This window comes from Symphalangus syndactylus, chromosome 13 (assembly GCF_028878055.3).
Source record: "Symphalangus syndactylus isolate Jambi chromosome 13, NHGRI_mSymSyn1-v2.1_pri, whole genome shotgun sequence".
Taxonomy (NCBI): domain Eukaryota; kingdom Metazoa; phylum Chordata; class Mammalia; order Primates; family Hylobatidae; genus Symphalangus; species Symphalangus syndactylus.
The window spans coordinates 57,647,162-58,221,284 of NC_072435.2; the positions used below are offsets into that span (position 1 = coordinate 57,647,162).

Here is a 574,123-nt window from a genome sequence, read left to right on the forward strand (position 1 = left end):
AGCCGAGACAGTGCCACTGCACTCCGGCCTGGGCAAAAGAGCAAGACCCTGTCTCAAAAAAAAAAAAAACAAAAACCACATTCCCAGATGAAGGAAAATGAAGAGAATCTGTCACCAGCAAACCTGCTCCAAAGAAATGCTGAAATAAATTCTGGCAGAAGGGAAATCAAAGCAGTGAGTAACTTGGAGCTTGAGGAATGAGGAAGAGCAACATAAATGGAAAATATCTGGATAAATATAGTAGGTTATTTTTCTCCTTTAAGTTTGAAAAAAATATGTGTGGTGGCTGGAAGCAAAAATTATAACATCATCTGGTGGGGTTTTAAAATTGTATGTAGGTACAATGCACATGGCAACTACAACATAAATTAGGGCAAGGGGTCTTATCTGGGAATAAGGTTTCTCTGTCCTCCACACTGAATTGGTAGAAGGTGATATCAGTGAAAACGGCAGAGTGAGAACATCCAAAGAGCCTCTCCTCCATAGAAGCAGTGAGAACATGGGTGAAATTTTTTTTTTTTTTTAGACGGAGTCTTGGTCTGTGGCCCAGGCTGGAGTACAGTGGCGCGATCTTGGCTCACTGCAAGCTCCGCCTCCCGGGTTCACGCCGTTCTCCTGCCTCAGCCTCCCGAGTAGATGGGACTACAGGCGCCCGCCACCATGCCCGGCTAATTTTTTTGTATTTTTAGTAGAGACGGGGTTTCACCGTGGTCTCGATCTCCTGACCTCGTGATCTGCCCACCTCGGCCTCCCAAAGTGCTGGGATCACAGGCATGAGCCACCGCGCCCAGCCCATGGGTGAAATTTTTTCGAACCTACTTTTTCAGGACTGTGGAGACTTGCCGAGCATTTATTTTAGAAAAATGGCTGAATCTCAGAACAGTGAGTTTTGTGGTGATTTAATTTGCCCTATTCTCATCCCCCTGCCCTCCCTCCATGGTAACCTTGAAAACCAGCAGATTGCTATCATGGTGAAAACCAGCACACTGGCAGTCACTGGAGAGGGCAAATGGAATTGGAGCTCCTTTAAAGTCCCCTTCTCAGATAATTTTCATTATTTGACCTATCTCGTGGCTCCTTAAAAGACCCCAGTCATAGGCTATCTTTATTCGACTTGACTCAGATCCCAGGACAAATAGTCCTCTTGCTATGTTGCCAGGCTGGTCTCGAACTCACAGGCTCAAGTGATTCTCCTGCCTCAGCCTCCCAAAGTGCTGGAATTACAGGCATGAGCCACCATGCCTGGCCAGAATTTGCGTCTTGAACTGGTTTAGATAGTGATCAAATGCCTTTGCTATCTATTGAGATGATCAAATCGTTTTGCTCCTTTAGTGTGTCTATATGATGAAGTACACTGATTGGTTTTCAAATGGTAAACTAACTTCGTGTTCCTGGTATAAATTCGACTTGATCAGATGCATTGGATTAAAGGCTCTTTTTTCCCTTGTACTTCTTGTACTCCATTAAGCCTCATTTCTTCTATTTCTGATTCACTTTTTCCACCCACATAATTGAGACACATCAAAATTAAGTGAGTTATGCAAAGTACAGTGAACATGATAAAGTATTTTGGCGATTAAACTCACGCTTTACAAAAAGAAATAATTTAGGTAAATAATACAAGGATTATATGTTATCATATTTTATAAGATACTGATAATTTCTTAAAGATATTTGAGAACAACACCCTTTACTGTCACAGCCAAATAAGTGGCACTTGACAAGTAAACTGAGATATTTGAAGCAGACTGTGACTACAGCATCCCACAAAATACAAAACTATGACCAACATTCACTCTAAAGCTATTTCTGGGCCAGACGTGGTGGCTCACCCCTATAATCCCAGCACTTTGGGAGGCCAAGGTGGGTGGATCACTTGAGGTCAGAAGTTCAAGACCAGCCTGGTCAACATGGTGAAACCCATCTCCACTAAAAATACAAAAATTCGCCAGGCATGGTGGTGTGCGCCTGTAATCTCAGCTATTTGGAAGGCTGAGGCAGGAGAATAGCTTGAATCCAGGAGGTGGAGGTTGCAGTGATCCGAGATCATGCCACTGCACTCCAGCCTGGGTGACTCCAGGAAGGAAGGAAAGAAGGAAGGAAGGGAGGGAGGGAGGGAGGGGAGGGGAAGAAAAAGAAAGAAAGAAAGAAAGAAAGAAAGAAAGAAAGAAAGAAAGAAAGAAAGAAAGAAAGAAAGAGAGAGAAACAAGAAAGAAAGAAAGAAAGAAAGAAAGAAAGAAAGAAAGAAAGAGAGAGAAACAAGAAAGAAAGAAAGAAAGAAAGAAAGAAAGAAAGAAAGAAAGAAAGAAAGAAAAAAGGAGGGAGGGAGAGAGAGAAAGAAAGAGAGAGAAAGAAAGAAAGAAAGAAAGAAAGAAAGAAAGAAAGAAGAAAGAAAGAAAGAAAGAAAGAAAGAAAGAAAGAAAGAAAGAAAGGGAGAAAGAAGACAGAGAGAGAGGGAGGGAGGGAGGAGAAGGGAAGGGAGGGGAAGAAGGGAGGGGAAGGGAAAGGGGAAAGGAAGGGAAGGGAAGGGGAAGGGGAAGGGGAAGAGAGGCAGGAGCTACTTCTGAACTCAAGCCCAGAACAAAATCTGTGTACCAGGTGATTCTAGATCATGATGCTACTAAAAGTATCACTGTTAATTAATAAAACAAAACTAAAATAAAATTATAAATGTGTAAGTGGGAAAGGGGGGAAAACATGAAGAAAGAAGCAGGTTGCTTGTTTTAAACATGAATATGCAGCACCAAATCGGGCTTTTTAGTAGTAAAACGCTGCAACATGATCACCCCGAAACAAAACACAGATGAAAATTAATGTGACTTTTTATCAGATTCTGAAAGTCCTATTTGCTTCCCATTTTCTTCATAAGAAAGCTGAGAGCTCACTGATGTGACTTTCTGCTCTGCGCACACCTAAGGCATGAATAAGAGCCAAGAATCTATTCCTTTCTAATAAGAGGAGTCTCGCTCCTATAGAGCATGGGTCTTGAAAGGGCTCTATGAAGCCCTAACCAAAAAGTACACAAAGATGCAAAGAGTCTAGGCTGGGGAATAAGCCAAAATAAGAGACAAGTAAAATGAAAGTGATGACAGCACAGTTTTGTAATCTCCCCCAATCCCCTCATAAAACAGGGATATCAATTAGGATAGCAAAAGACAAAACCCACAGAGAATGCCATCAACCAAAGTAGGTCACACACTGTTCAAAAGGAGACATACATGCAGTCAACAAGCATATGAAAAGAAACTCAACATCACTGATCACTAGAGAAATGCAAATCAAAACCACAATGGGATACCATCTCACACCAGTCAGAATGGCTGTTACCAAAAAGTCAAAAAATAACAGGTGCTGGTGAGGTTGTAGTGAAAAGGGAACCCTTATACACTATTGGTGGGAGTGTAAATTAGTTCAACCATTGTGGAAAGCAGTGGGACAATTCCTCAAAGACCTAAAAACAGAACTACCATTCGACCCAGCAATCTCATTGTTGGGTATATACCCAAATGAATATAAATCATTCTACCTTAAAGACACATGCACGTGTACTTTCATTGAAGCACTAGTTACAATAGCACAGACATGGAATCAATGTAGGTGACCATCAACAACAGACTGGATAAAGAAAAATGTGGTACATATACACCATGGAATACTATGCAGCCATCAAAAAGAACAAGGGCCAGGTGTGGTGGCTCATGCCTGTAATCCCAGCATTTTGGGAGTCCAAGGTGGGCAGATTACTTCAGGTCAGGAGTTTGAGACTAGCCTGTCCAACATGGCAAAACCCCATCTTTACTGAAAATACAAAAATTAGCTGAACATGGTGGCACATGCCTGTAGTCCCAGCTACTTGGGAGGCTGAGGCAAGAGAATGGCTTGAAACTGGGAGGCAGAGGTTGCAGTGAGCCAAGATCGCACCACTGCACTCCAGCCTGGGTGACAGAGTGAGATCCTGTCTCAAAAAACAACAACAACAACAAAAATGAGATCATGTCCTTTGTGGGAAAATGGCTGGAACTGGAGACCACTAACCTTGGCAAACTAACGCAGGAACAGAAAATCAAATAATGCATGTTCTCACTAATAAATGGAATGAGAACACATGGACAGATAGAGGGGAACAACACACACTGGGGGGCCTGCTTGAGGGTGGAGGGTGGAAGGAGGGAGAGGATCAGAAAAAATAACTATTGGGTGCTAGTATCTGGATCACAAAATAATCTGTACAACAAACCCCCATGACACAAGTTTACCTATATAACATACCTGCACATGTACCCCTGAACTTAAAAGTTTTAAAAAATACACATAAAAATATAATCTCATACAAACCACAGACAGCAGTCAGACCCACAGGGAATGACATCAGGCCAGGGGGAGAGGGAAATGAGGGTCTTAATTGCTGGGGTGCTAAGACTGCCAACAGGTAGTCAGCCCCACAGGAGGGGCTCCCACCCAGATGCAGATCTAGGCACAGCAGGCAAAAATGGGCAGGGCTTCGCTGCAAAAAGGCAGTTGACCGTCAAGACACTCAGGAAGCAGGTGCAGTGGCCCACACCTGTAATCCCAGCACTTTGGGAAGCTGAGGTAGGAGGACTGCTTGAGGCCAGGTGTTCGAGACCAGCCTGGGCAACATAATGAGACGCCCATCTGCAAAAAGTTTTCAAAAATTAGCTTATGCTGGCCTTTAGTCCCAGCTACTCAGGAGGCTGAAGCAGGAGGATCACTTGAGCCCAGGTGTTCGAGGTTTCGGCGAGCTATGATGGCACCACTGCACTGCACTCCAGCCGGAGCAACAGAGTAAGACCCTGTCAAAAAAAAAAAAAAAAAAAAAAAAAAAAACCAGAAAGACTCTCAGAAACACCCAATGGGCTCCCTCCCCTTCTGGAGAGCCCACACTGAGGAGGAATCCCTGGGAGGAGACCCCAACTTGATCAGGGCTAGGCACCTGGGCATAAAGGAAAAAATTTAGATGCTAGTCAGAGAGGGGACCAGAGAAAGCAAATAGCAGAATGCACTGAAGAGATGACCGCACATATTTTCTAAGACTTTCTGATAAAATGAGAAAAGAGAGAAAGACACTCTGGCCCATCCTCAATATAGAAATTTCCTTCTAATAATACAACTTCAACAACGGAAAAAGATTATGGTCAATCCTCACTCAAAAATAGAAAAAAGAGAGAAAAATGATCCAAATGACATATATTTAGAAGATAATATTCACCAGAAAAAAACAAAACTACAGGGTATATGAAAACATTAAACTAATATTTCAAAATGAATTACAGAAAATTAAGAAAATAGCAGAAGCTATGAAAGAAAGGAAAAAACACAAGCTAGAAAACTCAGAAATGAGACGGCCAGACAATAAGCAGATGTGATAACAGTTTACAGAGCTCAGAAACAATTGGCAGAAACCAGAAAAAAAGGAAGAAAATAAAACAGAAATGAAGAAAAGGATAGAAAGCATTAAGATAAAAATGATAAAAGTAAAAAATAAGCAGGCCAGGCACAGTGGCTCCCACCCATAATCCCAGCAGTTCGGGAGAACCAGGCAGGAGGATCGCTTGAGCCCGGGAGTTCCAGAACAGCCTGAGACATGTAGCAATACCCCATCTCTACAAAACTTAAACAAAATTAGCCAGGTATGGTGGCTCATGCCTGCTGTCTCAGCCACCCGGGAGGCTGAGGCAGGAGAATCACTTGAGACAGGGAATTCAAGGCTGCAGTGAGCCATATTCACACCACTGCATTCCAGCCTGGGTCCCAGAGAAAGATCCTGTCTCAAGAGAAAAAAAAAAGTGAACAAAAGAGAGCCAATATATGTATAGAAAAAATTAGAGCCTTCGTCCTTGCCAATCAACATCCTGGCACATTGGTCTGTTGTTTCCAACTTTTTATTTCCAATAGCCATTCTGAATGGCTTTTTGGTTTTTGTTTGTTTGTTCGTTTGTTTGTTTGTTGGAGACAGAGTCTTGCTCTGTCACCCAGGCTGGAGTGCAATGGCATGATCTCAGCTCACTGCAACATCTGCCTCCTGCGTTCAAGTGATTCTCCTGCCTCAGCCTCCCGAGTACCTGGGATTACAGGTATGTGCCACCATACCTGGCTAATTTTTATATTTTTGGTAAAGACAGGGTTTTGCCATGTTGGCCAGGCTGCTCTCGAACTCCTGACCTCAGGTGAACCGCCCGCCTCGGCCTTCCAAAGTGCTGGGATTACAGGCGTGAGCCACTGCAACCGGCCCTGAATGGTTTTTGAATGATCTTACACAGAGTATATGATTTGGACACTAGTGCAGTGGAGTCTTACAATGAAAGAGAATATTGGGCTATCGAAGGAAAGAAGACAGAAGATGGAATTTGAGGTAATCAGCATGAGAGAAAGACATATCTACAACTAACCTGAGTACAGCTGAAATCATCCCTTTCCTATGGAGTGCCTTAGTCTATGTCTTAACTGCAAATCGTAGGAGATGATCGTTTCAAGAAGGCAAAAGTTTGTCATCTTTGTTTTTAATCCCAAGATGGTGCCTACCATCAGTGATGACCTGCTGCGGTATCCTCATTCCAGCAATCACTCCCTCAGCAGTGCAATTGCGATGACCGAAAGGAAGCCTCTGCCATTGTTTCTACCATCAGCTTTATCAAAACCAAGACATGGACCAGGGGCGGTGGCTCATGCCTGTAATCCCAGCTGCTCAGGAGGCTGAGGCACAAGAATCGCCTGAACCCAGGGGGCGGAGCTTGCAGTGAGCCAAGGTCGTGCCACTGCACTCCAGTCTGGGTGACAGAGTCAGACTCTGTCTCAAAAAAAAAAAAAAAACAAGTCATGGTCTTCATAATCTACAGAGACTCCTCACTTGCATATGTTGCAGGACACACTCCTCGCAGATCAGAAAAACTAGACTGACATAGCTCATTTTTGGAAACCGCCCTTAAGAATGTCATCGAGGCCAGGAGTGGTGGCTCACACCTGTAATTCCAGCACTTTGTGAGGCCGAGGCGAGCGGATCACCCGAGGCCAGGAGTTTGAGACCAGCCTGGCCAACATGTGAAACCCCATCTCTACTAAAAATACAAAATTTAGCAGGACGTAGTAGCGCATACCTGTAGTCCCAGCTACTCAGGAGGCTGAGGCAGGAGAATTGCTTGGACCCAGGAGGCAAAGGCTGCAGTGAGCTGAGATCGTGCCATTGTACTCCAGCCTGGGTAACAGAGTGAGACTCCGCCTCAAAAAAAAAAGAGTCATCCAAGTGAATTTTAACTAGGCACGATGATTGTTTTCATGGTTACCCTTGGACTAAATTTTAGGAGCTGGAATGAGTGAGACATGATTGAACAGAGAGGCCAGGATGGTGGCATTAAAAGGGATTCATCTCAGTTCTTTGTAAGTAGGAAGTGCATATATTTATAATTTTCACTTATCACAGGGTAAATTTAAAATTGATTCATTAAAAGATGATCTTTTTCAAGAATTCAAAGGACATAGAATTTTGTAACATACAATATTTTTTAATTACTTGTCTTTTTTCTTTCTAATTCTACCCCCCAAGTCTATTTTTTTAATAAGGCCATTGATACATAAATAGTTTCAGGGAGGATGATATATTATCTACAGACTTTCTATGTAGTGAACCTGCCTACATATAAATGTCAATTCATCCAACTACTTTGTTAGAATAATTTCTGTGGATTGAACCTGCTAAGGCAAAGTAAATGCAAAATCTGCATTTTGCATTTTGAGTAATTTTTGAGGCTGGGCGCAGTGGCTCATGCCTGTAATCCCAGCACTTTGGCAGTCTGAGGTGGGCAGATCACCTGAGGTCAGGAGTTCAAGACCAGCCTGGCCAACATGGTGAAACCCCCGTCTCTACTAAAAATACAAAAATTATCCGGGCATAGGCCGGGCGCGGTGGCTCACGCTTGTAATCCCAGCACTTTGGGAGGCCGAGGCGGGCGGATCACAAGGTCAGGAGATCGAGACCACGGTGAAACCCCATCTCTACTAAAAATACAAAAAAATTAGCCGGGCGTGGTGGCGGGCGCCTGTAGTCCCAGCTACTCGGAGAGGCTGAGACAGGAGAATGGCGTGAACCCGGGAGGCGGAGCTTGCAGTGAGCCGAGACTGCGCCACTGCACTCCAGCCTGGGTGACAGAGCGAGACTCCGTCTCCAAAAAAAAAAAAATAAAAAAAAAAAAATAAAAAAAAAATTATCCGGGCATAGTGGTGGGTGCCTGTGGTCCCAGCTACTCGGGAGGCTGAGGCAGGAAAATCGATGGAACCCTGGAGGTGGAGGTTGCAGTGAGCCAATATCACACCACTGTACTCCAGCCTGGGTGACAGAGGGAGACTCTGTCTCAAAAAAAAAAAAAAAATTTCCTATAACATAACTCGAGTGAGTTTTCCCAACATTTGAGAATTCTCCATTTCTTAAAACTGTACAAACATCAGATATCAGTATTTGTAATCACTGATAATGTAATATTACAAAGAAATTTATTTTTCTTCTATTAATGTTAAGCTACATCATCCTGGTGTAGATTTATTAGTCATTTGCATTATTTCATTTTCCTCTGTTCCTTTTATTTTCACTTTCCTTGTAATATTAGTCTCTTTGTTACTGATTTCTAAGAGTTCATTTATGTTTAAGGATGTTAACATTTTGTCAAACATTGCAAATGAGATGCCTTGTTTTTTCCTGTTTATTTTACTGTGGTGCTTAATTTTTTGGTTGTACAGAAATTATATACTGAAATATAATCAAGTTCGGTTTTAAAAAGAAAAAAAAAGGCAAGAAAAGGGACAGAAAAATTCTTTTTGCTTTTTTGAGACAGGATTTTGCTCTGTTGCCCAAACTGGAGTGCAGTGCAATCAAGGCTCATTGTAGCCTCAAACTCCTGGGCTCAAACAATCATCTCATCTCAGCCTCCCAGGTAGCTGGGACCATAGGCACATGCTATCATGCCCAGCTAATTTTTGTGTTTTTCATAGAAATGGGATTTCACCATGTTACCCAGTCTGGTCTCGAATTCCTGGGCTCAAGTAATCTGTCCACCGTAGCCTCCCAAATTGCTGGGATTACAGGTGTAAGCCACCACTCCTGGCCTGAAAAATGCTTAAAAAAAAAAAAAACGTAATTCAAAAATCTGTCTTGACATTAAAAATAAGAAAAAAAAAGACTTGAATCTTCATACTTACAGGGCACACCACGCACCTGGGAAAATCAGTTCAGCATGGCCAACTTTAAGACATATTTTAGTAAAACGATGGAACTTTAAAGAAAATATCCTTTGGGCATTTGGGCAAAAAGACAAAGTGACTTTTTAAGGAGAAGGAAATCAGCTTGGCATCAAACTTTTCAACAGCAACCCTCAAAGCCAGAAGACACAGGAGTAGCATATTTAAGATCCTCAAGGAAAGAAAATGTCCACTGAAGATCTTATCCTGAATAACTCTTGTATAAATTCGTGGATAACTCTATGAGCACACAAGACACCAGATAAGCTCTTCCTTCTTCCTCTTTCCCCATGCCTTCCTGAGAGAGTTCAGTCCTAACTCAGCCACCAGGTATGGGAGAGCAAGGTAGTTGACTGCACAGGGGGAGGGCAGGAGCAGCGGTGAGGGCCAAAAATGGGATGGAATAGCCCAAGTAGGGTAAGGAAAACGTTTGCAGAGAAGGGCAGCCTAGCAGAGCCTTAGCAGGAAGAGAAAGGCATCTACAAAAGGGGGCAACCTGGCATTGGTGCAAGCAAAAAGGAGTGAAAAAAGTGTCCGCACCCAGGGCAGCCTGACCCAGGAAGTCAGAGCCTGAATAGAATTAGAAAGACAGTCTGGCTGGGATGTGAAAACCCATGCAAAGGAAGGAGGCATCAGTGTGCGTGTAGGGAGGGCAGGGAGGCATCTGGAGTAGGGAGTCAGAGGCCAAGTAGGCTGAGAGTGTGCAGCAGACAACCTGGCCCAGGAAGTAGATGCCCAATCGGGGTGAGAAGGGCAGCCACAAAGGGTGCATCCTGGCATCGAGAGTGATATTCCACACAGAGTGAGAAGGGCATCTATGCAAGGCGTGAAGGTGGCAGTAAAGATGGGAGATTTGTTACATACAGGGAGGTTGTGCAAGTAAGTAAATACATTAAAGATAATAGGGACTGGGTTTCTCGCTGTCAGAGAAAAGGGATACAAACATGGAAAAGGAGAAAACTAGAGTGAACTCTGTGGTATTGAACTGGAATTGGAGGTATCAGTGTGACTCATAGAGAGAAGAGTAGAGTAGATTGGATTGGATTAGATTGAATTGAATTAGACTAGATTGGTAGATGGATAGATGGAGGGGAGATAATGGATGGATGGATAGATCAAGCAATCAATGGATGATCAATGAAGCAATCAATCGAGTGATGGATGGATAAATGGATGGGTGGAGGGATGAGAGGAAGGAAGGAAGAAAGGAAAGAAGAAAGGGTAGATGGATGGGTGATGGATGGATGGATGGATGGGTGGTGGATGAATGGGTGGATGATGAATGAAAAAATGGATGGATGGATGCATGGATGCATGGGTAAATGGGTAGATGAATAGATGGATGGATGATGAATGAAAGAATGGATGGATGGATGGGTGGATGGGTGGGTGGTGGATGAATGGGTGGATGATGAATGAAAGGATGGATGGATGGATGGATGGATGGATGGATGGATGCATGGGTAGATGGGTAGATGAATAGATGGATGGATGATGAATGAAAGGATGGATGGATGGATGGATGATGGAAGGATGCATGGGTGGATGGATGGGTAGATGGAAGGATAGATGGGGGATGGAATGATGGATGGATGAATGGATAGATGGATGGATGGATGGATGATGGATGGATGGATGGATAGAAGGATGGATGGGTGGATGGATGGGTAGATGGATGGATGATGGATGGAAGGATGGATGGATGGATGGGTAGGTATATGGATAAATGGATGATGGATGGAAGGATGGATGAGTGGAAGGATGGATAGATGATAAAGATGCAAATGTGTAAATGTTTGGTATATGACATACATATATATCCCTTAGCCTGTTTACAGAGTGTGCCTGGGAACAACTACCTGACAATATTGATGAGCACACCTAGCATCCTTAGATCTTAGTTTCTAAGTATCATTTCACATGAGAATAAATCAGGGCTCCTTTACTGAGTCCAGGAAAATGATTCAGTCCAGGCCTAGGACAGGTGCAAGATATGCCTAGAATATCTTGTTGTTCAGAAAGTAAGGAAATTCTCAATGAATGGTGGGAACATGTCAAAATGACACAAGAATGAGTTCAAAGAGGATCCCGCTGGCCTAAATCTGAGACAGTTTGAATATCAAAATAAATAAATAATAATAATGGAGTATAATTGATCCAATAAAATAAAATCCTTAAGTCTGATATAAATAAATGAATGAATAAATTGAGTTTGATCAGCAACAGTTATTTACACAGTTTTTGTTTGTTTGTTTGTTTGTTTTTGAGACGAATTCTCACTCTGTTGCCTAGGCTGGAGCACAGTGCCATGATCTCAGCTCACTGCAACCTCCGCCTCCCAAGTTCAAGAGATTCTCCTGCCTCAGCCTTCCGTGTAGCTGGGATTGCAGGCATGCGCCACCATGCCCAACTAATTTTGTATTTTTAATAGAGATGGGGTTTCTCCATGTTGGTCTGGTCTCGAACTCCTGACCTCAGGTGATCCACCCGCCTTGCCCTCCCAGAGTGCTGGGTGTGAGCCACCACGCCCAGCCCTTTACACAGTTTAAAGTACCTCCACATGGATGGATGGATGATGGAAGGATGCATGGATGGATGGATAGGTGGATGGATGGATAGATAGGGGATGCTAATTAAGAGGCAAAGAGTAACTTTACAGCAGAAAAGTCTGGCAAATGCCACTTTATTAAGTGATCACAGCAAATAAGACAAATTAAAATTGTGTGACAGATACATGGAGAATGCAACATCCACCTTTGCAATATCCCTCCCCAAAATGCACAACCTGAGTCTAATCATAAGATGTCATCAGATGAACCCAACTTTAAGGACATTCTACAAATTAACTGGTCCATAATCTTCAAAAGTGTCAAAGTCATCAAAGTGAAGGAATCATCATGTCCCTTTGGCTCCTTGGGTCTGGAAGATTCCTCAGTCTGAACGAGGAATCTTCCAAACTGGAAGAGCTAAAGGGACATGACCACTAATGTCTCTTAGCAACATATGATCCTGGCTGAATCCTTTTGCTATAACAAACATTATGAGAACAATAGGTGAACCTTGAGTTGAGGCTGAGGATTAAATGTTGCTATGGACTGAATACTGATGTGCTCCCAAAATGCATATATTGAAGCCCCAACCCCTAATGTAATGGTATTATTAAGAGTTGGAGTCTTGGGAGGTGATTAGGTTTAGATGAGGTCATCAGGATGGGGTCCTTATGATGGGACCAGTACCCTTATAGAAGAGCATAGAAGACACAAGGAGTTTTTGTCCCCTCTTCACACTCAACCCTTCCCACCAGAGCCGTGTGAGGATACAGCAAGACAACTATCTGCAAGCCAGGAAGACAGTCCTCACCAGGAACTGAATCAGTTGGCACTTTGATCTTGTACTTTCAGCCTTCAGAACGGTGAGAAACAAATATCTGTTGTTTAAGCCATCCAGTCAATGGTATTTTATTACGGCAGCCTAATCTGACTAAGATACATGTTAGTAATGGATCCCTATAATCTTCCTAAGTTTTTCTAATAATAATGAGGTTATGTAGGTGATTGTCTTAGTAGGAAACACACACTAAAGTATTTGGAGTGACAAAGCATCCGGCAAACAACTTATTCTCAAATGAGTTGGAGAGAAAAAATTTCTTTCCTTTTTCTTTTCTTTTCCGTTTTTTTTTTTTTTTTTTTTTTTTTTGCGGGGATGGTGGGGACAGAGTCTTGCTCTATCGCCCAGGCTGGAGTGCAATGGCACAATCTTGGCTCACTGCAACCTCCGCCTCCCGGGTTCAAGTGATTCTCCTGCCTCAGCCTCCTGAATAGCTAGGACTACAGGCTCCTGCCACCATGCCTGGCTAATTTTTGTATTTTTAGTAGAGACGGGGTTGCACCATGTTGGCCAGGCTGGTCTCGAACTCCTGACCTCAGGTGATGCACCCACCTCAGTCTCCCAAAGTGCTGGGATTATGGGCATGAGCCACAGTGCCTGGTCGAAAAAATTTCTTTTGGTCCTCCAACTTTTCTACAGATTTTTTATTGGAGATTAAAAAGATAGATGTTAAAGTAAACAAAAAAGATTCAGGAACTATTGTTGCCATGAGCCTTTCCTGAAGACATCTACTGGAGAACAAACTTCAGACAACTAAGAAATGATTAGGCAGGTTCCAGTTTTGGCAAAGGGCTAACGGTAAATACTGAGTATATTTAGAACTAGGACAAAATGATGGAGTAAGAGTGCCAGGACAATATATAATGGTGATGTGTTTGATAGTGTAGACAAAATACAACCATCAAAAATAGGGGGGGAGAATGTATAGAATAAACTGAAGCTGGGCGTGGTGGCACACACCTGTAGTCCCAGCGACTTGAGAGGCTGAGGTGGAAGGACCACTTGAGCCCAGGAGGTCGAGGCTGCAGTGAGCCGTAATTGTGCCACTGCACTCCAGCCTGGGCAACAGAGTAAGACCCTATCTCTAATAATAACAATAGTAATAATAATAAACTTATGGATTGTCTTATTGATATTAACTGAGAGTAAACTAATTTTATTTTAAATCAGATGCTGGATAAAAGGGAAAAAAGAGAGAAGAAGAATTACAAGCTATTTAAAACATTGCTCTTGATAGGGAAGCCAACACAGCACCAAAATAGGTAGGGAGGTGGTATTTAAGTTATTATGTAAAGGTATTACTATAAAGATAACCATTAGGAGACAAAACCCCAAACCCTTTCTAAATACCAAAGGGAATATCAGAGAGACAGAGACAGAGAAAGGAAGAGAGAGCAAGGAGAGAACAAAAAACAAAAAAAGAAAAAGAGAGAAAAACTACGGAGAAACTAAATGCAGATGTTGCTCCTCTTAGGATGTTGAAAATACAATAAGCCAGAAATGCATTTAATACATCTAACCTACTGAACAACATAGCTTATCTTAGCTGACCTTAAACACGGTCAGACACTTCCATTAGCCTACAATTGGGCAAAATCATCTAAAAAGGGTGTTTTATAATAAAGTAAGTGCTGAATATCTCATAGAAGTTATTGAACATTGTACTGCAGGTGAAAACATAGAATGGTTGTACGAGTACTCAAAGTATGGCTTCTACTGAACGAGGATCACTTTTGCATCATCGTAAAGTCAAAAAATTTAAGTTGATCCAATGTACACCAAGGACCTTCTGAATATGAAAACAAAGAAAAGGGTCACTGCACTCAGGCTAGCACCGTTCTCAAGCGAGACAGAACAACAAAAATCACCGCTCACGTTCTTCCAAAGCACCACCCCAAGTGTGCCAGACACACCACCAAAGCCAGGTGCCCTGATAAATAGCCCATGTGACGCACGGCAATGGGAGAAATACAAAAGTCCACGTCTCTTTTCAGGAGCTAGAGAAAGACTAATCTTCAAAATCAAAACGTCATAAAAGTTTGGTAAGAGTTTTCTACGCAGCTATGATCTATTTTAGGAACAAACACCTTTTCAAGAGAATGCTTTCCAGAGAAAGAAGCTGATAGAAAGGGCAGAAATCCTCCTAGGATAGGATCACAAAGGACCCATATAAAAAATTCTTAAAGAAAAATGACGTTACCTTTTCTCTGCCAGAAGGATCCATGCTCTGAGGCTTGTGACGATGTCCAGGTCACCAGAGTATATGTTCACAGTAGTCTTGGCAGACCAGGAAGTTGCAAATTATTTATCTATGAAACCAAAAAATAATATTCCTAAAAATACTGGTTAGACTGCTAATTATTTAAGTCTATTTAGCAAACTCATTGCTCTTTATATTTTCTATTTAGGTGTTAACATCAACCATTTACATACAGCTGGAAATCTTTTTGAAGAATTAATTATCTAAGAGAAGAAAAAAGGAAAATAATTTCCTCCCACATTTAAGCAACTAGTATCTTCTCTTCCCCTCTGGTGACCTTGAGTGACAGAAGTTTCCAATAATCTCTGCCAGTGGCCATTCCAGGCACTGACAGGCTCGTGTGCTGTGATCCGGTGGGATGTCACAGAAGCAAAAGACTTGGCCCTTCCTGTTCACACCTGTCTTTGGTCCTAGATATTCCAGATGAATACAAACAGGACAAGACCAGCGAAAGACCCATCAGGAGATTACATCAGTGCTACAGGATGGCTAGATAAATCAGCTTTGGGAGTCTAGGGCCCTGGATGGGAGTCCAACACGTCCTAAATGTGAGGCCTTCACTGGCCTTCACTCTGTCTCAGATTCCTGACCTCGAGACCAGCTTCACAGTCATGCAACTCACACAGACACACACGGCCCGTCACTTAGAAGTACCCATCTATGGTGGCTTATGCCTATAATCCCAGCACTTTGGGAGGCTGAGGCGGGCGGATCACCTGAGGTCAACAGTTCAAGACCAGCCTGGCCAACATGGTGAAACCCTGTTTCTACTAAAAATACAAAAAAAAATTAGCCGGGCATGGTGGCATGTCTGTAATCCCAGCTACTCAGAGGCTGAGGCAGGAGAATCGCTTGAACTCGGGAGGCAGAGGTTGCAGTGAGCCAAGATTGTGCCATTGTGCTGCAGTTCAGGCAACAAGAGCGAAACTCTGTCTCAAAAAAAAAAAAAGTACCCATCTAACCTCATCTTTTCAGTAGGGTAATTCAGTGGAACTCTGAGTCTATCACCAACAGCCATTGCCCTCAACTCCTTCCCCAGTCCCGTTAAACTATTATCACATCCTACTTACACCAGTCCTGATTTTAAGTCAACACAATTAGCATTGATCTAACACATGCCCTTTGCCAAACCCTGGAGTAAATACAGAGGATACAAAACTAAACAAGACAATGTTGGCTGAGTGCAGTGGCTCACACCTGTAATCCACACAGTTTGGGAGGTCAAGATGACAGGATCACTGTAGCCCAGGAGTTCAAAACCAGCCTGGGCAACACAGCAAGACCCGTCTCTACACACAAAAAAAAAAAAAAATTAAAAATTAGGGATGACAAAAAATTTTTTGTCACAATGTCCTGCAATTGTGACATGTGCCTGCAATCCCAGCTACTTAGAAGTCCAGGCAGGAGGATCACTTGAGTGCTGAAGGTCAAGGCTGCAGTGAGCTATGATCACACCACTGTGCTCCAGCCTGGACAGCAGGGCAATACCTTGTCTCTAAAAATAAAAAATAAAATAAAATTTAAAAGACATTGCTCCTGCCTATGACTAGCTCAGTAGGAAAGACAGACATGAAAAACAAATGGCCAGGTGTGGTAGCTCACACCTGTAATCCCAGCACTTTTGGAGGCCGAGGCAGACAGATCATGAGCTCAGGAGTTCAAGACCAGCCTGGGCAACACAGTGAAACCCCATCTCTACAAAAAATACAAAAATTAGCCAGGTGTGGTGGCATGCATCTTGTAGTCCCAGCTACTTGGGAGGCTGAGGTAGCGGGATCACTTGAGCCTGGGAGTTCCAGGCAGCAGTGAGCCGAATTGCACCATTGCAATCCAGCCTGGGTGACAAAGTGAGACCCTGTCTCAAAAATAAATAAATAAAAACAAATGACTATCACATACTGCAGTAACCACCTAAACAGACATGACTTAAAGATACTGATGGCACAGAGGAGGAAAGGGCCAACTCTGCTAGAGTGATTCAAAGAAGCTTCAGACCGATAGAAATGGTATTAGCCGGGATATTCAAGAGTGATTATAAGTTTGCTAGGCAGTTGGGGTGGGGTGGCAGGGGAAAAGACTAGCATAGGAAAAACCAAGAAGGCATGAAAGAGCGTGTCGAGGCCGGGCTCAGTGCTCACACCTATAAACGCAGCACTTTGGGAGGCCGAGGCGGGCAGATCACCTGAAGTCATGAGTTCGAGGCCAGCCTGGCCAACATGGCAAAACCCCATCACTACCCAAAATACAAAAATTAGCCGGGCATGATGGTGCACGCCTGGAGTCCCAGCTACTCAGGAGGCTGAAGCAAGAGAATTGCTTGAACCTGGGAGGCGCAGGCTGCAGTGAACTGGGATCACACCACTGCGCTCCAGCCTGGGCGACGGAGTGAGACTCTGTTTCAAAAAAAGAGAAAAGGAAAGACAAAGCATGTGGAGATTGTCAAGCTGATCAGGACAACCAAAGCATGTGAACAGTGCACATGGGAAGGATCTGAGAGAGTAGGTAGGTCCTGACCATGAGACTTGGGTTCTGTGCTAATGAGCTTAGACTTCATTCAAAGGCAGCAGCAGCAGGGAAGAGATTCCCACCAGAGGAGAGTGCTGTAGTCAGATTTCAGTTTTAAAATTATCACTCTGCCGGGCGAGGTGGCTCACGCCTGTATTCCCAGCACTCTGGGAGGCTGAGGCAGGTGGATTACCTGAGGTCAGGAGTTTGAGACCAGCCTGGCCAATATGGTGAAACCCCATCTTTACTAAAAATATAAAAAAATTAGCTGGGTGTGTTGGCATGCTCCAGTAGTCACAGCTACTCAAGAGGCTGAGGCAGGAGAGTCGCTTGAATCCAGGAGGCGGAGGTTGCAGTGATCCAAGATAGTGCCACCCCACTCCAGCCTAGGTTACAGACACAGCCTCCATCTCAAAGAAAAAATATAATAAATAAATAAATAATAAAAACAAAAAGATCACTCTTGATTGGATGGAGAAGAGCAAGACCAGAGAGAGATCAGTCAGGAGATTACAACAGTGCTGCAGAGTGGCTAGACAAGTCGGCCCTGGGGGTCAGCAGCCCTGGATTGAATGCAGGTCCATCACATACTAAGTGTGAGGCCTTCTGAGGTCTGCAATTCCTGACCTTGGAACCAGCTTCATGGACGTGTGACCTGCACAGTCAAACACAGCCTGGCACTTCAAATGGCTCTGTTGTCTCTGTCTTAAAATTCTTAACAATTTTTAAACAAGAGGACCCACATTTTCACTTTATAGTAGGCCCTAAAAATTATGTAGCTGGGCCAGGTGCAGTGGCTCATGCTTGAAATCCCATCACTTTGGGAGCCGAGGTAAGAGGATTGCTTGAGCATAGGAGTTCAAAACCAGCCTGAGCAACATAGTGAGACTCCATCTCCACAAAAATTAAACAAAATTAGCTGGCTATGGTGGCGAGCACCTGTAGTCTCAGCTACCCGGGAGGCTGAGGTGAGAGTATCGCTTGAGCCCAGGAGACAGAGGTTACAGTGAGCCAAGATCGTACCACTGCACTCTAGCCTGGGTGATTCAGTGAGACCCTGTCTCAAAAAAAAAAAAAAAAAAGAAAAGGAGGGGTGGGGGCAAATAAGTAAGTTGTAGAATTATTACTAAAGGAAACAAGAAGTTGAACTATTTGAAATCACCATTTCTGTAGTCAAAAATTGCCAAGTATCAGCAATTTCATATGGCTCAACTCAACACTTCTTCAAAATATAGATAGTTATTAAAAAGACAACATTATCCAAAAACATGACAGTGGCAAAATGAACATTACTCAAAAAAAAAAGGAAGCAAATTTAGGAATCTTAAAAGGGCATCATTTATTACTCTTGTGATCAGAGAAAAATAAATAAATATTAATTTTTTAAATGCAATAATTCCAGAAGAAAGCAAACATTTTACTAGAAGACATCACAAGAATGGAAGAAGAAAAGCAATAAATGAACAAACATCCTCGCAAAAACCATAGCTGAAGAACATATGTATGGATAAAGAAACAAATACTATAATAAAAATAGTTTTATGTTTGAATTACAGGCATATTATGGCACATGTTCAATAAGACAAAATGGCAGTTTATTAAAACATGAATTCTACTTGATAAAAAAGCAAATTAGTGACTGGGTAATTCCTCTATTTATTATTTATTGAGCTAATAACAAATGCACAAAGAAATGAGACAGAAGGTTTTAAAACCTATTGGAGCCCTCTTTGTGGAACTGGGCCAATCAGATCTTGCAGGCAATTCTAACTCATGACATAAAAAGCCCTCTGGAGCATTCAGATGGGCTTTTTTAAAAATATACACAGCTGCTTGACACCAGGATGCCACGATGGGGTAGGTTAAATGGCTACCAACAGATACAAAGCCCCTAGCACTTTTTAATTCCTTAATCTTTTTCATTCTGGGTCTAATGATACACTTAGAATGGTTGGGAGTTGAGGGATGGGTTTTGATTCCCTCCCCCTCCTCAAGAATATTAGCAGATGCAGATGACAATTAAGGTGTCAACATAAGGAAAATCAAAAATAAAAAGTAACCAAAGAGTTTAGATGATTTGGGTCTATCCTCAGAGCTCAACCCCGTCTATCAGAACATTTGATGCAGTGATTTTTCCTTTCTTCTTAAAATACTGTCTCCCTGCGGCTGCTGACTCGCCATACTCACCTGGTTTTATTTCCATTTTCAAAGACCTCTACCTCTCTGTTTTCCTTGCTGAATCCTCTTCCCCTTCGAAGCTTCTAACTGTTGGAGCTCGCCAGGGCTGTCTGAAGACCTCTTGTCATCCCCCAACACCTGGGGGATTTCATCCGGGCCTGTGGCTTTAAATGCTAGCTCTACTCTGAGTACCGCACATGTATCTGTCCAGCCCGTCCTGGTACCCTGAGCTCCACACATGCCTAGCAAGCCACGGATGCTGCATTTTTACTTGCATGTGTGATATTGTTTGGATGTGTGTCTCCTCCAAATCTCATGTTGAAATGTGATCCCTCACATTGGAGGTGAGGCTGGGTGGGAGGTGTTTGGGTCATGGGGGTGGATCCCTCATAAATGGCTTGGTCCTATCCTTGCTGTAATGAGTGAGTTCTCACTCTATTAGTTCACGTTGATGTGCAGACACACAGATGCCAATGGATTGAGCTGATTGTTTAAAGGAGCCTAGTGCCTCCTCCCCTCTCTCTTGCTCCCTCTCTTGCCATGTGACACATATGCTGCCCCTTCTCTTCCGCCATGAAGCTTCCTGAGGCCCCACCAGAAGCCAAGCAGATACTGTGCCATGCTTGTACAGCCTGCAGAACTGTGAGCCCAAGAAACAGCTTTATCAATTACCTAGTCTCAGATATTCCTTTATAGCAACACAAAATTGACTAATACAATGCCTAATAGGTATTTCAAATTCCTATGATTAAAACAATGCTCGATGCTCCCAATCCACTTCTCCAGTCTTCCCCATTCACTGATGAGACTTAACACTGGGAGCCATCCATCACAGCCCATCTCTAATTCATCAACAAGCCCTATGACCTCTACATTCAAAACGAATCCTGAATCCCACCATGTATCACCATCTCCACAAAGATCACTCCCTTCCAGGCACAACTGTCTCTACCTGGATCTCTACAATAGCCTCATGACTGTCACCTGCTCCCTACTCACCACCCCCAGGTTCCGAGAAAGCAGCCAGAGTTTTTTTCTTTTTCTTTGTTTTTTTTGTTTTGTTTTGTTTTGTTTTTGAGATGGAGTCTCACTCTGTCACCCAGGTTGGAGTGCAGTGATGCGATCTGGCTCACTGCAACCTCTGCCTCCAGGGTTCAAGCAATTCTCCTGCCTCAGCCTCCCGGGTAGCTGGGATTACAGGCGTGCACCACCATGCCCGGCTAATTTTTGTATTTTTAGTAGAGATGGGGTTTTACCGTGTTCGCCAGGCTGATCTCAAACTGCTAACCTCAGGTGATCCACCCGCCTCAGAGCCCAAAGTGCTCGGATTACAGGCATGAGCCACTGCGCCCGGCATCCTTTTTATAATCAGATCACATCATCATTCTCCCACAGAAGCCCTGCAATGACCTCCCACCACCCTGGGAACAAACCCCACCACTTCAAGACATGGGAGCATAAATTGTCATGATTACATCAGAGGATGATCTGGCAATGCCGAGTAAACCTGAAGATTAGAACACCTTCTGGCCTCGCTATTCTTTATCCTAGTATCTCCCTGAGAAAAACGCTTGTCAGATTCTGTACAGAGATGCTCACTGCAGAACCATTTATCAGAGTGAAAAGGTATAAAACACTGATTGTTCCTCAGTAGAGACATTGATGCAAAAACTAAGTTTGTTCCACATGGTAAAATGCTGGCACTAGTCAAAAGAAATAAATTAGGTCTACACATAGTGTTCTAGAGTTAATGATTTTTAATGTTTGGCCGCTGACAGCTTCCAAGCCACATCACTGGCCCTTTCCATTTTGCCCACACCCAGGCAAGCCTATAAGAAAGCTTGTGTTCTTTATCCCTTCTCATGGGCAGGGAAGTCTAAACCATGCACACCCCTGTGTGGAGCCCTCCCCACCCCACTTCTAACCACACTAAAAACCAGAGAGCCTCCACCTCCCACCCTCACTCTTTCACTCCAAACCAAAATCGAACCCTTCAAGAAATATTTGTGATGTTGACCATGTGAGCAATAAATTGCATTCCATATCCATTGGAACCTGTGTGTCAGCGTAGGCACACTGACATCCATAAATTCCAGGAGGTGGGGGCGGGGGGATTGCCCAGCGTCCAGCAAGGAACACTAAATGCCTAAATAATACTAAATGCCTAAATAATACAAATACCAGGCCAAGTGAGGTGGCTCACACCTGTAATCCCAGCATTTTGGGAGGCTGAGCCAGGGAGAATGCTTGATGCCAAAAGTTCAAGACCAGCCAGGGCAACAAAACACGACCCCATCTCTACAGAAATTTTAAAAAATTAGCCAGGCATGGTTGCATGCACCTGTAGTCCCAGCTGTTCAGGAGGCTGAGGTAGGAGGATGGCTTGAGCCCAGGAGTTCAAGGCTGCTGTGAGCCTTGATCATGCCACTGCACTCTAACCTGGGACAGAGCAAGATCCTACCTCGAAAAAAAAAACATATGAGAGTTAGATAAGCCTCAAAAACATAATGTTGATTGGAAAAAAAGTTGTGACAGGATACCATATGGTATCATTTGTGTAATAATCTGTTCTAGTTCTAGGGGTTCTGTTTTGCTTTAAAGTCTATTTTGTCTGCCATTAATCTTTCCTTCAGTGAGAATTTATTTTATATATCCTTCATCGTCATTGTATTTTCAACCTTTGTGTATACTGAGACTTTAGATGTGCTCCTTGTAACTGGCTATTTTTTTTTTTTTTTTTTTTTGAGACGGAGTCTCGCTGTTGCCCAGGCTGGAGTGCAGTGGCACGATCTGGGCTCACTGCAGGCTCTGCCCCCCGGGGTTCACGCCATTCTCCTGCCTCAGCCTCCTGAGTAGCTGGGACTATAGGTACCCGCCACCTCGCCCGGCTAATTTTTTGTATTTTTAGTAGAGATGGGGTTTCACTGTGTTAGCCAGGATGGTCTCGATCTCCTGACCTCGTGATCTGCCCGCCTCGGCCTCCCAAAGTGCTGGGATTACAGGCATGAGCCACCTCGCCTGGCCAGTAATTGGCTAATTTTTTAAATGATTTTTAGAAACCCATCAGATGATTTTGTTTGTTTTTCTTTTTTGGGTTTTTTTTTTTTTTTTTTTTTTGAGACAGGGTGTCACTCTGTCACCCAGGCTGGAGTGCAGTGGCAAGATCTTGGCTCACTGCAACCTCCACCTCCCGGGTTCAAGCGATTCTCATGCCTCAGCCACCTGAGTAGCTGGCATTACAGGGACCCACAACCACGCCTAGCTAATTTTTGTATTTTTACCAGAGGTGGGGTTTCACCATGTTGGCCAGGCTGGTCTCAAACTCCTGACCTCAAGTGATCACCCGCCTCAGCCTCCCAAGGTGCTGGGATTACAGGCGTGAGCCACCATGCCTGACTGATTTTTGTTTTTCAACTGGAATATTTATTCACCCTTAACTATAATTTTGTATATAGATACATTTATTCCCACTATTATCCTATCAATGTTTTTTCTCTTCATTTTTGCCTTTTAGGGGGATCTATTTCCTATCTTCTCATTCCATTCTTTTCCTCTACTAGTTAGGCAATTTTAGACTATGTTCTTTAAGAGAAGTAACACTAGAAATTTCAGCATCCACAACTAACTTATCCAATGTTAACTTGGACTATATATTTACCCTTCTCCCAAACAACACAGGACTTCAGACCACTTTAACCTTAATTACTCCTGTGCCAGACGTATAAGCTATTGCTGTAATAAATTTTTATTTTATTTATTTATATTTTTTGAGACAAAGTCTCACTCTGTTGCCCAGGCTGGAGTGCAGTGCAATCTCAGCTCACTGCAACTTCTACCTCCCAGGTTCAAGTGATTCTCCTGCCTCAGCCTCCCAAGTAGCTGGGATTACAGGCACTTGCCACCACACCCAGCTAATTTTGTATTTTTATTAGAGACAGGGTTTCACCATGTTGGCCAGGCTGGTCTCAAACTCCTGACCTCAGGTGATCCGCCAACGTCAGCCTCCCAAAGTGTTGAAATTACGTTAACCCTAAAGCCCTTACTATTGTTGTACACAGGCATGTTTGTCTGGGTTTACCCACATATTTATTATTTTCCTTATTCTTCCTTTCTTCTTATACTTCAGACTTACAGCTGGGATCATTTTACTTTTATCTAAAATTCATTCTTAGATTATTGCTGTTCAATGGAAATACAACATGAGCTCATGTGTAGCTTTAAGTTTTCTGGTAGCAAAATTTTAAAGAATTTTAAAGAAGTCAAATCAATTTTTTGCATTGTCTAAGGTAAATTTATTTTACTGTTTTAAAACAAGCATGCATTTCCAGTTTCCAATATGACAAGGACAGGCACTTAAAATACACACTCAAAATTAATTTTGAGTCAGGCAAAATTAATTTTAATAAAACAAAAATATCCCATGACAAAAGCTTGACTCGATGTACTTTTTCTTAATTAAGACAAAAGTGTCTATGAATTATCTGTGCTCAAAGATTACTCTGTCATTGCTAACAAATTAGTATGCCTCGATTTCCAAGATAAAACAAGAAAGGGTTCTCTTGGGAAACTGTCATATTAACAGACAGCTGTGTGTGAACATAGTGAATGCTGAGTTCTGAAGGATTCAGGTCAACCTGACAACTGAGTTTTACTTATGCTAATCAATTTCATGTCCACTCTCTTTATAGGCTTTTAAGCTGTACTATTTACTGTACTGTTTATTATTATATGTCTCATGGGCAGTCCTCAGATTTTCAGAGGAAACTTTCTGACATCAGAGCTCCAGCTTTTAGCCCATTGATGAGCTAGAGCTGGCTAGCATCAATGTGCAACAACTCATTGTTAATTATCAGGAAGTTTGTGAGTTCAACCATTGCTATTAGGTTGGTGCGAAAGTCATTGCGGTTTCTGCTATTGAAAGTAATGGCAAAGACTGAAATGACTTTTGTAGCCACCTAAAATAGCTTGAAATTGGCCATGGTGGGAGTGAACACTACCAATCAGGGCTTGTTTTTTGATTACACCACTGGCACCACTATTTTAAATCCCTCCCTATTTGCACTGCTGGTTTCCCATTTCAACTTTTTTTTTTTTTTTTTTTTCGAGACTTGGTTCTGTTGCCCAAGCTGGAGTGCAGTAGAGTAATCTCAGCTCACTGCAACCCCTGCCTCCTGGGCTCAAGCCAACCTCCCACCTCAGCCTCCCAAGTAGCTAGGACTACAAGCATGCACCACCACACCCAGCTAATTTTTGTATTCTTTGTAGAGATAGGGTCTCACTATGTCGCCCAAGCTGTCCTCAAAACTCTTGAGCTCAGGTGATCCTCCCACCTCGGCCTCCCAAAATGCTAGGATAACAGGCATGAGCCACCACACCTGGCCAGTTTTTCTTTTTCAATATTATTTTGGCTATTTAGATATCTCACACTTTCTGATTTCAAAACTACTGGAACCAAAAAGATGTGGTACTGGCATCAGGACAGACGTACAGACCAATAGAACAGAATAGAGAGCCAAGAAATAAACCATATATGATCAACTGATTTTCAACAAGGGTGCCAAGACCATTCAATGGGGAAAAGACAATCTTTTTAACAAATGGTGCTGAGAAAACTGGATATTCACATGCAAAGAATGAAATTAGACCCTTACCTTACACCACATACAAAAATTAACTCCAAATGGATCAAAGACCTACATGTGTGAGCTACAACTATAAAACACTTAGAAAAAAACAGGGACCAAAAAGAAGAAGCAACCCATGTGTCCATCCATAGATGAAAGGATAAACAACATGTGGTCTATACATGCAATGGCATATTATTTGGGCATAAAAAAGAATAAAGTTCTGATACGTATTTTCAACATAAATGAACCTTAAAAACACACTGAATGAAACAGGGCAGACATACAAGGACACACATTGTATAATTTCACTTATTTGGAATATCCAGAATAGGCAAATTCATAGAGACAGAAAAACAGGGGCTGTGGTGATGGGAGAATGGGGCAGTATTGCTTAATAGGTACAGAGATTCTATTGAAGGTGAAAAAGATGTTTGGAAATAGTGGTGATGGTTGCACACATTGTGAATGTAATTTATGCCACTGAATTGTACACTTAAAAATTGTTAAGGTAGCCAGGCGCAGTGGCTCACACCTGTAATCCCAGCACTTTGGGAGGCCGAGCTGGGTGGATCACCTGAGGACAGGAGTTTGAGACCAGCCTGAGCAACATGGTGAAACTCTGTCTCTACTAAAAAAATACAAAAATTAGCCAGGCGTGGTGGCGGGTGCCTGTAATTCCAGCTACTCGGGAGGCTGAGGCATGAGAATTGCTTGAACCCAGGAGGCAAAGGTTGCAGTGAGCCGAGATTGCACCACTGCACTCCAGCCTGGGTGACGAAGAGAGATTGTCTCAAAAAAAAAAAATTGTTAAAGTAACAAATTTTATGTTATATATACATATATATCATATATGTATGTATACATATCATAGAATCTTTATGTAAAAGCTTATCTTTCTTTATTATTAATATTATTTATTTTGATGCTCAAATTCTCCCAGATCTGGCCAGTGGCAACTCTGCCAAACTGGTTCCTGCATCCTTTGGACATGACTATATCATCTTTGAGGACTTCCTTATTTTCTTCTTTCCTTTTTTGCAGCTATATGTATATATACACATACACACACACACATATATATATAATGGCTCTTCAGGCTGTACAGGAGGCATATATAACATTCTATATATGTACATATATATACATACTTAGATACATATATATGTACAGGAGGCATATATAATGTTAAATATATAAGTATGTGTGTGTGTATGTGTGTGTGTGTGTGTTTATTATTGCAAAAAAGGAAAGAAGACCATAAGGAAGTCCTCAAAGATGATATGGACATGTCAAAAGGACACAGGAACCAGTTTGGTGGAGGTGCCACTGGCCAGATCTCAGAGAATTTGAGCATCAAAATAAATAACATTTACAATAAAGAATGAGAAGCTTTTACATAAAGTAAGATTCTATGAATATATACTGAATGATATGGTTTAGATCTGTGTCCCTGCCCAAATCTCATGTCAAATTATAATCTCCAGTGTCAGAGGTAGGGCCTGGTGGGAGGTGATTGGATCAAGGAGGTGCATTTCTTATGAATGGTTTAGTACCAGCCCCTTGGTGCTGTTCTTGTGATAGTGAGTGAGCTCTTGTTAGATCTGGATGTTTAAAAATATAGCACCTCTTCTCTTGCTCTCGCTCTCTTGCTCCTGCCATGGAAGACGTGCCTGCTCCCCCTTCACCTTCCACCATGATTTTAAGTTTCTTGAGGCCTCCCCAGAAGCCAGGAAGATGCCAGCATCATGCCCCCTGTACAGCCTGCAGAACCATGAGCCAAGTAAACCTCTTTCCTTTATAAATTGCCCAGTCTCAGGCACTTCCTTATGGCAATGTGAGAAGGGACTAATACACTGATATAAATAAATAAACAGCAGAAATGCATCTAATACACATAGAAAGAATGGTGGAATTAGAAAGTCACCATGTGAGGGGCTTAACAGTAACAATTGATTCAGGCAAGAGTGATCAACAGCCTAAAATGAGTAAGGAAAAGTTTGAGTAACATAATATTTACAGAGCCTCTATGTACTTCCCAGAAGATACTTAATAATTAGAAAGAATGCAGTTACAGTGGGGTCTGTATGTGCATGTGTGCAGGTGCATGCAGGCACATGTGTGTACACAGTCATGCACCACATGCAACGTTTCAGTCAATGACAGACCACATTTTTACTGTAACTTTGCTATGTTTAGATATGTTTAGATACATAAATACTTACCATTGTGTTACAGTTGCCTAAGCATTCAGTACAGTGCCATGCTGTACAGGTTTAGAGCCTTGGAGCCATAGGTTATACCATAGAGCCTAGGTGTGGAGTAGTCTCTACCACCTAGGTTTGTGTAAGTCCACTCTCTGATGTTCTCACAAAGACGAAATCTTCTAATGACAGATTCTTCAGAAGGCATCCCTTTCATTAAGAGAAGATATCCCTAGCCACCTACCCACCAAACTATCCCTGCAAAACCCTAACCTCTGAGCCTTTGGGGAGACTTATTTGAGTGATAGCTTCAGTCTCCCACATGGCCAACCTCGCATTAATTAATTTAAGCAACACATGACTATATATCCATCAAGACAGAGAAAGAGAAAAGATAAGACAAATGTATTAGCCAGCCACAATGGCTCACACCTGTAATCCCAGGACTTTGGGAGGCTGAGGCAGGAAGATTGTATGTATGTATGTATTTATTTATTTATTTATTTATTTTGAGACAGAGTCTCACTCTGTCTCCCCAGTCTGGAGTGCAGTGGCACAATCTCAGCTCACTGCAGCCTCCACTTCCCGGTTTCAAGTGATTCTCCTGCCTCAGCCTCCTGAGTAGCTGGGATTACAGATGTGTGCCACCATGCTCAGCTAATTTTTGTATTTTTAGTAGAAATGGGATTTCACTGTATTGTTCAGGTTGGTCTCGAATTCCTGACCTCAAGTGATCCTCCCACCTCAGCCTCCCAAAGTGCTGAGATTACAGGCATAAGACACCATGCCCAGCCATTATTGTTATTATTATTATTTTGAGACAGAGTCTCACTCTGTCACCCAGGCTGGAGTGCAGTGGTGCAATCTCAGCTCACTGCAACCTCCACCTCCTGGGTTCCAGTGATTCTCCTGCCTCAGCCTCCCGAGTAGCTGGGATTACAGGTGTGCACCACCACGCCCAGCTAATTTTTGTAGAGATGGGATTTCACCATGTTGCTTGGATTGATCTTGAAGTCCTGACCTCAAATGATCCTCCCACCTCAGCCTCCCAAATTGCTGGGATTACAGGCATCAGCCACCATGCCCACCCAAAAATGGATTTAAAAAAAAAATTAGTTGGGTGGGGTGGCATACACCGGTGGTCCCAGCTACTTGAGTGGCTGAGCGGTAAAGCGTATTGGAGATTTTTTGTATTAATCTTACAACTTTTCTGTAAGTCTGAAATTGTGCCAAAATGAAAAGCTCAAAATAAAAGATAAACTTCAAATAAAGACATTTTAGATAAACAAAGATGACGAGATTTCAGGATCAGCAGACTTGAACCAATGAACATGTTAAAGTACATATTTTAAGCAGAAAGAAAATGATTCCACATGGAATGTCAGAGATACAAGGAGTGAAGAGGAAAGAAAGTGGTGAGCAAGTCGTCAGTGTAAATGCACACCAACTTCATAAAGTACAGCTGGTCCTCAAATCATGTTGTTTCATTATAATGATGAGAAAAAAATCACTTCCCAGTCTACACATCCTCCCCTTATCTGTGTGGGTTTTCTCCGGGTCCTCTGGTTTCCTCCTGCATTCCAAAGATGTGCATGTTAGGTTGATTGGCATGTGTACAACGTCCCAGTCTGAGTGAGTGTGAAACCACCTTTGCAAAGATGATGGCAGTGAGAGAAGCCTAGCATGGCTGACTCCATCTTGCCTCCAGCCTCACAGGCTGGCTGTCCTCGCTCATTCCTGAACAGAAGCCAGGCTAACCATAAGAAGAATTTATTTATAGTTTAACCTTAAAGCAAGGATGATAATAGCCCTTCCCAAAACTAAACCAACTTTATAAAACTAATGAAAGACCACAATGTTAGGATTACGGGAGGAGACCAAATTCTGCTAAGATGTAGGCGTACTTAAACAATAGCCAGCCATTGTTTTGGAGGTCACAAGATTTGTGCAAGATTTCACAAGATTTGAGTGACTTCTCCAATTACTCCTATAGATAAGATCACTATTGTAGAAACTAAGGTTGGCCTTTCCAGATGATTTTTTGGACTTTCACATTTCTGACGACTGGCTGACTCCACCCAGATGGGGACTCATGACTCAACTGGTCCTGTGGCCCGCATTCAGAGGTGGACGCAGCACATGAGGACAGTTTTCCACACCCCTATGATTTCATCCCCAACCAATCAACATTCCCCATTCCTTAGCCCCCTGCCCACCAAACTATCCATGAAAAACCCTAATCTCTGAGCCTTTGGGGAGACTGATTTGAGTGATAACTCCCATTCTCCTTTTGGATGGTCTTATGTTAATTAAATTCTATCTTTACTGCAATACCATGGTCTCAGTGAACTGGTTTTGTCTGTGCAGGGGGCAGGAAAAACACACAGGGTGATCACAAGTATGGGTGTGTGTGTGAGCATGCCCCCCAGCAGGAGGGCATCTTGTCTGTGGCTGGTTCCTATCTTGTGTCCTGAGCTGCTGGGATAGGCCCCAGTCACTGAAACCCTGAACTGGAATAACTGGGTAGATATTATCTTACTTGTTTTTATTAATCTTTCTCAAATGTATGTATAGCTCACATTTATTTCCATGTTTAATATTAAGAGTATTTTGGTCTTTATTTAGAAGTTTTGTTATATTTTTGTGACCAGAAATATGCCACAGGAACTTAACTCTTGTTTAGATCAATTAGCCTATGATAAAATTAGTTTCATTATATGTCATTTCACTTAAGATAGAAGTTTCCAAGAATCTATTGAAGACGTTAAGTAGGGACTTACCATAATTATAAAAACGCCTCTGGGGGATTTAAATATATATAAAGTAAGACAGACAATAATAATAGCATGTAAGTCATAATGGGAAATAAATGAAGTTAATGTGCTGGAAGGTAAATATATTGTTCAGGTGGATAGTAAAGGATTTGACTAACATTATATTTTCATAAATTTTCAAATAATTTAGAATTCTAGAGTAACCACTATAGGGGAGCAGAGGAGGGTGATAAAAATCATTTTTAAAAAATCCATTCAAAAGAAGTCAAGAGAAAAGAAAAAAATCCAAAAGAAGAGAAGAAGGAAAATGAGACACAGGAATCTTCACTCTACAACTTCCCAGGTGATTCATTGGTATACTAACCCATCGTGATGAATTCAAGAGATGTGCTACAATTCTGTTGTTGCTAATAATACCTGTAACTGTAATGCTAATAGTAGCTGTAACTGTATTAGGTCCATTGCCCAATGCACCCAGCAAGTCAATACACAGAGACATCAGGTTGCAGCAGAGAAAAAGGTTTAATGGTAAGGTCACAAAATGGGAGGAAACCTCAAGTCCATCTCCCTGAGGAATTTGGGGTTAGGGTTTTGGAGCAGGCTAAAGTGTGCAAATTGTTGATGGATGGAAGAGTGCAGCGTGAACTCCTGGGGCAGGGAGAGGAAAAAGCTGTGTTCTCATGCTTATCCCAATCCTTTGTGAGGTCTTCAAACTGGTTGCTAGAATTTCAGGTCTGAAAAACATCTAAAGCCTTATGAGTCTAATGTCAGAGATCCTGTCTATAGGAGCGATGGGGTGCCAATGATCAGGATCTAGCACCACAAAACTTTCAGCTACAAGGAAGTGGGCCAAAGTACAGCCTGATTGATGCTTAATTGTAACTATATTTCGGTCCATAACCAGACATGCAATTCTTGCCACCCCTGTGAGGATGGTGATATGGTTTGGCTCTGTGTCCCCACCCAAATCTCATGGCAAATTGTAATCCCCATGTGTTGAAGGTGGGGCCTGGTGGGAGGTGACTGGATCATGGGGTTGGTTTCTAATGGTTTAGCACCATCTCCTAGTGCTGTCTTGTGATAACATTCTCACAAGATCCGGTTGTTTAAAAGGGCGTGGCAACTCCCCCCTCAAGCTCTCTCTCTCTCCTGCCTCCATGTGAAGAAGGTTCTTGCTTCCCCTTTGCCTCCTGCCTTGATTGTAAGTTTCCTGAGGCCTCCCAGCCATGCTTCCTGGTAATCCAGCAGAACTGTGAGCCAATTAAACCTCTTTTCTTCGTAAATTACCCAGTCTTGGGTAGTTCTTTATAGCAGTGTAAGAACAGACTAATACAGATGGTTTAAATAATTTCTCAGAAATGTTACTAAATAATATCAGTCCATTTCAAGCCAATAGGAGAAGAAACTCCTGCCTTCAAATCCAAATCCATCTCATTCACAAACAGCATATTTTAATCTATCTGTTTTTGAAATCTCCTTCTTATTCAATTAATTTCCCTGGCCCCTCTGATATAAACACAGCAGAATGTCCACAAAGCATAGATTCAAAGTAATACTTCATTTCTCACCCAAAAACATACAAAAAATAAAAATAGTTTGCAGTGTGATTTATTGTGTCTTCTAATAATATGCAACATAACAAAAAAAAACCCCAACTAGCAGAATTATTAACAGAATGGCAATTTAATGTTACCCATTCCTTACACTTTTTTTTTCTTTTTGAGACAGCGTCTCACTCTGTCACCCAGACTGCAGTGCAGTGGCACAATCACAGCTCACTGCAGCCTTGACCTCCCGGGCTCAAGTGATCCTCCCACCTCAGCCTGTCGAGTAGCTGGGACTACAGTGTGTGCCACCATGCCTGGCTAATTTTTGTATTTTTTTATAAAGACAGGGTTTCATCATGTTGCTCAGGCTGGTCTCAAACTCCTGGGCTCAAGCAATCCATCCGCCTCAGCCTCCCAAACTGCTGGGATTACAGGCGTGAGCCACTGCACCTGGCCATTCCTTCCACTTTAAGTGAAATCTTTTAGCTCATTGAAACAGCAAATTGAAGTTGAGATCACTTGCTGCTAATCCTGATGTTTGGCCTAGAATAGGTGATCAATTCCCAGTTTAAAAGTACAGGCAAGGCCGGGCGCGGTGGCTCAAGCCTGTAATCCCAGCACTTTGGGAGGCCGAGGCGGGCGGATCACGAGGTCAGGAGATCGAGACCATCCTGGCTAACACGGTGAAACCCCGTCTCTACTAAAAATACAAAAAATTAGCCGGGCGTGTTGGCGGGCGCCTGTAGTCCCAGCTACTCGGGAGGCTGAGGCAGGAGAATGGCGTGAACCCGGGAGGCGGAGCTTGCAGTGAGCCGAGATCGCGCCACTGCACTCCAGCCTGGGGGACAGAGAAAGACTCCGTCTCAAAAAAAAAAAAAAAAAAAGTACAGGCAAATAATTAATAAAGAAATTTAGAAAGTACAGGCTGTGTAATGAATTTAACTACAGCAAGACACTGACCTCGAGGGCAGTATTATTGTAACTATTTTTAAGAATTACAACACAGTGCTCATTATGTGTCAGTCACATTTCAACTTACAAAATAGCTAACAATGGATTTGACATTAACTTTATAATAAATTTAATCATCATCCCTACAGACAAGGATCTAATTTTACTGCATGTTAAAGGAAAGTACACATTGCCATTCTCCTAAAGACCTGATGAGTTATGAGTCTTAAATTTAAATTAGTTTTAGAAAATCATGTCTCATTGCTCCCATACTCTTGTGCCAGATGAAATGAATAGCAAATTATTCCCCAAAGGACATGGACAGCCACAGACAGACAGACACCCATAAACCCACACAGACACTCCTTTATAGCCATGGCAAATATAGCTACATTGTTAAAATGTCACCAATTTTTTTTTTTTTTTGAGACGGAGCCTCGCTCTGTCACCCATGCTGGAGTGCAGTGGTACAATCTTGGCTCACTGCAACCTCTGTCTCTTGGGTGCAAGCAATTCTCCTACCTCAACCTCCCAAGTACCTGGGATTACAGGTGCCCACCATCACACCCAGCTAATTTTTGCATTTTTAGTAGAGACGGGGTTTCACCACGTTGGCCAGTCTTGTCTCCAACTCCTGACCTCAGGTGATCGGCCCGCCTCAGCCTCCCAAAGTGCCGGGATTACAGGGGTGAGCCACCGTGCCCGGCCAATGCCACCAATCTTTTAAGGCTCAACCTTCAGTGCTCCCTGGTCTACAATTTCTCAAACTGGATGCTTTCACTGATAAGTAAGTTTTCTGGCTTTCTCTTTATTCTACATTTGTACCTTGAGCTCCTGAGAACAGGAACCAGATTTTACTTCACTTTGGGTCATGCCATGCCTTCCCAACACTGACAGTTTGGAAAACGGAGGTTCTCAACAAATTATTATTGGGGATCCTTTAAGCCAATGTGCCAATTCATCAAATCAGTTTGGTTTTTCTACCCAAACAGAACTCACACTTCTACAATATATGTTTCTTCACTAAAAGAATAAAGAGCCAGTTAAGAGAATTCATTTCTTTGGCCCTAAAAGCAGGCACAATGATAACTTAAACTGTTAAGAGAAATAAATCCACAGCCCTAAGCCTTGCTGTTCCTATTATAAGAGCTACAAACCTAAGCTGTCGCCCTCGGTACCTGCCAAAGCTTCCAACTGGGCCCTGATTTGTGAAGAGCAAAGGCCTTATAGGCGTCTTGTGTGGTAGTCACCAGGTCTTCCCTACCGGGGGGCGGTGGGGAAAGAAATATCTGAGCCAGCCATCCATGGCTGGGTGTTTAAATGATAAAGAAAAAAAAAAAGAACATTTTGAAAAAATCAAGTGACCAAAACTTGAGAGAATATTATGAGAATATCAAACACAACGGAGCTATTTTAAAAGAAAGCAGAAATCTGGAATAATGAAATCGGCAAGAAGAAAACACTAAGAGCAAAAATACATTTATACATAAGACAACTATTTTTCAAAATTCTTGCTCGGCTTTGGATGTTGTGTTTGCCTCCCAGCTACAAACACATTCTTCACACACGCTGGGAATGCTGCTGAAAACTAGTCAGCATTCAGAGGCTTAATCCACAGTCCCGGCGCTGTGCCTGTGGGCTTCATCGTCAGACAGCCATTTGTCCTCAGGAGAGGTTAGGGGTTGAAATGCAAATATGCAAACAACTGAGTTTTTGCCCTAAAATAGCTGGGAAAAGCATGATCCCTTATGCTATCTTTTAAAAATGGAAAAAGAGGAAAAAAAGCTTACAATCTTAAGGATTTGTTTAAATACCTTAGTATGTTGCAATTTTAAAGGAGAAAATGATGGAAACGAAGAAACACACTTGTCCTGGGTAAAATCTATAATCTGGAGAAAAGGTTGACATCCGTGTGACACTTGATTTACCAGACCTACTAAAGATTTATTGATTTATCAATCACTGCCTCAGGCACTTGATTTCCCCCAAGGGAGAATTAACAATTCCAGCCAACTAAAATGAATGCAAAAATCTATCCTGTCCCTGTGCACAACCTCCAATTACCAAAAAAAAAAAAAAAGTGTATCTCTCTGTTTCGGGAATCCTTAAAATCCTTAAAATTAAAAATTATTTAACTAAAGAAATACTGTATTAAATAATTGTCATTGCGCCAGGCGCAGTGGCTCACACCTGTAATCCCAGCACTTGGGGAGGCTGAGGCGATGGATCACCTGAGGTCAAGAGTTCGAGACCAGTCAGGCCAGCCAGGCAAAACCCTGTCTCTACTAAAAATACAAAAATTAGCCGGGCATGGTGGCAGGTGTCTGTAATCCCAGCTACTCGGGAGGCTAAAGCAGGAGAACCACTTGAACCCAGGAGGCAGAGGTTGCAGTGAGCTGAAATTGTGCCACTGCACTCCAGTCTGGGCAACAAAGTGAGACTCCATCTCAAGAAAAAAAAATTGCCATTGATGCCAATAGACACTTTTAAAGGAGACTTAAACAAGCTCTAAAGGAAATACGGGCATCACAGAAATGTGATTTCATAACATGGATAGGAACGTGATCTTTTATGTTAAACTACCAAGATTGACTGTAGCCTCCACCACTTACGAGATGTGTTATCTTGGGCTTCTTTAAGCCTCAGTTTCACCATCTCTAAAATGAGGAGATACACTTGTCCTTAGGAAAATGAGGAGTGAGAATGAATAAAATGCGTCTGGCCTAGCCTCTGACATGCAGTCAGCCTTCCATCTGGCAGTTCCATTCCCATTACTGTCACTCTAAAATCATATGAAGTATAACACTATGGAAGGCCACACAGACAGGCTCCAGGGCTGAAACAGTTCACAGAGTATGACAAAGCGCCCTTAAAGCTTTCGCAAGGCTCCTTCAATGTCAACTAAGTGACAGCTTGAAAAGATGTACTCATTAACTAACATATTGATTAAGCTTTCTTTAATATTACCCACGAATCAGAAAATCTATCAGAAGATTCTAAAACAAGTATGAGTAAACTATAGCCCGAGTGTCAAATCTGTTCTACCACCTATTTTTGTAAATAAAATAGTATTGAAAGTGTAGGGGCAGAAAGGGGGTAATTCCCTATAACAAAAGGCAGGTTAACAATAGAAAAGTATAACAAATTTATTACATGCACACTTACGCAGGGATGTCCCAGAAAATATGAAAACTCAAAGAAGAGCCCAATGAGTGATTATTATTATTATTATTATTTTTAGACAGGATCTCACTGTATTCCCCAGGCTGGAGTATAGTGGTGCCATCTAGGCTCACTGCAGCATCACTCTCCTGGACTCCAGCAACCCTCCTCCCACCTCAGCCTCTAGAGTAGCTGGGACTACAGCTACGTGCCACCACGCCTGGTTAATTGTTGTTGTTGTTGTTGTTGTTGTTGTTGTTGCAGAGATGGAGTTTTGCCATGTTGCCAAGGCTGGTCTTGAACTCCTAAGCTCAAGCGATCCACCTGCCTTGACCTCCCAAAGTGCTGGGATTACAGGAGTGAGCCACAGTTGAGTGGAGTTTTTACACTATTCTGAGGCTACAGAAAGAATAAGGGGCTTGGGGCTTCCAGAAGAGGTAGCACACAGGTTATGGGAAAAGGAAGGAAGGAAAACTTGTCAAAGTGGTCTTGTCATGCAGATGAAGCGTCACAGGTAGCAGCTCTCAGAAAGAATAGAAGTGGACTGTGGCAAAGTTTCTCTGGCAAATCTTTAAAGGTGTTAGGCTCTCAGTCTCTTTTTCCTGTGAGCTCATCTTTCCTAGATCTGGAGAAGAGGGTGCTCAGAGAAAGCCTGGCTGCTTATTTCACTAATGTAGATGTTCTCTACAGATGCAAATCTCCTCCACCAAAGACAGCTTTTCAGGGCTATTCTTGTCTGCGGTTTCTCTGAATAATTATCTCAAAATATGCCAAAGAAGTATATTTTTGGGGTGAAATATTCCGGTTTCCTTCAGAACACATTTCTATATTGTTTATGGCTGTTTGGGTCCTACAATGACAGAGTTAGGTAGCTGTGACCGAAGCCATATGGCCCACTGTTCTCCCCACAGTGAGTGATGAGGGATGGTGAGGGACAGGAGGCCTTATACAGATCTCAGGAGAAACTTTTGAAAGGATTGAGTCTTACTGTTTTGTTACTGACAGTTTCCTGGGGTGAGAACACAGCAATGCCCTGCAGGGTCACCCCAAGGAAGCAAGCACCAGGGAAGGCAGCAGGGAAGGAAAGGGTTAAGCAGACAAGCAGGTTTAGGATCGGCCAATTTGTGTGATTTCAGCAAGCTCTGGGGCTTAGGAGCTGTCCCTATCAGATATCAGATATCTGGCTCTGGGCAATTAGGGCAGGTGCATAGTGGCCTAAAGCATGAGAGGTGAGGCAGTTTGGGGTGTAGACTTTGTTTATGTGTGACAGGATCTCCTTCTGTCACTGAGGCTGGAATGCAGTGGCACAATCTTGGCTCCCTGTAACCTCAACCTTCCAGAGTCAGGTGGTCCTCTCACCTCAGCCTCCCAAGTAGTTGGGACTACAGGCATGAACCATCACATCCAGCTAATTTCCTTGTATTTTTTGTAGAGACAGGGTTTTGCCATGTTGCCCAGCTGGTGTTGACCTCCTAGGCTCAAGCAATCTGCCTGCATCAGCCTCCCAAAGTGCCAGGATTACAGGTGTGAGCCACGGTGCCCAGCCAAGAAGTATGACTTAACCAGCTGCCTCAGAAGGGGATGTGACCAGCCTCTAGCCAAGGCGTCAAAACTGTGTCAAGGCAGCATTTTTTTAAAAACATATTTCACCCATGAAGCCAAAATTATTTACTGTTTGCTGACCCATGGTCCAAAAACGAAGTCTAGATATCTCATTCCAGTTAGAAGTCACAACCCACATCTTAAATTTGCTTTCCACAAATGGTTATGGTGATAACTCACCACAAATGTTTATGGAGATAACTCAGGGAATGTAAAATAGGTTAAATTTTCCCACATTGAGAATGAAAGAAAGATGTCCTAGAAGTCATGGGGTCGGTTCTCAGCCCCAGTCTCAGTCCTGCAGGCCATGGCAAGCCCCACAACTCAGTGGCAGTTCGCAACAGGCCAGGGGTGAGCAGAGTCTATACTGTGGCTGTCACCATGGCAATGGAGCCCAGTGGTCTGAAGTCAGACAAACCCATGTTCAAATTTTAGTTCTACCACTTATCAACAGCATGATCTTGAGCAAGTTACCTATATTGGTTATCTGCTGATGCATAACACACTATGCCAAAACCTAGTAGCTTAAATAATTTATCATTTATCATCTCCTACAATGTCTAAGGATCAGGAATCCTGGAGCAGCTTAGTTGGGTGGCTTGGGCTCAGAGTCTCTCAGAAGGTTGTAGTCAAGGTGCCAGCCAGGGCTACCACCATCTGAAGTCTCAAATGGGGTTAAAAAATCCACTTCCAAGCTCATGCATGGGTAGTTAGCAGGTGATAGGGTTTGGCTGTGTCCCCACCAAAATCTCATCTTGAATTGTAGCTCCCATAATCTCCACGTGTTGTGGGAGGGACCCAGTGGGAGGTAATTGAATCATGGAGGTGGGTCTTTTCCATGCTGTTCTCATGGTGGTGAATAAGTCACATGAGATCTGATGGTTTTATAAACAGGAGTTCCCCTGCACAAGCTCTCTCTTGCCTGCTGCCATGTAAGACATGCCTTGCTTCCCCTTTGCCTTCTGCCATGATTGTGAGGCCTCCCCAGCCATGTGAAACTGTGAGTCAATTAAACTTCTTTCCTTCATAAATTACCCACTCTTGCATATGTCTTTATTAGCAGCATGAGAACAAACTAATACAGCAGGTCTCAATGCCTCACTGGCTGTTAGGGAGAGGTCTCTGTTTCTTATCCCATGGGTCTCTCCATGGGCTGCTTGAGTATCCTCTCAATATGGCAGCTGACATTCCATAGGACAAGTGATCTGAGGGAGAGAGAGAGAGAGAACACGCAAGACAAGACAGTGCTCAAGAAGGAAGCCAGTCTTTTATGCCTAATCTCAGAAGAAGGACAGCCTCACTTCTGCTGTATGTTATTGGTCCCATAGGTTAACCCTGGTATGAGATGGGAGGGGACTACATGCGTATGTGAATACCAGGAGGTGGGGATCATTGTGGGGGGCTGGCTGTGCATTACCTTTATTGAAGCTTCAGGTCAGGCTGGGTGCAGTGGCTCATGTCTGTAATCCCAGCACTTTGGGAGGTCAAGGCAGGCAGATTGCTTAAGTCCAGGAGTTGTTTTTTTTTTTTTTTTGAGACGGAGTCTCGCTCTGTAGCCCAGGCTGGAGTGCAGTGGCGCAATCTCGGCTCACTGCAAGCTCCGCCTCCCGGGTTCACGCCATTCTCCTGCCTCAGCCTCTCCGAGTAGCTGGGACTACAGGCGCCCGCCACCACGCCCGGCTAATTTTTTTGTATTTTTAGTAGAGACAGGATTTCACCATGGTCTCGATCTCCTGACCTTGTGATCCGCCCGCCTCGGCCTCCCAAAGTGCTGGGATTACAAGCGTGAGCCACCACGCCCGGCCAAGCCCAGGAGTTTGAGACCAGCCTGGGCAACATAGTGAGACCCTGTCCCAGAAAAAGAAAAAAAGCTTTAGGTCTACCATCTATGGTAGACCTAAATTAGAATTATAAATTTAGAATTATAAATTTAGAATTATAATGATAATAGTACCTGGTTTATAAGGTTTAAATGAGAAAGTGCTGGCCAGGCGTGGTGGCTCACGCCTGTAATCCCAGCACTTTGGGAGGCCAAGGCGGGTGGATCACAAGGTCAGGAGATCGAGACCATCCTGGCTAACATGGTGAAACCCTGTCTCTACTAAAAATACAAAAAATTAGATGGGTGTGGTGGTGGGCACCTGTAGTCCCAGCTACTCGGGAGGCTGAGGCAGGAGAATGGCGTGAACCCGGGAGGCAGAGCTTGCAGTGAGCCAAGATCATGCCACTGCACTCCAGCCTGGGCTACAGAGCGAGACCCCGTCTCAAAAAATAAATAAATAAATAAATAAATAAGAAAGTGCATGTCAAGCCCTCTCACAGGGCTTGGCACTCAATGAAGCATTCCATAAATGCTTGCAGTTATTATCTACCTCACTGTGGCTACTCCTGCCACTACCACTTCCATAATAATAACAAAAGGGTAAGGGGAACCCTTCAGCACCACAGGGAAGTTCCCTGTCTTTGGCCACTTCTGGGTGAGCTCTCTTTCCGCTTTACAAGGGCAACTGTAACTGTCTGAAAAAATAAACCTCCAACAAATTCAAACTAGTCTCTTTTTCTCTCACCTTGACCTAAAATCTTTGAAACAGACACCTACATAACTCCTCTAGAAAGGCAAACCCAAAAATTGTCAGAGTAAAAAATTCAATGACTTAAGATAAAGAGGATTATCTCCTTAGAAATAAACTCATTTAAGAAATCGTAGAAACTTCAGACATATCAATTTCAACATTCAAGGACATCACTCATTCAACAAATATTTACTGAGCATGTGTTATACACCAGGCATGGCTCTAGGAGCTGTATAAACAACCTGGAATTTAACAGATGAAATCTCTGCCCTCAGAAACTTGCAGGCTAGTGGGAAATAAACAAATAAACAAATAGGTTTTAAAAAAATAAAAAATAGAGTATGTTAGCTGGTATTGAGTTAGAAGCTGGTAATGAGTTAGATAAAAAATAAATAAAAGCTGGGCAGGTGGCTCACTCCTGTAATCTCAGCACTTTGAGAGGCCAAGGCAGGTAGATGGCTTGAGCTCAGGAGCTGGAGACCAGCCTGGGCAATATGGAGAAATCCTGTCTCTACAAATAAATAAAGAAACTAATTAAGTAATTAATTAAAGATGGGAAGTGGATGGGATGATGTTAAAATTATCAATAGATGATCAAAAAAAGTTTCAGTCATTTGCACAAAATCCAAAAGGAGGTGACAAGATGAGCCATGAGGATATGTCCTGAAAGGGTCACGTGCTTGGCCTTCAGAGAAGAGCAAGGAGGCCAATGTGTCTGGAGTCAAATAAGGCTAGGGTAGAAATGGTGGCAGAGAAAGTTAGAGAAGTAAATTGGAGGATGCAGAATCAAGCACAGCCTTGTAGGCTGTTGTTAGGACTTGGACTGGGTCCTTACAACAAAGAGGCACCATTGGCAAAAGAGGCACCATTGAGTTTTGAGCAGAAATGTGACATAATGTGATTTACGTTCTAAAAACATTACTCTTAGATAACTAAGGGGAGTGAGGACAGAGGCAGAGAGAGCCATCAGGAGGCCATTATGAAAATCCAAGTGAGGAATCATGGCAGCTTGAAAAGGATGGCAAGACGGAAGTGGTGAACCTCGGTCAGGTTCTGGGAGAGTCCAGAGTCTGTTAATGAAGTCTATGTGAGCTGTGTGGTAAAGAGAAGAGTCGCAAATAGCTTCGAATTTTTTGTTTGTTTGCTTGTTTGTTTTTCGAGACAGTCTTGCTCTTTCTTCCAGGCTGCAGTGCAATGGCATAATCATGGCTCACTGCAGCCTCAACCTCCCTGGCTCAAGCAGTCCTCCCACCTTAACCTCCCAAGTAGCTGAGACTATAGGCGTGTGCCACCACGCCTGGCTAATTTTTATTTTTTGTATTTTTTGTAGAGACAGAACTTCACTGTGCTGCCCAGGCTGATTTCGAACTCCTAGGCTCAAGCAATCCTCTCACCTCGGCCTCCCAAAGTACTGGAGTTGCAGATGTGAGCCGCCACACCCGGCTGCTTTGAAGTTTTTGACCTGAGCAGCTTAAAGAATGCAGTTGCCATGTACAGAGATAAAGAGGTATGGAAAGAGCAATGTGGTTGCCTCAGGAGTACAGTGTGGGACATACTGAGTTTGAGATAAGATAACCGTGGGACATGCAAGTGGGATGTAAGGAGATAAGTGATAGACAAGTCTGGAGCTCAGGGGAGAAGTCTGAACAGGGGATATAAAGTTGAAGTTTCCATGATTTGAGAAGATATTTCCATCATTAGAAATGATAGTTAAAGTCTCGAGGCTAGGAGTAAGTGCAGACAGAGAAAAGACCTAAGGTCTAAGCCCTGGGGTACTCTAGCATTTAGAATTGGGAGAAATATGGCCGGTCATGGTGGCTCACACCTGTAATCCCAACACTTTGGGAGGTCAGGGTGGGCAGAGCACTTTAGGTCAGGATACGAGACCAGCCTGGCCAACATGGTGAAACCCAGTCTCTATTAAAAAATACAAAAAAATTAGCTAAGCGTGGTGACACATGCCTGTAATCCCAGCTACTTGGGAGGTTGAGGCAAGAGGATCACTTGAACTCGGGAGGCGGAGGTCACACTGAGCCCATATCATGCCACTGCCCTCCAGCCTGGGTGACAGAGCGAGACTCCATCTCAAAAAAATAAATAAATAAAATATAGTTGGGGAGAATAAAGAGAAAACAGCAAAGGACGCTGAGCAGTGACCAGTAAAGTCGAAGGAAACCCAAGAGAGAGGCACGTGAAAAGCCATGTGGAGAAATGTTCTCCAGGAGGGAGTGATGAGCTGTGTCCAATGCTGTTGGGGTGTCAAGTACCACGAGCAAGTGAAATGAACAGGTGCAGGGAGGTCACTGGTGACCTTGACATGAGAGGTATTGGAGGAGTGGTGGAGGTGACGACCCACTGGAATGGGAGAAGAACTGGAGACAGTGAAGATGGATAACTCAAGGATTTGGGCCATAAACAAAGCAGAGAAATGGATGGTAATGGGAGAATATGGTGCAATGAAAGGAATTCACTCATCATCCATGTAAGTTAATGGGAGTATTCCAGTAGAGAAGGAAATATCGATTGATGGTGCAGGAAAGAAAAGAGGGAATTGCTTCAGTGGGTCCTTGAGAAGGCAAGAGGGGAAAGGATCTGATGCCTGGTCGGGGGCAGCCTCAGACAGGAGCCAGAAAGTCCATCTACAGTAACAGGAGCAGGGTGCATGGGCACAAAGGCAGGAAGGTGGGTAGATGTGTCCCACCGTGCTCTGGCCTTCCCCACTGCACTGCTGATCAGGCAGGTTGTAATTACCTCTCTGTGTGTCTGTATGTGTCTCCAAGACCTATGAGAGAGAAAGACCATGTAGGTCAACATCGCACCTTCAGTGCCCAGGACAAAGCCTGGTGCAGAGCAAGCACTCAACAAGTTTGGTGAATGGCTCCATGCAAAACGAGACAATATCGATTTTACCTGGCAGATATTAAAAAATTATAAAGGTAGAAATTGTAATGCAATGTGGCAATGGCACAAGACAAAACAGACAGATCAATGGAACAGAATTTAAAAACTAAAAAACGCCAGGTGCAGTGGCTCACGCCTGTAATCCCAACACTTTGGGAGGCCGAGGTGGGTGGATCACTTGAGGTCAGGAGTTCGAGACCAGCCTGGCCAACATGGTGAAACCCCGTCTCTACTAAAAATACAAAAATTAGCTGGGCATGGTGGCACATGCCTGTATTCCCAGCTACACGGGAAGCTGAGGCAGGAGAATCACTTGGACCTAGGAGGTGGAGGTTGCAGTGAGCCGAGATCATACCACTGCACTCCAGCCTGAGAGACAGAGTGAGACTGTCTCAAAAAAAATAAACAATAAAAAACAAGCCCGGCACAGTGGCTCATGCCTGTAATCCCAACACTTTGGGAAGCTGAGGCAGGAGGATTGCTTGAGCCCAGAAAGTGGAAGCTGCAGTGAGCCATGATCATGCCACTGCATTCCACCCTGGGTGACAGAGCAAGACCCTGCCAATAAGCAGTAATGGCATAAAATGCTTAACAAATGCTGTCAATACAATCTGATACAATAATACAAATTCAGGAAAAATAATGTTTGCTATGTCATACCACATGCAAAAATGAATCACCAGCTGGGCATGGTGGCTCACGCCTGTAATCCCAGCATTTTGGGAAGCGGAGGATCACTTAAGGGCAAGAGTTCGAGACCAGCCTGGCCAACATGGTGAAACCCCCACCCCCAACCCATCTCTACTAAAAATACAAAAATTAGCTGGATGTGGTGGTGGGTGCCTATAATCCCAGCTACAAAGTACTAGGATTACAGGCATGAGCAACCGCACCCAACCAGAAAGTGGTTTCTTGAGATGGAATCTGCTCCTGGTGAAGATGCTATGAACATTGTTGAAATGACAGCAAACGATTTTAAATATTCCATAAACGTAGTTGATAAAAAGGTGGTAGGGTTTGAGAGGATCAACTCCAATTTTGAAAGAAGTGCTATATGCAATGCTATCACACAGCATTGCATGCTACAGAGAAATATTTTGTGAAGGAGTCCATCCATGCAGCAAATTTTGTGTCTTATTTTAAGAAATTGTCACCCTAGCCTTGCAACAACTGCCCTGATCAGTCAACAACCATCAATATCAAGGCACGACCCTCCACCAGCAACAAGATTATGACTCGCAGAAGGCTCAGACAGATCGTTAGCATTTTCTAGCAATAAAGCATTTTTACTTATTTTTTAATCATGCTGTATTATTTTTAATTGCATACAAAGATCTAACATGTCACCCACAGACCATTTCACCCACTGCTCTGTTTGGCTGCAGTCTCTTGTCTCTCCCTTCAGCAATGGTGAAGCGGATACCCTTTCCTCGGGGAAGAGAAATCCATGGTTTGTTGCCCTTGTCAATAACAAAAATGATGGAAAAGCTGTTGCTGTTGGCATCTTTCACGTGAATCATGTCAAAAGATCCAGGGTGCCTCTCTCTGTTGGTGATCACACCAATTCTTCCCCAGTTAGCACCTCCGGTCACCAAACATAGGTTACCAGTGTTGAACTTCAAAGCAGTGATCTTGCCAGTCTCCAAATCAATCAGAATGGTGTCGTTCACCTTAATGAGGGAATCAGGGTGGCGGATGGTGTGAGCATCATGAATCACCAGGTGAGGGATTCCTTTTGTGCACACAAAGATTTTTCTCATTTTGCATAACTTGTACTTGACTTCCTCAGGTGTAATATGATGTACAGCAAAGCGACAATTGATGCCATAGGTCAAACGGAAATCCTCTCCCATCTTGTCAATGCTGATGACATCCATAAATCCAGTAGGGTAGGTTGTATCAGTTCGAACCTTGCCATCTACCTTAATGAACCACTGCATGCAAATCTTCTTTACTTCGTCTCCTGTCAGGGCATACTTAAGTCTGTTCCTCAGGAAAACATGAGGGAGACACTCTCTCAGCTTGTGGGGACCGGTGGATGGACGAGCAGCAAACACACCAGTCAATTTATCCAGCATCAAATGCTGTGGAGCTGCTACCCGTTTCAGATGCTGCTTGGGACCAGAAGCCACAGCTGTAATAGGCACAGAAAGAGGACCTCCCATCTTCTATGCACTTAGAAACTGGGAACCAATAAAGTATTTTTACATCAAGGTATGTAGGCCAGGCGTGGTGGCTCACGCCTGTAATCCCAGCACTATGGGAGGCCAAGATGGGTAGATTACTTGAGGCCAGGAGTTTGAAACCAGCCTGGCCAACAAGGCAAAACCCCATCTCTACTAAAAATACAAAAATTAGCCAGGCATGGTGGTGCATGCCTGTAGTCCCAGCTACCCGGGAGGCTGAGGGTGGCAAACTGCTTGAATCCAGGAGGCGGAGGTTGCAGTGAGTCAAAATCACACGACTGCCCTCCAGCCTGGGTGACAGAGAGAGACTCCATCACAAAAAAAAAAAAAAAGAATAAACACATGAAAGAACGTTTAGCTATTGTATTAGTCTATTCTTATACTGTTACAAAGAAATACCTGAGACTGGGTAATTTATAAAGAGGTTTAATTGGCTCACAGTTCTGCAGACTGTATGGGAAGCATAGTAGCCTCTGCTTCTGGGGAGGCCTCAGGAAGCTTCCAGTCGTGGCAGAAGGCAAGGGGGGATGGAGGCATCTCACATGGTGGCAACAGGAGCAAGAGCAAGGTGGGGGAGGTGCCACACACTTTAAACAACAAGATCTCTCCAGAACTCACTATCATGAAGACAGTACCAAGAGGAAACCCATCCACATAAGCCAATCACCTCCTACCAAGGCCCCACCTCAAACACTCGTGATTACAATTCGACATGAGATTTGGGTGGTGACACAGATCCAAACCATATCAGCTATAGTAATAATAAGATTGCAAATTCAAATAACTTGATTCAAGTCTTGCAATGCCCCCTTCTCAATTAGGCTTACCTTGATTTCTCTAATTAAAGCTGCAAGCCTTGGCCAGGCACAGGGACTCCCACCTGTAACCTCAGCACTTGGGTAGGCCAAGGCAGGAGAATCGCTTGAACCCAGGAGTTCGAGACCAGCCTGGGCAACATGGTGAAACCCTGTCTCTACAAAAAAAAAATACATCTGGGCTTGGGTGTCACAGGCCTGTAGTCCCAGCTACTTAGGAGGCTGAGGCAGGAGAACCACTTGAGCCTGGGAGATGAAGGTTGCAGTGAGCTGAGATCATGCCACTGCATTCCAGCCTAGGTGACAGAGCAAGACCCTTTCTCAAAAAATAAAAATAAAAATGAAAACTGCAATCCTTGGCCAAGTGTAGTATCTCACACCGTTAACCCCAGCATTTTGGGTGGCTGAGGCAGGAAGATTGCTTGAGCCTAGGAGTTAGAGACCAGCCTGGGCAACACAGGGAGATGTCGCCTCTATAATAAATTTAAAATTAAAAAACTACAATGTTCTCCACTCCCTACTCCTTTAATGTGCTCTGTTTTTTTAACTATAGCACTTTTTGCTTTCTAAAATGCTAAAGGATTTACTTATTTATAACATTTATCATGTATGTACATGTCCTCCACTCAAATATAAGTTTCATGAGATCAGGGGTTATTTTTTTCAATAATCTATCCCAAGCACTGAGAACATGCCTAGTACATGGTTAGCAACCAATATCTATGTGTTGAATGAATGCAGCAGATTGACAAAATAATAATACCTACGGTAGGCAAGAGTGTGAATAGTCAGACTCATGTACTGTTAACAAGAGAGTAAACTGATTAAATGAACTATATACATTCATACTCGAACATACTAAACAACCATTGAAAGTGATATTGTACAGTATGGCAAAATACAATTACACTCTGTTCCCCAGGCTGGAGTGCAGTGGCACAATCACTGCTCCCCACCATCTGGACCTCCTGGGCTCAAGTGATCCTCCCACGTCAGCCTCTTGAATAGCTGGGACTACAGGTGCAAGCCACCATGCATTGTTAATTTTTTTTTTCATTTTTTGTAGAGATGGGGCCTCACTAGGTTGCCCAGGCTGGTCTTGAATTTAGAAACTTTTAGTAAAGTTCCCGTCACATTATCATGGGAATAATACAAATTATAAAATAGCATGTATAGTCTGTTTCCAAGGAAAAAGTGTGTACAACAAAATCTTATCTATGAGGTGAGATTACAAGTTGTTGTTGTTGTTGTTGTTGTTGTAAGACAGAGGCTCGCTCTCGCTCAGGCTAGAATACGATGGCACCATCCTAGCTCACTACAGCCTCGAATTCCTGGGCTCAAGCAATCCTCCTGCCTTAGCTTCCTGAGGAGCTGGGACTACAGGCGTGCGCCACTGTGCCCAGCTAATTTTTTTTATTTTTTGTAGAGACAGGGTCTTGCTATGTTGCCCAGGCTGGTCCCAAACTCCTGGGCTCAAGCAATGCTCCCACCTCATCCTCCCAAAGTGCTGGGTTTACAGGTGTGAGCCACTGAATCTGGCCTGCCATATTTATCTACAATGAATATGTATTAGATGTATAGCAAGCAGGGGAAACATTTTTTAAAAGGAGAAAATAGAAACTACCCGGTTAATACACATAGGCTTTCCTGTTTTAACAAGGATATCAGAAAAGTAAGAACATATTTTAGAAGATTCACTCTGCAGTTACATTAAATGGAAACTAGCAAGCAAAGAGAGATGGGTAACCAAATGCAGGCTATTTAAATGTCCTCTCTATTGTCTGTAGTTTTTAAGCTGCAAAAAGTAAAAGTGTGTATGAAATAAATTGTATGAAAGTTTCTGGATTAAAAAAGCCCATTATCTTCTCAGCAAGACCCAGATATACTTCTGGAACGAAAGTCAGAAATTCTGACCATCCTTGAAGCCAAACTCAAGCCCGCTGGCTACATACGAATCTGCCTGTTACTCCTTAATAAGACAGGACTTCCTTTGGGCTTGGGCTGGGGTCAAATGGTGCTGTGTGAAAGCCACCCATTCCTGCCAATCACACAACCCCTGGAAACAGCACAGCTTATTGTGAAAATTAATTCAGGGAGCTTAAACTCCACCGAACAGAATGGTTTAAAAAGAAAAGAAAAAAAATCCCTGTGGTTTAGAAAATTCTAGATGCATTATGACCTTCGGTGTGAGTCCCAGGCTATGTGCATTATATCGCAACACCCGGGAAAACATAAGATGTCTTTTTTAATCTATCAGATAATTACACCGACTACAAGGACATTTTGGCAACTACTAGAAAATACTGCCCTCTGGTGTTAAGGTCATTCCACAGTGATTAACATAACAAAAAGGAAAACAAGAAAAGCCTTTCTTAAATACAAAAACCACTACCTTCAGGGACTTATGTTTTTGACTTGCAAAAAATCCGAACACAAAATCCCAAAGGATTTTACGGGTATATACTCTGGACACCTTCCCCACTGTGCCCAGAAAATACCTACTAATGTTATTACAAGCTGTCTCACTCGATTCACGTCAGAGGATCTCCTCTCCAAGAGCTATATTCAGCTGTCTCTTGAACAAAACAAAACCAAAAAGTATTTTCAAGAGCTTCTGTGGGGGAGAAGTTTCTGGAAAATAAACTAAAGTTTATTTTCACAGAAAATTTTCTACTAATCCTGGTAGGAAGAATAGAAAGAAGAGCAATATTATGATATTCTATATATTATAGAAGTCTTTAAAAATCTGAGACAATTTTTATGAAAAACAAAACAGCCACATTAATAAAGAAGCTGGCAATCATTGGCTTTATATTGATCATCTTATTTCTGCTTAAAGGTACTTCAAGAATAAGATAGAAAGGAGGTTCTGTCGTAGCTCTCTGCTATAAGAAAATAAAACTTTAAAAGGGAGGGGCGTGTCATTCTGATGGTTACACACACAAGAATTGCATGCACAAATTCAGCAGTCTTGGCTGGGCATGGTGGTTCACACTTGTAATCTCAGTGCTTTCAGGCCAAAGCCACCATGCCCAGCTTTTTTTTTTTTTGCTTTTTTTTTTTTTTTTTTTTTTTTTTCAGATGGGATCTCATTCCGTCGTCTCCCAGGCTGGAGTGCAGTGGCGCGATCTTGGCTCACTGCAACCTCCAGCTCCTGGGCTCAAGCGATTCTCCCACTTCAGCCTCCCTAGTAGCTGGGACTACAGGTGCCCACCACCATTCCTAACTAATTGTTTTTTGTATTTTTGGTAGAGATGGGGTTTCACCATGTTGCCCAGGCTGGTCTCAAACTCCTGAGCTCAAGTGATCCACCCGCCTCAGCCTCCCAAAGTGCTGGGATTACAGGCATGAAGCCACCACGCCCAGCCCATAATCTTTTGTAGAGATGGAGCCTCACTGTGTTGCCAATAAAAGAAACCAAAGTTTGTGGAGAAATGGCTGATTCTAAGACTGGGGCAGGAAATACACAGGATAAGCCCGGAGCACCTACTGGTACTAGAAAGTAGGAAAGTGCTCAAAACAAACAAACCAAAAAAAAGCCCACATCAGCGGGGAGATGTCAAAGGGTCACAGGATCCAACTGAAAGAGATCCCAATAGTCAAAGCTGGAACAACTTGAGTAACAAAATAAAATAGATTGGATCATAACCCAAAGCATGGAATAAACACCCATGAGTCTACACTGATATTAATGATTGAATAAATAAATGCAGTTCTCCTTCCGCATCCACTGCAAATTGGTTCCAGGACCCCCATATATACCAAAATCCATGGATGTTCAAATCCTTCATATAAAATGGTATCGTATTTGCACGTAACCAGCACACATCCCCCTGTACACTCTAATTATATTTAGATTACTTATAATACCTAATACAATAGAAATGCTAGGTAAATAGCTGTTCTGCTGTGTTGATTGTTTATTTGGTTTTTGTTTTGGTTTGGTTTGGTTTTGGTTTGTTTTTTTGTTTTTTGTTTTTTGGTTTTTTTGGGGGGATGGAGTTTCACTCTTGTCACCCAGGCTGGAGTGCAGTGGTACCATCTTGGCTCACTGCAACCACTGCCTCCTGGGTTCAAGTGATTCTCCAGCCTCAGCCTCCTGAGTAGCTGGGATTGCAGTCACCCGCCACCACGCCTGGCTAATTTTATATTTTTAGTAGAGATGGGGTTTCACCATGTTGGCCAGGCTGGCCTCAAACTCCTGACCTCAGGTGATCCACAAGCCTCGGCCTTCCAAAGTGCTGGGATTACAGGCGTGAGCCACTGTGCCCGGCCGGTTTGTATGATTTTTTACTGGGTTTCTTTCCCTAATATTTTTTTATCTGTGGTTGGCTGAATCCACGATGTGGGATCAGAGAATACAGAGGGCTGAGTGTAGAAGCAGGAGAAGAGACACGTCTTCCATGCGGAAGAAGTTCAATGAATTCTCACAGATACTCCACGCCCACAGAGGTGGAGCATGAGTCCTCACTCCTGAAGTGTGGCCTGCATGTAGTGACTTCCTTCCAAAAATGGGAGAAGAGTAACTTTACAGTACAGAAACCTGACCAACACTATCTCTGGCAGGTGAGCAAGGTCAATGCCAACAGTGATAAGTTATATTGATACTACGGTCATGCACTACATCATGACATGAGTTATATCATTATAATCACGGTGAGTTGTATAATTATTTAATCATATATTACAATGTAATCATAATAGAAATAAACAGCACAATAAATATAAAGTGCTTGAATCACCCCCAAACCATCCCTCAACCCCCACCTTAGTCCATAGAAAAATTGTCTTCTGGTCCAGCGTGGCTCACACCTGTTATCCCAGCACTTTGGGAGGCCAAGGTGGGCAGATCACTTGAGGCCAGGAGTTCAAGACCAGCCTGGCCAACATGGCGAAACTCCTCCTCTATTAAAAATACAAAAATTAGCTGGACATAGTGGCGCACACCTGTTATCCCAGCTACTCGGGAGTCTGAGGCACAAGAATTACTTGAACCTGGGAGGCGAAGGTTGCAGTGAGCCAAGATCCACCACTGCACTCCAGCCTGGGTGACAGAGTGACACTCTGTCTCAAAAAAAAAAAATAGAAAGAAAAACCGTCTTCAATGAAACCGGTCCCTGGTGCCAAAAAGGTTAGGCACTTCTGTGTTAAGGGATCTGCTTCATTGAAAGCAATGAAACTAACAAAAATTCATGAAAGTTCTCTATCAGATGCAGAAAAACTTCTAATGACCTGGATTGAAGACCAAACACAGATGCATATCCCTCTCAGCACCATGACAATCACCACCAAAGCAATGTTGGTTTGCAAGGTTGAAAGCAAAGGCTGGACCTGACTGTGGTGTTGAATTTACTGCTCTGGGTAGTTCAAATGATTCAAGAATCCTTACTCCTTACATAAAGGGGAAGTCAGTGGTGAGTCTATGGGTGCTGTTGTGAAGGCAGCAGAAGAATTTTTGGAAACTCTGGATGAGCTGACTGTGGAGGAAAATTACTTGTCACAGCAAATTTTCAATATGAATGAAACCTCCCCATTCTGGAAACGAATGCCTGAAAGAACTTTCATTCATAAGGAGGCCAAATCAATGTCAGGTTTGAAGACTTTTAAGGACAGAGCAACAGTCTTGCCTGGCAACAATGTTGCAGATTACAAACTGAAACCCTTTATGAGGACCTCAGGGCCTTCAAGCCTGTCAGTTAGCACACACAGCCAGTGCACTGCAGGAGCAATAAGAAGGCACAGATGACCCAGCTCCTCTTCCAAGAGGCCCTTCTGAATCACCCTGCCAGTGAGATGGAGAAGTACTGTTTGGAGAATAATATATCTTTCAAGATTTGGCTTTTTGATAATGCTTCTTCTTTTTTTTTTTTTTTTGTCATTTTCATCTCAATATCAAAGTGGTGTTTCTCCCTCCAAATACCACCTCTTTGATCCAACCAATGCGTCAAGGAATTATAGCAGCTTTTAAGACTATTACCTAAGGAGGACTTTTGCCCAGGCTGTTGCTGAAACTGAGGAAGACCCTGAGAAGACATGGATGTAATTCTGGAAGGATTACAACATCTATGACTGTGTCAAGCACTTTGAGCTTGGGTTTGGGGTGATGCCATCAAGGAATGTATGAATGGCATCTGGAGGAAGACACTCAAGAGGTTTGTCCATGATTCAAGGATTTGCCAAGGATGAGAAGGTTGCAAAAATCAACAAGGCTGTGGTTCAGATGGCAAACAACTCTAATCTGGGTGTGGCTGAGGATGGCATTGAGGAGCTCCTAAAGGAATGAGGAGTTGTTGGAACTGGGACTGGAACACACAGCTGAAGAAGGGGCAAGAGCAAAGGGAGCTGCTGGAGAAGGAAAAGAACTCCCAGGAAAACTCACAGTGAAGAGGTTGACAGAAGCTTCTGCAGACTTCAACAAACTCCTTAAGAAGTTTGAAAAAAGGAAAAGAATTCCCAGGAAAACTCACAGTGAAGGGGTTAGCAGAAGCTTCTGCAGACTTCAACGAACTCCTTAAGACGTTTGAAAGAAGGAAAAGAACTCCCAGGAAAACTCATAGTGAAGGAGTTAGCAGAAGCTTCTGCAGACTTCAACAAACTCCTTAAGAAGTTTGAAAGAAGGAAAAGAACTCCTAAGAAAACTCATAGTGAAGGATTTAGCAGAAGCTTCTGCAAATTTCAGCAAACTCCTTAAGAAGTTTGAAAACATGGACCCCCAACACCAAAAGGTTTTTATTAACAGAGAGAAACGTTCATGGTGCATCATCTGTTTACAGGCAAATCTATGATAAAGAAAAGAAACAAACCAAGCAAACCACCATGGACATATTTCTGAAAAGAGTGACCCCACCTCAAGAAGATCTCAGGAGGGTCCTTCAGGAGCTACCCAGAAGAAGGCATTGTTATCACAGGGATAACACATGTGTTACTGCCCCTGAAGACCTTCCAATGAGACAAAATGTGGAGGTGGACGACAGTGACACTGACGATCCTGACCCTGTGTAGGCCTAGGCTGATGTGTGTGTTTGTGTCTTCATTCCTAATAAAAAAGTTGAAAGAATTTTTTAAATTTTTTTAAATTAAAAATAGAAGCCCGGGTGTGGTGGCTCATGCCTTTAATCCCAGCACTTTGGGAGGCTGAGGTAGGTGGATCACCTGAGGTCGGGAGTTTAAGACCAGCCTGACCAACATGGAGAAACCCCGTCTCTACTAAAAATATGAAAAAGCACTAGCCGGGCGTAGTGGAGCATGCCTGTAATCGCAGCTACTCAGGAGGCTGAGGCTGGAGAATCGCTTGAACCCAGGAGGCGGAGGTTGTGGTGAGCCGAGATTGTGCCATTGCACTCCAGCCTGGGCTACAAGAGCAAAACAAGGTCTCAAAAAAAAAAAAAAAAAAAAAAAAGAAAAGAGCTTATAGGATAAGGATACAAAGAAAGACAATAGGCCAGGCGTGGTATTTCACACCTATAATCCTAGCACTTTGGGAGGTCAAGGCGGGTGGATCACCTGAGGTCAGGAGTTTGAGACCAGCCTGGCCATCACGGCGAAACCCCGTCTCTACTATAAATACTAAAGTTAGCCAGGTGTGGTGCCAGGCACCTGTAATCACAGCTACCCAGAAGTCTAAGGCAGGAGAATTGCCTGAACTCAGGAGGTGAAGGTTGCAGTGAGCCAAGATTCACACCACTGCACTGCAGCCTGGGTGACACAGCGAGACTCTGTCGGGCAAAAAAAAAAAAAAAAGACAATATTTTTGTACAGCTGTACAATGTGTTTTAAGTGTAATTACAGAAGAGTCAAAAAGTTAAAAAATAAAAAGTTTATAAAGTAAAAAGTTATTGGAAGCTAAGGTTAATTTGTTATTGAAGAAAACAATTTTTATAAATTTACTGTAGCATAATTGCAGTGTTTATAAAGTCTACAGTAATGTCCTAGGCCTTCACATTCACTCACCACTCACTCACTCACCCAGAGCAACTTCCAGTCCTCCACTCATTTGGGAGTTTGGTCTCCCAAAGTGCTGGGATTACAGGTGTGAGCCACTGCGAATGACAGCAACTCCAAGCTCCGTTCACGTGAAGTATCCTATATACCATTTTAAAAAATATTCTAGGCTGCGCACGGTGGCTCACTCCTGTAATCCTAGCACTTTGGGAGGCCGAGACGGGCAGATCACCTGAGGTCAGGAGTTCGAGACCAGCCTGGCCAACATGGTGAAACCCCATCTCTACTAAAAATACAAAAATTAGCCAGGCATGTGGTGCATGCCTGTAATCTCAGCTACCCCGGAGGCTGAGGCAGGAGAATCGCTAGAATCTGGGAGGCAGAGTCTGTGAGCCGAAATCGCGCCACTGCACTCCAGCCTGGGCAACAGAGCAAGACTCCGTCTCAAAAAAAAAAAAATTCTATACCATATTTTTGCGGTGCCTTTTCTATGTTTAGATATGTTTGGGTACACAAATACCTACCACTGTGTTACAGTTGCCCATAGTAACATGCTGTGCAGGTTTGTAGCTTAGGAGCAGCTGGCCATACATACAGCCTAGGTGTGGAATAGGCTGTGCCATCTAGGTTTGTGTAAGCACACTCTGTGATGCTCCCACAATGATGAAATCACCTAATGACACATTTCTCAGAAAGCATCCCCCGTGTTAAAGGATGTATGACAATATATCTGTGATATAATATGACAAAAATGGCACGTTACTTTTGTGGTCTTCCTCCCAAAAACCCACAATCCCAGTCTAATCATGAGAAAAACATCAGACAAATTCCAGTGGAGGGACATTTTGCAAAATGTCTGACCAGGACTCCTCAAATGACAAAGTCACCAAAAACAGGGAGAGTATTACTCAGGTGTGGTGGCCATGCCTGTAGTCCCAGCTACTCAGAAGGCTGATGCAGGAGGATCGCTTGAGCCCAGGAGTTCAGGGCTGCAGCGAGCTATAATTGTGCCATGAGCTCCAGCCTGGGTGACCGAGCAAGACCTTATCTCTAAAATAAAAACAACAATTAAAAGTTAACTTTATTTGGCCAGGCACGGTGGCTCACGCCTGTAATCCCAGCACTTTGGGAGGCCGAGGCGGGTGGATCACGAGGTCAGGAGATCGAGACCATCTTGTCTAACATGGTGAAACTCCGTCTCTACTAAAAATACAAAAAAATTAGCCGGGCGTGGTGGCGGGCGCCTGTAGTCCCAGCTACTCGGAGAGGCTGAGGCAGGAGAATGGCGTGAACCCGGAAGGCGGAGCTTGCAGTGAGCCGAGATCGCGCCACTGCACTCCAGCCTGGGTGACAGAGCGAGACTCCACCTCAAAAAAAAAAGAGAGAGAGAGAGATAGACATCTAAGGACATAAAATGAGAATGAAAGTAAAAAGATGGGAAAAGAAATACCAGGCTAATACTCACCCACATAAAACTAGTGTAACATAAGATAAAATAGGACTTCAGGCAGAAAGATAGCCATTACCCAGGCACAGTGGCTCATGCCTGTAATCCCAGCACTTTGGGAGACTGAGGCGGGCAGATCACTTGAGGTCAGGAGTTCGAGACCAGCCTGGCCAACATGGTGAAACCCCATCTCTACCAAAAACACAAAAATTAGCCAGGCGTGGTGGTGCACACCTGTAGTCCCAGCTATTTGGGAGGCTGAGGCAGGAGAATTGCTTAACCTGGGAGGCAGAGGTTGCAGTAAGCTGAGATCTCACCACTGCACTCCATTCTGGGCAACAGAGACTCCGTCACAGAAAAAAAAAAAAAAAGCCACTACTTAACTATTCACCAGAAAAATATCATCTTATAAGCATCTACCATAGAGCCTCAAAATATATAACTCAGATATTCTCTTTTTCCCAAAAGCTTTCATTCTGAAGTAGGCTTCCAAATGAAGCTCTCAATGTCCTCATTTTCCCGTTATTTACCTGCTTTCTGTCCTAACCTGAACCATGACATTCTGGAAAATATTCCAAGTTTTACTTTACATAACTTTAAGTAAAATTATGAAATCACAGTCACTCCTCTGGGCAAAATATATATGTGTGCGTATATCTTAAAGGCAATTCACATGGAGAATTATCAAGGATACTCTATGTTTAGACTTGAACTCTTGAGTTTGTCATTTAACATTAGCCTGAAGTAAAAGCTCCTAACTCAATGGTTCGCTTGCTTACAACTTCCTCCCACTCCAGACTCAAAGGCTGAATTAGACTTCGTCTTTATCAGGAGCTGCACACCACATAGTGCTTAGGGGCTCACAAAAAAAAAAAAAAAAACCTCTGGCGACTTCAAGTCCAGCAGGGATCCAGCCCCAAGTGAGTGTCCACATGGCATCGGGAGGGATCACCTGCAAGAAAGAGGGGGCTTTTTCAAAAAACAAAAAAGGTAGGGGGGCTTTTTTTTAAGAGACTACAAAAAGAAAAAGGGACTCAGGCGTAAACAAACATGTTTGCAGAGTTTATCAGGAATATGCCACGCTACACATACATGGATTTATCAAGGTAGAGCAAGTTTGGTTAATTAGAAGGTATGAAATCGTGATGAAGGTAGTAAAAGCTGCTATGGGTGCAGAGGTGAATTCCCTGCTTCCCCAGGCAGCAGAGGAGTGTCAAAAACATGAAGCTGTCAATGACAGCACTTCAAGATCTGCCTGTGCTACCAATTGCACATGACAATGAAATTCCTCCTTAGGCCCGCGGGAGTTTTCTAGAATGTTAAACCCTAACCTTGCAATTCCCTGGTTGCAGTCATTTCTAATGTCAAATGAACATGGTTTTTTCTTTCACAGGCTAACCAAATGTTGGCTGGACTAATGTGCATTTTACATATTACTTATTTTACATATTACTTCTTACTTATTTTACATATTACTGATTTTACATATTATTACTTATTTTACATATTACTTATACATATGTATATACACACGTATATACTTATGCATATTTACATATTATTATATTTTACATATTACTTACGTAATCACCACAAAGACAACATATTTTTTGGAAAATGAGTATTCATAACTATATTTTGTTATGTCAAAGGGATTTTGTAAGTCAGAATCAATTAGAATGACTCAGTCATGTAACGCACCACATGTGTGCAGGTATGTTTCTAAAAGCTTTAATTTTATTTTTTTATTTCTCTTATTTTTTTGAGACAGTGTCTCATTCTGTCACCCAGGCTGGGGTGCAGTGGCATGATCGAGGCTCGCCGCAGCCTCCACCTCCCTGGCTCAGGCGATCCTCCCACCTTAGCCTCCTGAGTAGCTAGTACTACAGGCGCTCGCCACCATACCCAACTAATTTTTGTATATTTTATAGAGACGGGGTCTTGCCATGTCACCCGGGCTGGTCTCAAACTCCTGAGCTCAAGTGGTCTGTCCACCTTGGCCTCCCAAAGTGCTAGGATTACAGGTGCAAGCCACCACACCTGGACAGTTTCTAAAAGCTTTAAAATGGCCGGGCTCAGTGGCTCACACCTATAATCTCAACACTTTGGGAGGCCAAGGCAGAAGAAACATTTGAGCCCAGGAGTCTGAAAACAGGCTAGGCAACATGGCAAGACCCTGTCTCTACAAAAAATTAAAAAGAATTAGATGGGCACGCTGGTGCGGACTTGTCCCCGCTACTCAGGAAGCTGAGGTGGGAGGATAGCTTGAGCCCAGGAGGTCGAGGCTGCAGTGAGCAATGATCCTACCACTGCACTCCAGCCTGGGCGAAAGAGTAAGACCCTGTATAAAAAAAGAAAAAAAAAGAGTAATTTTTAAAGCTTGGAATCCTTCATGGTAAGAAAAAACTAGCATTTATTGCCCGGGCGCGGTGGCTCATGCCTGTAATCCCGGCACTTTGGGAGGCCGAGACTGGTGGATCACGAGGTCAGGAGATTGAGACCATCCTGGCTAACATGGTGAAACCCCGTCTCTACTAAAAAGTACAAAAAATTAGCCGGGTGTGGTGGCAGCCGCCTGTAGTCCCAGCTACTTGGGAGGCTGAGCCAGGAGAATGGCATGAACCCGGGAGGTGGAGTTTGCAGTGAGCCGAGATTGCGCCACTGCACTCCAGCTTGGGCGACAGAGCGAGACTCCATCTCAAAAAAAAAAAAAAAGAAAAAAAAAGGAAAAACCAGCATTTATTAAATGCCTACTGAAAATCAAGCACTGTTTTATACATAGTGCCATACTTTGTACTTAACCCCTATAACCACCACACAAGTTATGTATTATGAAACCTAATGTATATACTGCAACTCAAAGAAGCTAAGTGATTTTCCCAAAGACACAACAGCTGGCAAATGACAGAATTAGGACTTGAATTCACATCTTCCTACACCAACGCCTATATTGCCCAGCATATAACACACACCCAGTAAATGTTTGAAGAACAAATGTTTAAAAGCCTTAATTTCAAAGGTCTGTGAACTGGCTGAATGTGGTAGCTCACGCCTGTAATTCTGACACTTTGGGAGGCCAAAGTGGGCAGATCGATTGAGGTCAGGAGTTCAAGACCAGCTTGGCCAACATGGTGAAATCCCGTCTCTATTAAAAATACAAAAATTAGCCGGGCTAGGCCGGGCGCAGTGGCTCACGCCTGTTATCCTAGCACTCTGGGAGGCCGAGGCGGGCGGATCATGAGGTCAGGAGATCAAGACCATCCTGGCTAACAAGGTGAAACCCCATCTCTACTAAAAATACAAAAATTAGCCGGGCATGGTGGCCCAGCTACTCAGGAGGCTGAGGCAGGAGAATGGCGTGAACCCGGGGGGCGGAGCTTGCAGTGAGCCCACATCACGCCACTGCACTGCAGCCTGGGCAACAGAGCAAGACTCCGTCTCAAAAACAAAAAAAAAAAATTAGCCAGGCTAATTTTTGTTGTGGCAAGCACCTGTAATCCCATCTACTCAGGAGGCTGAGGCAGGAGAATAGCTTGAACCTGGGAGGCAGAAGTTTCAGTGAGCAGAGATTGTGCCACTGCACTCCAGCCTGGGTGATAGAGTAAGACTCCATCTCAAAAAAAAAAAAAAAAAAAAGTCTATAAACCAAGACTACCAAATAACTCCCATGAATTCAGTTAGTTATACATAAAGACAAAAAAAATTTTCTAATATCACACCCACATATATATTAAGCTTCAATTTTTTTTTAAATTTAAGACAGGGTCTCACTCTGCTGCCCAGTGCAGTGGTACAATTTCAGCTCACTACAGCCTTGACCTCCTGGACTCAAGGGATCCTCCTGCCTCAGCCCCCCAAGTAGCTGAGACTACAGGCACACACCACCATGCCTGTTAATTTTTCTTTTATTTTTTGTAGAGACAAGGTCTCACCATGTTGCCCAGACTGGTCTCGAATGCCTGGACTCAAGCGATCTGCCCACCCTCAGCCTCGCAAGTGCTGGGACTACAGGATGAGCCACTGCACTCGGCCCAAATATTTGTAAACGCATTTAAACTCGGTTCTTTTATCACTTGATCCTGAGTCATACTTTCAGAATAAAATCATACATCATGACTGAGAGTCAATCCCCATAAAATGGCTCTGCGAAAGGAAAACATGGACCTTGAATTAACAAGAGCTGTTTATGAAGTCCAAACAAGATGGACAAAAAAAAGAGGTGTTGTGAACCAGAGTTCTCTTAAACTTCTCCCACCTGTGTTCCCTGAGAATAAAAAAGGGACCTTTTTTTTTTTTCTTTTTTTTGAGACAGGGTCTTGCTCTGTCGCCCAGGCTGGAGTGCAGTGGTGCCATCTCTGCTTACTGCAACCTCCGCCTCCCACGTTCAAGTGATTCTCCTGCCTCAGCCCCCCAAGTAGCTGGGATTACAGGCTGTGCACCACCATGCCCAGATAACTTTTGTATTTTTAGTAGAGGTTGGGTTTCACCATGTTGGCCAGGCTGGTCTTGAACTCCTGACCTCAGGTGATCCACCCACCTTAGCCTTCCAAAGTGCTGGGATTACAGGCGTGAGCCACCACGCCTGGTCCCAGGGACAATCTTTTTAAAAAAAGGAAGTCACAAAGAGGAAAAACTGATTTGCCCCTCCAGAAGATTCACACTTGGAACCACAGAAAGGCTTCACAAAGACCATTTTCCACCCTCCAGGTGTGTAAAGGTGGGGCCACACCCCAACTCCTCCAGTGTCACCTCTACCAGCCACAAGTGTATTTCCCTCTCCCCCTCCCTGTGAACAGACCCTACAGAAGGAACTTCCTTTCCCAATGAACAAAATGCAGAACTTCAGGGTTCTGATGTTTATCTTCATTAGATATTAGAAACAAATGCGCCATTTAGAATAAAACCAAACGTCAACATAATACGAAATGGTGCATCTGAACGTGTCCCTGACCTGTGACCTTAGCACACTGAAGGGTGCCAAGGCTCCAACCTGCTCCTCCCCAACCTGTCCTTCTAAATGCCCTAGGTATGTCCACACGTGTGGTGGGGTAGGTGACTCTAAGAATTTCAGATACTTAGATTGCAAATAATATGAGATAAAGCATAATTCCTCTTAAATAAAGCAGGTGCTCTTTAGTTATTTGGGAAAGAAAAAAATTGCAGTCACAAAGCTTCTAAAAACCATCCCCAGAGCCGTAAGACTATGACATCGAAAATAGTGGAGGCCAGGCATGGTGGCTCACACCTGTAATCCCAGCACTTTGGGAGGCGGAGGCATAAGAATCGCTTGCACCCAGGAGGCAGAGGCTGCCATGAGCCAGGATCACGCCACTGCATTCCAGAGCGACTCAAAAAAAAAAAAAAAAAAAAAAAAAAAAACCACCAATGGATGGAAAAATAACTAAGGCCAGGTGCAGCGGCTCAAGCCTGTAATCTCCGCATTTTGGAAGCTAAGTAGGGGGGATTGCTTGAGCTCAGGAGTTTGAGACAGCAAAACCCTGTCTTTATTAAAAATACAAAAAATTAGCCAGGTATGGTGGACATGCCTCTAGTCCCAGCTACTCAAGAGGCTGAGGCAGGAGGATGGCTTGAGCCCAGGAATTCGAGGCTGCAGTGACCTAAGATCAGGCCACTGTACTCCAGCATGGGCAACAGAGTGAGACCTTTTCTCAAAAAATATAAAGAATAAATAAATAATTAGGGCCAATATTATGCTGAACTCGTCCTAAAAATATGTTGTTTTCAGGCATTTGCGTGATGCTCAGATCCTCTCCCACATTCCCTCCGCTCAATATCAGAGCCTAGTTTCAGCCAGTGGAGAGTTGGAGCAAGAAACTTACCTAGGGGCTAATTAATCAGCAAGTCCTACAGAGAGCCTGCTGCGTGCAAGATGCTGAGCTGGGCCTTCATGGTCGCACCACCTGTGCGGTTCTCCTCCCGGCTTTCGCAAACCTGTCTAGACTCCTTTCCTCTTGCCCCCTTGCCTCTGAAACACAGCATCTCGGGCCAGGCACGGTGGCTCACGCCTGTAATCCCAGCACTTTGGGAGGCCAAGGAGGGTGGATCACCTGAGGTCAGGAGTTTGAGACCATCATGGCCAACATGGTGAAACCCCATCTCTACTAAAAATACAAAAATTAGCTGGGCGTGGCGGCACGTGCCTGTAATCCCAGCTACTCGAGAGGCTGAGGCAGGAAAATCGCTTGAGCCCAAGAGGCAGAGGTTGCAGTGAGCTGAGATCGCGCCACTGCCCTCCAGCCTGGCTGACAGAACGAGACTCTGTCTCAAAAAAAAAAAAAAAAATTTAGCCTATATGCTGGGGTGCACCTGTGATCCCAGCCACTGCAGAGGCTGAGGCAGGAGAATCACTTGAACCCAGGAGGCAAAGGTTGCAGTGAGCCAAGATTGTGCCACTGCACCCCAGCCTGAGTGGCAGAGCAAAACTGTCTCAAAAAAAAAAAAAAAAAACACACACACACACAGCATCTTGCTCTCTGGCACCACTGTCGTACCCAACAGCCTCTCCTTCACTTGTGGATCAGCAAACCCCAGCTCATTAACTGAGGCTCAGAGCCAAGACCTCTGTGAAGCCATCTGTAAAGGCCACAGTAGAGTGGCTCCTCGTCCTCTTTCTCCATGTGATGTAGTTTTACAAGCACAGCTAACTTCCCTGTCACACGGCCAGCCCCTTAGAGAAGGGAGGATGCCTTCATTGCCTCTGCTTAACACAGAGTAGAGCTCCTATAATGACTTACTAAGTCACACTGAGACCTAAGGTAAAATTAAACCATAAGGAATCAAGGCATATGGGTTTTTTATTGCTATGCCTTTAAACAAAACCCACAGAGAAAAGTGAAACGATCATCCAGTTTTTTGATAGCAGTAGCATCTCTGAATGTTGTCAGAAATTTTTCCCTTGTGGTTATTTCATTACAATTTAAGAAATTTTAGGAGTGGCATATAAAATATTTTGCCCATCTTTTTTAATTTTTATTTTATTATTTTCTTAAGTTTTTTGTAGAGATGGAGGTTTCACTCTGTTGCCCAGGCTGCAGTGCAGTGGCATGATCATAGCTCATCATAGCCTTGAACTCCCAGCCTCAAGAGATCCTTCCACTTCTGCCTCCCAAGTAGTGAGACTACAGGTGCACACCACTACAATTAGCTAATTTTTTTGGTAGAGACGGGAGCTTGCTCTATTGCCCTGGCTCATCTCAAACTCCTGACCTCAAGCAATCCTCCCACCTCAGCCCCCTAAAGAACTGAGATTATGGGTGACAGCTGCCATGCCTTGCCTATATTTTCTTTCTTATGCAATAGATAAAAGTGAAATCAGGCTGGGCACAGTGGCTCTCACCTGTAATCCTAGCACTTTGGGAGGCTGAGGTGAGAGGATCACTTGAGTCCAGGAATTCAAGATCAGCTTAGGCAACATGGCAAAACCCCATCTCCGCAAAAAAATTGTAAAAATTAGCCAGGCATGGTGGCATGTGCCTAAAGTCCCAGCTACTTGGGAAGCTGAGGTTCGAAGATCATCTGAGCCCAGGAGGTCAAGGCTGCAGTGAGCTGTGATCATGCCACTGCACTCCAGCCTGAGTCACAGAATAAGACCCTGTCTCAAAAAATGATATCAAAGTCTCCACATCCCAAGCCAAACCACAACCCTTCCTGAGCTCCCACTGTCCCATCTCAGTGGAAGCCCATGGAGCACCATCCAGAGTCCCCAGGTCAGAAGCCCTGGAGTCCACTCTGGATGCTGCACTAGACACTGCCCAGGGCAGCACACCTCTCCTGAAGTGCTCCCTGGGTTTTTCCTCTGTCCCCACTGGCCTCTTCTCTTGGTCTCCTCTGCAGATTTCTAAGGCTGACTCCGAAGGCTGGCTTGGTCCTCAGTCCACATTCTCTCTTGCAGAAGACAATGCAGGTACTCTGCTCAGATTGCCCAGGTTCCTGTATATTATGGCTTTACACACCTTTAGCTGTAATGTGATTTTGGTCCTAATGGCAGCTCCTGGACTGGTTTTTTTTTTTTGAGATGGAGTCTCACTCTGTTGCCTAGGGTGGAGTGCAGTGACACGATCTTGGCTCACTGCAACCTCCACCTTCCCAGGTTCAAGCGATTCTCCCGCCTCATCCTCTCAAGTAGCTGGGATTACAGGCACCCACCACCACGCCTGGCTAATTTTTGTATTTTTAGTAGAGATGTGATTTCACCACATTGGCCAGGATGATCTCAAACTCAGAACCTTGGGTGATCCGCCTTGGCTTTCCAAAGTGCTGGGATTACAGTATGAGCCACTGTGCCTGGCCAACCTCTTCTTTAGAAGACTGCCTTTGGGTTGCCAGAGTCACACTGTCCACGGGCACAGGAGCTAGAAGTGCCTGGGAGGCACTAGGAGTATGAATGTCCCCTACTCCTTTGCCCAAGCTTAACACGCCTCTGCAGCACGATCTACATGCACAAATGCCCCTGTCAGATCAAACTGAAGCCTATCCACTGTGGGACTCTGGCCTGAAAGTACATTCTGCTTGGCTTCCTTCCCTTCCGTATCTGCTTCCCACAATGTCTTGCTTAAAATTAATACATAGTTTTTCAGTAGAGACAGATGTCTCACTATGTTGCCCGGGCTAGTCTTGAACTCCTGGCCTCAAGTGATTCTCCTGCCTCAGCCTCCCAAAGTGCTGGTATTACAGGCATGAGCCACCACACCCAGCCCATGACAATCTCTTACTAGTCTTTGCTGGGAATAGTTCCTTAATAACATCATGTTTGCTCAAAAATTATTGTCTCAGGATCTACTTCCAGGAAACTCATTTGGAACCAGGAATGGGGGTGCTAGGGAACAGATTTTTTTTTTTTTTTTTTTTTGAGACGGAGTCTCACTCTGTCGCCCAGGTGACTGGAGTGCAGTGGTGCAATCTCTGCTCACCGCAAGCTCCACCTCCCGGGTTCATGCCATTCTCCTGCCTCAGCCTCCCAAGTAGCTAGGACTACAGGCACCCACCACCACGCCCGGCTAATTTTTTGTATTTTTAGTTGAGACAAGGTTTCATCGTGTTAGCCAGGATGGTCTCGATCTCCTGAACGCATGATCCGCTCACCTCGGCCTCCCAAAGTGCTGGGATTACAGGCGTGAGCCACCGCACCCGGCCGCTAGGGAACAGATTCTAAGATGAGATTTTAGAGCTGGATCATTCCCCAGCCAAATGGCAATAGAGTCCCCATTGTCAGTGATGAGTGGATTAATGGCAAGCTGTGCAATTGTTTAACTAATAATCACTAGTACTTTCATCTGTGATGAATTGGCTGCGATACAAGGGAAAAGGAAGCACTGGTTCACGAGCTATATTTCTAGCATTTGATAGACATGGGGAAGTAGTTATACAGACTCAGAAATCTAATCACTTGTTGTTCAGTGCTATTGAAGCACCGAAGAAAGAACATGACAGGTTCAGGACAGCCAATTATCAACTCACAGCATGGTGTGAAAGTCAGGAGGCCTCTATGGCAGCATTTAATACAGCCATTTTAGCTTCCTTTTGATTGGTGTTGCATGATACATCTTTTCCCATCGCTTTAAATTTAACCTATTGATGCCCACACATATATATGTATATGTGTGTGTGTGTGTATATATATATATATATGTGTATGTGCGTGTGTGTATATGTGTGTGTGTATATATATGTGTATGTGCGTGTGTATGTGTGTGTGTGCGTGTGTATATATATATATATATATTTTTTTTTTTTTTTTTGAGACACAGTCTGACTCTGTCACCCAGGCTGGAGTGCAGTGGTGCAGTCTTGGCTCACTACAACCTCTGCCTCCCAGGTTCAAGCAATTCTTGTGTCTTAGCCTCCCAAGTAGCTGGGATTACGGGTATGTACTACCACGCCCAGCTAATTTTGTTTTTGTTTTTGGGTTTTTTTGTGTTTGGGGTTTTTTTTGTATTTTTAGTAGAAATGGGGTTTTGCCACATTGGCCAAGCTGGTCTCAAACTCCTGGCCTCAAGTGACCCGCCCACCTCAGCCTCTCAAAGTGCTGGATTACAAGCATGAGCCACAACGCCTGGCTGATGCCCTCATATTTAAAGTGTTTCTTGCAGGCAGTACATAAGGTTGGGTCTTACTTTTGACCTAATTTGACAATCTCTCCCTGTTAATTGGAGTGTACGCGGCATTTCCATTTAATATGATTACTGATATGTTTGGGTTTAGAAGTTATCGTGTTGCTATTTGTTCTATCTGTCCCATCTGTTCTTTGTTCTTTTGTTCTTCTTTTGTTGCCTGATTTTGGATTAAGCATTTTTTATGAATTCGCGTATCTCCTTTGTTGACTTACCAGCCGTAAGTCTTTGTTGTGTCATTTTAGTAGTTGCTTTAGGGCCACCTAATCCATGGAGTAAGATAATTCATGGTAGAATAGGCTAAAAAGAAGCCCCAGAAATCGTCCTTCCTCTGAACTAGGCAGTACATTTTTAAAACAATACTATTAGAATGACTTCTGGAACGGCAAAGTGAGGACCTCCATGGACTCACTTTAGAGAAATGACCAAAACTGATGAGATTTATTTAAAAAAAAAAAAAAAAAAAGCCAGGCGCGGTGGCTCATGCCTGTAATCCCAGCACTTTGGGAGGCCAAGGCGAGCAGATCACCTGAGGTCAGAAGTTCAAGACCAGCCTGATCAACATGGTAAAACTCCGAATCTACTAAAAATACAAAATTAGCCGGGCGTGGTGGTACACGCCCGTAATCCCAGCTACTTGGGAGGCTGAGGCAAGAGAATCACTTGAACGGGAGGCGGAGGTTGCAGTAAGCCAAGATCGCACCATTGCACTCTAGCCTGGGCAATAAGAGCAAAACTCCATCTCAAAAAAAACAAACGATGATTTGTCTCTGGAAGTTGTCCTCATGGCATGAAGCAAATAAAGAAGCATTTATTCAACAAAATCTATTAAATCTCAGTAAGAACACTCAGAGTCTGTAGCATTTGAGTCACAACTCACTCCTTCCCTAACCCTCAACTCAGTATGATGAAAGTCCTACCCCTGGCCAGGTGCATTGGCTCACACCTATAATCCCAGCACTTTGGGAGGCCAAAGCGGATGGATAACCTGAAGTCAGGAGTTCAAGATCAACCAGCCAACATGGTGAAACCCCATCTCTACCAAAAATACAAAAATTAGCCGGGCGTGGTGGCAGGCAACAGTAATCCCAGCTATGCAGGAGGCTGAGGCATGAGAATTGCTTGAACCTGGGAGGCAGAAATTACAGTGAGCTGAGCTCATGCCACAGCACTCCAGCCTGGGCAACAGAATGAGACCTTGTCTTGCAAAAAAAAAAAATTGACTGTGGTGATGGTTGCACATATTTGTCAATACACTAAAAACCACTGAACTGTATACTTTAAATGACTAAATCATATGATATGTGAACTATATCTCAATAAAAATGGTTGCTTTTTTTTAATCTAACAAACTTGATATTAAAAGGTTAAAAAAGGCCAGGCACAGTGGCTCACACCTGTAATCCCAACACTTTGGGAGGCCAAGGTGAAAGGATCAGTTGAAGCCAGAAGTTCGAGACCAGCCTGAGCAACATAGTGAGGCCCCCATCTCTACAAAATAAAAAAATAAAATAAATAGTCATAATAAATAAAAGATTAAATAAGAAAATGGTATCTTAACCATTTTTTTTAAGTACAAAGGTAATTACTAGAACAAAAACATCTACCTTCAGGCTGGCTGCAGTGACTCACACTTGTAATCCTAGCACTTCAAGAGGCAAAGGCAGTTGGATTGTTTGAGGAATGGAGTTTGAGACCAGCCTGGGCAACATAGCAAGACCCCATCTCTACAAAAAATTTCAAAATTAACTAGAAGTGGTGGTGCATGCCTGTAGTCCCAACTACTCAGGAAGCTGAGTGGGGAGGATCACTTGAGCCCAGGAGTTCGAGGCTACCATGAGCTATGATCATACTGTGTCCGGAATTGGTGGGTTCTTGGTTTCACTGACTTTAAGAATGAAGCCGCAGACCCTCGCGGTGAGTGTTACAGCTCTTAAGGTGGCACGTCTGGAGTTTGTTCCTTCTGATGTTTGGATGTGTTTGGAGTTCCTTCTGGTGGGTTCGTGGTCTCGCTGGCTCAGGACTAAGCTGCAGACCTTTGCGGTGAGTGTTACGGCTCTTAAGGCGGCGCGTCTGGAGTTGTTCTTCCTCCAGGTGGGCTCGTGGTCTCGCTGGCTTCAGGAGTGAAGCTGCAGACCTTTGCGGTGAGCGTTAAGCTCATAAAAGCAGTGTGGACCCAAAGAGTGAGCAGTAGCAAGATTTATTGCAGAGCGAAAGAGCAAAGCTCCCACAGGTGGAAGGGTACTGGAGAGGGTTGCCAGGCTGGCTGGGGCAGCCTGCTTTTATTCTCTTATCTGGCCCCACCCACATCCTGCTGATTGGTAGAGCCCAGTGGTCTGTTTTGACAGGGCGCTGATTGGTGCGTTTACAATCCCTGAGCTAGACACAGAGGTTCTCCACGTCCCCACTAGATTAGCTAGATACAGAGTGTCCACACAAAGGTTCTCCAAGTCCCCACCAGAATAGCTACAGAGTGTGGATTGGTGCATTCACAAACCCTGAGCTAGACACAGGGTGCTGTTGGTGTATTTACAATCCCTGAGCTAGACATAAAGGTTCTCCACGTCCCCACCAGACTCAGGAGCCCAGCTGGCTTCACCCAGTGGATCTCGCAGCAGGGCTGCAGGTGGAGCTGCCTGCCAGTCCTGCGCCGTGCGCCTGCACTCCTCAGTCCTTGGGTGGTCGATGGGACTGGGCACCGTAGAGCAGGGGGCAGCACTCATAAAGGAGGCTCGGGCCGCACAGGAGCCCACGGAGGGGGTGGGAGGCTCAGGCATGGCGGGCTGCAGGTCCCGAGCCATGCCCCATGGGAAGGCAGCTAAGGCCCGGCAAGAAATTGAGCGCAGCGCCAGTGGGCTGGCACTGCTGGAGGACCCAGTACACCCTCCGCAGCCGCTGGCCCAGGTGCTAAGCCCCTCATTGCCCGGGGCCGGCAGGGCCGGCCGGCTGCTCCGAGTGCTGGGCCCGCCAAGCCCGCGCCCACCCGGAACTCCAGCTGGCCCACAAGCGCCGCGCGCAGCCCCGGTTCCCGCTCGCGCCTCTCCCTCCACACCTCCCTGCAAGCTGAGGGAGGCGGCTCCGGCCTTGGCCAGCCCAGAAAGGGGCTCCCACAGTGCAGCGGTGGGCTGAAGGGCTCCTCAAGTGCCGCCAAAGTGGGAGCCCAGGCAGAGGAGGCGCCGAGAGCGAGCGAGGGCTGTGAGAACTGCCAGCACGCTGTCACCTCTCACTACCACTGACCCCAGCCTGGGTGACATAGCGAGACCCTGTCTCCAAAAAAACAAACAAACAAAAAATCCATCTTCCTAAATATCCTAAATATCCAAATACATTTAGAAAATAAAAGAACAAAGAAAATATCAAATAGAGAAGGAAATACAGACACACATATAACATACATATAACACACATAACAATTATATTATAAAATAATATGACACAATTGAGACTGTTAATACATATCGGTGGGCTTAAGTCCACCGAGAGGATTGACTAATTTATTAAAAGACAAAGATTTGGCCAGGCATGGTGGCTCATGCCTGTAAAGCACTTTTGGAGGTCGAAGTGGGCAGATCACTTGAGGTCAGAAGTTTGAGACTAGCCTGGCCAAAATGGCAAAGCCCCATCTCTACGAAAAATACAAAAATTAGCCAGGCATGGTGGTGTGCGCCTGTAGTCCCAGCTATTTGGGAGGCTGAGACAGGAGAATCACTTGAATCTGGGAGGCAGAGGTTGCAGTGAGCCGAGATTACGCCACTGCACTCCAGCCTGGGTGACAGAGCGAGACTCCATCTCAAAAAAGAAAAGAAAAAAAAAGACAAAGATCAAAGATTTCCAGTTTCACTCACAAAGCAAAACTCAGCTATATGCTATATACATGAGATGCACCTGAATGGAAGTGATTGCAAAAGGCTCAAAATAAAAAGATGGGCAACAGTCAAGTGGAGACTGTAAGAGAACAGCGGAGTGAAGACTCAATTTGCACTTTAAGGAGATGGCTCAGGTTTCTGCGTGGAGGATGGATTGAGGGGGGTGTTGTTATATAAAATGGTCAAAGATGGCCTCTGTAGATTGGCCATCTTTGTTTATTTCTTAACCGCAGACTGAGACCTATTCGTTCAAAGGCCGACTGGCACCAACTCAAATTTTTACACATCCAGTTGTTCTAAAAATAGCCCACACAGCCGGGCGCGGTGGCTCATGCCTGTAATCCCAGCACCTCAGAAGACCAAGGCAGGTGGATCACCTGAGGTCAGGAGTTCGAGACCAGCCTGACCAACATGGTGAAACTCTGTCTCTACTAAAAATACAAAAATTAGCCAGGCATAATCCCAGCTACTCGAGAGGCTGAAGCAGGAGAATCACTTGAACCCGGGAGGGGGAGGCTGCAGTGCGCCAAAATGGCACCATTGCACACCAGCCTGGGCAACAAGAGCAAAACTCCATCTCGATAAATAAATAAATAAATAAATAAATAAGGCCCACACAAGCAGATTTTCAGCCATCGCTCGTGAAACTCCACCTAGCATCTGCTGGCATGGATCAGATGGAGTCTGTGGTTCTGAGACTTCAAGCTTCTCTCTGACCTAGAGATTCCCCTCAGTGCTGCTGGTGGGCACCACCTAGATGTGTCAACCCCCCTCACCATCCCCCTCTCTCCTGGGAGTGCCCTTGCTCTTCTCCCCTTCTGAGCAGTGACCCCCAAGCTCTAGCCTCCACAGAGTTTACTGCTGAGAGGCGCTTCCTCCCCATGTCAATGTCCAAGCATCACACATCAAGCTTGTTGTGCTACTTCTCCTTTATGGTTCTTTCTTTTCCCTTGCTCAAGTATCAATTCCCTCAAATCCTCTACAGTGGGCAATCACCCCAATGAGAAATGAAAGCAGCCAGACAAGAGAGGACTGGGCCGGGCATGGTGGTTCATGCTTGTAATCTCAGCACTTTGGGAAGCCAAGGCCAGAGGATCACTTGAGCCCAGGAGTTCAAGACCAGCCTGGGCAACATAGGGAGACCTCGTCTACACACACACAAAAAATACAAAAATTAGTCTAGCATGGTGGTGCACGCCTGTAGTCTCAGCTACTCAAGGGGCTGAGTGAGAAGATCACTTGAGCCCGGGAGGTTGAAGCTGCAGTGAGCCAAGATCACACCACTGTACTCCAGCCTGCAGTCTGGGTTACAGAGTGAGATCCTGTCTCAAAAAAAAGAAAAAGAAAAAGAGATACACTTTGTATCATGTCCCAATGTGTGTATGCATGTATATGTCACACACATACATAAACATCCATGAAACCATACTTGCCTTCACTTTGCCATGTATTTTTATTTGCATTTTCTATGTGCTTCTTTTTTATTTTTAACAGATGGGGGTCTCACTACATTGCCCAGGCTAGAGTGCAGTGGCTATTCACAGGTGTTGTCATTGTGCACTACAGCCTGGAATTCCTGGGCTCAAGCAATCCTCCTGCCTCATCCTCCTAACCTGGAACTACGGGCGCACCACCATCCTTTTTTTAAATTTTATTTTCAAATAGTTGCTAGTCATGAGCCTTTAAATTAACTTCATGATCCACTAACAGGCAACATCCTGCAGTTTGGAAAACTCTGCATTTCACCGTGATTGCTTATGTTTCTGCTCCTTAAATATGTCCTTGGGTTTATGATGAAAATGGGAAAAAAGTCATTTTTTTTCATGGGTTACCCCTATTTTCTCCATGTTGCCTCTGGTTTTTCTAGGAAGCCCACACTTTGCATTGCTGGTTTTCAATAATAGTGAACTAAAGGAATCACGAGAACTTCTAGCCACAATAGGCCTGAGCCAAGGGAAAAAGAGAGTTCCTGAAGCAAGTGTTTTCTCCTGGCCATAAGAAGTACTCACAGCCAGGCATGGTGGCTCACACCTATAATCCCAGCACTTTGGGAGGCCAGGGCAGGAGGATTGCTTGAGCCTAGGAGTTCGAGAACAGCTGGGCAATATAGGGAAACCGGGAAACCACATGTCTATTAAAAATACAAAAATGAGGTGTGATGGTGCATGCCTGCAGTCCCAGTACTTGGGAGACCGAGGCAGGACAATCAATTGAGCCCAGGAGGTCAAGGCTGCAGTGAGCTATGATTGCACCACTGCACTCCAGCCTGGACAATGAAGTGAGACCCTGTCTCAAAAAAAAAAAAAAAGAAGAAGAAGGGGGAGGGGGAGGGGAGAGGAGGAGGATGAGGGGGAGGAGGAGGAAGAGGAGGAGGAGGAATAGGAGGAGAAAGAGGAGAAGGAGGAGAAGGAGAAGGAGAAAGAAAAGGAGGAGAAGAAGAAGGAGAAGAAAGAAGAAAGAAGAAGCTCACAGCCCTCTGGATACCTGCAGTTAAAGGAGGCAGCCTGTGTACAACTGAGCCCCCAGCCACTTACTCATTACCCTCTGCGTGACTCCTTGCCAAATACATACACACTCTCTAGGGTGTCTTTGTAAGTGGAATTTAGGAACAAGAGAGTTTGCTAAAATGGGAAATTTCAGATACCTTCCTGTATTCTTTTGGTGTATAAAGTAGCACAGAAAAGGAAATATACATAAGAACTTCATGAAAGTTCTTTAGTGAATAAAGATGAGAATCTCATTATTAAATTAATTAACATTATTACCAAGAACAGAATAAACAAGAATCCAGATGCTGGAAATGTTCCCTTTCCTTTTATTTAGAATAAAAATATTACATAGAGAAAAGAATATTCTGTAAATAAATACAATAGAAGAAGTGACCTACAGTTTCACTTCTCCACAGCCTAGAGTACCCACAGAGTCATTTTTTTGAACACAATGTATTTTATGAATAAGCCTCTACACTTTTAAAATTGAGTTTTTCTCTTTTTGAAGTACAGCTTCAAGCAACTACAAGTTTCCATCCTGCTAACCCCAGGCAGCAGTTGCTTTTAACTTCTATCTTTTATTTAAAAAACTTAATTGGAAGTTTTTGTAGCCAGAAGGAGCACTTCAAAGAAAGAAAAAAAAATTACCAAAAATTAATACTTTATGTCAGAGGTTAGTAGGGAAAGAAACAAAGATTACAGAAAAAGAAGGGTTAATGGTATCTAAGAAAGCAGTGAAAGAAGAAAAGAGACAGAAAACGAACTAAAGGAAGAAGTGAAAAGGGAAACTTGTAACATTAAAAACAAAAAATATGGAGTAACATTTTCCTTACTCCAAACAGGATGAAACAACACAAGTGTTACAGCAGCATTTATAATTTCCTGCACAGCCCAAAAGCTCTGTGTACAAATCCTCCCACCCCTGCTCAAGTCTTTTACTCCTGTCTACAATTACACATCAAGGGACCACAGCACTTCCTACACTTTAATTTCCAGACACTCCTGTCACTGTCAATTCTAAATCAACTCTGACAAAACAATATTAAAACTTTAGGCATGATTTAGTGTTCTGCCTTTGAGGCGAGTGCAGAGGAAGAAGGCCCTGTGTTGGGAGGGTCAAGAGATTAGGCTCTTTGTCCCAGCTCTCCTACCAGTTATGTGAGACTTTAAGCAGGTCCCTTTCCCTCTCTAGAGCTCAGTGATGTCATTGTACAGGAAGAGGGTTGGAGATTCCTGGGGTTCCTTCCAGCTCTGATAAACTGTGGCACTATGATCTTAGTGTGTTAGTGATCTTTGTGAATCTCCCACAACACTCACCAAAGATACTGACAACAGGGAAATTAGGTGACTATCCAAGACTCGCTCCGGAAGTTCGTAGAGTCAGAGTCAATAATAGATCCCACTATTTCAAATGGGAAAAATTTCCTATGCTTGGCTGATGACAATCAAACTGAAAACAAGTCCCCAATATCGGAATAGCTATGAAATAAGACTAAAGACTTCACTGTTCTCAGACAGGCAAGACTTTTCTTACATAAAAAAGTCATAACATAGTGTTGATAGATCAGAAGAATGATTATAGTTTACAGTAATCTATTGCATATTTATTTCAAAATAGCTAGAAGGGAGTAATTTCAGTGTTTCTAGCGTAAAGAAAAGACAAATATTTAAGGTGGTAGGTATCTCAATTGCACTGATTTGATCTGAGCTATGATTGCACCACTGCACTCCAGCCTGAGTGACAGAGCAAGACCTTGTCTCAAAAATAGACAGGTAAATAATCACCTGTACCCCAAAAGTATGTATATATATTACATACCAATAAAAATAAAATATTAAAAAATCATAAGAGCCTGTCTCTACAAAACATTTAAAAATTAGCCAGGCTTGGTGGTATGCACCTATAGTCCCAGCTACTCAGGAGGCTGAGGTGGGAGGATTGCTTGAGCCCACGAGGTCAAGACTGCCGTGAGCTATTATTGTGCCACTGAGCTCCAATCTGGGTGACAGAGCAAGACCCTGTCTCATAAAACAAAACAAGGCTGGGCACAGCGGCTCACGTTTGTAATCCCAGCACTTTGGGAGGCCTAGGTGAGCGGATCACTTGAGGCCTTGAGTTCGAGACCAGCCTGGCCAACATGCTGAAACTCTGTCTCTACTAAAAACACAAAAATTAGCCCGGCGTGGTGGCGGGAAGCCTGTAATACCAGCTACTAGAGAGGCTGAGGCAGGAGAATCGCTTGAACCCAGGAGGCGGAGGTTGCAGTGAGCCAATGTTGCACCACTGCACTCCAGCCTGAGCGACAGAACAAGACTTTGTCAAAATAAGAAAGAAAGCGAGAAAGAAAGAAAGAAAATTTGAACAATAAACTTGATTTAATAAACCAATAACTAAAAAACAGGCTATATACTCTCTTTAGTCACATGGAGCATTTACAAATACTGGCCATTCAAAGGGTTAAGGCAAATGTTTTTTAAAGAGTTAAAAACAAATGTTAAACATTCCAAAGCATACAGGCCTTAATCTCTATCAACATGTAATTAAATTAGGATTCAATTATAAAAATATATTTTTTCAAATCTGTATGTTTGGAAATTAAAAAACATTTCAGAAGTATACCAAGGTCAGAAAAAAAAACTATCAGGGAAATTAAAAAGTGCTTATAAAGGAAAACACTAAACATAACATATCAAAACTAGTAGAATAATTCTACTCCCATTTAGAATGTAGGAGGTTGCAAGACAATGTTTCCCCACTCTAACAAGAAAAAGATGGTTAACCGCTAATCACAGTCTTTCCAAGTACATCAGAGAGCTGAGAATGCATAAAACCTAATGAATAAAACCCAAAAACTGACAAGCATGGTTGCCTTCCCTTAGTCGAGCAGCAGGGGGCAGAGGATCTCGCTGCAGATGGGTAAGAAGAGAAGACTGAACTTTTAATGAATTTCTAGAGATGAAACGAAGGTTTGAGTGATGGCTTAGAATCCCTAACAGCCCCATACACAGAGACTCTGTGCTCATAGCCAACTCTACTCCATGGATCTTTACCGAATGTATGTGAAAAAAACTGGAGACAGAACAGGAGAACTGTTGAGAGACCCTCTCTGAGCACATGTGTGGAGCCTCTGGGCCTGCGGAACAATGAAAGAAATGATTAGCGTCTGTGTGACTGGGGTACCAGAGGAAAGAAGAAAGAGAAGGAGTCAAAATAAGTATTAGAAGAAATAATGGCTAAAACTTTTCCAATTTGGCTAATTTTTAAAAATTTTTGTAGATATATAGGTCTCACTATATTGCCCAGGCTGGTCTTGAACTCTTGGCCTCAAGCAATCCTTCCAGAGATAAACTCACAGATTCAAGAACCTCAGTGAAGCACAGTAGAATAAACACAAAGAAACATACCCCTATGTATATCATGGCACTAGTGAAACCAAGAATAATGAGAAAATCTTGAAAATAGAGAAAAAGTAGAGCAATAATTAAAATTACCAGTCACTTCTCATCAGAAAGCATGAAGGTCAGAAGACAGGGAGATAACATCTTTGAAGTGCTAAAAGAAAAAAGAAACGACCAACCAAGAGTTCAGTATACAGAGTAAATATCCTTAAAAAATGAAGTCAAAATAAGGGCATTTTCAAATAAAATAGGTTGATGATAGAACTTTTGTTCTATCATTTTGTTGATGATAGAACAAAAGCTATAACTATCAAGTTTCTAGAAGAAACATAGAATGTCTTGGAAAACTGGGGATAGGCAAAGAATATTTTAAAGGAAACGGAAAACACTAAATTTTAAAAACCTATGATAAACTGGGTATCATTAAAATTAATAACTTGTGCTCTTAAAAAGATACCATTAAAAGGAAGAAAAAGCAAGCCATAGACCAGAAGAAAATATTCAACACATATGTCTTGTATTTAGAACGAAGAACTTATATCGGGAAGTGAAAATAAAAGAACTCTTACAAATCAATAATAATAAACAATCCAACTGAAAAAAAAATGAGCAAAAGACACTTTAAGAAGCTGTATGGATACCCAACAAGCACATGAAAGGTTGCTCAACTTGGCCGGGCGCGGTGGCTCACGTCTCTAATCCCAGCACTTTGGGAGGCCAAGGCAGGTGGATCACGAGATCAGGAGATGGAGACCATCCTGGCTAACACGGTGAAACCCCGTCTCTACTAAAAATACAAAAAAAATTAGCCGGGCGTGATGGCAGGCACCTGTAGTCCTAGCTATTCGGGAGGCTGAGGCAGGAGAACGGCGTGAACCCAGGAAGCAGAGATTGCAGTGAGCCAAGATTGCGCCACTGCACTCCAGCCTGGGTGACACAGCGAGTCTCTGTCTCAAAAAAAAAAAAAGAAAGAAAAGTTGCTCAACTTTAAGGAAACGCAACACAAAAGCACTGTGAAATACCACTACTCCCCCATTCGAATGGCTAAAGTAAAAAGCATTGACAGGCCAGGCACGGTGGCTCACGCCTGTAATCCCAGCACTTTGGGAGGCCGAGGCAGGTGGATCACCTGAGGCCAGGAGTTCAAGACTAGCCTGGGCAACATGATGAAACCCCATCTCTACTAAAAATACAAAAGTTAGCTGGGCATGGTGGCACGTGCCTGTAGTCCCAGCTACTCAGGAGGCCAAGGCAGGAGAATCACTTGAACCCGGGGGGTACAGGTTGCAGTGAGTCGAGATCGTGCCACTGCACTCCAGCCTGGGTGACAGAGTGAGACTCTGTCTCAGAAAAATAAATAAATAAGTAAAGTCTGGAAGAGAAAGATATGATCACCTGGTAAAGAGTTTTCCACTTGACATTTCTCAGCATATAAATGGGTTATGGGTGAGTCAAGATGTGACAGCTGAAGGCTGCGAGAGCCCCTAGACTGGTCACCTCAAGCCCTGGATGGCCTTACTGACGCCAGTGTGCCAAAACAAGTGGTCATTTTCTGCATGGGCCATGATATGAAAAAGTTTAGGAAGTATTAACATAAGGAACGGGAATATAGAGAAAAGGCTCAAATACAGAGGCCTGGGGTAGCTAGCACATAGAGGCCGGGAAGATGAGGAATAACCAGCAAAGGAGACTAAGAAAGCATGAGCAGTGATGAAGATGGTGAGCCACGACAGTGCGTTATCCCAAAGCCAAGGGTTTGCAAAGAGTTTGAAGAAAGGAGTGACCAAGTCAAATGCTGTAGACTGGTCAAGAAAGAGAAGGTTTAGGCTAGGCATGGTGGCTCACAGCTATAATCCCAGCACTTTGGGAGGCCAAGGCGGGCAGATGGCTTGAGCCCAGGAGTTCAATACCAGCCTGGGTAACATGATGAAAACCTGTCTGCACAAAAAAATTAAAAATTAGCCAAGTGTGGTGGCACTCACCTGTAGTCTCAGCTACTCGGCGGGGCTGTGGTGGGAGTATCACTTGAGCCTGGGAGGTTGAGACTCCAGTGAGCCAAAATCACACCACTGCACTTTAGTCTGCACAACAGAGTGAGACCTTGTCTCGAAAGAGAAAGAAAAGAAAGAAAGGAAGAAAGAGAGAGAGAGAAAAGGAAGGAAGGCGAAGGAAGGAAGGAAGACAGAAAGAGACAGAGAAAGAGAGAGAGAGAAAGAAAGAAAAAGAAAGAAAGAGAGAGAGAGAGAAAGAAAGAGAGAAAGAGAGAGAAAAAGAGAGATGGGGTGCAGCGGCTCACGCCTGTAATCCCAGCAATTTGGGAGGCCGAGGCAGGTGGATCACCTGAGGTCAGGAGTTGGAGACCAGCCTGACCAACATGGAGAAACTCCATCTCTACTAAAAATATAAAATTAGCTGGGCGTGGTGGGGCATGCCTGCAATCCCAACTACTCAGGAGGCTGAAGCAGGAGAATCGCTTGAACCCGGGAGGTGGAGGTTGCGGTGAGCCGAGATCGTGCCATTGCACTCCAGCCTGGGCAACAAGAATGAAACTCCACCTCAAAAAAAAAGAAAAAAAAGAAAGAGAAAAACAGAGAGAGAGAAAGAAAGAAAAGGTCTGAGAAATGACCATTGAATTTAGCAAATCAGAGTCATTGGTGACCTTGACATAATTTACTTCAGTAGAGGACAGGCAGGGTTGAAAACCTGACCACATGCATTCAAGAAAGAATATGATAACTTTTTCAAGGAGTTTTGCTATAAAGTAGAGGAGAGAAATAAAGTCATCCCTAGAGAAGGTTATAGAATAATGAAGTTTTTTGAATCTTAAGATGGGCGACATAGCAAACGTACATCCGATGGGAATGTTCCAGTGGATGGGGAAAATGTGATGAGACAGAAAAGGGAAAATCTGCTAGAGAGTGTTCTTAAGAAGGCACAAGAAGATAGGATGTAATGCACAAAACAAAAGGTTTGTCTTAGAATAACAGAAGAGAAGGCAAAGTATATATGGAGAGACACGTAGAACATCGTGCAGATGTGATGGAACCACGCAAGTTCTCTTTCATTGTTGAAAGTGAGAGTAAGAGAGAAGATATTTGAAGTTTCAGGAAAAATAAGTTGTTAAGGAGTCATCTAAAATAATCTATTGCTTTTGTTACTAAGTAATCAATGGACTGCCTGCCCAATGTACATAGAGGCTAATAGCATGGCACTAGCTTTTTGGAAAAAAGAAATACTTTTTTGTGAATTGACTGGCAAGGAGACAGGAGGAAACACTCAAATCTGTCTCCCTGAGCTGGGATTTGGATCAGGTTTTATAAGCACAGGATAATGAGGTATGATCTGATTGGATCTTGCAATGAGGTGATTGCCAGGAGGCATGATCTGACGGGATCCTGCCACGAGGTAACACCAGAGCTTGATCTGATTGGATCCTGGATGCTGCCATGTGGTGTCCGCTTCTTAATTCAGTCCCCTCTCCTCAGTCCAGGCACTTAGGTTCCCCCTACCCAGACTTTGTCCATCTGGGCATGCTCAGGTAACATGACCTTTGACCTGGGGGTCCATGGCAGCTGGAAAACAACTCACAACTTTGTTACATAAAAGTTGAGCCAGATTGATCTGGTGCAATTACACTTTCTTCCCTCAACAATCAATCCAGAGAAACAGCCATTTTAAGAACCTGCTACTCTTAGTACATATACATCTAATGAAAAGGGTTCTTATGAGCATATATATTATATTTAAGCTATATAATCTTCACCATGAGAAAACACAAATGATAAACATACCTTATCTCAAGTAATTACACCATATTCCCCACTGCCTCTGCTCTCAAATGCATAGTTTAGTAGTTACTTGCGCTAAAATTATCCTTCTACACATCAAATCCACTCCTTAAAGGAGCTAGTAGTCTCTTTTAAAGAAATGAACCTAATAATCTGTATGAATAAAACCATGTCCCAAATTCTCTATAAAGTACATTAAGAGCAGAACTACGATTTAATGCCAAGTAAATTTTAAATATTATACCTTAAAATGCATCATGTTCACATAAACAATTATATAAAAGACTGGAAATTCAGGAGCTAATAATGCAGTTTTCAGCAACAAAATGAAAGTTCATTTCCTCCACAGCACCCCTGTCTCTACAGCCCACTCATATACTACGTATGAACAGCTTCCATATATGTGATGTTTCTCAGTGGGTTTTCTCCAACCTGGGCAACAGAGCAAAACCCTGTCTCAAAGAAAAAAAAAAGGAAAGAAAGAAGAATGGCTAGGTGCAGTGGCTCACACCTGTAATCCCAGCACTTTGGGAGGCTAAGGCGGGTGGGTCACCTGAGGTCAGGAGTTCGAGACCAGCCTGGCCAATATGGCGAAACGCTGTCTCTACTAAAAATACAAAAATTAGCCAGGTGTGGTGGTGTGCTCCTGTAATCCCAGCTACTCAGGAGGCTGAGGCACAAAAATCACTTGAACCCAGGAGGCAGAGGTTGCGGTGAGCCAAGATTGTGCCATTGCACTCCAGCCTGAGCAACAAGAGCGAAACTCTATCTCAAAAAAAGAAAAAGAAATGTCATTTTCATTGAGCATTGGATCAATTTAGAAGTTGTTATTCATAGAATAATAACAACATCACACTATCTTTCTAAAATTCCAACACAGAATAATAAGACCAATTACTGGATATGCTCAACCTAGGGGGGCCAAGGGGGCAGATATTCTCTGCAGCTGTCCCATTTGGAGAGTCCAGAGAAACAGAGGATGTTTTCCAGGGAGGCTGCTGAGATGCAGGGCCCACCCAGGAAAGTCTGAGGGCTATCCTGGGAAAAGGATAAGGTGTACTCATTTTTTCAAAAAAGCAAGTGGGAGAGGCATTAGATTTAAAGTATTTGCCAAATACAAAGCAATTTCAAAGTCTTAAAAAATTCTACAAGGTATTCATTCAACAAATATTGATAGGCCAGGCGCAGTGGCTCACGCCTATAATCCCAGCACTTTGGGAGGCGGAGGCAGGCAGATTACCTGAGATCAGGAGTTTGAGACCAGCCTGACCAACATGGTGAAACCCCATCTCTACTAAAAATACAAAAAAATTAGCCGGGCACAGTGGTGCACACCTGTAATCCCAGCTACTTGGGAGGCTGAGACAGAATAATCACTTGAATCCGGGAGGCAGAGGTTGCAGTGAGCTGAGATCGAGCCATTGACTCCAGCCTGGGCAATAAAAATAAAAATGGAGCTAATGGTGGTTCTTTCTAGGTGGTGGGATTTGGGGAGGATTACATATTCTCTAAATTTTATCACTGCAGCTTTCTGCATTGTTTGAGCTCTTTAAAATGAACAAAACGGCTTGTTTTCACACATACAAACGCCGAGCCGCCGCGCACCTAGGATGCCCCATGGAAGCTGAAGCCGCACCTCCCACATGGCCCCTCTGGCCAGCTGGGCATCTCAGATGAGAGCTGCACCCAGGCCAGCACCAGCAGCTCAGCCGCCAACAGTGGCATCCACCTCTGCATTTGGCTCTCCTGCTGCTGCGCCCCAGCAGCCAGGTCTGAGGGCCCAGATGGCAACTACTGCAGCTGATGTGGCTGTGGGCTCTGCTGTGGGGCACACACTGGGCCACGCCATCACCGGGGGCTTCAGTGGAGGAAGTAATGCTGAGCCTGTAAGGCCTGACATCACTTACCAGTAGCCTCAGGGAACCCAGTCGGCACAGCAGCAGCGGCCTTGCTTCTATGAGGCCAGTTTTTGGAGGATGCACAGAATCAGGGTGACAGAAAGCTCTGTGAGGGTTTCAGTGAGGTGCTGAAACAGTGCAGACCGTTAGGTGACGCAAGGCGCCAAAAGATGGCGCTGGTTCCGGGTTCTTCTTCACCCAGCACTACGTCGGCCCGCCAAATGAGACCCAATAAAAGAAGGCACCTCCTACTCCTCCCTTCAGGCCCGCCCCCCATCCAATCATCAGTGCCCAGCCCTGGGAGCTATAAATTACTCCACCCAACATCTCTCTCTCTCTCTGTCTCTCTAAATTACTCCACCCAACATCTCTCTCTCTCTCTCTAAATTACTCCACCCAACATCTCTCTCTCTCTCTCTCTCTCTCTCTCTCCTGCATGACCTGACATCAACCTCTTCAATAAAGATCTCTTGCCCGTACTCGGTGTCGTTTGAGTTTGCCACCATCCCTTTCATTTGGTGCCATGACTTGGATCGGGACTCCCCACTTTTACTGGGATCCCGATCTCTTCTTAGACTCAACCCAAACCCCCAACCGGCCTTCACCCATTCTCCTGTTTGCCAAGCTGTTCGCCCAACACCGGCCCCGTCTCAGTAAGTCTTCCCCTCCAGGGTCTACCTCTCTAGGCAGGCAAGAGACCCCATGAAGCGCCTCACCTCAAGCCCCTAAGGCCACGGTAGACCCCAAATAGCAAAACTGGCCCACATATCCCCTAGACAACCAAAGCAAATGGCCCACTTATGGGTCTCTCGATCCTAACATTCTCCAGGATCTCTACAATTATTGCGAGCGAACAGGAAAATGGGTAGAGATCCCATATATCCACGGCTTCTTTCTCCTACGGGATACACCTAACCTTTGTCTCCCTTGCAAACTGCAGCAACTCCTTGCCGCTCTTAAACCGCCAACCTCTCCCTCTGCCCCTGACTTCGACCCAGCTGATGAACGCCCCCCCATACCACCACCCTCCGGCCGCCACCCAACTGGAAGTCGCCCAGCCTCCCGCTGCCCCCCCCCACACCCTCAACCGCCTATCCCATCAGCCCCGGCCTTCAGCCCCCGCCCCGCCACTCACTCAAAGTCACACCCCCACGCTCCTTGCCCCTCTTAGAGAGGTGGCAGGAGCTGAAGGTATTGTCCGAGTCCACGTCCCCTTTTCTATGGCTGACTTATCACAAATAGAAAAACGCCTAGGCTCCTACACTTCCAATTCTGCTTTATATATCAAAGAATTCCGATACCTCATCCAAGCTTATAGCCTTACCTTCCATGACATCTATATGATTCTCTCTAACACCCTCCTCCCCGAGGAGCGTAGGCGAGTCTAGGAACAAGCTCTAACTTATGCAGATGAGGTTCACCAAACAACCCCAGCCCTACCACTAGGAGTGCAGGCAGTACCTGAGCATGAGCCCAATTGGGATTATAACACCCAAAATGGAGTATCAGCCCGAGACCATTTCACTACTTGCATCATAGCCGGTCTACGGAGGGCAGCTCAAAAGGCAGTTAACTTTGAAAAACTTCATGAAGTCATACAGGATAAAAATGAAAACCCGTCCGCTTTTCTAGACCGCCTTACACAGGCACTCCAACAATACACCAACATAGATCCCAAAACCCCAGACAGTAGGCAACTCCTCATGTCCCATTTTTTTGCTCAAAGTTTTCCTGATATCAAAGGTAAACTAAAAAAACTGGACAAAGGCCCCCTCACCCCTCAAACCGAGATCTTAGCGACGGCATTTAAGGTGTATCACAATCGAGATGAGAAGGCAAAGAGGCAAAAGCAGCAGTTACTGGCACAAGCCCTTCATGCCTCCCCTCAATCACACGGCCATAAGTTGTCGTCTGCCCGTCCATCCCAACGTCAGCTCCCAGGGCCCTGTTTCAAATGCGGAAAGGAAGGGCACTGGGTCCGAGAGTGCCCAAATCCCAGGCCCCCCAACCAGCCATGTCCTAAATGCCACCAATCTGGCCACTGGGGCGTAGACTGCCCCGGCTCCCAAAGGGGGGCCGGGCCAGCCACCATCCCAACTCCTGATCTTCTAGGATTGGCCATTCAAGACTGACGGGGCCTTGGGACTTCCTTCCCGACACAAATCATCACCATGCAGGAGCCCAGGGTCTCTTTAACAGTGGATGGATGTCCCATCACCTTTACCTCCATCACCTTCAACCCAATCACCCTCCTGCAATCCACCTCACTCATTGCCTTGGTGGCGAGTTCCATAGATTCGCTCCCAGCCAGCGTCCTCAAAAACCCACACCACTTCCCCAGCCAACCCCAATATCCTCTCCCCGTCTCCAGCGTGAAAGGATTACAACCAATTATTTTAGACCTCTTAAGAAAAGGGTTCCTCAGGCTAACCCATTCTCCATTTAACACCCCTATTCTAGCAGTAAAAAAACCCAATGGTACGTTCCGCCTCGTCCAAGACCTCAGCTCTTATCCTCTATTCCTCCCAGTGCCACACATTTCTCAGTCATAGATCTTAAAGATGCCTTTTTCACCATTCCCCTCTCCCCTCAGTCACAAGACCTGTTCGCCTTCACTTGGACTGACCCAGACACTAAACAGTCACAACAGCTCACGTGGACAGTGCTTCTCCAAGGGTTCAGAGATAGCCCCCATATCTTTGGTCAAACTCTTGCCTCAGACCTACAAAAATTACACTTTCCCCAGTCCACCCTCCTACAATACATTAATGACCTCCTCCTATGCAGTCCCTCTCTAACTGTCTCACAAACTGACACCACCTCTCTTCTCAACTTCCTTGCTGACCGAGGCTACTGAGTATCCCCCCAAAAGGTCCAGCTCTCCCTCACTCAAGTCACCTATCTAGGAGTCCTCCTTGCCCATGACTCAAAGGCCATCACCCTAGACCAAAAGTGCTTCATTAGAAGTCTTCCCATCCTAAAAACCAAACAAGAGATACTCTCCTTCTTAGGACTAGCAGGCTACTTTAGAACTTGGATCCCCAACTACTCTTTATTAGCAAAGCCCCTATATGATCTCTCCCGAGGTATCCCATCCGAGCCTATAGAGGCCACAGTCAAGCAGCCCTTCCTGTCACTCCAACAGGCACTACTCAAAGCCCCAGCCCTACATCTTCCAGAATTACAACAATCTTTCATTCTATATGTACATGAGCACAATGGCTTGGCTCTTGGAGTCCTAGGTCAGATGCACGGACCCACCTTTGCAGCAGTTGCATACCTATCCAAACAATTCTGAGAGCGAACTCGGCCTGCAGGGAACTGAGTTTTCTCCTTTCTCTCCTCACTCGTCCCGCCTGGGTTTCCTCCCTTCTCTCACTCAAAAATTCCTGGTACCAGTAACCCACGGCCCTCGGCCTTACAGATGCCCATCAGTTCTTTCGTTTCGGTAACGACTGGCTCGAAGGTTCTGACTCGCAACGTGGCCATCAGCTAATAGGGGACGCCCTGTTCAGCCAGCCGCCGTATACATATACCCCTTCCTCTCTCACCATGGGAGGCTCTGCATCCCTGCTGGCTGACTAGACCCCACTGTGCAAGGGTGGGCCCCCTGCCTTCGGGCCCTGGCTGCAGCCTACCTACTACTTCAAGAGTCAAAGAAATTAATGTTTAGGGCAGCTGTTGTCATTACCTCCCCCCATCAACTCAAGGAACTCCTGACCTACAAAAGTCTACAAATCCTTCCCCCTTGCCTGCACGATTCCGCTGTAACTTTCCAAACACGTGCACCCCTCAATCCCACCACCCTCCTGCCTGTCTCTCCTTAAACACGAACCCACAAACCTCTCTAAAGCCAGGCACGCCCGTACCCCACAACCCTCTCAAAGTTCGCATTTCTAAAACACCCTCCCTTCCTATTATTCCTAAGGCATAAGCTGCTGCCCTCATGCCTGCTCCGAGCCCGCTCTTCTGGCTCTCCACCTCTTACATCTTCTTCTATGGACCCTCCTCCGCCAACAGGCCCCCTTCACAACCCTACTACCTGTTCACCCTCAAAAAAACCCACAATGCTAACCTGAGGTCACACACCAATGTCATCAGTTACACCCGATGCTCCATCGACGCATCCTCAGTAAACCTTCCCCTCCCTAAACTCACCATAATAAATAGTGGTTAGGACTCTTATTTCCACATGTTCCACTTTGCCATTTGCTTTCCACACCAACAATCCCGCAGCGCCTGTAAACCGAATGGCCCCAAAACTATGGGTGTCCCTGGATGAATTAAATCACCAAAAAAAACAGACAGACAGACCCCATTCATACATTATGTCACCAAAAACAATGCCTCATCTCGAGCAATTCACATCACTGACCCAGCCAATGCAATCCGGGGCCAGGCAGCCACAGGGGGAGTATACCCAAGCAACGCCTGGTCTTATCCAGCACAAACTATAACCATCACCCGTACCCTAAAAACTGACTCCCAACAGGTTCTAGCCAAAATTAACACACATATTTCTCAAGGAGAGACTGAACTACAATCCCAGCTGCACCCACAGGCCGACACAACCTCCATACAGGCTTCCTGGCTTCTGTTCCTCAATCAAGGATTACTACTATTAAACACCTCTCAGGTCCCCACTTCCCTCTTGCTGCGGTTCCACTATCTAGCTCCATAAACACAAGCAACTCCTCCCCCGCAACCACCAGCTTTGTAATCTCCCATGTCCCCCTCCTTGCCAACCTCAGCGTCCCTATTCCTACCTGTTACAACACCAGCTACCACCCCCCATCGCCCCACAATGTCAAACAAACTGTCAGCCCCCCCAACTTTCCAGCTCCAGACGGCCTTTTTTTTGGTGTAACAGCTCCTTAAACAAATCCATTAATTCCTCTATCCCTGGCCCCTGCATACCCACCACACTAGTCCCTCAACTCACATTGCTTTCCTTCTCTGAAGGCCTTCAAGCCTATCAGTTTAATCACCCTAAACCCAACTCTCGTGAGGACCGTCGGGAAAAAAAAAGCAATCTTCCTACCTGTCATGCTTGGAATCTCTCTAACAACCTCTCTCATAGGTACAGGACTAGGAGCCACCTCTTTAGGATACAGCGTATCCCAATTTTCAGATTTCCAAACCCAGATGCAGACGGCCATTGAGGAAACAGCTCAGTCTCTAGCTGCCCTCCAACGACAAATCACATCTCTAGCTGGTGTCACCCTTCAAAACCGCCACGCCATCGACCTACTCACAGACGAAAAAGGTGCTACTTGCATATTCTTACACGAGAACTGTTGTTATTACATTAATGAGTCCCAAGTAATCGAAACTAGCATTAAAAACCTACATCAGATAAAATGTAAACTAATGAATGCTAGCACTACTCCCTCCCTTTGGGAAACCCTCAAAACCCCCCTCTTAGCTTGGCTCCTTCCCTTTTTAGGCCCCCTAATGGGTATCCTCGCTTTCTGCGCACTACTCCCCTGCCTCATTAAGTTTATGAAAAACCAAATCTCTTCCATATCTAACCAAACATTTAACCAGCTTCTCCTCAGAAACTACCAACTTTTAGCCACCAGTGAGGATGGGACAGATTCCACAGACGGGCTCACAACCTGCTAACCCAAGCCAATCATGACAACCGCCAACCGATTCCACAAATTTCTCAACGATCTCTGCGCCGACAGCTGGCTCATCGCCAACCCATCCCTGCCCCTCAACTGGTTCACGGCACTTGAGGATCTATACCTACAAGGAACGTTACCCCATGCACAACCCTGACAGTTCTCCCTGTGCCCCCTCCCCACAGCGCCCCCACTCAGCAGGAAGCAGCCAGATGAACCACGATGCCCGTTTTCCCCCATTTAAGAAAACAAAAAGGGAGGAATGTTAGGTAACATGGGGTACCTTAAAATGGCGCCGTACCTTAAGATGGGGCTGGTTCCGGGTTCTTCTCCCCTCCTTGACCGGGCACTGTCTGAACCCGCCAAAGGAGGGCCAATCAGAAAGAAGCATCTCCCGCCTTCCCTTGGGCCCGCCCCTACCCAATCCACGTAGGCCCAAGGGATATAAAACCCAGCACACCAGCAGCCCTTTCTCTCTTCTCTTCCTTCTTGCGTGGTGCCGCTCGATACCTCCAATAAAGATCTCTTGACCGCAACTGGTGTAGTTTGGTCTCCGCCCAGCCCCTTTCACAGACTTGCAAACAGCTTGCCCTAATCAAGAAGGTCAAATTGGAATAATGAAAAATCAGTTCTCATAACCAAGTTAATTTAGTATGAAAATGTAATTGATAGTGAAGGTATAAAGTGTAACCATCAGTTAAACCTCTCCTTGTCATTCATAGCTTCCTTGCTTCAGAATTGAAATGGAAGAGGGTGTTCTTACTGGGCAGAATTTCATTAAGGTCGTGTAGAATTTGGGGCTGGGCAAATGTTTGTGTGGCCTCCATAAGCTAGCTGTTGTGATTTTATTCTTTGTGAGTTAATTAGAATAAAGTGATTTTCTTCCAAAAATAAAAATGAAAATGAAATGAATGAAATGAAAAATATAATATCATTGTCATCAAACCAACACTGATTTTTCTTTAAAAAAAAAGATTTAAATTAAATATGCAAAAATGTTAGCAGCTGGCTGGGTGAGGTGACTCATGCCTGTAATCCCAGCACTTTGGGTGGCCGAAGGGGGTGGATCACCTGAGGTCAGGAGTTCGAGACCAGCCTGGCCAAAACGGCAAAAGCCTGTCTCTACTAAAAATACAAAAAATTAGCCAGGAGTGGTGGCAGGTGCCTGTAATCCCAGCTACTTGAGAGGTTGAGACAGGATAATTGCTTAAACCCAGGAGGCAGAGATTGCAGTGAGGAGAGATCATGTCACTCCAACCTGGGTGACAGAGAGAGAGACTCTGTCTCAAAAAAAAAAAAAAGTTAGCAGTGATTGATTCTCAGTGATAGGAACTTGGATGATTGTTGTTTTCTTTTCTTTTCTTTTCCTTTTTTTTTTTTTTTTTTGAGACAGAGTCTCACTTTGTCACCAGACTAGAGTGCATTGGTGGGATCTCGGCTCACTGCAACCTCCGCCTCCTGGGTTCAAGCGATTTTCCTGCCTCAGCCTCCCAAGTAGCTAGGACTACAGGCATGTGCCACCAAGCCTGGCTAATTTTTGTATTTTTAGTAAAGACGTTTCACTATGTTGGCCAGGCTGGTCTCAAACTCCTGACCTCACTATCGTCCTGCCTCGCCCTCCCAAAGTGCTAGGATTATAGGCGTGAGCCACCGCACCCGGCCAAAAAAAATTTTTTTAACCACAAGAAGGAAAACACTTGAAGTTGAGCTATAAAGGAAAGACTTTAGGGAAGACGGAAGATGAATTTGAATAAGGCGGTGAAAAATGAATAGGATTCATAAAAGCACAAAGAATGAGAAAGGTCGAGAAAGCTCAAGTAAACTAGTTTTGCTGAAGAGACTATGGTTTAGTGAATAATTAGAAGGAAGCCTCAACACAGAATGAGGTCAACTCAGGGAGGACCATTAATGCCAGGATGAGAAGTCTGAGATTTATTTTATGGGCAATGAGAGCCACCTAAAGGTTTAATAAAGGTCTTTCACATGATCAATGCAGTATTTTAGGAAGACCACACTGGCATAGTATAAGCCCAGATGTGGGGAGGCTGTCACTAAACCCCTCAGTCTCCCTCTAGGATGCCTAAAAAATAAAAATAAAAAAGATAATAGCATGAGCTTTGGGAACAGAATTATCCTCCAACAATAGTTGCTGGATAAACATCTCCATGACATTCACTGCTGCACATTCCTTGTTTAATTAGAAGAGACCACAGATGACCAAATCATAGGCTGACACATTCAAGCCCTGCCTTGTGATGAAACTAAACAAGACAGGGCTTACCCAGCGTAACCACAGGACAAGTGGGAGGAATCTTCCACTCTGCTCCCCAAGGGTAACCACTGGACAAGCAGGAGGAACCTTCCACTCTGCTCCCCAACGGTAACCACTGGACAAGCAGGAGGAAACTTCCACTCTGCTCCCCGTTTCCTACATCCAGACAAAATGCCAGCATCTCTAGTCCACCTGATTTTGATCTAGTCAAGTCCATTTTTTTTTTTTTGAGATGGAGTCTCATTCTGTTGCCCAGGCTGGAGTGCAGTGGCGCCATCTCGGCTCACTGCAAGCTCCCCCTCCCAAGTTCACGTCATTCTCCTGCCTCAGCCTCCTGAGTAGCTGGGACTACAGGCACCCACCACCACCCCCAGCTAATTTTTTGTATTTTTAGTCGAGACGGGGTTTCGCCATGTTAGCTAGGATGGTCTCGATCTCCTGACCTCATGATCTGCCCCCCTCGGCCTCCCAAAGTGCTGGGATTACAGGCGTGAGCCACCATGCCCGGCCCTTTCTTTTTCTCTTTTTAAGAGAGAGACAAGGTCTGACTCTGTTGCCCAGACTGGAGTGCAGTGGCGAGCTCTTAGCTCACTGCCAGCCTCTACCTCCTGGGCACAAGCAATCCTACAGCCTCATCCTCCTGAGTAGCTGCCTCCCTAGTACCACCATGCCCTGCTAATTTTTTTATTTTCTTATAGAGATGTTGCCCAGCCTGGTCTCGAACTCCCGGGTTTAAGCAATCCTCCCGCCTCAGTCTCTGTAATTCCAGAGTGCTGGGGTTACAGGCATGAGCCACTGCATCCAGCCTAATTTGTTAAATTTTTATGAGCTCTGTGAGCATAATGTAAAGATCCCAATGCTGGTCCTCATCTTCTCCATGTACCTGCCATCAGTGTTCATGCTATTAGGTCTTAGGACTTTTGGGCTTCCTACTCTTTTGCTTTGCCTCTCTTTGGCTGTGATAGCAATAGTCATCTCTGCAGATTGGGCAAAACCAATTGTATTAGTCCGTTCTCACGCTGCTATGAAGAAATACCTGAGACTAGGTAATTTATAAAGAAACAAGTTTTAATTGACTCCCAGTTCTGCATGGCTGAGGAAGCCTCAGGAAACTTACAATCATGGAGGAAGGTACCTCTTCATAGGGCTGCAGGAGAGAGAATGAGAGCAAGCAGGGGAAATGCCAGTTGCTTATAAAACCATCAGACCGGCTGGGCACAGTGCCTCATGCCTGTAATCCCAGCACTTTGGAAGACCGAGGTGGGCAGATCACGAGGTCAAGAGATCAAGACCTCCTGGCCAACATGGTGAAACCCCGTCTCTACTAAAAATACAAAAATTAGCTGGGCATGGTGGCACACGCCTGTAGGTCCAGCTACTTGGGAGGCTGAGGCAGGAGAATTGCTTGGACCTGAAAGGCGGAGGTTGCAGTGAGCCAAGATCGTGCCACTGCACTCCAGCCTGGCGACAGAGCAAGACTCCGTCTCAAAAAAAAAAAAGAAAAAAAAAATCAGATCCTGTGAGATTCACTCATTATCACAAGAACAGTATGGGGGAAACCATCCCCATGATCCAATTACCTCCACCTGGTCTCGCCTTTGACTTGTGGGTGGGACCTTTACAATTCAGTGTGAGATTTGGGTGGAGACACAGGGCCAAACCATATCACCAGTTACTGGCATCTTGGCCTGTACTCTTTACCTTTTAGGGCTTTTTGTCCTGGGGCAGATGCCACAGAAAGACTGCTGAAATGCTTATTTCTACCCCCTCAAAACACTATAAACAGGGGTGAGGCTGTGCAGGCTCTTCTGTTCTCCACCAAAGTGTTCTACACATCATCATCTTGGTAAAGAAGCTTAATTCACACAGGCTCTCATTCTGTGCTTGGCATAAAGTATACGCAGCAGCAGAAAACCAGGATAATAACACTCAGTATCAGACTTCTCTTCGTTTTGTTAAACACTCTAAAAAAGGTAACAGGGCATGCTATATCTTCCTGATCAAATATTATCAATATCTCCTAATATCCCAAATAAAATCCTTCGGAAAGAAAGAAACTAATACTTGTAAGGGATATCTTGCATACCAGACCTTCTTCTAAGCAGTTCCCATACATTATTTAATCTCCAAAACAACCCTTTTAGGTGGGTATTTTTGTTTGTTGGTTGGTTTTTATTTGAGACAGGTTCTCACTGTCACCCAGGCTGGAATGTAATGATGCCATCGTAGCTCACTGTAGCCTCAACTTCCCAACCTCCCCAGCCCAAGTGATCCTCCCAGCTCAGCCTACCAAGCAGCTGGAATGATAGGCACGAACCACCACATCAGGCTAATTTTTTAATTTTATGTAGAGATATTGCCCAGAGTGGTCTCAGACTCCTGGGCTCAAGTGATCCTCCTACCTCAGCCTCCCAGAGTGCTAGGATTACAGGCATGGCACTGGCCTCCAATCTGATTATTTCGATAAAAGTAATACTATGGAAAACCAACTAGCAGTAGCTGTTAAAATTAAACATATACATACCTTACAACCCAGAAATTTTACTTCTGCCAGGGCCTAGTGGTGCATTCCTGTAATTCTAGCGCTTTGGGAGGCTGAGGTGAGAGGATCTCTTGAGCCCAGGAGCTGGAGGCTACATTTTGAGCTATGATCACACCACTGCACTCTAGCCTGGGCAGCAGAGCAAGACTCTGTCTCAAAAAAATTTTTTTTTAATGTAAAAAGAGTGTGAAATCTTTGGGATTTCCTCATGCACTCACATATTACATTTTATGGGGTTCACACAAACTGAATAGTAGTACAATTATTTGATAAGAATATATTTTATTGGCCGGGCACGGTGGCTCGCGCCTGTAATCTCAGCACTTTGGGAGGCTGAAGTGGGCAGATCACCTGAGGTCAGGAGTTCGAGACCAGCCTGGCCAACATGATGAAACCCCATCTCTGCTAAAAATACAAAATTATCTGGGAGTGGTGGCATGCGCCTGTAATCCCAGCTACTTGGGAGGCTGAGGCAGGACAATCGCTTGAACCTGGGAGGCGGAGGTTGAGCCGAGATCGCGCCACTGTACTCCAGCTTAGGCAACAAGAGTGAAACTGTCTAAAAATATATATTTTTTTAAATTTGTTTTGTATCAAGAAAAAAAATATGAAATCATAACTTTATTGTAGCAATCTAATGCAGGTGTCTTTTAAAACTATCTTTTATTTCCAGATGGTACTTGGGAATTTCTTTGTTTTATTTTTTAAATAGATTATCTTTCACAAACTCGGGGAGGAACAACTGTTTTTTAACCAAAAACTCCTCACCCAGGAACAAGCAAACTGCCTGAGAGCTGCATCTATTTTGCAATAGTGCCCCTGAAGCGCGCACGACGCCGCAGGGTAGGCGTCCCGCTCCTGACGGGACTCGTGGCACGGTCCTAAATTTGCAGAGGGACCCAGGGAGGATCAACCCACTCAACACTGGCAATGTCCCCACCTTCCCTGGCTGCAAACTGAACCCAGCAGCCGAGCCTCCCGCTCAGGAGGCGCGGCGAGGGGTGTGGCCGCGGCTGGAGGTCGTGCCCCCCCGAACCTGGGCCGTGCCCCCCGCCCACCTCACTGCGCCTGTGCCCGAGGGCGCGGGGCAGGCTGGGAAGTCGCGTTACGGTGGCGGTTGGGTGCTTTGTGGGTCACTTGTTGCGCTGCTCGCACGTTTGTCGCGGCTCCTGGATGCCTCTTTGGCCGCCTCGCCTGTTCCAGCTCTCTCATCTGCCCCAGTCTCCCCGGCCCCTGCCCCGGACCCTCCTGCGCGGCCCTCCGGCTGCCTGTGTGCGACCCCAGCAACCGGCCCGGGGTCTCGCCTGCGCCGTCAGGTCATCGTCCAACCTGCTTGTTCTCAGCTTACCAAGAACGCCCCAGCGCCTGCGCTCCTCCTGTCTGACTTGTATTGAGTCATTTAATCCTCTTTGCAACTGAGACAGTGAAACGGAGACGCTCAGGAACGTGCTTCAGGTCACAGATCCAAGATGAGTTAGGGCCTGGAATTGAGTCGGGCTGCCTGCCACCATTCCACCTTGCATGTCACACCTGGACGAATGCCCTGTGCTTCACCTAAATTCGCCTAAATGTTCACTATTTCTTTTTATTTTGTTTCTTTTTTTTTTTTTTTCTTGATACAAGGTCTTGGTAGCCCAGGCTTCGGTATAGTGGCGGTATAGAGCTAGCTCACTGGAGCTTTGACCTCTTGGGACTCAAGTGATCCTCTCGCCTCAGATTCCCAAATAGCTGAGACTACAGGCGCAGGCCACTACATCCGGCTAATTACGACATTTTTTGTAGAGGGGGCGGTCTCACTATGTTGCACAGGCTGGTCTCCGACTCCTGGGCTCAAAAGATCTCCCACCTCGGCCTCCAAAAGTGCTGGGATTACCGGCGTGAGCCACCGCATCCGGCCTGTTCACTATTTCTTTTCTCTTGACTTTCTTTTTTTTTTGGAGGCAGAGTCTCACTCTGTCGCCCAAGCTGGAATGCAGTGGTGCAATCTCGGCACACTGCAACCTCTGCCTCCCGGATTCGAGTGATTCGCCTCAGCTGGGATTACAGGTGCCTGCCACCAAGCCCAGGTAATTTTTGTACTTTTAATAGAAACAGAGTTTTGCCATAATGGCCAGACTGGGCTTGAACTCCCGACCTCAAGTGATTCACCCTCCTCGGCCTCCATAAGTGCTGGGATTACAGGTGTGAGCCACTGCACCTGGCCTGTTCACTATTTCTTAATCCCTGCCAGGGTCGTATTATCTTTGCAGCTGAGAGTTCTAAGTGACTTGACAAAGGACACTAGTGCAACTTTAATAGCAAAGCCTGGGCCATTTGCACCACCACATGTGTGGCCTGTGTTCTTTCCCACACCTTTTAAAATTTTAAACAGCCTTATTGAAGTGCTGGTGTAAAGCCTGTACACATTTAAAGCATACAGTTGGCCTTTTACATATGTGTGTATACATCCCTGAAACCACCACCACAATCAAGAGAATGAACATATCCATCACCCCCAAAAGTTTCCTTCTGCTCATTTATAATCCTTCCTCCCAGTCACAGCCTACCATATCAGTTTCCCAGATAACTGTGAATTTGCTTTTGGTCACCGTGGATTAGTTTGCATCCTATAGAATTGTATGTTAAGGAATCATATACTATCTGCTTTTTCTCAGGGTAGAGGCCAGTTACCGGAGCCAAGGGGTCACTTCATGATGAGCATAGAGGCCAATACTATGGCAAGAGGTTTTGAGAAAAGGAAAGCTTTATTGCCAGTTGACCAGCAAGGAGACAGGAGGCCAGATCAAGTCTATCTCCTCATGCTGGCCTTAAGGCAGTACATTTATTAGGAAGGTTTAGGGGATGAGTTAGGGATCAACAGGTAGAAAGAAAGGGGAGGTCTGGAAAGTCCTTGGGCATGCACAGTTGTCTCTTGATGGGTTGCATGTGCAAATCCAGGATGCGAGAGTTAGTATGGAACATGCTGTGGAAGTTCAGACTGTGATGTCAGCAGCCTCTTTCTGCACAGACTCCAGTTGGCCATATTGGTTCCAACTGATTTCAGCCAGTTTCGTTCTCTTATAATTAAAGGGAGTTTCTGCAAAATGTTTCTTGTTTTATCTGCCATCATGTAAGCTCAAGAATTCCTGGCCTGGTGCGGTGGCTCACGCCTGTAATCCCAGCACTTTGGGAGGCCGAGGCGGCTGGATCACCTGAGGTCAGGAGTTCGAGACCAGCTGACCAACATGGTGAAATCCCGTCTCTACTAACACCACAAAAATTAGCTGGGCATAGTGGCAGGCACCTATAATCCCAGCTGCTCCGGAGGCTGAGGCAGGAGAATCGCTTGAACCCGGGACAAGGTTGCAGTGAGCTGAGATCACGCCACTGCACTCCAGCCTGGGGGACAGAGCAAAATTTTATCTCAAAAAAAAGAATTCCTGTTAGTCACCAGTTTAACCCTTTGGGGCACGATTTCACTTCTTAGCTCTGTGCTTGCAAAATAATTAGACATCCTGTTATCAAGAAAGTATGGCCAGATGAAACTGGTATGGAAGTTACACAGTCAAGCTTAACTATTTTGAAATTCATCCATGTTTCTGAATAGGTCAGTAGTTCATTTCTTGTCATTGCTGAGTAGAATTCCATTGTATTGATATACTGCAATTTTTAAAATCCATTCCTCCGTTGTTCACTTTTCAGTTTCTGGCTATAACAAACAAAACTTCTATCAACATGGGTGTGCAAGTCTTTGTATGAATGTATGCTTTTATTTGGATTAATAGCAGTGAAATGGTTGTGTCAAACAGTGGGTATATGTTCAACTTTTTAAGAAATTGCCAAACTGTTTTTCAGATGAGATCAGGTGTGTTTAGGGTGATATGGCCATAGACCCAAACTATTTTTCAAAGTGGTTGTTCCAGACCAGGCATGGTGGCTCATGCCTGTAATCCCAGCACCTTAGGAGGCTGAGGTGGGCGGATCACCTGAGGTCAGGAGTTCAAGACCAGCCTGGCAGACAGGGCTAAACCCCATCTCTACTAAAAGTACAAAAATTAGGCAGGCATGATGGCGGGTGCCTGTAATCCCAGCTACTCGGGAGGCTGAGGCAGGAGAACCAGGAGGAGGAGGTTGCGGTGAGCTGCGATTACACCACTGCACTCCAGCCTGGGTGACAGAGTGAGACTCATCTCAAAAAAAAAGAAAAACACAAAGTGGTTGTTCCATTTCACATTCCCACCAGAAGTGAATGAGAGTTCTAGATCCATATGTCCAACACTTGTTAGACATTCTAAAAGTATGTAGTGGTATCTTGCTATAGGTTTAATTTTTATTTATCTAATGACATTAAGCATCCTTGGCTGGGTATGGTGGCACACGCTTGTAATCCCAGTACTTTGGGAGGCCGAGGCGGAAGGATTGCTTGAGTTCAGAAGTTCAAGACCAGCCTGGGCAACATGTCAAAGCCCCTTCTCTATTTTTTTTTATTTTTAATATAAAAAAATGTATACCCAGCACTTTGGGATGCCAAAGTGGGCAGATGGTTTGAGCTCAGGAATTCAAGACCAGCCTGGGCAACATGGCAAAACCCCATCTCTACAAAAAAATACAAAAATTAGCTGGGCGTGGTGGCCTGAGCCCATAGTCCCAGCTACTGAGGAGGCTGAAATGGGGGATTACTTGAGCCCAGGAGGTGGAGGTTGCAGTAAGCCAAGATCGCACAACTGCACTCCAGTCTGGGCAACAGAGTGAGACACTGTCTCAAAAAATATATATATAAAAAATTTTAAGAAGACATTAAGTTTCCTTTCATGAGCTTATTTGCCATTCATATATAAATTTTTGGTGACATGTGAATTCAAATATTTTGCCCGTTTTTAAAATTAGTTTCTTTATTACTATTCATAAAAATCTGGTATGTCTTTTCAGATATGTGTTTAATTTTTTTTTTTTTTTCGAGACAGGGTTTCGCTTTGTCACCCAGGCTGGAGTGCAGTGGTGCAATCACAGCCCACTGCAGTCTCAACCTCCCAGGCTCAATCGATCCTCCCACTTCAGCCTCCTGAGTAAGTAACTGGGAATAGAGATGCAAGCCACCACACCCGGCTAATTTTTGTATTTTTTGTAGAGAGAGGGTTTCGCCACATTACCCAAGCTGATCTCAAACTCCTGGGCTCATGCAATCTGCCTGCCTCAGCCTCCCAAAATGCTGAGATTACAGGTGTGAACCACTGTGCCCGGCTCTCATAAATATTTCCTTCCCTCATAAATATTTGCTTCCTCATAAATGTGGCCTTCATAAATAATGTCCTTTTATTCTCTTAAAAGCATATTTCAAAAGCATTCTTAATTTCAATAAAGTTTAATTTGCCAATTTTTTTTTTGAGTTGGAGTCTCGCTCTGTCTCCCAGGCTGGAGTGAAGTGGTGTGATCTGGCCTCACTGCAGCCTTCACCACCTGGGTTCAAGCAATTCTCCTGCCTCAGCCTCCCGAGTAGCAGGGATTACAGGCATGCACCGCCGCACCTAGCTAATTTTTGTATTTTTAGTAGAGACGGGGTTTCACCATGTTGGCTAGGCTAGTCTCAAACTCCTGACCTCAGGTGATGCACCCACCATGGCTTCCCAAAGCGATTTGTCAGTATTTTAATTTGTAGCTTGTGCCTTTAGTGTCCTATCTAACAAATATTTGCCTAACCCAAAGATTTTCTCCTGTATTACATTTTTCTCTTGAACTTTTTTTTTTTTTTGAGACGGAATCTTGCTCTGTCACCCAGGCTGGAGTGGCACGATCTTGGCTCACTGCAAGCTCCACTTCCCAGGTTCACACCATTCTTCTGCCTCAGCCTCCTGAGTAGCTGGGACTACAGGCACCCACCACCACGCCCAGCTAATGTTTTTTTGTTTTTTTTTTTGTATTTTTAGTGGGGACGGGGTTTCACCGTGTTAGCCAGGTTGGTCTCGATATCCTGACCTCGTGATCCGCCCACCTCAGCCTCCCAAAGTGCTGAGATTACAGGCGTGAGCCACCGCGCCCGGCCTTCTCTTGAACTTTTATAGTTCTAAGTTTTAGAATTACATCCATGATCTACTATGTTAATTTTTATATATAGTGTGAGATGTGGGTCAAAGTTAATTTTTTGCATATAGAAATCCAATTATTTCAGCCATTTGTTGAAAAGATTTTTTTTTTCTGAATTGCCTTTGCCACTTTGTTGAAAATTAATTGATCACATAAATGTGAGTTTTTTATGGAATCTCCATTCTGCTCATTGACCTGTTTATATGTCTTGACACTGACATGGTCTTGATTATCATAGCTTTATAGTAAGTCTTGAAATCAAATAAGTTTTGTTTGTTTGTTTGTTTTTGAGATGGAGTTTTGCTCTTGTTGTCCAGGCTGGAGTGCAACGGCGCGACCTCGGCTCACTGCAACCTCCGCCTCCTGGGTTCAAGCCATTCTCCTGCCTCAGCCTTCCAAGTAGCTGGGATTACAGGCACCCACCACCACGCCCAGCTAATTTTTTTGTATTTTAGTAGAGGCGGGGTTTCACCATGTTGGCCAGGCTGGTCTTGAACTCCTGACCTCAGGTGATCTGCCTGCCTCGGCCTCCCAAAGTGCTGGGATTACAGGCCTGAGCCACTGCACCCAGCCGAGATCAGATAGTTTTAATCTTCCAACTATTTTTTTCTCAAAGTTGTTTTGGCTACTCCATGTCCTTTGCATTTCTAAATGAATCTTAGAATCAGCTTATCTAGTTCAACAAAAAAAGCCTACTGGGATTTGACTGAAATTCCAGTGAATCTGAAGATCAATATAGGGCAAATTAACACCTTAAAAATATGGTCTTTCAAACTCTATGGATATGGTATATATTTCCATTTACTTAGCTATTCTGTAATTTCTCTTAGAAATGTTTTGTACTTTTCATGAGCAGGCCTTGCACATCTTTGGTCCGATTCATTCCTAAGTGTATCATGCTTTTTTTTTTTTTTTTTTTTGAGACGGAGTCTCGCTCTGTCGCCCAGGCTGGAGTGCAGTGGCGCAATCTCGGCTCACTGCAAGCTCCGGCTCCCGGGTTCACGCCTTTCTCCTGCCTCAGCCTCTCCGAGTAGCTGGGACTACAGGCGCCCACCACCACGCCTGGCTAATTTTTTGTATTTTTAGTAGAGACAGGGTTTCACTGCGGTCTCGATCTCCTGACCTCGTGATCCGCCCGCCTCGGCCTCCCAAAGTGCTGGGATTACAAGCGTGAGCCACCGCGCCCGGCCCTTTTTTTTTTTTTTTTGAGACGGAGTCTCGCTGTCGCCCAGGCTGGAGTGCAGTGGCGCGATCTCGGCTCACTGCAGGCTCCGCCCCCCGGGGTTCACGGCATTCTCCTGCCTCAGCTTCCCGAGTAGCTGGGACTACAGGCGCGCGCCACCTCACCCAGCTAATTTTTTGTATTTTTAGTAGAGACGAGGTTTCACCGTGTTAGCCAGGATGGTCTCGATATCCTGACCTCGTGATCTGCCCACCTCAGCCTCCCAAAGTGCTGGGATTACAGGCATGAGCCACCGCGCCCGGCCTACTTTTGTGCTCTTTTAAATTGTTTTTGTCTGTGTTTTAGAAACAGGGTCTCACTCTGTCACCTGGCTGGAGTGCAGTGGCATGATCATAGCTCACTGAAACCTCAAACTCCTGGCCGCAAGCAATCCTCCTGCCTCAGCCTCCCAGAGTGATGGAATTACAGGCATGAGCCACTGTGTCCAGACTATTTTCAATTTTTTAATTTAAAACTTATTTAAAATTTTTAATTTAATTAAAATGTATTTTAAATTTTTAGTTTTTTGCTAATATATAGAAACATAATTGATTTTTTTTTTTTATTATACTTTAGGGTTTTAGGGTACATGTGCACAATGTGCAGGTTTGTTACATATGTATCCATGTGCCATGTTGATTTCCTGCACCCATTAACTCGTCATTTAGCATTAGGTGTATCTCCTAATGCTGTCCCTCCCCCCTCCCCCCACCCCACAACAGTCCCCAGAGCGTGATGTTCCCCTTCCTGTGTCCATGAGTTCTCATTGTTTAATTCCCACCCATGAGTGAGAACATGTGGTGTTTGGTTTTTTGTCCTTGCGATAGTTTACTGAGAATGATGTTTTCCAGTTCCATCCATGTCCCTACAAAGGACACGAACTCATCATTTTTTATGGCTGCATAGTATTCCATGGTGTATATGTGCCACATTTTCTTAATCCAGTCTATCGTTGTTGGACATTTGGGTTGGTTCCAACTCTTTGCTATTGTGAACAGTGCTGCAATAAACATACGTGTGCATGTGTCTTTATAGCAGCATGATTTATAGTCCTTTGGGTATATACCCAGTAATGGGATGGCTGGGTCAAATGGCATTTCTAGTTCTAGATCCCTGAGGAATCGCCACACTGACTTCCACAATGGTTGAACTAGTTTACAGTCCCACCAACAGTGTAAAAGTGTTCCTATTTCTCCACATCCTCTCCAGCACCTGTTGTTTCCTGATTTTTTAATGATGGCCATTCTAACTGGTGTGAGATGGTATCTCACTGTGGTTTTGATTTGCATTTCTCTGATGGCCAGTGATGATGAGCATTTCTTCATGTGTTTTTTGGCTGCATAAATGTCTTCTTTTGAGAAGTGTCTGTTCATGTCCTCTGCCCACTTTTTGATGGGGTTGTTTGTTTTTTTCTTGTAAATTTGTTTGAGTTCATTGTAGATTCTGGATATTAGCCCTTTGTCAGATGAGTAGGTTGCAAAAATTTTCTCCCATTGTGTAGATTGCCTGTTCACTCTGATGACAGTTTCCTTTGCTGTGCAGAAGCTCTTTAGTTTAATGAGATCCCATTTGTCGATTTTGGCTTTTGTTGCCATTGCTTTTGGTGTTTTAGACATGAAGTCCTTGCCCACGCCTATGTCCTGAATGGTATTGCCTAGGTTTTCTTGTAGGATTTTGATGGTTTTAGGTCTAACATATAAGTCTTTAATCCATCTTGAATTAATTTTTGTATAAGGTGTAAGGAAGGGATCCAGTTGCAGCTTTCTACATATGGCTAGCCAGTTTTCCCAGCACCATTTATTAAATAGGGAATCCTTTCCCCATTTCTTGTTTTTGTCAGGTTTGTCAAAGATCAGATAGTTGTAGCTATGCGGCATCATTTCTGAGGGCTCTGTTCTGTTCCATTGATCTATGTCTCTGTTGTGGTACCAGTACCATGCTGTTTTGGTTACTGTAGCCTTGTAGTATAGTTTAAAGTCAGGTAGCGTGACGCCTCCAGCTTTGTTCCTTTGGCTTAGGATTGACTTGGCGATGCGGGCTCTTTTTTGGTTCCATATGAACTTTAAAGTAGTTTTTTCCAATTCTGTGAAGAAAGTCATTGGTAGCTTGATGGGGATGGCATTGAATCTATAAATTACCTTGGGCAGTATGGCCATTTTCACGATATTGATTCTTCCAACCCATGAGCATGGAATGTTCTTCCATTTGTTTGTATCCTCTTTTATTTCATTGAGCAGTGGTTTGTAGTTCTCCTTGAAGAGGTCCTTCACATCCCTTGTAAGTTGGATTCCTAGGTATTTTATTCTCTTTGAAGCAATTGTGAATGGGAGTTCACTCATGATTTGGCTCTCTGTTTGTCTGTTATTGGTGTACAAGAATGCTTGTGATTTTTGTACATTAATTTTGTATCCTGAGACTTTGCTGAAGTTGCTAATCAGCCTAAGGAGATTTTGGGCTGAGACAATGGGGTTTTCTAGATATACAATCATGTCATCTGCAAACAGGGACAATTTGACTTCCTCTTTTCCTAATTGAATACCCTTTATTTCCTTCTCCTGCCTGATTGCTCTGGCCAGAACTTCCAGCACTATGTTGAATAGGAGTGGTGAGAGAGGGCATCCCTGTCTTGTGCCAGTTTTCAGAGGGAATGCTTCCAGTTTTTGCCCATTCAGTATGATATTGGCTGTGGGTTTGTTGTAGATAGCTCTTATTATTTTGAGATACGTCCCATCAATACCTAATTTATTGAGAGTTTTTAGCATGAAGGGTTGTTGAATTTTGTCAAAGGCCTTTTCTGCATCTATTGAGATAATCATGTGGTTTTTGTCTTTGGTTCTGTTTATATGCTGGATTACATTTATTGATTTGCGTATGTTGAACCAGCCTTGCATCCCAGGGATGAAGCCCACTTGATCATGGTGGATAAGCTTTTTGATGTGCTGCTGGATTCGGTTTGCCAGTATTTTATTGAGGATTTTTGCATCAATGTTCATCAAGGATATTGGTCTGAAATTCTCTTTTTTGGTTATGTCTCTGCCAGGTTTTGGTATCAGGACGATGCTGGCTTCGTAAAATGTGTTAGGGAGGATTCCCTCTTTTTCTATCGATTGGAATAGTTTCAGAAGGAATGGTACCAGTTCCTCCTTGTACCTCTGGTAGAATTCAGCTGTGAATCCATCAGGTCCTGGACTCTTTTTGGTTGGTAAGCTATTGATTATTGCCACAATTTCAGAACCTGTTATTGGTCTATTCAGAGATTCAACTTCTTCCTGGTTTAGTCTTGGGAGGGTGTATTTGTCGAGGAATTTATCCATTTCTTCTAGATTTTCTAGTTTATTTGCATAGAGGTGTCTGTAGTATTCTCTGATGGTAGATTGTATTTCTGTGGGATCGGTGGTGATATCCCCTTTTTCGTTTTTTATTGCATCTATTTGATTCTTCTCTCTTTTCTTCTTTATTAGTCTTGCTAGCGGTCCATCAATTTTGTTGATCTTTTCAAAAAACCAGCTCCTGGATTCATTAATTTTTTGAAGGGTTTTTTGTGTCTCTATTTCCTTCAGTTCTGCTCTGATTTTAGTTATTTCTAGCCTTCTGCTAGCTTTTGAATGTGTTTGCTCTTGCTTTTCTAGTTCTTTTAATTGTGATGTTAGGGTGTCAATTTTGGATCTTTCCTGCTTTCTCTTGTGGGCATTTAGTGCTATAAATTTCCCTCTACACACTGCTTTGAACGTGTCCCAGAGATTCTGGTATGTTGTGTCTTTGTTCTCGTTGGTTTCAAAGAACATCTTTATTTCTGCCTTCATTTCATTATGTACCCAATAGTCATTCAGGAGCAGGTTGTTCAGTTTCCATGTAGTTGAGCGGTTTTGACTGAGTTTCTTAATCCTGAGTTCTAGTTTGATTGCACTGTGGTCTGAGAGACAGTTTGTTATAATCTCTGTTCTTTTACATTTGCTGAGAAGAGCTTTACTTCCAACTATGTGGTCAATTTTGGAATAGGTGTGGTGTGGTGCTGAAAAAAATGTATATTCTGTTGATTTGGGGTGGAGAGTTCTGTAGATGTCTATTAGGTCCACTTTATGTAGAGCTGAGTTCAATTCCTGGATATCCTTGTTAACTTTCTGTCTCGTTGATCTGTCTAATGCTGACAGTGGGGTGTTAAAATCTCCCATTATTATTGTGTGGGAGTTTAAGTCCCTTTGTAGGTCACTGAGGACTTGCTTTATGAATCTGGGTGCTCCTGTGTTGGGTGCATATATATTTAGGATAGTTAGCTCTTCTTGTTGAATTGATCCCTTTACCATTATATAATGGCCTTCTTTGTCTCTTTTGATCTTTGTTGGTTTAAAGTCTATTTTTTCAGAGACTAGGATTGCAACCCCTGCCTTTTTTTGTTTTCCAGTTGCTTGATAGATCTTCCTCCATCCCTTTATTTTGAGTCTATGTGTGTCTCTGCACGTGAGATGGGTTTCCTGAATACAGCACACTGATGGGTCCTGACTCCTTATCCAGTTTGCCAGTCTGTGTCTTTTGATTGGAGCATTTAGCCCATTTACATTTAACGTGAATATTGTTATGTGTGAATCTGATCCTGTCATTATGATGTTAGTTGGTTATTTTGCTCGTTAGTTGCTATAGTTTCTTCCTAGCCTCGATGGTCTTTACAATTTGGCATGTTTTTGCAGGGGCTGGTACCAGTTGTTCCTTTCCATGTTTAGTGCTTCCTTCAGGAGCTCTTTTAGGGCAGGCCTGGTGGTGACAAAATCACTCAGCGTTTGCTTGTCTGTAAAGTATTTTATTTCTCCTTCACTTATGAAGCTTAGTTTGGCTGGATAGGAAATTCTGGGTTGAAAATTCTTTTCTTTAAGAATGTTGAATATCGGCCCCCACTCTCTTATGGCTTGTAGAGTTTCTGCTGAGAGATCAGCTGTTAGTCTGATGGGCTTCCCTTTGTGGGTAACCCGACCTTTCTCTCTGGCTGCCCTTAACATTTTTTCCTTCATTTCAACTTTGGTGAATCTGACAATTATGTGTCTTGGAGTTGCCCTTCTCGAGGAGTATCTTTGTGGCGTTCTCTGTATTTCCTGAATCTGAATGCTGGCCTGCCTTGCTAGATTGGGGAAGTTCTCCTGGATAATATCTTGCAGAGTGTTTTCCAACTTGGTTCCATTCTCCCCATCATTTTCAGGTACACCAATCAGACGTAGGTTTGGTCTTTTCACATAGTCCCAAATTTCTTGGAGGCTTTGTTCATTTCTTTTTATCCTTTTTTCTCTAAACTTCCCTTCTCTCTTCATTTCATTCATTTCATCTTCTATCAGCGATACCCTTTCTTCCAGTTGATCGCATCTGCTACTGAGGCTTCTGCATTCTTCGCGTAGTTCTCGAAACTTGGCTTTCAGCTCCATCATCTCCTTTAAGCCCTTCTCTCCATTGGTTATTCTAGTTATCCATTCTTCTAATTTTTTTTCAAAGTTTTTAACTTCTTTGCTATTGTTTTGAATTTCCTCTCGTAGCTCAGAGTAGTTTGATCGTCTGAAGCCTTCTTCTCTCAACTCATCAAAGTCATCCTCCATCCAGCTTTGTTCCGTTGCTGGTGAGGAACTGCGTTCCTTTGGAGGAGGAGAGGTGCTCTGTTTTTTAGAGTTTCCAGTTTTTTTGGTCTGTTTTTTCCCCATCTTTGTGGTTTTGTCTACTTTTTGTCTTCGATGATGGTGATGTACAGATGGGTTTTTGGTGTGGATGTCCTTTCTGTTTGTTAATTTTCCTTCTACCAGACAAGACCCTCAGCTGCAGGTCTGTTGGAGTTTACTAGAGGTCCACTCCAGACCCTGTTTGGCTGGGTGTCAGCACCGGTGGCTGCAGAACAGCGGATTTTCGTGAGACCACAAATTCAGCTGTCTGATAGTTCCTCTGAAAGTTTTGTCTCAGAGGAGTACCCGGTTGAATGAGGTGTCAGTCTGTCCCTACTGGGGGGGTGCCTCCCAGTTAGGCTGCTCAGGGGTGAGGGACCCACTTTAGGAGGCAGTCTGTCCGTTCTCACATCTCCAGCTGCGTGCTGGGAGAACCACTACTCTCTTCAAAGCTGTCAGTCAGACAGGGACATTTAAGTCTGTGGAGGTTCCTGCTGAATTTTTGTTTGTCTGTGCCCTGCCCCCAGAGGTGGAGCCTACAGAGGCAGGCAGGCCTCCTTGAGCTGTGGTGGGCTCCACCCAGTTCGAGCTTCCTGGCTGCTTTGTTTACCTAAGCAAGCCTGGGCAATGGCGGGCGCCCCTCCCCCAGCCTTGCTGCCGCCTTGCAGCTTGATCTCAGACTGCTGTGCTAGCAATCAGCAAGACTCTGTGGGCATAGGACCCTCCGAGCCAGGTGCGGGACACAATCTCCTAGTGTGCCGTTTTCCAGGCCCGTTGGAAAAGCGCAGTATTAGGATGGGACTGACCCGATATTCCAGGTGCCGTCTGTTTCCCCTTTCTTTGACTAGGAAAGGGAACTCCCTGACCCCTTGCGCTTCCCGAGTGAGGCAATGCCTCGCCCTGCTTCGGCTCGCGCACAGTGTGCTTCACCGACTGTCCTGAACCCACTGTTAGGCACTCCCTAGTGAGATGAAACCGGTACCTCAAGCAGAAATGCAGAAATCACCCGTCTTCTGTGTCGCTGGGGCTGGGAGCTGGAGACCGGAGCTGTTCCTATTCGGCCATCTTGGCTCCACCAACATAATTGATTTTTGTCTATTGATCTTGTATCCTGAAAATTTGCTAAACTCACTTATTAGAGTAGCTTTTTATACATTTGATAGGATTTTCCATGTAGACAATCATGTCAACTGTGAATAAAGACCATTCTCTTCTTCCTTTCCAGTCTGGATGCCTTTTATTTCTTTTTCTTGCCTATTGCACTGGTTTGAACCTGCAGTACAATTCAGTGGGGGAATGGGTGGTCTTTTCACTAAATGAGTCTGGGTCAATTAGATACTAATATAAAAAAATGAATATTATAAACCAAATAGTATCTGAGACAGGTCTCAATCAATTTAGAAGTTTATTTTTCCAAGGTTAAGGACATGGGAAAGATCTGTGCATTTCTCCAAAGATGACTTTAACGCCTTCAATATTTAAAGGGAAAGAGCAGGCTGGAGGGAAAAGAGGGAGGGAAAGGTCACATTACTAAATCCACGTGTTGCAAGAGAAAAAGAGCACATAAGGGAGTGAATAGTCAATCATGTTATTAGTCTCCTGCTCAGTAAATCAGCACTTTACATAAGATAAGGTGAACAAAGCATAGCTACCTGTGGAGATCTTTAACCTTTTATCCACAGCTCTCTGCTTAGGAACAAAAAGAAAGTTAGTTTCTTGCCTGATTCAGCTTTCAGCTTAATTTTTTCTCGTTTTGGCATAGTGAATTTTTTTTTTCTGTGTACTCTCACAGAATGGAATGGCATAGTGAATTGGGGTCCCAAGTTTCTATTTTTCTTTCACAACCTATACCCATACCTAACACCAAACACAAAATTTAATTCAAGAAGCATCATCGACCTCAATGTGAAAGGCAAACCAAGAACACTATTAAAGAAAATATAACAGATCACGTTAATGTGTAAGCATAAGCAAAGATTCCTTAAACACGATGCAAATACCAATAACCATGAAAGATTAATAACTTATAGAATAACTTTCAGTTGTAAATTAATTAGTAAAATGGGTGTACCTCAAAAAACACCATTAAGAAGGTGAAAAGGTAAGTGACAGGCCAGGAGAACATACTGCAAAACATGTGTCAAAGAGCCCTAGAAATTGATAAGAAAAAGACTGACAACCATTTTTTTTTTTTTTTTTTTTTTGAGACAGAGTCTTGCTCTGTCACCCAGAGGCTGCAGTGTGGTGGCACGATCTCGGCTCACTGCAACCTCTGTCTCCTGGATTCAAGCGATTCTCCTGCCTCAGCCTCCCGAGTAGCTGGGACTACCGGCTCGTGCCACCACGCCCGGCTAATTTTTTGTATTTTTTGTAGAGATAGGGTTTCACCATGTTAGCCAGGATGGTCTCAACCTCCTGAACCTCCTGACCTCATGGTCTACCGGCCTCAGCCTCCCAAAGTGTTGGGATTACAGGCGTTAGCCACGCCCAATTTTTTTAGAGGAGGGGAGGGGCAGAGGCATGCCCTGACCTTCACCAAAGAGGATAGCCACAGGCATATAAGCAGAAGAAAAGGTGTTTAACATCATTACTCCATTTGCAAATTAAAACCAGGACAGAGATACTGTTGCAGGGCATGTGGACCCCAAAATTGGGGCTTAACCCAGGAAGATTCTTGGCTTTGCCCAGAAGAGAATTCAAGGGCGAGCCGGTGGTGTTAGCAACTTTTCTTGAAGCAGCCGTGAATAACAGCAGCAGAGGGGCTGCTCTTGCAGAGCAGGGCCACCCACAGGCAGTGTGCCCAGAGGAGCAGCTCAGAGGCAGTGCCGCAGTCACACTTATACACACCTTTAATTATATGCAAATTAAGGGACAGATTATGCAGAGATTTTTAGAAAAAGCGTGGTAACTTCTGGGTCATCAGGTTATTGCCATGGAAAGGGATGGTAACTTCTGGGTGGTACCATGGCAATGGGGGGTAAAGTGACACAGCACACCACTGGGTGTGTCTTATGGAAAGCTGCTTCTGCTCAGACACTGTTTTACCTAGTCCTCAATTTGGTCCAGTGTCCAAGCTCCACCTGTGGGGTCAAGCCCTGCTCCCTGTCACAATATCACTACAAACCAACCTGCTCAACCCCACCTAAGTGCAACCACTTAGGAAAACACATGGCGTCTACTAAAACTGAACATATTCACTCTATGACCTAGCAGCTCCATTCTTAGTATATATCCAACATGAGTGCTATGTCCACCAAAACACATGTATGATAATGTCCATAGAAGTTTTATTCATAATAGCCAAAAACTGGAAACAACTCAAATGTCTATCAACAATAGAATGAATAAATAGATTGTATCTATACAATGGAATACAGTCGTGTGCCACTTAACAGCGGGTATACGTTCTGAGGAACGTGTCATTAGGTGATTTCATCATTGTGCAAACCTTATAGTGCACTTACGCAAACCTAAATGGCCTGGCCTTTACCTACCTACACTATATGGTATCGTCTATTACTCCTAGGCCCCTAAATTAATTGCACAGCATGTTACTGTACTGAACACTGTGGGCAACTGTTACACAGTAGTATTGGCCAGGTGCAGTGGCTCATGCCTGTAATCTCAGCACTTTGGTAGGACGAGGCAGGTGGATTGCTTGAGGTCAGGAGTTCAAGACCAGCCTGACCAACATGGTGAAACCCTGTCTCTACTAAAAATAGAAAAATTAGCTGGGCGTGGTGGTGGGCGCCTGTAATCCCAGCTACTCAGGAGGGTGAGGCAGGAAAATCTGAAGCCAGGAGGCAGAGATTGCAGTGAGCCGAGATCTGTGCCACTGCACTCCAGCCTGGGCAACAGAGCAAGACTCCATCTAAAAAAATAAAAAATAAAAAAATTAAGTGTTTGTGTATCTAAACATATCTAAACATAGAAAGGTATAGTAAAAATACAATATAAAAGATTTTTCAAAAGGTACATCTGTGCATGACACTTACCATGATGGAGCTTGTAGGACTGAAAGTTACTCTGGGTGAGTGAGTGAATGAGTGGTGAGTGAACGTGAAGGCCTAAGACATTACTGTACACTACTCTCAACTTTATAAGCACTGGACACTTAGACCACACTAAATTTATTTTTTAATGTTTTTATTTGTTCCATAATAAATTAATTTTAGCTTACTGTAACCTTATAAGCTTTTTTAATGTTTGACTTTTCTACTCTTGTAACACAGGTCCCCTTCATGAACACGGAGCAGTCTCTCCTCTTAGCATGAATTTGGTTTCATTTCAACCCACATCTGCTCCCCATCATGGGCTGCAGAGGTTTCCATGCCAGAGGCCGGGCAAATGGACCCTCCTACCCAGGCATTCAAAGCCTCGTCTACATTTCCTTCCTTATCCCTGTCATCTCATAGTTCATTGGTCAAATGGAGTGTAGGGACTAAAAGTCTAGTTTACTGTCGCCACCACTCTGCAATGCCCACTGGGGTCTTCTTATATTCAACTAAACATTGATTCACGGGCCGGGTGCGGTGGCTCATGCCTGTAATTCCAGAACTGTGGGAGGCCTAGGTGGGCGGATCACTTGAGGTCAGGAGTTTGAAACCAGCCTGGCCAACATGGTGAAATCTCATCTCTACTAAAAAAAAATACAAAAATTAGCCAGGTATGGTGACATGCACCTGTAGTCCCAGCTACTTGGGAGGGTGAGGCAGGAGAATCGCTTGAATCCAGGAGGCAGAGGTTGCAGTTAACCAAGATCTTGCCACTGCACTCCAGCTTGGGTGACGGAGCGAGACTCCATCTCAAAAACAAAAACAAACAAAAAACATTGATTCAACTGGCCTGTTCAGAAGGACTCATCGCAGGAACCACACACACCAGCAAGGCAGAATCAGGCATTCCACCAGCAGAAAGCTTTGTAGCAGTTCACTCAGCAGAGGGCTCAGGTACAAGAAGACAAGATCTGCATTGAGCAGGTGCATGAGCTGCGCCGACTTAAAAGCTTCATGCCCTCTAGCAAACGGTATCTTCAGTAACAATGCAATTGGAATTGCATTAAACCTGTATATCATTTTCGGGCTGATTGTCATCTTTACTGTGTTGAGTCTTATAGTCCACGAACATGGCATGTCTCTTCATTTATTCAAGTCTTGGATTTCTTTCATAAGCATTTTGTATGTGTAAGTACTATACCATACTCTTTTTTTTTTTTTTGAGATGGAATTTTGCTTTTGTCGCCCAGGCTGGAGTGCAGTGGTACAATCTTGGCTCACTGCAACCTCTGCCTCCCCGGTTCAAGTGGTTCTCCTGCCTCAACCTCCCAAGTAGCTGGGATTACAGGTGCCTGCCACCACACCCGGCTAATTTTTGTATTTTCAATAGAAACAGGGTTTCACCATGTAGACCAGGCTAGTCTTGAACTCCCAACCTCAGGTGATCTGCCCAACCTCGGCCTCCCAAGTGCTGGGATTACAGGCGTGAGCCACTGTGCCTGGCCCATAGTTTTAATTGTTATTTTTGAATGTACTCTTTCTACTTACATAAAAAAGGTTAACTGGAAAGCAGCCTGAGGCAGGTCCTTCAGGAAGTATCCAGAAGGCATTATTATGATCACAGGAGGTGACAGCTCCATGAGTGTTATTGTCCCTGAAGACCTTCTAGTGGGCCAAGATGTTGAGGTGGAAGACAACGATATTGATGTAGACCCGGGCTTATGTGTGTGTTTATATTAAAAAGTAACAATAAAATAAAATAAAATAATAAAATAAAAATAGAAAAGATTCATGGAATAAGGATATAAAGAAAGAAATTTTTTTTTGCAGCTGTACAATGTGTTAAGACACATTGGGATTACAGGTGCCTGCCACCACACCCAGCTAATTTTTGTATTTTCAATAGAAACAGGGTTTCACCATGTAGACCAGGCTAGTCTACATGTTAAGTCTGTGTGTTAAGACACATTGTACAGCTGCAAAAAAAAGTTTCTTTCTTTATATCCTTATTCCATGAATCTTTTCTATTTTTATTTTATTATTTTATTTTATTTTATTGTTACTTTTTAATATAAACACACACATAAGCCCGGGTCTACATCAATATCGTTGTCTTCCACCTCAACATCTTGGCCCACTAGAAGGTCTTCAGGGACAATAACACTCATGGAGCTGTCACCTCCTGTGATCATAATAATGCCTTCTGGATACTTCCTGAAGGACCTGCCTCAGGCTGCTTTCCAGTTAACCTTTTTTATGTAAGTAGAAAGAGTACATTCAAAAATAACAATTAAAACTATGGGCCAGGCACAGTGGCTCACGCCTGTAATCCCAGCACTTGGGAGGCCGAGGTTGGGCAGATCACCTGAGGTTGGGAGTTCAAGACTAGCCTGGTCTACATGGTGAAACCCTGTTTCTATTGAAAATACAAAAATTAGCCGGGTGTGGTGGCAGGCACCTGTAATCCCAGCTACTTGGGAGGTTGAGGCAGGAGAACCACTTGAACCGGGGAGGCAGAGGTTGCAGTGAGCCAAGATTGTACCACTGCACTCCAGCCTGGGCGACAAAAGCAAAATTCCATCTCAAAAAAAAAAAAAAGAGTATGGTATAGTACTTACACATACAAAATGCTTATGAAAGAAATCCAAGACTTGAATAAATGAAGAGACATGCCATGTTCGTGGACTATAAGACTCAACACAGTAAAGATGACAATCAGCCCGAAAATGATATACAGGTTTAATGCAATTCCAATTGCATTGTTACTGAAGATACCGTTTGCTAGAGGGCATGAAGCTTTTAAGTCGGCGCAGCTCATGCACCTGCTCAATGCAGATCTTGTCTTCTTGTACCTGAGCCCTCTGCTGAGTGAACTGCTACAAAGCTTTCTGCTGGTGGAATGCCTGATTCTGCCTTGCTGGTGTGTGTGGTTCCTGCGATGAGTCCTTCTGAACAGGCCAGTTGAATCAATGTTTTTTGTTTGTTTTTGTTTTTGAGATGGAGTCTCGCTCCGTCACCCAAGCTGGAGTGCAGTGGCAAGATCTTGGTTAACTGCAACCTCTGCCTCCTGGATTCAAGCGATTCTCCTGCCTCACCCTCCCAAGTAGCTGGGACTACAGGTGCATGTCACCATACCTGGCTAATTTTTGTATTTTTTTTTAGTAGAGATGAGATTTCACCATGTTGGCCAGGCTGGTTTCAAACTCCTGACCTCAAGTGATCCGCCCACCTAGGCCTCCCACAGTTCTGGAATTACAGGCATGAGCCACCGCACCCGGCCCGTGAATCAATGTTTAGTTGAATATAAGAAGATCCCAGTGGGCATTGCAGAGTGGTGGCGACAGTAAACTAGACTTTTAGTCCCTACACTCCATTTGGCCAATGAACTATGAGATGACAGGGATAAGGAAGGAAATGTAGACGAGGCTTTGAATGCCTGGGTAGGAGGGTCCATTTGCCCGGCCTCTGGCATGGAAACCTCTGCAGCCCATGATGGGGAGCAGATGTGGGTTGAAATGAAACCAAATTCATGCTAAGAGGAGAGACTGCTCCGTGTTCATGAAGGGGACCCGGGTAGAAACCCACCTGCGGCCGGGCTGTGGGGACAGATTCATGTCTGGCTGGGATGGGTGTTGGGGGTGGAAGGCGAAGACAATGATCCTGCAGACCCCGTGCTTGGGATGGGACTGCCACTTGACAAAGCAGGGGAACGGCCAGATTCACTCCAACTCCTCCAAACTCCAATTTAAGAGAAAGAAACGTTTGGGAACCCCCAAGACAGTATAGAGCTAAAGCAGACAGGCAAGGCTACAATGGCAACAGTTTAGTAGGATTTGGTGAAATCCCATTAAAACGTTAAAGAAAGCTCTCCGCGTGTGGGAAGGGGTAACCTAAACAGCATCCTTGAGTCTGAAAAGCTATGGGCTGAGGGTGCCCAAGTCAATTGAACCCTGCATTGGAGTCGGACCAGTGTCCTCTGCCGCCATCTAGTGGAAATACACAGGAATGCGGACATTTTCTAAAGTGACAGGAGATTTTTTAAGCAGTCATAAATAATTGTTTATTTTAAAGGTTTAAGCCATACCTTAAGACTGGATAAAACCCTTCATTTACATTTGGCAGACAGAGGGAAAATACACTTTTTACAAAATGCTTAAACAACTTTCACTGTAGTAAGTTGGTTTGGTTAATAACTATCATGTGATATCAATTAATGTAAAATATCTAGGCCAGAAAAAATATATATATATCTAGGCCGGGCACAGTGGCTCACACCTGTAATCCCAGCACCTTGGGAGGCTGAGGTGGGTGGATCACTTGAGGCCAGGAGTTTGAGACCAGCCTGGCCAATATAGAGAAACCCTGTCACTACTTAAAAATATATACATATAGCTGGGTGTGGTGGCACACGCCTGTAATCCCAGCTACTCGGGAGGCTGAGACATGAGAATCACTTGCACCCAGGAGGGGAGGTTGCAGTGAGCTGAGATTGTGCCATGGCACTCCAGCCTGGGTAACAGAGAGAGACTCCATCAGAAAGAAAGAAAAGAGAAGAGAAGGGAAGAGAGAAGGAGAGAAGAGAAGCGAGGAGAGAGGAAAGAAAGAAAGAAAAAAAGAAAGAAAAGAAAGAAAGAGAGAAAAGAAAAAGCAAAGGAAGAAAGAAAATGTTTAGAATTCATGGAATAAAAGGAGTATTGCATGCATTATAAAAATTAATGGCAAAAACTATTTCAGTTGCCTAGCATATCGGGGGACATCCCATTGGGGAATAGAAATAGAAATACAAATCCTGGTGATCACCAAATGTACTAACTTGTCTTTTTTTCTTTTTTTTTTTTCTGAGACAGTCTCACTATGTCACTCAGGCTGAAGTGCAGTGGTGTGATCATAGCTCATTGCAGCCTCGAACTCCTGGGCTCAAGCAGTTCTCCTGCCTCAGCCTCCCCAGTATCTGGGACTACAGGCACATGTCACCATACCTGGCTAATTTTTTTTGTAGAGACAGGGTCTCATCATGTTGCCCAGGCTGGTTTTGAACTCTTGGGCTCAGGCAATCCTCCTGCCTCAGCCTCCCAAAGTGCTGGGATTACAGGCGTGAGCCACCGCACCCAGCCTGAAGTTGTCCTTTTTTGTTAAAGGTATTAACCAAAGTCTTGGAGGTGCACCATTGGCAAAAGTTTAGCAAAATGCTTCTGCATGAGAATCTAACCTTAGGGTTAGTTCCCTGAAAGCATGTGTCAACTACATTGCTAGGCAACATTGCTTAGAGTAAAAATGATCATTGGTACCTCGCACCTGGAATAACCAGGTAAAGTTGTATGTGGTATTTATACCAGTTTTTGCTTTCTGAGGGTGGAATTTTTGTAACTGGGCATGTCCCTTGCAGAGACCCTGGAAGCTATGTTTATAGAATTGTTATGGGGTTGTCTCCTGTGGGGCACAGGGCTTTTAAATCAGGAACGCTGGAAGCAGTGGCTCATGCCTATAATCCCAGCACTTTGGGAGGTTGAGGTAGGAGGCTTGTTTGAGCCCAGGAGTTTGAGACCGACATGGGGAACATAGCGAGACTCCATCTCTACAAAAAAAAAATTTTAATTAGCCAGGTATGGAGGCATGCACTTGTGGTCCCAGCTACTGGGAAGGCTGAGGCAGGAGGAGCGCTTGAGCCCAGGAGTCAGAAGCTGTGATGAGCCACAATTGTGTCACTGCACTCCAGTCTGGGTGACAGAGTGAGACCCTGTCTCAAAAAAATCAATGAATCCATCATTTAGGGCAGCTCTCCTAAAGGCCCAGTGTAGATCTCGCCTGTCTCCTTGCATCTACTGAGTGAACTGCATCAAGGACACTAGATTTGAGGAATGACTACCTGAAGGAAGCCGCTTTGATAACAGCTAGGGCCCCTGTGCTTCATCCTTCTAAATACTCTGAATGTGACTCCTGGTCATCTCGTGAGTTTGAATAAGCCCAAGACCACTAGTGGGGATTGCATAAGTTACATCAGCCAAAATGATTTTTCTTTTCTTTTCTTTTGAGATGGAGTCTCACTCTGTCTCACAGGCTGGAGTGCAGTGGCCCAATCTCTGCTCGCTGCAACCCCCACCTCCCGGGTTGAAGTGATTCTCATGCCTCAGCCTCCCAAGTAGCTGGCATTATAGGTGCCTGTCACCACACTCAGCTATTTTTTGTATTTTTAGTAGAGACGTGGTTTAGCAATGTTGGCCAGGCTGGTCTCGAACTCCTGACCTCAAGTGATCTGCTGGCCTCAGCCTCCCAAAGTATTGGGATTACAGGCATGAGCCACCACGCCGGGCCTTCTTTTGTCTTCTTTAATTTGGAATGCTTCTTTAACTTTTTTTTGTTTTTCCTTTCATGAGATGGACATTTTGAAGAGTACAAGCCTATTGTTTTAGTAGAATGTCCTTCAATTTCACTTTGTCTGATGTTTTCTCATAGTCAGATTCTGGGTTGGGGCTTCCCCCACTTTAGGGAAGTCCACTCTGATACCCTCCCTCAGCCTTGCTCTCAAGTTCACAGCCAAGGGGTCAAGCCCATTGGAGCCTGCCCACTGCCACCTTCTGGAGCACAGGTTGGCAAATTTTTTCTCTGAAGGACCAGAGAGTAAATATTTTAGGATTTGCAGGCCACATGGTGTGTGTCACAATTCGACTTTGCCATTGTAGCCTGAAAGCAGCTATAGGTAATACATAAATGAATTAGCATGGCTATATTCCAAAAAAGTTTTATTTACAAAAAAACAAGCGAAGGGCCAGATTTGGCCCCTGACTCTAATCCATGTCCCAGCCCCCAAAACCTCCAGAGTTCCATGCCCAAACAGCCTCCAGTCTGTTTCCAGGGAGGCCTCTCTTTCCTGCATGCCGTATCCTGAGGGGCATCATATTGCCATGCGGGTGTATGTTTTCCCTAGACTAAGAGGTGGCTGGGTTTTGTTTTGCTTTGTTTGAGATTGAGTCTGGCACTGTCACTCAGGCTGGAGTGCAGTGGCACGATTTCAGCTCACTGCAACCGCCGCGTCCCAGGTTCAAGTGATTCTCATGGCCTTGTCAGCCACTGCGCCCGGCCAAGGTGGCTGTTTTGAGGGCAGATGTGGATACACAAGCTGAGATGTCTGCAAGAGTGCAGGTGAAGACCTGGCACATTGCCAGGCTCAAGGAATCCTCCCACCTCAGCCTCCCAAGTAGCTAAGACCAAAGGCGTGCATCACCATGCCTAGCTAATTTTTTAAAAAAATTTTAGAGGCCGGGTGGGGTGCCTCATGCCTGTAATCCCAGCTCTTTGGGAGGCCGAGGCAGGCGGATTGCTTGAAGTCAGGAGTTCAAGACCAGCCTGGCCAACATGGTGAAACCCCATCTCTAATAAAAATACAAAAAAAAAAAAAAAATAGCCTATCGTGGTGGTGGGCACCCGTAGTCCTAGATACTCAGGAGGCTGAGGCAGGAAAATCACTTGAACCCGGGCGGCAGAGGTTTTAGGGAGCCGAGATCATGCCACTGCACTCCAGCCTGGGCAACAGAGTGAAACTCTATCTCAAAATAAATAAATAAAATAAAAAAATAAAAATAAAAAAATTGTTTTGGCTAGGCACAGTGGCTCACACCTATAATCTCATCGCTTTGGGAGACTGAGGCAGGCAGATTGCTTGAGCCCAGGAGTTCAAGATCAGCCTGGGCAACATGGTAAAATTTTGTCCCTAAAAAAAATTTGCTTTACCTAGCTGGCACTGGCCAGGTGTGGTGGCTCACGGCCGTTATCCCAGCACTTTGGGAGGCCGAGGTGGGCAGATCACTTGAGGTCAGGAGTTCAAGACCAGCCTGGCCAACATAGTGAAACACTGCCTCTACTAAAAATACAAAAATTAGGCAGGCATGGTGGGACATGCCTGTAATCCCAGCTACTTGGGAGGCTGAGGCAGGAGAATTGCTTGAGCCCAGGAGGCAGAGGTTGCAGTGAGACAAGATTGCGCCACTGGACCACAGCCTGGGTGACAGAGCGAGACTCCATCTTGAAAAAATAAAAAAAAGTTAGCCTACGTGGTGGTGCACGCTTTTAGTCCCAGCTAATTGGGAGGCTAAGGTGAGAGGATTGTTTGAGCCTAGGAGTTCAAGGCTGCAGTGAGCCGTGATTGCATCACTGCACTCCACTCTGGGCGACAGAGCAAGACCCTGTCTTGACAAAAAAAATGTTTTTTTAAGTTTTTGTAGAGACAGAGTCTGGCCATGCTGCCCAGGCTGGTCTGGAACTCTTGGGCTCAAGTGGTCCACCCACCTCAGCCTCCCAAAGTGCTGGGATTATACGCGTAAGCCACCAGCCCAGCTACAATTCTAATTATTTTTCCTTTTTTTTTTTTTTGAGATGAAGTCTCATTCTGTCGCCCAGGCTGGAGTGCAATGGTGCGATCCTGGCTCACTGCAACCTCCGCCTCCCGGGTTCAAGCGACTCTCCCGCCTCAGTTTCCCAAGTAGCCAGGACTACAGGTGCACACCACCAGGCCCGGCTAATTTTTGTATTTTTAGTAGAGACAGGGTTTCACCATGTTGGCCAGGCTGGTCTCAAACTCCTAACCTCAGGTGATCCACCCACCTTGCCCTCCCAAAATACTGGGATTCCAGGCGTGAATCACGGTGACTGGCCTAGAATTCTAATTTTTAGACATTTAGACACATGGTATGTCATCTCCATTTGCACTTTGCCCCTGCCCCATAATGCAAGGGGCAGCCTGTGTGAAAGCACAGACGCTTCTCAGAACAGCCTTAGCCAGGCTGGCCTGGTTCCCACAGATGTTCACCCGGGAAGAGAGTCTGCAGGCTGGCTTCTATCTCCACATCTCCCCTGGGAGAGTCTGGAGCAATTCCCAGGCCATGCCTCCCAGCCTCCCCTTGCCTGCAGCCACTCAGCTCCGCACCGGGCCCCAGCCTTGGTGCTCAGCTTCTCAACAACAGAGCAGAGAAGACCCCAAACTGGCCAGTTCCTCAGTCTTCCCACTCTCTACTTCTGGAATCTCTTTCTTTCTTCTTTTTTTTTTTTTTTTTTTAATACATTTAGGGGGTACAAGTGCAGATTCCTTAAATGCATATATCTCATCATAGTGAAGTCTGGGCGTGTAGCATACCCATCACCCGAATAACAAACAATGTACCCAACAGGTAATTGTTCAACCCTTATCCCCTCCCACTCTCCCACCTTCTGGAGTCTCCAATGTCTATTATTCCACTCTGTATGTCCATATGCACCCATTGTTTAGCTCCCACTTATAAAAACATGCAGTATTTCACTTTCTGTTTCTGAGTTATTTCTGCTTGAACAATGGCCTCCAGGCCAGGTTTGGTGGCTCACACCTGTACTCCCAGAACTTTGGGAGGCCGAGGCGGGTGGATCACCTGAGGTCAGGAGTTTAAGACCAGCCTGGCCAACATGGTGAAACCCTATCTCTACTAAAAATACAAAAATTAGCTGGGCGTGGTGGCTCATGCCTGTAATCCCAGCTACTTGGGAGACTGAGGCAGGAGAATCATGTGAATCGGGGAGACGGAAGTAGCACTGAGCCAAGATCGTGCCACTGCACTCCAGCCTGGGTGACAGAGCAGGACTCCATCTCAAAAAAAAAAGACCCAGAAAAAAAAATAAATAACAATTGCTTCCAGTTTCATCCCATGTGGCTGCAAAATACATGATTTCATCCTTTTCTAGGGCTGAGTAATAGTCCATGGTGTACATGTACCACATTTTCTTTATCCAATCCTCCATTGATGGACACTTAGATTGATCCATGACTTTGCTATTGTGAACAGTGCTGTAAGGAACATACGAGTGCAGGCGTCTTTTTGATATGATTTATTTCCCTTTGGGTATTTACCCACAGTTGGTTTGCTGGACGGAATGGTAGTTCTATTGTTAGTTCTTTGAGAAATCTCTATACTGTTTTCCGTAAAGGTTGTACTAATTTACATTCCCACTAACAGCGTACAAACATTCCCTTTTCTCCGCATCTTTGGCAACATCTGTTGTTTTTCGTGGAATGTCTTTTCTTTATAGTCGATCTAATTTCCTTTAACCTCTTGATATATGAACAACAAATTCATCCTTCGTGGCAGCATTAAGACCTTTGGAGGTTTCTTGTTCTCCCCCTCTCATTCATTGAACACACACACCACCACCACCACCCCACTACCATGACTACCCCATCTCTGCCATCTGATCAGCACAGGGCCTGAAGCCACATTCCCTGTACCCAGAACACTATGAAACAACAGGATGTTGTGGGAGTTACCATCCTACCAACACTACTGCATGCTCACGTCCAAGATGCTTTGGAATTCCGGCTAACAAAGTAACACCAATATGGTACCCAGGTCGCATAAGCACTCAAGTGTATCCAGAAAGATGAGCAATTTTTTTTTTATACTTTAAGTTTTAGGGTACATGTGCACAACGTGCAGGTTAGTTACATAAGTATATATGTGCCATGTTGGTGTGCTGCACCCATTGAGCAATTCTTTAAAATGTGATCCCATGAAATATTTCTAACTTTTCACAATCTCAAAAAGTAAGTGACAGCTATTGCTCTAAATATCACTTTCAATAATATAATACTTGTAGCAAGGCATCCTATAATTTTAAGAGCTACTGCTATGTAATTTACATAATTACTATAATATAGTAACTGTTCTTTTCATTATTTTGCTCAGTGTTTTTACTTTTATCCTAAAATTGCTTTCCATAAACTCCAAAAGTTGTTTCTTTTAATACTTTCAGTCTCTAGAAAAAAAGCAATTTTATGAAATTGTTTTGCAATAATATATTGATTAATTACTCTATCATTTTATTTGCCAATTGTTATGCCCATTCCTTAGCGTAATTTACTTATTTATCTCTTCATTGACTCAGGCCACCATCAGAACACGTAATTATTCACGATAAGAAGTTGGGCAAAGCAGGAATTTTGCACACAAAGAGGTAGAGCCGAATCAGATATTGAGTACATTAATTTCTTTTGTAACCGGGTGCTGTAATAAGAGAGCTGAGGCTTGGACTTTAAAACTTGTGGTACAAATCTTGACCCAGCCGTCAACCACCTCAAGTCAAGACTATCACCTTCCCCAGCCCTTAGTGCCCCCACTATCAAAAGAGGAACTTGGTGATACTGATTCCTGTACAACACAGGTAGTATGAAGATCAAGTGATAAAATGCTTATAAGAGAGCATTAATACCGGTGACATTAATGTGCTAGTTGTTATCTCATGACATGCAAAGTCTTCTCATTGGATCATGCTTCCCATGGCATTGCTTTCCTTTGACAGACTGTGATGGTTAATTTTTCACAACAACTTGGCTAGGCTAAGGGATGTGCAGATCACTGGTACAACATTATTTCTGGGTGTGTCTATGCAGATGCTTTTGGAATAGATTAGCATTTGAAACAGGTAACTGAGTAAAGATTACTTTCACCCATGTGGGTGGGCATCATCCAATCTATTGAGACCCTGAATAGAACAAAAAGACAAGAGGCCAGGCATAGTGGTTCACACCTGTAATCCCGGCATTTTGGGAGGCCAAGGCAGGAGGATTGCTTGAGGCCAGGTGTTCAAGACCAGTCTGGTCAACAGAGTGAGATCTCATCTCTACAAAAAATTTAAAAATTAGTGTGGCATGGTGCTGTGATGGGATTTGTTCCCTTGACCTTGACCCCCTTCATGGGTGAGAATTGGAATGGCTCATTTCACTCAGCCTGCTGCTGGCCACTCCTTGCAAGAGGGAGCATGTGAGCAAGCAAGTGTGGGAACCAGAGAGAACAAACGCTAGAAGCAAGTTCTGGCGGGAGCAGGCTCTGTATAGGTCTCACAGCAGCATCCAAGCCCCTGCCCTTTTCACACCCAGGTTCTTGTCCGGCATCCAGGAAGAATCAGGTTGCACGAACGGATTGAAGGGTAGTATATGTGGAGGATTTTACTGGGTGATGGAAGTGGCTCTCAGAGGGATGGGAATTGGAAAGGGGATGGTGTGGGAAGAAGGTGATCTTCCCCTGAAGCCACACCATCTGAAGTTAGCCGTGTCTATCGGTCGTCTCTGATGCTCAGTCGCTTGTATCCCCGCTGTTCAGACGCTTGTGTTGTTCTGCCAGCTGAAATCCTTTTATGCGTGCAGGATAGGGGTGTGGCAGGCCAAAAAGGCAACATTTAGGCAGGAAAAACAGGGTCAGCTGTTTTCACTTAGGGCCGTGGTTCCAGGCTTAAGAGTGGGGTTTAGCCAGGAGCCCAGCTGTTCTGTATCAGTGGTGCATACCTCTGATCCCAGCTACTCAGGGGGCTAAGGTGGGAGGATCACTTAAACCCAGAAGGTTGAGACTGCCATAAGCTGTGATTGTACCACTGCACTCCAGCCTGGACAACAGAGCAAGACCCAGTCTCAAAAAAAAAAAAAAAAAAAAAAAAAAAAGAGGGAATTCTCTCTCTGTCTTTCTGTTTCTCTCCTTGAGCCAGTACATTCATGTTTTCCTGCCCTCCGACATCGGAGCTCCTGGTTCTCAGGCATGCACCCTATCCCCACGCCTGCACTTTTCCATTCTTTGGCCTTTGACTTCAGACTGAATTACACCACTTGCTTTCCTGGATCTCCAGTTCCCAGACAGCAGATGGTGGGACCTCTCAGTCTCCATAATCACATGAGCCAGTTCCTACAATAAAGCTCTTCTTATCTCTCTCTCTCTGCTTCTATAAATAGGTCAGAGAGAGAGAGCGAGACAGACAGACAGCGATTCTCATGCCTCAGCCATCTGAGAAGCTGAGTTTACAGGTGGCTGCCACCACACCCCGTTAATTGTTGTATTTTTAGTTGAGACGACGTTTCGCCATGTTGGCCAGGCTGGTCTTGAACTCCTGGCCTCAATAGGAGATAGATAAGACAGATTGAGCGATTGAGAGATCGATCCTGTTGGCTCTGTTTCTCTGGAGAACCCTAATACACAGATGATGTTATCTGGACTTTTCTGCACAGGCAGCAGTGTGCTGGAGCTGTCCTCTCTCTTTGTTGGAATCGTACCTTGACAGTAAGTGCTTCCTTAAATCTTGTGCCCTAGGTGCCTACCTTGCCTCACCCTAGTCCCAGCCCTAGTACTTTGGAGAAAGATCCATAAAAAGCCAGCAGATGCAGGAATAAGCCACTGTAATCATGTCTCGGTCTAAAGAGCTCTGGTTCCTGAAGTTCCTTCATACAGGAGTTGGTCCTCTCCATTCCTCTGCATTGGGCTGACAGCGGACCTAGAAGTCATTGGATTTTAACTTCATGTCCCATCATTATCATCCATCTCGAGAACTTTTTCATCTTCCCAAACTGAAACTCTGTATCTAAGCAATAATGCTCCAATCCCCCCCCGCCTCAGCCCCTAGCAACCACCATTCTACCTTTTGTGTGTGTGTGTGTGTGTGTGTGTGTGTGTGTGTGTGTGTGTGTGTGTGTGTGTGTGAGAGAGAGAGAGAGAGAGAGACAGAGTTTCGCTCTTGTTGCCCAGTTTGGGCTAGAGTGCAATGGCGCGATCTCAGCTCACTGCAACCTCCACCTCCTGGGTTCAAGCAATTTTCCTGCCTCAGCCTCCCAGGTAGCTGGGATTATAGGCATGTGCCACCACATGTGGCTAATTTTTGTATTTTCAGTACAGACGGGATTTCACCATGTTGGTCAGGCTGGTCTTGAACTCCTGACCTCAGGTGAACCACCTGCCTCAGCCTCCCAAAGTGCTGGGATTACAGGCATGAGCCACTGCGCCTGGCTCCACCATTCTACTTCCTGTCTCTGTGAGTTTGACTACTCTAGGTACTGCATACCAGAAAAATCATACAATATTTCTGGTTTTGTTAGAATATCCTCTTTTCAAAATGAATAAACTCCTGGTTAAAGATGGTGGTTTAATCCTATAGTTTATCACCACTCCCTCCCAATACCCCACTAAAATAATATAGTAAAGGAAGGGCCAGGTGCAGCGGCTCACACCTGTAATCCCAGCACTTTGGGAGGCTGAAGCAGGCGGATCACAAGGTCAGGAGATCGAGACCATCCTGGCTAACACGGTGAAACCCTGTCTCTACCAAAAATACAAAAACTTAGCTGGGCGTGGCAGCGTGTGCCTGTAGTCCCAGTTAATCTGGAGGCTGAGGCAGGAGAATGGCGTGAACCCAGGATGCAGAGCTTGCAGTGAGCTGAGATCGCACCACTGCGCTCCAGCCTGGGCGACAGAGCGAGACTCCATCTCAAAAATAATAATAATAATAATAATAATAATAATAATAGTAAAGGAGGTAATAAGTTGGAAATCTACAAGGCATGGGAAGCCACCAAGAGATAAGAAATTTCAGCTGGGCGCGGTGGCTCACGCCTGTAATCCCAGCACTTTGGGAGGCCGAGGCAGGCGGATCACAAGGTCAGGAGATAGAGACCATCCTGGCTAACACAGTGAAACCCCGTCTCTACTAAAAATACAAAAAATTAGCTGGGCGAGGTGGCAGGCGCCTATAGTCCCAGCTACTCGGAGAGGCTGAGGCAGGAGAATAGCGTGAACCCGGGAGGCGGAGCTTGCAGTGAGCCGAGATCCGGCCACTGCACTCCAGCCTGGGCAACAGAGTGAGACTCTGTCTCAAAAAAAAAAAAAAAGAAGAAGAAGAAATTTCAACAGAATTATTAAAGATGTTAAGTAGCCAGGTGCAGTGATTCATGCCAGTAATCCCAGCACTTTGGAAGGCTGAGACAGCAGGATTATTTGAGGTCAGAAGTTCAAGACCAACATAGAAAGACCCTGTCTCCACCAAAAAAAAAAAAAAAAAAAAAAAAATTAGCCAGGCTCGTGTTGCTGTGTGCCTGTATCCCCAGCTACTCTGGAGGCTGAGGCAGGAGGATCACTTGAGATCAGAATTTGAGGCTACAGTGAGCTATGATTGCACTACTGTACTCCAGCTCAGGTGACAGACAGCAAGACCCTGTCATTAAATTTAAAAAAAAAAAAAGATGTAAAGTAGAGGGTGGACCCAAAAGACAAACACTGTAGGACCAATACCACTTATATGAGGTTCCCAGAGGGGTCAGATTCACAGCCACAGTAGGCAAGATGGTAGTTGCCAGGGGCTGGGGGAAAGGGGAATGAAGATTTATTGTTTAAATGGGTACAGAATTTTATTTGTGTGTTTGTGGCTTTGTTTTTGTTTTTGCTTTGTTTTTGTTTTGTTTTGTTTTGTTTTGAGATGGAGTCTTTCTCTGTCACCCAGGCTGGAATGCGGTGGTATCATCTTGGCTCACTGCAACCTCCGCCTCCCAGATTCAAGTGATTCTTGTGCCTTGGCTGCCCCAGTAGCTGGGATTATAGGTGTGCACCACCGTGCTGGGCTAATTTTTGTATTTTTAGTAGAGACAGCATTTCACCATGTTGCCCAGACTGATCTTGAACTCCTGAGCTCAAGCGATCCACCCACCTCAGCCTCCCAAAGTGCTGGCCGCGCCTGGCTGGGGATAGAATTTTAGTTTGGGGAGATAGAAAAGTTCTGGAGACAGATGGTAGTCATAGTTGCACAATAATGTGAATGTATTTAATGCTACCGAACTGTACGCAGAGAAGTGGTTAAAATGGTGATGTTTATGTTATGTGTATTTTATCATACGCACACAAAAATAAAGGGTAGCAGTAATGGACGAGAGAAGCAGAGGCTGACAGGGACTGGAATGGACACGGAGTGAGGGTGGAGAGGGGAATAGCAGCCAAGCAGAGAGCAACCCATACTTTGGGACCACCAAGTGGCTCATGCCCCATAAATTCCCGGTAGAGCAAAGGGTAGAAGTAGGACACGGAGCGGAATCTTCCTACGCCCTGACCCTCACTCATCTCACACAGCAGCCATGTGGTAGCTTGACATGCACCCACCTCAGAAAAGTTGCAGGGGTTCTTCTGTTTAAAAAAAAAAAAAAAAGAGGCTGGGTGTGGTGGCTCACACCTGTAATCCCAGCACTTTGGGAGGCCGAGGCGGCGGATCACTTGAGGTCAGGAGTTTGAGAACAGCCTGGCCAACATGGTGAAACCCTGTCTCTACTAAAAATACAAAAATTAGCCGGGTATGGTGGTGCACACCTGTAATCCTAGCTACTCAGGAGGCTGAGGCAGGAGAACTGCTTGAAGCAGGGAGGTGGATGTTGCAGTGAGCCAAAATCGCACCACTACACTGCAGCCTGGGCAACAGAGCAACACTGTCAAAAAAAAAAAAAAAAAAAAATCAAATGTCTTAAAACACCCACAATCTGTCATTTGGAGGTTCACCAATGTCTAGAGAATGGCTTCCTTCCTGATCACCCTAAGTGAAGTCCTCCAGTGAATTAGTCCACTAAAAACACAGAGGCCCTCAAGAAATGATTTATGACATCGTTCTCACATACATTCCAATATGGTGACTTTGATGAAAGTCTCCAACATGCAAGACTCACACTAAGATATGCAAGCAAAAAGCAGGACCAGGAGGCAGGGACATCTTCATGCTATGTAACTGTCAGCACAGCCAAACCCATGCATAGTCAGAACCAGTAGCACATGTGCATAACAGGCCCACTCTACCATGCACACAGCCTGGACAGCAGGCCCGCGTGGAGCAAACAAAAGTAACTCAGGAATAGAAAAGAACTTTAAAATTTCTCTACGTGCTTGGCCTGTGAGCTAAATCTGCATTTATCATAGCTGGAAATCAACATACAATCTCCAAAATGGATGAATCAACAACTGGTGATAATGGGATACTACTCAGCCATTAAAAAAAAAGAAATTGTGTCTTTTCACATGTAACCGCAGCACTTTGGGAGGCCAGGATGGGAGGATTGCTTGAGGCCAGGAGTTTGAGACCAGCCTGGACAAGAGAGGGAGACCTCTGTCTCTAAAAAAAGAAAAAGACATCATGTCTTTTGCAGCAACATGGATAGAACTGGAGGCCATTATCCTAAACGAAACAACTCAGAAACAGAAAGAAAAATGCTGCATGTTCTCACTTGTAAGTGGGAGCCAAATAATGTGTACACATGGACATAAGTGTGGACTGATAGACACTGGAGACTAGGAAAGGTGGGAGGCTGGGAGGAGTGTGGATGATGGGAAATGAACAGGTACAGGTTGGGCGCAGTGGCTTATGACTATAATCCCAGCACTTTGAGAGGCCTAGTTGGGTGGCTCTCTTGAGCCCAGGAGTTCAAGACCAGCCTGGGCAACAGGGCAAAAACCCTGTTTCCACAAAAAATACAAAAATTAGCTGGGTATGGTGGTGCATGCCTGTAGTCCCAGCTACTTAAGAGGCTGAGGTGGGAGGATTGCTTGAGTCCAGGAATTCCAGGCTACAGTGAGCAGAGATCATGCCACTACACTCTAGACTGGGCCACAGAGTGACAGCCTGTCTCAAAAAAAAAAATAAATTAAAAAATAACAGGTACAATGTACTTTATTCAGACAATGGGTACACTAAAAGCCCTGACTTCACCATTACTCAATAGATCCATGTAACAACACTGCACTTGTACCCCTAAAATTAACACAAATTTAAAATAGGACAAGGTGCAGTGGCTCAGGCCTGTAATCCCAGCACTTTAGGAGACAGAGGTGGGTGGATCACTTAAGGTCAGGAGTTCAAGACCAGCCTGAGCAACATGGTGAAACCCTATCTCTACTAAAAATACAAAAATTAGCCAGGCAAGGTGGTGCATGCCTGTAATCCCAGCTACTCGGGAGGCTGAGGCACAAGAATTGCTTGAACCCAGGAGGTAGAGGTTGCAGTAAGCCTAAATGGGTGACAGAGCGAGACTCCATCTCAAAAAAATAAAATAACTAGTGATGTAACCCTATTGTTTCCATGCAACAAAAACCACCAGGAGAAACAGCTGAAGGAACTAAATATGGTTGCCTCCATAGGACCACGGCTGGGGAGAGAGAGGCCGGAATGATCTCCATGCATCATAAACCCTCCTGCATAATTTGATTGTTTAACCTTATGCATGTATTAGTGATACTTTGATTTTAAAAAAAAGTATTCCAAAGAAAATGACTAGAAGGTTTTTTCTCCTATAGCATTGTTTCATTCTGGAATCTTCCAATTAAGCTTTTGGCTAAACATATAAATATGATAATGATAATTATTCAGGAATCAGGAGGTTTGTAAAAACTTTGTGCCATTAGAGTAATCAAGCTCTGCTCTAACACATCTTAGCTTTTTGGGATAATTAGACCACACTGGAGGCCCAGATGGGGTGAATGAGAAAGCCATGGGTGTCTGCCACAGAGTAACAAGAAAACATCACACAAACCTACTCAGCTGGTAGTTGAAATCTGCATGTTAACTTAGTACACAAGGAGAAAAGAATAAAAATACTTGGATTTAGGGCAAAACATTTCACTTTAAAAACTAAGCGTAGAACATGAGTGCAGTAATTAATGTCCTACATAACTTATTTTAAGCCCTTGTGTTAAAATCAACTCTTTTGGCTGAGGGGAGGGGACAGGTCTCACTCTGTCCTCCAGGTTGGAGTGCAGTGGTGTAATCATAGCTCACTGCAGCCTCGATCTCCCAAGCTCAAATGATCCTCCCGCTTCAGCCCCCCAAGTAGCTGGTACTACATACATGCACCACCATGCCTGGCTAATTTTTGTAGAGACGGGGTTTTGCCATGTTGCCCAGGCTGATCTCCAGCTCCCAGGCTCAAGAGATCTGTTCACTTTAGCCTCCCAAAGTGCTGGGATTACAGGCATGAACCACCAGGCCTGGCCTAAAACAAAATCTTTAAAGCTAGAAGTGATTTCTTCTATATGTTCCATTTTTTAAAAAATTCACCTCGTACTGCGAGCATAATACAAAAATAAAATTTAACCAATTAATTCATCTAACCAAGATTTATTGTGTTCCTACTCTGAGCCAGGTCAAATTGGTGCTAAGAATGCAGTGGTGAGACCGGGCACGGCAGCTCATGTCTGTAATCCCAGGACTTTGGGAGGCTGAGGTGGGTGGATCACCTGACGTCAGGAGTTCGAGACCAGCAACTATCTCAGACAGCAGATCTCAGCAGTGAGAAGTCTCCTGAACTGAAAAATATCTAGGCTGAGCTGCAGTGAGAAGGCTTGACGGAGAGAATCTGGGAGAAGTTTCATGTGGTTTCTGGAATGCAGGACAAAGGCTTGGAGGGGCGACGCACAGTGGCTAACGCCTGTAATCCTAGCACTTGGGAAAGCGGAAGCAGGCAGATTGCCTGAGGCCAGAAGTTCAAGACCAACCTGGCCAACATAGTGAGACCCACTTCTCTATTTATATTTAATCATATTATATGATAATGAAATGGTTTGGACCTGTGTTCCCACCCAAATCTCATGTCGAGTTGAAATCCCCAATGTTGGAAGAGGGGCCTGGTAGGAGGTGATCAGATCATGGGGGTGGTTTCTAATGGTTTAGCACCATCCCCCTAGTGCTACTCTCATGATAGAGTTCTCACGAGATCTCCATGGCTGTTTAAAAGTGTGTGAGCGGTGGCTCCTGCCTGTAATCCCAGCACTTTGGTGGGTGGATCACTTGGGGTCAGGAGTTTGAGACTAGTCTTGGTAACAAGATGAAATCCCATCTCTACTAAAAATACCAGAATTAGCTGGGCGTGGTGGCGGGCCCCTGTAATCCCAGCTACTTGGCAGGCTGAGGCAGGAGAATCGCTTGAGCCCAGGTGGTAGATGTTGCAGTGAACCAAGATTGCGCCACTGCACTCCAGCCTGGGCCGCAGAGCGAAACTCCATCTCAAAACAAAACAAAAATTGTGTGACACTTCCCCATTATTTCTGCTCCATCCACATAAGACATGCCTGCTTCCCCTTCCCCTCCCACCACAGCTGTAAGTTCCCTGAGGCCTCCCCAGCCATGCTTCCTGTATAGCCTGCAGAACCATGAGCCAATTAAACCTCTTTTCCTTATAAATTACCCAGCCTCAGGCATTTGTTTCTAGCGCTGTGAGAATGGACTAATACCGATAATATAAAAAATATTATTAGGCCGGGAGTGGTGGCTCAAGCCTGTAATCCCAACACTTTGAGAGGCTGAGGCAAGCCGATCACCTGAGGTCGGGAGTTCAAGACCAGCCTGGCCAACATGGTGAAACCCTGTGTCTACTAAAAATGCAAAAATTAGCCGGGTGTGGTGGCACACACCTGTAGTCCCAGCTACTCCAGAGGCTGAGGCAAGAGAATTGCTTGAACCCAGAAGGCAGAGGTTGCAGTGAGCCGAGATCACAACACTGCACTCCAGCCTGAGCAACAGAGAGAGACTCTGTCTCAAAAAAAAAAGAATTTTTCTTTACTCAGAAAAATTAATTATAGATTAGTTTCCATTATTTTGATTGCTTTCCAATCATACATATCTTATCAATTTCTATTGTTCGTTGTTAGTGTAGTTGGACAAATATTTGAGAAATGGTAAGGATAATAAAACTAATTGTAGAATGCTATTAAGTTTACAAAGCACTTAGTCATGCTTTTACTGCATTTACTTAGGAGGCAGATGGTATAGACAGATTTGCACCTGGTGCCACCATTCTTCTGCCCTGTATCCATGGAAGGCACTGGTAATTGATCACGGTACAAGCTCCTGATGTCTCAGACATAATCTCAGAATCCTTCTCAACACAAATCTCCAGGCAAGCAGTGTCATCTGCTTAAGTTGTCACTTGATGAAAAATTATATTTGCCATCCTAAAATGGTTTAAAGCACCTACATTGTGGAATTATAACAACTTGATTGAAATCCACGACTTCCACCTTAATACTAGATCTAAGCTACTTGACTTCCGTTTTTGAGTGGGGTATGTGTGTGTGTGTATGTGTGTGGTTTTTGTTTCATTTTTTTTTTTTTTTGAGACAGAGTCTCGCTCTGTTGCCCAGGCTGAAGTGCAATGGTGTGATCTCAGCTCACTGCAACCTCTGCCTCCTGGGTTCAAGCAATTCTCCTGCCTCAGCCTCCCGAGTAGCTGAGATTACAGACATGCATCGCCACACCCAATTAATTTTTGTATTTTAGTAGAGACAGAGTTTAACCATGTTGGCCAGGCTGGTCTCGAACTCCTAACTTCAAGTGATCCACCCTCCTCTGCCTCCCAAAGTGCTGGGATTACAGGCATGAGCCACTGCGCCTGGCTGGTTTTTGTTTTTTGTTTTTGGGGGGTTTTTTTGAGACATTCTCACCCTGTTGCCAAGGCTGGAGTGCAGCACCACGATCACAGCTCACTGCAGCCTTGACCTCTTGGGCTCAAGTGATCTTCCCAGCTCAGCCTCCTGAGTAGCTGGGACTACAGCAATGTGCTACCACGTACAACTAATTTTGTTTTATTTTTGTAGAGCCAGGGTCTCGCTATGTTGCCCAGGCTGGTCTCGAACTCCTGGACTCAAGCAATCCTCCTGCTTCAGCCTCCCAAAGTGCTGGGATTACAGTCATGAGCCACCATGCCCAGCTAGTTTTCTCATTTTAAAATTAGACATAAAGACATGTAACAGAGGGCTGCTGTAACTAAATTAAGAAGCAGCAAACTATGAAATTTTACCATCTATGTCATTAACTATACCAGTTCAATGATTCTGCTTTGACAAGAGAGAGTAAGAGAAAGATAGGAATTAGTAACAATTCCACTCAATGTGCATGCACCCCAGAGCACGTATGGGATGGGAGACACCTTCCCTAGCAATGGTTATTAGTCTCAGTTTCAGTGTGTCTCTCACAGAATGAGAAGTTCACCCAATGAGAATGGGTCTGTTGTTTGAAGGAACATATTTTCCAAAACACATGGCCTCCAAATGCAAGCCAACAGCATCATATATTGCTTAAATGAAGGACCAGCAGTTTATCTCAACTTTAGAGAAAAAAAAAAAACTAGCTAGGAGGTCCTCCCTAAGGATATAACAGATATGTTCCTAATGGATTTAAATATGGCCCAAGGCCGGGTGTGGTGGCTCACACCTGTAATCCCAGCACTTTGGGAGGCCAAGGCCGGTGCATCACCTGAGGTCAGAAGTTCAAGACCTACCTGGCCAAAATGGCGAAACCCTGTCTCTACTGAAAATACAAAAATTAGCCAGGCATGGTGGTGCATGCCTGTAATCCCAGCTACTCGGGAGGCTGAGGCAGAGGTTGCAGCGAGCAGAGATTGTGCCACTGCACTCCAGCCTGGGCAAAAGAGTGAGACTCCATCTCAAAAAAATAAATAAATAAAATAAAAATTAAAAATGAATATGGCCAAAAAAATCTTTCAAATTCCCCTTCCAGTTAGACTGTAAAGATCTAAATAAGCCACCAGTTTTGCTCTAAAGATGGGGGAAAACATAAAGTAAAATATCATACTGATTTTTTGGATATCATAAAATAGTCTAAAGGAACTAAATTCTAGAGAAAGAGGACAAGGCTTCATAGGTAGGAAAAATTAGGGATCAGTGGGGGCATTTGCCAAGTCTGGGCATGGGCAGGCAGAGGATGGGGCTCTCCATGGCTAAGAAGAAACCACTGATTCTTTAAACATCTCTACAGGCTGGAGCAACAGATGGAAATATCTAAGAACTCAAAACACAGTGCTAATCTTCCATTTTTGCTAAGTGGGTTGCAGTGCAGGAGGCTGGGTCTTCTGTCTTCCTCATTGAAAGACAGACAGAAAATTCCACTAACTCTTCATGCTTGGGTCCAAAATTCCACTAGAAGAAGGGGCCCATAAGACACGCAGATCACATCTTGCCCTTAAGACATTTAAAATCCAGGTGAACAAAAACTAACTAAATCTGCAATTCATCCAGCCCCAATTCAACTCCACCCTTGATTGGATCTGACTGATCAGCTCCTCATCCTAATTGACTGGCAAGAGGAAAGGGCTTGCCCTCTCCAGGGAAAAAAATATTTACTTCAGTCACTTTGGTTCTTTACAATGTCTAGCATATAGTATCTGGCTAGACACAATATCTGGCATAAAATTAAAAATTGTGAGATGCAAAGAAGCAGGAAATGTGACACATAATCAAGAGAAAAAAACAATCAATACATACAGATTCTTATATGATTGAGATGCTGGAATTCGCAGATAAGGACTTTATGATAATTACTATAAATATGTTAATGAAATTAGAGCATAAAATAGACAAAAAGATAAGAAGATGAAGACTTGCTTTTTTTTTTTTTTTTTTTGAGACAGAGTTTCACTCTTGTCGCCCAGACAGGAGTGCAATGGCTTGATCTCGGCTCACTGCAACCTCCACCTCCCAGGTTCAAGCGATTCTCCTGCCTCAGCCTCCCCAGTAGCTAGGATTACAGGTTCCTGCCACCACGTCCAGCTAATTTTGGTATTTTAAGTAGAGATGGGGTTTCACTATGTTGGCGAGGCTGGTCTTGAACTCCTGACTTCAGGTGATCCACCTATCTTGGCCTCCCAAAGTGCTGGGATTACAGGCGTGAGCCACTCTGCCAAGCCAACAAGATGCGGATTTTCAACAGAAAAATACACTCTCTTTAAAAAGATAGCTGGACATGCTGGTGTGCACCTGTGATCCCAGCTACTTAGGGGGCTGAGGTGGGAGGATCCCCTGAGCCCAGGAGGTTGAGGCTGCAGTAAGCTGAGCTCGCACCCTATACTCCATCCTGGGTGACAGAGCAAAAGCCTGTCTCAAAAAATTTAAAAAAAATTTAAAAAGAGAGAAATCCATTAATCTGGGGATCAAGTGTACTAACACTAAGGTGAGATGCAATTTCAGGATAAGACTTTGGAGTATTGTTTACCATATATATATATATATATATATACACACATATATACATATATATATATATATACACATATATACATATATATATATATACACATATATACATATATATATATATATATTTTTTTTTTTTTTTTTTTTTTTTAAACGGAGTCTAGCTCTGTCACCCAAGCTGGAATGCAGTGGCGCCATCTTGGTTCCCTGCAGCTCCCTGCTTCCCAGGTTCAAGTGATTCTCGTGCCTCAGCCTCCTGGGTAACTGGGATTACAGGTGTGTGCCACCATGCCCTGCTAATTTTTTGTATTTTTAGTAGAGACAAGGTCTCATTGTGTTGGTTAGGCTGGTCTTGAACTCCTGATCTCAAGTGATCTGCCTGCCTCGGCCTCCCAAAGTGCTGGGATTGCAGGGATGAGCCACCACGCCCAGTCACTATATCTAATTTTTACTGGCTTCCAGAAAGAACTCATCATGCTGTTCCAAAAAGTGAAGTTAGCCAACAGGATCTACTTCCTCTTTCAATCCAAGTCCACGCTCCTCCCAGACAATCCCAGCCAACGACAGAACACAGCAGGGGTACTAGGGCCTAACCATTTCTGTTCCAAAGAGCCATCTTTGCTCCAGGGCTTCTTGTTGGGTTGGCCAAGACGTTGTCAGATCTGCAGTACAGTCTGGGGCTCTCCCTGCTCAATCCTGCTTCTTCTCCATTTTACCTTTCCCAGGCATTACCTCCAATAAACCTCTTAACTCTGGCTCAGCATCTATTTCTGAGAAGAACCAACAGACACACATGGCTTTAGAACTCAACCTGTGGACTGGCCTCCCAAAGTGCCTGTAATCCCAGCACTTTGGGAGGCCGAGGCAGGTGGATCATTTGAGGTCAGGAGTTCCAGACCAGCCTGGCCAACATGGTGAAACCCCGTCTCTACTAAAAATACAAAAATTAGGTTGGCGTGGTGGTGCATGCCTGTAATCCCAGCTACCTGGGAGGCTGAGGCGCGAGAATCGCTTGAACCCAGGAGGTGTACGTTGCAATGAGCCGAGATCATGCCACTGCACTCCAGCCTGGGCCACAGAGCGAGACCCTGTCTCAAAAAGAAAAAAAACTCAACCTGTGTAAGATGTGTCTCCTCCAATGTGTGTAAGATGACTGACCCAGGCACAAAGCAGACTTTGTGTACTTTACAAAGTATACAATACCAGTGTACGTTAGGTATCTTTGCCTTTTGCATCATTTAGGATATGTGTTTGCTGGTCAGGAGAGACTCAAAATAACACTGCCACAAATAGGACAGCTGACAGTCCAAACGGTAAGGTGGCTTCACAGTGTCACAAAAGTCCTGGACTTCTAGCTGATCCTGTGAAATGGTCAGATAAGTGAGTGAAGCCATCTTGGACCCTCTAGACCAGGCAAGCTGCCCTCAATGATTCCAGTTGAGGCTATATGGAACTGAATGGCTTAGTCAAGCCTGATCCATGAAATTGAGAGGTATAATAAAGTGATAATTGTTTTAAGTCACTGAATTTGGGGGTGGTTCCTATAAACAGAACACAGCTCCTAACTAATACAAAGACAAAAACTTACCTTAAAAGTTTATATGTAGGCTGGGCGAGGTGGCTCATGCCTGTAATCCCAGCACTTTGGGAGGGCGAGAGGGGCAGATCACGAGGTCAGGAGATCGAGACCATCCTGGTTAACACAGTGAAACCCCATCTCTACTAAAAATACAAAAAATAGCTAGGCATGGTGGCGAGCACCTGTAGTCCCAGCTACTTGGGAGGCTGAGGCAGGAGAATGGCGTGAACCTGGGAGGCGGAGCTTGCAGTGAGCCGAGATCGTGCCACTGCACTCCATCCAGCCTGGGTGACACAGCGAGACTCCATCTCAAAAAACAAACAAACAAACAAAAAATTTATATCTAATACCATGGTACCATAGCATTTGGAAATTACTACTTTCCTGCTTTATTTTCATATGTTGTTTTTTTTTTCCTTTTAAGAAAGTCTTTATACTCACACAATTCTGTATTCAGCTTTTTTACTTAAATATTATTTCAAAAGCAAGTGCCTGTTTTTGCTATATAACCTTAGTTTTAATAGGGCCATTTTACATGGAAAGTTTGCCTTTTTGAGATAGAATTCACATATCATAAAATTCACTTTCTTTTTTTTTTTTTTTTTTTTTTTTGCGATGGAGTCTTGCTCTGTCACCCAGGCTGGAGTGCAGTGGTGTGATCTCGGCTCTCTGCAACCTCCGCCTCCCAAGTTCAAGCAATTTTCCTGCCTCAGCCTCCCGAGTAGCTGGGATTACAGACTCCCGCCACCATGCCCAGGTAGTTTTTTTTGCATTTTTAGTACCACGTTGGTCAGGTTGGTCTCGAACTCCTGACTTCATGATCTGCCCACCTCGGCCTCCCAAAGTGCTGGGATTACAGGCTTGAGCCACCGCGCCCAGCCCTAAATTCACTTTTTAAAGTATACAATTTAGTGGGTTTTAGTTTATCCACAATGCCATGCAACTATTATCATTATATACTTCCAGACATTTTCTTTTTTCTTTTCCTTTTAGACATGGAGTTTCACTCTTGTTGTCCAGAGTGGAGTGTAATGGCACTATCTTGGCTCACCGCAGCCTCCACCTCCTGGATTCAAGCTATTCTCCTGCCTCAGCCTCCCAAGTAACTGGGATTACAGATGTGTGCCACCACGCCTGACAAATTTTTTCTTATTTTTAGTAGAGACGGGGTTTCACCATGTTGACCAGGCTGGTCTTGACCTCCTGACCTAAGGCAATCCACCAGCCTCGGTCTCCCAAAGTGCTGGGATTATAGGCACAAGCCATTGTGCCCATCCTACTTCCAGACATTTTTATCACCCCAGAAAGAAACCCTGCACCCCTTGGTAGTGACTTCCCATTCCCACTCCTCACTCCCATGTCCCAGCCCCTTGCAGCCACTAATCCACTAATATTTTCTGCCTCTATGGATTTGCCTGTTCTTGGCATTTCTTTTTTTTTTTTTTTTTTTGAGACAGAGTCTCGCTTTGTCGCCCAGGCTGGAGTGCCTCTCGAGTAGCTGGAATTAAAGGAATGAGCCACTGACAGTGAGCTTACCCTTTTTCCATCTATAACAATTTCCAAATTTACATCTCCATTTCAGATCTCCTGACTTTTAGGGTCATACCAATTATGAAACAGATGCAATTGCTTGGTGTCCCAATAGGCACTTCCAGCTCAACAAGTGCAAAATTATCTGCATCTATTAATATTTCCATCCTCCCCCCAAATAAACTACCTTTTATCCATTCTCCTTATGCCCATCACTGGCCCTAGGACTCACCTAGGTGTTCAGTCCTGGAACTAGGAGTCCTTATCTGGCTACACCCAATCCGTCACCAATCTGGTAGATTCTACTTTATGTTTTGCAACTTATGATTTCCTGCACTCTAGGGCAGCAGGAACTATGTATAATGCAGCTGATCAGCTGGTAGCCCATAGTGTAATATGCACATTAATCTCCGTTTCATGTACTACAAACAAGGTTGAGAACCGTGACACATTTTGTGACCATCGCAGCCTTCCTAAAGATCCAAAATCCATTGTTGCTTCTTCCCTGCTTAAGAGCTCCTGGTAGCCTGTAGAAAAAATAAATTCTTCCCCATTCATGTTTTCAGCAGTAGAAGCTCTAGAATTTCTACACTTGAGGAGCTATGGGGTAAGAAAGATCTGGAGGATTTGCAAGGCTTGTCCAAAGCAATTCCCACCTAGTACACTGTTTTTTCCTTGTATTTGTCTTTATGAGGCTAGGGGATGGCTGTTGGACAATACGGGAGAAACAAAGCCCTCAACCCTCACCACCTTTGGTGTGGCCACTGCTATCCACTATCACTATAACTCCTAATATACTCTGCATACTGTAGGCTCTGGCCACACTGAATTGCTTACTTTCCAGAATGTGTATCTCACTGTTCCTCCTGAAATCACTCTATCTCCTGTTTGATCTGAAAGCTTCTTAATCCCACCTCTATTTCAGGCAAGATTTGAAGTCCCCCTCATACCATAGACAAAAATTGGCTCAAAATAAATCAAAGACCTAAATGTAAGAGCTAACACATAAAACTTAGAAGCAAACATTATGGGTAAATATTTGTATCCTGGATTAGGCAATGCTTTATTGCATATGACACCAAAAGTGCAAACAACAACAACAAAAATGAATAAACTGGACTTTATAAAAATTAAAAACTTTTGTGCTTCAAAGGACACTCTCAAGAAAGTGAAAAGCCGGGCGCGGTGGCTCACGCTTGTAATCCCAGCACTTTGGGAGGCCGAGGCGGGCGGATCATGAGGTCAGGAGATCGAGACCATGGTGAAACCCCGTCTCTACTAAAAAATAGAAAAAATTAGCCGGGCGTGGTGGCGGGCGCCTGTAGTCCCAGCTACTCGGAGAGGCTGAGGCAGGAGAATGGCGTGAACCCGGGAGGGGGAGCTTGCAGTGAGCCGAGATTGCGCCACTGCACTCCAGCCTGGGCGACAGAGCGAGACTCCGTCTCAAAAAAAAAAAAAAAAAAAAAAAAGAAAGTGAAAAGACAACCAACCCACTGAATGAGAGAGACTATTTACAAATTATAGATCTGATTAGGGACTTGTATCTAGAATATATAAAAGAACTCTTTCCACTCAACGATAAAAAGAAAAATTGCCCAATTTAAAAGTGTTTAGCTGTGTGTGGGGCTCACGCCTGTAATTCCAGCACTCTGGGAAGCCAAGGCGAGAGGATCACTTGAGTCCAGGCATTTGAGACCAACCTGGGCAACATGGCAAGGCCCTGTCTCTACAAAAAAATACAAAAATTATCTGGGCATGGTGGTGTGCACCTGTGGTCCCAGCTACCTGGGAGGCTGAGGTGGAGGATTGCTTGAACACAGGAAGGCTGCAGTGAGCCATGACAGGGCCACTACATTCCGGCCTGGGTGACAGAGTGGCACCCTGTCTTGAAAAGATACACAAATGGCCGGGCGCAGTGGCTCAGGCCTCTAATCCCATCACTTTGGGAGGCTGAGGCAGGCGGATCACCTGAGGTCGGGAGTTTGAGACCAGCCTGACCAAAATGTTTTGTACTAAAAATACAAAATTAGCCGGGCTTGGTGGTGCATGCCTGTAATCCCAGCTACTAGGGAGGCTGAGGCAGGAGAATCTCTTGAACCTGGGAGGCGGAGGTTGAGGTGAGCCAAGATCGCACCATTGCACTCCAGCCTGAGCAATAAGAGCAAAACACTGTCTCAAACAAACAAAAAAAGATAGACAATAATAGGTGTTGGTGAGGCTGTGGAGAAAATTGGAGCCCTCATACAATTGCCGGTGGAAATGTAAAATAGTGTAGCTGCTTTGGAAAATAGTTTGACAGTTCCTCAAAAAGTTAAACTCTAAGTTACCATATGGCTCAACTACTTCATTCTTAGGAGGATTGAAAACACGTTCCCATAAAAACTTATTCATAGAGGTATTCATGGATATTTATAATAGCAGAAGTGAAAACAACCCAAATGTTCATCAACTGATAAATGGATAAACAAAATATGGTATGTCCATACAAAGGGATATTATTTAGCCTTGAAAGAATTGCCGGGCACGGTGGCTCACGCGTGTAATCCCAGCACTTTGGGAAGCCAAGGCGGGTGGATCTCTTGAGGCCAGGAGTTCGAGACCAGCCTGGCCAATATGGTGAAACCCCATCTCTACTAAAAATACAAAAAATTGGTCAGGCGTGGTGGTATGCGCCTGTAATCCCAGCTACTCGGGAGGCTGAGGCAGGAGAATCGCTTGAATTCAGGAGGCGGAGGTTGCAGTGAGCCGAAATGGCACCACTGCACTCCATCCCGGGTGACAGAGTAAGACTGTCTCAAAAAAACAAAAACAAATAATTCAACTTCCTCGCATGGACCTTGTACTGAAACAGGGATTTCCAAACCTTTCTTTGTAGCCACTGTGCACTAGCCCCATCAGAGCTCTGTCTCTCTCCTGTGTCCCTCTCTTATGATGCCAAGCTTCTCGCCATTTGCTCACTCAGCTCACCATCCTGCCTGTGCTCTGCCTTCATCCTGCTGTTCATTCATGCAGCAAATATTAACTGAGCAGCTACCCTGAGCCAGGTGCTGTACTAGGCCCCTGATGATACAGCAGTGACCAAAACAACATCCCTATCTCAAAATGTTTACATTCTAGTGAAGGAGACAGATACAAATAATTAAACAGACATACTTGAGAGAGATACATGCTATAAAGAAAATGCAAGCTGAGTTAAGGAGATGTAGAGTGATGTGAGTGGTATTATTTTAAAAAAGGCTGTCAGGGACGTCATCTCTGGAGGTGGTGCTTGAGCAGACACTGGAATTAAGTGCTCAAGTACTGGTTGAATTAGACGTGACTGGAACAGAACACGAAGCTAAATCATGTATATCCTTGGACACCAAAGTCTGATTTTCTCTCTGTGTAGCATGGGATCAGTAGAGTGAGTAGAGGAAGGACATGATCTGAGTTTTTGTTTTTTTTTTTGAGACGGAGTCTCCCTCTGTCGTCCAGGCTGGAGTGCAGTGGCACAATCTCAGCTCACCACAACCTCCGCCTCCTGGGTTCAAGCAATTCTCCTGCCTCAGCCTCCCACGTAGCTGAGACTATAGGCGCGCGCCACCGCGCCCGGCTAATTTTTTTTGTATTTTTAGTAGAGACGCGGTTTCACCATGTTTGCCAGGCTGGTCTCGAACTCCTGACCTGTGATCCGCCGGTCTCAGGCTCCCAAAGTACTGGGAGTACAGGCGTGAGCCACTGCACCCAGCCCTGAGTTAGATTTTAACAAGATCTCTCTGGCTGCCGTATTGAGAATAAAGTATTGGGGGCAAGGGTTGACACAGAGGCAACTTTTAGAAGGCTACTGCAATTCAGCCCGAGTAATCGTGGCTTGTGGGAGAGGTCTAGGAATGGAGATGAGAAGAGGTCAGATTTAGGAATATATTGTGTAGACATAACGGAGAGCTGTAGTCAGAACAGATGTGGAAGCAAGACAGAGGGCAAGGCTGACTCAAGGCTTTTAGTCTGAGCAGCTGAGTACATCAATAGGGAACGGTGGTGAAGGAGCAGGTTAGAGGGGAAACAGGGGCATGGCTTTGGACCCTTAACGTTTGAGATTCGACAGAAACCCTGGTCCACGGAATTGATCCAAGCTACATACTGATAATTGGGATTGGTGAGTTACAATGGCGTTGCAAGCCATGAAGCTGGTTCAGACCGGCTGAATGAGCTGGACAGGAAGGGGCTGAAACACTTGAGTCCTTGTGAGAGCCCCAGCTCCAGGGGAAAGCTCCCTGGGCGATGGCTGCGGTAATGGAACCGTGGGAGCTCCACGAGGTGCAGGTTCAGCGTCTTAAAGGGATGAGCAGCGGCTCGCCACAGCTCGGAGGCGAGTGGGCAGCGCTCCAGGCCGAGGGCCCCGCGTCGGCAAAGACACAGGACCCACGACAAGGCGACCACGGCCTGAGTCAAAAGGAGGGCCGCGCGCCTCCTCTCCAGCCCGCAGCAAGCGGGTGCCACGAGGCACTCAGCCGGTCCCCGAAGTTCCTCTCACGCCGCCCCAGGACCACCGCCGTAGTCCAGGCCAAAAAGCGCTGCGGGGACTCCCGAGGCCGCGAATGATCCAGGAGCCTCCAGCCGTCGGCCAAGTATCGCGAGAGCGCGGCCTCGCCCTCCCAGCATGCCCCGCGCCGCCGCCGCTGCCGCCGCCGCCGCCGCCGCGCCGCGGCTTGAGGGCGGGAGGCTGGGGGAGGGTAGCGGAGCCGGCGCCGCCGCCATGTTGGGTCTGAAGCGGCTGCTGTAGGCGCCGACGGAGCGAGCGGGCGTGCGGAGCGGGCGACAGCGGCGTGGGATCTGCCTCTCTGCGAGCAGCTGGGAGCGGCGGCGGCGGCGCCATGAGCGGGGGCACCCCTTACATCGGCAGCAAGATCAGCCTCATCTCCAAGGCGGAGATCCGCTACGAGGGCATCCTCTACACCATCGACACCGAAAACTCCACCGTAGCCCTTGCCAAAGGTACGCGGGACCGGGCCTCAGGGTGGGGGCCGGGCCGGGCGCCGCTCGGGGCTGCTCCCCGCTCCGGCCCCGGCCTTCTCGTTCCCTCCCCTCCCTCCGTCGAGCTCCGGGAGGCCTCTCCCCTCCCTTCTCCGGGCCCCGGCGTCGCGGGCCGGACAGCGGCTCCCTGGCTTCCGCCCCCCGGAAGGTCCGCGCCTGAAGCCCGGGGAACTACGGGACTGAGTGCGCGGCGGGCGGGCGAGCGGCCCTGAAGTCCGAGAACGGGCCGGAGAACACGGAGAAACGCGTCTTCCAACTCCGAAATTCGGGGCTTCTGTCGTCTTTAGCACAAAACAAAGCCGGAGTATTCAAAGAATTTTTCCGCCCAGCTTGAGTTCATCGCGGATGCGTTGACTACACAGCACCCATTTTCTCACTTTGTTCATTTCAATTCGTGGCGATCTTCCTCTAGTGAACTCTTGAGTAATGTGCTAAAACTTTGGGTTTGCTCTGCGACGCAGACATTCTCGAAATGCCATCGATGCCGTGGAGCAGATCCCATCTCCCTCGGCTCATCCTCTGTTGGTCTTTACCTGTTAAACCGGAATCCTCAAAGCCTGTTGTGCAACCATCTCATTAGGGCGCGTGGTAAAAATACTTGCTGCTGCCCCGACGCCCCTGTTTCTGGAAACGGGTTCAAGCTTGATCTAGGATCCTTCTTGACCAGGCAAGCTTGACCTTTGATCCAGGCTTAGTGGGCGTTGACTGATCCCTCTGGAGGCTTTCTGGGAAAGGGAATTCGGCCGAGAAGGAAGGTGCCCCTACCCATAGTATTCATATTTGGCATCTCTAGAGTCTGTGTGGGTTTTGTTTCCGTTCACACGTGCAGGCCCTTTGCTCCGCCAGGAAACCAGAAAGAAAATAAACTTTAGCTCCTGAATCTTAAAGGAAATCTCACAACAGTGTGAAATACTTTGGGGGAAGCTAGATAACCTAAGTGATTTTCCCAGCACATCTGGTAGAGATGGGAACTGCATGGCATGGTTAGGGACCCTCTGGGTAGGTTAGGTCCAACGATAAAGAAGGTTTTCGAAATCTGTAAAATTTTAAAAATCGTTAACTGATAGGGGAGTGGTTTCACGGGATCAAGTATTTAATAATATTTCTTGGATGCTCTGGTAAATCCTTTATTTATTTATTTATTTATTTATTTATTTATTTATTTATTTATTTATTTTTCTGAGATGGAGTTTAGCTCTTTTTGCCCAGGCTGGAGTGCAATGGCATGATCTCGGCTCACTGCAACGTCCGCCTCCCGGGTTCAAGTGATTCTTCTGCCTCAGCCTCCCAAGTAGCTGGGATTATAGGCGCCTGCCACCACCCCCGGCTAATTTGGTATTTTTAGTAGAGACGGGGTTTCACCGTGATGGCCAGGCTGGTCTCGAACTCCTGACCTCAGGTGATCCACCCGCTTCGGCCACACAAAGTGCTGGGATTACAGGCATGAGCCACCGTGCCCAGCCTCTGGTAAATCTTTTTAATAGCCCTGGTGTTGGGATACATCTTATACCTGGGTAGAGAACCTTTTGATGTTATGGAACTGTACACCATAAAGGAGTAGTATGAGGTGGTGGTAGTTGCACAACTCTGCAAATTTGCTGAAGATCATTGAATTATACACTTTTTAAAATCACCAAGTCTAATTTTAATAGTATGAAAAACCAGGGAGTACCCCCACATTTCCCTCTTCACCTTGTGAAACATTGTGCTGTGACACATTACCTCATTAGAACACCTGTAGACTTAGCACTTAGAAATCCACTATAGGATGTATGATGGTATTTGGTGTTTATTAAAGACTTTCCCAGTGATGCTTCTTAAGTAACTTAATTTTTGCTTGGCCTTATTTTGAATTTATTTTTATATTTTTTATACAATAGTTATTTAGCTGTATAGTGTTTTTCTGGTTTTATGAAATTATGAAAAAGCCTCTCTTTATGAAATTATGAAAAGTGCTGGGTGAGAGCCAGATATGGGTTGAAAATAATTTCTCATTAAAGTGGTTTAATAAATATTTCTTAAAGTATTGTTTTACCTAATCTGAATTTAAAGGTGTCTTGCCAGCTTAGTGACTCAATAAGTTGGCTGTGTTACCTTTATTCCTCACAAAGAAAAAAGAATACATTTGAAAATTTTTAAAGTATTTTTGTTCTTTTTTAAAAACTACGGACACATCTTTTTATGCAGGAACCCCAAAAGCCTACATTTTAACAACCCACATTTTAAAAACTTTTCAGTAGCTTTTAGAGTCAATATTTCATTAGTCTGTAATAGTTAAATTCATATGACATAAAATATAAATTTGTTCTTTGTGTCATGACTTGATAAATATATGAATATAGCAGTGAAAAATTTTTTTAACCATTGAATTTATGTTTGTACTCATGGCTTTGATATTTCATCCCACATCATTATATGCTTTTTTTTTTTCTTTTTGAGATGGAGTCTCTGTTGCCCAGGCCGGAGCGCAGTGGCACAATCCTGGCTCCCTGTAACCTCTGCCTCCGAAGTTTAAGCAGTTCTCCTGCCTCAGTCTCTTTTTTTTTTTTTTTTTTTTTTTTTTTTGAGACGGAGTCTTTCTCTGTCCCCCAGGCTGGAGTGCGGTGGCGCGATGTCGGCTCACCGCAACCTCCACCTCCTGGGTTCACGCCATTCTCCTGCCTCAGCCTCCCAAGTAGCTGGGACCACAGGCACCCGCCAGCACGCCCGGCTAATTTTTTTGTATTTTTTGGTAGAGACAGGGTTTCACCGTGTTAGCCAGGATGGTCTCGATCTCCTGACCTCGTGATCCACCCGCCTCGGCCTCCCAAAGTGCTGGGATTACAGGCTTGAGCCACCGCGCCCGGCCTCTCCTGCCTCAGTCTCTTGAGTAGCTGGGATTACTGGCACGTGCCACCACGCTTGGCTAATTTTTGTATTTTTTAGTTGAGACAGCTTTTCACCATATTGGCCAGGCTGGTCTTAAACTCCTGACCTCAAGTGATCCACCTGCCTCGGCCTCCCAAAATGCTGGGATTACAGGCATGAGCCACCGCACCCAGCTGCTTTTTCTTAAGCAACATGAGTTAAACGTGTAACCGGTTTGGGGAATTTGATTATGTTCGCAAAAACTGACATTATCAAACCTTTATGTATTATTCTACATGATATTATCTAATCGAAAACTACATTATAACTGTCTAGTCAATACTGGACACTTATTTCGGATTTCAAGATTAGAAGCAAGGAGTTCAATCTTAAAATTTTAAAATTCACATGACTTGTTGAGTAATTCGATATCAGAAAATTTCACTCCCGTTTCAAAATTTGAACGAAGAATGGTAGTCTAAAAGATTAAAGCCAAAAGTGTTTTCCTTTGTTTTGCTTGTGTTTTTTGTTGTTGTTGTTGTTTTGAGACAGAGTCTTGCTCTTGCCCAGGCTGGAGTGCAGTGGTGCGATCTCGGCTCGCTGCAGCCTCCACCTCCCGGGTTCAAGCAGTTCTGCCACAGCCTCCCGAGTAGCTGGGACTACAGGCGCCCACCACGGCTGGCTAATTTTTGTATTTTGAGTAGAGACAGGGTTTCACCATGTTGGCCAGGCTAGTCTCAAACTCCTGACCTCAAATGATCCACCCACCTTGGCCTCCCAAAGTGCTGGGATTACAGGTGTGAGGCACTGCACCCGGCCTAAAGCCAAAAGTTTTTTCACGGAATTTATAATACAGTGTGTATTTGGATGTAGAGATCCCTGTTACTGTTTTTTAAACTATGGATTAAGAGTTAATCTCTTTGAGTAACAGTCTTAGAATTCTCTTTTGAACTTTTTAATTTCTCGGGGAGAGTGTTATTGGGAAACCTAACTACACAGGCTGAAAAGATACATAAGATAAAAAAGAAATATTTTTAAACAAACATCTTTGTAACCACCACCCAGGGCAAGACAGACATTGCCAGCATCCCAGAAGCCTCACACCACCTATATTTTCCCATTACAACTATCACCATCTTAATTTAAGCTAGATATAAATGTTCTTCTGACATTTATAGTTTTACCGTGTAAGTTTACATCTCTAAATAATAGAGTTTAATTTTGCCCATTTTTAACTTTATGTAAATGGGATTATGTTGTATATATTTTATTTTTAGCTTTTATTGTTTCATAATATTCCATCATGAATATAACACAAGTTTATTCCTTCTGCCATTGTTTTGGATATTGCATTTAGATTGTTTGCAGTTTGGGGCTATTATAAACAATGATTTTATGAACATCTCTGTTTAAGTGCACTGATGCGTGTTTATGTAGTTTTCTTGAGATTATATACTTAGAATTTGAATTGCAAGAACATGGGGAATGTTGGTCTTTATCAGGTAATGCCAAGTAGTTTTCCAAAGTACTTGTTTAGTGGTTTTTACTTCATTTATTAGTATGTAAGAGTTCTTGTTTCATATCCCTTACCAACAACCATACTTGGTATCATATATTTTAATTCTAGCCAATCCTGGTGGGTATGTAGTTGCATTTAGTTTTAATCATTTCCCTCATTACTAAATGGGGCTGACCACCTTTTCATATTTGGGTCTTTGGATTTCATTTTTCATAAAATGCCTTTGAAATCTTTTGCCTTTTAAAAATTGAAACACATGTCTTTTTCTAGAGTTCTGTATTCTGAATATATATCCATTGTTGGATGTATATATTGCAAACATTTTTTCCATTTAGTTGTTTCTTTTAATGAACAGAAGTTCTTCATTTTAATGTAAACATGTTCATCAGTTTTTTATGGCTAGTGTTTCTTTTTTTAAAACATCATAGAGATACTTTGATTATCTTTAAACCTCTTTGTGCTTTGCTTTTTCACATTGAGGTTTATAATGCATCTGAAATTGATTTTGTGTACAATGTGAGATGTTCAGAGCTTTATGTTTAGTAAGGGATTCACTTGGTTTATATGGTCCATATTATAATTTAGGGCTTGGATATTATAATTTAAATATATCTGGAACTATAAACTGCTCTTGAAATTTTTGGCTATTTACATTTGATGTGGTATATAATTAGGGCGACCATATGGCCTAGTTTGCCCTGGTGGAAAGTCTTTGTTTGTGCCTGCTCTGGCATAATTATTAAAAACATCCCGGCTGGGCAGGGTGACTCAGGCCTGTAATCCCACCATTTCCAAAAGGTTGAGGCCGGAGTATTGCTTGAGCCCAGGAGTTCAAAACCAGCCTCGGCAATATATGGAGACTCCATTTCTACAAAAAATTTTAAAAAGTAAATTAGCCAAGCATGGTGGCATGCATGTCTGTCGTCCCAGCCACTTGGGAGGCTGAGACAGGGGGATTGCTTGAGCCCAAGAGGAGCTGTGATCATGCCACTGCACTCCAGCCTCTGAGACATAGAACAAGACCTTGTCTTAAAAAATAACAATGATAGCCTGTAATCCCAGCACTTTAGGAGGCTGAGGCAGGCGAATCACCTGAAGTCAGAAGCTCGAGACCAGTCTGGCCAACATGGCGAAACCCCGTCTCTACTAAAAATACAAAAATTAGCTGGGTGTGCTGGTGCATGTCTGTAATCCCAGCTACTTGAGAGGCTGAGGCAGGAGAATCACTTGAACCTGAAAGACGGAGGTTAGAGTGAGCCAAGATCGCACCACTGTACTCTAGCCTGGGCAACAGAGCGAGACTCTGTCTCAAAAAAAAAAAAAAAAAAAAACACAAAATAATAATAATAATCTGTTTTCTCTCTTGAAAATGTTGCAGTGTGGATAAGTTATCACGCCATATAATCAAAAGCCTAATTGCAGAGGTGCTGTGAAATGGTTGATGTGCTTTATTTTCTGCTAGAGATGTCACAGACTAGCTTTAGTTCTAGAAAGTGAAACAGGTAAGTTTGAGGGGCTTTGATCCTCAGAACCTAAGCAAATGTCAAGAAGTCATAAAGGCAACCTAGAAAGGCTTTGATGTCAGTCTGCTACGTATGTTTATAGATGATCTGTGTTGCAGTTTGCTTCTGCAGTTTGTTGCAGTTTGTAGTCTGTGTCACAACTCTGAATTTATTTTCTTCTCAGCACTGATCGTGACTTACACTTAATCTTCTTTGCTTATTTGCATATGTGTTTATTGTCTGTCTTCACCTTCCCCCTCACCTCCAGACTCTGAGCTCCTGGGATGAAAGGATGTTTAGTTAGCGAGTAAATGGAAATGATTTAGCATTTTAGCTTATTGTTCTTGTAGAAGTATCTTGGGTACACCTCCAAATAATGCTTTTCCATGTTCACAATTGCATTTCCCTATAAAATTAAATTATCCTCCCTCACATTAAGAAATCTTGAAGAATTTCAGTGAGTAGGGATGCAAGAAGATGAAATCTAGTGACATAATGAACATTATTGGGGAGGTAAATTCTTTGTGACTCAAGCTCAATTATAATTTTCATTTAAAGTTTAAAGGAAGCCTCCATTCAGGATGTAGGAGGAAATTACACGGTGACATGTATGAATATTTTATGGAATAGTTCCAGTTGTGTTTGCACCTATGTCTATGAGTGAGTAGGATGCCTAAATAGGCTAAAATGAATGAAATTCTTATCAAAAATAAATTCTTATATTTAGTTAGCTTACCTGGATAATCATTCAGATGGAAACCAGGTTGCTACTGCATTGGGAAAAGAGACTTTGTGAAGAACGATTATATAAGCCACTTGCCTTTAAAATAAGTTCTTAAAATCAAGAGATTGGTGGAAGGATATAAGAACAAGTAAATTGTTAACAGATTTCTTTAATCATCTGGTAAGTCTGGCTCATTGGCATAATTTATCTACTTCTTGATGTTAGTCACATAGTCATAAACTATTACCTTATTGGAGAGAGTGGAAGAGCTTTGTGTGATGGATAAAATACTTGTGGGGTGCTTTATTTGATTTCTTGCATTACTTGGGGATCTAAATCTAGCAATTCACAAAATTACTACCTAAAATGACAAAGATCTAGTGAAACTTCAAGCGGCAGTTTCTTTTTGTTGCCCTATTTAGTGATGTTGCCAGTACTTGGAGCCTTGGAAACAGTTTATTATTGTTACATAGTCCACAGAAATACTTGGTAATTCTGGGAGTCTGAAGTCAGGTGCCAGAAACTGTTTGTTTTCTAGTAGGGGTAAGTAAGGTAAGCCATGATTTTCTAAGTCAGAAGTAAAGAAAACAGCATAAAACTGAAGAAAAAAAATAGTAGAAGGAAGGAAGGAAGTGGGAAGAAAAAAGAAATCTTATCTGTGTATGATACATAGCAGGAATTTTGTATTTAACTCAGTGCCACAGGAATAATAGCAGTAACTACAGATAGTTTAACTTGAATTTAATTACTCCATGCTAGAAGATGCTTGCTATAGAAACAATTTGTCTTTCTCTCATGATGCTATAATATATTAATTAGCTGTTTTAAAAACTAGATGTCATTGAAGTAAATTTTGTTGTTGTTGTTTTGAGACGAGTCTCACTCTGTCGCCCAGGCTGGAGTGCAGTGGGACGATCACAGCTCACTGTAGCCTTGACCTCCTTGGGCTCAGGTAATCCTCTTGCCTCAGCCTCCCAAGTAGCTGGGACTACAGGCACACACCACCACCCCCAGCTAGTTTTGTTTTTTGTAGATACAGGGTTTTGCCATGCTGCCCAGGTTGGTCTCTAACTCCTGGGCTCAAGTGATCTGCCTGCCTTGGCCTCCCAAAGTGCTGGGATTACAGGTGTGAGCCACAGTGTCTGGCTTGAAGTAAGTTTTTTAGTGGACAAAATGTGAGTTGGTCTGTAAGATAATTTATTTCCAAGGGCCTTATTCTAGTTTTGTAGGGTTTTTTGTTTGTTTGTTTCTGGAAGAAAATGTGATCCAAAATGCCCGTTGGAATACTTAGCAGCTTTTTGGTCTTGGACAAGTTATTTAACCTTAGCTTTAACTTCTTCATCTTTTCATTAGGGATGGATAATATTAGTCCATCTTTCAGAGTCATTCTGATAATTAAATGAGGTGATATAAAAGAAGTAACTAGTGGCCGGGCGCGGTGGCTCACGCTTGTAATCCCAGCACTTTGGGAGGCCGAGGCGGGCGGATCACGAGGTCAGGAGATCGAGACCGCAGTGAAACCCTGTCTCTACTAAAAATACAAAAAAAAAATTAGCCGGGCGTGGTGGCGGGTGCCTGTAGTCCCAGCTACTCGGAGAGGCTGAGGCTGAGAATGGCGTGAACCCGGGAGGCGGAGCTTGCAGTGAGCCGAGACTGCGCCACTGCACTCCAGCCTGGGCGACAGAGCGAGACTCCGTCTCAAAAAAAAAAAAAAAAAAAAAAAAAAAAGTAACTAGTTTAATGTTGGTGCTTAATAGAGAATAGCTGTCCCATGTTATTTCCCACCACCGTCTCCCTCTCTGTCTAGGTGCTCAGTCTCTCTAGTAGCCCAACTGTGTCAGTCATTCACACCTACTGTAGTCTACCGTCATCTTACTGCCTTTCACTGTCCTCTGATTCCCCTCATAACTTTACTTCCCTCTTTGTCCTGCTTCAACTCCATGAGCAACTGTGACAGTCAGTACACATTCCCTCAGCCCCTACCCCATTCCCCCTGTTGCTGTCTTATACAAGAAATCACAACCCTGATTATATCAACACAGATGATATAACCAGCCTCACTGTAAATTTATGTTTGCTAGCCTCCGCAGTCATAGTCACTTCCTAGCAGTCACACTATACTTCCATAATCCATTTCACTTTTCTACATGGCTATTCCATTCATTTTCCTCAAGCCTCCAACACCTCCCCCATATTCACTTTCAGCCCCTTAACCGTGCTTTCTGTAATAGTTAACTGAGAAAAGAAGAGCAAATGAAAGATAATTTTGATAAACTTACCCCCATATACCCAGTTACCTGCATGTGTCCCCCAAGCTTCTATGTTTTTTTCTGATCAATATGGATAAACTGTTCTTATTTCTGTCTAAGACCACCCTTCCACTTGTGCAGCATTCGTCCCCTCTTGGTGATTCAAGGACATTGCTCCAGCAGTTCTCTACTCTCCTCAGTTTTTCCTTCCCTAACGCATTTTTCTGTCTGCTTACAGATAGGCGGTTATTTCTTCTATCTTAAGAACAACCAAAAAACCCCACTGTACTTGAACTGCATTTCCTCTTTTCTAATGATTGCCCCATTTCTATCCTTCCCTTTATAGCGAAACCCCTTAAAGAAGTTGTCTACACCACTTGTGTTCATTCATTTTTGAGCCCTGTTTACTAAGGTTTTTATTCCTACATATGAAGTTTTCTTATCAAAATTACCAAAGACTTCCACGTTGCCAAATCCAGTAGTCAGTTCTTAGTCTCATTCTACTTTACCAGTCAGCATTACATGGTACAATTGGTCTGTTCTCTGTGAAGCATTTTCTTCACTTGATCGTATGCAATTTTTTTCCTCATATCTCACTGGTTACCTCTCAATCTCTTTTGTTGATTCAACTTCTAAGCCACCAAATGTTGGAGAGCTCCAGGGCTCAGTTATCTCCCCTTTTCTCTCTGTCCGTTAGCATTTATTTAATCGTCTGCATTCTTTTGATGATCTCATCCATCTAGTTCCTGGTTTCAAATGCTACCTGTATATCACTGACTCCTATCTCTAGCCTAGATTTCTCCTCTGAACTCCTGACTTGTATATCCATTGCCTCTTTAACATCTCTACTTGTAGGGACGTCTGCTAGAATCTCAATTCAGCATGCCCCAAACCTGTTCCTCCATCAGCCTTCCCCATCTAATCAAATGACTGCTCTATTCTAGTTGGTAAGGCCAAACACCTTGGAGCCATCCTTAATTCCTCTCTCTCTGTCTCACCTCATGTGATCCGAACGTATCAGCTCTGCTTTCAAACTAGGTGCAGAATTTGACCTCTGACCACCCTTACTACCCTGGTCCATTATCTCTCACTAGCCTATTCAGAGATACTCAGATTCCCGTTTCTTGTTTCCAATATTGACCTCGCAGTTGATTCTTTCTACTCCTCCCAATTTTACTTGAGTGAATCTTTGTAATTAAAAAATAAAACACATGGAAAATGTAGTTGACAAATTTTCTTAGTGAACCTATGTTTTCTGGATTGCTTGACTGGTTGGTTGGCTATATATTTCCAAATTAAGAGTCTTTATTCTACAGAACTTTGAAATTACTGCTTTTTGTTCTTCTAATATTCTGGGGTTGCTGATGCCAGTCTGATTCTCAGTCACTTTTCTCTCTGGAAGCTTTTATTTAGAATTCTGTATTCCTGGAATTCACAAATGTGATCACACTGGTTTGTTGTTGTTGTTGTTGTTTGTTTGTTTGTTTTTTGGTTTGGTTTGATTTTTCCTCTGAGTGTTTCTCTGTGGACCTTGTGAATCTGAAGAGTCAACTCTCAGCCGGATGCGGTGGCTCATGTCTGTAATCCTAGCACTTTGGGAGGCCAAGGTGGGCGGATCACAAGGTCAGGAGATTGAGACCATCCTGGCTAACACGGTGAAACCCCGTCTCTACTAAAAATACAAAAAAAAAAAAAAAAAAAATGCCGGGTGTGGTGGCAGGCACCTATAGTCCCAGCTCTTAGGGAGGCTGAGGCAGGAGAATGGCGTGAACGCGGGAGGCGGAGCTTGCAGTGAGCCGAGATTGCACCACTGCACTCCAGCCTAGGTTACAGAGCAAGATTCCATCTCAAAAAAAAAAAAGTCAACTCTCTTTAAATCTAAGAAATCCATTCATTCTCTCTACCTCTGACACTCGCTCCCTCCCCTCTCCCCCTCCTCTTTCTAGCTCCATCTCAGATAATTTCTGTCTTGCCTCCTACTCCCCAGCCTTGTTGTTTTTTAATTCCTCATGGATGCGTTTATCCTCCCCCCGTTTTTTCACTCTTACATCATATTTTCATATCTGTCTCTTGGTTTTATCATTTGGAGATTAAAATATAAAAACAGCCATAAGGAAGAATGCCCAACTGAAAGCAGCTTAGAGAGTCAACATTAAATTTAAACCATTGAGTAAAGATAGCAAACTGGACATGCTTTTACTTTTCCTTCCTGTTGATAAATCCTATCAAAACTACATGAGAGGGACTTTTAAAAAATACATAAACCTGGCCGGGTGCAGTGGCTCACGCCTGTAATCCCAGCACTTTGGGAGGCCGAGGCGGGCGGATTATGAGGTCAGGAGTTCGAGATCAGCCTGACCAACATGGTGAAACCCTGTCTCTACTAAAAATACGAAAATTAGCCGGGCGTGGTGGTGTGCACCTGTAATCCCAGCTACTTGGGAGGCTGGGGCAGGAGAATCGCTTAAACCCAGGAGGCAGAGGTTACAGTGAGCTGAGATCATGCTATTGCACTCCAGTCTGGGTGACAGAGCGAGTTCGTCTCAAAAAAAAAAAAATACATAAACCCATAAAGGACAAAGTAGATTTGGAAAGGAGACAACATCAACACAGTTTGGAAGGCTGAAAAGCAAATAGATGAGTTTAAATGACTTAGCAAAGTTGCGAGCCACAACCTAAGTAGGCAGTGGGAAAAGCCAAGATGTTACTTGACTTTGACCCCAAACTCCTAAAAGGCTCAGGAGTTGACATCAACAGGCACAATGGAAACTAGAAGATTGAAGTAATTGGGATGAAGGGTGTAAGTTTTGGGTATAAGTTTAACTTATTAACTTTTAACTTTATTGGGTATAAGTTACATACTATAAAATTCACCCACTGTAAGTGTGCAGTCCAATGAAAGTTGTGTATCCATCACCACAGTCCAGTTTTCTAACGATTCCATCAATTCAAGAAGCTTCTTTGTCGATGTTAGTCAGTAGCTGCCTAGGACCCCCAGTCCTAGGCAACCTCTGATCTGCTTTCTTTTGTAGACTTTCCTTTGCTTTTTTTTTTTTTTTTTTTTTTTTTTTGAGACGGAGTTTTACAGTTGTCACCCAGGCTGGAGTGCAATGGCGCAATCTTGGCTCACTGCAGTTCCGCCTCCCGGGTTCAAGTGATTCTCCTGCCTCAGCCTCCCGAGTAGCTGGGATGACAGGCATGCGCCACCATGCCAGCCAATTTTTGTATTTTTAAGAGACGGGGTTTCACCATCTTGGCCAGGCTGGTCTCGAACTCCTGACCTCAGGTGATCCACCTGCCTCGGCCTCCCAAAGTGCTGGAATTATAGGCATGAGCCACTGCACCCGGCGTTTCCTTTGCTTTTAATATGTAAATTACACTTATTAAATTGATTTCCTAATATTAAAACATTCTTGCATTTTTAGAAACCTTAAATTTCAAACAACTGTATTTCTCTATATCAATGATCAATTGGAGTAATTAGCCATTATCTATAATAGATTCATTACATGGAGTTCATGGTAGATTTCAGGGAGTCTTGATCCCCTGAAGTTATAAGCAATTTTTATTTACATACAGAAACATTTGGGGAGAGGGTTCATAGATGTCGTTAATTTTCCAAGACCCAGATAAATACAAGCTACCTTCGCTATGCCTAAATTAAAAGTTTTAACATATCTTTTCACTTTTCTCCCTTTGTCCCATTTTCCAGGTTTTATCTAATTTGGGGTTTAAGTTACAGATTGTTATTATTACATTGCTTCTATTTTTAGAATCCCTTAAGAGCAGTTTTATTAGCAATGTTGACTTAGATAAAACTGAGTTTTTTGTTTTTTGTTTTTGAGACAGAGTTTTGCTCTGTCACCCAGGCTGGAGTGCAGTGGTGTGATCTCAGCTCACTTCAACCTCCGCCTCCCAGGTTCAAGTGATTCTCCTGCCTCAGCCTCCCAAGTAGCTGGGATTATAGGTGTGTGCCACCACACCCAGCTAATTTTTGTGTTTTTTAGTAGAGATGGGGTTTCACTATGTTGGCCAGGCTGGTCTCAAAACTGACCTCAAGTGATCCTCCCGCTTTGACTTCCCAAAGTGCTGGGATTACAGGCGTGAGTCACTGCGCCTGGCCCTGAGTTCTTATTTTACAGCTCAACACTATTAACTTTGTCTGAAATTTTTTTTTACAACAAAGAAAATTTCTGTGGATTGTTATTCTGAGCTGCATGTCTGCTGATACCTCTTTTGTTCTCTCTGTGTTAATATTTTGCATTACCTGGTATCTTCCACATTGTTCCATTGTCTGCTTGCATTTACTGCTGCATGTGAGATGTTAGATACCAGTCCGATTCTCTTTTGTATGTAAAGAATGTAGTTCTTGGTGGGCTTTCCCACACATTTCTCACTGGAACTCTTGTAGGGCTTTTTTCTTCCAACATTCCTGTCTTGTAAGGAATGCATGTTGATCCCAAGAATCAAGCCTTTCTTTAGCTCAGGAAAACTTGTTATTCTTTGATATTGCTTTTCATTGTGGAACTCCTATTGACAGTCCATTTTAAACATTTATGCTCCATGTTGTTTATTTTGTTTTCCAGCTTTTAACCCTTTCTGCTGTAGATTCTGAGAGAGTTCCTCAAACCAGTCTTCTGATTCAACGATTTGGCATTCACTAGTGTCCCTTCTGTTTGATGCTTCTATTGAGTTTTCGTGGGTATGTGTGGTGGAGATGTGTGTTTCTTTAAAATATTTGTGTTTAAGTAGAGAATCAGTGTACTTGATAAAAACATTTCAAAAACATACTCAGTGAAAAGTGCAGTTTCTTTCCATACTGTTGTAGAGATACACAGTGCATATATAAGCATATGTATAAAAATACCAAAGTTGGCTTTTTGTTTCCTATTTACTTCTCTTTTCTTTCACAGCCTGCTCTTGTTAGATTTTAATAAAATTTTCTCTTCTTTCCTGTATTGAATTGGTTTGCATTGGCACTGTGTGCTCTGATTGTCAGTCTTGATCTCCTTTCAGTCTGGCTAGTCTTCATGTGGCCCTTTTATTTTTACTGAAATTTGTAAACAGAAGTCTAGAATGATTGCTTTCTTTACCTGGCATATGCTCTTTTTTTGTTTGTTTGTTTTGTTTTGTTATTGAGATGGAGTTTTGCTCTTGTTGCCCAGGCTGGAGCGCAATGGTACGATCTCAGCTCACTGCAACCTCTGCCTCCCAGGTCCAAACAATTCTCCTGCCTCAGCCTCCCAAGTAGCTGGGATTACAGGCGCCCACCACCACGCCCGGGTAATTTTTGTATTTTTAGTAGAGATAGGGTTTCATCATGTTGGCCAGGCTGGTCTTGAACTCCTGACCTCATGAGATCCGCCCACCTCGGCCTCCCAAAGTGCTGGGATTACAGGCATGAGCCACTGCGCCTGGCCGGGGTGTATGCTCTTTTAACAGTGACGTGGGTCACCGTCCAATTTCCCGATACATAGTTCCCCAGTGAGACTGACTAGTATGTGAGGAGTCCTCACTGAACAATTACTTACTGAGTGCACATGGGGGAGATACCCTCTTTTAAAGAGTGAGGAGTTCATTCTTTTGGCTAATTGGTTAGTCAAAATAGCACAGTTTAGTCTCCTAATTGATATTATTTATTAACTTCTGTGTGGTGTAATGCGTTTTAAATTATTTATTTATTAACTCTGTGCTAGTTCCATAGAAGGTACTCTTTAGAGTCTAGACTCTTGGTAGCCATGGCCACCCTTTGCCATCTTCCTACCCAGCAGATACATAAATGAATGCCCATGGTTAGAGAAAGTGCATTCAAGCTATGAACTTAGTAGGATTTCTAAGGCGAGTTCACGTCACACGTTGGAGTGAACAGTGAATGCCCAAACCAGACACCTGAAATTTGTCTCTTTCACTCATACTCTGTATTCATTCAGTTCTTTGGATTTTACCTCCCAAATACTTTTGACTCCATCTGCTATTTCTCTGCATCTTCCCCAGCCCAGATTTTCATCACCTCTTAGGTGGTCCACCATGGTCCCTCTTTCTACAGCATGGGCCACGCTATAGCACAAGTAATCTTTTCAAAACACAAAATCAAGTTGCTTTCTTTTTTTTTTTTTTTTTTTTTTTTTTTGAGATGAAGTTTCACTTTTGTTGTCCAGGCTGGAGTACCATGGTGCTATCTTGGCTCACTGCAACCTCTGCCTCCTGGGTTCAAGTGATTCTCCTGCCTCAGCCTCCTGAGTAGCTGGGATTACAGGCGCCCACCACCATGCCTAGCTAATTTTTCTATTTTTAGTAGAGACGGGGTTTTACCACGTTGGCCAGGCTAGTCCCGAACTCCTGAGCTCAGGTGATCCACCCGTCTCCACCTCCCAAAGTGCTGGGATTACAGGCGCGAGCCACTGCAGCCGGCCTCCAGTTGCTTTCTTAAAACCTTTTAGTGGCTTTCTATTCTTAGAAAAACTGGAATCCTTACCCCACTCTTTGATGCTTATTCAGCTTTATTTCATAGCACACATCCCCTTCTGCCCTTTACTTCTCTTTCCTTTTTTGTTCCATGAACATACAGGTCATTCTTCTGACTTCACCCTGCTCCTGTCCCATATTCATCACTAAATCTCAGTTCAAATGTTTATGTTGCCAAAGAAGCTTTCTTTGATCTTCACTCTATTGTTTTATCTTTTTTTATTCTTTATGAGAATAATAACCACTTGTACTGTACAGAATTCCTGTGAGAGTTAACTAAATTAATACATATTATAGTGTCTAGCATATAGTAAGTACTCACCAAATGTTAAGTCAGTGTAAAATCTTATATCCTTTGTGTTTTCTTCTTATATATTCTCAAGTTCTTGTTTCTGACTTGTCCTTATACCCATCCCCTTTCTCAATCTTTACTGTCACCCTCCATGATTTAGGAAATCATTGCTTCTTGCTTTGAATCTAGCCTCCTCCAATAATTTCTCAATCGTAAAAACTACTTAACAGTATTTACATGGCCACTGCTGGTGGTATTTTTTTTTTTTCCTGAAACACAGATCTAGCTGGTGTCCCTCCTAAAATTTTGTTTTGTTTGTTTGTTTTTTTAGACAGAGTTTCGTTCTTGTTGCCCAGGCTGGAGTACAATGAATCTTGGCTCACCACAACCTCCGCCTTCTCGGGTTCAAGCGATTATCCTGCCTCAGCCCCCCAAGCAGCTGGGACTACAGGCGTATACCACCTCACCCAGCTAATTACTGTATTTTTAGTAGAGACAGGGTTTCACTATCTTGGCAAGGCTCGTCTCGAACTCCTGACCTCGTGATCCACCCACCTCAGCTTCCCAAAGTGTTGGGATTACAGGCGTGAGCCACCGCGCCCGACCCTAAAAAATTTTTAATGACTACATTCCTTTCTGGATAAAAATCTAAATTTAGCAGAGATCTTCCCTCCCTATCGCCCTGCTTGTCCTAATGCTTTGCAGGGGGTAGGGGGGCACATGTTGTACCTCTTTCTAGAGTGCCCCTCACTGGATTCTTCTGTAATACTCACCCTAAGCACCAAGCATGTAAAAGCTTCTTTTCTGCCCCCTTAAATTTTCTGTACTTACTATTTAATAAGCTCTTCATTCAAGAGAATTACTCAGCTCCTGCCATGACTATATGTTAGACACTATGCTGTGTGCTAAGAAACAAAAGAAAACAACAGAGACAAGGTTCTTGAGGACACAACATTTAAGCTGGGGCCTGACAGATGAGTTAGAATTAGCCACATGTAGAGGCTGTCTAGGAAGATGTTAAGGCTATCTGTTATGTACAGTTACATAAGAGAGATCCTTTGTAAATGTGTTTTGCTTTGTAATAAACCTTCTAAGGAGCCAGTATTGTTTTGTTATTACATCACTATCTAAATTTTCAAATTGCCTTTTTGGTTTTATAAGGACAAGATGGGCTCTTAACAAGATGGCTTTGGGGTTTTTTCAGTCGAAGATGATGTAACCTCTAGAGTTAAGTGGGAAGAAGTTGATTTTGAGAACATATTGCAGAAGGTACAAGGAACGTCATCTGGGTTATGACCTCTGGAAGTGGAGGTAGTTTTTTGTCATTGGGTCACCAGTGCTTGGCATGTGATCTGTGAGGTGATTGAGAATATTGCAGACACAAGGGCAGGAGTAATGCCTCTGTTAGGGGTGTTAAGTTCATAGTGGGTTCAGGAAGAGATGGTGGAGGCTGAGGAACAGATGTTTTCATTCAGTGCAGTAATATTTGCTAACAGGAAGAAAGTACTGTGGGTAAGGGTGAAGAAGGGGCCAGAGAAGAGAGTGCAGATGTGCAGAAAGTGAGAGTTTGTGGAAGCAGGCTGTGATGTGGTTCCAAGAGCTGGACTGTCGAATCTTATTTTTATAAAGCTCTGCTCTTAAGTAGAAAACCCAGAGTCAGCTTTCTACCATTCTACCTTCAGGGCCTGGGCAAGAGTACTGCGTTATAGAAGAGATGGTGCTTTTTAGTATTTAAGTAATTAAACCTTCCTTGTTGTATTAAATCCATGTATAATACCTTATTCCAAGATATCTCAGATAGTTTCTGTATCTCAGATAGTTTCAGCAAGAGTTTGTGTATGGCACCGAATGGACAAGAGCTGTACTTATGTATAAATGTCAGAAAGAGAACAAAAGTACTAACTGTAACTTTTTTGTTTCCTGGTTTGCTGCTTTTGCATGTAGACTGTTTTTTAAATATGCTGAGGTTGGGTTTGTTTTTCCCACTTTCCCATTCTATCAACATCAGTTGTTACTTACTCTAAACAGTTATTCTTTCATTTTATCCTAAGTGAGTTTCTTTTATAATTTAATTCAATTCCCTTGGTATTAAACACTGTTCAGTACTTCGGAAGTAGCTTACTTAATAGCTTTTTCTGCTGTGTGATTTATTCAAGAAATACTCAAATGTCAGCTATATGTAGAGCACTGTGTTAGATTCTGTGGGAGTTGCAAAGATGATCTAGATACAGATCTTTCTCCAGATCTTTAAATTCTAGAAAGGTAGTATAGACAGAATGATAGAATGCTGTGTGGTTTTCAAAGGAAGAACAGATTACTTCAGCCCAGGTGGAGTTGGGTGATGGCTAATTTTATGTGCCAACTTGACTGGACCACAGTGTCTAGATATTTGATCAAATATTCTCGATGTTTCTGTGAAAGTATTTTTTGTATGAGATTGACATTTAAATTGGTAGATTGTGAGTAGCCTCCATTTGTGGATGGGCCTCATCCAATCAGTGGAAGGCCTTTAATAGAACAAAGACTGACCTCTGAGCAAGGAGTTCTGCCAGCCTGCTCTGTAGATTTTGGATTTACCAGGCCTCCTTAACCCCTTGGGCCAATTCCTTAAGTCTCTTTCCATGTTTGTATATGCACATCTGATTTATTCTGTTTCTCTGTAAAACCCTGACCGATACCTGGAATCTTCAAGTTGAAATTTAGGGTAGGGGGAGAGATAAAAATAGAGGACAGAAAACCTGATCTGTGAACTGAGAATAATGAGCTTTGTTGGAATTTAAGTTTGAGTATGTTGGGACCAGGTCTTGCAGCTGATACTTGACTGAAGAGTTTTAACTTTACATCATAAATCTTATTCTAAGTTTTCATTTGAACTTGGTCTTAGTTTCTTAACTTTGTAAGCGTCTTTTGGATAATTCAGTGTTTCATTTGTTGCTCTCAAATTTTGGTATTCAACAGACTTGTTTCTTTTTCTTTTTGGTTAACATTAGAGCCTAATTTACAATTTTTAGTTCATGTCAAAAAAAAGTTCAGGCCAGGTGTGGTGGCTCACGCCTGTTATCCCAACTCTTTGGGAGGCCGAGGTGGGCAGATCATAAGGTCAGGAGATCGAGACCATCCTGGCCAATGTGGTGAAACCCAGTCTCTAATTAAAAAAAAAAAAAAAAAAAACAAACAAACATTAGCCTGGGCGTGTTGGTGCGCACCTGTAGTTCCAGTTACTCGGGAGGCTGAGGCGGAAGAATTACTTGAACCCAGGAAGTGGAGGTTGCAGTGAGCCGAGATCGCGCCACTGCACTCCAGCCTAGGCGACAGATCAAGACTCCGTCTCAAAAAAAAAAAAAAAAAGAAGTTCAGGCTTTGGGAAATTTTTTTCTTCTTCTTTTGAGACAGTCTTACTCTGTTGCTCAGGCTGTAGTGTAGTGGTGTGATCATAACTCACTGCAACCTCCACCTCTGGGGTTCAGGCAATTCTCATGCCTCAGCCTCCCGGGTAGCTGGGATTACAGGTGTGTGCCACCACAACCGGCTAATTTTTTTTTTTTTTTTTTTTAATTAGAGACAGGTTTTGCCATGTTGGCTAGGCTGGTCTCAAAGTCCCAACCTCAAGTGATCTGCCCACCATGCCCAGCCTGGTAAATGTTAATAGTGTCGTTTGGGGGGTACTAGCTTTACTTAACTATGTATTTTAAGTATATAATGTTTATCATGCTTAAATTTAGAACATTTTTGGTATTTTATAATGGAGGTTTTGTATTGGGAAGTTTGTCACTACAACTCATTTCTCTGGCCTTGTACTATGATTTTATATACAAGTATTATATACACTAACAACCAGTTTGGCATTAGGATGATGTTTGAGCTTAACTAAATCTGGAGACTGGATTAGATGAGTGATTTTGCCAAATAATTTGACCCTGTTTTTTGTTGTTGTTGTTGTTGTTGTTGTTTGTTTTTTTAACGCATGGGATGCATTTCTATTAATAAATCTTTGGTGTTATTTCAAGCTAGAAATATAAAATTGATTCTATTTTTAAGACTAATAAAATTATTAGCTGGGCATCATGGCTCACACCTGTATGTAATTCCAGCACTTTGGGAGGCTGTGGTGGATGGATTGCTTGAGCTCAGGAGTCGGAGACCAACCTGGGCAACATGGCGAAACCCTATCTCTACAAAAAATACAAAAATTAGCCAGGTGTAGTGTGTGTGCCTGTAGTTCTAGCTACTCAAGAGACTGAGGTGGGAGGATAGCTTGAGCTGGGAGGTAAAAGTTGCAGTGAGCCAAGATGGCACCATTGCACTCCAGCCTGGACTGGATGACAAGAAGGGATGCTGTCTCAAAAAAAGAAAGAAAAAATTATTAGAGCAATGTAGCAACATGATGAAGTTTAAAATGTAGAGGACAACCACCCCTAGTTTCCCCATTCTCCCCAACTACTTTTGTCATTCTCTGTGTTCTCTTGTAGGCTGTATTTGTAGATGTGTGTGCACATGTGTGTTTGAAGTTGAAAATTCACATAACATGCAATTAACCAGCATAAAGTGTACAATTCAGTGGCACTTAGTGTAGTCACAGTGTTGTGCAACTACCACCTCTCCTTAGTTTCAAAACTTTCCATCATCCTACTAAAATACCCCTAGGCATTAAATAATCCCTCTTCATTTCCCCCATACCCTGTTAACCACTAACCTGCTTTCTGTCTTCATGGTTTTTCCTATTTCGGATATATTATGTAAAAGGAGTCATCCACTGTGTGACATTTTGTGTCTAGCTTCTTTTACTCAGCATAATGCTTTCACACTTCACTCTTGATGTAACGTATAGCATTGTGGTTTTTTTATGGCTGAATAATATTACATGTATTTTAAAATACGTATAACATATATATAAGATATAGAGATCATAATTTATCTTTTCATTTGTTGATGGGCATTTGGGTTGTTTCTACCATTTGGCTGTTATGAATAATGCTGATATAAACATTTGTATACAAGTTTCTGTGTGAACATAATATAATCTCTGGTACTTTGTTTTGGCAGCCCCAGCAAACTATATTGTGTGCTTTCTTTCCAGTGTAGTGCTTAGCACACTTGCCGGACTGTAACTTCCCTGAGGGTGGGGACATAAATATAATGCCTGCCTAATATTACTTAAATATTCTAAGCCTGCTGAATTATTACATTTTCGTTAATTCATAATCCCCAAAATATCCCAGAATCAGATCAGTATCTATTCAGCTACATTTTGACTTAATAGTAGTATTATGGCTTACTTTGAAGCCTAATGCTGTGTCAGCTTCAGAGAGTAAAATGTCAGGAAACCAATAGTAATACTTACTAGAGGCATTGCAAGTGGTATTCAGTGTTTGGTGGACCTTCAACTCCAATTCAGTGACATCAAATCCAAGTAAGCAAATAGACTGAGCTCCTTGAGAATAGGAACTGGCTTCCCTAGCATCTAGCATAGTACCTGGGACAGGTGGTGCCCAGCAAGTATTTGAAAGAAATGGGATGAAATGCAATGACATACAGCACCTATGCTCAGCTTAAAGCTCTAGTCACATTACTAGAGTATGGGTATTTACATTGGAATGTGTAGTTGCTGTAGAATCCCAAAATGAATACTAGAGTAAAAATGTTCTTTCTCAAAGTACTACGTGTTATGAATGAAAAAAAAAATGATTAGAACATAGTTCAGATTTTGCCAGCCAGACAAAGGCATTTGTGCTGTAATATGAGGTATGCCTTCCTGCACTAAGAGGAACAGGGTTTATGGGAAAGCTAGAATTAGGAGCAAACCATTTGAAATCTGTGCATCTTTGTAATTTAAGCACTAATGTAAACCTAATAAAAAGATACTAGTGTGCTTAAAGATAAGTTAAAATTTTTAAACAAATAATTCAGTAAATTTAGAACTTTCCCTTTAAAAAGAGTAAAGGTGACCAGAAGTGGTGGCACTACTCAGGGCTAGCTGTATTTAACTGTTGTTACCTGCAAATGCAAAAACTAAATAACATTTTAGGAAAAATTGAAAATGAACCAATGTGATTTCCGAATGTACTGACATAATTCCCTTATTTACTGATTGCATATGAGCTAATGTATGTGTTGTAGAATAGTTCCAGTAGTTCTTTACCTTTTCTGTGCTTATCATGCCTCCTTCCTTTCTACTGTTAATGCTCAAGTTTTAATCTTCCAGACTTCTCATTTGTTCTGTAACAGTATCTTCTAGCACATGTGCCCTTCTAATCTCTCTTGTGGAATTTATTCTTCTCAATACTACAAGAATTCTATTGCATTGAAAACCGCAAATCTTATTAAGCCAGCCTCCATCATTAGAGCATGTTTCTCAAACTTGGTGTGTGCAAATCATTCTTATTCTGTGGTTTCTATTTTCATGCTTTTTCAGTTTGCTTGATTTGCCATATGATAGAGGTTTTCTTCACACCATATTTTGGAAAGTATGCTCTTAGTTTTAAATTCTACTATGGGTTATTTCCAAGACCCATAGTAGAATTTAACAAATTCTTTCAAATAAAAAATTTTAAAGCCTTCGCTTATTATCAACTAGCCAAAAAAAAAAGTGTATCAAGTGGCTCCTACTTGACATGATGAGAGATGAAAGTATAAGTTTAGATACTACTATTGTCGAGTTTTCCTCTCTCTCCATTCATCTTAATCTCCCAATTTTTGTTAAAATGTTGTGATACACTGTTCTTAGTTTGTTTCACTTTGTAACTTTGTAGTCTTTTCCAGAACTATTTCTATTCTAGAACCAAAGTAAATTGTCATGTACACTTCTGTGTTTAAATGAATTTATTGTCCATTTCTTATCTTTGGATAACACTTTTTTTGAGTTCTTTATTTTGATATACCAAAGCATAAGTCTCTGTGGCTTGTAGTGGTCTGTTTTTTGTTTGTTTGTTTTGTTTTTTTCTGGAAATACAGTGAAAGCTTTTGATGAAATTTAGGCCTTCATGTTAAGACATTTCTATTCTGTTATATCTTTAATTATATTTTTCTTATTCTTTTGTCTATCTCAGGGGCAGCAGTTAACTGTTGGATCTTCATAACTATCATCTCTCTAACCTTTTTAATGCTGTAGTACTTTTTCATGACATCGTTTACGTTTTCTCAAAATTATTCTCTTCTAGTGATTTGGTTTTACTGCATTGACTGTTGATGCATTTTTTAGTTATGCTGTTTTATTTATCTTGTGTAATTTTCTTTCCTTAATTCTGCATGCTACGCTTTCAGTGTTGTTTTGATCATAAAAGTCTATGCTATCTGTTTTTCTTGTGAATGTCGAAGCAGTTGTTTCAGAAAATTTCTTCTATTTTATGTGATAAATACTAATACTGAACGCATTTCATCTACCTTTTGAAGACTGTGTGCTCTCTGTCAGGGCAAACTGCTGGTAATGGAAAAAAACAAAATAAGCAAATGAAGACCGTGTCCTCTTTGTTTCTTCTCTTCTTCTTTCCTGCCTTTTTTCTTTATTTTGATATACCTTTTTCCTTCCTTCCATCATTGCCTCCCTCCTTTCCCTCTTTTCTTCCCTTCTTTCCATCTTACCTGTAAAATTTTTCTTGATTCCCTGATTTTTCTACTCTTTTTTTCTTTAGTAGGTCCTTTCAGTACCTGCCAAAACGTGAAATGCAGATTCTCTTTTACTTCACTCTGAATTCACCTGGCTAAGCTCTATTAGGCCTTAGGAAGCTTAATAGAGCTTGTCTAATTTTGTGGAAGAAGGGCCTTTGACTTTTTCCCCCTCTGCTTCAGGATGATCTCATTTGCTACTTTGGAAGCATGAGACTTTATTCGTTGTGATGGTACTGAGGTTAGGGGTGAGATTGATTTATTTGTAATTAGTCCTTTCTCCTCCTTATCCCTCCTTTTGGATAAAAGTAAAAATATAAAATCCTCCTGCCTGCTAAAGTACTGTTTGGCCATCAGAGAAAGGGAGCTTCAGGTAGGACATTCCGCATTTTTTTACTCATCACACCTGTGTCCCTGTCCCCATCTTAACAAGCTGAAGATGCTAGTCAAAATTTCTCTGCGGGGAGGAGAGGGCAGAGGATACTTACGTATGGATTCTGGGCTTGGTCTTTCAGTTTCGACTAACTCATTCTGTACCTGAATGATACTATTTAATAACATTTCGTGGTATAGGTTTGAGAACTTTTCATGATTTTAGGGATGTTTTAACTTCCTTTTTGTTTCTTTCCTCTAGTTTTAGGGAAGGATCTTCTGCCAAACTACCTGTGCCACTCTCTTTCCTGGAAGTCTCATAAGTACTAGAAAGAACTTTTAGAATAAGTGTAGGACATTATTTACACTGAAATAACATTCTTTTTTTTTTTTTTTTTTTTTTTGGAGTCAGATTGTCACTCTATCACCCAGGCTGGAGTGCAGGGGCGCCATCTCAGCTCACTGCAACCTCTGCCTCTTGAATTCAGCCAATCCTCCCACCTCAGCCACCTGAGCAGCTAGGACTACAGGCTTATGCCAACATGCCCAGCTAATGATTTTTTGTATTTTTAGTAGAGATAGGGTTTCACCATTTTGTTGAGGCTGGTGTCAAACTCCTGACCTCAAGTGATCTGCCCACCTTGGCCTCCCAAAGTGCTGGGATTACAGGCCTGAGGCGCTGCATCAGTTCTGCAAAAAAAAAAAAAAAAAACAAATCGTATGCATTAAAAATGTTAAGGGGGCCGGGTGCGGTAGCTCATGCCTGTGATGCCAGCACTTTGGGAAGCTGAAGCGGGTGGATCACTTGAGGTCAGGAGTTCTAGACCAGTCTGGCCAACGTAGTGAAACTCCATCTCTGCTAAAAAAAAAAAATACAAAAATTAGCTGGGCGTGGTGGCACACACCTGTAATCTCAGCTACTCAGGAGGCTGAGGCAGGAGAGTTGCTTGAACCCAAGAGGCAGAGGTTACAGTGAGCCAAGATTGCGTCACTGCACTCCAGCTTGGGCAACAGAATGAGACTCCATCTCAAAAAAAAAAAGAAAATAGAAATGTTAAGGGGTTTACTTCCTTTAGGATACTCTTTAAATGAAATATGTTTCATATTCCCTATTTGGAACTTCTGTATGGATGCAGACATTTTCAGAAATCTCCCAGGACAATGAACCTGAAACTTTTATATTTATAAGAAACTTGGGGATTTGGTTATTTTATTTACTTATTTTGAAATAGGGTCTTGCTGTGTCACCCATGCTGGAGTGCAGCCACGGTTCAGTACAGCCTCAATCTCCCAGGCTCAAGCGATCCTCATACCTCAGCCTCCTTATAGCTGGGACTACAGGCATGCACTACCACACCTGGCTAATTTTTAAAAAATTTTATTTATTTTTTTGTAGAGACAGGACATCACTATGTTGCTAGGGCTGGTCTTGAACTCCTGGGCTCAAGCAGTCCTCCCACCTTGGCCTCCCATAGTGCTGGGATTACAGGCATGATGAGCCACTGTGCCCAGCCAGAAATTGGCTTAAAATGCAGATTTTTGGACCCTGTCCCCAGCAAAAAGATTCGGTAGAAATCTTTATTTGTAGCCAGCTTACTGTGTTGCGGGTGGTCCCCAGTTTAACTTTGAGTAATGCTGTCTTCATTGTTAAAATAATCAGATTTAATTATATGGTAGATATTTTAGGTAACTAGGGTGTTTCAGGCTGTCCCATGGGGCTGAGTAGCTGGCAGCTGCTTGGCTTGGCTTCTAGAGGACTTACTGCTCAGCAAGGTAAATGTTATTAATACCTTCATTGCTCTCTGTGTCCCAAAGGTCAATACCCAAACTTTGAGATTTTGTAGACTGGAGGAATCTTTGTCTCCCCCTCCTTCCGCAAGAAAGACATAGGTTGCTAATTTTTATTTTGTTGAACGAGGACATTAAAAATAAACTAACTGTGAGCCAGGCACAGTGGCTTACGCCTTTAATCCCAGCACATTGAGAGGCTGAAGCAGGAAGATCACTTGAGGCCAGGAGTTCAAGACCACCCTGTGCAAAATAGCAAGACCTCATCTCTACTAAAAAATAAAAAAAATCAGCTGGGCTTAGTGGCACATGCCTGTGGTCCCAGCTACATGGGAGGTTGAGATAGAAGGATCGCCTGAGCCCGGGAAACTGAGGCTGCAGGAAGCCATGACCACACCACTGCACTCCAGCCTAGGGGACAGAGACCCAGTCTCATCAATAAATAAATAATGAAAGGACATTTTAACACCCCACTACAACCACTGAAGATACAAATAAATAAAAATATAAGAGGAACACAACCTCATAATACTGATAGTCTTTTATATTGCATATATTTAACTTCAGGCAAAAGCCACTCTATATTCCTCTTTAAAAAAAAATGTTTTAGCTATAGATTAATGAATACTTTCTCAGACATTTCAGAACTACTGCTTAGTACTTGAAATACAACATTTAGAATCTGGGGTACTACCTGAATGTGATGAGTAGTCACACATCTCATATCCTTTGTTTTCTTGCCAGTTCGATCCTTTGGTACAGAAGACAGACCAACAGATCGTCCAATACCACCTCGAGATGAAGTCTTTGAATACATTATATTCCGTGGGAGTGACATTAAAGACCTTACTGTTTGTGAGCCACCAAAACCACAGTGTTCTTTGCCTCAAGACCCAGCTATTGTTCAGGTAACTGATGGTAAATTTGTCTTGGAGTACAGGTAAACTCCTCACAGGGTTAGCCTTGGCTTTTTTCTTTCTAGTTGAATGTTCATGTAGCTTATCATTTCCAAGTTACCTGGATACCTGAAATTACTGGATAATGTTCTCATATAGGTTTTTCTGTTTGTATCATAAATTAGAACTAAGGTAAGAAACAGCTGAGGAATTTATTATGAAATATTTTCTAATTTCAACAACAATTACCATAGCTAACATTGAAGGCTACTCTGTAGAAGTGCTGTGCATATAAGACACCCTCTGAGGTTAGTATGATAATTACTCTCACTTTTAACAAGTGAGGAAGTTCAGGTGGAGCCACAATTTGAACAGATCCAGGCAGCCTGCTTCAGAATCTAGGATCCGTGCTACCATGCTATTGAGATATGGTTGATATTGCAAACCAGGGCAATAATAGCTACTCTTAGGTAAGATAATTAGGCTTAATGGGAAAAAAAAAAAAAAGCAAAATCGCATTGTTCTGCATATGTTATAATATGCAGTGTTGGTTTTTTTTTTCTTTTTTTTTTTTTTTCTTTTTGACAGAGTTGTTGGAGTACAGTGGCGCGAACTCGGTTCACTGCAATCTCTGCCTCCCGGGTTCAAGTGATTCTTCTGCCTCAGCCTCCTGAGTAGCTGGGATTACAGGCACGCACCACCATGCTCGGCTAATTCTTGTATTTTTAGTAGAGATGGGGTTTCACCATGTTGGCCAGCCTGGTCTCAAACTACTGACCTCAGATGATCCACCCACCTCAGCCTCCCAAAGTGCTGGGATTACAGGCATGAGCCACCGCGCCTGGCCTGCAATGTTATATAATAAGAAAACACAAACATAAATGTATTTTAACATATTTAGATCAGCTCTTAAATCTCCCAATTTAAGCTTTTTAATAAGGAATTGTAAATTTTGTTCTTGCAGCATAAGCTGGAGAAATTCTCTACTCTCATCTGCCCCTACCCTTGTTAAGTCTTATTGTTGAAAGGAAGCCTGAAGTGGAAATGTGAATCTCTCTAGATGGAGAAGGAAAAGACACATTCTTAATAGAGATAGCTCCCTACACCAAACACTGGTGTTACCTTACTGTCTCTTTTATATGGCTTTTGATAATGCTCCAGGAAACCAGTTATTTGAGTAATCAGTTTTATGGAAGGAGAAAAACTAAGAGAGCGCATATGAAAATGGTGTTGAATAACTTCTTCCAATAATCATAAACTTCTACTTGATCTTATTCATTCATTCAGTAGTATTTACAGAGTGTCTGGCATGTGCTTAACACTAGTAGTGAACACACAGAAAAGGTCCTGCCATCAGTGAGTGTATGTCCTGTTAGCCTTTAATACACTTCATGTTTATATTATGAAACAGTTTATAATAAGATAATATATGAAGTATACATGTATTAATATATGTTATATAATATATTTTATATGGTTTAGGTTTAAGTTAAAGTTTTTATAAAATGTTCCTCAGCTTAATGTAACTATAAGTAAAAATGTAAATGGTTTTATGTGGGATATGTTTGTTTCTACATCTGTGAATTTAATAGTAGGCCACAAATGATTGAAAATAAGAGTAAAATCACACGTGAGATTTATATCAACATCAGACTAAAACCCATTATTACTAAGTGTAATTTTTCTCATATTTTTCTTTAAGCAAAGTTACTTTACTTAAGTAACTTTCTTTCCTCAATCTATAAAACTCAACTCAATGGGGAGTTTATTGTAGAAAAAAGTATTTGTAAGTCACATTGAGTATAATTGGCACATTATAGATACTGAAATCAAAAGGTTGTTCGGCTATTTTAATATTAAGTGCAAATTGTAATTCATTTTGTATCTAGTAGTTATAATATAATAGTTTTCTTAAAAGCGTAAAAATCTGGAATTTTTTTTTCATTATATACATGTTGCTTAGAGCTTGGAAAGATAACTCATGATTTTCCTTCAGTCCTCACTAGGCTCATCGACTTCTTCATTCCAGTCCATGGGTTCTTATGGGCCTTTCGGCAGGATGCCCACATACAGTCAGTTCAGTCCAAGTTCCTTAGTTGGGCAGCAGTTTGGTGCTGTTGGTGTTGGTATGTTTTCTTTTTCTTTTATTTTTTTGTTTTTGTATTCTTCCTTTCTTTACCCCAAAGGTATAGAAACTCAACACAAACTATTAGAAACGTTGTTTGATGTTCCTTTTGTAACTTTGTTTTATGGTGTTCAGAACACATTTTGATGATATCTTAAAGCCTTTATTGATATTAGTGGGTTTTTAAAAGTCAGCTTTCACAAAGTAACATTTTTTTTTTACACCTAGGTATATCCAATATCTACCAAATCTTATTGGTAATTGGATTTTTTTTTTTTTTTTTTTAAAGACAAAGTCTCGCTCTATCACTCAGGCTGGAGTCCAGTGGCACTATCTTGGCTCACTACAACCTCTGCCTCGTGGGTTTAAGCAATTCTCGTGCCTCAGCCTCCCAAATAGCTGGGATTACAGATATGCATCACCACACCCAGCTAATTTTTGTATTTTCAGTAGAGGTGGAGTTTCACCATGTTGGCCAGGCTGGTCTTGAACTCCTGACCTCAGGTGATCCACCTGCCTTGGCCTCCCAAAGTGCTAGGATTACGGGTGTGAGCCACTGTGCCTGGCCTGGATTTTAATTAATAAATTTTTCTTTTTAATTTCTTTTTCTTTTTTTTTTTTTTGTTTCTGAGGCAGAGTCTCGCTCTGTTGCCCAGGCTAGAGTACAGTGGCATGATCTCCGCTCACTGCAACCTCCACCTCCCTGGTTTAAGCAGTGCTCCTGCCTCAGCCTCCTGAGTAGCTGGGATTACAGGTGTGTGCCGCCACTCCCGGCCAATTTTTTTGTATTTTTAGTAGAGATGGGGTTTCACCATGTTGGCCAAGCTAGTCTCGAACTCCTGACCTCAAGTGATCCACCTCAGCCTCCCAAAGTGCTGGGATTACAGGCATGAGCCACCAAGCCCAGCCTAAAATGTTTATTTTAAACACATAAGACATGCACACATAAAGATACACATAGCATGATTGAGGCTTGGTGTTTTGTTTCTGTAACACTGGATTTGAAACAAAACTGTAATGAGAACGTATAGCAGGGCTGGGCGAATGACAGGCTTGCTTATGGCTGGAGGGTCAAGGGCTATTGAGTGCAAAAGCTGGATGTAATCAGATTGGCTCAGTGTTGTTTTGTTTTTATAGCTGTGCATTTTAGCGTTTAAGTACACCTTTGTTCCCACGGTAAAGAACAGCTTTTTTAAAAAAATCGCTTCTCGGCCTTTTGGCTAAGATCAAGTGTAAAAAAAAAAAAAAAAAAAAAAAAAAAAGAAACAGCTTTAAATCTCAAGCTTTTGCCCCTAATCTTTTAAAATTTCATTGAAATAATTATCAATTTATTGTTTCACTGCACCACAAATTTAGTTTCAGGTGTATCTTGAAACTCATTGATATGCTAATAAGTTTTATTAACATTATTAAATTCCTTCCTATGAATATACTTTTTATACAGATGTGACTTAAGTATTTAAATGTTTTACTTATTCACAAAATAACAAAGAATGGCAAAAAAAAGCAAACTAAAACTGAATGAGCTGGGCACGGTGGCTCATACCCGTCATCCCAGCACTTTGGGAGGCTGAGGCAGGCGGATCACCTGAAGTCAGGAGTTCAAGACCAGCCTGACCAACATGGAGAAACCCCATCTCTACTAAAAATACAAAATTAGCTGGACGTGGTGGTGCATGCCTGTAATCCCAGCTACTAGGGAGGCTGAAGTAGGAGAATCGCTTGAACCCGGGAGACAGAGGTTGCAGTGAGCTGAGATCGTGCCATTGCACTCCAGCCTAGGCCACAACAGCAAAACTCCATCTAAAAATAAATAAATAAATAAAACTGAATGAATATAAACAGAAACCACAGATGCTATTACATATTAAATTGATAATATAACCACACAGAGGAAAAAATAATTCAGATAACTTTTACACTCTTAGGATATATTCTAACAACAAATAGAACTATTAAGAAAACGTGACTTTGATTTGTATTATTGGTGTTATTTTTTATTTATTTATTTATTTATTTTTTGAGATAAGATCTGGCTCTCACTCAGGCTGGAGTGCAGTGGCACGATCCCAGCTCACTGTAACCTCCGCCTCCCAGGCTCAAGCCATCCTCCCACTTCAGCGTCCCGAGTAGCTGGGATTATAGGCATGCACCACCGCTCCCGGCTAGAATTTTTTTTGTATTTTTTGTACAGACAGGGTTTCCACATGTTTTCCAGACTGGTCTCAAACTTGTGACCTGAAGTGATCCACCCACCTCGGCCTCCAAAAGTGTTGGGATTACAGGTGTGAGCCACTGCACCAGCCAGGTGTTAATTCTTAAACTGTTTTGTATGTATTATAGGAAAGGGCAAATGAATAAAATACTTACGTTGGGAAATAGTGTTTTTACCATGGAGAAGGAAGATATAAATATGAAATGGGAAAGGTGAGAAAGAACCCTGTGGTGCTGAATGTAAATAGATGGTATGAGTATGGACTCATTTTTTAAAAACTGGTTATTTCCTAGCTCTGTTCATAGAAAGGACCTAGAAACAATGGAAAGCCCGTAGCAAAGAACACATGTAGACTCAGCTTTTAGTTTCTAAATACCACTCCCCACTAAAAGGAACAAGGGCCTATTGAAAAACAAAGGAAAAGACACACTTTTTTCACATAAAAATGCCTGCTAATAAGTAGAAGGAGGCCGGGCGCGGTGGCTCACGCTTGTAATCCCAGCACTTTGGGAGGCCGAGGCGGGCGGATCACGAGGTCAGGAGATCGAGACCATCCTGGCTAACATGGTGAAACCCCGTCTCTACTAAAAATACAAAAAAAATTAGCCGGGCGTGGTGGCGGGCGCCTGTAGTCCCAGCTACTCGGAGAGGCTGAGGCAGGAGAATGGCGTGAACCCGGGAGGCGGAGCTTGCAGTGAGCCGAGATCGCGCCACTGCACTCCAGCCTGGGCGACAGAGCGAGACTCCGTCTCAAAAAAAAAAAAAATAATAAGTAGAAGGAGTGGTAGATAAAGAAAATTGCCATTTTCTAATCTCAGTATAATAATTATCGAGGATTATCATTAGATGCTGAAGTCATTGGGTGAAAGGTGTTAGGACAGGATATTAAGGTGATCTTAAAGTATCATCCCACAATTTACGAAGGGGGAATGTACCCTTGTAACACAGACATCTGGTGGTTACCAACTCCGTCAAGTGCTCAAGTTTAGCATTGCCTTAAGCAATTATGTGTCTCCTGATGTGATGATTGGGGTGGGGGGGCAAAATATAATATCACCTTTGTGGGGTTCTTGCTGAAAATGCAGAATCTAGTTTTGAAGAAATGGGCTTATATATCCAGAAGGTGGGTTGTTTTGCAAGACAGTTATCCACACTTTTCAAAAGATTCAATATTACAAAGAATGGAGAGAGGCAGCAGAACTGTTTTAGGCTGGCAAAGACTGAAGAGACATAATATCCAAATGTAATATAGAATCGAATCCTGGGCTTTTAAAAAGTTGGCGTGTTTGTTTCCTGCAGGGGAGAAAAAGAAAACTTAAAAAGTTGGTGTGAAGAACATTTTAGGGACTATTAAGGAACTTTTGAGTATGGACTAATCGTTGGATGTTGTTATTACTGTTAATTTTCTGGTTAATCATATGGGAGAGTGTTTTTGTTTGGGGGAGGTGGTTTTGAAGTATTTAGAAGTAAAGGGCCAGATTGATTTTAGCCTCTCTAAACAAAAGAAAAATGTGCATATTAAGGTATAAAGATGGAGAAACAGTGGGTTTGGTTAGATGTTAGCAGTTGATGAGTCTAGGTGAGGAATATATTGATATTCTGTGTACTCCTTCAATTTTAACATAGGTTTGACATTTTTCATAATTAAAAATTAATTCCTTTTAGACTTATTTTAGGTGAAATAGTGTAACTTTGGTCCATAAATTTCCAAATCCAGTGGTAAGATCAATGTTATTTATTCATGTTAAATCAAGATATACTGTATGTTAACTATAACTTAGAATCCTTTCCTGGAGATTCAAATAAGGAATGATTGCAAATTGTATTATCCTTTTTGAGGCTCCTTTGACTAAATTAGTTAACTGACTTTGAGATCATCATTATACTTCTTATGTTACCATGAAGTTTATGTAAGTAATTATGTTCAAAAATTTGAACAGGATCAAGTACGTAGTATCTATATAGTAACTATTGCTTCTGCCATTCTTCAAGGTTTACTCTCTAATCAGAGTATTTTGTGGTTGTGAAATGCTTTTTATAAATATTTTAATCTAATTTTAATATTATTGTGCGTTGTTAGTTTATTACTTGGGTGTCACAAAAGTAGAAGGTTTTACTGGTGTTTTCCATGTCAGTAGAATAATTTTTGCAGGGTCAGGTTATTTTTGATTAATTGATTTCCATAGTGGTTAGGATAATTTATGAAGTGGCTAATTAGAAAACTAAGTGTTAGAAGTTACCAAATGAGGAAGAGGAAAGCTGTGGCATTGGTCAAGGTGACAGATGTTTTTCAGAAAAGGAATTAACTTAAATTTAGCTTGTTTTTTGAGATGGCATCTGGCTCTGTCACCGGCTAGAGTGCAGTGGTGCGATCTCAGCTCACTGCAACCTCCTCCTCCCGGGTTCAAGCGAGTGTCCTGCCTCAGCCTCCTGAACAGCTGGGGTTACACGCCACCGTGCCCAGCTAATTTTTGTATTTTTAGTAGAGACAGGGTTTCACCATGTTGGTCAGGCTGGTCTCAAACTCTGACCTTGTGATCCACCCGCCTCGGCCTCCCAAAGTGCTGGGATTACAGGCGTGAGCCACCGCGCCTGGCAGACTTTTCTTAAAACTGATGCAAAAATAATTCTTATGTGTAAGAGATGAGATCATTACTGGCCTTAATTTCTGAACTCTTGGAAAAATTAAACATCTCACAATAAATGAAGCATCAAAACAGTATTTCCCTATGTTACCATTGAACAGTAGCAAGAGCTTACTGCTGCAGTTAGAAAAAGGATTCATAGAAACAGTGAAAGGTATAGATTGACCACCTATCTAAAGTAATTCTGTAGCAAGGATTAAAATGAAGAAACATGGAGCAATTAGATATTTTTTCTGTTATATTTACTCCAGTTGATAAGGTCAGCTGGTTGTTCTCAAATAATTGAGACAGGTTGACTAGCATGTCATGGCATGCTGTTTAAGTCTCATAATCTTATGTGCCAGATGGAGGAATATTGGCTGAATAGACCATCAGTGGATACATTTTAGTTGATTAAATAGCCAAACCATATTGGAAGATGGTTCTCTTAGGTCTCCAGTGTTTTGTAGAGACTAATTTTTAATCACTGAGTGATGAAGCCTTGAAGAGATGCTTACGAACTTTACAGTTAGCGTGAAGCCAGGGGGTTGTTTCAACCATTACGGATGTTAAACTAAGTATTGTTAAAGATCAGACCAGGCACAGTGGCTCATGCCTGTAATCCCAGCACTTTGGGAGGCTGAGACGAGTGAATCATTTGAGGTCAGGAGTTCAAGATCAGCCTGGCCAACATGGTGAAACCTGTCTCTACTGAAAATACAAAAAAATGAGCCGGGCATGGTGGCGTGCGCCTGTAATCCCAGCTACTCCGGAGGCTGAGGCAGGAGAATCCCTGGAACCCAGGAGGCGAAGGTTGCAGTGAGTTGAGATCACGCCACTGTACTCCAGCCTGAGCGACAGAGCGAGACCATGTCTCCAAAACAACAAAAAAAAGAAAGATTGTTAAAGATCTATTTTGGTAAAACATGAAGGAATTAAACATTCCAGTTAAAAGGCAGAGTGTCAGACTGAATTAAAAAAAAGACAAGGCCCAACTATATTATGTTTATAAGAAATGCACTGAAAGTGAAAGAATAGGCCAGGCGCGGTGGCTCTCGCTTGTAATCCCAGCACTTTGGGAGGCCGAGGCGGGCGGATCACGAGGTCAAGAGATCGAGACCACGGTGAAACCCCGTCTCTACTAAAAAATACAAAAAAAATTAGCCGGGCGTGGTGGCGGGCGCCTGTAGTCCCAGCTACTCGGAGAGGCTGAGGCAGGAGAATGGCGTGAACCCGGGAGGCGGAGCTTGCAGTGAGCCGAGATTGTGCCACTGCACTCCAGCCTGGGTGACAGAGCAAGACTCCGTCTCAAAAAAAAAAAAAAAAGAAAGAAAGTGAAAGAATAGAAGAAAGTATACCATACAAACAGCAATAACAAGAGAAGTGTGTAGCATACATTAGTATCAGACAAAGGAGCTTAAAGATCAGGATTTCTTGCAGAGATAAAAGTGTGTGTGGAGGGGGGGCGTTCTTCATAAAGATAAGGATCAATTCATCAGGAAGATACAACAGTCCTGAATGTGTAACTTTTATAAAACAGTATACCCAACAATTGCAGAATATTGTTTTAAGTAGACGTGAACTGCTCAACAATATAGACCAAATGCTGGACCATAAAATAAGTCACACTAAATTCCAAAAGGAATAAAATCATACATGGTATATTATTAAGCCACAAAATAAACTTGAAATTAATAAAGGTAACTTGAAAAATCCCCAGATAATTTGGTATCAAGTAAACTTGTTAATCACTAATAGATCAAAGGAGAATTTACAAGGGAAATTAGAGAATTTTTTAAATCTAGGCCAGATGTGATAGCATACACCTGTAATCCCAGCACTTTGGGTGGCCAAGGTGGGAGGATCACTTGAGGCCAGGAGTTCAAGACCAGCCTGGGGAACATAGGGAGACCTTGTCTCTACAAAAAAAAATGCATAAGTAGCTGGATGTGGTTGTACATACCTGTAGTCCTAGCACTCAGGAGGCTGGGGTGGGAGACTTGATTGAGCCCAGGAATTGAAGACTGCAGTGAGCTGTGATGCTGCAGTGAGCTGTGATTCTGCCGCTGCACTCCAGGAAAGGCGGCAGAGCTAGACCTTGTCTCTAAAAAGAAAAAATTAGGCTGGGCGCGGTGGCTCAAGCCTGTAATCCCAGCGCTTTGGGAGGCCGAGGCGGGCAGATCACGTGGTCAGGAGATCGAGACCATCCTGGCTAACATGGTGAAACCCCGTCTCTACTAAAAATACAAAAAAAAAAAAAATTAGCCGGGCGTGGTGGCGGGCACCTGTAGTCCCAGCCACTCGGGAGGCTAAGGCAGGAGAATGGCATGAACCCGGGAGGTGGAGCTTGCAGTGAGCCGAGATCGCACCACTGCACTCCAGCCTGGGCGACAGAGCGAAACTCTGTCTCAAAAAAAAAAAAAAAAAATTAAAAAAAAATGTATTTTTAATTTAATGACCAGAAAGTTTGTGGGTGTAGCTAAAACAGTGTTTAGAAAAATTTTCATAGCTTTAAATACATGTATTAGAAAACAAGAATTTTTGGCCGGGCGTGGTGGTTCATGCCCATGATCCCAGCACTTTGGGAGGCTGAGATGGGCAGATCACTTGAGGTCAGGAGTTCAAGACCAGCCTGGCCAATGTGGTAAAAACCCATCTCTACTAAAAATACAAAAATTACTCAGGCGTGTTGGCATGTGCCTGTAGTCCCAGCTACTTGGGAGGCGGAGGCAGGAGAATCGCTTGAGCTGGGGAGGCAGAGGTTGTAGTGAGTTGAGATGGCATTACTGCACTCTAGCCTGGGTGACAGAGCAAGACTTTGTCTCAAATAAAAAGGAAAAGAAAATAAGAATTTTTAAAATCAGTGCTCTAAGCTACCAGTTTAAGAAGCTAGGAAAGCGCCAGTTGTGGTATCTCCCACCTGTAATCCCAGCACTTTGGGAGGTCAAGGCGGGCGGATTACCTGAGGTAAAGAGTTTGAGACCAGCCTGGCCAACATGGTGAAACCCCATCTCTACAAAAATACAAAAATTAGCCAGGTATGATGGCAGGTGCCTGTAATCCCAGCTACTCAGGAGGCTGAGGCAGGAGAATCACTTGAACCCGGGAGGCGGAGGTTGCAGTGAGCCAAGATCGCACCATTGAACTCCAGCCTGGGCGACAGAGCAAGACTCCGTCTCATAAAAAAAAAAAAAAAAAAATGCTAGGAAAAATGGTTAGCTGGGCATGGTGGTGAATGCCCTTAGTCCTAACTACTTGGGAGGCTGAGGTGGGAGGACTCCTTGAGCCCAGCAGTTCATGGTTGCAGTGAATTATGATTGTGCCACTGCCTTCTAGCCTGGGTGACAGAGTGAGACTATGTCTCTAAAACAAGTTGGTGAGGACGTCAGGGGACAGCTAGGAAAAAAATGAAAGACAATTATTCCAAAAGTAGTAGAAGGGGAAGAAAATAAAAAGATAAGAGCAGAAATCAATGAAATAGAAATAGATTATATATCAGCAAAGCCAAGAGTTTGTTTTGGGTAGGTTTTTGTTTTTTGTTTTTTTTATATAAGATTGATAAGTCCCTAGCAAAACTGATTAAGGAAAGAAAGAACAACCAAGCAAGTTGTCAATACCAGGAAGGAAAGAGTAGACATCAGTATAGACCTTAAAAGAATAATATGGGAATATACGAATGTCAACAAATGTGATAGTTTGGATGAAGCGGGCAAATTTCTTGAAAAATAGTAAACCAACACAAGAGGAAATAAAATCTTAATATCTCTATATCTTCTAATGAAATTGAAACAGTAATTTAAAATCACCCAGAAAGAAAATTCTAGACTGTTTACTGTTACATTCTACCAAACATTTAGGGAAGAAATAATTTTTACTAATCTTACACAAACTCTTTCAGATAGCTATGCACTATGATGCATGCCTGTAGTCCCAGTAACTCAGGAGGCGGAGGCGGGAGGATCTCTTGAGCCCGGGAGTTCAAGGCTGCAGTGAGCCATGATCGTGCCACTGCACTCCAGCCAAGGCAACAGAGCAAAACCCTGTCTCTTAAGGAAAAAAAGGCTGGGTACAGTGGGTCACACCTGTAATCCCAGCACTTTGGGAGGCCGAGGCGGGCGGATCACGAGGTCAGGAGATCGAGACCAGCCCAGCCAACGTGGTGAAACCCTGTCTCTACTAAAAATACAAAAAAAAAATTAGTTGGGCATGATGGCGCACGCCTGTAGTCCCAGCTGCTCGGGAGGCTGAGGCAGGAGAATCGCTTGAGCCCAGAAGGCGGAGGTTACAGTCAGCCGAGATCGCGCCACTGCACTTCAGCCTGGCTACAGAGCAAGACTCCATCTCAAAAAGAGAAAAAGAAAATTCGGAGAATAGAGGAAGAGGAAATATTTGCTGACCCTATAACCAAGGCCAAATAACTGAAATACCAACTATGACTAGATCGTTACAAGAAAATTATCGATCATTGTCTCCCATGAACAAAAAATAATGTTTATTAGAAGTAGAAGCCAGCACTTCAGAAGAAGGATTGTATATGATGACAAACATTTATCTCAGGACTGCAAAGCTGCAACATTTGAAAATCAGTTGTAACTTACCACATTAACAGACCAGGAATAAAGAATAGAGAATCCAGAAATAGACCCACTCAGATACTTAAAACAGAGTACCAAGACAGTTCAATGGAGAGAAAAGACATTGTTTTAACAAGGGATGTTGCAGCAGCTGGTTATCTGTGGAAAAAAATAAAACTTGACCCCTGGCTTAAACTATAAATTAAAAATAATTTGGAATAGATTATAGACATAAATTGGTAGTAGAATTGGAGTAGAGGGAGTAGAGGGTGGCATGATCAGGAACTCACGGAAGAGATTTGCTCTAACCATTAAATACGTAATCCAGAGGACAAGCAATGGGAGGCCAAGCCAGGTGAGGAAACATAGAGCAGCCTGCAGATGCAAATATACATCAAAGTGGCTGATGTCTTGGTCATCACCCAGGAATACTAGAAATAACTGGATGGGTTCTACTCCCCACAGAATTCTTGAAAGCACCAGTCCCCACATTACCGGGATATTGTGGGAAGTTGTGTTAGGCTTCTCCTGAGCTTACTGGAGCTGCAGCCAGGCTGGATTGCACCTCCAAGGGAGTCCCAGTGGCTCCCCTTGTCTAAGATACTGTGCTGCTTTCTGAAGCCAAAATTTTTTTTTGTTTTTTTTTTTTTTTGAAACGGAGTCTCACTCTGTCACCCAGGCTGGAGCACAGTGGCCCAATATTGGCTCACTGCAACCTCCACCTCCCAGGTTCAAGCAATTCTCCTGCCTCAGCCTCCCGAGTAGCTGGGACTGCAGGCATGCGCCACCACGCCCGGCTGATTTTTGAATTTTTGTAGAGACGAGGTTTCACCATATTGGTCAGGGCAGTCTTGAACTCCTGACCTCATGATCTGCCCACCTTGGCCTCCCAAAATGCTGGGATTACAGGTGTGAGCCACTGCACCCAGCCCTAAAGCCACATTTTAAGAGGGTTAAGAACAAATAGAATTCATTAAATTAGGAGTCTAAGAAAGGAAGGGGAGAGTGTCATAAAGACCATGTGAAGTGAGTAATGGTTGAAGGGACTGGAGTTGACTAACCTGAAAATGGGCAAATTGCAAGGGGCATGATTGTAATATTCATGTGTTTTAAGAGCAGAAGGATAAACTGCTGCTGTGGGCTAGACTGGTGAAAATATAGAAAATGATGAGAGAAGAGGTAGGTTTTATTAATTGAAGTAAATAGTTTGAACTTTTATCTCGAGGACAGTGGAAGCCATCAGAAGGTCTAAAGCACGATAATGTGATTATATTTATATTTTGTAAAAAATCACTCTGACTACCATCTTTAGGTTGGATTTAGAGGTTGTGGAAGGGGGAGGTGCTGTTGAAGTATAGTGAAAACCTGCATAGATGAAATACTAAGGAAAGAGCACAGTATATCAAAAGTGAATGATCCCTAAGTACTGTAGAAACTTAAAGAAGAAATTTGATACAACCTAGTATGGCAGAGAATTGGGCCCTTTCTAGGGACTTTTTTACTCATGTTGCCAGAACTTTTTGCAGCTGCTTTAGGCAGAATGCAGCCTCACAGTCCCATCTTAAGGGGAAGCATTGAAACCAGAGTCCATCGTCTGTTGCCTTGGAAATGCTGAAAAAGCTCCTTGTAAACCTGTCTGCTGGTTTGGCTATTTGTCCAGATACTTAGTATTAGAATCATTGAACCTTAATGTTAGTGTTGAATGTACTATTTCTGCTACTTCTCTAGCTGGTATGGGTCCTTGCTGTCCCATCTGCATAACTGCCTAGGACAGCACTCCATGTGTTATAAACATTGCTTGCATCCAAGGTTAGTGGACAGTATATTGGCTTCTCCTTCCCCCGCCCTCCATATATATCCATAGAATTCCCAAACTATTGAGTACACTTTAATTTCCAAGATTATTAATTTGTACAGATGTTGCGGGGAGAGATAGACAATTACCGTCATTAAAATGCTGCATTACTTTGTATCATTGAAAAACGTAAAACATTTTTTAAAATTTTTTTATCATTTAAAAACATCTCTTTAAGCTGGAAGCTCTTTGACATCCTTTGGAACAGAAACATCAAACAGTGGTACCTTACCCCAAGGTAGTGCGGTTGGTTCCGCCTTTACACAGGATACAAGATCTCTAAAAACACAGTTATCTCAAGGTAAGCTATCTCATCCCTAAAATATTTCCATTCTAAACTTTTATAGTGGTTTTTGTCTTTTTCTGAATGTAAGAGCTTTTGCAGCTTGTAAATCACGTGTATAATTTCTATTTGGTTCCTTTAAAAATTTTCTCCAAATTGCTGTATTGCAATGAATATATTATTGAATGACTCTCACTATTTAGACTTATTACAGTTCTTAGATCATGAAACTGAAATGCTGAGCATTCTCTAAGTTGGACTTTTTTTGCAAAGCAATTATATAACTTGTATGTAACACTTAAATATATCAAATTGGGCTCAGACTCACCATTAAAGTTGAGCTATCCAAGATGAATTGGAAATATCATCTGAAAAAAACTGTGTATTATGCTGTTACATTTTCCCTAACATCCTCACAGGATGGAGAGTAGTGGTTCTCAGTGTAGGCCACCCACAACTGAATCATCTGGGGTGCTTCTTAAAAATTTAAATCCTGAGACTTACACATCAGAATCCCTGAGGCCTGAGGATTTGTATTTTAGTAAGCTTCTTATTCTTAAAATTCTGCTCTTCAACCAGCCAGTCTCATAATTTTAAATGGTTATCCACACCTTTTATTCTTATCTTTGTTTCTTTCTTTTTTCTTAATATTTTTCTTTTATTTACTTATTAGAGATGAGGTTTCCCTATATTGCCCAGGCTGGTCTCGAACTCCTGGGCTCAAACAGTCCATTTGCCTTGGCCTCCCCAAAGTATTGGGATTACAGGCGTGAGCCATTGGGCCCAGCTCTTTTTTTTTTTTTTTTTTTTTTTTTTAAGAGGTGGGTCTCACTATGCTGCCCAAACTGAAATGCAGTGGCTATTCACAGATGTGATCATAGCGCACTGCAGCCTTGGACACCTGGCCCCAAACAAGCCTCCCACCTTAGCTTCCCCAGTAGCTGGGGCTACAGCCTTGTGCTACCATGCTCGGCTTTTCCTTATCTATTTTTATCCACTTTAGAAATGGGTATTTTTGGCTCATTGCTTTATATGAATGGTTTTTGTTTTGTTTTGTTTTGTTTTGTTTTGTTTTTAAGTAAAGCAATGTTAAGTCATTTCAGAAAGACCTCTAATCACAAGACAGTATTTTAAAAAGCTATTAAGGGTAAAAATTCAATGCTAAACATAATCTTATGTATTTCAGTTAAGATATTTTGAAATAGTTCTTACTGTTACTCATATTGATTAGCTTAATTTTTTTCTTTTTTTTTTTTTTTTCTTTTAAGATGGAGTCTTGCTCTGTCACCCAGACTGGAGTGCAGTGGCACAATCTCGGCTCACTGCAACCTCCATCTCCCAGGTTCAAGCGATTCTCCTGCCTCACCCTCCCAAGTAGCTGGGATTACAGGCATGTGCCACCATGCCCAGCTCATTTTTTTGTATTTTTGATAGAGATGTGGTTTCGCGATGTTGGCCAGGCTGGTCTCAAACTCCTGACCTCAAGTGATCCACCTGCCTTGGCCTCCCAAAGTGCTGAGATTGTAGACGTGAGCCACTGCGCCCAGCCTACTTTCTTAATTTTTAAACATTCTAAAGATTGTTTGTTTTTGAGATAGGGTCCTGCTCTGTCTCCCAGACTGGAATGTAGTGGTGTGATCATGGCTTACTGCAGCCTCCACCTCCTGAGCTCAGGCCATCTTCCCAATTAGCTGAGATCATAAGCAAGCACCACCAGCTAGTTTTGTAGGAACAGGATTTCGCCATGTTGCCAAGGCTGGTCTGGAACTCCTGGGCTCAAGCAATCCACCCACCTCGGCCTCCCAAAGTGCTGGGATTATAGGCATGAGCCACAGTGCCCGGCCTATTCTGGAATTTTTAGTTAAATCAGGAACACATGAAAAAGAAGCATAAATATTGAAATTAGCATTATTCATGAAGAATGAGAACTAATAAGGAACTTAAATTAGGCAGAGGCAAAATGTAAATTAAATATACAAAAGTCAATAGTTCTGGCTGGGCACGGTGGCTCATGCCTGTAATCCCAGCACTTTGGGAGGCCAAGGCAGGTGGATCGCCTGAGGTCAGGCGTTCGAGACCAGCCTGGCCAACCAACATGGCGAAACCCCATCTCTACTAAAAATACAAAAATTAGCCGGGCTTGGTGGCGTGCACCTGTAATCCCAGCTACTCAGGAGGCTGAGGTGGGAGAATCACTTGAACCTGGGAGGCAGAGGTTGTAGTGAGCCAAGATCACACTACTGCACTCCAGCTTGGGCGACAAAGCGAGACTCCATTTCAAAAAAAAAAAAATTAATAGTCCTAAAGTCTAATCCATTGATTATGTAATGAGGAGAAAAGATGATTACAGTAATGCAAAATAGAAATTGTATACAAAATATGTAATAAGAAATAAGTTGATCATACTAAGAAATATAACCAACTTCTATGATAAATAATATAAGAGAGGGACATAAAAGTTGCATATAATGGAAGAAACATATCTTATTCCTAGATAGAAGAACAAGAACAGTACCAGCACTTAGGGAGGCAAAGCCAGGACGATCACTTGAGCCCAGGAGTTTGAGACCAGCCTGGGCAACATAGTGAAACTTCATCTCTACCAAAAAATTTTAAAAATAAGCAGAGTATGATGGACACCTGTGGTCCTAGCTACTCAAGAGGCTGAGACAGGAGAATCACATGAGCCCAGGAGGCCGAGGCTGCAGTGAGTCCTAACTGCACTACCTCACTCCAGCCTGGGGGACAGAACCGAGATCCTGTCTCCCAAAAAAAAAAAAAAAAAAAAGATTCAGTATTGAGAAGACTTTACTTCTCATAGTTATCAAATTTATTGCAAATTAATTAAAAATCAATGCAAGTAGAATAGTAGGAGAATTTAGTAAAACAGATTATCTTTAAAATAAACATGGAAGTGTGGCTGGACATATTTGAAAAATAAAAGTAATGGGTTTACTGACATGATAATAAAATGTAGCAATGCAGGAAAAAAAATAAGAGATGAATAGAATGCAATAGGCAGTCAGAAACAGATCCGAGTGTAAGTAATAATTTATTCTGGGTGCAGTGGTTCATGCCTGAAACCCTAACATTTTGTGAGTTCAAGACAGAAGCCAGGGATTTGAGACTAGCCTGGGCAACGTAGCAGGACCCTGTCTCTAAAAACGTTAAAAATTAGCTGGGCATGATGTGTGCGCCTATCAGCTACTTAAGAGGCTGAAGCTAGAGGATTGTTTGAGCCCAGGAGGTCAAGGTGGCAGCAAGCTGTGATTGCGGCCCTGCACACTAGCCTAGGCAACAGAGCAAGACTTCATCTTAAAAGAATTTAGTAGATGATAAAGGTATTATTTTAAATTAGTGGAGAGAAGGCTGTCTGTTCCAATTAATAATGTTGCCTGATCATTTGGAGAAAGTCACTCTAGATTCTTTCCCTCATACTGAGCACCAAAAAATATATACATTTTAAATAGATTAAAATGTTAAAAATTTTGAAGTATGTGTTTATTAAAAGAAAGAGGTGTATTTACATAAAGCTATGACAAAGAAGTCCTAAGAGTTTGCATTTAAGTTTTATCAACTAAAATTTCTGAATTTCACAAAATTAAAATTCCTAGAATTTTCTTTTAAGTGTGATAAGATTGTGAAGATAGCCCAAGGGAGTGTCTCTTTATTATGCAGAAATCACTTCTGGATTTATTCCTAATAATGTATCCAGTATCACAGTATCACCTATATTTCCCTGTTTGTGACAAAACTGGCATCATGATGATTAGTAGGCCTTAATAGTGAAAAGACTTTTTAAGTACACAGCAAATGTTTCTGCACTTGTTCTGATTGCCCCATTGCTTGTACTTCTGTAGTACTTGTGAGCCATAGGATCTTTTCTCAAAAGCCTTGATAAAGAAGTTTTATAAACTTATAAGATGATTTAATGTAGTACCATAAAATTAACTGTAGCAGTAGACTTTTTCAGGAAGACACGTGAAATAAAAAAAATTAGCAAGGTGTGGTAGCGCACACCTATAGTCCTAGCTACTGAAGAGGCTGAGGCAGGAAGATCACTGGGTCCCAGGAGTTAGAAGTTGCAGCGAGCTGTGATTGCGCCACTGCACTCCAGCCAGAGCGACAGAACAAGACCCTACCCTGTCTCTAAAAAACAAAAACAAAACAAAATGTGTTTTATAAGTGATTATAAAATGTTTTTTCATAGGCCAAACTTATATAAACCATGATTTCCCATTATAATCCAGTGGAAAAATTGCAATGCTTCTGTTAGTGGTAACTTAATTTTGAAATGTTAATTAGATTGTGCCTGTGTCGGTTTCTGGGTTTTGATAAATGATCATTTATTTGGCTAACTTTGCCATTAATGGCTGAAATGGTATTGCACATTTGTAATTGCATACTTTAGATAATCATAAATTGGGGAAATATTACTAATAAATTATCCCTGAATCATCTGAGTACATAATAATGCATTGTCAGCACTCACCAGTTGTTTGACGCCTGCAAATATGCACAGATGGACAGTAACATTTGCAGCATATTTGGGGGATTTTTTACATGAAATGAGCATTATTTTTTTAAGCAAAGCATTATATTTTGGAATAATTACCAGATGTGAGTGCCTAAGCAGAGATATACAGCAAACATTATCAGGACAGAAAGCATGATGGGAGCACCCGATGTTACATTCTTCAGTTCATGCTGTGACCAGGCTCTGACCTCATAAAAGGAAAAATATAATTTATAAGTACAAACCCCATTTTTTGTTTTGGCTCTTTTGTTTTTGTATTTTTTTGAGACAGGGTCTAGCTTTGTCACCCAGGCTGGATGCAGTGGACCAATCTTGGCTCACTACAACCTCTGCCTCCCAGGCTCCAGCGATCCACCCACTTGAGCCCCCTGAGTAGCTGGGGTTACAGGCATGTGCCACCACATCTGGCTAATTTTTGTATATTTTTGTAGAGACAGGCTTTCGCCATCTTGTTCAGGCTGGTCTCGAACTCCTGAGCTCAAGCGATCTGCCCACCTCAGCCTCCCAAATTGCTGGGATTATAGGTGTGGGCACCCACGCCCAGCCAAACCCGATATTAAGCAAAAACTTGCCAAGAGATCTTTTAAAAGACAAGGAATGAGTATGGCTACCGTGTAATTATCTGAAGGGTTTTTTGTTTGTTTGTTTTTTGGTTTTGTTTGTTTTTTTGCTGGCCTTTTAGTTTTTATGTTTAATTATCCAAGCCCCTAAAGCATTAAAGAACTTCACTTATCTAACTTTCTAGTTCTTTTACTTTATTTATTTATTTATTTATGAGACAGGGCCTCGCTCTGTCACCTAGGCTGGAGTGCAGTGGCACGTTCTCGGCTCACTGCAGCCTCTGCCTCGCAGGTTCAAGCTATTCCATCTCAGCCTCCTGAGTAGCTGGGAACACAGGCACGTGCCACCACGCCTGGCTAATTTTTGTATTTTCAGTAGAGACAGGGTTTCACCATGTTGCCTAGGCTGGTCTTGAAATCCTGGGCTCAAGCAATCCTCCTGCTTCAGCCTCCCAAAGGACTAGGATTATAGGCATGTGCCACTGCGCCCGGCCATTTACTTTCTTATAATAGAAATTTAATGGAGATAATACCTGTAGATAGATGTAAAGGTATTGTTTTAGTCATCTACAGACAGTACTAAGAAAAATTAAAACAAGTCACCATAGTCTTACGGTTGTCATTGGCGAAAGCCTAAGTTTGACCTGACTACAACATGACCTTTGATAATTCTAGAGAATCTCGTACCAGGCAGCAATTTTTTTTTTTTTAATGTAAACTCTTCCACTAAGTAGAAATAACAGATAAAATTGTGAGGAGGAGGGAGTTGTTTTGAAGCTGTTGAAGTTTTTTTTTATTATTATTATTTTTTATTTTTAGCCTAATGACAAGCCCACTAAGGATACCATTCTTAATATCTGGTCTGATAAGTGGATTAATTCAGATTTGTGCTAAGGATTTGAATTGGTAGAAATAAAACTCTGGACAATTTTATTTAGGGTCTAGATTATTTTGAAATCCCCAATAGGGTAGTTTCTTATCTTTTGGTTACATTTTAGGTCGCTCAAGCCCTCAGTTAGACCCTTTGAGAAAAAGCCCAACCATGGAACAAGCAGTGCAGACCGCCTCGGCCCACTTACCTGCTCCAGCAGCTGTTGGGAGAAGGAGTCCTGTATCAACCAGGCCTTTGCCATCTACCAGCCAAAAGGCAGGAGAGAATCAGGAGCACAGGCGAGGTAGAACTTTAGCTGTTTACTGTTCCTTAATTGACTAATCAATGTTTTCCACTCACTTTATTTTCATTAGAAGGATTTACTTCGTATGAATGATCCCAGAAAATTAAACTGAACATGATAGAATGTTTGGTCTTTCAAATTTGACTCAAAGTGTTGGTGGTGTGGGTATAGTTTTTTGGGCATTGCACAGGCTTTGTTTTGGGTTTTTTGGTTTGTTTGTTTGCATTTCTAGCTATGGAAGTTTTTGATGATGTGCCCTGAGTTGATTTGGCACTTTGCATGTCTTCTTCTGTAGCTGAAGTACACAAAGTTTCAAGGCCAGAAAATGAGCAACTCAGAAATGATAACAAGAGACAAGTAGGTAAGTTCTTGGATCTGAAAGTCATATCCTATGCTTCTCAACAGGGAGAACATTTTAAATGTATGATACATAATTACTATAAAAAAATGAAAGGCGGGGGTTGTGACTGTAAAGGAGGAGCACAGGGGAGTGTCACTGTGGTGACAGAACAGTCCTTTATCTTGATTGTGATGGTGGTTTTGCAAATCTATATATGGTAGAACATCATAGAACTATGCATAAAGACATACCAAAAAATGAGTACATGTACAAACTGGTGACATCTGAGCAAGGTCTGTAGTTTAGTTAATTAGATTGTGCCTGTGTCGGTTTCTTGGTTTTGATAATGTACCATAATTATATAAGATGTGACTGTTGGAGTTTGGGAAGTTGGGTGATGAGCACAAAGGACGACTCTGAACTAGTTTTTCAATTTTTCTTTTCTATAATTACTTTAAAATAAAAAGATTTTTAAAAATTTTACTTTTCTGGAAAAAAATTCTACTTAGTGGTAGGCCTTTTTTTTCTGAGATGGAGTTTCACGCTTGTTGCCCAGGCTGTAGTGCAGTGGTGTGATCTCGGCTCACTGCAGCCTCCGCCTCCTGGGTTCAAGTAATTCTCCTGCCTCAGCCTCCCGAGTAGCCGGGATTACAGCCGCGTGCCACCATACCCAGCTAATTTTTGTATTTTTAGTAGAGACAGGGCTTTGCCATGTTGGCCAGGCTGGCCTCAAACTCCTGACCTTATTTTCCACCCACCTCAGCCTCCCAAAGTGTTGGGATTACAGGCGTGAGCCACTGCACCCAGCCAGGCAGTTATCTTTTAATATGTTCTTGAGTATTTCCTGCTAGTAGGATTCGTTCATTTATATTTACATTTTCCTATGGCTTCTACTTTTGTGGTTCTTATGTTTTGTGTCAGTTTCAAGTTAGGATTATAAAATTGGTTTTCATTGTTTTCTATGCCTTTGGGAATGGAATTTTCTTTATGTTACAAGTTTGAAACGTTTCCTCATTAAAATTAAGCCCAGAGGCCAGGCACGGTGGCTCACACCTGTAATCTCAGCACTTTGGGACACCGAGGCGGGCAGATCATGAGGTCAGGAGTTTGAGACCAGCCTGGCCATATGGTGAAACCCTGTCTCTACTAAAAATAGAAAAATTAGCTGGGTGTGGTGGCACACGCCTGTAGGCCCAGCTGCTCGGGAGGCTGAGGCAGGAGAATCACTTGAACCCGGGAGGCAAGGTTGTAGTGAGCCAAGATCGCACCACTGCACTCCAGCCTGGGCGACAGAGCGAGAGTCCGTCAAAAATAAAAAATAAAAAAATTAAGACCAGCTCCTGTTTTTGAATCAGTTGTTTAAGAGCTGTAGTTTTCTTTTATGATTATTGATTTAATAAGGTTTTATATTTTCTTTATCTGTTTTGTAATATATAACATTCTAAAATCATTCATTTTATTAATATTTTCAAATTTATTAATGGAAAATAAATTATAATTTTACAACTCTTCTAAATTAAAAAGGGAATGTATAATCTACCTTATTTAGAAAATGATTGAAAAATGATCTTCCACTTAATTTTAGAAACCTAGATATGATATTTTTAGATGTATATATACTCTTATTTCTCCTCTACATTTATATATATATATTTTTATATCCTTATTTTTTTTTTTTTTTTTTTTTGAAACAGAGTCAACCTCTGTCGCCCAGGCTGGAGTGCAGTGGCGCGATCTCAGCTCACTGCAACCTCCACCTCCCAGGTTCAGGCCATTCTTCTGCCTCACCCTCCTGAGTAGCTGGGACTACATATGCCATGGAATACAGAATTTTGTTTCATTTGACTCATTATATTTTACCTTTTTTATTCAGAAAAAGAGAGAGCTCCCCTCCCAAAATAAAGTAACTGCCATACTATCTTTCATTGCCCTTCAAAACTAACCCCACCAAAGGGGTTCATTAACAGAACAGTGAATATTCTTCCAGATTTTTTTTGTAGATTTTACAGACAGACGTCTATACCCAAAACCTTTTTTTTTTTTTCCTGGAGACAGAATCTCGCTCTGTCGCCCAGGCTAGAGTATAGTGGTGCGATCTCTGCTCACTGCAGCCTTCGCCTCCCAGGTTCAAGCCATTCTCCTGCCTCAGCCTCCTGGGTAGGTGGGATTACAGGCACGAGCCACCACGCCTGGCTAATGTTTCTGTATTTTTAGTAGAGATGGCGTTTCACCGTGTTGGTCGGCTCGTCTCGAGCTCCTGACCTCGTGATCTGCCCGCCCTGGCCTCCCAAAGTGCTGGGGTTACAGGCGTGAGCCACCGCGCCCGGCCCCAAAACATTTTTTTTTTAAGACAGAAGGATCATGATGTAATTCTGGCTTGTGGCTGAGGCATTTTTAATAGTAGAGGTGAATGTTTTAAATATCCTACTTATCTAGATTTATGTCTGGATATGCTGCTGTGGGGTTTTGTGGTTTGTTTTCTCAAACCTAGGCAGTTTGCCAAACCTCAGCAAACAGCACAAACCTGTCTGTTACCCTGTAGTCACTTCTCATCCTTGTCAGTATGTGTGGAGCATTTCACGCAATTGTGATCATTAAACTCATACTGCTTTCTGCTCTGCGTTTGTCAGTTAACATCAAATATTCTTCCTCTGTTTTTTTTCTTGTTAGTCATTTTTCTTGTGTTGGATATTTGGGTTCCCACGTTTTTCACTATAAATTATGCTACTTTCTATTGCTTTATCATGTCTCTTATGATTGGCTGAAATTTTACTGTGTTATAGAGGAGAGAGAATATATAGATACAGGAAGGCTTGAATAATATAGAGCCATCTAGAGAGACACAGTAAAGATGGAGTAGGAAGTGTTCGGAGTCAGTAAGGATTGGTACTTGTCTGTTTTTTATCTGTGATGTGGAAATAACACCTATTTTCTTGCAATTTGTGCCGATTAGTGTTTATTTTTCTTACTATAAATCTTGGTTCCTGTTATTCTTTCCATAAAAGGCTTTCTGCATTTTGAGAATCCACTATGTGTCTGGCACTTCAGTTTGCCGGTGTTGGGGATATAGCAGTAAGGAAAACAAAGCCCCTGCCCTCAAGGAGCATACATTAATTTAGTGCAGAAGTCTCCACACTTGCCTGGCTATATACTCTGTCAGTAACACATGTGAGTGTGGACTCCATAAATACAAATGTTTAGAAATTTTGTGTGAGCTATTCTCAGTCTACATATTAAATATTAGTGAAACTTAATTTTTTATTTTGTATAAAAAATACAAATACAATAAAATAGAGACCTGTAAGCATTTCTGTTGTTGACTGTTGAATCTAAAGAGCACAATAGCAACATCTGTGCTAAACCAGCTATTACATATTGAATGTCCTTTGTATATATTCTTTATTATCATAGCTCCAGGTGCTCCTTCAGCTCCAAGGAGAGGGCGTGGGGGTCATCGGGGTGGCAGGGGAAGATTTGGTATTCGGCGAGATGGGCCAATGAAATTTGAGAAAGACTTTGACTTTGAAAGTGCAAATGCACAATTCAACAAGGAAGAGATTGACAGAGAGTTTCATAATAAACTTAAATTAAAAGGTAAGCTTTGATTTTTCTATTCAGAAAATAATCTTATTTGATCTGTGAATTATGGATGTTTCTTAGATTAGGTGTTTTTATGTAATTCAGGTTAGCTGTCTTGACTTTTATGATATGTGCTTTTGTTTGTCCTTAGAAGATAAACTTGAGAAACAGGAGAAGCCTGTAAATGGTGAAGATAAAGGAGACTCAGGAGTTGATACCCAAAACAGTGAAGGAAATGCTGATGAAGAAGATCCACTTGGACCTAATTGCTATTATGACAAAACTAAATCCTTCTTTGATAATATTTCTTGTGATGACAATAGGTACAGTCTTTAAAGTTGTTCTTTTGCTCTTATGATATTGATTGAAGTGTAAAATGGTTTCATGTAAATTCACGAGGTTTAATGAATACTACCATAATTGTTTTGTTTTGTTTCGAGACAGTCTTACTCTGTTACTCAGGCTGGAGTGCAGCAGTGCAGTCACAGCTCACTGTAGCCTCAAACTCCTGAGCTCAAGCAATCCTCCCATCTCAGCCTCAGTAGAGGGGACTACAGTTGCACACCACCCACCCAGCTAATTTTTTTCATTTTTTTGTAGAGATGGGGTCTCACTATGTTGCCCAGGCTAATTGTGAACTCCTGGCCTCAAGACCAGCCTCCCAAAGTACTAGGATTACAGGCATGAGCCACCACACCTGGCCATAATTGATTTTTTAATGTTTTATTTTGCTAAAAGAAAATATATACTAAAGTTCTAAATTATTCATTCAAAAGAAATAATCATGTACTTTTGTTTAAGGATATATTCATATTTGAATATTAGCAATTAAGCATTTAGGTAATGTCTAAGTAGGACTTTTTTTCACCCCTCTATGTTACAGTTCAAATGAAGCCAGAACCGAAGTGCTAATCTACTTTGAAGTTTGCTGATACCATAAAACTGCCAGATTGTAGTAAATGTGGGTCCAGAAAATTGGCAAATTATTGAGAGGTTAATTAAAGGACCCAGTGTGAGGAACTAACAGTTCTAGAGGTTCTCCTGCCCAATCCGGATTGTCCTTGTCCTTGTCCTGGCTGAAGTTTGGTGCCCTCTGGTGGCAGTTGTTTGCTTCAGTATAAACATGGGTGGACATAATTCTGAGTCCCACGATTGGCTGGACGACAGCAGCAATAATTCAGATACTTCTTGGGTTAATTGGTATCGGGTCCAGCGATTGGGCCAGCAACATAATGGGGACCTAAGGGCCCACTTTCCATCTCCTAGCTTCCCAAGACAAGGCCTCCCTGTCTGACTTTACCTTCTTTTCCTTTGGGGGCTGAGTGGAAAGCGAAGTCAATTACCAATCTCATTTTATCTGAATTTCCATTATTTTGGAGCTGTTACTGTGTTTATCAGGTTTATTTGCAAGAAACTAATGTCAGTCATGTGTTGACATGAAGTTTAACAGAATATTATAGGAACACATTGAACTCATATGCCATGAGCAATTCGTGATAACTTAGATGCTTTTTTTTTTTTTTTTTTTTTTTTTGAGACGGAGCTTCGTTCTTGTCACCCAGACTGGAGTGCAGTGGCGCAATCTCGACTCACTGCAACCTCCACCTCCCAGGTTCAAGTGATTATCCTGCCTCAGCCTCCCAAGTAGCTGGGATTACAGGCGCCTGCCATCACGCCCAGCTATTTTTTGTATTTTTGGTAGAGACCGAGTTTCATCATTTTTGCCAGGCTGGTCTCGAACTCCTGACCTCAGGCGATCTGCCCCCTCGGCCTCCCAAAGTGCTGGGATTAGAGGCATGAGCCACCGCGCCTGGCCAAGATGCTTACTTCTAATTAGCTTTAGTAATTACTTAGGCTTAATCTGGGAGTAGCACTGCATATTTTGGCTGAGAGATATTCTTTTAAACCTGATATGCTGAAGATTATTTGCTTTTATAATAGAGAACGGAGACCAACCTGGGCTGAAGAAAGAAGATTAAATGCTGAAACATTTGGAATCCCACTTCGTCCAAACCGTGGCCGTGGGGGATACAGAGGCAGAGGAGGTCTTGGTTTCCGTGGTGGCAGAGGGCGTGGTGGTGGCAGAGGTGGTACCTTCACTGCCCCTCGAGGATTTCGCGGAGGATTCAGAGGAGGTCGTGGGGGCCGGGAGTTTGCAGATTTTGAATATAGGGTAAGTGTTATTGTTAATAAATTCTTTGGGGTTGACATGCATTTTACAAGACTCAAAACATTTTTACTTATTTTTGTTTTGGGTGAATTGTGTTGAGGACATTAGAATAACTTCCATTTTGACTTTTCAGTAGAGGATATACATGATTCAGATGTGTATATAAAGACACTATACAAAAAAAGACAGTATAGTATCACCTTTATTTCATGTTAACAGAATATACTTTTAACACCAAAAGAGTCTATCTAGGAAGCACATACTCCCAGAATGGAAGGGCAAGCTTTAACATTTAATAGCAGTTAACATTTATATAGTATTTACCAAGTACCAGACGTTGTTTTAAATATTTTTTACATATTATTTAAACCGCACATCAACTCTGTGAGGTAGGTTCTATTATTATCCCCATCTTACAAGTGAGGAAATGGGTATAGAGATATTAAGTAACTTGTGAAAGGTCACATAGCTAGTAAGTGATGGTGTTGGGTGTTGAGCCCAGCAAGTTGGTTCCTGAGTCACTACTCTTAATTTGGTTTTGTGGAAAATTCACTACATTTTCCCTGGTTTTCTCCTTTCACCATGAACTTGAAAATGTTTGGATATATTGGCCTTCAGAAACTACTGCTAGAGAATTCTATAACTCTGTATAGTAGCCTTATGTGTATAATTTAGCTTTTGACAGGTGTCTGTAAATTAAGTCAGCATAGTAACTATCTCAGTTAACAGTAAACTATCTTAGTTTATTGATTTTAGAAGTAGTGGAGAGGAAAGGCTATAACAGAAAGGATCAAAATCTTGTAAAGAGCTCCACTTGTAATAGCAACAGGCAGCTGGAAACAGACCTGTTAGCAGGACTTCCATTGCCCAGTACTTAAAACTGGCCATTGTTGAGATCTCTCTGGAAAGAGATCAGTATTAGTGGCTTTTGGACCTACTCTGTTGATTTTGATGCCTTTGATATTGTGCCATCACAGCCAAGACTGCCAAAAATTATACTCAAGTCACCAGCTTATGCCATCCAGCCATTGATGGCCTTATGCAGTTGGAGGACTTCTGACTTGCAAAATCACCTTCCCAGCTAGGAGAATCTGTCTTAGGAACTCCAGAATAGCCCTTGCTTATCACTGTTACTGCCCTTAAGTTTGCCAGTGACACCTTGCTTACAGAATTCAGCAGTAGTATTTTCACAAATATTTTATTTGCCATTATCTCCTCTGCAATATTTGACGCTGACCAACCACCCAGTTTGGGGTCTTTCTTCCTAGTCTTTAAAATACTCTTCTAGGTTTTCAATTTATACTCTTTGTAATTTTTTAATACTCTTCATTCTTTTTTGGGGGGGGGGTGGAGTGTGTCAAGGTCTTGCTCTGTCACTCAGACTGGAGTGCAATGGCATGATCATAAGTCACTGCAGCCTCAACCTCCCAGGCTCAGGCAGTCCTTCCACCTCAGCCTCCTATGTAGCTGGGACTACATGCACGTACCACCATGCCCAGCTAATTTTTAATTTTTTTGTAGACACAGGGTCCCACTCTCACTATGTTGTCCAGGCTGGTCTTGAACTCCTGGGCTTAAGCAATCCTCTCCTCTCAGCTTCCCAAAGTGCTGGGTTTATAGGTGTGCCACGGTGCTTGTTCCATCCTCCCTTTTGTAAGCCTGTCCTGGACCGTATATGTTTCTGCACTGCATCTCTATCTTCACTGTCCTGCTGTCAGCTTAAACTTCCTCAGACTGATCTTGTCATCTTCCTTCTCTCCAGTCATCTCAGCTCTGCCTCCTCCCGGTGTTCCATGTTGGCTCATGGTATACTGCCCAGGCACTAGAGGTATCCATGATTGTGGCCTGTGCCATTTATTCCTTTGAGATGTCCCTGTCAACTACCATGATAACCCACCAGTTGGGCTTCAGACCTTCATCTCTCTTTACCCCACTTTAAGGCAGATCAGCTACATTTTGAACAACCTATGACAACTCCTTGTTGAAGACCACACTGAGTCAGCTTGGTCTGAGAAAAAGTACGTTTAAATTAGACTTGGATCCAGATGAGAATAATAGCAGTAGTTACTAGTATGACCTTTCAGACCCTTAGTTTTGACATTTGTGGATAAAGAGTTGTACCATTTATTCTGAAATACACCTTTTAAAGATCATTAAACTTTCAGCGTTGGAAAACATCTGAGAGGTCTGACCTGGTTAAAACATAAACCTTCTTATAGGGGCTGGGAGCTTACTCTTCCCAAGGGCATCCATCCCACCCCAGGTATGTTCTAATTGTTACAGTCTCGGCTTGACGTGGTGGCTCACACCTATAATCCCAGCACTTTGGGAGGCCGAGGTGGGTGGATCACCTGAGATCAGGAGTTTGAGACCAGCCTGGCTAACATGGTGAAACCCCGTCTCTACCAAAAATATAAAGAAAATTAGCCGGGCATGGTGGCACGTGCTTGTAATACCAGCTACTCAGGAGGCTGAGGCAGGAGAATCGTTGAACCTGGGAGGCAGAGGTAGCAGTGAGCTGAGATCACGCCACTGCACTCCAGCCTGGGCGACAGAGCAAGACTCCGTCTCAAAAAAAGGAAAAAACAAACCTTCCATGCAGTAACTGTGTGCCCCATGTGCTTACTAGTACAAACATTTTTTTGACAACCATGTCATGCTGTTTATCATTTTGAGCCTTTTGTAAAACTCCTATCACGTATATTGCAGAATTGAAAATGCATTGTCGTAGTTACCTCCATGCATCTTTGTCTACGCTCCTGTATCCTTCACAGATAGTCCATCTTCTGCTTAGGTGTTTCCAGGAGTGATGGACTCAGCAAACCCTCAGGCATGGCCCAGTGTTTAGGAGGCTCAGTTCTGACGTTGCAGTCCCTGCTTTTCTTAACTGCGTGAGGATCCCACTTGATATAGCTGGCCTCATTCCTCATTACCCTTTAACCTGTCTGATTCAAGCAAGCTGCCTCATGGTTATCTCACATACACATTGTGCTTGATTCCAACTCCATCCCCATCCATTTACCAAATATACAGAATTCTTCAGGTATTCCAGGCACTATGTTGAGCATTGGTGCTGACTGATGTAGGCCCAGCACTTTTGATGTTTACATTTTGGTGGGAGACAGACATAGCTAAAAGTCAGGTCCCCGCTTTGACTTATCCTTTACAGCCTTGCCCAAGTTTTGCTCTGTCTTCTCTTTCTTCCTACACTGATTTCCTCCTCTTCTGACCTGTGGCTGTCTGCTTTCTTTGGCACACATTTTTAAATACGCTCACATTCGCTATTTTTTGTATTTAGTTTTGTTCTGCATCACCAGCTAGATAAGAACCTCTTGGCTTTAGTGAATATGTATTCTACTTTTCTTCCCACCACAACACTCAGCTCAACATGGAGCCATAGTGGGCTTGAAGTAATTGCTTATCATGTTGATGAGGAATTTGCCACTCCAGCCTTCAGTGAGGCCAAAGGTCTGTCAGTGTAGCTAGCCGTTGATTGTTCATTCCAGAGTTGAATAATCCTTTCATCTGCCACTAGAGCCCCGAACCCAGCAGCCCTACACCTCCTAAATCATAAAATCATTTCACCTGGCACCTTTAAAGGTAGAAAATGGTGAGTGATCACTGTTAGATAAAGGAGATTTACCACTGAAGATTAAACTCGTATCTGAAACATCTAACACTTCCTCCCAGAGATAGACATGGATGACATTTTCCGCAGCCTTCATGAAATGAGTTGGCTTTATTTTTTGTGCTATATTAGCAGGAGTCATTGTGGTTTGGGGGTAAGCATAAACGAGCTTGGTTGTTTAATGAAAACATGGGTAAAGATAAAATCATCAAGTTTTAGAATCCTTAAAAGAATCAGCCAAACTAGAATCTCTCCGCTACCACACTCACATTAGATGATAAGGAAACTAAGGACCCCAAGAAGTTAATTGTCATGATTGAGGTGCAAGCTAACAAATCCAAAACTCACTCTCTTGACTTGTGGCCTGATTTTCCTTAAGAGTAATGTTGTAAATATAGGCCAGTGCAATGGTTTACATGTGTAATACCAGCACTTTGGGAGGCCAGGGCAGGATTGCTTAAGCCCAGGAATTCAAGGTCAGCATGGGCAACATAAGGAGTCCCTATCTCTATAACAAAGTTTAAAAATTAGCTGGAGTGGTGGCACATGCCTGTAGTCCCAGCTACTCAGGAGGCTAAGGCGGGAGGATCACTTGAACCTGAGAGGTCAAAGCTGTAATGAGCCATGATCGCACCACTGCACTCCAGCCTGGGTGACAGAGCGAGACCTGTCTCAAAAAAAAAAAAGAAAAGAAAGAAATAATAACCTTGGCCGGGCACGGTGGCTCACGCTTGTAATCCCAGCACTTTGGGAGGCCGAGGCGGGCGGATCATGAGGTCAGGAGATTGAGACCACGGTGAAACCCCGTCTCTACTAAAAATACAAAAAATTAGCCGGGCGTGGTGGCAGGCGCCTGTAGTCCCAGCTACTCGGAGAGGCTGAGGCAGGAGAATGGCGTGAACCCGGGAGGCGGAGCTTGCAGTGAGCCGAGATTGCGCCACTGCACTCCAGCCTGGGCGACAGAGCGAGATTCCGTCTCCAAAAAAAAAGAAATAATAACCTTATGGTAAGTTTGGTTGCATGGTATTCCCCGCCCCCATTTTTTTTTGAGGTGAGAATGGAGATCAGGACTAGCAATAATAATGTAACCAGCTCCTGTTTTACACGCTGCTGTCAGGGAGGTTAAGCCACCATGGTGGGTTATAAAGATCCCATCTGTATTTCCTCAGATGGGGTCCAAAGACAACAAGGTGTCTGAATGACTCAGCATAATGCTCTCTCTCCTCTCCCCCTTTCATTTTCTCCTTTCTCTCTCCTGTCTCCCTGTCTCTTTCTCTTTTTTTTTTTTTTTTTTTTTTACCTTTCAGAAAACCACAGCTTTTGGACCCTAAAAGGTCTGGATTGATCGTACTGCTTTCTGAAAGGTAAAAAAAACAAATACTTTGGGAGGTGTGAGGTTGGCTTTGTGGGAGACAGCAGGTTCATCTTTTAGCTCATTGCTGTCAACTTATGCCATACCATATGTATTTCAATTTAATAACGGGGTGCAAATGTTTTGGTGTTGTATACACAGATGAAGTTAAGTCTCACCTAGGAAATGTCTGTTTCTAACAGTTGGGGTGAGAATCAGCAGTAAAAACCAGGTATATGGTAGCAGCTGGTCTAGAGGAAAATAAAAGCCCTTGGCTCCAACCCTTTGTACGGGCCTTTAGTTTAGGGTCAGTCTTGCTGGAAATCTTGAGATTTGTATTGCTTTCTCACTGGTTACTTTTTAAAAATTCCCCAGTCAGCCTTCCACTTTTCAGAACTTATTTCAGATTTAAGAGTTATCCTTGTAAAATTGATTTTTAAACCATTGTTTCCTCCTGGCATGAAATTTTGGAGAGAAATGTTATACTGACTATTTTATTGCTTAGTAAAGACATCAAAGACTTGGGGATTTTATGAAACTTGCTTCAAAGTATGTTGACAGTTGTATTTGATGAGTTTGACTACTGAGTTGAGGGTTTAAGTCCTATCACTGCTTTTAAAAAATTATTAGGGAGAACAACCAAAGATGAGGAAGTACACCTGTATTTTGGGGTGGGGTTCACCACTGCTGGAAGTAGTCCAGTCCACTACTGACTGGAAGATGCAGTCAACAATGAGGTACTACTGAGTATGGAAATTATAAAAAGAGTTTCGTGGAAATCAGTGAGACAGGTTTTTCTATGAAAGTAAAAGGGAGGGAGTATATTTAAAGATAATTTAAAATAAACTTGAGTAAAGTAAAAAGAAATAATACACCAGTAATTTGGAACATGAGCTAAATTTTTTTTTCTTTTTTAGAAAGACAACAAAGTTGCTGCATAGTCTACAAACAAGTCTCTGAAAATAGGTGAATTTCTAGCTCTTCATGGTCCTGAACATTGATTTCAGTCTTTGCGAAGAACGAAGAAGTGAATTCGCTGTACATTTGTCACCAGCACTGGGTTTTTGTTTTTTGTTTGTTTTTCCGCTTAATTTCAAAAATAAAATGCAGTTACTTTTGGGGGTGGAAGGCTCATCTTAAAACATGAGCATTAAATATATTTGGAATAGCAGAAGGTTAAGTAATTTCTTATGTATAGTTAAACTAAAGCAGTACTTCAGTGGGACTTACAAGTATTTTTTCATCACTGAAAGGTTTTTTTTTTTTATCACTAAATTGTATTTGGCAATTGCAAGTTGCCTGCAGATAGGGCCGTGATACTGTGTTTTGAGCCACAGAAGGTTGTGTGTGTGCGCGCGCGTGTGTGTGTGTGTGCGTGTATCTTTTTCCTCCTTTCTTTTGGGGAATCCTGTAATATGAGGTAGCTTATTTCATCAATTAATTAGGGTGCTGGATGGTAGAGAATTTTGTCAGTCAACTATGTACACACAGTAAATACTGTTTCTTAGGCAAAGGTAACTTTTTTATATAGTTGTAAAATTCCATTATATTCCATTGCCAAAGAAACATTAAGAACTTTGTATAGCTGTATAAAAAGCAACTAATTTTTTAAAGAATAAACATTTTAAAGTCAGCAAACATACTGTGTCCTTGCAGAAGTTGATGTGCTGAGCAGCAGCATTATGGGTGGGTCTTTTTTTCTTAGTTTTCCAGGCTTAACATGTTTGATTTTGTTTTTAATGTTTAGAACATAAATGAAGATTTGATCCATTCTTTCATTATCTAAAAAGGATTAATTATTCATGCTCATTGTAAGAACTTCATTTTGTAGCAAATGGCATATCACAGGATCTGTCCAGATAATCGATATTTTCAGTATACAAATGTAAATAATCACAGATGAGAATGTACTTAGCTGTATTTTCAAATAAGTAATCTTCCCCCTCTTTTTTAGGACTTTAAAAGGCATCAATGAACCTGTTTTTCCTATTATGCCTGGAATTTAGTCATGATACCTTGACTCATTCTATCATATTTCAAGAGGATTCAGAGTGCTAGAAATTATTTTGGTAGCCTATAACACACGGCAACACTGGTCCTTAGGCCTATGACCCACAGATGACTCAGTATAGAGTTCATTGCTAATTATAAATTACTAGTGAATCTTTTTGATATTTTAAGCTTTAGTGGGAAAAATCTGGCCACTTTTGTGTTTTTATGAAGGCCATGGAATAAAAGGATCCAAAGATTTAAATATTTTTATCTAATATTTTGATTGTTTTATTAACTTTCTCCTTAAAACATTCAGTAGTGATAAAGATATAGAAACTGCACTGTAGGAGAATTGGAATATTTAAGGCTGGTTGACATTTTTTATTTTAATTTTATATCTTTTGTATAGCTCTACAAGGCAGTGTTTTGTAATTTGGTTTCATTATGAAGATCCAATACTTGGCAGCCATAGTTTAGATAATATTGTTTAGTGCTGTTTGCTTGCATGTTAACAACAAAACCTTTTAGAGGACCCACAAATCATGATATTGAACACATTTCTGAGGCATTCAGAGCATCAAAGCAAGTACCATGGCAATACATGTGTAGACTGTTTGAGTTGTCCCAGGCCAATTTCGAGAAAGAAAACTGTAAATACTAGTTCTACTTGCTCTGAAATTATGAGTTCATGCGTTTTCCCAGCCCTCCAAATCACTGACTGGGGCGTTTTGTGCCCCAACAATAACTGGCAGCATGGCATACCTGCAGTACACCTTACAATACTAAAGCAAAGTTTTTATTCTAAAACAGAATAAAACTATTCAATAAAAAATGCTCGTCAAAGTTCTTTCTCTTTAAATAGTAACATTCTGTTTCAGTAGGAACATAGTGAAAGGCATCTTTTAAATGGAAGAGCGAAATTATGATAATGTTTGTATTCCCTGTAATAACTATAAATTTTACTTTATTTCTAAGATTGAGTTATTGTTGCAGATGTTTAGGGAAAGCTAAAAGCCCCTTTCTTCCCCTCCTGATTGTAAATAAAATACTTCTGAGATCAGATCCGTGACATGAAGAGATTAAGCCAACCAGGCACAGGCCAAGCTGGAAACAGCAGCCAGAACACACTCCCTGTGGGCAGACGCATGAAGAAGATGCAGAATCTGTCTATTAGAACAGTTCGCTCCAAAAGCTGGGCTTCATGTGATGGTAGGGCAAGAGGTCGGGAATGGTAGTGCAGCACAGTGGCTCTCTGTGGGGTTGACCTGACATCCTAGGAGCACAGTCATCTGTTGCTTAATAATAGCAACATGTTCTTATTTTTAAATAGCAATGAGGTCTCACTTCGTTGCCCAGGCTGGTCTCTAACTCATGGGCTCAAATGATCCTCCCATCTTGGCCTCCCAAAGTGCTAGATTACAGACATGAGCCACCATGCCCGGCCATGACACATTCTGAGAAATGTGTTAAGCAGCGTCATCATTGTGTGAGCATCAGAGAGTGCACTACACAAACCAAGATGGTATGGTCTACTCCACACCTAGGCTATATGGTGTAGCCTGTTGCTCCTCGGCTACAAACCTGTACAGCATGTTACTGTACTGAATACTGTAGGCAGTCATAACACGGGGTTAAGTATTTCTGTATTTAAAACATATCTAAACATAGAAAAAGTATAGTAAAAATAGGGTATCATAAACTTTGGGACCACCATTGTATACGCAGTCCATCGTTGACCAAAACATCATTAAGTGGTGCGTGAGTACTGAGGAATGTGAGGGGATGTGTTTTGGTTGTCACAATCACTGGGGATCATCACTGGTATTTAAAAGTAAGGGCCCAGATGGTAAATGTCCTATGCTGTGCCACACAATAAATTATCCAACCCAAAGTGCAGTAGTGCCCCTCTACTCCGAGAAACACTGGCTAAAGTCCCTCCACATGGAAAGACAGTAAGTGGGAAATTATTTCCTGCCAACTTGAAAAGAAAAATTTACTACTTAGGAAATTGTCCGCATGGGAGTATTAATATAAAGGGAACTTACTTCCCATAGCACTGTCAGCATTGTGGAAACATCACATAGGAGTTAGGGCTTCATCCTGTTCTCTGTCAGTGCTTCACAAGTCTCATCAGAATCTACCGAGGAGCAGGCCGGGCGCGGTGGCTCACGCTTGTAATCCCAGCACTTTGGGAGGCCGAGGCGGGCGGATCCCGAGGTCAGGAGATCGAGACCACGGTGAAACCCCGTCTCTACTAAAAATACAAAAAATTAGCCGGGCGTGGTGGCGGGCGCCTGTAGTCCCAGCTACTCGGAGAGGCTGAGGCAGGAGAATGGCATGAACCCGGGAGGCAGAGCTTGCAGTGAGCTGAGATTGTGCCACTGCACTCCAGCCTGGGTGACAGAGTGAGACTCCATCTCAAAAAAAAAAAAAACTACCGAGGAGCATTTTTAAGTACAGATTCCCAGGCCCACAGAGTCTGATTCTGAAGTTCCCTAGTACAACAGAACCCAACCTTTTTGGCACCAGCGACTGGTTTCACCAAAGACAGTTTTTCCACAGACGAGCAGGGGGTATGGTTTTGGGGTGATTCAAGTACATTATTGTGCACTTTATTTCTATTATTACATTGTAATACATAGTGAAATAATTATACAATTCACCATCATGTAGAATCAATGGGAGGCCTGAGCTTGTTTTCCTGCAACTAGATGGTCCCATTTGGGGGTGATGGGAGACAGTGACAGATCATCAGGCATGATCAGTGAGTGCGCAACCTAGATCCCTCGCATGCACAGTTCACGATAGGGTTCCCAATCCTATGAGAATCTAATGCTGCTGCTGATGTGACAGGAGGTGGAGCTCGGACGGTAATGCTCACTCGTCAGCCAGCCTCTCACCCACTGTGCGGGCTGGTTCCTAACAGATTGCGGACCACGACCGGTCTGCCGCCCAGGGATCAGGGACCCCTGCTCTGGTAGGTCCTAGGAATCTTATTGATCCCACAGGTCGTTGTGATTAGCTAGGTTTGAGAAGATGGCTGTACAGCACCAAAGCTGGTTCCTGCTTTGGGGGTGCTGATACATTTTCCACAGTAGGATTATCTTAGCATTTTCCCCATCCTTCCAAACCCTGTATATCCAGATTGTGACTGAGGCATGAAGAGAGGGACGGGACTAAGTGGAAAGGAGGGAACAGTTTTGCAGGATGGAATCGGGAAATCAAGAGGTTGACACTCGAGTTTCCTCCAGAGTTTGGGTGCTTTGAGTACTGAGTTTTATTTAGTTTTTATTCCTGGCATAGGGTTTGTGTTCCTTCTATCTCTTAATTTTACATGCCAGTTGTCCCTGCCTCTGTGGGTTCTCTGTCCCTCAGAGAAGCCGCTCCTTGTGCAGGGCCCCTCTGTCACAGCATGGCTATGAGAAGCAACTTTTTTTCCTGAGAAGGGTTACTTAGGCCATCTGATCACATCTGGATTCAGTGTGTTGCAGGATCCCCCTGCCCTGTTAGTTCAGAGATTTAAGCTGTTTTACATAGTAAAGGTGGGGAGAGTGTCATGGTATAAAGTAATCAAGGTGAATGGTCTCTTCTGTAGGAGCGCAGGTGTCACCAATTTGCTTTAGTTTACCTGTCCCGACTGGTTTTGGGGGTTTTTTTGAGACACAGTCTCACTCTATCACCCATGCTGGAGTGCAGTGGCGCGATCTTAGCTCACTGCAACCTCTGCCTCCCAGGTTCAAGTGATTCTCTCCCCTCAGCCCCCCGAGTAGCTGGGATTACAGGCGTGTGCCCCCACACCCAGCTAATTTTTGTATTTTTAGTAGAGATGGGATTTCACCATGTTGGCCAGGCTGGTCTCGAACTCCTCACCTCAGGTGATCCACCTGCCTCGGCCTCCTGAAGTGCTGGGATTACAGGTGTGAGCCACTGTGCCTGGCCTGTTCTGTTTTTAAAAGATAACGAGTATTAGGCTGAGCGCGGTGGCTCACGCCTGTAATCCCAGCACTTTGGTAGGCCGAGGCAGGCGGATCACGAGGTCAAGCGATCGAGACCATCCTGACCAACATGGTGAAACACCATCTCTACTAAAAATACAAAAAAATTTAGCCTAGCATGGTGGCAGGCGCCTGTAATCCCAGCTACTTGGGAGGCTGAGGCAGGAGAATTGCTTGAACCCAGGAGGCGGAGGTTGCAGTGAGCTGAGATTGCGCCACTGCACTCCAGCCTGGGCAAAAATAGCGAAACTCCATCTCAAAAAAAAAAAAAAAGATAACACGTATTATTAGTAAAATTGAAATCAAACTTAGGGAAGTATCGTAGTACCATTAATCTGTCAATCTGAAGATGCTAAAAGGAGATTTGCTTAGCAGGCTGCCTTGGCTTCTCCCAAGATGGGGAGACAGACAACTTCTTGGAAGCAGTGTCCTCCAAACAGAAATTGGTCAAGGAAGGGAAGCGGGAGAGAGAGCTTTGACTAGCAGAGGCTTGGAAGCCAGCCAGCCAGCAGCCAACAGCACATGTGTGCATTGGGAAGCTAGTGGTCCAGGGACCAGGCACTGCTCCTGTGGGATCCATCCCAGCCCTCTAAGGAGCGGTGCAAAGGTTCTTATCCTATTTATCGGAGCCAGTGTCCAGAAAAGGAAGCTTGTGGTTTGAGACATTGTGTAAATCTGGTTCCAAGAGCACGAGGTAGGACTCTGAATCCGATGTGCTTTCTGTTCTCGGTGATGGTGCAGAGCTGTGAGCCAGTGGTAGGGTGTCCTTTAAATTCCAGCTCAGTACACTAGTTAATGAACGTGGCTGACTGATAAAAATGTTTTCAGGTTTAGCTCATGAACATATCAACATAGACCTAAATATGATTCCAGTTCATCATAAATGTTGATTTTTTGAGGAAATGCTTTAGAACGTACTGATGCCCATGTTGTGGTTATAAGGAAACAAAGCAGCTCTGTGAGGCCAAAGCATATTTCAGTTCAATAGTAAGGCTTTCTTAGAAAGAATGACTCATAGTCACTCAGAGTTGAGTCTCACAGAAGCAACAGAGAGCAGACAGCAAGGAACGCAGGGCCCAGAAGGTCCAGCCTTTCCCTCTAGGCTGAAGGGTTAGGGAAGATCGCCAACTTTAAAGGGGGTGTGAGAGGCCTGGGCCCAGGTGAGATTGTACTGAATTCCAGTAAACTGTACAGTCATTCCAGGACAGAGGACAGGAACATGTTTACTAGGTGTCTGGAGTGCACCTCTATAATCCTCATACGCACTTAATCCAGATAATCCTGGGATGCCGGCCTCACGCAGGATTGTTGATGAGAATGCAAATCCCAACATTGCAATTCAGGATTTTGCTTGTGCTGAAAGCATTTTGTCAGTGTTTTCTTTTGGGGTTAGCTGGGTGACAGTTCTCCCTTGCTGTATTCCCAGTACTTAATAGCGTTTCTTTGACTCAAAGTGGATATGTGGAACATTGCAGACTGCAATTTATAACATAGAATTAGGTATATATTTTCATTATAAAAGTAATACATGTAAAAAGAATGCAGGCTTCTTGTCTGATTGGGTGGTATTTTTAAAAAGTAACAAAGAATGCAGGCAGTGTAGATTATTTTTGTTTTTTAAAGGAAGGAGAAGAAAAAATTCTCTAATCCCACCACCCAGAGCTGACCATGTTAACACTATTTGGGTGTATATTCTGTCTGGCATTGTTCTGTACAGGCATATGCTCTTCAGCAAAAATGGATTTGGCCGGACGCAGTGGCTCAGCCTGTAATCCCAGCACTTTGGGAAGCTGAGGCAGGCGATCACTTGAGGTCAGGAGTTCCAGACCAGCCTGGCCAACATGCTGAAACCCCATCTCTACTAAATACAAAAATTATTAGCCAGGTGTGGTAGCGGGTTCCTGTAATCCCAGCTACTTGGGAGGCTGAGGCAGGAGAATTTCTTGAACCCAGGAGGCGGAGGTTGCAGTGAGCCAAGATCGCGCCATTGCACTCCAGCCTGAGTGACGAGCGAAACTCCATCTCCAAAAAAAAGAAAAAAGAAAAGAAAAGAAAAGTCGATGGGCGCAGTGGCTCACGCCTGTAATCCCAGCACTTTGGGAGGCCAAGGCAGGAGGACTGCTTGAGCCCAGGAGGCTGAGGTTGCAGTAAGCCATGACCACACCACTGCACTACAGCCTGGGTGACAGAGTCTAAAAAAAAATTCCACATTTCTAAATGGGAAAATCTGAAGGCCTTGATCTGCTGCCAAAGGTCATTGGCTGTGTCTTTTGAAACATTTTTATTACGAAAGTGTCATGTGGTTATAGGAAATGAGCTGCTTCAGCCCGGCACAGTGGCTCATACCTGTAATCCCAGCACTTTTGGAGGCTGAGGCAGGCGGATCACCTGAGGTTGGGAGTTCGAGACCAGCCTGACCAACATGGAGAAACCCCATCTCTACTAAAAATACAAAATTAGCCGGGTGTGGTGGTGCATGCCTGTTATCCCAGCTACTCAGGAGGCTGAGGCAGGAGAATCGCTTGAACTCAAGAGGTGGAGGGTGCGGTGAGCCGAGGTCACTCCATTGCACTCCAGTCTCGGCAACAAGAGTGAAACTCCATCTCAAAAAAAAAAGGAAATGAGCTGCTTCAAACAGGTCCTCACTAAAGACCAATGACTGGCATTGCCTGAGCAACATAGGGAGACCTTGTTTCTACAAGTTATTTATTTATTTATTTATTTGGAGTCAGAGTCTCGCTCTGTCGGCCAGGCTGGAGTGCAGTGGCGCGATCTTGGCTCACTGCAAGCTCCGCCTCCCGGGTTCACGCCATTCTCCTGCCTCAGCCTCCCGGCAGCTGGGACTACAGGCGCCCGCCACCATGCCTGGCTAATTTTTTTTATTTTTAATGGAGACGGGGTTTCACAGTGTTAGCCAGGATGGTCTCGATCTCCTGACCTCAGGATCCGCCCTCCTCGGCCTCCCAAAGTGCTGGGATTACAGGCGTGAGCCAGCACACCCAGCCTATACAAGTAATTTTTTAAAAATTAGCTGGGCGTGGTGGTGCGTGCCTGTAGTCGCAGCTACTTGGGAGGCTGAAGCAGGAGGATCACTTGAGCCCAAGAGCTGAGGTTGCAGTAAGCCATGACCACACCACTGCACTCCAGCCTGGGCAACAGAGCAAGACCCTGTCTCCAAAAGAAAAAAAGTAAAAGTACACATCATAATTACCTATGTAACCAGCACCCAGATTATAAATCAGATTATTAACAGTACCCCAGAAATCCACCAAGCTCCCTTCCAGTAGTCCCCATCCCTTCAGGGCCAACTACAGTCCTGACTTCTGACACCATAGATTGCCTTTGGTGTTTCTTCTTTATATAAATGGAATTATACAGTATATCCTCTTGTGTTTGGCCTCTTTACTCAGCATTGTGTTTGTGGGATTCATCTCTCTTGTTGCATTTGGCTGCAGACTGTTCATTTTCATTGCAGTATAATATTCCATTGTGTTAATAGACCACAGTTGCTTCTTTCTACTGTTGATGCCGCATTTGGGTGGTTTCTAGCTTCTGGCTATTAAAATAATGCTGGTACTGTTTTTTCCTTTGGGAGAGAAGCCAGAACTAGAATGGATGAGAGGAATGCTGACCTAGCCCTCTTGAGGACTTGGAGCATGGTGAACCATATGGTAGTGCCCTGCTTGTCAGTAACCATAAAGTAGCAGAAAACCCTGATGTACGGTAGACATAGATGTAGATAATGGTATATATTAGAGCAGATCCAGAGTTAATCCTCCGTGTGCCTAGCCTCTGTCCCCTAAGGACACTGCTCCCCCATTGCCCTTACTGGCGGCAGTGGAATATTTCTTGCCCTACAAAACTGTGTTCAGGATGTGGATGCGGTCTCCTTGCTTCCCTGCTGAGAAAAACTCCCACCCCAGTGAGGTTCATGTGATCCTCTCACTCTCCTGGTGATGACCATTTAATGACCTGATCTCTGCCCATCATATCGTGAGAAGTCTGATACCCGTCTTCCTCTTCCTCTCCTCTTCTGTTCTATTCAAAGTGACTTCAGCTGTTGTGTGATCTACCCATCTGTATTGGGGGTCCCCAGGGTAATCGCATGCATGGCTATGATATATTACAGTGACAGGATACAAAGCAAAATTCACAAAGGGAAAAGATGCGTGGGCAATGTTGAGGAAACCAGGCTCAAACTTACAATGGGGACTCAGAAAGCGGAGCCTCACAGGATGTGCTTAACTTCTTCTCCAGCAGGGAGTTGCAACAACATGCGTGGGATATTGTCTACCAGGGAAGCTTCAGACTTAGTTGCCCAGGGTTTTTACTGGGGGCTGATTATGCAGACACCCTCTGCGTGGCACATGCCAAAATTCCAGGCTCCCAGAAGTAAAGCACAAGTAAACCACACTGTTTACAACAGTCTGGTACAGTCTGGATACAGTGCACCACTCTTACCAGTTCTGGGAATGGTGGGAACCCTCCTGAAATCCAGATGTCAGGCAAGAGCCAAACTTATAAGCAGACCTTGTAAATGACAGCGGTCAAACCTGCTTCGTCAACTCCTCTGCACACTTGCCCACACCCTGGCTTCCATCCTTGCCCTGTGAGCTTTTCCTGTTGTCACCTCCTACCCAAAGCTGTGGACACACCTGAACCTTGTCCATCAACCTCAACTGCAACACCTCCAAATCAGAGACTTAAGATACCCCACCCTTTTTTTTTTAAAGTTTAAATAGATTTTATTGTTACAAGGGGGACCCCACCGAGCAGAGTCAGTGACCCCCCAGGAGGTCACCATGGAGACATCAAGAGGTCATGATTGCAGAAGAGGTGACTGGAATTGAACGACATGATCCAGGGGAGGCCGGCCAGAAAGCAGTAACATGACCAGGATGGGCCGGTGGGGCTGGTCAGGTCACAGTGTAAGGGGCATAACAGACCCCTTCACTCCGGCCTCCTGTAGGTCTCCAGGTGTGACAGGATCCAGCCCGCTGGCAGGAGGAAGGTCACAAAGCAGGAGGTAAGCCCAACGGCCAATTCCATGATCCCAAGCTTCTCCTCCGGCGGCAACGAATGGATCTTGGCGCGCGGCACTGGGAGCCGCCGGGCTGAGCCTGTCAAGCCCCGCAGCAGCAGCGGCGTCAGGACGGACATGATGGCACGGAGTACACCGATACCCCACCCTTTGACCTTCCAGCTGTCTTGCTCAAGAAACAGCTAAGAAAAATAAAAAATAAAAAAATTGCTCTTCCGGGGACGTTGTCTGCAGGCACTCAGAATGGTCCAGCATTTGACATACCGACGTAGGCTTTCCTACAATACAGCCTCTAACAAAACTAGGCTGTCCGGAACCCCTGGTAATAGAATTGTTTACCTTTACACCAAGAAGGTTGGGAAAGCACCAAAATCTGCATGTGGTGTGTGCCCAGGCAGACTTCGAGGGGTTCGTGCTGTAAGACCTAAAGTTCTTATGAGATTGTCCAAAACAAAGAAACATGTCAGCAGGGCCTATGGTGGTTCCATGTGTACTAAATGTGTTCGTGACAGGATCAAGCGTGCTTTCCTTATCGAGGAGCACAAAATCGTTGTGAAAGTGTTGAAGGCACAAGCACAGAGTCAGAAAGCTAAATAAAAAAAATGAAACTTTTTTGAGTAATAAAAATGAAAAGACTTGCTGTAAAAAAAAAAAAAAAATTCAGGCCAGGTGCGGTGGCTAATGCCCATCCTCTCAGCACTGGGAGGCCAAGGCGGGCAGATCACAAGGTCAGGAGAACAAGACCATCCTGGCCAACATGGCGAAACCCCTGTCTCTACTAAAAATAACAAAAATTAGCTGGGCATGGTGGTGCGTGCCTGTAATCCCAGCTACTTGGGAGGCTGAGGCAGGAGAATCGCTTGAACCCTGGAGGCAGATGTTGCAGTGAGCTGAGATCACGCCACTGCACTCCAGCCTGGCAACAGAGTGAGACTCTCTCTCAAAAAAAAAAAAAAAATTCAAAAGCAGTGACCTAACCCATTCCCTTCCTTAGTAACTGTTTTTAGCCTGGTGCAGAACTCCAGGTCCAGAATCTTTATACTTTCTCCAGCTTCATTAGTTCCCTCTTGCTTTCCCCGCCGCCATCTCCAACCAGTCTAAACTCCATGACTCACTCTTCATTTATCTTGCAAACACCCTAAACTCCTTTGCTTCTCTTTTGAGAAGCTCCTGCCTAGAGAAACTTCAACCCTTAAAAGCATCCATTCATCCACATTGTCAATGTCTTCACCCAGGGGGTTGAGTCCTGAGGACAAGAATCACAGTTGAGCAAATTAATGCCACTGTAATGCCGATTACTACCCTCAACCTTGGCCCTCAACTTTGCCATCAAAACCAGGTATATTTCTGTAATCACTGTGCCCCTAACTTTGCATCAAAACCATTATATTTCTGTAATCATCTCTCTGCAGTCAGCAAGTGGTCTTGCCATCTATTTCAAAGACAGCTGGTGGCTGTTGAATGAAAACAGTTTCAGACGCTTACCACACTCTAAACCAGCCTCATCTGCATCCCAGGCCCTATTAAAAGGAGGAAGGGGCTGGGTGCAGTGGCCCATGCCTGTAATCCCAACACTTCAGGAGGCTGAGGTGGTAGGATTGGATTGCTTGAGGCCAGGAGTTGGAGACCAGCCTGGGCAACATAGCGAGAGTCTCATCTCTACAAAAAATTTAAAAATTAACTGGGCTTGGTGGCGCATACCTGTAGTCCCAGCTTCTTGGGAGGTTGAGGTCAGAGGATCACTTGAACCCCAGAGGCTGAGGCTGCAGTGAGCTAGCTATGATTGCTGGGGCAGGTAAATCGCTTGAGCCCAGGAGTTTGAGATCAGTCGGGGCAACACAGTGAGACCCCGTCTCTAACCAAAAAAGATAAAGGAGATTATCCTGGGGATTCTATACCTCCCACTCCTGTTTAACTGTCAGGATTCCTGAAGTGAAGGGAGACTTCACTGCTCAAGGCACTTGGCCTATTCTTCTAAAACAGTTCTTGGTAAGATCACCAACAATCTCCAGTGAGCGTTTTGTTTTGAGACAGGGTCTCACTCTGTCACTCAGGCTGGAATGCACTGGTGCGAACACAGCTCACTTCAGCCTCCTGGGCTCAGGCGATCCTCTCACCTCAGCCTCCAGAGTAGCTGGGACTACAGGTGTGCCACCATGACTGGCTAATTTTTAAATTTTTTGTAGAGACATGGTTTTGCCATGTTGCCCAGGCTAGTCTCGAACTCCTGGGCTCAAGTGATCTGCCTGCCTCAGCCTCCCAAAGTGCTGAAATTAGCACCCAGCTGTATGTATTTTCTTGGTTTTGTTTTTGTTTGTTTACAATTTTTTCCCCTGGAGTTTCTGATTGGCTCTCGGATGTTCTCTGTTACTTAGAATCTATTCCACTCCCCTTGTACTCACCAACTTTCTAGTTTAATTCCGACCATTTCTTCTTTGGACTGTTCTTTTCTGTACAGCTTTTGGGTTTTCCTGGAGTTTCTGAATGTTCATTCTTGCTGGTATTTGTTGCCTTTATCATATTCTCAAGTTTTTCCAACTCCTCAACCATACTATGATTTAGTCTACAAAATCTCCTTTTTTTCGTAGAGACTGTTCTTCCATAACCTTCCACCATTCTGCTAAGATCCAAACAGGCTGGGTGTGGTGGATCATACCAATAATCCCAGTATATTGGGGCGCTGAGGCAGGCAGATCGCTTGAGCCCAGGAGTTTGAGACCAGCCTGGGAAACATAGTGAGATCCTTGTGTCTAATAAAAAAGAAAAAAAAATTGAAAAAGATAAATAAAAAATAAAACACAAATATATTGCTTCCAGGTGTCAACAAAGTCATGATCCTGAGATTTTGCCGTCACTGCTCTCCTGGGCTAGAATTAGGGTTGCTGGCACCATGTTTTCCATTCCTTTGTTTACTAGAATTTCTCCTTAAGGAGCTTTCTAGACAGGAAGGTCTCTGTCACATCTTCTTCCTCGTTTCTTTTTTTTTTTTTTTTTTTTTTTTTTTTTTTGAGGCAGAGTCTTGCTCTGTCGCCCAGGCTGGAGTGCAGTGGTGCCATCTTGGCTCACTGCAGCCTCTGCCTGCCGGCTTCAAGTGATTCTCCTGCCTCAGCCGCCTGAGTAGCTAGGATTACAGGCACCCACCACCACACCTGGCTGATTTTTGTATTTTTAGTAGAGACAGGGTTTCACCATGTTGGCCAGGCTGGTCTCGAACTCCTGGCCTCAGGTGATCTGCCTGCCTTGGCCTCACAAAGTGCTGGGATTACAGGCATCAGCCTCTGTTCCCAGCCCCAGCCTTCTTTGCTTATTTAACAACAAAACATCGAAGCAATTCTTACCTTAGTTGCTGACCCTTGATCTAGCATGCAGTGATGCTAACTCTAATGCCAATTTGATTTTTTCTTTTCATTGTAGATTACCTGTTTTTTCCTCTGTGGAAACAGCGTATTATCCTTTCTGTTAAGAAATGTTATGACTTCTCAGAGTGTGAGTCTTTTTGTTTCACTCCAGGATTATGCTGGGCAGTTGGTAGGCCCTTTTGATTTAATGGTTTGTGTCTCCCCTTTAGCTTGGGTAATTTTTTTCATACCAACCTCCCTGTACTTTCACTAGAAGTCTCTTTTACTCAGATATAAGAGCTGCCCATTCGGCCAGGCATGGTGGCTCACACCTGTAATCCCAGCACTTTGGGAGGCTGAGGCAGGCGGATCACTCGAGGCCAGGAATTTGAGACCAGCCAGGCCAACATGGTGAAACCCCATCTCTACTAAACTACAAAAATTACTTGGGCATGGTGGCACGTGCCTGTAGTCCCAGCTACTCGGGAGGCTGAGGCAGGAGAATCATTTGAACCTGGGAGGTGGAGGTTGCAGTGAGCCGAGATCACGCCACTGCACTCCAGCCTGAGCGACAGAGCGAGGCTCCGTCTCAAAAAAGTAAATAAATAAATAAATCCCGTATCTCTTAGTTTTTTCTATTTTCTTTCCTTTGCTATTGTTTATCTTAGTCTCTTTTCTGTAGTAGGCTTTATTAAAATATCAGCGGATTCTTGGCTGTCTGTCATTAGAAGGAGGCAAACGGGTGCCCTGGAGCTCTCTGTGTGACCAGGATTTGTTAACCAGCAGTGTTTGCTTTAAGGTAGTGATATTTATTCTTGAGATTTCTGAATTCCAGAGGGCTTTGTTGTAGGATGCCAATCTCTCCAGATCCCACAGATGTCTACAGAGAACAATCTTCCTTTTTTTTTTCTTTTAATCCTGATATTTATTTATTTATTTTTTAGACTGAGTCTCGCTCTATCATCCAGGCTGGAGTACAGTGGTGCGATCTCAGCTCACTGCAACCTCTGCCTCTGGGTTCAAGCAATTCTCCTGCCTCAGCCTCCTGAGTAGCTGGAGATTACAGGCATAGGCCACCACACCCAGTTAATTTATCCATTTATAGTAGAGACAGGGTTTCACCATGTTGGCCAGGATGGTCTCAAACTCCTGACCTCAAGTGATCCACCTGCCTGAGCCTCCCAAAGTGTTGGGATTACAGGCATAAGCCACCACGCCTGGCCTATTTTTATTTTTTGAGAGAGAGGGTCTGGCTGTGTTGCCCAGGCTGGAGTGCAGTGACATGATCTTGGCTCGCTGCAACCTCCTCCTCCTGGGCTCAAGCCATCCTCCCACCTCAGCCTCCCAAGTAGCTGGGATTACAGGCATACAACACCACGCCCAACTGGTTATTAAATTTTTTTTGTAGAGATGGGGTGTCACTGTGTTGCCTAGGCTGGTCTCATTCTGGTCTCAAGTGATCCACCCACCTCAGCCTCCCACAGTGCTGGAATTACAGGTGTGAGCCACTACGCCTGGCCCTGTGAGGTATTTTTCAGCAACTTTCTAGACTGACAAGAGCAGCTGGAAGCATGGCAACCCCGGGCAGAGCATAGGGTGCTGCTGCCTGGACTGTGCTCAAGGGGCACTAGTGTGCGGGAGGAGCCACCTGCCTGGGCCTCTGGAAGGCTTCTGCCTCTGAGCCAGCAGGTACAACACAGAACAAGAGTGAGAAGGGGACTTGAAAACAGGAAATCTAATTGAAGGTCTGCACAGGTAGTGAACAAACCTGTTTCTCACTGCTGCAGTCGGCATGGCTTATAATTAAGCAGCATACTGTTACAAAAAAACAAACAAATAAAAGGAAGAGTCTTGGCTGGGTGCAGGTGGTTTATGCCTGTAATCCTAGCACTTTGGGAGGTTGAGGCGGGGGATCACTTGAGGCCAAAGAGTTTGGGACCAGCCTGGGCAACACAGGGAGACTCCACCTCTACAAAAAAAAAAACTAAAAAATTAGCCAACCATGGTGGCATACGCCTGTGGTCCCAGCTACCCAGGAGGCTGAGGAAGGAGGATTGCTTGCGCACAGGGTTGAGGCTGCAGTGAGCTGTGATCATACCATTGCACTATAGGCTGGGCAACACAGTGAGACCCTGTCTCAAAAAAATAAGTAAAATTTTAAAAAATATAAAAATTAAGCCAGGCGCGGTGGCTCATGCTTGTAATCCCAGCACTTCGGGAGGCCGAGGCGGGTGGATCACGAGGTCAGGAGATCGAGACCATGGTGAAACCCCGTCTCTACTAAAAATACAAAAAAAAAATTAGCTGGGCGTGGTGGCGGGCGCCTGTAGTCCCAGCTACTCGGAGAGGCTGAGGCAGGAGAATGGCGTGAACCTGGGAGGCGGAGCTTGCAGTGAGCCGAGACTGCGCCACTGCACTCCAGCCTGGGCGACAGAGCGAGACTCCGTCTCAAAAAAAAAATAATAAATAAATAAATAAAAATAAAAATTAGCCGGGCATAGCGGCTACTCAGGAGGCTGAGGCAGGAGGATCCCTTGAGCCCAGGAGGTTAAGGCTGCAGTGAGCCATGACTGTGTCGCTGCAGTGAGCCATGACTGTGTCACTGCACTCCAGCCTGGGCAACAGAGCCAGACTCTGTCTCAAAAAATATATAAAAATAGGCCGGGCGCGATGGCTCACGCTTGTAATCCCAGCACTTTGGGGGGCCGAGGCGGGCAGATCACGAGGTCAGGAGATCAAGACCACGATGAAACCCCGTCTCTACGAAAAATACAAAAAATTAGCCGGGCGTGGTGGCGGGCGCCTGTAGTCCCAGCTACTCGGAGAGGCTGAGGCAGGGGAATGGCGTGAACCCGGGAGGCAGAGCTTGCAGTGAGCCGAGATTGCGCCACTGCACTCCAGCCTGGGCGACAGAGCGAGACTCCGTCTCAAAATAAATAAATAAATAAATAAATAATAATAAAGAAATATATATATATAAATAAAAAATTATTTTAGAAAGAAAAATACTTCACAGGCTTATTCCTGCCCAATTCTATTTATAACTTAATTTATTCATGTGTTGACATCTTAATGCACTCTTTTTAAATAAGAGCAACTTCATTAAGAAAGTAAAGGAATAAAAGAATGGCTACTCCATAGGCAGAGCAGCCTTTAAGGCAGTCTTTTTTTTTTTTTTTTTTGAGACGGAGTCTCACTCTGTCACCCGGGCTAGAGTGCAGTGGCACGATATCGGCTCACTGCATCCTCCGCCTCCCGAGTTTAAGCGATTCTCCTGCCTCAGCCTCCCAAGTAGCTGGGACTACAGGCGCCCACCACCATGCCCGGCTAATTTTTTGTATTTTTAGTAGAGATGGGGTTTTGCCATGTTGGCCAGGATGGTCTCGAACTCTCGAGCTCAGGCAATCCACCCGCCTCGGCCTCCCAAAGTGCTGGGATTACAGGTATGAGCCACCACGCCTGGCTAATTTTTTGTATTTTTTAGTAGAGACGGGGTTTTACCGTGTTAGCCAGGATGGTCTCCATCTCCTGACCTCGTGATCCGCCCGCCTCGGCCTCCCAAAGTGCTGGGATTACAGGCATGAGCCACTACACCCGGCCTTTTTTTTTTTTTTTTGAGACGAAGTTTCCCTCTTGTCGCCCAGACTGGAGTGCAATGGCGCGATCTTGGCTCACTGCAACGTTCGCCTCCCAGATTCAAGTGATTCTCCTGCCTCAGCCTCCCAAGTAGCTGGGATTACAGGCATGTGCCACCATGCCCGGATTTTTTTTTTTTTTTTTTGTGACAGAGTTTCTCTCTTGTTGTCCAGTCTGGAGTACAATGGCTTGATCTCAGCTCACCGCAACCTCCACCTCCCGGGTTCAAGTGATTCTGCTGCCTCAGCCTCCCGAGTAGCTGGGATTACAGGCATGCGCCACCACACCTGGCTAATTTTGTATTTTTAGTAGAGACGGAGTTTCTCCATGTTGGTCAGGCTGGTCTTGAACTCCGGACCTCAGATGACCTGCCCACCTCGGTCTCCCAAAGTGCTGGGATTACAGGTGGGAGCCACTGTGCCCAGCTAGTGCAGTCTTAAAGGCAAAGAAAGTAAACATTTGTGCTTGGTTTCCCATCTAGAGTGAGCAAATCTCTCTGCCTCTACCCTAGTTCAAAGCCCCTTCACCTCTTGCGTGGACTATGTTAACCTCCTCATTGGTTATCCTCTCTTCATACTGCATTCTTCTGTGCCATATTCTGTACAGAGACCAGAATGCACTTTGGGGAACACGAATCTGATTGTCAAATTCTGTCACATGTCTTAGAGAAGGCATCTAATCTGGAAGCCTTAAGAGATGGTGGCCAGGCAGGGTGGCTCAAACCTATAATCCCAGCACTTTGGGAGGCCGAAGCCTGTGGATCACTTGAGGTCAGGAGTTCAAGACAGTCTGGCCAACATGGTGAAACCTGTCTCTACTAAAAATACAAAAATTAGTTGGGCATGATGGTGCTTGTCTGTAGTCCCAGCTACTCAGGAGGCTGAGGCAGGAGAATCACTTGAACCTGGGAGACGGAGGTGGCAGTGAGCCCAGATTGTGCCACTGCACTCCAGCCTGGGCGACAGAACGAGACTCTGTCTCAAAACAAAAAAGAAAAAAGAAGAGATGATGTCCTTCTGGAAGTTGTATTGCCGCACCTATGGTCTGATGGGAATGAGATCATGGTGTCAAGCAGACCCATGCTAAGGCAGCGCCCAGGAAGAGACTCCTCTCCCCACAGCCTCAGTACTGGTCTACGACTCTGAGTCATAGATCTAAAAATAAGTCACAGCGCTGTGAGCTAGCAGGACAGCTGCACACCTCTGGGTCTGTGGCGAGCCAGTGGTCCGCAGTGGGGACGCCCTACGTCCAGCACTGCTGCTGCTCCTTCGTCTAGAGGCCTTCCTTGACCGATAAAGCAAGCAATGCTGGGTAGCCCACACCCACTATAACTTTGGCCTGCAGGTGTCCCTGGATCAGATGCCTGTCTGAGTCTGGCTTCCAGACTGTCAATGGCTCGCTCTGCAGCTTTCACCAACCCAGGTCACGACTTGTGTTTACAACACCTCATTGGCCAGGCACAGTGGCTCACGCCTGTAATCCCAACACTTGGGAGGCCTAGGCGGGTGGGTCACTTGAGGTCAGGAGTTCAAGACCAGCCTGATCAACCTGGTGAAATCCTGTCTCTACGAAAAATACAAAAATTAGCCACGCGTGATCAGGTGGCACGCACCTGTAATCCCAGCTACTCGCGAGGCTGAGGCAGGAGAATCACTTGAATCCAGGAGGCGGAGGTTGCAGTGAGCCGAGATCGCACCACTACACTCCAGCCTGGGCGACAGAGCAAGACTCTGTCTCAAAAAACAAACAAACAAAACACCTCGTGTCTGGGCCAGCCTGCTTTCCTCCTCTTTTAGCTGGTACTTGGTTTAAATCTGGAAATTCTGGAGTCTTTGGAATTCCATTGACCTGAGATGGGTTACTGTAATGCTGTCTCTCTCTAGTACGGTTGGAAGGTAGCTGTTCTTACGAAAGGAAAGGAGGTGTTGGTGTCAGATGTGTTTATAGTTGCATTATCTCAACGTGAACTTCGCCTTGTTCTCACCTAACTTGAGAAAGCAAGGAAATTTGGAATTCAAATATTCTAATAATATTTGTTATTGAGGACATTCAAATAATATTACATTCAAATAATATTACATTCAAATATTAGTAATGTCTATTACAGCAAACTACCAGAAAAGGACAGCAAACTACAGATGAGCTGGCAACGATGAGCCCACAGGGACTGTTGGTGGGAAGGCTGACAATTCCTGGCACGAGCCCCAGGGTGCCTTCTAGAGCAGGCTAACATCTGCTCACATTTGATCCTGCCCCTGCTCTCCCATGCACAAACAGGGTGTGCAAACAGTCCGTTTAGCTTTTCAAAAATAAAGAGGAGGCCAGGCGCGATGGCTCATGCCTGTAATTCCAGCACTTTGGGAGGCCCAGGTGAGTGGATCACTTGAGCTCAGGAGTTCAAGACCAGACTGGCCAATGTGGTGAAAGCCCGTCTCTACTAAAAATACAAAAATTAGCTGGGTGTGGTGGCGTGTGCCTGTAATTAGCTGGGATTACAGGTGCGTGCCAGTACTGGGGAGGCTGAGGCAGGAAAATCACTTGAACCCAGGAGGCAGAGATTCCAGTGAGCCGAGATGGCGCCATTGCACTGCAGCCTGGGCAAGAAAGCAAGACTCTCTAAAAAAAAAATAAAGAGGAGCTGGCCAGGCGCTGTGGCTCATATCTGTAATCCCAGCACGTTGGGAGGCTGAGGTGGGTGGATCCCTTGAGATCAGGAGTTCGAGACTAGCCTGGCCAACATGGTTAAAACCCATCTCTAAAAATACAAAAATTAGCTGGGTGTGGTGGCGGGTGCCTGTAATCCCAGCTACTTGCAAGGCTGAGGCAGGAGAATCGCTTGAACCTGAAAGGCAGAGGTTGCAGTGAGATGAGATCACTGCTCTCCAGCCTTGGTGACAGAGCAAGTCTCCATCTCAAAAAATAAAAATAAGTAAATAAATAAATAAAATAAAAAACATCTCTGATTGGAACCATGTAGCAACTTCAGAGCTGGCTTGGAGGACTCTGGCACTGTGTGGAAGGAATGAAGACTCAACACGTTAGATCCTCCTTCCCACTGTGCCTGGAGGGAGCCGATAAGCTGCAGGCTGGCTGGCTGTGAACTCCTTCCAGGCATCAGGATCGCTGCCAAGGACAGCCATTCTGACAGCCACAGTGCCCTTTTTGTTAGGGCTAATAAATCCCCTCTTGTTTTAGTGACAAGGAGTTGGGGTTATTACATTTTGATAACCAAAAGGAAAGTCCACTCACATGGGAAAAGGGGACAAAGTTCTAGTTTCTTCAACCAGATGGACCCAAGAAGATTTCTCACGCCCCTTAGCCCTGACCCCTGATGGGTTTAAGAATCTGAGGGGATGCTCATAAGTTTCACTGTTCAGAACCCCTCCAAAACACGCTCAACCTAGGCCAGGCACAATGGCTCACGCCTGTAATCCCAGAACTTGCAGAGGCCGAGGCAGGCAGGTCACTCGAGGTCAGGAGTTCAAGGCTGGCCTGGCCAACATGGTGAAACCCCCATCTCTACTAAAAATACAAAAATTAGCCAGGCATGGTGGCATGTGCCTGTAGTCCCAGCTACTCAGGAGCCTGAGGGACGAGAATCGCTTGAACCTGGGAGACGGAGGTTGCAGTGAGCCGAGATCACGCCACTGCACTCCAGCCTGGGTGACAGAGTGAGACTTTGTCCCAAAAAAAAAAAAAAAAGTGTTCAACCTTTTTTTTTTTTTTTCTGAGGCAGAGTCTCGCTCTGTCGCCCAGGCTGGAGTACAGTGGCGTGATCTTGGCTCACTGCAACCTCCACCGCCCAGGCTTAAGCAATTCTCCTGCCTCAGTCTCCCAAGTAGCTAGGATAACAGGCGTGCACGACCACGCCTGGCTAATTTTTTTGTATTTTTAGTAGAGACAGAGTTTCACAATGTTGGCCAGGCTGATCTCGAACTCCTGACGTCAAGTGATTCGCCCGCCTCAGCCTCCCAAAGTGCTGGGATTATAGGTGTGAGCCACCATGCCTGGCTCGACCTCAAATTCTTTACGAGGCCACAGAATTGACTCTGCACACTATCCTCTAACAATTCCTGGGAGACACATCTTGTCAGACCAGAGCCTCAATGCGGGCCTTCTGAATGCAGGTGGGGCCTGTGGCCAGGTCCACGTATGGGGATCTGGGAAGGACGGGACCTTTGCTCTGTCAGCTGTGGAATGGACAAGACCTACCCTTGACTTGCAGTAAAGCATTTGAGCCCAGGAGGTCAAGGCTGCAGTGAGCCATGATTGCAGGACTGTACTCCAGCATGGGCGACACAGTGTGACTCCAAGGCCACAGTCCTATGGCTCCACCAACACTAGAACTGTGCCTAGGGTCCCTCCCCACACACCTGTCCTTTCTTTCCTGGTTATAAGAGCCCTTAGACTCCCTGGGAGTTTGTAGGACCTAGAAAATCTCCCTCCCGCTGGGCACGGTGGCTCACACCTGTAGCCCGGCACAAGGCGGGAGGATCGGTTCAGCCCAGGAGTTTGAGACCAGCCTGGGCAACATAGGGAGACCCTGTCTCTACAAAATAAAAATAAAAAAATAGCCGGGCATGGTGGTGCATGCCTGTAGTCCCAGCTATAGGAGGCTGAGGTGGGGGGATCACTTGAGCCAGGGAGGTTGAGGCTGCAGTGAACTGAGATCAGGCCACTTGCACTCCATCCTGGGCAACAGAGCAAGACCGTGATTCACAAAAAAAGAAAGAAAGAAGGAAAAAGAAAAAAAGAACCTCCCCACCGTGCAGACCGCAGATCTTCACAGCTGGTAACTGGTGGGTGTAGTCTCCAGGTGGCCCCTAGTCCCTTGAGTAGCTCACCCTCCACACACACACACACACACACACACACACACACACACATACACACACACATCTAGATACTGTTGCTTCACCAAGCCCTAGAGAGCCCTCAGGGAGCCCTGCAGCAGTTCCTCCTACCTGTACCTTAGGTTTCTCCGTCTCCACACCACCCCAGCAGCCTGTTACTCAGGACCTTGCAGACGGTAAAATCAACAACGTGGTACCAGACCTCTTGTCCTGGCTGCAGTGGAAGGGGCCTGGTCTCCTGGGGTCCAGTCTACCCATCAGAGATCTCCCAGGCTCCTGGCCAGCCCCAGATCACGAGGACAATGCAAGGTGACCATAGCTTACTGCAGCCTCAGCCTCCTGGGCTCAACGCACCCCACTGTATACGTGGTGTGAGATAAAAGCAGATTATTCTGCCTGGCAAGGGCCTCTTAGCCACAGCACAGCTGTTTCCAGCCAGTGGGGGCTGGGGCAGAGAGGGCACAACAAGGTCCTCACAGAGTTATGCACAGGGGAGAGAAGGAGAGGGGAACTTCCTCAGGGAAGCAGTCTGGAGACTGAGGGGGAGGGAGGGGTCCCCTTCCACACTTAACCCATGCTGTCCTCAGCCCTGTTCCTTCCTGGGCTATGCCACCTAAGCCACTGGCCTAGCCTCACCCCAGACTCTCCATACCCAGCAGATGCAGCCAGTTGCTTTGTGCCCAAAATGTCTAGCCAGCCCTCTTCAGACCTGTTCCCAAATCCTGCAGACTCTGGAATGCAGCTACCCTTCCTGGGGCTCACCACCCATCTCACAGCTTTCACATCCTGCCCAAGGGAGACCAGGAAGGTAAAATAGAAAAGTTACTCTTGGCCAGGTGAGGTGGCTCACATCTGTAATCTCGGCACTTTGGGAGGCTGAGGTGGGAGGATCACCCTGAGGCTAGGAGTTGAAGACCAACCTGGGCAACAAAGTGAGACTCCATCTCTATAAAAAGTTTCAAAAATTAGCTAGTCATGATGGCACCCATTTGTAGTCCCTGTTACTGGGGAGGCTGAGGCAGGAGGATTGCTTGAGCCCAGCAGTTCAAGGCTGCTGTGAGCTATGATTGTGCCACTGCCCTCCTACTGGACAACAGGGTGAGACCCTGTCGTTAAAAAAAAAAAAAAAAGTGATTGTCTGCAAACAACCCCATTGCCCCCTCCACCACCAAGAGCACTTGGCTGTGAAAACCCCTTTCCTGAAGGCTTTTCTTTAAGATATTCCCACTGAAACTAACATGTAAAGCCCAGCCTAGAAGCCCTGACTTTTATTTCCATAAAGAATGCACAAGCCAACAGTAATAACTTTGGCTACCTAAGAAAATCAGTTCTGGAATCCCCGAGGGGCCCTGTAAGTGGGATGTTCTGATTCTGCAGCTCTTCTGACAATAGGAATGTGAAGCCCTTAGAAAAGCCAGCCGGAGCAAATCTGCTTTTTTTCTCAGCAGGGAGAGGCAGCTCCTGCTGAGATCAGGGTGCATTTTCTTTCTTTTTCTTTTTTTTTTTTTTTTTTTTTTTGAGACAGAGTCTCACTCTTTCCCCCAGGCTGGAGTGCAATGGTGTGATCTTGACTCACTGCAACCTCCGCCTCCCCGGTTCAAGCGATTCTCCTGCTTCAGCTTCCCGTGTAGCTGGGATGACAGGCGCCTGCCACCACTCTCGGCTAATTTTTGTATTTTTAGTAGAGACGGGGTTTCACCATGTTGGCCAAGCTGGTCTCCAACTCCTGACCTCAGGCAATCCACCCGCCTCAGCTTCCCAAAGTGCTGGGATTACAGGCGTGAGCCACCGGGCCGGGCTTTCTTTTTTTTGTTTTGTTTTGTTTTTTTTGAGATGGAGTCTTCTGTCCCCCAGGCTGGAGTGCAATGGCGCGATCTCGGCTCATTGCAACCTCTGCCTCCCAGGTTCAACCTATTCTCCTGCCTTAGCCTCCCAAGTAGCTGCGATTACAGGCATGTGCCACCACGCCTGGCAAATTTTTGTATTTTTAGTAGAGATGGGGTTTCACCATTTTGGTCAGGCTGGTCTTGAACTCCTGACCTCAGGTGATCTGCCCGCCTCAGCCTCCTAAAGTGCTGGGATTACAGGCGTGAGCCACCAAGCCTGGCCCAGGGTGCATTTCTTTGGCATCTCTCACAAATGTGGGTCTCGTTCATTCCAGCTCTTGGGTCACGGAGGAGCTCCTGAAGCCTCCTTCCACTCATCTGTCACAGGCACAAACCTCAGAGATGCTCATGCTTTTCACAGGACCTGACTCTAACTCTGCCTCTATCCAGATACACAGGGGGCCAGCTGCATTCCGGAGTGACCCTTGTCTCCTGGTCTTGACCTTCTTGGCCTCCTAAACAGCAAATTACAGGTATAGGTCTGGTGGTCTCTAAGGCACCATCTCATGCCTGTGTGCATGCTGAGGGTCCAGTTCACAGACCTTTCTGCAGAGCTGGAAGGCCGTAGCTACCATGCCTGAAGAGGAGGGCCTGGCCTCCATCTTTAGACCTGTGGGCTCCACCCCTTTTCCTCTTCTCCCCTCCCCTCCCCTCCCCTCCTCTTCCCTTCCCTTCTCTTTTTTCTTTCCTTTTCCTTCTTTCCTTTTCTTTCTCTTTCTTTTTTTTCTTCTTTTTTTTTTTTTTGAGACAAGGTCTGACTCTATCGCCCAGGCTGGAGTGCACAGTGGTGCAGTCTCAGCTCACTGCAACCTCTCACTTCTGGGCTCAAGTGATCCTCCCACCTCAGCCTCCCAAGTAGCTGGGACTACAGGCACATGCCATCATGCCAGGCTAATTTTTGTATTTATTATTATTATTTTTTTTTGAGACAGAGTCTTGCTTTGTTGCCCAGGCTGGAGTGCAGTGGTGCGATCTTGGCTCACCGCAACCTCTGCCTCCCAGGTTCAAGCGATTCTCCTGCCTCAGCCTCCCAAGTAGCTGGGACTACAGGCATGAGCCACCATGCCCAGCTAATTTTTTTGTATTTTTAATAGAGACAGGGTTTCACCATGTTGGCCAGGCTGGTCTCGAACTCCTGACCTTGTGATCTGCCCCACCTCAGCCTCCCAAAGTGCTGGGATTACAGGCATGAGCTACCACACGCGGCCTAATTTTTGTATTTTTTGTAGAGGCAGGGTTTTACCATGTTGCCCAGGCTGGTCTTGAACTAGTGAGCTCGAACAATCCTCCCACCTCGGCCTCCCAAAGTGCTGGGATTATAGGCATGCGCCACTGCATCTGGCCTCCATTTTTTTTCTCAACACTTTGGTGCAAGGAACTTGGAAAAAAGAGGTGGCATGACATGACGAGTGCCTCAAACCTGTGTAGTGGGTACATTTTTTTCCCTCCTTCTCCATATGTATGTGTATTTGATGAATCAAAATAAATAATTTGAACCTGCAGGGCATGGGTATGATATCTGCAGATGGACTCACAAAACAGAAGGTGATATGTCCACAATACAAAATGCTCTCAGGTAAGCTTGAGAGGTTCAAGGCCGTCTGGTCCCCAGAGCACCACAAAGGCCACCAAAAGGGCCCCAAGATTGTCAATGTTCACACTGATCTCAGAACTGCATATATAGCTGAGTGGTTCTCCATGACTCCTGGCCCACGGAAAGGGCCAAAATGGTGTGAGCATAAGCGGTTTCTGGCACGTTACTCTGGGACCATGAGGTTTGGGGTAAAGTGAGCCACAGCTTTTACATGTTAGTTTCAGTGGGAATGTCTGAAAGAAGAGACTTAAGGAAAGGGGTTTTCACAGCCAAGTGCTCCTGGTGGTAGAGGGGGCAATGGGGTTGTTTGCAGAGAGTCACTTTTTTTTGAGACAGGATCTCACTCTGTTCCCCAGCAGGAGTGCAGTGGCACCATCATAGCTCACAGCAGCCTTGAACTGCCGGGCTCAAGTCATCCTCCTGCCTCAACCTCCCCAGTAACTGGGACTACAAGTGGGTGCCACCATGCCCAGCTAATTTTTGAAATTTTTTGTAGAGATGGAGTCTCACTTTGTTGCCCAGGTTGGTCTTCAACTCCTAGCCTCAGGTGATCCTCTCACCTCAGCCTCCCAAAGTGCTGGAATTACAAATGTGAGTCACCGCACCCCGCTGGGAGTAAATTTTAGCCTTCCTGGTCTCCCTTGGGCAGGATGTGAAAGCTGTGAGATAGGCTGTAAGCCCCAGGAAGGGTAGCTGCATTCCACAGTCCGCAGGATTTGGGAACAGGCCTGGAGATGGCTGGCCAGATACATGTGGGCAGGTGTGTCAGAGTCTGCCCCATGGGAAAAGGGCCAATTTAACATCTCATTTGTGGCTGTTGGCAGTGGCTCATGCCTGTAATCCCACCACTTTGAGAGACCGGGCCGGCAGACCACGTGAGCTCAGGAGTTCGAGACCAGCCTTGGCAACATGGTGAAATCCTGTCTCTACAAAAAATACAAAAACCAGCCTGGCATGGTGGTGCATGCCCATAGTCCTAGCTACTTTGGAGGCTGAGGTGAGAGGATGGCTTGAGCTCAGTGGGTGGAGGTTGCAGTGAGCCAAGATCACTCTACTGTACTCCAGCCTGGGTGACAGAGCCAGACCCTGTCTCAAACAAACCAACCAACCCATCTGGTGTTTACCAAGTGCATCCAGGTATGGTCACTGAAGGATTCTATGGCAAGGTCCAGTGGCCCCCGGGACCTGTAGCAAGAGCTAGGAGGACCTCTGAATAACAGATGGGCTTATCTGAGACTGTAGGAGCTACAACTGGCACACTCAAAAGCCTGCCGCTGGCCAGCACTTTGGGAGGCTGAGGTGGGAGGATCGCTCTTGAGCCCAGGGGTTCAAAACCAGCCTGGGCAACATGGTAAGAGCTCATCTCCACCAAACAAACAAATGACAAAACTTGCCACCATCATTCCTAGCTCCTTTTCCAGCCTACAAAAGCAAGAGGACACTAGCACCCAGGCACACTTCCTCCAAGCCAGCTGTCCTCTTCCCTGTTACATCTCCCCTCCTGCGGCTTGGGTCCTACAGCCCAGCCCATCATCTCAGGAACACTCTTGCTCTACTGTCTGTTACTCAACCTTCTGAAGAATCCTTGCTCCACCTTCTTCCCTTTTACCTAAAAGCTATTGGACAAGTCCCTTAGTAGAAAGGAGATGTCTACAGGCCAGCACGATGGCTCACGCCTGTAATCCCTACACTTTGGGAAGCCGAGAGGGGCAAATCACCTGAGGTCAGGAGTTCGAGACCAGCCTTGCCAACACGATGAAACCCCATCTCTACTAAAAATACAAAAATTAGCTGGGCGTGGTGGCGGGTGCCTGTAATCCCAGATACCCAGGGGCTGAGACAGGAGAATCGCTTGAACCTGGGAGGTGGAGGTTGCAATGGGCCGAGATTGTGCCACTGCACTCCAGCCTGGGTGACAGAGTGAGACTCCATCTCAAAAATTAATAAATAAATAAAATAAAGAAAGGAGATGTCTATAGTTGTCAACCTGCAGTGAATCGTCAGTACTACTGGGAAATTCTACCATGTTTCTTCTGTCCACTCACCTTTGTGCTTCCAGACCTTTCCCACTCCCCTCACTCTTTGCTGCAGTCTAAGGTAAACCTACTACGAAGCATTTTATTTATGGATTTATTTATTTTGAGACAGAGTCTCGCTCTGTCACCCAGGCTGGAGTGCAGTGGCGCAATCATGGCTCACTGCAACCTTGAACTCCCTGGGCTCAAGTGATCCTCCCACTCCAGCCTCCTAAGTAGCTGGGACTGCAGGTGCATGCCACTGTGCCTGGTTAATTTTTGTATTTTTTGTAGAGACAGAGTTTCACTATGTTGCCCAGGCTGATCTCAAACTCCTAGGCTCAAGCAATGAGCCCAACTTGGCCTTCCAAAGTGTTGGGATTACTGCTGTGAGCCACCAAGCCTGATCCCACCAAGCATTTTATATCCCCTCCTTCAAGCCTTTTCAGAACTTCACAAGAAGAACCAGATCATCTCTCTCCTATATCCTCAGCCACTTTCAATCAGATCCTCCTCTTTGACCTTAAAACATGTTTAAGTCTCTTCTACCTTAAAAAATCGACCACTAAGGCCAGGCGCAGTGGCTCACACCTGTAATCCCAGCACTTCGGGAGGCCGAGGTGGCGGATCACTTGAGGTCAGGAATTCAAGGCCAGCCTGGCCAACATGGTGAAACCCCGTCTCTACTAAAAATACACAAGTTAGCTGGGCATGGTGGTGCGTGCCTGCAATTCCAGCTACTTGGGAGGCTGAGACAGGAGAATTGCTTAAAACTGGGAGGCAGGCCGGGCACGGTGTCTCATGCCTGTAATCCCCGCACTTTGGGAGGCCGAGGCGGGTAGATCACGAGGTCGGGAGATCGAGACCATCCTGGCTAACATGGTGAAACCCAGTCTCTACTAAAAATACAAAAAAAAAATTAGCCGGGTGTGGTGGCAGGCGCCCATAGTCCCAGCTACTCGGGAGGCTGAGGCAGGAGAATGGTGTGAACCCGGGAGGCGGAGCTTGCAGTGAGCTGAGATCATGCCACTGGACTCCAGCCTGGGTGACAGAGTGAGACTCCGTCCAAAAAAAAAAAAAATCAACCACCAAGAAATGTATCCCCTCAATCTACACTGACATCTCCACCACTTACCTCTCTTCTAAGCTCCAGATCCTCATCCCCAAGTGCCTTATTGGTGCCTCCTCTTTGATGCCATGTTCACACTGGAACTCGGCCATTCTTCCCATCCGCCACCCTCCCAAATATGGTCCTCTTCCGGGGCTTCCCAAAACAGTGAGTGCCAGCACTACAATGGCTCATCCCAGAGACCCAGGAGACATTCATGATTCCCACCTCTCCCTCACCCTCCATATCCATTTCATCACTGATTTTACATCAATTTTATTCCAAAATCTTTCTCAAATTTGACTTTCTTTTTTTTCTTTCATCCCCATTGCCACTACCATAGTCCATGAATGGTTTTCAAAGGGAGGTTCACGTACCCCATAGTATGGGAAGGCAATCCATTGGGATACTGGGAGAAAATATTAGAACTTCTATATTTCTTTTTTTTTTTTTTTTTTTTTGAGATGGAATCTCGCTCTGTCACCCAGGCTGGAGTGCAGTGGCGCAATCTCAGCTCACTGCAAGCTCTGCCTCCCGGGTTCATGCCATTCTCCTGCCTCAGCCTCCCGAGTAGCTGGGACTACAGGTGCCCGCCACCATGCCTGGCTAATTTTTTGTATTTTTAGTAGAGACGGAGTTTCACCGTGTTAGCCAGGATGGTCTCGATCTCCTGACCTCGTGATCCACCCGCCTTGGCCTCCCAAAGTGCTAGGATTACAGGCTTGAGCCACCGCCCCCGGCCACGCCTGGCCAATTTTTTGTTGTATTTTTAGTAGAGACGGGGTTTCACCATGTTAGCCAGGATGGTCTCGATCTCTTGACCTCATGATCCGCCCACCTCAGCCTCCCAAAGTGCTGGGATTACAGGTGTGAGCCACCGCGCCCAGCCTCTTTTTTTTTTTTTTTTTTGAGATAGACTCTCGCTTCATCGCCAAGGCTGGAATACAGTGGCGCAATCTCAGCTCACTGCAACCTCTGCCTCCCAGGTTCAAGTTGTTCTCCTGCTTTGGCCTTCCAAGTAGCTGGGATTATAGGCCTCCACCTCTTGACCTCGGGTGATTCTCCTGCCTCAGCCTCCCATAGTGCTGGGATTACAAGCATGAGCCACCATGCCTGACCCCTGTCTCTATGTTTTTGACTACTCTACATACCTTATGTAAGTGGAATCATAGCATATTTGTCTTTGTGACTGTTTTCTTTTGGCATAATGTCTTCAAAGCTCATCTATTTGCATCGTAGCTGGGATTATAGGCATGCGCCACCATGCCTGGCTGATTTTGTATTTTCAGTAGAGATGGGGTTTCACCATGTTGGTCAGGCTGGTCTCGAACTCCTGACCTCCGGTGATCCACCCGCCTTGGCCTCCCAAAGTGCTGGGCTTACAGGCGTAAGCCACCGCGCCCGGCCTCCTTCAACGCTGAGCAATATTCTACTGTTATGTTTATACCACATTTTGTGAACCCATTCACCCGTGGATGGACATTGGGTTGCTTCCACTTTCTGACTAACATGAACATGGGTGTACACATTTACATCCACTCTTGCCTCCCCTCCCTAGTCCTTCCTTCTCCACACTGCAGCTAGAGTAACCCCTTTACACTCTCAAGTATGGACAAATCACCTCTTGCTTAAAACTCATTAGTTTTGCAACACTGTCAAGTAAGACCTAACTTCTCACCACTCTGGTTTATTATTAGAACACAAAACTGGGCCTGGCTTCGTGGCTCAGGCATGTAATCCCAGCACTTTGGGAGGCCGAGGCGGGCGGAACACCTGAGGTCAGGAGTTTGAGACCAGCCTGGCCAACATGGCAAAATCCCGTCTCTACTAATTACACAAAAATTAGCGGGGCTTGGTGGCGCACGCTTGTAATCGCAGCTATTCGGGAGGCTGAGGCAGGCGAATCACTTGAACCCGGGAGGTGGAGGTTGCAGCGAGCCAAGATCACGTCACTGCACTCCAGCCTGGGCGACAGAGCAAGACTCCGTCTCAAACAAACAAAACCCACAGAACTGGAAGACACTTGCTGTTTCTTCTGCTAATGTGTTCTCCTCCCTTCTCCACTTCTTCAGTTTTTTTTTTTTTCTCCCTTCTACCCCTTAGGACCTCAGCTCCTGCTCTTTCCCTGGGGGAATTCCGGCTCACTCTCCTCTACTAGGTCAGGGTACTCCCTCCCTCCCTCTTACTCTTTCCCCTCCTACCACTTGTCACCATTGGTACTGTATTATCACCCGGATTTGTGACAATGGTATTGTGTATTTACCACTAAGGAATAAACTTATGCGGGAGAGAGCACTACCCGTTCCTGCAGTGCCCGTCGGGGCCTGGCATCTAGGAAACACTCCATACGCCAGTAATCAATTTCAGTAATAAATCCAGGAGGACGCAGCCGACCCCCCCCGCCCGGGGGCTAAGCCATGGTGGGGGATCTGGGTGGACCTGCGCCTCTGGCCGCCAGTCCTCAACCTCCGACCAGGCCGTCCCGCTTGGGGGCCCAGGGTCCCAGGAGAGGAGGCTCCGGGGCGCCCCCTCCCCGCTAATGCGAGTGGAGAGTCCGCTCTAGGCGCGGGATCCGCAGCAGCCCCGCGTCCGCCCGAGGCGGGGGCGGGGCCGGACCGGAGACGTCACTTCCGGTGTACACAGCCGGTCCAAGGCGGTGCGCTCGGGGCCGGGGCGAGTCGCAGGTGAGGAGCGGGCGCGGCGGGCGCAGGCGGGGGCTGGCGGGCGCAGGCGGGGGCTGGCGGGCGGGGTCGGGAGGTGGGCAGTGGGCAGCAGGGCCGCAGGCCGCAGCCAGGGCAGACAGCGAGACGGGCCCGCGGGGCGCCGCTCCGCTCGGGGCCGCAGGGCGCGGGGCTGCGGGCTCCCGCCCCTTGCCCGCCCGCTGTGGAGGACGCCGGGCTTTGCGGGCGCTGGCCGGGCCGACGGAAGCCCGGAGGGGCCTCCTGGCGCGAACCCGGGACCTGGGGGCGCGGCGGAGACTCGGCGGCCGCGGCACCGCAGGCGCGGGTCGGCGCCCGTCAGGCGGGGAAAGGGGACGCTCCCTCGGGTCGCCGGGGCGTGGGAGGTCACGCTGGCGCTGGGACCCGCTCCCGGAAGCCCGCGGAGGGAGGGCGGCCTGCTGGCGGCCGGGGTCCGCTGGAGCTGGCCGGGGAGGCGGCCCTCACGCCACCCCAGAGCTGCCGGGCGGGCTGCGCGCACCTTCCCGGCGGCGCCAGGCTGCCGAGGAACGCGCTTTTCCGGCCCTGCGGAGCCAGCTGGCGCATTGGGCCCGAGGGAGGGTCCGCGGGAACCGGGAGGGCCGGGGCTGAGCGTGGAGGACCCGAGCCCGAGGGGCGAGCGCAGAGTCAGGGGTGTGTCTTCCTGCGCCGCGCGGTGGGAGGAAAGAAGCGTGCCTGGTTGGCATGATAAGAATTTTGTTTAGACTTTTTAGAAATTTTCCAGAGACTCAGCTTCGGGGGCCTCCAGTTTGAAAATAGCTTGTTCTGGTCCCTCATCCCCATTATAAAAGCGGTTAATTCTGCTCTCCTGGCAAAACACTCAAGACGACACAAAAAGTCTAAGGTAGAAAATAACAGTCATCTGCCAGTCTACCATTCAGTGACAACCACTGCTAACATTTTGGTGATAATCAATACATACAGATAGGTATTGTTATTTTTATGGACTTTACAGTATGTGATTTAACCACTGATAAGCATTGAGATAATTTCCAATTTGTCACAAGATAAAGAATTCTGCCGGAAGGATTTGTTTGATATGGTCTTTTTTTTTTTTTTTCTTTAATAAGAGACTGTTGCCCAGGCTGGTCTCAAAACTTATGGCCTCAAGCGACCCTCGCTCCTTCCCCTCCCAAAGTGTTGGGATTACAAGTGTGATACTACACCTGGTCTGATTATTATCTTAGAATAAATTTACAAATGGGGTCAAAGGTAACTTGGTTTTTTTTGAGACAGTCTTGCTCTGTCACCGAGGCTGGAGTGCAGTGGCGGGATCTAGATTTACTGCAACCTTCACCTCCCGGGTTCGAGCGATTCTCCTGCTTTAGTCTCCCGAGTAGCTGAGATTACAGGCGCCCACCACCACGCCCGGCTAATTTTTGTATTTTTAGTAGAGACAGGGTTTCGCCCAGTTGACCAGGTTGGTCTCGAACTCCTGACCTCAGGTGATCCGCCCGGCTCGGCCTTCCAAAGTGCTGGGGTTATAGGCGTGAACCACCTTGTCCGGCCGTAACGTTCAATTTTTAAGAATACATAGTTTTTTTCTCCTTTGACCTATTTGGACAATTTTTCTGTGTCATTGTCATAAAAAAAAAATTCCAGCCTGGCGCTTTGGCTCATGCCTGTAATCCCAGCACTTTGGGAGGCCGAGGCGGGCGGACACTTGAGGTCAGGAGTTCTAGACCAGCCTGGCCAACGTGGTGAAACCCGGACTCAACTAAAAAAAATAGAAAAGAACACATTAGCTAACCATGGTGGCGCGCTCCTGTAGTCCCAGCTACTTGGGAGGCTGAGGCAGGAGAATCGCTTGAGCCCCGGAGGCAAAGGTTGCAGTGAGGTCATGCCACTGCGCTCCAGCCTGGGCAACAAGAGTGAGACTCCATCTCAAAAAAAAAAAAAAAAAGAAATTCATGTTTGCATCTCATCATTTCATGGTTTTACTTTTTTTGCCTTTAGTCTACCTAAAATTCATTCTTGGTTTAAAATATGAAATATTTTGTAAATGGCTAGTCAGTTCCAGATTTATTGAATAATATGTAAGCTTTATCATTTTATCATATTTTAGACCAAAAGTTCTAAGTATATGTTTGTAAGGGCTACTTACAAAGTTCATATTTAGATTTTGTGTGTGCTTAGATGTTTGCAAGTTTCTTTAAAAATCACAGTATTTTCTTTTTACAATATCTTCACAATATTTTGTTTTAAAAAAAATCATTTTCCAACACAAGTCCAGGGAATATTTCATGTTTGAGATTTTTTTTTTCTTTTTAAAGCAAAAAGTTTAGTTTATTGCCGTTTCATTTGCTTTCTTGCTGACAAGATAACAAACTCCATATGAAGAGTTCAGGTTTGTTGTGGCAACTTTTCAGTCTGGCATTTGAGATTCTAATCTTCCTCTATTTTTGCACACAAATACGTAGGTTAGCATTGGAGACCAAGATAGAAAAGTTCTCAGATTCCCTTGGCAAGCTTAGATTTTTCGATCTAAAATTATCTCCGGATTTTTGGAAGACCATGTTTTAAGCATCCTTTTTTTTTTTTTTTTAAGCAAATTGCACATGATTCTGTGAAAATTTTAATAAATGTTTATTCTGTTGAAAACCTATAGCTTAATACATCAGGATCCATGTGTCAAGTGGGTCTTCCAAGTCTATAGGAAATAATTGTTTCTGAAAGCTAGCAGACTGGGATATCACATGGGTTGGGTGTCCACTCTTTTTTTTTTTTTTTTTTGAGTCGGAGTCTCCCTCTGTCCCCGAGGCTGGAGTGTGGTGGCACAATCTTGGCTCACTGCAACCTCCACCTCCCAGGTTCAAGCAGTTCTCCTGCCTCAGCCTCCCTAGGAGCTGGGATCACAGGTGTGAGCCACCACACCTGGCTAATCACTCTCTCTTTTTTCCTCCTGTAACTTTGTCCTTGGTGAAAAATGATGATCTTCCTAGGTAGGCAAAAAAATGTTGGTTTAGATAAGGAATTGATTTGTTTTGGAGTTATTGAAAAGCAGGTTGCCGTTTTCTCTGAAGTGTAAGTTCACAGAGAGCCTGAATGTTGTGTTTGGATTAAGGAAAAACAGCAACAGGTTGTGCTTGTGCTTCAAATGTCTTTAACTCTACTGAAACTGCCCTCTTGAGGGTCCCCTAATTGATGCATGCAGTGGCCATTGCTTAATTATTTTCCTTGACTTTGATCTCAGGTATTTGGCACGGTGAGCTATTCTTTCTTGCTCTCGTGAATCTCCCGTTGATTGGCCTTCTTTTTTCTTTTTTTTCTTTCTTTTTTTTTTTTTTTTGAGACAGAGTCTTTCTCTGTTGCCCAGGCTGGAGTGCAGTGGCTCGATCTCAGCTGACTGCAACCTCTGGCTCCAGGGTTCAAACGAGTCTCCTGCCTCAGCCTCCCGAGTAGCTGGGATTACAGGTCTGTGCCACCACCCCCAGCTAGTTTTTGTATTTTTAATAGAGATGGGGTTTCACCATGTTGTCCAGGCTGGTCTTGAACTCCTGACCTCAAATGATCCACCCATCTCGGCCTCCCAAACTGCTGGGATTACAGGCGTGAGACACCACGCCCGGCCTTGATTGGCCTTCTTGACTTGGAACTAGTGTGGTCATTTCTTGAAATCTGTGACTGCACTTTCCCATTTGTCTTTACTGCTTCTCTTCATACATCTACCTTGGGGCATTTTCTGAAGCCTAGCTTTGTACCTCTTACCTCCCCTCCAAAACATGTTCCTTCCCACTTACCCAGTATATGAGTCCTGGGTAGAGAACCACCTCATTTCTTTACCTCTGCCACCACTTAGTGACCCCCGACTCAGAGTTTTCTGCAAGTCAATTCTTTTTCTCCTGCTCAGTAACTCCTGGACATGTTCCTGAGGCCATACTTTCTCCAGGTGAAGAAAATACCACTTCTGGCCGGGCGCAGTGGCTCACGCCTGCAATTCCAGCACTTTGGGAGGCCGAGGTGGGTGGATCACGAGGTCAGGAGACCGAGACCATCTTGGCTAACATGGTGAAACCCCATCTCTACTAAAAAAAAAATAAAAAATTAGCCGGACATGGCGATGGGTGCCTGTAGTCCCAGTTACTCAGGAGGCTGAGGTAGGAGAATGATGTGAACCTGGGAGGCGGAGCTTGCAGTGAGCAGAGATCTTGCCATTGCACTCCAGCCTGGGCGACAGAGTGAGACTCTGTCTCAAAAAAAAAAAAAAAAAAAAGAAAAGAAAATAAATATCACTTCTTTGCCAGGATAAGTGAGAGGATTACTTGCTCTCAGGAGTTGGAGACCAGCCTGGGCAACATGGTGAGACGTCTGTCTCTTAAAAAAATGAATTTTAGGTCAGGCACAGGGGCTCATGCCTGTGATCCCAGAACTTTGGGAGGCCAAGGTGGGAGGGTTGCTTGAGATCAGCCTAGGCAACATAGTGAGACTCCAAAATTTTCTAGGTGTGGTGGTCCGTGCCTGTAATTTCATCTACTTGGGAGGTTGAGGCCGGAGGATTGCTTGAGTCTAGAAGGTTAAGGATTCAGTGAACTGTGATTGCCACTGCACTCTAGCCCAAGCAACAGAGCGAGACCCTGTCTCAAAATAAATAAGTAAATAAATAAATAAATAAATATCACTTATCAAGGTGTCCTGTCCTTCCTGACTCTTAAGGTTCTTACCAGCTGGTGAATCACATCTTCCTTCTTGATATGGATTGTATTTGCCATTTGCTTTCTATCCCTACACCTTGATTTAGATTTTGTACCTTTTCTTAAGGGATTTCAGGCTTAATGTGGTCCTACTCTGGATGTGGAAGAGGAGACCCAGTGAATTTAGTCAAGAATTGAGTTAGCTCACATTTATGGAGTACCTACAGTATAGCCCAGTTACTTTACCGGAAGATCAGAATACAGAGCTGGGCAGCACATCCTGGGAAGAATGCCAAATAAGCAATTGTCATAAAGTATTATAAGTGCCTAGAAAGGGAGACACCAAGTAACCTCTCCCAGGTTTCAGAGATCTTGTGTGTCTTGTTCACTGCTTTGATCTCCAGGGCCTAGAACACAGTTCGTGGAAATGATGAAGTATTTGTTGAAGGAATGAATGATCATCTGAGAATGAAATCAGAATAAATGTTATACACATTAGCTGTAGAAAAGATGTAAGTCAAAAGATATTTTGTAAATGTAGTTTGAAGAATCTCAGGGAAAACTTTAAATTCAACCAAACTGACCCAGCTATAACCCCAGGAAGGCATGCATGGAATGTGTTTGTAGCCAGAAAGCTTAAACTTAATTTTGTATCCTTAGAAGAAATACTTGTATTTCTGGGAGAGGATTGGGACAGTGTCTGGAAATTGGGGTGGCAGGTCCAAGAGAAGAATTAGGTGGTATGTGTATAGCACTGTCTGGGTTCCTGACCAGAGGAGCGGTGTGCAGCGTTCCCTCCACAAAGCCATCTTCACTAATGCACAGATGGGCATATCCCTGTTGTTGCCTCTGGCTGCAAGGGTCTCTCCCTTGCTTAGCGTCTGTTCTCCCAGTACCATCTGAGTAGAAGATAGCTGCACGTGGAGATTTTGGTAAGGAGAGAATGTGAGTGGTTGAGAGCTCTGCATCTAAGCTGCTTGGATCAGATCCTGGTCTTGGGATGCTGGCTAATCTTTCAGTTTTCTGATTTGTAGAATGGGGATAATAGTAGCACCTTTCTCTTAGTGTTGCAGTGAGGGCTCTGAGCATGCTACCCGGCACCTGTGCTAAGTATTCAATGAGAGTATTAGCTCTCGTTGGTATTCATAAAGTAGTTAACTGGCGTCTGGTTCATACATCAGTTTTCTTTGAACTTAGATAGCCTAAATGATCAGTCCCCATGGAACTGCCTGTTTCTGGGTGCATTGAATAAGCTGATAAACAGACATTGGGAAGTAATGACAGATAAGCTCTTCCTAAACTGCTCATCCAGGGAATCCAGCCTGCAGTTCTCAGGGGAGACTTCTGGAGAAGGCTGTTCTTGAGCTGAGTACTGTGGGAAAAAGTAAGTCCAGTGCCACAGCAAGAGGGGAGGACTCTTGGGCAGGGGCATGACATGTCCAAAGGTGTGGAGGTGAGAGCAAGCATGAGGTATTTGAACTGCTGGAGATTGAGGGTAGAGTCTGGACAGGTATGAATAAGGAGTAGAGGGAAATGACATTGGAAAGTGGGAGCAGTCCTTAAAATAACTAATAACAATATCTAACTGGGCACTAACAGCACTTCAGGTCCTGTGCTGAGTCCTTCGACTCACTGCGCTAACCAGGTTTGATGCTGAGAGCTTTGTCTATATTGCATTGTTTAATCCTCACAACAACCCTTTGAAATAGGGACTTACCGGTGGTACGTGTGGTATTGTCACATGTCACCTGGTAGGTCTCCCTGCCTTTTTTTTTTTTTTTTTTTGAGATGGAATCTTGCTCTGTCACCCTGGCTGGAATGCAGTGGCAGGATCTCGGCTCACTGCAACCTCTGCCTCCCCGGGTTCAAGCGATTCTTCTGCCTCAGCCTCCCGAGTAGCTAGGATTACAGGTGAGTGCCACCATGCCTGGCTAATTTTTGTATTTTTAATAGAGACGGGGTTTCACCATATTGGCCAGGCTGGTCTTGAACTCCTTATCTTGTGATCCGCCCACCTTGGCCTCCCAGAGTGCTGGGATTACAGGTGTGAGCCACCACGCCCAGCTGCTGCTTTTTTTTTTTTTTTTTTTGAGTCGGAGTCTCCCTCTCACCCAGGCTGGAATGCAGTGGTGTGATCTCAGCTCATTGCAACCTCCACCTCCTGGGTTGAAGCAATTCTGCCTCGGACTCCCAAGTAGCTGGGATTACAGGCATGCGTCACCACGCCCAGCTAATTTTTGTATGTTTAGTAGAGATGGGTTTCACCATATTGGCTAGGCTGGTCTTGAATTCCTGACCTCAGGTGATCCGCCTGCCTTGGCCTCCCAAGGTGCTGGGATTATAGGCATGAGCCACCTCTCCTGGCCTCTGCTTCTTGATTCAGCCTGCACACGGCTGACAAGATAACTCCCAGTTATGTTTAAAAGCTTTTCGTGATCCTGTTTCCTGATGAATTCCAAGCACACTAAGATCCTCTGACTTCATGAAAAACCACGAAGTTAAAATGTAAAAGTATTTATATCTTAGAATTTAATAAAAACAGGACAGGTGCAGATGTGGATCAAGCTCAGAGAAATCAGTGGAAAAAGCAAGGTGCAAAACAGTGTATATTTGCCCATTTGTGTTTTTCTAATTTTAAAAAATTTCTCCACTTTTGAAGTAATATGAGCTCATTTGTTTAAAAATACATATATAGGCCAGGCATGGCGGCTCACGCCTGTAATCCCAGCACTTTGAGAGGCTGAGGCGGGCGGATCACCTGAGGTCCAGAGTTCCAGACCAGCCTGACAACACGGTGAAACCCCACCTCTACTAAAAATACAAAAATTAACTGGGCATGGTGGCGGGTGCCTGTAATCCCAGCTGTCCAGGAGGCTGTGGCAGGAGAATTGCTTGAACCTGGGAGGTGGAGGTTGCAATGAGCCAAGATTGTGCCACGGCACTCCAGCCTGGGTGACAGAGCAAGATTCCATCTCAAAAAATAATAATGTCTCCCTCTCTCGATAGGTAGGTAGGTAGGTAGATAGATAGACAGACAGACAGACAGACAGACATGAAATAGGTTTATAAGTACAGAAATAATTTCTGGAATGATAGAAAAGAAACAGTAGTTGTTTTTGGGATGAGACCCCAGGAAACCAGGCTGTTAGGCTGAGTTAGCTTTTTCTTTGCATACCATTTTGTATGGCGTGATTTTTTTCCCCTGTGTATATGTATTTTCTTTTCTTTTCTTTTCTTTTTTTTGAGACAGAGTCTTGCTCTGTTGCCTAGGCTGGAGTGCAGTGGTGCAATCTTGGCTCACTGCAACCTCTGCCTCCTGGGTTCAAGCGATTCTCCTGCCTCAGCCTCCTGAGTAGCTGGGATTACAGGCGCCCGCCACTACGCCTGGCTAATTTTTATATTTTTAGTAGAGACAGGGTTTCACCATGTTGACCAGGTTGGTCTCGAACTCCTGACCTCAAGTGATCCCTCCACCTTGGCCTCCCAAAGTGCTGGGATTACAGGCGCGAGTCACCGCACCCGGCCAATGTTTTCATTGTAACAATAACTTTTAAAATAAATGTCTATGATGTACATGGCTGTTGTGTAGAGTGAATGTAGCATAGAGGTTAAGAGTGAGGACTGTGCAAGACGGCTTGGGTTCAAGGCCTGCCCCTGCCTTGACCTCAGTTTACCTCCTCTGAAAATGAGGAGGTAGTAATACCTGCCTCCTGGGGTTGTAGTGAGGCATTACTGAGTTAATATTTGTAAAGTCCTTGGAACAGTTCCCAGGAGGTATGTGTTTGTCATTGTGTCTGTTGCTCTGTCCCTGTGCTGTGCATGACCGTAAGTGTAAAGATGTGTTCGGCCTCCAGCCTGGGCGACAGCAAGACTCCGTCTCAAAAAAAAAAAAAAAAAAAAAAAAAAAAAAAAAAAAAAGATCAGCTTCTGTCTCTGATGCTCCCAGTTCATTTGGAAAGGGAGAGCATGCAGCGAATGACAGAGACAGCAGAGGCTGCAGGAGTCAGAATGGCTCCTTGGGAACTGAGGTGGCCCAAGATGGTTTCATCAAAATGGTGGATGTTAAATATGGGTAATTTCTAGAGGGAAAATAACACAAAGGGACTTTTTCCAAGGTTGTGTGTCCCAGCCAGCCTGAGGCAGGCAGAGGAGTCAGAAACAGGACAAGAGCTTTGAGGAGGCCTGAAATTGGGACATGTCATGTGATGACATGTCTTTTTTTTTTTTTTTTTCTGGGGGATGGAGTCTCACTCTGTTGCCCAGGCTGGAGTGCAGTGGCACAATCTCAGCTCACTGTAAGCTCTGCCTCCTGGGTTCACGCCATTCTCCTGCCTCAGCCTCCCGAGTAGCTGGGACTACAGGTGCTCGCCACCGGCTAATTTTTTGTATTTTTAGTAGAGACGGGGTTTCACTGTGTTAGCCAGGATGGTCTTGATCTCCTGACCTTGTGATCCACCCGCCTTGGCCTCCCAAAGTGCTGGGATTACAGGTGTGAGCCATCACGCCCGGTCGGCATGTTATTGTTATATGGCAGAGTTTTTCTTGGCGTATATGAGACAATGATATGATTTGTAAATGATGTCATCTTTGACTCAGTGAAGTGTGGTTGCCCTGCCTTGATGTTTGGAATGGCTGTGAGGTGTTCCTGTGTGATGTATTTAACAATCCTCGTAATGCAGGGCACGTGGGTTATTGCTCATAGCCAGTGTTGCCAGTGAGTGTTCTTGTCGCAGGCCTCTACATTAACCGTGAGTCTGTTCTAGGATTCGTGCCTAGATAGAGTGTGGCTTTTCTTTCTTTTTTTGTTTAAGTCATTTTAATTATGTTCCTGGTGTCTGCGCCACTGTCAGTTAAGTGTGTTTTCAAATTGACAGTTGCAAAGAATCATAATGGGAAGATTTTTGAAAGTAGAATTAGAGCAAGATATTACCTGAAAAAAAAATCTGATTTTCTTACTAAAAATGATTTTGGGATTAAGTACTAGTGAGATGCTAATTATGGCCAGAAAACCTGGAAATACTTGCGTCTTCCCTCACCCCACCCCCAGGTCCCCGAGGTGGATGTATGTGCATGGGAACAGAGGCTGGGGAAAGCTGGCTTGGCTCCCAGACTTGGGTGCCGCAGGCTCTGGTGACCTAGGCAGGAAGAGGCGGAAGTGGTTCCTCTCACCAGCCACAAGGACCTGTGCTGCTCCTGGGTGTCAAGGTGGGAGAAAATGCGCTATATCCTTGTGCTTGAGTCACTTTGTAATGTACTTTGTAATTCGAGGTGATGCCCCTGCTCAACTGTGTCCCTTCTGTTCTTGCCTCTGGCTTGGGGTTGAAAGAGGAGGGAGTGGTGGGCAGGGAAATGGGAGGAGCCATGACCTCTTTCCCCTCCAGCGCATAGGGCATTAGTTCTTTTAGTTTGTTGCCTGGACTTGGGAGTTGGGCCCAGAGCTGCAGGAAGGTAAGTTTTATTTCTGAAAGTTGTTTTAACTTACAGATTTTGGGGGTTCGAGGGAGTTTGTTTTCGACTAGTAGAAGACCAGAATTAAGAATTGCGGTGGAAGATGAAATGCTACCCTCTTACTAATCCATGGCCTCTTTCAGAGCAGTAGCTTTCATTTACAGAGACTGAGGGTATGGCAGAGGCTGTGCTTTATGGATTTAATCCTCAGCAGTACTGAGGCACAAGAGTTAGGTGACTTGCTCAAAGTTAGTAAGTGCCATTTATTCAGCGGATGTTTACTAAGAGCAGGAATTCACATCTAGATCTGTCTGATTCCCATACCCATACCAGTAACTACTGCATTTTGGAAGTGCGTGGTTTCCATGAAGTTTCTTTGTACTGGAGCATCTACCTGAAAGGCAAGGGCCTGAGCATTTTCTCCTTTTCCCTTATTAACGGTAAGCTCCTTGAGAGCAAGCATTATGTCTGTCTCTTCACCACTGCATCCTGGGTGCCTGGAGCAGTGCTATGCACTTAGGAGAACCTTGGTGAACGTTTGAGTATGTGAAGGCTCATGGCGCAGATAAGTGGCAGAGCCAGAAGCCAGCCTGGAGGTGAACCACTGCGGGCCTGCTCTCTGGGGCTGTCTTCCCTGCCTAGCGAGTGGATGGTGAGGAATCACCTAGAATTTTCTCATTTCTTAATGTTTGACCTGCTGAAATATTTCTAGGGAAGAATGGGCTTCCTGGCTGTGACTCTGATTTTCTGTTTTGTTTTGTTTTTTTTTTCTGAGGCTGAGGAGTCTCGCTCTGTCACCCAGGCTGGAGTGCAGTGGCGCGATCTCGGCTCACTGCAACCTCTGCCTCTGGGGTTCAAGCGATTCTCCTGGCCCAGCCTCCTGAGTAGCTGGGACTGTAGGCGTGTGCCACCACGCCCAGCTAATGTTTGCATTTTTAGTAGAGATGGGGTTTCACCGTATTGGCCAGGATGGTCTCGATCTCTTCACCTCGGCCTTCGAAAGTGCTGGAATTACAGGTGTGAGCCATTGCACCAGGTGACTTTCTGGTCTTTTTGAGGGATGGGAAGGTTTGCTGGGTTTGCAAAATTGGAGTCAGTGTTCTCAGCTTGGAAGAGATGTTATAATTTATTGATAGAATTTTTTATGGATGCCTTAAATTCTCAGAAATGATCTTGAATCTTAAATTTATCTAAAATTTATATAATCCCTCTCCATAGTGAGAAAAAAATTTCTAAATTATAGTTTGATTTACCTATTTATATATAAGCTTCTGGGTACTTGTTTTATTTTCCCCATTTGAGGTTAATTTTGGATAGGTTCCATAGTGCAAAGTTGTTAAGAGTGGCAGTATAGAATTTTTGTTTTCTTGGGCCAGACGTGGTAGTTTAAGGTTGTAATCCCAGCACTTTGAAGGGCCGAGGTGGGAGGATCGCTTGAGGCCAGGAGTGCGAGACCAACCTGAACATCACAGCGAAACCCCGTCTCTGCAAAAAAATTAAAAAATTACCCGGGCATGGTGGTGTGTGCCTATAGTTCCAGCTACTTGGGAGGCTGAGGTGGGAAGTTGCCTGAGCCTGGGAGATCAAGGCTGCAGTGAGCCGTGATCACACAACTGCAGTACTCTAGCCTTGGCAACAGAGCAAGAGACTGTAGGGTCTCACGGCAGCCTCAGTCTCCCTGGCTGAAACCATCCTCCTACCTCAGCCTCCAAAGTAGCTGGGACTACAGATCTATGCCAGCACACTGGGCTAATTTTTTTTGGTTTACTTTTTAGTAGAGTCGAAGTCTTGCTGTGTTGCCCAGGCTGGTCTTGAGCTCCTGAGCTCAATCAGTCCTCCTACCTTGGCCTCCCAAAGTGCCAGGATTACAGGTATGAGCTGCCGTGCCCAGCCAAGACCCTGTCTTTAAAAAAATAAGTAAAAACAAAAACAAAAAATAGAATTTTAAGTCTTCTTGAATAACTTTCTAATGGACACAATTTTCAGTAATCCAACCTTTTTTTTTTTTTTTTTACAAGTTTTGAAAACTTTTTTTGGATACCTGGGCTTTTGCACATTGTACCACACTGTAACAAAAATAAACCGCAAGTTTCTAACTGGTGTAGATTATTGATTTTTTTTTAACAAATTAGGTTTGAATAAATTATATAATTGCTTTGTGATTTTTTTTTTTTTTTTTTTTTTGACGGAGTCTCACTCTGTCGCCCAGGCTGGAGTGCAGTGGGGTGATCTTGGCTCACGGCAACCCCTGCCTCCCAGGTTCAAGCAGTTCTTCTGCCTCAGCCTCCTGAGTAGCTGGGATTACAGGTGCCTGCCACCATGCCTGGCTAATTTTTGTATTTTTAGTAGAGACGGGGTTTCACCATGTTGGCCAGGATGGTCTCGAACTCCTGATTTTGTGATCCACCCGCCTTGGCCTCTCAAAGTGCTAGGATTAGAGGCGTGAGCCACTGCACCCGGTGCTTTGTGATTTTTTTTTTTTTTAAATCTACTTAGAAATAAATTATTTTCACTCCCTGATTTACACTTGAATTTCCACCAGCAACACAATTTGTTGTCTCAAATGTTTTCATAGTACTTGGGCACATTTGATGCAGAAATTTTTAATGGTCCAATACTATTTTAGTTGATAGATGAAACCTTCATTTTACCTGAGCAAACTTTTTCAGAAGTTTAGGAGCCAGCTTTGTTCATCTTTTGGTGATAGGTGGTGGTTTGTATGTGTTTGTAGACAAAACTTTCCTTGGCAGGGATTTGCCCCCTTTTTTGTTTCTTCTTCCTTTGAAGATCTCTGTTTAACAAAGATTTTTTTTTGGCTCACAGTGTTCGTCTAATAGAATTCCTTCAAGAATTCTAATACTAGTTTTGTTTTGTTTTGTTTTGATGGCAGCAGGTTTTGAGAGTGAGCTTTTGACTTCATAAGACTAAAACAACAGTCTTAGAGTACAGTTAAGTCCATTTGTTACCAGAAAATCAGACAGACAGCTAGGTCTATCCTCATCAGGACCAAGTAATACTGGATTTTTTTTTTTCATTAAATGTTCACTATTTTTCTTTGTATGAAATTGAGGCCAGGCATAGTGACTCACACTTGTAATCCCAGCACTTTGGGAGGTCGAGGTGGAAGGATTGCTTGAGTCCAGGAGTTTGAGACTGACCTGGGCAACACAGTAAGACTCCGTCTCTTAAAAAAACAAAAAAGAAAGAAAGAAAAAAGAAATTGAATGTGTGGTGATTACTACCCGTTTCATTTACTTTTTTACTTATTAACGTAGTGACCGTTTAAAAAAAGTTACACGTTGATCTTCCTGTTCCTCCCCCACCAAAAATAAAAGCAAAAACAACAAACCACCCCTCAATTGAAACAAAATTAAGCCTGTTCTTTACCTATATGACTACTTAGCACATTTGACCAATTTTTTTAAAACCTGTTATTTTGAGAGTAAATTTTGGCTCTGTTGACCTTGCGGTTAGAAAAGTTGTTCTTCTGCTTAAATGAAATGATCAGTTGTTTGTAGATTACCAAATATAAAAGCTCTTCAGAACCGCTAATGATAAGTTGCTTTGGCTTCATAGAGGAACGCCATGGTTTGTGGTGGTAAATTGTTACAGAGCAAATGTCAATACCAGAGGCGGTCATGGATCACCACGTGGAAGCAGGTTGTTCCCACGTGAGACTGGTAGCGAGCAGGTGCTGCATCTGTCTCCTTTCCCACTGCATCCTGGGTGCCTGGAGCCTCACAGGGTTGTCCCGTGTTGGGGGCGGGGATGGTTGTAGAAGCCTCTTTATTTTACTTGTGATAGATTCTGGCACTGATTAGAATGTTTATTCAGTAGTTTTTTCCTATCTGCCTGAGTTTTCATTGCTCAATATAGGATAACATCGTCTTCGGATTTTGTCAACCGATCAATTATATAGTCGCTCTTTTGTTTTGTTTTTAAAATTTATTTTTCTTTCTTTTCTTTTCTTTTCTTTCGAGAGAGGCCCTCGCTGTGTTATGCAGGCTGGGGTGCAGTGGCATGATCATAGCTCACTGCAACCTTGAACACCTGGGCCCAAATGATCCTCCTGCCTTGGCCCTCTGAAGTGTTAGGATTACAGTGTGAGCCACCACACCTGACCTTTGTTTTGTTTTGGTAGCTACCTCTTGACTAGAAAAGTAGTTTAATCTTGGCCTCCTTAAAACTTTTTCATTGGTATTTTTTACTCTGCTAGAACAGTTCAGTTTTTGCATGTGTTCAAGTGAACATGCTTTAGTATTAATTCCATGGAAGCCATTTCTGTAGAATAGGCTAGTGTCCAGTTTTGTCCAGTTTTCCTTTTGGAGCAGCGTCTCAGGCACAGAAATAGTCTGGGCTTGGTGGACCCCACCCCAAAGTGTCACTTCCTTTCCTCTGGCCTTGCTCTCCGTGCCCGCCTTTCTCTTGTGATGTTTTAATGATACCCTCCCTGATCAGTGATTTGTGTTCAGGAAGCTAGGCAGTGATTACTTTTGTTTCTGCTTTGTGAACTTCCTCCCCCACTTCCTATTTTTACCGCAGTTGCACAGGAAATGAGGCGGCTCCTGGCTGTCTGCTGCTAAGCAGTGATTTTAGGTGGCAGAGGACAAGGCCTTAGGGCCTGAGCCATTTAAGGCATTTTCCACCTTAGTCTTTTCACTACCTTCTTCCTCTAGGAGTCATAGGAATATGATTTTGTGATTGGGTTGAGGTGACATCATGTCCTCAGCCTTGTGGGTGGAGACAGGGGTTGCTGTTTAGTTGGAGGACAGCACTTTTGTGAAGGAGGTGAGGGCTTTTTTCAGCAGTAACAATGTGGGTGGGATGTCATGGCCCTGTGGCCTCTGCAGCTTGAGGGAAGGTTAAGTTGAAGGGACAGGCCCTGTTGCAGGTAAGGATAGGAAGGTGGATTGTGGTTACTCTCTAGAGGGCCCTGACAGGCAGCTTGAAGTGAGCTGAGGAGCCCAGTCGGCTCTCTCAGATCTTTGAGGAGGGCCTCAGCCTCTATGGCACCCTCCTTCCTCTGAACCCATGGCATTTGTTTTCTAAACGACTTATTTAGCATTTATCAGTCTCTTTTTTGTTGATGGCTTTTCTTAGCTTATGGACCAGTTATAGTTTAATTTATGGAGAAAGTTTGTGTCATCTCCCCAGAAAGAAGTAACTTGTTATACATTAGTTAACTTGAATATGGAAGGTGCTCAAAGCATTAGATTATCGGGGATTCTTAAGAGCTGCACTGTTGACATTTTGGGGTGGATAATTCTTTGTAGGGGCTGTCTTGTGCATTATGGGATGTTCAGCAGCACTTCTGGCCTCTACCCACTGGATGCTACCCACTACCACTTGCCCAGTATGACAACCAAAACATCTCTAGACATTGCCAGATGTTGGTAGGGCAGAGAAGGACACAAAATTATACTTTTCCCCACTTGTTGAGAACCACTGTGTTAAAGAATTGAATTACTAATTACTAATTTATAAAATGGAATAAAATAGAATGTTTGGTTCCCTGGGATTGAAGCCATTTGTTTTCTATTTTCATATCTGACATTCTCATAATTCTTAGTTTGCTACTTAGAGTATGCTGTACTCTATCAGCTTCAGCTAGTGTTCAGGTATACCTTCTGTGCACTTTTTTTTTTTTTTTTTTGAGATAGAGTCTCACCCTGTTGCCCAAGCTAGAGTGCTGTGGCGTGATCTTGGCTCACTGCAACCTCTGTCTCCCAGGTTCAGGCGATTCTCCTGCCTCAGCCTCCCTAGTAGCTGGGACTACAGGTGTGTGCCACCACACCCAGCTAACTTTTTGTATTTTTAGTAGAGACAGGGTTTCACCATGTTGGCCAGGCTGGTCTCGATCTCCTGACCTCATCATCCACCCGCCTCGGCCTTCCAGAGTGCTGGGATTACAGGTGTGAGCCACCGCGCCCAGCCCCTTCTGTGCACTTTCATTGAAAGATCTAGGAGCTGGGCACAGTGGCTTGTGTCTGTAGTACCAGAATTTTGGGAGCCGAGGCAGAAGGATCGCTTGAGCCCAGGAGTTTGAGACCAGCCTGGGCAATGTAGGGAGACCCCATCTCTACAAAAAATCAAAAAATAAAAATCAGCTGAGCTACTTAGGAGGCTGAGGTGGGAGGTTCACTTGAGGGAGGTCAAGGCTGCAGTGAGCTATGATCGTGCCACTGTACTCTAGCCTGGGGCATGGAGCAAGTCTCAACAACAAAAACAAAAAAAACTAGGGCCTGAGCCTTTGGCAGGCTGGCTTCTTGTCCTCATAGAAGGCATTCTGTCAGCTTCTGTGCCTTGATATTGCTTGCTCTGGAAGTCAATTTCCTTGGAAGCTGAGTAGTGCAAGGGTAAAAGAGGGAATGAGAAACATTTAGGATGTAATAATAATAGGTAACATTTATGGAGCAGTTGCTATAGAAGAGGCACTGTGGTGAATGGGATTGGCAGGAATGAAAGGACAGGCTAGACAACAGGACAGGGACCATCTGGAATAACACCTTAAGTTTAGGTTAAAAGTTGATTGTGCCTTTGACCAAGCAAGGCAGTAAATATAGCAGGAGGAGTGGGAAATGGAAAGGTGACAGGGTAAAACTTTTTTTGAAACATAGTCTTGCTCTGTTCCCCAGGCTGGAGTGCAGTGATGCAGTCTTGGCTCACTGCAACCTCTGCCTCCTGGGTTCAAGTGATTCCCAAGTAGCTGGGATTACAGGCACCCACCACCATGCCCGGCTAATTTTTGTATTTTTAGTAGAGACAGGGTTTTGCCATGTTGGTCAGGCTGGTCTGAAACTCCTGACCTCAGGTAATCCACCCACCTCGGCCTCCCAAAGTGCTGGGATTACAGGCGTGAGCTACTGTGCGTGGCCGTGAAAGGGTAAAACTTGAAGACCCTGCGGAGATGTCTCCTGGGTCTGGTCCTTGGAGAGGGAGGTCTTGAGTGGAGAGTTGAATTTGGGAATCATCAGCAGTGATATGGAGTATGATCTCCTAGAGAGAGTCACTTTTCATGGCTCCAACTCAGCTTCTCGTCAGTTCCAAGAAGCTGACAGGCTTAACCATCTCCTAAGAGTGGTAAACAGGGTGCCATGGTCTGGATATTTGACAGAGGTGGGATGGTGCAAGAATGGAGAGCTCAACCTCTGGCAGCAGATTGCCACGTCCCAGACCTAGCTGTGTGGTGACCATTACCTTAGCCATGTGGTGAGAACATGAAGAACTCACCTTCATCTTGTGAGATGCCTCACCTACCTTATGGGGTCATTGTGATAACCTTGTAATTTGATAATACAGCCAGGTGTGATGGCTTACGCCTGTAATCCCAGCACTTTAGGAGGCCGAGGAGGTTGGATCACTTGAGGTCAGGAGTTTGAGACCAGTCTGGCTAACATAGTGAAAACTGTCTCGAATAAAAACAAAAAAATTAGCCAGGTGTGGTGACGCACGCCTGTACTCCCAGCTGCTTGGGAGTCTGAGGCTGGTCAATCGCTTGAACCCAGGAGGTGGAGATTGCAGTGAGCCGAGATTGTGCCACTGTACTCCAGCCTGGGCAACAGAGCAAGACCCTGTCTCGAAAATAAATAAATAAATAAATAAATAAATTCGATAACATGTAAAGTGCATAGCACAGTGCCTGGCTCTTACCCACAGTTAATGTCAGCTGTTTCAAGATATTTGATATCTAAAGCTCCAAGTATAATGCTTGGCACGTCGTAGACACTTAGTGACTGGTGCATTTCTTTGGGGGATACTTGTGTGGACGTGGCATGTCTTCACCAGCTTATTTATTTATTTTAAGCAGAACCTTATTTCTAGCATCTAACTACTGCCTCCGTTGTTGGCAAGGGTGACTTCATGAATGTTGTAAAGAAATACCATTAAATAAGTACTGAGGATGAACTAATAATTCAACAAATATTTGTTAAATGTTTACATCATGCTTAGCACCCTTGGTTGTTTTGAATGAGCTCAGGGGTCCTGGGGGTTGAAGGTCACAGGGAAACACAGAACAAACCGGCAGCTGTGATCTAGCATGTTACGGTACAGTAGAGTTAATGTTAAGATGGGGCTAAAAACAGGGTGTTACGGCAGCAGAGGAACCCCTCGCTCAGTCTGTCAAAGTGGTTTCTCAGAAGAAGTGATGCCTAAGTTAGACATCCAAGAGGAATGAGAGTGAGCCAAGAGAGCTTTCTAGACAGTGGAAATGAAATGTGTGGCCAGGTGGCGAGAGGGAAGATGGCACATGTAGGAAGTGGGTGGTGTTGGGGCGGTGTAAGAAAATTGGGAAGGGTAGTGGAAAGCCATAGTGGATTTTAAGCGTAGAGTGGTGTGATCACATTGACTCTAGAGTAGTCACACAGCATCCAGAGGGGAGTAGCCCAGGCATTTGGAAGATCACTCAGGAGGCGCCTCCATAATTCAGGCAGGAGGTAAAAACAGTAGCTTTGCTATGGCAGTGAAGATAGAAGGAAAAGGTCTTGAGAAATACTGAGAAGGCAGGAAGGGGCTGGGCACGGTGGCTCACACCTGTAATCCCAGCATTTTGGGAGGCCGCGGCGGGTGGATCACCAGAGATCGGGAGTTCAAGACCAGCCTGACCAATGTGGAGAAACCCCGTCTCTACTAAAAATACAAAATTAGCCGGGCGTCGTGGGGCATGCCTGTAATCCCAGCTACTCGGGAGGCTGAGGCAGGAGAATCGCTCGAACCCAGGAGGCGGAGGTTGCAGTGAGCTGAGATCGCACCATTGCACTCCAGGCTGGGCAACAAGAGCGAAACTCCGTCTCAAGAAGGCAGGAAGGATAAGATTCTGTGATTAATTGGATGTGAAGCAGAGTGAGGACTAGAGGATAACTCCCAGGTTTCTGCCTTGTTCAAGTAGGCAGATGGTGATGTCATTTGCCAAGACTGGGAAGGCATATTGAAAGACTTGGGAGATTTGGTTTTGGACTTTTGATTTTGGGACCTGTCCACTAGGCAGTTGAATATTTGGGTTCTGGAGCACAGGACAAAGATCTGGGCTAGAGAGATGGATTTGGGAATCTTCCCAGAAGGAATATGTTGCTCTTAGAAACAGAGAGGGCACAGCACTTAAGGTCTGTCGGAGGAGTAGCTCAAAGGGGCAACTAAGAATGGCCAGAGAGGTATGAGGAGAGCCAGCACTAGTGTCTTTTCGTGTTAGCAACTTACAGAGTTGCTCCACTTTGTAATGTGGTAACAGATAAAGGGAGCTAAAAAAGTAGAGTTCTAAGGAAGGTCCGAGCAAAGCACTGAATTTTCCAGGCATTTTCTTTTGCCTGGATAGGTATTTTAAATTTATGAATGTTGAGAATAAAATTCTTCAAAGCATTTTTCTAGAGTGCATTTCTAAATATGGTTTGAGTCAGTCTGAACTGACTAAAAACATGGAAATGGTTGGGCTTTGAACTTCATAGACAATAACTTCACTAATCTGCCTAAAGAATTTCCTGTAGTGTCTCCACATTATCAAGGGTAGATATTTGGATTTACATTTTTGTGGATTGGAGAGGACAGAACATTTTCTGTTTTTTTTTTTTTTTTTTCTCGGAAGAGGGAATTGTTTAGGAATGATTCATCTTTATATTTTTCGTAACAGCTTTATTGAAATATAATTCACGTATCATACAGTTTACCCATTTAAAGTATATAAATTGGTGGTTTTTAGTGTATTCATAGTTATGCAACCACCATCAATTTTAGAATATTTTCATCACTCTGCAAATAAACCATATACCCATTAGCAGTCATCCCTTATTTCCCCCATTCCACACCCCCACCCCCAGCCTTAGGCAACGATTAATTGACTTTTTGTTTCAATGGATTTATGTAATTGGTACAGTTCATATTAAGGGAACTTTGGGTCTGATTTCTTTCACTTAACATAATGTTTTCAAGGTTTATCCATGTATCAGTACTTTATTCCTTTTCATGGCTGAATAATATTCCATTGTATAGTTATACTACATTTTGTTTATCCATTTGTCAATTGATAGGCATTTGAGTCGTTTCCAGTTTTTGGTATTATGATAATATTGCTCCAAACATTCATCTGCATGTTGGTTTGTAGGCATGTTTTTCATTTCTCTTGGGTATATATACCTAGGAGTAGAATTTCTTGGTTGTGTGGTAATTTTATGTTTAACCATTTGAGGAACTGCCACTGTGTTTTCCGTCGTGTCTGTACCATTTTGTATTCCCCTGAGCAGTATATGAGGATTCCAAATTCTCTAACATTTTGCCAACACTTGTTATTGTCTGCTTGATTATAGTCATCCTAGTGGTTGCGAAGTGGTATCTCATTGTGGTTTTGATTTGCATTTCCCTGATAGTGATGTTGACTGTCTTTTCTTATGCTTATCGGCACATCATCTTTGGAGGGTTCATCTATATTTGTGTTTTGTTTGTTTTTTTCTTTAGAGGCGGAGTCTTGCTCTGTCTTCCAGGCTGGTGTGCAGTGGTGCCATCTTGGCACACTGCAACCTGTGTTTCCTGGGTTCAAGCAGTTCTCCTGCCTCAGCCTCCTGAGTAGCTGGGATTACAGGTGTGCGCCACCACGCCCGGCTAATTTTTGTATTTTTGGTAGAGATGGGGTTTCGCCATGTTGACCAGGCTGGTCTCACACTCCTGACCTCAGGTGATCTGCCTGCCTCGGCCTCCCAAAGTGCTGGGATTACAGGGGTGAGCACCCACGCCCAGCTCATCCATATTTGATCATCAGTTTTGGCAAGGTAAATTAAGTTGCAAAACCTGAAACTTTAAAGGAACAAACATAAACATTTGATTGTAGAAATGAGGGAAAAAGAGTGTGTGTGTGGGTATGTGTGTGTGTATGTACATATGTGTATATGTACAATGGAAGATGCCATAAACAGATTTGTAAAAGTTAAAGGACAGGCTCCCCAGAGAAATAGCCAGTGTGCTCCATCCACATCAAGCCTGAGCGTGAGAGGAGAGTTCTGGATAATCCTGTTACCTGGCTGTGACTTTGGAAGTGGAGACCATGATCTCTGCCTTCTCCCTCATGTCATCTGTCTTAAGGTCACAGATACCTCAGCCACTGCCAGGGTTCCACAAGCCAGTCACCTTTCAGGTGGAGAGGTAGCTTGCTATAGCAGCCAGTTTCTTGAGTTTGCACGACAGTGCCACTAGAACAATGGCTCATTCATGTCAGATTTCTAGAGAGTTGGGCAGCACACTTGTGAGAATCTAGCTGTGAACAAGCCATTGCTGTCTTTAGGAGCTTATGTGCCAGGTGGTAAGGTGTACATATGTAAATAAAATGGTAAGATGATTGCAAGTTGTCATGAAGACAAGACAGCATTGTAGGGGTGAGGTGACCCTAGATTAGACAGGTTGGCTGCAGAAGGCTTCTCTGAGGGTATAACACTTGTTTTGAGAGCTAAAGGATGATAGAGAGGAGTATCATGAGTAGGAGGGAGCCAGGAGCTTTCTGCATAGAGGCAGCAGCATGTGTAAAGAGCTTGGGGCACTAGAAGAACTGGAAGATGAATGGTGTGACTGCAGAATGATGAGCGAGAGTCAGGAGGCACAACATGAGGCTGGAGAGGTGGGCAGGGCTGTGCAGGTCTCAGTAAGGAGTTTGATTTTATTCAAAGTGCCAGGGACCATTGGGTATAAATTCTTCGTAAACTGCATGCGGAAGAGAGATTAAAAGGTTGGCAGAAAGGAATAAAAATGAAACTGGAGGACCAAGCTGGTAAAAATTGCCCCCAAGGGTCTATCAGAATCCTAACTCACTTAGGCTAATAAGATCAGTGGTTACTTATGAACAATACGATTGAAAAGACCTACGGAAAAACACGTGAAATTTGGAGTTTCCCTGTCTCTCATGTTTCCTGTAAGTAATTTGCTAGATATAGAGACTCGATTAGATTTTGATTCAGTATTTTAGGCAAAAATGTTTTTTGGGTGGTACTGTGTACTTCCTATTTTGTCACAATGGTAGGCGTATAATTATATGTTTAGTTCCCCACTTTAATGATGCTAAAAGTAATTAGTGGGCTCAGGTGTTATGCCTGATTCCTTCATCATAAACTTCTCCATCAAGTTTCACCAAATCATTTTAACAGTGATTAATAATCATTGGCTAGATACAGTATTTCATTAGAGTTGCAAAATAATAGTTTTCCTACCATTTCTTCTGTATTTATTGGCTAATTTTCTTTGATTAAGCACTTTCCTAAATGGAGTATTCCAAAAAAACTGTATAAACAGGAAAAGCAGGATAAATGCTTGATTTCACCCCCCCACCCCCAACAGTTTTTAGAACGATAGCTTGGTGCCTTAATACCTCCACAGATAGATGACCAATGGAATTTTTCTTAGTATCATTATTGACTCATTTTTTTTATTGTGGTAGAATATGCATAACACAAAATTTACAGTTTTAATCGTTTTTATATATACATTTTAGTGGCAATAAGTACATCAACAATGTTGTGCAACCATCACCACCATCCATCTCCAGAACTTTTTCAACATCCCAAACTGAAAGTCTTGGCCGGGCATAGTGGCTCACGCCTGTAATCCCAGCACTTTGGGAGGCTGAAGCGGGTGGATCACCTGAGGTCAGAAGTTTGAGACCAGCCTGGCCAACATGGTGAAACCCTGTCTCTGCTAAAAATACAAAAATTAGCCAGATGTGGTGGCATAAGCCTGTAGTCCCAGCTACTTGGGAGGCTGAGGCATGACAATTGCTTGAACCCAGGAGGCAGAGGTTACAGTGAACCGAAATTGTGCCACTAGTACTCCAGCCTGGGTGACAGAGCAAGACTCCATCTCAAAAAAAAAAAAAAAGTCTTGCCTATTAAACAGTAATTCCCCATTTTCCTCTTCTCTCAGCTCCTGGGAACAACCTCTCTTCTACTTTTTGTCCCTAAAAATTTGACTATTTTAGGCACCTCATATATATGGAATCACACAGTATTTGTCCTTTAGTGTCTGGCATCTTAGCAGAGTGTCTCCAAGGTTCATCCATGTTGGAGCATGTTACTAGAATTTCCTTCATTATTATTATTATTTTTTTATTGACAGGGTCTCTGTCACCCAGGCTGGAGTGCAGTGGTGTGGTCAAGCTCACTGCAGCCTCAAATGCCTGGGTTCAAGTGATCCTCATGCCTCAGCCTCCCAAGTAGCTGGAACTACAAGTGTGCACCATAATGCTGAGCTAATTTTTAAATTTTTTGTAGAGACAGGGTCTCGCTATGTTGCCCAGACTAGTCTCAAACTGTCCTCAAGCGATCTTCCTACCTAAGCCTCCCAAAGTGCTAGGATTACAGGCATGAGCCACTGCTTCCAGCCTTTCTTCCTTTTTAATACTAAATAATAGTCCATTGTATGGATATACCACATTTGTTTATCTGTTCATCTTCCGTGGACTTTTGGATTGTTTCCACCTTTTGACTATTATGAATGATGCTTCTGTGAACATGGGTGAAGAAATACCTGTTCACGTCCTTGCTTTCAATTCTTTTGGGTATATGCACAGAAGTGGAATTGCTGAATCACATGGTAATTCTATGTTTAATTTTTTAAGGAAGCACCATACTGTTTTACACAGTGGCTGCACTATTTTATATTCCCACTAGCAATACGCAAGGCTTCCAGTTTCTCCATGTCCTTGCCAGCACTTTTTGTTTTGTTTTGTTTTTGAGACAGTGTCTCGCTGTGTGTCCCAGTCTGGAGTTCAGTGGCCTATTGCGATGGTCGGCTCACTGCAACCTCTGCTTCCTGGGCTCAGGTGATCCTCCCACTCAGCTTCCCAAGTAGCTGGGACCATGCCTGGCTATTTTTTTTTTTTTATTTTTAGTAGAGATGAGGTTTCTCCATGTTGTCCAGGCTGGCAATGGCCAGCACTTATTTTCTGTGTTTTGTTTATTTTAACATTAGCCATCCTAATAGGGTATGAAGTGGTATCTCACCGTGGTTTTGATTTGCATTTTCCAAGTTATATTATTCCCTAGTTGTACTGTCCGTTCTTGCCTTACTGTAAAGAAATACTTGAGACTGGGTAATTTATAAACAAAAGTGGTTTAATTGGCTGTACAGGAAGTATGGCAGCATCTGCTCCTGGGGAAGCCTTAGGGAGCTTTTATTCATGGCAGAAGGCAAAGCGGAGCAGGCATCTTAAATGGCAGGAGCCAGGACCAAGAGAGAGGAGGGAGGTGCTACCCACTTTTAAACAACCAGGTCTCATGAGAACCCACTCACTATTGAGTACAAAGGGGAAAATCCACCACACGATCCAGTCACCTCCTCCCAGGCTCTACCTCCAACATTGGGAATTACTATTCGCCATGAGATTTGGGTGGGGACACAGATTTAAACTATATCACTAGTGATTAGTGATGTTGAGCATCTTTTCACGTGCTTATTGGCTGTTTGTATATTTCTTGGGACAAAAGTCTATTCAAGTCGTTTGCCCATTTAAAAATTGGATTTTTGTGTTCGAGTTGTAGGAGTTCTTTATATATTCTGGATATTAATTCCTTTTCCCATATGTGATTTATAAATATTTTCGTCTATGGATTGCTTTTTGCTTGTAATGTCCTTTGATGCCTAAAAGTTTTAATTTTGAAGTCCAGTTTACCTGTTTTTTGTTGCCTGTGCTTTTGGTGTCATATCCAAGAAATTATTGCTAAGTCTGAACTCAGTAATTTTTATATATTTAATGATTTTTACCCCTAAATGGTTATTCTTTTTGATGCTTAAGTTGTCCCATTATTGATCGTTAGTGGAACTTATTTTTCGGGTTTTCTAGGTGCTTTTGACATGAGCCTAGTAGTCTTATATGAGTACCTTGCTTTCTGGCTTTACAAGAAGTCCGGGGCTTATCAGAAAAATTTCTGATCCCAGATCCAGAATCAGCCATTTCTTTAAGTAGTTCTGATTCTTTTTGGTGGGAAATGGTATTAAGGGCATTCATTACAATTAAGATGTAAATTCCAGTAGGTTTTTTTTTGTTTCTTTTTTTTAGTGGAACTAGGAAATACATACTTTTTGGAAAGAAAAAGATACACCATGATTTCAGACTGATTTACTTCCAATTCAAATGAAGGATTAAAGGATTTTTATATCTTTGATTTTATATTTGTCTTTTCTCATTTGTTGACAGTAACACCAGAGAGGTCCAGTCAAAACACGATTTTATTGATTGACCGATTGATGGAGACCACCTCACTCTGTCGCCCAGGCTGGAGTATAGTGGTGCCATGTTGGCTCACTGCAGCCTCCACCACCTGGGCTCAAGTGATCCTTCCACCTCAGCCTCATCAGTAGCTGGGACTACAGGGATGCACTACCATATCTGGATAATTTTGTTTGTTTGTTTTGAGATGGAGTCTCACTCTGTCACCCAAGCTGGAGTGCAGTGGTGTGATTTCAGCTCACTGCAACCTTTGCCTCCCGGGTTCGAGTGATTTTCCTGCTTCAGCCTCCCTGGTAGCTGGGACTACAGACGCCCGCCACTATGCCCGGCTAATTTTTGTATTTTTAGTAGAGATGTGGTTTCACCATATTGGCCAGGCTGGTCTCAAACCCGACTTTGTGATCCGCCTGCCTCTGCCTCCCAAAGCGCTGGGATTACAGTCATGAGCCACTGCGCCTGGCCAGTTTTGTTTGTGTTTTATAGAGATGGGGTCTCACTGTGTTGCCCAGGCTGGTCTTGAACTCTAAAGCATTCCTCCTGCTTTGGCCTCCCAAAGTGATGGGATTACAGATGTGAAGCAGTATACCTGGCCAAAACACAGTTTTAAACTTGAAATAATTCTTCTCTGTGTGGCTATGCCACTAATTTGGTAAATAATATCGATTCATTTGTCTTTTGTTTAATTTTTAGGGGTATTTTCTTTTTTATATTTGCTTTTTGCTTATATATTTACATAGTTCTAAAGATAAAACCATAAGTAAGATAGATTGAAAGAAGTCTGGCTTTCCTCCTTGTCTTTGTTCTTCTCCATACGTTGTAGGTAAACATTTTTGTTGGTTTTTGGTTTATTCTCCCATGGCTTATTTTAAAAGCTACAAGCATGTGTGTCTGTGTGTTTTTGTATTCCGTGTACCTTACTTCATTCCCATTTTATTTCTTCCCTTGTTTTTATCTTGGCAATCATATTTCTTATTTCCAATAATTCGTTGTTGATTTCTACTTCCTTTATGATTTGTTTGCTTTTGGGTTTTTTTTCTCCCCACGAGACAGAGTCTTGCTCTGTCGCCTAGAGCTGGAGTGCAATAGTGCGATCTCGGCTCACTGCAACCTCCGCCTCCTGGGTTCAAGCAATTCTCCTGCCTCAGCCTCCTGAGTAGCTGGGATTACAGGCACACGCCACCACACCTGGCTAATTTTTGTATTTTTAGTAGAGACGGGGTTTCACCATGTTGGCCAGGCTGGTCTTGAACTCCTGACCTTGTGATCTGCCTACCTTGGCCTCCCAAAGTGCTGGGATTACAGGCGTGAGCCACCATGCCCAGCCCTGCTTTTAAGGATGCACTATCTTTCCAACTCTGTCTGAGGAATACCAGTCAGAATTTCTTTTCAGGTGTTTTTTGTTTTTTTTTTGTTGTTTGTTTTTTTTTGAGACGGAGTCTCGCTCTGTCGCCCAGGCTGGAGTGCAGTGGCGCAATCTCGGCTCACTGCAAGCTCCGCCTCCCGGGTTCACGCCATTCTCCTGCCTCAGCCTCTCCGAGTAGCTGGGACTACAGGCGCCCGCCACCACGCCCGGCTAATTTTTTGTATTTTTAGTAGAGACGGGGGTTTCATCGTGGTCTCGATCTCCTGACCTCGTGATCCGCCCGCCTCGGCCTCCCAAAGTGCTGGGATTACAAGCGTGAGCCACTGCGCCCGGCCTTTCAGGTGTTTTTCTGGGACCTAAAATATATATTTCTTCTGAGGTCTGATCATCTTTTCATCTTAGTTGTCCTTTTTTGTCCTTTTGGTTTTCCTTCACTGTCTGGTGATCCTTATCAATGAAGAACTGGGTTGTTCATATAGGTAATTTGCAGAAGTTGCCTCTGTTTTTCAATAGTCCTCTAGCCTTAGTGAGAGTTGGCTGATTGAGTGATCAGGAATGGGAAGTACAGATGAAAACAGGTTGATTAGCCGGTTTCCCACTCCTGATTTCTCTACCTGCTGACTCAAAGCTGGGCATTTATCCAGCTCCTCCAGGAAAAAGGGCTCTGCCTCTCTGTCCTCTTTTGGCCCTGCATGTTGCAAAAAGTGGCCAGCTTTGCTCTGGTCTGTCTTGTAATAGAGTTTCCTCTGCTTTCTCTCCATCCTCTAGAAAATGGCCTGCAGTTAAATAGACTGGCCCTCAGACCTTCTCATTACTGTTTTGCTGAGATTCCCTTGTGAATGTCTTTATTGTTATGTCACTGGGATTTGGGGAGGATGGAGAGGTAAGTGCACTTGCCTGTTTAGCCTGTCGTTTTGAAATGAAGCTCCTTTATGTCATCCCATTTCTTTTTTTTTTTTTTTTTTTTTTTTTTTTTTTGAGACAGAGTCTCGCTCTGTCGCCCGGGCTGGAGTGCAGTGGCGCAATCTCGGCTCACTGCAAGCTCCGCCTCCCGGGTTCACGCCATTCTCCTGCCTCAGCCTCCGAGTAGCTGGGACTACAGGCGCCCGCCACCGCGCCCGGCTAATTTTTTGTATTTTTTAGTAGAGACGGGGTTTCACCGTGGTCTCAATCTCCTGACCTCGTGATCCGCCCGCCTCGGCCTCCCTATGTCATCCCATTTCTGACAGCAGGACTGCTTGCCACTCTCTTTTCTTTATTGGCTTAAGTACTGAAGTGGATCTAAAATTATTCTCTATATTCACAAATCATAGCTGTCAATCTTTAGTCAGATGGGAAAACTTAATTAATTCAGGGATTAAATTTCTCTTTATAGCTGCATAGTCCATTGTAAGTAGAAGTTAGTTATCACTGAAGTGTATGATGCTTCCTGCACTGCGATTGGTAGATTTCTATTTGGTTCAAGGATTGGGTAACTTTTCAAGACCTTTCCTGTTTGTCAGTGACTTTTTTCCAGAGAAGCAGAAATAACAAGGCCTGCTTCCTTTGCTTGCTTTGTGGGAATGATAATATCATCATCAAACATTTAGTGCTTAATATGTGCCAGACATCATTCTAAGTGCTTTAGATGTATAAACCCATTTAAGTCAGTAACAGTGGTTACTATTATCCTTATTTTACAGACGATGAGACAGGCAGAGAGAGGTTAAGGAGCTTGCTCAAGGTCAAGCTGATCCTGACAGCCAAGATCTCACCCTATTAGTCAGGCGCCCAGGGCCATTCTCTTCTTCACTTCAATAGTCTTATCTTTCTAAAGGGAAGTGCTTGGAGAGATTTTCTCAGGATGGCTGACCACTTTTCGTGTCTTGTCAACCATAGGTACAAGAAAATCCTCTAATACTGAGTCTTCATCTAGTTTCTTTGTTTTTTTTTTGTTGTTGTTTGAGACGGAGTCTCACTCTGTCGCCCAGGCTGGAGTGCAGTGGCGCGATCTCGGCTCACTGCAAGCTCCGCCTCCCAGGTTAATGCCATTCTCCTGCCTCAGCCTCTCCGAGTAGCTGGGACTACAGGTGCCCGCCACCATGCCTGGCTAATTTTTTGTATTTTTAGTAGAGACGGGATTTCACCGTGTTAGCCAGGATGGTCTCTATCTCCTGACCTCGTGATCCACCCGTCTTGGGCTCCCAAAGTGCTGGGATTACAGGCCTGGCCTTTTTTTTTTTTTTTTTTTTTTTTTTTTTTTGAGACAGTCTCAGTCACCCAGGCTAGAGTGCAGTGGTGCAATCTCGGCTTACTGCAACCTCCACCTCCCAAGCTATTCTCCTGCCTCAGCCTCCCAAGTAGCTGAAATTACCGGCGTGTGCTACCACGCTCGGCTAATTTTTGTATTTTTAGTAGAGACAGGGTTTCACCGTGTTGGCCAGGCTGGTCTTGAACTCCTGGCCTCAAGTGATCTGCCCGTCTCAGCCTCCCAAAGTACTGGGATTACAGGCATGAGCCACCATGTCTGGCCTTCGTCTAGTTTCAAGCATGTTCTTTATTGCCTGAAATAGAAATTGCTGATGACTCTAATTGCAGAAATGAATATTTTAAATGATATAATTATGGCTGAATTCAGTTTTAATCTGTGGAGAACCTTTGCAAATTATTATGTTGAAAAGATGTTACTTAAAATGTTCTTTTCTGCTATGTATTTGATATTTTTAAGTAGCATTAAAACTTAAGAGTACATGACAGATCTCACAAGTCTTGGCTACACTAACTTCTGAGGTCTTTCACAATGCGTATTTATTTCCATGCAGCATGAATAGTGGATTCATAAATGGTGAATGTTTTCCCAGTGGAAATTCTTTTTAAGAAAATATGGAAAAGAAATGTCCTTAAATGGTTTGAACATATTTTAGCCTGTCAGGCAGATAAATATGAGGGTGGAGAAGCATGTGAAAAACTATTAGACAGCATTAAGAAGAATTTTATTAAAATAATGATAATAATAATAATTAGCTGGGCACGGTGGCATATGTCTGTAGTCCCAGCTACTGGGGAGGCTGCAGTAGGAGGATCACCTGAGCCCAGGAGGCAGAGGTTACAGTGAGCTGAGATCACGCCACTGCACTCCAGCTTGGGTGACAGAGCCAGACCCAGTCTCAATAAATAAATAAAAACAGAAATAAAATAATAAAATCCAGGTGTTCGTGTGTGTGTGTGTGTGTCTGTGTGTGCATTTTCAACATTTTGTTTCAGAAATGTTCAATCATATACAACATTGGAGCAAGTGATGTGATGCACCTCATGTACCCATCACCTAACTTCCAACAGTATTTTGTCAGGGGATATTATGATCACTGCCGTAAACACAAATGCTTAGGTAGGTATTACCACCTTCTCTGTACATTGTTTCTTGGCAAAATGTCATTTGAAAATGATAGAACTTGGGCAGGCATGATGGCTCATGGCTGTAATACCAACACTTTGGGAGGCCGAGGCGGGCAGATCACTTTGAGGTCAGGAGTTTGAGACCAGCCTGGCCAACGTGGTGACACCCTGTCTCTACTAAGAATACAAAAATTAGCCAGGCGTGGTATCGGGCACCTGTAATGCCAGCTACTCAGGAGGCTGAGGCATGAGAATTGCCTGAACCCAGGAGGCGGAGGTTGCGGTGAGCCGAGATGGCACCACTGCACTCTAGCCTAGGCAACAGAGTGAGACTTCATCTCAAAAAAAGAAAAAAGATGATAGATCTTGAATGTATTTCAGTTCCATGACCTTTTTTTGTTTGTTTGTTTCATCGTGTTAGCCAGGATGGTCTCAATCTCCTGACCTTGTGATCCGGCCGCCTCGGCCTCCCAAAGTGCTGAGATTACAGGCATGAGCCACTGTGCCCAGCCAGTTCCATGACATTTTAAAAAAATTCAACACTATCTAGTTTTGATTACAACAAAGATCTGCACAGGAACACACCAGATCTGTTAAGAATTAGCCAAAACCAGTTTTCATGTTTTGAATGTTTTTTCTCTCTGCTTGGGTGGGAACCCCAGGCATGACTGTGATACTTGAGCAGTCTTGTTAGAAGCAATTATGTTACAAACAGAACTTTTCATTGAACTGTCTAACCAGCCCCTTGGTTCTCAGAAAAAGAGCTGTGGCCAGGCACAGTGGCACACGCCTCTAATCCCAGTACCCTGGAAAGCCGAGGCAGGTAGATTGCTTGAGCTTAAGAGCCTGAGACTGGTGAAACCCTGTTTCAAAACAAACAAAACAAAACAAAACAAAAACTTATTTGTCACTTTGGAGGGGAGGTGCCTTTCTGTATTATTATTATTTTTTGAGACGGAGTCTCGCTCTGTTGCCGAGGATGGAGTACAGTGGCATGATCTCGGCTCACTGCAAGCTCTGCCTCCCGGGTTCATGCCATTCTCCTGCCTCAGTCTCCCGAGTAGCTGGGACTACAGGTGCATCCCACCACACCTGGCTAATTTTTTGTATTTTTAGTAGAGACAGAGTTTCACCGTGTTAGCCAGGATGGTCTCGATCTCCTGACCTCGTGCTCTGTCCACCTTGGCCTCCCAAAGTGCTAGGATTACAGGTGTGAGCCACCATGCCCAGCCAACCTTTCTGTGTTCTTTTTTTTTTTTTTTGAGATGGAGTCTGGCTCTGTCGCCCAGGCTGGAGTGCAATGGTGCGATCTCGGCTACTGCAAGCTCCGCCTCCTGGGATCACGCCATTCTCCTGCCTCAGCCTTCCCAGTAGCTGGGACTACAGGCGCACACTACCACACCTGGCTAATGTTTTGTATTTTTAGTAGGGACGGGGTTTCATCGTGTTAGCCAGGATGGTCTCGATCTCCTGACCTCTTGATCCGCCTGCCTCGGCCTCCCAAAGTGCTGGGATTACAGGCGTGAGCCACCATGCCTGGCCTTTCTGTATTCTTGAATACACAGGAATATTGGTGAGAATCCCTGAGTTGCACTACAGTCGGCATCATCAGGCGTCCTCATTCTTGTGGCTCTCAGCAGATTTTCAGTGGACCCCCAGTTTGGCTCTCAAATTATAGCATACATCAGAATCATCTGGGGAACTTGTTAAAAAAGTGTATTGTCCAAAAAATTAGCCAGGCATGGTGGCGGGCGCCTGTAGTCCCAGCTACTCGGGAGGCTGAGGCAGGAGAATGGCGTGAATCCAGGGGGAGGAGCTTGCAGTGAGCCGAGATTGCGCCACTGCACTCCAGCCTGGGAGACAGAGCAAGACTGTCTCAAAAAAAAAAAAAAACGAAAAACAAAGTGTATTCTCTGCTTCTCTGCCAAAGATTGCTTCATTAAAATTTGGATTGTATCCCAGTAATCCGTATTTAAATAGTCATTCCAGGAAGGGTGGTATCCTGATTCTAATATCAGGGAAGGAAGTCCTTAAAAACCATTGTTGGTTTTCACTGACTGCTACTAGGTTTTTTTGTTGTTGTTTGTTTAGAGACGAGATCTCACTATTTTGCCCAGACTGGACTCGAAGTCCTGGGCTCAAGTGACCCTCCTGCTTTGGCCTCCCAAAGTGCTGGGACTGCAGATGGGCACCACTGTGTCCAGCCCTCATCCTAATTTTACTAAGGTTGGTAGGTGGTGAAAAAAATTGCTAAAAATGTTTTCATCCTTTAACATGCTCAGTGAGTGTTATGACAACCCCACGTAGACTTTTACTGCCTACAGATTTACTGTCACAGAGGTTGTCTTAGTTCAGGCTGCTTTAACAAAGTACTATAGACTGGGTAGCTTATAAACAACAGAAGCTTATTTTTCACAGTTCCAAAGTCTGGAGGTTTAAGATCAGGGTGCCAGCACTGTCAGGTTCTCTTGAGAACCCTCTTTCAGGATGCAGACTGCTGACTTACCATATTCTCATATGGCAGAAAGAGAGTGAGCTGGCCTCTTTTTATAAGGGCACTAATCTCATTTATGATGGCTGCACCCTCATGACCTAAATACCTCCCAAAGGTCCTACCTCCAGATACCATCACAATGGGAATTAGATTTCAACATATGCATTTTTGGGGAAACATTCAGACCGTAACACAGGTGCACCCTTAGTCGTGGGCAATTCAGTTCTGATGCTGTGGTCTGATGACCACACCCTGACAACATAAGTGCATAGTGGGTAGTATGGTTGCAAAGGATCTCGTGTATTTCTCTGTGGTTCCACTAAATTCTTTAGTCCAAGCTTTAGGCCTCCCCTGCTTGGTCACCTGTTGGACCAACACTAGGTGCAGGAAGTGCAGGAAGCTCAGTTTACAAAAAGTCATCTGGTGCTTCCAGCTCTATGTAGCTTCCTCTGAAAGAAAAGGAAGCGTGGGGAGTGTAGAAAGCAGTTAGTTCTTCACCTGAGGCTCCAGTTCCAAAACTGAATGGAAACTTTGCTGTTTGGGATATGTGTTTGACTAAAGTTTCCTTTCGTCAATTTCTCAAAGGAAACCGTGACTCTTCCCCCACCATCTTCCACCCCTTCACTTTCCATACATACAAGAAAGAATGATGTCCTGGAGCAACCTCTGGAGAACAACTGTGGGGCCTCCCCATTACAAAACAGCCTCCCCTGTGTGGAATCAGAATTGCTTTCGTCTGGGCAGAACCATACAACACACAGCTCGGCTATGTGGACAGCTGTGGCCGACTGTAGGGCTTGCCCACTATTCTGTATTTTCCCCTACATTTCTCTACCTCTGTTACAGTGGAATTGGTACCACGCAACCACCTCTGGCCTTTGGTGGTGGCCTTTGACATGCAACCACCTCAAAGCCAAAGGGCTTTGAAGGGAGGTGATGTGTGTCACTTTGAGTGGGAAGTATTAAAGAGCGGGTATGAGTTTTGACTTTCTTTTTCTGTGCTAGGGCAACCATGGGAGACATAAGTTCCAGTAGTGTCCCTGTAAGCTGAAGAAGGGCTTCTAGACCCACAATGAATTTTTGTGAACAAGAAGTAATCTGGGCCCAGGCGCCTTGGCTCATGCCTGTAATCCCAGCACTTTGGGAGGCCAAGGCAGTCGGATCAGTTGAGGCCACGAGTTCGAGACCAGCCTAGCCAACATGGTGAAACCCTGTTTCTACCAAAAATACAAAAATTAGCTGGGCATGGTGGTGTGTGCCTGTGATCTCCCAGCTACTCAGGAGGCTGAGGTAGGAGAATTGCTTGAACCCAGGAGGTGAAGGTTGCAGTGAACCAAGATTGCACCACTGCACTCCAGCCTGGGCAACAGAGCAAGACTCTGTCTCAAAAACAAAAAGTAAATCTGATTGGGCATGGTGGCTCACGCCTGTAATCCCAGCACTTCGGGAGGCTGAGGCAGGAATCAGTTGAGGTCAGGAGTTTGAGACCAGCCTGTGCAACATGGTGAAACCCCATCTCTACCAAAAATAAAAATTAGCTGGGCTTGGTGATGCATGCCTGTAGTTCCAGCTACTGTGGAGGCTGAGGCAAGAGAATCACTTGAACTCAGGAGCTCAAGAGCAGCCAGGTTGCAGTGAGCCAGGATCTCACCTCTGCACTCCAGCCTGAGTGACAGAGCAAGATTCCATCTCCAAGGCCAGGCGTGGTGGCTCATGCCTGTAATCCCAGCACTGGGAGGCCGAGGTGGGCGGATCACAAGGTCAGAAGATTGAGACCATCTGGCCAACATTGTGAAATCCCGTCTCCACTAAATATACAAAAATTAGCTGGGCGTGGTGGCGCGTGCCTGTTATCCCAGCTACTCGGGAGGCTGAGGCAGGAGAATCGCTTGAACCCACGAGACAGAGGTTGCAGTGAGCCGAGATCATGCCACTGCACTCCAGCCTGGTGACAGAGCTAGACTCTGTCTCAAAAAAAAAAAAAAAGTAAATCTGTATTAGATTAAGCCATTTATTTCAGGATTAGTTACTGCAGCATAGCTCGATCTGTCTGCCAGTTTGAAGTTCTGAGAGTCAAGATACCTGAGTTTAATTCTGAGACTACATGTGGTCTAGTGCAAGACCTTTAATGTCCTGAATCCCCTTTTCAATATATAAATTGAAGGGTTTAAATTAGATGATCATGAAGGGCCTTTTTGGCACTTACATTCACAGATTCTGGATGGCAGCACTCAAATGCAGATGTTCCTTGACTTATGATGGGAGTTATGTCCTGATAAACCTCTCATAAGTTGAAAATATCCTAAGTTGAAAATGTAAGGACCGGAAGCAGTGGCTGATGCCTGTAATTCCAGCGCTTTGGGAGGCTGAGGCAGGAGGATCACTTGAGCTCAGGAGCTCAAGACCAGCCTGGGAACATGGTGAAACCCAGCTCTATAAGAAATACAAAAATTAGCTGGGCGTGGTGCTGTGTGCCTGTAGCCCCAGCTATTCAGGAGGCTGAGGTGGGAGGATGGCTTGAGCCCAGGAGGTGGAGCTTGCAGTGAACCAAGGTCGCACCACTGCACTCCAGCCTGGGTGACAGAGCCAGACCCTGTCTCAAAAAGAAGAAGAGAAGAAAATGGGTTTAATATTCCTAATGTACCAAACATCATAGCTTAGCCTTGCCTACCTTAAATGTGCTAAGAGCACTTCACTTTAGCCTACAGTTTGGCAAAATCATCTACCACAAAGCCTTTTTTTTTTTTCTCTCTCTCTTTCTTAGAGGCAGGGTTTTACCGTGTTACCCAGGCTGGAGTACAAGGGCACAATTACAGATCACTGTAACCTCAAACTCTTGGGTTCAAGTGATCCTCCCACCTCAGCCTCTGGAATAGCTGGGACTATAGGTGCACACCACACCTGGCTAATTTGAAAAATTTTTTTGTAGAGGTGGGGTCTTTCTGTGTTGCCCGGGCTGGTCTTGAACTCCTGGCCTCAAATGATCTTTCCAGCTTGGCCTCCCAAAGTGTTGAGATTACCGTTGTAAGCCACCATGCCCAGCTACAAAGTCTATTTTGTGATAAAGTTATAAAGAAATTTGGATCAAAACTCAAAATTTGAAGTATAGTTTCTACTGAAAGCATATTCCTCTTTTTTTTTTGGAGACAGAATCTCACTCTGTCACTCAGGCTGGAGTGTAGTGGCGTGATCTTGGCTCACTGCAACCTCCGCCTCCCAGGTTCAAGCGATTATCCTGCCTCAGTCTCCCAGGTAGCTGGGATTACAGGTGCCTGCCACAATGCCCGACTAAGTTTTGTATTTTTTAGTAGAGATGAGGTTTCACCATGTTGGCCAGGCTGGTCTCAAACTCCTGACCTCAGGTGATCTACCCACCTCGGCCTCCCGAAGTGCTGGGATCACAGGCATGAGCCACTGTGCCCAGCCGCATATTGCTTTTTTACCATTGTAAAGTAGCAAAACTGTAAGTCAAGCCATGTAAGTCAGGAACCATGTGTACACTTTTCTGATTGATGTACAAAAAGGAGACTAAATCTGGCACTAAAGCCGTCCCTGGAAAACTATTATTGTTAGTTTTTGCTATTAAGTGAGAAGTTAGTTATGTGAAGAAAATGACAAAGATGGAGTAATACTTTTTTAAAAATTAGTTTTATTGAGATATAATTCACATAATTAGTTTATTTGGCTCATGGTTCTGGGAAGTCCAAGGTCATGGCACTGGCATCTGGTGAGGGCCTTCTTGGTGCATCACCCCAAGGCGAAAGGTGGAAGGACAGGAGAGCTCAAGAGAGCAAGAGATGGTTGAACTTCTGTAACAGATTCACTCTCACAATAAACTAAACCACTCCTGTGATAATGCCATTAATCTATTCAGGAGGATAAGAGCCTTCATGACCTAATCATCTCTTACAGGTCTCACCTCTATACACTATTGCACTGGGGATTAAGTTTCCAATACAAGAACTTTGGATGACATTTCAAGCCATAGCAACCACTATTTAACTTCAGAACATTTTCATCACCCCCTAGAAAAGCTGTACACATTAGCAAGGACTCCTCATTCCATAAATCTTTTTTTTTTTTTTTTGAGACGGAGTCTCACTGTCTTGTCCAGGCTGGAGTACAGTGGCACCATCTTGGCTCACTGCACCCTCCACCTCCAGGTTCAAGTGATTCTTCTGCCTCAGCCTCCTGAATAGCTGGGATTATAGGCATGTGCCTCCATACCTGGCTAATTTTTTTTGTATTTTTAGTAGAGATGGGGTTTTACCATGTCGGCCAGGCTGGTCTTGAACTCCTGGCCTCAAGTGATCTGCCCCCCTTGGCCTCCCAAAGTGTTGGGATTACAGGCGTGAGCCACCGCACCCAGCCAGATCTACTTTTTTATTTGTGTAGATTACCTATTCTAGACATTTCATATCAGTAGACTCATATAATAGGAGTCTCCTTGTCTGGCTTCTTTCACTTAGCACAGTGTTTTTAAGGTTCATCCATATTGTAGCATTTATCAGAACCTAGTTCCTTTTTATAGTTGAATAAATAATCCATTGTATGTCTGTGCTACATTTGTTTATTCATTTCTCAGTTGATAAACAATTGGATTGTTACTACTTTTGACTATTACGAATAATGCTATGAACATTTGTGTGCAGGTTTTTGTTGGGACATATTTCTTCATTTCTCTCGGGTATATACATAGGAATGAAATTGCTGGGTCATGTGATAACACTATATTTAGCATTTTGAGGACCTGCCAAACTGTTCCACAGTGGCTATCCCATTTTACTTTCTTTTTTGTTTTTTTTGAGACAGCGTCTCACTCTGTTACCCAGGCTGGAGCACAGTGGCACGATTTTGGCTCATTGCAACCTCTGCCTCCTGAGTTCAAGCAATTCTCCTGCCTCAGCCTCCTGAATAGTTAGGATTACAGGCATGTGCCACCACACCCAGCTAATTTTTTTTTTTTTTTTTTTTTTTTTTTTTGAGATGGAGTCTTGTTCCATCGCCCAGGGTGGAATGCAGTGGCGTGATCTCAGCTCACTGCAAAGCTCCGTCTCCTGAGTTCACGCCATTCTCCTGCCTCAGCCTCCCAAGTCACCCAGCTAATTTTTGTATTTTTTAGTAGAAACAGGGTTTTGCCATGTTGCCAGGCTGACCTCTGACCCCTGACCTCAAATGATCCTCCCGCCTCTGCTTCCTAAAGTGCTGGGATTACAGTCATGAGCTACTGAATTCGGCCCATTTTACAATCCTATATGCAATGTATGAGTGTTTTGATGTTTCCACATCTTCATCAATACTTATTACTGTCTGTCTTTTTTACTGAAGTAATCAGTTTTGATAAAGCAGCCATATGGCAAACTAAACAGTGAAGAAATTTTTACATGCATATTAGCTTAAGTTGCTCTCTAAACAGTTGTAGTGTGTATTGGCATATTTATAAAAATTTGCACTGTGAGCTTAGCACTAAAATAAAAAGTTAATGACTAATAACGTAATTCTTCAACTTGTTTAGCTTTCAGAAAATTTTTCATTTTAAAAATGAAACACTCTTGAAGAGAAAAAAAGAAGTAAATAAAAAATGAGTTGTTTGATCCTCTCTCTCTTGATTCACCAGATGTAACTGTTCTCTTGGAGCATTTTTTTTTTTTTTTAAAAGACAGATTCTCTGTTGCCCAGGCTGGAGTGCAGTGGTGTGATCATGGTTCACTGCAGCCTCAACTTTTCGGGCTCAAGTGATCCTCCCACCTTAGCCTCCCGAGTAGCTGGGACCACAGTGCACACCATCATGCCCGGTTAATTTTTGTATGTTTTTGTAGAGACAGGTATCGCCATGTTGCCCAGGCTGGTTGAACTTTTGGGCTCAAGCGATCTGCCTGCTTTGGCCTCCCAAAGTGCTAGGATTACAGGTATGAACCACTTTGCCCGACCTCTTGAAGCATAAACATATATATATACACACATACACACGCACACACGCACATATACATACACACACACACACACACATATACATATATTTCTTTTTTTTGAGACAGAGTCTTACTCTGCCACCCAGACTGGAGTGCAGTGGTGCAATCTCAGCTCACTGCAACCTCCGCCTCCCAGGTTGGAGTGATTCTGCCTCAGCCTCCCGAGTAGCTGGGATTATAGGCACGCGTCACCAAACCTGGCTTATTTTTGTATTTTTTAGTAGAGATGGGATTTCCTTCTGTTGGCCAGGCTGGTCTTGAACTCTTGACCTCAGGTGATCCATCTGCCTCAGCCTCCCAAAGTGCTGGGATTACAGGTGTGAGCCACTGTGCCCGGCTGCATAAACTTATCTTTATAAATTATATGCTTCTAAATTACCAGGTGGACTGTGCCTTACATGTATAGGCTTGAGTAGGCTGAGCATGGTGGCTCACACCTATAATCCCAACACTTTTAGACGCCAAGGTAGGAAGATGGCTTGGGGTCAGGAGTTCAAGGCCAGCCTGGACAACATAGTGAGACCCTGTCTCTACAAAAAAAGAAAATTAGGTGAGCATGGTGGTGTACACCTGAGGTCCTGGACCCTGAGGAAGCTGAAGGTGGAGGATTGCTTGAGCCCAGAAGGTCAAGGCTGCAATGAGCCATGATTGTATGACTATACTCCAGTTTGGGTGACAGAGAGAGACCCCATCTCTAAAAACAAAAAAAGTAAGTGAAATAAAATAAAAAATAATTGCTATCTTTTATTAATATTCTGTGTTTTGGGAGACATTATTCTTATATTTTCCTTACATTTTTAAAATGTGGTTTCTTTTAGTTCTTTGAACATACTTAAATTAGCTGACTTAAACTCTGTCTGTTAAGTCCAATATCTGGGCTTCCCTTGGGAAGAGTTTTCTATTGTTGTTTTTTCCCTTTATATGGGCTGTATTTTTTTGTTTCTTTGCATATCTTCCAATTTTTTGTTGAAAACTGGACATTTTATTTTATTATTATTTTCAGACAGAGTCTCGCTCTGTCGCCCAGGCTGGAGTACAGTTGTGTGATCCAAGCAATTCTTGTGCCTCAACTGCCTGAGTAGCTGGGACTGTGGGTGGGCAACAACACACCTGGCTAATTTTTTTTGTATTCTTAGTAGAGACAAGGTTTCACTATGTTGGCCAGGCTGGTCTTGAACTCCTGACCTCAGGTGATTTGCCCATCTTAGCCTCCCAAAGCACTGGGATTACAGGCTTGAGCCACTGTGGCCAGCCAACTGGACATTTTTAATGGTATAATATGACAGCTCTGAAAATCAGATTCTCTTCCCTCTCCAGATGAGCTCTAAGTCAGGTAAAATACAGAGATATTTGCAAATGGGGTATTTTGGGGAACCACCAGACAGGTTAAATAATGCCCATTTCCTGGGAATGGTACTTCGAAGGAGCTGTAGCCCAGTTCTGCTTCCTCTGGTAACTGCCAGTCTTCTGGTCTTCAATGTGGATGCAGCTGGTAGTTTTCAAAGCTGTTATGGAGCTGGAGAGCTAGGAATGGGACTCAGTCAAGTTAAAATGCTACAAAACTCACTGTTCTTACCAGGATCCAGCTATTTATCTTTGATAAATTATCCCCAGTTTGCTAAAAGCCTATTTCCAGAGTTCTGAAAAAGGTGATTCTGATTATTTTGCCAATTTTTCATTGTTTTTATGTAGTAGAGAATTTTGGTCAGGGGAAGTCCTTATTCTGCCATTTTTGATGATACTCTTTCCCTCTCCTTTCTTTTTAGGCTTTTATTTTCATGAATCTTGTATCTCTTGGTGTTTTGTTTTGTTTTCTTTTTCTTTTTTTTTTTTGAGACAGGGTCTTGTTTTGTCACCCAGGCTAGAGTGCAGTGGTGTAATCATGGCCCACTGCAGCTTCTAACTCCTGGCCTCAAGCGATCCTCTTGTCTCAGCCCTTCAAAGTGCTGGGATTACAGGCTTGAGCCACTACACCCAGCCTAATTTTTGTATATGATGTGAGGTCGGGTCCAGATTCATTCTTTTCATGTGAATATTTAGTTGTCCCTTCACCATTTATTGAAGAGACTGTTCTTTCCCCATTGGATGTTTTTGGCATCCTGGTCTAAAATCAGTTGACTGTAGATGTATGGGTTTATTTCTGGACTTCTAATTCTACTCCATTGATGTATACATCTTTCCTTATGCTGCCAGTATTTCACTGTTTTGGTTACTATAGCTTTATAGTAGATTTTGAAATTAGGAAATATTACTTTTACAACATTTTTTCTTTCAGTATTTGTTTTGGTCATCCTAGATCCCTCGCTTTTTTTTTTTTTTCTTGCCTCAGGTTTATTTGTACAAATAGCACAGGAGGATCCCCGCCCCATGCAGATGGCAGCCCGAGGGGGTCGCACCAGTCCTTCTGTTCTCACATTGGTAGAGATATCTACTCTGAAGCCTCTGTAGGGGCCTGGGCACCTTTGGGAGCCTGAGCTGGAACTGAAGCTGGAGATGCAGCCTGGGTGCTGGTTTGATCCTTGGCCTTGGCCTTTGGCGAGCACAGCCTGAGTCCCTTGGCAATGCGGGCACGAGCACACTTCCCAAGCTTGGGGTGGGCAATGTAGGCAAGTCGATCGAGCTTGTGGGTGACACCTTTTGGGATCTTGGGCTTAACCTCCTTGGGCTTTATGAGGGCCTTGATAGCCTTGGCACATGCACTCATGGCCTTGGCATTGTTGGCTTGCATCTTCTTTAGGCCCTTCTTGTTGTGCTTCTTGGCAAAGTGCATGTTCCTCAAGAACCTGGGGTCCACCCACTTAAGAGATTCGTATCTTTGTGATCGGGGTTTCTTGTTAGCATTTCTGTGCCATTTTCGGGACTGGTTGTGTGTGGTATGGTTCTTGGACCTGGCCCTGTCTGTACCTTAAGCCGCAGCTCCCAAAGCACCTAGAACTGGAACCCTCACATTTTTATATGAATTTTAGGGCTTTGTTTTATTTTTAGGGACAGAGTCTTGCAATGTTGCCCAGGCTGCTCTTAGACTCCTGGGCTCAAGTGAGGCTCTCACCTTGGCCACCTCTAAGTAGCTAGGACAGCAGGCATGCACTACCACTCCTGGCTTCCAAATGAATTTTGGTGTCAGCTTGCCCATTTCTGTAGAAAAGGTAATTCAAATTTTGAGGCCGGCACGGTGGCTCACACCTGTAATTCCAGCACTTTGGGAGGCTGAGGTGGGTGGATCACTTGAGGCCAGGAGTTTGAGACCAGCCTGGCCAATATGGCAAAGCCTGATCTCTACTAAAAATACAAAAAATTAGCCAGGCACTGTGGCGCATGCCTGTAATCCCAGCTGCTTGGGAGGCTGAGGCAGGAGAATCACTTGAACTTTGGAGGTGGAGGTTGCAGTGAGCTGAGATTGTGCCACTGCACTCCAGACTGGGCGACAGAGCACAACTCTGTTTCAAAAAAAAAAACTTTTGATAAAGATTGTGTTGAATCTGTAGATGAATTTGGTGAAATAGTATAACTTCAAGCATTGTAAGTTTCATTTAGAGAAAGTTTGGAAGTATGTAAAGTGAAAAAGAGTTTAATGTTTGTGGTTTTTTAATTAGGTAAGCATATAGGTCTCACTTGGTCTTCTAGATCTGTCAAAGGAATGGGGGCAGGCTCTCCTAGAGCCAGAGGCAGCCGCGATAGAGGAACCAGGAAGCTGGTGCACCACTGAACAAAGATAGAGTGCTTCTCAGGGCTGCATAAGACACTCACTGTGGCCAACTCAGGTGAAGGTTTTCCTTCAGAGGCCACAGAGTCTCCACGGGAACAGCCTCCCCCGCTTCAGCATTCCTGTAGAGTGCTTCTGTTGTACATCAGAATCTGTAAATTGTGGAGCACTTGGGTGGGGATAGATGTGATTGCCTTATTTGTCATGAATTTGAAAAAAAAACATTTGGGAATACATTTTTTACAAGTAGCCATTTGATATTTGTTTCCTGAAAAGTTTATGAGATTTTTTTTAAAGAGCTCAAATTTTGTTGAACATAGAGCCATAAATAGTGGTTGTTTTATTGACTTTATATGTTATGTGTTTGTATCCACAGTGTTCTTCTCATCTCTTGCCTTTGTAACCTACCTAATTCCTGTGTTGCCAACACAATCATAGAAATACAAAGGAATTACGGTAATTGGACATAAGTGACGAAGTGTGAGTTACATTTAATTATATATTCAAAAAAGGAAAATAGAAAGAAAACCTGTTTATCAATAAGTAGACCAAACCATATACCACCATTACATAGGTTGTAGTTGAATATGTGGTCAAGCACGGTGGCTCATGCCTGTAATCTCAGCATTTTGGGCTGAGGCGGGAGGATCACTTGAGCTCAGGAGTTTGCAACCAGCCTGGGCAACATGGCGAAACCTCATCTCTACAAAAAATACAAAAATTAACCAAGCAGGGTGGTACGTCTGTAGTCCCAGCTACTCCGGAGACTGAGGCAGGAGGATTGCTTGGGCCTAGGAGTTCAAGGCTGTATTAAGCCAAGGTCATGCCACTGCACTCCAGCCTGGGTAACAGAGTGAGACTGTGTCTCAAAAAAAAAAAAAAAAAAGTTGGCCAGGCGCAGTGGCTCACACCTGTAATCCCAGCACTTTGGGAGGCTGAGATGGGTGGATCAGCTGAGGTCAGGAGTTCGAGACCAGCCTGGCCAGCATGGCGAAACCCCATCTCTACTAAAAATACAAAAATTAGCCAGTCATGGTGGGTGCTTGTAATCCCAGCTACTCAGGAGGCTGAGGCAGGAGAATCACTGGAACCTGGGAGGCGGAGGTTGTGGTGAGCCAAGACCACGCCACTGCACTCCAGCCTGGGCAACAGCAAGACTCCATCTCAAAAAAATAATAATAATAATAAAATAAGTTAAATATGTGGTAAATGTGACTTTCAGTGAAATGTATTTGAACTTTTGTTTGGGAGAGCAGATGGCTTCTTTTTTTTTTTTTTTTTTTTTTTTTTTTGAGACGGAGTCTCGCTCTGTCACCCAGGCTGGAGTGCAGTAGCGCCATCTCGGCTCACTGCAAGCTCCGCCTCCCGGGTTCATGCCATTCTCCTGCCTCAGCCTCTCCGAGTAGCTGGGACTACAGGCGCCCGCCACCACGCCCGGCTAATTTTTTGTATTTTTAGTAGAGACGGGGTTTCACCATGGTCTCGATCTCCTGACCTCGTGATCCGCCCACCTCAGCCTCCCAAAGTGCTGGGATTACAAGCGTGAGCCACCGCGCCCGGCCGAGCAGATGGTTTCAAGCAAGTGTTATTCCGATTTTAGCTTTATGAGAAGAATCACAGTATTCCGCTGTTGTAGGTATCAGAAACTACAACCAGCGATATCCAGATTCTGCTATTTGAACCTACCCAGAGTCAGGGGTTCTAAGAAGCCACCCAAGGTGTGAAACTGGTATACCTTGCCAGGCTCCTGCTCTGCACACCCAAAGGGAAACCGGTACCAGTGTGAGGATTGGAAGAATTGTGTCTGTAAACTGCCTGCCAGCCACTCCCTTCTCCAGGCTCTGTTTCTGCACCCTGCACTTAAGCCCAGCTTGGTATCCAACTGTCCCTTCCTGCTTTGGGACCTTTGCCGTGGTGGTACTTTCCCTTGTGAGTCCCACCTGTCCCTTTTGCACTTGTCCAAACCTATCCTACAATCAAGGCCTACCTCAGAAGAATATTTTTTTCATAACAACCTTCTTGATTTCCCTCGCCCTTTGCCCATCTCTGCCTTTGCTGATGCCCCATAAAGTTTATGAGTGCTGTGCTTGTCAACATCCCTCACCATAATCTGAGTACTCATGCGATTCTCCTGAAGCTTGTGAGCTCTTCAAGGAGGAAAGGAGAAAATGCTGAACGTGGATCCAGGCCCCGTTCAGCGTGCCAGCCTCAGCTTTGAAGGGGCCAGTCTAGAATCATACTTTTTTTGTTGCATTATTTTTGTATTACTACTTGAGGAATTTTCTAACAGTCATCAGTTCATAGTTCAGTGCTCACTATTGTACCTGCTCTTCTAAGGTTATAATATGATTTCTTATTTCATTCATTTATAGCCCACCTGTGTGGATAATAGCGTCAGAGGAGTTATTGTCCAGAATTACTGTAGCCTTCCTCACTTTATCTTATTTTTTTCCCCCCTGACAGGAAAGGACTTAGAAGCCTTACAAATACATCTGTGCATTCTTGCTTCAGACTTTACAACTGAGGACCAGCCCAGTCTGGAAGCATCTCTTATTAATGTTACAAGGAAACTGCTACCTCAGCAAACAAAAGGAATGGAGGAGGAGACTTATAACAAATGCCATTTAAAAAAAAAAGAAAAACTTGTTTTCAGGAAACATTAGAGGAAATTTGGAGAATTTTAGCATTGCATAGAAGCAGCCTTACAGGTAAACGGATTTGACGGGCAGGCTCTGTCAAAATTCTGCAGAAGTTTGATCTTCCTTCTTAAGGACTTTGTGTGAAGTAATTCTGTACTGCTTTTAAATTGCTGTTGATCAGCTTCTGGGTTTTTGGGTTCTAACTTTTTTGGGTATATTGAAGACACGGTGTATTACATTATATTACATTTTTAAAAGTTAAGTTATTTTTCTGCCATTGTAAATACAAGTATCAAAATATTCTTGCAAAGAAGTAAACATTTTTCTCAGCAAGCATATCCTTTTAGTAAGAGAGTGGAATGCTAAACAGTTCTTATCCAGCATTTTGGACATCTTTTATTTTTTGTCAGAGATCCTGTCTACACTGAAAATATTAATTATATAAACCTGTTGTCTCTCACCTCTACATTGGATCACATGGTCACCTGCCTCATGGAAATGCCTTTTTTAAAACTTCAATTTGCAGAACTCCACTATTTTTATACCTAGCTACAGTTTTGAGAAAGAAGAATCAGAACCCTGACCTGCTTACGGTTGCTGGGACAATTCCCCCTCCCGCATGTATTGCTGCAGTGCCCAGGACAGTAAAATGGACTACAAGCGGCGCTTCCTGCTTGGCGGGTCCAAGCAGAAGGTGCAGCAGCACCAGCAGTACCCGATGCCTGAGCTGGGCCGAGCACTGAGTGCTCCCCTGGCATCCACGGCCACCACTGCCCCCCTGGGCAGTCTGACCGCTGCAGGCAGCTGCCACCATGCCATGCCCCACTCTACTCCTATCGCTGATATCCAGCAGGGCATCTCCAAGTATCTGGATGCCCTGAACGTCTTCTGCCGTGCCAGTACTTTCCTCACAGATCTCTTCAGCACTGTGTTCAGGAACTCTCACTACTCAAAGGCAGCCACGCAGCTCAAAGATGTGCAGGAGCATGTCATGGAAGCAGCCAGTCGGCTGACCTCAGCCATAAAACCTGAGATCGCCAAGATGCTAATGGAACTTAGTGCTGGGGCTGCAAATTTTACAGATCAAAAGGAGTTCAGTCTCCAGGACATTGAGGTAGAGTATCTTGTGTGTCATACTTGTGTAGGAAAATATACTACAAAGGTAAGTGAGAATATTGTCTTAAGTTTTTTCCAAATCACTGTAATAGTAGCCTTTGTCCTCTTTCTGTTGGTACTCTTTGTAAAAAATTTGTGCATGCCAGGTTCTGAATTGCTTTCATATCAAATTCAGTAGGTTAAGGGTAGGTGTGGTGGCTGTAACCCCAGCACTTTGGGAGGCCAAGGTGGGAAGATCACTTGAGCTCAGGAGTTTGAGGCATCATAGTGAGACCTTGTCTGTCTCTACAAAAAATAAAAAAATTAATTAGCTGGGCGTGCACCTGTTGGATAGATTTTAAAAATTACTTTTAGCTGTTCAGAGAGTTAATCTGATGTTAGTTTTTCCATCCTTCTACATCCAGAAGCCCTGACTACTCCAGAAGCCCAGAAGCTGAGGTGGGAGGATTGCTTGAGCCCAGGAGTTTGAGGCTGCAGTGAGCCATGATTGCACCGCTGTACTCCAGCCTGGACAGCAGAGTGAAACCATGTCTCAAAAAAAAAAAAAAAAAAAAAGAAGAAGAAGAAAAATTATTAAACAAACCAGCCAATATTTTATGTTGTTGTCTTTCAAATTTTCAAGTCAGAACCTAATTTTCAAATACCGTACTGGTAAAAGTTATTAGTGAGTACTGAGAATTCTAAATATGATTATGAGCTTTATTTGTGGAATTTTTTTTTTTGAGACGGAGTCCTGCTCTGTCGCCCAGGCTGAAGTGCAGTGGCACGATCTAGGCTCACTGCAAGCTCCGCCTCCTGGGTTCATGCCATTCTCCTGCCTCAGCCTCCCCAGTAGTTGGGACTACAGGCTCCCGCCACCACATCTGGCTAATTTTTTTGTATTTTTAGTAGAGACGGGGTTTCACCATGTTAGCCAGGATGGTCTCAATCTCCTGACCTCATGATCCGCCTGCCTTGGCCTCCCAAAGTGCTGGGATTGCAGGTGTGAGCCACCACGCCCAGCCTTTTTTTTTTTTTTTTTTTTTTTTTTTGAGTCAGAGTTTCGCTCACTCTTATTGCCCAGGCTGGAGTGCAATAGTGCAATCTTGGCTCACTGCAACCTCTGCCTCCCGAGTTCAAGTGATTCTTCTGCCTCAGCCTCCCGAGTAGCTGGGATTACAGGCATGTGCCACCGTGCCTGGCTAATTTTGTATTTTTAGTAGAGACGGGGTTTCACCATGTTGGTCAGGCTAGGGTCTCAAACTCGCAACCTCAGGTGATCCGCCCACCTCAGCCTCCCAAAGTGCTGGGATTACAGGCAGGAGCCACCACGCCCGGCCATTTTTTTTTTTTTTTTTTTGAGACGGAGTCTCACTTTGTCACACAAGCTGGAGTGTAGCAGCACAATCTCGGCTCACTGCAACATCCGCCTCCCAGGTTCAAGCAATTCTCTGCCTCAGCCTCCCAAGTAGCTGGGATTACAGGCGCCCACCACCACGCCCGGCTAATTTTTTGTATTTTTAGTAGAGACAGGGTTTCACCATCTTGGCCAGGCCGATCTCGAACTCCTAACCTCAAGTGATCCACCCACCTCGGCCTCCCAAAGTGTTGGGATTACAGGTGTGAGCCACCCTGCCCGTCCTGTGGATTTTTATTTTATTGAATCTTTGGTTTTTAGAGAGTCCCACACGTTTATAGAATAATTTTTCCAATTCTAAATTCACAGTTGCTAATATTCAGATGTATTTGAGTCTTCTTCAGTACATTTCTTGGGGTCTTTGATAGTTTTTTTTGTTTGTTTGTTTGTTTAGAGACAGAGTCTCGCTCTGTCACCCAGGCTGAAGTGCAGTGGCACTGTCTCGGCTCACTGTAACCTCTGCCTCCCGGGTTCTAGCAGTTCTGCCTCAGCCTCCTGAGTAGCTGGGACTACAGGCTCACGCAGCCACGCCCAGCTAATTTTTTGTATTTTAGTAGAGATGGGTTTTCACCGTGTTGCCCAGGCTGGTGTCAAACTCCTGAGCTTAGGCAATCCACCCACCTCATCCTTCCAAAGTGCTAGGATTACAGGTGTGAGCCACCACACCCGGCCTCTTTGATAGTTAAAATGAAATCTTCTTTCAGGGCTCTAGATTACAATGTAAGATTAGAATACAAGTTTCATTCAAAGTAAAGATAACCGTTTTTCTTGTCTTCATTTAGGAAATGATTTATTAAACTTTGATCTCTTATATTCATTTGATAGATTTTAAAAATTACTTTTGGCCGGGCGCGGTGGCTTACGCTTGTAATCCCAGCACTTTGGGAGGCCAAGGCGGGCGGATCACGAGGTCAGGAGATCGAGACCACGGTGAAACCCCGTCTCTACTAAAAATACAAAAAAAAAATTAGCCGGGCGTGGTGGTGGGCGCCTGTAGTCCCAGCTACTCGGAGAGGCTGAGGCAGGAGAATGGCGTGAACGCGGGAGGCGGAGCTTGCAGTGAGCCGAGACTGCGCCACTGCACTCCAGCCTGGGCGACAGAGCGAGACTCCGTCTCAAAAAAAAAAAAAAAAAAATTACTTTTAGCTGTTCGGAGAGTTAATCTGACATTAGTTTTTCCATCCCTCTACATCCAGGTGAAGTTCTTAGATATGAGATCCTAGGAAGGAGAATGTTCCTTACCTCATCCTGGGGTTAAGATCACCAGTCTTTTGAGTCAGATCTGATGATTTAGGTGCCTGAATAAGCTAACTAACACTGCTTTGGGTTAACCAAAAAAAGAACTCGACTTTTAAGTAACACAACTAATTTTTACTGTGTTTAAAAGTGATTTTGAAGGGATTTCCAAGAAGAACTTAGAGTTATTTCTTCAGAGACACAGCATCATTGGTATAAATGAGGGTTTATCAAACTTTTTCTATAAAGGGCAGACAGAAATTTTAGGATTCATGGACCACATGTGGTCTCTCTCACATATTCTTTGTTTTTGTTTTTGTTTTGAGACAAAGTTTCATCTTGTAGCCCAGGCTGGAGTTTAATGGCATGATCTCGGCTCACCGCAACCTCCGCCTCCCGGGTTCAAGCAGTTCTCCTGCCTTAGCCTCCCGAGTAGGTAGGATTACAGGCACCCACCACCATGTCTGGCTAATTTTTGTATTTTTAGTAGAGATAGGGTTTCACCATGTGGGTCAGTCTGGTCTCAAACTCCTGACCTCAAGTGAGCCACCCACCTCAGACTCCCGAAGTGCTGGGATTTACAGGTGTGAGCCACAGCTCCCGGCCTTGTTTTTATTTTTATTTTTTACAACCCTTTAAAAATGTAAAAGTCAGCTTTATTTTGTGGGCCCGTCTATTCCATGGATGGGGTTTGGCCCATAGGTTCTAGTTTGCTGCACCTGGTGGTATAAGTGTATAATCACTTCCTTGGGTCAGGGTCATTCTACTTTGGATCTATCTTTGTAATTTTTTTTTTTTTTTTTAAGACAGAGTCTTGCTCTGTTGCCCAGGCTGGAGTGCAGTGGCGATCTCAGCTCACTGCAACCTCTGCCTCCTGGGTTGAAGCAGTTCTTATGTCTCAGCCTCCCAAGTAGCTGGGATTACAGGCATGTGCCAACACACCCAGCAAATTTTTGTATTTTCAGTAGAGACGAGGTTTCGCCACGTTGGCCAGGCTGGTCTCAAACTCATGGTCTCAAAATGCTGGGATCACAGGCGTGGGCCACTGTGCCCGGCCAGCTTTGTAATTTTTTTTTTTTTTTTGAGACGGAGTCTCGCTCTGTTGCCCGGGCTAGAGTGCAGTGGCGTGGTCTCAGCTCACAGCAACCTCTGTCTCCTGGGTTCAAGCAATTCTTGTGCCTCAGCCTTCCAAGTAGTTGGGACTACAGGCACGTGCCACCACAACTGGCTAATTTTTTTTGTATTTTTAGTAGAGACGGGTTTCACCATGTTGACTAGGCTGGTCTCAAACTCCTGACCTCAAGTGATCCACCTACCTTGGCCTCTCAAAGTGTTGGAATTACAGGCATTAGCCACCACCCCCAGCCATCTTTGTAGTTTCTAATTGTTTCTATGATCATATTTTATACCCAGGGATACTGTCATTTTAAAGTGTGTATAAAATGGCTTGTCATAATTTTTTTATTTTTATTTTTATTATTTATTTATTTATTTATTTATTTATTTGAGACAGAGTCTCGCTCTGTCACCCAGGCTAGAGTGCAGTGGCGTGATCTCGGCTCACTGCAAGCTCTGCCTCCCGGGTTCACGCCATTCTCCTGCCTCAGCCTCCCGAGTAGCTGGGACTACAGGCGCCCGCCACCATGTCCAGCTGATTTTTTTGTATTTTTAGTAGAAATGGGGTTTCACCATGTTAATCAGGATGGTCTTGATCTCCTGACCTCGGGATCCGCCCGTCTCGGCCTCCCAAAGTGCTGGGATTACAGGTGTGAGCCACCACGCCTGGCCGGCTTGTCATAATTTTGTTTAAAAATTTGACACATAAAAAGCATGCCTTTACTTCTCAAAAGAAACGTAAACAGTGGAACTTCTATTTTCCTTTAGCATCTCATTCCTTTCCCCAAAAGTGACCATTGGTAACTGGTTGTTGTATGCCATTACAGACTACCATCTGTACATGCATGGATATGTACAGATGTGTGCAGTTTTGACTTTTACATAAAGAACCATGTTGTTCATCCACCATTGTGCCTGGTCACTGCTTGATAGAGATATGGCAAGACAGTAGTTAGGAACACTTCGTCCTCTCCTAGAAAGTGTTGAACAATCGTAGACTCTGACAGCTATCACCCCATGATGACATAGCGCTCTTAGCTTTATTCAGGACTTCAGGCAAGAGTGGTTTGAAATATAAGGCCAAAGGCTTTTATTTTAACCTGAGCATTACTGAGCTCTTCAGGACATGCTTGCAGGTATTGGAGGAAACAGAGCTTGACCTGCAGGGTCCTTTGCTTTACAACCCTGGAGGGCAAGTGCGCCTGTTGCCCAGGGCAGGACAATTAGAGAAGATAACCAGCTGCGAGCAGTAGGGGCTTGGTAAGCCGCTGGGGCACAGCAGTACTTGCTTTGTTTCGTCTGCTTTCCTGGGACTGGCATTGACCACTGAAGCTGAGAACGGGAAATACTTATTGTTGTAGTTTGGAATTTTGACTTGGCTTTCCACATTGAAATGCTGATTAGATAGTTGGAATACTACCATGTTTTTTTGTACATAATGGGCTGAACAGGCTTTCCCAGACGAGTCTGGAAACTAAGTAGTTGGTAGGTTTTCCAATTTATGCATCTATTCTGAGTTTCAAACAGCTGACTAACAAGTGAATTTCTAAATGTGATTGCCAAGCATAGGCCCGCAGACTTCACGTTTCACTTTTTCCCCAGAGCAATATTTGTTGTTTCTGGAATTTAGGTACTGCCAGGGGATTTAGCCATAGGCCAATAAGGGTCTCTCTCAGAATGTTCAGCAACTCAGATGAAATGGCTAGGCATTTGGATTTTTTCCTTTTGGTTTTTTAAGGATTTTTATAAGCAAGGGCCTGAGAGTCGCTTTGACATTCATCCCTGGGGAAAGAGGTCTGTGGCCTAACATTGCTAGGCAAGGCCTTTACTTGGGAGCTCAGTCCAGGACTGTGGGTGAGAAAAGCTCTGGATTCGAGAGTATTCAAATATTTGACCATTTAAGAGCTAGGACAAAGGATGATCCTGTCCCCTTGCCATGTGGCCAGTGCATGTGTGCAGTGTCCCCAGGTGCTTCTGACTTACAGCCAGGTTTGGGCTGTGGTTATTGATTGACAGATACTGATGCCTGTGTCCAGGAATGGTGGTTGCTGACTGTGTGCTCTGCCACCCTGCCTTGAAACCAGCAGAGCATATGTGAGTCCTGTCCAGTCTATACTCACCGGTGACTTTGCCCCTTAGCCCGAGTGGTTCACCCTCACAGTCTCTCTGCTAGAGAAGTGAGTTGTGACTATGGGGTTTCACTAGCTGACTAGTGCCTGCGACACTGGTACATCAGCCTAGGAAGTCAGTTATAGGGCACAGAGTCAGAAGACCTGGGTTTGGAAGGTGACATCTATCACTTAAATAAAATTACTTTTTCAGTGGAAGTGTACGTAAATAAAAAGAATCAAAGTGACTTGTGATTTGTGTATTCATTCCACAGATATTTATTGTATGCCTTGTTTCCGCCTGATACTACTCCAGCGTGTCGATTGCAGCAGTGAACGTGACAGAAATCTCTCCCTTCATGTAGCTAGAAGGGAGTTTCGATCTTAGAGAAGGTAGTTAGAAAAGGTACCACTGAGGCCGGGCGCGGTGGCTCAAACCTGTAATCCCAGCACTTTGGGAGGCCGAGGCGGGCGGATCACGAGGTCAGGAGATCGAGACCATCCTGGCTAACACGGTGAAACCCCGTCTCTACTAAAAATACAAAAAAAAAGTTAGCCGGGCGTGTTGGCGGGCGCCTGTAGTCCCAGCTACTCAGGAGGCTGAGGCAGGAGAATGGCGTGAACCCGGGAGGCAGAGCTTGCAGTGAGCCAAGATTGCGCCACTGCACTCCAGCCTGGGGGACAGAGCAAGACTCCGTCTCAAAAAAAAAAAAAAAAAAAAAAAAAAAGAAAAGGTACCACTGAGAAGGTGACATTCGAGTAAAGACCTGAAAGGGATGAGAGAGCAAGCCTGTTGGCCAAGAAAAGAGGATTCCAGGTGGAGGGAGTGCCGAGCACAGAGTCCCAGAGGCAGGAGCCAGGGAGGAGCCAGCCTGGAGTGTTGGAAGAACAGCAAAGAACCTGCTGTGGCTGAAACAGAGTGAATGGAAGGGAGAGAAGCAGGGGTGAGGTCAGAAGGGTAAAGAAGGGCCACTCTGGTGTCTGTTCTGAGTAGCCAGGTAGGAGGCAGGGTGAGGTACACCTCTGAAGGGGCAGGGGAAGGGAGGGCAGCAGGCTGGGCTCTGCCATTCTTGTGTAGTGAGCAGTGATGCCACTTCTCCCCTTGCCTTCTTCATACTGGGTAGCTCCAGGGCTCTGGTTTTACGTTGGGTCGTCAGTGTTGAGAGGTGTTGGTCCTCTATGTAGGCAGTCCAGGAACCCAGGGCAGCCATGGGGCTCCCAGGAGTTGTATGTCTATAAGGAGACTATATTTTATAAATTCCAGCATTTTTATTGACTTTTCAAGTATTTACCATCTTGTGAATAAGCAGCCAGACATATATATATGTATTTTATATATATGTATTATATATATATGTATTTTATATATATATGTATTATATATATTTTATATATATGTATTTTATATATATGTATTTTATATATATATGTATTATATATATACCATATGTATACCATCTTGTGAATAAGCAGCCAGACATATATATAATACATATTATATATCTATGCCAGACATATATATAAAATACATATTATATATATGTGTATATATATATACAGACACGCACACACATATGTATGTATACATACTTATATATATATATTAGAGATTAGGCCTTGCCATGTTGCCCAGGCTAGCCTCGAACTCCTGGGCTCAAGCAGTTCTCCAGCCTCAGCTTCCTGCGTAGCTGAGACTACAAGTACCTATCACTGGGCCTGGCTCTCAAATCTTTACATAGTTGCATCTTGGCTTTCAGTTTGACACAAAGACAAATTTCTTTTGTATACTATGTGATTACCCGTGAATATGTTTGAAATAATTTATCTGTGAGTGCTGACTGACTCTTAATTAAGGACCTTAATTCAGGTATATTAACATTTATTTTGGATAGATATATGCCAAAAATATTGTAGAGTAACAATAATGGAAAATATTAGAAGCTGGTTTCAAAAATATGATTTGCATTAACCTTAATGGAACTGAATGTGCATCCTGTTCCTTTTTTTTTTTTTTTTTTTTTGCCCTAAAGGTAAGTGTTACTTGTTTTGACTGGTAGATCTTCTGTAACCGATTATGGAGTAAATATTTCCTAATGGTATGTGCCAGATGAAAGTTCATATTGCCGGCCGGGCGCGGTGGCTCACGCTTGTAATCCCAGCACTTTGGGAGGCCGAGGCGGGCGGATCACGAGGTCAGGAGATCGAGACCACGGTGAAACCCCGTCTCTACTAAAAATACAAAAAAATTAGCCGGGTGTGGTGGCGGGCGCCTGTAGTCCCAGCTACTCGGAGAGGCTGAGGCAGGAGAATGGCGGGAACCCGGGAGGCGGAGCTTGCAGTGAGCCGAGATCGCGCCACTACACTCCAGCCTGGGCAACAGAGCGAGACTCAGTCTCAAAAAAAAAAAAAAAAAAAGAAAGTTCATATTGCTGCTGCTAATCAAAAACTGAAGTTCACCTCATAAAAAGCTTGTATGAATCCAGTTTTGAAACTTGCTAATTTCAGGTCAGTCTTTTTGGCTTACTTTTTTGCTGAGGTGAATCTGCTATTACCTAAATTGTCTTCAGCCTTTAGTCTGTAGAGGAAGCTGTACTTAATTAAGCAGCTGGAATTTGGATGATTCTGTAAATTTGCATTGTGGTCAACAAACATGATTTACCATCTGTCTAGCCCATTCTACGTGAGTGGAAGCCACCAGGGCCAGTGGGCATCTGTCACTGTGGAGGGACTGGACCCTTTGACTTTGATTTGTCAAGACAAGCATGTGCAACCAACTCATTATTCTGATAATTGCTAATTAAAGGGAGAAAAGTAAGGAAGTAAGCAAATTTCCTGCTTTTCCGGTAGAAACTGTTTTTCATGGTAACCAAATAGCCCTAATGGATGAGAGAAAAATCTCCACTTTGCAGACCGTGATCAATTCGGTGACTCAATCAGTGGCCAACAGTGGAGGATGAAACCATTTGTTGGAAGGTTGCTGAGGAACCGCATTTGGGAGAATCAGGCCTTCCCCACCCAAATCCCGTTGATCAGCCTTAGTGTCATGGAAATGGAGACAGGTCATCACGTCTTCTGATGTGCTGCAGCAAGAACCACACAACATATCTAATATTAATAATATTATTCTACTTCTCCCTCTTAAAAAAAAAAAAAAACCTGAAATAATCTAATCAAGCTTCTAAAATGAATCCAGTCTACAGGAAATGTGGGGTGTAGTGATGCAAGTTATGCAATACCACGAGAAAGCAACCAGACAAATTCACAATGTGGCATATCCTGTAATAAGTTGACCTGATTTGTTCAACACGTCAGTAGCATTAAAAAAATTACACAGAATGTACTGTTCTAGATTAAAAGAGAGTTAAGCAATATAACAACCAAATAAAATTACCATTATGGGGTTGAGATTCAAACCAAATGTAAAAGATAATTTTTAAAAGATAAGTTGGGAAGCTTGAACACATACTTAAAGCTTGGGATTTACTTCAAAAAAAGAAAAAAGATGGGGAAGGATAGATGGAAAAAGTATGGCAAAATGTTAATAGAATTGAAACTTTTAATTTTTTTGTAGAGACAGGATCTCGCTGTGTTGCCTAGGCTGGTCTCAAACTCCTGGGCTCAGGTGATCCTCCCACCTCAGCCTCCCACGACATTAGGATTATAGGCATGAACCACCATGCCTGGCCATAGGGTTGAAGTGTTTTGATGGGTACGTGGGGGCTTGTTATGTTCTGCTTTTGTGTACGTTTGGACCTTTTCCAAGTTTGCAAAAAGTGAGAGAGAAATTCAGCAATGTATTAAAGGTGTAATATATCAGAGTACCCAATAAATAACTCCATTTCATGGAGGGCTTTTCACATGTGAAGTGGTCTTCTAACAGAAAGGGGAGCATTATTGAGTAGTTAGAAAACCCAAGGTGTAGGGATGAAGAGAAAAGCAGGTGTTCTTCAAAAAAAATGAAGAGAATAAAAGTGAATCAAAGGAGAAAATGGGAACAGAGAAAAGACCGTCTCTGAAAGTGGGAGGCCAGCAGCAGGTGGGAGTCAAGGAAAGAATGAAATGTTGCTAATTTTGGGGACTAGTGACTGAATGGCAATGTTGCTGTCTTTTCAGAGAGTAGGATTTAAAATTTTGAGTTGCTGAAAAGGCTTGCGTGAATGTGCTGGAAAAATCAGGTTTGGTGGGCAGATTAGAAGGAAACAAATAGGAGAGTTCATGGCATATAATTTCAGATAGAACTGGCTTTCCTGAATTAATTTTTTGGTTCTGGTCACCTTGGGAGATCTCACAGGATTGGATAATAGCCTGTTCTGGCAGCCTCCCTCCTCTTTACAAACCAGGAACCTGAGCACCCATAAAACAGCATTTGCCTGAAGTCCTTCTGAGGCCAGCCCACGCATGTGTTATGTGTCCTATGTGTCTGCTGCCTCCCCACTGCCTCGGGCCAGTGCAGTCTAGTGCAGAGGGGCTTGTTGGCAGAGGCCGTCCGCCTGTGAGACCAGGCTGTCTTGCCCCTCTGCTAATGGTGAAATGTCCAGAGCCAGGAAATCAGAAATAGCCTGATGTAGAGGCACCCCTGAGCACCCTTGCTCGCACTAGGGCCCCTCCTGAGTAGGCCCAGCCACCTGGCCTGCTTTCCTCTTCTCCCAGGTGAGCCACCCACCCTCCTCGATAAATACACATGAACTAGCTGCAAGCGTTGCACAGATGACGAGGACAATAAAAGCACTCCAGGACTGGTAGGCCAGATAAGTAAATAGACTGGCATTAGGTATGATGAGTGCTGTGATGCAGATAGAAAATAGCCTCAAGTCTGTTGATTCGGCAAAACTTTCAACTGCTCCTCTCCCCTCACCCAGCTCACTGTGCCAGGGCCAGCCCTCATACCAGAACCTCCTATCTAACTGAGAGCGCATCTGAGCAGGGGCAGGCCAGAGAGCCCAGTAGTCCCTGGGGAGAGTGAGGAGCTACTGGTAGCTGCCTCTCAATATCCAATCTCTTTTTTCTTTTTTCCTTTCTTCTTTCTTTCTTTACCTTCTTTTTTTTTTTTTTTCCCCCAAGACATGGTTTCACTTTGTTGCCCAGGGTGGAGTGCAGTGGAACAATCACAGTTCACTGCAGCCTGAACTTCTGGGCTCAAGCAATCCTCCTGTCTCAGCTTCCCAACTATGTGGGTCTACAGGTGCATGCCACCACACTCAGCTAAAGTGTATTTTTTTGTAGAGTCGAGGTTCCATTACGTTGCCCAAGCTGCCTTTTTTTCTTAGTAACAAACTCTCATTTTGTTTTCCATACTGTGCCTGGAATAAAGACTACACCTCGTAGTTCCTTAAAGCTGGGAGTGATCACTTGGAAATAAGATCTGGTTCATGACGGTGTAACTAGAAGTACTGCGTGAGATTAGTGGGATATCTCCTTAACGGGAAATTGGTGCTCCCTCCTCCTCCAATTTTCTACCGTCTCCAGTGCGTGCAGAATGACTGAGGGCCATTTAACCATTTATAACCGTGAAGTCACCTAGAAATGGGAGCCTCACGTGTGTGTGCCGAACAGAAAGCTGGGAAGCGGGCTCCTTGTGATGCCCTGGCGTCTCCATTCCAGCCCTGGTCCGTCTGCTCTGGATTTGTTTTACCTTAGAAAAAAAAACATCATTTTTTTTTCTTTTCCTCCCTCTGAGATGTAGTTTCGTTCTTGTTGTCCAGGCTGGAGTACAGTGGCGCGATCTTGGCTCACTGCAACCCCTGCCTCCTGGGTTTAGGTGATTCTCCTGCCTCAGCCTCCCAAGTAGGTGGGATTACAGGCGTGTGCCACCACGCCCGGCTAATTTTTGCATTTTTAGTAGAGATGGGGTTTCACCATTTTGGTCAGGCTGGTCTCGAACTCCTGACCTCAGGTGATCCCCCTGCCCTGGCCTCCCAAAGTGCTGGGATTACAGGCATGAGCCACCATGCCTGGCAACATAGTTCTTATTTAAGCCACTGTATTGGTTTTAGGTTTGATTTTTTTTTTAATTAAAAATTAATTTTTTTTTTTTTTTTTTTTTTTTTTTACTGTAGTGATGGAGTCTCACTGTGTTGCCCAGGCTGGTCTCAAACTCCTGGGCTTAAGTGATCTTCCTGTCTGGGGCTCCTAAAGTGCTGGGATTACAGGTGTGAGCCACCATGCCTAGCCTGTTTCTGTTTTTGTTTTTGTTTTGTTATATGTAGATAAACCTGATTCTAATTAAGTGGAAGCAGGAAGACTAGTTAAGGGGCTATTAGAGCAGTCTAAGTGAGGGATGATAGTAGTTTGGAATAGAAGGGTAGCAGAGGTGACTAGAAGTAGTTATATGTATTTTTACTGTGGTAAAATATATATAACATAAATTTTGCGATTTTAACCACTGTTAAGTGTTCAGTAGTATTAAGTACACTTACATTGTTGTGCAAGCATCACCATCATCCATCTCTACAACTTTCTTATCTTCCCAAACTGAAACTCTGTACGTGCTCAACAATAACTCCTGGTTCCCCTCTCCTCCCAGCTCCTGGCAACGAACATTCTTTCTATCTCTATAAATTTGACTAGGAACCTCGTATAAATGGAATCATAGAATATTTGTCCTTTTGTGGCAAGTGTGTTTCACTTAGCATAATGTCTTTAAGGGTCATTCGTGTTGTAGCTCGCATCAGAATTTCCTTCTTTTTAAAGGCTGTGGCCGGGCGCGGTGGCTCATGCCTGTAATCCCAGCACTTTGGGAGGCTGAGGCGGGTGGATCACCTGAGGTCACAAGTTTGAGACTAGCCTGGCCAACATGGTGAAACCTCATCTCTACTAAAAATACAAAAATTAGCTGGGCATGATGGTGAATGCTTGTAGTCCCAGTTACTCAGGAGGCTGAGGCAGGAGAATCACTTGAACCTGGGAGGCCGAGGTTGCAGTGAGCCAAGATCGTGCCATTGCACTCCAGCCTGAGTGACAAAAGTGAAACTCCGTCTCAGAAAAATAAACATAAAAATAATAAATAAAGGCTGATAAATATTTTAGCAGTTGTATTTTGCATGGTTTATGACATGTGCACCTGGGTCACTCACTCCCTAGTAGTGCTATTTACTGAGATGGGGAGTAGTGGGGAAGAGTAAGTTCAGATAATAGGTCTGTGATGCCTGTTAGATATCCCACGGGTGATTTCTAGAGGATAGTTGCATACACAAGTCTGGAGTTGAGGGTTGAGGTCCAGAACTTGGAGACCCTCAGTTAGTAGACACATGTAAAGCTAGAGAACTGAAGGAGGTCATCAAGGAAGAGCGTAGCTGGAGAATGAGTAAACCCTGGGGCACTCCCACATTTACAGTCAGAAGATGAATAGGAAGCCGCCCAGGAGTCTGAAACTGGAACAGCTGGAGAGCTAGGAAGGAAATGAAGCAAGGGTGATGCTGCTGAGAGGAGGTGAGGCCTCCTCTCCACCCCATTCCAAGATTTGCCATAGTTACACCACTTGGAACACTGTGCAGATACAGCCAGCTGGGAGTGTCCCTGTCAGATGGGGATATTGGGATCCCTGTCTCAGTGTGGTAACATGCGAGGCATCTAGTGCGACAGAGCGGCCTCACCCAAGTGATGTGTCATGATGAGGATAATGTTCATGCAGACTGATTTCCATTTGCCAGTTCCCTGTTTGTCTTTGTAATCGGTTTATCAATTGAAGTATTTTAGTATTCTTGATGGAAGTGACAAATTTTTTTTTTTTTTGAGACAGAGTCTCGCTCTGTCGCCCAGGCTGGAGTGCAGTGGCGCAATCTCGGCTCACTGCAAGCTCCACCCCCCGGATTCACGCCATTCTCCTGCCTCAGCCTCTCCGAGTAGCTGGGACTACAGGCGCCCGCCACCAAGCCCGGCTAATTTTTTTTGTATTTTTTTAGTAGAGATGGGGTTTCACTGTGGTCTCGATCTCCTGACCTCGTGATCCGCCCGCCTCGGCCTCCCAAAGTGCTGGGATTACAAGCATGAGCCACCGCGCCCGGCCGGAAGTGACAAATTTTAACAAAAAGTACACTCATGTGAACAAAAAGAATTTTCTGACCTCTGATGGGCTCCTGAGGCCATATATCAGGATAACTTAAATATGTTTTTATCCCTGCCCACAATGTAAACTTGTTTATGGAAAAAACTTGCATTTTGTTCTTTTTTTTTTTTTTTTTTTTTGAGACGGAGTGTTCTGTCGCCCAGGCTGGAGTGCAGTGGTGCGATCCCGGCTCACTGCAAGCTCCGCCTCCCGGGTTCTCGCCATTCTCCCGCCTCAGCCTCTCCGAGTAGCTGGGACTACAGGCGCCCGCCACCACGCCCGGCTAATTTTTTGTATTTTTAGTAGAGACGGGGTTTCACCGTGGTCTCGATCTCCTGACCTCGTGATCCGCCCGCCTCGGCCTCCCAAAGTGCTGGGATTACAAGCGTGAGCCACCGCACCCGGCAGCATTTTGTTCTTATTTATTTTTTGAAACGGAGTCTCGCTTTTTCTCCCAGTCTGGAGTGCAGTGGTGTGATCTTGGCTCACTGCAACCTCTGCCTCCCAGGTTCAAGCGATTCTCCTGCCTCAGCCTTCCGAGTAGCTGGAATCACAGGCGTGCACCACCATGCCCGGCTAATTTTTGTCTTTTTTGTAGAGACAGGGTTTCACCATGTTGACCAGGCTGGTCTTGAACTCCTGACCTCAAATGATCCAGCCGCCTCAGCCTCCCAAAGTGCTGGGATTACAGGCATGAGCCACCATGCCTGGCCAAAACTTGCATTTTGAATGGGAAAAATTACTCGAGTAATTAACGTGGACTTAGTTATCTTGAGTGGCCTTTCATTTTTTCCCTGGATGATATTTTGTAATTATTATTATTAGGTATGTTAAGATTTATAGCAGTGTAGCTGTTATAAATATAAATATAGAAATGTAAAACTTCCTATGTGTATTGATATGGTAACAAATTTTTAATATATTTTGGAAAGCAAACTATAAAACAACACACAATCTACTTTTTGCAAAAAAAAAATCTATAGGTACAAATATGGGCTGTTTAGGAATCATACAGTCAATGGTTATACCTATTCAGGAATATTTAGAACTATTTGTATGTTTGTATAGCTAATCTTTTCCCCCCAATTGATTGATGATGAATATTACTGATATAAAAAGTTTTGTGCACCACAGTGCTTTGCCCATGAAATATGAGCTCAGAAACTGCCTGTGCTGTTATTTTCACCAGCACTGAAGCAGCATGTCCGGGGGCAGAATGTACTCTTGTCTGAATTATTAGCATTTGGTGTTGGTTCCACCACTCCTGGGCCTGAGCTTGCTTTCTCCCTCGTTTGTTCTAAACATAGCATGGCACCTTTTCTATCCTGTAGGTTATTGCTGACTGCAAGGAGACTTTGTTGTTCTTTAGTTAGTTTTTTACATATTAGTTTCAGTAAGCCTGTTTCTTAACATTTTTCTACTGTAGCATAATCTTCATAAGTACTTTCTATAGTCCAGGCATGGTCTGCTGCATTCTCTGTCTCTGGGGATGCATTTAGGTCTTTGTGTCACATTCTGGTGTGTAGCTCATTATGTAATGACTCGAATGATCATCAGAACAAAAGAGACCTCATTAAGAACAAGATTGAGGACACTAGGAACCTAATGTAACATTTAAGGTATAAATGAGTATTGAAGTGAAAGAAATGATTGAATGCTTTAGAATTTCTAATACAAGCACCCATCTTGGACCTACTTACACTGGACTTTTAAAGTGATCAGAAATAAATGGATGTATGGGAGTTTTACTTGTTCCTCATTCTAAAGGGATATGAAAAAGATGAACTTGAGTTCATGAAGTTGAGCAGAACAATGAACTTAGAAATTATTTGTATTGATGTGAAAATCATACCATGTTTTGGGAAATGGGGTGGAGTTGGGCACTCCATAGTTCCAACCACATGCAGGTATTATAGGCTGAGTCAGGTCTGAGCCTAGAAGAGGAATAACTGCAACTAAACTTTGAAATATTCCAGGAAAGCAGAGTTGACATGTAGGTTGATCTACGACAACTACAGTGGTATAGAAAGGGTGGTCTTGGCCGGGCACAGTGGCTCACGCCTGTAATCCCAGCACTTTGGGAGGCCAAGGCAGGCGGATCATGAGATCAGGAGATCAAGACCATCCTGTCTAACACGGTGAAACCCTGTCTCTACTAAAAATACAAAGCATTAGCCTGGCGTGGTGGTGGGCGCCTGTAGTCCCAGCTACTTGGGAGGCTGAGGCAGGAGAATGGCATGAACCCGGGAGGCAGAGCTTGCAGTGAGCCGAGATTGCGCCACTGCACTCCAGCCTGGGGAACAGAGCAAGACTCCGTCTCAAAAAAAAAAAAAGGGTGGTTTTTTGGTGCTCCAAATAGGAAGGCCTTAAATTAAAATCTGTTTTACAATCTGAATAAAATACAAATATCATCAAAAAGAAAAGATATTCTGGTTATATACATGAATACAACATCCTTAGCAGCAGATGTTGTGTGTGTGCAAGGGAATAGGAACGTAAAGATGCACCCTTCTCCTCCACCATCAAGGGTTGCTAGAAAACAGGTCGCATTCAGTAGACCCCGATAGCTGTCTGTAATCCATAGCTCCTTCTCTGATTAGTATTTATCCACTATTGTGGCTACATTCTGGATCTCGTCGTAGGAAGAAAGAGTAGCCTGGTGGTTAGCAACACAGCTTTCGGAGTCAAACAGACCTGGTGTCAGATCCCTACTTATTACCTGCTTGACATTGAGCACGTTTCTTTATCTCTGTAAACCTCAGTGTTATCATCTGTAAAATCGGTGAATTGCTCACACCCCACAGAGATGGTTCACCAAACATAAGGTGCTTGGTATTTAAACACTCAGTAAATGGTAGCTGTTAATAGAGCTTCACTGGCATTTTAAACTTAAATACCTGCCTTTGGCCACTCTGCTTAACCACTCCCCAGCTTCCCACATGTGTTCTGCAATTTGACTGAACCACACAGTCCAGGAAACTTTATCCATGTGAAGGAGAAAATAGCTTTCCACAGCCCTGGGGTCACACACTCCCAAATTTATGTCAGGAAGATGCCCAAAGACTGGCTCATCCCTGGGTCAAGGAGAGTGGGGTCTGTTTCAGGAGGGGAGCTGAGCTAAGAACTGAGATCCTCGTAGAGGAAAGGTGGGCAGAGGCAGGCTGGAGGTTGAGCTCTGTACTCTCTCAAGAGAAGGTGGTGGTTATGCATCTGTTACTCTGGGTAAATTTTTAGAGCAGATATCTGATGAAACAGCTATTTCCAAGGTCCAGCGTTAACCATTGGTTTGATTGGCTTTGAATAAGTTATTTACAACACAGATATTTTGTTACAATCATAATTTGTATGACTGAGTTGGTCTCCAGGCATCCTGGGTAGGAGAGGGAGGTGCACAGTAGCTGAGCTATTGTCCTCATTCCTTATTTATAGGAAAGAAGCTTAGGTTAAATGACTCATCCAAGGTCAAACATATTCTAAGTGGTGGAGACAACACAGACAGTGCCTTTTAAACTGACCTGTGTCTCTTCCCCCACTCCTTCCTACAGCAGTGTTCTGCCCTCCTTATTGCCACCCCACAGCAAGAGGGCTTCCTTCACCTCATTCTCCCCAGGGGTGATGGCCTTGTCAGAGAGCATCCTGTTCTTGATCTGGGGGCCCTCCTTCAGGCCTTCAGCCATTCCTCAGAACTTTGCCCCTTAGTAGGGGAGGGGACAGGGTAGCTCTCTCTTTGCCCTCGGTCATTTCCTCGGGGAGGCTTTTCCTTCCCGTCCGCCTGTGTTCCTTTCGCAGCAGCACCCGGCCTTGCGTTATCTGTTCATTGCCTGTTGTCTTCCCCATTAGAATGTCACCCTGGCGAGAGCAGGGACTTGCTCATTCTCTTTCTGGTAGTGTTCCCAGGTCTTTGTGCTTGGTGCATATTAGGCATCCCCGTCTTGTATATTTATTGAGAGAATGAATGACTCAGTTGTGTCCATCAGAGCTGTGAGAGTGTGAACCTAGAGCTAATGGAGCATGGCGTCTTCCCTTTCTCCTCCTCCTCCGGCTTCCCATAGCTGCCAAGGTGCTGAGGAAGGAGCGGGAGGAAGAGTTTGTGTCCCTGAGGAGCTGGCTCACTCCTCCTCCCTGCGTCTGCAGTGGGTGGGGAGATTGAGGACACCCTCAGCCTACACCAGTTAAGGTAGAGTTCCTGTCACATGCCAGCCGATGCCAGTTTAGAGTCTGGTGAAGGCAGTGGGGCACACAGGTGAAGGGTATGGACATTTGAGTCAGGTGACTGGTCCACCACATCTAGTTTGTGTCCCCTTGACAAAATTTCATAGCCTTTCTATGCCTTGATCTTGTTGTCTGTGAAGGGAGGATGACCTCATAGGGTGGTTCCTGGGATTGAATGCACTAGCCCATGTGACTCTCCAGCATTGGTAATGTACAGGCTGCATGCTCCACTAAGCTGTCTGTGTGCTCTACAGGACTAAATAGCTGCTGTTTATTCTACTCCTGGCACCTGTCTAACTGGCCTAGGTGCGCTGCCTTCGTGTCCCTCACCCCGCCCAGTCTAGCACAGGGCACTGGGGGAAGGGCTCTGAGGAGGTGTGAGTGGAAGCCCAGGAGTTTGGGGGGCTTCAGCCTGTGATGCCGGTTGTTGTTCCCTCTGGAGGGCAAATGCTGTGGTGTGAGATTTGTGTGCGGCTTTTTGTTTGCTTTCGTTTGGTCCTGGTGATTTCCACAGGGTGAGGAGGGATTCAGAGATAATAAGTGTCATGCTGGGAACTGGCTTGCCCCTGCTTCTCCAGGAAAGAGCTCTGACTTTTGGGAACTGAGAGGGCGTGTGGCAAAGGTAGTTGCTGAGGCGAGGCGAGGCGAGAGGTCCACCTGTGCACCGCGCCCAAGGAGTCTGTGCATGTGCGTAAGGCAAGGCAAGGCGAGAGGTCCACATGCATGCCATAAGGCAGAGAGTCCACGTGTGCACCTGAGGGGAGAGGAAGGTTGAGTCTTACTGTGTGCTGCTCAAGGGACAGGACAGTGCATGGGCACTGTGCTGGATTTTGGTTCCTTGTAAAAAGCAATGGCTATAGTTCCCTGACCTTCACCACTTCTGCGAGGCAGTGGGCTGAGGGCCGGCCGTGAGTAGGCTCTCTCAGGTCCACTCCTGCTCAGTTGGGTGAATTGCAAACTCAGCGAAGTAAGTTGTTGTGAGTAAGTAATCTGCATAAGCCAAAGAAATACAAAATATCTTCCACAAAAAGATTATTAGGGAGCAGGATAAAAGAGCTGCAAAAGGTTTTTGTTGGTATTATTGTCAAATCTGATGTGGGCAAAACAACTATGAGAGATTAGGAAAAAATGTCAATAATCTGGAAGGTTTGTGGTCAAGTTGTTTTGTAAGTGGCCGTTTTTTGCCCTGTGTTAAAGAGAAAATAAGTCTGGGCGTGGTAGCTCACACCTGTAATCCCAGCCCTTTGGGAGGCCGATGCAGGTGGGTTGCCTGAGGTCAGGAATTGGAGACCAGCCTGGCCAACATGGTGAAACCCCATCTCCACTAAAAATACAAAAATTAGCTGGGTGTGATGGTGCACTGAGGTCAGAGAATTGCTTGAACCCGGGATGTGGAGGTTGCAGTGAGCCGAGATCACGCCACTGCACTCCAGCCTGGGTGACAGAGCGAGACTCCATTTCAAAAAAAAAGAAAGATAAATAGGAAATGATAGAGAACACATTGTAACTGTGGTTTATGCAAGAAAGTAACCGGGAGGAGCAGCAAAGGAGCTGTCAGAACAGCCTTGGCCCATACCAGAAGGCTGCCAGAGAAATGCACAATCATATCTGAAAATGTTTGTGGCACATAGTATATATTTAGTATACATCTTATTATAATTACATATTCATGCGTATAGTATTTTTTAAGTTAATTTCCTACTTGGACTATTAGCAACCAATCACTGATATATATCAGGTTAATGGGTTTCTACTGTACTCATGAATGGAGCTGCCCATTATATTTTCTTGACTCCTGGAAGACTGGTCTGTCAGCTTTGTTTCGTAAGACTGGAATGATGACATACAACTATGTTAATAACTATGTTAACACTCCTACTAAAATAACCAGTATATTTGGATTCCATTTTCAACGGAATGTCTTATGGTCACACTGGCCTTCTTTCAGATTTTTAGCTGCATGGTTTTTCCTTTACCTTCTGAATACTGTGTGGACGTAATTGCAGTTGTGGATGGCTGTGGTTCAGCAGGAGCTCAAAGACACCAGAAGTGGTGTGAGTCCAGATATAGGGGGTGGAGACAGGATTGGGGGTTACTTGGTGGGAAATGGGAAGAATTATTTCAACCTTGGGCCTTGTTATTTGATGGAAATGTTTTGACTTCTAGGCATCAGTCACTGAGGTCCAAACACAAAAACAAAGGCAGATCCTTCTGAAGCATGGTAGCCTTTTAACTTTGTATGATTTTGGATTTTCAGTTAACTGTTGCTTCTATTCAAGTTGGTCACTGAAAATTTACTGTGCGAATCCAACAGCAACCCACAACCTAAACATCCCTGGCTGTCTTGTTTCCACAGGTGTTGGGGCGATGTTTCCTGACTGTGGTGCAAGTCCATTTCCAGTTTTTGACTCATGCATTACAGAAGGTCCAGCCGGTGGCTCACTCTTGCTTTGCTGAGGTCATTGTGCCAGAAAAAAAGAACAGCGGCAGTGGCGGCGGCTTATCTGGCATGGGCCACACACCTGAACTGGAGGAAGCTGTGCGGTCCTGGCGGGGGGCTGCTGAGGTAACCCTGGCTTTGGGGAGATTGGTGCCTGTGTTCAAATAGGAGAGGCTCCAGAGGGCTTTTGCCTGTTGATTCTCAAAAGAGCCATTTCATTTAGAAATGTACATTTTAAACTGTTATCATTGGCTTGTTCATTTAACAGTGAACATCTTTGTGAATGCCCACTTTGTGCCAGGCATGTGCCAGGCACTAGGATGACAACCTCTACTCACAGCCTCCTGGGAGAATAGGCTTACAAAAACAGGGCTAAGGGGCCAGGATGGAGATGTGTGGGAGCCAGAGGAAGGGAGAGCCCTGTCTCTGAACGGTAGTGCTGCAGGAAAGCTTCTGAGATGGGGGACCAGTGAGAAGAGGCTGGCACCTAAGTCAGGAAAGACGGGGTGGAGCTGTCTGGGGAGGGTAAGTGGCCAGCCAGGCAGCGAGGCAGGCGAGCAGGAGTGTTTGGCAGACAGATGGGATGGCAGGCTCCAAAGATACAACCACAGCAGGGCAAGAGCTCAGTGGACACAGGGAATTTTGTCTGTTTTTTGCTAGTCAAATCATTCCCTATAGAAGTGCTTGGAATCTTTGTAACTTTTTAAATTTTTTAAGTTTTTCTTTTTCTTTTTTTTTTTTTTTTTTTTGAGACGGGGTCTTGCTCTGTTGCCCAGGCTGAAGTGCAGTGCTGCGATCAAGGCTCACTACAGCCTGTACCTCCGGGCTCAAGAGATCCTCCCACCTCAGCCTCTTCCAAGTAGCTGGGACTACAGGCTCATGCCACCATGTCTAGCTTATTCTTATTCTTCTTATTATTATTACTACTATTTTTTTTTTTGGTAGAGATGGAGTCTCACTATGTTGTCCAGGTTGGTCTTGAGCTACTGGGCTCAAGTGATCCATCCACCTCTGCCTCCCAAAGTGCTGGGATTACAGACATGAGCCACTGCGCCGAAACAAGATTCTTTTTTTTTTTTTTTTTTGAGACGGAGTCTTGCTTTGTCCCCCAGGCTGGAGTGCAGTGGCGTGATCTCGGCTCACTGCAAGCTCTGCCTCCCAGGTTCACACCATTCTCCTGCCTCAGCCTCCCGAGTAGCTGGGACTACAGGCGCCCGCCACCAAGCCCAGCTAATTTTTTTTAAATTTAATTTTATTTTTTGTATTTTTAGTAGAGACAGAGTTTCATCGTGTTAGCCAGGATGGTCTTGATCTCTTGACCTCGTGATCTGCCTGCCTCGGCCTCCCAAAGTGCTGGGATTACAGATGTGGACAAGATTCTTAATTGGTCTAACTCTGCCTAGATCCTCATTTGTCAGTTGCTTTACATGTGATTTGAGCAGTTCTCCAGTATGCGTTATGTGACTTCATGAAGTTTTTTTTTTTTTGAGATGAGGTCTCACTCTGTGGCCCAGGCTGGAGTGCAGTGGCACGATCTTGGCTCAGTGCAACCTCCGCCTGTCGGGTTCAAACAATTCTCTGCCTCAGCCTCCCAAGTAGCTGGGATTACAGGCACCCGCCACCACGCCCAGCTAATTTTTGTATTTTAGCCCCAGCTAATTTTTGTATTTTTAGTAGAGGCAGGGTTTCACCATCTTGGCCAGGCTGGTCTTGAACTCCTGACCTTGTGATCCACCCGCCTTGGCCTCTGAAAGTGCTGGGATTACAGGCGTGAGCCACTGCACCGGGCCAACATGAAGTCTTTTATCCCTTGGAAGATTGGCTATTTCCCAGCACAGCAGGTATGTTTATAAAATCTAGCCATCATGCAAGAGCTAGACCGAGTGGTTGGCTCCCTAATGGATAGAGAGCGCAGTGGTGTGGGATGGTATGGCATGGTCATCAGGTATAACGTGGAGGAGAATTGTGCGATTCTCCTCTCGTGGTGACAACCTCATGACTAAATGGTGGGCTGCAGGGAGCTCCTCCGGTGGGGGGATTCCAGCCTAGCGCAGGGTTGCTTTCCTAGTCACTCTGATGTGGCATTCTCTGTTCCTTTTCCACAGCCAGAAGAATTTAAGCTTAAATAAAAGGCAATCAAAAACAGCTCTGAAAAAGTCTGTTTTAAGGAGACTTTGTCTATAATCAGTGACATTTCTTTTGGGAGACAGAGTTTTGCTCTTGTTGCCCAGGATGGAGTATAATGGCGTGATCTTGGCTCACTGCAACCTCCGCCTCCCAGATTCAAGTGATTCTCCTGCCGCAGCCTCCCGAGTAGCTGGGATTACAGGCACGCACCACCACGCCTGGCTAATTTTTGTATTTTTAGTAGAGATAAGGTTTCACCATGTTGGCCTGACTGGTCTCTAACTCCTGACCTCAGGTGATCCACCTGCCTTGTCCTTCCAAAATGCTGGGATTACAGGTGTGAGCCACCATGCCTGGCCATTAGTGACATTTCTTGTAGGCATTTGAACACTTCTTTCTTTCCAGTATGAGAAATAAAAAATAAATCTTAGAAGTTGAGACTTTAGGACTTACTGCTCCATTTTACGGAGTAAAAGATAATTTTCTTTTTTTTGAGACGGAGTCTTACTCCTTCTCCCAGGCTGGAGTGCAGTGGCGCAATCTCGGCTCACTGTACCCTCCGCCTCCCGGGTTCAAGCAATTCTCCTGCCTCAGCCTCCTCAGTAGCTGGGATCATAGGCGCCCGCCACCACGCCCAGCTAATTTTTGTATTTTTAGTAGAGATGGGGTTTCGCCATGTTGGCCAGGATGGTCTCAAACTCCTGACCTCAGGTGATCTACCTGACTTGGCCTCCCAAAGTGCTGGGATTACAGGCGTGAGTCACCACCTGGGCCAAAAGATAATTTTTTTAAACTATCCCAGCAGGCAAACCCAGAGTAAAAGATAATTTATGGTTAACAATATAGTGATTCATTAGATAATGTCTAGTTCAAATCATTCCATAATGAACTTGGCAAAGTATTTCATTATTTCATTTTATGTTTTGGAAATTTTCTTTTTTTTTTTTTTTTTAGACGGAGTCTCGCTTCTGTCACCCAGGCTGGAGTGCAGTGGTGCTATCTCGGCTCACTGCAAGCTCTGCCTCCCGGGTTCACGCCATTCTCCTGCCTCAGCCTCCCAAGTAGCTGGGACTACAGGCACCCGCCACCACGCCCGGCTATTTTTTGTATTTTTAGTAGAGACGGGGTTTCACTGTGTTAGCCAGGATGGTCTCGATCGGAAATTTTCTTTAATAAAATTTTCAAAACATGATTTTTCACATCTTAATATTGTCCAGTCTCTAGTTTTATTTCAATTTCATGCCATTTGCTGCATTGTTGTCATTTCTTTTTAATTTTCACTGTTTGCTTGCATGTTTTGGTCTTTTTCCTGTTTGCTTGCATGTTTTGGTCTGTTTTTCATGCTAAAGACTTTCCTAGGGCTTTCTTTCTGTTCATCAGAAAGGCCCTGGAATGCTAATTGGAGACTGTGTGTGGGGGTGGGACCTGTTGGCTTTATTGTAGATGGCTAGGCCCTGAGGTCCAGACCTGCACCTTGTTGCCTTGTCATGTAACTTTACAACCCTCGGCGTCCTCCTGGCTGCTGGGCCCCAGCCTCCTGACTGTTCAGCTCATACATGTGAACCTAACACCTGCCTTGGTCCCCTGCTCCATCTTCTAGACAACTCATGCTGAGGACCAGCCCACAGGAGGAGGCCTCCGAGTTCTCTCTTGACCTCTTCACCTTGACCTTTTTTGCCACCATTTTAGTCTGTCCAGGCCTTTCTGCCCTTTTTATATTCCCTTTGCTTTCAGCCAGTGATGCCACCCCCCACTACACTGAGAAAATAGAATCTCCCTGATGGCAGCCCGTCTTCCTCATGTGGCCAAGCCACCACTACCCCTGCCACCCCTCTTCACAACCATCTTTTCTTCCTTCTCCTGCCTCATGACAGCAGAGGAGGTGCCCTCTCCTCCTGTCCAGGCTTGCCCCGTGCCCACCTTGCCCCCATCCTTGAGGGCCCAGCTTCTGTGGTGCGACCCAGTGTTTTCTCTCCCTCATCCTCAGCCTGTTCCCACCAGTACACAAAGATGCTTCCCACAGAAAAGTCCACTCTGTCCTCCCCTGTTTCTCTGCTCTTTTCTCAGCCAACTTCTTGGAGTAGTTGTCTACCTTTTTTTCACCTTTCATTCATTCTAAAAAATTACTATTTTATTTTTACTGCACCTTGTGCTCCTTACTGCTCCTGGCATACCCCATAGACAGTTTACTCAGGGTAGTCTAAAAACTAATTATTATTGAAGTATTTCAGGCACATAGAACATTTCACATCCAACAGTGTGTCTTCCTTTTAGCTGCCTGCCATATTTGCTCATGCCTGTTACATATTTTTAACAGAAAAATATCACCAGTGCACTTTTTTTTTGAGACTGGCTCTTGCTCTGTTGCCCAGGCTGGAGTGCGGTGGTGATCACAGCTTATTGCAGTCTTGACCTCCTTGGCTCAAGCAGTCCTCCTGAGTAGCTCAGACTATAGGCATGCACCACCGTGCTTGGCTAATTATTTATTTTACTTTTTATTTATTTTTTTAAAGACAGGGTCTTGCTCTGTTCCCAGGCCGGTCCCGAGCTCCTAGGCTCCTGCACCCAGTCCCTTTTGTACGTCTCCACTTTCTTATTCATCCCTTTGTCTCTAGAGATAACCTCTGTTGAATTTGAAGCCTGTGATTCTTGTGTATATTTTAATGTTTTTCCATATATGAATGTATCTATATATAAGGTATTATTTTACACAGTCTGAAACTTTATGTACATAATGTCATTCAGCTTGCTGAAATCTGGCTTCCACTCCTATACAAGAACATGCCTTCTCTTATCAAGGTCATTGGTGCCTTCTTCCATGTTTTCAAATCCAGGGAACCCTTTCAACAACTTTCAGCAGCTGACAGCAGTGTGGAGAATATTCCTCCCTGGAAATACTCTCATCTTGTGACATCCAAGAACCAAGCTTTCTTTGCTCTTGGGTCATTCTTTCTTCATCTAGTTTACTGGCTTCTCCTTCCTCAACACAACTTCTGAATGTGAGTTTCTCCGGGCTCAGTTCTAGCTGCCCTTCTCCCTAGGGGTTCTGCATCCAGTCTTGGGACACAAAAAGCCACCTGTGTCCTTGGAGGGGGCTCAAATGTGTGTGACCAGTGAGCAGCCCACTTGCTGTGGGCTTCAGGCCCCTGAGCTCAGCTGCTACCGGGGGTCTCGCAGGTAGCTCAGGCATAGCCTCTCTCCACTCACCTGTTCCTCCCTAGACCCTCTCTATGCTAGTGAGTGGTGGCATGCCACACTGGCTTCACTTGAGAAACCTGAGATTTATCCTTCAGCATTTCCGTCATGTCTACACCCAGTCCAATCCTTAAGAAAACCCGGCAGTTCCCACCTCCAAAATCCTATCGCACATCTGTCACCTTCTTCCACGTCCTTTATCACTACCCTCGTTCAGGGAATCGTTACTTCTCCCCTCCCTGTCTTGCTCGCCTTCATTTTAAAATTGGATGATGTCGCTTCTTATTTGCTTAGGGTAGCATGTGGACCCCTCAGCAGGACCTGCCTAGATCTGCCTAGTCTGGCTCCTGCCTTGATGGCCAGCCTTATCAGTGGCCACCCTGCCCTGGCTCACTGGGCTCTAGTTCCTTGGATGTGTCTTTCTTTGTTACCTTGGATCCTCAGCCTGTTTCACAGACCGGTCTGTAGGTCTTGACACCCCCACCCCACCCCACACACATGCAATTCCATTCACGACCTTCTCCTCTAATTCTCACCCTAAGTGCTGCTTTCTGGGTGTCTAGGACACTCCCTGGTATAGTCCTCTGTTTGTTTCCCGCAGTGTTTTTTCTCCATTTATAATTCTGTGTTTTCTTTGTTCACCTTTTTGTCCCTGATGCTCTCAGCTCCAGGAGGGTAAAGAGCAGCTTTGTGCTCCAGCATGTACCTAACACACCACCTTGTGAGCTAAATATTTGACTGAAAGATTCTTAGAAAGAGTCAAACAGTTTTAAACTGTGAGACTCTTAGGCTTCAGGGAATGGTGTTTACATACAGTTTGTGAAACCAAAGCTTTGGAACTTTACGGCATTATAGCTGTTAGTCATTTTCCTGTAGTCTGCAAGTTTTGTAAATATTACAACTCCTACACTGGTCCAGCAGAACAAAAGTTAACTGCTAAAAAATGTTACTTGGTTCACAGAATTGCAACAAAAATAGAAATCTAAAAACAGTTCATCTGGAATCCCATCTAACAAATCAAATACATATTTTTCTGTATTCTCTTCTTGTCCTGATCCATGTATATATTTTCTGCATTTAATCACAAAATGACAGAAATTAGTTTCTCCTTTTCTATCTTGCTTATCTACTCTTCATAAACATATGTAGTGACTGAATAATAAATACTTTTCTGTGCAGATTTCAAAAGCTCTGTTTTTCTGTTAACATGCCAATGTATATTTTTCCTGTTCTATATTCATGTGGTCTTTTCCTTCACTGAATAGGAATGCCCAACCATGTATGTTCTTCCTTTTTTTTTTATTCTGGAAACTCCAAGTGCCAATATTCTAGGTAACCTGTCTTTTTAAAGCAGGAAAGTTAAAAATGTCTGAATATATACACACATATATATGTATATATATATATATATACACACACACACACGTATATATGTGTGTATATATTATATACACACACACATATATACGTGTGTGTATATATATATATATAAAACAAATAACAAGTAGGTAAGTCTTTTTTCCAGGGTTCCTAAAATAAAGGGAGATTTTGGCCGGGCGCGGTGGCTCAAGCCTGTAATCCCAGCACTTTGGGAGGCCGAGGTGGGTGGATCACCTGAGGTCAGGAGTTCGAGACCAGCCTGACCAACATCATGAAACCCCCATCGCTACTAAAAATACAAAACTTAACCAGGCACAGTGGTGGGTGCCTGTAATCCCAGCTACTCGGGAGGCTGAGGCAGGAGAATCGCTTGAACTGGGGAGGCGGAGGTTGCAGTGAGCTGAGATAGTACCACTACACTCCAGCCTGGGTGACACAGCAAGACCTTGTCTCAAAATAAAATAAAATAATAAAATAAAAAAATAAAGGGAGATTTCCTTTCTCTTCAGGATGGTTAATTAGGCTTTCAAAATTTGGGCTGCTCACTTTGCAATACAAACAATCTAGAACTTCTAGTTTATTTGCTTAGATGGTATATTGCTGCATTTTACTTGGAGTTTTTCTTGTTGTTACTGTTGGTCTAATGTTGCCAGAACCGTACCACCCTCTTTTACCTATCAGTTACTATATATGTTACAGGCGACATCTAGGCTAAGAGAAAGAGGCTGTGATGGTTGCCTGGCAGGAATTGAAGTTCAACAACTCTTTTGTTCTCAAAGTGCAGCAATTCCTGAGCACCAGCTAAAAGAACTGAACATAAAAATCGACAGTGCTTTGCAAGTAAGTTTTTCAGAACTGACATACTGATTTCCACGGTATAGAAACAAGGGAGGGAGTTAAAGTTGTGATGTTGAATCAATTAGAAAGGGTATAGAGTAGTAATTGGTCTTTTAATAGCGATAGAAATTTAAGATTTTTATTTCCATTGAACTTTATCATCTTATAATTTGCTTTACGATCTTGATTGTTAAAAATAATTTATTTCCAGGCATATAAGATAGCTCTGGAAAGCTTAGGACACTGTGAATATGCAATGAAAGCCGGCTTCCACCTGAATCCAAAGGCGATTGAAGCAAGTTTGCAGGTACACTTTTCCTTCCTAAAGCTCTGGGGACCTATGGCGCTGCTCCTGCAGTCTAGTGTGAACCAAGTGTTTTGACAGATGAGCGATGGGTCACCTCTCCTCTTCCATCCATGCCTTTTCTAGGGCTGCTGCAGCGAGGCGGAAGCCCAGCAGACGGGGCGGAGGCAGACACCCCCGCAGCCCATGCAGTGTGAGCTCCCCACCGTCCCTGTGCAGATAGGATCGCACTTCCTGAAGGGCGTCTCCTTTAATGAGTCGGCCGCCGACAATCTGAAACTTAAGACGGTAGCTTTCCATGGGGTTCCAGCAACTGAGTGTGAACTTGAAAATAGAGTTCTTAAGAGAAATGTAAAGGCTTGCGAAGGATGTAGATTAAAAAACAAAATAGGGCCGGGCGTGGTGGCTCATGCCTGTAAGCCTAGCACTTTGGGAGGCGGGCGGATCACCTGAGGTCAGGAGTTTGAGACCAGCCTGATCAACATGGTGAAACCCCGTTTCTGCTAAAAATACAAAAATCAGCCGGGTACAGTGGCGTGTGCCTGTAGTCCCAGCTGTTCAGGAGGCTGAGGCTGGAGAATTGCTTGAACCTATGAGGTGGAGATTATAGTGAGCTGAGATCATAGTGAGCTGAGATCGCACCATTGTACTCCAGCCTGGGCGACAAGAGCAAAACTCTGTCTTTTAAAAAAAAAAAAAAAAAAAAAAAAAAATTAAAAAGCAGACCTACGGAGATTTTAATCAGACATTTGCCAAGCAAGTTTTTGTTTTGTTTTGTTTTGTTTTTTTGAGACGGAGTTTTACTCTCTCGTCCAGGCTAGAGTACAGTGGTGTGATCTATCTCAGCTCACTGCAACCTTCACCTCCTGGGTTCAAGCAGTCCTCCTGCCTCACCCTCCCAAGTAGCTGGTACTACAGGCATGTTCCACCAAGCCTGGCTAATTTTTGTATTTTTAGGAGAGACAGGGTTTCATTGTGTTGGCCAGGATGGTCTCGAACTCCTGACCTCAGCTGATCCCCACCCTACTTGGCCTCCCAAAGTCCTGGGATTACAGGCGTGAGCCACCGACCTTGGACAAGACAGTTTTATTCATAATTTTATTCAGATGTTTAACAGAAAGGATTTGAAAGTACACTATAAGATATTGTTTATGATTAATGTCTCTCAGTGGACTTGTATGAATTAAATAAGAAGAGAGATGTTGTCATAATGCTGCAGTGATAATGATTATTTGTGGAACATCATGTGTTCCAGTCATTGTGCCAGGTGCTCCACATCATTGTCTCACTTAATGCTCACCCATGAGGTGGGGGTGCTGCACTTTGGCCCACCTGCCACACAGGGGAACTGATACCCAAGGTCACACAGCTAGTAAGTAGAAGAGCTGGAATTTGAGCTTATGTAATCTGTTTCCAGAGCCTGAATACCTGAGTACTTGGTCATCCAAAATAAAATTGAGATTTTAATTGGTATTTACTTGTATCAGATGATTTTGTTTCCCTATTTGGATGGATTCAGAATTTCAAAATTCCTCGACCAGTTCACATCAGTAGATTGCTAAATAATTTTGTGCTAGTATAGAAATAACTGTGTATATTATTGCATATGTATCTATATCTAGTCATTCACTCTGTGGGGCTGAGAAAATCTCTGAGAGTGATTGATGATTACTAAAGAAATTAAAATGACATAATTAGGGTGTATTTAAAATGCTCTTCTTGAGCCAGGCATGGTGGCTCATGCCTGTAATCCGAGCACTTTGGGAGGCCGAGGTGGGCAGATCACCTGAGGTCAGGAGTTCAAGACCAGCCTGGGCAACATGGCAAAACCCCATCTCTAACAAAAATTAGCTGGGTGTAGTGGCAGGTGCCTATAATTCTAGCTACTCAGGAGGCTGAGGCAGAAGAATCGCTTGAACCCAGGAAGTGGAATTTGTAGTGAGCTGAGATTGTGCCAGTGCACTCCAGCCTGGGCAATAGAGCAAGGCTCCATCTCAAAAAAAAAAAAAAAAAATTGCTCCTCTCCCAGGAATTCAAGACTAGCCTGGGCAACATAGCAAGACTCCACGTCTACAAAAAATGTAAAAATTAGCTGAGTGTGGTGGTGTGCACCTACCTGTGTGGTCCCAGCTACTGGGGAGGCTTGAAGCAGGAGAATCACATAAGCCTGAGGGGTCGAGGCTGCAATGAGCCATGTTCATGCCATTGGACTGCAGCTCGGACAGTAGAGTGAGACCCTGTCTCAAAAAATGTATAAATAAAATAAAATGCTCTTCTCTTGAGGATGATTGTATAAATGCATTTTTATAAATTTTAGAACCTTGCATGGCTTTGTCTTGAGGTGTGAACTCTCTTCTTACCAATCTATAGCATACAATGTTACAGCTGATGAAGGAGGCAGGCTGCTATAATGGAATCACATCCAGGGATGATTTTCCTGTGACTGAAGTGCTGAACCAGGTTTGCCCTTCCATGTGGCGAGGTGCCTGCAAGACGGCGGTGCAGCTGCTGTTTGGCCAGGCTGGACTGGTGAGTGAACATGGGTGGTGGATGATAGGTGGACTACCAAGATGTTTCAAGCATGTGAGGATGTGGTGCAGACACATGTGTGAAAATATTGCATAATTTAAAAAGTTATTTGGTGCTGTGGAATTTAGACCAGGCAGGTAGACAAGGTAAAGGAAGAGCAGCATTTAAAAATCTATTTAAAAAGAAAAATCAGATTGATAATATATATTTTCAGGGAACCTAGTTGCAAAATGATGCTATGGTCTTTGCTCATTTTAAGAAAACCATTACAGGCTGGGCCCCATGGCTCATGCCTGTAGTCCCAGCACTTTGGCAGGAGGATTGCTTAAGTCTAGGAGTTTGAAATCAGCCCTGGGCAATATAGTGAGACCCTGCCTCTTTTTTTTTTTTTTTTTTGTGACAGACTCTTGCTCTGTCGCCCAGGCTGCAGTGCAGTAGCGCGATCTCAACTCGCCACCTCCTGGGTTCAAGTGATTCTCCTGCCTCAGCCTCCCAAGTAGCTGAGATTGTAGGCACCCGCCACCACACCCGGCTAATTTTTTTTTTTTTTTTTTGAGATGGAGTCTCGCTGTGTTGCACAGGCTGGAGTACAGTGGCGCGATCTCGGCTCGCCACAACCTTTGCCTCCTGGGTTCAAGCGATTCTCCTCCCTCAGCCTCCCGAGTACCTGGGACTACAGGCATGCACCACCATGCCTGACTAATTTTTGGATTTTTTAGTAGAGACGGGGTTTCACTGTGTTGGCCAGGCTGGTCTCGAACTCCTGACCTCGTGATCTGCCTGCTTAGGCATCCCAAAGTGCTGGAATTACAGGCATGAGCCACCACACCCGGCCTTTAGAAAAAAAAAGAAAAAAGCATTACATTAGTAACAAGTTGACAGGGCCCCTTGACCTAGCCCCTGTTCTGGAGCTACATTGGATGTCTGTTGCTCAAACATCCTGTGTTTCTTCCTGTCCCAGGCCTGTGCTCTTGATACCCCTTTTATCTGAAAATACTCTTCTCTCTGATTATCATGTAGGTCACTCCTTATCTTCTTGGTGTCAGCTCCAAAATCACCTCCTCCAAGAGGCCTCCCTTGACCACAGTGGTATAAGTAGTACCCCCATCCAGTCACTGTATACCAGTTCTGTTTATCTCCTTCTTAGCAATAAAGTAACATCAACTAAAAAATAATGATTTGTTCATTTCATCTTTCAGAGAAAAAAAAACTTTGGCCAGAGTTGGGTGGGTCAGGAGATCAACATCTGAAATCACCATTTAGCTTTTTGTTTGCACCACGGACCCATAGAATCTTATGTATTTGATCTCCCTTTCTAGTAAACGACTACTTTTCAAAAACATATGGTGGCAGGGTGTGGTGGCTCACACCTGTAACACTTTGGGAGGTCGAGGCAGGCAGATCACCTGAGGTCAGGAGTTCAAGACCAGCCTGGCCAACATGGCAAAACCTCGTCTCTAAAAATACAAAAATTATCCAGGCATGGTAGTGGGTACCTGTAATCCCAGCTACTCAAGAGGCTGAAGCACGAGAATCACTTGAACCTAGGAGTCAGAGGTTGCAGTGAGCCGAGATCACACCACTGTACTCCAGCCTGGGTCATAGAGCGAGATCCAGTCTTAAAAAAAAAAAAAAAAAGATACGGCATTTCAGTCAGAGGTTGGAAGGACCTAATTAGAGATTAAGAAAATTAAAGAACTTGTTTTTTAGTCTGATTCCTACTTTATTCACAAAAAGAGCTATTGAGGGTATGCTGTCGTTTTGTTTCAAGCGGGTCAGGGCTCAGGCGGCCCAGCTCACAATGGGGCTGTCTTGTGGAGGCTCAGATGAGGGCGTGTTCACAGCAATGAGTTACATTTCCTTTGGGATCTTTTCCTCAGTATAGGGACCTCCAAAAGTAGTAAACCAGAGATGCTTTGCTGAAGCGTGGAAGAGCCCATTGGCTTTAGGATATTGATCCATATTCCCAGAGACCATTTAGCTGAAACTGCAAGGACCATGCTAATGAGTTCCCCTGAATGGAGTGTGCAAAACAAGGCCGAAAGGCACAAAGGCTGTTTTGAGAAAACACTGTAGGTTAAAAAAAAAAAAAGTTCCATGTTATTCAGAGAGCAGAAACTTCTTCCTAGTTCCTTGCGTCTTGATTGCAGGACGCATTTGTGTGTGACTTTAGGTTATGGTTCTGGGGATGGGAGGAGAGAGGAAACATCTGAGTGGTCCAACAATGGCTATTCCTTTGATAGGAAGTTTTTTCCAAAGGTCACTGCAGATCAGCTATGGGAACTCTGTTTAAACCAGTGAAAGCTGGCTCCATTAGAAGCTGAATTTGGAGTATGGTACACAACTCTCTACAGTTTTACCCCTTCTGAAATATTACAGATTTGGTTTTAAAATATTTTATGATTTTTTAAAACATTCTTTTAGTGATTTGAAAATATATTCATCACTTTGTCAAACTCTAGATTACATAGGATACTCTTATCACCTATCTAGTATTAAAGACTCTTCCTGGAAATAAGAGGAAATCATTCAAAGAAGGGTTAGTTCTTCCTCTGTCCTGAAGTAATTCAGTTTTTATTGATGGTTGAGGATAAAATAATCTTTAAAAAAGTTTCATCCACTTCTGGGCGTGTCATGACAAATGGGCTTATCTGAAGCATTGGTTTGACTTCTTTTTTTTTTTTTTTTTTTTGAGATGGGGTCTCGCTCTGTTGCTCAGCCTGGAGTGCAGTGGCGCAATCTCGGCTCACTGCAACCTCTGCCTCCCGGGTTCAAGCGATTCTCCTGCCTCAGCCTCCTGAGTAGCTTGGACTGCAGGACCACCACACCCGGCTACTTTTTGTATTTTTAGTGGAGACGGGGTTTCACAATGTTGGCCAGGGTGGTCTCAAACTCCTGACCTCAAGCGATCCACTTGCCTAAGCCTCCCAAAGTGCTGGGGTTACAGCCGTGAGCCACTGCACCCAGCCTGGTTTGACTTTCAGTGACACTTTTACTTCTTTTAAGTGCATAAAGTAAAAAATACTAAGATAAAGGATGCAAACTAATTCCTAATTAACATATTTATAGTTTGAAAAAAGTGCAAGAGGTGCTTGCCAGTTCAATAAATCCCATGCCCAGAATGTGGTTTCTGTTTATTGAAATGTTGTTAGTTTTGGTCATCTTTACAACTTGCTGTTATCTTCATGGGGCCCTGACTGGCGTTGGCATAACCGGGCTGCTAGGGGAATAGTTCTTAGAGAGTCATTTTATGTATTGGATTTTATTCTGATTCATTTTCTCTCTGAAAGCTGGTTGTTGTATTTGTTTTTTTTTTTTTTTTTTTTTTCGATCTTAGGTGGTGGTTGACACAGCACAGATTGAGAATAAAGAAGCCTATGCCCCCCAGATCAGTTTAGAAGGCTCTAGAATCGTGGTTCAAGTCCCATCCACATGGTAACGTGCCTCTTACTTTCACCGGAGCCTAAGCTCTGACTGACGTTTGCACATCTTTGAAATGATGGCCTTGTTTTGAACAATCCCCATGCTAGCTGACGCAACAAGTCTTGCTGCATGTGCAGGTTTATGGGCAGCCGTGGTATGTTAGTGGCATGTATCATGATTATTGGTCTATGATGAGGAAGCCAAGAGGTCTGAAAAATGGTCTCATTGACCATAATGTAACTAAAGTGTTACATACTCTTGGATCATAATGAGCAGTATTATATTTGTTACTGAGTCTATAGCATTTAAACGTAGTGTATCATTTTCTCTAAGTTACCCAGTGTTCACTAAAGCCGAGTAGAGAACATAGAATTCCTTCTCCTCTGTTCTACCTACAGTCCTGATGATCTTGAGCTCATGTTATGACACACCCAGTGTCTTTACAAATCTTGGGACAAACAGTCATTTTTAGATATTATATTTGTAACACTTATAATAGATAAAAGATTATTCTTAATTTATATTTTTTAAAACAAAGCTCCTACAAATCAGAAGAAAATGGGCAAGGGACATGAACAGCTAAGTCAGAAAAGAAGACATATGATCAACAAATAGATTAAGAAAATGTAACGGCCAGGTGCGGTGACTCACACCTGTTAATCCTAATCCTAGCACTTTGGGAGGCCGAGGCGGGCAGATCGCCTGAGGTCAGGAGTTTGAGACCAGCTTGCCCAGTGTGGTGAAACCCCATCTCTACTAAAAATACAAAAATTATCCAGGCATGGTGGCGGGCGCCTGTAATCCCAGCTAATCAGGAAACTGAGGCACAAGAATCGCTTGAACCCGGGAGGCAGAGGTTGCAGTGAGCTGAGATTGCACTACTGCACTCCAGCCTGGGCGATAGAGCAAAACTATCTCAAAAAAGAAAAAAGAAAATGTATAACTTCACCTAATAATCAGAGACAAAATAAAGAAACCATATGGGGCCAGGTGGGGTGGCTCACACCTGTAATTCCAGCACTTTGGAAGGCCGAGGCGGGCAGATCACCTGAGGTCAGGAGTTCGAGACCAGTCTGGACAACATGGTGAAACCCTGTCTCTACTAAAAATACAAAATTTAGCCAGGCGTGGTGGCATGCGCCTATAATCCCAGCTTGAGGCAAGAGAACTGCTTGAGCCTAGGAGACAGAGGTTGCAGTGAGCTGAGATCGTACCACTGCATTCCATCCAGCCTGGGTGACAGAGCGAGACTCTGTCTCCAAAAAAAAAAAAACCATATGATGTCATTTTGGCCAGAATATTGTTAAATTGTTTTAGAATAACCATACTAGTTCGAGCCAGACTGTGAAACAGGCAAAGAGGTTGTTGAGTAGAGAGAAAGAGGGCAGTTTAGTGTATTAGAAACCTAAAATAAGGGATATGACCTCAACAATTCCAGTTTCACCTCTAGAAATTTATCTTTGTGATATGTATTCACATTCAGCTATAAGGATGAGTATCATAGTTTTATTAATAAACAGAAAATTAAGCATATATCGGAAGGCATTTGCTATTAAAATGGTAATCTGCATGACTAGCTATAAGAGAAAATATTTAAATCATTTAAGTAGGCAGAGATACTAAGGAACAACGAGGTGCTGTTGGTGCCTATGTGGACTAAAATGGTAGTTGGGTAAGGCATACAAGTTGTATTTAAACCATTTGTTCTTTTTTTTTTTCGAGATGGAATCTTGGTCTTTCGCCCAGGCTGGAGTGCACTGGCACAGTCTCGGCTCACTGCAGCCTCTTCCGCCTGGGTTCCAGTGATTCTCCTGCCTCAGCTTCCTGGGTAGCTGGGATTACAGGCGCATGCCACCAGGCCCGGCTAATTTTTGTACTTTTAGTAGAGACGGGCTTTCGCCATGTTGGCCAGGCTGGTCTTGAACTCCTGACCTCAGGTGATCCACCTGCTTCGGCCTCCCAAAGTGCTAGGATTACAGGCGTAAGTCACCGTGCCCGGCTCATTTGTTCTTGAAATGTAAGAGTAGAATAGTAGATTCTGTCAAAAGTGTTTAGAGTCTATGAATATATTTAAGTAAATGTTAGCAGTTCACTTTGTGTCCTAAAACCTCCCTTCTATAAGTACTTTGCCACCAAAAAGTTATTTTTTTATTTAATTTTTTTTTTTTTTTTTTGGTAGAGACAAGATCTTGTGCTGTCCCCCAAACTGGAGTGCAGTGGTGTGATCATGGCTTACTGTAGCCTTGAACTCCTGGGTTCAAGCAATCCTCCCACCCTGGCCTCCCAAGTAGCTGGGACTACAGGCATGCGCCATCATGCCTGGCTAATTTTTAAGTTTTTTTTGTAGAGATGGGGTCTCACTATATTGGCCAGAATGGTCTGGAACTCCTGGGCTCAAGCGATCCCCCTGCCTTGGCCTCCCAAAGTGCTGGGATTGCAGGCGTGAGCTACTACCTGGCCCAAAATTTTAAGTTAATTGTAGGGTGGCATACTGTGTCCTGAAATTAATGGTAGTTTATACACATATTTTCATTTCTATGAGACAGTAAACCAGAGGCTTACTTTTCTGTAAGATTTTTGTGTTCCTAAATTCTTTTTTTTTTCTTTTGTAGTCAGTGTTCTGCTGAAATGTGTTCCTGAATTTTTTTTTTTTTTTTTTTTTTTTTTTGAGATAGTTTCGTTCTTGTTGCCCAGGCTGGAGTTGGTGTTGTCTCAGCTTACTGCAACCTCTGCCTCCTGGGTTCAAATGATTTTCCTGCCTCAGCTTCCTGAGTAGCTGGGATTACAGGCACCTGCCTGCATTCCCAGCTAATAATTTTTGTGTTTTTAGTAGAGATGGGGTTTCACTATGTTGGCCGGGCTGGTCTCAAACTCCTGACCTCGGGTAATCCACCCGCCTCGGCCTCCCAAAGTGCTGGGATTACAGGCATGAGCCACCGCACCTGGCCCTGAATTCTTAAATTTTTCCAATTCAGGCTGTCATTGGAAAATGTTAAAACTTAATCAGAATTCTCATTTTGAAGAAAACAGTTTGAACTTTTGGATAGTTGGGTGAATATAAACAGTCAGTGCAAAAATGGCTAACACTTCGATTTGTTTTGAAAACTCTCCCTGTGGGGTTCATTTCCTTTGTAACTCATTGCACCCCCACAAAAAACACCTAGTAGACTGTGATTCCTTGCAGAGGCGCCCTCTGCTGGCTACTTTTGGTAATTTTGCAAAATTTTAGTTCTGTTTTTTTTTTCAAATTACAAAATACCGTATGTGCTTGTTGGGAAGAACACAAACAGAAATGATTGCTTTACTCCACCTGGAGAAAAAGGATATTGCTATCCATCCATGCTTTGTTTCACCAAATATTTACTGAACACTTATTGTGTACCAGACACTGTTCTGGGCTCTGGGAATTTAATTATGAGCAAGACACACAGGGTCCCTGCCCCTCATAAACCAACTTGAGAATAGAGAAGGGGGAGACAGCTGTTAAGTATAAGAGATGAGTTCAAACACAGGCAGGCGTATGATGGAAATGACAGGAGAGCGCCGTTATATGATAGAGAATAAGTGGGATAGAGATTCGGGGGAGACTTCTAGACGAGTCAGTCTGTAAGAGGCTCTGAGGATGTGACATTGGATTTGAGAGGAGCCTGTCATGCAGAGAGCTGACGGGGAACACACTTCAGGCAGAAAGAATGCCAGTGCAGAGGCCTCAGGAGTGACCCAGCATGGAAGGAGATGTGCTAGGTGGTGATGAGGATGGGAAGTTGTAGACGTCAAGACTTGCAGGGCCCTTGAAGGAACTGGGTTTTTATCTAAGAACAGGTAGAGGGTTTTAGGCAACTCTTGGTGATTTGTCAACAGAATGGGTTTAGCCACTTAAGGGCATTTTATTGATCAGCTCAAGGCTGATGAATAAAATAAAAATGACAGTTTGTTGATTGTTGATTTTTCAGAAAGATTAATTATTATTACCAGGAGCTGTAGTACTCTTTTCTACATGGCCAACAAATGTTCTCCTAGTGGGCAAACATGTGACAACCCAAGTCACAACCAGACTTGGCTTGAGAACAAGAGCAAATGTGTCTTGATTATCAGTGATTCCAGATGGAGAGAATTGGGTGCACTGAACCTTGGGCAGGCTCAGCTGCCAAGATTCTCTCTGAGGAGTCCAAGGTCTAGCTGGGCACTAGCAGAGCTTGCGTTGTTGTTCATCTTTTCCAGGCTTCTGAGCCTGTCCGGCTCTCATTTCATTCTCTGATACATTTCTTCCCAAGTCAAAGTCATGTTAGGGAGTACTGCTACCTCCTTGAGTGACTTTGCAAGTGTTGAGTTCACCATTTAGCTCCCAGAGTGCCCAGGATCTGGCAGACATCATCTTCCTAGTAGACCTGTGCTGCTCAGACTGTTTTCCCTCTCAGAAAAGGGCTCTTGGCCAGACCAAGTGGCTCATACCCGTAATCCTAGCACTTTGGGAGGCTGAGGCAGGAGGATCACCTGAGCTCAGGAGTTTAGGACAAGTCTGGGCAACATAGTGAAACCCCATCTCTACAAAATAAATTTAAAAATTAGCTGGGTGCAGTGGCACACGCCTGTAGTCCCAGCTACTTGGGAGGCTGACATGGGAAGATCGCTTGAGCCCAGGAGGTCGAGGATAACAGTGAGCTTTGATCACACCACTGCACTCTAGCCTTGAGGATAGAGTGGGACTCTGTCTCGAAAAAAGGTTGGGGGGCTCTTGGTGTAGGCACCCTGAATGGATAGTGGAGACCCAAATGATGAGAAGCAGTTGGCCATACCAAAATCTCAGGAAAGAGAAATTCGGGCAAAGGCAGCAGCAAGAACAAAGGTCCTGAGGTGTGGACAAACCCATCCAGGGAGGAAGAGAAGGCCTCACGGCTAGGACAAGGCTGAGGGGCTGGGCACAGAGGGCTTTGAGGGCTGTGATGAGGATTTTATTTCAATCGCGATGAGATGCCATTGAAGGGTTTTCAGCAGGGGAGTGATGTGCTCTGATTGGCACTACAGGAAGTTCACTCTGGCCGCTGTATGAAGGATGGGCTTTGGAGGTACAGAAGTAGAGAAAAAGAGACCAGGTGAGAGCTTGGTCCTGAGACCTAGGAGTGGTGGTTTCCTGAAGCAGGGGGTTCATAAACAAGGTGGCGAGAAGTGCTTAGATTCTGGATGTGTTTTATAAGAAGAGCTGTCAGGATTCACTGATGGATTGCATGCAAGATGTGAGAGAACTAGAGAGGATGTGTAAGTTTTGGGGTAGACAGTTGTGTTGTTTACTTATTGGAGAAGTTGGCAGGAATCAGAGTGTCTGAGCTAGCACAGACCGCACAGGTTAAGGGCTTAGCCCCACAAGGCTACTCCCCACTTCAGATGCCATCCACAAGGCCCAGGTTGTCACCCGACTTCTAACCAATCGGCTATAAGTTGGGGGTTCCCAAAACCTCCAGGTTTGATATTTTGCTATAATGGCTCACAGAACTCAGTAAAACATTTAATTATATTTATGGTTTATTATAAAGGATCTTATAGCAGATACAGATAAACAGCCAGGCGAAGAGGTGCATAGCGTGAAGTGTTTGGGATGGGGCTCCAAGCCTCCATGCCCTTGCCAGCTGTGCCCCGTGCCCAGCACCTTAATGTGTTCACCAGCGTGGAAGCTCTCAGAACCCGATGGTCTGATGATTTTTATGGAGGCTTCATCATATAAGCAAGTCATCTTATTAGAACAAAAGACACTATCACCCAGGAAATCTCAAGGGTTTTAGGAGCTGTGTATCAGGAACTGGAGGCAGAGACCAAATATATATTCTGATATCACGAGACCTCAGACACTTTTGCTTCCTCCTCGTCTTGTGGAGCAGTGAGTTCCAGAGTCAGCCCTGTTGTTCTCTCCATGTTCTTACAGTTACCGAATTTTTGTTGGGCCCTAAAAGTACATAAAAGTTGTAGCCTTTTCTATGAGACCTGCTTGAAACACCTTTGCAGAGAAGTGCAGCCAAGACTAATGCAGCCTAATCTGTGCCTAGGTGCCTGAAAGAAGACCCTGCCACCATGTCCCTGCTGCAGAGAAGCCTTGATCCTGAGAAGACCCTGGGTTTGGTGGACGTGCTCTACACAGCTGTGCTGGACCTAAACCGCTGGAGGGCTGGAAGGTTGGCGGCTGTGCGAGTCACTTGAATTGTCTGTGGTTTGCATTAGATGCATACCGAGGGACAGTGTGACTATGCACAATTTCATGTGTGCTTGTGTCATTGATAGTATACGGTATTGTAAATAAGGCAGTAAGGACTTTTTAGTAACCTTTATTTTCAGAATAATCTAAAACCTGCAGCAAAGTGGCAAGAATAGTACAAAGAACTGCTCCATGCCCTGTACCCAGATTCCCCTATTTGCTAACTTTTTTGCCTTCCTTTATTTTGTCATTTGAGAGGAAGTCCATCAAGAGGACTTTTAACTCAACTCATATTCTCCTTAGGAATTAAGAACAGAGAAATGTTTAGAAAATTTACTTATGTCTTTTAGAATTTTTTTTCTTTTTCAATCAGTTCTCTCAGGTTGAACTTCAGAAATGTGTAGACATCTGGTAGGGGCCTTCAACATCTAGCCATGGCCCCTCTCCCTTTTCTTTTCTGTCTTGGTCTTTGTCTTTGGTCTTGTCATCTTGTCTTTGTAGGATCTGGCTCTGTTGCCCAGCCAGGCTAGAGTGTAGTGGTACAATCTCAGCTCACTGTAATACTGCTATCCATCCATGCTATCCATCCCCCGGCTCCTGGGCTCAAATCATCCTCCCACCTCAGCCTTCTGAGTAGCTGGGATTACAGATGTGCGCCACCACGCCCAGCTAATTTTTGTATTTTTCATGAAGATGGGGTTTCGCCGTGTTGGCCAGGCTGGTATCAAACTCCTGACCTCAAGTGCCTGCCTCAGCCTCCCAAAGTGCTGGGATTACAGGCGTGAGCCACCGTGCCCAACCTCTTCTCCCTTTCTTAACTCCATGAGTACACAAAGGCCAGAATAGTGATGTGACTTTTCCAGGGCCACACAGCCTTCACCTGCCTCAGCTCCTGCCCCATGCCCTTTTGCTCTTTAGGGCTCCATTTTAGTATGGGAAAAATGTGCTCAGGAAACTTTGAAAGTCACAGCCATCTGTTGGGACAACATTGGTGCACAGTATCCCTGTACCCCCACCACCTCCCTCTGCTTTGTGGAGTTGTCCATCATCCCTCTGCTGTATTTGTGTGGCTGTAGCCCCTGTCCTCCAGGCACAAATCTAGCTTCTGCAAGTTGCATCCCCACATCTAGCCATGCTTTCCCCTCCTGTGCCACCATTAGAGGATTTCACTGACTCACACTCCTCAGGCCAGAATTCTAGCAGAACTTCCAGTCCTGCATTAGACACTGTAGATTTCATACTCTCCAAACCCCTGGGTGTTCATTTATCTATAAAATGAGTGAACCCAATACCAACCAGAGAGATTTTTCTTGCTCTCAACGCCATTCTTAAATACAAAGAGGTCCATTTTATTATTTTATATATTTGTCTTTTTTTTTTTTTTTAAACAAATTTCTGTTTAAATAGGGAGCAAGCTTTACCCTGCATACAGATCCAGCTGCAAAGGGAGATTTGTGATTTTGGCAACCAGGCTGACCTGCCTTCTGGAAATGGAAACAAATCTTCAGGTGGCCTGCAGAAGACATTCTCCAAACTGACATCCCGGTTCACCAAGAAAGCTTCATGTACCAGCTCCAGCAGCAGCACAAATTATTCCATCCAAAATACCCCTTCCAAAAGCATCTTCATAGCTGGATGTTCCGAAGAGAAGGCCAAAATGCCTGGCAATATTGATACAAGGTTACAAAGCATTTTGAACATTGGTAATTTCCCCAGGACTACAGACCCTTCACAGTCAGCTCAGAATTCCAGTAATACAGTGGCCAATGGCTTTCTCATGGAGAGGCGTGAGAACTTCCTGCATGGAGATGATGGCAAGGATGAGAAGGGTATGAACTTACCAACTGATCAGGAAATGCAAGAGGTGATAGATTTTCTCTCGGGCTTTAACATGGGCCAGTCACATCAGGGCTCTCCGTTGGTGACAAGGCGTAATTCTGCTGCCACAGCCATGGTGACTGAGCAGAAGGCAGGCGCCATGCAGCCACAGCAGCCGTCACTGCCCGTGCCTCCTCCACCACGGGCACCCCAGGCTGGGGCACACACACCTCTGACACCCCAGCCGGGACTGGCACCTCAGCAGCAGTCCCCAAAGCAGCAACAACCTCAAGTCCAATACTACCAACACCTACTCCAGCCCATTGGACCGCAGCAGCCCCCGCCCCAGCCTCGGGCACCTGGGAAATGGGTACATGGCTCATCCCAGCAGCCAGCGCAGACTGTTGGAGCAGGTCTATCTCCTCTTGGTCAGTGGCCTGGCATATCTGATCTCAGTTCTGACTTGTACAGCTTGGGTCTGGTGAGCAGCTATATGGATAACGTGATGTCAGAGGTTCTGGGACAGAAGCCACAGGGACCTAGAAATAACACCTGGCCAAACCGTGACCAAAGTGATGGAGTCTTCGGAATGCTGGGAGAGATTCTGCCTTTCGATCCTGCAGGTATGTGAGGCCTCCCATCCCTCGCCCAGTGACAACAGCAAACGCAATTGCAGAGGTCTTCCCAGGGCCTGTCTGCTGCAGCCTTACTTGTGAAGGTGAAATCACTTAATCCCCCTTTACAACACTTTCTCACTGTGGAGGCAAGTATGGGGCAGATCTAGCAAGATGGGAAACAGTGGTGAGAAAGAGGCTGAGAACATGAGTGGACTATTTTTCTTACTTTATAGAGAACAGAACTGAGGCTAAGAGAGGTTACTTGAATAGCTCAAAGTCCCATAGTTCAAGTGGGCTCCAGTCTAGGCCTGCCTACTCCTGGCAGCCAAGGTCAGCAGCCCTTTGTGGGGTGCTTTTTTCCTGATTGTATAACCTGTTCTTTGCGATGCTTTTTTTTTTGCCTAAACTCTAGGACCTATGATAGGTGACAGACACCCTCCTGCCTTCATAGAATACAGCTTCTCCTGGCCTAGACAATGAAAATACCATCAGAGTCATCTTAAGAAATTAGAGGGCCGGGTGTGGTGGCTCACGCTTGTAATCCCAGCACTTTGGGAGGCCGAGGCGGGCGGATCACGAGGTCAGGAGATCGAGACCACAGGGAAACCCCGTCTCTACTAAAAATACAAAAAAATTAGCCGGGCGTGGTGGCGGGCGCCTGTAGTCCCAGCTACTCGGAGAGGCTGAGGCAGGAGAATGGCGTGAACCCGGGAGGCGGAGCTTGCAGTGAGCCGTGATCGCGCCACTGCACTCCAGCCTGGGTGACAGAGCGAGACTCCGTCTCAAAAAAAAAAAAAAAAAAAAAGGCCGGGCGCGGTGGCTCAAGCCTGTAATCCCAGCACTTTGGGAGGCCGAGGCGGGTGGATCACGAGGTCAGGAGATCGAGACCATCCTGGCTAACACGGTGAAACCCCGTCTCTACTAAAAATACAAAAAATTAGCCGGGAGTGTTGGCAGGCGCCTGTAGTCCCAGCTACTCGGGAGGCTGAGGCAGGAGAATGGCGTGAACCCGGGAGGTGGAGCTTGCAGTGAGCTGAGATTGCGCCACCGCACTCCAGCCTGGGGGACAGAGAAAGACTCTGTCTCAAAAAAAAAAAAAAAAAATGAAATTAGAGAAGGAATTTACAAACAAGAACAAACTAGGAGGAGGAATTAAGGGGGAAAAGCCAAAAATAAGTAAATTAAAAATAAAAATAGAGTAGAAATTGCAAATAACTCTAAAGGATCTTTGGAAGAGCAATAAAATGTATAAGCCAATTTATTCTAAGCTTGATTAAGAGAGAACAAAGAGAAACAAAATTAGGAAATAGAAAGGGTATATTAAAAGCGCTTTAGTGGCTCATGCCTGTAATCCCAGCACTTTGAGAGGCTAAGGTGGGAGGATCACTTGAGGCCAGGAGTTCAAGACCAGCCTGGTCAACATCACAAAATCCTCATCTCTACTAAAAATTAAACAAAAAATTAGCTGGGCGTGGTGGTGCTTAGGAAGCTGAGGCAGTAGGATCCCTTGACCCCAGGATTTTGAGGCTGCAGTGAGCTATGATCATGCCACTACACCCCAGCCTGGATGACAGAGAGAAACCCTATCTCAAAAAAAAGCCACTTTAAGACAATACCATCTAAGACTTAATAGCAATACATTTGGAAACTCAGCAGAAAATGGATTCTTTCCTAGCCAAATAGGCATTACAAAATTATACCAAGAAGTGGAAAACCTGGCTAGGCATGATGTCTCATGCCTGTAATTTCCAGCACTTTGGAAGGCTGAGGTAGGCAGATTGCATGAGGCCAGGAGTTCAAGACCAGTTTGGCCAACATAGTGAGACCCCCATCTCTACAAAAAATAAAAAATTAGCTGGGTGTGGTGGCACATGCCTGTAGTCCCAGCTCCTTGGGAGGCTGAAGTGGAAGATCACTTGAGCTCAGGAGGTTGAGGCTGCAGTGAGCCATGATCACACCACAGCAGCCTAGCCTGGGCAACAAAGGAAGACTCTGTCTCTAAAAAATAAGTAAATAAACAAAAAATAAAAAAGACTATCTACTAAAAGCTAATAGCAAATAGTGCCTTATATAATGAAACAAAAATCATTTCAGTTAATATCAGGAATCAGACAAGGGCAACTGTTATCACCTGTAGCATGTAACTTTGTCTTGGACTTCACAGCAAATGCAGCAAGACAAAAAGCAATGAAATAAGTGGTCTAAGCTTTGGAAAATGATAAATTAAGCAGCACATCTTTTTGCTGATAGTAGAATTGAACCCCCCCAAAAAAAACCCATCTAAAATTAGTAAGAGAATTTGGTAACGTAGGTACATGCAAACTTTTTTCTCTAATTAATTTAGCAAAAGGCGTACATAGAAGTAGAAAATGTATTTCATTCACGGGAGTACTGTGAAATGTTACAAATAAGTATAGCAAATACTTGTACAAGTAAATCACCACCAGAAGAGGACATTCCTTGCTGAAACACCCAGCACTTGTTACAGGAGGGAAGTTAATGCTGGGGTTAACACTCCTTTCTTCTACTATCAAGATTTGTAGACTACAAATCCCACTCTTTCCCTTCTGGGTGTTCCTTTCTGCCCCTGAAGTCCACGGTGTAGTTTTCTACAGACCTTGCCCCAAGGGCATAAGATCTGCATAGCCCTTGATGCAGATTAAGGAGGGGCACCCCTCTGGACAGAATCAGAGGGCGCCATCTATTGCCCCCGTCTGGATAGGCAAACTCAGTGCAGGATGGGGATCGGGACACAGGCCAGCATGACAGATCGTCTTGTGACAGTGCCTTAGGATAAGTTGATAATGGAATTGTGCCCTAGTATCTTCCCTAATTTTAAGCTAAAAAATGAATTGCTGAGTCACATTTGATTTATGATGCATGGATGCTTACCTGCCATATGTTTTTTTTTGACACTTTCTGTAAATGCCATCTGTGCTTTTCTCCTGTTTGTACTGCCCTGCATATCCCCGTTCAGCATTGCCAGTGTTTCCAGCCACCTCTTAAAGCATTCTGAAGTTTCATTTTATTCTTTGCCACACTTAAGGTGTTCAGATGGAATGAGCAAATCTCCTGTCCAATAGCCAGGAAAATACTAGATCAAACTTTAGCTCAAGTGGGATCAGCGTATAACCTCTATCTGGCTGACCCCAGTGCTTTGATGCTTTGTTAACGTTCAGGTTATCAGTTGGCCAAAGTCATCATCTGATTTTCTAAGTTGTTAGCTAATGACTCTAGGCTAGATACAGAGCACCAAGACACTGGACTTTTTTTGAGTTGAAGTTTTGCTCTTGTCACCCAGGCTGGAGTGCAATAGCGTGATCTCGGCTCCCTGCAACCTCCGCCTCCCAGGGTCAAGTGATTGTCCTGTCTCAGCCTCCCGAGTAGCTGGGATTACAGGTGCCTGCCACTACGTCCAGCTAATTTTTGGTATTTTTAGTAGAGATGGGGTTTCACCATGTTGGCCAGGCTGGTCTCGAACTCCTGACCTCAGGTAATCCACCCGCCTCGGCCTCCCAAAGTGTCGGGATTACAGGCGTGAGCCACCAAGCCCAGCCCAGTTTTTTATTTTTTTTTAATTTTTTTTTATAAAGACAGGGTTAGCTCTGTCTCTCAGGCTGGAGTGCAGTGGCGCAATCTTGGCTCACTGCAACCTCCACCTCCTGGGCTCAAGTGGTCCCCCCACCTCAGCCTCCCAAGTAGCTGTGACTACAGGTGCACACCACCACATCCAACTAATTTTTTTTTTTTTTTTTTTGAGACAGAGTCTCACTCTTTAGCCCAGGCTGGAGTGCAGTGGCATGATCTCAGCTCACTGTGACCTCTGCCACCTGGGTTCAAGTGATTCTCCTGCCTCAGCCTCCCGAGTAGCTGGGATTACAGGCGCCTGCCACTGCACCCAGCTAATTTTTGGTATTTTTAGTAGAGATGGGGTTTCACCATGTTGGCCAGGCTGGTCTCGAACTCCTGACCTCAGGTAATCCACCCGCCTCGGCCTCCCAAAGTGTTGGGATTACAGGCATGAGCCACCAAGCCCAGCCCAGTTTTTTTTTTTTTTTTAAAGACAGGGTTAGCTCTGTCTCTCAGGCTGGAGTGCAGTGGCTCAATCTTGGCTCACTGCAACCTCCACCTCCTGGGCTCAAGTGATCCCCTCACCTCAGCCTCCCAAGTAGCTGTGACTACAGGTGCACACCACCACACCCAACTAATTTTTTTTTTTTTTTTTTTTGAGACAGAGTCTCACTCTTTCACCCAGGCTGAAGTGCAGTGGCATGATCTCAGCTCACTGCGACCTCTGCTACCTGGGTTCAAGCGATTCTCCTGCCTCAGCCTCCCGAGTAGCTGGGATTACAGGCGCCTGCCACTGCACCCAGCTAATTTTTGTATTTTTAGTAGTGACAGGGTTTCACCATCTTGGTCAGACTGGTCTTGAACTCTTGACCTCGTGATCCACTCGCCTCAGCTTCCCAAAGTGCTGGGATTACAGGCATAAGCCACCGCGCCTGGCCCACACTCAGCTAATTTTTGTAGAGACGAGGTTTCGCCGTGTTGGCCAGGCTAGTCTCGAACTTCTGGACTCAAGCGATCTGCCCACCTCAGGCTCCCAAAATGCTAGGATTACAGGAGTGAGCCATTGTGCCTGGCTGATGCTAGAAATTTTTTAAGTAATTAGTATTTGTCTTTAAAATCTAGTCATGGGTAAACCAAACCATTTTTCTCTCTTTTTGTTTCTTTCACACTTAGCCTGCTTCTGTCCTAGGCATAGCCTTTCCTGACAGCCCTGGCACACACCATGCCTCAGCCCTAGGTGCAGCAAGTCCCATCTCCCCACAGCAGGGTGCTGGGCACAGCCTACAACCTACGCTGTGGGGCACAAGCCTGGCAGCTCCTCACTGCCTTTCATTGCATGTGTGACCAGCATGTTAGCAAAGCGTAGGGAAGGACCAAGAGGCCCGTTTGTCCTCAAACCCCATTTGTTCCTTTGTCCCAATGCAGTGGGCTCAGACCCAGAGTTTGCACGCTATGTGGCAGGAGTGAGCCAGGCGATGCAGCAGAAGCGGCAGGCCCAGCACAGTCGCCGGCCAGGCAACCCCCGGGGCAACTGGCCGCCTATGGATGATGCCCATCGGACCTGGCCCTTCCCTGAGTTCTTCACAGAAGGGTGAGTGCTGGGTACTGCAGGGAATCTGAATTTGAGACCCAAGTGTCCCCCGAGGGGCCTGTGAGAAGAGAGGCTCCTTGCCTGTGTGCATTCTTCTCAGGCAGTTCAATTCCAAGCCCCCATGTGAGAGAGTGACATGGGATTAAATCTTTAGGGGTCAGAGTCATGTGGCTGTTAGATGCCAAGCAGTGTGATGTGTCCCTGTGAACACGCCATTGGTATACATTCATGATTTTCAAAACAGACTCTTCAGCCCTAGACAAGGCTCTTACATGATGGTGCTTGTGAGGTAAAGGCATGTTTAACACCGCCTTTGTACTGAAATGAGTGTGGCTGCGAAGCCCACATGATTTATGGAATGCTGTCATTATAGCCTACGAAAAGCAAAAGTGTACAGTTGAGATTCTAGTATATTGAGAGAATTGCAAATTTTTATTGTAAAGACAACTGGGGATTTTTTTATATCCCATATTGCTACATGGTTAATAAATCTGGACGACTAAAGACCAGCTCAACTTTTTGTTTTTTTCTTATTTTTTAAATTTTTTTTACTTAAAAATTTTTTTTTCCTTCTATTTTTAAGTTCAGGGGTACATGTACAGGATGTGCAGGTTTGTTGCAAAGGTTAATGTGTGCCATGGTGATTTGCTGCAAAGATTATCCCGTCACCTAGGTATTAAGCCCAGCATCCATTAGCTGTTGTTCCCCATGCTCTCCTTCCCTTGTTTTTTCTAAAACAAATTTCATATACAAACCATAGGCTTCTTAGAGGAATAAAGGGAAGTGATGAATTTGTATTACTTTTGAAATAAGGCAAAGGAGGAAAACCTCACATTTTAAGGAGGGAGAGACAAGAGACCACTATTTGGTTATGGGATGAATGCAGGGTAAGGACTGCCCTTTCAGGGTGGGGTGGCGGGTGGTGGGGCTGCAGGAGGCCCTGGCCCAGCTTCTGTCTCCGGCTTTCAGGGATGGCCTGCACGGTGGCTGGTCAGGTGCTCAGGGAGACTCCGCCAGCTCGAGTGATGAGACATCCTCAGCCAACGGGGACAGCTTGTTCTCCATGTTTTCAGGGCCTGACCTCGTTGCTGCTGTCAAGCAGAGAAGGTATGAAGGGATTTCTAAACGAAGGTGGGGAGAGAGGGGCATGTGAATGCAACCCATGGCTCACTCCTTGGGAAAGCCAGGAGCCCAGTCACCCCCAGTCTCCCTGTGTGAGAGGAGGGGCTCTTCCAGCACTGCCTGGCAGAAGCCTCTGAAGAGCACCTGCAGGAGGCGGTTTCCACAAGGAAGAGCTGGTCTCGTCTTGTGCGGATTGATTTGGGAGATGGGGTGGCCGGTGCTGGTCTGTGCCTTACAGGAGGCACCCCTTTCTGTGGGAAGAGGAGCGCCTTGGTTGCGAGTTCTAATCTGGACTCACCAGTAGGCTCTGCAACCCTAGACAAGGGGCTGGCCCTCACTGACCCTCTGTCTCTTTATTCAAGATGGATAAAATGACCTCTGAATGGCATTTCAAAGTTGGGAAAAGTAGTAATACAGCTTTCAAAAGTCACAAAAATTAAAATGGGCTCTGAACTAAGAGGAGAGCTTGGTTAGAAATAAGTAGAGAAACTGCTGTGGATATGAGAAAGCAAGGTCAGGGTGGCAGACTAAGGACCATGGGCAGGAGTGGAGGGCACGCAGGGCTCCCAGGCACTTGAAGCCATGCTGTGGAGCAGAATGGGAGGCCGGGTTACATGGTCCTTGCTGGACAGGCCAGGCTCTGTCACATAGGCAGTGGGGAGCAGGTAGGTGAAGACAGAATGGTACTTGCACAGAAATGGGGTGGAGGGTGGCAGTGACCAATCACAAGCACACATTCAGATGCTTTCTGTCCGCACTTATAGTCCCAGCTACTCGGGAGGCTGAGGTGGGAGGATCACTTGAGCCTGGGAAGTTGAGGCTACAGTGAGCTGTGTTTGTGCCACTGCACTCTAGCCTGGGCAACAGAGTGAGACCCTGTTTCAAAAATCAAACAAAAAATCATGTCAGGTTAGGCTAGGTGCTCTGAAGGAAAATAAAGCAGGGTATGAGGGTAGTAAATGCAGAGAACAGGTGGATGTTCTATTTCCAGCACTTAGTTAATGAGGCTTCTGATGAGCAGAGAGCTGAACAAAGTGCGGCAGCAACTGGTGGGGAATTGGCAGTGGGGAAGAGTCAAGGATGACGTGCACGTTTTCCGCCCGAGCTTCTGTGAAGGGTGCCATGAACTGAGGTGCTAAGCCTGCAAGAGAAGCAAGTTTGAACTGGGGGTGGAGTTTGAGACTTCTTTTTCAGGCATATGACCTATTCGACTTCTAAGGAGTCACATCTGGCACCGTCTCTGCAGAGACTGTTGTCTGCATGCAGGAGTGCTGGCCCTGATCTGGCCACATCCTGCCTTTTTTATTCAACCTTGTAACAGACTTTTTCACGGGATTGGTAAAACGAATGGGCTTTAAGTCACATATCCTTAGTGCTTGGAAACAGTATCTCTCTTTTTATTTATTTTGAGATGGAGTCTCGCTCTGTTGCCCAGGCTGGAGTGCAGTGGCGTGATCTCAGCTCACTGCAAGCTCTGCCTCCCGGGTTCACACCATTCTCCTGCCTCAGCCTCCCAAGTAGCTGGGACTACAGGCACCCGCCACCACGCCTGGCTAATTTTTTGTATTTTTAGTAGAGACAGGGTTTCACCATGTTAGCCAGGATGGTCTCGATCTCCTGACCTTGTGATCCGCCTGCCTTGGCCTCCCAAAGTGTTGGGATTACAAGCGTGAGCCACCGCGCCCAGCTGGAAACAGTGTGTCTTAAATAAATTAACAAGAAGCTGGCCGGACTCGGTGGCTCACACCTGCAATCCCAGTACTTTGGGAGGCTTAGGTGGGCAGATCACCTGAGGTCAGGAGTTCGAGATCAGCCTGGCCAACATGGTGAAACCCCATCTCTACTAAAAATACAAAAATTAGCTGGGCATGGTGGCACGCACCTGTAATCCCAGCTACTCGGGAGGCTGAGGCACAAGAATTGCTTGAACCTGGGATGTGGAGTTTGCAATGAGCTGAGATCATGCCACTGCACTCCAGCCTGGGAAACAGAGTGAGACTCAGTCTCAAAAAATAATAATAATAAAAAACAAGCCAAGGAAGGTGGACTCAGCAGCTGAGTAAACCAGTGCCTGTCTTTGCCTGCCACCTCTACCCCCTGCCCCTCCACCTGCACTGGCCATGCAGGAGCGCCATCATTCACTGCTGGCTCCCCTTAGCCATCTTTACGCCATTGACCCAGGCAGGCTTCCTCCCCTCCTAGAACCAGGGCCTGGAGATGCTGGAGCCTAGCACTAGTGTGTACCCTGCAGGTGGGCTGGGCAGGAAGCCAAGCAATCACTGCCCTAAGCTCTTGGTTCTTGCAGGAAACACAGCAGTGGAGAGCAGGACACCACCACGCTGCCCTCACCGCCTCTCCTCACCACAGTGGAGGACACGAACCAGGTATTCAGGCAGGCTCTGTGGGCACAGACTTGGGCTAGCTTCCACAGCTGCAGTTTTCAGAGGGCCTCAAAGTAATGAGGGGTCTTCTTTGTGGTGATTAACTTTGTGTAAATGATTAGCCACCTCAGCTGACTCAGAGCCACAGGAAGCTCTATGGCTGTGCTGTCCAGTGTGATAGCCATTCACCACATGTGGCTATGTAAATTTAAATACAAATAAAAATTCCGGCCGGGTGTGGTGGCTGATGCCTGTAATCCCAGTGCTTTGGGAGGCCAAGGCAGAAGGATGGCTTGAGGCCAGGGGTTTGTGACCAGCCCGGGCAATATAGACACTGTCTCTGCAAAAAAATTAAAAGATTAGCCAGGCATGGTGGCATGCCTGTAGTCCTAGCTGCCCAGGAGGCTGAGGCAGGAGGATGGCTTGAACCCAGGAATTTGAGATTACAGTAAGCTATGATTGCACCATTGCACTCCAGCCTGGGTGACAGAGCAAGACTGCCTGTAAAATACTTTTTAAAGAGAATCAGCCGGGTGCAGTGGCGACGCCTGTAATCCCAGCACTTTGGGAGGCCGAGGCGAGTGGATCATGAACGAGGTCAGGAGATCGAGACTATCCTGGCTAACACGGTGAAATCCCATCTCTACTAAAAATACAAAAATTAGCCAGGCATGGTGGCATGCGCTTGTAATCTGAGCTACTCAGAAGGCTGAGACAGGAGAATTGCTTGAACCCGGGAGGCGGAGGTTGCAGTGAGCCCAGATCGCACCACTGCACTCCAGCCTGGGCAAGAGACAGACTGCATCTCAAAAAAAAAAAAAAAAATGATTTCCTCAGTTTGCACTAGCCACATGTGGCGAGTGGCTACCATACTAGACCGTATAGGCACAGAACATGGCTATCATTGCAAGAAGTTCTGTTGGACAGGGGTGTAGGAGTGAGTGGGGCTCTCACCCGGCTTCCTAGGAGGGAATAAGGGCCAGGGATCCGGGGAGGTGGGAAATGATGATACATTGCCCGAAATGCCACTAAGAACTCTCTTTTGTCTCTCAGGATAACAAAACCAAAACGTGGCCACCCAAAGCACCCTGGCAGCACCCTTCCCCACTTCCCAGCACGCTGCCCAGCCCCAGCGCACCACTCTATGCAGTCACCAGCCCTGGCAGCCAGTGGAACGACACCATGCAGATGCTGCAGTCCCCAGTGTGGGCTGCAACCAACGACTGCAGTGCCACTGCCTTCTCCTACGTGCAGACCCCACCACAGCCCCCACCCCCACCAGCACACAAGGCAGCACCCAAGGGCTTCAAGGCCTTCCCTGGGAAGGGTGAGCGCAGGCCAGCCTATCTGCCCCAGTACTGACCCCAGGCCAGCCAGCCTGCCTGCTTGCCCGCCCAGAGCTGTGGGGATGAGTGTCCCCACCCCAGGGCTGCCTAGCTGACACCAGCCCATCAGAGGACCAGTGCGCCCCATCCCAGGGAGGGTTCCTTGGGGACAAGGGTGGTTGGCAGCTCTGAGCCTTTAAACCTGGCTTCTGAAACGATGGCGGCATCAGAGCCCTGGAGAGCCAGCTGGAGACACAGGCGTCCGGCCTTTGGGGGCTTGCTAGGGAACCTGCATGCCTAATAAGCCCCGCAGGTGACTCCGATGCAGGCGCCACGGCCACACTTGAAGAAACACAGCTCTTGGGTTTTTAGTCCTGCTGTGTGTTGGAAAGACATCAGGCCTGAAAGCTGAGGGCGTAACTGACCATTTTTCGGAAACTCTCTCCTCCCTCCTCCACACCTTGAGTGATGACCACACCAATCACTGTATTTTATAGCTATTTTTTTCCTGTAGGTTTTTAGTTAAAAGATCTCCTGCCTAAAATGCATTGAATATTTTAAGATAACAGATATACTGGCTGGAGGTTTAACACTATCTTTATTTAAGCTTATACAAAATGGGCAAAATATAGAATATTTGTGATTGGAAGCAGTCACCTGGAGTTTCTGTGGGTGGACAATTCCTCGCCACCCAGCAGCACCCAGGGACTGCGGCCTTTCCCAGCTTTACGGAAGCAGGATGGTGGAACTTGTGTCGGAGGTAAACTGCTGAAGGTGCGTGGCGGTGGACCAGCCGGCTGCTGTCCATGTGCAGAGCAAGGCTGCACCTGCTGCCCTTCGATCCTTCCACACATGGCCAGGACACTGCCACAATCCTCGGGGTGTGGTCAAGGGGCACTCAGAGACACCTGCACTAGAAATTGCGTTGACGTTGTGAGCTGGCTCAGAAGACAAACCAATTAAGATGTAGATAGAAATTAAGGTCTTTTCTTTAAAAAAAAAAATCCACCTCATTTTCAGTTAACATGTGCCATTAAATAGGTAACATCCTGTGGATTTAGGGGTATTTTCCAGCCAGAATGGATCCAGAAGAATTGAATGGTGCTTAAATTGAGAAATAATAATAAATATATCTATATAGAATAGACATATCCCACTGTATATTAATTGAGGTTACAGAAAGTTCTTTATATAAAACTTATTTAAATTTTTCATATTTCATCTTTGAAAAAGTCTAATTGAGAAAAATCCATAATATTTTCTGGTATGAAAGTTTGACAGTATTAATATTTTTTTTATATTTTCTTAAATCATTAAACCATTTTAATATATGTTAACTACTAATAAATGGTTTATTCTTTCTAACTCCATATAAGCTTTTCCAGCAAAGATTGTAATAACACATTTATGTTCTCGTTTTTCTACAGATATAAGTAAATTTATATATAAAAATACCAAAAAAGAGGCCGGGCGCGGTGGCTCACGCCTGTAATCCCAGCACGTTGGGAGACCAAGGTGGGCGAATCACAAGGTCAGGAGTTCGAGACTAGTCTGGCCAATATGGTGAAACCCCATCTCTACTAAAAATACAAAAATTAGCCAGGCGTGGTAGCGTGCGCCTGTAGTCCCAGCTACTCGGGAGGCTGAGGCAGAAGAATCGCTTGAACCCGGGAGGCAGAGGTTGCAGTGAGCTGAGATTGTGCCACTGCACTCCAGCCTGGGTGACAGAGCGAGATTCCGTCTCAAAAAGAAAAAAAAAAAAAGAATAAAAAAAATATATATATATGTATGTAAACACACACACACACTAATTCGAGAGGACCCGTAGGGTGTCTGAGCCCAGCCACCTGAGTTTTTAGTACTGTGTTGTCAGGCTCTTCCCAGGCCTCAGGTGTTGTGTTGTCTTTTGTGCTGTGTGGGGATGCATTGCTGCCTGTATTTATGATCTTTTGCCGTGGTTCTGAGCATTCACCTCACCATGTTTACAAAGAACTGTTTTGTATATAGACATTTTCAGGCACGTGCTTTGCACCAACCCTGCGTGGCTCTTGTCTGTGTTAGCTGTCACAGTGTTCACACTAATCTCTGTTAAAGTTGTCTATGGCTGTTCTACTTGTAAGATAGTTTTCTATTTCCTTCAGTAATGTGTCCACAGTACCCTGTATTTCGAGTTCTATTATACTGAAGTACTCTTGTTTTAATAGTGCCTCTGCAAAGGCCTCACCTTGGACAGAGGTCAATCCTTGATGCCCCAGCACAGGTGACGTCGCTAATTGTCACTTTCCAGTTTGTTTTTCTCTATTAAGGAAGACATTTTCTAATTGCATCTCCATGGGCTGTGAGACTGTGTGAAGCCGTTTGTGTGGTCTCCATGTAGGTGCTGTGTTCCCGGCACCGCCTTGCTCTGAACACTGGTAATTCCAGGTGCTGCGCTTGGCAGAGGGGTCTCGCCAAAGCGCATGTGTGTGCGTGTGTGAACGTGTGTGTCCTTTGCATGGTTGGGCGTGGCTGTCTTGCTAGGGCATCAGCAGGACATTGTGTGTATAGTTACAATGCTTCCAAACTGGAACTCTACATTTTGTATCTTTTAAAGCTCCTATAAGTAAAATAACTATTGGCTTTATTAAAAATATACATTTAATAATACTTTGTATCCTTGTTTAAAATGAACTGCAGAGGACATTATGTCAAAAGCCCTGCCTGATTCATTGCTTTGAAAAGCTGCACACTGAGTTGGTTTTTAGGTCAGCCTGTCCTCTGATTCTAGCAAGGGGAAGACCACTTGGGATATTACGGTGAGCTGAAGTGGATGGGCAGCAGGGGAGAACAAGCAGCTACACCTCCCCTATTGGCTTCCCTAAGGCCCAAGCTGGTTTAGGCCCCGGTGCAGGGGGAGCCAGTGCAGTAGTGAAGGAGACGTCCTCTGCAAGGGTGCAAGCTGTCTGGGTTGGGATGCTGTGACTTGCCCAGCCAGCTTGTCCAATGAGGGGACCCAAGAATGAGGGCTTGTTTTACCCTCTCCCCAAACCAGGAACCCAATCTATGGCAGAGATACTGTGCCTCACAGGGATAAGAAGGAACTGTCTCTGCCGGCCGCAGTGGCTCACACCTGTAATCCCAGAACTTTAGGTGGCTGAGGCAGGTGGACCACAAGGCCGGGAGATTGAGACCATCCTGGCCAACATGGTGAAACCCCATCTCTACTAAAAATACAAAAAGTTGGGCATGGTGGCGTGTGCCTGTAATCCCAGCTACTCAGGAGGCTGAGGCAGAAGAATCGCTTGAACCAGGAAGTCAGAGGTTGCAGTGAGCCGAGATTGTGCCACTGCACTCCAGCCTGGTGACAGAACGAGACTGTCTCCAAAAAAAAAAAAAAAAACAGGCCAGGCACTGTGGCTAACGCCTGTAATCCCACCACTTTGGGAGGCTGAGGCAGTAGATCATGAGGTCAGGAGTTCAAGACCAGCCTGCCCAACATGGTGAAACCCCATCTCTACTAAAAATATAAAAAATTAGGTGGTGTGGTCGCAGGTACCTGTAATCCCAGCTACTCGGAAAGCCGAGGCAGGAGAACTGCTTGCACCCAGGAGGCAGAGGTTGCAGTGAGCCAAGACTGCTCCACTGCACTCCAGCCTGGGCAACAAGTGAGACTCTGTCTCAAAAAAGAGAAAAAAAAAAAAAAAAAAACAGGACCTGTCTCACTGGATGATGCCATCCTGTTAAGCAGAAGGAAGATAGTATCATGAGAACCACAAATGGAGGGCAGGTCACAGGAACATTTCAACTCATTTTCATTTACAGAAAGATAGCACCTCAGTGGAACCTTTTTTGATGACCTGAAGAAAATGGAGTAATGTGGGCATGAATATATAAGCTGCTGGTGTAGGAACCACTCTTCTTTCTGCCAAGGTGCCCTGAAGTTCAGCATGGGGACGAAGTCCCAGAGCCTTCCAAATGTACCTCAGGACAAAGTTGTTTAGTAACAGCCATGTTGCCTGAGAGTGCTCAAGAATACACTGGAAGTTCATATTAAAAAGCAGGGGCTGGGTGTGCTGGCTCACGCCTGTAATCCCAGCAATTTGGCAGGCTGACCTGGGAGGATTGCTTGAGGCCAGGAGTTCCAAGACCAGCCTCGGCAACATAGTGAGACCCCATCTCTTAAAAAAAAAAAAAAAAAGCCCATATTTTATTCAAGAGTGTTCTCATTTAACACAAGCACCCAGTTCTCTTGACTAGTTCTGATTCACAGCAGTGCTGGAGGCCAGAGGGCAGGAGTCCCGTAGCTCTGGCTGTGTGTGAATGAGTGGGGAGGGAAGCTGAGCAGATGCCACACCTGAGCTACTACTGCAAGGGCTTCACAGGCCTCGGCCCATCTGAGAAATGGGGGACGATGCGCAGGCATCTGAGGTGCTTGGGAGGCTTGTGACCTTCCTTTCCCACCTGGGGGCTCCTTGGATGGGGGGCTTCCAGTTTGGAGGCTGAGATGCTGCATGCCAACCATGCGGCTGTGAGGGGATGGCCTTTTGTGCACTGTGTGGCCACTGCTGTGACCTGGCTCCTGTTGTGGAGACAGGAAATAAACCTTCCCAGTGATCAGCTTCTCTACTGCCCAAAGGCATGTATGTGGATGTGGACAGCATGTCCGGCTACCTCCCAGCGACAGGTACCCAGGAGTCTGAGGCACCTCCAAGGGTAGACTCTGGAAATAACACATGTACCTAGCCTTACAGCACAGGGGTGAGCTCCTGGGCCCAGGCCTGTGTGTGTCAGTGAGGGGACTGGATGTTGCTTGTACTGGAATATTGACTTGGAGATGTGGGCCTAGGTGAGGGAGAAGGATTGTTTCAGGCATGTCACATTCAACATTCACGAATGTCACATAAGGGCTAGGCCCTTGCTAGGAGCCAGGACTGCAAAGATACAGTCCCTGCCTTTAAAACTCAGTATTTTAGGGGAGACAACCCATCTTCTCCGTCCTTGATAAGAGAACCACCATCCACCAGCAACCCAGTTGCTCAGGCTGAAATCCCAGAAGATATTCTTCATTCTTTTCCTCATTCAACTAATCAGCAAGTCCTTTAAGTGTATTCCCAAGCACACTCAAATTCCACCATGTTCTGGCCAGGCTAGGTGACTCACGCCTGTAATCCCAGCACTTTGGGAAGCTGAGGCGGGCGAATCACCCGCGGTCAGGAGTTCGAGACTAGCCTGACCAACATGGTGAAAACCCGTCTCTCCTAAAAAATACAAAAATTAGGCCGGGCGCGGTGGCTCACGCTTGTAATCCCAGCACTTTGGGAGGCCGAGGCGGGCGGATCACGAGGTCAGGAGATCGAGACCACGGTGAAACCCCGTCTCTACTAAAAAAAATACAAAAAATTAGCCGGGCGCGGTGGCGGGCGCCTGTAGTCCCAGCTACTCGGAGAGGCTGAGGCAGGAGAATGGCGTGAACCCGGGAGGCGGAGCTTGCAGTGAGCCGAGATTGCGCCACTGCACTCTAGCCTGGGCGACAGAGCGAGACTCCGTCTCAAAAAAAAAAAAAAAAAAAAAATTAGCTGGGCATGGTGGCGGGTGCCTATAATCCCAGCTATCAGGAAGCTGAGGCAGGAGAATCGCTTGAACCTGGGAGGTGGAAGTTGCAGTGAGCTGAGATCTCACCATTGCACTCCACCCTGGGCAACAGAGCAAGACTCCGTCTCAAAAAAAAAAAAAAAAAATTCCACCATGTTCTTACATCTCCACTGCCATCTACCTGGACTTCACCTGGCTCCTGCCTCTCCCCCCACAGCCTCAGGGTTTCCCATGCACTCTCCCCTACTTCCAAGTAGCCTTGCCATGTGTCCTCCAACTTGCCTACCTGTTGCTCCCAAGGCTGCTTGGGTCTCTCCATCGGTTTTCTGGGGTCAGAGCCCATCTTCCAGCCTGGCTTCGTTTCTCATGATAGCACTTAGCACTCTTCTGGAATTTTGTGTTTGCATTTGTGTCTCACTGCAATGAAGGCCCCATGAGAGCAAGGAGCAAGTCTTGTTCATGGCCACATGTGCAAGGTGCAGGACAGCTCCTGTGACCACCACAGTGCAACTTGAGACAGATGAAAGGACGAGTTGCTGGGGCCAGAACTTACGAATTCTAATACTGAGCAAAAAAATAGAACTAGAGGCTGGGTGCGGTGGCTCATACCTGTAATTCCAGCACTTTGGGAGGCCAAGGTGGGAGGATCACTTGAGCCCAGGAGTTCAAGACTGCAGTGAGCCGAGATCTTGCCACTGCACTCCAGCCTGGGTAATATAGCGAGACTGTCTCTAACAACGAAAAACAAAAACAACCAGACGAAAACACTCTCGCGTTGGGCTAAAAGAATACTATTAAATACATCACCGGGGCTGTCCCAGGACTGGGAGGGGATTAGCACTACGGTGGAGCTGCGGATAGGCCCAAGCAGGCCTCAAATAAATGTAAAGCTTTTTATTCTCGTGGAAACATCTATGTACAATGGGGAAAATGTTTTTAAGCATCTAGCAAAGGATTCACGGGGCTCTGGTAACGAAGCCCCGAAACGACAAGACTGGGTCGCGCAGGGTACGGCCAACACCGGGGACAAGCCCCCAGCCTCTTGCGGGCGCGGTGAGGAGGTGGCCCCTCCAAGCACCACTCCCGATGTGCGCATGCGCACAGCCGCCCCTACGCAGCGCGTGCGCACGTGCACTCACCACGTCCATCCCAGACGTGAGGACCCGGGTGTCTGCACGGCTCAGTCTCCACACCCCAGCGCCCTACCCTGCGCGGGGACATGCGCACAAGCGCGCGCCCTGCCCACCCGGACGTGCTGGCCCACACGCACACGCGTGCGCATTACCCCACCCCATCCGCGCCTGCGTTCAACCCCTCCTACACCTGCTCCGTGGCCTCCCCGGATACAATGAGCCAACCCCGGTAGCTCCACGGAGCCCCAGAGGCGTGGCCCCCTCGCCTTCGCCGGTCAACATGACTCAGCATCCTCGGTGGGCTCGCCTCCTCCCCGGAACAGCTGTCTAAAATCCATCGGCGTGGAAACGCCACGCCCAGCTCCCGACTCCTTCAGCTTCGGCCCCAGAACTGACCACCCCACCAATCCCCTGCCCCAGTCCCTCTGCCTTCACTCCCATGACCACCTGTGCTCCAGGGCCTGCCTGACCCCTGTCCAGCGGCCGTGAAGTAAGGTCTGTGATGTCTAAATGCCGATACCTCAGTTCCCCCATCTTTAGAACGGGGCTCTTGTTTGGAACTGTGCCCGCCACAGCCTGCAGTAAGTGCTAGCTTCATCAATACTCAGTGGCAGTCAATTGCTTTTCCAGGGCTGCCTTATGCTTGAAATTAAATCTTTGCTATCCAGAGTTAGGACTGTCCCCGGACTTCCTAACTTGCCTCTGCTGTCAGGTGTACCCTCTGGTCCGCTCCTCTCTCAAGGCAGATCATCTTGCTGGGGGCACGTGAAGGTGTCCGTCTCTGCAGCATGCTCTCTTGGAATTTCTGGGCTAGGTTTCCTTTCGATTCTCCTTGGTCAGTCCCTGGCCTGGGGGCATGACCCCTCCCAGCTTCACTGCCCCCCAGGATCCTGGGGATTCTGAGCCCTAAGCTCTGCGATTGGCAGGACTTGGCTCAGCATATGGTAGTGATTGTAGTGACGGTGGTAAACAACAGAATATAAAATGGCCAGGCACAGTGACGCACACCTGTAATCCCAACACTTTGGGAGGCTGAGGCAGGAAGATCTCTTGAGGCCAGGAATTTGAGACCAGCCTGGGCAACATAGTGCGACTCAGTCTCTACAAATAATAATAAGAAAATTAGCCGGGACAGGGTGGCTGTGCCTGTAGTTCTAGCTACTCAGGAGACTGAGGTGAGAGAATTGCTTGAGCCCAGAGTTCAAGGCTGCAGTGAGCTATGGTCATGCCACTGCACTCCAGCCTGGGTGACAGAGCGAGACCCTGTTTCAACTAATAAAACATAACTGGGATGATGAAGAGTGGAGAAAGGGATTGCCTGTTCCTGCACTTTACCTCCACCTTTTTCCTAGGACTGAAGAGGAACTGGCAGGCAGCACAGGGCTCAGAAAGGAACCAGGCAGCCTGGGTTGATTCTCTAGCTAAGAGCAGAGTGGCTTGTTTCACATTTCTTTCTTTCTTTCTTTTTTTCTTTTTTGAGACAGGGTGTCACTCTGTGACCCAGGCTGGAGTGCAGTGGCATGATCTCGGCTCACTGCAACCTCCGCCACCCGGGTTCAAGTGATTCTCCTGCCTCAGCCTCCCGAGTAGCTGGGATTACAAGTGTCCGCCACCACGCCCAGCTAATTTTTGTAATTTTAGTAGAGACAGGGTTTCACCATGGTGGCCAGACTGGTCTCAAACTCCTGGCTTCAAGTGATCCGCCCGCCTCGGCCTCCCAAAGTGTTGGGATTACAGGTGTGAGCCACGTACCCGGCCTTGTTTCACATTTCTTTCTTTTCTTTTTTTTGTGGGACAGAGTCTCGCTCTCGCCCAGGCTGGAGTGCAGTGGCATGATTCAGTTCGCTGTAAGCTCCGCCTCCCAGGTTCACGCCATTCTCCTGCCTCAGCCTCCCAAGTAGCTGGGATTACAGGTGCCCGCCACCACGTTTGGCTAATTTTTTTGTATTTTTAGTAGAGACGGAGTTTCACCATGTTGCTCAGCCTGGTCTCAAACTCCTGACCTCGTGATCCACCCGCCTCAGCCTCCAAAAGTGCTGGGATTACAGGCGTGAGCCACCGCGCCCAGCCTCATTTCACATTTCTTTTTTTTTTTTTTTGAGACAGAGTCTCGCTGTCGCCCAGGCTGGAGTGCAGTGGTGCCATCTCAGCTCACTGCAGGCTCCAAACCCCGGGGTTCATGCCATTCTCCTGCCTCAGCCTCCCGAGTAGCTGGGACTACAGGCGCCCGCCATCTCGCCCGGCTAATTTTTTGTATTTTTTTTTTAGTAGAGACGGGGTTTCACTGTGTTATCCAGGATGGTCTCGATCTCCTGACTTTGTGATCCACCCGCCTCGGCCTCCCAAAGTGCTGGGATTACAGGCGTGAGCCACGGCGCCCGGCCACTCATTTCACATTTCTTAACCTCTCTGTTAAATGGGGAGGACAACAGGGTATCCTTCATAGGACTGCCATGAGGGATCCATGGAAAGGATTTAGCATGGAGCTGTGCGCATAGTAAATCTGGCTGGAGTAGTGGCCATGTTGGTAGTATTGTAGTATGATGATGAATGGCTTTGGATTAGTAGTGACCTTTCTTCGTACTTTTCTGTGCTTTCTCCCTGTAGCCACTGTGACTTATGGCCCACCAGATAGGAACCTAGTTTCCTGCTAACATAGAAAATCCAGGCTGGGCGCGGTGGCACATGTCTGTAATCCCCGCACTTTGGGAAGCCGAGGTGGGTGGATTACCCTGGGTCAGGAGTTCGAGACTAGCCTGGCCAACATGGTGAAACCCCATCTTTACTAAAAATACAAAAATTAGGCCGGGCGCAGTGGCTCATGCCTGTAATCCCAGCACTTTGGGAGGCCGAGGCAGACGGATCATGAGGTCAGGAGATCGAGACCATCCTCGTCAACATAGTGAAACCCCATCTCTACTAAAAATACAAAAATTAGCTGGACGTGGTGGTGCATGCCTGTAATCTCAGCTACTCGGGAGGCTGAAGCAGGAGAATTGCTTGAACCAGGGAGTCAGAGGTTGCAGTGAGCCGAGATGGTGCCACTGCACTCTGGCCTGGTGATAGAGGGAGGCTCCGTCTCAAAAAACAACAACAACAAAAAATTAGCCTGGCGAGGTGGCGGGCACCTGTAATCCCAGCTACTAGGGAGCCTGAGGCAAGAGAACTGCTTGAACCTGGGAGGTGGAGGTTGCAGGGAGGCAGAGGTTGCAGTGAGCCAACATTGTGCCATTGCACTCTAGCCTGGGCAACAAGACTGAAACTTCGTCTCAAAAAAAAAGAAGAAAAAAAGGAAATCCATGTAACTGGAGTTTCAAAGTAAATGTGAAATCTGGAATAGCTGAAGCTTCTGGGAATCACAGAGGCCAAATTGCAGAGGTGTACATTATGGAAGGTTAGAAGGCAGGGGAAACCTTTGAAATGGCAATCATCAGAGGCCTCACCTCCTGCCTCTTCCGCAATACCCAAACTGTTTCTAGGGTTCCTGGTGGTCGGGAGAGGACACTGGACAAGACTGTGGCAGTGGACAGGTGAACACCCATAACATCTTTGGAAAGACTTGGAGTTGTAAATGACAACTGAACTCCAAACAGACACTGAAGGGAATCGTTGGTTTACATTCTAGCTGCAGGCAGTGGTGGCCTGGCCCCAGGAACCTGGGCACTGTGAGGTTCACTCTGACATCTCTCTGGGGGTCATTCTTTTCATTAATTTCCTCGAGACCAGGGACTAGAGCTCAGGTCTGTCCTTTCTGACAGGCAGCTTAATACCATAAAAAGCAGAGACTTTCTGCTGCTGGCTGCAGGGCCCTGGGAAAGGACCCTGTTTAACTGGCATAAGTTATGTGCTCATCTCTGATAGATTCAGGCAGGGGAAGAAACATAAGGGTGGGAAAGGATGGTTTTAGACAAAGAACAACAGCTGTCCATCTGGTCACCAAAATAACCTACTAGAAAGAGGCAATCTCAGTGGCCAGGCGCAGTGCTTCATGCCTGTAATGCCAGCACTTTGGGAAGTCAAGGCAGCCAGATCACTTGCACCCAAGGATTCGAGATCAGCCTGGGCAATATGATGAAACCTCGTCTGTACAAAAAGTAACAAAGCTTGTCTCTACAAGAAAAAAATTAGCCGGGCATGGTGGCGCGCACCTGTAGTCCTGGCTACTCAGAAGGCTGAGGTGAGAAGATCGCTTGAGCCTGGGAGGCAGAGGCTGTAGCGAGACAAGATCGTGTCACTGCACTCCAACCTCGGTGTGACAGAGTGAGACCCTGTCTCAAAAAAAAAAAAACAGGAGTCAGAGGGAGTCAGTGGTTACTTTTGGGCTAGAGTCATCTGAGGAATCACAGGGTAAGTGATAATCAGGCAGTGGCTACTGAGACTCGCCTTCCTGTTGGTTGAGGTTTTGTTCTGAAACACTGGATTTGGGGTGGGAAATCTCTTCTGTGTAGATGAGTAACTGGCTTAGAAAACCCTGATTGGAGTGTTTCTCAGAACCCCAGTAGAGGCCAGGCGTGGTGGCTCACGCCTGTAATCCCAGCACTTTGGGAGGCCGAGGCGGGCAGATAACAACGTCAAGAGATCGAGACCATCCTGGGCAACATGGTGAAACTCCGTTTCTACTAAAAATACAAAAATTAGTTGGGTGTGGTGGCATGCGCCTGTAGTCCCAGCTACTCAGGAGACTGAGGCAGGAGAATCGCTTGAACCAGGGAGGCGGAGGTTGCAGTGAGCCAAGATCACGCCACTGCACTCCAGCCTGGTGACAGAGCGAGACTCCGTCTCAAACAAACAAAAAAAGAACTCCAGTAGAGCAGATACTGTTCAGCACTACCAGGGTTGTGCTAGGTGTGGAAGCTCAGCGAAATCTTAGAGTTGACAGTTCTTAGAGAAGGGCCATGTGGACAGGGCTGTTCCCTGGAAAGTCCTGTGACCCCTCAGTGACCACTTATTTCTTTTGTTGTCGGCCTTTCCCTATTTTCTTTTCTTTTCTTTTTTTTCTTTTAGACAAGGTGTTGCTGTGTCACCCAAGCTGGAGTACAGTGGTAATCACTGCAGCCTCGAACTCCTGGACTCAAGTGATCCTCCTGCCTTGGCCTCCTGAGTAGCTGGGGCTCTACAGATGTGCACCACCACATGCCCCGCTAATTTATTTTTAGTATTTTAGAAGCAGTGTTTTGCTATCTTGCCCAGGCTCGGCTTGAACTCCTGGCGTCAAGATATCCCACTTCCCAAAGTGCTGGGATTATAGGCAGGAGTGCCCAGCCCCAGAATTCTTACAATGACTTACAAGGTCTTGTGTGATCTTGTTGCCTCCCTTTTGCTCTCTGACCTCATCTTTTTTTTTTTGAGACGGAGTCTTGCTCTGCCGCCCAGGCTGGAGTACAGTGGCTTACTGCAGTTTTCACCTCCCAGGTTCAAGTGATTATCCTGCCTCAGCCTCCTGAGTTAGCTGGGATTACAGGCACGTGCCACCAGTCCCAGCTAATTTTTGCATTTTTTTTTTTTTTTTTTTAGTAGAGACGAGGTTTAACCAGGTTGGCCAGTCTGGTCTCGAACTCCTGGCCTCACGTGATCTGCCTGCCTCGGCCTCCCAAAGTGATGGGATTACAGGCGTGAGCCGCCGCGCCCGGCCTAGTCAGTTTTTTCTTAATTGCAACCCCGATTCTCAGCACCCTTTTCATCTTGGTTTTCCTCAATAGCCATTACCAGCACCTGACATACATCATCTGTTGTACTTGCTTATTTGGCACATATGTATCCACAGCGCCTGGAACACTGCCTGTAACGTGGAAGGTGTTCGATCTATAGAGTTTTGTCGAATGAATGAATGAATGAATGAATGAAGCCGACCAGTGCACAGGGAGTGCAGTAGCGCGATGGTAGCTCTCTGCAGCCTCTAACTCCTGGGCTCCAGTGATCCCCGGGCTCTGCCCACCCTCCCCACTGCCACTTCCGGGCAGAGGCCAGCAAAGCGGCGGCGCAAGAGGTAGGGAGAGAGGAGCTGAGGCCCCAGATCGGCGGCCGCGGGCAAGGTCGCTCAGCGGGCACCCGCCCTGGGTATCGGGGAGCGGGTCGGGGGCGGGGCCGGGGCCCAGGGGTGGGGCCGGGCCGGGCGCCTGCGCCATAAAGGCCGCCGCGCGCCCCCGCGCCTCGCTTGCCGTGCGCTGCCGGCTCTCCTTCCTCCTCTGCGCGCGTCTAAGTCAGTGTACCTTCTAGTCCCGCCATGGCCGCTCTCACCCGGGACCCCCAGTTCCAGAAGCTGCAGCAATGGTACCGCGAGCACGGCTCCGAGCTGAACCTGCGCCGCCTCTTCGATGCCAACAAGGACCGCTTCAACCACTTCAGGTGCGGGCGGGTCGGAGGCGGGGGCTGCCACGCGCGGCGCCCGGAGCCGGGCACGCGGGGCTGGGGTCTGGAGGCGGGGGCAGCGGTGCCCGGGGACCCCAGTTCCCGACCTCCAGGCCACGGACTGGGGCCCAGGCCGAGGCCGCACTTCGTCCTTGGAGTCTCCTTGGAGTGCGTTCCTGGGGGCTTGCGGCCTCGCCGGGAGTCTCGGCGCCGGGTCTGCTTTGTTATGAGGAAAAACGGGCCCCTCCATGGGGACATTTCCCCTCCCCCTCCCCCTGCAGCTCCGGCCATTTGAGCGGGGGCTCCTTTAGCAGTTGTGAAGAGAGGCCCTGGCTGACGCAGCAAGCGGGAAAGGGCTGTCCCTTTCCATCCGCTCCTGGCCACATGGGCTTGGGACCGTCTGCAGGGCGGGCAGCCCGGGCGGGGGGGGGGTTTGAGGGAGCTGGGTGGAAGGGTGGAGACGTCGGGCGTGATTCCTGCAGAAAAGACCTGTGCACGACCGGCAAGTGGGAAGGAGTGTTGGAGGAAATCATGGGCGGGAGTGCGGCCAACGGAGCTCTGATCACTGATGCTGGTGAAGGGGGGGCGGGGAGCGACTGTGGCTCCGGGCTAGACGTCCCAGTGGCCATCCCTGTCATCTGGATGGGTGCCTGAGTAACTTACGGCAGAAAGTGGAAGCCCTGGGAGGGGGTGGTCCCCCGCTTCAGTCCGGGCTCCTCATCCAGGGTCTGCCTGCATCTAGGGTCTGTGAGGATGGCTTCTTTCTCTGTGCTGCTGTTGCAGATCATCCTGGTGGGCCAGCAGGTGACAGACACCACCACTGTGCTGGGTGGCCGCGGCCCTTGTGGGGCGTGGGTCAGAGAGGATGTTTCTTCTGGGAACAGCTCCTGCTTAGGGCATGGCTCCCCACTAGGGAGACCAGGGTGTGGTCAGCAGCATCTCCATCTTTCTGCAGCTTGACCCTCAACACCAACCATGGGCATATCCTGGTGGATTACTCCAAGAACCTGGTGACAGAAGACGTGATGCGGATGCTGGTGGACCTGGTAATGTTCTGCTTGGGGAGGCGTAACTGGTAACCGACAGGGTGGGTGAGCTGGGCTCCTGGGAGTCCCCAGGACCTTGAGTATCTTGAGTTCTTTCTCTCATTAGACCTCGGTGACCTCCTCTGTGCTGGTGAGGCACCTGTCCCTGGCTTAGGTTCTAAGCAGCATCCCAGGGACCCCAGTGACTGATGTCTGAGTAGACCCTTCCCAGACAGTGGGAGAGGGAACCAGACAGCAGCCATCTGTCTGTCTCATTGGGGACAGCACCAAGCCTTGTGTTTGGGGGCTGACACTTGGGGTGGCCAGTGTGGGTGGGACCAGGCCTCAGTATCGTCTCTTCCTAGGCCAAGTCCAGGGGTGTGGAGGCCGCCCGGGAGCGGATGTTCAATGGTGAGAAGATCAACTACACCGAGGTGAGCAGGCCCCACATACCCTCTGGGGCCTCCTTCCTTCCCTTTGGGGTTTATCTGACTGTTAGCCGCATCACCCTGTGTCTTCACCCCTTCTCTTGGGCAATGCTTTTGCTTAATGAGGGGCCTGGAGGCCTTTTTCCTCCTGCTTGTAGCAGGGCTTTGGGGTGTGTCTTCCACAAGATTGGTTTGGTGAGCTCCTTGGAATGGTTCCCAGTGTCTGCCTGGGAGGAGCACATCTCATACCCAGAGGGAGAGTTTCTCAAGGCTGACATTTTCTTGGAGAAATTAACTCTAATATATCCTCGCTGCAAGTTTTAGTAGTGACAAGAAGAATCTTAGGTCACTAAAGACTCAAGCAGTAGGAGTCAGTAGGAAGCAGTGGTGAGGCCAGGCCTGGGGGCCCCTGTTCCTGACTCAGTATGAGAGCCCAGCCTGGTATAATGGACACTGAGCACCCAGATTCTGTCCTCATGATGTCATTATCCTCCTCTTACATGTGAGGCGTCTGAGGTTCAGAGGTCACATCACTTATCTAAGATGTCATAGCTGTAAGAGGCAGAGTGGAGATTCACACTCAACCTGTCTTGCATTATGGGTCTAAGCTGAGAGAGGATGCAATCAAGGAAGGCTTTCTGGAGGAGTGCATTCACCAATAAAATGTGGGGCAGGAGTGGGGTCTGGCAGGGTGAGGGTGGGGTGGTATGAAGCCCTCCGCCTTAGCAAGCCTCTCACTGGGTTGGAATCCCAAGATGATCCTTTTCCTGCCCACCTGGGGTCTTTAGACCTTCCCTCAAGGACTCCTCTGCTAACTTCAGGCCGTTTCACTCATGTGGCCGGGCCAGCCGCCTGGCACCAGTCACAGACTTCAAGTCTGGTTTGGTTCCTGGCAGTTGGTAGTTATCGGGCTGCTTGGTGAGGGAAGCTTGAGTTGCATGCCTTGCTGCAAATCCAAGGAGCTGAGGACACTGCCTAAAAGGTGCCAGCAAACACCATGGACATGCATTGGGAGGATGAGGTTACTTCAGGCTTCATGAGCGCTCATCTTCGGAAAGCGTTTATTATTTATTTATTTATTTATTTTGAGGTGGAGTCTTGCTCTGTCGCCCAGGCTGGAGTGCAGTGGTGCGATCTTGGCTCACTGCAGCCTCTGTCTAATGGGTTCAGGCGATTCTCTGCCTCAGCTTCCTGAGTAGCTGGAACTACAGGTGTGTGCCACCCCACCTGGCTAATTTTTGTATTTTTGGTAGAGACAAGATGTCACCATGTTGGCCAGGCTGGTCTCGAATTCCTGACCTCAAGTTATCCACCTGCCGTGGCCTCCCAGAGTTCTGGGATTACAGATGTGAGCCATGGCGCCCGGCCTCTGAAAGCATATATTGCTTGTTTCTGACATGTGTTGTCGCCATTCTCTGCCTTGCTCACTATTCCTCTTTTCTCTCACTGTTCGTGCCCTGAGCACCTCTGGCAGGCCTTCGGGGCCTGTCCTAGGCATATATGGGTCCCCTCATCTCCTCCTGACTGCAGCACATAAGTCCTTGGGGAGCTCCTACTCCTCTAAGCATACAGTGAGTTCTTGGAACAAGGTTATAGTGCTGACAGAGACCTCAGGGCCTGCCTGTCTAGTGGATAGAGGGCCGAGCTATGGCACCATGCCCAGCTGGGAGCATGGCTGCCTGGGGTTGCGGGGACAGTCTTTACCCCCTGACCCTCATCCCCAGGGTCGAGCCGTGCTGCACGTGGCTCTGCGGAACCGGTCAAACACACCCATCCTGGTAGACGGCAAGGATGTGATGCCAGAGGTCAACAAGGTTCTGGACAAGATGAAGTCTTTCTGCCAGGTAAGTGGCTACTGCGCCGGACTCACCCTTGGCCGTGTGTGTGAGTATTTGGGAATCTGGGAGCCCTGAGGGGCAGCTCTTCCCCTTTTCCTGGAGGCAGGACTCAGGTTCTCAATGCAGCTTAAGGGAGGGGTTGCCTATGTGATCGCTGACCCTGGGGTCTCTGCTGAGGCCTGAATTTCTCCTGGCTCTGCTCTGAGGGAACCTGCTGCTGGCAGAAGTGGGGCCAGTTTCTTTCCTGAATTATAGACACCTGTGGACTCATGGTGACAAACCACAGAGGCTTGAAATGAAAAGTGGGGCCCCTGAGAGACAGGACAGTCAGGAAAGGAAGGAGCTTTTTCTTTTTTCTTTTTTCTTTTTTTTTTTTTGAGACGGAGTCTCACTCTGTCACCTAGACTGGAGTGCAGTGGTGCAATCTCAGCTCACTGCAACCTCCACCTCCTGGATTCAAGCTATTCTACCTCAGCCTCCCGAGTAGCTGGGATTACAATTATGTGCCACCCTGCCCAGCTACTTTTTGTATTTTTAGTAGAGACGGGGTTTCATCATGTTGGCCAGGCTGGTCTCGAACCCCTGACCTCAGGTGATCTGCCTGCCTCACCTGGGATTACAGGCATGAGCCACTGCGCCTGGCCGGAAGGAGCTTTTTCTAATCTCTTTTGTCATATGCCCTTATCACCCAGTCTAGAAATAGATAAAACATTGTAAAATTTCCTCAACCCTGGCTGGGCGTGATGGCTCATGCCTGTGATTCCAGAACTTTGAGAGGCCGAGGCGGGTGGATCACTTGAGGTAAGGAGTTCGAGACCAGCCTGGCCATCATGGTGAAACCCCATCTCCACTAAAAATACAAAAACTTGCCAGGTGTGGTGACATATGCCTGTAATCCCAGCTACTTGGGAGGCTGAGGCAGGAGAATCGCTTGAACCCAGGTGGCAGAGGTTGCAGTGAGCTGCGATCGCGCCACTGCACTCCAGCCTGGGAGACAGAGGGAGACTCTGTCGAAAAAAAAAAAAATTTCCTCATCCCCATTCCCAGCTAACCTCCAGAAGCAGCCTTTGTAAAGTTTCCTGTAGCCAGGCGCAGCAGCTCATACCTCTAGTCCCAGCTATTCAGGAGGCTGAGGTGGGAGGATGGCTTGAGCCTGGGAAGTTGAGGCTGCAGTGAGCCATGGTGACACCACTGCACTCCAGCCTGGGCAACAGAGCAAGATCCTGTTTCAAAAAATAAATTTAAAAACCAGAAAAGTTTTCCTGTGAAGTCTTCCAGAAAGTTCCTGTGCACATAACACATCTGTCATCATCTCTTTGAAACACGTACACACGTGCACATGCACACAGGTTGGTTTTCTCCCTGCTCCTCTGAAGCTTATTTCCACCTGGAAGTATGTAAGCAGTGTCCGTGTGTCAGTGACAGTGCATGTAACATGCCTTCTTTTCCTTGTGTGTAGGATGGTAGAGGTTGCCTCAGAGACCAGCTAAGTTTCCCCACGTCAAGCACTTGCCTCAGTGTCTATGCTAGTGGTGATTCTGCAGGGGTGGGTTGGCAGACATCCTCACGTCTGGAGAACGAGGGTGATGCCGGTGTGTCTGTGTGGGCTATGCATGCTCCGAGGGTGATCGTTCAAGCTCTTGTCAGCTGTGATCATTTGCTGCTTGTCCTAGGAGCAGTGGCCTCCACGTGTGGCTGGTCAAAGTCCAGTTACTTTGGCCAAGAGCCACTTTCAGACCTGAAAATGGGCTGGGCACGGTGGCTCATGCCTGTAATCCCAGCACTCTGGGAGGCTGAGGCAGGTGGATCATGTGAGGTCAGGAGTTTGAGATCAGCCTGATCAACATGGTGAAACGCTGTCTCTACTAAAAATACAAAAAAATTACCTGGGCATGGTGGCGAGCACCTGTAATATCAGCTACTGGGGAGGCTGAGGCAGGAGAATCTCTTGAACCTGGGAGGCGGAGGTTGCAGTGAGCCAAGATCACGCTACTGCACTCCAGCCTGGGTGACAGAATGAGACTCTGTCTCAAAAAAAAAAAAAAACCGCAACCCATCTCTGCAAAAAATAAATAAATTAGCCAGGCGTGGTGGTGTATCCCAGCTATTTGGGAGGCTGAGGTGAGAGGATTGCTTGAGCCCGGGAGGTTGAGGCTGTAGCGAGCCGAGATCATGCCACTGTCCTCCAGCTCGGGTGACAGAGTGAGACGCCTCCAGGGCAAGAAAGTTGTGGGGTCCTGATGGGAATCTGGATTTCCTGAATGTCACTTAGGGTGGTCAGCCCATGTGACGGTCTTTGGGTGTGCGGCAGGGCCTTTTCAGCCATCTGCTGTGAATGGCAGAGCTGAAGTGCATTAAAAGCCTAGTGCTGTGTGATCGGTCTGGGTGTGCTCAGCCATGCCACATGGTGAGGGTGGCACTGCACCGTCTGGGGTGCTGTTTCCAGGAAAGCTTTCCCTTAAAGCTGGCCACTGGAGTACCTGACTCAGGCTGATAAGGTATTTATAGTTCAAAAAAAGTTGCTGAATGGCAGTAATCCCCTGGTGAGGAACATTCCCCATGGCTGCGCTCTCCAAAGTTTGCCAAGATTGGGTGAAGATGTTCACTGTGACCTTGATTGTAGTGGCAAAACCTGAAACCAAGCTGTACTCATTTATCAGGGGACTTACCAAGTAGAGTCAGCACATATTCATATACTGTCATCCTGGGCACCATTAGGAATTAGGGAGCTACAGTTGGATTGACCTGCCATGCTGTTCAGGATGGACTGGGAAGGTGAAAAAGGAAGTTGCAGAACTGGTGGGTATGGTAAAGCCTCATTTGGTCAAATGAAGGCTGGGTGTAACTGTAATAAAGATAGACACATTTGGCTGGGTGCGGTGGCTCACACCTGTAATCCTAGCACCTTGGGAGGCCGAGGTGGGTGGATCACGAGGTCAGGAGTTCAAGACAAGCCTGGCCAACGTAGTGAAACCCCATCTCTACTAAAAAAAATACAAAAAAGTTAGCCGGGCATGGTGGCGCATGCCTGTAGTCCCAGCTACTCGGGAGGCGGAGGCAGGAGAATCACTTGAACCCCAGAGGTGGAGGTTGCAGTGAGCCAGGATCACGCTACTGCACTCCAGCTTGGGCAACAGACTGAGACTTTGTCTCAAAAAAGAAAAAAAAGAAAAAGACACATTTTTTCCTCTGGGATACTTCATTATAACAAACCTTTGATAGTCGGGAAAGGAGACTTGCTTTTTTTTTTTTTGGTCCCTGGCTGCTTAGGAGGCTGAGGCGGGAGAATTGCTTGAGCCCAGGAGTTTGAAGCTGCAGTGAGCAATGATCATACTCCTACATTCCAGGCCAAGCAACAGAGCGAGACCCTGTCATTAAAACAAAACTAAAAAATACCCAGCAAGGTGCAGTGGCTGTTGTATAATCCCAGCATTTTGGAAGGGTGAATGGGATCACTGCAGGCCAGGAGTTCAAGACTAGCCTGGGCAACCTAGACCCTGTCTTTGTTTGTTTGTTTTTTGAGACGGAGTCTCTCTCTTTCACCCAGGCTGGAGTGCAATGGCCTGATCTCGGTTCACCGCAACCTCCGTCTCCCAGGTTCAAGTGATTCTCCTGCCTCAGCCTCCCGAGTAGCTGGGATTACAGATGCCTGCCACCACGCCCAGCTAATTTTTGTATTTTTAGTAGAGATGGAGTTTCACCATGTTGGCCAGGCTGGTTTCGAACTCCTGACTTCATAATCCGACCACCTCAGCCTCCCAAAGTGCTGGGATTATAGGCGTGAGCCACCGTGCCCGGCCTATTTTTTTTTTTTTTTTTCTTAAAGACTAATTTATAGTCTGGGTGCTGTGGCTCACACCTGTAGTCCTAGCACTTTGGGAGGCCGAGATGGGCGGATCACTTCAGGTCAGGAGTTTGAGACCAGCCTGGCCTGCATGGCAAAACCTGTCTCTACTAAACATACAAACAAAATTAGCCGGGGGTAGTGTCAGGCGCCCATAATTCCAGCTACTCAGGAGACTGAAGCAGCAGTATCATTTGAACCCAGGAGGTGGAGGTTACTGAGAGCCGAGATGGGGCCACTGCACTCCAGCCTGGGTGACAGAGCGAGACTCCGTCTCAAAAAAATATAATAATAATAATAATTTATAACTGGGCATTGTGGTGCATGCCGGTAGTCCCAGTTACTTGGGAGGCTGAGGCAAGAGAATCGTTTGAACCCGGGAGGTGGAGGTTTCAGTAAGCTGAGATAGCACCACTGCACTCTAGCCTGGGTGACAGAGCAAGATTCCATCTCCAAAAAAAAAAAAAGAAAAGAAAATTGCTGGATCTTATTAGTGTATACTAATTTTTTATTGATGTATGGGAAATTATTCCAAAATTTAGCAACTAGAAGCAACAATCACCATCTCTTTAGGTGGGGAATTTGCAGTGGCTGCATTTGGTGTAGTGGCTCTGATATTGTAAGGTTGCAGTCAAGATGTTGGCTAAGGATGTGGTCATTTGAAGGCTTCGTGGGGGCTGGAGGGTCTGCTTTGAAGATGGCTCACTAGCAGTGCTGGCTTTGGGAGGCACAGACAGTTCGAGTGTCCTCATGACAAGGCAGCTTGTTTCTCCCAGAGTGAGTGATCCAATAGAGGGCAAGGCAGATGCCTGGAGGTCTTTTGTGACCTAATATCAGGATTCACATTCTTTCTTTTTTTTTGAGACGGAGTTTCACTCTTGTTGCCCAGGCCGGAGTACAATGGTGTGATCTTGGCTCACTGCAACCTCCAGTCCCCAGCTCAAGTGATTCTCCTGCCTTAGCCTTCCGAGTAGCTGGGATTACAGGTGCCCACCACCATGCCTGCCTTTTTTTTTTTTTTTTTTTAATTTTTTTAGTAGACATGGGGTTTCACCATTTTGGCCAGGCTGGTCTCGAACTCCTGATCTCAAGTGATCCGCCTGCCTTGCCCACCCAAAGTGCTAGGATTACAAGGTGAACCACCATGCCCGGCTACACTCTTTGATTTCTATAATACCCTGTTGGTGTTACAGATCAGCTCTGGTCATCATGGGAAGGGACTGCACCAGTGGGTTAATGCCAGGAGACAAGGACCACTGGTCACCATCTTAGAAGGTGGGGGGCTATCATAGTCCCGCTTCTGGCGCCTAGTGATTGATTTGTGTTCCTTCCACACGCAGATACCCCACTCACTTTCTCCTAAGTCCATATTCTGTTACAGTATTAGAAGTCTATTGGAAGTCTAGAACCTCATCTTGTCAAGTACAGGTGTAGTAGTACCTGCATTTCCTTTAGTACAACTCAAGTACAGTTCCTTTCAATCTGAAGACATGCGAATTTAAAGAGACAAATTACCCCTCACACACCCAACATACAATGGTGAGGTGGGCATAGGATGACTGGTATGTATGGGATAATTTACTTTCTTTTCTTTCTTTCTTTCTTTTTTTTTTTTTTTTTTGAGATGGGGTCTCACTCTGTCGCCCAGGCTGGAGTGCAGTGGTGCAATCACTGCTCACTGCAGCCTCGAACTCCTGGGCTCAAGCAATCCCCCACCTCAACCTTCTAAGTCGCTGGGACTACAGGCACATGTCACCGTGCCTGGCTACTTTTTTATTTTTTGTAGAGATGAGGTCTTGCTATGTTTCCCAGGCTAGTTTTAAACTCTTGGGCTCAAGTGATCCTTCTGCCTCAGTTTCCCAGTAAGTGCTGGGATTATAGGCATGAGCCACTGAGTCCGGCCTGCATATTTAGGTTTTTATTATGACCACACTGTACTTCTGGTACCAAAATCTGTATTAGTTATCTCTCATTGTATAACAAATGACATCAGAACTTGGGTTAAAACAGCAATACACTTTTTTTTTTTTTTTTTTGAGACGGAGTCTTGCTCTGTCGCCCAGGCTAGAGTGCAATGGCGTGATCTCGGCTCACTGCAACCTCTGCCTCCTGGGTTTAAGCAATTCTCCTGCCTCAGCCTCCCGAGTAGGTGAGATTACAGGCACATGCCACCATGCCTGGATAATTTTTGTGTTTTTTTTTTTAGTAGAGATGGGGTTTCACCATGTTGGCCAGGCTGGTCTCGAACTCCTGACCTTGTGATCCGCCTGCCTTGGCCTCCCGAAGTGCCGGGATTACAGGTGTGAGCCACCATACCCGGCCTAGCAGTAAACTTCTATTACCTCTCACAGTGTCTGTGGGTCAGAAGTTTGGGAGCGGCTTAGCTGGTTGGTCTTGGTTTGGGGATCTCTCATGAGGCTGTAGTCAAGATGTTGGCCAGCGCCCCAGTTATCAGAAGTTTTGATGGGTTTGGAGGACCCCCCTCTAAGGTGTCGCATACACAGGAAGCGAGTTGGCTGTGACCGTTGGAAAAAGGCCTCAGTTCCCTGCCGCGTGGGCCTATTTATGAAACTGTTTGAATGTCTTCACAACATGATAGACAGCTTCCCCAAAGTGAGTCATCCAAGAGAGCAAAGCAGAAACTGCACGTTCTCTGAACTCACTTCTAAAGTCACATTTCACCCTTTCTGCAGTCTCCTGATGGGTGCACAGGTCACCCCTCCCAGCACAGGCGGAAGCTATGCAGGGGCATGAGTTACAGGAAGCAAGGATCACTGGCGTCTGTTTGGAGACTGGCTGCGGATCTGATACCCCTTTCCCCGGCATAGCCCAGTCACAGTTTTCAGCATTTCACATCTCTTGGTCTCTGGCATAGCAGATTCTGCCGAGTTATCCCTGGTTTTGCAGATTCTGACAGTGTCACTGTAAGGTAGGGATGTCTCACGGTTGTAACCAGGAAACAGTCTAGTTGGTGGTGAGTGTGGCAGGGACCAGTGTGGTCTCCAGAGACTCCTAGGCCTTGTGTAGTGGCTCACACCTGTAATCCCAACACTTTGGGAGGTCAAGATGGGAGGATTATTTGAGGCCAGGAGTTAGAGACCAGGCTGGGCAACATAGCAAGACGCTGTGTCTACAAAAAATAAAATAGGCTTTGCGTGGTGGCTCAAGCCTGTAATCCAAGCACTTTGGGAGGCCGAGGCAGGTGGATCACCTGAGGTCAGGAGTTTGAGACCAGCCTGGCCAACATGGCGAAACCCCGTCTCTACTGAAAATACTAAAAATTAGCCGGGCAGGGTGGCAGGTGCCTGTAGTCCCAGCTACTTGGGAGGCTGAGGCAGGAGAATCGCTTGAACCCTGGAGCCTGGAGGCGGAGGCTGCAGTGAACTGAGATCGTGCTGTTGTACGCCAGCCTGGGTGACAGAGTGAAAAAAAAAAAAAAGGCTAAGGCAGAGCATTTTGTTCTGTTTTTGGAGTCAGGGTCTTCCACTGTCACCTAGGCTAGAGGTGCAGTGTTGCGATCTTAGCTTGCTGCAGCCTCAACTTCCTGGGCTCAAGCAATCCTCCTGTCTCAGCCTTGAGCCACCCTGCCTGGCCCCTAAGGCACAGTTTTAAAAATAAATAAATAGCGAGGTGCGGTGGCTCACACCTGTGATTCCAGCACTTTGGGAGGCTGAGCTGGGCAGATCACTTGAGGCCAATAATTCGAGACCAGCCTGGCCAACATGGCGAAACCCTGTCCCTACTAAAAATACAAAAAAATTAGCTAGGCATGGTGGTGGTGCAGGCCTGTAGTCCCAGCTGCTTAAGAGACTGAGGCATGAGAATTGTTAGAACCCAGAAAGTGGAGACTCTGTCTCAAAAAAAAAATTAAAAATAAATAAATAGCTGGGTGTGGTGGCTCACGCCTGTAATCCAAACACTTTGGGAGGCTGAGGCGGGCGGATCACGGGGTCGGGAGATCAAGACCATCCTGGCTAACACGGTGAAACCCCGTCTCTACTAAAAATACAAAAAAAATTAGCTGGGCGTAGTGGCACGTGCCTGTAGTCCCAGCTACTTAGGAGGCTGAGGCAGGAGAATGGCGTGAACTGGGGAGGCGGAGGTTGCAGTGAGCTGCGATCATGCCGCTGCACTCCAGCCTGGGCGACAGAGCAAGACTTCGTCTCAAAAAAAAAAAATATATATATATATATATATATACACACACACACACACGCACACACAGAGTAAATTAAAAACAAAAAAATAGAGGCACCTGTGAGGGCCTGAAAGCTGGGACTGAGGCACCAGGACACGGCAGTAATGATGTTTTTGAGCAGCGGCTTATGCCTGGGAGTTTGGGCTGACGGCATCTTCCCACCTGTGCCAGCGTGTCCGGAGCGGTGACTGGAAGGGGTACACAGGCAAGACCATCACGGACGTCATCAACATTGGCATTGGCGGCTCCGACCTGGTGAGGAGAAAACTGCCTTGGGGTAGGGTGGGAGTCTGGGCACTGTTGGTCCCACCCAGTTCCTTACTTTCTCCAGGGATGGGACCTGGCTGTCTCCACTTTTCGTGAGCCCTAAATTCTTATTCTCTGATGCTGTGTCTCCCACCAGGGACCCCTCATGGTGACTGAAGCCCTTAAGCCATACTCTTCAGGAGGTCCCCGCGTCTGGTATGTCTCCAACATTGATGGAACTCACATTGCCAAAACCCTGGCCCAGCTGAACCCCGAGTCCTCCCTGTTCATCATTGCCTCCAAGGTATGAACGCCAAAAACTGCCCGGCCCCTGGCCCTGTGTGTGTTGGGGCGGGGAGGGACGGCTGTCTTGCCATCCCCCTGGCCATTGGTCCCTCTTGGTGGGTTCCAAGTGAACCATGGTTTGTGGATCAGGTCAGTACAGCTGCCCTGGACCGTTTCCATGCCTGGCAGCAAACAAGGTTGACTGAGGAAAGCCTGAACACATCAGTTTGAACCTTTGTGTCCTGACCACACCCACTCGCCTTGCAGCGTCTCTGCTTAGTCTGGGACTGCTTGCCACTTTCTTACAAACCTGTCCTTTATGCCTACTCCTTTTTTTTTTTTTGAGACAGAGTCTGGCTCTGTCGCCCGGGCTGGAGTGTAGTGGCGTGATCTCAGCTCACTGCAATCTCCGTCTCCCGGGTTTCAAGCGATTCTCCTGCCTCAGTCTCCCAAGTAGCTGGGACTAGGCGCACACCACCACACCTGGGTAATTTTATTATTAATTAATTTATTATTATTATTTTTTAGTAGAGATGGGGTTTCACCATGTTGGCCATGCTGGTCTTGAACTCCTGACCTCAGGTAATGTGCCCCCCTCAACCTCCCAAAGTGCTGGGATTACAGTCTTGAGCCACCATGCCCAGCCATGCTTGCTCCTTTCTGATTTCGGAGCCATGCCCTGATAATAGAGGGGTTTTGTTTGTTGTTATTTATGCTCTATTTACTCACATGAATTTACATAAAATATGAAGAATTCCATGTGAATTCTGAGATACCTTCCAGCCTGGGCCAAAGAGAGCCTCAGGCTGACTGCAGCCCCTCAGGGGAGAAGCTGCGGCCTTTGACCTGCAGGCTTAGGGTGGCGGGTGTGTGTTTACCAGCCCCCCTCCTCTGGTTTTAAAGAGCTGGAATCTCAGGAGGTTTTGTGGTGTCACTGTCACTGACCTGCAAATACTGCTCCATGTGACAACTGGGCATTGCCTTGGCCTCTGCTGCTGAACCCTGGCTCAAGGCCTGCACCCACCCCTAAGCTTGGGCGCCCACTGCTGTTCTCTTCGATTGCAGACCTTTACCACCCAGGAGACCATCACAAATGCGGAGACGGCGAAGGAGTGGTTTCTCCAGGCGGCCAAGGATGTGAGTGGGCTATACGGCCTCCCTCGTGGTCAGCCTCTGGGCTGGGAAGAGCAGGGTGGGCCCCTGAGTGACCAACTCTGGCCCTGTTTCTCCTGAAGTTGGAAGTGGAAGGCTGCCTTGCCGGTGCCTGCCTTTGCTAGATGAGATGATTGTTTATCTTGGCTTTGCCAGACCCAGCCTTGCAGATGTGACAGAACCTGCTCTCACTGGCTGACAGCCCTCGCATGGCCATTTCTCTGCAGACCGTTGGCGCTGCCGGAACTCTTGGCCACACCTATTTTATAGGGGAGGGACGTCCCTGAGCCCCGTGTGCTTGTAAGATGGGATGAGCAGGTGGCCTGTGACCCGTCTGCTTTCTTGACTTTGACCTCGATGTGGGCCTCCTCCAACAGTCTCAGAACCAAGGACTGGGAATCTCAGTCCCATGCAGGGCCTTGGTTCCTCTAGTGATGGGAAGTGACTACCCTTTGTCTCCCTGGGCTGGGTTTGGTAACTTGGCTCTATCTCTTGTAGCCTTCTGCAGTGGCGAAGCACTTTGTTGCCCTGTCTACCAACACGGTAAGTGCCCCCGTGGTCCCCTGTACTGCCTTCCTGGGAGGGCCCAGCATGTCTAGGTCATGGCCTCTCAGAGACGTGGTTCATAGGTCTGGTGGATCTTGGCTTGGCTGATGGTATGGAAGGTTTGGTTGTCTGTGGGCTGCAAGCCTTCCTTGCCTTTTCCACATTTACCCATTCAACCTCTGCAGCTTTGAGGAGAGAGGCTTGGAGTCAGTGGGATCACGATAACCCCTTCTTCCATCTCCCAGGCCTGACTGATACCCAGAACCCTTCATACACGTGACCTTCCTAGGCCTCTGCACCCAGCATCTCCCCAAATGTGACATGCTAGGTAGGCATAGAGGATGCATTCCATTTTTCACGTAAGGACATAAAGTCCCAATGAAGGGAGGTGACATTTTGCCCCCTACTTAGTGATTGTTGTTTTGTGTGTGTGGCTTTTTTTTTTTTTAAAGACAGTCTCACTCTGTTGCCCAGGCTGGAGTGCAGTGGCGTGATCTTGGCCCACTGCAACCTCTGCCTTCCAGGTTCAAGCGATTCTCCTGCCTCAGCCTCCCGAATAGCTGGGATTACAGGTGCATGCCACCATGCCCGGCTAATTTTTGTATTTTTAGTAGAGACGGGGTTTCACCATATTGGCCAGGCTGATCTCTGACTCCTGACCTCAAGTGATCCGCCCACCTCAGCCTCCCAAAGTGCTGGGATTACAGGTGTGTGCCACTGTGCCAAGCTTATTTTTTGAGACAAGATCTCTCTCTGTCACCCAGGCTGGAGTGCAGTGGTGCGATCTTGGCTCACTGCAACCTCTGCCTCCTGGGTTCAAGTAATTTTTATGCCTCAGCCTCCTGATTAGCTGGGATTACAGGCACCCACTACCACGTCCAGGTAATTTTTGTATTTTTGGTAGAGACAGGTGTTCTCCATGGTGTCCAGGCTGGTCTCGAATTCTTGACCTCAAGTGATCTGCCCACCTCGGCCTACCAAAGTGTTGGGATTATAGGCATGAGCCACTGTACCTGGCCCACTTAGTGATTTGTATGAGTAGGTGATGCCAGGATTAGAACCTGGGTCTCCTGTCTCCGTGTTCTCACAGTCTGCCTGGCCTCGAGGTTGTGCAGGCTCAGCAGGGCATGGCAGAGTGAGGGCTGCTCCAGGAGTGACAGCAGCAGTCAGAGCTATGACCACACTCACATCTCCCTCCCACCCCCTCCATCATCATCCCCACATCTCCGCCTCCAGTGCTCACCCAGCTGCAGCAGGACGCCATAAGGCTGGCTAACCATAGCACTGTAGCCTGCCTCCAACTGACTGGTCAGTAGGGCTTCTGCTCCTATGGGGAATAGGTAAGGGGTTGCTGGCCCTGTCTGCCCTGGGGACCAGAATACCTGATGGGTCCTCAGAGCTTCCTGGTGCAGTCACCCTCCCACACATGGGAAGGGCTGGGTGGCTGTTCAGCCTGTGTGCGGTTGCCTGGCCTGGTAGGTGGCCCCTGCCGACGCTCAGGTCCCAGTCCTAGGTTTGGTTCCCAGATGTCCTGAGGGGTCATGCTCTGGTGTCCCAGACAGGCCTGGGGGAGAGCTGTTGCAGAGCAGTGTGTGGGCCAGGTCCTCACGTGGGGTTACAGCTGCCCTCAGCAGGGGGCTTTGCAGGTGCAATGTCACTGGCGTGCTGGTCATGGACTGACCTGGTGTCCAGCTTGGGGTGGGCAGATCCTGGGCCCTGCCCTCGACTCACAGGCTGCTCCAGCCCTGCCCCATCCCTGGCTCTGGGGAAGGTGAGGCTCAGCTCACAGAGCACAGCTCCCTGCCTCCCGGAGCTCCTGTTCCTATCCTGCTAGCAAATGCTTCCTTTCATTTCTCTCCCTTTGTATTTTTTTGTAGACCAAAGTGAAGGAGTTTGGAATTGACCCTCAAAACATGTTCGAGTTCTGGGATGTAAGTACAAGCACTTCTGCATTGGGTGAATTAAGCGTCCTTTGCCAAGTCATGGCTGTTGAGGGGCCCATGAGGTCAGTCAGTGTTTATTGAGTACCTGCTGCATACCTAGCTTGGGGAAAGGTAGCGAGGCCCTCAGAGAGGCTTGGAGGACAAGAGCAACCCAGACAAGATGAGGGCTCCACTTCCACCTGAGGGCGGGCTGAGCTTGCAGGGCCACATGACACTCCCTTGGGTGCCTGCCTGCAACACCCACTGTGGGGTAACCCGAGTCCCCCTTGCACCGCTCACAGAGTTGAGGTTGTGAGTTATTCTCAGTGATGACCTTTCTCTGAACTGCAGCCACCATCTGTAAAGGCCAAGGGGCAGGGTGAGGCATGAGGTATGACCTGGTAGGCCTGGAAAGGAGCAACAGGAGCTGCAGGAGGAGCTGGGGGGTGGCGTAGAGGAGGCGCCAGGCTGGGGCAGCTTGCAGGGCAAACCCTGCCTTGAGTGGTAGGGCTGCAGACCCCTCTGTAGCAACAGGTGGTCCATGGGACCACCTCTGCTGGAGCCGAGCAGTGAGCCGCAGCTTTCCTTGTGCACTTGCCTGAGCTCAGCAGTGGTGTGAGGAGGGCTCTGGCTGTGACGCCTGGGGTGCAGGGGTGCAGTGCAGGGTGTGGTGCGGGCACTGTGAATGCTGTGGGCATGGCCGGGCTTAGGTGCAGGGCTCTAACGCTGTGGCAGGCGCAGCAGAGAGGGCATTGCCTATTTGGTGGTTTTCCCACCTGGGGCTGTTTCCAGGCATTTGGACCGGAGGCCCTTTGCTTGATGATGGCATCCACAGACATAACCTCGTTCCTTTGAAAGCTCTAAAGGCCTTTTACTTCCCGGGTCTGGGAGAGAATGAAGCCCTAATGCCTTAAACCATCCACTGTGTATAATGAGTTAACTTCTTTCTAGAATGAGACTAGTTACATACCATCCTTGGAAGAATTGACAAGAGTCACTCAAGTCATTTTCTGCATCCTGTGGCTCAGATGCGGAACCCCGGTCAAGACAGACTGTGCGGCTTCTAATAAATGTTGCATGCTTGATAATGGAGGGCAGGCACCTTCCACCTCCTCCTTGGGATCTGGAGCCTGAGTAGGTGGTGGGCAGGGACGTGTGGGTGCTGCTGCCAGCCAAGGAGCCGAGCAGATTGGGGTGTCCTTGCTCGTCACCACCCAGCATGTAGAGATGAGTTAGGGTGTGGCTTAAGGAGAAGATGGGTCTGGCCTCCCAGGTAAGGCCTAGGAGTGATAGCTGGGCACAGGAACATGGGGCCAGGGCTGGCTGGTGAGACCTAAGTGGAAGCCTCCTGGGCCAGGCTAGACAGACCACAGGGGCTGGAGGAGGGACCTGCCTGAGTTACTAGAGCGTATCCTGCTGAATCAAGAAGGTGATATCTGAAGAACCCAGGGATAGGAGCAGGTGAAGTTCCTGCAGGTGGGGTCTCGGGTGAGCTACAGCCATCAGCTCAGGCCTAGGGATGCAGTGCCGGCTCTCAGGTGAGATCAGAAGAGTCCTGTCTGGTAGGAGTATGTAGAAGTAATTCTTGGTCCACCAGGGCCAGTTTTGCGGCAGCCTTGGGTGTCGGGATCAGGAAGGGGTGTGATGGGAAACCATGGGGTCTCTCAGGGCTCAGCCAGAGTCAGCACATGCCACAGGGCCGGTTTTGGCTGGAGAGGCCTGAAGCGGAGCCAGAGCAGGTCCAGGTGAGTTCTGAGGAGGAGCCAGGACAGGGAGAGGGACCCATAGGTCTGTGAATTCTGGAGGAGAGGCAGGTATTTAGAGATGGTTCTGTCAGGTGAAGTCTGAGGAGCCAAAGCTATGTATGTGCATATGTCAGCCGGGCTCTGTGGGAGGTGGTGTAGACCTATGGTATGGGACAGATGTGCACGCTGGGATCTCTGGTCGGTTCTGAAAAGTGAGGATCAGGTAGTGGGTGGCTGATTGCACAAGTGGGGTGTTTAGAACCCGGGATTAGGGACACACAGGCCAGCACCTGCATCTCAGCATCCTGACTGGGTGTGATGGGCAGAGCTCAGGGCGTCAGAGGCCTCTGAGAATTCGTGACTGAAGTCCAAGTCTGTGGCGTCAGGGTCTGCAGAGCCCAGATGCAGGAGAGGTAGGAATGTACCTGGTGATATGAGGCAGGGACAGGGGAGCTGGGGCAGGTGAGGCAGGCAGGTGGCATGAGGAGCTGTGCTGGGTGGGTGCGGTCTGAGTGGCTCAGGTTGGGTAAAGGTCCAGAGACCTGGGTCTGCAGGGCAGACATCAAGGCTGAGCAGTCAGACAGTGTTTGTCAACACTGGGCTCTCACCAGGCTCCCTCAGGCCGAGGTCAGCAGCCAGGGATCTGTCGTGTGAGGAGAGTGTCTGTTCAGGTTAGGTGTGTATAATGCAGCCTTTCAGAGCCGCGTCTGTCTGAGGTCCCAGGAGCTGGAATCAGACAGGTTTGTATGGCTGGGTTTCTAGGGGAGGCCTGAGGAGCCAAGACTGTACTCAGGTAGGCAGAACTGGACCAGTCCGGTAAGGACATTGGAGCTAAAGATAGGCAGACAGGTCGAGCTGGGTCTGACAAGTGAGGGCTGAAAATCTGTGGTTGGGTCCAGGTTGGAGCTGTGTCCTCGGGCGATGTCTGAGCAGCTGTGGTGGGTGAGCCTGGGTCCCCTGGGAAGAGACCAAAAAGCTGGAGTCAGACAAAGGGATGACGAACCACATCCATCTGAAAGGTGGATGAAGCCTGGGTCTGGTCGAGGTAGTAGAGCAGGTCTAGCAGGCGAGGTTTCAGGGGTTAAGATGAGACACAGGTATATACTTTTGGGTCTCACAGGTTAAGGTCTGAGCCACTGAGGTCAGGCCCTGGTTTGTATCCCAAGTCTGAGAAGCTGTGTTAAGCATGGTGGGTGGAGTTTGTCGGGTGACATCTATGAAACCAGGGGCATGCAAAGGTAGGTTGACCGGAACAGCCATGGTGAAGCCAATTAAACTGTCCTGCAGTTGAGGTCAGGCACAGGTAGAGAGAATGGATCTATCAGGTGAGGCCCAAGGAGTCCAGGTTAGGCTCATCTAGAAAGACCTGGGTGTGGTAGATGACCTGTGAGGATATGAAGTGAAGGCAGGTGGATAGAGCCAGGTCTCTCAGGAGGTCTGAGGAGCTGGGATCTGGCACAGTGAGCAGGTCTGGATTTCCCAGGTGGTGTCAAGACAGGTGTGTAGGCCAGGCGCAGTGGCTCACACCTGTAAATCCCAGCACTTTGGGAGGCCAAGGCAGGCAGATCACTTGAAGTCAAGAGCTCGAGACCAGCCTGGCCAGCATAGCGAAACCCCATCTCTACTAAAAATACAAAAATTAGCCAGGCGTGGTGGTGCACACCTATAGTCCTAGCTACTTGGGAGGCTGAGGCACCAGAATTGCTTGAACTGGGGAGGCAGAGTGAGCCAAGATCATGCTACTGCACTCCAGCCTGGGTGACAGTGAGACTCTATCTCTAAAAAAAAAAAAAAAAAAAAAAAGTGGGAGTTGGGTGCAGTGGCTCATGCCTGTAATCCCAGCACTTTGGGAGGCCAAGGCGGGTGGATCATCTGAGGTCAGGAGTTCAAGACCAGCCTAGCCAACATGGTGTTGGGGTGGGGGTGAAACCCCATTTCTACTAAAAAATACAAAAATTAGCCGGGTGTGGTGGCACAGGCCTGTAATCCCAGCTACTCAGGAGGCTGAGGCAGGAGAATTGTTTGAAACTGGGGGCGGGGTTTGCAATGAGCCGAGATCATGCCACTGCACTCCAACTTGGGCAACAAGAGTGAAACTTCGTCTCAAAAAAAAAAAAAAAAAAAAGAGAAAAGATGGGTGGGTAGAAGTTCATCTCCTGGGTGAGGTTGAGGAGCTGTGGCCAGGTACAGGTATGTAGGTATGTGGAATTGAGTTTCTTGGGTGAGGTCTTTGAAGCCTGGCCCAGGTGCATCTTCGGGTCTGTCAGGTCTGAAGAACGGGAGTTAAACACAGGTGTAGAGCAGGGTTTGGCAGGTAAGGTCTTTGGAGCCAGGATGAGGGCAGCTTCACGAAGCTGGGTGTGTTCATGAGACCTAAAAAGTCATAGTCAAGCCCAGGTAAGAAGAACTAAGTGTGTTGGATGAAGTGTGAGCAGCTGAGGTGTGAAGTAGAGGTAGGCAGAGCTGGCCCACAAGGTACAAGTGCAGGAATCCTCATCACATGCAGGTAGGGGGTGCTGGTCCACCAGGTGCAAGCCCAGGAGCCAGCATCGAGCACAGGTAGGCAGACCTGTCCCACCAGGTATGATCTGAAGAGCTGACATCAGGCTCAGGCAGGTAGATCTGGTGTGCCAGGTGTACTCCAAAGAGCCAGAGTAAAACACAGGTAGGCAGAGATAGTCTTTCAGGTGTGGTTTAAGGAGCCAAGGTCAAGTACAGGTAGGTAGAGCTGGCCCACTGGGTGTGGTTTGAGGGGCCAGGGTAAGCACAGGTAGGCAAAGCTGGCCCACCAGGTGTGGTCTGAGGAGCCAGGGTCAGGCTCAGGTAGGTAGAGCTGCCTGCCAGGTATGTCTGAAGAGCCAGCATCAAGTACAGGTAGGTAGTCTGGGTCACTAGGTGTAGTCTGAGAACCCAGCGTCAAGCTCAGATAGGTAGAGATAGCCTTTCAGGTGTAGTCTGAGAACCCAGGGTCAAGCACAGGTAGGTAGAGATAGCCTTTCAGGTGTGGTCTGAGGAGCCAGGGTCAAGCATAGGTAGGCAGAGCTGGCCCACCATGTGTGGTCTGAGGAGCCAGAGTCAGGCAGATAGACAAAACTGGTCTGCCAGGAGTAGTTTCTTGAAGGAGAGCTGAGGAGTTAGGTTGAATGCAGGTAGATAGAGTTGGCTCTTTCAGGAGTTGGATTCAGGCACAGGAATGGGCCCCTGGGTGTTTGGGGTGAAGCCTGTAGAAGCAGAGTTGAGCCTAGGTGTATAGAGTGGCCTCCCAGGTCAAGCCCATAGCATGGGGGTCTCTACAGGCAGACAGAACATTGTGGGTTTCCTAGGAGGTCTGTGGCCCCTAAGTTAGACGTGGGTAGGTAGATGTATCTCTCTCAAGCAAGGACTTTGTAGCTAGAGGGATGTACAGCTGGGATCTTGCAGGTGAAGTCATTGGTGCATGGTTCGGCTCAGTTGTGCTGACTCAGTCTTAGGCCTGGGGACAATGGGTTAGTCACAAGTTGGTAGAACTACACATCTCAGCTAGAGAGCACAGGTAGGCAGAGATGTTCCATTTGATGAGGTCTGAGGCTCCTCAGTGAGCTCATTGGTGCTGACGTTAAGCAGAGATTGGCGGCATTGGATCTGTCTGTGAGACACAAAAAGCCAAGCCAGAAACGGGATGTGGACTGCCGAGGCCAGGCTCACCTAAATAAAGCTGGACCCTGGGAGGCTGTAAGGAATCTGAGTTGGGCTCAGGCAAGGGAATCCGGGTCTGTCAGTCAAGGTGTGAAGGGTCAGGTGATGTGAAGCCTGGTCTATCAGCTGAGATGTTTGGAACCTATCTTTGACAGGTGTGTAACTGTGTAGCCTGAGGCACTGGAGTTGGACACAAATAGGCAGAACTAGGTCTCCCAGGTGAAGTCATTGCATCGATGCTCAGTGCTAGTATGTTTATCTGGTGTTGTCAGTGAGTCTGTGGATGCAGGCTCAGTGCTGGTGTGTTTACCTGATTATATCGGTGAGTCTGTGGATCCAGGCTCGGTGCTGGTGTATTTACTTGATTATGTCAGTGAGTCTATGGATCCAGGCTCAGTGGTGGTATGTTTACCGGTGTTGTCAGTGAGTCTGTGGATCCAGGCTCAGTGCTGGTATGTTTACCTGGTGTTGTCAGTGAGTCTGTGGATCCAGGCTCAGTGCTGGCATGTTTACCTGGTGTTGTCAGTGAGTCTGTGGATCCAGGCTCAGTGCTGGTATGTTTAGCTGACATTGGCAGTGAGTCCATGGATCCAGGTTCAGTGCTGGTATGTTGACCTGACATTGGCAGTGAGTCTGGATTCAGGCTCAGTGCTGGTATGTTGACCTGACATTGGCAGTGAGTCTGTGGATCCAGGCTCAGTTCCACAGAGGTTGTATAAACATGGTCTTAGGTGGGTTCTTGACACCTGGGTTCAAGCACAAAAGTACTGCTGGGCTTGTTAAGTGAAGTGGCTGGGGTCTAGCACAGGAATGCATAATTGGTGAGGCTGGCCAGGCCTGGGGAAGGTGGTCAGACACAGGTGGAACATTCGGTGGTAGGGTCAGACACAATTAGGTGAGTAGTGTGGGCTCTTATATCAAGGGAAAGCTGTAGTCATTATAGGTGTTTGTACCTGGGTCTGCCTGGTGATGTCTGGGGAACCCTAAAGATCAGGTGGGACAGGTGTCTGTTCTCAGCACCCTGGTCAGGTATGATAAACAGAGCTCAGGGTACTACAGAGGCCTGAGGATCTGTAACCAGTCCATGGTGTTGGCCTGCACCCAAGAGGGCATTGTGCTCCAGTTGACATAGGGTCTGAGTTAAAAGTGAGGAAAGTTGCCAGGCACTGTGGCTCACGCCTGTCATCCCAGCACTTTGGGAGGCCGAGGTGGGTGGATCACTTGAAGTCAGGAGTTCCAGACCAGTCTGGTCAACACGGTGAAACCCCATCTCCTAAAAATACAGAAATTAGCCATGTATGGTGGCACATGTCTGTAATCCCAGTTACTCAGGAGGCTGAGGCAGGAGAATTGCTTGAACCTGGCAGGCAGAGGTTGCAGTGAGCTGAGATCAAGCCACCACACTCAGGCCTGGGCGACAGAGGGAGAGACCCTGTCTCAAAAAAAAAAAAAAAAAGTGAATAAAGTGAGGAAAAAGGTAGATGGTTAGATAAGGTGAGATCTGGGGCACTGGGGCAGGTGAGGCCCAGAACGTTGAACTGACTGAGGAGCTGCATCTATAATGTATGGTCTCAGAGGCCACTGCACTTAAAGGTGAGGTCTAGAGACCCATGTCTGCAGATTGAGGGTTTGGAGGCTCAGGTCAGACACTGCTTGGCATTGCTGGGCTCTCGCAAAACTGGGATCTGAGGACCTGTTCTCGGCCAAGGTGAGCAGCCTGGACTCTGTCAGCCAGAGGGCTGGCTGTGTGCTGAAGTTTAGTTTCTAGAGCTGAGTCTGGGCTGGGTGTGGTGGCTCATGGCTGTAATCCCTGAGCTTTGGGAGGCTGAGGCCAGGTGTTCAAAACCTGCCTGGACAACAGAGCAAGACCCCATCTCTAAAAAAAATTTAAAAAATAGTCAAGCATGGTGGTGTGTGCCTGTAATCTCAGCTACTGGGGAGGCTGAGATGGGAGGATCACTTGAGCCTGGGAGTTTGAGGCTGTGGTGAGCTGTGATCATGCCACTGCACTCCACCTGGGCAACAGAGCAAGACCCTGTCTCTAAAAAAAAAAAGAAAAAAATAGAACTGCATCTGTTAGATGAGATGTGAGAGCCTATGTCAAGCATGATGTAGTTTGTAGGACTGCATCTGTCAGGTGAGGTTCCCCGAAACCCAGAGCCTTTCCAAGTGAGTGGCCCCACCGGTCATCTCATTGCCCAAGCCAGAAACCTCTCAGCCACACTGGAGAGCTCCCAGAATTAGTCCTCTGCACTCCCCAGTCCATCTCCAGGGCTTCAAAGTGACTTGTTTGCTTCTGTCCTTGCCTTAGCCACAGACTGTTCTCAGTCTTCCCGCCGTGCCTCTCAGCTTCCACCCTGCGGTCTCCACCGCTTCCTTTATCCTCTGGACGGTGCTATGCTTCCCCCTGCCTCAGTGGGCTTCCAGGAAAGAATTAAGCCCTCACAGCCCAAGACTTCTACTGGATGTAATAAGTGGGCACCTCTCCTTCGTGTCTAGAAGGTTACTAGTCTTGGACCATCCTTGGGAGAACTGAGAAGTCACTCAAATCATTTTCTGTGGGCCTTAATTCTGTCACCGTTGAGAAAGGCTGCTTTGGCCACAGGACCGTTGCATGTGCTGTTATGACTGCTGGAATGCTCCCTCAGTGCTTCTCTGGGTCATGTCTGCTCGTTCTTGAGATCAAGGCTCAAGTACCCCTCAGGTTCCTTTTATAAGTGGCCTCAGCACCATGTTCCATTTCTCCTGAGCACTTGTTTCTCAATTTCACATTTATTGGCATGATTATTTGATGTACGTCTCTCTCCCACACTCTGCGTCCGTTGCCTGTGCTAGAAATATGGGAGGTGCTCCATAAACAGCTGTTAGGAAGACATCCGTGAAGTTCTGAGGATTCTGATGGCACCAAGTGGAGCTTGCAGGTGTGGCTTGAGAAGGTGCAGTGTGAATGATAGGCCTAGGTGATAGGCCGAGATCGGTCAAGCCCAGGTATGACCCACTGGGCCTGTCCCGTGTCTGGGATGAGGCACAGGTCTAAGGTTCTGGATCTGTCATTACTGCCTGAGGAGTTGGGAATGGGCACAGGTACAAAGTGATGAGTCTTCATTGTTCAACAAAGAATGTCTGGCACAGGTATGAGATCTGGGTCTGTCAGTATCTGAGGATGTGGGGCCTGGCACAAGTATGAGGCACTGGGCCACTGTTCAAGCAGGTGGGCTGGGGAACAGAAATGTAGCTATGGGTTTTTAATATCTGAGGAGACCCAGCCAAGAGCGGAGAGCTGCTGGTCCAAGGAAGCATACCTGGGCACAAGTATGAGACTGAGAAGTGGGTCCTGGCACTGGTATGGGGCTCTGGGTCTGCAAGTGTCTGCAGAAGTAGGCCTGGTACAGGTATGTGGTGCTGGAAGAGGTGTCCAAGGAGGTGGGCTAAGTACAGGTATGACATCTGAGTCTTCCAGTATGTGAGGAGGTAGGATCTGGTACAGGTATGAGGCCTTGGGTCTGCTGGTGTCTGAGGAGGTAACAGCAGGTTACAGTTATGAGGCCCTGGGTCTGCTGGTGTCTGAGGAGGTAACAGCAGGTTACAGTTATGAGGATCTGGGTCTTCCCATGTCTGAGGAGGTAGCACCTGGCACAGGTATGAGGATCTGGGTCTTCCAGTGTTTGAGGAGGTAGCACCTGGCACAGGTATGAGGATCTGGGTCTTCCCATGTCTGAGGAGGTAGCACCTGGCACAGGTATGAGAATCTGCGTCTTCCCGTGTCTGAGGAGGTAGCACCTGGCACAGGTATGAGGATCTGGGTCTTCCAGTGTCTGAGGAGGTAGCACCTGGCACAGGTATGAGGATCTGGGTCTTCCCGTGTCTGAAGAGGTAGCACCTGGCACAGGTATGAGGATCTGGGTCTTCCCGTGTCTGAGGAGGTAGCACCTGGCACAGGTATGAGAATCTGCGTCTTCCCGTGTCTGAGGAGGTAGCACCTGGCACAGGTATGAGGATCTGGGTCTTCCAGTGTCTGAGGAGGTAGCACCTGGCACAGGTATGAGGATCTGGGTCTTCCCGTGTCTGAAGAGGTAGCACCTGGCACAGGTATGAGGATCTGGGTCTTCCCGTGTCTGAGGAGGTAGCACCTGGCACAGGTATGAGGATCTGGGTCTTCCCGTGTCTGAGGAGGTAGCACCTGGCACAGGTATGAGGATCTGGGTCTTCCCGTGTCTGAAGAGGTAGCACCTGGCACAGGTATGAGGATCTGGGTCTTCCAGTGTCTGAGGAGGTAGCACCTGGCACAGGTATGAGGATCTGGGTCTTCCCGTGTCTGAAGAGGTAACACCTGGCACAGGTATGAGGATCTGGGTCTTCCCGTGTCTGAGGAGGTAGCACCTGGCACAGGTATGAGGATCTGGGTCTTCCAGTGTTTGAGGAGGTAGCACCTGGCACAGGTATGAGGATCTGGGTCTTCCCATGTCTGAGGAGGTAGCACCTGGCACAGGTATGAGGATCTGGGTCTTCCCGTGTCGGAAGAGGTAGCACCTGGCACAGGTATGAGGATCTGGGTCTTCCAGTGTCTGAGGAGGTAGCACCTGGCACAGGTATGAGGATCTGGGTCTTCCAGTGTTTGAGGAGGTGAGGTTGGACTCAGGTGTGAGGCCTTTGGGCTTCCAGTGCCTGAGGAGATAGCATCTGGCACAAGTATGAAGCCCTGAGTCTTCTAGTGTCTGGGGAAGTGAGGCTGGGTACAGGTATGAGGATCTGTGTCCATCAGTATCTGAGGAGGTGGGATCGGGTCCTGCTATGAGGATCTGGGTCTGTCCATGTCTAAGGAGGTAAGATCTGGCCCTGGTATGAGGATCTAGGACTGTCCATGTCTGAGGAGTTACCGTCTGGTACGGGAATGTGGATCTGGGTCTGTCAATATCGGAGGGGGTAGGAATCTGGTACAGGTATGAGGATCTGCGTCTGTCAAAGTCTAAGGAGTTACCATCTGGTACAGGAATGAGGACCCGTGTCTTCCAGTGACTTCGGAGGTGGGATCTCGTACAGGTATGAGGATCTGGGTCTGTCAATGTCTGAGGAGGTAGGATCTGGCCCTGGTAGAGAATCCGGGTCTGTCCATGTCTCAGCAGGTGGGATGTGGCCCTGGTATGAGGATCCGGGTCTGTCAATTTCTGAGGAGGTGGGAATTTGGTACATGTATGAAGATCTGGGTCTGTCAGTATCTGAGGAGGTAGGATCTGGTACAGTTGTGAGGATCTGGGTCTTCAGGTGGGTCCTCTGAGGAGGTGGCATTTGGCACAGGTATGAGAATCTGGATCTTCTAGTGTCTGAGGAGGTGGGATCTGGTATTAAGTATGAGAATCTGGTTCTGTCAGTGACCAAGGAGGTAGGATCTGACGTAAGCGTGAGGATCTGGGTCTGTCAATGTCTGAGGAGGCAGGATCTGGTACAGGTATGAGGATCTGGGTCTGCCACGTCTGGAGGTAAGATCTGGCATGAGTATGAGGATTTGGTTCTGTTCATGTCTGAGGAGGTAGGATCTTGTGCAGGTATAAGGATCTGGGTCTTTCAATGTCTGAGAAGGTAGGATCTGGTACAGGTGTGAGGATCTGGGTCTGTTCATGTCTGAGGAGGTAGGTTCTGGCACTGGTAAGAGGATCTGGGTCTGTCAGTTTCTGAGGAGGTAGGATCTGGCCCTGGTAAGAAGATCTGGGTCTGTCAATTTCTGAGGAGGTGGGAACTGGCACAGTTATGAGGATCTGGGTCTGTCAATATCTGAGGACGTAGGATCTGGTACAGGTATAAGGATCTGGGTCTGTCAGGGTATGAGGAGGTAAGATCTGGTACAGTATTGAGGATTTGGGACTGTCCATGTCTGAGGAGGGTAGGATCTGATGCACATATAGGATCTGGGTCGGTCAGTATCTAAGGAGGTAGGATCTGGCACAAGTATAAGGATCTGGATCTGTCAATGCCTGAGGAGGTGGGATCTGGTGCAGGTATAAGGATCTGGGTCGGTCAATATCTGAGGAGGTGTGATCTGGCCCTGGTATGAAGATCTGTGTCTTCCAGTGTCCTAGGAGGTAGGATCTGGCCCCTGTATGAGGATCTGGGTCTGTCAATATCTGAAGAGGTAGGAATCCGGTACAGGTATGGGATCTGCATCTGTCAATGTCTGAGGAGTTAGGAATCGTACAAGTATGAGGATCTGGGTCTTTCCATATCTGAGGAGGCAGGATCTGGATGTCTCCATGTCTGAGGAAGTAGAATCTGGGTCTGTCCATGTCTGAGGAGGTAGGATCTGGCATGAATATGATGATCTGGGTCTGGCAATGTCTGAAGAGGTAGGAATCTGGTACAGGTATGAGGATCTGCATCTGTCAATGTCTGAGGAGGTAGGACCTGGCCCTGGTATGAGGATTTGGGTCTGTCACTGTCTGAGGAGGTTGGAATCGTACAAGTATGAGGATCTGGGTCTCTCCATGCCTGAGGAGGTAGGGTCTGGGTCTGTCCATGTCTGAGGAAGTAGGATCTGGCATGAGTGTGAGGACCTGGGTCTGGCTGTGTCTGCGGAGTTAGGATCTGGTGCAGATATAAGGATCTGGGTCTTTCAGTGTCTGACAAGGTAGGTTCTGGCCTTGGTATGAGGATCTGGGTCTATCAATGTCAGAGGAGTAGGAATCATAGAAGTATGAGGATCTGGGTCTATCAATGTCAGAGGAGTAGGAATCATAGAAGTATGAGGATCTGGGTCTGCCCATGTCTGAGGAGTAGGATTAAGGTCTCTCCATGTCTGAGGAGGTAGGATCTGGGTCTGTCTGTGTCTGAGGAGGTAGGATCTTGCATGAATATGAGGACCTGGGTCTGTCCATGTCTGCAGAGGTAGGATCTGGTGCAGGTATAAGGATCTGGATCTTTCCATGTCTGAGGAAGTAGGATCTGGTACAGGTATGAGGATCTGGGTCTGTCAATATGTGAGGAGGGAGGATCTAGCCCTGGTATGAGGATCTGGGTCTGTCCATGTATGAGAAGGTAGGATCTAGCCCTGGTATGAGGCTTATGAGGATTTAGCTGTCAGTATCTGAGGAGTTAGGATCTGAGTGCTGGTACAGGTATGAGGATCTGGGTCTGTCAGTGTCTGAGGAGGTAGGATCTGGCCCCTGTATGAGGCTCTGGGTTGCCCATGTCTGAAGTAGGTAGGCCCAGGTAGGATCTGGCCCTGATAGGAGGATTATGAGGATCTGGATCTGTCAGTATCTGAGGAGGTAGGATCTGGGTGCCGGTATAAGGATCTGGATTTGTCAGTATCTGAGGAGGTAGTATCTGGCCGTGGTATGAGGATCTGAGTCTGTCAGTGTCTGAGGAGGTAGGATCTGGTACAGGTGTGAGGATCTGGGTCTCTCTATGTCTGAGCAGGTAGGATCTGGTACAAGTGTGAGGATCTGGGTCTGTCGATGTCTAAGGAGGTAGGATCTGGCATGAGTATGAGGATCTGGGTCTGTCACTGTCTGAGGAGGTACGATCTGGTACAGGTGTGAGGATCTGGGTCTCTCTATGTCTGAGCAGGTAGGATCTGGTACAAGTGTGAGGATCTGGGTCTCTCTATATATGAGCAGGTAGGATCTGGCATGAGTATGAGGATCTGGGTCTGTCCATGTCTGAGGAGGTAGGATCTGGAGCAGGTATAAGGATCTGGATCTTTCAATGTCTGAGAAGGTAGGATCTGGCCCTGGTATGAGGATCTGAGTCTTTCAATATCTGAGGAGGTAGGAATCTAGTACAGGTATGAAGATCTGGGTTCTCCATGTCTGAAGAGGTAGGAATCTGTTGCAGGCATGAAGATCTGGGTCTGTCAATGTGTGAAGAGATAAGATCTGGCCCTGGTATAATAATCTGTGTCTCCCCATGTCTGAGGAGGTAGGATCTGGATCTGCCTGTGTCTGAGGAGGTAGGATCTGGCATGAGTATGAGGATCTGGGTCTGTCCATGTCTGCAGAGGTAGGATCTGGTGCAGGTATGAGGATCTGGGTCTCTCCATGTCTGAGGAAGTAGGATCAGGTACAGGTATGAGGATCTGGGTCTGTCAATATCTGAGGAGGTACGAATCTGGTATAGGTATGAGGATCTGGGTCTGTCTGTGTCCGAGGAGGTAGGATCTGGTACAGGTGTGAAGATCTGGGTCTGTCTGTATCTGAGAAGGTAGGAATTTGGTACAGGTATGAGGATCTGGGTCTGTCAGTGTGTGAGGAGGTAGGATCTGGCCCTGGTATGAGGATCTGGGTCTGCCCATGTCTGAGAAGGTAGGATCTGGCCCTGGTATGAGGCTTATGAGGATTTGGGTCTGTCAGTATCTGAGGAGGTAGGATCTGGGTGCGGGTACAGGTCTGAGGATCTGGTTTATCAGTGTCTTAGGAGGTAGGATCCGACCCCCTTCTGAGGCTCTGGGTTGTTCATGTCTGAGACCATAGGATCTGGCCCTGATAGGAGGATTATTAGGATCTGGATCTGTCAGTATTTGAGGAGGTAGGATCTGGTGCTGGTATGAGGATCGAGTCTGTCAGTGTCTGAGGAGGTAGGATCTGCTGCTGGTATGAGGATCTGAGTCTGTCAGTGTCTGAGGAGGTAGGATCTGGTACAGGTGTGAGGATCTGGGTCTCTCTATATCTGAGCAGGTAGGATCTGGTACAAGTGTGAGGATCTGGGTCTATCCATGTCTGAGGAGGTAGGATCTGGAGCAGGTATAACGATCTGGATCTTTCAATGTCTGAGAAGGTAGGATCTGGCCCTGGTATGAGGATCTGAGTCTTTCAATATCTGAGGAGGTAGGAATCTAGTACATGTATGAGGATCTGGGTTCTCCATGTCTGAAGAGGTAGGAATCTGTTATAGGCATGAAGATCTGGGTCTGTCACTGTGTGAAGAGGTAAGATCTGGCCCTGGTATAATAATCTATGTCTCCCCATGTCTGAGGAGGTAGGATCTGGATCTGCCTGTGTCTGAGGAGGTAGGATCTGGCATGAGTATGAGGATCTGGGTCTGTCTATGTCTGCAGAGGTAGCATCTGGCGGAGGTATGAGGATCTGGGTCTCTCCATCTCTGAGGAGGTAGGATCTGGTACAGGTATGAGGATCTGCGTCTGTCAATATCTGAGGAGGCACAAATCTGGTATAGGTATGAGGATCTGGGTCTGTCTATGTCCGAGGAGGTAGGATCTGGTACAGGTGTGAAGATCTGGGTCAGTCTGTATCTGAGGAGGTAGGAATCTGGTACAGGTATGAGGATCTGGGTCTGTCAGTGTGTGAGGAGGTAGGATCTGGCCCTGGTATGAGGATCTGGGTCTGCCCATGTCTGAGAAGGTAGGATCTGGCCCTGGTATGAGGATCTGGGTCTGTCCATGTCTGAGGAGGTAGGATCTGGCGCAGATACAAGGATCTGGATCTTTCAATGTCTGAGAAGGTAGGATCTGGCCCTGGTATGAGGATCTGGGTCTGACCGTGTCTAAGAAGGTAGGATCTGGCCCTGGTATGAGAGTCTGGGTCTGACCATGTCTGAGAAGGTAGGATCTGGCCCTGGTATGAGGATCTGTGTCTGACCATGTCTGAGAAGGTAGGATCTGGCCCTGGTATGAGGATCTGGGTCTGTCCATGTATGAAGAGGTAGGATCTGGCACAGATATAAGGATCTGGATCTTTCAATGTCTGAGAAGGTAGGATCTGACCCTGGTATGAGGATCTGGGTCTGACCATGTCTGAGAAGGTAGGATCTGGCCCTGGTATGAGGATCTGGGTCTGTCCATGTCTGAGGAGGTAGGATCTGGCGCAGATATAAAGATCTGGATCTTTCAATGTCTAAGAAGGTAGGATCTGGCCCTGGTATGAGGATCTGGGTCTGTCAATATCTGAGGAGGTAGGAATCCGGCCCTCGTATGAGGATGCGGGTCTCTGCATCTCTGAGGGGTTGAATCTGGTACAGGTATGAGGATCTGGGTCTGTCAGTGTCAGGACGTAGGATCTGGCCCTGGTATGGATATGCGGGTCTGTCCATGTCTGAGAAGGTAGGATCTGGCCCATTAGGATTATGAGGATCTGGGTCTGTCAGTATCTGAGGAGGTAGGATCCGGGTGCGGGTGTAAGGATCTGGATCTGTCAGTGTCTTAGGAGGTAAGATCTGGCCCTGGTATAAGGATCTAGGTCTTTCCATGTCTGAGGAAGTAGGATCTGGTACAGGTATGAGGATCTGGGTCTGTCAGTGAGGAGGTAGGATCTGGCCGTGGTATGAGGATCTGGGTCTGTCTGAGAAGGTAAGATCTGGCCCCGGTATGAGGCTTATGAGGATTTAGGTCTGTCAGTGTCTGAGGAGTTAGGATCTGGGTGCGGGTAAAGGTATGAGGATCTGGGTCTGTCAGTGTTTTAGGAGGTAGGACCTGGCTCCCGTATGAGGCTCTGGGTTGCCCATGTCTGAGAAGGTAGGATCTGGCCCTGATAGGAGGATTATGAGGATCTGAGTCTATCAGTATCTGAGGAGGTAGGATCTGGGTGCCGGTTTAAGGATCTGGATCTGTCAGCGTCTGAGGAGGTAGGATCTGGTGCTGGTATGAGGATCTGAGTCTGTCAGTGTCTGAGGAGGTAGGATCTGGTACAGGTGTGAGGATCTGGGTCTCTCTATGTCTGAGCAGGTAGGATCCATTACAAGTTTGAGGATATGGGTCTGTCCATGTCTTAGGAGGTAGGATCTGGCCCTGGTTTGAGGATCGGAGTCTTTCAATATCTGAGGAGGTAGGAATCTAGTACAGGTATGAGGATCTGGGTCTCTCCATGTCTGAAGAGGTAGGAATCTGTTACAGGCATGAAGATCTGGGTCTGTCAATGTGTGAAGATACAAGATCTGGCCCTGGTATGAGGATCTGTGTCTCCCCATATCTGAGGAGGTAGGATCTGGATCTGCCTGTGTCTGAGGAGGTAGGATCTGGCATGAGTATGAGGATCTGAGTCTGTCCATGTCTGCAGAGGTAGGATCTGGTGCAGGTATGAGGATCTGGGTCTCTCCATGTCTGAGGAAGTAGGATCAGGTACAGGTATGAGGATCTGGGTCTGTCTATGTCCGAGGAGGTAGGATCTCATATAGGTGTGAAATTCTGGTTCTGTCTATATCCGAGGTGGTAGGAATATGGTACAGGTATGAGGATCTGGGTCTGTCAGTGTGTGAGGAGGTAGGATCTGGCCCTGGTATGAGGATCTGGGTCTGCCCATGTCTGAGAAGGTAGGATCTGGCCCTGGTATGAGGCTTATGATGATTTGGATCTGTCAGTATCTGAGGAGGTAGGATCTGGGTGCGGGTACAGGTCTGAGGATCTGGTTTGTCAGTGTCTGAGGAGGTAGGATCTGGCCCCCTTATGAGGCTCTGGGTTGCTCATGTCTGAGAGAGTAAGATCTGGCCCTGATAGGAGGATATGAGGATCTGGGACTGTCAGTATCTGAGGAGGTACGATCTGGGTGCCGGTATAAGGATCTGGATCTGTCAGTATCTGAGGAGGTGGGATCTGGCGCTGGTATGAAGATCTGAGTCTGTCAATGTCTGAGGAGGTAGGATCGGGTACAAGTGTGAAGATCTGGGTCTCTCTATGTCTGAGCAGGTAGAATCTGGTACAAGTGTGAGGATCTGGGCCTGTCCATGTCTGTGGCAGTAGGACCTGGAGCAGGTATAAGGATCCGGGTCTTTCAGTGTCTGAGAAGGTAGGATCTGGCCAAGGTATTAGGATCTGAGTCTGTCAATATCTGAGGAAGTAGGAATCTGGCCCTTGTATGAGGATGTGGGTCTCTCCATCTCTGAGGGGGTTGAATCTGGTACAGGTATGAGGATCTGGGTCTGTCAATGTCTGAGGAGGTAGAATCTGGCCCTGGTATGGGTATCTGGGTCTGTCCATATCTGAGAAGGTAGGATCTGACCCATTAGGATTATGAGGATCAGGGTCTGTCAGTATCTGAGGGGTAGGATCCGGGTGCAGGTATAAGGATCTGGATCTGTCAGTGTCTTAGGAGGTAACATCTTGCCCTGGTATAAGGATCTAGGTCTCTCCATGTCTGAGGAAGTAGGATCTGGTACAGGTGTGAGTATCTGGGTCTGTCAGTATCTGAGGAGGTAGGATCCGGATGCAGGTATAAGGAACTGGATCTGTCAGTGTCTTAGGAGGTAAGATCTGGCCCTGGTATGAGGATCTGGGTCTCTCCATGTCTGAGGAAGTAGGATCTGGTACAGGTGTGAGGGTCTGGGTCTGTCAATATGTGAGGAGGTAGGATCTGGCCGTGGTATGAGGATCTGGGTCTGCCCATGTCTGAGAAGGTAGGATCTGGCCCTAGTATGAGGCTTATGAGGATTTAGGTCTGTCAGTATCTGAGGAGGTAGGATCTGGGCGTGAGTAAAGGTGTGAGGATCTGAGTGTGTCAGTTTCTGAGGAGGTTGGATCTGGCCCCCATATGAGGCTCTGGGTTGCTCGTGTCTGAGAAGGTAGGATCTGGCCCTGATAAGAGGACTATGAGGATCTGGATCTGTCAGTATCTGAGGAGGTAGGATCTGGGTGCTGGTATAAGGATCTGGATCTGTCAGTATCTGAGGAGGTAGGATCTGGCCCTGGTATGAGGATCGAGTCTGTCAGTGTCTGAGGAGGTAGGATCTGGTGCTGGTATGAGGATCGAGTCTGTTAGTGTCTGAGGAGGTAGGATCTGTACAGGTGTGAGGATCTGGGTCTCTCTATGTCTGAGTAGGTAGGATCTGGTAGAAGTGTGAGGATCTGGGTCTGTCCATGTCTGAGGAGGTAGGATCTGGAGGAGGTATAAGGATCTGGGTCTTTCAATGTCTGAGAAGGTAGGATCTGGCCCTGGTATGAGGATCTGAGTCTTTCAATATCTGAGGAGATAGGAATCTAGTACAGGTATGAGGATTTGGGTCTCTCTATGTCGGAAGAGGTAGGAATCTGTTACAGGCATGAAGATCTGGGTCTGTCAATGTGTGAAGAGATAAGATCTGGCCCTGGTATGATGATCTCTGTGTCTCCCCATATCTGAGGAGGTAGGATCTGGATCTGCCTGTGTCTGAGGAGGTAGGATCTGGCATGAGTATGAGGATCTGGGTCTGTCTATGTCTGCAGAGGTAGGATCTGGTGCAGGAATGAGGATCTGGGTCTCTCCATGTCTAAGGAAGTAGGATCTGGGTCTGTCAATATCTGAGGAGGCACAAATCTGGTACAGGTATGAGGATCTGGGTCTGTCTATGTCTGAGGAGGTAGGATCTGGTACAGGTGTGAAGATCTGGGTCTGTCTGTATCTGAGAAGGTAGGAATCTGCTACAGGTATGAGGATCTGGGTCTGTCAGTGTGTGGAGGTAGGATCTGGCCCTGGTAGGAGGATCTGGGTCTGACCATGCCTGAGAAGGTAGGATCTGGCCCTGGTATGAGGCTTATGATGATTTGGATCTGTCAGTATCTGAGGAGGTAGGATCTGGGTGCAGGTACATGTCTGAGGATCTGGTTTTCAGTGTCTGAGGAGGTAGGATCTGGCCCCCTTCTGAGGCTCTGGGTTGTTCATGTCTGAGACAGTAGGATCTGGCCCTGATAGGAGGATTATGAGGATCTGGGACTGTCCGTATCTGAGGAGGTAGGATCTGGTGCTGGTATGGGGATCTGAGTCTGTCAATGTCTGAGGAGGTAGGATCTGGTACAAGTGTGAAGATCTGGGTCTCTCTATGTCTGAGCAGGTAGGATCTGGTACAAGTATGAGGATCTGGGTCTGTCCATGTCTGAGGAGGTAGGATCTGGCACGGATATAAGGATCTGGATCTTTCAATATCTGAGAAGGTAGGATCTGGCCCTGGTATGAGGATCTATGTCTGTCAATATCTGAGAAGGTAGGAATCTAGTACATGTATGAGGATCTGGGTCTCTCCATGTCGGAAGAGGTAGGAATCTGTTACAGGCATGAAGATCTGGGTCTGTCAATGTATGAAGAGATAAGATCTGGCCCTGGTATGAGGATCTGTGTCTCCCCATATCTGAGGAGGTAGGATCTGGATCTGCCTGTGTCTGAGGAGGCAGGATCTGGCATGAATATGAGGATCTGGGTCTGTCCATGTCTGCAGAGGTAGGATCTGGCGGAGGTATGAGGATCTGGATCTGTCTATGTCTGAGGAGGTAGGATCTCGTATAGGTGTGAAAATCTGGGTCTGTCTATATCTGAGGAAGTAGGAATCTGGTACAGGTATGAGGATCTGGGTCTGTCAGTGTCTGAGGAGGTAAGATCTGGCCCTGGTATGAGGATCTGGGTCTGACCATGTCTGAGAAGGTAGGATCTGGCCCTGGCATGAGGATCTGAGGCCTTCAATATCTGAGGAGGTAGGAATCTAGTACAGGTATGAGTATCTGGGTCTCTCCATATCTGAGAAGGTAGGAATCTGTTATAGGCATGAAGATCTGGTTCTGTCAATGTATGAACAGGTAAGATCTGGCCCTGGTAGGAGGATCTGGGTCTGTCAATATCTGAGGAGGTAGGAATCCGGCCCTCTTATGAGGATGTGGGTCTCTCCATCTCTGAGGGGGTTGAATCTGGTACAGGTATGAGGATCTGGGTCTGTCAATGTCTGAGGAGGTAGAATCTGGCCCTGATATGGGTATCTGGGTCTGTCCATATCTGAGAAGGTAGGATCTGGCCCATTAGGATTATGAGGATCTGGGTCTGTCAGTATCCGAGGAGGTAGGATCCGGGTGCAGGTATAAGGATCTGGATCTATCAGTGTCTTAGGAGGTAAGATGTGGCCCTGATATGAGGATCTGAGTCTGTCCATGTCCGAGGAGGTAGGATCTGGTAGAGGTGTGAAGATCTGAGTCTCTCCATGTCTCAGGAAGTAGGATCTGGTACAGGTATGAGGATCTGGGTGTGTTTATGTCTGAGGAGGTAGGATTTGGTGCATGTATTAGGATCTGGGTCTGCCCATGTCTGAGGAGGTAGGGTCTGGCACAGATATAAGGATCTAGGTCTTTTAATGTCTGAGAAGGTAGGATCTGTCCCTCGTTTGAGGATCTGGGTCTTTCAATATCTGAGGAGGTAGGAATGTGGTACAGGTATGATGATCTGGGTCTCTCAAGTCTGAGGAGGTAGGACCTTGCCCTGGTATATGGATGTGAGTCTCTTCATTTCTGAGGAGGTAGGAATCCGTTACAGGCATGAGGATCTGGGTCTGTCAATGTCTGAGGAGGTAGGACCTGGCCCTGGTATGCAGAACTGGGTCTCTTCATGTCTGCAGAGGTAGGATCTGGGTCTGTCCATGTCTGCGGAGGTAGGATCTGGCATAACTGTATCTGGCACAGATATAAGGATCTGGGTCTTTCAGTATCTGACAAGGTAGGATCTGGCCTTGGTATGAGGATCTGAATCTGTCAATATCTGAGGAGGTACGAATCTAGTACAGGTATGAGGATCTGGGTCCGAGGGCATAGGATATGGTACAAGTGTGAGGGTCTGGGTCTGTCTATGTCTCAGGAGGTAGGAATCTGGTACAGGTTGGAGGATCTGGTTCTCTCAGTGTCTGAGGAGGTAGGATCTGGCCCTGGTATGAGGCTTATGAGGATTTGGGTCTATCAGTATCTCAGGAGGTAGGATCTGGCTGCGGGTACAGGTATGAGGATCTGGGTCTGTCAGGGTCTGAGGAAGTAGGATGAGGCTCTGGGTTGTCCATGTCTGGGAAGGTAGGATCTGGCCCTGATAGGAGGATTATGAGGATCTGAGACTGTCAGTATCTGAGGAGGTAGGATCTGGGTGTGGGTATAAGGATCTGGATCTGTCAGTATCTGAGGAGGTAGGATCTGGCCTTGGTTTAAGGATCTGGGTCTTTCAATATCTGAGGAGGTAGGAATCTGATACAGGTATGAAAATCTGGGTCTCTCCATGTCTGGAGGTAGGATCTGGTACAAGTGTGAGGATCTGGGTCTGTTTGTATCTGAGGAGGTAGGATCTGGTACAGGTATGAGGATCTGGGTCTGTCAGTGCCTGAGCAGGTAGGATCTGGTATAAGTGTGAGGATCTGGGTCTGTCCATGTCTGAGGAGTTGGTATCTGGAGTAGGCATAAGGATCTGGGTCTTTTAATGTCTGAGAAGGTAGGATCTGGCCCTGGTATGAGGATCTGAGTCTTTCAATATCTGAAGAGCTAGGAATCTAGTACAGGTATGAGGATCTGGGTCTCTCCATGTCTGAGGAGGGCGGAATCTGTTACAGGCATGAGGATCTGGGTCTGTCAATGTGTGAAGAGGTACGTCCTGGCCTGGTATGATGATCTGTGTCTCCTCATGTCTGAGGAGGTAGGATCTGGATCTGCCTGTGTCTGAGGAGGTAGGATCTGGCACGAGTAATGAGGATCTGGGTCTGTCCATGTCTGCGGAGGTGGGATCTGGAGCAGGTATATAAGGATCTGGGTCTTTAATGTCTGAGAAGGTAGGATCTTGCCCTGGTATGAGGATCTGGGTCTGTCAATATCTGAGGAGGTAGGAATTTGGCCCTCATATGAGGACATGGGTCTCTCCATCTCTGAGGGGGTTGAATCTGGTACAGGTATGAGGATCTGCGTCTGTCAGTGTCTGAGGGGGTAGGATCTGGTCCTGGTATGGGTATCTGGGTCTGTCCTTGTCTGAGAAGGTAGGATCCGACCCATTAGGATTATGAGGATCTGGGTCTGTCAGTATCTGAGGAGGTAGGATCTGGGTGCAGGTATAAGGATCTGGTACTGTCAGTATCTGAGAGGTAGGATCCGGGTGCAGGTATAAGGATCTGGATCAGGCCGGGCGCAGTGGCTCACGCTTGTAATCCCAGCACTTTGGGAGGCCGAGGCGGGCGGATCACGAGGTCAGGAGATCGAGACCACGGTGAAACCCCGTCTCTACTAAAAATACAAAAAAATTAGCCGGGCGTGGTGGCGGGCGCCTGTAGTCCCAGCTACTCGGAGAGGCTGAGGCAGGAGAATGGCGTGAACCCGGGAGGCGGAGCTTGCAGTGAGCCGAGATTGCGCCACTGCACTCCAGCCTGGGCGACAGAGCAAGACTCTGTCTCAAGAAAAAAAAAAAAAAAAAAAGGATCTGGATCTGTCAGTGTCTGAGGAGGTAGGATCTGGCCCAGGTATGAGGATCTGAGTCTGTCCACGTCTGAGGAGGTAGGATCTGGTACTGGTGTGAAGATCTGGGCCTCTCCATGTCTCAGGAAGTAGGATCTGGTACAGGTATTGGGATCTGGGTCTGTCTAAGTCTGAGGAGTTAGGAATCTGGTACAGATATAAGGATCTGGGTGTGTTCGTGTCTGAGGAGGTAGGATTTGGTGCATGTATTAGGATCTGGGTCTGTCCATGTCTGAGGAGGTCGGATCTGGCATGGATATCAGGATCTAGGTCTTTTAATGTCTGAGAAGGTAGGATCTGGTCCTTGTTTGAGGATCTGGGTCTTTCAATATCTGAGGAGGTAGGAATCTGGTACAGGTATGAGGATCTGGGTCTGTCAATGTCTGAGGAGGTAGGACCTGGCTGTGGTATACGGATCTGGGTCTCTTCATGTCTGAGGAGGTAGGAAACTGTTACAGGCATGAGGATCTGGGTCTCTCAGTGTCTGAGGAGGTAGGACCTGGCCCTGGTATGCGGATCTGGGTCTCTTCATGTTTGAAAAGGTAGGATCTGGGTCTGTCTATGTCTCTGGAAGTAGGATCTGGTGCAGATATAAGGATCTGGGTCTTTCAATGTCTCAGAAGGTAGGATCTGGCCTTGGTATGAGGATCAGGGTCTGTCAGTATCTGAGTAGGTACAAATCTAGTACAGGTATGAGGATCTGGGTCTCTCCATCTCTGAGGAAGTAGGATCTGGTACAGGTATGAGGATCTGGGTCTGTCTGTGTCTGAGGAGGTAGGATCTGGTACAGGTGTGAAGATCTGGGTCTGTCTATATCTGAGGAGGCAGGATCTGGCCCTGGTATGAGGATCTGGGTCTGTCCATGTCTGAGAAGGTAGGATCTGGCCCTGGTATGAGGCTTATGAGGATTTGGGGCTGTCAGTATCTGAGGAGGCAGGATCTGGGTGTGGATACAGGTATGAGGATCTGGGTCTGTCATTGTCTAAGGAGGTAGGATCTGGCCCCAGTATGAGGATCAGGGTCTGTCCATGTCTGAGAAGGTAGGATCTGACTGTGATATGAGGATTACGAACATCTGGGTCTCTCAGTATCTGATGAGGTAGTATCTGGGTGCCAGTACAAGGATCTGGCAGTCAGTATCTGAGGAGGTGGGATCTGGCCCTGGTATGAGGATCTGAGTCTGTAAATGTCTGAGGAGGTGCGATCTGGTACAGGTGTGAGGATCTGCGTCTGTTCATGTCTGAGGAGGTAGGATTTGGTACACATATTAGGTTCTTGGTCTGCCCATGTCTGAGGAGGTAGGACCTGGCCCTGGTATGAGGGTCTGGGTCTCTTCATGTCTGTGGATGTAGGATCTGGCATGCGTATGAGGGTCTGGCTCTGTCCGTGTCTGGGGAAGTAGGATTTGGTGCAGATATAAGCATCTGGGTCTTTTAATGTCTACAAAGGTAGGCTCTGGCCTTGGTATGAGGATCTGGGTCTGTCAATATCTGAGGAGGTATGAATCTAGTACAGGTATGAGGATCTGGGTCTCTCCATGTCTGAGAAGGTTGGCTGTGGTACAGGTATGAGGATCTGGGTCTGTCAGTGTCTGAGGAGGTAGGATTTGGCCCTGTTATGAGGATCTGGGTCTATCCATGTCTGAAATGGTAGGATCTGGCCCATTAGGATTTTGAGGATCTGGGTCTGTCAGTATCTGAAGAGGTAGTATCTGGGTGCGGGTATAAGGATCTATATCTGTCAGTATCTGAGGAGGTAGGATCTGGCTGTGGTATGAGGATCTGAGTCTGTCAATTTCTGAGGAGGTAGGATCTGGTACAGGTATGATGATCTGGGTCTGTCTATGTCTGAGGAGGTAGTATCTGGCACAGATATAAGGATCTGGGTCTGTTCATGTCTCAGGAGGTAGGACGGCGCAAATTATAGGGATCTGGGTCTATCAGTGTCTGAGAATGTAGGATCTGGCTCTAGTATGAGGATCTGGGTCTTTCAATATCTGAAGAGGTAGGAATTTGGTACAGGTATGAAGATCTGGGTCTCTTCATGACTGAGGAGGTAGGAGTCTGTTACAGGCATGAGGTTCTGGGTCTGTCAGTGTGTGAGGAGGTAAGATCTCTCCCTGGTATGACGATCTGGGCCTGTCAGTGTTTGAGGAGGTAGGAATCTGGTACACCTATGAGGATTTGCATCTGTCAATGTCTGAGGGGATAGGGCCTGGCCCTGATATGAGGATCTGGGTCTCTCCATGTCTGAAGAGGTAGGATCTGGGTGTGCCCATGTCTGAGGAGGTCGGATCTGGCATGAGTATGAGGATCTGGGTCTGTCCATGTCTGCAGTGGTAGGATCTGGAGCAGGTATAAGGATCTGGATCTTTCAATGTCTGAGAAGGTAGGATCTGGCCCTGGTATGAGGATCTGGGTCTTTCGGTATCTGAGGAGGTAAGAATCTGGTGCTAGTATGAGGATCTGGGTCTCTCCATGTCTGAGGAGGTTGGATCTGGTACAGGTATGAGGATCTGGGTCTGTCAGTGTTTGAGGAGGTAGGATCTGGCCTTGGTATGAGGATCTGGGTCTGTTCATGTCTGAGAAGGTAGGATCTGGCCCATTAAGATTATGGGGATCTGGGTCTGTCAGTATCTGAGGAGGTAGGATCTGGCTCTGGTATGATGATCTGAGTCTGTCAGCGTCTTAGGAGGTAGGCTCTGGTACAGGTGTTAGGATCTGGGTCTCTCCATGTATGAGTAAGTAGGAACTGGTAGAGGTGTGAGGATCTGGGTCTGTCCATGTCTGAGGAGGTAGGATCTGGCTCAGATATAAGGATCTAGGTCTTTCAATGTCTGAGAAGATAGAATCTGGCCCTGGTTTGAGGATCTGGGTCTTTCAATATCTGAGGAGGTACAAATCTAGTACAGGTATGTGGATCTGAGTCTCTTCATGTTTGAAGAGGTAGGAATCTGTTACAGGCATGAGGATCTGGGTCTGTCAGTGTCTGAAGAGGTAAGACCTGGCCCTGGTATGCGGATCTGCATCTCTCCATGTCTGAGGAGGTAGGGTCTGGGTCTGTCCATGTCTGCGGAGGTGGGATCTGGCAGGAGTATGAGGATTTGGCTCTGTTCATGTCTGCAGAGGTAGGATCTGGCGCACATATAAGGATCTGGGTCTTTCAGTGTTTGAGAAGGTAGGATCTGGCCTTGGTATGAGGATCTGGGTCTGTCAGTATCTGAGGAGGTATGAATCTAGTACATGTGTGAGGATCTGGGTCTGTCTATGTCTGAGGAGGTAGGAATCTGGTACAGGTATGAGGATCTGGGTCTGTCAGTGTCTGAGCAGGTAAGATCTGGCCCTGGTGTGAGGCTTATGAGGATCTGGGTCTGTCAGTGTCTGAGCAGGTAGGATCTGGCCCTGGTGTGAGGATCATGAAGATCTTGGTCTGTCAGTGTCTGAGGAGGTAGGACCTGGGTGCGGGTAGAAGAATCTGGGACTGCCAGTATCTGAGGAGGTAGGATCTGACCCTTGCATGAGGATCTGTGTCTGTCAATGTCTGAGGAGGTAGGTTGTGGTACAGGTGTTAGGATTTGGATCTCTCCATGTCTGGAGGTAGTATCTGATACAGATGTGAGGATCTGGGTCTGTCCATCTCTGAGGAGGTAGGATCTGGTACAGGTATGAGGATCTGGGTCTCTCCATGTGTGAGAAGGTAGGAATCTGGTACAGATACAAGGATCTGGGTCTCTTCATGTAGGATCATGTCTGAGGAGGTAGGATTTGATGCAGGTATTAGGATCTGGGTCTGTCCATGTCTGAAGAGGTAGGATCTGGCACAAATAGAAGGATCTGGGTCTATCAATGTCTGAGAAGGTAGGATCTGGCCCTGAGATGATGGTCTGGGACTTTTAATATCTGAAGAGGTAGGAATCTGGTACAGGTGTGAGGATCAGGGTCTCTATATGTCTGTGGAGGTAGGAATCTGTTAGAGGCATGAGGATCTGGGTCTGTCAGTGTTGGAGGCGGTAAGAATCTGGTACACATATCATATATCTGCATCTTTCAATGTCTGAGGAGGTAGGACCTGGCTCTGGTATGAGGACGTGGATCTCTCCATATCTGAGGAGGTAGGATCTGAGTCTGTCTGTGTCTGAGGAGGTAGGATCTGGCATGAGTATGAGGATCTGGGTCTGTTCATGTCTGTGGAGGTAGGATCTGGAGCAGGTATAAGGATCTGGGTCTGTCTATGTCTGAGAAGGTAGGATCTGGCCCATTAGGATTATGAGGATCTGGGTCTGTCAGTATCTGAAGAGGTAGTATCTGAGCATGGATATAAGGATCTGGATCTGTCAATATCTGAGGAAGTAGGATCTGGCCCTGGTATGAGGATCTGGGTCTGTCAGTATCTGAGGAGGTAGGATCTCATACAGGTATGAGGATCTGGGATTGTCAATATCTGAGGAGGTAGGATCTGGCACAGGTGTGAGCATCTGGGTCTGACCATGTCTAAAGAGTTGAAGCTGTGTGCAGGTATGAGGCCTTGAGTCTGCCAGTGTCTGGGGAGGTGAGGCTGGGCATGGGTGTGAGACCCTGGGTCTGTCCATATCTGAGGAGGTAGGATCTGGTATGAGTATGAGGATCTGGGTCTGTCCGTGTCTGAGGAGGTGGGCCCTGGCACAGGTATGAGGCCCTGGGTCTGCTGGTGTCTGCAGAGACAGGGCCCGACATCTCAGGGAAGACCATGGTAAGCTCTTCAGTTTGTCTTGTGGCTGTGGTCAGTCATGTGTAGTCTGCCCTGTTGGTCTTCCCACGTGTTGCCAGCACCTGCCTGCTGCCTTGCTTCCTGGAGGTGGGTTGGGCCAGGGCCCTCCGAGATGCCCCTGTGCAAGACCAGGGACAGGGTTTCTGGCAGGAGGTGGGGGGCGGGGTGTGCCGGCCCTCCCTCAGCACCTTGTCCTGTCTCTCCTAGTGGGTGGGAGGACGCTACTCGCTGTGGTCGGCCATCGGACTCTCCATTGTCCTGCACGTGGGTGAGTGTGTGTGTTTCTGTGTCTTGCAGCCCCCGTGGGAGACAGTGTTGCAGTCTAAGGTCGGGGTAGGGGCCTTGTGTCCCTGAACATCATGCTGTCCTCACAGGCTGCTGGCCTTTCTGCAGCTGGCTGGGATATTTATTTCATGTCCAGAAGGAAGGTCTGGGTTTTTCTAGGTGTGCAAGTTGGCCCCTGTCTTTGTCCCTCACAACTGCAGTCCTGTTTCTCTCCTATCCTAGGCAGAGTCAGATCCCTGCACTCAGGGCCACCTCTCACTGGAGGGGCTTTGTCTAGGCCTGAGTCCTCCCATGTCATGTCTTCTGGCTCTCCATGCAGCCTTTCTTGGTTGCAGAAGGAGCTGTGCCCACTGCCCACAGGACACAGGGTGTGGCCACTTCTGTTGACTCTGCTTTTGTGTCACAGGTTTTGACAACTTCGAGCAGCTGCTCTCGGGGGCTCACTGGATGGTGAGTGCTGAGGCTGGTTCTCTGCCAAGTGCTGGCCAGAGGCGCGTGTGTTGGTCCTGGTCCCCCGCTTTCTCCCCCACTTTCCTGTCGCTCCCCTCCCCGTGCAGCTGCTCAGCTCCCACTCACCCTGCTCCTGTTTCAGGACCAGCACTTCCGCACGACACCCCTGGAGAAGAACGCCCCCGTCTTGCTGGCCCTGCTGGGTATCTGGTACATCAACTGCTTTGGGTGTGAGACACACGCCATGCTGCCCTATGACCAGTACCTGCACCGCTTTGCTGCGTACTTCCAGCAGGTACCAGTTGCCAAGCCAGGCCTTGGAGTCAGCAGGATTTGTAGGGGGTCTGGGAGGTCTAGGAACCTGGGTTTCAGCTCCTCCAGGAGCTCTTTGCCCCATTGCCCTTGGGCCTGACCGAGGTCCATCTGTGCCCCTTGTCTCAGGACGAATCTTTGTAACTGAGGTTGGTTCCATTTGAGTGTCATCTGAGTTTGATCACCATGGGAGGGGCATGACCGGTGATCATGGTGTCCTGGCTAGGGAGGTCCTGGCTTTGCTCAGGTGATGTTTCTCAGCTGGGGTCATTTCTTTCTTTTTTTTTTTTTTTTTTGAGACGGAGTCTCGCTCTGTCGCCCAGGTTGGAGTGCAGTGGCGCAATCTCGGCTCACTGCAAGCTCCGCCTCCCGGGTTCACGCCATTCTCCTGCCTCAGCCTCTCCGAGTAGCTGGGACTACAGGCGCCCGCCACCACGCCCGGCTAATTTTTTTTTGTATTTTCAGTAGAGACGGGGTTTCACCGTGGTCTCGATCTCCTGACCTCGTGATCCGCCCGCCTCGGCCTCCCAAAGTGCTGGGATTACAAGCGTGAGCCACCGCGCCCGGCGGGTCACTTCTTTCTTGCACATCACTATGCATGCCTACCATAGTGTCTGAGGACGTAGGATCTAGCCCTGGTATGAGGCCCTAGGTCTGTTAATATCTGGGGAGGCAGAATCTGGTACAGGTATGAGGATCTGGGTTTGTCCATGTCTGAGGAGGTGGGGTTTGGCCATAGGGTGGGGCCGCAAGCTGGAATCCCTTATAGCCTGTACTGCCTTTATCCCTCCAGAAAAGCAAGTCTGTATCTAGTCTGTGGTAGCCTCTTTGGACTACATGGCCCTCTTCTCCCTTGGGATCTCCAGAGCCCCCGAGAGGCTTAGCAGGCCCTGTCCTAGTCACATTATGTCCCGGAAAGCTTTTCCACACCTGTCCCTGCTTTTTTTTTTTTTGAAGAGATTCTCACTCTGTTTCCCAGGCAGGAGTGCAGTGGCACGATCTCGGCTCATTGCAACCTCTGCTTCCTGAGTTCAAGCGATTCCTGTGCCTCAGCCTCCCAAGTAGCTGGGATTGCAGGCATGCACCACCTTGCCTGGCTAATTTTTGTATTTTTAGTGGAGATGGGGTTTCACTATGTTGCCCAGGCTGGTTTTGAACTCCTGGCCTCAAGCGATCCACCTGCCTTGGCCTCCCAAAGTGCTGGGATTACAGGCATGAGCCACCGTGCTCGACCCTATCCTTGCTTTTGTTTAGTACAAAGCCAGTCCCTGTCCAGCAGCTCTTGAGTTGCTTTGGGCAGGTACAGAAGGCTTCACCAACACCTGGAAGCAAATCCTGTGATTGAAGGAGAGGCCAAGGTTCCCCAAATCCCAGCTGCCTTGGTGAGGGTTGCCATGACCAGGGCCCAGGTGGGTACCCAAAGCCTAGCGTTTAGTTGTGGTGACAGCCCTCAAAGGCTGTACTCTTAGCCGGGCATGGTGGCTGATGCCTGCAATCCCAGCACCTTGGGAGGCAGAGGCTGGGGGGGATTGCTTGAGGCCAGAAGTTCAAGAACAGCCTGGGCAACATAGGTGAGACCCGGTCTCTACAAAAAAAACCCACAAAAACTAACAGTAGCCGAGCATGGTGGTGCAGCACCTGTAGTCCCAGCTACTTGGGAGGCTGAGGCAAGAGGCTTGCTTGAGCCCAAGAGGTCGAGGCTTCAGTGAGCTATGATTCTACCACTGTACTCCAGCCTGGGTGACAGAATGAGACTCTGTCTGTTGGGGAAAAAAAGAAGCTGTGCACTCTGGACCCCAGCCTGCTCTCCCTTAAGAAATGGGCTGATTTTGTGACCGATTTTGTCTTTAGGGAGGTCCTTGCCTTACCTCCAGACCCACCTTTTCCTGGGCATGAGTCCTTCCTGCACAGTGGCCTAAGCTGGAAAGGTTGGGAGGCTTTCACCGGTATGGGGAGGAAGGGGATCGTGCCTGTGGACACGTGTGCAGGTCCACCTCACGGGGTCAGGGCAGGGTGGGTCTGCCTGGAGCATCTGGGCAGGACTTGGTCATGGTGCAGGAAGGAGCAGGATTTGGGTACAGTGTGTGAAGGATCAAGACTTGCAGTTAGAGGGTTGGGTTTTTTTTCTTTCTTTTCCCTTTTTTTTTTTTTTTTTTTTTTGAGATGGAGTTTTTCTCTTGTTGCCCAGTCTGGAGTACGGTGGCAAGATCTCGGCTCACCACAACCTCTGCCTCCCGGGTTCAAGCGATTCTCCTGCCTCAGCCTCCCAAGCAGCTGGGATTACAGGCATGCGCCATCACACCTGGCTAATTTTGTATTTTTAGTAGAGACAGGGTTTCTCCATGTTAGTCAGGCTGGTCTCAAACTCCCAACCTCAGGCGATCCACCCGCCTTGGCCTCCCAAAGTGCTGGAATTACAGGCTTGAGCCACCGCACTCAGCCTCTTTCTTTCTTTTTAAATGTTCTTTCATTTTGCCAAGGACTGGGTTTCGGTTCCTTTTCCAGGGCGACATGGAGTCCAATGGGAAATACATCACCAAATCTGGCACCCGTGTGGACCACCAGACAGGCCCCATTGTGTGGGGGGAGCCAGGGACCAATGGCCAGCATGCTTTTTACCAGCTCATCCACCAAGGTAGGCCGCTGTGGCCTGGGAAGGGTGATGTTGGGGAGGGAAAGGATCTTCCAGAAGAGATATCTCACTTAGGTCAGTGCCCTCCTCTAGGCCATTTGGCTAGCTCCCATGGGCTGGGGTCATGTGGGTGACCACAGTGTCCTTCACAGGCACCAAGATGATACCCTGTGACTTCCTCATCCCAGTCCAGACCCAGCACCCCATACGGAAGGGTTTGCATCACAAGGTAAGAGCCCCCATCTGGCCCCATCTGGAGGGTCTGGCTCACATTGCATCCAGACCTCTGAAAACCTGGTGCATTGGTTGGCAATCACGTTAGTTTTCTATTCCTGCCGTAACAAATGACAACAAACATGGAGGCTTAAAACAACATTCTTCTTTTTTGGGGTGGGGAGCGGGGACAGAGTCTTGCTCTGTCGCCCAGGCTGGAGTGCAGTGGCACGATCTTGGCTCACTGCGACCTTCCCCTCCCGGCCTCAAGTGATTCTTATGCCTCAGCCTCCCAAGTAACTGGGTCTGCAAGCACTCACCACCATGGCCAGCTAATTTTTGTAGTTTTGGTAGAGGGGGGTTTCACTGTGTTGGCCAGGTTGGTCTTGAACTCATGACCTCAAGTGATCCACCTGCCTCAGCCTCCCTAAGTGCTGGGATTATAGGCATGAGCCACCGCGCCTGGCCTATCTGAAGAGTTTCTGAAGCTCAAATATCCAGCAGGCCCTGCTGTGTCTCTGCTTAGAGTCTTGCAGGCTGAAATCACGGTGTCATCAGGACTGTGTTTCTTTCTGGAGACTTTAGGGGAAAAGCCTTTTCCATGCTTGTCAGGTGGTTGGCAGAATTCATTTCTCTATGGTTGTGGAACTGAAGTCCAGCTTCCTTGCTGTGGGCTGAAGGTCATTCTCAGATTCTCAGAGGTCACCTGCATTCTCTAGCTTGCGGGCCTCTTCACTGCAGAACCAGCAATGGCAGGTTAAATCCTTCTCTGAAGCTTTGATTCTGTCTTGCCACTTCTGTTGCATCTCTCTGACTGACTTGTTGACCTTCCTCTTCTACATTTTTCTTTTATTCCCTGAGTGACAGCACCGTGCTGTGTTGTCTAGGCTGGACTTCAGTGGCATGATCACAGTTCACTGCATTCTTGACATCCCAGGCTCAAGCAGTCTTCCTGTCTTGGCCCCTCAAATAGCTGAGACTTACAGGCACACACTACCATGCCTGGCTAACTTTTAAACTTTTTGTAGAGACGGGGTTTCACTATGTTGTCTAGGCTGGTCTCCAACTCCTGGGCTCAAGTGATTCTCCTGCCTGGGCCTCCCAAAGTTTTGGGATTACAGGCATGAGCCACTGTGCCTGGCCCTCTTTTACTTTTAAGGGCCAGTGTGTTTAGATTGGGCCACTAGATAATCCAGGAAAATCTCCCCTTTTGTTTATTTTATTTTTATTTTTTTATTTTAGAGATAGCATGTCACTCTGTTGCTGAGGCTGGAGTGCAGTGGCCCAATCATAGCTCACTACAGCCTTGAACTCCTGGGCTTGAGCACTCCTTTTATCTCAGCCTCCTGAGTAGCTGGGACCACAGATGTGCACCATGCCTGGTTAATTTTTTTTTTTTTTTTTTTTTTTAAAGAGACAGAGTCTTGCTCTATTGCCCAGGCTGGGGTGCAGTGGCACAGTCAGGCTCTCTGCAGCCTCACCCTCCTGGGCTCAAGCAATCCTCCTACCTCAGCCTCCTGAGTAGCTGGGAACAGGCACACGCCACCACACCTAGCTGATTTTTTTATTTTTATTTTTTGTAGAGATTGAGTTTCACTATGTTGCCCAAGCTGCCCTCGAACTCCTTCAGAGAATTTATTGTGCTTTGTCTTAGGTGTGCAGAGCAGCACAGGGTTATGGTAGCACAATCTTGGGAGTCAGTGAGCTGGATTGAATTCTGATTCTTCCTGTCTATAGTTCTGTGATCCAGCACTGTGGACTTGCGGAACCCAAGGCTCTACTAGAACAGGGCGATGATGCCTTTCCTCCTTAGGATCTTAGTATTATTTTTTTTTTCTCTTTTTTTTTCGAGACACTGTTTCACTTTGTTGCCCCTGCTGGAGTGCAGTAGTGCGACCTTGGCTCACTGCAACCTCAGCCTCCTGGGTTCAAGTGATTGTTGTGCTTAAGCCTCCGGAGTAGCTGGAATTACAGTTGCACACCATCACGCCCAGCTACCTTCTTAGGATCTTAAAAGATAGATGTTGGTAAAATTGTGAGCAGGATCCCGGCAAGTGGTGTGTAGTTCTTTTTTTTTTTTTTTGAGACGGAGTCTAGGTCTGTCGCCCAGGCTGGAGTGCAGTGGCGTGATCTCGGCTTACTGCACCCTCTGCCTCCCAGGTTCAAGTGATTTTCCTGCCTCAGCCTCCTGCCTGATTACAGGCATGCGCCACCACGCCCAGCTAAATTTTTTTTTGGTATTTTTAGTAGAGATGGGGTTTTACCATGTTGGTCAGGCTGGTCTCGAGCTCCTGACCTTGTGGTCCACCCACCTCGGCCTCTCAAAGTGTCGGGATTACAGGCATGAGCCACCGCGCTTGGCCACTGGTGTGTAGTTCTTAAAGAGCAGTTATCACTGTTCCCTGCCTTGTGGTGTCATCGCATGTGTCCCCCTCGCTCCAACTGAGCTATACAGTGAGTGACCCAGGCTGGGACTGACCCCTGCTGAGAAGTGCCAGGCGGTCTTGTCCCTCTGCCTGAAGCCCAGACACTGCTCTCAAGCATAACTGATGTCTCGCTCATCAGATCCTCCTGGCCAACTTCCTGGCCCAGACAGAGGCCCTGATGAGGGGAAAATCGACAGAGGAGGCCCGAAAGGAGCTCCAGGCCGCGGGCAAGAGTCCAGAGGACCTTGAGAGGCTGCTGCCACATAAGGTCAGCATTTCTGCATTCGGCTTTGGAGTGCATGCTGGAGTTGGAGGTGTGAAGCTATGGCACCAGGCAGGGGCCTGGGGCATGCCTGGCTTGTCCTACAGAGTGGGAGGGCCTGTCCTCACAGACCCGCACGTCTCAGCCTCTGGGGTAGGGTGTGCTTCCCTTCAAGGGATTTAGGGATCAGGACTCGCTTGGAGACATACATTGGTGTTTTCTGCAGGTCTTTGAAGGAAATCGCCCAACCAACTCCATTGTGTTCACTAAGCTCACACCATTCATGCTTGGAGCCTTGGTCGGTGAGTGAGTAGGGGAAAGGTCCTGGCTTGGGGTAGGTTGGAATGGGCTTGTGGAGCCCTGACGTGCCCTATCACTTCTGCAGCCATGTATGAGCACAAGATCTTCGTTCAGGGCATCATCTGGGACATCAACAGCTTTGACCAGTGGGGGTGAGTTGCTCACTTAGGGGAGGGCCGGGAATACCTTTGGGTCAGCTCAGGGATTTCAGTAGCAACGTTAGAGCCTTCCTCATACCATTCTTCTCTTCCCTTCTTGGCAGAGTGGAGCTGGGAAAGCAGCTGGCTAAGAAAATTGAGCCTGAGCTTGATGGCAGTGCTCAAGTGACCTCTCATGATGCTTCTACCAACGGGCTCATCAACTTCATCAAGCAGCAGCGCGAAGCCAGAGTCCAGTAAACTCGTGCTCAGCCACAGCCTCCTCTGTGACTCCTCTTTCTCTTCTCGTCCCTCCTCCCCAGAGCTGGCACTACATGGTCCTGGACACCACCCAGGTGTCCTCTGGTGGGCTTGGACCATGAGCCCTTAGCAGGGAAGGCTGGTGTCCCCCAGCCTAACCCCAGCCCCTCCATGTCTACGCTCCCTCTGTGTTACAATTGGCTGAAGTGTTTTTGTGCAGCTGACTTTTCTGACCCATGTTCACGTTGTTCACATCCCATATAGAAAAATAAAGATGCCACAGAGGAGGTTGTAGGCTTAGCCTCTGATTTTTTTTCCTGCGATGGTGCTTTATGTAGCAGAAGGCAGGAGAGCTCAGCAGGACGCAGGCTGTGCCTCCATGGACACTGAACACTAAGTGGTGAGCGGGTCTAGAGTGGAGCAAGGTGCCCTGAGAAGACAGTAGTGGGGTGGGGGCACAATCAGTCAGGAGAGCAACTTGGCCTGTGTCACCAAATCCCAAGACTGTTTTCCACTCCTCACCTCTGTGACTGGAGAAATTGGATACTCTGTTCACTCGATGGTTCTAAAAACTGCATTGAGATTTTGTTTGTTTGGGGTGAATTCTTGGACAAGACCAAGGATGACTTTCATCTCCTGGCAAGATGCTCAGGTAGTTCTTTCGGTTTGAAAGGCAGATACTGAAAACTGGAGTTTTTTTTTTTTTTTTTTTTTTGAGTCTCGCTCTGTCACCCAGGCTGGAGTGCAGTGGTGCAATCTCGGCTCACTGCAACCTCCGCCTTCTGGATTCAAGCTATTCTCCTGCCTCAGCCTCCAGAGTAGCTGGGATTACATGGCGCACACCACCATGCCCAGCTAATTTTTGTATTTTTAGTAGTGAAGGGGTTTTACCATGTTGGGCAGGCTGGTCTTGAACTCCTGACCTCAGGTGATCCACCCGCCTCAGCCTCCCGAAGTGCTGGGATTACAGGTGTGAGCCACCAAGCCCGACCCTTTTTTTTTTTTTTTTTTTGACAACTTTTTTTTTTTTTTGAGACAGGGTCTTGCTCCATTGCCCAGGCCGGAGTGCAGTGGCGTGATCACAGATCACTGCAGCCCCAACCACTCGGGCTGAAGTAATCCTCTTGCCTCAGCCTCCCAAGTAGTTGAGACTACAGGTTGTACCACTATGCCTTGCTAGTTTTTTCATTTTTTGTACAGATGGGTCTTGCTATGTTGCCCAGACTAGACTGGTCTTGAATTCCTGGGCTCAAGAGATCTCCCCCCTCAGCCTCCCACAGTGCTGGGATTACAGGCGTGAGCCACCACACCCAGCCTATTCAAAATTTTTTTTTTTAGAAACAGGGTCTTTGTTGCCCAGGCTGGACTGCAGTGATGCAATCATAGCTTACTGAAGCCTCAAATTCCCAGGCTAAGGTGATCTTCTCACCTCAGCCTTCCAAGTAGCTGGGTCCACAGATGCATGCCAGTATACCCAGCTCATTAAAAAAAATTTTTTTTTTTTTGAGAAGGAGTCTTGCTCTGTCACCCAGGCTGGAGTGCAGTGGCATGATCTTGGCTCACTGCAAGCTCCACCTCCCGAGTTCACGCCATTCTCCTGCCTCAGCCTCCCCAGTAGCTGGGACTACAGGTGCCCGCCACCATACCCGGCTAATTTTTTGTATTTTAAGTAGAGACGGGGTTTCACCGTGTTAGCCAGGATGGTCTGGATCTCCTGACCTCATGATCCACCCGCCTCGGCCTCCCAAAGTGCTGGGATTACAGGCGTGCGCCACTGCACCTGGCTCATTTTAAAATTTTTTTTTTTTTTTTTTTTGAGACGGAGTCTTGCTCTGTCGCCCAGGCTGGAGTGCAATGGCGCAATCTCGGCTCACTGCAAGCTCCGCCTCCCGGGTTCACGCCATTCTCCTGCCTCAGCCTCTCCGAGTAGCTGGGACTACAGGCGCCCGCCACCACGCCCGGCTAATTTTTTTTTTGTATTTTTAGTAGAGACGGGGTTTCACCGTGGTCTCGATCTCCTGACCTCGTGATTCGCCCGCCTCGGCCTCCCAAAGTGCTGGGATTACAAGCGTGAGCCACCGCGCCCGGCCTCATTTTAAAATTTTTGTAGATCAGTGTACCGTTGTAAAAAAAATAAGAAGAAGAAAAATTAAAAATAAATTTTTGGGCCGGGCACGGTGGCTCACGCTTGTAATCCCAGCACTTTGGGAGGCCGAGGCGGGTGGATCACGAGGTCAGGAGATCGAGACCACGGTGAAACCCCGTCTCTACTAAAAATACAAAAAAAAATTAGCCGGGCGTGGTGGCGGGCGCCTGTAGTCCCAGCTACTCGGAGAGGCTGAGGCAGGAGAATGGCGTGAACCCGGGAGGCGGAGCTTGCAGTGAGCCGAGATCGCGCCACTGCACTCCAGCCGGGGTGACAGAGCGAGACTCCGTCTCAAAAATAAATAAATAAATAAATAAATAAATTATTGTAGTGATAGGATCCCACTGAGGCCAGAGAATAGGGTCTGGAGACAAGGGAGCATTCACTTCAGCCTCTGATTGGCGGCAGGCCAAGTCTTTATTTACGTAGGGTGTAACCAAATAGGGAACCTCTAAAGGGTACTTAAACCCCAGATTTTCTGAACAGGGCACTTGCTTGAACCTCTTCCCGCTTTGTGGAGTGTACTTTCGCTTCAATAAATCTGTGCTTTTGTTCCTTCTTTTGTTGCTTTGTTTGTGTGTTTTGTCCACCTCTTTGTTCAATATTCCAAGAACCTAGATGATTTGTAGTTAAGACCCTCCCCTGGTAGTACTACTGTGTTGCCCAGGCTTATCTTCAACTCCTGGGCTTAAGCCATCCTCCTGCCTTGGCCTCCGAAAGTGTTGGGATTACAGGCGCAAGCCACCGTGCCTAGCATCACAGGGACTTTTAAAGCTGTCAGGTTGAAGTGTGATAAAAAAGAAGTAAACAGGTTTCATCTCCAGGTCCTTGCTGGGCTAGAGCCAAACCTTGCAAAGGCTGGTGCTTCCTCCTTTGAGGTGTAGATCCTTGAAAACATACATTTCCTTTGCATACCATGTTATGAATCCTAAAGTAATGTTTTTGCAGCCTGCATTTTTAAAAAGTCAGGTTTATTGGGGTGTGATTTACATATAGTAAGATTCACCTTTCTTTGGTATACAGTTCTGAGTTTTCACAAGTGTATATACAGTCTTATAACCATTACAGATGAGATATACAGCATTTTCCTCACCCTCAAAAGTTCCTGACACCTGTGGTCCAGTCCTACTCCCTCATCCCAACTCCTGACTACCATTGAACTTATTTTTTTTTTCCCTGAAGTTCTGCTTTTACCAGAACGTTGCCTTTTGTGTCTGGCTTTTTCCTGTGATGCTTTTGAAATTCATCCATGTTGTGCTGCAGGAATTGAAAAAACTCTATTGTGTGGCTGGGCGTGGTGGCTCACACCTGTAATACTAATACTTTGGGAGGCCGAGGTGGGCAGATCACTTGATTTCAGGAGTTCAAAACCAGCCTGGCCAACATGGTGAAACCCTGTCTCTACTAAAAATACAAAAAAGTCCGGGCGTGGTGGCTCACACCTGTAATCCCAGTACTTTGGGAGGCCGAGGTGGGTGGGTCACCTGAGGTTGGCAGTTCGAGACCAGCCTGACCAACATGGAGAAACCCGTCTCTATTAAAAATACAAAATTAGCTGGGTGTGGTGGCACGTGCCTGTAATCTCAGCTCCTCGGGAGGCTAAGGCAGAAGAATCGCTTGAACCCAGGAGGCAGAGGTTGCAGTGAGCTGGGATCACGCCATTGCACTCCAGCCTGAGCAACAAGAGCGGAACTCCGTCTCAAAAAAAAAAAAAAAAAGCAAAAGCCGGGCGCCGGGCGTGGTGGTGGGCGCCTGTAATCCCAGCTACTTGGGGGGTCTGAGGCAGGAGAATCGCTTGAACCTGGGAGGCTGGAGGTGCAGTGGGATGGCGCCACTGCACTCCAGCCTAGGTGACCCAGTGAGACTCTCTCAAAAACAAAGCAAAACAAAAATAAAAACTGTGAAAAATCTCAAACATAAAATCCAAACAATAAATCTCCATGTGCCTGGCACCAAATTTCAACAATTATCAACTCATGGTCAATCTTACTGTATCTACACCCCACCACTTTAATTATGTAGTAGCAAATCTGAGATATTTCATCTATAAGCATTTTGGTGTGTTTCTCTAAAAATTAAAAACTTTAACTTTTTAAAAAACTTTATTGTTCTTCTTGTTAATGATTGATAATACCATTATCCCACCTAAAATTTTTATTTTCCGGGAAGGCTTTTTTCCGGTGGCTCACACCTGTAATCGCAACACTTTGGGAGGCGGAGGCGGGAGTATCGCTTGAACCCAGGAGTTCAAGACCAGTGTGGGCAATATAGCAAGTCCTCGTCTCAGGAAAAAAAGGAAAAAAGAAAGTTAGCTTTTTGGCGAAACTACTTCCTAGTAGATGGTGTGTACTTCCTATCACAGCGCATTAAGGGGCACATAATGCCTGGGACTCCGGGATTTCGAGCCCCTGACGCCAGCGGCTCCTCTGTGGCTCTGGGACCTGAGCGCGCTCGCCTTAAAGCCACGCCTCCGTATCGGATCCTAGTAAGGGAGCGGGGTTATCATTTTAGCGTAGGCGTTGCGCGTGCGCAGACAGGCGCGCCCGCTCGGCCGCCGTAGTTCGCGTTTTCACCTGGTCGCCCGGCGGAAATGGCGGCCATTCTGAAGCCGGTGCTGCTGGGGCTTCGAGATGCGCCGGTGCACGGCAGCCCCACAGGGCCGGGTGCCTGGACTGCTAGCAAGCTGGGCGGCATTCCGGTGAGGGCGGGTGCCGGAGCTGGGGTCGATGGGTGCTGGTGAAGGGTGCAGAGGGACTGGGCGAGGTCCCGGGGGGAGTCGGGGTCTGAGCGCCTCCTCTGTCCCCTCAGGATGCTCTGCCCACCGTGGCTGCGCCCAGGCCCGTGTGTCAGCGCTGCGGGCAGCCGCTCGCCCTGGTCGTGCAGGTGTACTGCCCGCTGGAAGGCTCCCCGTTTCACCGTCTGCTGCACGTGTTCGCGTGCGCCTGCCCCGGCTGCAGCACCAGCGGTGCGCGCAGGTAGGCGGGCAAGTCCCAGAGCTGCTCCTGGGGTGTCCTTTCCAGCGGGCTGGGGCGGGCCGGCGGGCTGGAGTCGGGGTGCAGCCCTCACGGCCCTTTGTCTTCACCCCGAAGCTGGAAGGTGTTCCGCTCCCAGTGCCTGCAGGTGCCAGAGAGAGAGGCGCAGGACGCTCAGGTAAAGGTTGTGATTGGCATGTTACTGTTTTTCTGTCATTTGAGGATATTTTCCAGAGAATAGTTTGGGACAGACTTTAAAGCCGTGTTCTTTGAAGTACACTGGAGTGTTTTTTGCTTTTCTGCAGAACCATAAAATGCTATTTTCTTAAATTTTTTTTTTTTTTTATTATTTGAGACGGAGTTTCGCTCTGTCGCCCAGGCTGGAGTGCAGTGGCGCGATCTCAGCTCACCGCAAACTCCGCCTCCCAGGTTCAAGCGATTCTCCTGCCTTAGCCTCCTTAGTAGCTGGAATTACAGGCATGTGCCACCATGCCCGGCTAATTTTGTATTTTTAGTAGAGACGGGGTTTCTCTATGTTGGTCAGGCTGGTCTCGAACTGCTGACCTCTGGTGATCCAGCCGCCTCCGTCTCCCAAAGTGCTGGGATTACAGGCATGAGCCACCGCGCCCGGCCTTTCTTAAGATTTTGTGAGAGTTTTTTTTTTCTTCTATTTTACTTTATTTTTATTTTCTAACTCCTTTGTTAATAGGAGATGGAGGCCCGGCATGGTGGCTCACACCTGTGATCCCACCATTTTTTGAGAGGCTGAAGTGGGAGGATTGCTTGAGCTCAGAAGTTGGAGACCAAGCTGGGTGCGGTGGCTTACGCCTGTAATCCCAGCACTTTGGGAGGCCGAGGCGGGCGGATCACCTGACGTCAGAAGTTCGAGACCAGCCTGGCCAACATGGCGAAACCCCGTCTCTATTAAAAATAAAAACAAAAAATTAGCCGGGCATGGTGGCAGGCACTTGTAATCCCAGCTACAAGGGAGGTTGAGGCAGGAGAATCGCTTGAACCTGGGAGGCAGAGATTGCAGTGAGCTGAGATCATGCCACTGCACTCCAGCCTGGGTGACAGACTCCGTAAAAAAAAAAAAAAAAAAAAAAAGTTGGGAGAGCAGTCTGAGCAACATAGCAAAACGTCGTCTCTATAAAAAGTAAAAATTAGCCAGGTATGGTGGCCGCGCAACTGTAGTGCCAGCTACTCAGGAGGCTGAGGTAGGAGGATTGCTTGAGTCTAGGAGGTTGAGGCTTCAGTGACCTACACTTGTGCTACTGCACTCCGGCCTGGGCGACAAAGCCAGACCCTGTCCCCTGCCAAAAAAGCGAGATGGAGACTTCCTCCTGGATTTCTTCAACATTTTTTTAACTGTAAATTGGCAGTTTATAATAATGTATAAATTTATGAGGTATAAAGTGATGGTTATGATTCATTAATATCATGTGGAATAATTAAATGAAGCCAGTTAATGCAGTCATCACCTCAAGTACTTAACATCTTGTGAGAACATTTGAAATTTCCTCTAGCAATTTGGAGATACACAATACTCTTATTTATTTATTTTTTTTTGAGACAGAGTCTCGCTCTGTCACCCAGGCTGGAGTGCAGTGGCGCCATCTCTGCTCACTGCAAGCCCCGCCTCCTAGGTTCACACCATTCTGCCTCAGCCTCCAGAGTAGCTGGGACCACAGGCGCCCGCCACCACGGCCAGCTAATTTTTTTTTTTTTTTTGAATTTTTAGTAGAGACAGGGTTTCACCATGTTAGCCAGGATGGTCTTGATCTCCTGACCTTGTCATCCACCCGCCTCGGCCTCCCAAAGTGCTGGGATTACAGGCTTGAGCCCCCGTGCCCAGCCACAATACTCTATTATTAACTATATTCATGCTGTGCAGTAGAACTTAAAAAAACCCACATTCCTCCTGAATAACTGAGATTTTATATTCTTTGACCGTCATCCGTCATCTCCTTATTCTTCCCACTCCAGGTTTCTTTCTTCCTTTCTTTTTTTTTTTTTTTTTTGAGACCGAGTTTCGCTCTTGTTGCCCAGGCTGGAGTGCAATGGCACAATCTCGGCTCACTGCAACCTCCACCTCCCAGATGCAAGCGCTTCTCCTGCCTCAGCCTCCCGAGTAGCTGGGATTACAGGCACTCGCCACCATGCCCAGCTAATTTTTGTATTTTTTTTTTTTTTTTTTTTTTTTTTTTGAGACGGAGTCTCGCTCTGTTGCCCAGGCTGGAGTGCAGTGGCGCAATCTCGGCTCACTGCAAGCTCCGCCTCCCGGGTTCACGCCATTCTCCTGCCTCAGCCTCTCCGAGTAGCTGGGACTACAGGCGCCCGCCACCACCCCCGGCTAATTTTTTGTATTTTTAGTAGAGACGAGGTTTCACCGTGGTCTCGATCTCCTGACCTCGTGATCCGCCCGCCTCGGCCTCCCAAAGTGCTGGGATTACAAGCGTGAGCCACCGCGCCCGGCCAATTTTTGTATTTTTAGTAGAGATGGGGCTTCACCATGTTGGCCAGGCTGGTCTCGAATTCCTGACCTCAGGCGACTCACCCGCCTCGGCCTCCCAAAGTGCTGGGATTACAGGCGTGAGCCACCAAGCCCGGCTCACTCCAGATTTTTTTTTTTTTCTTTGAGATGGAGTTTCACTTTGTTGCCAGGCCGGAGTGCAGTGGCACGATCTCAGCTCTGCAGCCTCCACCTCCCAGGTTCAATCAATTCTCCTGCCTCAGCCTCCTGAGTAGCTGGGACTACAGGTGCACACCACCATGCCCAGCTAATTTTTGTATTTTTAGTAGAGACGGGGTTTCACCATGTAGCCAGGATGGTCTCGATCTCTTTACCTCATGATCCGCCTGCCTCAGCCTCCCAAGGTGCTGGGATTACAGGTGTGAGCCACCACACCCGGCCATTCCAGATTTCTTTAACAACCATTCTACTCTCTACTTCTTTGAGGTTAATTGTTTTAGATTCCACATATAAGTGAATACATGCAGCATTTGTCTTTGTGTCTGGCTTATTTCACTTAGCAAAATGTTCTCCAATTCCATCCATGTTGTCACAAATGACAGAATTTCCTTTTTTTTTTTTAAGGGTGAAAAATATTCCATTGTATATATAGTAGTTTTTTTAAACTTACACTGAAGGTCTTGAGACACACAGTTTACTGATTTTCCTGTTTGGGAATAAATATGGGTGTGTACATATATGTGGTTGTATGTGATAACGTATACGTGTCTTTATAATATACTTACTTTATGAGAGCTATATATGTATTAACACATTTCATAAGATGAAATCTGAATTTATTGAAAAGGCAGGCAAGTTGGTAGCTGCAGAACACAATTTAGCCTCCCTTTGACTGTAAATGTGTCTTTATATATACACTGAGTTCGGTTTTTTTTTTTTTTTTTTTTTTGAGATGGGGTTTTATTCTGGTCACCCAGGCTGGAGTGCAGTGGCATGATCTTTGGGCTCAAGCCATTCTCCCACCTCAGCCTCCTGAGTAGATGGGATTACAGGCACGTGCCACCATGCCCAGCTAATTTTCATATTTTTTGTAGAGATGGGGTTTTGTCATGTTGCCCAGGCTGGTCTCGAACTCCTGGACTCAAACAATCCGCCCACCTCAGCCTCCCAAAATGCTGGGATTACAGGCGTGAGACACTGGGCCCGGCCTGCACCCAGTTCTTGATGTTTGCTAGGCATAGTATTAGCAGTACTCGAATAAAAAGTTGAAGACAGTGGTGTTTGCCTATATTTGTCAGGGTTCAGGTGCAGATAATTAGAAAAGTGCTGTTTTTTTTTTTTTCTTTTTTGAGACCGAGTGTCGCTCTGTCACCCAGGCTGGAGTGCAGTGGCGTGATCTTGGCTCACTGCAACCTCCGCCTCCCGGGTTCAAGTGATTCTCCTGCCTCAGCCTCCCGAGTAGCTGGATTACAGGCATGTGCTACAATGCCTGGCTTTTAAGCTGAGACAGACTTAACACAGGAGTGATGTTTTTAGTAAGTGGATAGGCTGAAGGAGGAGGCTCCAGGAATGCCCCCCAGAATCACACCTCAGAACTGGCCGTGAAGGAGCTGCTATGCCACCTCTCCTGCTGTCAAGAAGCTTAGGTGTGATCTGGTGAACTAGAGGCTGTCTTTGCCACCGAACTGTTGGCTCCAAAGCCTTGTTCTGTCTATGTCTACACACTGGCTGCCTTTTGCTATGTGGTCTTTCTTTCTACTTCACTCTGTCTCAAGTTCATGTTTCTCTCTAGTAGACCTGATTAGCAGACCCCTAATCATATCTGAAACCCTAGCTGCTAAGGAGTCTGGGAAATGTAGTTCTTTCTTTTCAGTTCCTGCAATACATGAAGCACAACAGAAAGATATTGGAACGTATGGTTGAATAACCCCTGTACTATATCTGTCACACTCACCCCAGAAAGGAAAGACGAGTATTTTAAGTCACCTCCAACATGCTTTTGAGTATATAGGGTCTAGAAAGTTTGATTGGAGTGTGCCAGAGGGGAAGGGGCTGGTGTGAAGGCTCCCTCTGGAAGGCGCAGGGATGGGTGGCTGGAGCCGAAGGATTAGAATAAACCTCCCAAATGTGCTCGGACCTCATTCACTGAATATTTTTCCAGAAACAGGAAAACAGCCTTGCAGCTGAGGACTGGTGTGAAGGTGCTGATGACTGGGGTAGTGATACTGAGGAGGCGCCTTCACCACAGCTTACCTTGTATTTTGGGAATGATGCCAGCAGTGCCAAAGACATAGACTGGACTGCTCGGCTCCAAGACCTCCGTCTGCAGGATGCTGTCCTGGGTGCTGCCCATCCTGTGCCTCCTGGGGAGCAGATGGCCTTGCCTCCTGGGCTGCCGCTCTTCCTGCCCTACTACATCTGTGTTGCAGACGAGGATGATTACAGGGACTTTGTCAACCTGGATCATGCCCACAGCCTTCTGAGGGACTATCAGCAGAGAGAAGGCATTGCCATGGATCAGTTGCTTTCCCAAAGGTGAGGATGTGTGCTGCTGAGGTTGAGAGGTGACTGGATTGGGAAGCAGCCACAGGAATTACCCTTCAGTTTCACCACAGGACCTGGGGAAACTTTCAGGCAGAACATGTATGTAGGACCTTTTCGCTTCACTTCCTTATCAGCCAACTTGAGTTAGCTTGAAAACCCTGCTCTATTTATAATTGCCGTTAAGAAAGTGAAAATGAACAAACAGAAGTTAGAGATGGCAAGTATTTATAGAAGATGCGTTCACTGACTCTTTAATTTTCTTTTATATTTCTAATATGTCTTTATTGCAGGGACAGGCAAGTTAGAAAACTACCATTTGATCTGGGATAGTAAGATTGGGGTGAAAAAATGGAAAAAGGAAAAGAAAAATGCCATTTGTTTATTGACTCTTGGCTGTGGCTCCAGAACTGGCCCAGGACCTCAGAGATGCTTTCAGATCCTCAATTCTGTAAAGTGAGAGTGATGGTGATATCTCTGTTTCTCACATGATTTTTTGAGAGTCAAGCGAGAGAGTAGATCTTGAAAGGCTTTATAAACCAAAGCTCTCTAAAGAAGTAAGAATGATCATTTTTGCTTATTGATTGATTAACTGAGAGAGACAGGGTCTCACTCTGTCACCCACGCTGCAGTGAATTGGTGTGATCCCAGCTCATGCAGCCTTGAACTCCTGGGCTCAGGCAATCTACCTTAGTTTCCCAGGTAGCTGGGAGTACGCGTGCACACCACCATGTCTGACCAATTAAAATTTTTTGAGTTTCACTGTTGTTGCCCAGGCTGGAGTACAATGGCACGAGCTCAGCTCACTGCAACCTCCACCTTTTGGGTTTAAGCAATTCTCCTACCTCAGCCTCCCAAGTAGCTGGGATCACAGCCATGTGCCACCACGCCCAGCTAATTTTTGTATTTTTAGTAGAGATGGCGTTTCACTATGTTGGTCAGGCTGGTCTCGAACTCCTGACCTCAGGTGATCCACCCACCTCAGCCTCCCAAAGTGCTGGGATTACAGGCATGAGCCATTGCGCCTGGCCTAAAAATTTGTTTTAGCCACTGCACCCATTATTTTTTACTATTAGAATAAAAAAATTACAATAGAATATTTGGAGAAATGGCCTGGTTCTTTACCAGAACTGTTTCATTTGTAGGCTTTTTCAGAATAATGATGAAGGGGAATGCATGAAGACATGTTGGTGTTTGAAAATAATCCTTAATAGAATTGATGGTTATAAGGACTTTTTATTTTATATGTATTTATTTATTTATTTATTTATTTATTTTTGTGAGATGGGCTGTCGCTCTCTTGCCAGGCTGGAGTGCAGTGGTGCGATCTCAGCTCACTGCAGCCTCCACCTCCCAGGTTCAAGCAATTTTCCTGCCTCAGCCTCCCAAGTAGCTGGGACTACAGGCACCCGCCACCACGCCCGGCTAATTTTTTTGTATTTTTAGTAGAGACGGGGTTTCACCGTGTTGGCCAGGATAGTCTCGATCTCTTGACCCCGTGATCCACCTGCCTCGGCCTCCCAAAGTGCTGGGATTACAGGTGTGAGCCACTGCGCCCGGCAGGATTTTTTATTTTTTAATTTCTTAAGTTTTTATGTATTTGCTTATTTTTGGTGGGTTTCTTCAGACTAGAGTATTATTCATTTTTTTTTGTTTTTTTTTTTGAGACGGAGTCTTGCTCTGTCGCCCAGCCTGGAGTGCAGTGGCGCAATCTCGGCTCACTGCAAGCTCCGCCTCCCAGGTTCACGCCATTCTCCTGCCTCAGCCTCTCTGAGTAGCTGGGACTACAGGCGCCCGCCACCACGCCCGGCTAATTTTTTTGTATTTTTAGTAGAGACGGGGTTTCACCGTGTTAGCCAGGATGGTCTCGATCTCCTGACCTCGTGATCCGCCCACCTCGGCCTCCCAAAGTGCTGAGATTACAAGCATAAGCCACCACACCCGGCCTTATTCATTTTTTATTTTTTTTTTAGAGATGGGATCTTGCTTTGTTTCCCAGGCTGAACTGCAGTGGTGTGGTGTGGTCATGGATTTTTTTTTTTTTTTTTTTTTGAGACAGTCTTGCTCTGTTGCCCAGGCTGGAGTGCAGTGGCATGTTCTCGGCTCACTGCAACCTCTGCCTCGCAGGCATAAGCAGTTCTCATGCCTCAGCCTCCCAAGTAGCTGGGACCACAGGCATGTGCCACTTCACCCAGCTAATTTTTGTATTTTCTTTTTAGTAGAGATGGGCTTTTTGCCATACTGGCCAGGCTCTTTTTGAAGTTCTGGCCCCAAGTGATCCGCCCACCTCGACCTCCCAAAGTGCCGGGATTACAGGTGTTAGCCACCATGCCCAGCCTGCTCATGGTTTACTGCAGCCTCAAAATCCTGGCCTCAAGGGATCCTCTGGCCTCAGCTTTCCTCGTATCTGGGACTACAGGTGTGTGCCACCAAACTCAGCTAATTAAAAAAATTTTTGGTTTTTTTGAGACAGAGTCTCACTTTGTCACCCAGGCTGGAGTACAGTGGCGTGATAACGGCTCACTGCAACCTCCAGCTCCCAGGTTCAAGTGATCCTCCTGCCTCAGCCTCCCAAGTAGCTGGGATTACAGGTACCCACCACCACACCCGGCTAATTTTTGTATTTTTAGTAGAGATGGGGCTTCACCATGTTGGCCAGGCTGGTCTCAAAACTCCTAACCTCAAGTGACCCACTCTCCTTGGCCTCCCAAAGTGCTGGGATCGCAGGCATGAGCCACCGCACCCAGACAAAAATACATATACATATATATATATATATATATATACATATACACATATATACATATATACATATACACATATATACATATATATATTTGAGACAGAATCTCGCTCTGTTGCCAGGCTGGAGTACAGTGGCTCAGTCTCGGCTCATTGCAACCTCCACCTCCCAGGTTTAAGCAATTCTTCTCCCTTAGCCTCCTGAATAGCTAGGATTACAAGTGCATACCACCATGCCCAGCTAATTTTTGTATTTTTAGTAGAGACAGGGTTTCACCATGTTGGCTGGGATGGTCTTGATCTTTTGACCTCATGATCCACCTGCCTTGGCCTTCCAAAGTGTTGAGATTACAGGTGTGATCCACTGTGCCCTGTGACTTTTTAAATTGTAAATAATTACCCAGGAGTTGAAAATGGTTTGGGAGAAGGGTTGGGCAGGGAACTGCAGAGCTACATGTACACAATTTAAATATCAAAAATATTTACTTGACAGTTTTTGGCTGAGTGTGGTGGCTCACTCCTATAATCCCAGCACTTTGGGAGTCCGAGACGGATCACTTGAGGTCAGGAGTTGGAGACCAGCCTGGCCGACGTGGCGAAACCTTGTTTTTACTAAAAATACAAAAATTAGCTGGACGTGTTGGCGCACGCTTGTAATCCCAGCTACTCGGGAGGCTGATGCAGGAGAATCGCTTGAACCCAGGAGGTGGAGGTTGCAGTGAGCCAAGATTGCGCCATTGCACTCCAGCCTGAGTGACAGAGGGAGACTCTCTCTCAAAAAAAAAAAAAAAAAATTTACTTGACAGTTTTACAGTTTTTTACTTTGACAGTTTTTTTTTTTTTTTTTTTTTTTCTTTTTGAGATGGCCTCACATTGTTATCCAGGCTGTAGTGTAATGGTGTCCTCACGGCTCACTACAGCCTTGCCTCTGGAATAGCTGGGACCACAGGTGCACGCCACCATGCCCAGCTAATTTTTGTGTTTTTTTGTAGAGACAAGGTTCTGCCAGATTGCCCAGGATGGTTTTGAACTCCTGAGCTCAAGTGATCCGCCTGAGCTCAAGTGATCTTGGCCTCCCAAAGTGCTGGGATTACAGGCGTGAGCCCACTGCACCAGCCTGAGAAATTTTTTTTTGAGACAGAGGTTCACTCTTCTTGCCCAGGCTGGAGTGCAATAGCGCAATCTTGGCTCACTGCAACCTCCACCTCCTGGGTTCAAGTGATTCTCCTGCCTCAGCCTCCCAAGTAGCTGGGATTATAGGCACCCGCCACCACGCCTGGCTAATTTTTTGTATTTTTATTAGAGATAGGGTTTCAAGATGTTGGCCAGGCTGGTTTCAAACTCCTGACCTCAGGTGATCCGCTCACCTCGGCCTCCCAAAGTGCTGGGATTACAGGCGTGATTGATTTTTTTTTTTTTTTTTTTTGAGATGGAGTCTCACTCTGTCACCAGGCTGGAGTGCAGTGGCGCGATCTCGGCTTACTGCAACCTCCACTTTCCAGGTTCAAGCGATTTCCTCTGCCTCAGCCTGCTGAGTAGCTGGGACTACAGGCGCAAGCCACCATGCCCAGCCAATTTTTTGTATTTTTTAGCAGAGGTGGGGGTTTCACCATGTTGGCCAGGATGGTCTCGATCTCCTGACCTTGTGATCTGCCTGCCTCGGCCTCCCAAAGTGCTGGGATTACAGGCGAGAGCCGCTGCGCCTGGCCTGATAAATTTTTTTAAAAGAAAATTATCTTGTTTTCTCTTGCAAATGCTGTAATTTTCTGGATACAGACATTCAAGTGTTTTCTGTTTTTAGCCTTCCTAATGATGGTGATGAAAAATACGAGAAGACCATAATTAAAAGTGGAGATCAGACATTTTACAAATTCATGAAGCGAATTGCTGCTTGTCAGGAGCAGATTTTGAGGTAAAAAAAGGCACAGTTCCTTTTATGGTTTTCCTTGATTATAAAGGTAATACATGTTAGTTTGGAAAACACAGGAAAATAATGAGAAAAGCAAAACCTACAGTATTCCCCAAACCAAGAGAGAACCTAATACCTGCTTTATAGGACCTAATACCTACTTTATAGGATGTGTAGGAGGATTCAGTAAGGTAAAGTGCACTCATTTGTCTAGCAAATACTTATGGAGTCTATTCTGCATGCCAGTTGTTGGTATTTGTAGGTGCTGCAGATATAGCAGGAAACGGCACAGACGAAGTCCATGTTCTCATAGCCTTTATTATTATTATTATTTAATTTTTTTTTTCTTTGAGAGGGAGTCGCGTTCTGTCACCCAGGTTGGAGTGTAGTGGCGTGATCTTGGCTCAATGCAACCTCCACCTCTCGGGTTTAAGCAATTCTCCTGCCTCAGCCTCCCAAGTAGCTGGGATTACAGGTGCCCGTCACCATGCCCAGCTGATTTTTTTTGTATTTTAGTAGAGATGGGGTTTCACCACGTTGGCCAGACTGGTCTCGAACTGCTGGCCTCACATAATCTGCCTGCCTCAGCCTCCTAAAGTTCTGAGATACAAGTGTGAGCCACCATGCCTGGCTTTTTTTTTTTTTTTTTTTTTTTTTTTGGCATGGTCTTGCTCTGTTGCTCAGACTGGAGTGCAGTGGTGTGATCAATCACAGCTCAGTGCACCTTGACCTCCTGGGCTCAAGTGATCCTCCCACCTCAGCCTCCCAAGTAGCTGGGACTACAGGCACGTGCCACCACGCCCAACTAATTTTTGTATATTTTTTTAGAAATGGTATTTCACCATGTTGGCCAGGCTGGTTCCAAACTTCTGGGCTCAAGCCATCCACCTGCCTTGGCTTCCCAGAGTTTGTTCTAGGATTACAGGCATGAGCCACTGTGCCTGGACTATTATTATTATTAAAAAAATTTTTTTTTTAGAGAGAGGGTCTCAGTCTGTTGTCCACCCTGAAGTGCAGTGGCGTGATCATTGCTCACTGTAACGACTACCTGTTGGGCTCAATCGATCCTCCCAAGTACCTAGAACTTACTTGTGTGCCACCATGTGTGGCTAATTTTTAAAAAATGTATTTTGTAGAGATGGGGTCTGATCATGTTGCCCAGTCTGCTCTCAAACTCCTGGCCTCAAGTGATCCTCCTGCCACGGCCTTCCAAAGTGATGGGATTACAGGCATCAGCCACGACCCCTGGCCCATATAGTTATTTTTATTTTTTAATTTATTTTTATTTTTCTGGGATGGAGTCTCGCCCTGCCACCCAGGCTGGAGTGCAGTGACGTGATCCTGGCTCACTGCAATCTCCGCCTCTCGAGTTTAAGAGTCTCCTGCCTCGGCCTCCTGAGTATCTAGGATTACAGGCATACGCCACCATGCCTGACTACTTTTTGTATTTTTAGTAGAGATGGAGTTTCACCATGTTGGTCAGGCTGGTATCGAACTCCTGACTTCAAATGATCTGCCCATTTCAGCCTCCCAAAGTGCTGGAATTACAGGCTTGAGCCACTGCATCTAGTGGGGGAGATTAAAACCAAACCTGTATGATTTCCATAAGTGATAAATGAGGAAAAAATAGAGCTATTTTAGGTAGGCTATCAGAAAGGCCTCAGAGGAAATGACATACCCAGCAGGTATAGTTTATAAAAATAGCCACATAGTAAAAACAGGTCCGGACAAAGTGGGCAGAATTAGCTCAAATGGTCTTTTTCCCCGTTACCTACCACAATGAATCTAAAAGCTAAAAACGAGGCCAAATAAAATAAATATTAAAAAAGAAATTCCCTTTTTATCAGCTTTGAAAAAAGGAAAAGGGCTTAGTACCAAAAAACTCAAAGTTATAGCCCAGGATATAATATCAATAAATGTCTAGTAGAGTTCTTGAGTGTTTCACATATATATTTATTCACTTATGTAACTAATTTAGTCTTTGCAGAGAAAAGTACAGAAATTTCTGGCATGGTTAAGTGCAAGTTCTAATTCCACAGGCCTTTTCTCTCACCTTCCTAAAATATACTGATGAGTCCACAAAGAATTTTCTTTTTTCGGAAACGGAATCTGTCTCTGTCCCCCAGGCTGGAGTGCAATGGTATGATCTCGGCTTACTGTAACCTCCATCTTCTGGGTTCAAGCAATTCTCCTGTCTCAGCCTCCTGAGTAGCTGGGGCTACAGGCATGTGCCAACATGCCCGGCTAATTTTTGTATTTTTAGTAGAGATGAGGTTTCACCATGTTGGCCAGGATGGTCTCGAACTCCCGACTTCCAGTGATCCACCCACCTCAGCCTCCAAAAGTGCTGGGATGACAGCACTTTGTGTGAGCCATCGTGCCCGGCCTAAGAATTTTCAGTTAATATTATGTCTGGAAGGAAGCACACAGGAGGAGAGTTTGCACTTCCTAATGTGGAGGATGGTGGACCCAGCTGTTGGCTGAAGAACTGGGTGTGGTGGGGAGGTGGTGGGGGAAAGGACGGGGATTGCCTCTCAGAAGCAACATTCGTTTGTTCCATGATGAGTCAGAGCAATTATTGGAAAGTTAAGGGCAATTTCGCCTCCATTGGAGTGAGATCTTTCTCAACATACAGCATTTTACACTGTCTCAGAGGAAAAAGCAAAGCCCAGGTATTCTAATAAAGATTGCATCCAGTCCCAGAAGAACTATCTCCTCACCCCAGTTCCCTCTTACTACCTACAGAAATGTAGAGGAAATGGACAGTACTCTTAGAGAGAGGAAAACAGGCCTCATATGAGACAGACACGAAATCAATGAGAACCTCTGCAGACATTTCAGAGCAAATAGATGGTCTAAACTGAGTTGCCCCCTTTAGGCGTGAGCTAGATGAAAAATAGCATGCCACCCAGGTAATCATACTGTGGCAAGAACAATTAAGGAAGAGAACATAGAAAAGGCTCAAGAACCAAGTCTGCTAGAAAATATAATCCAGCTGGGCTTGGTGGCTCACGCCAGTAATCCCAACACTTTGGGAGGCCGAGGTGGGTGGATCATGAAGTCAGTAGATCGAGACCATTCCAGCTAACATGGTGAAACCCTGTCTCTACTAAAAATACAAAAATTAGCCGGGTGTGGTGGTAGGTGCCTATAGTCCCAGCTGTTCAGGAGGCTAAGGCAGGAGAATCGCTTGAACCTGGGAGGTGGAGGCTGCAGTGAGCCGAGATCGTGCCATTGCACTCCAGCCTGGGCGACAGAGTGAGACTCTGTCTCAAAAAATAAAATAAAATATAATCCAAGGAGCACATCAGTCCCAGCAGATGCTTCAAAATGTATAAGAACTTCATAAGACAATGGATTCCATAAAACAAGAGCTCAAAGGTGAGAAAATAAAGTAGCTATGTATGAATGGGAAATTGAATTGCTAAAGAAACCAAGCCCCATGACATTACATATCTAATACATATAGAATATAAGGAACATTGGCCGGGCGCGGTGGCTCACGCCTGTAATCCCAGCACTTTGGGAGGCCGAGGCAGGTGGATCACAAGGTCAGTAGTTCTAGACCAACCTGGCCAATATGGTGAAACCCTGTCTCTACTAAAAATACAAAAATTAGCTGGGCGTGGTGGCGGGTGCCTGTAGTCCCAGCTACTCGGGAGGCTGAGGCAGGAGAATTGCTTGAACTCGGCAGGCGGAGGTTGCAGTCGACCGAGACTGCGCCATTGCACTCTAGCCTGGGCGAGAGAGCAAGGCTTTGTCTCAAAAAAAAAAAAAAAAAAAAGTTAAGAAACATAATAGACTTGGCTAAAGATCAGAGTACTGGTATAGAGGAAAGACTTGAGCTAATCCAGTGAATGCAGAAGAAAAAGAGAAAGCATTCAGAGAGAAGACGGTATCTCTGAAGGATTGATAAATATATTTACTATGAGGAGAATTGGTGTCCAAAATAGAGAACCCAATAGATGGATCAGAACCAATATTCAAAGATAAAATTGGGAGTTTTTCCTTAATGAAATAAGAACTAAATATGCAAATACTAAAATACAGGGAGTATAGGAATAGTTGGCATTGAGAAGCCTAGCCTGGTGGTGGTTTTAAAAATATTGTCAATCTTTTAAATGTAGCCATTCTAGTAGGTGGTGGTGGTATTTCCTTGTGGTTTGAATTTGCATTTTCCTAATAACAAATGATGTTGAGCATCTTTCCGTATGCTCATTTGACATCTGTGTGTCTTCTGTAGTGAAGTGTGTCTGTTTACATTTATTTTTCAGCAGCTTTATTGAGATACAATTGACATACAACAGACTGCCTATATTTTTACAGTGTGCACTTTGATAAGTTGACATCTGTATACACCCCTGAAATCACAACAGTCAAGACAGTAAACATATTCCTCCCTGCTAGAAGTTTCCTCATACTCCTTTGCAAGTTGTTGCCTACCCTGTCCTGTGCTGCTCCCCCAATCCCCAGGCAACCACTGATCATCTTTCTGTTGCACCTTAGTGCATTTCCTGTGAAAGTATATAAGGTCATACGGGTTATACTTTTTTTTTTTGGTCTGGTTTTATTCACTTAGAATACTTCAAGATTCATTCTTATTACATGTATCAATAGTTCATTCCTTTTGACTGCCGTGTCGTATTCCATTGTATGGATATGCCACTATACATTTACCAGTTGATGGATATTTGGGTTATTTCCAGTGTTTGGCTATTATAAATAAAGCTACTATGAACATTTGTTTACATCTCTTTGTAAGACATGATTTGATTTTGGGGGGGTAGATACCTAGGAATAGAACGGTTGTATTATATGGGATATGCATGTTTAACTTGTTAAGAAACAGGCCAAACAGTTTTCCAAAGTAGTTATGCCATTTCTATTCCCACTAGCAGTTTTTAAGAATTCTACTTCCTGTATATCGTTGCTAATGCTTGGGATGTTCAGTTTTTAATTTTAGCCATTTAAGAAAGTGTGTAGTGGCATTTTATTGTGGCTTTAAATTTGCATTTCCTCAAATGGCAAATGATGTTGAGCATCATTTCAAGTGCTTGTTTTCCATCTCTGTATATCATCTTGGATAAAGTGTCTTTCAAATCTCTCACCATATTGTTTGTGTTTGTGTTATTGAGTTGTAGGAATTCTTCATATGGTCAAGAGTACAAGTCCTTTTTCAATTTAATTTTTTTAGCACTCAAACAGATTCTGACAGATGGCTTTAAATTTTGATCAAGTTCAACTTAACAGTTATGGTTTTTTTAACACGGAATATGCAATCCTTTTAATGTAATCATTGGTATTGTTGGGTTAATTTTTTTTTTCTTTTTTGAGACAGAGTCTTGCTCTGTTGCCCAGGCTGGAGTGCAGTGGCACGATCTCAGCTTACTGCAACCTCTGCCTCCCAGGTTCAACGATTCTCCTGCCTCAGCCTCCTGAGTAGCTGGGATTACTGGTGCACACCACCATGCCTGGCTAATTTTTTTGTAATAGAGACAGGTTTCGCCATGTTGGCCAGGCTGGTCTCAAACTTTAGACCTCAGGTGACCCACCTGCCTTGGCCTCCCAAAATGCTGGGATTATAGGCATGAGCCACCACACTCTGCCATGTTGGGTTAATTTTATTCTGTTACTGTTTTTTCCTCCATTTCTTTTTCTTTTCTTTTTTTTTTTTTTAAAGAGGTGGGCGTCTCACTATGTTGCCTAGGCTGGTCTTGAACTCCTGGACTTAAGCAATTCCCTCACCTCAGCCTCTCAGCCTCCCAAAGTGCTAGGGTTATAGGCATCTGTCACCACACCTGGCTTTCCATTTGGTAGGGTTTTTTTGTTTTTGTCCCTGTATTCCTTTTATTTAACCTTCTTGTCAGTGACTTGAGTATTTTCAGTTTACTATTTTGTTCCTTTTTTTGTCTTTTATTTTTAACTCTTTATGTTGCCTTTTTTTTTTTTAAGAGATTGGGTCTTGTTCTGTTGCGTAGGCTGGAATGCAGTGGTGCAATCATGGCTCACTGCAGCTTCAGACTCCTGAACTCAAGTGATCCTCCTGTCACACCCTCCGAAGTAGCTGGGACCACAGGCGTGCACCACTATGTCTGGCTAATTTTTGTATTATTATTATTATTATTATTATTATTATTATTATTATTATTATTATTATTGTTTGAGACAGAGTCTCGCTCTGTCATCCAGGCTGGAGTACCGTGGAGCAATCTCAGTTCACTGCAACCTCTGCCTTCCAGGTTTAAGCGATTCTGCAGCCGCAGCCTCATCCTCCCCCACAGCTAGGATTACAGGCACCTGCCACTACGCCTGGCTAATTTTTGTAGTTTTAGTAGAGATGGGGTTTCACCATGTTGGCCAAGCTGATCTTGAACTCTTGTCCTCAAGTGATTCACCCACCTCAGCCTCTCAAAGTGCTGGGATTACAGGCCTGAGCCACCGCACCCGGCCTACCTTTTCCACTAGGTTTTTTTTTTTTTTACATATTTATTACTGGTATTTTAAAGTTTTTGTCTGATAAATTTATCATCTTGTCCATGGGTCTCCTTGCATTAACTTCTTTATGGGTTAAATTTTCCTGCTTCTTTGCATGTTTAGTAACTTTTAAAATGATTTACCAGAAATTATATATCGAAGAACAGTAATATTGAAGTGAGCTGGATGTGGTGGCTCACACCTGTAATCACAGCACTTTGGGAGGCTGAGGTGGGAGGATCACTGAGGCCAGGAGTTTGAGACCAGTCTGGGCAGTATAGCAAGACCCTGTCTCTACAAAAATTTTTTTTAAAAAACTAGCTGGGTATGGTGATGCGCATCTGTGTTCCCAGCTACTCAGGAGGCTGAGGTAAGAGGATTGCTTGAGCCCAGGGGGTCAAGGCTGCAGTGAGCTGTGATTGTGCCACTGCACTCCAGCCTGGGCAACAGAAAAAGGCTCTATCTAAAAAAAAAAAAACAAAAAAACAAAAACTGAAGTGAATGTTTCCTCCCTCTAAGGCAGAGGTCCCCAACCTTTTTGGTATCAGGGACTGGTTCATGGAAGGCAATTTTTTCACAGACTGAGGTGGAGGATGTAGGGCATGGTCTTGGGATGAAACTGTTCTCCTCAGATCATAAGGCTTTAAATTCTCGTAAGGAGCACACAACCTAGATCCCTCGTATGTGCAGTTCACAATAGGATTTGCGCTCTTATGAGAATCTAATGCTGCTGATGTGACAGGAGGTGGAGATCAGGTGGTAATGCTCGTTTGCCTGTTGCTCACCTCCTGCTGCATGGCCCTATTCCTAATAGGCTACCAACCAGTACTGGTCCATGGCCTGGGGGTCCATGGCCTGGGGGTCCATGGCCTGGGGATTGGGGACTTCTGCTCTAAGGCATGCCCTTTCCTCTGTAAGGCTAGTGATGTGGAGGGCTGATTCCATTTAATCTGCAGTGGAGCTGGGTCTGGACTTTGTTTCAGCTTTACCTAGATTCAGTTGAACATTGGCTTTAGTGCCTTTGAGACTTTGAATCAAACACTGACAAGATTTCCAGATATCTTGCTATGCTTTACAGCCATGGTGCTAGGTTTTTGGGCCTCTGGGAGATTTCTGCAAGAAACAAAGAAAGGTTGCAAAGTATGGCCTTAGATGCTAGAATGCGACTTGTGTGGTTCTGATTCGGGGTTCTTTGTTTCCTTGTCGTAGGTATTCCTGGAGTGGAGAGCCACTCTTTTTGACCTGCCGTACATCAGAAGTCACCGAGCTCCCAGCCTGCAGCCAGTGTGGAGGCAAAAGGATATTTGAGTTTCAGCTTATGCCAGCACTGGTCAGCATGCTCAAGAGTGCTAATTTAGGTGAGAAGCCCTTTATTAATTTGAGTTTGTGGATTTCTGGCATTATTTTTAAATAAATGAAAAACGTTTTGTTTACTTATAAAATATCATAAGCAAATTATAGAAAATTTGAGAATTAAAAAATTATTTTAAGAAATTTAGGCCAGGTGTGGTGGCTCATGCCTGTAATCCCAGCACTTTGGGAGGCCAAGGCGGGTGGATCACGAGGTCAGGAGATCGAGGCCATCCCGGCCAATGTGGTGAAACCCCGTCTCTACTATAATATAAAAAATTAGCTAGGCGTGGTGGCACGTGCCAGTAGTCCCAGCTACTCGGGAGGTTGAGGCGGGGAATCGCTTGAACCCAGGAGGTAGAGGTTGCAGTGAGCCAAGATCGCACCACTGCACTCCAGCCTGGCGACAGAGCGAGACTGTCTCAAAAAAAAAAAAAAAAAGGAAGAAATTTATAATCCAGCCAGTCTTTTTTTTTTTTTAAATATTGATTGATTGATTGATTGAGGTGGACTCTCTCTGTCGCCCAGGCTGGAGTGCAGTGGCACGTTCTTGGCTCACTGCAACCTCCACCTCCCGGGGTCTAGCAGTTCTCCTCCCTCAGCCTCCCCAGTAGCTGGGATTATGGGTGCCCGCCACCACGCCTGGCTAGTTTTTGTATTTTTAGTAGTGATAGGGTTTCACTGTGTTGGCCAGGCTGGAATTTTTGTATTTTTTGTAGAGACAAGGTTTCGCCATGTTGCCCAGGCTGGTCTCGAACTCCTAGACTCAAGCGATCCTCTCGCCTTGGCCTCCCAAAGTGATTACAAGCATGAACCATGCCTGGCCAGGAATTACAACTATTATCAATGTTAATAACCATTATTCCAATAATCATTTTTGACATAAAGACAAATAGCAAGTCAGATGAATGTATGGATGCCTACATGAAAATAATTTTCCTAAAATAGGAAAATTCACTAATATGGTAATTAAAAGTCTTAGAATAAATTTTTGTACAAATTAACAGAAGGAATGTTAAGTATAAGTGAAGCAGTTACTGGACTTTTTCTTTTTTTTCTTTTTTTTTTTGAGATGGAGTCTCGCTCTGTCGCCCAGGCTGGAGTGCAGTGGCATGATCTCAGCTCACTGCCAGCTCCGCCTCCCGGGTTCATGCCATTCTCCTGCCTCAGCCTCCCAAGGAGCTGGGACTACAGGCGCCTGCAACCAAGCCCAGCTAATATTTTTGTATTTTTAGTAGAGATGGGGTTTCACTGTGTTAGCCAGGATGGTGTCGATCTCCTGACCTTGTGATCCGCCCATCTCGGCCTCCCAAAGTGCTGGGATTACAGGCCTGAGCCACCGCTCCTGGCCTGGACTTTTGGTAATAGGTTCTTTACCTAAGAGGCCGAACACTTTCTGAAAGGTGCTTCTGTTATTAACAGAAAATTACATTCTTCCTATGTTTCAGTTTTAGATAGTATGCATCTGGCTCCTTACCATAGTAGATAAGGAAATTTATACCCTATTCCTACCTTGAAATATTTCAGTATCTTTTTTGTTTTTTGAGACAGAGTTTTGCCCAGGTTGGAGTGCAGTGGTGCTATCTCGGCTTACTGCAACCTCTGCCTCCCAGGTTCAAGTGATTCTCCTGCCTCAGCCTCGTGAATAGCTGGAATTACAGGTGCCCACCACCACACCCAGCTAATTTTTTATATTTTTAGTAGAAACAGGCTTCACTATTGTTGGCCAGGCTGGTCTCAAACTCCTGACCTCAAGCTCCCGACCTGCCTCGGCATCCCAAAGTGCTTGGATTATAGGCATGAGCCACCGCGCCTGGACCCAGTATCTTTTTTTTTTTTTCGAGACGGAGCCTCACTCTGTCGCCCAGGCTGGAGTACAGTGGCACTATCTCAGCTCATTGCAACCTCTGCCTCCCAGGTTCAAGTGATTCTCCTGCCTCAGCCTCTCGAGTAGCTGGGGATTACAGGCGCCCACCACCATGCCCTGCTAATGTTGTATTTTTAATAGAGTCGGGGTTTCGCCATGTTGGCTGGTCTTGAACTCTTGACCTCAAGTGATCCGTCAACCTCGACCTCCCAAAATGCTGAGATTACAGGCATGAGCCACCATGCCTGGCCAGTATCATAATTATCACAGCTGTTTGGATAGCCTTAGTTCTATGTGTAAATGGATTCAGTGTTTATCACCACTCTTAGAGTGGGCTTTTTTATTCCTGTTTTATTTTGATTCTTTTTGCAGTAGCTGGATTTTCTCAAGTAATAGCTTTAAGGAGGGCTCAGAGGTATCTTGCTTCAGATTGTGCATGGTAATGGGGCTTCATATTTGAGGGGCAACCCATGTATAAAATTTTTAAATCTCACTTTCTCTTTTCAGAACCTTGTAGACCCCTGTGTTGTCTTCTGACAGTGAAAGCCCTGCCAGCCCTTTGCCCTGGTGCCTCCTGTCATTTCCTGGTGGTTCAGTCTCACTGGGAAATATATTTTTCTGGAAGGGCTTATGGGCATTCTAGTCTCAGATTTTTCACTCATATAGAAATGTCTTTTGCATGGAATGTAGCTTTGTAGGGGTATGAGGGTGGTCTGATTTTTTCCCCCTTTGTAACTAACATTTTTGCCACAATACTGTTAGGAGTGGTGCATCTGTAGGGGTCTATAGCAACCTCAGTTCTTGCCTCCTCAGAAGAAAGAATTTGACCGAGGCACATAAGACAGAGGAGAGACCAAAGCAAATTTTAGAGCAGGAGTGAAAACTTATTAAAAAGTTTTAGAGCAAGAACGAAAGGAAGTAAATATAGTTGGAAGAGGGCCAAGCAGGCAACCTGAGAGATTCAAGTGTCCATTTGACCTTTGACTTGGGGTTTTATACTTCCCAGGTCTTGGGTTACTTTTCTTGTTTCTTCCTTTGGGGTGGGCTGTCCTCATACATAGTGGCCCTCCAGCACTTGGGAGAGGCCGCATGAGCAGTGGGTTTACTGGAGTTGTAGACATGCTCACTTGAGGCGCTTTTCCCTTACCAGTCAAATGCTCCTAGAGGAAGATCATATACCAGTTAAACTCTGCCATTTTTTCATTTTTTTTTTTGTTTTGTTTTTTGAGACAGAGTCTCGCTCTGTTGCCCAGGCTGGAGTGCAGTGGCACAATCTCTTCTCACTGCAACCTCTGCCTCCCAGGTTCAAGCGATTCTCCTGCCTCAGCCTCCCAAGTAGCTGGGATTACAGGTGCCCACCACCACGCCCAGCTAATTTTTTGTATTGTTAGTAGAGACGGGGTTTCACCATGTTGGCCAGGCTGGTCTTGAACTCCTGACCTCAGGTGATCCATATACCTCAGCCTCCCAATGTGCTGGGATTACAGGCGTGAGCCAATGTGCTGTGCCCAGCCAATGCATACATTTTTAAACAATGTATTTCTCCTTTGCTGCTGCAAATCCTTGCCTACATCATCCTCTTGACTCCTGCTTTTCTGTTCTATCAGGAGTTCTTATTGCTTATGTTTTCTTGGTATCATTTTTTTATGGCTTTATTCATTGATAATTTTCTGTAAACTCTTAGGGTTTATTTTATATTTTTTGCCTGAATCCTTATCCTTTCTTGGCAGTAGTGTGTCCTATGATATATATATTTCTCTCTTCTCCTTTTTTTTTTTAAGACAGGGTCTCGCTCTATCACCCAGGCCAGAGTACGGTGGTGCAATCATAGCTCATTGCAGCCTTTATCTCCTGGGCTCAAGTGATCCTCCTGCCTTAGTCTCCTCTGAGTAGCTGGGACTATAGGCGTGCACCATTACACCGGTGAATTTTTTATTTTTATTTTTTTAGTAAAGTCTCACTATGTTGCCCAGGCTATATAAGATATGTGTGTGTGTGTGTGTGTGTGTGTGTGTGTGTATGTATGTGTGTATGTGTGGGTATATATATATATTTTTTTTTTGTAGAGACAGGTGTCTCACTATGTTGCCTAGGCTGGGCTCAAGCTGTCCTTCCCTGTCAGCCTCCCAAAGTGCAGGGATCACAGTTGTGAGCCATCGCACCTAGCCAAAGGCTACGTGATATATTTTAATATAGATTTTCAACATCAGATAGCTAGACAGTTATAATGAAGACTTGTTGAAATTTTTGTTTATTTTTAAAGTACATTTTCCTGCCACTTTAAATTAATTTTGCTTTTTGTTATCAATATTCACTTATTATAGGATAGACTGTGATTCTGTTATAGCTGAAAGCAGTAAGCACTGTTTTTGCTTTACCTAATTACTTTTTCAGCTTATAAGGTAAAATCACTCCTTTTAGTGACATCAGTCTCATAACTCTTTTTGCTGGAAGCCTGAATATGTTGTCTTTTTCAGGTCTTTCTGTGGAATTTGGAACAATTCTAGTTTACACATGTGAGAAGAGTTGCTGGCCCCCAAATCATCAGACCCCCATGGAAGAATTTTGTATTATACAAGAAGACCCGGATGAATTATTGTTTAAGTAGAGCATTTCCTTTTATTAATATAAATTAAAACAAATGTTTATGTCCAAATATGTGTGTATGTACCTTATTTTAACTCACAAGTTATTAACCTCTGTTTTTCTGAGTTGCCTTTTTGCCTTTGGGTGCTGGTGCCGGGGCTGGGGCCGGGCCAGGACCTCCTGACTGTGGGTTGGTCTGCCCTTCCAGGGCCCTGGACCAGCTGTCACAGTGGCAGCTAGGAAGGTAGCTCCTCTCTAGTCCAAAGGGCTGGTGTTGCCTGCACAGCCATCCTGGTGGGCATTCTAGGTGGGAGGAGAGCAGCGAAAGAGCCAAGAGCAGTGGTCACCCTCTTGTGTACACCTCTGACACCTGCACTCCAGTGCTTCCTATGCTGTTTCTGGCACCTGATCAAGCCACTGAACCTGCTCTAGCTGCTGGAGGTTCTTGCTCTGTGACCCTGGCTGTTTAGACCTGCCCATGTTCATCAGCTCAGGTCCCCGCCCTCACCCACTCCCATCTTCTGCTCCTGCAGCATCCCAGGAAGGGGTCTCTACTCAGTTCTGGAGACTGTCCCTTTATCCAGCTGCCTTCCAGTCTTCCCCTTTCTTTATTTTTAACATGATCAACTCCTTCCCTTCTTCAGCCCCTAACAGCAGTATAAAAACACTCCCAGCCATGTTCAGACATGCTCTGCCTGTGTAGATGAGGATACTGAGGCCCAGGTGATCATGGGGTGGGCTTGTCTCTTGCATTTAACACTATATTTGGAGCATTTTCCCATTAATATTTTTCCCACAACATAACTGATAATTGCTGTATTTTTTAAATATACATCAAAAGCTTTATACAATTTTTAGCCACTTGTTTTTTCCAATTTTTATTCCCATGATGGCCATCCCTATAGCTAAATTTATGTATTTTTTAAATCAATGATAACTGCTACAGGACAGTTTCCTAGAATTGGAATGAATGAGTCAAAAGTGCACAATTTTAGGGTTTTTTTTTTTTTTTTTTGAGAAGGAGTCTCGCTCTTTCACCCAGGCTGGAGTGCAGTGGCGCGATCTCGGCTCACTGCAGGCTCCGCCCCCCAGGGTTCACGCCATTCTCCTGCCTCAGCCTCCCGCGTAGCTGGGACTACATGCGCCCGCCACCTCGCCCGGCTAATTTTTTTGTATTTTTAGTAGAGACGGGGTTTCACCGTGTTAGCCAGGATGGTCTCGATCTCCTGACCTCGTGATCCGCCCGCCTCGGCCTCCCAAAGTGCTGGGATTACAGGCGTGAGCCACCGCGCCCGGCTTTTTTTTTTTCTTTTTTTTTCGAGACAGGGTCTTGCTCTGTCTGTCAGGCTGGAGTGCAGTGGTGAGGGCATATAGTTCACTGCAGCCTCTACCTCTTAGGCTTAAGCGATCCTCCTGCCTCAGCCTCCTGAGTAGCTGGGACTACAGGTGCAAGCCACCACGCCCTCTAGAGAAGCTTTGCTTTGGAATCTTTACCTGGAGTGTGTCGGAGTGCTTGTTTCCCAATCCTTTGATAACTTACTTATTTTTTCTCTCTACCAGTTTAGTAGGTGAAAAACTTTTTTTTTTTTTTGAGACAGTCTTGCTCTATCGCCCAGACTGGAGTGCAGTGGTGCAATCTCCGCCTCCTGAGTTCAAGCAATTCTGCCTCAGCCTCTTGAGTAGCTGGGGCTACAGGCTTGCGCCACCACGCGCAGCTTTTTTTTTTTTTTTGAGACGGAGTCTGTTGCCCAGGCTGGAGTGCAGTGGCGCGATCTCGGCTCACTGCAACCTCCGCCTCCTGGGTTCAAACGATTCTCCTGCCTCAGCCTCCGAGTAGCTAGGATTACAGGCGCACGCCACCACACCCGGCTAATTTTTATATTTTTAGTAGAGACGGGGGTTTCACCATGTTAGGCTGGTTTCAGAACTCCTGACCTCGTGATCCACCCAGCTCGGCCTCCCAAAGTGCTGGGATTACAGGGGTGAGCCACTGCGCCCAGCAGGTGAAAATCTTGCCATTTTGCATGGTTTACATTTTTTTTTTTTTTTTAATCGGAGTCTTGCTCTGTTACCCAGCTTGGAGTGAAGTGGTGCGATCTTGGTTCACTGCAACCTCCACCTCCAGGGTTCAAGCGATTCTTTCATGGTTTACATTTTAATACGCTTATTGATCATATTGTCCAATTTTTTGTGAGTTTCCTGTTCACATCCTTTGCCTATTTTTTGGGGGGGTGAAGCTTGTTAATTTGTAAGAGCTCTTTACATATAGGGACATCAGTTTTCTAACCTGTAAGGAAGTCTTGGCTGGGAGTTGAAACCCCAGGCTAGAAGGCGACCCTTGGACTTTTTAGGTCTGATGGCGGGCCTATGCTGGTGTGGGAATAACACCGCCGGTCTCAGCTGGAGGTCGCCAGCCCTTTGCAAGAGCCGGCCGGTCCCCGCGGGCTGCAGCACATCCCGGCGCGCTGTGCCCCGCCTGTCTGCTGGAGACTGTAGTGCGCAGGAGCGGAAACCGGGCCGCCCTTCCCCCACCCGCTTCCGGTCGCGGCCAGGTTCTCCCGCCTCCGCCTCCGCCGCGGCTCGTGGTTGTCCCGCCATGGCACTGTCGCGGGGGCTGCCCCGGGAGCTGGCTGAGGCGGTGGCCGGGGGCCGGGTGCTGGTGGTGGGGGCGGGCGGCATCGGCTGCGAGCTCCTCAAGAATCTCGTGCTCACCGGTTTCTCCCACATCGACCTGGTGAGGGCCGGGCGCGCGCGCGTGAATGGCGGGCTGTGGTGCGGGGGCTGGGATTCGGGGGTTCCGGGGCTCGAGGGGCTCTGAGGCTCAGGGCCAGGAGCCCGGGACCGGAGTTGCGGGGCGGGGGCAGGCTGAGAGGCTCGGGTTGTGGCCCCCCGCTGGAGGAGACTGTTGTTTGGGCACGGGGCGGGCCTCCGCTCGCTGGGCCGGCTCCGGACGCCGAGGAGGCCGCGGGCCCCCGCCTCCCCGGCAGCGCCAATGTGTGGCGTTTCGAGGGCGTGAAGCCGCCTCGTATCCTCCCTTCAAAACAAATTCCCGGCTGTTAGGAGATGCGGGAGAGGACTGAGTCCCTCGCGGATATTGTGACTTTAATTTGGAGATCCCCGTCGTAACTCCGAAGTAACGACCCGGGGCGGAGGATGGCGATGATAGCGACCAGCGCGTCCCGAGCGCTGGTCACGAGCAGGTTTACACACGGAACGCGCTCCATCTTCACACCACCCGAGGAGTGCATACGCTATTTCTACCCTGCTTTATTTTTAACAGATGAGGAAAGGGAAACGCAGTGGGGTTGAGTAACTTACCCTGGGTCACGGAGCGAGTGGCAGGGCTCCCGCAGGCTGCGTGACTGTCATTGCTCTCACAGTAGACGGTACACTCGCTTGTTTCATTAAAGACGTTAGGATTGTGCCCTTTGCATTGGTGTACATTGAAAGCCAGTGCTATTTTGGATCGTTATTTCTACTAATGCAAACTTTTTAGAGATTGGAGATGTTATTGGCCCTTGGGTGTGAGTTTAAAGTGTCTTAAGGGCTAGTGGAAACATGGAATGAACAAAAAAGTACAGGTGGCCGACTGAATCATTCTTTCCTTTATATATTATATATTTAAGCAAAAATTAGATAAAACTTAAAACATGACACTTTTTTAACCGTGTGTAAAAGTTTCACAGTTCTCAGGTTAATAGTAAATGAAATTGTGTATGGATGAAGGCTTGAATTAAGGAGGCAGCAAAAGTTCAATAAATGTTTGCCATGTATCGTTTAAGAAAAAGAACAGAACCTGGGCAACATAGAGAAACCCCGTCTCTACAAAAAAAGAAAATTAGCGGGGCGTGGTGGTGTGCGCCTGTGGTCCCAGCTACCCAGGAGGCTGTGTCAGGAGGATCGCTTGAGCCTGGGAGGTCGAGGCTGCAGTGAGCTGTGTTTGCACCACTGCACTCCAGCCTGGGCAACAGAGCGAGACCCTGTCTCAAAAAAACAAAGAAAAAGAACAGGGCATAGTTAAATTTAATATTTTGTATTTGAAAGAGTAATTCGATTGAAAGAGAAATACTTTAGTATTTTTTGAGACAGGGTCTGGCCCTGTCACCCAGGCTGGAGTGCATTGGCCCAATCTCGGCTCACTGCAACTTCTGCCTCCCAGGCTCCAGTGATCCTCCCACCTCAGCCTCCCGAGTAGCTGTGACTACAGGCATGTGCCACCTAATTTTATTTTTTCTATTTCTTGTAGCCACCGGGGTCTCACTATTTTGCTTAGGCTGGTCTTGAAGGTCTGGGCTCAAGCGATTCTCTCATTTTGTCCTCCCAAAGTGTTGGGATTACAGGTATGAGCCACCACTCCCGGTGTAGAGAAATATATTAATATATTTTCAGTTAGTGTTTACCTCGACAGCACATATAATTTTAATAAATTCACATATTTTTATGGCATCCAGGGAATTTCCTGAAATATTTGCCAGGATAATTAAACAAACAAAATATGCCATTCTTTCAAAGTATTTTTGAGAAGTTTATCTCTGACATTAAATCTAGATTCTTACATGCATTAAATTATTCTTTATCAGTTTAACAATTTTGGTATGGCAGATTCGAAAAACGTTTTCTCCACTAATGTAGCAAATATCAGAAGTTCTGGATTATAGGTGCTGAGAGTAGTGATACAGCTCAAACATACGTAAACATTTGTCATTTATCTGGGGTTTATGCATTTGTAGATTGATCTGGATACTATTGATGTAAGCAACCTCAACAGACAGTTTTTGTTTCAAAAGAAACATGTTGGAAGATCAAAGGCACAGGTAACTATATTTCTCATAACATTTCTATAATTCTTTGATGGAGCTTCTATTTGTGATACCAGATTAATCCTGTCTGTCATAGAGGAGGGTAAACATGGGTGAAGCTCTCATTTCAGCTGAGAGATTGTGAAGGATAAAGATATATCAAGTAAAGGACTAAAGATTAAGCCTCCTTTTTTGTTCTAAAAAGGAAATAATCCGGTAAATGGTGTAACTTTCATGGCCTCTTTATATTTAAGCTTCTGATGGTTTACTTAGGATGCACCTTGTGTTCCTACACCCCCTAGAGGTTGACTACTGCTATGTTTGGGGGCTAGAGGAGTTTTATGCTGCTGTCCTAGTTGAAACAAGACAGTTCCCCCGATCTTTGTTTAGTTTTTTTTAGTGTTCCTTGGTGATTCAGAGTCTTAAAACATCTTTTCCCTTTGCCTGTCTCCCAACCTGTTTGGCAAACCCCCACTTGTTTCTCTTTTTCTTCTTTAATATTTTAGCTTCCTTCTCCAGGAGTACTTTCCTAAACCTTTTAGACTAAGTCAGGTTGGTTTTTCTCTCATAATAACCTTTACTTTTCCTATCATTTTCTTTTCTTTTTTTCTTTTTTTTTTTTTTTGAGATAGGGTCTCACTCTGTCTCCCCAGGCTGGAGTGCAGTGATGTGGTCATGGCTCACTGCAGCCTAGAACTCCTGGCCTCAAGGGATCCTCCCACATTGGCCTCCCAAGTGCTGGGATTACAGGCATTAGCCACCATGCCTGGCCTTTTCCTATCATTCTCATGGCATTTATCACAGTTAGTAGTTGAACTTAATCTGGATTGCTATTTGATTAATGTCTCTCTTGCTTGACATATATGTTGTATAGTTCCTGGTACATGCAAGATGCTCAGTAAATACTTGTTAAGTGAATGAATGAATGACACTTGGTTACTTCATGTTGTATTTTTGCTGAAGCTTGCCATTCATGTAGAAGTGTGTTTGGTGGTACGTGGGTCGGGGGGCTCTCTGGTTATTTTATAAGTATAAAAGTATAATTTTATAAGTGTAGCTTAACCCTAATGCAATTTTCTCACATTTTTGGACTTCTTTGGTGTTTAATATAAATAAGGTACCATGTAAGTAGATAACAGCATTGTGGCTTCCAGAAGCAGATTTCAGAGAGGAACAGAAATATTGTAGTAATTCAGTGTTGTTTATTTTTCCAGGTTGCCAAGGAAAGTGTACTGCAGTTTTACCCGAAAGCTAATATCGTTGCCTACCATGACAGCATCATGAAGTATGCTCTAGTGATTACATTGCAAAGTTGTATGAAGTATAAGGGTTTTGTAAGCCAAATATGTGAGCTCAGAGTCATTCAGCTTTTTTTAAAAAAATGATTTTTCTAGAGTTATTAAACAGTGGTAGTTTCTGCTCACAAAGTGGCATTCTTTTTACCAGTTCATAAATACATGGTTTGAATGATTTAGATAAGTGGTGAGATAGTTTAATACTTTTAATAAGTAAGTTACTTGGAAATTTATAAAGACCTTATATGCTTGCCTTAAGTAAGAAGAGATTTTAAACTATGAAATATCCTTATTTATGATGATTCAGACTTTTCTAAAGTGTTTGCCTTTTTCTGTTTAAAAGTTTCCCTCCCAAAATTATCTGTAGTATGACTCTGACTTCTGTAATATAACACTTGGAATTGTGGTAGGGCAGTAGTATTGACAGTACATAAATATATTTATCTCAGTAAAGATAGAATAAATATATAATTTTGGAGGCGTTGGAGCAAAGGAACTGTGGGCCGAAATTGTCCTTTTATCTATGGTGGTTTAGCTCACAAGTAAATAGTGTTAAAAATAGTCCTTGTTTGAGGTACTGGAATTGAGGTGGTTAACACTTTCTTAGGGCATTTGTATCTCCGGATTGTGTTTTTTTTTTTTGGTGAGACGGTTTTGCGCTTATTGCCCAGGCTGGAGTACAGTGGCATGATCTCGGCTCACTGCAACGTCCGCCTCCCGGGTTCAAGTGATTGTCCTGTCTCAGCCTCCCGAGTAGTTGGGATTACAGGCGCACGCCACCACACTTGGCTAATTTTTTGTATTTTAGTAGGTGGGGTTTCATCATGTTGGCCAGGCTGGTCTCAAACTCCCGACCTCAGGTGATCCACCCGCCTTGGTCTCCCAAAGTGCAGGGATTACAGGCATGAGCCACTGCACCCAGCCTGTATCTCCGGCTTGTTTTTTAGTTATTTACTCTGTGAACCTGCCTATAGCCCTATAACCTCCTTACCCTGTGTTGCTTTCCCAGTGCTGCTAAAAGCAGAGACCCTAGGGGCCTGAACCCTGCCTGATCCTGATCATGTGAGGTGAAGTCAGAGGCCAGACAGATCCTGGGAATGTGTTCTTTATGCGTTCCCAGGCACTTGTTGCCCAAAGAAGGCCTAGTGGGACTAGTGAAGTCATGCCATCTTTCTGCCAGTTTGAGATCTTTCTCTTGTGCTCTAGCTGGCCAAAAAGGATAGGAATTTGAGGGAAATAATTTCTTTAAAATCTGCTTATGTTTGGAAAGAGTCAAACCTTACTATCTATATGGCATATAATCCTAATATCAGTTTTGTTTAAACTTACTATGTTTTTTTCAGAAGTGTTTATTATACTTCAAAGGTCATGTGGAAGGCTAGTTATTTTGGTGACCTTTTTTTATTTTGTTTTGTAGCCCTGACTATAATGTGGAATTTTTCCGACAGTTTATACTGGTTATGAATGCTTTAGATAACAGAGGTGAGATTATTTTAATACTTTTAATTTCTCAGTATTTTCTCTCTCCCATATCAAATTTGTTTACAAATTTAATATTTATTAGATTATTTACTTGTGATTTAGAACTTAAAAGACATAAGAGAAATGACAGAGTTTAAAGCATGCCCATTGATTTCAGTTTTATGTAGAAATGACTTATTCCAGGTGGGAATTTAGCTATCATATTCTCTGCATTTCTACCAAAAGGTATAAATAGAAGTGAAGTGAAAAGCTCTCAAAAAGTGTGACTGTGGCTCGGCACAGTGGCTCACGCCTGTAATCCCAGCACTTTGAGAGACCAAGGCAGGAGGATCACTTGAGGTCAGGAGTTCGAGACCAACCTAGCCAACATGGTGAAACCCTGTCTCTACCAAAAAACACAAAAATTAGCTGGTGTGGTGGCATGTGCCTGTAGTCCCAGCTTCTCCGGAGGCTGAGGTGGGAGAATTGCTTGAAGCCAAGAGGCAGAAGTTGCAGTGAGCCTAGATCACACCACTACACTCCAGCCTTGGTGACAGAGTGCGACCCTGTCTCAAAAAAAAAAAAAAAAAAAAAAAGAAAAAGTATGACTGGAGGGTGGGGTGGGGAATGCTTGAGTGATATTCTTTGTAATTACTTCCACATGTAAAAGTATGTCTATCAAGTGAGTTTGCAACAAGTTGGGCCAGAAATATCTAAATAAAAAACACAAGGAAAAGTCAAAATTACGTTTATATATTTTTTAAGGCTTGGGGGTCTCACTGTTGCCCAGACTAGAGTGCACTGGTGTGATCATAACTCACTGAAGCCTTCAAATGGGCTCAAGTGATACTCTTACCTCAGCCTCTGCAGTAGCTACTCTGCAGACATGTGCCTCCATACCCAGCTAATTTCTTTATGTTTATTTTTGTAGGGATGAAGTCTTGCTTTGTTGCCCAGGCTGGCCTCGAACTCCTGGCTTCAAGCAGTCCTCCCACCTCAGCCTCCCAAAATGCTGAGATTATGGGCCACTGCTCCCGGCCTGAAATTACTCTCTTAACCCGACTCATCTTTTTTTCCTAGCCTTAAACTACTTTAATAGTTCCAAGTTGATATTCCACATTCTGCCTTCATTTCTATCATGTATTATCTGCTAATTATATTAGAATAGTGGTGAGTTAAAGAACACCTTGAAACAGTGTTTTGTGTAAGGTACAGCAACAGAAGAGAAATATGGCACTTTGGATTTTTAAAATTATGTGTTTCTGTGGGTACTTCTCCTGGAGTAAATTTGTGATATAAATTCTATTTGATATTTTGCTAAGTGAATGTCTCTTAAATGTCTGTAATTAACAGTTGTATTATTCTGGCCATAGCTATAAGAAAATTGTACAAAAAATGAAGCCAGTAAGATAGTTTTGGGTCTGTGTCATCCTAATTAAAGATAACTAATTTTTTTTTTTTTTCCCAAAAACTCATACTGTTTTTTTACTTCCAGCTGCCCGAAACCATGTTAATAGAATGTGCCTGGCAGCTGATGTTCCTCTTATTGAAAGTGGAACAGCTGGGTATCTTGGACAAGTAACTACTATCAAAAAGGTAAAGAAAAGTTTTATTTTTTTAACTTCCCAAATATTTATTTGAGACCTTGGAGCAGGGGGAAATAAACTTTGTATTTATATAAAATGAGCAGGTGAACATCCAAAATGTAAGGACTTTTATGCCCATACAAAACTTAAAATGCGGGCTGGGCACGGTGGCTCATGCCTGTAATCCCAGCACTTTGGGAGGCTGAGGCGGGCGGATCACGAGGGCAGGAGATCGAGACCATCCTGGCTAACACAGTGAAACCCCGTCTCTACTAAAAATACAAAAAATTAGCTAGGCGAGGTCGTGGGCGCCTGTAGTCCCAGCTACTCGGGGGGCTGAGGCAGGAGAATGGCGTGAACCCGGGGGGGGTGGGGCCTGCAGTGAGCTGAGATGGGCGACAGCGAGACTCTGTGTCAAAAAAAAAACAAACAACAAAACAAAACAAAAAAAAATAAAAATGCGGCCAGGTGCGGTGCCTCACGCCTGTAATCTCAGCACTGGGAGGCTGAGGTGGGCGGATCACCTGAGGTCAGGAGTTTGAGACCAGCCTGGCAAACATGGTGAAACCCCATCTCTACTAAAAATACAAAAATTAGCTGGACATGGTGGCAGGCGCCTGTAATCCCAGCTACTTGGGAGGCTGAGCCAGGTGAATCACTTGAACCTGAGAGGCGGAAGTTGCGGTAAGCTGAGATTGCACCACTGCCCTCCAGCCTGGGCTACAGATCAAGACTGTGTCTCAGAAAACAAACTTAAAAGCTATAAAGGTCTTCAAAAGACTGTGGGCAAGGAAGTCTTTCAGCTCTGCCATTTTGTTTCATTTGACTTTTGTATTAAAATCCTTAGACTGGTAAGCATGATATACCAGGCATCAAAAATTTCTTTTTGTCGGCTGCGTGCAGTGGCTCATGCCTGTAATCCCAGCACTTTGGGAGGCTGAGGCGGGCAGATGACTTGAGGTCAGGAGTTCAAGACCAGCCTCTCCAATGTAGTGAAACCACGTCTCTACAAAAAATACAAAAATTAGCTGGGTGTGGAGGCTTGAACCTGTAATCCCAGCTAGTTGGGAGGCTGAAGCACGAGAATTGCTTGAACCTGGGAGGTGGAGGTTACAGTGAGCCAAGACGGCACCACACTCCAGCCTGGGCAACAGAGTGAGACTCCGTCTCAAAAAAAAAAAGCCAGGCGTGATGGCTCATGCCTGTAATCCCAGCACTTTGGGAACCCGAGGCAAGCGGATCACCTGAGGTCAGGATTTTGAGACCAGCCTGTCCAACATGGTGAAACCCTGTCTCTACTAAAAATACAAAAATTAGCTGGGCGTGGTGGTGTGCACCTGTAATCCCAGCTACTTGGGAGGCTGAGGCAGGAGAATCCCTTGAACTGGGGAAGTAGAGGTTGCGGTGAGCCGAGATCACGCCATTGCACTCCAGCCTGGGCGACGAGCAAAACTGTCACACACACAAAAAAAAACCAAAAAATTCTATTGTCTAAAAGAGTCTGGGCTTATAATGTGGAAGGGAACTTTGAAAACTTTTTAGGGGTGTATTTGTGAATTATTTCAAACATTTAAATACAACTAGAGAATAATAAAATACCTGTGTGCTCATACCTCAGTTTTGTTTTGGTTTGTTCGTTTGTTTATTTATTAATTTTTTGAGACGGAGTTTCACTCTTGTTGCCCAGGCTGGAGTGCAATGGCACCATCTCGGCTTGCCGCAACCTCCGTCTCCCAGGTTCAAGCAATTCTCCTGCCTCAGTCTCCCGAGTAGCTGGGATTACAGGTGTGCGCCACCATGCCTGGCTAATTTTGTATTTTTAGTAGAGACGGGGTTTCTCTGTGTTGGTCAGGCTGGTCTCGAACTCCCGACCTCAGGTGATCCACCTGCCTCGGCCTCCCAAAGTGCTGGGATTACAGGCGTGAGCCACCGTGCCTGGCACATACCTCAGTTTTTAAAACCTCAAGACAGCTTCATTTGGTATTCAGATATGTTTTCTTTCAGTTCTTTTAAGAAGTTAAATATTGTAGATACATTTGAAGAGTTGTTTTCCATGTTTTGAAACTGTAGAAAGAGAATTATAATGTACTTAACATTTGCTGGTTGTGTCTAATATTTTTTTGGCAGCTTATTCATGTTAGAAATTGTGCCTTTAGGCCGGGCGCGGTGGCTCACGCTTGTAATCCCAGCACTTTGGGAGGCCGAGGCGGGCGGATCATGAGGTCAGGAGATCGAGACCACGGTGAAACCCCGTCTCTACTAAAACTACAAAAAATTAGCCGGGCGTGGTGGTGGGCGCCTGTAGTCCCAGCTACTCGGAGAGGCTGAGACGGGAGAATGGCGTGAACCCGGGAGGCGGAGCTTGCAGTGAGCCGAGACTGCGCCACTGCACTCCAGCCTGGGCGACAGAGCGAGACTCCGTCTCAAAAAAAAAAAAAAAAAAAAAAAAAAGAAATTGTGCCTTTATTTGTCTTAACTGTTAAATGTTATTCTTGGAACCTTATTGAATACCATTCTACGAAAGACTGTTGTATATGTCAGTGTGTATTAAGTTGTTGAATAAGTGGAGGCCTTCAGTATCTGTTGACAGATCAAGACGGAAGTTCTCTGTCTGCGTTGCAATATGAGTCTCATGACTGCTTGCCATGTGGCTACCCTCAAGAAAGCATAGTGGAAGGCTGAGGGCATCAGAAATGGTGTTTCGGAGAAAACTCTAAATCTACTGCAATTTATATTAAAACAGTATTTGAGAGTTTTGGTTCTTGAACAATTAGCCTGGCTAATTTTTGCATTTTTGATAGAGATGAGGTTTTGCCATGTTAGCCAGGCTGGTCTCAAACTCCTGACCTCAGGTGATCCTCCCGCCTTGGCCTCTCAAAGTGCTGGGATTACAGGTATGAGCCACCACACCCGGCCAGACATTGCTTTTTATACCCTTGTTACTGTGATTCTGACACACCACTGTGTATTGAGACTGAAGGTGGCTGGGCATAGTGGCTTAGCTTGTAATCCCAGCACTTTGGGAGGCCAAGGCGGGCGGATCACCTGAGGTAAGGAGTTCGAGACCAGCCTGGCCAACATGGTGAAACCCCATCTCTACTAAAAACACAAAATTAGCTGGGTGTGGTGGCACGCGCCTTTAATCCCAGCTACTCGGGAGGCTGAGTCATGAGAATCACTTGAACCCAGGAGGCAGAGGTTGTGGTGAGCCCAGATCATGCCATTGCACTCCAGCCTGGGCAACTAGCGAAATTCCGTCTCAGACAAAAAGAAAAGAAGAGACTGAGGTTAGGAATATCTGAGATAATGAAAGATGATTCATTTGATAGTTTTGAAAAGTTGTCTCAGGTGTCATGTACTTCTTCCAAGGCATAAATTTCTTAAATTGTAATTTTAAACTTGAATGTGTATCAATAAAATGGGCTGGGCGCAGTGGCTCACGCCTGTAATCTCAGCACTTTTGGGAAGCCGAGGCGGGCGAATCACATGAAGTCAGGAGTTCAAGACCAACCTGGCCAACATGGAAAAAACCCTGTCTCTACTAAAAATATGAAAATTAGCTGGGAGTGGTGGGAGACGCCTGTAATCCCAGCTCTTTGGGAGCCTGAGGCAGGAGAATTGCTTGAACCTGGGAGGCAGAGGTTGCAGTGAGCCGAGATTATGCCACTGTACTCCAGCCAGGGTGACAGAGCGAGACTCTGTCTCCCCACCGCCAAAAAGAAACGTGTATCAATAAAATGAAGAGTATTTGGTTTAGTAACACCTAAGATTTTTCTGTGTAGGTAGATATATCTTGAAATTAATACTTTTAGTTTACTTAATTTCAGGAGATTGTAAGGATATGGCTTTATTCCCCACACCCACTTAGTTTTGCTCAAAAAAAAAAAAAAAAAAAAAGGAAATGGCTGCGAATAATATTTAAATAACATTTACAACTTTGAGAAATAATTTCTTGGAAAGCTGCTGTTTGTCTTTCCAGCAGTTTTTCTGTTTATTGTGATCAAGGTGAACTCATATTTGACACTCAGGTGTAGTAATTTTTATTTGGGCTTGTAAGTCATGTTCACTGAGCCAGGAGTCGGCATCCTGGCACAACCTTATATGACTGGTAGATTCAGTTAGCTGTTGTGTTAGTTTATCATAAAGTAAGGATTTTGGAGTCACTAATATTTTAAAATTTCCCTGACAACATAAAACCTAGTTGGAATATAGATGAATGAAGTGTTTATATTACCTTATAATGTTGAGAAACTGCCACCATGGAATAAATATTTTTTTCTCATATCCTGACTTCATAGGGTGTGACCGAGTGTTATGAATGTCATCCTAAGCCGACCCAGAGAACCTTTCCTGGATGTACAATTCGTAACACACCTTCAGAACCTATACATTGCATCGTTTGGGCAAAGTACTTGTTCAAGTAAGAGTGTGTATATTTCTTGGCATGCTTTTCGGTACTGATGATGGAAAATAGAGTCATTTTTATTTAATTACCTTGAAGAGATTGAACTTAGGATGTTTAAATATGGTCAAGGGATGTGTTAGTAGCTTTCTTGCGGTGTTTCTTAGGTTAAATTCAGCTGACTGGGTGCGGTGGCTCACACCTATAATCCCGGCACTTGGGGAGGCTGAGGTGGTCGGATCACCTGAGCTCAGGAATTTGAGACCAGCGTGGCCAGCATGGTGAAACCCATTTCTACTAAAAATACAAAAATTAGCTGGGCGTGATGGCGAGTGCCTGTAATCCCAGCTACTCAGGAGAATGAGGCAGGAGAATTGCTTGAACCCAAGAGGTGGAGGTTGGAGTGAGCCGAGATTGCACCACTGCACTCCAGCTTGGCAACAGAGTGACAGTTTGTCTCAAAAAAGAAAAAAAAAAAAAAAAGTGGCCATGACTGTTCAGGAAACTTAGTCTTATATTGGAGACAGCCATGTAACTAAGCGATAAAAATCTTTATATTTGGAAATGTGAACATATACTTACAAATAACCCATTGGTTATAAAAGAAATCACAATGGAAGTTAAAAATACTCTGTACTGATAATGATGAAAATGCTATACCAGAATATATTGAATGTGGTGGTTGGCAAAAAGTTACAGATTTACATACATGAAGAAAGGCTGAACATTAATTAGTAAATCTTTACTAAGAATCCAATTTAAGTTAGAAAATGAACCACAGAATATACTTTAAGAAATGAGAATGGTGCGGGCATGGTGGCTCATGCCTCTCATCCCAGCACTGTGGGAGGTTGAGATGGGAGGATCCCTTGAGCCCAGGAGTTTGAGACCAGCCTGGGAAACATGGCAAAACCGTGTCTCTACAAAAAATAGAAAAATGAGCCAGGCATACCTGTATTCCCAGCTACTTGGGAGGCCGAGGTAGGAGTATCAGTTGAGCCTGGGAGGTTGACACTGCAGTGAACCAAGATTGTGCCACTGCACTCCAGTCTGGGTGATAGTGAGATCCTGTCTTAAAATGAAGAAAGAAAGAAAAAAGGAATGAGAAGGAAGGATATTAATTGAAGTAAGAGCACATTTGATTACAAAATAGAAGAGGAGTAAGTGAGAACTAAACGGGGAACATAGATAGCAGAGATTAAATAGGATATAAGAAAAAAAAAGGGATGATAATAAGACCATGGTAGTACATAAAAAATTTAAATTATCTGGGTAAATACATTTTTAAAAACTTACTAAGTGCCCAGTGCGGTGGCTCAGGCCTGCAATCCCAGCACTTTGGGAGGCTGAGGTGGGTGGGTCACTTGAGGCCAGGAGTTGGAGAACAGCCTGGCCAACATGGCGAAACCCTGTCTCTACTATAAATACAAAAATTAACCGGGCGTGGTGGTGGGCATCTGTAGTCCCAGCTACTTGGGAGACTGAGCCATGAGAACCACTTGAACCCAGTGGGTGGAGATTGGGCCACTGCACTCCAGCCTGGGGGACAGCGTGAGATGATGTTTCAAAAAAAAAAGAAAGGAAAATAGAATGCCTGAATTTAGCATTATACCTTGGAGAAACATAAGTAGTTTAAATTATTCTAAATAATGCATCAAACCTATGTTATTTTTACAGATTTGTTTCACGAAACTTGCAAGGAGTATATTGTAATATTAGCTAAACTCTCCCTGAGAAATTTTTAAAAGGGAATACTACTTAGCTCATGTTACGAGGCTAGCAATGTCTTTGATAGCAAAACCTGTCAAGGCCATTATGGCATAAGAAAAAATTGCTAGTCAGTCTCACACCTAAATAATAGATGCAGAAATCCTGTGTAAAATATTAGCATATCCTGGGGACGGGCGCAGTGTATCACGCCTGTAGTCTCAGCACTTGGAAGCTGAAGCGGGCGTATCACCTGAGGTCAGGAGGTCAAGACCAGCTTGGCCAACATGGCGAAATCCTGTCTCTATTAAAAATACAAAATTAGCCGGGCATGGTGGCGGGTGCCTATAATCCCAGCTACTTGGGAGGCTGAGGCAGGAGAATTGCTTGAACCCGGGAGGTGGAGGCTGCAGTGAGCCAGGATCGCCTGGGCAACAGAGCAAGACTCTGTCTCAAAAAAAAAAAAAAAAAAAAAATTAGCATGTGGATCTAGAATCATATAAAATAAAAAGTATGTCTTGACCACGTATTTATTCAGGAATACAAGCATGGTTTAAACTAGAAAATCTGTAAATGTCATTCACTCATTAGGAAATGAAAGATAAACTATATAGTTTTCATAGATACAGAGAAAGCATTTGGTAAAATTTAGCAAACGGCCTTTCATGATGAAAGTTGCTACTAAAACAGAAATAAAAACTTCTTACTAGGCTGGGCAAGGTGGCTCACGCCTGTAATCCCAGCACTTTGGGAGGCTGAGGTGAGCGGATCACGAGGTCAGGAGATCGAGACCATCCTGGGTAACACAGTGAAACCACGTCTCTGCTACAAATAAAAAAAATTAGCTGGACGTGGTGGCGGGCGCCTGTAGTCCCAGCTGCTCGGGAGGCTGAGGCAGGAGAATGGTGTGAACCTGGGAGGCAGAGGTTGCAGTGAGCTGAGATTGCACCACTGCACTCCAGCCTGGGCGACAGAACGATACTCCATCTCAAAAAAATAAAAAATAAATAGATAGATAAAATTAAAAATAAAAAAAACTTCTTACTAAAATGAGAATGTTCTCAACCTGATAAAGGGTATTTTGTAGAAACCTTCAGCAAACATTGTCTTTAATTTTTGCACTCAGAAAAGTATACATAACAGTGTCAACTTGATAAGTGTTCACAAAAACTACACTTGGAAGCTTTATTTATTTGGCAAACATTTTTTTTCTTTGGGAGGCTGAGGTGGGTGAATCACTTGAGGCCAGGAGTTTGAGAACCGCTGGGCAACATGGCGAAACCCTGTCTCTACTAAAAATACAAAAATTAGCGGGGTGTAGTGGCACATGCCTGTAGTCCCAGCTACTCGGGAGGCTGAGCCATGAGAGCCATTTGAACCCGGGAGGCGGAGGTTGAAGTGAGTGGAGATCATGCTACTGCACTCCAGTCTGGGGGACAGAGCGAGATTGTGTCTCAGAAAAAGACAAAAAAAAAAAAGACAATGTGGCCAGGTGCAGTGACACACACCTGTAATCCCAGCTCTTTAGGAGGCCAAGGCAGGAGGATTGCTTGAGCCCAGCAGTTTGAGAGCAGTGTGGGCAACATAGTGAAACCCCATCACTACAAAAAATTTAAAAATTAGCAAGGCATGGTGGCACATGCCTGTGGTCCCAGCTACTTGGGAGGCTGAGGTGAGAGGATCACTTGAGCCTAGGAGGTCGAGGCTGCAGTGAGCTGTGGTCACACCACTGCACACTAGCCTTGGGGACAGTGAGACCCTGTCACACACAAAAAAAGATAATCTGGCAAAATTAATATGAGCAGCATTTTTCACTCAAAGGGAAACCTAAATAGGCAATAAGCAAGTTATGTTTTAATCATAAGACTTGGAAAATTAAGTATAAGGCCACAGTAAGCTACAGATGCTCCTCAGATACTTCCTGATAAACTCATCATAAATAAAATACACCATTAAGTAAAAATGCTGCTTTGTTTGTTTGTTTTTTTGAGATGGAGTTTCGCTCTTGTTGCCCAGGCTGGAATGCAGTGCAACTGCAACCTCTGCTTCCTGGGTTCAAGTGATTCTCCTGCTCAGCCTCTCGTGTGGCTGGGATTACAGGCGCCTGCCACCACGCCCAGCTAATATTTGTATTTTAGTAGATACAGGGTTTCACCATGTTGGCCAGGCTGGTCTTGAACTCCTGACTTTGGGTGATCCATCCACCTCGGCCTCCCAAAGTGTTGGGATTACATGTGTGAGCCACCACGCCCAGCCAAAAATGCATTTTAATATAACCTCAATAAACCTGTTGTAAAGGTGAAACATCATTGGTGGAACCATTTTAAATTAGGGGCTGTCTACTATTTTGCACTCACTAGTTGGCAAAGCATTAATTTTAGGAAGTGTTAACATGCCATTGTTGGGAGTGACTATCAGAGCTTTGAAATTATAGTTGGGTGGGGGGTTGTACAAAGGATTTCTGTAAGATAACTTTCATTAGTCATATACTTGAGGAAATACTGGAAACTTTTATATCCATGAGTTATTAAACAGTTTTTAGGATAACTTTATTAATAAAAGAGAATCTCAGCTTAATACTTTCAAATTGTTTGTTAAGACTCTGTTCAGCAGTAAAGAGCCATTCTACCATGAAAAAAAGTTAATCTTGTTCATTGCTGAATTTCTATCCCCTAGATCGGGACTCTGCACCTGAGGTATGTAATGTTCGTTGAACAGGTAGCTGCAGGTGTACTTTACAAACATTATTCTGGTGTTAGAATGTTATCCAGGTTGTAAGTGAAAACCACTCACCTGTTTCTTGAGCAGAGGTTTTAACATTGAAATGTGCAGAGCCTTGCTGATAGAAATGGATGTAGGTCTGCTAAAGTTTTAACCTTGCTTACATTGCTGTTGAAATTGGGATGCAAGCTGTCCAGGCACATTGTGTTAAACTTTTAAGTTTATAGTCATGTATCAGTTGTTCACTCTTTTTTTTTTTTTTTGAGACGGAGTCTCGCTCTATCGCCCAGGCTGGAGTGCAGTTGTGCAATCTCGGCTCACTGCAACCTCCGTCTCCTGGGTTCAAGCGATTCTCCTGTTTCAGCTTCCTGAGTAGCTGGGATTACAGGCATGCGCTACCATGCCTGGCTAATTTTTATATTTTTGGTAGAGACGAAGTTTCACCATGTTGGTCAGGCTGGTCTCGAACTCCTGACTTTGTGATCTGCCTGCCTCGGCCTCCCAAAATGTTGGGATTAAAGGTGTGAGCCACTGCGCCCAGCCAGTTGTTCAGTCTTTATCTCTGCTAAATATTTGGAATATTCTAAATTACATGTTTGTTCAGAATGCTTTGTTGTACGTAAGAATTTACTATTCTTAAATTACAGCCAGTTGTTTGGGGAAGAAGATGCTGATCAAGAAGTATCTCCTGACAGAGCTGACCCTGAAGCTGCCTGTGAGTAAATTATTTGGCATATGTTTTATTAGAGACTATTATCTTTTTTTTTTTGAGACAGAATCTCGCTCTGTCGCCCAGGCTGGAGTGCAGTGGCGCAATCTCGGCTCACTGCAAGCTCCGCCTCCCAGGTTCACGCCATTCTCCTGCCTCAGCCTCTCCGAGTAGCTGGGACTACAGGCGCCCGCCACCACACCCGGCTAATTATTTTTTATTTATTTTTTTTGAGACAGAGTCTCGCTCTGTCGCCCAGGCTGGAGTGCAGTGGCACGATCTCGGCTCACTGCAAGCTCCACCTCCCGGGTTCACGCCATTCTCCTGCCTCAGCCTCTCCGAGTAGCTGGGACTACAGGCGCCCGCCACCACGCCCGGCTAATTTTTTGTATTTTTAGTAGAGACGGGGTTTCACCGTGGTCTCGATCTCCTGACCTCGTGATCCGCCTGCCTCGGCCTCCCAAAGTGTGGGATTACAAGCGTGAGCCACCGTGCCCGGCCCTGGCTAATTTTTTTGTATTTTTAGTAGAGACAGGGTTTCACCGTGGTCTCGATCTCCTGACCTCGTGATCTGCCCGCCTCGGCCTCCCAAAGTGCTGGGATTACAAGCGTGAGCCACCGCGCCTGGCCGAGACTATTATCTTTATTTTGTTGATTTAATTTTGGTAGCTTAAGGGAAAAAAAAAATTGCTATATGTGCTAGGTAATGTGTGTTTAACATGTGTTATTTAATTTTTTTTTTTTTTTTTTCCTCAGAGGTGGAGTTTCTCTCTTGCCCAGGCTGGAGTACAATGGTATGATCTTGGCTCACTGCAACCTCCGCCCCCTGGGTTCAAATGATTCTCCTGCCTCAGGCTCCTGAGTAGCTGGGAATACAGGCACCTGCCACTGTGCCCAGCTAATTATTGTGTTTTTAGCAGAGACAGGGTTTCACCGTGTTAGCCAGGCTGGTCTCGAACTCCTGACCTGAGGTGATCCACTCGCCTTGGCCTCCCAAAGTGCTGGGACAGGCGTAAGCAGCCATGCCTGTCCAAAACAATGTTTTACAAAAAAAAAATATGATTCCATTTTACTGATGAGGAAATCAAGGTTAAGAGAAATTTCACAAGTCTAGTAAATAGAGCTGCGAGTTGTTCCTAGATCTCATGACTGGTCTGTGCTTTGAACTGTTATATGTATAGCTTTCAGAAACTGAGTTACAACAGGCCAGGCAAGGTGGCTCATGCCAGGTAGTCCCAGCATTTTGGGAGGCTGAAGCAGCTGGATTGCTTGAGGTCAGGAGTTCGAGACCAGCCTGGCCAACATGGCAAAAACCCGTCTCTACAAAAAATATAAAAATTAGCCAGGCGTGGTGGTGCACACCTGTAGTCCCAACTACTTGTGAGGCTGAGACGGGAAGATGGCTTGAGCCCAAGAGGTAGAAGCTGCAGTGAGCCGATATCTTAACACTGCACTCCAGCCTGGGCAACAGAGTGAGACTTTGTCTCCAAAAACAAGAAAGAAAGAAACTGGGATACAAAAAGATGCTGATGAATGTGTTATTTTCTTTTTCCTTGAACTCAGAATGTGTTGCATTTGAGGATTTCCATGAGTGACTTTCTTTTTATTCCCAAAGGTGAGTGAAAAGAGTTCAGTTCTACATTTATTACAGTTGAAAATAAAATGATGATTATTTTATAGGGGAACCAACAGAAGCCGAAGCCAGAGCTAGAGCATCTAATGAAGATGGTGACATTAAACGTATTTCTACTAAGGAATGGGCTAAATCAACTGGATATGATCCAGTTAAACTTTTTACCAAGGTTAGATTTACTTTCTTTATAATCATGGATAGATGTATTGTTGTGCATAGATATATTGTTCTAGTTCTGCTTGTTTTAAAATAGTCCATAAAATTGAATTAAGCTTCTATGTATATGCCTCGTGATGTCCTATAATGATTGATGCAGTCAGGATATGCAAGTTTTAAAATGTTACCATCTACACTAAATCTATCAGTATAACATTTAAATAGGAGGTAAAATGAAAGGTGGCTTGTATACCTTCTTGGTTGTCTTTCCTTCTCTCACTTTTTACAGAACTTCTTCGTTCGTTTTCCTGCTGCTTCTCATCTTCACTTTTTTTTTTTTTTTGAAACGGAGTCTCGCTCTTGTCGCCCAGGCTGGAGTGCAGTGGCACAATCTTGGCTCACTGCAGCCTCTGCCTCCTGGGTTCAAGCGATTCTCCTGCCTCAGCCTCCCGAGTAGCTGGGATTACAGGTGTGTACCATCATGCCTGGCTAATTTTGTATTTTTAGTAGAAGTGGGGTCTCACCATGTTGGCCAGGCAGGTCATGAACTCCTGACCTCGAATGTTCTGCCCAGCTTGGCTTCCCAAAGTGCTGGGATTATAGGCGTGCGCCACCGCTCCTGGCTTCATGTTCACTTTTATTTCCTGCTCATATCTTCTATTAGCAGTTTGACATGTGTCCTAAATTGCCCTTGAACCCCATAAGCCCCTTTTTCTTGGTGAAATCCCTCTTCATCAGTAGTATATATTATTTGCCTGTTAAATATTTCTAGAGAAATCTGTGAAATTATTTTTATTGGGTCTACCTAATTATTGTTCATCTAGACCCTTAGGTCCGTGTTTTAAAAGTTTTTTTGTTCTGTCTTGACTCCCTAGCAAGTTGTACGTGTGTGGGTTTTTTTGACTCCCTTTTTCCGTTTTGTGGAGAATGGGATCTCACCATGTTGCCCAGGCAGATCTCAAACTCCTGGTTTCAAGTCTCAAACTCCTGGGTTCAAGCGATCCTCCAGCCTCTGCCTCCCTAAGTGCTGGGATTACAGGCATGAACCACTGAGCCTAGCCCCTAGCAAGTTTATCATAGAGCTTAAAAACTTTCTCAGCTCTTATCAAACTGCCTCAGTATTCTTGCAGCTCTCACTAAGCAGATGACCTTAAGGATATAATAACAGGTTTGAAGCCATTGGACATAATTTACCTGTTGAGAGAATGTTCCACATAACCGAAAACTTTTTCTTTCTGCTGGAGAGAAGCCACTTTCGGTAAAGGCTGACTTTTGCATATGGCATTTTGCTTTCCTTTTGTACCATTCTTCAGACAGGATTTTTGTCTCTGCCCTGTATCTCGGATCTTTTTTTTCTTGGTTTCTTTTGTCTGCTTTCCAACATGCACAGGTTCTGCTGTCTTAATCAAATGACATACTGCTCTCCCCAGTTTGATTTCGTCTTATTTCCTCAGTGGTAACAGATGTCACATGGCATGTTGACTTTTTTTTTTTGGAGAGAAAATCCTGCTCTGTCACCCAGGATAGAGTGCAGTGGCGTGATCTCAGCTTGCTGCAACCTCTGCCTCCTGGTTCAGGCTGTTCTCCTGTGTCAGCCTCCTGAGTAGCTGGGATTACAGGTGCCCGCCACTATGCCTGGCTAATTTTTGTATTTCTAGTAGATAGGGGGTTTCGCCATATTGGCCAGGCTGGGCTCGAACTCCTGACCTCAGGTGATCTGCCTGCCTCGGCTTCCCAAAGTGCTGGGATTACAGGCGTGAGTCATCGTGCCCAGCCCACAGGTTGACTTTCTTATCCCTATTGCATTTATTTCCTCACTACAGCCCTTTTCTAAAACATGGTTGTATTAGGGTTTTCTAGAGGGACAGAGCTAATAGGATAGATATATACAAAGGGGAGTTGATAGAGTATTAATTCAACAATCACAAGGCCCAACAGTAGGCCCATCTGCAAGCTGAGGAGCAAGGAGAGCCAGTCTGAGTCTCAAAACTGAAGAATTTGGAGTCCGATGTTTGAGGGCAGGAAGCATCCAACATGGGAGAATGATGTAGGCTGGGAGGCTAGGCCACTCTAGTCTTTTCATGTTTTTCTGGCTGCTGTATATTCTAGCCTCAATGGCAGCTGATTAGATGGTGCCCACCCAGATTAAGAGTGGGTTTGCTTTTCCCAGTCCACTGACTCAAATATTAATGTCTTTTGGCAACACCCTCACAGACACACCCAAGACCGGTACTTTGCATCTATCAGTCCAATCAAGTTGACACTCAAGCATCATAATGGTTTTTATTTTGATTATACTTAAGATGCAGTAAACTGTGATATGGTCAACAGCAGTATTTTCCAAACCAGTATCCTTATTTCCATTCCAATCTGAGCAACACTTGAAAGCCAGAAAAATCTGAAGTGCATCTCCAATCTGTTGTTTAGCAGATAATTTTAAACATCTGCTGTGTGCCAGACACTTCTTTAAGTACAGGGGATTTAGTTGTGAACAAGACAGAAGACAGAGTCCTTGCTCTTTAGAGTCAAACATTGAACAATAAATTTCAGCTTCAGAGTTAATGACATTAAGTTCAGATGCTTTGCAGCCCTTTAATAATAAGTTTCATCTAATGGACTCATCTCCTGGCCTGCATACCCATTTCAGATGTTGCTAGGGAGAGGCTTCAGAAGAGGCTTTCTAGAGCAGGTGACATTTAAGCCCAAGGCTTGAAAGAATAAGAGTCGGAATAGGGTACAGTATGTACAAGGAAACTCTCTGAATAGGGTACAGTATGTACAAGGAAACTCTCATTTGGAAAACTGACATAAATCTCCCCTTAAGGGGGAGAGTGGAAAAAGATGACTGGAGAGAGAAGTTGAGGTCAGATCAGGCAGACTTTCTAGGCCTTGTTAAGGATGTTGTAGCAAGACAGTGGGAATCCATTGAAAGATGGCCTTAACTGGATCACTATAAGGGGATAGAGGGGATGCACGCACTACCCTAGGATCTGATATTCGTATTATAGCCAATCTGGGACAGTGCCCCTGGAGTTGTGCAGTGCCAGAATAATCTGGAGTACAGCCATCTGTACTCCCACTGGAGCATGGAGGAGTAGACTCAACAGGACTTTGGATGTATATGGTGAAGATCAGTGGAATAAAAAATGGTACCTGGCTGGGCACTGTGGTTTACACCTGTAATCCTAGCACTTTGGAAGGCCGAGGTGGGAGGATCACTTGAGGCCAGGAGCACAAGACCAGCCTGGGCAATATAGCAAGACCCCATCTCTTAAAAAGAAAAAAAAAGTAGCCAGGTGTGGTGGCCTGAGCCTGCGGTCCCCAGCTACTCAGGAGGCTGGGACAGGAATATTGCTTGAGCCCAAGAGGTTGAGACTTCAGTGAGCTATGGTCACACCACTGCACTTCAGCCTGGGCAGGTCAAAGAACAGAGGTGCTGTTCTCCGATGTAAGTGAGGTGGGAGGCAGATGTGTGTATAGGGGTTGGGGGAGGGTAGGAGAAGGTGATACAATCAATTTTGAACTCATTTAGATTCTTTTGGAACATTAGAGAAGTGGTTTTTTAGATAAGTAGAGGTTTCAACTAGGGATATGGTTGGGATTCCTGGGTTTATAGATGTGGTTAACTACTGGAAATGGACATGATACACCACAGAGGACAGAATGAAAAGATGGTTCAGTACAGAAATCTGAGGGGCTCCTGATATTTAGTAATAGTTGAATAACAGAGAAAGAGATGGAGCTTAGGCTTAGAAAACTGTTCGTTCAAGCCTTCAAGATCCTCCACAAAATGTTTCCAGCCACGTTTGTTACCCAAGTCATAGTGGATTCATCTCCTTGCCTTTGTACCCATTTCACATGTTGCTGTCACAAGGAGACTCTTTCCTTATTTCTTAGATAAAATAGAAATCTTTTTTTTTGTTTGTTTGTTTTTTGAGACGGAGTCTCACTCTGTCGCCAGGTTGGAGAGCAGTGGTGCGATCTCAGCTCACTGCACTCTCCACCTCCTGGGTTCAAGCGATTCTCCTGCCTCAGCCTCCCCAGTAGCTGGGATTACAGGCACGCGCCACGACGCCCAGCTGATTTTTGTATTTATAGTAGAGATGCAGTTTCACCATGTTGGCCAGGATGGTCTCGATCTCTTGACTTCGTGATCCACCTGCCTTGGTCTCCCAAAGTGCTGAGATTACAGGTGTGAGCCACCACACCTGGCCAGAAATCCTTATATTACTCAAGGCTTTGTGATATTCACACTAAATTGTATTCTGATTATTTGTATATTTGGCTTATTCTCTAAAGATTAAGGATGCTCAGTTAGTATTGATGGATTTAAGTATATTTTGGTAGAAATGGCTTGATTTTTAAATACAGCCAAATTTCTCTTCTTACCTGGTACCAGCAATAAATGTGTCGAATAAATTAATCAACAATAGAAAATGCAGATAAGGAAAAAGAAAAAAAATATTAAAATCACTTGAAGTTCTAACACATCTTTTCATATGATAGTTTCTCAGTCTACTTGTAATGTTTTTGTTTTTGTAATAATTGTGTGTTTGGGGCTTTTTACATTTTATTTTTGCTCTTGTTTCTGTGGGTTATTTTTGGAGGGGAGGGCACATTTTAAAGATACCACAGCTCAGAAGTTCTGTTGTGAAGCACTTTAGTTTAAAAATCTGTATACTTTATTTGCATGTCCCCATGAGCTTTGAGGCATTGCTGACTGGCATCCTAGGCTTAGTGGTTGTCTGTAGTTGTACATTTATTTACAACTACATAATGTACATTTATTTGTATGTGTACATTTATTTGTATGATTGTGCTTCAGACTGATCTTTGGAGCTGAATTTAGGGGAGCTTTTGGAGAGGTGACTTAGGAAGGCAGGGGCAGTCAGCAGTTCAGGGCTCCCTTACTCTGTATTCCTCAGAGCACTTTTGCATTTCACTGTTTTCAATGTAGGGATTCTGTTAGAACTTCCTTTTACAAATGTTTTTCTTTTGAAAATTGTTATGCTGCTGGTATATGACACGTATCTTTAAATCAGATTTCATAGTGTAATATAATAGATCAGCAATGAAATTTTCTTGTATCTTACCAATTAGGGATTGTAGGGTTCATGGGATCTATCTTTCTTTTGTAAGCTTTTTAAAGATGACATCAGGTATCTGTTGACAATGGACAAACTATGGCGGAAAAGGAAACCTCCAGTTCCGTTGGACTGGGCTGAAGTACAAAGTCAAGGTAAAGAATACATTTTAGTCTTGCAACACCTAAGCTGGAAATACCCTCGCCTAAAGTCTTTGTATAGCCCTGTTGTTGGTTGAAAATGGTATGTCTTCATATATTCAAACAGTACAAAAAAGTATGAAGAACAAAAGTCACTGAAGTCCCACACTTCAGAAATAGCAACTAATAACATTTTCAGGAGTGTTCTGGTGATCCGCCCTGTGCACGCAGATGCAGGCATTCGTGTATACACTGTGTAAATGGAGTCATACTATTGATAAACTCTGACTTGCTTTTGTCAGTCAGTATAGTTAACTAGTCTCTTACTAACATGTAGTGTTTTTGTATTTTCCCTGAAATAAAGTTTTGAAATCGCTATATATTTATGTATATCTTTTTTTTTTTTTTTTTTTTTTTTTTGAGACCGTATCTCGCTATATTGCCAAGGCTGGAGCGCAGTGGCACGATCTCAGCTCACTGCAACATGGGTTCAAGCGATTCTCCTGCCTCAGCCTCCCAAGTAGCTGGGATAACAGGCATGAGCCACTGCGCCTAGCCTATTTATGTACACCTTTGTACCCTTGTGATTATCTCTTTAAGATTTAATCTAGAAACACATTTTTAATTTAAAAATTTTTTAATGTTCAGAAATGAAAAGTTTTTTGAGGCATAGTCTTGCTATGTTGCCCAGATTAGAGTGTAGTGGCTGTTCACAGGCTGTCATAGTGCAAGGCATCCCTGGACTCCTGGGCTCAAGCCATCCTCCTCCCTCAGTCTCCTGAGTAGCTGGGACTGTATGCAACTGCCTAGCACATTTTAAAATTTTAAATGTAGGAAAACTATTGTAGTGGCTGTTTTCTCATCCCACTCTTCTTTAACACTTCTTGTCTCTCCTTTATCTGAACTGTATTAGGATTAATTTATGCACAGCAGTATGGCACCCACTGAAACTTAAAAGATCCCGGGAGACTTGGGATATCATTTTAGAGCAGTTCTCAACAATTGGGGATAGTTATCAAACAGATTTAATTATGACTAGTAGTGTCCGCTTACTGAGTTCTCATTCTCACTAGGTGCTGGGCATAATGCTTATTTATCATCTTATCTACATTATATCTTCGAATCTCCCAGTAATCCTATGAGGTACTGAGGTGGTCTTTTACCTTTCCTATCTCAGCTTTAACAGTTGTTTTTTTTTTTGTTTTTGTTTTTTTTTTTTTGAGACAGAGTCTTGCTCTGTGGCCCAGGCTGGAGTGCAGTGGCGCGATCTTGGCTCACTGCAAGCTCCACCTCCCGGGTTCACGCCATCCTCCTGCCTCAGCCTCCTGAGTAGCTGGCTCCCACCACTACGCCTGGGTATTTTTTGTATTTTTACTAGAGACGGGGTTTCACCGTGTTAGCCAGGATGGTCTTGATCTCCTGACCTCGTGATCCACCCACCTCGGCCTCCGAAAGTGCTGGGATTACAGGCGTGAGCCACCATGCCTGGCCCCATGATAATTATTTTAATGGAATTTATTTCATATTTGATTTCTTAATGGTCGGGGATTGAACTTGTTAAACAGCACAGTAGAGGAATGATGTTTATTAGTGAAATTTCTAATATATATTTTTTTCTTTAGGAGAAGAAATGAATGCATCAGATCAACAGAACGAACCCCAGTTAGGCCTGAAAGACCAGCAGGTTCTAGATGTAAAGAGCTATGCACGTCTTTTTTCAAAGAGCATCGAGACTTTGAGAGTTCATTTAGCAGAAAAGGGGGATGGAGCTGAGCTCATATGGGATAAGGTTTGTTTTGACAATGTGTGGCAAGTACTTACATATCAAAAGTGTGTTTTAGTTCTTGAGATGTAATAGAAGCTAGTCATTTTTTGAATATTTACTAGATTTTGAGGAAATATATTGAATTTGGCTTAGATATTTTCAGCTCCAATTGCTGTATGGAGCTGAATTTTCTGTACATGAATTCAAGCAATATCATAAAACTTCATTTGGGATTCTAGTGCTGTGTTCATGGCTTATAATTATGTTGACTAGAAAAATAATGTGAACATATTAAAGTGAAATGTTTCTTGTGTAGAGTAGATGTGTTCATAGTAGTCATAAAATCATTTGTAGAAAACATCTCATTGGCCTGATTTGCCCTTGAAAGTAGTAAGATTGTCTTTGAATTGAAATAGTTATTACTATTTCAGAGGTCTGAAAGACAGAGCTCTTGATACAAAAATGAGATGTAATTATTCTTAGAAGTTAAAATCATATTTAATAGTACTCTGCAGTTATGTCATATTTTGAGATTTGATATTATGAACTAATTTTACTTAATTTTAATTGTAATCAGTATTTTCTATGGCTAAAAGTGTTTTATCTCATAAAGTTTATATGTTCCTATGCTGGTAAAGATTAGTCATGGGTCTTAAGCATAAAGGCCAATTTTAGAAACCTAAGAAAAATTTGTGTGTACAGATTTTGAAACTTTGGTTGAATCAGACATCTAAATACACTAAAATGAAGCTAGTATATTTAGATTCTTGGGATTCTTATAAACATTAGTCTCTTGGGTTTTGTGATATTTAAAGAGTAACTTTTCATATTTTCATTGTTATTGTTATGCTAGTGATTTGGGAAGTTTTCATTAGTGCACAGAGGCTAAATAAAGAGCCCTTGGAATGGGAATTGTTATCCTCTTGAGTAAAGTCCACATGTAATGGGTGTGATAAGACAGCTGCTTAGGGAAGACACTGTGTTGAGTATTCGGCATTCTTAGTCCTCACCACACCTATTTAATAGTTTAAGAGATTTTGACTCAGGGAATTTGACTTGCCTGAGGATTCACAGCCAACCAATAAGTACGTAAAGAACTATGCTATCAGTATTTTTACTTCTGTTCTGTGATGCCTCTGAATTTCAGACCAGGGTAATACCTTCTCAGTGCAAAGCAGGAAGCCTTGCTGAAATCTAGAGACTAGGATATAGTCTCAGGAAAAATACAAATCGTAACAGGAAAAACTTGGATTGTATTGCCTTATCCGAAGAAACAGCATATATGAGAGAGTGGTGCATATGAAGAGAGTTTGGCAAAGGGGAGCTAAAAAGAGTCATCCAGGTTTTTCTGAAGTGTTAAACAGCTTTTTTTTTTTTTTTTTTTAAATTGAGACGGTCTCACTCTGTCACCTAGGCTGGAGTGCAGTGGCATGATCTTGGCTCACTGCAGCCTCTGTGTCCCGTGTTCAAGTGATCCCGCCACCTCAGGCTCCCGAGTACCTGGGACAACTTTAGGTGTGCGCCACCATGCCTGGCTAATTTTTTGTGTTTTTGGTGGAGATGGGGTTTTGCCACGTTGCCTGGGCTGGTCACAAACTCCTGAGCTCAGGCAATCTGCTTGCCTCAGCCTAGTAAATTGCTTGAGACTGCAGGCATGAGCCACTATGCCCAGCCTGAAACAATTTTCTTAAATTGCCCGTCTTTGGCCCGGATTCTGTGTTTGTCCAGCAACCTTCTCATTACTGATGAATTGGACCCAGGAAAGGGTTGCCATTGTCAGTGAGTGGAATTGAGATTCCGGTGTATACACTGAGTCGCCGGTGCCTTTGTTTAGGCTGGAGTGAGTTCCTAGAAGCTGGTGATTCTTGGTATTCTTGTCAGACTCATTACTGGACCAGAGGAGCTGATGATGAGACCCCACCCCCTACTTAGCCCACCTCCATGCTACTGTGAGGTCCTAGCTGACTGGTCTTTCCCTCAGCACCCCCTTATTCTAGTCGAAAGTCTACAGTGTTATAAACACATGAAAGTATTGCTCTGAAAGTAATACTTCAAAATAGTAAATTTGTGGAGAAACTTGTTAAATTGTTTCAATTATTGGCAGGATGACCCATCTGCAATGGATTTTGTCACCTCTGCTGCAAACCTCAGGATGCATATTTTCAGTATGAATATGAAGAGTAGATTTGATATCAAATGTAAGTTATTTGTACTAAAGTTGTATCACTAAAACCTTGAAGTTGTTTTTTTAAACAGTGAAACATACTCATCCTTTTTTTTTTTTTTTTCCCAGCAATGGCAGGGAACATTATTCCTGCTATTGCTACTACTAATGCAGTGATTGCTGGGTTGATAGTATTGGAAGGATTGAAGATTTTATCAGGAAAAATAGATCAGTGCAGAACAGTGAGTATTTCTGTTTGCATTTGTACGCAACCCCCCTTAAAAAATCATTAATAAAAAGTACATTAAACAGACAATTTTTAAAATGAAAACAATAACATTGGTTTAAAGCAGTGGAAAAGTAATTTTTCTAGTTGCCAAGTGAGTGTGTGTTTAAGCTTCCTGGAAATTGCAACAAAAAGGAAAAATTAAGAAGTTGCCGCCGGGCGCAGTGGCTCACACCTGTAATCCCAGCACTTTGGGAGGCCGAAGCGGGTGGATCACGAGGTCAGGAGATGGAGAGCATCCTGGCTAACACGGTGAAACCCTGTCACTACTGAAAATACAAAAAATTAGCCGGGCGTGGTGGCGGGCACCTGTAGTCCCAGCTACTCGGGAGGCTGAGGCAGGAGAATGGCGTGAACCTGGGAGGCGGAGCTTGCGGTGAGCCGAGATCATGAGAGTGCACTCCAGCCTGGGCGATAGAGCAAGACTCCGTCTCAAAAAGAAAAAAAAAAAAAGAAGTTGCTTTTGCTTCTAACGTTTCCAATTTTACTGAATTCTTGCAAGAATTCATTGTGCGGTCCTTATACTAAGATGTTTCAACTGTTTTTCAATTCCGAGAATGCTATATGGGTTTTAAAATTTGCTTGGTCATTTTATAGTCCCTTGTTCAGTCATTCTCCTGTTGAGTCATTCTTTTCAATTTTATTTTATAGTTTTTGATAATGTCAATGTCTGAGATCTTTATGGGTGAGTCTACTGTCATTTCTGCTATTTCTCTTAGTGCTTTGCTTGTATGGTTTATGATTTTTTTAAAACTGGATGTGTATTAGAATTGTGTCTGGTAATTCTTTAGGGACCCATTGTAGATGTATTTCTTCAGAGAGCATTTGTGGTTATTATATTTGGGTGCTTGGGGCACTGCCAATACAGGACTGCTTTTAAATTAGGATTTTCAGTACATATGTATTCAGACCACAAACCTGCACGTGCCCTATGTTATTGTCATGAATTATATGGGAAGATAACTCCTCCCCCTCCACTAAGCACCAAGTTTAAGATCATTTTTATGGAGAAAGTATTTTTCTCCTCTCTTTTCAGGTCCTTGGTTTGTGTAAGGGTCTCCTATTTTAAGAGTTCCTACCTTAGTGGTGGGTGGGGTAGGTGTATCTCTTAAGACTAACACTACTTGGATGTTCTCTTTGGATTCCTTCCTTTGATGTTGTGTCTGCAGACACTTCACTTTCTTACCAGCTCAAGAAGGCTTCCTAGGAAATACTAGCCAATACTTTTACTGTTGTTTAGGTTCTCCTTTTTATTGTTGAAATAAAAAGACCTATTTACCTTCAGAAATTTCAAAAAATACCTAGTTTGCAATGGTACTGTTATTTTGCAGTGTCGTTGATGCACACTTACTTTTTTTTTTTCTTTTGAGACGGAGTCTAGCTCTGTTGCCCAGGCTGGAGTGCAGTGGCGCAATCTTGGCTCACTGCAACCTCTGCCTCCCAGGATCAAGCGATTCTCCTGTCTCAGCCTCCTGAGTAGCTGGGATTACAGGCACACACCACCATGCCAGCTAATTTTTGTATTTTTAATAGAGGTGGGGTTTCACTATGTTGGTCAGGCTGGTCTCGAACTCCTGACCTCATGATCTGCCCACCTCGGCCTCCCAAAGTGCTGGGATTACAGACATACAGGCATGAGCCACTGCACCCGGCCCTTTTTTTTTTTTTTTTTTTTTTTTTAAAAAAAAACAGACGGGGTCTTGCTGTGTTGTCCAGGTTGGTCCTGAACTCCTGGGCTCAAGCAGTCCTCCCACCTTGGCCTCCCAAAGTGCTGGGATTACAGGTGTAAGCCACTGCACCTGGCCCGATGCACTCTTTTTTTTCTTTTTTGAGGTGGAATCTTGCTCTCACCCAGGCTGGAGTACAGTGATGTGATCTTGGCTCACTGCAACCTCCACCTGCTGGGTTCCAGCGATTCTCCTGCCTCAGCCTCCCGAGTAGCTGGGATTACTGGCACATGCCACCACACCTGGCTAATTTTTGTATTTTTAGTAGAGACGGTGTTTCACCATGTTGCCCAGGTTGGTCTCAAACTCCTGGCCTGAAGTGATCCGCCCTCCTCAGCCTTCCAGAGTGCTGGGATTTCAGGCGTGAGCTACCGCTCCCAGCCTCGATGCACTCTTAAAATATTTTATTTTCATGAAATTTCAGTTTGAAGGAACAGAATCAAGTTGCCCAGTCTGCCATCTTGATTTAGTTTTCTATTTAAACTTTTATTGTATATGTTATATTTTTAATTTCTAAGAACTTTATTTTTCGGTATGTTTTTTTCTGAGATGGAGTTTTGCTCTGTCACCCAGGCTAGAGTGCGGTGGCGCGATCTTGGCTCAGTGCAACCTCCACCTCCCAAGTTGAAGTGATTCTCCTGCCTCGGCCTCCCCAGTAGCTGGGACTACAGGCGGGCGCCACCACGCCTGGCTAATTTTTGTAGTTTTAGGAGAGACAGGGTTTTACCATGTTAGCCAGGCTGGTCGCGAACTCCTGACCTCAGGTGATCTGCCTGCCTTGCCCTCCCGAAGTGCTGGAATTACAGGAGTGAGCCACCGCTTCTGGCCGATATCCAGTTTTTAAATTATTTTAAAATTTTTTTTTATAGCAGCCTGAAGCTGTAGTATCCCTTTGAGCTCAGCAACAGTACTAATTACTGAACTTATTAAAATGTCTGTTATTTCCCATCACATCCTTCCGGTTTCTTTGCCTGCTTAGCTCCATGCCACTCTTGGACTATTAATAGTAATATATCTGGCCAGGCACGATGGCTCACACGTGTAATCCCAGCTCTTTGGGAGGCCGAGGCAGGCGGATCACCTGAGGTCGGAAGTTCGAGACTAGCCTAACGTGGAGAAACCTGGTCTCTACTAAAAAAAAAAAATATGTATATATATATAATTAGCTGGGCGTTGTGGTGCATATTTGTAATCCCAGCTACTCAGGAGGCTGAGGCAGGAGAATCACTTGAACCTGGGACGTGGAAGTTGTGTTGAGCCGAGATTGCGCCATTGCACTCCAGCCTGGGCAACAAGGGCGAAACTCTTGCCTCAAAAAAAAAAAAGAAAAAGAAAAAAAAAATAATATATTTGGATTTCACTTTTTTACATTTGCAAATGAATTCCAGCCTGGATTAATGTTAGCCCAGGTATTAATAGTGGTAGCAATTGCTTTTATTATTGTCAGTTTCCCTTAGCACACTTACCTTCCCGGTGAAGCCCAAAATCAAACAAATCTTTCTCCCTCTGTAGCCTGCTTGGCCTGGGCAGTTTGCTTCTAGCCCTTCCACCTACCGGTATTCATTGTACGGAGAAACTATTTTACAGAGGAGGGCTTTAGTGTCTCTTGAGGGATTTAGTTCTGTATTCTCAGGGGAATCCGTAGAGTACTCCTTTAGAATTCATTCCTCTTAGCGGACTCAACACTACATTGTAGTCCCAAGATAAAGGTTTGTGTCTCAGCTTCTTGTCTTCTGACATTGTTGTTTCTGTTGGATCTTGCTAGTGTTTTCTAAACTTTAGTAGTAGCAGGAGCTTGGAGCTTTTCTTAATTTCAATGTAATTTGTATATTTGCCTTGGTTCTTAATTTTTTTTTGTTTAGTATTAGAGAAATGGTAAATAGGTACATATACTGCCAGAAATACATTTTTTTCCCTCATTATATAAATGTTATTATAATCAGAAAATTTGGGAAGGCCGTTGATTCTAGACATCTGTGAAAGGCACTATCGTTAACTGGAGAAATCAATGTGTTGGTCTTGTCAGGAGATTGCTTGGTTGATAAGAATAGCCTCAGGGAGGGACACCAGCTGCTGATACAATGATGGCACCACAGATGAACATGCCTGTGCCCTTACTCTTGCCAAATTAGGTTGCAGAAGAACGTGGAGTCTTATATAATACAAGGAGATGTCTTTTCAGCAAGCCTAGCAAGCCTAGCCTTTAGCTGATTAGAAAAGAAGGTTGAAAAACCAGGCTCCTAAAAAGGTCATGATTTTCCTGATCCATTTTGCCATCTGGAAGGGAATTTTTAAGTCATTTTTTATTGGATATCTGGTAAACGAGATTTTAGATTGTATGGTGTATAAAATTATAGCACACGTTTCTGATTTCTGCCTGTTATTTCTCCTCCAAAGATTTTTTTGAATAAACAACCAAACCCAAGAAAGAAGCTTCTTGTGCCTTGTGCACTGGATCCTCCCAACCCCAATTGTTACGTATGTGCCAGCAAGCCAGAGGTGACTGTGCGGCTGAATGTCCATAAAGTGACTGTTCTCACCTTACAAGACAAGGTCAGTGCAAGGCCTGGGTCTCTTTTCCTTTTGCTTTTACAGTATTACAGTGATAACAAGCAAACACTAGCTAGTGACTCTGAAAAGGTCCGACTGCAGAGATGTGTTGCTGTGATTTCCTGGGTTATTTTGCCTTCTGGATTCCTGCAGGCTCTTCTGTCTGTGGTTCCAGAATAAGTGCCTCACATTCCCAGAATGGAGTAGGAGTATTTGACTAGAATCTGCAGCACAGTGGTGGCACAGTATCACAGCAAGCAGAGGACTTCTTTGCTCTTTGCTTCCCAGGCAGTGGGTAAATTCTGTATTTTTTGACAAATAACAGGTATCCTTGAATGGTCCTCACTATGGCAGTGAGCAGATAAGTATTTGCATGCAGTACAAAGTTTGCATTTCCAGTAGAGGAAAGCCCCAGTTACCAGCTTTGTATTAAAGGCTATAAGTAACTTGCAGAGTTTTGGTTTCTCTGCATGTTGGACAGTGCCCACTCCCAGCAAATTAGGGGGCTTTTGTTATTTCTGAGTTGAGGCTAAGTGGTGGCGTACACTTATCTAATATGACCTGATTCTGGTATGGTAAGTTAGTCCCTGAGGGCATAGGGCATTTGCACACCTGGATTCACCTCTGGAGCTGAAGTGAGGGAAGAAATGGGGGTTTAGGACATGGTCTGGTCCTTAAGTTCCTGTTAAATTGGCTAGATTTGTGTATTAGGGGAGGTTTTCTTTTTTTATGACTCAAAAGTGTCACTTTCCACTTTAGGATCACTTCCTATTGTTCTCTGGTTGTGACCATCATAATGCTGCATATTTACATGCCTCTTGAGAGAGGAGGAAGCGGCCCTTCTCAAATAGCAGTGCTGCCTGATCGGGAATGGCCTTTCTTCCAGAAACTGGTTAGGCAGGACGGATTGATTTGAGCTTATGGTTTGGTCAAGGAAGTGGCGGGTACAGCAGTGGGTGGTTGCCCCAGTTTCTTTTCTAGGAAATAATTATCTTTGATATCTCCTGATTCTTGAGCTTAAAGGTAATTCCTCTATTTGTAGATTCTTAGAGTTCCTGCTTTCTTTTTTCCCTCTTTCTTTTTTAGGAGCTGGTAGGATTTAACAGAATATTATCACTTCTCTAAATGCATGGAACGGGGAGGCTTATCTGAGAGTCAGGTTAATGAGAAATGATTCCATCTATCAAACCCCTGCCATTACAGGGTTGGCACAGAGACTGAAATGAAATATGTCAAGTGTGTGTAGCTCACTACCTAATCTGCAGGGAAAGACAAAGTAGCAAGAGCCGGCCAGGGAGTTCCTAGTCCCCTGTTGGGATGAAGTTGGATCTGATCTGCGTCAGTGGTCAGATGTGGGGATGGAACTCCGGTGAATCCCCACGGCTTTCCTGCTTGCTCTAAGGGATCTTGAAGAGTGACTTTGCCGGTTTCCAATAAATAGAAGGGGAAAGTAAGCGCCTTTATAGAAGTCTAGGATTTCTTATGATCTTTAATTACCTACGTTAATATTTTGAATCCCTTTTTTTTTTTTTTTTTTGTAGATAGTGAAAGAAAAATTTGCTATGGTAGCACCAGATGTCCAAATTGAAGATGGGAAAGGAACAATCCTAATATCTTCCGAAGAGGGAGAGACGGAAGGTATCATACATTGTATTTATTCACTCCTCTCATTGAGGAGACTGCTTGAAGAGTGCACATTAGTTGATTCATTTACTGTATATGATATTCAGTATTACAGAGTGGCAGTGTTTGGTCATGGAGGTGCTCTTTCAAGGTGACATTGCTGGGGGTCATCACACTTCCATGTTTGCGAACTCCATGTCAGACATTTTCAGTGACTGCAGTGCTCTTGTCCACTTCCAAGGAACCTCCTTGCCGGTATCATGGAACCTGGGAGCTAACCTTGTGATGAGAAGACTGTTCTGTCTGTCAAATCACAGTGGGGAGGGTTCTAAGGCATTTGGAGATTTTTCTCCAAGAGTGGGGAAGCCTTGGTAGCCTGTTCCTACTACATAGCAGAAAGATTATTGAAATTCAGTGCCCGGTTTTGGCTTTCTGATCTTTCCTTTCAAAAGCTCAAGCAGTTCATCCCTTTTGCTAATGCATTTGCTCTACAAGGTACAATATATTTGATTCTGTTGAAGCTTTCATAGTAAGGATTGCATCGTAGTTATTCCTGCTTCAGACTATACTCGTATCCCATACCTCCTTGGTCACTTTTTTAGCTCATTTCTTGAGTTGCTGTTCTTGTTTTTCCATGTCCCAGTTTTTGCCAGTATGCTGTTATTTTCAAAGGTTCTAGGCCTTGTGTTTTCCCTGTATATTGACTTAATTCATACCTATTTGTCTATTGGTCATTTATTCATACTTTGTGAGGTCTTGATGGCGATTCAGATGTTAAGCCTTCTTTAAATTCAGGTTTAGTGTCAGGGTTCTTGTTGGTTGTAGTTGCTTGCTGAGAAATTGTTTGGGCTGTTAGGTCATGTGTAATTGGAGGCCATGTTTTGGCTGTGTGGTGCTCTATTTTAGGAGTCTACTTGAGTATTCAAGCCTCATTCTAGCCAGCTGACTTTTAAAAAAATGTTTGTTTGTGATTATATGCTGTCCCTTAGTTGTAGCCAGCTCTTTCAAATGCTAGCTTAAAAATGGAAACTGGTCAGGAATCTCAGTGGCTTCAGCGTGACCCTTCTGTACAGAATACATGTGGTATGGAGGGTGAGACAGCACTTACCAGAATATGTGTGGAGTCCTCTATGACAGGCATAGTTTTGGGTATTCATAAGTCAAGGATGAATAAGAAGACAATAGACCTTGGCTTGAAGTGCCTTGCAGCCTGGAAGGAGAAGGGAGATTGTCAACAGCTGGATTCAGCATAGTCCAAGGAAAAGTGTAGAAAAAGTGTGTACACAGTACAAATCTAAGGAAAGTAGGCCGGGCGCGGTGGCTCACGCTTGTAATCCCAGCACTTTGGGAGGCCGAGGCGGGCGGATCACGAGGTCAGGAGATCGAGACCACGGTGAAACCCCGTCTCTACTAAAAATACAAAAAAATTAGCCGGGCGTAGTGGCGGGCGCCTGTAGTCCCAGCTACTTGGAGAGGCTGAGGCAGGAGAATGGCGTGAACCCGGGAGGCGGAGCTTGCAGTGAGCCGAGAGGGCGCCACTGCACTCCAGCCTGGGCGACAGAGCGAGACTCCGTCTCAAAAAAAAAAAAAAAAAGGAAAGTATATTCAGCTTTGTGAAAGGGAGGGGGAGTAATAGGAAAGGGAGTACTCTTGGGTCAGTTTTTGAAGACGTAGTAAGGACTCCCTGGACAAAGAAGAGAGCATTTAGACAGAATGAACATCTGTCTACAAAGGTGTGAACTTGTGAAACAACCTAAACTGCCTTGGGAGTGGCCCATTGTTTGGTTTCACTGGAAGTCAGGGTGCTGAGGGGTTGGCAGCAGTGGTAAGGTTGAAGTCTTCTTGTCATATGTGCAGTGTTTGTCTTCCTCCTCTCCCTTGACTCCTACCCTCCAGAGGAAGGGGCAGTATTTCACTGCCACCTGCCACCAGGGTTTAAACAGGGGAGTAGCAGGGAGCTAGTTAGGGAGGAGGGGATTGAGGGATTTTTACTAAGGCAGAGGCAGGTGATAGATTTGAGATCTATCTGAGATCTGAGCAAAGTCAGAACTTGGAGCCCAGTTGAGGAATAGTATTACAATGTCAGCAGCGTTGTTAGGTGAGCACAGGACTTCACAGGTGATGCTAATTCACCAAAATGTGAACCCCCATTAACTGGTTTTCCTTTTGAATGTGATGGTTCCAAGAGGTTTGCAGTCAGTGGAGATGTGTGAAAGGGCTTGGAGGTGGAAATCTGGGTAAGAATGTCAAGGGCATTCCTGGTAGATTAAAATGGTAAAGCAAGCAACAGATCTGGAAAAGAACTAGGAGAAACTGTTAGTATTTTCCGGGTGTCAATGTAGGGAAAGCCTTTCTAAGCGTTTTCCTTATGAACAATGAAATAAATGTTAAAAAGCCAAAAAAAAAAGGGGGGGGGATTGAAAATTGAGATTATATAGAAAATTGGGCTTGGTGCGCTGGCTCACACCTCTAATCCTAGCACTTTGAGGGGCCGAGGCGGGCAGATCACTTGAGGCCAGGAGTTTGAGACCAGCCTGGCCAACATGGTAAAACCTCATCTCTTGTAAAAATACAAAAACTAGGCCGGGCATTGTAGCTGTAATCCCAGCACAAGGGAGGCCGAGGTGGGTGGATCACCTGAGGTCAGGAGTTGGAGACCAGCTTGGCCAATATGGCGAAACCCCCTCTCTACTAAAAATACAAAAATCAGCCAGGCATAGTGGGGGGATGCATTTAATCCCAGCTATTCAGGAGGCTAAGGCAGGAGAATCGCCTGAACCTGGGAGGTGGAGGTTGCAGTGAGCCAAGATGGTGCCTCCAGCCTGGACAACAGAGTGAGATTCTGTCTCAAAAAAAAAAAAAAAAAAAAAAAAAAAAAAAATTAGGCATGGTGGTGCACACCTATAGTCCCAGCTATTCTGGAGGCTGAGGTAGGGAGACTGCTCAAGCCCGGGATGCACTCTGGCCTGCACGACACAGTGAGACCCTGTCTTAAAAAAAAAAATTTATTTTAATGGCGAAAAGTTTTCAGAATTTCTCAGTTTGGTCCCCTTGAAGTAGTTTCGGTAGTTAAGTGTTTTAAGACTGAATTCCCAGTGTTTTAATGTTTTAGGGTGCTAGGGCCTCCATAACAAACACCACAGCCCAGGTGGCTTAAACAACAGAAGTTTACATTCTCACAGTTCTGGAGGCTGGAAGACCAAGATGAAGGTGCTGGCAGGTTTGTTTTATTTTAAAGCCTCTCTCCTTTGCTTGCGGATAGCTTCCTTTCTGTTGTGTCACATAGCCTTTTCTCTAGGGGTGCACATCCCTGATGTCTCTGTCCAGATTTTGGGATTGATTGATTGATTGGAGACAGAGTCCCCAAAATTTTTTTTGCTGCTTTGTTGCCTAGCAGGCTGGAGTGCAGTAGTGCAACCACACGCCTCAGTGTAACTCCTGGGCTTCAGGAATCAATCCTGCCCTGGCCTCCCAAAGTACTGAGATTATAGATGTGAGCCACTGTGCCTGCCTTCCTCGTCCTATAAGGACATCAGTCAGATCAGATTAGAGCCTACCCTACTTGCCCCATTTAAATTTAATCATTCCTTTAAAAAGTCCTATCTCCAAATACAATCAGATTCTGAGATAGTGGGGATTAGAGTTTCAACCTTTGGATTTTGGTGAACAGGACACAATTGAGCCCATAACAGAGGTTTATCTTTTTTAAAAATGAACCTGACTGCTCTATGAAGATGTAACTGAAGTATCTAAATTATTCATGTTTCCTAGCTAATAATCACAAGAAGTTGTCAGAATTTGGAATTAGAAATGGCAGCCGGCTTCAAGCAGATGACTTCCTCCAGGACTATACTTTATTGATCAACATCCTTCATAGGTAAGAGCTATTAATATTTTAATTGTAAGAAATTATTCAAATATATAAACTTTAGACAAAATGGAGGAAAAGTGTTTTCTTATCCTTAAACCCTGCTGTTCATTTAAAACTGTATAGTATATTTGGTCAAGTTGGTCACTGAGTTCCGTGATGTTTGACCTACAGAAAAATTTGAGGATTCAGAAAATGGTGGGGTGTGGTGGCTCACGCCTGTAATCCCAGAATTTTGGGAGGCCGAGGCAGGCGGATCACCTGAGGTCAGGAGTTCGAGACCAACCTGGCCAACATGGTGAAACCCTGTCTCTGCTAAAAATGCAAAAATTAGCCGGGCATAGTGGCAGGCACCTGTAGTCCCAGCTACTTGGGAGGGTAAGGTAGGAGAATCCCTTGAACCCAGGAGGTGGAGGTTGCAGTGAGCTGGGATCGCGCCATTGCACTCCAACCTGAGTGACAGAGTGAGACTCCAACTTAAAAAAGAAAACAAACCCAGATATAAAAGAAATAAGCAAAAAATGTTTAAGAGTAATTGTCATCAGTGGTGGCTGATCAGAAAGACCTAGAGTCCAGGTGTTTGAATAGTTTAAACAGAGGCGAATTCATTATAGTAATTGAACTGGAATAAAATTATTAATTATTTTTCAAGGTTCTCTAGAAAAAAGAAATATTTCTCCCATAAAACAAATCATTTCGTTTGTGATTTTGTGGCAATAACAAAAGAATATTGGGAATTGTCTATACTGGCCGGGCCTGGTGGCTCACACCTGTAATCCCAGCATTTTGGGAGGTCGATCACCTGAGGGTGGATCACCTGAGGTCAGGAGTTTGAGACCAGCCTGGCCAAAGGCTGGTGGTGGCGCACGCCTGTAATCCCGGAAACGTAGGAGTCAGAGGTTGCTGTGAGCCAAGATTGCGCCATTGCACTCCAGGCTGGGTGACAAAAGCAGAACTCCATCTCAAAAAAAAAAAAAAAAAAAAAAAAGAATTGTCTGTACAGATTCCCGAGTCTATAGCACAGTTAAGATAGACATGGTCCCCTACTCTGATATATTCGTGTATTGACCAGGGTGCATTTTTGTTCTACATGGTGGAACTGCGCCTGACTTGGGATTTTTGGGTAGCATCTAACAAACATAAAGGGTTTAGTGGTGCTGCCACCTGCGTCCAGTTATTTTGTCAATATTTTCATGAGTATACAAACATGCATAGTGTTGGTGTGGTTATTTGGAGAGAACTGCATTTCATACTTTGTTTATAAAAAGCATAAAATGACAGGAAGGAGGCCAGGTACGATGGCTCATGTCTGTGATCCCAGCACTTTGGGAGGGTGAGGCAGGTGGATCACGAGGTCAGGAGTTCAAGACCAGCCTGACCAACATGGTGAAACCCCATCTCTACTAAAAATACAAAAATTAGCTGGGTGTGGTGGCACATGCCTGCAATCCCAGCTACTCAGGAGGCTGAGGCAGGAGAATTGTTTGGACCTGGGAGCCAAGTTTGCAGTGAGCCAAGATTGCGCCATTGCACTCCAGCCTGGGCGACAGAGGGAGACTCTGTGTCAAAAAAAAAAAAAAAAAAAAAAATGACAGGAAGGACTGAATGTGAGTTATTAGTAAGTAGTGTATTTCACAGTTATATAATGGAGTCAAAGTGGTCTTGCTTCAGTTGGACACTAGTTAGATGTAAGTGGCATGCTTGTTTTCACTTGTGAAAGAAGAGACAGTGGAAGGACATGTACAATAAAGTGGAAATACCACATAGTATGTAAAAGAGGAGGCATAATTAGGGTTTTTAATAATATTTTTTAGCTCTCTGGGAACAGAACCCCACCCCTTAAAACATGTATGTCTTTTGTTTGACTTACATGTTTTTGATGTTTTTGGGAGTTTTCATGTACAGAAGCATGGTGTACTTTGTAAAGATGGGGGGGGACCCAGAAATCATGTAGTTCTGCCCATAAGACACCACATTACTATAGTTAAGATCACATTGTAGGCCGGGTGCGGCGGCTCACACCTGTTATCCCAGCACTTTGGGAGGCTGAGACGGGTGGATCACAGGCTCAGGGGTTCAAGACCAGCCTAGCTAGTATGGTGAAATCCTGTCTCTACTAAAAATACAAAAAAAATTAGCTGGGCTTGGTGGCGCGCCTATAGTCCCAGCTGCTTGGGAGGCTGAGGCAGAAGAATAGCTTGAACCTGGGAGGCAGAGGTTGCAGTGAACTGAGATCATGCTACTGCACTCTAGCCTGGGCGACAGAGTGAAACTCTATCTCAAAAAAAAGAAAGAAAAAGATCACATTGTAAGTAGAGGATATAGAAATCTTTTTTTGGCATAGTAGCTGAAGAAAGAATGTCTAAGAGTTGCTTTAGGCCACTGAATTTTGGACCCAGTTTTATGCTTTAGCAATAAAAGTTATTTACTGTTTTAAAGAAACAAAAACCCAAAACCTTGCCCTGATTTGAAAGTGCATGTAGAGTTTTTGATTATCACAGAAATTTGTTGTGTACCGTCTTTTTTATTATAAGTTTAGCTCTTTGAAAATTAGAATCCAAGGTGTGGGTATGGTTGGCTCACGCCTGTAATCCCAGCACTTTAGGAGACCAAGGTGGGAGGATGGCTTGAGCCCAGGATTTCAAGACCAGCCTGGGCAACATTACGAGACCCTATCTTTAATTTTTTTTTATTAAAAAAAATTAGAATCCACATATTTGGTGTGTACATAGTGTATGCTGTGAGGAACAACAGGATTTCTCTGGTGCTCCTTTGCTTTGTAAATAGTCATAGCAGTGACCTGTGTGATTCTCCTGCAGTGAAGACCTAGGAAAGGATGTTGAATTTGAAGTTGTTGGTGATGCCCTGGAAAAAGTGGGGCCCAAACAAGCTGAAGATGCTGCCAAAAGCATAACCAATGGCAGTGATGATGGAGCTCAGCCCTCCACCTCCACAGGTGAGTATGGCTCTAGCCAGCAGGTTATTAAATACCCACCAAGCAAGAGTAAAAACAAACTGATTATTAGGAACATTGACCATAAATCCATAAAACTACTAGAGGTGTGTATTGGTTTGGTATTGATTGTTGTAATGGAGCTTTGAATTTATGAACCATGAAAACATTTAAGGCTGGGTGTGGTGGCTTACACCTGTAATCCCAGCACTTTGAGAGGCCAAGAGGGGAGTATTACTTGAGGCCAGGAGTTGGAGAACAGCCTGGGCAACACAGTGAGAGACCTCCATCTCTACAAAAAAAAAAAAAAAATTAACCAGTCATGGTAGCGTGTACCTGTAGTCTCAGCTACTCAGGAGGCTGAAGTGGTTCGCTTGAACCCAGGAGTTCAACACTGCACTGCAGCCTGGGCAACAGCAAGACCATGTCTCAAAAAAAAAAAAAAAATGTCATTTAAGACCAGGCATGGTGGCTCACGCCTGTAATCCCAACACTTTGGGAGGCCGAGGCGGGCAGATCGCCTGAGCTCAGGAGTTGGACACTAACCTGGGCAACACAGTGAAACCCCATCTGTACTAATAATACAAAAAATTAGCCGGGCGTGGCGGCATATGTCTGTAGTCCCAGCTACTTGGGAGGCTGAGGCAGGAGGCGGAGGTTGCAGTGAGCTGGGATCGTGCCACTACACTCCATCCAGCCTGGGTGACAGAGCGAGACTTCGGGCTCAAAACAAACAAACAAAAAGTCATTTAAGACTGGGGGAAATTCTTACGGAAATTTCTTACAGAAAATAGGAACACTTTGTTATTTTTTGTTAATTGGTTTTTACAGTTTGAAATGATAGTTTACTAGTGCGCAAAGTCAGCCTATATAGTAGCAGGTTGGGGTTTTGTATGCTTGTTTTAAGGAGCAATAAAGCCATGCATCTGACTATTTTGAGTGAACAGGTGCTTGGTAAGTACGGAATTTAGGCATGTTAGAGTTTCCTTGTCAGCAGTATGACTTGGATATAGTCCTTTCCCCTGGATTTTCAGTGCTGGTGCTTGGTATTTTTCCAAATAACTGATTCTTTACTGTATTCTGATTTGAATATTTACTTCTCTCCCTTTCTTCCTTTAGTTAGGAAACTAAAGGTTACCAAATTTTTACTTCTTTGTTTTCATTTCTTTGACCCTATGTCTGTGGTATTCTTTGGAATATGTTCACTCTTGGCTCTAGTGTTCTCTTGAGAATTTTGGAGACGAACATTCAGATTATGGCCTGGGTCATTGGTTCATAACCTGTTTTTTTTCCCCTCACTGAAATTAGAAAGGTCCATCATCTTCCTTTGAGGAAGAGACTATCCGGTAGATTTTCCAAAATCATAATTTGAAATGTACATTTATTGATTCTCTACTGTGGGTAGGTTTCCAAGGTTACAGCCATGAGTAAGATAGGTATTCTGCCTTTGATTTTGTTGGACGAGGAGATAAAACCACCTTTAGTATCAGTTCTGCATTAGGGATGGTTCCTGGCTTCATCCTCTGCTACTATGTAAGCTTGGGAAGTTATTCACTGAGTTTCCTTTCCTGGAAAGCAGATAATCATGTGATCTTCTTTATAGGGTTGTGATGATTAAATGAGTTGTCATATGCACAGTGCTCAGAACAGTTCCTGGCACATTGTAAGTGCTGTATTGTTGTTATTGTTACCACTACTACCATTATTAGAATATGTACCCTCTGCTTTTCTATTGGAGAATGTAGAGGTGGAGTCAAGGATGTGTATGAGTCCTTTGAGTTACGTAATGCTTGTCACAATTTTTTGTTTTGATTAGAATATAAATAGGTTATTATCATATAAAACATTTAAAACAGTATGTAAATATGTAATGTGTAAAGTGAAAATGCAGCCATTCTTGTTTGGTGTATATTAGAAGAGTCAGCTTTCACTTATAGAAAATACTGGTGAGCACAAGTAACTCCCATGCTTTTACCCATTTTCTTTTTTCTGAAATAAGCTCAAGAGCAAGATGATGTTCTCATAGTTGATTCGGATGAAGAAGATTCTTCAAATAATGCCGATGTCAGTGAAGAAGAGAGAAGCCGCAAGAGGAAATTAGATGAGAAAGAGAATCTCAGTGCAAAGAGGTCACGTATAGAACAGAAGGAAGAGCTTGATGATGTCATAGCATTAGATTGAACAGAAATGCCTCTAAACAGAACCCTCTTACTATTTAGTTTATCTGGGCAGAACCAGATTGTTATGTCCTTTGTTCCAAAGGGAAAAAATTGACACCAGTGACTTGAAAATGATTCTGCTCCCTTTGAAAGCATTCATTTTGCTAGAACTGTTAGACACATTGCAGTATGCTGTATTGAAAGTAGGAATATAGTTTTAAAAACCCTTTGAACAAAGTGTGTGCATAACCAGTCATGAGATAAAACAACACAATGCATGTTGCCTTTTTAATGTAAATACCCTTAGGTATCATTAATAGTTTCAAAATATTGTGGTTTAGTAAAGTTGATACCTGGTTATAAATATTATGCCTTTATTTTTGGCTAGAAGAAGAATTATTTTTAGCCTAGATCTAACCATTTTCATACTCTTAACTGATTGAAACAGATTCAAAGAAGTATCAAGTGCTATGCATTGAAACTTGTTTTTAAATGTAAAATGGCACTATGTATATTAATGTAAAACAATGTTAATTTACTCAAGTTTTCAGTTTGTACTGCCTGGTATGTCTGTGTAAGAAGCCAATTTTTGTGTATTGTTACAGTTTCAGGTTATTTATATTCGATGTTTTGTAAAACTCAAATAACGACTATACTTATGGACCAAATAAATGGCATCTGCATTCTTGTTACACATGCCTGCACAGTTTCTGTTTCTGCTGCCTTATATCTACTGCAGGAATGCCAAATTCTTTCCATTAAAAAAAGAACTCAGCCGGGCACGGTGGCTCACACCTGTAATCCCAGCACTTTGGAAGGCTGAGGCAGGTGGATCACCTGAGGTCAGTAGTTCAAGACCAACCTGGCCAACATGGTGAAACCCCATCTCTACTAAAAAAAAAAAAAATTAGCCGGGCCTGGTGGCAGGCACCTGTAATTCCAGCTACTCAGGAGGCTAAGGCAGGAGAATTGCTTGAGCCCGGGAGGCAGAGGTTGCAGTGAGCCAAGATTGTGCTATTGCACTCCAGCCAGGGCGACGAGTGGAACTCCATCTCAAAAAAGGTTTGGAAGATCTCCACTGTTTGCCAAAGATGAGTACTTTCTTTTCTTTTTTTCTTGGAGACTTCACAGGTAGGAAGAGTACTTTCTAAAAGCTCTTCCTGCGTGTGGTGGTGGTGCACATCTGTGTTCCAGCTACTCAGGAGGCTGAGGCAGGAGGATGGCTGGAGCCCAGAAGTTCAAGGTCAGTCTGGGTAACAGCAAGATCCTGTCTCTAAAAAATAAGTAAATAAAAGAAAGCATTTAATGGCAGTGGGTTTTTTGTTTGTTTTTGAGATGAAGCCTCACTGTCATCTGGCCTGGAGTGCAGTGGTGCGATCCCGGCTCACTGCAACCTCCGCCTCCCAGGTTCAAGTGATTCTTCTGTCTCAGCCTCCCCCGTAGCTGGGATTACAGGCGCCCACCACCACACTCAGCTAATTTTTTTGTATTTTTAGTAGAGATGGGGTTTCACTATTGTTGGCCAGGCTGGTCTCGAACTCCTGACCTCATGGTCCGCCTGCCTCAGCCTCCCAAAGTGCTGGGATTACAGGCGTGAGCCACCGTGCCTGGCCTAATGGCAGTGTTTTTAAAATTTGGATTGTCAGCAGTTGGCCTTTGTTGAGAAAGTGTGTGACTTTGCCCAAGCCCAGTAACTTGGAGCCTTGGATTTGAGATGCTGGAGAGGGAGTCCTCCCCGCTTTTTGCAGTGTTTGTCTGGGTTGTCCCCTAGTTTACCAAAGTCCATTTTGAATGTACCATCCCCAGCCCAATTCCAGCCTACAGATAGTGCCACACCGCCAGTAGGTGGAGTAGCACTGTCTTCCTGGTCCCGGACCTCAGAGGGCTTTGCCTCTTAGGGTACTCTTATCACTCAGAGATGGGCCTTGAGTTTTCAGAGAACAGAAACCCATTAAGCTGTTTCCCCTGTTGTATTCATGTGCCCTTTGTGTTTCTGGCAATAATTTCTTTTATATTTCAACTAAATTTTAAATTTCTAATTCATGTATTGTTCTACTTTGTGTAATTCATACTGTACCATTCAGCTTATTAACCATTACTCCTTGTTTTCCACCATTTGTAAATTCAGCATGTAACCAGAGCTTTCAGAGAAACCATGTTGAAGACTGGGTGTGGTGGCCCAAACTCATAAGCCTAGCACTTTGAGAGGCTGAGGCAGGAGGATCGTTTGAGCCCAGGAGTTTGAGACCAGCCTGGGCAACGTGGCAAAACCCCATCTCTACAAAAAATACAAAAAATAGCTGAGCGTGGTGGCACTTGCCTGTAGCCCCAGCTATTCGGGAGGCTGATGGAGGAGGATCACTTGAGCCTGGGAGGCGGGGTTTGCAGTGAGCCAAGATTGTACCACTGTACTTCAGACTGGGTGACAGAATGAGACCCTGTCTCTGAAAAGAAAAAAGAAAAGTCATGTTGACTAAGACTCAGCCTTCTGGAGCCCCAGAGTGGAGTGACTTTCACCTGTGAGCTTCATCTGCCTTTAGGTTTTTAGAAGGTGTTTAATTTTCCTCCAGAAAATAATTTGAAACTTAACAGAACTATGTAATATAAAATGAAATATCTTAGGATGCCATCTCACTCTTCAAACTTTGTATTCTGCAAAGTTCTCTAGAAATTTGATTTTGAAATTCTGTCAATTCTTTACACATCATCCTGCCTGCCTTTATTTTTGCAGTGGTGCCATCATAGGTCATTGCAGTCTTGACCTCCTGGCTTCAAGCAATTCTCCCTCCCCAGCCTCGTAAGTCCTTGGAACTACAGGAGCTCACCACCGTGCCCAGCTAATTTTTAAAACTTCTTTTGTGCAGACAGGGTCTCACGTTGCCCAGGCTTGTCTCCAATTCCTGGCTGGCCTCAAGCAATCCTCCCACCTTGGCCTTGCCAAGTACTGGGATTACAGGCCCTGAGCTGCGTACCCTGTCCTTACCCTGCTTTGTAGACACAGTTAACAATGTGTTTCTGATATTTTGTGTATGTTCTTTTGTTCTTTCCTATTTGAATGTATAGTGCATGATGATAAGTGCTAGTTAGGTCTGCAGAGTTGTTTCTAATTTGGCAGACCAGTGTTTTTCATCTTTACATTAACTATTGCTACCTTTTTCAGCAGGTTTGTTAGGAAAGCAGGTCTGACTACTAGTTGCAGGGATCCTGTACAACTAGACAGTGAACCAAAGCATATCCAAGCTTTCCCCAGGTCCCTAGAGGGTGGAGACACTTCAGATCTTGTGTTGTATTCATGGTTTTTCCATGTAATTTGTCTCACTAGCTGGGAGCTGGGAGTAGGGCTTGCAAAGGGAGTTTCCTCAACAGCTTCTTTTCACCTCCAGCCTGAAATATGGTGTTGACAAACTGTCTTCCAGCCTCACTGGGAACAGTGTGGTGACAAGTTTACCTAGAGAATCCATTGTCCTAAAGACTACTGGCTACTCAGCATGTGCCATGAGAGGTTTCAACATTTTAACTCATTAATGAGATAACTGACTAGGCAAAGATCACTGGATGCCAAAACCTTTCAGGTAAAAGGCTGCTGAGGAACAGAATTTTAGCACAACACTCAAATGTTGCTGCACAGGTCACTTGCAAAAGGAAAACATATTTATTTATTTTAGAGACAGGGTCTCGCTCTGTCCCCCAGGCCGGAGTGCAGTGACATGATCACTGCAGACTCGACTTCTCAGGCTCAAGTGATCTTCCCACCTCAGCCGTGCCGAGTAGCTGGGACTACCGGTGTGAGCCACCACGCCTAATTTGGAAAACACCAATCTTCACAATGGACAGATCTGACTGCCACCACCATAATCAATTGATCAAACCTAGTGTCACTTATGGGATGGCCTGATGTTTCTGTGCTTCCTAAGATGATATCAAGAACACAGCAGTATCTCACCAAGAAATTGTTGACTGGAATCTAACCACGAAATGGAGAGGGGGTAGAGGAACAAGTTAACATTCAGAAACAATCAGGTGAGCAGAATATGTGTGATATTCTGTAACTGCCAGGGCTCTTCAGTAAGTGTCATTTCAAAAAAGGAAGGAGTAGGCATTCTGGGTTAAAAGACATTTAAGAGACAACCCAATACAATGTATGAATAATTTTTTTTGCATCCTAGTTCCACAAAATAAATGACTATAACGATTCTTGTAACAACTGGAAATTTGAAAATGGAACAAATATAGGTAATATAGAATTGTTTTCTTCAGTACGATAATGTGATTGTAATTATGTTCTTTTTAGTGTATTACGGGCAAAGCTTCAATACCAGCAACTTTTTTTTTTTTGAGATGGACTCGCTCTGGTGCCCAGGCTGGAGTAGAGTGGTATCATAGCTCAGTGCAGCCTCAAACTCCTGGGCTCAAGCGACCCTCCTCCCTCAGCCTCCCACGTAGCTGGGACTGCAGGTGTTATGCCACCACGCCTGGCTAATTTTTTCAATTTTTTGTAGAGGGGGTTTTGCTGTTGCCCAGGCTGGTCAAAGTCCTGGGCTCAAGCGATCTTCCCTCCTTGGCCTCCCCCAAAGTGCTGGGATTACAGTTGTGAGCCACTGCACCTGTCTCAGACTATATGGGGAGGAAAATAGCAAAATTAACATTTATTGAACCTAGGTACTGTGTGTTTCATTGTACCATTCAGCTTTGAAAACTTTCATAATAAAAGTGAATATATATATACACACACACACACACACACACAAATACATATATACATACACAGGCAGTCTATTTTCCTTTTGTGCCTATTTGACTTTTCCAAGTTTTATATTGAGTATGTCCTATGATTAAAATCAGAAAGGCAATAAAAGTTATTAAACATATAAGGTGGAAAGAGAAAGTGCTACTGGGATTCCGGGCTCAACACTGTTGAAGTCAGCTTTACCCATCCTTGTTGCTAGGCTAGACTTGGGAAGGATTCTCTTTCATTTGAGCCTCCAGAGAACTAAGCCAGGTGGTTCCCACTAGATGAATGGCCCACTCAGAGGCTGTCAGACAGCATTTAGTTGATAATAGATGTTCCTGAAAATTGTCCATCAGTGGCATACATGTCTGACGTGGACTTGGCCTACACCCAAGGAACATGGACAAATGTAAGCCACTTACCAGCCTTTTGTAATATACAAAAAACAAAAATGTGGGCCAGGTGAGGTGGCCAATGCCTGTAATCCCAGCACTTTGGGAGGCCGAGGCAGATAGATTGCTTGAGGCCAGGAGTTCAAGACCAGTCTGGCCAACATGGTGAAACCCCATCTCTACTAAAAAAAGAATAGAAAAATTAGCTGGGTGTGGTGGTGCACACCTGTAATCCCAGCTACTTGGGAGGCTGAGGCATGTGAGTTGCTTGAACCCGGGAGGCAGAGGTTGCAGTCAGCTGAAATGGTGTCATTGCGCTCCAGCCTGGGTGACAGAGTGAGACTGTCTCAAAAAAATAAATACATGAATAAATAAAAATGTGAAAAGTAAAGGAAACCCAAAAAGATCAGAGAAGAAAAAATGTCAGCAGATGTTTCTAGTCATTGCGACATGTAGATGTAGGGAGGACCTCCTGTTTCTTTGCATTTTAAAGCAGTATTCCTGAGGTCCGTTTTGAGAGAGGATATATTTAGAGAAGTATTTTTATTTCACACTGGGAACACATTATTTGCATTCTGCTCACAGAAGGAACATTTTCTTTTTCCTGCATCCAATTCAAAACACATTGCATCCAAAAGCTTATTTGAGAAATTTTAGAACTCAAACTAAAAAAATTAAAAATCAACAGTTGAACTACAGGGCTACAACACCACTGTGTAGTTTGGCTATGTTTTGAAGACAATTATCTCCTGGTAAAGTAACATTTTAGGAAGTTTTGCTAAATGTCTCTGACTCATGCCAGTTTAACAATTTTAAGTCTAGCAACAAGTGATGACTCACAGATCAGGGAAGATTCTGAGCAAAAGCTTTACCAGAACATACAGCGTCTGAGAAGGTCCTCAGGCTTTGCACTTTAGAGTCTTTCAATGGTTTACTTTGATTCTCAGATCAACCAATATCAGGAAATTTAGGTACTGTGCAGACGATGTCATTCAGCCATTCTGTCAACACAAATTGCATCCCTGCCCTGTGCAGTGCTGCCCTCGGTGGAAAACGTTACCACTGTTGCCAGCCTGGGTAGAAACCTTTGAAAGCACAATGAACTAAAGACTGGTATGCATGAAAACCCAACTCCTCATGTCATTTTGACAGCAGTAGGTGGTGAGTTGGAGATTTGAGTACCCACACCCTGTGTGCTGCCACACCGAGAGGCAGATGTCCCAGTTGGTTATAGCAGCAGCTTCCAGGAGGTTTGGAAGTCATAAACACCAACCTCATACTGAAAAGCGTAATGCCAGGTTGGGCATCGTGGCTCATGCCTGTAATCCTAGCACCTTGGGAGGCTGAGGCAGGAGGATCATCTGAGCCCAGGAGTTCAAGACCAGCCTGGGCAACATAGTGAGACCCTATCACTACAAAAAATAAAAAATTAGCCAGGCATGGTGGCATATGTCTGTGGTCCCAGCTACTTGAGAGGCTCAGGTGGGAGGATCACTTAAGCCAGGAAGTTGAGGCTGAGGTATGATCACAGCACTGCAGCCTGGCCAAGACAGTGAGACCCTGTCTCAAAAAAATAATACCAAAAGCTCCATTAATCTGGGCATCCCCAAATAGGTCCTCCCCATTGAGCTGTAGATTGGCTGGGGTTTTTACCATGGTACAAAGTTTGGGCAGAAATTCCCATTCCTGTGTGCGTGGTAAGGCTTCAAGACAAGAAAAGAAGGCCTTTGCCAGATGCAGTGGTTTGCACCTGTAATCCCAGCACTTAGGGAGGTCAAGGCAGGAGGATTGCTTGAGTCCAGGAATTTGTCTGGGCAACGTGGTGAAACCTCACTCTACGAAAAAAAAAATACAAAAAAAAATTAGTTTGGCATGGTGGCATGTGCCTGTAGTCCTAGCTAACCTGGAGGCTGAGGTGGGAGGATCACTGGAGACCAGGAGTTTGAAGCTGCAGTGAGCTGAGCCATGATCGCATCACTGCACTCCAGCCTGGATGACAGAGTGGGATCATGTTACACACACACACACACACACACACACACACACACACATCAAAGACCAACAACAAAAAACAAAAACCCCCATGGAAACAGGAAGGATGCAAGCTGCAAGTATCATGTCTTAGCCTTAATTCTTAGATTGGTTCCCCAATCTATCCATGGCTTCAATGATCAACGCTTTGAATCTTCTTGCATCCTCAGAGAGGCCTAAAGGGGATAACAGGACCAGGAGAGATTGAAGTTAGACTCAATCTGGCAGAAAGAGTGGGGCCTCAGAGAAGAGGGGATGAAAAAATTCCCTTGGGTGCCCAGCCTGGTATTACATTTTTGAGTATGAGGTTGGTTTCTATGACTCTTAGAGCTCCTGGAAGCTGCCTCTCAGCACGGCAGCACACAGGGTGGGTGCTCAGAGAAGAGGGGATGGAAAAAGCCCTCCCAGTGGATAGGACAGAACGTGCATCTTGAGCCTGGTGCTGTGTGTGGGAGGAGTGGCCCCCAGGAGCTGAGCCGGAAAGGTGTGTGTGCTTCAGGTGAGAGACTGGTGCTGGAAATTCCACAAGGGTAAAAACTGTCATAGGCTAAGGAGAAAGAAGTGTGGGTCCCAGAAACTTCATGTGGCGTTTGGCTGCCATTTCCCTCCCCTCATAACCCATTATCCAGTCACAGCTGATTGACAAGTGGCCCAGGACTCCATAAGAAAACCCCTGAATTCTGTCAATACCTGGGGTCCATACAGTACAGACAACTAAGGAGGTCTGATGGAAGCTAGATTACAAGGAGGGGCATGGGGGGGGTCCTTAAAAAATCACCATTGTAAGTGGGGCATAGTGGCTCACGCCTGTAATCCCAGCACTCTGGGAGGCCGAGGCGGGTGGATCATCTGAGGTCAGGAGTTCGAGACCAGCCTGGCCAACATGGTGAAACCCCGTCCCTACTAAAAAAAAAAATATATATATATATATATATATATACACACACACACACACACGTATATATATAGAGAGAGACACACACACACAAAAGTTAGTCAGGCATGGTGGTGGATGCCTGTAATTCCAGCTACTTGGGAAGCTGAGGCAGGAGAATCGCTTGAACCTGGCAAGTGGAGGTTGCAGTGGTTGCGGTGAGCCGATATCACGCCATTGCACTCCAGCCTGGACAAAAAGAGTGAAACTCCGTCTCAAAACAAAAAACAAGCAAACAAAAAACCACCATGGTGTGGACAGAGTCTGGGTAGGGTCAGCTCCTGGGATCTGGGAAGATGATGATGATGGTGGTTCAGGACATGGTGCAAGACTAGATTGAACATGTCCTGTTCTGGCCTCCAAGTGTGTCTTTGCTTAAACAAAGGGAAGACCAGTTAACTTGAGAGGATGATAAACCCCTCCTTTGGAACAGTGGGACTCAGGCAGTGGTGTGTGGAGCCAGCTTATCCCAGCTTGCAAGAACTGGTTATACCCATTTCTTTCCAGCTCAGTTCAGTGGCCCCATATTTATAGCTTGAAATTGGCCATGCTGGGAGTATTTACACCATGGTAATTGGCAAATGCTACACATCAGGGCTCCTGATTTATATAAATTCCTTCCCAGAGAGCTGGTTGTTAGACATTTACCAGCACACTACTGGACTGAGGAGGAAAATGCCCAGAGAGAGATGAACACAAAGAACATTCCTGCAACAGGGGAGGACAGAGGGGGCATCAGGAGGGTTGGACATTGAGTCCATGGACAGTGCTTTAAATCCCTTGAGAGAGCCCCATCCCCTTCCTTCTCCTGGACTGTGCATCTCAGACAGAAGGAGCCAGTCTGTTGAGATCACTCAATACCCCTGGAGTGAGGAGACAGAAGATGGGGTCAGGGGGACATTTAGGTAGTGTAGAGATGAGACCCCACAATTCTGCAGACTACTTCAAATCCACCTAACATCGCAATAGTCTGATTCCCAAGCCATTCATTAAATCTTTTGACTATAACTGCTTAATGTATTTCCCACTTCAAGCATGTACATAAACTATTCTAATGGTAAATATCAAACATTTTAGGTTGTTTCTGGGTTTTGTCGTTGTCATTTATTACTAGTAGAGCAAGTAATAGGTTTTAGCTGACCCTGGATGTGAATATAGTTTAAATCTTGAAAGCTCTAAGTGGGCAGGTGGGGAAAGAACAGTTACTTATTTTATTATTATTTTTATATTATTATTATTATTATTATTATTATTATTATTCTGGAGGCAGGGTATTGCTCTGTCGCCCAGGCTGGAATGCAGTGGTGTCATCTTGGCTCACTGCAACCTCTGCCTCGTGGGTTCAAGCGATTCTTGTGCCTCCGCCTCCCAAGTAGCTGGGATTACAGGCGTGCACCACTACACCCGGCTAATTTTTGTATTTTTTATTTTAATAGAGACAGGGTTTCGCTATGTTGGCCAGGCTGGTCTCAAACTCCTGAGCTCAAGTGATCCGCCTGTCCCAGCCTCCCAGTGTGCTGGGAGTACAGGAGTGAGCCACCGTGCCCAGCCAGAACAGTTATTAAATACTTGACTTTATTTATTGTTTTTGTAGAGACAGGGTCTTGCTCTGTCACCCAGGCCAGAGTGTGGTGGCACAGTTATAGCTCACTGTAACCTCAGACTCCTGGGCTCAAGTAATCCTCCCGCCTCTGTCTCCCGAATAGCTGAACTACAAGTGCCCGTCACCGCACCAGTTTAATTTTTTATTTTTTATTGTAGAGATGAATCTCGTTCTGTCGTCTAGGCTGAAGTGCAGTGGTGCCATCACTGCTCACTGTAGCCTTGACCTCCTGGGCTCAAGCATCCTCCCGCCTTAGATTCCCAAAATACCTGGGACTACAGGCATGTGCCACCATTAGCAGCTAATTTTTAATGTTTTGTAGGGATGGAATCTCACTATGTTTCCCAGACTGGTCTTGAACTCTTGGCCTTAAGCGATCCTCCCATACTGGCCTCTCAAAGCACTGGGATTACATCACACTCAGCCCAACAGCTGCCTTTAAATGCAGAGAGCTCCCTTTGAGCGTCTTTTCAGAAGGCTGGAGATCCTAGGACAGAATAGATCAGGGGTCCCCAACCCCTGGGCCACAGACCAGTATACCACGGCCTGTTAGGAACTGGGCCACACAGCAGGAGGTGAGCAGAGGCGAGGGAGCATTACCATCTGAGTCCCACCTCGATTCTCACAGGAGCATGAAACCTATTGTGAACTGCGCATGCCAAGGACCTAGGCTGTGTGCTCCTTATGAGAATCTAATGCCTGATGATCGGTCACTGTCTCTCATCACCCCCAGATGGGACCGTCTAGTTGCAGGAAAACAAGCGCAGGGCTCCCACTGTTTCTATGGTATGGTAAGTTGTATAGTTATTGCATTATCTATTACAATGTAATAATAATAGAAATAAAGTGCACAATAAATATAATGCCCTTGAATCATCCTGAAGCCATTCCCACCCTGCCCATCCCTGTCTGTGGAAAAATTGTCTTCCACAAAACCAGTCCCTTGTGCCAAAATGGCTGGAGACCACTGTAGATTACCTAAATGATGTTGGGATTATATGACACGGTTGTGATTGGACTATTGTCTGCATTTTTAATAACTTCCCTTGAATAGATTTTTAGCAGCAGTATTACTGCTTCTAAGTATTCCTGTTCATTTGTGTGGATGTTGACACCACCAAACTGCTCTTCCCAAAAGGATATCCCAATTTGCACTCATACCAGTAGCATATGTGCAACTGTTTCACTACAGTCCTGCCAATATTGTAATTTTTAAATAGTAGATAATGCAATCCATGACATGTGATATGACTGAACTGGCTTTTCCTTTCTCATTAGAAAGGTAGACCATTTTTCATGTCGTGGCTTCCCTGGGTATTTGCTCTCCCAAATGCTGGCTTCTAGACCCCGCACAGAGGCTCATGCCTGTAATCTCAGCATTTTGTGTGGTGGTGTGCGCCTGTACTCCTAGGTACTCAGGAGGCCGAGGTGGGAGGATTGCTTGAGCCCAGGAGGTCGAGACTGTGGGGTGTGTGTGATCACTGTGAGCTGTGATCACACCACTGTACTCCAGCCTGGGGGACAGAGCGACACCTTGTCTCAAAAAAAACAAAACAGCGCAACTCCCCCACCCTCCGCGCACACGAAATGCTTGCTTCCACTTCCCATACCCTGGTGGGGCAGGAGCTGGAACTCCGCAGGCTACGGGAAGGTGCTGGGGTTAGCGGCCCCAGCGGGTGCTCAGCGGTGTTGAGGCCACACTGCCCTGGGCGGTCTGGCCGGGACAGTTCCCCGTGCGGGCTCCCTGCGCGCTGAGCCACTGTAGGCGCCTTCCGGAAAATCTCTTGAGCAGAGAGGGCCTGGAAAACAGTACTGTTTCACGCAACACTTTTCCTGGATCCATCAGGCCCTGACAGATAACGGTTCGGTTTTCTTCCCTATAGCCGTGTGACTTGTACAAGGGATTTTAGTTGTGTCCTTGGGCACGAAGCCCTAGTCACCTCTCGATTCCCCACCTATGTGGCCCCTATGGCCCCGCCCGTTCCAGGACCTCCCCTCGAAGCCTCACCCACCACCCTGGGTGCAGGTGCTGGAAAAGGGAGGAGTCCCCATATTTCACGGGGACTGCCTGTGATGGCCACAGGGGAGGCTCGTCGCCCACCGGCTCTGAGCCTGAGGCCTGCTTCTGGCCTGGCCTTGGGGGCCTGGGCGAAGCGACCCAGTGCGAGGACCAGTCCCCAGCCAACCCGCTCCTAGCTCTGGACGCTTTCCCCAGCAGTCAGATGGGGGCTCCAGAGGCCCGTGCGCGGCCACATGGCCCCGGGCCAGGCAGGGGGTCGTGGGGACGCATCTGCGCGAGGCGCACAGTGTTCCCGGGCGTGGGACGGGCGCAGCGCCGTGGGCTCCAAGTTGAGCTGGGTCGGCCCTGCAGCGCCGGAGAGCGAGGCGGCGCAGGGAAGGGAGATGGGGCGGGATGTGGGGAACGCTGTCGACTGCTTGGATCTCTCCGGCCCGGATGGCGCCAGCTGCCTCCAGCTCAGCCTGCGGAAACCCGAGCTCTTCCCAGCGGCCCGACGGCCCGGGCGCCCCGCAGACCCCGGGCTCTCCCCGCGGTGCCTCCGCCGCCCGCCCCTGCGTCCTGGCCCGGCCTCCACGCCCCTCCGAGGTCCCGGCGCAGCGCGGCCGCCGCCACTCCCCCCACATTCCAGAGGCCGCAGTGCCGTCTCCTTCCTCGCATTCCTGCCCCCGCAAAGGAGTCCCTCCGCCCCGCGCGAGGCCGCGGCGAGGAGGGGGCGCGGTCCGGCGCCTGGGAGCTTACATTCCTCCGCCGCGCGCGCCGCCGAGCAGGGCGCCGCGTCCCCCGGCCCGCGTGTGGCCGCCGGAACGACCCCGGCCCGGCGCCGGCCCCGCCCCGCCCCGCGCCCAGGGGTCCCGGGGCGGGCTCCGGGCTTCGGGCGGGCGATGCGGCGGCCCGGCCGGAGCGGCGGCGGGAAGCGGAGGCGGAGGTGACGCGCCAGGGCCGGCGGGCCGGGCCATGCAGCGCTCCCGGGCGGGCGCGGACGAGGCGGCCCTGCTCCTGGCCGGGCTGGCCCTGCGGGAGCTGGAGCCCGGGTGCGGCTCTCCGGGTCGGGGTCGGCGGGGGCTGCGGCCTGGACCTGGAGACGAGGCGGCGCCCGCCCTGGGCCGCAGAGGGAAGGGCGGCGGCGGCCCCGAGGCCGGGGCGGACGGACTGAGCCGCGGGGAGCGGGGTCCCCGGCGCGCGGCGGTCCCGGAGCTCAGCGCGCAGCCTGCGGGCAGCCCACGGGCCAGCCTGGCGGGGTCCGACGGCGGCGGCGGCGGCAGCGCTCGCTCCAGCGGCATCAGCCTGGGCTACGACCAGCGCCACGGCAGCCCGCGCTCCGGCCGCTCGGACCCGCGTCCCGGCCCCGGGCCGCCGTCGGTGGGCAGCGCCCGCTCCAGCGTGTCCAGCCTCGGCTCCCGGGGCTCGGCCGGCGCCTACGCTGACCTCCTCCCGCCCGGCGCCTGCCCCGCGCCCGCTCGCTCCCCGGAGCCTGCGGGGCCGGCCCCCTTCCCGCTGCCTGCACTCCCGCTGCCCCCGGGCCGGGAGGGCGGCCCAAGCGCGGCCGAGCGGCGGCTGGAGGCGCTCACCCGGGAGCTGGAGCGGGCGCTCGAGGCGCGCACGGCGCGGGACTACTTCGGTGAGCGAGCTCGGCCCGGCAGTTCCCTGCGCGCATGGCTGGGGTCCGGGGTTCCGAGACGGCCTCGGGTAGGCGGCCGGATCAGCGGAGGGAACCACGGGGCTGGCTGGGGGTGCAGCAGTGCAGGGGGCTGGGACGAGGAAGGTGCATCCCCCGGGGACTGGGGAGCGCAGAGGGTGAGTGCGCCTGGATCCCCAGCAGCGGCTTCACCCCTGCCTCTGGGTTCCCCGACACACACGAGGGGTTCTGGCCGAGTGAGTTGATGCGCGGTTCCTAACTTAACAGGCAAGTCAGGTTCATGGGCACACTGAGCCATTTTCTGATAATTTTTTCTTCTTTCTTCTTTTTTTTCTTTTTTCTTTGTTTGTTTGTTTTGTTTTGTTTTGTTTTTTGAGACAGGGTCTTCCTCTGTCGCCCAGACTGGAGTGCACCGGCGCGATCTCGGCTCACTGTAGCCTTCGCCTCTCAGGCTCAAGCGATCCTCTCGCCTCAGCCTCAGCCTCCCGAGAAGCTGGGACTACAGGTGCACACCACCATGCCCAGCTTTTTTTCTTCTTCTTTTTTTTTTTGTAGAGACAGAGTCTCCCTGTGTTGCCCAGGCTGGTCTTAAACTCCTGGGCTCAAGCGATCCGCCCTCCTCGGCCTCCCAAGGTGCTGTGATTACAGGCTTGAACCAGTGCGCTGGGCCTGATCTTTTCGTCTTTACATTTGGCGCTCTCGTCCTATCGGATCCTTTCATGCTTTGTGATGAGCAGAAAGGGGTGCTTCCCCGTCTGCCCCGCCACGGTATGGGTGTGGACAGCAACCGGGAGGTGGAGTGGCCCAGGTACCACCGGATACCGCCTGACGCAGGCTTTGGTGATGGTAGCAGCTGGAGAGGGAGACTGTGTGAGGGAAGAAAAGCCCACTTTGTGGGAGAGGGGAACCGTGCCAGTCACACGGGGCTGCCCTCGCCCGGACTGCGCTGTGGACATAGGATGTTTCCTAAAGGAATCCTGCTGCAGGTGCATCTGCAAAGCCCAGCAGCCTGACAGCCTCCACTTCCCAGTGTGGCCCAGGCCCCCTGATCTCTAGTTCTTGGAACAGCTCTTCGGGTGAGATTGTGAGCGGGGCCGAGGTATACTATGGGGCCTGGGGAGAGAACTTCCTAACCCGCCTTCTGTATTAAGCACCTGGCTTTGGTGGATGGATGGTCACCATGCCTGGGACCGTGGCCGTCCTGGGGTTTGTGTCTTTGAGCGTTCGATGGTGTCAGCAGCTCACGGCTGCCCTGAACTGGATCTTTTTTTTTTTTTTTTTGAGACGGAATCTCGCTCTGTCTCCAGGCTGGAGTGCAGTGGCATGATCTTAGCTCACTGCAACCTCCGACTCCCTAGTTCAAGCGATTCTCTTGCCTCAACCTCCGCAGTAGCTGGGATTACAGGCATGCGCCACCACGCCCAGCTAATTTTTGTATTTTTAGTAGAGACGGGGTTTCACCATGTTGGTCAGGATGGTCTCAATCTCCTGACCTCATGATCTGCCTGCCTCAGCCTCCCAAAATGTTGGGATTACAGGCGTGAGCCACCGTGCCCGGCCCTGAACTGGATCTTGAGGGGTGAGGAGGCTGTCAGTGAGGGGCCAGGTGGGGGCATTCCAGAGAGAGGGAAGAATGAGCAGAGGAGGCCAGGCGGGATGAGAGATCGCCCCGCTCTTCCCCCAGGGGTTGCAGGCCAGAGGGCTCAGGTGGTCGAGGGCATATGTGGGCTAAGAGGAGGTGTGCCTGCTTTGGGATGGAGAGCGCCTCCCATCTGTGAGGTCATGGTGAGACTCTGTGCCTGGGCAGGTCTCGTGGCGCCTGTTGGATGGCCTGGGAGCAGGGAGATGTGCCAGGAGCTGTCATCTCCCATGCCAGGCAGGTGCCAGGAAGAGAGGCTGGGGCTGACTTTTGAAGGGCACACTTTCCAGTGCCCTCTGCAGGGGAGAGTGCCCATTTCCCAGCCCCTGTGTACTGCAGATCCCGGGGGATGGGGGTGTTCTGTAGACACCCCTGAATCTTTATATGATATAGGGGTGGCTGAGGTCCTGGGCAGGTAATGTGGAGATGGTACAAGACGGTAGGGTGTGGTAGCACATTTTTTTTCTAAGGAGGAGCTTCTAGGCTGGGTGCGGTGGCTCACACCTGTAATCCCAGCACTTTGGGAGGCTGAGGTGGGAGGATTACTTGAGCTCAGTAGTTTGAGACCAGTGTGGGCAACATAATGAGACCTTGTCGCTATAAAAAATTTTTAAAATCAGCTGGGCATGGTGGCACTCACCTGTGTTCTCAGCTACTTGGGAGGCTGAGGTGGGAGGAGCACTTGAACCCAGGAGTTCCAGGCTGCAATGAGCTATGATCGTGCCACTGCACTCTGGCCTGGATGACAGAATGAGATCCTGTCTTTTCTTTTCTTTTTTTTTTTTAAAAAAAAAGCTGCTCAGATCGGGCTGTTATAGCGCCGTGAGAGTGTTAGAGGAGTGATGATAGACCTTTTTTATTTTGTTTTCAAGAAAAGCTAGAAATTGAGATTTAGTAACACTTTCCTGATTTTGTTTACTTTATTTTTTTAAACTTTTTTGAGACCCAGTCTCGCTCTGTCGCCCAGGCTGGAGTGCAGTGGTGCGATCTCAGCTCACTGCAGCCTCCACCTCCGGGTTCAAGTGTTTTTGCTGGCTCAGCCTCCCCAGTAGCTGGGATTACAGGTGCGTACCTCCATGCCTGGCTAATTTTTGTATTTTTAGTAGAGATGAGGTTTCACCATGTTGGCCAGGCTTGTCTCGAGTTTCTGACCTCAGGTGATCCACCTGCCTCAGCCTCTCAAAGTGCTGGGATTACAGGCGTGAACCACCATGCCCAGCCTACTTTCCTGATTTTAAAAAATATGGGCAACTATTTGTTTGAACTATATGGTTCTGATGATATTTGACTTTATTGAGCTACAAAAGTGGCAGTTTTGTAGAGTTCAACCAGAATAATACAGCATTTTACAAAAGGAAGTCTGCAGGTAGCATAAGCTCGAGTGATCTCTGATAAACCTCATCCTCAGAGTATGGCTTTTTTGTTTTAAATTAATTTTTTTTTTTTTTTTTTTTTTTTTTTTAGAGACAGGGTATCACCCTGTCACCTAGGCTGGAGTGCAGTGGTGAGATCAGTGCTCATTGCAGCCTTGAACTCCTGGGCTTAAGCAGTCCTCCTGCTTCAGCCTCCTGAGTAGCTGAGACCACAGGTGTGCATCACCATGCTCGGCTAAATTTTTTTATGTTTTGTAGAGCTGAGATCTTGCTTTGCTGTCCAGGCTGGTCTTGAACTTCTGGATTCAGGCGATCCTCCCTCTTTGGCTTCCCAGTGTTGGGATTACAGGCGGGAGCCACTACGCCTAGCCATAGCTTTTCTTTTTCTCTGTCCAACCCCTCATCCCTTCCTATCCTTGGCCCTGGTACCAGCTGACCTCTTGGTTGCTCTCTGCCATTCACTGATGTCTTTCGAACTTTCCCCTCTCCCCTCCCCAAGTTCCGCTGCCATTAGCTAGCCAACAGCCTCGGGCTTTCGGAACCTCTTCAACTTTGGTGACCTCCTTGCCTTCTCTTCAGCCACCCACTCCCAGGGCCACGCCCTGTTTTCCCTTCACTCCAGCAGTCCTTAGTGGTAACCCCAGTCTGCTTCTCAGCAGTTCCTCTCATTCCTGTAATCGCCGTCTGCCCAGCAGAACCCCGACTCTGAGCCCATGCTTTGACCCCCTCTGTGGCCACTATACCAGGCTGGGAAGGGCTCTGAGGAAGCCCTCAGGACCGTGGGAGGTTTGTCATCCTCACCACGCAGGTCTTCCTGGCACCACTGACACCCTAAGCCTTTGTCAGTTTGTTTGTTTGTTTGTTTTTTTGAGACAGAGTTTTGCTCTTGTTGCTCAGGGTAGAGTTCAATGATGAGATCTCGGCTCACCGCAACCTCCGCCTCCCAGGTTCAAGCGATTCTCCTGGCTCAGCCTTCCAAGTAGCTGGGATTACAGGTGCATGCCACCACACCTGGCTAATATTTTGTATTTTTGGTAGAGACAGGGTTTCACTGTGTTAACCAGGATGGTCTCGATCTCCTGACCTCGTGATCCGCCCACTTTGGCCTCCCAAAGTGCTGGGATTACAGGCGTGAGCCACCACGCCTGGCCGCCTTTGTCAGTTTCCTCTCTTATTCTCTCAACAACCTTCCTCCCTCCTGGGACCCCTACCTTTGCTTCTGACTTCGCTTGGAATGTTGAGGTCAGCAGTTGCAGTCTGTCTCCACCACCATCCTGCCCCTCCCCTGTAGGTGCTCTAGTCCATGTGGGTCTGACTCTCCTGCCGTCTGAGAGGACAAGGGTCCTTCCATCACCAACCTCCACCTCCTGCACCTTCAGTTCTCCTCTTTTCATTGGCCCCTTCCCTTTGTTTCTTTTTATTTTTAATTTTTTTTTTTTAGAGACAGGATCTAGCTCTGTTGCCCAGGCTGGAGTGCAGTGGTGCGATCACAGCTCACTGCAGCCTGAAACTCCTGGCCTCAAGTGATCCTCCTGTCTCAGACTCCCAAAGTGCTGAGATTACAGGCATGAGCCACCAAGCCCGGTCCCTGCCTGCTTTTTTTTTTGAGACGGAGTCTTGCTCTGTCACCCAGGCTGGAGTGCAGTGGTGTGATCTCAGCTCACTGCAACCTCTGCCTCCCAGATGCAAGCGATTCTCCCACCTCAGCCTCCCAAGCAACTGGGATTACAGTGTGCACCACCACGCCTGGCTAATTTTTATATTTTTAGTAGAGATGAGGTTTCACCATGTTGGCCAGGCTGGCCTCCAACTCCTGGCCTCAAGTGATCGACCCTCCTCGGCCTCCCAAAGTGTTGGGATTACAGGTGTGAGCCACTGCGCCCGGCCCCTGCCTGGTTCTGAAGGCATCTGAACTGGCCTTCTCTCTGCTCAGTGGGAGTGAGGCATGGGAGGCCCTGGGTAGAGCAGGAGGTACCCAGGAAAGCAGGAAGGGAGATGAAGACCCAGAAAGCTGGGTGCAGGCTGCATCCTGGACACCAGAGAGGAGGGGGTGGGCCAACTGCTAGCAAGATCAGAATGGAAAGTCCATAGATGGGGACGGCTAGGAGATAACCAAGTGTGGGCCATGCTCTCTTTGTTGACTGAGGGAAGGCGGGGAATGGGGCAGCTGGTGGAGGAGGGAGAGGAGGTTATTTAAGGAGAGAGATGAAAGGAGAAAGCAAGAAGGTCGGCGGAGGGCAGCATGGCCTGGAGCTGGCAGAAGATTTACGGTCCAGAGGGCAGGCGGAGGCCATCTTCATGCCCTATGTGGCATGGGAGGCCCTAGGTGACCCTGTAAAGGGGACACGAGATGTGTGGGCTACTTGCCTACTGTCTGGGTTTCCAGGAGGGCTGGCCAGGGAGTGCCCTGAGGCTAGAGCCAGGCTTGGCCCTGGCGTTGCTGGTCAACCCTCTCCTTTCCACCTTCCCCGCTGCACGCTGAGTACATAGGTGTGGTCCCTGATTCCATCCACTGATCGTAGGCACCTGCACAGCAGCGACCCTCATGTCTTTCTTCTTCCTTTTTTTTTTTTTTTTTTGAGATGGAGTCTTACTCTGTCAGCCAGGCTGGAAGGCTGGAGTGCAGTGGCGCGATCTCGGCTCACTGCAACTTCCGCCCCCCAGGTTCAAGTGATTCTGCTGCCTCAGCCTCCCGAGTAGCTGGGATTACAGGTGCCTGCCACCTCGCCCGACTAATTTTTGTATTTTTAGTAGAGACGGGGTTTCACTATCTTGGCCAGGCTGGTCTTGAACTCATGACTTCCTGATCCACCCGCCTCAGCCTCCCAAAGTGCTGGGATTACAGGCGTGAGCCGTTGTGCCTGGCCTCTTCTTTTTTTGGAGACATCTCACTCTGTTACCCAGGCTGGAGTGCAGTGACATGATCATAGCTCCTGCAGCCTCAAACTCCCAGGCTTAAGCGATCCTCCTGCCTCAGACTCCTGAGTAACTGAGACCACAGGTGCACACCACCATGGCTGGATATTCTAAAAACTTTTTGTAGAGATGAGAGTCTCGCTATGTTGCCCAGGCTAGTGTGGAACTCTTGGGCTCAAGTGATCCTCCCGCTTTGGCCTCCCAAAATGCTGGGATTACAGGCGTGAGCCACTGCACCCAGCCCCCTTCCTTATTTCCTTCAGGCCTTTGCTCAAATATCACCTTGTGAGTGAGGCTTCTGTGAATAACCAGTTTAAAAATCACACATCCTTGGCCGGGCATAGCAGTACTTGCCTGTGGTCCCAGCTTCTTGGGAGGCCGAGGTGAGAGGATTGCTTGAGCCCAGGATGTCAAGGCTGCAGTGAGCTATGATTACACCATTGCACTCTAGCCTGGGCAACAGAGCGAGACTCTCTTAAAAAAAAAAAAAAAAAAAAAGGCCGGGAGCAGTGGCTCACGCCTGTAATCCCAGCGCTTTGGGAGGCCAAGGTGGGTGAATCACCCGAGGTCAGGAGTCCATGACCAGCCTGGCCAACATGGTGAAACCCTGTCTCTACTAAAAATACAAAAAATCAGCCAGGTGTGGTGGCACATGCCTGTAATCCCAGCTACTCGGGAGGCTGAGGCAGGAGAATCGCTTGAACCTGGGAGGTGGAGGTTACAGTGAGTCAAGATCGCGCCACTGCACTCCAGCCTGGGTGACAGAGCGAGACTCTTATCTAAAAAAAAAAAAAAAAATCCTGCATCCAACGCTGTAGCACTTGTCTCTGCCTGACGTTATTTGACTGCTGTTCTCTGCCCCCTTCCACTCGATGCAAGCTTCTTGAGAGTGGGGACCTGGGTGCATTGCAGACTGAGTGGTGCCTGACCTTAGGGGCATGTGACTTATCTGTGTGCTGACTGACCAAGAGAATAAGTGGACCCTGGCATACAGAGGAGGACAGAGTGGGTACAGAGGATAACAGAGTGGGTACAGAAGAGGACAGAGTGGCTGCAGAGGGGTGGTGACTGCCCCGGAGTGCCCGTGTCGTCTTCATTCTTTGTGTCTGGGTCACAAAACATGTTGAAGAACAGGATTTGATTCACAAACAGCATGAAGGATTTTCCCTCAGTCCAAGAGCAGGCCATGGATGAAAGGGCTTAAAACAACTGTCTCGGTATAAAGATACCATGATAGGCTGGGTGTGGTGACTCACTCCTGTAATTGCAGCACTTTGGGAAGCCCAGGCAGGAGGATTGCTTCAGCTCAGGAATTGCTTGGGCGCACCCTGGGCAACTGGGCAACATAGCAATACCCTGTCTCTACAAAAGAAAAAATTAGCCATGTGTGATGGCATGTGCCAGAAGTCCTAGCTACTTGGGAGGCTGAGGCTGGAGGATCGCTTGAACCTAGGAGGTCGAGGCTGCAGTGAGCTGTGATTGCACCACTGCACTCCAGCCTGTGGGACAGAGCGAGATCCTGTCTCCCTCTCAAAAAAAACCTAAAAGCGGTCAGGTGCAGTGGCTCATGCCTGTAATGCCAGCACTTTGGGAGGCCAAGGCGGGAGGATTGCTTTAACACAGGAGTTTGAAACCAGCCTGGGCAACATAGTGAGACTCTGTCCCTATTTATAAATCAAAAACCAAAAGAATCTATCAGAACAGTTGTGATGGACAGCTTTGATTAGCTCCGACTCTGCACTGGGTGCTCGGCCAAGCCCTTGAATCCTCAGAGAGCAGCAGCAGCAATCCCTGGGTCGTGGCTACCCTGATGGTGCCCATGTCGGTCATCAGTAATCAAGTGATGTTGGCCTAGGAAAGTTAGCATCCCCAAGGACAAGCAGGTGGGCGATGTCAAGACGGGGAGTCTGTCGGTGTGGCATAGGCTGTGGTGCTAACCCCTGCGCTAACCCCTGGTGTCCATCGGGTGGCATAGGCTGTGGCGCTAACCCCTGCTCTCTCCTGCCTCTCCTCTCCTAGGCATTTGCATCAAGTGTGGGCTTGGCATCTATGGAGCCCAGCAGGCGTGCCAGGCAATGGGGAGTCTTTATCACACCGACTGCTTCACCTGCGACTCATGTGGTAGGTAACCTCGTGCGCTGGGTAGCTCTGTGAAGGGGACCTGCCACATCATCCCCATGCCCCTCAAACCCCCTTGCACCTGAGTCCAGGCAGATGGACCACTCGGCTCTGGCCCAGGCTGGGCTGGGGAGGACTCTGTCTGCGGAGGAGGCGTGGGGCCCCTGAGGAGCCTTTTGCTGGCTGTAGGACAGGGCTGCCTCCTGGTCGTCAGCTGTGGAGCCTCTGTGCCACGCAGGGCACTAATGTCACCCAGCTGCCTGGGAGCAGCGTCAGAAGCCCATGAAGGACCTTCTGCCTGTTTGGACACATGACTAATATTTCTTTTTCCTGCAATCTATTTTTGTTGTTGTTGCTGAGACAGAGTCTTAATCTGTTGCCCAGGCTGGAGTGCAGTGGAGTGATCTTGGCTCACTGCAGCCTCTGCCTCCGGTTTCAAGAGATTCTCCTGCCTCAGTCTCCCAAGTAGCTGGGATTACAGGCACACATGCCACCATGCTCAGCTAATTTTTTTTTTTTTTTTTTTTTTTTTGTATTTTTAGGTAGAGATGGGGTTTTACCATGTTGGCCAGGCTGGTCTCAAACTCTTGAGCTCAAGTGATCCACCTGCCTCGGCCTCTCAAAGTGCTGGGAGTACAGTTGTGAGCCACCGTGCCTGGCCTACGATTTATTTTTGATCACAATTTTACACCCAACATAAACTATAAGTGTTATAGTTTAACCTAGACAAAGTTATAAAAAGAAAAAAAGGAACTATAATCCAACCACCCTAATAAATATCCACTCTTGGTTTGCCCACTGTTCTTCCAGACCTTGCCTTAATCAGACATCTTTTATGTATTTGCACATTTTTTAATTTTAATTTTTTTTTTTTTTTTTTGAGACAGTCTCGCTGTGTTGCCAGACTGGAGTGTAGTGGTGTGATCTCAGCTCACTGCAACCTCTGTCTCCCTGGTGCAAGCGATTCTTTGCTTCAGCCTCCTGAGTAGCTGGGATTACAGGCATGCGCCACCACTCCCAGCTAATTTTTGTATTTTTTTAGTGAGACGGGATTTCACCGTGTTGGCCAGGATGGTCTCGATCTCCTGACTTCGTGATCTGCCTGCCTTGGCCTCCCACAGTGTTGGGATTACAGGTGTAAGTCACCTCGCCTGGTAAAATACCCTAGAAACTTCTATCTTGTGCCCCCTGCCCCCGGCTTTTTTTTTTTGAGACAGAGTCTCGCTCTGTCCCCCAGGCTGGAGTGCAGTGGTGAGATCTTGGCTTACTGCCACCTCCGTGTCCCAGTTTCAAGCGATTCTCCTGCCTCAGCCTCCTGAGTAGCTGGGACTACAGGCGCGCAACACCACGCCCGGCTAATTTTTTGTATTTTTAGTAGAGATGGGGTTTCACCGTGTTAGCCAGTATGGTCTCGATCTCCTGATCTCGTGATCCATCCGCCTCGGCCTCCCAAAGTGCTGGGATTACAGGTGTGAGCCACTGCGCCTGGCCCTATCTTGTCCTTTTTCAGTTGATCCCTGTATGTCCCCCATCACATTTGCCCAACTGGTATTCTGATTTCTACCACTGTAGAAGAGTTTTGTCCATTCTAGAACTTCATGTAAATGCATTCCTACAGTGCATACTCTTTAATGGCTGATCTTTTGTTCAATGTCTTTTTTTTTTTTTTTTTTTTTTTTAAGAAGCAGGGTCTTACGTCTTTATCCAGGCTGAAGTGCAGTGGCCCAGTCATGGCTCACTGCAGCCTTGACCTCCTGGGCCCAAGCGATCCTCCTGCCTCAGCCCCACAATGAGTAGTGGGACTACAGACACGTACCACCACGACTGGCTAATTTTTTTTTTTTTTTCCTAGAGACAGGGTCTTGCTATGTTGCCCAGGCTGGTCTTGAACTCCTGGGCTCAAGTGATCCTCCTGCCTCAGCCTCCTCTGGGAGGATCGCTTGAGCTTGGGAGGTTGAGGCTGCAGTGAGCCATGATTGTGCCATTGCACTCCAGCCTAGGTGACAGAGCAAGACCCTGTCTTAAAAAAAAAAACTACCAGGCCGGGCACGGTGGCTCACGCTTGTAATCCTAGCACTTTGGGAGGCCGAGGCGGGCGGATCACGAGGTCAGGAGATCGAGACCACGGTGAAACCCCGTCTCTACTAAAAATACAAAAAATTAGCCGGGCGTGGTGGCGGGCGCCTGTAGTCCCAGCTACTTGGAGAGGCTGAGGCAGGAGAATGGCGTGAACCCAGGAGGCGGAGCTTGCAGTGAGCCGAGATCGCGCCACTGCACTCCAGCCTGGGTGACAGAGCGAGACTCCGTCTCAAAAAAAAAACAAACAAACAAACAAAAAAAACTACCAGCCTGGCCAACATAGTGAAGCCCCGTCTCCACTAAAAATACAGAAATTAGCCGAGCACCTGTAGTCCCAGCTACTTGGGAGGGTGAGGAAGGAGAATCGCTTGAACCCAGGAGTCGGAGGTTGCAGTGAGCCGAGATCACGCCACTGCACTCCAGCCTGGGCGACACAGCGAGACTCTGTCTGAAAAAAAAAAAAAAAAAAAAAGATTAATTCTCGAAAATTTGCTGTGAATTCAACTGATCTTAAAGTGAATGTGATTATTAACCAACACATGTATTTACATTAGCAAAATATTTATTTATATATTTTCTTTGGCAACCTTTTGCAATAATTCTACCGACAATGTGTTCTGTTTGATTTTTTTCTGAAATTTTGTTATTATAACAATAACAACAATATTAAAAGGATATTTAGAAAACCACCCATAACCCAGTGTCTCATCTGTTGGAGGAGGGTGCTGACAGCTGGAAGCACGGCTCCATCCCTGGTCCCCAGCATTCCAGGGACCCCTCTCAACCCTCACCCTTGCAGGGAGACGACTCCGTGGGAAGGCGTTCTACAATGTGGGTGAGAAAGTGTACTGCCAGGAGGACTTCCTGGTGAGTCCAAGCTGTGCCCCGGCAGTGCCAGGGGTGGGAGGTGGGGCAGGGACCCTCATTCTGACTCGAGTGGAGACCTGAGGCCAGGAGGCAGGTGCTAGCTGGGCCGCGAGTGCCCCTTTGTCACACAATGTCCTGGATCCTGTGTCCCCTCCCAGTACTCTGGGTTCCAGCAGACCGCCGACAAGTGCAGCGTGTGTGGACATCTCATCATGGAAATGGTGAGCCCCTGCCCCAGCCTCCTGGAGCCCCTCTGATGTGGGTGGAGTCTGAGGACCCTACCCTCTCCCCTGCTCCAGACCTGCAGGGGTTCAGAGCCAGAGCCTCTCCCGGGGCGGTGCTGAGCCTCGTGCCCGCGCTGACCCCTCAGTGCACCCCACCCACAGATCCTGCAGGCCCTGGGCAAGTCCTACCACCCAGGCTGCTTCCGGTGCTCTGTGTGCAATGAGTGCCTGGACGGGGTTCCCTTCACCGTGGACGTGGAGAACAACATCTACTGCGTGCGAGACTATCACACGTGAGTTGCTGGCACTGTGGAGCAGGCGGGACTCGGGCCATCCTCCCTGGCTCCTCTGGAAGCATTTTTTTCCTGCCAGACTGACTGCCCTTTGTTCTTGGCCTTTTGCCTTCCGCCTCCCTTTGTGCACCCGGGCTTGGGGCAGGCATGTGTCTCTGCCTGCATCCCCTCTCCCGGTGGTCTGGCCACCAGCTGTCTTTTGCCTCTTCTCTCCCTATCGTGGCCTGTGTGCTTCTCTACTCCTGGCACAGGGGACCCTCCTGGCACTGGGACCCTCCTGGCTGCAGTACCCACCATCTCTCCCCCTCCTCCCCTCCATCCCCTGCCAGGCCAGGCCTCTTCTGGCTGGGGCAGGGGCTTGGGATCTCTGCAGCCCCCTTCTCCTGCCTGTCTGATCCCCCATCTGTTTCCTCCTACCGTGACTCCAGGTTTATTCCTGGGAGCTGTGGTTCTGAGCAGGGCCTTCCGTGGGATTGGAGTCCTGGGCAGAGGTGGTACTCAGGGTGAAGCCAGGTCTCACAGTGGTCCTAGCTAGTGGTGTCGCAGACTTGGACATTAAGGAGAAGGGAACTTACAGGAAACATGGGGGCGGATGGCAGAGCAGAACCTGAAGCCATCCTGGAGGAGGTGATTGGGTGGAGATGAAATGAGCAGTCAGATAAGAGGCCAGGGCCGGGCGTGGTGGCGGATCGCTTGAACCCAGGAGTTGGAGACCAGCCTGGGCAACATAGTGAGACCCCATTTCTATAAAAAAAAAAAAAAAAAAAAGAAGAGGCCAGTACAGGAAGGCATGGTAGAAGCTGTTCCCTGTCTGCCCCGAGGTGTGCACACAGGGAGAGAGGGCCTGATGCTTGGACCACGTCAGGGGGTTCCTGTGGGTGCACCTGTGCTTGTGCCCTTGGCCTCTGGTCACTCAGCTGATCACTTCTGGTTTCCTTTATTTCTCTAGGGTTTTTGCACCAAAATGCGCCTCCTGTGCCCGTCCTATCCTCCCTGCACAGGTAGGAGCCACTCACCCAGAGATGATCAGGTGCCTGGCCCAGCCGGCTGCTTCCATGTCCAGCCTGGGTCTAGCCCAGGTCTTGGGCCACAGTGGGAGGGATGAGCAGGTGCTTCTCTGCACATCCTTCAGGGCTGAGGGATGTGTGTTGTGCTTGTGCACGTGGGGTACAGCTGTCCCCTGGCATGAGGTCGAGGGAAGTGGTGGCCCCTGCTGCTCGGCTGCCCCACTGCCAGCCTCCGCTCCATTCTCCACTGATGGAAGGGCTGTTCCCTGGGTCTTCTCAGCTCTGCAGGCTGAGGTGGGGGTGCTGGGGGAGCAGATGAGAGATGGACATGGTCTGTGCGGAGCCACCTGTGGGTACTGCAGCTCTCCTGGCCTGGGGTCTTCCCACAGTGCTGGCTCTGTCCCAGGCTGGTGTGCCTGGTGAAGCAGAACTGGCAGTGCCCTTTCGAGACTCCAAGGAAGTGAAAACAGGCCAGGCACAGGGGCCCACACCTGTAATCCCAGCACTTTGGGAGGCCGAGGTGGGATGATTGCTTGAAGCCAGGAGTTTGAGACCAGCCTGGGCCGCCTAGTGAGACCACATCTCTACAAAAAAAATAAAAAATTAGCTGGGTGTGGTGGTGCATGCCTGTAGTCCCAGCTACTTGGGAGGCTAAGGCAGGAGGATTGCTTGAGCCCAGGAGTTTGAGGCTGCAATGAGCCGTGATTGCACTACTGCACTCCAGCCTGGGCAAGAGAGAGAGACCTTGTCTCTAAAAAAAAAAAAAAAAGAATCAGTGAGGTGAAAATAATGTCCACATCCATTGACACCCACGTGACACTCTTGTGGGCCTTTGTGCATGCTGTGGGCTGTGGCCGTGGAGGACGCCTAAGGCCCGCATGTGTCTGTGTATGTGCACCTGCTGGAGCCTGTCCTGCCCCATGGAAGCAGCGTGGCAGTGCTCCCCCGGGCGGGCGTGGGCCTCTGCCGGGACAGGAGCGTGGTGTGTGGGAGTGTACATTCATGCAGTTTGCCTCCAGTCCCCGCATACTCATCATGTGTGAACTCCTTCTCTTCCTCCAGGGCTGCGAGACAACCATCCGTGTGGTGTCCATGGACAGAGACTACCACGTGGCATGTTACCACTGTGAGGTGAGCCTGGGCCCCCAGGAGTCTGGCAACTGGGGCGGGCCTCCTCCCACAGGGCTCTCCTCTCCGGGTGTTCTGTGGGCTCTCCTTATCAAAATTTTAGTTTTGCCGGGCTCGGTGGTTCACGCCTGTAATCCCAGCACTTTGGGAGGCTGAGGCAGGTGGATCACCTGAGGTCAGGAGTTCGAGACCAGCCTGGACAACATGGTGAAACCCCGTCTCTACTAAAAATACAAAAATTAGCCAGGCGTGGTGGCGGGCACCTGTAGTCCCAGCTACTCAGGAGGCTGAGGTAGGAGAATCGCTTGAACCCGGGAGGCAGAGGTTGCAGTGAGCCGAGATCATGCCATTGCACTCCAGCCTGGGCAACAAGAGTGAGACTCTGTCTCAAAAAAAATTTTTTTTTTAAATTTTTATTTATTAGAGACAAGATCTCACTCTGTTGCTCAGACTGGAGTGCAGTGGCACGATCATAGCTCACTAGAGCCTCAACCTCCTGGCTCAAGCTATCTTCTTACCTCAATCTCCTGAGTAGCTATCACCATAGGCTTGCGCCACCACATTCAGCTAATTTTGTTAATTTTAGTAGAGATGGGGTTTCATCATGTTACCCAGGCTGGTCTTGAACTCCTGGACTCAAATGATCCACCTGCCTTGGCCTCCCAAAGTGCTGGGACTACAACGTGAGCCACCGTGCCGGCCTCACCTATTTTATGGCGTCTACCCCATTCTACCTGTCCTTTTCCTGCCCTGCAGAGCGTGAACTGGGGGAGGGAGTGAAGGCAGGTGCTCCCTGAGCAGCTGGAGGAGTCAGGGTTGGGCGCCCAGGTTCAGGGAAGTGGGCTGAGTTGAGTGATGGTTAGGCCATAGAAAGGACTGGATTTGGCAAGTGTCTGGATGTGGGGGGTTGGGGGTTGGGGGTTGGGGGTTGGGAGGTGTTCATGAGAACCCCAGCAGAGTGAGGGTGGGGGGAAGAGGGGATGAGATGCTCTCAGTTTTGGTAGCTGGAGATGTCCAGTCGACCTGTAAGTGGGCGGGGGTTCAGCGACCCTGCCGACAGCTGTGGGAATTTGGGGTCACTGGCATGTGGCGCTCTCTTCTCTGAATCTCTTTTTTTTTGAGACGGGTCTCACTCTGTTGTCCAGGCTGCAGTGCAGTGGCACTATCTCAGCTCACTGCAAGCTCCACCTCCTGGGTTCAAGCAATTCTGCTGCCTCAACCTCCTGAGTAGCTGGGACTACAGGCACCCACCATCACGCCCGGCTAGTTTTTGTGTTTTTAGTAGAGATAGGGTTTCACCATGTTGGCTGGGCTGGTTTCAAACTCCTGACTTCAAGTGATCCACCCACCTTGGCCTCCCAAAGTGCTGGGATTACAGGCTTGAGCCACCACACCAGGCCTTCTCTGAATCTTGGCCCTGGGAATTCCAGTTGCCTTGGCCTCCCCTGATTCTCAACTCAAGGAGACCACGGGGCTCCCCTGGGCAGCCGGAGCAGTCTCCAGGCGGTCAGTTGGGTGTTGTGGGGTACACTTGCCAGATTTCCCGTCTCTGAGAGATGATGGGCATCCCTGGTCTGTTGTCCGGGGTCTGAGAGTCACTGTCATCTGTTTAGCCTGTTGCTCTCGTTGTTGAAGGTGGGAGGGGAAATCCAATTTCTGTTCCTCCGTTCTGGCGGGAAGCAAGGGTCCCATGATGGACGCAGGGACGGCAGCTGAAGCCAGGGAGCAAATGAGGTCTTCCAGGATGAGTTGGAAAAGAAGGAGTGGGGGTCAGGATAGCTCAGGGAGCACCGTCACTTAAGGACACACACAGGCGAAGTGGCCACAAAGGGAGGCTGAGGAGGCCTGGGCGGGAGAACCAGGAGGCTGCCGGCGACTGTGCCCCAGCAAGAGCAGAGCAAGTGGCAGTGGGGAATCTGCAGTAGCAGTCAGGGATCCCTTGGGTGACAAGGTCTCCTGGGTGCAGGCAAGTGGCCCCATGGGAGCACCGATTGTGTCAGGCTACCCAGGAGGGAGGACAAGGAGCAGGGATGGTCTGCAGAGGGACCGGGGCTCCCCTCCAGCACTAACAGGACCTCCGCGTCCCTCCACTTGCTGGGCCGTCCTGTGGACTGTGCGGTCCTCTGGGGATTGTCCAGTACCGAGCGCAGCAAAAGGTTGACGCTGAGAGAGCAGGGCAGGCAGCTGGTGGTGTTGCTGTGCTGCGGTGAGGCTGTTGGATGGGGACTGATACCTCCGGGACCCCGCACTCCTCCCTGGCCTAGTGTGCAGCGGTTGGTAGCAGGGCCCAGCCAGTGGCCTGTGGTGGGACAGACAGGAGACCAGGGAAAGGAGTGATGTGGTGCCACTGCAGCAGCCCGGCTCCCTTCCCTGCACAGGGCGGGCCAGGTATTGGTGTCAGGGGCTCTGGGTAATGGGTCAAAGCTGTCAGCATTCCAGCCCCGAGCCTGCAAAGGTAAAAACTGCGAGATAAGGTACTTGAAGCCAGCCCCCTGCTTCCCCTGGTGTCCCCAGGTCCTCTCACCATTGCCTCTTCAGACCACCCGGGGGTGGCATTCATCCCTTCACCCTACTCCAGGGACCCCTGTGTGGCGGGAACTGGTGGACACTTCCTTCCAGGCCCTGCAGCATCTTCGAGCACAGGGCCGCTTCCTCCTCCACGCACTTGCTTCACTTTGCCCTCAGGGCTGCCAGGTTTTGGTTTTCTTCACTTTTGTTTCTCCTTGAATCTCCTCTGCCCAGACCTCTTCTCTTCCCACCTCCTCATGGAAGGTTCTGCTGTTCACCCTCTTCTCTTTTCTAGTGATCTGCACTCCCTGGAAGAGGTAGTCTCTTGTTTTGTTTTTAAAAACCATCACGTGGCCAGGCACAGTGGCTCACGCCTGTAATCCCAGCACTTTGGGAGGCCGAGGCAGGCAGATCACGAGGTCAGGAGATCGAGACTATCCTGGCTAACACTGTGAAACCCCGTCTCTGCTACAGATACAAAAAATTAGCCAGGCGTGGTAGCGGGCGCATGTAGTCCCAGCTACTCAGGAGGCTGAGGCAGGAGAATGGCATGAACCCGGGAGGCGGAGCTTGCAGTGAGCCGAGATTGCGCCACTGCACTCCAGCCTGGGCGACAGAGCGAGACTCCGTCTCAGAAAACAACAACAACAACAACAAAAACCATCACGTTTGGCTGGGTGCGGTGGCTTGCGCCTACAATCCCAGCACTTTGGGAGGCCGAGGTGGGAGGATGGTTATGAAGCCAGGGGTTCAACATTAGCCTGATCAGCATAGCAAGACGCCATCTCTACAAAATACAAGGGAAAAAAAATTAGCCGGGCGTGGTGGCACATGTCTGTAGTCCTAGCTACTTGGGAGGCTGAGGTGGGAGGACTGCTTGAGCCCAGGAGTTTGAGGCTGCAGTGAGCTGAGATCCGCACCACTGCACTCCAGCCTGGGTGGCAGAGTGAGACCCTGTCTAATAAACAAAAACAGGCCAGGCACGGTGGCTCATGCCTGTAATCCCAGCATTTTGGGAGGCCAAGGTGAAGGATCACTTGAGGTCAGGAGTTCTAGACCAGCCTGAGCAACATGAAACCCCATCACTACAAAAAATAAACAAAATTCACAGGGCATGGCAGGGTGCGCCAGTGGTCTCAGCTACTCAGGAGGCTAAGGTGGGAGGATCACTTGAGCCCTGGAGGTCGAGGCTGCAGTGAGCCGGGATCCAGACACTGCATTCCAGCCTGGGCGACAGTGAGAGACCCTGTCTCAAACAACAACAAACGAATAAACAAAAAACACCCAAACCATCAGGTTTTTATGCTGACACCCACGTTGACTGCCCAGCCCTCTTCCGCAGTCTCACTTATATCCAGTGACTTCCTCTTGGATACCTGAGAGGCAGCTCCAGTCCCCAGTGCTCCACGCCGGGCTTCCCATCCCCCTTCTGGCAGAGGAAGAGTTTTTTTTTTTTTGAGACGGAGTTTCGCTGTTGTCACCCAGGCTGGGATGCAATGGCAGGCTTTTGGCTCTCTGCAACCTCTGCCTCCCGGGTTCAAGCGATTCTCCAGCCTCAGCCTCCCAAGTAGCTGGGATTATAGGCATGTGCCACTATGCCCGGCTAAGTTTGTATTTTTAGTAGAGACAGGGTTTCACCATGTTGGCTGGGCTAGTCTCGAACTCTTGACTGAAGCAATGATCCAGCCGCCTCAGCCTCCCAAAGTTCTGGGATTACAGGTGTGAGCCCCTGCGCCCGGCAGAAGAGTCTTTATGTTGTTATGCGGCACCCTGCAGATCTGCCCCTTCCCTCCGTCCCTCCCCAGTCTGGTGACCTCTGATGTGCGCTTGTCTGCTGACTCTGGGGCTGGGGGCTGTGTTCTTCCCTAGGACTGCGGGCTGCAGCTGAGCGGGGAGGAGGGACGCCGTTGCTACCCCCTGGCGGGCCACCTGCTGTGTCGTCGTTGCCACCTGCGGCGCCTCCAACCTGGGCCTCTTCCCTCACCCACTGTGCACGTCACTGAGCTCTGAGCAGGGGAAAACCCGTCCCTGGGCTGGGGTGGGGGTGGGGGTGGGTGTGGGTGTGGAGGGAGGGCCCGCGTGGGTGTCCCCGGTCGGCGTCAGGGGAGCTCCCTCCAATCCCACTTTCCCACCGAGCTGCTGTCTGCAGGGGCCGGACCCCCGCGTGGAAGCTTCTATTTATTCACCGTCTGTGCCTGCTCGTGTCACTTCCCTGCGGGCCCTGCCTCCTACCCACCCCATCACCAGCTTTCCACTTGGAGGCCCCCTGCGCCCTGCAGCCTCAGGGTAGGCCGTGGGTCACCAGGCTGGAGAGGGCCCCTGCCCTGGCCAGGGGTGTGAGGTGACCCGGCTGCATTCCTGGGTGGGAGCTGCTCTCCGTTGTTCGGGGGCCTAGGACACTCTTCCCCTTCCCCCCCCCCCGCCCCACCCCCCGCAAAGCTTGCTCCCAGGCAGGGCGTGGTCTGGAAGGCGGGGCTGGCGGGGACTGGGTGTTCCTGCATCTCCTAGCACAGCCTGCTGGTGGGTAGAAGGGTGCCTGGCTTAGGCGGGGTCCCAGGAGGGGGTAAAGAATGACACCGTTGGGGAGGGGGCCTGCAAAGGGCACTGCCTGTGGCCACGTGGTCTCTGTGGGAATTGGTCCTGGGGACTTTGATGGGTGTTTGCGGCCCCAGTTTCCGCCCTGCTCCCTCTTCCAAGGCTCCTGGCTTGGGCCCCCCCAACCCCCTTGCTTAGCTCGGGAAAATCCCCGTGCGGCTCCAGCCCCGGGTCTCGCTCAGGAGCGATGAGAGGGGCGCCCTGGCCGCGCTTCAGGAAAGCCTGTGTCTGCGCGCGGGGCACGGGGCTCCACGACAAAAGGACAGGATTTGACTTAAATTAAGTTTTTCCCTTGAGGATATTTTCATTTTCTTTAAAAGAATATAATTTTCTTCTAAGATCTTGGACCAGCCTTGTTATTTTTAAAGCAAATTCCAGCAAACTCACAAGTGTCTAATTTGTTAACGGATCTGGTTTTCAGGTGGTAAGAACCTTGTGGTTTCAGGACTTTTGTATAAATTCCTCTAAAACCTCGCCACGTGTGTCCACCTTTCAGACTTTAGGGTAGTATGGGGTTCCGTGTGTGTCCGGGTATTAAGGGCGGTCGCCCCACGAAATGCAGTGTGGAGGTCCCTCCGTGCTCCTTGGGACACACTGACGGGAATGTGGGGTCTGGACGTGGGGGGCCCTGGTCCTGATGCGGAATCCCCACGGGTTCAGGGGACATCTGGACTGAAGTCACTCGTCCCTGGGAGAGCCCGGACCCGCCTCTTGGCTGCTGCTCTCTCTTTCCTCCCCCACCATCAGGTGTGAGGTCTGTGAATCACTCGCGGGGCTGGGCCAGGCGCCGGGAACCAGCTGGGCTGTCCAGGCCGAGCCCAAGGGAACACTAGGAGGCCCCCGCGGGGAAGTGGCGGCTCCGGAGTCCAGCAGGGCCGAGGCATGGCGCAGGCGCCACCTGGTGGGCTGAGCCGGCAAGTACAGGGACGGTCAGGGAGCCTTAAGCAGGGACTTCCACAGCGTGGAGAGCGCTGCATCTCAAGAGTGGGGCCTTCAGCCAGAGAGTAAAGTCCAGGCGTGGAGGCTCCGGTGCTGGCTCTCCCCTGCGAGCTGTGCTGCTTTTTTTTTTTTTTTTTCTTGAGATGGAGTGTCATTCTGTCACCCAGGCTGGAGTGCAGTGGCGCAATCTTGGCTCACTGCAACCTCCGCCTCCCGGGTTCAAGCAGTTCTCCTACCTCAGTCTCCCGAGTAGCTGGGACTACAGGTGCATGCCACCACGCCCGGCTAATTTTGTATTTTTAGTAGAGACGGGGTTTCACCATGTTGGTCAGGTTGGTCTCCAACTCCTGACCTCAGGCGATCCACCCACCTCAGGCTCCCAAAGTGCTGGGATTACAGGCATGTGCCACCGCGCCTGGCTTTTTTTTTTTTTTTTTTTTGAGACAGGGTCTCGTTCTGTCCCCCAGGCTGGAGTGCATTGGCACGATCTGGGCCTACTGCAACCTCTGCCTCCAGGGTTCAAGTAATTCTCATGCCTCAGCCTCCCGAGTAGCTGGGACTACAGGTGTGCCCCATGACGCCCAGCTTTTTTTTTTTTTTTTTTTTTTTAAGACAGAGTCACCCAGGCTGGAGTGCAGTGGCACGATCTGGGCTGACTGCAATCTCTGCCTCCCACGTTCAAGCAGTTCTCCTGCCTCAGCCTCCCAAGTGCTGGGATTACAAGCGTGTGCCACCAGGCCTGCCTAATTTTTGTATTTTTAGTAGAGTCGGGGTTTCACCATGTTGGCTAGACTGGTCTGGAACTCCTGGCCTCAAGCGATCCATCCGCCTTGACCTTCCAAAGTTCTGGGATTACAGGCGTGAGCCACTGCGCCTGGCCTTACTTTTTGTATTTTTAGTTGAGATGGGGTTTCAGCATGTTGGCCAGGTTGGTCTCAAACTCCTGACCTCAAGCGAGCCCACCTTGGCCTCCCAGAGTGTTGAGATTACAGGCGTGAGCCACCGCGCCTGGCTTGGGCTGCTTTGCCTTCTAACTGGTCAGTTGCAAAGCTGTCCTCTGAACTGTCCTCTCTGCTTCCTCCCTCAAACCTGCTTTGAGCCGGGTTTCTCCTCGTTGCCAACCGGGTCCTTCTCCTCCCCTTCCTTTGTGTGTGCCATGGTGGGCCCTGCGCTTACATCCATGGGGTTGCTTCACTGAACCCTGCTCCATCCCGGTCACCATGCGTGCTCCTGCCAGCTGGCCTGAGTCATCACAGCTTGGAGTTCCCCCAGCCCCACCCAAGGAACATACTTTGTCAAAGATCACAGCCAAGGGAGTGCGTGGCCCTTGGGGCAGTGGCCTCACCAGGCCACACTCTGCCCTTTCTGGGTCCCTGGGCCCTGCATTGCCTTCTGTCAGGGCTGGTGGCCACTGCTCCACCTCCTCTCCCGGAGCTGTGCACGGCAGTTCCCTTCATGGGAGCCACTCTCTCCCGGGGTTTCTTCCTCCTCAGAACCTTCTCATCTCGGCCACTATGAAGTCAGGCCCCAGTTGTGACACCTCACTTGACACCCACAAGTCCTGGCCCCTGCTCTCTAAGCTCATTTGCCAACAGCAGCATCTCCATTTCATGCCCAGGGGTGACATTGACCCCATGGTTATAGAGATGGAGGATGCCGTGTGAGAACTGGGCTGAGCCATGCCAGTGGCCTGTGACCCTCCAGCCCTGGGTGCCACCCCCCACCTGCCCTAGGGGACCCCCACTGATGTGGTCTCTGCTGACACCTGTGCCTGTGCCTGAGGTCCCTGTCATCCTTCCCCGGCCTGAGTGGCAAGTCTCCTGCCATCGCTGTCCCCGCTAGGCGGTGAGCTCTCCAGCCTGGGCCCGCCTGGTGGCTCTTGATCCTCTCCACTGCGCCTGGTTTAGGGCAAGTGCTGAGGCTGGAGCTGACCCTGTCCTGGTCTTCGGGGTCTTGGCTTAGTTCCACCTGCACTGGTCCAAGTCCAGCCTGGTTGCCTAGTGAAGGTTCCACAGCGGGTACTTAAAGGGCCAAGTGCTGTCCACACGGGCACATCCCATGTGGGTGCGAGTGCTCCCTGCAATCCCCAGACAAGCCTGCCTTTTAGCGGGGCTCAGCTCAGAGGCATAGACCCTGGAGGGCTGAGTCTGCCTGTGTGCGTGTGTGTGTGTGTGAGAGAGAGAGAGAGACAGGGATGGGGGGAGAGTGTGTGTATCAATGAGAGAGATGGAGAAAGTCGTGTGTGAAAGGGATTGAATATTTCAGAAAATGAATGAGAGAGATTGGGAGAGATGGTGGGAGGTGGAGTGGGAGAGAGACCTGTTGTTTAAGAGGGAGACTGAGTGACTCTGAGAATGAGGGGGAAAGATACGGAGACAGGATAAGCTGCAGGGAGAGAGAGGGAGAGAGGCATTGAACTGGAGCAAGACCAGCAGAGCCCTGAAGCTGGGTGATTTGGGAGGATTTGGTGGGTTCTCAGTGACCCCACTGAGGCCTTACCCACAAGTGGAAAAGGCTCACCTCCTCTAAGTGACCAGACTGTGGGGTGTAATTGTGTGTTTGTGTGTGTGTGTGTGTCTGTGTGTGTGTTGGCGTCGCCCTGAAGATGGCCTCTTGGAGGGTCCTGGGGTGGGTGGGTCTTGGGCATGGGGTGCCCTCTGCCCTCATTCTTTCTTCATCTGGGCTCCCTGCCCCTGTTGGGGTGGGAAGCACAGATGTCAGCTTGCTGAGCTACAGGTACCAAGACAACCCCAAGTGGAACTGCTCTTGGGGGGCTGGGTGGGGGGGCCACTGGACAGGATTTATGGGACCTGGGCAGGGCTAGGCAGAGGTGTGGGGAGCAGTGTGGGCCAGAGGGTGACCGGGGGTTGGGGTGAGTGGGGTGGGGTGCAGCTGTGCTCACCCCTCCCACCCAGCCCCACCCTGAGGCTGGTCTCCAGCTCGTGAACAGAGGCCAAGAGAAGGCCCTTCCCGATCACGGGGTCCTGTCTCCTCCGTGTCTGGCAGCCCTCATTTAGCCAGGAGGCCAACAAGGACTTCTGGTGCCACACTCGGGAGGGGTGAGGGCTTTGCTGGCTGCAGGGTCAGGAGTAGGCTCAGCCTGTGGGGCCCAGGAGAGCCTTGGGATGGGGATCAAGAGCAGGTCTGGGAGAGGGGGGAGCACCAGGGCCACCTGCAGCCTCCACCCAGCCCAGCTCTAGAGGCTTTGCCCCCACCCTGCCCCCATGGTAGGCGTGCTCCCTAGAGGCTGGTGGGGACCTGGGCGAGGGGCAGGTGCACACATTTCATGGGGATGGTGGGGGATTCTGGGAGCCAGCCTGGGTGGGGGCTCAAAGATGGGAGGGGCCCTGAGGCCTGAGGTGGCGGAAGGAGCTCACCTGTCTCAGGCCCAGGCCCTCGCCAGGTTCCTAGTTCCTGGCCGGATACCCCAGGATGGCCTGGGATCCTGGAGAGTGCACAGGAAACTCAGGAGGAGTGTGGACGCGGCTCCTCTCCTTCCATCCATTTCCGCGGCCCTGAGGGCATTGCTGGGCCACCCTCCCAGACCTGGCGCATGTGTCACAGGGCTGCCAGGAGGGCACAGGGCCCCAAGGATTCCCCAGGGATGCCAGGCCCCCTGTGGGCACTCAGGACTGGTAGCCCTGGGCCCCCTGGCGCTTTGTAGGGAGATGCTCAGCAGTGATGGTTATGTGCCTCCCCCCGCCTGCCATGCCCATTGTCCTACACTCAGCACACACTCCCCTCCACGCTGCGCACGTGAACCTGCCCAGGTCACACACCTGCCCTGCCATGGTGACAGGACTGTGTGGGATCTCTGCCTTCCTGCCTGAAGTTCCTGCCACTGGGACCTGCCACAGGCACGCAGGACACAGCTGCTCACCCTCTTCTCTAACAGCAGCTGGGCCATCCGTGCCCCCATCCACTATCAGCCCTGCTGAGGAAGGGTTAGGGTGGGCTGCAGGCCGGAGGCCAGGGAGAGGCTCTGGACCGGGCCTGGCGTTTACTCACCCTCCTCCCATCCCACATTGTCCTGGAGCCTCCATCTCCACCTGAGCCAGCTGGGCTGATGCGGATTTCCAGGCATCCTCAGTGGGACCCATGGCCTGGGGTCGCCACCTTCCTGAGCTGCGTGGATCTCAGCCAGGACTTGCTGTCCCCTGAGAACAGATTGGGGCTGGGAGTCCCAGCCCGTCCCTGGACCAGCCCTGCCATCAGCTTGCCCAGCCTAGTTCCCATTCTCTTCTGCACTCTGAATGTGCACTCCGCGTGTTCAGACGCTCGTGGTTTCTGATGAGAAGTTGGCTGTGTCTCTCACGGAACCTCTCTCGGAGGTGATGAGTGACTTTTCTTTTGCTGCCGTCAAGATTCGTGGCTGTGGATTGGATGACTGGGAAGCTCTGTCCCTGAACAGCCCTTGTGACTATGGGGCTGTTCTTCCACAGTGTGCACTGAGGTTGCAGGCCAAACCTTTTAAAGAATAAACAGAAAGAAATCGGCTTTTTCACTTTTTGCAAGTTGGTGGAAACAGACTTCCAGGGAATTTTAACTTTTTATCATCCTATTTACTCTGGAAAGCCTTGTCTCATGTTTTAGAGCTTGTAGGGTTTAATAAAACTAGTTAACAGCCAGACACGGTGGTTCATGCCTGTAATCCCAGCACTTTGGAAGGCCGTGGCGGGTAGGTCATTTGAGGTCAGGAGTTCGAGACCATCCTGGCCAACATGGCGAAACCCCGTCTCTACTAAAAATACAAAAACTAGCCAGGTGTGGTGGCGTGCACCTGTAGTCCCAGCTACTGGGGAGGCTGAGGCACGAGAATCGCTTGAACCAGGGAGGCTGAGGTTGCAGTGAGCCGAGATCACGCCACTGCACTCCAGCCTGGGTGACAGAGCTAGATGCTATCTCAAAAATAAATAAATAAATAAAAATAAAAATAAAACTGGTTAAAAATTGACTGTCCCTGAAGTAGGTGCTCTTTCCACGTGAAAACTACTTTTTTGGTTTGGTTTGAAGGTAAGAAAGAGCTGGAGAAACTTTGCTCTTTTCATTTAATAATTGTGTTCAGCCTTATATATAATGAAATGTTTGATTATTAGACAGCAGTGTCACTAATAAGTTTTAAGTTGTCCAGAGTTAATTGTAAACATCAGAACAGGATTCTTCTTATGACAAAAGCAGTTGTCTTAAGATGAATGGCTCATATTTGGGTGCAGTGTTTGATGTCCAAAAGAAAACACTACAATCATGAACAAACATAAACCAAAAAAAAAAAAATTTCTGACTGTCCCCTTTGGATGCCAGTTGAATCTGTGTCTTGTGCCCCCGAGGGTCTGCCTGGTCACATCCCCTTGTCTTCTCTAGGGTTCATGGGGATCCTTCTCATCCTCTTCTGGGTACCAGGTTCCATTAGTTTGGTCTGTCAGTCTTGTCACCAGGGAGCTGGAGACCTGGAGGAGAGCCCTGGTGTCTGGGACAGTGCTTGTCAGTGGATGGGCTTTTGCTTAGGTGGATGGGGTAGGGAGTGAGTCATTGCACTATAGACTTGGACTAGGCAGATGATATTTTTCATGGTGGTGGTGATGGGAGAAGCTGTTGGGTTATTTCACAGAGGAAGCCCAAGCTCCGTGCTGAAGATGGTTAAGTGATGCACAGATTTCAATCCATCCTACGGCTTCAGCCTCCAGTCCTGGTCCCACACATCCCCTGGAGCAGAGCCTGATTCCCAGCCTCTGTAGGGGGTTGAGGAGCAAATAGGTTTCCCCGTCCTGACTCCACCTTGGAGCACCTTCCCTTGAGACCCACCAAGCTCCCTTTCAGTCGCAGCATCTTCCTCCTGCTGCATGTGGTTGAAATCGCAGGTCCTCTAAGGATCCCTCCTCATTCTCTTTGTTAGTGTGAGGTGGGACTTTTGTTTTGTTTTGTTTTGTTTTTGAGATGGAGTCTTGCTTTGTCGCCCAGGCTTGAGTTCAGCGGCAGGATTTCAGCTCAGTACAGCCTCGGCCTCCCGAGTTCAAGTGGCTCTCCGGCCTCAGCCTCCCGAGTAGCTGGGATTACAGGCACCTGCCATCACGCCCAGCTAATTTTTTATATTTTTAGTGGAGATGGGGTTTCATCATGTTGGCCAGGCTGGTCTCTAACTCCTGACCTTAAGTGATCTGCCCACCTCAGCCTCCTAAAGTGCTAGGATTATAGGTGCGAGCCACTGCACCTGGCCTATGAGGTGGGAAGTTTCAATACACCTTTAGCCTTGGTTTGGTTTGGTTACCAGAAGAAGGGGACATGAGTGAAGGTCCCAGTCCACCCTATGCCTCTTTGGTTTTATTTTTAAAGGTGTGTTGACCTGTGTACCTTTGCATGGACATGTTTTTATTTGGGGTTACCTTTGTGTTGACTTTGTGTGGCCGGGACCCTGGAGATGAGGCCAGGATGGCTGACTCCAACCCCGTAGCTGCTTCCTTGCCCTGTATGGAGCAGCTCAGCCTGGGATGCAGGAGCAGCTGTGTCCCTCCCCTCCCACCAGGCCTCTCCCCCTGCCTTCTGGGACTGGTGGTTCCTAGGGGTCCTGAAGCGCTGAGCTGCAGGAAGCTTCTCATGGCCCCAGGACACACCTATCACCCCATCTGTATTGAGATGTTATCTAGAGAGACGCCTCTAGTAAAATCTGCTCTGTGACGGTGGTGTATAAACATTTTCTATACAAGGCCCTTGCCCGCTTTTTCAAAAAAGTAAGTATGACTCCCACGTGAAAATTTTCTTCTACAACACAACATACGTTCATTATGGTACATTTAGGAAATTTAAATGATTTATTTCTTATAAAACATCATCTGTTTTTCTACTGGACCTGGCTTTTATAAATCATGTGGTGATAAATAATATGGCAGTTACAGCTGGGTGCGGTTGGCTCCTGCCTGTGGTCCCAGCTACCTGGGAGGCAGAGGCAGGAGGATCACTTGAGGCCAGGATTCCAGGCTGCAGTGAGCTATGACTGTGCCAGTGCACTCCAGCCAGGGTAACACAGCGAGACCCTGTGTTAGCCTGTTTTCATGCTGCTGATAAAGACATACCCAAGACTGGGAAGAAAAAGAGGTTTAATTGGATTTACAGTTCCACATGGCTGGGGAGGCCTCAGAATCATGGTGGGAGGCAAAAGGCACTTTCATGGTGGCAGCAAGAGAAAAATGATAGAGATGCAAAAGCGGAAACCCATGATAAAACCATCAGACCTTGTGAGACTTATTCACTACCATGAGAACATTGTGGGAGAAACTGCCCCCACGATTCAAATTCTCTCCCACTGGGTCCTCCCACAAAATGTGGGAATTAAGGGAGTACAGTTCAAGATGAGATTTGGGTGGGAACACAGAGCCAAACCATATCATTCTGCCCCGACCCCTTCAAATCTCATGTCCTCACATTTTAAAACCAATCATGCCTTCCCAACAGTCCCCCAAATTCTTAACTCATTTCAGCATTAACCCAAAAGTCCACAGTCCAAAGTCTAATCTGAGGCAAGGCAAATCCCTTCCGCCTATGAGCCTGTAAAATCAAAAGCAAGCTAGTTACTTCCTAAATAGAATGGGAGTACAGGTATTGGGTAAATACGGCCATTCCAAATGGGAGAAATTGGCCAAAACAAAGAGGTTACAGGACCCATGCAAGTCCAAAATCCAGTGGGGCAGTCACATTTTGAAGCTCCAAAATGATTTCCTTTGACTCCATGTTTCATATCCAGGTCACAGTGATGCAAGAGGTGGTTCCCATAGTTTTAGGTAGCTCAGTCCCTGTGGCTTTGCAGGGTATAGCTCCCCTCCTGGCTTCTTTCACGGGCTGGCATTGAGTGTCTGCGGCTGTTCCAGCACCTTGTGCAAGCTGTCAGTGTATCTACCATTCTGGTGTCTGGAGGATGGTGGCCGCCTTCTCACAGCTCTACTAGGCAGTACCCCAGTAGGGATACTGTGTTGGGGCTCCGACCCCACATTTCCCTTCTGAACTGCCCTAGCAGAGGTTCTCCAAGTGGGCCTCTCCCCTGCAGCAAACTTTTGCCTGGGCATCCAGCCATTTTCATACATTTTCTGAAATCCAGATGGAGGTTCCCAAACCTCAATTCTTGACTTCTGTGCACCCGCAGGTTCAACACCACAAGGTAGCTGCCAAGGTTTGGGGTTTGCACTCTCTGAAACCATGGGCTGAGCTGTACCTTGGCCCCTTTTAGCAATGGCTGGAGTGGCTGGGACACAAGGCAGCAAGTCCTAGGCTGCACACAGCATGGGGACCTTGGGTCCAGCCCACAAAACCATTTTTTCCTCTTAGGCTTCTGGGTCTGTGATGGGAAGACCAATGACATGCCCTGGAGACATTTTCCCCATTGTCTTGGGGTTAAACATTCCCCTCCTTGTTACTTATGCAAATTTCTGCAGCCAGCTTGAATTTCTCCTCAAAAAATGGGTGTTTCTTTTCTGCTGCGTCAGGCTGCAAATTTTCCAATTTTTTATGCTCTGTTTCCCTTTTTAAATGGAATGTTTTTGGCCGGGCGTGGTGGCTCACACTTGTAATCTCAGCACTTTGGGAGGCCGAGGCGGGCGGATCACGAGGTCAGGAGATCAAGACCATGGTGAAACCCCGTTTCTACTAAAAATACAAAAAATTAGCCGGGCGTGGTGGTGGGCGCCTGTAGTCCCAGCTACTCGGAGAGGCTGAGGCAGGAGAATGGCGTGAACCCGGGAGACGGAGCTTGCAGTGAGCCGAGATCGCGCCACTGCACTCCAGCCTGGGTGACAGAGCGAGACTCCGTCTCAAAAAAAAAAAAAAAAAAATGGAATGTTTTTAAACCCAAGTCACCTCTTGAATGCTTTTCTGCTTAGAAATTTCTTCCACCAGATACCCTAAATTATCTCTCTCAAGTTCAAAGTTCCACAAATCTCTAGGGCAGGGGCAAAATGCCACCAATCTCTTTGCTTAAACATAACAAGAGTCACCTTTGCTCCAGTTCCCAACAAGTTCCTCATCTCCATCTGAGAACACATCAGCCTGGACCTTAGTATTCATATCACTATCAGCATTTTTGTCAAATATTAAACAAATTTCTAGGAGGTTCCAAACTTTCCCACATTTTCGTATCTTCTTCTGAGCCCTCCAAACTGTTCCAACCTCTGCCTGTTACCCGGTTCCAAAGTCACTTCCACATTTTCGGGTATGTTTTCAGCAACACCCCACTCCCAGTACCAATTTACTGTATTAGTTTGTTTTCGTGCTGCTAATAAAGACATGCCTGTGACTGGGAAGAAAAAGAGGTTTAACAGGACTTGCAGTTCCACATGACTGGGAGGCCTCAGAATCATGGCCTGAGGCAAAAGGTACGTGGTAGCAGCAAGAGAAAATGAGAGGTGCAAAAGCAGAAACCCTCGATAAAACCATGAGATCTCGTGAGACATATTCACTACCATGAGAACAATATGGGGGAAACTGCCCCCATGAGTCAAAATATTACCCATTGGGTCCCTCCCACAACACGTGGGAATGAATTATGGAAGTACAATTCAAGATGAGATTTCGGTGGGGACACAGAGCCAAACCATATCAGACCCCGTCTCTACAAAAAAAAAAAAAAAAAAAAAAAAAGTAGCTAAGTGTTTGGGCCTGGCTTTCATTATTTACTGAGGATCAAGACCTGAATGTGAAAATGGCAGGCCAAGGGTTCCTGCCTTTATTTTATTTTTTTTTTTTGAAATTAGAAATTAACCATTTATTAAGCATCTTGGGTTTTTATTCTCAACAGTAACTTCAAATATTTTTGAATATGCTTAGAAAGCTGAGTCCTGTTTTTCCCCTTAATTGTGGTCATTTTTTTTTTTTTAGAAATGCTTTATTGTCATTTCTGAAAGACTGTACTAGAGAATGCACTAAAAATGTAATGCTGTGTTAATCCTTTTTCTTTTTTTTTTTTTTTTTTTTGTTTTGTTTTTTTTGTTTGTTTGTTTGTTTTTTTTTTTTTTATTATACTTTAGGGTTTTAGGGTACATGTGCACAATGTGCAGTTTTGTTACATATGTATCCCTGTGCCATGTTGATTTCCTGCACCCATTAACTCGTCATTTAGCATTAGGTGTATCTCCTGATGCTGTCCCTCCCCCCTCCCCCCACCCCACAACAGTCCCTGGAGTGTGATGTTCCCCTTCCTGTGTCCATGAGTTCTCATTGTTCAATTCCCACCTATGAGTGAGAACATGCAGTGTTTGGTTTTTTGTCCTTGCGATAGTTTACTGAGAATGATGTTTTCCAGTTTCATCCATGTCCCTACAAAGGACACGAACTCATCATTTTTTATGGCTGCATAGTATTCCATGGTGTATATGTGCCACATTTTCTTAATCCAGTCTATCGTTGTTGGACATTTGGGTTGGTTCCAACTCTTTGCTATTGTGAATAGTGCCGCAATAAACATACGTGTGCATGTGTCTTTATAGCAGCATGATTTATAGTCCTTTGGGTATATACCCAGTAATGGGATGGCTGGGTCAAATGGTATTTCTAGTTCTAGATCCCTGAGGAATCGCCACACTGACTTCCACAATGGTTGAACTAGTTTACAGTCCCACCAACAGTGTAAAAGTGTTCCTATTTCTCCACATCCTCTCCAGCACCTGTTAGACCTAAAACCATTAAAATCCTACAAGAAACCCTAGGCAATACCATTCAGGTCATAGGCGTGGGCAAGGACTTCATGTCTAAAACACCAAAAGCAATGGCAACAAAAGCCAAAATCGACAAATGGGATCTCATTAAACTGAAGAGCTTCTGCACAGCAAAAGAAACTATCATCAGAGTGAACAGGCAACCTACACAATGGGAGAAAATTTTTGCAACCTACTCATCTGACAAAGGGCTAATATCCAGAATCTACAATGAACTCAAACAAATTTACAAGAAAAAAACAAACAACCCCATCAAAAAGTGGGCAGAGGACATGAACAGACACTTCTCAAAAGAAGACATTTATGCAGCCAAAAAACACATGAAGAAATGCTCCTCATCACTGGCCATCAGAGAAATGCAAATCAAAACCACAGTGAGATACCATCTCACACCAGTTAGAATGGCCATCATTAAAAAATCAGGAAACAACGGGTTCCTGCCTTTAGATGCACATGGCCACCTTGCCCACTAGGACATCTGTGCCAAGCAGCGTTCCCATCAATCATAGGAAAATACCATTTCCCACATCCTTACCAACCCTAGGTATTGCCAATAAGAAAACAAAGTCTGTATCAATTTGATGAAAATAATTTGAATGTGTGCATTTGATGAGCTGTCCGAATGAGCATCTTTTGCATGCATTGGCCATGGGCTTCCCTTTTGTGAGGTGCCTGTGAATGTCCTTTTCCCAGTTTACTAGTTTGGGATTGAATATTCTTACACATTTATTTGGTGAAGAACTTTTATTTCAAATTATGAGAGAAAAAAATACTTGTTTGAATTCTGATTTGAAGTGCTTTCAAATTCTCTATTAATTTGGAGCTGACACCCTTTAATATTGAGTCCTGGCTTTGAGGGTCTGGTGCGTTTCCTCCATTCACTGAATTTTTATTTTACATCTCTCAGTAGAGCTTTATAGATTAGGGTCTTCAGAAGCCTTATTTGTTTTTCTGGCTCTGTTTTCTTGTCCAGAAACTCCACCACTGTGCTAAAGAGACAGTGGTGGAAGTGCTGAGCGTGCTGCCTTTCTCCTGGCTCTAATGGGAAGGCCAAGAGGCAGGTCAGGGTCAGACTCCACCTTGAGTCTGGCATTGGCTGTTGGCATCATGAGGACCCCAGGTACTATACTTTGATAAAGTGAATACAAGGAATTCTCCTCTAACTCAAGAATGCCTTATGTGTTGTGTGTAGCATGCACCTTCCTGTGGAAACAACTTCACGTGTGAGAGAGAGAGCCCTGGCATGCAGGTGATTTCAGGACCGCCCCCAGCCCATCCCGTGGCGCAGGATCCAGGCAGGGGAGGACCCCTGGCTGGGCGCGGTCCTGTGCAGGTCGCTGTGCGTTGCAGGCGTCCATGCGCTCTGAGACTCTCAGCCTGCTCTGTGGCCTGTCACGTTGTGTGTGGGGCAAGAGGCTTGGGTACACATATGTGAGAATGGGATTGTGTGTGTGTGAGTGGAATGCGCTGGTGGGAGCGTGTGGGGTGTGTGTGTGGCACCTGCGGTTGGGGTGTGTGACTGTGTAGGGTAGGGATCTGTGATTATATGAATATGAGAGTGTGATTGTTGCTGGGACTGGGCATGTGGCTGCCTCTGTCTCTGCCTCTGTGTCTGATAGAGACAGGGAGAGATGGGGGAGGCCTGGCCTGGGGGCCCTGCGGGGCAGGGCCAGGGGACCCTTCCTCACTTTACACCATCTGAGGACCCTCCCCAAAGGGAAAAGCCAGCTACAGTGGAAAAGCACTGGCGGAATGGGCCTCGTCCTGGGGAGAGAGGCTGGGAGATTGCAGCTGAAAAGTGTGGGCTCCAGTAGGGCCGCAAGGGGCTGAGCATCAGGGTCAGGGAATAGAGGGCCTGGGAGCAGAGGGCCACCCTTCCTCTATCTTCCTTCCTTCTCTGGACCCTATAGCAATGTGTCCCCCTCCCACCCGCACAGCTGCAGGTGGTGCCAACTGGGGGGCTCTCTAGAGGGAGTGGGGTCCTCTGAGGGCAGAGAGGGCCAGGAGGCTTCCTGAGGACCTGAGGCACCACTGGGCCTCCCAGGGCTGGGCCTGTGGTTCTGATCTGCTTTGCCCTGGGAGGCACATGCTCAGTGGTGGGGTTTGTGTAGCTGTCACTCACTCACCTGCCCGTGCCCAGCCACTCACCTGTCTCTCCCATCGCCCCCACCCAACGACAACCCATGGTAGTTGTTCCTCAACTACCATGAGGGGAAGTTCCTGCCTGTGTCACACGCCTCCATCCCACCCACCACACTGCAGGTTACAGGACTGCCCCACAAACACCATCAAGCCTGCCTGAGGTTACCTGGCACACAGGTGACCTCACCTGCATGACATGACAAGATCATGCACTTTCTGTGCCAGGGCCAGGGCAAGCTTATACCTTCAGCCTTGGAGACACGGCGGGTGGTGATGGCTGGCGGCCAGGGAAGTCACCAGGCTGGAGACATCATCTACCTCCAGGAGAGGGTTGATATCAGACATCTCCCGTGCACCACTTTGAGCCACCTCAGCCTCACCTGGGACTCTGGCTGGCACTGGGACCAGCAGTTCCATGAAGGTTTAGAGCATCTCTAGGCCTAGGAAGGGCCTCCCTTGTCATCACTGTGGTCTGGGCTGCACGCCTTGTGACCAAGGGCCCTGGACAGCAGATGCAGCCAGCCAGAGTATGGGGGTGAGGGGCCTGGGCACAGGAGGGACGCGAGGCCTTCCCTGCACCCCTATGTCCACCATTTCAGAGGGAGGACAGCAATTGTTTGGGTTTGTCCTGTGAGTGGTGGCAGAGAGCAGGGCCCTGGGCAGGTCCAGGGCCAGACAGGAATCCTGTGCTGCAGCCTCGGGGCCACCAGGGCACACCGTGGGGCCGGTGTGGGGGTGTCCCCTGTGCCAAACACATTGGCAGAAGGTGCCCTGGGGTCGGTGGGTATGTCAGGGCTGTCAGGCTTCTGAGCCCAAGCTAAGCCATCATATCCCCTGTGACCTGCACATATACATCCAGATGGCCTGAAGTAACTGAAGAATCACAAAAGAAGTGAAAATGGCTTGTTCCTGCCTTAACTGATGACATTACCTTGTGAAATTCATTCTCCTGGCTCATCCTGGCTCAAAAGCTCCCCCACTGAGCACCTTGTGACCCCCACCCCTGCCAGCCAGAGAACAACCCCCTTTGACTGTAATTTTCCACTACCTACCCAAGTCCTATAAAGCAGCCCCACCCTATCTCCCTTCGCTGACTCTCTTTTTGGACTCAGCCCACCTGTACCCAGGTGAAATAAACAGTCTTGTTGCTCACGCAAAGCCTGTTTGGTGGTCTCTTCACATGGACGCGTGTGAAATTTGGTGCTGTGACTTGAGTCAGGGGACCTCCCTTGGGAGATCAATCCCCTGTCCTCCTGCTCTTTGCTCCATGAGAAAGATCCACCTACGACCTCTGGTCCTCAGACCAACCAGCCCAAGGAACATCTTACCAATTTTAAATTGGGTAGGTGGCCTCTCTTTACTCTCTTCTCCAATCTCCCTCACTATCCCTCAACCTCTTTCTCCTTTCAATCTTGGTGCCACACTTCAATCTCTCCCTTCTCTTAATTTCAGTTCCTTTCCTTTTCTGGTAGAGACAGAGAAGACACGTATTATCTGTGAGCCCAAAACTCCGGTGCCAGTCTAGGACTCAGGAAGACAACCTTCCCTTGGTGTTTAATCACTACAAGGATGCCTGCTTGATTATTCACCCACATTTCAGAGGTGTCTGATCACTGTGGGGATGCCTTCCTTGATCCTTCACCCTTAGTGGCAAGCACTACTTTTTGGAGGGCAAGCACACCCCCACCCCTTCTCTCCGTGTCTCTACCCTCTCTTTTCTCTCCACTTTCCAGGGGGACAAGCACCCCCCTCCCCTTCTCTCCGTGTCTCTACCTTCTCTTTTCTCTGGACTTGCCTCCTTCACTATAGGCAAACTTCCACCCTCCATTCCTCCTTCTTCTCCCTTAGCCTGTGTTCTCAAGAACTTAAAACCTCTTCAACTCACACCTGACCTAAAATCTAAATGCCTAATTTTCTTCTGCAATGCCACTTAACCTCGATACAAACTTGACAATGGTTCCAAATAGCCAGAAAATGGCACTTTCAATTTCTCCATCCTACAAGATCTAGATAATTCTTGTTGTAATATGGGCAAATGGTCTGAGGTGCCTGATATCCAGGCATTGTTTTACACACTGGCCCCTCCTTAGTCTCTGTTCCCAATGCAACTCATCCCAAATCTTCCTTCTTTCCCTCCTGCCTGTCCCCTCAGTCCCAACCCCAAGCGTTGCTGAGTCTTTCCAATCTTTCTTTTCTACAGACCCATCTGACCTCTCCTCTCCTCCCCAGGCTGCTCCTTGCCAGGCCAAGCCAGGTCTGAATTCTTCCTCAGCCTCTGCTCCCCCACCCTATAATCCTTTCATCACCTCCCCTCTTCACACCTGGTCTGGCTTACAGTTTCATTCCGTGACCAGCCCTCCCCACCTGCCCAACAATTTCCTCTTAAAGAGGTGGCTGGAGCTAAAGGCATAGTCAAGGTTAATGCTCCTTTTTCTTTATCCGACCTCTTCCAAATCAGTTAGCGTTTAGGCTCTTTTTCATCAAATATAAAACCCCAGCCCAGTTCATGGCTCGTTTGGCAGCAACCCTGAGACGCTTTACAGCCCTAGGCCCTAAAAGGTCAAAAAGCTGTCTTATTCTCAATATACATTTTATTACCTAATCTTCTCCCAACATTAAATAAAACTCCAAAAATTAAACTCCAGCCCTCAAAGCCCACAACAGGACTTAATTAACCTCACCTTAAAGATGTGCAGTAATAGACTAGAGGCAGCCAAGTAGCAACATATTTCTGAGCTGCAATTCCTTGCCTCCACTGTGAGCGAAACCCCAGCCACATCTCCAGCACACAAGAACTCCAAACACCTGAACCGCAGTGGCCAGGTATTCCTTCAGGACTGCCTGCCCCAGGATCTTTCTTCAAGTGCCGGAAATCTGGCCACTGGGCCAAGGAATGCCTGCAGCCTGGAATTCCTCCTAAGCCATGTCCCATCTGTGTGGGACCCCACTGGAAATTGGACTGTCCAACCCGGCAGCCACTCCCAGAGCCCCTGGAACTCTGGCCCAAGGCTCTCTGACTGACTCCTTCCCAGATCTTCTCAGCTTAGTGGCTGAAGACTGATGCAGCCTGATTGCCTTGGAAGACCCCTAGACCATCCCGGATGCCGAGCTTCTGGTAACTCTCACAGTGGAGGGTAAGTCCGTCCCCTTCTTAATCAATACGGAGGCTCCCCACTCCACATTCCCTTCTTTTCAAGGGCCTGTTTCCTTTGCCTCCATAACTGTTGTGGGTATTGATGGCCAGGCTTCTAGACCCCTTAAAACTCCCCCACTCTGGTGCCAACTTGGACAATACTCTTTTATGCACTCCTTTTTAGTTATCCCCACCTGCCTAGTTCCCTTATTGGGTCTAGGCATTTTAACTAAAGTATCTGCTTCCCTGACTATTCCTAGGCTACAGCCACACTTCATTGCCGCCCTTTTCCCCAGTTCAAAACCTTCACATCTTCCCCTTGCATCTCCGAACCTTAATCCATAAGTATAGGACACCTCTACTGCCTCCTTGGCGACTGATCATGCACCCCTTACCATCCCATTAAAACCTAATCACCCTTACCCTGCTCAACACCAATATCCCATCCCACAGCATGCTTTAAAAGGATTAAAACCTTTATCACTTGCCTATTACAGCATGGCCTTTTAGAGCTTATAAACTCTCCTTACCATTCCCCCATTTTACCTGTCCAAAAACTGGAAAAGCTTTACAGGTGAGTTCAGGATCTGCACCTTATCAGCCAAATTGTCTTGCCTATCCACCCCATGGTGCCAAAGCCATACACTCTCCGATTCTCAATACCTCCCTCCCCAACCACTCCATAACCCATTATTCTGTTCTGGATCTCAAACATGCTCTCTTTACTATTCCTTTGCACACCTCATCCCAGCCTCTCTTTGCTTTCACTTGGACTGACCCTGACAACCATCAGCCTCAGCAAATTACCCGGGCTGTACTGCTGCGAGCCTTCACAGACAGCCCCCATTAACTTCAGTCAAGCCCAAATTTCTTCCTCATCTGTTACCTCTCTCAGCTTAATTCTCATAAAAACACATGTGCTCTCCCTGCTGATCATGTCTGGCTAATCTCCCAAACCCCAATCCCTTCTCCAAAACAACAACTCCTTTCCTTCCTAGGCATGGTTAGGTACTTCCACCTTTGGATACCTAGTTTTGCCATCCTCACAAAAGCAAACCTAGCTGACCCCACAGATCCTAACACCTCTCAGCAAGCCAAACTCATTGCCTTAACTCAGGCCCTCACTCTTGCAAAGGGACTATGCATCAGTATTTATACTGACTGTCAATATGCCTTCCATATCCTGCACCACCATGCTCCTGCTGCAGTTAACTAGCCCAACCTATTCCTTTAATTCGGCCCATCCCTTTGTTTCCCATAAGGGATACTTTTAGTTAATTTAATATCTATTGAAACAATGCTAATGACTAATTTGCTGTTAATCAATACATGGGTAAATCTCTGTTCGGGGCTGTCAGCTCTGAAGGCTGTGAGACCCCTGATTTCCCACTTCACACCTCTATATTTCTGTGTGTGTGTCTTTAATTCCTCTAGAGTCACTGGGTTAGGGTCTCCCCGACTGAGCTGGTCTCGGCTTCGTTCCTAGAGTGTCTTTGCTGGTTTTGGCCCTCTGCATTCCCATATAAGTTTAGAAACAGCTTCTTGAATTCAACTTGGAGAGAATTGAAGTTTTGATAATATTGAGTATTCCTCTCCATAACGCTGGTACATGGTGCCATTTATTTTGGTCTTCCCTATTTTCTCTCCATAACTTTTTACATATATATTTCTGTGGTGCTCTTATACATGTAGTAATTGATTTATTCCAAGGCATCTTTTATTTTTAATGCCATTGTAAATGTTACATTCTTTAAAGTGTAAGTTTATAAATGTTTGTGCTGCCATATAGAACATTTTAATTATTTTATATTGTTTCATATTTGACATTCAAAAACTCTTTAGTCTCCGTAGATTCTCTGACTATTTATATAAATGTATCTAATGCATATTTGTTTCTTCCTCTTCAATCTTCATATATTTTACTGGTCTTGCTTTATTGAATTTGTAGAATCTCTAGCACAATGTTGGATAGCAATGGTGAAGGAAGGCATTTTTATTCTAAACTCAAGAGGAATTTTTTTTGTTTTTGCTCTTGACAGCATTGTGTTTTATATAAATTTTTAAATTTCACATAATTTTAGGCTTATAAGAAAGCTGTGCAACGTTTTATAAGTATTTCTGGATACCCTTCATCCAGATTCAAAAGGATAGCTTTTGATATTTCACCATTAAATAGAAAGTTTAATATAAGATTTTTTTGGTAGATGCTCTTTATTAGATTAAAGATATATTATTCTAGGCCAGGTGTGGTGGCTCACGCCTGTAATCCCAGCACTTTGGGAAGCTGAAGCGGGCAGATCACAAGGTCAGGAGACCGAGACCATCTTGGCTAACACGGTGAAACCCCGTCTCTACTAAAAATACAAAAAATTAGCCGGGCATGGTGGCAGGTGTCTGAAGTCCCAGCTACTCGGGAGGCTGAGGCAGGAGAATGGTGTGAACCCAGGAGGTGGAACTTGCAGTGAGCCAAGATTGCACCACTGCCCTCCTGCCTGGGTGACAAAGCAAAATTCAGTCTCAAAAAAAAAAAAAAGAAAGATATATTATTCTATTTCTATTTTTAAGAGAATTAAATTTTTTTTTTGAGACAGGGTCTTGCTTTGCCACCTGGGCTGGAGTGCAGTGGTGTGGTCTTGGCTCACTGCAGCCTCAACGTCTGGGGCTTAAGTGAGCTTCCCACCTTAGCCTCCTGAGTAGCAGGGACTATAGGTGGACACCACCACACCTAGCTAATTTTTGTAATTTTTGTAGAGACAGGGTTTCTCCATGTTGCCCAATGTAGTCTGAAACTTCTGGCTCAAGCGATCTGCCCACCCAGCCTCCCAAAGTGCTGGGATTATAGGTGTGAGCCACTGACCCCTGTGTAAAATAATTTTTTAAATCCAGAAAAGATGAATTTTATAACACATCTCACTTGCATTTAATGAAATGTGCATGCAATTTTTTCCCTTAGTTCTGTGAATATGTTAAATTACATCAAATAATTTTGTAATTTGAAACCTACCTTGCATTTCTGGTGTAAATTCTCCTTAATCAGCATATAGTATTCTTTATATGTAATTTCATTCACTTTGCCAATATCTTGCACAGAACATTTTGTTTATGTCTTTGAGTGGTCGGATTTTGGTGTCAGGATACTAGCTCATTATGAATTGGGGGATGTAGAGGTGATTTGCATTTATTCCAACAGAGCTAGTCTTCTTCTTTTCATAGCCTGCTTTGTAACCTAGGACCTGGCATTTTCTGGATGACATCATTGGGCTATGTTGCCCTTTGGTTTTCTGTGGGTTGACACATTGGAGATAGGGCAGGACACGGGAGGGAAGACAAGAGTGAGACGGGGGGATTCACTCCCAGCTGCCCTTCTTTAGGGCTACAAGTTGGCCATGGCTGTGCTCCTCTCCTGGCGGCCAAAGGTCCTGTGAGCTCACCCTCCCACAATTACAAGTCTCACTGGATCATAGCAACAGCTCCTTTCCTTGCCTCCCGTTAGATATTTTGCTCTCACTTGCCTTGGGCATTTTGTTATTGGTTTCCCTTAACTTTCCTCACAGCACAGCTTTAAGCCTGTGAACCCTAAAGTATCTGAGACAGGTCTCAATCAATTTAGAATGTTTATTTTGCCAAGGCTAGGGATGTGCCCATGACACAGCTTCAGGAGGTCCTGAGGACATGTGCCCAAGGTGGTCAGAGTACAGCTTGCTTTTATACATTTTATGGAGACATAATACATCAATCCATGCATGTAAGATTTACATTACTTCGATCTGGAAGAGCAGAATGACTTCAAGTGTGGTTGGGGGGGCTTCCAGTTCTTTTTTTTTATTATTATACTTCAGGTTTTAGGGTACATGTGCACAATGTGCAGGTTTGTTACATATGTATCCATGTGCCATGTTGTTTTGCTGCACCCATTAACTCATCATTTAGCATTAGGTATATCTCCTAATGCTGTCCCTCCCCCCTCCCCTTTGGGTTTTAAATTTTTCTGATTGGCAGTGGGTTCAAAGAGTGATTGTCAATAGAAAAGAATGTCTGGGTTGTGATAAGGGATTGTGGAGACCAAGGTTTTATCATGCAGATGAAGCATCCAGGTAGCAGGCCTCGGAAATAATAGACTGTAAATGTTTCTTATCAGACTTAAGGTCTGTGTTGATGTTAAATCCTGGTTGGCTTTTCCTGAATTCCAAAAGGGAGATGGGTATAATGAGGCAGGTCTGACCCCTCCTTCCATTATGACCTGAACTAGTTTTTTAGGTTAACTTTGGAATACCCTTGGCCAAGAGGAGGGGTTCATTCAGATGGTTGGAGGCCTTAGAATTTTATTTTTTGTTTACAGCCATTTATTAAACTCTTGTCACGTATCCTGTGTGAGTGTGCCATTTCCTTCCTGCACGGACACTGACTGGTATAGGGAATGCACCCTGATAGTTTATGCTTTGGAAGAATTTGTATAAGATTGGAGTGGTGTAAGTGCCTGACAGGTTCTTCCTGCCTGCTGCACAAGCAAATCAATTCATGGAGACCATAGCATTGCAGTGAAGAAAGAGTTTAGTTGATGCGAGGCTGGTCAAATCACACCAGTGACAGAGTTATCATCAAGGGCAATCTCATCGAAGGCTCAGAGGCTAGGTGTTTTTCAAATATGCTTGGTGGGCTGGGAGCTCCGGTATGAGGAGTGATGAGTGGTTGGGTTGGAGACGAAATCATAGGCAGTCAAAGCTGTCTTTTTGCATGGGGTTGCTTCTGGAGGCCACAGGAACAGTTGGTGGGTCCAGGTGAAGCCATTGGTGTTAGACATTAAAAAAAAAAAACACTTAAAAAGGCATCTCAAAAGGCCAATCTCAGGTTCTACCATAGTGATGGTATCTGCAGGAGTAATTGGGGAAGTTACATATCTGTGAATTCCAAAATAATTGCTGGCAATTGTGTAATATGTTTATTACATTTAATTTTTAAAATTTTAATAGCTTTGTTAAAGTATAATTGACATATAACAAGTATGTATATCTAAAGTGTATAATTTGTAACTTTTGTTTATGTCTGTACCTTGGCCAAATTAAGGCTCGTCTATCTTCCTAGCCTGATGGTCTCTCATTAGCTTTACAAAGACAGTTGAGTTTTGGGGAAGGGCTATTATGATTTAAAGTATGAACTAAATGTTTCTTTTCAATGTTCCTCTTTTCACTAATCTATTAAGTCAATTCTAATTGTATTTTAAAATCTTGTATATGTTCGTTAAATTAAAATTTTTTGTCATAATACCTTCATTGAATTATAATTGATATATAACAAGTATGTATATCTAAAATATATAATTTGTAACTTTTGACAGTGGTAAAAATTAGAACAACCACCATAATGATCAAAATAATGAACACATCCCTCACTTCCAAATGTTTTGTTGTGCCTGTGTGTAACACCCTCTTTTGTGTCTCTTTAACCCCTTCCTCCTCTCTCTTTCTTTTTTTTTTTTTTTTTTTTTGAGACAGAGTCTTACTCTGTCACCTAGGCTGGAGTGCCGTGGCACAATCTTGGCTCACTGCAACTTCTGCCTCCTGGGTTATGAAATTCTCCTGCCTCAGCCTCCCAAGTAGCTGGGATTATAGGCGTGCCCCACCATGCCAGACTAATTTTTGTATTTTCAGTAGAGATGGGGTTTTACCATGTTGGCCAGGCTGGTCTCAAACTCCTGACCACAGATGATCCACCTGCCTTGGCCTCCCAAAGTGCTGGGATTACAGGCATGAGCTACCGTGCCCAGCCAACCCCTTCCTCCTCTCTAGGCAACTGCTGATCAGTTTTACGTCAGTATAGATTAGTTTGCTTTACGTAAATTCAATCATACGGTATGAAATGTTATTGTTTCCTCAAAGAGAGGTCTTTTAGGTTAATCTGTGTCATGTGTATGAATACTTTATATCTTTTTTGAGTGTTAAATTAAAAAGAAATTATGTATGGCAAAACTCAGTATTTATGATGTACATTTCCATGAGTTTTGACAGCTATGTCTTATGTAGGTTTTGTATTGGTGTCTAGAATCCCAAACACTACCACCACAATAGAGATGCTATTTTCTTACTTTCAAACATTTCTTGTGTTGTGCTTTTGTAGTGAAATATTCTCTTCGCTCTTAATCTAATTCTGAGTGGCCACTGGTTTGTTCTTTATTACAAGAGCTTTGCCTTTTCTAGAACTGCTTATCAATGCAATAATACAATAAGTAGCTTTTTGAGTCTGGCTTCTTTCAATAATTTTATCATTTACAAATCCTAACTAGGATCTTACATTTTTAAAGGTATCATGTATCATTATGAATATTCATTTTTTCAGATGTTTTAATTACTGGAAATAAGATTACCCATCTTCTTTCTTTTTTTTTAATTTTTATTTTTATTATTATACTTTAGGTTTTAGGGTACATGTGCACAATGTACAGGTTTGTTACATATGTGCCATGTTGATTTCCTGCACCCATTAACTCGTCATTTAGCATTAGGTATATCTCCTAATGCTGTCCCTCCCCCCTCCCCCAACCCCACAACAGTCCCCGGAGTGTGATGTTCCCCTTCCTGTGTCCATGAGTTCTCATTGTTCAATTCCCACCTATGAGTGAGAACATGCGGTGTTTGGTTTTTTGTCCTTGCGGTAGTTTACTGAGAATGATGTTTTCCAGTTTCATCCATGTCCCTACAAAGGACATGAACTCATCATTTTTTATGGCTGCATAGTATTCCATGTGGTATATGTGCCACATTTTCTTAATCCAGTCTATCGTTGTTGGACATTTCGGTTGGTTCCAACTCTTTGCTATTGTGAATAGTGCCGCAATAAACATACATGTGCATGTGTCTTTATAGCAGCATGATTTATAGTCCTTTGGGTATATACCCAGTAATGGGATGGCTGGGTCAAATGGTATTTCCAGTTCTAGATCCCTGAGGAATCGCCACACTGACTTCCACAATGGTTGAACTAGTTTACAGTCCCACCAACAGTGTAAAAGTGTTCCTATTTCTCCACATCCTCTCCAGCACCTGTTGTTTCCTGATATTTTAATGATGGCCATTCTAACTGGTGTGAGATGGTATCTCACTGTGGTTTTGATTTGCATTTCTCTGATGGCCAGTGATGATGAGCATTTCTTCATGTGTTTTTTGGTTGCATGAATGTCTTCTTTTGAGAAGTGTCTGTTCATGTCCTTTGCCCACTTTTTGATGGGGTTGTTTGCTTTTTTCTTGTAAATTTGTTTGAGTTCATTGTAGATTCTGGATATTAGCCCTTTGTCAGATGAGTAGGTTGCAAAAATTTTCTCCCATTCTGTAGGTTGCCTGTTCACTCTGATGGTAGTTTCTTTTGCTGTGCAGAAGCTCTTTAGTCTAATTAGATCCCATTTGTCAATTTTGGCTTTTGTTGCCATTGCTTTTGGTGTTTTAGACATGAAGTCCTTGCCCACGCCTATGTCCTGAATGGTATTGCCTAGGTTTTCTTGTAGGATTTTAATGGTTTTAGGTCTAACATTTAAGTCTTTAATCCATCTTGAATTAATTTTTGTATAAGGTGTAAGGAAGGGATCCAGTTTCAGCTTTCTACATATGGCTAGCCAGTTTTCCCAGCACCATTTATTAAATAGGAAATCCTTTCCCCATTTCTTGTTTTTGTCAGGTTTGTCAAAGATCAGATAGTTGTAGATATGTGGCATCATTTCTGAGGACTCTGTTCTGTTTCATTGATCTATGTCTCTGTTGTGGTACCAGTACCATGCTGTTTTGGTTACTGTAGCCTTGTAGTATAGTTTGAAGTCAGGTAGCGTGATGCCTCCAGCTTTGTTCTTTTGGCTTAGGATTGACTTGGCGATGCGGACTCTTTTTTGCTTCCATATGAACTTTAAAGTAGTTTTTTCCAATTCTGCGAAGAAAGTCATTGGTAGCTTGATGGGGATGGCATTGAATCTATAAATTACCTTGGGCAGTATGGCCATTTTCACGATATTGATTCTTCCAACCCATGAGCATGGAATGTTCTTCCATATTTTTGTATCTTCTTTTATTTCATTGAGCAGTGGTTTGTAGTTCTCCTTGAAGAGGTCCTTCACATCCTTTGTAAGTTGGATTCCTAGGTATTTTATTCTCTTTGAAGCAATTGTGAATGGGAGTTTGCTCATGATTTGGCTCTCTGTTTGTCTGTGATTGGTGTACAAGAATGCTTGTGATTTTTGTACATTGATTTTGTATCCTGAGACTTTGCTGAAGTTGCTAATCAGCTTAAGGAGATTTTGGGCTGAGACAATGGGGTTTTCTAGATATACGATCATGTCATCTGCAAACAGGGACAATTTGACTTCCTCTTTTCCTAATTGAATACCCTTTATTTCCTTCTCCTGCCTGATTGCTGTGGCCAGAACTTCCAGCACTATGTTGAATAGGAGTGGTGAGAGAGGGCATCCCTGTCTTGTGCCAGTTTTCAGAGGGAATGCTTCCAGTTTTTGCCCATTCAGTATGATATTGGCTGTGGGTTCGTCATAGATAGCTCTTATTATTTTGAGATACGTCCTATCAATACCTAATTTGTCGAGAGTTTTTAGCACGAAGGGTTGTTGAATTTTGTCAGAGGCCTTTTCTGCATCTGTTGAGATAATCATGTGGTTTTTGTCTTTGGTTCTGTTTATATGCTGGATTACATTTATTGATTTTCGTATGTTGAACCAGCCTTGCATCCCAGGGATGAAGCCCACTTGATTATGGTGGATAAGCTTTTTGATGTGCTGTTGGATTCGGTTTGCCAGTATTTTATTGAGGATTTTTGCATCAATGTTCATCAAGGATATTGGTCTGAAATTCTCTTTTTTGGTTCTATCTCTGCCAGGCTTTGGTATCAGGACGATGCTGGCTTCATAAAATGTGTTAGGGAGGACTCCCTCTTTTTCTATTGATTGGAATAGTTTCAGAAGCAATGGTACCAGTTCCTCCTTGTACCTCTGGTAGAATTCGGCTGTGAATCCATCAGGTCCTGGACTCTTTTTGGTTGGTAAGCTATTGATTATTGCCACAATTTCAGAACCTGTTATTGGTCTATTCAGAGATTCAACTTCTTCCTGGTTTAGTCTTGGGAGGGTGTATTTGTCGAGGAATTTATCCATTTCTTCTAGATTTTCTAGTTTATTTGCATAGAGGTGTTTATAGTATTCTCTGATGGTAGATTGTATTTCTGTGGGATCGGTGGTGATATCCCCTTTTTCGTTTTTTATTGCATCTATTTGATTCTTCTCTCTTTTCTTCTTTATTAGTCTTGCTAGCGGTCTATCAATTTTGTTGATCTTTTCAAAAAACCAGCTCCTGGATTCATTAATTTTTTGAAGGGTTTTTTGTGTCTCTATTTCCTTCAGTTCTGCTCTGATTTTAGTTATTTCTAGCCTTCTGCTAGCTTTTGAATGTGTTTGCTCTTGCTTTTCTAGTTCTTTTAATTGTGATGTTAGGGTGTCAATTTTGGATCTTTCCTGCTTTCTCTTGTGGGCATTTAGTGCTATAAATTTCCCTCTACACACTGCTGTGAACGTGTCCCAGAGATTCTGGTATGTTGTGTCTTTGTTCTCGTTGGTTTCAAAGAACATCTTTATTTCTGCCTTCATTTCATTATGTACCCAGTAGTCATTCAGGAGCAGGTTATTCTTTTTGTTGTTATTACAAATGTAATTGTTGCCATATTTTCCTTATTGGATATTTCTTTGTTAGTGTACAGAAATACCTCTGATTTTTGTAGGTTTATTTTTTACTTTGCCACATTACTGGATTTGTTTATTAGTTTATAATTTTGTGTGTGCATATTAAGTCTTTAGGGTTTTCTACATATAGCATCACATAATCATCTTTTTTTTTTTTTTTTTTTGAGACAAGGTCTCACTCTGTCACCCAGGCTAGAGTGCAGTGGCATGATCTTGGTTCACTGCAACCTCTGCCTCCCTGGTTAAAGCAATTCTCCTGCCTCAGCTTCCTGAGTAGCTGGAATTACAGGTGCGCACAGTCTCACCTGGATAATTTTTGTATTTTTGGCGAAGACAGGGTCTCACCATGTTGGCCAGGCTGGTCTCAAACTCCTGACCTCTGGTGATTCACCTGCCTTGGCCTCCCAAAGTGCTGGGATTACAAGGCATGAGTCACCGTGCCTGGTCAACATCATGTGATCTTGTAAGAGGTACAGTTTTACTTCATTTCTTTCTGATTTAGATGCCTTTTCTTTTCTTGCTTTATTACTCTGGATAGGACTTACAGTTCCATGTTAAATACAAGTGGTAAGAGTGGGCATCCTTATCTTGTTCCTGATCTTGGAAGAAAGAATTTTAGTTTCTCTTTATTGATTATGATGGTAGCAGTGGGCTTTTTACATATGGTCATATTTGTGTTGAGGTAAGTTCCTTCAATACCTATTTTGGTGGTGGTTTTAATGTGAATGGATGTTGGGTAATGTCAAGTGTTTTTCTGCATCTTTTAAAATGATCCTGTGGTTTTTATCCTTCATTCTGTTAATGTGGTATGCCATGTTGATGGATTTGCATATTTTGAAACATCCTTTCATTTCAGGGATAAATTCTACTTGGTCATATTGTGTAATTCTGTTAATGTGTGTTTGAACTTGGTTTTCTACTATGTTATTGAAGATTTTAAAAAATCTATGTTCATTGTGGATATTAGATTGTAGCTTTTATTCTTCTTTTGCTTTTATCATTTTAGATGGACACAATAATAATTGTTTATATTTATGGGGTACAGTATGATATTTCAATACATGTATACAATGTGTAATGATCAAAGCAGGATGATTAGCATGTACACCTCAAACATTGATCATTACTTTGTGTTGGGAACATGCAGTATCTGCTGTTCTAGGTATTTGAAAATATACAGTAAGCCAGGTGCGGTGGCTCACGCCTGTAATCCCAGCACTTTGGGAGGCCGAGGTGGGAGGATCATGAGGTCAGGAGATCAAGACCATTCTGGCTAACATGGTGAAACCCTGTTTCTACTAAAAATACAAAAAATTAGCAGGGTGTGGCGGTGGGCACCTGTAATCCCAGCTACTCGGGAGGCTGAGGCAGGAGAATGGCATGAACCTGGGACGCGGAGCTTGCAGTGAGCTGAGATTGTGCCACTGCACTCCAGCCTGGGTGACAGAGTGAGACTTCGTCTCAAAAAAAAAAAAAAGACAGTAAATTGTGTAATACAGTCACCCTACAATCCTATAGAACACTAGAACTTATTCCGCCTATCTAGCTGCACTTTTGTATCCATCCATCAATCTTTGGCTCTACTCCCACCTCCCTCAACTTCTTTCTTGCCTCAGGTAACCATTAGTCTACACTCTCCTTCCATGAGAGCAAGTTTTTAACCTTCCACATGTGAGTGAGAACATACAGTATTTATCTTTCTGTGTCTTGGCTTCTTTTGCTTAACACAATGACTCCAAGCTCATTTATGTTGCTGCAAATGACAGCATTTTATTCTTTTTCATAGCTAAATCATATTTCATTGTGTATTTATACCATATGTTCTTCATCTGTTCAGGTGTTCATGGACACTTAGGTTGATTCCATATTTTGTCCATTGTGAACAGTGCTGCAGTAAACATGAGAGTGCAGATACCTCTTTGATATACTGATTTCCTTTTGTCTGGATGTGTACCCAGTAATGGGATTGCTTGACCATATGGTAAAACTATTTTTAGTTTTTTTTTTTTTTTTTGAGACGGAGTCTTGCTCTGTCACCCAGGCTGGAGTGCAGTGGCGCGATCTCGGCTCATTGCAAGCTCCACCTCCCGGGTTCACGCCATTCTCCTGCCTCAGCCTCTCCGAGTAGCTGGGACTACAGGCGCCCGCCACCACGCCCGGCTAATTTTTTTTGTATTTTTGGTAGAGACGGGGTTTCACCGTGGTCTCGATCTCCTGACCTCGTGATCCGCCCGCCTCGGCCTCCCAAAGTGCTGGGATTACAAGCGTGAGCCACCGCGCCCGGCTATTTTTAGTTTTTTGAGGAACCCCCATAGTGTTTTTCCTAATGGCTGTAATAATTTACGTTCCCACAAACAGCATACAAGACTTCTCTTTGCTTTGCTTTCTCACTAGCATTTGGTATCTTTTGTCTTTGTCATAGTAGCCATTTTAACTGGGATGAGGTGATATCTGAATGTGATTTTGATGTGCATATCCTGGATGATAAGTGATGTTGAGCATTTTAAATATACTAGTTGGCCATATGTATGTCATCTTTTGAGGGATGTTTATTCAGGTAATTTGTCCATTTCTTTTTCTCTTTTTTCTGAGATGGAGTTTCCCTCTTGTTGCCCAGGCTGGAGTGCAATGGTGCAATCTTGGCTCACTGCAACCTCTGCCTCCTGGGTTCAAGTGATTCTCCTGCCTCAGCCTCCCGAGTAGCTGGGATTACAGGCACGGGCCACCACGCCCAGCTAATTTTATATTTTTAGTAGAGGCATGGTTTCACCATGTTGGCCAGGCTGGTCTTGAACTCCTGACCTCAGGTGATCCATCCACCTCGGCCTCCCAAAGTGCTGGGATTACAGGCATGAGCCACAGCACCTGGCCAATTTGTCCATTTTTACATCAGATTATTTGCTTTTTTTTGACGTTGAATTGTTCAAGTTTCTCATATATTGTGGATATTAATACCTTGTTGAATGAATAGTTTGCAGTTTTCTTCCCATTCTGCAAGTTGTCTCTTGTCTCTGTTGATTGTTTTCTTTGCTGTGCAGGAGCTTTTTAGTTTAATGTAATCCAATTGGCCTATTTTTGCTTTTGTTGCCTGTGCTTTCAAGTTCTTCACCACAAAATCTTTGCCCAGATCAGTGTCTTGAGGCATTTCGCCTGCTTTCTTCGAGTAGTTCCATAGTTTCAACTCTTAATTTAAGTCTGTAAGCTATTTTGAGTTGATTTTACTAATATGGTGAGATATAGGGGTCTAGTTTCATTTTTTGCATACAGATATCTAATGTTCCAGGCATCATTCATTGAAGTTTTTTTTTCTCTTGCCTAATTGCTCTGGCTAGGACTTCCAGTACTATGTCAAATAAAAGTGGTGATAGGCCAGGCACAGTGGCTCACACCTGTAATCCCAGCACTTTGGGAGGCCAACTCGGGCAGATCACGATGTCAGGTGATCGAGATCATCATGGCTAACATGATGAAACCCCGTCTCTACTAAAAATACAAAAAATTAGCTGGGTGTGGTGGCACATGCCTGTAATCCCAGCTACTCTGGAGGCTGAGGCAGGAGAATCGCTTGAACCTGGGAGGCAGAGGTTGCAGTGAGCTGAGATCGTGCCACTGCACTCCAGCCTGGGCAACAGAGCGAGACACTGTCTCAAAAATAAATAAATAAATAAATAAATAAATAAATAAGTAAATAAAAGTGGTGATAATGGATGTTCTTACCTTGTTTCAAATCAATACATGTGACACATCACATCAACAGAATGATTGATTATCTCAGTAGGTGCAGAAAAAGCGTGATAAAATTCAACAGCCCTTTATAGTAAAAACTCTTAACAAGATGGGTATAGAAGGAATATAGCCCAATACAATAAATCAGTGTATGGCAAACCCACAGCCAACATCATAGTGAATAGGGAAAAGTACAAAACTCTTCCAGGAAATGTAAACCAGTAAATGTTCTTGCTGCCTTTGTTGAAAATCAGTTGGTTGTAAATGCTTGGATGTACTTCTGAGTTGTCTATTTCACTGGTCTGTGTGTCTGTTTTTATGCCAGTACTATGCTGTTTTGTTTACTATAGCTTTGTAGCCTATTTTAAAGTCAAGTCATGCTATGCCTCCAGCTTTGTTCTTTTTGCTCAGGATTGCTTTGGATACTCAGAGTTGTTTGTGGTTTCATATAAATTTCAGGATTATTTTTTCTATTTCTGTGACAACATCATTGATATTTTGATAGGGATTGCATTGAATCTGCAGATCATTTTTGGTAACATGGTCATTTTCACAATAGTGATCCTTCCAATTATGAACATGGAATATCTTTTCATTTTTTGCTGTCCTCTTCAATTGGTTTCCTCAGTATTTTATAGTTTTTTTTTAGCAGAAGTCTTCCACCTCCTTTGTTACAGTTATTCTGAAGCTTTTTTTTTTTGGTAGCTATTTTATATGAGATTGCTCTTTAATTTCTTTCTTTTCTAATTTGTTGTTGATCAGGAATGGTACTGGTTTTAGTATGTTGATTTTGTATCCTGCCCCTTTAATAAATTCGTTGGTCAGTTTTAAGAGTATTTTGGTGGTGCTTTTGGGGTTTTCTGTATATAAGATGATGTCCTCTGCAAGCAGAGACAATTTGACATCCTCCTTTCCAATCTGGATGCCCTTTATTTCTTTCTCTTGCCTAATTGCTCTGGCTAGGACTTCCAGCACTACGTTGAACAAAAGTGGTGAACATAGACATTCTTGGCTTGTTCGAGATCTTAGAGGAAGAGCTTTGTACTTTTCGTTATTCACTATGATGTTTGCCATACATTGATTTATTGTGTTGGGCTACATTCCTTCTATACCCAGTTTGTTAAGAGCTTCTACTATGAAGGGCTGTTGAATTTTATCACACTTTTTCTGCACCTATCGAGATGATCATATGGTTCTTGTACTCACTCTGTTGATGTGGTGTTTCCCACCTATTGATTTGTGTATCTGGAACCATCCCTGCATCCTGGGCTAAATCCCACATGGTCATGGGAATGATCACTTTGATGTGCTGCTGAATTTGATTGGCTAGTATTTTGTGGAGGATGTTTACATCTATGTTTATCAGGGATATTGGCCTTTAGTTTTCTTTTTGTTGCTGTGTGCTTCTCTGGTTTTGGTATCAGGATAATGCTGGTCTTGTAAAATGAATTTGGAAGTATTCCCTACTCTTCAGTTTTCTGGAAGAGTTTGAGAAGAATTACTATTATTTTCTCCTAAATGTTGGTGGAATTCTGCAGTAAAGCCACTAGTGTCTAGGCTTTTCTTTGATAGGACACATTTTATTACACATTCAATTTGTTTGAGATAGGAAGGCTAGATGTGACTGACTGACTAGTTCTCCTCACAGATCACACATGATTTGGTAAAGTAGTTTCCCTTGAGGGCAGGCTTTTGTTATGTAGCACAGGATACTATGGGCTTATTTCAAAATGCTTGTTTCCTTGGGTGTGTTTCAGAATGATTATTTTCACCCCTCCTCCTGTCTGAAGCACGAGATAATTTTTCTCCAGTCTTCATCATGAGAATCTTGTGTGTCTCCTAGAGGTAAAGCTCATGAAAGTATGGGTGCTGCCCCCATTATGAGGCTAGGTTCCCAGGTTTTAAGTCTCAAGCTTGTCCACACTTAGCCTCCAGCAATTTAATTACTGTTCACCTATTCCTATCAGTTGCTGGCTCCCAAGGCTTCCACTCATCCAAATCTGATTCTCTATATTTGCTGTCTCTCCAGTTTGGGGGACATTGCTTTGCCCTATGAACTCAATTCTCCGATGGATTTAAGAAGGGCTATTGATTTTCAGTTTGTTCAACCTTTTGTTGTTGTGAGGATAAGAGTAACAAGCTCTTTACATGCTGGAATGGAAACCAGAAGTCTAGATATATATTTTCTATTTCTCATTATCAAGTTCTCTTTTCCCTATACTTTTGTCAATATCTCCTTTTCGTGTGGAAATTATCAGAAGCCTTCACAAGCCAAAGCTGAAGCTTCTATCTCAGGGCTACATAATATAGTTTAGTTTGTTTATTTTTATTTTTTTGTAGAGACAGGATCTCCCTTTTTTGCCCAGGCTGGTCTTGAACTCCAGTCCTAAAGTAATCTGCCCTGGCCTCCCAAAGTGCTGAGATTATAGGCATGAGCCATCATGCGTGACCTTTTTTTTTTTTTTTTTAAATGCTATCTTGATCTAGTTTTGAAGCCCTGGAAAGAGGCTGGTGAGTTCCCTTTAATGGGCTCTCACACTCCGGGTCACTATGCACAAGCTCTAATCACCCCAGGGCCAGGTACCAGACAGCTAGGGATGACCCCTATTCGCTGAAGCCTGTGAAATTATTCAAACTCACCAATCCACAGGGGGCCCGAAACCTAACTAGCTCCACTAACCCTGCTTGCCATACATAAGCAGCCCTCTACAGTTATTCCTTACTGTTACCCTGTTCCTGGGTGCAACCCCCTGCATACCCTTGCCTGACAGCCTTCTCCGCTTTGGAGCTGTAAGTACCCAAGAGTTTTGCTTTTCATGTATCTGAGTGTCAGCGTGTTATATCCCACCATAAAAAGAACCTTTACATCTTGTAAAACAGGCTGTCCTTTGACTTCAGGATTTTACCCTTCCAAGCCCCTCGAGTTCTGTTTCTAACCAGGTACTTCCTGGGCATCTACCTCCAGCGTAGAGGTGTGGGGTAAGGCTCCCCTAAGGGTTTGTACCTAAAAGTATGAATCAGTTTCCACCATGGTGAATCTGGGCAATTTTATAATAGCTCCAGGCATGGTTCCTACAGAGACTGGAAGACTCTGCAGTAGTGGCCGGATGCCTGCAACAGTGCCCCCTGTAGAGAAGACCCACCCTTCAGTATGCCATAGCCATGACCAATACTGGTTCCCTTATTTATGACCCAACCTGTCCCTAGGGCATGAAGAGGATGCCCCTTTGTTTCCAAGTTCCCTTTTACTCTTAGTATGAAATCCAAACTCCTAGTGTGTCTGGAAAGATTCCTTAGGTTCCAACCCTTCCCCTGTCTGCCGTGATGAATGCTTCTCCAACTATGCCCCAAACTACCTCCACCCAGCAGATCTCCCTAAAGCGTAGTCCATTGAGCTGCCAGACCTTTGTTCAGATATCTTCTCTGCCAGGAACAACCTCCAAGGAATTTGCATTTCTTCCAGGTTTCCAGGTACTGCTGATGTTGCTGGTATAAGGACCACACATTTTAACGTAATAAGTGATTTATTCACTTACTATAAAAATATACATATTCTCTGAACATTTCCTGTGTTTTGGACTTTATTTCATTGCTTCAATTCTCCCAAGCTTTACAACCAGGAAATGGGTTGGTATATTTCATATTAAACTGATTTAAATAACTACAAAGTTAGCAAACCAAGGTCAGTGACAGATAATTGCAGATTTGGTTATTTTCTCACATAAATAATGACTAATTGTCAATGAGTAATTTGTATAATACTATTATTTTTACTAAAATAAATTTTTAAGGGAGAAATAAAGCGGCAAACAATTAAGCAATTTGTTTATACAATGGGATCCACCACCTTCTAGAAAGTCACATTCTTCTCAGTGTAAGCGGTGAGCACTTCTACACTTTGTCCTGTCTGCCTTTTTCTTGACATGTCCCAATCTTGCCATGTAATTTCCATTGACTTTCTATACTAGTGGGTTCTAATAGAAATAGGTTGTCTCAGCTTCAAGGGAGATAAAGCTTAGCAGGTATGGTTTGAGGCACTTTGAAAATTACCCTGAGAGAGGCCGGGCGCGGTGGCTCACGCTTGTAATCCCAGCACTTTGGGAGGCCGAGGTGGGCGGATCACGAGGTCAGGAGATCGAGACCACGGTGAAACCCCGTCTCTACTAAAAAATACAAAAAATTAGCCGGGCATGGTGGTGGGCACCTGTAGTCCCAGCTACTCAGAGAGGCTGAGGCAGGAGAATGGTGTGAACCCGGGAGGCGGAGCTTGCAGTGAGCCGAGATTGCGCCACTGCACTCCAGCCTGGGCGACAGAGCGAGACTCCGTCTCAAAAAAAAAAAAAAAAAAAAGAAAATTACCCTGAGAAATACATTAACTTACGTGGTTGGGGCCCTCCCTCTTGCCAAACTGCTATTAGAATAAAAGATGAGGTATCCAATTTCCCAATAAAAAGAAAGGCAGTGTATAGGGTTTTTTCATTTCATTTTTTATTGTAATAAAATATGCATAACATAAATGTTACCACTTTATCTTCAAGTGTACAATTCAGTAGCATTATGTACGTTCACAAGCTTGTGGATCCACTAGCACTATCCATTTCCAGAACTTTTCATCATCCCCAACCAAACCTCTATATCCAATAAACAAAAATTCTCCCTTCCTCTCTGCCCCTAGCCCCTGGTAACCTCTAATTTTTGTGTCTATGAATTTGCCTATTCTAGGATAGACCATATTAGGCCACAAAACAAGTCTTAATAATTTTATTTTTTAAGTACAATTTCCATTTTATTTTTCTCCAGAGAATAGTCTGTCTTCAGTCTTTATTTTATTTATTTATTTATTTATTTTTTGAGACAGAGTCTCGCTGTCGCCCAGGCTGGAGTGCAGTGGCGCGATCTCGGCTCACTGCAAGCTCCGCCTCCCGGGTTCACGCCATTCTCCTGCCTCAGCCTCTCCGAGTAGCTGGGACTACAGGCGCCCGCCACCGCGCCCAGCTAATTTTTTGTATTTTTAGTAGAGACGGGGTTTCACCGTGGTCTCGATCTCCTGACCTCGTGATCCGCCTGCCTCGGCCTCCCAAAGTGCTGGGATTACAAGCGTGAGCCACCGCGCCCAGCCTTGTCTTCAGTCTTTAAGGACTCAGCTCCTTACATGGGCTTTGGTGGGGGTCATGGGGAAGCACTTGCAGGTCTAAATCGGGGAGAGGTGTTGGGTCCTTGGGGGCTTCACGAGATCGATTCCTGACTACTTTGCTGTGAATTGCTCAACTCACACAGTAATGTAGTTTCACATACAGCTTGGGAAGCACATAGGCATTGAAGGTGCTTGCTTCAGAAATGTGCCTGACTGCCACGGCCTCCACTATGTTTCAAATGACGAATTTTTTTCTTTTTTTTTGAGACGGAGTTTCGCTCTTGTCACCCAGGCTGGAGTGCAGTGGCACGATCTTGGTTCACTGCAACCTCCATCTCCCAGGTTCAAGCGATTTTCCTGCCTCAGCCTCCCAAGCAGCTGAGATTACAGGCGCCTGCCACCATGCCGCGCTAATTTTTTGTATTTTTAGTAAAGATGGGGTTTTACCATGTTGGGTAGGCTGGTCCCAAACTCCTGACCTTGTGATCCGCCCACCTTGGCCTCCCAAAGTGCTGGGATTACAGGCATGAGCCACTGTGCCCAGCCCCAATGACGAGTTTCTTAATGGCTTTGTCCTTGGGCATGCATTGGGCACAGTTAGTGCAGCGAATAGGCTGCATGTGGCCGCGGCCCTTTTTGGCATGACTGTTGTTCTTTCTTTTCTTTGTCATCTTGGAGGCACGATGACCGGAGAGAGGTAGTCTTAATAACTTTGAAGATTGAAATCATACAGTGTATCTTCTGATCACAATGTAATGAAACACTAGAAACAAATAGCAGACAGAAAACAGCAAAATTCATAAATATATGGCAACTAAATGTCACACTCAAATCACATATAGGTCAATGAAGAAATCACAAGGTAAATTGGGGAATATCTTGAGAGATATTACACTACCTCATATACTTATCCTTTTTTGTGGTAAGAACACTTAAAATTTACTCTCAGAAATGTTCAAGAATATAATACATTAACTATAGTCATCACGTTGTGCAATAGCTCTCTTTTATTTCTCCCATCTAACTGAGGTTGTGTATCCTTTGACCAACATCTCCCCAACTTGGGACCCCTTAGTCCCTATTAACCATCATTTTACTCTCACTTTCATGAGTTGACTTTTTTAGATTCCACATATAAGTGAGATTGTATGGTATTTGTCTTTCTGTGGTTTATAGTTATTTTTATGTATTTGTCTTTTTAAGTTGTGTCAAAAATAAAAACTGGAGTTACAAAGCAAAATTAAATTTTATATGTATATATATGTATTTACAGGCATGAGCCACTGCACCCGGCCAATAATATTGGTTTGTATATCTATCCATGTACTTAACAGAGAACTTTATTTCTTCACATAGGTTTAAATTACTATCTAGTGTCTTTTCATTTCAATCTGAATGACCCTTAGTATTTCTCATAGGGTAAGTCTACTGGTAATGAACATTCATGGCTTTTGCTTATCTGAGAATGTCTTCATTTTCCCCCACTTTTGCAGGACCATTGTGCTAGACATGGTATTTTCAATGAACAGGTTTTTCCTTACATCACTTTAAATGTATCATACCACTGCCTTCTGGAGTGCAGGGTTTCTGCTGAGAAATGCCTTGATGATCTTATTGAGGATCCTTTACAGGTGATGTATTACTTTTCTTTTACTGCTTTCAAGATTCTGTCATTTGGCATTTCACTATTATGTGTCTCAATGGGTTTATCTTACTGGAGTTCACTAAACTTATCAAATCTACACGTTCATGTGTTTCCTCAAATTTGGGAAGTTTTCAGTCAACATTTCTTAAAGTAATTCTACTACCTTCTCTCTCTATTTTCCTGGGAATCCCATAATACATATATTGGTCCAGTGATGGTTTCCCATAAGTTCCCTAGGTTTTATTCAGTATTCTTCATTCTTTTTACTTTCTATTGCTGAGATCTGATAATTTAAAATGTCTTTTCTTCAAGTTGGCTGCTGAAGTCTGCTGTTGAACTCCCAATTTTTTCATCTTGACTAATAGATTAATATATTTTTCAGCTTCACAATATCTGTTTGATTCCTTTCTATAGTATCTATATCTTTTTGTTGATATTCTCATTTTGTTTTAAATCATTTCCCTGATACCATTTAGTTCTTTGTGTTTCCTTTATGTATCTGAGCCTATTTAATACAGTTACTTTAATATCTGAGCATATTTAACATAGTTGTCTTTCTCCAGTAAACCCAATGCCTGTCTTTAGAGATGGTTTGTGCCACTTTGCATTCGTCCTTTGAATGGACCATGTTTTTTCTATTTCTTTGATTGCCTTGTGACTGTTTAAGTGAAAATTGGGCATTTGAAAACAACAGCCACATCCCTCAGTCTTTGCATACTGGGTCTGTTTCAGGAAAAGTCCTTTAATAATTAGCTAGGAATGTTCTGTGCCTTGGGATCAGTATGAGGAAAAAGCTTAGGGTTCTTGGGTATTTTCTGAGCATATCTGTTGGTTGGGTCTGTGTGTGGTTTTTTCTATCCCTCTGTATACACAGCTGCTTTTAAATGTCTTATTTCTCCAAAGAGTCTCACCCTGGGTTGTCTTGGAGACTTAGATGGTGTATACATATCTCCACCTGTATTCTTTTACTCCATGTGTCTACAGGTCTTAGTGTCCTTGCAGCTTTCCTAAGTAGTATTTCATGCCTCTTGCTGCCTGAGATCTGAATTAGGTGAGGTAGAGACCAGTCCTTCTGACTCTGCAAGTCCATCCCCCGCACTTCCCGTTATTGGTGCTACAGATTAGATCTTTATACACTGTGTTCCCAATAACAGGCTATTTTTATGCATTTGTCTTTTCAATCCTGTAGAAGATAAAAAAAGTGGAGTTACAAACCAAAACTATAATAGTATTACATTTTATAATTCCCCATGTATTTACCTTTACTAGAGAACTTTACTTCTCCATATGGCTTTGAGTTACAGTCTGGCTTCTTTTAATTTCAACCTGATGACTTCCTTTAGCATTTTTTTTCAGGGCAGGTCTAGTGATAATCAACTCCTTCAGCTTTGGTTTATCTGGGAATATGTGAATTTCTCCCTAATTTTTCAAGAGCATTTTGCTAAATATAAACTCTCTATTGACAGCTTTTTTTCTTCAGCACTTTATGTTTATTGATCAGCTTCCTTCTGGCTTCCAGAGTTTCTGATGAGACCCTGGTTGATAGTCTTGAGAATCCCTTGTATGACAGGAGTTGCTTCTCTTTTGCTATTTTCAAGATTATCTGTCTTTGGCTTTTGACATTTGATTATGTGTCTCAGTGTGGGTCTCTTTGCAGTTCTTCTACTTAAGAGTTCATTCTGCTTGCTGGATTGCAAATTCATGTCTTTCATCAAATTTGGAGATTTTTCAGCCATTATGTCTTCAAATAGTTTCTCTGCCCCTTTCTCTCTTTTCCCCTTCAAGGATTCCCAAATTGATGTTGTGCTACAGTTCCACTAAGCTCTGTTCACTCTTCTTTTTTATGTTGATGATTTATATTTGTCCTATTTTTAAGTTTGCTGAATCTCTCCTCTAATTGCTTATCTTTTGAATCCCTCTTCTGTATTCATATTTTTTGTTTCTGTTACTGTGATTTTTTATCCAGATTTTTTGATTCTTTTAAAAAAACATTTCATCTCATTATTATTTCTATCCTCAGTTTGCTCATACATCTTTTTCCTTTGTTCATGTATTTCTTTAGCTTTTAAAGCATCTTTAAGACAGTTGTCTTTTTATAGTGAGTCTGACATCTGGGCTGCCTCAAGTACGTTTTCTGTCAATTCATTTTGTTCCTTTAATTGGGCCATACTTGTCTGTTTTTTGGCACGCCTTCAGGTTTTTGTTGTTGTTGAATACTGGACATTTGAATCTTACAATGTGATATCTCTGGAAATCATATTTCCCCCTTCCCCTGGATTTGCTGCACTTTTGCCTTTGTTTGTATTATTATGAGATAACTATGCACCAGAGATCAGCCTAAAGTAAAAGCTGAAGAAGGTTTTTTCAGTGCTTGTATCTTTCCATGAGCATGTGAGGTGGCTTTCTGAATTCTTCTGTATATGTAGTTGTTTTTGAATAAAAAAAAAATAGGTGCAAGTCTTTAAAATCTCCTGAAAGTCACTTCATCCAGTGGGGGTTGAAACAATGATGACTAGCCTACAAGCCCACAAGATCAGAAGCACCAATCCACAGTCAGAACACAGAACCTCAGTATCTGTGGGATTAGGTACTTATTGCCCACCTTGGCTCCAGAAATCTGCACCAGAATCACATTCCCATCCCCAAAGCTGCTTCATGGAGCTGGGAGTGAGGAATGGGTAGCCAACACCACTCTGATGGTTGCAATCAACACAATTGTAATTTATTAGGCAAGCTGGAAATTACAAGCATTCAAATAAACTCTGGAGTTCCAAAATAGTCACTTCAGAGAGCTGCCAGAATGATTATTCAGGTACAGTGGCAGATTAATGTCACTTCCTACTTGGTCATTTTCCCTGACATCACATTCCACATATTTGGTTTTGTAGCCTTCCATAGCATCTGAAATAATATATCTCTAAATATTTATGTGATCTGTTGCAGACAGTAAAATATGGAAAACTGGGTACTCACCTTTAAGATGTGATCGTAAGAGTCTTTTGATGCTCCTTCCTAGCACCTCTCTGGGTGCTACTTAGCCATTGCCTCAGAGAATGTGAAGAGCTACATTACCCAGAAGGATGTGCTTCATAGGCCCAAATGACAGCCTAGGACAGGAGTGTTTCCTGCAGCCTGCATTGCCATGGGCTGGACTTTTGACACTGCTAGGGTGGACTTTCATTTGTCACATGACCTGTCTGACCACACCACCCAGGGGAAGCAGGTGACTCTTTGGGACCAAGCTAGGAAGGCCAGTAAGGAGGATATGACCCATCTAGACACCTTTGTATGGCCTGGGAGAGAGTTCAGCTGAGTCTGAAGTACTGATACAGTCACTTCCCTCCTAGCACAGGTGTGTTAACTATCCCCCAGTCTCACATTCTTGGACTCTCAATCACATGGCTGTAGCACACTGACATGGAGGATCATGGAATCCTGGGTTTCTTCAGGCCTTCTCTTCCTGCTGATATGGTCACTCTCAGTCCAGAGTCCTAGACAAGAGAAAATTCATCCTTCTGGAAATCAGTGGTATGTGGTGGGGAAGTATGAACCATAACTTCTTAGTACCCTCCATTCATGTACAGCGGCATGTGCAGATCCTCGGGAGAGGCATGGCCTGCAGGATCCAGAGACATGTTTGGACCGTGCTGTGCCCTATCTCAGGGCTGTGGCCTTGTGCAAGCTACCTTGCTACCCTTCACCTCCATTTTCAAGGAAGCCTTAAAGGGGAGAGTATCAGAGACGGGTAATGTGTGATGTGTGTTCCCAGTGCCCAGGACCATGCAGGGACCATCCCTCTGGATGTTATTTCTAGAAAGATACATTTCTAAGCCTATAAATCTGTCCTCTATTCCATCTTCCTTTGCTCACTCTTCTTCTGCCAACCTGTCCTGATCATTCCAAGCTCTTTCCCACTTCCCAGTCTTTCCCTCTGCCTGGGACACTGAGTCCAGATCTCTGCAGTGTCTCTCCCTCTCCTATCCTCCCTTGCATCCTTCCCTGTTCTGCACCAATGTCACCTACTAGAAGAGACTTAGGAGAGACTTTTTTTCTCCTTTGGCCTTGCTAGTTCTACACCAAGTATTCCTCATCTTCTGGAATCTTTGTGCAGGGAATGTGGCACACTTATAAAAGTTGAGATCAGGACTTTGTTGGGTTTTCCAGGATAGTGTGGAAGCAAAGAGGAAAAATACAATAACAGTAACAATAACATAATAGCTGCCTTTATTGAGCTCTGAGGGTAACTTGTTATGTAGCACTTCTTTTAATTCCAGTTTCCTCAGTTAGGTTCTATTATTCCTGCTTTACAGAAAAGGGATCTGAGGTTTGGAAAACTTAAGTTACCTTCTCAGGGTCACACAACTCTTGGCAGAAACTCACACCCTGTATGTTGATCCCTTGAGCCTATGTTCTTTCTTCTTCACCACTATTCCTCCTCAGTGGGCTGGGGAAGCCTGGGGTGAAACCTGACAAAGATTTTCTCTTTCTGTGACCAAACTGTAGCCAGGACCCTCTGAGCCTTCTTTAATAGGCCTGTCAACTTTTGCCTATCAAGACTTGAACAACAGTAAAGTTTCTAATGGCTCTTAAAGTGCCAGCCTGAAAAACTCAAGGCTGCCCAAAGAATTTCTTCCAGCCAACACCTGAAGATAAGGTCCCTACCTCCCAGTCTCTGTGGGAGGATAGGAGGCTAACTCAAGTGCCAGTAGCAAACCCAGATAGACTGCACATAGGCCAGCCCCCTCCCTTCCTGCGTTTTGTAATTTTTCATTTTTCTGACTCTACTGAGCCCCTGGTCTCCACCCCCTCCCTATTTCCTCACCCTCCCTTTAACATACTCATTCACTTCTGTACAAATCGAAGCTGAGTTCAGTTCATGCCAAGTTCCTTTCCCCATTGCAATAGTTGTTACCAATTAAAGTCTGTTCTCACCATTGTCATTAATGTCCAGCTTTGTTCATTTTTGACACACCTAGTGAGCTTTGCAAGGTAGGCAGGACTCCCTCGGCATTAGGTAAGCGTGGTAATAAATGGGGTATGGGACACATTCTAGGCAAAAGAAACGGCATGGCCAAAGGAAGTGTTTTTTGTTCAAGGAGGCAAGAGAGCCTGTATGGTTGCCAAGATAAACCTCAGTCTTTGAGATTTGTCCTAGGAGGGCAATATTGTGTGGTCTTTTACTGAATGTTCAAATCTAGCCTATATTCCTAAGACGTGTGACTCTGAGAGACGTGCTAGAACTACCTGAGTCTCAGGTCACTAGCATGAAGATGACTATGGCATGTATCTCACAGTATGTGGGAAGGTTAAAAGCAGGAAGAGCACAGCAACAAACTTCCATGAGCAGGCACTTTGTAGCTTGCTTTATAAACCTTTTAATTCTCACAACCACCTGGTAAGATGGGAATTGTTTTTGTTTTGATGGAGAAATCGGGAAATGAAGTGACTTCTCCAAGCTTATATAGTAAGCAAGTGACAGTCCCCATAAGCTGAATTCACACCTAGGAATTTGGGTCCAGAGCTGAGAACATTTAACTGAATGCAGCACACAGTGCAAACACAAGCCTCAGTTGCTGCTGCTATTAACAATATTGTATTATGATCATTATAATTTTTCCCTATTTATCTTTAATGCCAGAGTGCTTACACTCTGCACCTCTCGGGCCATACGGCCTTGTCATTGTCTTGTATCTTGGATCAATTACTTCTGCATATACAGCTCTTCTCCTCTAACACAATTGCAATTTGTTTAAAGACTGACTCCCCCTCAACAGCAAAGAATTAAGCTTCCAGGAAGTGCTCAGTGATACGTACCTTGGTTCTTTCTAGATGTTTACCAACAACTGAGCTCTAATCACATCTGACTAACCCAAGGCTAACAAGGAAAGTTTGACTTTCCGGGCATTGGTGATCTTCAATGACAGGCTGTAACCTCCACTCAGGAAGAGTGACGGCAGTGGCACCCAGCCCATGGGACTCTGTACTCAGAGATGACTGTAGTCTTCTGGTCTCAGCGGGTAAAGCCTCCCCTTCGCCCTATGTGAAGCCTGACAGCCTCCTTCACTTTGCCCTTTTTCCAGCTCTGTAGGGCATCCTCCTTCCTTCTCACAGACCTGCGGAATTCTCGTCTCATCTCCAACTTGTTCTCTTTGTTTCTCCTCAGGCTATTTTGGGCAAGAAACGTTCCCTCAAAATGGCTTAGATACTAAAGGATTTGCTGTACGGAAATGAGGGCATTTTGTAAGAGCTCTCCCCCAAAAATGTGAAACAGTAAACACATAAGAGCGACAAGTGATTAGATGTGACATTTGAGACCAGAATGATGAAGCAACCATGAGAAGACTGTGATGATGTAATCAGTAGCTAATACTTATTGAATGCTATTAAGAGGCCAGGCATTGTCATAAACACTTTGCATAAATTAACTCATTTAATTTTCATAATAATGCTGTGAAATAGGTTTATTACCATTTTATAGATGGAGAAACTGAGGCATGACACAGTGAAGTAGTTTGTCCAAGGTCACAAAGCCAGTATACATGCAACTTGGATTTAAACCCAGGTAACATGACTCCAAAGCTTGATGCTCTTCACACAGACACACCTTGGAGCTCTTAAAGGGTATGGAGTGTTTATCTATTAGGTCCACAGTGGATGCTCAAGAAATGGTTAATAGGTATGACTGAGGAAACAATATGATGTCAGTGACGTCATAACATCATTATGACCTCAGCCCAATCTTCTATCAAAACAAAGTAATGGACATCGTAACATAATTATGACCTCAGCCCAATCTTCTATCATAACAAAGTAATGGTCTCTTATTGCTCTTAAAAGCTTCACTATCTTAATTTAAAAATATGGCCTTCTGCCTGGGTGTGGTGGCTCATGTCTGTAATCCCAGCACTTTGGGAGGCCGAGGTGGGCAGATCACTTGAGGTCAGGAGATCAAGACTAGCCTGGCCAACATGGTGAAACCCTGTCTCTACTAAAAATACAAAAAATTAGCTGGGTATGGTGGCACGTGCCTGTAATCCCAGGTACTCGGGAGGCTGACGCAGGAGAATTGCTTGAACCTGAGAGGTGGAGGTTGCAGCGAGCTGAGATTGCACCATTTCACTCCAGCTTGGGCAACAAGAGTGAAACTCCATCTCAAAAAAAAAAAAGATGGCCTTCTTTTTCCTAATTCTGTTATTGTGAAGGCACTTTAATTCCAGAACTGTAAAGCATTATTATGTGTATGCTCATGCTTTTTAAATGACAAAGCACAGGTATTTGGATGGATCCTCTCATAACAAAGTGACATGGTGGCATAAAACTATATGTAGTGGAAACAAATAAAATCTGGGCATTATAGGACTACTTCATCTTTGTAGTACCAGTTCCTGGGGAGAGCAGAGGAAGGACAGAGAATGAGAGAAAAGAAAGCTACTGTCATTATCTCATAAGTATATAAGTGGTAGCCAGACTATCCATAATTACAGCTGTTTGATACCACGTCATGCTTCCTTAATTATATTTACTTTGGAGTCAGATTGTTTTACTGCTGCCAGGCTGGAAAGCAGTGGTGTGATGATGGTTCACTGTGACCTTAAACTCCTGTACTCGAGCAATCCCTCCCCACTCAGCCTCCTGAATAGCTAGGACTGCAGGCGTATGTCTACACCTGGGTAATTAAAAAATTTATTTTTTTAGAGACCGAGTCTTGCTGTGTTGCCCAGGCTGGTCTTGAAATCCTGGCTTCAAGCAATCCTCCTGCCCCAGTCTCCCAAATTTCTGGGATTACAGATATGTGCCATTGCCCCTGGCCCTTCCTTACTTATAAGTCTAAGATCCCTCAATGTTTCATAGAATTTCAATATAAATTTCATGATTAAAACTAAATCAAATGAAAGATAAAATCCCTGCAGAATAGTAAAAATTTACCACCCCATTCCAAACCTACTATCTCTATTCCAAAGTGCTGTGGGAATATGCCTCTATGCTTTTAGCTTTCAGTTAAGGTTGTACATGTATCAGAGGAGATACATTTTGTTGAAAGTCAGAAACCTTATCACTCATTCCACACCAGAATCATTGTGTGTATGACATAATGTTCCTTTTAAAAATAATAACATCTTATGATTCTCACCTGCCATAGTGAACAAAATCTGAAGCATAATCCATATCACAGCCCTTCGCTTGCATCAGTGTCCATACACTCCAAATCCAATTGATCTGCATTACCTTTCTAATCACAAGATAGGATTCTAATCACAGGGCCAGTGAGACTGTTCCATTTCTTATCTAGAACTTAGAATATTTGAAGCCATCCTCCCTCCTTACAAACCATAATTATCTGTCAAGTTTCAGTGCAGAGAACAAAAACTCTCTTAACTATTTCAAGACATATATTGCAGTAAATCAAGTGCTTTTGAAATTGGTAGGTGGGCTGTAAAAGTAATGAGAATACTTCTGGACTAGTGATTTCAAGGTAAACTCCTATAACTATGACCCAGAGATGGAGAAATGACAGTTGCTGAAACCAATGATGCTGCCAGCAGCACTACCTCAAAGCTGCAGAATCTGAAACTAGACATGGGAACATGGAATCCAGCTGCAGCAAGTATGACAGAACTCGACTATCCTCTTTACCTAGAATAACACCCAGCACACCACGTGCACACACGCACAGGCACATGCAGGGATGTACACAGCTACGTGAGTAGTACTCATTACATAATTAGTGTTCATCATTTAGGATTCATTTCAAAAATCACATCCAGCTAAGCCTGCTCTGATCTCGTAGTATGTTGTTTCTTGGTTATGTTCTCATAGCACTTGTAAACCATTATTTCAAATTTATTTACTATCCATTTCTCTTGTCAGATAATGTCTCTGTGAGAAAAAGACCACATTTGTTAATTATTACAATGGTTATCAAAATGTGCTTTCTGGACAAAACCGTGTTAGTGTCACCTAAGAACATGTGAAAAATGCAAATTCAAATCAACTCATACAGAAACTAGAATTGAGGCTAGTTTGAGGCTAAAGCAATCTGTGCTTTAACAAGCCCGCCTAGTGATTCTGACATACCACTAAAGCTCAGAACTACTGGATTCCTATATCCCATTGCTGTGTAATATACATGAGTGTTGCTCAGTAAATTTGCTTGAAATGTAGTAAGCCCACTGGAAATGGACTCTGAATAATCCTCACCAAAATATTGCTATTCTTAGTACAAAGAGCAGGCGTTTTTCTCTAGGTTTGCTTGTCTCCCACTAAAGGCTATACTAAGCCTAATCTTAGTGAAATTTTTTGCCAGAAATAGTCACAGAGAAAGAGTTTATGAGATACAAAATGATTTTATTAGATACCAAAACCTTTATTCACACCATTTTATTTCTTTTGCAGCTTTAATTTTTAACATTATAACATTTACTGGCTCCTCTGGGTGACTGAATATCTTCACATGCACACTAGCTAAAAATAATTTCTAAGTAGAACTGAACTGAAACTGCAAGCTACTGCTCTAAGAAATGCATAATTACATTTATTTGCTGTCCTGTAGAGCCCTGTTTACAAATAGCATCACTGCAAAGATTTACACGTAATTCCTAAATCCTTCAGGTTGTTCTTCCATTAATCTTCTGATATGTAGCAAGATAAACACTCATAGTGAACATTTTGCTACATTTCTTAAATGAGAGTTCTCTCCAGTTTGAGTTCTTTGTAAAATAAGTGATGCACTGGAACTGAAGACTTCCCTCAATTTCTAAATTTTCTACATTCATACAGCTTCTCTCCTGTAGGAGGTTGTAAAAGATTACTGTTACCTATAGTCTTTCCCACATTTGCTATATGTACAGGGTTTTATCCTAGTGTGAGTATACTTATGTCAATTAAGGGATTAATACTGAGAAAGGCTTTCCCACATTTATGGTCTTCATATGATTTCTCTACAGTATAAACTCTGATAAATGAAAACATCTGCATCATTGCTGAAAGTCTTCCCATATTCACTACATTCATAAGACTTTTCCGCAGTATAAATTTTTCTGATGTTAAATGAGGATCTATGAATGAACTTTACCATGATAAGCACTGCTTCATATAGATTCTCTTCTGTAAGATTTCTCACATGTATAGGGATTCATATGGTCTAGAGGCTTTTCCACACTTACCACACTACTGGGTTTCTCTCCAGTATGTACTCTTTGATGGGCAGTAAGATTTGAGCCTTTGCTAAAAGCTTTCCCACACTCATTACATTTATATGGCTTTTCTCCAGTATGAATTCTCTGATGTACAGTAAGGTTTGAACTACAGCTGAGGGTCTTCCAACATTTAATACATTCGTAAGGTTTCTCTCCAGTATGAATTCTGTGATGTTGAAGCAGGGATGACCTATGACTGAAGGCTTTCCCACATATACGGCATTCATTAGATAGAAATCACATTTCAATCTAATGTGATTTCTCAAATGCATATTCAGTGATTCAAGCTGGTTGAAGGATTTCCTGCATTTCTAAACTTCGAAGAGTTTTTCTTCAGTATGAATACTCTGATGTTGAACAGGAAATGAGAGGCTACTGAAGACTTTCAGACATTTGTTGCATTCATATTGTTTCTCCATGGTGTGAATTCTTTGATGTCGAGTAAGGTGTGAGCTACAGCAGAAAGCTTTCCCACATTCTCTACATTCATAAGGCTTCTCTCCAGTATGGATTTTCTGATGATGAATGAGAGATGACCTATGAATGAAGGCCTTTCCTCATATGTGACACTCATAGTGTTTTTCTTGTGTGTGAATTCTTAGATGTTGAACGAGAAGGGACACATGACTAAAAGACTTTCCACAGTTCGTACATTCATATGGTTTCTCTCCAGTGTGAGTGCTCTGATGGTTAGTAAGTGATGAGCCATGGCTAAAGGCCTTCCCACGTTCAATACATTTGTAAGGTTTCTCTCCACTATGGCTTATCAGATGTCGTGTAAGGGATGAGCCAGGCTAAAAGTCTTCCCACATTCACGACATTCATAGGGCTTCTCTCCTGTATGAATACTCCAATGGCAATTGAGGATTGACTGTTTGCCAAAGGCTTTCCCACATTAACTGCATGTATAGATTTTCTCTCTAATACAAGTCTGGTGGGGAAATGTGCTCTGGTTAACGGCTGCTCCACTTTCATTAGAATTCAAAAGTTTCTTTCCACCACTGAGTCTCTCATTTTTTACAACTCACTTTTTTGGTAAATTCTTCTTTAATATATTATATTTGTGTGAATTCCCTTTAGCAGAATTTTTTTGTGGTTCAGAAAGAGTAGACTTTGAATGAAAGGTGATTCTAAATGTGTCATATTTGTAACTGTCTCCGTGGGGCTTTCTCTAGAGGTGAGAGTTACTGGTCTGAAATGTTCTGCATGAATTCCATGCTTCCCTTCCAACTTTTCTATATGTTCCAAATTCTTAGTAGAATTTGAAAATTCATAACTTTGTTTTAAAACTTTTTCTATTGTTACTGTTTGGAGTGAATCCTCCTTATAAATATCCTTCTTTGTTGATAATTCCTTGTTGTCTCATCTTGATTCCCAACTGAAATATATCAAGAAAGCAAAGCACTGCTTTTTTCTTTTTTTTACTTCTTGAAAAGAAACTTCTATGGTGGAATTAGGAGAAATGGATAAGAAATGAAGCCCCCAGAAAACACATAGTTCAGACAACTCAAATATTTCAATGATTTCTGAACAATGCTCAAATGGAGCAGAGAATACAAACTTCACAGAAGAAGGAGGCATGATAACAGAAATGGGTAAAATAGACATAATAGATAAAACAGTATGTGAAAAAAAGGAAACTATCAGAAATAAAATGTGGAAGGCATTCTGGATTCCAAGCCATCTCTTTGTGCCTATATTCATGTATGAAAGATTGCATTTTGTCTCATAGCCTTTTTCTCCAACCTTCCATTAATCTCAATTTGCTGCCAGATTAACATGCTTAAAATACAGAATTGATACTACTACATTAAACAGTTGCAGTAAAAACAAAATAATCTAAGTGCTCTTTATAGCTGACAAAGATTTAGGCCTTCTGAGGTTATGAGGAAACTGTGAATCATATCACTTATTGGACATTAGAAAATATTATTCCTAGGAACATATTTTATATGTTTTTCCTTATGTAGATTTAAGAAAGAATAATTTGCCTTACTTTTTCATGAATAGAGTAACAATTTGAATTATTATAATGGCAAAAACCTCTAACCTTGATTAGATGACATGAGTGATACAGATAATTTGGGATAGAGGAACAATTATTTTGAAAATCTAAGCTAAATATCCCTCAATTTTTCATTTATATTTGAGATATTTGAAGATAGTATTCCTAAAATGTCTCCACACTCACTACAAACATATTTAACCAAATCTCCCTTTGTCTCGTTCATCATGACTCACCTGGAATCATACCTTTTGACAGTTTTTTCTCCACCCTCCAGGGCTCTTTCCCAACCTCCAACAACGTGATCACATATGGCTTAGTTATGGAAAGACCTGCTTACAGGAAGAATATAGAATTGTTTAAGCTGTGGTCCTCTATTATGAGAGGCCATCACAAGAGGGACCACAGGTATGGATGAAGGGTGTTCATTGAAATGGAAAGATAAGCTTCAGGCAGGGCACAACAGAGCTGCACATTTCCTTGGGAACATGCTACAAAATTCAGCCATTCACTTAGGAGGATCTCCAGCAATTCAGGGTGGCAAAAGAAAGGTGTCCTCTATTGGAGTGGAAGGGGTGATATCCTTACCTACAGAGACCAGGTTCTTGTAATTCTGGACCATCACATCCTTGTATAAGTCCCTCTGAGCAGAATCTAGGCATGCCCACTCTTTGTGAGAGAAGTCTATAGCCACATCGCTAAATGTCACCTGAAATAGCAAATATATTTAGGCTTAGCCATAGCCCAGGCCTCTTCTGTCACTAAAAAAGGGGTGAAATTAGCCGGCTTGTGGAAGAAATGGAACAAGATTCAGGAGTTGTGACGAAGGTTGGGAATGTGATCTCAGTTAAGTAATAATAGGACAGTTATGTAGATGGAATTATTACATAATAAGGGGGACAGTTATGTGCTTAGAATTATTATACAATAAGGGTGAGAGAGAAATATGAGAGCTTTGCTTCAGTAGAGTTAACTTTTTGTTAAAAGTTATAGAATTATCTGAATTTTTAAAAATCAGCATTTAACATTTGACAGCACAGAGTCAAGTATTTGGTTATATCTTTTATAGCTTAAGTACTAGGTAAGTAATTAAAAAATGAGGATAAAGTGGTTGTCTCTCAAATGGGATACTCAGGATGATCCACTAAGGCTCACAAAAAATGGGTTCAGAAAAAAGACATCTTTATATTAAAGATTGACAGACATACACTGTTACAGTTTGATTGTATCTCCCAAAAAGCATGTATTGAATTTAATCACCATTCTAACAGTATTGGGAGGTGAGATCGTTATGAGATGATTAGGCCTTGAGGGCTCTGCCCTCATGAATGGATTAATGTCATCATCATGGGAGTGGGTTCCTTATTTAAAAAATGAGTCTGGGGCCCCTTTTACCTCTCTGTCTTCTCTTTGCCCATCCACCATAAAAAGACACAGCAACATGGCCCTTGCCAGACACTTTCCCTTTGATCTTAGACTTCCCAGGCTCCAAAACCATGAGAAGTCAATTTCTTTTATTTATTTCTTTCTTTTTTTATTTTTTATTTTTTTTGAGATGGAGTCTCACTCTATTGCCCAGGCTAGAGTACAATGGCGTGATCTCGGCTCACTGCAACCTCCATCTCCTGGATTCAAGTGATTCTCCTGTCTCAGCCTCCCAAGCAGCTGGGATTACAGGCATGTACCACCACGCCAGGCTAATTTTTGTATTTTTAGTAGAGACGGGGTTTCACCATGTTGGCCATGCTGGTCTTGAACTCCGGATCTCAAGTGATCCACCCACCTCAGCCTCCCAAAGTGCTGGGATTACAGGTGTGAGCCACCGTGCCCGGCCAAGAAGTCAATTTCTATTGTTTGTAAATTACTCAGTCTGTGGTATTCTGTTACAGCAGCACAAATGGACTAAAACATACACATAACTGATTCATAAAAAAGAAAAATATATTTATGGCGTATACTTAAACTTTGTGCTGATAGACATTTAATAACTAAAATATGAGGCCCCTGGGTGAAAAGACTGAAGGCTGGTTTCATGTCATAGACCAGGGGCCACTAACCCCCAGGACATGGACTCGTACTAGTCTATGGCCTGTTAGGAACTGGGCCACACAGCAGGAGGTGTGTGGTGGGCAAGTGAGCATTACAACCTGAGCTCCGCCTCCTGTTAGATCAGCCGTGGCATTATATTCTCATAGGAGCGCAATCCCTACTGTGAACTGTGCATGCAAGGGATCGAGGCTGCACACCCCTTATGAGAATCTAACTAATGTCTGAGGATCTGAGGTGGAACAGTTTCATCCCCAAACCAACACCTCCCACTTCTGTGGAAAAATTGTCTTCCATGAAACCGATCCCTGGTGCCAAAAACGTTGGGCACCCCTGCCACAGACAGTCCTTAACTAGGACTTGAAACTAAGAGGCGGGGAAGAAAAGGTACATCTCAAAGAAAACATTCTAAGGAAATGCTCACAGATGTGCTTAGAAATTCCTCTCAATAGTACTCATTTCAAAGTATTATGTAAAATAGTAAAACTTTAGAAGCTTAAATATTCAATAATAGCCTATTGGCTAGTCAAATTATATGTGCAAAAATATAGCCATTTAATATAGCATTATTACTGTCTTTGATTTGTGAAAGACTGCTCTACTGTGGTAATTTTTTAGCTCTGAGAGTTAATTCAGAATTATATTACTTTATTTGGATATTTTGCATGCAGTTTCACCAGTGACACTGGTCTCTGGTTTTAAAGGCAGAATTTACTTTTGTCAGGTGTTGGGAAAATAATTAAAATTCAAATCTCCTGCCAATGGTAGAAAATCCTTTCCACAAATGTAGAAAAGAAAGAAAACAGTTTTATTACTGAATAAGCATTAAATAAGTCCTTGATGCACGTCACAGGCAATCCACTAATGAGATCAAAAGGAAATCTCACTCATCCTTTTATATCACCAAGCAGATACAATCCAATACATACATTTTCCAAATAAACAGTAACTTATCCAAGTAAGACCTGACAGTTCAATTTGCTACACATAATTTATCCTAAATTCACCCGTTAATTGGAGTTGACACTATTAGTTAATTGCCTTTATCCTAAATAAAAATCACATTTCTCATGTCTTTATGACAAACAAGTCATTACAACAAGCCAGGGATGCTTCTTTCTTCCCCTGCAGTTGCCCGGGCAGCTTGAAATGTTCACTCATCTCTGTCCCCAAAAGAACATAGGGGCCGGGCGCGGTGGCTCACGCTTGTAATCCCAGCACTTTGGGAGGCCGAGGCGGGCGGATCACGAGGTCAGGAGATCGAGACCACGGTGAAACCCCGTCTCTACTAAAAAATACAAAAAATTAGCTGGGCGCGGTGGCGGGCGCCTGTAGTCCCAGCTACTCGGAGGCTGAGGCAGGAGAATGGCGTGAACCCGGGAGGCGGAGCTTGCAGTGAGCCGAGATTGCACCACTGCACTCCAGCCCGGGCGACAGAGCGAGACTCTGTCTCAAAAAAAAAAAAAAAAAAAAAAAAAAAAAGAACATAGGATATCTGTCCTAGCACTTATTTAAATTTCCTATGCTTTCTTACTTTTCTACAGTGCTGCAATCCTCAACACAGGAGCCACTAGCCAATTTGGCTACCTACATTTAAATTAATTAAAATGTAAAAATAAAATAAAATTTAAAATTCAGTTCCTCAGTTGCTTAAGCCACAATCCAAGTACTCAATAGTCATACGGGGCTGGTGGCTACTGTACTGACCAGTACACATGCAGAGCACTTCCACCACTACAGAAAGTTCTCTTAGACAATACTGCAGTAGATCATGAAGTCCTGTCTGTCAGTGTACACTGAGATCCATGTACAACTTTTCCTAACAGGCACTTCATAAGTGTTTAGAAGATGAACCAATGAATGTTTTTGGTATTAGTTCACTTTAGCCTTTCCTTTTTTTTTTTTTTTAAGAGACAGGGTCTTGCTCTGTTGCTAGGCTGGAGTACAGTGACATAATCATAGCTCACTGCAGCCTCACACCCCTGGGCTCAAGCAATCTTCCCACCTCATCAGCCTCCCGAGTAGCTGGGACAACAGACATGTACCACCGTGCCAGTTTTTCAATTCTAATTATCTATTTTTTCAAAGAAAATATACTTCACTCAACATGTACATCTGCTACTTACATCCCCTCCTATGCAAGCTTCACCTTCCATGCCATGATTCTGCCCCACCAGTTCTTCATTACTCATCTTGTTAACTCCACAGTTACTTACTAAGCATCTATTTGGTGCCAGATACCACTCTGGGTACTGAAGCTATAACAGTCAACAAAAAAGAAAAAACATGCCTCCCACCAGGAACAGACAATGAGCACGTGCATATACTGAACATACAGTACATCAGCTAGTGAGTGACACGCGCTGTGGAAAACAACAAAGCAGTGATGGAGGAGTGGAAGTTCTAGGTGTTCAGGGAAGCTTTTCTGAGGAAGTAACCACCAGAACCCAAAATGTACTAAAAGATTGGACTTATATGTCCTTAATGAATGTGTCAAATGAGTCTCCTGGGAGGAGCATGTTATTAATATCATGTCATACCCGTGCTCTTAGAGAAAGAAAGAGGGATGCAGTTCAGATCTTGTCTACAGATATTGTACATGATGCCAAAGCTAACAAGGTACCCTCTGAGTAGCCTGGGAAAGGTGTGTTGCATTCCTTCAGAGGTGGGGATAAATTGCAGTAGAGAGGCTGTTGAAATTGGCACCAAACAGATCATGTTAGCCAAATCTATAAGAGCAAAATATATACCAGTTGTTGACGGAATAGAATCAGCAATGTTAATAATATTGGATATTGGCTATGGAGGCCTCAATGGATGGGTCCACAGCATTAAGGTGTAGTAATCCATCAGGAATTTTATGCTGTTTAGAGAAGAATAAAAACTTAAAAGATAGGAAATAAACTAAATGAAAAAAATAAACTAAAATATATAGCTGGGCAAAATGTATTATATTAATTAATGCCCAAAGTATGAGGGTTGAAAGAGGGAGAGTTGAATTAATGCAGAGACCATGAACAAGGAAAGGTGAACGTGTACTTTTATTGTTAAATTGCGTGATGAATAATGCAATTGACCATTATAAATAGAAATTCAACTACATGAAGCTTCAATATCTTATAGCCCATCCTGAGGCTATCCAGATGCTCTACCTTAAGTACCTCATTAGCATAAACTCAGATGTCATCAGTGGGGCTCACTATTAATAACAAAAGACACTCCTATCACTCAGGACATTCCAGGGGTTTCAGCACTCTGAGAGGAACTGGTTACAAAGACCAAATATAGGTCCTACCACAATCTTGCTTGATCTTCTCTCAACTTCCTTGATCTGTGCTTTTTGATGTCTATGTCAGTAAGTTTGGAAAACTTTCAGTCATTATCACTTCAAATAGGTTTTCTGCTCCTTTCTGTCCTCCTCTAGGATTCATTCTCATTATGCCCATGTTACATCTTTTATAACTGTCCATAGTTCTTGGATATTCTGTTTCAGTTCCCTCCCTCTCTCTCTCCTTTTCTCTCTTTTTGCTTTCCAGTTTGAGAAGTTTCCATCAACATGTTTCACACTCACAGATTCTTTCCTTGACCTTCTGTATTCTGTTGATAAGCCCATTGAAGACATTCTTCATTTCTGTTACAGTTTTTTTTATTTCTAGCATTTCCTTTTAATTTTTTTTTTTTTGTGTGTTTGCCTCTCTCTGCTTACATTACACATGTGTTCTTGCATGTTGGCCACTCTTTCCATTAGAATCCTTAGCATATTAATCATAGTTTAAAATCCTGGTGTGATAATTCCAGCCTCTCTGCCCCAGTGTCTAGTTGTGATAGCTGCTTTGTCTCTTCATAATGTGTTTCTTCCTGCTGCATTAGTCTTCTTGGGTTATTCTTCTTAACAGAATGCCACAGACTGAATGACATAAACAACAGAAATTTATTTGCTCACAATCCTGGAGGATGGAATGCCTAGATCAAGGTGTCAGCAGAGTTGGGTTTTGGTGAGGACTCTCTTGCAGGCATGCAGACAGCTGCCTTCTTGCTGTGTCCTGACATGGCCTTCAGTCTTCGAGCACACACCCTGGGTGTCTCTTCCTTTTCCTATAAGGACTCTAGTCTTATTTGTTTAGGGATCCATCCTTACACCTCGTTTAACCTTAATGACCTCTTTAAGGTCTCTGTCTCCAATACAATCACACTGGGGGTTAGGGTTTTAACATGAATTTGCTGGGGAGGGATGGGCACAACTCAGTCTAGAGCATTTACCTTTTATCATGTTATGCTATTTTTGTTGATAGCCAGACATGATGTATTGGGTAAGATGAACTAAGGTTAATAGGACTTTACTGCGAGGTTTTATGTTTATCTGGCTAGAATTTTGGCTGTTTATTATTTGCTGTAGCAGTAGATTTCGGGGGATTAAGTTTCCTCTAATATCCTTGTTGGTATCTCTGCTGGTGTCTGTGAGTTTCCCTAGAAATTCCTGTCTGTCTCTTGCAGCTCTACCAGTTACCATCTACTGTTTTTTGTTTATTATTATTTTTATTTATTTTATTATTGTTTGAAACAAAGTATCCCTCCGTCACCCAGGCTGGAGTACAGTGGTGCAATCTTGGCTCACTGCAACCTCTGCTTCCCAGGATCAAGTGATTCTTTTGCCTCGGTTTTCCAAGTAGCTGGAATTACAGATGCATGCCACCACGCCCAGCTAATTTTTGTATTTTTAGTAGAGACATGGTTTCGGCATGTTGGCCAGGCTGGTCTCGAACTCCTGACCTCAAGTGATCCACCCACCTCAGCCTCCCAAAGTGCTGGGATTATAGGCACGGGCCACTGCGCCTGGCCCATCTGCTGTTATTATACTGCAGACCTGTTGATGTGGTGATAAGGTATTGTGGAAAGGCAGCATTTTTTAATTTCATGATTACATCTCAGTTTTATTAGTGAGACTGAGTCCCTGGGCTGACCTTCAGAAAAATTTCTTAGCTTTTCTTCCTTTATTTGAGATAGGAAGGCTAGATGGAACCGACTGACTAGTTCTTCTCACAGGTCACACACGATTTGGTAAAGTAGTTTCCTGAGGGCAGGCTTTTGTTATGTAGCACAGAATACTCTGGGCTTATTTCAAAATGCTTATGTTTACTTGGGTGTGTCTTAGAATGATTATTTCCCCTTCCTCCTCCTTGAAGCATGAGATAATTGTTCTCTAGTCTTCATCATGAGAATCTGGTGGGTCTCCTGGAGGTAAATCTCATGAAAATACCGGTGCTGCTGCCATGATAAGACTGGGCTCCCAGGAGTTTTTAAGACTAAGGCTTGTCCACCATTAGCCTCCAGCAATTTGTTAATCACTGTTCACCTGTCAGTTGTTGGCTCCAGAGGCTTCTGTCCTCAAAATCTGATCCCCTATATTTGCTGTGTCTCCAGTTTGGGGGGGGCATTGCTTTGCCCTATGGCCTCAATACTCTGATGGATCTAAGAAGAATTACTGATTTTCAGTTTGTTCAACTTTTTGTTGTTGCGAGGATGGGAGTAACAAGCTCTTTAGATGTTGGAGTGGAAACCACAAATACATATATATGTACTATTTCTCATTATCAAGTTTTATTTTCCCCATTTTTTTGTCAAAACAAATGTTGGATAGTTATAAAAGCTATACAGCATATTTGTCCACTAATTTCATCATTTTCATCATTTTTGTGCTTCTCAATTCACTCTTCTGGTTAATGATTTTTATATCACTACTTCTTTGTGTGCATGGTTATTATTTATTGGATGCCAGACACTGAATTTTACATTGTTGAATGTTGTATTTGTTTGTATCACTTTAAACAATGTTGGACCTTGGTATGCCATTCAATAAAATTACTTAGCAGCAAGTTTTCCTCTTGCCTGCTTGGCACTAGGTCTTTCTGTTTTAAACTTTTTTAGTATAAGACCAGAGCAGCCTTGAGTCTCTCAGCCCCATTCTTTAGGTGATACCTTTCTATCTGGTGTTTTCTATACTAATAGGTGTTCCATACTGGCAGGTGAACACACAATTCCCAGCCCTGGATGAGCTCAAATAATTGTTTGGGATATTGCTTTGTAGGGGTTCCTTTCTAAACCTCAGGTAGTGTCTGGTCATGCTTGTGCAGATCGGGACTTAGCCAAAGATTTACGTGGATACTTCTGCAAATCTTTGCCTCTTTCCTCTCTCCTATTATCCCACCTAAATTATACCCATGGTGGTCGCCATACATACTTATTTTTCTTCTACACTGTAAGCAGGAATAATTGTAGGGCTCACATGTTGTAACCGAGTGAGTTACAGAGAAACGCCACACTCTGAGATGAATTCGGGTGTCCTTTATCAGCTGGCGACTGAGAGATGGCTAGTGCTCAAAATTCTCTAGGCCCCAAAGAAGGGGCTAGATTTTCTTTTATACTTTGGTTTAGAAAGGAGAGGGGGGAGTCTGGTTAAAACAATCTTACAGAAGTAAAGCAGGCAAAAAGTTATAAGGATAAATGGTTACAGGAAAGCAAACAGTTCCAGGTGCAGGGGATTTAAATCTATCACAAGGTGATAGACACGGGGCTTTGGGTCCTATCAACCAGATGAATTCCTAGGAATTGTGGATATAGCTTGCCACAGTATCTTATCAGTTAATTGCATCCTTGGATGTGCTGGGAGTCTGCTTGCACAAGTTAAGTCCTTGAGGAAGGGGGTGGGTAAGGGGCTGTAAGTGAAGGAGTCAAGATGGAGTCTGTCTGGCTCTCTCAGCTAAGGGAGAATTAATTCAGGTTAAAACAAGGTTGGGTATCACATTCCCCACTTGTTTTTGGGGAATCAAATAATTGACTCCTCAGTTATAACAAGGGGGTTATATTGGGTTTTAAGGTACATAAGCTTGACAGAAGCTATGTGTTGTTTTACAAAGTTAAGAAACCAATTTAACATACAAGGCTCAAAGACTAAGCCTAACAATAGGAGGAGAAAGGGTCCAGCTAACCCAGTGATTAGAGTAGTTAGCCATGGATTCCAGTTAAACATGCTTTGGTACCAGGGGGTGTTATTTTCTCGTTCTTGCTGGTGTATGTCTAGGTTTTCTCGAACTTTTTGGAGAGTATCTTTCATGACTCCAGACTGATTGGCATAGAAGCAACAACTCTCTCCTAGAGTGGCACATACCTCCTTGGGAGAGAAATAGCAGATCTAAGCCTCGGCGGTTTTGAAGAGCTACTTCAGCTAGAGACTTTACTTGGGTATGCAGTATATTTATGGCTGATTGGAGATTGCTTAAATCAGCATCTACTTGTTGAGACAGGGACATTAGTCCAGTTTCTCCCTGAACCAGGGCAGCCGTGCTGATGGCTGCTGATCTGGCTATGCTAAGGCCGGCCAGGAGGGGTACAAGGAGTGGGGTGGCTCAGCGAAACCTGGGATGTAATTCAGGGGGAGCAATGAGAAGTTGTCCTTCTGGCCCGCTATACACGTAGACCTGGGGGAGTACATGAACCAACGCACACAGGAGAGGTCCTGGTTCAGTCCAATTGATGCGGCGAGTGAGACCTGAAGTGCAGGCTAACCAGGTATTGTTAGGTGCCTGGTAGGAGACTGAGGCGCTTAAGGAGGTAAGCATAGACTGATTACAGGTAGCCTGAAAGAGAGAAGCAGATAAGTTATATCCGGTGCTAATTAGACAACAAGCATTTCCGGACATGTCTCCTAATGGGAGGGCATGGAAGCGTGTACGACAAGAAAGAGAGCCAATTTTAAGCGCGGCTTCTACTCCTAATCCAATATAATATGGGGGTTTGTCCTTTAGGCACAACCAACAATCTCGGGCTAGTTTAGGCTGGGTGAGATTGAGGAGGTGATGTACCCCGCCTAGAATGGACATCAGGCTGGGTTGGAGGTGCTGTCATTGCAGCTGAGGTTTGGGAACCAGGAATGGTGGTGGGACAGTTAAATCAACCTTGTCTGGGTGTTTTTGGAACATGGGGTCACCTAAATCAGTTAAAAGCCTGATTGGCTTAGGAGGGCTCCATGGGACCAGGACTTTTTTTTTTGGATGGTGAACATAGTTCCAACATCAAATCCTGGGATATAAAGCCTTAATCCCCATGACATGCCATAATGCCATTGAGCTAATAAATTAGGATTATGGATGTTTATAGTGAGAGGATTACAATTTCTCTTAGTCCACAGTTTAGGACGGGAAGCACGAGCTATGGAAAGGGTTGAAGATCGGGTTGATCCCCCAGAGTAGGTGGCCAAAGTTACACATGTCCAGTCGGCAAAAAACTGGTAAGAATCTCGACAACTAGAGTTAGGGTGATTTCCAGGACAGAGGTAAAAGTCAACATTCTGAAGTCCTTTTTCTGCACCTTTGGGGTTTCCACATCCAGTCTGGCTTCTGGAGTGTCCAAATCCCACAGCAAGGTCGACGATACCTGCTCCTATGACTGGCAGATTGTGCTGTTCTTCATGGGTACGGGCAGGCTCTGGGAACAAAGTACATAAATCGACTGCAAAAGAGACTTCCTTGGAGGTTCCTGCCTTCCAAGTAGTGTTTGCAAACACACATCCTGCTGTGAAAGAAGTGAGGAGGAAAGAGTAGGATGGGGAAGAAGGCATAATAGGTGGAAACAAAAATAGAGGTAAATAAAAAGAATTAATCTGATGGCTTCACTTGACTTAGGGGCAGTTTTAAGGGGCCTGGCCCAGGCTTGGGGACCCATGTTTCTTGTTGGGCTCTGTTGGCCTTTTTGATGTGACAGTGATGAATCCAAGCCGGAATGCCATCCACTTTCAGAGCCATGGTGTGTGTGTGGTGAGGATGACTGTATGAAGTCCTTTCCAGGCAGGAATGAGTCCTTCTTTCTGGAACTTTTTAACGTACACCAGGTCACCCGGCTGGAAAGAGTGGCAGGGCCCCGTCTGGTCAGGAACTGGATTGGGGTGACCTCCTCGGACAAGCAGCTGGATGATGTCCTGTACCTGTTGGAGAGGCTTCCTGACTTTTACTGGCCTGAAGATCTGAAGCCTGTTTTTCCTCCTCTGGGGAATATTTTGGGTGATCTGGCAAGTCAGGTTGCAGAAAGGACACTGCAGGCAGCAGGGTCAGAGGTGCAACTGGGAGTCCAGCTACCTCCTGGGCTGTAGAGTCTGCTCTTTGGTTACCATGGGCAATGGCCATGTCTTCTTTTTGATGTCCTTTGCAGTGAATGACAGCCACCTGCTGGCAGTGCTTGGGCCTACAGTATATCCATCTCTGTAGTAACGGCAGCACCAGCCTTTCGAACTCCCTGCTCAAGGAAGCTGCTACCATCTGTAAACACGGTGGCATCTGCCTCCTTTAAAGGCACATCTTGGAGATAAGGTCGGCCAGTTTCTGTTGCCTTCAACAGTTCTTGGCAGTCGTGGACAGGTGTGGTAAGGTCTGTCTCTTGGTGGTGGGAGTGGGGATTCACAGGATGGCTTCACACTGGTGAGTGTCCTTTTTCTTTGTTTATCTTGTACCTTAGGTAGGACACTCTAGGAAGACAAAGCTGGGCCTTTTTGGCCAAGACCCAATATCTGAGCCCCTGAAGGAGGTAATGTAGGTCCCTAGTATGTTGCAGGCAGCTGTCAGTAGTTTCAGTAGCCAACAAAATGTCGTCTATGTACTGAAGAAGAGTACAATTGGGGTGACTGGCTCCGAATGGTATAAGATCCTGTTGGAGGGCTTCCCCAGAAAGGATGGGGAATTTTTAAAGCCTTGAGGTAACCGAGTCCAAGTTAATTGGGTGGTGTCTCCTGAGCCAGGATCTGTCCATTCGAAAGCAAACATAGGTTGGCTTTTGAGGGCCAGAGGAATAGCAAAGAAGGCATCCTTTAAGTCAAGGACAGTGTATACTGTATGTTCTGGTGGGAGCAGGCTGAGTAAAGCGTAAGGGTTGGGGACAGTTGGATGGATGGTAACTGTCCACTTGTTAACCTCCCTCAAGTCCTGCACAGGCTGGTAATCATTTGTTCCAGGTTTCTGGACCGGCAAAAATGGAGTATTCCAGGTGGACTGACATGGTGTGTGTATGCCAGCTTGTAACAGTCGCTGAATATGGAGATTGATCCCCTCTCTAGCCCGCTGACTCATAGGATACTGTTTTACCTGGACTGGCAGGGCAGTGGCCAGAAGTTCTACAACTACTGGCAGATGATGCTTTGCTAGTCCCGGGGGGTTTGACTCGGCCCAGACTCAAGGAAAGAGAGTCTGTAGGTCTAATAGGAGAGAATTAGTTTTATTCTCCAATGGTTGTGATGGTGAAACCAAAAGATATTCCTCCGACAGAGGGGTAGTTAGCAGGAGTTGGGCAGTAGGGGGTATTGTGTCCCCTAGCGTGAGGTAGCCTGCTGGGCTGAGAAAGAGAAAGAAGCCTGTAACTTATGGAGCAGGTCTCATCTGAGAAGGGGAAAGGGGCATTCTGGGACTACAAGAAATGAGTGAGTTACTCTTTTCTGTCCTAAACTCACTTATCATGAGTGGGTGACAGGATATTCCTGAATAGCTCCAGTTGCCCCTTGTACAGCCACTCTTTTATTAGAGACACTGCCTAAGGGTGTCTGCAGTACCGAGTGTTCCACCCCAGTATCTATTAGGAAGTGTACATGCTGGCCCCCCACTGTAGCAGTCACCATGGGCTCCTGGAGGCCAAGTGAAAGGGAGCCCCTATCCCGTCAGTCATCAGACTCCTCCGCTGTGGGGAGGGTGAGGACCTTTTTCTTTTCTGGTTTTTCCTCTGGCTTTAACGGGCATTCCTTCTTCTAGTGTCCTATCTGCTTGCAATAAGCACATTGGTTTTCCTCCGGGGAGCCTGCTCGCCTTTCTTGCCTTTTTGGCTGGGACCTGGGGTTCCCTGGCCATTCCTCTGTGATGGGGGCCCTTACTTTTTGGCTTCCTGGATGGCCGCCACTAAGATTTTTGCTTGTCTTTTGGATGCTTTATCAGCAGCCTTTTCAGTTGCCTCAGCTGCCTGTTTTTGTTTTTCAAACTCGATTGTCAAAAACTTTCTGGGCTACTTCTAAAAGCTGGCTAATGTTCATTCCAGCAAATCCCTCCAGCTTATGTAATTTTCTTTTACTATCAGTAGGTGCCTGAGCCACAAACGCCAAATTAATAGCATGGCTATTCTCGGGAGCTGCCGGGTCAAAAGGGGTGTAAGTTCGATAGGCCTCCTGGAGGTGTTCTAAAAATGCTCCAGGTTCATCAGGCCCCTGGGCAACTTCAGTTGTCTTCGACAGATTCATGGGTTTTTCAGCGGCTCCCTTAATGCCCGCAAGGAGATACCGGTGAAAATCATCTAAAGCCGTCCTCCCACCTGAGGAGTTAGGATCCCAATTAGGCCAGGTAGAGGGAAAAACCTCCGCAAGGAGGTTTTGGGCTTCTCCCTCTGGTCTACCAGCTGATGTAAGGAAATACTTTCTGGCTTCTTTTTGGATACTATCCCTGTCTTCAGAGATGGAGAGAGTTAAAAGGAGTTGCTGACAATCATCCCAGGTGGGCCGGTGAGTCTGGAGCATGGACTCCATCAGTGAGGTCAGAACCTGGGGCTTTTCAGAGAAGGGGGGAGTATGAGCCTTCCAGTTGTACAGGTCAGAAGTAGAGAAAGGGACATAAACTAAGAATGGAGGTGAGCGCTCATCACCTGGAGGGATTTGTGCCTCTCTCAGTGGGAGGAGGGGGGCTACCTCCTCCTGCCATGGCCACAGTCAGGGGGCAATAGGTGGGGATGCCACAGAAGATGTAGTTGAGGAGACAAGGGAAGATTCTGGGGGAGCAGGAGGGTTATAAGGCCTCACTGTGAGATTCAGTGACCCTTCTGGGGGCCACCCGGTTCCAAACTGTGGCCATTCTACTTCACAGAGTGTCTGGAGTTTGCCTTTTTTAAGGTGGACCCCATAATCCTCTGAGAAGCCTAGGGAGAAATTTTGTAACATACATTGGAGAGGGCTTCAATCTTTATGAGGCTGGAAAGAAGAGTTTCCCATTCTGGAGGCAATTTAACAAGGTTTGAGCAGAAATATTAAACCCAGCATGGACAGAGAAATTCACAACCTGGGGGGCTGTAGTATTAGAAGAACAGAAGTAGTATAACCAGAAGAAGGAGGAAAACAACTATAGTTGGAGGAAAACAACTATAGTCAACACTTCTTGCCACATAAGGACTGTCTCTTTAAGCTTTGAGATCTAGGGGGAAGACAAGAGGCAGGTCCAAGGCCAGTGGGACCTATGTTATCCCCCCCTCCTTTTTGACCTATAGCCTAAATATCTTTGGTGTCTCCATGACTTGAAGGCAAAAAGTTCAAACTTGGCCTTTTCTTTTAAGGATTGAAAAAGGGAGGGCAGAGCCAAGTCTTGGAGATGCTGGATTTGCTATGACACAGGAAAACGAGATGTGCAAGGTAAAGGATGGGGATGAGGAGGAAAAGGGGCCACTCGGATCTTTTCAGGCTGGGAGGAGCCGTGCAGGGCAGCGCTGGGTCGCCAGGGCAACGCTGCGGTCCCCCGCCCTGCCTCCAGGCCCCATCAGGCGCTGCAAGCCTGGCTCAGAAGCCTGGCCTGGGGCCAAGCTCACCGCAGCAGGCCGGGCCACTGCATTCTGAGCTGAGTGCGGATGCGCTGGTGCTCGGGGAAGTCTGGGGCTTTGACACCTGAAGGCACGGGAGCCGGGCGCCTGCAGGGGTCCCGGGAGGAGGGGGTTTGGCATCCTCACCCTCCACTCCTCGCCCACGGGTCAGGGAGTCCTTGCCATGGGGGAAGGAGGCTGTTTCTTTTGTAAACTGATGGAGGCGTGCCTCGCCCCTGGGTCTGGCAGCCCGAAGAGACAGCCTGAGACCTCCGGACAGAGTAGAGCAGTATGGGCGTAGGTTTCTCTGCACAGTGCCTTATCCAGTGGCACAGGAAACGTTACGGGATGACAGAAAAGATGAGCAACGAGGTCTGCGGGGTGGCTATTTTGAATCCACCACTGGTCTAATGTGGAGGTGGTCCAGTCACTTGGGCATGGGGTTTGGCAATCTAAACGCCAGCAACGTTTACGGTGCCAGAAATCCCAAATGGGCGAATATTTCCCACACTCTTTCCCATAGCAACACCTGATTTGTTTCTGACAGAAAAGGCAGGACTAGGATGGCCAGCCCAAATGACTGATGAGAAATTTGACCTCCTGTGATAGAAAATCAATACTGAGGACCTTGAATAAGTTCTTACCCAGTCATCTAGGGCAGTATTGCCGACCTGACATACGACATTTTACCAAACAAGACAAGAGACCCTGGGGCATATAAACAATTATGACAATTTTTTTATAGACAAAGGGAGGGGGTCCCGTGATGGGATCAGTCAGATGCCCACCTGGCCACTCCCCCTGAGGGGACGTAGGCTCCTCTTAGCATTGGCAGGCCGGTATAAATCCCTGGCTTGGATCGAGCTACGCCCCATGCTGCCTTAAGCCTTAGGAGATCACCACGGAACTGCAGGTGAGGGCCCATTCGAACTCCGTAGCTTTCGCAGTGGAGCTACAAACTGGAAATTCAAGTGCAAGCCCTTCAACTCCACATTCACGCACTCATTCACACAGAGTTTATAATAGTTTTCTTATTCCCATTCCAAAACAGAGGTCTGCAGGAGACCTGAACGAGAGAAGGAGAAGAGATAGAGAGAGAGGGAGGGAGAGAGAGAGTGAGACAGAGAAAGAGAGAGGGAGGGAGGGAGGGAGAGAGAGAGAGAGACAGAGAAAGAGAGAGAGAGAGAGAGAGACTAGTCTTAACAGAGAGGCCTAACAGAAAACCAGGACTCTGTCCTCCAGCGTCCTGGAATGTGGGCAGAGTCAAAAAGGGAGGGCCCTTGTCAGAGCCGCTTCCCTCCCAGAGAAACAGAGTCCGATCTGACTTACCTTCCCAGTACCAGGAACTGAGCACTCAGGAGTTGAGTTTTTGTGGGCACGCACCAGTGGTTGATCCGTTCCCCTCTGGTAGACGGGGTCTTATGGGGTCCTGAACGTCTTCAGGTGGCGCCTCCCCTGTAAGTCCACTGTCTGTCCAGGGAGCCTGGAACGAGTCTGGCTCTTACCTGGTGGCAAAAAATCTCTCTGGGGCCTCCAAATGTTCTAACCGAGTAAGTTACAGAGAAATGCCACACACTGAGACGAATTCAGGAGTCCTTTATTAGCTGGTGACCGAGAGATGGCTAGTGCTCAAAATTCTCTCAGCCCCGAAGAAGGGGCTAGATTTTCTTTTATACTTTGGTTTAGAAAGGGGAGGGGGGGAGTCTGGTTAAAACAATCTTACAGAAGTAAAGCAGGCAAAAAGTTAAAAGAATAAATGGTTATAGGAAATCAAACAGTTACAGGTGCAGGGGATTTAAATCTATCACAAGGTGATAGACACGGGGCTTTGGGTGTTATCAACTGGACGAATTCCTAGGAATTGTGGATATAGCTTGCCACAGTATCTTACCAGTTAATTGCATCCTTGGATGTGCTGGGAGTCTGCCTGCACAAGTTAAGTCCTTGAGGAAGGGGGTGGGTAAGGGGCTGTAAGTGAAGGAGCCAAGATGGAGTCTGTCTGGCTCTCTCAGCTAAGGGAGAGTCAATTCAGGTTAAAACAAGGTTAGGTATCACACACATACTTTGTATCTTCTTCGTTGAGATCCCAGTCCTTCATTGCCTCTTGTCCAATGCCTGAAAATTGTGTTACTGTTTTTATATATTGCATCTGGGTTTCCTCCTGTTGAAAGCAAGAAAAAATTCTGGTCATTTCATTAGATCATGGCCTGAGGCAGAAATCAGGCTCATTCTTAGTTTATTAAATGGCTTATAATCAGTTCTATTAATATTTACTTAGATTCTCAAATTCTCCAGGAACGATACCCCCAAAATTCATATTCACACATGACATTCTTCATTTCTTGATTGAGCCAACAAGATCTGTTCAATCAATCTTGGCTTTGGAAGAGCTCAGAGCAAAAGTTCCTAGCAAGGTCTTTTATGTTTCTCTGGCTAAATGACCAGAACCAGTTGTCTAGACATTTATGCTAGGTAAAGGTGTCTTAGCCTGTTCAGGCTGTTGTAACAAAAACCATAAACTGAGTTGCTTATAAACAACAGAGATTTATTCCTCGTAGTTCTGAAGGCTGGGAAGTCTAAGATCCAGATGCCAGAACATTCAGAATCTGGTGAGGGCTGCTTTCTGGTTCCTAGAGGGTGTCTTCTAGCTATGTTCTAATGTGGCTGAAGGGTCAAGACAGCTGTCTAGGGCCTCTTTTATAAGGGCACTCATTGCATTCATGGGATTTCCAATTTGGTGACTTAATCATCTCCCAAAGGCCCCACACCTTTCAAAACCATCATATTGATGATTAGATTTCAACATAGGAATTTTGGGGGGATACAAACATTCAGACCACAGCAAAAGCCATTGGTAGACACAGTGGCCCTTGGGGCCATGAGGGATTTTAGATTAAAAACAATTTTTTTATTATACTTTGAGTTCTGGGATACATGCACAGAACGTGCAGGTTTGTTACATAGCTATACATGTGCCATGGGGGTTTGCTGCACTCATCAACCCGCCATCTACACATTAGGTGTTTCTCCTAATGCTATCCCTCCCATAGCCCCCCACCCCCCAACAGGCCCCAGTGTGTGATGTTCCCCTTCCTGTGTCCATGTGTTCTCATTGTTCAACTTCAACTCCCACTTATGAGTGAGAACATGCGGTGTTTGGTTTTCTGTTCTTGTGTTAGTTTGCTGAGAATGATGGTTTCCAGCTTCATCCATGTCCCAACAAACGACAGGAACTCATCCTTTTTTATGGCTGCATAGTATTCCATGCTGTATTATGTGCCACATTTTCTTTGTCCAGTCTATCATTGGTGGGCATTTGGGTTGGTTCCAAGTCTTTGTTGTTGTGAACAGTGCCACAATAAACATACTTGTGCATGTGTCTTTATAGTAGCATGATTTACAATCCATTGGGTATATACCCAGTAATGGGATTGCTGGGTCAAATGGTATTTCTGGTTCTAGATCCTTGAGGAATCACCACACTGTCTTCCACAATGGTTGAACTAATTTACACTCCCACCAACAGTGTAAAAGTGTTCCTATTTCTCCAGCATCTATTGTTTCCTGACTTTTTAATGATCATCATTCTAATTGGTATGAAGTGGTATCTCATTGTGGTTTTGATTTGCATTTCTCTAATGACCAGTGATGATGAGGTTTTTTTCACATGTTTGTTGGCTGCATAAATATCTTCTTTTGAGAAGTGTCTGTTCATATCCTTCACTCACTTTGATGTTTTTTTTTTTTTCTTGTAAATTTGTTTTAAGTTCTTTATAGATTCTGGATATTAGCCCTTTGTCAGATGGATAGATTGCAAAAATTTTCTACCATTCTGTAGGTTGCCTGTTCACTCTGATGATAGTTTATTTTGCTGTGCAGAAGCTCTTTAGTTTAATTAGAACCCATTTGTCTATTTTGGCTTTTTTGCCATCGATTTTGGTGTTTTAGTCATGAAGTCTTTGCCCATGCCTATGTCTTGAATGGTATTGCCTAGGTTTTCTTCTAGGGTTTTTGTGATTTTAGGTTTTACATTTAAGTCTTTAATCCCTCTTGAGTTAATTTTTGTATAAGGTGTAAGGAAGGGGCCCAGTTTCAGTTTTCTGCATATGGCTAGCCAGTTTTCCCAACACCATTTATTAAATAGGGAATCCTTTCTCTGCTGCTTGTTTTTGTCAGGTTTGTCAAAGATCAGATGGTTGTAGATGTGTGGCATTATTTCTGAGGCCTCTATTCTGTTCCATTGGTCTATATATATGTTTTGGTATCAGTACCATGCTGTTTTGGTTACTGTAGACTTGTAGTATAGTTTGAAGTCAGGTAGCGTGATGCCTCCAGCTTTGTTCTTTTTGCTTAGGATTGTCTTGGCTATGCGGGGTCTGTTTTGGTTCCATATGAAATTTAAAGTAGTTTTTTCTAATTCTGTGATGAAATTCAACGGTAGCTTGATGGGGATGGCATTGAATCTATAAATTACTTTGGGCAGTTTGGCCACTTTCATGATATTGATGCTTCCTATCCATGAGCATGGAATGTTTTTCCATTTGTCTGTATCCTCTCTTATTTCCTTGAGCAGTGGTTTATAGTTCTCCTCGAAGAGGTCCTTCACATCCCTTGAAAGTTGTATTCCTAGGTATTTTAATCTCTTTGTAGCAATTGTGAATGGGAGTTTACTCATGATTTGGTTGTCTATTATTGGTATATAGAAAAGCTTGTGATTTTTGCACATTGATTTTTTATCCTGAGACTTTGCTGAAGTTGCTTATCAGCTTAAGGAGATTTGGGGCTAAGATGATGGGGTTTTCTAAACATACAATCATGTCATCTGCAAATAGAGACAATTTGACTTCCTCTTTTCCTAATTGAATACCCTTTATTTCTTTCAATTGCCTGATTGCCCTGGCCAGAACTTCCAATACTATGTTGAATAGGAGTGGTGAGAGAGGGCATCCTTGTCTTGTGCCAGTTTTCAAAGGGAATGCTTCCAGTTTTTGCCCATTCAGTATGATATTGGCTGTGGGTTTGTCATAAATAGCTCTTATTATTTTGAAATACTTTCCATCAATACCTAGTTTATTGAGTTTTTAGCATGAGCGGTGTTGAATTTTGTCAAAGGCCTTTTCTGCATCTATTGAGATAATCATGTGGTTTTTGTCATTGATTCTGTTTATGTGATGGATTACGTTTATTGATTTGTGTATGTTGAATCAGCCTTGCATCCCAGGGATGAAGCTGACTTGATCGTGGTGGATAAGCTTTTTGTTGTGCTGCCGGATTCGGTTTGCCAGTATTTTATTGAGGATTTTCACATTGATGTTCATCAGGGCTATTGGCCTGAAATTTTCTTTTTTTGTTGTGTGTCTGCGAGGTTTTGGTATCAGGATGATGCTGGTCTCGTAAAATGAGTTAGAGAGGATTCCCTCATTTTCTATTGTTTGGAATAGTTTCAGAAGGAATTGTACCAGCTCCTCTTTGTACCTCTGGTAGAATTGGTCTGTGAATCCATCTGGTCCTGGACTTTTTTCTGTTGGTAGGCTATTACTGCCTCAATTTCAGAACTTGTTATTGATCTATTCAGGGATTCGACTTCTTCCTGGTTCAGACTTGGGAGGGTGATGCTTATATTAGAAAATAACAAGTGAATTCTAAAATTTATATGGTAATGCATAAAGTAAGGACTTAGAATAGCAAAAAAAAATTGAAAAAGATGCATAAAGCTAAAGAATTACATTGCCTGATTTGAAGACGTATTATATAATTATGTTAAGCAGACTTTAAAATGTTAGCAAAAATATAGATTAAGAAAGTCCAGGAATAGACCAACACATCTAAGATCAAATGATGTTTTAGAAAGGTGCAAAGGCAATTCAATGAAGATAGTGTTTTCAACAAGGGTTGTTGGAACAACTGGACATCCATATTAAAACAAAACCCAAGAAACAAAACCACAAGCTGTGACCCCAAACCTCACATGGTATATAATATTCAAGAGCTAACTCAAAATGGATTATAAACCTGAAAGTATGAAACCTTCATTAAGTAACATGAGAGAATTTTTTAAATCTTGGCAAATACTTCCGAAATATGCATCAAAAACATGTTCAATCTAAGGAAAAATGACACGTCCAACTTTGTCATCAGTAAAAATTTCTTCTCTAGGACAGACTCTGTTAAGATGAAGGAGAAAATGAACCATCGGCTAGAAGACTATACTGGCAAATCACATATTTACAGAAGGACTTGCATCCAATATGTACTAAAACCTCTCAAAACTCAATAATAAAACACAAAAGTTTAAACGAGCAAAAGATTTGAACAGACAGTTAACCAAAGAAGATAGAGGGATGGCAGTAGTACAAATAAAAATTGTAAACATTAGTCATTAGGGAGATACAAAGTAAAATCACAGAGAAATACCACTACACACCAAGTGGGAATGGTGAAAATTGAAGACTCTCTATACCAAGTGTTGGTGAGGATATGGAGTACCTGAAATCCTCATAACACTGTGGTGAGAATGTAATGTAGTATAACCACTTTGGAACACAGTCAGTTTGTAAAAAGGTAAACATCCACTTACTCTGTGACTTGGTGTAATTATGCTTTTTATTTTCTCTATTTTATGATGACATCTTTTAAAGTTTGCTGGCTCTGGAGAGACTGTCCTCTCAGGATTAGTCTTAGAGATGGCAAAACGCTCGACCTGGAGCACCTCTCTCATACACAACCAACTGGCACTGAATCTACAGCCCCAATTACCTCTTTATCCAACTCTCACACCCCACACCAATATCTCCCCTGCACTGAAGCACCCCCCCACCAGGTACCAGGTAACCAGAGACCAACGCTATAGGCCAAAGCCTGCCGGAGTTATTCAAACTAGCTAATCATAAGCTGTTTACTCTGCCCTGCCTGGCTTTTCCCATGGGAACCCCAATAAAGGCTGTGGCCTATGCTTTCCCCTTGCTCCTGCCTCCTGATCAACACTGGTGCTCTCCATGTGGCCCTGTGTGGCATGGTGTGCCCCTAGGAAATGTAAGTAATAATTGCTTTCCATTGCATTGGCCTCTCTGTGTGGTCACTCAGTCACCACCTTAAGTTATAATCCCACAGGTAGAAATGAGACACATCTCTTCGTGTGTGTGTGCGTGTGTGTGTGTGTAAGTGGGGGCAGGGCACGTCTGCAGAGAGACCCACGGCCCTGGGCCATGCCTTTGGGGTGACAGTGTGTCAGGAACTAAGCTCAGCATGCAGTGGGAGGGGTTGGGTGTTGCTGTGACATCCTCTGTCCTCCCTGGAGCACCCTGGGATTGGGAACAGGCTGAGCACTATGGTGCCAGCCCGCAGGTCCATGTGTGCGTGTGCACCCAGGAGGCCCTGAGGCATGACTGTGTGTCTTGGCAAACGTGTATCTGCACTTGGCACGCCCTAGCACAGAATCTGCCACCGAGTGCTGGTTCAACAAACATTTGATAAGTGAGTTTGTTTGTCTAAATGGGTAGCAGATTAGGTGCAGCTTTTGAGAAAATTAGTAAATTGTAATTTAGATTCAAGGAACATTACTTGGAATAAAACACAGAATCTAAAGGACGTGAGGTATAGAAAGTGTGTTAGGAACACATGTGACGTAGTGAAGAGATCCTACATATGTGGGTGTTGAAACCACTTGCCTGTGCTTTCTGTCACCTGACTGGACCCTGATTGGTAAGGGTGACCAGGGACAAAATCAGCAGAGGGGCACAGCTGGGGGTGCTTGCTGGCCTGGCAACTCACTGAGCTGTGAGCAGCAGGGGGAAGCTCCACCCAGGGCCCTAGTGAGTATGGCTGTGGGGGAAGGCACACGTGGGTGGCCCCGATCAACGTCAGGGTGAGCTCCCCGCATCCCACCTTCCTGTTACCTGTGGAGGATGTCCAGGTTCTTGCCATCTTGAAGCAAGAATTGTAAAAAAAAAAAAAAAAAAAAAAAAAACCTCACAAACAGAGCATGGAAAGAATGAAGCAACAAAAGCAGAGATTTACTGAAAATGAAAGTACACTCCACGTGGTGAGAGAAAGAATGAAGCAACAAAAGCAAAGATTTATTGAAAACGAAAATACATGCTACATGGTCGGGCACGGTGGCTCATGCCTGTAATCCCAGTACATTGGGAGGTTGAGGCGGGCAGATCACTTGAGGTCAGGAGTTCGAGACCAGCCTGGCAAGCACAGTGAAACCCCATGTCTACTAAAAGTACAAAAAATAGCCGGGCGTGGTGGCACACGCCTGTAATCCCAGCTACTTGGGAGATTGAGGCACGAGAATCGCTTGAACCTAGGCTGAACTCCAGCCTGGGCGACAGAGTGAGGACTCTGTCTCAAAAAAAAAAAAAAAAAAAATACACTCCACATGATGGAAGCAGGCTGCTGGGAGCAGGCCTGAGCATAGGGACCCCCAGGTTACAGAATTTTCTGGGGTTTAAATACCCTCTAGATGTTTCCCATTGGTTACTTGGTGTACATCCTATGTAAATGATGTAGTGGCCCACAATCAGTCTGATTGGTTGCAGAAAGCAAACAGAGGCTGAGGTGAAGTTACAAAAGTTACACCCTATGCAAGCATCTGATTGGTTGTGGAAAGCAACCAGTCAGAGGCTGAAGTGAAGTTACAAAGTTACCCTCCTATGTAAACCTCTGATTGGTTGTTTTCTGCAACCAATCAGATACTTTCAATTTTCCATCTGCCACACAGAAAAAGGGGAAGTAGGCTTGCAAAGGGAGTTGTCTCTGGTCCTTTTCTTACTTAGATGTGAAAAGTTTCTGTTTGATTTAGTTCTAGGAAGTCAGAATGAATCGGCCTTAGGTTCCGTGCCTCCAGACCCTGTTCTCCTGCCTCATTCCTACCAAGCTGCTCCCTGCAGGGGCCTGATGCCCGCAGGGAAGATTCTATGTATTCGCTGTCTGGGGCTGCTCAAGCCACTGCCCTGCGCAGCCCTGCCTCCCAGTGGCCCTCTCAATGGCTTTCCGCTCGGGGAACCCCTGCAGCCTGTAGTCTCCAGGCAGGCCCTGGGCCACCAGGCTGGAGAGAGCCACGGCCCCACTCGGGTGCAAGGTGACGGGGCTGTCTTCCTGGCAGGTCCTGGTGGGAGCGGCTGTCCCTTGTTCAGGGGCCTGGGACCGCGTCCCCGTACCCCAACATGTCCCCCAAGCATGCCTTCAGGGCAGGGTGCAGACTGGAGAGCTGGACTGGCGGGGACACGCGTGTTCTGCATCTCCTAAGGCTGTGCCCACTGTGGGTGGGAGGGTGACTGGCTTGGGTGGGGTCCAAGGAGGGGGTGACGAATGACACACTTGGAGAGGGGGCCTGCAAAGGGCACTGTCTGTGGCCACGTGGTTACTGTGGGATTTGGCCTTGGGGAATCTGATGGATGTTGACAGCCAGTTCCTGCCTTGTTTCCTCTTCTGGAGCCCCCTTGCTAGGCCCGCGAAAAACCCCGCGCAGCTCCAGCCGTGGGTCTTGCTCAGGAGCGGCCGCAAGGGGCCACCCAGGTCGCGCTGCAGGAAAGCCCTTGTCTGAGCGGGGCACGGGGCTCCACGACAAAAGGACAGGATTTGACTTAAATTATGTTTTTCCCTCGAGGATATTTTCATTTTCTTTAAAAGAATGTAGTTTTCTTGGACCATGGACCAAGCTTATTTCTTCAACAGATTCCAGCAAACTCACAAGTGTCCTTCAGCTCTAGGCCTGCTGTGTGTGTGTGTGTGCGTGTGTGTGTGTGTGTGTGCGTGTGTGTGGATGTGTGTGGATGTCTGGGGCCAAGGCCAGGGATGACTGGGCTGTGGTGAGAACCTGACCCTTCCAAGTCTTCCCTAATTTCTCTTGTTCCTGCAGCTACCTAGTTTGGGGATGGATAGGGAAGGAGGCCCCAGGATGGGTCCTCACGTCTCTGCATCCCACTGGGGGCTGCGTAGAAACGGATGAGGACCCCCCCTTGAAAGGCTCCTGGGTGGTGTAGGCCCTGGATAGGAGAGTTGGGGGGTAGAGCTGGATGTGGGATCTAGATCAGGGCTGCTTGGGGCTTTTGATGCCCTGATATGGGATTGAGGAGGGGGCGTGGTCAATGCTGAATGGGTGTGAACAGATGACTGGGGATGGGGAGCAAGGGAGATTCTGGTGGGGGAAGCACGGGGAGGTTGAGGTCAGAGCTGGGGAAGCTGAATTCCAGGTTGAGGAGAAGGAGGTGTGGTCGCAGATTGCAGGGAACCCAGAGGACTTGAGCAGGGAACCCCCTGGCCAGATGAGTGTGGCAGTTGACATTGGAGTTGGGGTGGAGTCGGGGGTGGAGCTGCAGATGGCAGGGGCAGTGTTGAAGGTGGAGGGTGATGGTTGAGGAAGGGAAGGGGCACTGGGGTGGGGATATCCCATCAGGTTGTCCCATGCCTGTCTGAGAGATGCCTGCCCTTCCACCTGCCCTTCTGGGGTCAGTCCCTCCCACTTCCCCCTTGGCTTAAAAACACACACAGAAGCTGGATGGATGCAGGTGAGTTTATTAGGCAGCCTTGTCCCGCAGGGGACAGGCCTGGGTGGGGGTGGGGGTGGCAGCGGTTCTCAGGCTTGCCCCAATCAGCACAGCAGGAGAGGGAGTAGAGGCGGCAGCAGGGCGGCAGCTGGGGAGCGCGGGGCCCTGGGCCCAGATTCTCATGGGTGGGGCAGGCAGCCTGGACAGGATCCCGAGATGCCTGTGGATGGTGTTACTTCAGCATCGTGTCAGCACATTGGTTGTTGATTTCTTCCTGTGGGGAGGGGTGGGAGGTTGAAGGGAGGGGTCTTCTGGGGAAGGAGGGATAGGATGGAGTTGATCGCGGAGGTTGAGCATTAGAGGGCGGAGGCCCAGCGCCCTGAGGTCTTGTCCCTAGGCAGCTGCCCGTCTGTGGGGAGGTTGCTTGGTGAGAGGTGGGGAGGTGTTTGGGTGGAGAGAGAGGCTCTCAGGGAACAGAGTCCCTGCTCTCAAAGGAGGTCAAGGGCTGCGGGGTGGTGCTGGTGGCCGGGCCTGCTGCACTCACCAGTTGCTGCACGACAGCCTGTGCCTCCTCGGGGGTCGTGGTGTCGGTCACGCAGTCCTTGAGTTTAGAGGATGTGTTTCTTTCCAGCTCCGTGAGGTGGTATCTGTTGACAGAGTCCATGTAGGTGTCCTTGTCCTTGGTCAGAAACTGGTTAATGACCGTCATAAGCTGCGGGCAGAGTTTCCGGGGCTCTGCGGGGAGAGTAGGAGCGTGTGAGCTGCAGCGCGGCCCGGGCTTCCCTGGAGGGGCCTACCCGCTAGCAGCGGCAGCAGCAGGAGACCCAGCAGCGCCAGGGCTCGGGCGGACGCCATTCGGTTCGGGGTCGGGCCGGTAGGTATGCGGGTCACACTGGGGCAGTGCGGACGCAGGTCCCTCTGGCATCTCGGGAGACGCGGTCCTTAAACTCCGTGTCCTGGGGGCGGGCCCGGGTGGCGTGGCTTGGCTGGACAGGGAGGGTAGGGGCGGGAGTGGGGTTTGTGGCACTCCAGTGTAGCAGGTTGCATCTGCGGGTCCCCGCCCCTGCCCTGCCCTCAGCCCTGCCCATGGTGCTGGATCCAGGCAGCTGAGGTGCAGGCCGGGACCCCTGGCTGGGCGCGGTCCTGGGCGCGTCCCTGCGCGGTTCAGGCGTCCATGCACGCTGAGACTCTCAGCTGGCTCTGCGGCCTGCCCCGTCGTGTGTGCATCACGAGGCTTGGGTGCACGCGTTTGAGAATGGGATATGTGTGTGTGAGTGGAATGCACTGGCGGGAATGTGTGGGGTGTGTGTGTGGCACCTGAGGTTGGGGTGTTGACTGTGTGGGGTGGAGGTCTGTGATTATGTGAATATGAGGGTGTGATTGTGGCTGGGACAGGGCATGTGGCTGCCTCTGCCTCTGCATCTGCGTCTGAGAGAGACAGGAAGAGATGGGAGAGTCTTGTGTGGGGGCCCTGCAGGGCAGAGACAGAGGACCCTTCTTCACTTTAGGCCATCTGGAGGTGAAAAGCCAGCTAACCAGTGGGCTTCATCTTGGGGACAGAGGCTGGGAGACTGCAGCTGGAAGATGTGGGCTCCAGGAGGGCTGCAGGGGGCTGAGCAGCAGGGTCAGGGAGCACAGGGCCACCCTCCCTCCATCTTCCTTCCTTCTCTGGACCCCAGAGCACTGTGTCCCCTTCCCACCCCTACAGCTGCAAGTGGAGCCAGCTGGAGGGGTCTTTAGAGGGAGTGGGGTCCTCTGAGGGCAGAGAGGGCCAGGAGGCTTCCTGAGGACCTGAGGCCCCTCTGGGCCTCCCAGGGCTGGGTCTGTGGTCTGATCTGCTTTGCCCTGGGAGGGACGTGCTCAGTAGTGGGGTTTGTGTAGCTGTCACTCACTCACCTGCCTGTGCCCAGCCACACACCTGTGACCCCCATCGGCCCCACCCAATACACATGTGGGTCTTCAAGTGCCCTGAGGGGAAGTTCCTGCCTGTGTCACATGCATCCCACCCACCGCACTGCAGGTTACAGGACTGCCCACAAGCGCCACCATGCCTGCCTGAAGTTACCTGGCACACAGGTATCCTCACCTGCATGACATGACCAGATCATGCACTTTCTATGCCAGGGCCAGGGCCAGGGCAAGCTTGCACCTTCAGCCTTGGGGACATTGTGGGGCGGGTGGTGGCTGGAGGCCAGGGAAGTCACCAGGCTGGAGAGGGTTGATATCAGACATCTTCCGTGCACCACTTTGAGCCACCTCAGCCTCACCTGGGACTCTGGCTGCTGGCACTGGAACTAGCAGTTCCATGAAGGTTTAGAGCATCTCTAGGCTTAGGAAGGGCCTCCCTTGTCATCACTGTGGTCCGGGCTGCACGCCTTGTGACCAAGGGCTCTGGACAGCAGATGCAGCCAGCCAGAGTGTGGGGGTGAGGGGCCTGGGCACAGGAGGGATGTGAGGCCTTCCCTGCACCCCTATGTCCACCATTTCAGAGGGAGGACAGCAATTGTTTGGGTTTGTCCTGTGAGTGGCGGCAGAGAGCAGGGCCCAGGCAGGTCCAGGGCCAGACAGGCATCCCGTGCTGCAGCCTTGGGGCCACCAGGGCGCATGATGGGGCCGGTGTGGGGGTGTCCCCTGGCCAAATACATGGGTAGGGGGTGCTCTGGGGTCAGTGGGTGGGTCCGGGCATTTGCAAGAGCCATGTTAAGATAGAGAGTCCTGAAGGATGGAGGGAGGGGGCAGAGAATGGATGGATGTGGGAGATGGCTCCCACTGCTTCCTGGCCTCTAAGTAGGGGTGATGGGTGGTAGGTGAGTGCAGTGGGAGCTGCAAGGCTGAGCCAGGGAAGTGGAGGCAGCAGAGATGCAGACCTTGCCTGAGGCTGACTCGGGGCTGGGGCTTCTTAGAGGCCAGCGCCCTAGAGCTCCCGGACAGGGAGTTTGCAGGAACAGTGATGCAGCACACGACACAGCACAACTCGACACAACACAACCTGCCACAGCAGAGCAGCATGCGGTGCACTGGGCTGCAGCAGAGTGCGGCCCAGGGTCCAGGGAGTCATGTAGGCTCCAGGGAATCATGCAGCAAACTGACCTGAGCCATGTCCCTCAGCCAAGGCACAGGCCCCTGGCCTTGAGCCACCCACTTCCTTGTGACAGCCAGATGCCCTAGTGTCCCTGGGGCTGCGGACAGGTCTGGGGCTGCTGTCCAAGGTAGGTCTGACTCTAATCCCCTGCCTCTAATTCCCAGTCGTTTGGGGAACTTGAGTGTCTTCCAGGAGACCCAGTGGTGCTGATGGGATTTCTGGGCACCTCAGCCAGGCCTGCCCACCTGGCCACACTGGTTCCCACTGCAATCTGGCCTTGGGGCCTGTGTGGCCTCTGCTTACTGAGCCCTGTGGTTCCCTGCCAGGCACCGTTGGCCCTGCGACCAGGCTGACACCTGGAGAATGGCCTGTCCCCAAAGCCTGCACTCCTCCCAGCTCACCCGCTTTGCTTTTCTCCCACACTGGGAGGTGGGAGCCAGGTTGACCCTGGAGGAGGAGCTCCCTCAACTGTGGCTTCACCTTAGGGTTCTGGGTAGGGTCTTGGGCAGTGAGACTTTCTGGATAGGGGCTGGGGGTCAAGAGCCTTCCGAGTGGGGAGTGGTCCCATAGCAGAGACACCCACGGTGAGGGGGTGGGGTGGGCAGGGAGGACGACCCCGCTGTGAAGGAGCTGGGGCAGGCAGGTTACACGGACGCAGCTCCCACTCCCTCCTTCTCCCCATCCTCTCCCACGCCCCCCGCGTCCTCTCCTGTCTCTTCCTCCCTGCCCTGTTCTTTCCCTCTTTCCCCTCTGCGTCTCCATCTTCCTGTCCCTTTTTCCTTATTCATTTGTCCTCCCCTTCACTTTCCATTTCTCCCTTTCCCTCCTCCCCTCGCCTCTCATCTTTCTCTTGTGACATATGACACAAATATAGACTAGGACACACCATATAAAGTGTATCTTAAGTGATGGCTGTGATGCAAACCTCACAATACCCCTGCAGTTCAAGAAAGGTCATGGTGAGCCCCTCCCGGCACCAGCCTCACCACCTAGAGTTGACCCCTGTCCTGAGTTTGTGGTTTCTTGTTGTTTTAGTGGATGGTTTTGCTACCTAAACATCTTCACA

The 574,123-nt window shown here is 45.6% G+C and overlaps 10 protein-coding genes, 1 long non-coding RNA gene and 1 pseudogene across 41 annotated transcripts; 7 read left to right on the forward strand and 5 right to left on the reverse strand.

The window, feature by feature from the left end:
* Positions 1–44,254: 44,254 nt before the first annotated feature.
* LOC129460227 (small ribosomal subunit protein eS4-like) lies at positions 44,255–81,022 on the reverse strand. Its single transcript, XM_055237859.2, has 2 exons — positions 80,880–81,022; positions 44,255–45,045 (listed from the first exon to the last, which is right to left on the reverse strand). The coding sequence occupies exon 2, from the start codon at positions 44,987–44,989 to the stop codon at positions 44,255–44,257; it is 735 nt and encodes a 244-aa protein (XP_055093834.1). The 5' UTR covers positions 44,990–45,045; positions 80,880–81,022.
* A 58,308-nt stretch (positions 81,023–139,330) lies between these two features.
* On the forward strand, positions 139,331–199,030 carry LSM14A (LSM14A mRNA processing body assembly factor). Of its 20 annotated transcripts, none has more exons than XM_055235982.2 (11): positions 139,764–140,081; positions 166,225–166,388; positions 168,373–168,502; positions 179,948–180,070; positions 186,148–186,324; positions 186,620–186,685; positions 190,076–190,258; positions 190,395–190,566; positions 192,185–192,416; positions 197,349–197,405; positions 198,310–199,030. In XM_055235982.2, the coding sequence occupies exons 1-10, from the start codon at positions 139,961–139,963 to the stop codon at positions 197,370–197,372; spliced, it is 1,392 nt and encodes a 463-aa protein (XP_055091957.1). In that variant the 5' UTR covers positions 139,764–139,960; the 3' UTR covers positions 197,373–197,405; positions 198,310–199,030. The 20 variants fall into 20 exon arrangements, with proteins under 20 accessions (XP_055091956.1, XP_055091964.1, XP_063470161.1 ...); XM_055235983.2 differs by having other exon boundaries at positions 190,398–190,566; XM_055235981.2 differs by lacking the exon at positions 197,349–197,405 and having other exon boundaries at positions 139,331–140,081.
* A 9,068-nt stretch (positions 199,031–208,098) lies between these two features.
* On the reverse strand, positions 208,099–208,575 carry LOC129459575 (cytochrome c oxidase subunit 8A, mitochondrial). Its single transcript, XM_055236453.2, has one exon. The coding sequence runs from the start codon at positions 208,537–208,539 to the stop codon at positions 208,330–208,332; it is 210 nt and encodes a 69-aa protein (XP_055092428.1). The 5' UTR covers positions 208,540–208,575; the 3' UTR covers positions 208,099–208,329.
* Positions 208,576–208,622: 47 nt separating this feature from the next.
* Positions 208,623–209,053, forward strand: LOC129459574 (large ribosomal subunit protein eL34-like). Its single transcript, XM_055236452.2, has one exon. The coding sequence runs from the start codon at positions 208,664–208,666 to the stop codon at positions 209,015–209,017; it is 354 nt and encodes a 117-aa protein (XP_055092427.1). The 5' UTR covers positions 208,623–208,663; the 3' UTR covers positions 209,018–209,053.
* A 20,407-nt stretch (positions 209,054–229,460) lies between these two features.
* GARRE1 (granule associated Rac and RHOG effector 1) lies at positions 229,461–331,102 on the forward strand. Of its 5 annotated transcripts, XM_055238768.1 has the most exons (16): positions 229,461–229,534; positions 256,971–257,085; positions 259,446–259,569; positions 274,210–275,499; positions 295,970–296,179; positions 303,455–303,595; positions 303,804–303,899; positions 304,023–304,184; positions 306,267–306,425; positions 309,763–309,860; positions 315,887–316,012; positions 317,440–318,473; positions 323,463–323,628; positions 324,598–324,735; positions 327,056–327,134; positions 328,185–331,102. In XM_055238768.1, the coding sequence occupies exons 4-16, from the start codon at positions 275,005–275,007 to the stop codon at positions 328,491–328,493; spliced, it is 3,213 nt and encodes a 1,070-aa protein (XP_055094743.1). In that variant the 5' UTR covers positions 229,461–229,534; positions 256,971–257,085; positions 259,446–259,569; positions 274,210–275,004; the 3' UTR covers positions 328,494–331,102. The 5 variants fall into 5 exon arrangements, with proteins under 5 accessions (XP_055094743.1, XP_055094749.1, XP_055094744.1 ...); XM_055238774.1 differs by lacking the exon at positions 259,446–259,569; XM_055238770.2 differs by lacking the exons at positions 229,461–229,534; positions 256,971–257,085; positions 259,446–259,569 and adding exons at positions 231,826–233,527; positions 272,123–272,226.
* On the reverse strand, positions 270,435–271,176 carry LOC129460228 (large ribosomal subunit protein eL29-like). Its single transcript, XM_055237860.2, has 2 exons — positions 271,173–271,176; positions 270,435–270,947 (listed from the first exon to the last, which is right to left on the reverse strand). Exons 1-2 carry the CDS (start codon positions 271,174–271,176, stop codon positions 270,472–270,474), a joined length of 480 nt encoding a protein of 159 aa, XP_055093835.1. The 3' UTR covers positions 270,435–270,471.
* Positions 329,252–335,145, reverse strand: LOC129460648 (uncharacterized). Its single transcript, XR_008650281.2, has 3 exons — positions 334,637–335,145; positions 334,314–334,537; positions 329,252–329,369 (listed from the first exon to the last, which is right to left on the reverse strand). It is a non-coding gene; the product is annotated as an uncharacterized lncRNA (long non-coding RNA).
* Positions 335,146–335,518: 373 nt separating this feature from the next.
* GPI (glucose-6-phosphate isomerase) lies at positions 335,519–391,866 on the forward strand. Of its 3 annotated transcripts, none has more exons than XM_055238776.2 (20): positions 335,519–335,655; positions 340,925–341,146; positions 341,377–341,505; positions 342,464–342,554; positions 342,899–342,967; positions 344,686–344,805; positions 353,013–353,096; positions 353,245–353,391; positions 354,438–354,509; positions 355,023–355,067; positions 356,948–357,001; positions 384,509–384,569; positions 384,993–385,036; positions 385,179–385,331; positions 387,854–387,983; positions 388,133–388,209; positions 390,759–390,887; positions 391,108–391,183; positions 391,267–391,333; positions 391,444–391,866. In XM_055238776.2, the coding sequence occupies exons 3-20, from the start codon at positions 341,384–341,386 to the stop codon at positions 391,577–391,579; spliced, it is 1,677 nt and encodes a 558-aa protein (XP_055094751.1). In that variant the 5' UTR covers positions 335,519–335,655; positions 340,925–341,146; positions 341,377–341,383; the 3' UTR covers positions 391,580–391,866. The 3 variants fall into 3 exon arrangements, with proteins under 3 accessions (XP_055094751.1, XP_063470136.1, XP_055094752.1); XM_063614066.1 differs by having other exon boundaries at positions 335,591–335,741; XM_055238777.2 differs by lacking the exons at positions 335,519–335,655; positions 340,925–341,146 and having other exon boundaries at positions 341,289–341,505; positions 390,786–390,887.
* Positions 391,867–396,242: 4,376 nt separating this feature from the next.
* Positions 396,243–418,709, forward strand: PDCD2L (programmed cell death 2 like). 3 transcript variants are annotated; one of them, XM_055238778.2, is made up of 7 exons: positions 396,243–396,423; positions 396,534–396,700; positions 396,815–396,875; positions 401,332–401,705; positions 406,255–406,365; positions 414,046–414,194; positions 418,531–418,709. In XM_055238778.2, the coding sequence occupies exons 1-7, from the start codon at positions 396,316–396,318 to the stop codon at positions 418,659–418,661; spliced, it is 1,101 nt and encodes a 366-aa protein (XP_055094753.1). In that variant the 5' UTR covers positions 396,243–396,315; the 3' UTR covers positions 418,662–418,709. The 3 variants fall into 3 exon arrangements, with proteins under 3 accessions (XP_055094753.1, XP_055094754.1, XP_055094755.1); XM_055238779.2 differs by having other exon boundaries at positions 396,272–396,423; positions 401,338–401,705; XM_055238780.2 differs by lacking the exon at positions 406,255–406,365 and having other exon boundaries at positions 396,272–396,423.
* A 2,421-nt stretch (positions 418,710–421,130) lies between these two features.
* On the forward strand, positions 421,131–464,119 carry UBA2 (ubiquitin like modifier activating enzyme 2). 3 transcript variants are annotated; one of them, XM_055236281.2, is made up of 18 exons: positions 421,154–421,373; positions 422,886–422,979; positions 423,370–423,453; positions 424,653–424,723; positions 426,151–426,215; positions 427,690–427,790; positions 432,079–432,200; positions 437,258–437,325; positions 439,000–439,121; positions 444,248–444,347; positions 445,955–446,121; positions 448,202–448,295; positions 448,391–448,503; positions 452,672–452,827; positions 454,366–454,462; positions 458,219–458,324; positions 461,135–461,271; positions 463,268–464,119. In XM_055236281.2, exons 4-18 carry the CDS (start codon positions 424,719–424,721, stop codon positions 463,447–463,449), a joined length of 1,635 nt encoding a protein of 544 aa, XP_055092256.1. In that variant the 5' UTR covers positions 421,154–421,373; positions 422,886–422,979; positions 423,370–423,453; positions 424,653–424,718; the 3' UTR covers positions 463,450–464,119. The 3 variants fall into 3 exon arrangements, with proteins under 3 accessions (XP_055092254.1, XP_055092256.1, XP_055092255.1); XM_055236279.2 differs by lacking the exon at positions 422,886–422,979 and having other exon boundaries at positions 421,131–421,373; XM_055236280.2 differs by lacking the exons at positions 422,886–422,979; positions 463,268–464,119 and adding an exon at positions 462,872–463,225 and having other exon boundaries at positions 421,159–421,373.
* An 11,776-nt stretch (positions 464,120–475,895) lies between these two features.
* Positions 475,896–495,993, forward strand: WTIP (WT1 interacting protein). Of its 2 annotated transcripts, XM_055238081.2 has the most exons (8): positions 475,897–476,754; positions 484,720–484,821; positions 487,697–487,764; positions 487,923–487,985; positions 488,151–488,281; positions 489,231–489,282; positions 490,351–490,419; positions 494,794–495,993. In XM_055238081.2, exons 1-8 carry the CDS (start codon positions 476,091–476,093, stop codon positions 494,932–494,934), a joined length of 1,290 nt encoding a protein of 429 aa, XP_055094056.1. In that variant the 5' UTR covers positions 475,897–476,090; the 3' UTR covers positions 494,935–495,993. The 2 variants fall into 2 exon arrangements, with proteins under 2 accessions (XP_055094057.1, XP_055094056.1); XM_055238082.2 differs by lacking the exon at positions 487,923–487,985 and having other exon boundaries at positions 475,896–476,754.
* A 46,395-nt stretch (positions 495,994–542,388) lies between these two features.
* On the reverse strand, positions 542,389–568,654 carry LOC129460229 (zinc finger protein 181-like; annotated as a pseudogene).
* Positions 568,655–574,123: the final 5,469 nt, after the last annotated feature.

Coding starts and splice junctions, on each gene's coding strand:
- LOC129459575 (XM_055236453.2), bottom strand. CDS start 208,539: ATGTCCGTCCTGACGCCGCTGCTGCTGCGGGGCTTGACAGGCTCAGCC.
- LOC129459574 (XM_055236452.2), top strand. CDS start 208,664: ATGGTCCAGCATTTGACATACCGACGTAGGCTTTCCTACAATACAGCC.
- WTIP (XM_055238081.2), top strand. CDS start 476,091: ATGCAGCGCTCCCGGGCGGGCGCGGACGAGGCGGCCCTGCTCCTGGCC. Junction 489,283..490,350: donor GTCCTATCCTCCCTGCACAG/GTAGGAGCCACT, acceptor CTCTTCCTCCAG/GGCTGCGAGACAACCATCCG. Junction 490,420..494,793: donor TGGCATGTTACCACTGTGAG/GTGAGCCTGGGC, acceptor GTTCTTCCCTAG/GACTGCGGGCTGCAGCTGAG.
- UBA2 (XM_055236279.2), top strand. CDS start 421,236: ATGGCACTGTCGCGGGGGCTGCCCCGGGAGCTGGCTGAGGCGGTGGCC. Junction 424,724..426,150: donor TACCATGACAGCATCATGAA/GTATGCTCTAGT, acceptor TTTGTTTTGTAG/CCCTGACTATAATGTGGAAT. Junction 458,325..461,134: donor TTGATCAACATCCTTCATAG/GTAAGAGCTATT, acceptor ATTCTCCTGCAG/TGAAGACCTAGGAAAGGATG.
- LSM14A (XM_055235980.2), top strand. CDS start 139,961: ATGAGCGGGGGCACCCCTTACATCGGCAGCAAGATCAGCCTCATCTCC. Junction 186,325..186,619: donor GAATCAGGAGCACAGGCGAG/GTAGAACTTTAG, acceptor CTTCTTCTGTAG/CTGAAGTACACAAAGTTTCA. Junction 190,567..192,184: donor ATTTCTTGTGATGACAATAG/GTACAGTCTTTA, acceptor CTTTTATAATAG/AGAACGGAGACCAACCTGGG.
- GPI (XM_055238776.2), top strand. CDS start 341,384: ATGGCCGCTCTCACCCGGGACCCCCAGTTCCAGAAGCTGCAGCAATGG. Junction 353,097..353,244: donor GCATTGGCGGCTCCGACCTG/GTGAGGAGAAAA, acceptor GTCTCCCACCAG/GGACCCCTCATGGTGACTGA. Junction 357,002..384,508: donor ACATGTTCGAGTTCTGGGAT/GTAAGTACAAGC, acceptor TGTCTCTCCTAG/TGGGTGGGAGGACGCTACTC.
- PDCD2L (XM_055238778.2), top strand. CDS start 396,316: ATGGCGGCCATTCTGAAGCCGGTGCTGCTGGGGCTTCGAGATGCGCCG. Junction 396,701..396,814: donor AGCACCAGCGGTGCGCGCAG/GTAGGCGGGCAA, acceptor TTCACCCCGAAG/CTGGAAGGTGTTCCGCTCCC. Junction 396,876..401,331: donor GAGAGGCGCAGGACGCTCAG/GTAAAGGTTGTG, acceptor ATATTTTTCCAG/AAACAGGAAAACAGCCTTGC.
- GARRE1 (XM_055238768.1), top strand. CDS start 275,005: ATGTATTGCTGCAGTGCCCAGGACAGTAAAATGGACTACAAGCGGCGC. Junction 275,500..295,969: donor TCAGTCTCCAGGACATTGAG/GTAGAGTATCTT, acceptor TTGTTTCCACAG/GTGTTGGGGCGATGTTTCCT. Junction 323,629..324,597: donor CCTGAGTTCTTCACAGAAGG/GTGAGTGCTGGG, acceptor TCCGGCTTTCAG/GGATGGCCTGCACGGTGGCT.
- LOC129460227 (XM_055237859.2), bottom strand. CDS start 44,989: ATGCTGGATAAATTGACTGGTGTGTTTGCTGCTCGTCCATCCACCGGT.